At 41.9% G+C, this 408,339-nt stretch overlaps 3 protein-coding genes across 8 annotated transcripts; 1 reads left to right on the top strand and 2 right to left on the bottom strand.

Annotated features, from left to right (window-relative positions):
• Positions 1–250: 250 nt before the first annotated feature.
• LOC101944597 (hyalin-like) lies at positions 251–297,024 on the bottom strand. Of its 3 annotated transcripts, XM_065561987.1 has the most exons (9): positions 105,211–105,402; positions 104,919–105,107; positions 24,733–24,831; positions 15,868–16,104; positions 9,457–9,702; positions 7,233–7,451; positions 3,560–3,826; positions 2,212–2,448; positions 251–619 (listed from the first exon to the last, which is right to left on the bottom strand). In XM_065561987.1, exons 3-9 carry the CDS (start codon positions 24,767–24,769, stop codon positions 408–410), a joined length of 1,455 nt encoding a protein of 484 aa, XP_065418059.1. In that variant the 5' UTR covers positions 24,770–24,831; positions 104,919–105,107; positions 105,211–105,402; the 3' UTR covers positions 251–407. The 3 variants fall into 3 exon arrangements, with proteins under 3 accessions (XP_065418059.1, XP_042716577.2, XP_065418060.1); XM_042860643.2 differs by lacking the exons at positions 104,919–105,107; positions 105,211–105,402 and adding an exon at positions 296,710–296,866; XM_065561988.1 differs by lacking the exons at positions 7,233–7,451; positions 104,919–105,107; positions 105,211–105,402 and adding an exon at positions 296,710–297,024.
• A 14,591-nt stretch (positions 297,025–311,615) lies between these two features.
• ZSWIM2 (zinc finger SWIM-type containing 2) lies at positions 311,616–337,422 on the top strand. 3 transcript variants are annotated; one of them, XM_008172777.4, is made up of 9 exons: positions 311,616–311,884; positions 312,110–312,186; positions 314,641–314,681; positions 315,463–315,682; positions 316,642–316,893; positions 317,946–318,030; positions 319,210–319,331; positions 320,436–320,589; positions 324,934–337,422. In XM_008172777.4, exons 1-9 carry the CDS (start codon positions 311,675–311,677, stop codon positions 325,744–325,746), a joined length of 1,974 nt encoding a protein of 657 aa, XP_008170999.3. In that variant the 5' UTR covers positions 311,616–311,674; the 3' UTR covers positions 325,747–337,422. The 3 variants fall into 3 exon arrangements, with proteins under 3 accessions (XP_008170999.3, XP_065418057.1, XP_023965176.2); XM_065561985.1 differs by having other exon boundaries at positions 311,675–311,884; positions 315,474–315,682; XM_024109408.3 differs by lacking the exon at positions 311,616–311,884 and having other exon boundaries at positions 311,894–312,186; positions 315,474–315,682.
• On the bottom strand, positions 331,167–401,001 carry FAM171B (family with sequence similarity 171 member B). 2 transcript variants are annotated; one of them, XM_065561984.1, is made up of 9 exons: positions 400,631–401,001; positions 355,855–356,088; positions 354,890–354,982; positions 353,727–353,885; positions 351,207–351,377; positions 348,231–348,347; positions 344,368–344,491; positions 342,779–344,013; positions 331,167–331,565 (listed from the first exon to the last, which is right to left on the bottom strand). In XM_065561984.1, exons 1-9 carry the CDS (start codon positions 400,776–400,778, stop codon positions 331,528–331,530), a joined length of 2,319 nt encoding a protein of 772 aa, XP_065418056.1. In that variant the 5' UTR covers positions 400,779–401,001; the 3' UTR covers positions 331,167–331,527. The 2 variants fall into 2 exon arrangements, with proteins under 2 accessions (XP_065418056.1, XP_005306622.2); XM_005306565.4 differs by having other exon boundaries at positions 331,167–344,013; positions 400,631–400,999.
• Positions 401,002–408,339: the final 7,338 nt, after the last annotated feature.

Here is a 408,339-nt window from a genome sequence, read left to right as displayed (position 1 = left end):
AAACAACTTAGTGTGACTTTGTGTTAACAAATATCCCCATAATGACACTCCTACATATGGTTTCAAAATTGCCTTCACCAGTTTTACATTATAATTAAAAAACAAAAAAGTGGAAACCACCCAAAAACCCCAAATGTAACACACTAGTATCCTGTCGCCTATCAGTCCATGTATGTAACTTACAATGCCAAATTTCCCAAGTAGTAGCAACAATAGGGAAGCTCAAGAAGAAAGAAAACGATAGTGATTATATTTTTACCCTAATTTTATTTTATAAGAGGAAATAAGGTTACAGCACAAACTGCTTTCAAGGAACAGTTTGAATACTTGGATAATATGTAGTTCTCACACACGCATGCAAATACATTCTAAAAAAAACCCATAACAAACAATACAGTCATTCCATCTCACGTGCTTCCACAGAACACCGTTACATTGCGGTAACCATTCCACTTTCTGCAGAACTCTCTGTTTAATTCACAGTACTGATATGCTGAAGTTTTCCTCTGAAAATATTCCAAGTGTCCTATCAGCATGACTTGCACTGCTCTGTCATGGCAGTCACCATCAAAGTAAAAATTCTGATCAACAACTTTTGGCTTTTTATGGATATCTGGTTCTAAAGATACAGGCAAAGAAAACACAGGATTAATTTTGACCTAGCCAGTCACCTCAGTGATGCAGAGCATCCTACTTTTCAACTTACATGTATCAAATGCTATGAGGATAGTTTTGATTTTAATGTTTACATATCTGGAACTTTTAATACAACAAATATCATAAAAGAATTAATTGGTAAGGTTAAAGGTAAGAACTAAGGCTCACATTGCTTTTAGTGGGTTTTTAATGAACCCCTAGGAAAAGGACCCTGCAAAGATTTACAAATGTGTTTTTAATCTGAAGTATATGAATTGACCCACTGGGATTACTCTCATGCTCATCATTAAGCACATGTATAAGTTATTGCAGGATCAGGGCCAAAATAAATAAAATGAATAGGAAAGAATGCAATCAAAATTATGCCAACAATTTTCTGCATTTTGAGCATGGCAGGCTGAAGATAGAGACTGAAAAAAAAATGTATATCACAGAGTGGTGATAATTGTAGCTGTAGCTGGATAATTGTTCCAGACTTGGCTGGAACAATGCTTCATGTTCACTCACTCTTGGCCTAATATGAGTCAGGAGAGAACTGGGGAGTGGGCATGGTCATGACCAATGCATCCACAGTCTTCACGCAGCCACCTCCTAGAAGCCACTATGAAGATAGTGCATGGACTATAGTTACTACAGTAACCCTGGGACTGTAGAAGCAACTAAAGATGAGCCACATGGATGGCTAGTGGGTTCTTATAATTATTTATACTGTGATAGCATTCAGAATGAGTGAGGCATTCTCCAAACACAAAGATAGACACAACTCTGCCCCCAAAAGACCCTAAAAATGTATATCGATTCATATATTCCAAGGATACAAGGGACCGCTACTACTACTCTACTCCTACTCGAGATTCCTGTGTTCGTGCATCCAAGCATTACGCGTTCACCCTTTTGGCCACACCATTGCACTGAGAGCTCACGTTCAGGTGATTATCCACCACGACTCCCAAATCTTTTTAAGAGTCATGTTTCCATGAACAGTCCCCCATCCCGTATGTATGGCCTACATTCTTTGTTTATAAATTTATACATTTACATTTAGCCACATTAAAAGGCTTATTGTTTGCTTGTGCCCAATATGCAAGCCCTAGAAAGATCCCTGTGCAAAGCCCATAAATTTAGGTTTTGTTCTTGTGAAAAGTCATCAGTTAATAAAGCAATGGTGCTTTATTCCTGTAATCCCTCACTGGTTAGAGAGTGGTATGGTATCTCATTGATATGTCTCCATTTTCTGTATAAAGACTCAGGGTTGGTAATCAGAACACAGATCTTCATCAACATAATTAATGTGAAATATCTATACTCCCTCAGCAGATTTTAAATCTGTAATAAAGTAAATCAAGCAGCTGAACTCAACCCACCTCAGTTTAATTCAGTGCTGATTTGAGAAATCTGACAAGTGTTGTTTATAGAAAAAAGGAAAATTACTTTTAATGAATCCTTGAAATATAATTTACATGCCATCAGGCTCATCAAAGTGGTGAAAATATAACATGCAAATAAGAATTTTTAATTAGGTACAAAGTTTTTCATTCATTTAAACTTTCTTACCTTGGCACTTATGGTTTAAACTTGGCAAATTTGGGCCAATAGGCGTGAATGTGCTTGTGAAGGTCCACCAAAGTCCCTCCTCTGAGCATGCATATATTGGATATGGATCCCTGCTAAACTGGTATTTGCTTTGACATAGTACAATACAGTCAATGGTCATGAGGTCCATGCCGTCCATCGAAGGATAGCCACAGACTATAGCTCCATGCTCCGGCAATTCCATTGTGCATGCAATTGCTTTGTGTATACATAAAAAAGACAACAATAAAAACTGAGTTAATAATGAGTGATACTGCTTACATTTAGTAAAAAGCAAATTACGCAAAATCTTAGACAGAAATTCTTAAAATATTACTATAAATTCATATACATGATAATAATGTCACTGTTGAGTAAATCTTCAGGATGATGTGAATAGCCTCCTACTGCATGTAAAGGGAAACTGATTCTTATGTGCCTATTTGTGTAACATAGGAAAAGTTTGGGATTGAACCCTTGGATGGGCGTAAGACTCAGATAGTCTTCAGCAATTTATTATAGCATTATAGCTGGAGATAGTATTTGGGACATAAGAACATAAGAACGGCCCTACTGGGTCAGACCAAAGGTCCATTTAGCCCAGTATCCTGTCTTCCAACAGTGGCCAATGCCAGGTGCCCCAGAGGGAATGAACAGAACAGGGAATCATCAGGAGGAACACAGCTACAATTTTCAGAAGCGTTCAGTGAATTGGTGTGACTCACTCCTGGGGTGCCCTGTGGAAAGTGGGTTCTTAGTAGCCCTGAAAATCAGGCACCAGGTGTCTCAAGTGGGATACCCCACACAACTGTGGCACAAAAAGTGAGTGAGTGACCACTTCTGAAAACATGCTGGTTACAGGAGATGATTTCTTTTAACAGAGAGGAGCCTGAATCAGAATATCAGATCTTTCCCCTCAAGCCTTGTCTCTGCCCCAACTTCCAATCTGGAGTCAAACTTTGCATCTCAGGCTCATATTTCATTGTAACAGGTTTGTTTGAATCCTATAACTTGTGTTAGGATCTGTACCTGGAGCCATTGAAGGAAGCAATTCTTTACACAGAGCTGACACATAGGCTTCAGTGAAAAGATACTGTGCTATATGAGGACAGAGAGCAAAGCTGTAAGAGCTGGGGGGGGAAGAGGGGACATTTGGGGATACATGTTTTCACCCTTGCATATAAATGGCCTGTAGATGTAGACAAAATGTGAGAGTTTATATCCTACCCCCACATGGTATTAATCATCAAACAACAAATGCCACAGGACAATTAGCATTAATACTTCATTATATTCCAACAGTGACCTTGAGTATAAGCCAAACACATACATTTCACAGAGATCTCAAAGGAACATTTGGCTTGGTTTCCTGAAAGATCTGTTGCTATATATTCCACTGAATATTGGCCATATGCCAGTTTGTCTCCATTATTAACATTGGACCCTCCTTTTGTGATTGTCAGTGGACCCCTGGAGTTGTCTTCAAACACAGGCTCCTTCCAAGAGAATTCAGGCAAGTCATTCCAGTAGAGGTTTCCTTTTTTGGTTTCTATCTCAATGTTCTGAGGACAGGAGATCACTACAGGTGGTTCAGTATCTGAGGAAAGAACAATATACATAATAATAGAAAGAACAATATACATAATAATAGATATCAGACTTTGGCTATTCCAAATGCTAAGAAGCATAAGAAAGTAATATTGATAGTCTATGTTTCACAATCAGATGCAATGAGACAACCCTGCTGCTCAGATCTAAGGTTATTTAACTGCATGTTTCTTAAGTGAACAGAACTGCAATACGCTTTATGCAAATGCATATGTGCCATTGTATAGTATTTAAGACATTTGGACCAGATCTGGATCCCAGGGAAGTCAATGGGAGATTTGCCAAGGCTTAGCAGTAGTGCCAGGACTGGGCCCATAATTAGTTCTCAACAAACAGTGTTGATTTTACTTACAATGGGCTAAATTCGTCTCTCAGTTACACCAGTTAAACTTTACTTAAGTCATTGGGCTTCACACTGGGTGTAACTGAGAGGAGAATTTCACCAGGACTTAGGGCTTGATGTTCAAAGGTATTTAGGGGCCTGCAGATCAGCACTTTAATATCTTTGAAAGTATGGCTCTTAAAGCTTAACAAATAAAAGAAGTTAGACTTATATCAGGATACTTTTAGGACACAAATGCCTCACCCACCTTTGAAAAGTGACATCTATGCCCCATTGTGTAGCACAGACTCAGGAAAGGGCCTGGTTCTGCACTGCCTTTGGCACCTTATGTAACATGTACCTGTGCAAAGGGAGTGCAACGTGGTGTAAATTGCTGCCCAATCAGAATGTGAATGTGAAAATTGTCTCAGCCAATTGCAACTACAGGAGAATTTGGGTTGAATAGAATACACTTACTCAACTGGAATTTAGCCAAGTCACCACACTGCTCTTGGCCTTCCCACAGAATCTGTATCCCCATGTTCTGGGGCACAGTTCTTTTATAATGGGGATCCTTTAAACTGGAATTTCAGAAAATTCCCGTACGATTGTGTGATGTGTGCAAAATATTTCCATTCTGATTTAAAAATGGCTCTTTTTCACTTTTCTCCAAGGCTAAATAGCTCCACAGGGGCTTGTTCACTAGACTAAGAATCTCTAGTAAACAGCTTGCTGCAGCTGTAATTAAAAAGCTAATTAAAATGGGTTCTATTTGAAATATGTGAAATCTTTAATGAAGTACAAAGTTGAATCAGGAATCTTACAGGGAAATAAAAAAAAATCATTTAAAGCAAAAATGGAAACATAGCAACAAAAGAATACAAATACAAAAAAAAACCAGATTTTTGGCACAGACATTAAGCATAGCAAAAAGACAGGATACTGTATGGCAGTATAAAGAAGCAAATTCAGTAATCTTGAAAGAATTGAACATTTAAAAGCAGAGAGAGCCAAAAACAGTAGCCCCAAAACTTTTCCCCAGATTTGAAGGTGAACTAAATGTGATCTTTTTTAAAGGTCCAATATATATATATATATATTGTTAAATAAATTTGCTAGGCCTATGTGACACAGGGTAACACAGAAACAATTACACAACTAGCAGGCTAATTGACCCAGATTCAACCTTCAGAGACATATTAGTAGATAATAGTTGTGGTTTTTTGTGTGTTTACATATATATTGTTAGAGGTTGACAATGTAACCAAACGGTTCCTGTATGTCGCTGTATTCTGTCAATTCAGAGATCAAAAGGAGATGCTAACATTTAGATGAACTGTGAGTGTAGTAATAACATTGTCTTCATTTCTCTTTGAAGTATGTAGTATACTACCTGTAAATGGTGGGAGATGGGCAGTTGCCTTATGCTAATCCCTATAGCTAATTACCGGTGATGCTTAGGAAATAGGAGGTTACTTCAAAGCCACTATTCTTCACCCAAGGATCACCTGCTGTCAAGAGGCTGACAATAGCCTGCCAGGGATTTATAAAAAGAACTCTTGGGCCTTGATCCTGCATGTCAGATCTGTTTAAGCTTCATCAGGGGAAGTTTGAGTCACAAGACTGAGATCCCCAGATCCAGCCTGGGTCACCCTGATATTGGACATTGGACTGTGATCTACGGAACTGATTCTGAAAGAACCTTTTGCAACTCTGAAGCTCACCATCTCTACAATGAAACTGACCTAAGGACTTTATTCATATCTGTATGTATAATGACCTTTTAACAAATACTGTCTTTTCTTTTTTAATACATTTTAGTTTAGTTAATAAGAATTGGCTGTAAGCGTGTATTTGGGTAACATCTGAAATAATCAGTGACCTCATGGGTAATGTGTCTGATCCTTTGGGATAGGTAGAACTTTTTATATGATGAACAAGATTTTCAGTAATCCTCCTCATATTTGACTTGGCTGTCTGGGTAGGAGCCCAAGGCTGTGTTGTTTTAAGGGAACTGTGCTTTTGGCTTCTGGGTAACCAGTAAGGTATTGTAGAAGCTGTTTTGTTGCTGGCTTGCTGAATCTAATTCTTAGAAATAACCTCCAGTTTGGGGGATCGTCTGCCCCATTCTTTGCAGTTTGTCCTGATTGAACAATCTCAGTGTGGCCCCTACCCCCAGGACCCTGGTCAGAGCCTAGTTTTTGGCTTCAGCTGCAAGTAGCAAATAATAAAACGTCATGAGAGGGTCTATCCTATCAGCGTTTCACTCTGAACTGCAACTAAAATGAACAGCACCAAAAATTAACAGCAAAAGTCCAGAGCAAAGAGGTTGAATTACAATGAAACAAAGAACTTTTTGATGTTTGTCCACCTTGCTTCTACCCAACCCACGAAACGAGAGAAAAGGCTCCTTGCCATCATGTTCCCAAATGAACGTCACCTACAGAAGTACTTGTATGGCAGATCCCTTTGACTACCTTTATTCTGTACTCATTTTCATTCATCCCACTCCTGAGGACCTCTGTAGAATCATATATTTCAGCTAATACATTTTGGATTCAAGTAAAAGTTGACAAGCTGATCTTACAGCTGTCTATCCTTCATAATTTCCACATAGCTTCTGTGAGATGCATTGGACTTTGTTTGACACATTACATACTTCTGTAAACTCATGCTTACCTGAAGTACTTTCTGAAAGCCCATGTTGAGTACATTACAATACATCTGTTATAGCTGTACTGTGTGTTGTACATTACAATACATCTGTTATATTTTAAAATATATGATTTTGATGACTTAAGGAGATGTAGTTCAAAGCAACTAGAAAAGCATGTCCAGCTCCCATCAAGAATGATGGGAGCTAATGGTGCACATTACTGATAAATTAGAGCATGAAATATGTATGCCTTTAAGATTATGTTATGCTGCGGCTGATTGCAAATGACTTCATAATATGAATTATCACAGAGGGAGAGAAGACACTATGGAGCATATTAAAAAACATGTAGGAGAAAAAATACTGTCCACCCCATCACAGTGACATTAACAATGTTCTGAAAAGACAATTTGTTACCTCTTTGGTTGTTTCCAGGCCCACAGTGAACAGAAAGATCTGAAATTCTGAAATTGCCACAGGTGTTTGGGTGCCTGGTGCACTGAGAAACAACAGAGGGATCTTTGGCTACAATGTGTTCCACAGTTGCTAGGATGTGTTTTTTCACGGCCTGTTCATTGCAGTCACCCTCATAGTACTGTAGTGAATCTCCTTTTCTGGACCCTGTTCGACGCCTGACTGTTAATAGTTCATATAACATGAGGTTAGTTAATAAGGATATGCCCAAAATGGTGCCAAGATGCACAAAAGTGCTAAACAGTTTTCATATAATAGAGAGTTAGAGTCCTGGCAAGCACAAATGTATCACATTACCAATTTTTCTCTTGAACACAAGGCCACAACACAAAGCAGCATGAGGGATATATCAAAAGCATAAATATACAGCTCAATACTTGAATGAGGGGTAAAAATGTCATTTTGGTTTCATGTGTAAGACTCTAGCTCAAATAAAAAATTAGCTATTTGTCATGTTTTCAGTTTATCACATACAACCTGACAGTAACAAATTTACAACCTGAGTGACACACTGCCACTTCTGTAACACATCACAAACTTTCAGTGTTTGCTCTATGCAAAAAAAGATCTTGCTACACACTTTGGTTAGAGCTTTCAGAAAGGAACTGGCCATGCTTTCTGTGTCATCTGCAATTGCTTACCATAGACAGATGACTGGGGATACCTCTGTTAGATCCTGTCTCCATCTATACGCCCCATTCAATTGATAAAACTATGTTTTGATATTCAAAATTAATCCATCTGCAGATTAGATTAACTGCCTGTGATGTCGCCAATCCCCAACGAGATACTTCAGTTTGATCCCCAAAGCCACGAAAGCCTCTCCTGGGAGCTGCACCAGTCAAGCAAGAGTTCCAGAATGCATTGTGCCTCAGGCAGGTCCGCTGGAGAACCCAGGTTAAGTAGTTATGACACCACCCTTGGAAAGTTTATTTCCTGAAATTTTTCCAGTTAGAGCAGAGACGGTATGGGACTGAGCTGCATCCTTTGCAGAAGCTAATGCAGTCAGCACTCTATGGTGCTATTCCATCTGGCCCTGTTTCCTTAAATATGTGGTTCTCGTGCCTCCTTGGAGTCCTTCTTGGATCTGGTTAAGAAATTATGTTTCTCTTTCAATTTCTATTTGAAAAGTATCCAATAAAAATGGATAGTAGAGTACTTATCAGTAAGGGCTTGTCGACACTGGGAAATTTACCAAAATAGCTATTTCAGTACAACTCCACAAGTGAACACTCTTATTCTGGAATAAAACTGCCCTTTCCTGATTTAACTTAATCCATTTAGGAATTATAAATTAAAATTTTAAATAATTATTCCAGAATGGCTATTTTGGTAAATTTCCAAGCATAGACAAGCACTGGGGTACTTCTTCCTTCTGTAGTGATTGGGAGGTGAGAGAATAGCATTAGGCTTGCAAGTCTCAGGAAGTATTTTGGAAGACCTCTAAGTCAAGAGTTAAAGGATCTTTATTCAATAATTTAGTATTAGCCAGACAGTTGTCCTACCTTAAAAATATTAATATGCTGAGAAATTGCCTTCAAATTCTAGAATACCTGTTCTCCATAACCAACAAAAATAACTATATTTTGTAGGACCTACACACACTATTTTTGACTGTTCAACTCCTGAAACTATACATGATGCTAGTGAATAATCATGGTAATAAGCAATACTAAACCATAATGGCTTGTGTTATTAGAAACATGGGGAGGGAAGGAGAAGTAAAGATTTGCTAAAAGGAAACAGGCAAAATGTGTAGTGAGAGAGTTTATTTTCAAGCCTCTTAGGAAGGCTGTCAAAAAAGAAAGAAAATCCAATATGCAGACACACACACTTAATAATGATCAGACTTTGCAGGAGAAGCAAAGTGGATAAATTCTCAGGTCAACTTCTGCTCTTAGTTAGTCTAGACTTATACCACTGTTACTCCACTGCACTCCTCTGTAACATCAGAATGTTGCCCTGAGAACCAACACACTCTAGTTGAAGATGGAGAAACAAAACATTCTTTTCTCAATTCATATCATAATTGGAATCCATATCTTCCTGTTGTCTTATACAAACATGACTTAAACTCTAATAGCAGCTGAACGTGTAAATCAATAAACTTTCAGTCAGCAAGAGTCTTTAAGAAAGCTAATCCACTGAAATTTTCAAGCCTGCTCACCTGTGCAAGTCTCTGGCATGTGAGCCTTTGTCATTTGCCAGGCTTCATCCAAATGAAACCAACTTGTCCCAGACTGAGAAGACTGGCAGAAAAACACTGACCATGCTCTCCGATGGAAACCAGTGCTCTTCATGCAGAATGGTACACAAAACTGCCATTTGTTCATTCCACTGCCAGGATAAGATAACATTCCACAAGCCAAAGACCCATCAGTGGGAGGTTGGGCAGTGCACGAAAGATCTGGCTCTAAGAGTAATATAAAAAATATTAAAGTATCAAGTCCATTCATATCACTGTAGTAGAAACACAGTAAGTAAACTGCCCACAAAGATGCCACACATGCTTGCAATTTTTTTTTTAACCGTTAAGTTCTTTACTGAATGATACCATTTCAAAGTCATTAGGACACCTGAGATGCTCAGAGTTGGTTATTTCTAGAACTCTCTGAAATTGTATGTTCAAACCTTTTTTTTTTTTAATCAAACTTTTCCATTTTTCAAAACCAAGCACCTTCAAGGAGTCGTCTCCTTTTTTTTTTTTCAAGTTATACTGGAAATGAAACTGAAAATATTAAAATTAAGAAATTTAAAATGTCAGATATTCAGTTTTCTTGTTTGTTCCACTGTGTGCAGCAGAATGAATTATGTCTGGGATATGTTTGCTTTTACTTTACTTTTTCATTTTTCTTTTGTCATTTTGTAATTTTTCCAAAGTTGGAAAAGGGTTCAATGTAGCAAAAGAAAAAAGAAAAAAAATGTAACAGTGGAAGAATCCTGGGGCATCATTTTTTATAGCATTCAATAGCCAAAAAATGGGGCGGCGGAGAAGGGAAAAAATATGCAAATTCAAAATTATTAAAATCAAAATTCAAAGAAAGAAAGAAAGAAAACTCTGATTTGAATCCTACAAAATGGAAACAAATTGCATTTTTTTTGCAGAATTAGTTCCCCATTATTTGATTAGCTGCGAATCTAGTTTTCCTGTGTGGGAGAGCAATGACTTGACCCAGACAGGATATTATGTAGGCTCATTTAGTTGTGCATACTCATGAACAGTGATACTAGATGACAAAAGCAAAATACAGCTGATGGGCAAAATCCTCAGCCGGAGTAAACTGGCATAAATAATGAAGCTAAACTGATTTGAGGGGCTAGCTCTCTAATTCACATGTGTAACATGGCCCTTTCTATCTCCAGCAAACTCCTCTAAGTTCAATGTCACTCTCTGACCAGTCACTTTCTCCATTACTGCTCTTCAGCCATCTCCCAAATGTCTATGGGAAGATGTTTTTAACTCTATTCAGACACACTATAGCCTTTGCGATGACCATGTGACTGTAATGCAGAATCACTACATGCAGTCACAATACAGGTGTCAATCAAAACTGTTAGGTCTGCCATCTGGGGCTTAAGCAAAAGGGAGCTAATGAAACTTCAAAGCAATCTCTCACTCTAAATTCTTGCATTTCAAAGGAGTTACTGTCTTTGAGACAATGGATACTGTCAACTCCCTATCAGGAGAGACAATGTATATTGTCCCCACTTAACAAGCAACAGAGGGTCCTGTGGCACCTTTAAGACTAACAGAAGTATTGGGAGCATAAGCTTTGGTGGGTAAGAACCTCACTTCTTCAGATGCAAGAAGTGAGGTTCTTACCCACCCAAGCTTATGCTCCCAATATTTCTGTTAGTCTTAAAGGTGCCACAGGACCCTCTGTTGCTTTTTACAAATTCAGACTAACACGGCTACCCCTCTGATACTTGTCCCCACTTAAGTGTATGTCCACTAAAGTATTTAATTAACACCACTTGATATTGAAATAGGCAGATCTGGGTCTGTTTACCCCTTCTCCAGGGAGTCCCTCCCCCATATAAAAAAAAATAATCTTAAAGCGATAAATGCATGCTATATAGCTTGAACACTTTTGCTCCATGAATTTTAGTTAATATATGGTGCACAACCTTTTAGTCAACTATGGTATTTCAATCCCTCTTGTTTACAGTGACACAAGAAGAGGATGCTGCCTTCCAGAGCACAATGTTTGCTCTGGCTTACACATTCCTGAGGAACCATTCCCCTAAGAATGTTTCATGGTTGGAGTATGTGCTGAAAGAAAGGAATCATGGTTATATATGCCAGCTAGGGCAGAGAGGAAAAATAGTAATATTTACTCTGTGATATATAAAATCGGACAAATTTCGATCTGCACTAACACTAACCTACCAGTTGCATTCTTCTTCTAAATAAAATAAAACATGTTTTCAGCATCTTTCACATCCCACAGTACTTTATAAATAGCTCTGCACTATGCACACATACATATCTGAAACATCACTAAACAACAAACCGTTACACTGAGACAGAGAGTACTGACCTTGATTGCAAAGTTAGACCTAAAAATATAGTCTGGTGGTTAAAGACCAGGCAGGCACGCAGCTGTTCCTGACTCTGTCATAGGTTTCCTTACTTTAAACTTCTGTAAAATGGGCATAATGACACCTACCCATCTTTGTAAAGCACTTTGATATCTTTGAATATAAATTATTCTACAAATGTGACATGTTCTTATTATTCAAAAAATTCTAGAGTATCTATTACAACTTGACCACAGGACCCAGAACAGTGTAGAGGAAGCCTCCTCCCTATCTCCTTCTCTGGGGTCACTAGGATCCACGTGGTGTCTCCCTCTGCCCAGACCTGTGGCCTTGGGGAAAACCACAGAGAGAAGCCAGCCAGAGACTCCAGTCAGTAGCAGCCAAAGCAGGGATTGCTGCACTGGTGGGGTGGGAGTATATGCCAGCCAGGGCACCATTCCACCCAGCCAAAAGTATGCAGAAGGGATCCCATACACTCTGGGGGCACCAGGAGCCAGCCAGAGATTCCAGCCAGTTGGACCAGAAGCAGCCAAAGCAGGGATCTTTTCCACAATTGGCCATTTCAATCAAATGTGTACAAAGTTCTGTCTTTCTTGGCCCTGTGCTCCAATCCCTCCCTCGCCTCTTCCCTCTCCCAAGTCTTTTCACTTCAATTTCACTCCACACCTGCCCATCCTTACCCTCTTCTCCCCTGACCTGTCTCCCTCACCTTCCTTCTCTTCCATTTTCTTTCCATATAGCTGATCCCCTCCAAAGTAACCTGAGGACTCCCTGATAGTTTGTCTCCATCTGACCCATGCTTCCCAGGAGCAGAAGGGGCAAAGGGCCCAAGACTATATGGAGGCACAGCTCTTCCCAGCTGATAGCCCTGGGAGCAGAACCACGGCTTGTCCCACACAATGGACTGATCACTTTATAGATGTTCATGGAATTTTCCATTTCCCTCTACAATCCCTACAAAGCCGCCTCCCTGTTTACAAGAGAGGATGATCAGGCCCCATGTCACCATAATGACCTATACAAGATGAGTAATTGTAAATAAATATTTTTTCTTACATTCAGCTCATGTGTATTTAGTTGATCGAGAGGAGTGTTTGATAATTGAATTACTGTGCTTCCTCATTGAAGTCACTTCCTGATAAACAGCCAAAGGTTTTTTTTAAATAAATAAATATGACATCTTGAATAATCTAGGCTGGTTGGCTGGATAGAGCTGGTGTGGTGTTATCATGGTACAACAATATGTGTAATTAGCTCTCTTCTAAATAGCAGAACAGAGTCCAACTAAAAAGTCATAAATGTATTCTTCTGTTTTGAAATAACAATTTGTGGGAAAATAAAAACACGTAAACACAATTGTTAGTTATCTCATCAACAATATCTTGAACCTTTGCTTTTCATTTTATTCCTCCCCCTCCCCCCCAAAAAGAACTGGGATCCTGCCCAACTTCAGCACAGTTACAGCTTTAGTTCTTGCAGTTGCTATTTGCAACAGGTAGCTAAACAAACACCTTTATAAATGCACTAATGCCACACTTTCCACTAGACAGCTGTCATGTATGTGCACAGAACGATGCCAGATTTTGCAGGGGAATAATGCTGGTAGAAATTGTGAACTGGTTCAAATAAAATTTAAACAAAACACAACCTTCATCTGAAATTTACCCAAACCAAACTTGAGCCTTTTTCTGAGTTTTTCACCAACAGAAGTTGGCCCAATAAAAAATATTACCTCATCCACCTTGTCTCTCTGAGGTTTGAAGAAAATTCAGTTTTCTTCTTTTTAACATTGCTTTGCACTTTAGCTGAAAGCATTAAGTACTTAAAATACCAAGGGTGGGGAGGAGGACTAGGCCTGCGGTATTTAAAACCTGATTGTAAAGAGGACATGTATAAATAGCATGAAACTAGCCTCTCCCATGAATTTTCAGCACTTCTGCATTTGCCTGAAGCCAAATGAGCAGGGACATGAAAACTTTTTAAAACTTAAAAATGGTCATTCTTATTTAATGGAATTTGTTCCACCTTCCCTAATTTAGGCCTTGTCTACACAACAAAGTTGCTCTAGTTCAACTTAGATTGGTTTATAAATCCATTTAGTTAAAACAGTGCAAACCCCTGTGTAGAGACTCTTATTTCAGTTTAAAAGTGGCTTATTTCAATTTAGCTTAAACCAAATTCCTAATCAATTTAAGATAATCCAAAATAAACATAGTGTAACGTGAAATAAGAATGTCCACACAGTCTTTTGCACCAGTTTTAAGTAAATCACTATTGAGTATAGTATTAGACCATAATTTAAACTGCTTCAGTTTTCTTGTGAAAACTAAATCCTACAAAAGTTAGTGTATTTTTTGCATCCATCACCTACTGCGATTTGTGGGGTAAGTATAGCATTCTGTAATGACATGGGTATTTAACTGTCTCATCAAATTCTACACATACTGTACAAGCTGTAGCTATATGGAAGATGGGGAAGATCCCATAGTGAAAAGGAAAAAAGGGAAAGAAAAGATCAGGTATGGATTATTTAGGAAAAGGGAGTGCTCTTATATGAATGTTATTTTTATATTAAAAATATGGCAAAGGAATAATAGCACTATACAATACACACCAGTAATATGTGTCCACACTAGGAGATTTAACAATAGAACCCTCATTGGTGCCAGCACCAGCCATGAGGTTCCAGCAATTGCTAGTATTTGATGCCCTTAATTAAGCCTGTCAAAACCTGTTCTGCATTTGGTCTCTAGTGAGGAAGTTTTTACAAGAATTCCTTAATGTAGACACAGCAGAAATGACACACATGATTGTGGGGTTTTGTACAGTAAAACTGTTCACATAATTACAAAACACAGATATTCAGTAAATGTCTTTAATGCTTTCTCCCACCACGTTGATGAAGCTTGCTGTTATATTATGGCTTCTAGGAGATCCCAAATAAGAAAAGTAATTTTCTATTTCTTCTTTCTTCCACCTCTAGTAATCAAGTTGTCAGCACTGTGGCTTAACTCAAGTATCACTTGCATTTTCCTTTTCATTTAAAAATGTTAATCAATGCTAGCAAAAAATCTTTCTGCTTAAAATAGAGCAGTTTAATTAAAATGAGACCTAAAGAAACAACCTGGCTAATTTCAGAGAAGTCCTAATTATTTTTTTTTTTAAATCCAAACCCTACTGACTAAAGAATTGGTATATCCATTTGCCATTGATCTTCATCCGGATCTTTCAAATGCCAGGACTTTTCTACACATAAAAATTGTGCTAATTTAACTAAATCATTAGAAACTGATATAGTAAAGGGGGTGCAACCCCCTTGTGGGGACAATCTTAAATCAGTTGAGAAAGCCTTATATTAATTTAGCTTAAATCAATGTAAAGCACTCAAACTAATTTAAGATTGTGCACACAATGGTGACTGCACTGACTTAAGTACATCAGTTTCTAAAACAGTTCAGCTAAAATTAGTACAGTTGGTGTGTGTAGACAAGGGATTATTAATGAGTATAGAGAAATAGCAGGAAGAGTGTTACCAATTTTAACTTCATTTTGGAAAGCACCGTTTTCGGAAATCAGTACTGCAGGGAATCAGTGTCAGACAACAAGGGCTTTCTGAATATTTCAGTGCTTGGCTGACTACTTCTTAACTCTAGCTCACATCTCAGGCAAATAGTGGTTGTCATTAAAAAGATTTTCCAACAGTTACTCCACAGTTGCCACGACTGTTTCCTGGTGTTAATGAAGTCCTACCAATTGAGGCCAGTGGAGGATCTGGCCCACTGGCCACAAAACGTACTTGAAAGATACAATTTTTATTACACCTAATATAATCATAGCACTTGGTATATAGGACTTGATATGAACAGCAAAATATTCATGGTTTGGTGAACATCCAACTGTTTACAGGAAATATTACTGCCAAAGAGGTAGCATTAAAGCAAACAGCTCTACTTCAAATTCGTAAATCTGGTTCATAACAGTTTTCAGGATCCTGATTGTTTTTCTTTCTTAAACTTCAGTCAATAATAGCACTTACTTTGGATGGTAACTTTAAACTGGCAGGAGGCTTCATTTCCTGCTTCATCATGGGCGGTGTATTGCACTTGATGAGTTCCATACCGGAAACAGGAGCCACTGGATATTGAAGCTACTGAGGTAAACACCCCACTGTTGTCGCTAATTTCAGGTTGTTCCCAGCTGACCTGTACTGGATCAGTCTTGGTGGTTATGGTAATGTCCCATGGGCAATTTGTTATGGTTGGAGGAATCGTATCTGTGGAGTTCAAGGGAGACAATTAAAAACATGACACGCTGTCACTTGCTGTGGCACAGCGAAAGGCTTGAATAATGCATTCTTGCTAGTAGTAAGTTGCAACCTGCTAAGCAATAAAGGCTATTTAAGAAGAGAGAAAGCACAAGATAATAAATGATATTACTGAGACAACATTTGTTGCACAACTAATTTTTGGAGACATTTCAGATCTAATTAGATTTATAAGCTGTTTTTTATATGAGTGGGGTGACAATAGTGCAAACTGTGATTCTTCTCATATAAATGGGACAGTTTCCTTTATACGAAATAGTCCAATGTTTATTCTGTATTGTGCACTAAATAACAGGATGCAGAAAACAAACATGTATAGGACCTGCACTAAGAGTCTTCTAGGTTTACTGTAGATTTTTTGAACCACTTAAAAATCAAAAAACTGTTGCAAGCATGCTCAAACCTTCATGGAAGTGCAGCAACCCTTTGTCCAATGTTGGGGGGATTTTCCTAACCTCCAAAGAGAGGAACAGTCACCTTTTCTTAGTTCATCAGCCAAATGGACATGCCATGACATGGAGCTGAGGGCTGGGGCAATGGGGCAAAGAGAAGAAGGGGTGGGATTTGTGTATGAAAGTTTTAGAAACCCACAAACAACAACAATAACAATAATTTGGTAAATTACCAAACTAAAATAAAAAGATATAAGTTTGGTGCAAATTTTAGAGGACCCACTGAGGGGTTCATATCAATGTAACTAATTTGAATTAGAAAACAAACTATCCAGTGCATAAAACATAACTGTGTGTGTAGCCAAGTTCTAAGAATTTAAACTTTGGGCTAACACAGTAAATAGTGATACAATGAGGAAACAGTCCTATATACTCAATGAAGGAAGGAAGAAATATTTTTCATACCCAGAAAAATATTTAAAATAATGTAATGTACATACATTCTTACCTATGCCTCTATTATCAATGTTATTAGGGTTAGAATTCTATAGTCACCTGGATCACCAGAGGTGGCCCTCATGATGGTCTTTGGTTGGAGCCTGGAACTCAAGAGTCAAAAGACTCCCACTGGCGTTAGAGGGGGTTATTGTATATAGCTAAATCCTGTGCAACTCTTCAGAAAGTTAAAGCAACATTTTAATGCCTCATTACACCCTTACAACTCCACAAACCCTAGGCTGCATCATTGAGGACAGTGCTTGGCCCAATGGCTCTTAACTCTTACAGCTATACTTGGAACACACTAAGACCAGACACTCTAAGAATATCACAGTTCCCAGATTAACAAAGTTAAATCACAAAGTTATACTGGAGTAAAAATAATCGGCAGCGCGTGCTTTGCCTACCCAACGGGTAATCTGCATTTCTTTTAAATAAATTTCCAATTGTAATTGAAACTAGAGGCTAAACCTGCAGGGAGGAAAGTTTTGTTCACATTTTTTAATGCAATCTGTGACATAATCCAGATTCTAGGCCACCATCATACCATTTAGATGCTTGTAACTACAAAAATATATTTTAAAATTTGTTCACACAATCTTCTAGCACACAAAAAGCAAAAGTGTTCAAATCACCCTCCCAAGACACCTGTTTGCCTGTAGCTGAATAATTTTAAGGCTATTTGGCAATATTTCAATTTATTTTTAAAAACTCATTGTAAATGTGTGACTGAATAAGAAAAATTTAATTTAGAACAAATGTTCACCTCACTAATGAGGATTTCTTCTCTCTCTTTTTCCCCTCTCTCTTTCTAACTTTCTAGGGCAAAAGTTCACAAAGAGCAGGGCTCTCCCATCTGTTTGCAAGCTGCCTGTCAGTTCTTAGACTCTGAGCAACTTCCCTGCCAGTTTACAAAGTTTTGGCTGCAAAAATTCTCTTGTTCTGAGAAAAGAGATGATGTGCCTTTATGAATAATTGACTTTTTGTAACCTTGATCTAATCCTAACAGAAAATCATCATCCCCAACATAGTGATCACAGGACTTATTTGAGAAGATTATTATGTCAATATCACTATTTGTTTTTATTTTGGTAACACTTAACAGCCCCATGTAGGTTTAGGACAACATGGTGGTAGATGCTGTATAAACACAGAAGAATACATTGTCTCTGCTCCAGGGAGCTTACAATCTAATCAGAAACAAGCTGCAACATAGAGTATAATAGATGATAAACAAATAAGTACAATCAGCTATCCTTGATTGTTGTTCATCCTAGTTCATCTGTAGTTGGTTGATATCTTGTAGCTCCCAAGACAGAAGAGGGTCAGAAGCAAGGATTTGCAAGATGAGAGGAAGCAAGATGATTCCCTGAGGGAGATGTTCCGTGTGTAGAAGGCAAAATGGAGACATTTGTGAGAATAGCAAACTAATGGCCATGCAGGGCTAGGATCTTCACTGAACAGAGGGGGAAAACATGGTTAGAGCCAAGGATATAAAAGTAAAGTAGGGACACGTTGTAAATGGCTTTGAAGACAAGATATTTAAACTTGTGATGGAAAACAGGGAGTCAGATGGAAGATTCATAAGGTGGGGCAGGAAAGATGTGGTCAGAGTGATGGGCAAGGTAAAAGATCTTAGCTGCTATGTTTTGTATGAACAGGAGTGTGATTGTTAGGGAGGCCAGAAAGGGAGACATTACAGTAATCAAAATGTGAAATCATGAGGGCCAGATTCTAGCAATTCATTCTGTGAAACCAGCAGCTATAATATAATACAATGCCAGCACCGTAGTGGTAAGTAGCTCTACTACATTAGGCAGTGAACAACTTCAACAATAAGGCCTTAAACGACTGTGTAAAACTAACCATTGAGTGTTCTCTATCAGAGTGTAATCATGTTTGATTGCTCAATCATGTAACCATGACTATATTTTAGGACAGGTACACTATGCTGTGGATTTTTTCTTCTAGACCCAGTGGAAATGTTTCACATTTGAATGCAGAAATGATCACATTATTTATGAACATCAGGATATGAATCACCTCAAAAATAGCTTTCTCCAGTGTATAGCGTCTGTGCAAAAATAGTTTGTTGTTGAAATGTTCAGGAAAAATGTTCTGAAAGGCCTTGGGCCAAATGTTGCACTGATTTACATCCTCTGTTGCCCCATTGATTGACATGGGGTTTGAATCAGCACAGAATTCATCCCTGTGTTTAGATTTGTTTTATATTTGTGCCCTTCATCCTACCACCCAAAACGCCCATCTAATCCTAAATATACCTGTGTCAAATCCATCATAGTACATGTGAAAAGAGGATGTATTCATTTAGAAAAAAGATCCCGCAAAAGCTGTACATTGTCTAGGGCTACTGACAGAGCCTTCCCAATACCATGTAGTGTCTTAAGCTCCAAGCCTTGTGATTCTGAGGGCAGAATCCCATTGATTTCACTGGTGCTTTTCCATGCAGGCTCATAATGCAGGACTGGGGACTTACTCTGCAAGTAATCCCATTGCTTTCAGTGGGACTAGTGCACTAAGGTACCACTTAATGTCATGGTGGTAGATTCTGGCCTGTAGAAATTTCAGCCACAGGTTTTTAGATTTCGTACATATTTTCAAGTATTTTAGGTGTACTTTTCTTAACATACAGGTTTAGTTTAAGCAGTGTTTCTCAAACTGGGGTTGCCACTTGTGTAGGGAAAGCCCCGGGCGGGGCGGGCCACTTTGTTTACATGCCCCATCCGCAAGTCCGGTCGATCGCGGCTCCCACTGGCCGCGGTTCAGTGCTCCGGGTCAATGGGGGCTGCGAACCGTGTGTGGCCAGTTGGAGCCGCCCGCGATCAGCTGGACCTGCAGACGGGACAGGTAAACAAACCGGCCCGGCCCCCCAGGGGCTTTCCCTACACAAATTCCCCAATTTGAGAAACACTGAGGTAAAGAGAAGTTAATATAAATTTTAACTTGATACTCCACTGACCAGGAAAAGTTGCTATATTGCAATTCAGAATTTTTTCTCTGAATTTCAACATGAATTGGCTACATCCTAAAGAGCAACCATACATATTGTAATAATATTGTGAATGTAGTCTATTTGCAAAGGTTGTTTTCTGAAATCACATTTAAATATTATGGCTTTGAAGGACAGTTCTGGTAGAATTTAGTGAATGAAAGTTTTCACCACCAGCAATTGGGGCAGAGAAATCAAATCTTCATGGACCCATAAAGAAGCAAAACATCCTTAATTTTAGCTTAAAATTTTTAACAAACTTAAAGACCGTTTTTAAAGGCAAACATGAATAGTTGTAAAGCACAAAGCACTGATTTCATGCTGCTGTGTTAGCAGACCAGTACTTGTATTTGTCAGAAGGCACTGGATCTAAGTTGTTTTTCCCATTCCTTCATTTTGACCTGGATTTGTCTCATCATCAGATAACTGAATATTTTACCTCTGAATTTTTCATCTTAATTTAGGACTGTATTTGATATCAGATATAAATCTAGTGGGAGCCAGTTGACAGAGAGATTAGAAGACCAAACTAAGCTGTAAAAACACAGTTTCAAGGGTACCTTGTGAATTATGATTTTCATAACAGACCTGTTATGTGAAAAATAGACACTTCTCAAATCTCATAGTTTATCTCTGAGACTCATTATCTTTCTTTGTTACATACACTTGATTTCTGCTGTCATTTCGGCAAAAAATAATCCCATCCAAACTACACCTATTCATTTCAAAAGAGACTCAGGCCACCTCAGCATTTTGTTAATAGGGTCCAGAAGAGTTCTTTGAGGCTGAGCAACATAAAATGTGCATTGAGGTTCAACACTCTCCTCTCCTCACACTGTTACTCTAAGGAAGGAGAACCCTTTTTCATTAACTCTGATCAGTGCCTTTCAGGGCCTTTTCAAACAAGAGAATAGACGTCACATAAAAATAATAATTGACATTGCCATATTTTGGATTCATCCACCTGTCATTGAGTAAAATTTTCAAAAGACACCTAAGTGACTCAGGAGCCAAAGTCCCATTTTCAAAAGTACTTTAGGAGGCACTTTGGAGCCTCTGTCTCGAAAGTGGAGACTCCTAAGTGCCAAAGTCACTTCTGAAAATGGCTCTCGGGGCTGTTAGGCTCCTAGCTTGAGATGGGGCTCTCAGGATTTCCAAGGTCCTTGCCACAGAGTTGGGAATCTGGAAATCCTAGGACCAGCTCTCAGCATCCATGGCTCTGGGGCAGCCTCTCCATGAAGAATGCCCCTGGCTGGGGACTTCAAGGCATCCAGATTCCAGGGCTGGTGGAGCAGGGAACCTACCAGTGCCAAGAGATCTAGCTCCAGCTGGGGTTTTGGGGGCTGTCAGTCTGTCTTCTGGGGATCCTACCTACCAACAGAGGCCAGGCTCTAGCTGGAGTACTGTGTGGCTGGCAGGCTCCCTACCCCAGAGAGCCAGCTCCAGCTCCTCAAGTTTTGTTGGAAAATATTCAAGTAGCTCTAGTAAGATGAAGAGAAGGGGAGAGCGATCAACAATACTAAGGGCAGTGCAAGTTTAAATATGGTAAGGCTGGCCTTTAAATCTAGCCAGGGAAATGATCCTTACATGATTATAGCAGTTTCACTGGTATGGACAGAACAGGTGCCTTTGTTCCACGATCCAAGATTTTCTATTTAATTTGCCTTTAGTTTCCTCTTCTATAATATGAGGACAATGATACTTACCCACACTGTAAAAATCTTTGAGAACTATGGAAGGAAATGTTATATAAGAATTACTCTTTATTTTCCTCCATCCAGATTCAGACACACACGCACACACACACTCAATACGTGCCAACAAAGAAAATCCCTAACAGGCACACAATTGCACAACATTTCCACTGTTTTCTTGATCCAATTTATCTAACTTTACTTCAGGGAAGAAGTTTGGTGATGAATATCTAGCTGAATGACTGGTGACAAATGATATCCTCAACAACATGAGAATGAATCACCTCTGATCTTGGACATCTGTTGGTTTTGAATGATACTTGTGGTAATTTCCTCTGCTATGTTCATCAAAGAACTTGGGAGTTCATTTAGGAAAGAAAAATTACAGCTAATCATTTGGTATCATTTCTTGCCTGGTAGTGCATAGGCCAATTACACTCATCTTTATTTCTTCATACTACAAGATCATTTTCAAAGCTAAGCTTAGTTTGGCACTTTCACAAACATTTTTGTTTTCTTAACATTTCCCTGTTTACTTCTTACATAAATTGCTTTGGGTTAGTACTTTTCCGCTAACTGGCAAATCAACAAAAAAACAACAATATTCTGTAGCCAAAAGATGAGAGAGCCATGCAGCCACTCGCTGGAAAAAGCCAGAGGGCACAATTTTGGAACTCATTGGTGAGTACTTCCTAAAATTATTAATCCCATTGGCTCCAGTGACAATGCAGCTATTTTCTTGAATAATTGTTCCTCAGCACAGTAAGGATTACACAGTTGGGTCCAAAATGTACAGGTTCAGAACATCTGAATTAAACACAAGCATCACTGTGAAATATTGAATTCCAAAATAGCAAAGCTCATCCAGCACCATATTTAGAGGATTACTATTTTGGATTACGCTTTATCAAGTATCGTCAACCCCAGCATTCAAATATCATGAGGTTTATTAAAAATAAACAATTTGGGGGGGTTCTTTTTATTTGCCTTCCTGAACCTCTAGGCTACAATTGGCTTCGTTTTTAAAGCTCTTCTCCTCAAGCATGATGGAGAGAAACTTACTATTTTTTAAAAGATTTTCATACGGCTTCTTGATTGCAGCAGCTGGGGCTTCAAGAACACCACCAAAATATTGCAGGACTTATAATAAAATGGCCAGGGTAGGCAACAGTGCCTTATGTTCAGCTCCTGCTGAGACGTGATTGTGACTTCTGAGGCAACTGAACCAATTCACATGACCCTAGTTGTTAATGAGGTCCTGGGTTAATTTGAATGATAAAATCATATGAAATAAACTTGGATATTATGTATTTTACATTTGCAGTGACCGTATTGTAAATATCCCATATGAATACAAAGGCTATTCGCGTATTTTATCACTTAAAAAAAACATGCTTCATAGCTATGTCACTATGTCTATTAAATAAAGACATGGTTGCCTTTGAAGTGATTTTGATTAATATCACAGCTCCAAGTTATCAGCAGTGTTAAGTAAGATTTTTGTCATTTTTCTAGACTGCAGACAAAGAGCCAACACGTTGTGAGCTACGGGGAACACTTTGCCTCTCATATGAGCAGAAACAACATGGTGATCCACCAGTTACCAGCGATCACCAGTGTGGCACTGGTTAAAACACACAATTAAGACTCAAACATTTCTTTTCTACAGACATCCTATGCAACATCCTCATGATTAAGATTTATAGACTTGGGAGACTGGACATGTTACTCACCTGCACACCATTCTGCTTTTGGGTATGTTGTGTATAGAATGATGTTAGTCGAGTACATCTAGCTAGCACATATCGTGCACGTGGAAGGATCCTGCGCATGATGAAGGGTCTCTGTGTGCTATTCACTTTTCACCCACAAGCCCCAGAACAATACAAGATTGATCCCAAGTATATATGCATGTATGTGTTGCAGTTCAGAAGAGGAACATGAGAAGGGTCAGGAGAGTTATCTCCCAGCTGAAATAATACAGTAACCTTCCCATTGTATAACACAGCAATAAACATGGACAGATCAATTTCAGAGGTGACTAGATTTTAATATTTAAATCTACAAGAACTAATATCAATTATTCTAGATACCAAAATAAACAATCCCACTGTACAGAAAACTGAGGCATCCTCTTACCCTGTGTAAATAAATTTAAAAAACTTTCACAAAGCTTATCACATTTACCCTAAATTTGAGCTTCACTATATGTCTTGACTTCAATTGCAGTTGGATTGTTGTTGTTGCCACCTGGGGAAGATTTTCAAAAGTGCCTAAGGTATTTAAAAGCACATATCTCAATGACATTGAGGAAGTTGAAAGTCAGTGGAACTTGTGTTCCTAAATCATTTAGGCCCTTTTAAAAACCCCTCTCTTATTATCTTATATTTATTTGCATGACAATGACAATTATTTTATTATTTAAAATTATTTCATAATATTTTATGTAAATCAACAGAACTTCATTTTCACATCATGCATTCCAACTCAAGGTATTTAGGATGCAAACTGAAAAGCATTTTTTTTAAATGAATCAAACTGTCCAAGCACAAGTATAGGCTTAAGCCTGGATTTTACAATCTCCATGTTAGTCCTGATGTTCAACCACAACTAACCCAAAATATGTACTCCAAACTCCCAGGAAGAAAAAAAAAAAGTTTGAAACAAAAATGCTTTTAAGTTGATTCATTTACTGGATGAGGGGGGATGAGGCTGGGTTTTACATCAGAGTGCCAAACCTCATTGATTGGAATTTGATTTTGCAAAACTACAATCAGAAGTGTTTAGGATCCAGGATCTAATTTATCTGAATCATCACCAGCTTCACAGCTGGTTTAGATCTGTGTAGCTCCTTTGAAGTCAACCAATTTACACCAGATGATGATCTGGACCATAAAGTTTGTGGATTAAAAAAAAATAGTCTGCTTTTGTCCAATGTCTATCACTTTTTAAGTAAAGTTGTTCAGTCAAAAGGAAATATTACCTGGTTGTTTTGATTTCTTTGGCCATTTAATTTTCATAGCTGTAGCTCCACGTCCCTCTACATGAGCTGTGTAGATCTCAGGAGACTTTTTCTGATTATCTGTAAGGGCAAAAGAGTTTAAAATTTCATGAAGACCCCTCCAGGATAGCACATCACATAAAAAAACTTTTCAAGGAAATGTCAAAGATGAACTTTATTTTCATGTTACACAATAATATGTACTCTAGAGTATATTATCTGGAGCATAATTAGGAGCCTTTGAACTCTAAGGAAATAGTTGCAGAAAGTTAAAAGTAGCAGACATAGTGAAAACTAAATTTGAAATTTGATATTATTGGCGTCCTGTACACAGAACTCTTAGTTATCACCACTGTCCTTGGCCTCTCTCTACTGATACAACCAAGATAAAACAATTTTTGAGAGCCTTTTAGGCATTGTGTTGCACTGAGCTTGTACCTTGTTTCTATCCTGTTAAGCCTAGTTCTAACACAACCTTTTTCCTCAATACAATTAGTGGTGCTAAACATTAACAAACTTTGGCCCCGATCCTGCAATTTCCAACACATCAGAGCCACACTCACTTCAAAAATAGCTCACCTAATGTACATTTTAGGATTGGGGACTTGGTTTATTTTTCAACCCTAAACAATTTGTTCATAAAAGGCTGAAAGCTCAAAGATTTAGGTAATTATTTAGTGGCTTAAGTTTGGTTAAGATAATGTAATAAATAGAAAGTAAACATTATACTTCCATCCTCAAGTTAGACAAAAATACACCCAAATACCTATGTTAAATCAACTTTATTAAGGTTGCAAAGGCAAGCACACAAAAGTAAGGAAATGCCAGAATTAAGGTTGTCTATTGCTAAAAACAAACAACAATTTTAAATTAGTCACATATGTAATGGGAAGCCCTGAATGCCCACTCTTACGAAAGGGTTCAAAGGAGTTCAAAGAAATCAGTTAGGTTGGAGTCATGGGCTGATAGAGCGGGGGAGTGAGATAAAATGGTAACAAAGATGTAAGCATGAGCAGAGGTGTGGACAAAGCAAGAGTAGCTACTAAAGGGACTCAAGGAAGACAGTGCAATGACTGGAGCAGCAGATGAGGATGACGACCTCACAGCAGCATTCTGGTTGGCTGAATATTTTCATTTTCATGTGTAAGCCTTTACTCATGTTTTACCATTTTAAGATAAGTGTTTTGTTTCGGGGAATTACATCAAACTAATAAAAATGGCTGCTAGTCAACAGAAAAAAAGCTGAAAAATAGCTAGCAGCCACATGGAGCTTGCAGGCTGATCCGATCCATCTAATGTAATTGTCACAGAAAATTAGTTGCTGAAGATACTCATTTCAGAATGGGTAAATCTCAAACGCAGACTGCTATAGGATGGAGAGACATGATTATTAAATATGTACTTAGGCAATATTGGAGGAGGGGTGCATGAAGAGTGAATAAAAGAGATGTACTTGTATTGTTATTTAATCCAAACAATGCAGCAGAAGTTACCTGCTAGGTATTTATTAGAGTTACTGGAGGAGTGTTTACCTAACTGCTGGGTGGGAAGTGATAACTTCTTGGCTGCTAAAGTTTAAGTTTATGTATGAAAGAGTAAAGGGTTTTTTCCTTATAATTTTTATTAATTTTTCCAAATACAAGACATATACCAAAATACCAGATTCACCATAATCCACAAAGTAAATAAAGAGGGTTAGTATAAAGGGAGGGTAGGGCAAGCGGCATATCTATCCTCAGGGTCCATGTTAATCACAGACCACTAAAAGGTCAGCTCCAATTGCTTTGAATTTTTCAGGCATTCCTTTTCTGCAGGATGCCAGCTGGTACTTAGCTGTGAGGTCAGCCATATCAACAAGCTGGGCATCAATATTTGTGAGGATTGACTTTTCCATTTTTGCAGGATTAATATTTTAGCGGACCAAAGATGGATGATAGAACTACGCAAAATAGTGAGTTTTTGAACTATTCATAGTTATTTATTTATTTGTATTGCAACAGCACTCAAAGATCCACTTAGGCCTGGGGCTCCCTTGCACTAGGCATTGTACAGACACAAAGGAAGATGCAATCCCTGCTCTCAAGAGCTTAAAATCTCATTTTAAACAAAACGCAATAGAGCGTGACAAACAATAGGAAGTAAGTATCAGGGGGTAGCCGTGTTAGTCTGTATCTACAAAAACAACAAGGAGTCTGGTGGCACCTTAAAGACTAACAGATTTATTTGGGCATAAGCTTTCGTGAGTTAAAACCTCACTTCTTCGGATGCATAGAGTGAAAGTTACAGATGCAGGCATTATATACTGACACATGGAGAGCAGGGAGTTACTTCACAAGTGGAGAACCAGTGTTGACAGGGCCAATTCAATCAGGGTGGATGTAGTCCACTCCCAATAATAGATGAGGAGGTGTCAATTCCAGGAGAGGAAAAGCTGCTTCTGTAGTGAGCCAGCCACTCCCTGGTCATTTTATTACAGATTTAAAAGTCACTATCATTGAACAAAAAAACTTCAGAAACAGACTTCAAAGAGAAACAGCAGAACTAAAATTCATTTGCAAATTCAACACCATTAATCTGGGCTTGAATAGGGACTGGGAGTGGCATCCGAAGAAGTGAGGTTTTAACTCACAAAAGCTTATGCCCAAATAAATCTGTTAGTCTTTAAGGTGCCACCAGACTCCTTGTTGTTTTAATAGGAAGTAAATCATTGCTGATAAAGTTTGCAGATGAGAAAAGGTTGAGCAGGTGAAAAATACTCACAAAGAGAGGCCCCTGGTAGGAAGTGATCTGCATTGCTTGGTTAGCTGGGCACAATCTAACATTATGTGTTTCAATATGGCCAAATGCAAGACCAAACTTACAAGATAGGGGACTATATCCCGGAAAGCAGTGACTCAGACAAGTGCTTAGGATTCATTTTGGATAACCAACTGAACAGAAGCTCCCAGTGTGATGTTGTGGCGATAGGGCAAGGAAATATCAAATAGGAACAAGGAGGTTATTATACTTTATCTATACTGTACTGGTGAGTCCACTTCTGGAATACTGTATCTAGTTCTGGTATTCACATTGAAGACAGGATGTTGAAAATTTAGGAAGAGTACAAAGATGTGTCACAGGAATGAATTGGACTGGCTAACATGCCTTACATTGAAAAACGTAGGGAACTCAATCTTTTTAGTTTATCAAAAAGAGACTTTAAAAGGAAACCTGATCACAATGTATAAGTACCTAGACAGCCCAGTCCTCGCCCACAGACAACCCGCCAACCTTAAGCATATTCTCACCAGTAACCACGCATCGCACCATAACAACTCTAACTCAGGAACCAACCCATGCAACAAACCTCGATGCCAACTCTGCCCACATATCTACACCAGCAACACCATCACAGGACCTAACCAGATCAGCTACAACATCACCGGCTCATTCACCTGCACGTCCACCAATGTTATATATGCCATCATGTGCCAGCAATGCCCCTCTGCTATGTACATTGGCCAAACTGGACAGTCACTACTCAAAAGGATAAATGGACACAAGTCCGATATCAGGAATGGCAATATACAAAAACCTGTAGAACACTTCAACCTCCCTGGCCACACAATAGCAGATGTAAAGGTAGCCATCTTACAGCAAAAAAACTTCAGGACCAGACTCCAAAGAGAAACTACTGAGCTCCAGTTCATTTGCAAATTTGACACTATCAGATCAGGATTAAACAAAGACTGTGAATGGCTATCCAACTACAGAAGCAGTTTCTCCTCCCTTGGTGTTCACACCTCAACTGCTAGCAGAGCACCTCACCCTCCCTGATTGAACTGACCTCGTTATCTCCATACTGATTTATACCTGCCTCTGGAAATTTCCATTACTTGCATCTGAAGAAGTGAGGTTCTTACCCACGAAAGCTTATACTCCCAATACTTCTGTTAGTCTTAAAGGTGCCACAGGACCCTCTGTTGCTTTAGACAGGGAGTAAAATGTAAGGCTCTTTAATCTACCAAACAAAGCTGTAACAAGCTAGAATGTCTGGAAACTAAAGCTAGACAAATTCAGAGTAGAAATAAGGTGCAAATGTTTAACAGAAACGTAATTAACATCCTCTATCACTTGGAGTCTTTAGCTTAAAATTGAATGCTTTTTAAAAAATATGTTCAAACTCAACCACAAGATACTGAACTGATGCAACAATTAGTAGGTGAAATTCAATGCCTTACACTGTTGCAGGAGTCAGACTATCTAATATGATCACAATGGTCTTTTATGGTCTTAAAATTTATGAATCTATAAAGAGAAAGCAAACGTTATTAGACCATTACATAGGCTAAAAATCATAGAACCATAGCAATGTAGGGCTGAAAGGGACACACAAACCCCCCTGCTGAGGCAGAATCAAGCATACCTAGAACATCCCTGACAGGTGTTGATCTAACCTGTTCTTAAAAACCTCCAGTGATGGAGATTCCACAATGTCCCTTTGGGGCCTATTCTAATGCTTAATTCCCTTAGTTAGAAAGATTTTCCTAATATCTCACCTAAATCTCCCTTGCTGCAGATTAAGCAGATTCCTTCTTGTCCTATCTTCAGTGGACATAGAGAACAATTGATCGCCATCCTCTTTGTAACAGCTCTGAACGTATTTGAAGACTATCATGAGGTCCACCTTCCATCCTCTTTCCTCAGGATTAAATATACCCAGTTTTCTTAACCGTTCCTCATAAGTGATTTTTTTCTAAACCTTTTATCATTTTTGTTGCTCTCCTCTGGACTCTCTCCAATTTGTCCACATCTTTTCTAATGTGCAGTGCCTAAAACTAGTCACAGTGCTCCAGCTAAGACCTCACTAGTGCTGAGTATAGTGGAACAATTACCTCCCATGTCTTACATATGGCACTTCCATTAATACATCCCAGAATAGTATTTACCTTTTTCACAACTGTATCACATTGTTGACTCATATTCAATTTGTGATCCACTGTAATGCTATGTACACTCAGCAGCACTGTTGCCTTGTCAGTTATACCCCATTTTGCATTTGATTTTTCCTTCCCAAATGTAGTACTTTGCACTTCACTTTAAACATTGGAATAGTCCCATTAACTTGGCTGGGACTGCTCATGGGCCTAAAAGTTGTACATGTGTTGCAATGGGACCAATGAGTGCACTTGAAGGTTCCCAGTCCTTTAAATTTTTTTGTTTGTTTCTTACTTATAAATAGAAATCAGCTAATGCCATGCATCTCTGCTCACATCTCCCAAACAACTTAGTAAGTATATGTAATCATGACAGAGGAACTAAAAAAGAACTGGAGAAAAAAATCTTCCTTAAGCCATAACACATAAAGATATTCAGATAATTAGCTGTTGCTCTTTCAAGTATATGCTAATTAACAAGGAAGCTTGAAGCATAACTAGAAGGAAAAATCAGTTATGCTTGGGACATTAACTTAAATTGTCATGTTAGAAGGACAGTTAGCCTCTCACTGTAGGGAAAGGGGTATTTTCATTTTTTTCTACAGAAATACTTGTGAACTTAGTAATGAGATATTTTGAAGGAATTCACTCTTCAGGGGATTATTTTAATCATCCATTTAGCAGTTAGCACCACCTCCTCACTGGGCATTCACCTGATATGGCATCCTAGAGAGTGGGAGGTGGAATTATTCAGACATATTCAGTTTCTAGTTTACTACATATTTAAAACAATCATTTAGAATGAAGCTTTAAGTGCAGTGTCACTAAAACACAGAGAATGGCAGAGATTGCCAACAGGAGCCAGTGCATTAGAGACCATTCTTGGCAGATCACAGCAATGAGAACATCAGAGCCATACATTCTAGTACTCTGTCCTTTGCTTTTCCTGGATCAACTGGACTGTTTGGTGGAGACCCTCCACTGGTGGGTAGAGCCCCCAAACCTCCTGTTAAGCAGGTTCTCTAAAAGGGTAATTCTGCAATTCTTCATAGCTAATCCCCTCTTTCAAGGAGGAATGAGCTTGCAAAATGCCCATACAAAGAGCTAGGGTCCAAAGTCATAAATCACCAGAAATAACTGCAGGTAATGGATACTAGATATATTTTAAAAAGCTTATACTCTTGTCTTGAATTTACCAATTTATGATCCAATGCCAGTATGTTATGCAGAATATACATGCAAAATGCTTCTAATTTAATTCCCACTATTGTTAACAAGAGTGACACACATTACTTAGGGACAATTAAAAAACCCTTGTTCCCCTACAGAGGAATAACACGAATAGGTGGGTAGATATACTGAGTTTCTTCCTAATTATTTTGGGGGGGGCAGATTATGTTGCCTCAGAAATTATAGAGGGTTTTCCCCCCACCAAATCCATAAATCCCCTCCCATGCCCCCATAGCCATCCTCCCATAGACTGCCAGCCAGCAAATGCCCCCAATTCTTTTTGGGAACTCCAGTCTGTAATAAGAGGGCCTTCTGCAGGATCACTGGGAAGTGGTGGTTTTCTCCACTTTTGCACCTCTCGAGCTGAGATCTACTGGATTTAACTTCCCTCTAAAACAGAGAAAACCATGCTTAGACCATAATGCACAATTTAGAGACTTTAGTCTTCAGAGCTCATAACATGGTAAAGCTTCCTGATTATATATTGGCAGATAAATGACTGTGTAAAGCTCTGTACCATATAGTACACACTAGTTATAGTAAGTATTTGAAAGAAAACAGATCTTAGCATCTGTACTCCATTCCACAGAACTTATAGTAGAGGCAAAACATGAATTGTGACTTAAGAACATAAGAACGGACATACTGGGTTAGACCAAAGATCCATCTAGCCCAGTATCCTGTCTTCTGACAGTGGCCAATGCCAGGTGTCCCAGAGGGAATGAATAGAACAGGTAATCATCAAGTGATCCTTCTCCTGTCACCCATTCCCAGCTTCTGGTAAACAGAGGCTAGGGACACCATCCCTGCCCATCCTGGCTAATAGCGATTGATGGACCTATCCTCTATAAATTTATCTAGTTCTTTTTTGAACCCTGTTATAGTTTTGGCCTTCACAACATGCTCTGGCAAAGAGTTCTACAGGTTGACTGTGCATTGTGTGAAGAAATACTTCCTTTTGTTTGTTTTAAACCTGCTGCCTATTAATTTAATTTGGTGGCCCCTAGTTTGTGTGTTATGAGAAGGAGTAAATAACACTTTCTTATTTACTTTCTCCACACCAGTCATGATTTTATAGACTTCTATCATATCCCCCTTAGTCATCTCTTTTCCAAGCTGAAAAGTCCCAGTCTTACTAATCTCTCCTCATATGGCAGCCGTTCCATACCCCTAATCATTTTTGTTGCCCTTTTCTGAATATTTTCCAATTCCAATATATCGTTTTTGAGATGGGGCGACCACATCTGCATGCAGTATTCAAGATGTGGGTGCACCAAGGATTTATATAGAGGCAATATGATATTTTCTGTCTTATTATCTATCCGTTTCTTAATGATGCCAAACATTCTGTTCGCTTTTTTGATTGCCGCTGCACATTGAGTGGATGTTTTCAGAGAACTATCCACAATGACTCCAAGATCTCCTTCTTGAGTGGTAACAGCTAATTTAGACCCCACCATTTTCTATGTATAGTTGGGATTATGCTTTCCAATGTGCATTACTTTGCATTTATCAACATTGAATTTCATCTGCCATTTTGTTGCCCACTCATCCAGTTTAGAAAGATCCTTTTGTAGCTCTTTGCAGTCTGCCCGGGATTTAACTATCTTGAGTAGTTTGTATCATCTTCAAATGTTTCCCACTTTTTACGGACCATTTATGAATATGTTGAATAGGACTTGCCCCAGTACAGACACCTCGGGGACACCATTATTTACATCTCTCCACTGTGAAAACTGACCATTTATTCCTACCCTTTGTTTCCTATCTTTTCATCAGTTACCAATCCATGAGAGGACCTTCCCTGTTATCCAGGGATTGGCAACCTTTTGCTCTTATCCCATGACAGTTTACTATGCTTAAGAGCCTTTGGTGAGGGACCTTGTCAAAGGCCTTCTGAAAATCTAAGTACACTATATCCACTGGATTCTCCCTTGTTGACTCCCGCAAAGAATTCCAGTAGATTGGTGAGGCATGATTTCCCCTTACAAAAACCATGTTGACTCTTCCCCAACAAGTTATGTTCATCTCTGTGTCTGAGAATTTTGTTCTTCATTATAGTTTCAACCAGTTTGCCCAGTACTGAAGTCAGGCTTACTGGCCTGTAATTGCCGGGATCACCTCTGGAGCCCTTTTTAAAAATTGGTGTCACATTAGCTATCCTATAAGACAGCCTTATTAATGCTCCTTCAGCCTTATACCATGTGTTTTCAATGGCAAAGGTTAACATATAAATGAACAACCTGTGCCAGCATTTTAACACACCTTTTCTGGAAGAAAAAAACAAACAAACAACGTTTGTTGGCATGATATACTCAATTTGATTAAGGAATGTACTAAAACAACTGTGACCCATCCAACTTATAAACAATATACTGTTCCTGTTTTTGAATGCTCATTTCAAAATGAGAATTTTAGTAGATTTTGAAATAAAGACACCAAAGCACAATTAAATCAGGATAACCACATTTACATTTAATCACATGCTCTCCATACTCATCGCATTTTGAAATAAATGTGTGCAGCAGAAAGAAGAAGGATGCTCTTACAGTTAAAATCCTGCACTGAGAGGCAAATCATCTGGGTTCTACTCCTGGCCTTGGCATAGACCTTTGGCAGGTCACTAAGGTCCAGATTTGTAAAGGTATTTTGGCATTGCTGTGCTCAGTCTTGCAACATCTTAGGTTTAGGATCCCAAGTCCCATTTTCAAAAGGTATGTTAACCCTTCAGAGTTTAAATCCCATTGATTGTTTCTGTTATATATCAATAGTGCCAAGCACAACGGGGCTCTGATCTTGACTGGGATCTGTGGTGGGGTGTACTCCCCACACTGGTTCTGAGAGGGCTGAATTAGGCCAGGCAGGCCCAATCAGCCAATTAAGCAGCAAAAGAGGGAGATATAGGCTGCATGGACAGCATTGATTAGAGGGAAGCTCACCTGAGCAGAGGTTGGGCTGGGCTAGTTTAAACCCAGAAAGCTGGCAGCAGCAAAATCTGTCGGGAGGAAGTTTGTGGTCACCCTCTGTTTAGTAGAGAAGGAAAGTGGGAACTCAGGGATAGAGTAGGGGGGCCTGGCCCGCAGGGAAGGGCATACCCTAAGGAGAGCAGGATGGAAAAGAGAGCTTGTGAGATGCAGGGTAGGAAGCAGCCCACAGAGTAAGTAGCAAAGTTGGGGACTGAACATACTTTGTCTGCATGTTGTAGGGTCCCTGGGATGAAACCAAGAGTAGGGGGTGGGTCTGGGTCCCATACCTGCCACTGGGGAAGTGGCACCAGTGGGACAGTGAACTGGAAGGCTGCCTGTGTCACTGCAAGAGTGATGGGCTCAGGGCACCAGGTGTGAGGACTGCTGGATGCCCCCTGAACAGAAGAGATTTTGAAGGACTCTACCCAAGAAGGGGGAGATGCTGAGAGACCTGGCCAGAGGGCTAAGTCACAAAAAGGCAGCAGCAACTTTGTGGAGTGAGAGAGGGGCTGCAGACTGGGGAGACAGAGAGAGAGAGAGAGAGAGAGATGGTGTGCAACTGCGGGAAGGGGCATCAACCTCGTGAAGCTAATCCCCAGAATGCCCAGGAGGAGATGAGTAGAGGACCCTGTCTCAGGGTCTCTGGGTGGTACAAATAATAATTGTTATTAATAATAAATAAGATTGATTTAAAATATTAAATATGGCCAACATTTTGAAACTCAGAGTCTATTGTTAGAAACCTAAATCCAGGTTTAGGCACCTAAGTAACTGACCTGATTTTTGGAGATACTGAGCACCTGCAGATCCCATTCACTCCAATGAGAGCTGTGACAATTCAGCCCCTCTGAACATTGTCCTTGTATTACTGACGAAATACTTCAAATGGTGTAAATGAGAAAGCACTCTTTTAATCTTGTTAGCCCTAATTTAATCCTGCTTTATGTCACAAGTATAACAGTGAAATTATAGAAAATTAGTTGCTATTCTCCAAACCTCCATTTGTTTACATCCAAAATCATCACATGACTGAGGCCCGTTGTCTGTCTGTGCCGTAGGGTGCCCCTAATTGAGCCGGCTGCTGCAGAGAAGCAGTGGAAAATTGTAGGTGAGGAATGAGGTGTTGGCAGGCCAGGATGCAGATCCAGCCACTGGATCTACATTACCATCATTAAGCTTTACTCCAGCCAGTGATGTTATTCAACTGATCTCATGAATACTAAACCATCCACAATATTTTAATACCAAATCTTGGATTTTCAATAAATCTACTAAATATTTTATTAATTAGAGTAGCTTAGAGAGGCCATTCTTCAATTTTCACTTGGAAAACTCTGCATGTTGTTGTTTACTTCAGAACCTCTATCACTCCTGGAAGATCAGAATTGGAATTAGAGGCGAATAACTGAGGCAGAAGTTTTAAGTTAGGTGAGGCGAAGTTTTACCTCTTAGTATGTACATAATTAGCAGATGAGTTCATTATTTAAATACACTATCCAGCTTTTAGAAGAAAACAAACACAGGAGCTGATGTGTAAGGTCATAGAGGGATAATCGTATTCTTGCCTCTGTGACAGGGCATAAGGAAAGGCACAGAGTAACTTCAGCATTTTTCTTTTTTACAGTTAACAGAGTATTCAAGAAAAGAGCCAGTCTGACAACTCTCAAGATTGATGTCTTCTGCTTATACAACTAGGGTTACCATATTTAAAAAATAAAAAAAGAGGACACTCCACGGGGCCCTGGCCCCGCCCCTTTCCCACCCCTGGCCCTGCCCCAACTCCGTCCCTTCCCCGCTCCAACTCCGCCCCTTCCCCAAAGTCCCCGCCCTAACTCCGCGCCCTCCCCTGAGCGCCCCGCATTCCCCCTCCTCCCCCCCAGCCACGCGAAAAGGGCTGCCCGAGCGCTACCGGTTTCATGGTTTGCCGGGCAGCCCCCAGACCCTGCGCCCCCAGCCGGCGCTTCCCCAGTGCAGCTGGAGCCCGGAAGGGGAAGCGCTCAGCCAGGGGTGCAGGGTCTGGAGGCTGCCCAGCAAACCATGAAGCCGGTAGCGCTCGGGCTTCGGGCAGCTCCCGTGCCTCCAGACCCTGCACCCCCGGCCAGGCACTTCCTCTCCCGGGCTCCGGCGGCTGCTGTGCTCCCTGAACTCCTGGGATCTGTAAGTGCCAAGCTGCCTGAGCGCTACCGGCTTTGGGCAGCCCCCATGCCTCTGGACCCTGCGCCCCTGGAGTCCGGGAGGGGAAGTGCCCGGCCAGGAGTGCAGGGTCCAGACGCATGGGGGCTGCCCAAAGCCGGTAGCGCTCGGGCAGCTCAGCTCTTACAGAGCCCAGGAGTCAGGGAGCACAGCAGCCCCCGGCGCTTGCTCTAAGGTAATCCAGGGAGTATTTTTCCCGGACATGTTCGGCTTTTTGGAAATTCCCCCTGGATGGGGGTTTGATTACCAAAAAGCCAGACATGTCCGGGAAAAACTGGACGTATGGTAACCCTAATACAACAACAAAAATATCTAGCACAGGTTGGGAAAAAATTGTATTGCCACTAAGTGCACCTCAGTGTACCTCCACCTTTACCCAGAAAGGACCACCTCAAGGGAGTGAGAGGATAGTTCTCCCTTCTTCATGTTCTGTCTCCATATCCATTCAGTCTTGCTCAGGCAGTGGGAGAGGCCCCAAGTACATACCTAACGTTCCAGAGGGAACTATACTTGGGGCAGCTGGCCCACCCATGCAGCAATGGCTACACTTCTGTTTTTAGTATACTAGCTCTATCAGAGCTAGAGCGGGCATATCCCTGTGAGCTGAGGATTACGTCTCCAGCGCCACTGTAGACTTACCCAGGGAGATTGGAAAATCCCACCTTCTGTCAACAGGAGTGCTAGTGCCAATTGCAGGTCTGGCTTTTAGAATTCAACATTAAGAATTGGACTGCCACCACAAACACAGTCACACAACCCACCAAAATCCCTTCATATAGTCAAAATTTGCAATCACTGTTGACCTAGGCTGGGTGCAAAATACTGACATAATGCAAAAGGCACAGGTAACAGGATACTTAGACTGCCTGCTTTGGTATATTCTGATGGTTTTGTAACTTTATTTCAAATACACGCACATTTTGTATCCAACACAGCTTTAAGATTAAAAAAAGCAATTGTGAAGAACCAGTACCACAAGCCTAAAATACAGCTGCCCAATAGCAGCAAATAAACTTTACAGAATGCCTTATGCAAGAAGAAGTAGGGTTTCCCTGCAGGACAAGAAGACACAGCAAAACAGTGAAAAAACTATCCAAAAACATTGAATTTGCTTTTAGATGACATATGTAATGTGTTGGTTTGAGTTGCAAGGGAGAGACAGGTGGGAGAGTCTATCTGTGTGTGCGGAGGTGGGGGGATTATTTCTGGATCAGCTTATGAAAACTTTAGGATGATGAGCAAGCAGAGAGATTCAATGTAAATAATCTTGCCTCTTTGTCTCCTCCATGAAAACTTTTCCATTTTTCATGTCCACAGCTTTGTTACTTATTTGCCATCTCTTATTCTGAAGTGGATTTTGCTCAGATGTGCCCTTCTGTCCTCTCAGCTTATTTATACACAACATAAACACAGACAAATTCATTCAGCAATGTCTTCTCAGAATTGTCTATTATCTGCTTGCCCTCATGCTTGTTTACTTTTACTTCCAGTTGAACTACAGTACAAGACCTTCCTGCCTATGATGAAAGCCTGAAAGGGTAAAGACTCCTCACATAGAAAACTTGCTTTCTAGCAGATGAACAGGAACTCTGTGGGGAGATAACATCTTTCTCTTTATGAGTCCTGCCATTCCCCTTATGAAACATGAGAAAGTACATGTGAAAGTGGCATCCTTGTGAACAGATACCAGGCTTCCTGAGATCACTAAAAAACAAAACAAACCAAAACGTAAGGGGGCTGATCCAGCCAGCACGCCACTCGAAGAACTTTCATTGAAATAAATGGGAGTTCTGAGCAGGGAATGCTTACAGGATTGGGACCTAAAAAAGTCAACAAGGGATCTACTCTTCAAACACAATACAAAACGTAGAGGAATTTTCCCTATAAAGCCAAACTATATTTACTAGCTTCTCTGAGTAGGGCACAGACCAGCACTGGGACATTATCCCTGAGGGAGCTCTGGAAAGACAGTGTCTCAGAGAGGACACAGTGCCTCTTGGTGAGCTCCAGCATGTAGATTGTGCACACACTGCTTACTTAAATTGTAAGCTCTTTGGGGCAGGGGCCATTTCTTTGTTCTGTGTCTGTACAGTACCTAGCACAGTGGGTCCTAGGCCATCAATAGTGCAGAAAGCATATGGGCTGCAGTTGTGCCTGACTTTAGCTCATTGATTGGAAGAAGGGAAAAGCTCCTTGTGTTACCATGGACACCTGTACAGGAGCCAGCCATAATCTAGTGCTCTATATTTTGCTGCTCAAGGGAGCTAAATGCATCCAAGGATATTTTTGTCTTGGAGTTGGGGATAGAGCTTGGAATCAATTTCAGAAAAAGTAAATATCACAAGCCAGATGCTAGCAAGGGATAAACATTATACATTGATTCTAGGGATGAGTAAACTGGCACTGTTAGCATAAAATAAAAACAAACTTAACCCTTCCCCCAAAACTCAAGCTGAACCCCAAGAAAACTCTATTGTGCGAGCTACAAAAGCTTTTGAACTTTTGTTTTCTTCCATTTTTGTACCAATTAGCACATCCTAGTTCTCATAATAACCAGAAATGTCATAATGTCATGGGAAAGGTTATTCTCATGCTGTTTTCCTGACTGGAAATACATGCCATAGTTTTCCAGAGACAAGGTGGGTGAAGTAGTATCTTTTATTGGACCAACTTCTGTCAGTGACAGAGACAAGCTTCCAAGATTACACAGAGCTCTTCTTCAGGACTGGGAAAAGTACTCAGAGGATGTGTTTACACTGCAATAAGACACCCATGGCTGGCCTGCATCAGCTGACTCAGGCTTGTGGCACTCAGCTGGGAGGCTATAAAACTACAATGTAGATGTTTGCGCCCAGGCTGGAGCCCAGGCTCTGGGAACCTCCTTCCTCATAGGGTCCCAAGAGCCTTGGCTCCAGCCCAAGCCTGGATGTCTACACTGCAATTGTATTGCCCTGCAGCCTGAGTCCTGTGAGCCTGAATCAGCTGTCATGGGACACCCATGTGTGTTTTATTGCAGTGTAGACATACCTAGAGTGTCACAACTAAATAGAAGGTGATACAGATTGTTTAGCATAAGCAGTTAACGTTGTAAGAGACTCTCAGGATGAAGTGGGCAGTTAACAAACACCTCTACAGTCTAGGACAAAGAAGGGTCAGTAGGTTATGGTTGTAATGAGCCATATACATCAGGTGGCTTTATTGAGTCCATGATTTTTAGTGTCTAACAAAGTTATGAATTTGAGCTCCCAGGTTTGTCTTTTAACTGCCCAGTTCACCTTGCACGGTCTCTTACAACATGTGCAGGATGAATATTTGAGGCACTATTCCAACCCACAGTTGAATGAAGTTTTTAACTGTGTTACAAAAATCTTGTCATTACTGCTTTGCACAATTTCTAATTCATTTTTTTCCCCGGGGGAAAATGTGTTCCCTAATTATTTGAATGTCCTCTTTCTACAGTATTAGATGCATCTATCTACTATATATTAAATAAGTATATATAATAGTAATGTAGTAGATTCTAGAAATGGGTACAACATTGAAACCACTAACTAAACACCTTGAACTTCAGGGAAGTTCTAATGCAAATAGAACCCTAACTTTGCTACAGATAGGCCTAAACTGGCTACATATTTATAAATTTACACGATTGTTACAGAACAGAAATCAATTTAAAGGCTATCACTGTGTTTTTTTTTCTTCTGTGGAACAAATCCTGGCCCTATTAAAGTCAATGGGAATTTTGTCCCTGACTCCAATAAGACCAGAATTGACCCTATTTGAAAAATGTACATCAACTATGTGAGAGCAAAATTATTTTGCTATGTTTCTATTGTAAACTTAATAGTAGTTTTACAGTGAGTGTAAAAGCTTCTTAGGGCAAGGTCAATCTCTTAATATTTATACAGTACCTACCACAATGGGGCCCTGGGCTGGGTCTATTGAAATACACATAATAAAATACATTAGACCCAAAGGTGTCACTGTCCATTGGACCTTTGAGCTGCTTACTTTTCTCTCTAGACTACCGGCACGTTTTCACTGACTCCCTTATGCTGCAGATAGGACATTTTTCTTTCTGCTACACTGTTTTTATACAATTCTATATTTTTTCGTATTGTCAGACAAATCTTTTGCTAATATTTAACTCCTTTGAATTCCCCTGGATCTCGTTTTAAAGCTACCAACTAGCTGTGCAGCACAAGTTCTGACTGTCATTCTTATATCACTAATAGGCAGTTGTGAGATGTCATTGTTCCACCAAGCATTCACTCTGGTTACTTGAGTGACATATTACAGACCCTGCTTCAGTTATTTCTTTGAAAATAAGACTGTCAAGACATGATTGCAAAAGAACTGTAAAAGTATTAAAAACCTCCAAATCTTTCTGTATTTTTCATAGATTCATAGATTTTAAGGTCAGAAGGGACCATTATGATCATCTAGTCCGAACTCCTGCATAACGCAGGCCATTGAATTTCTTCAAGAGCTTCATCCATTGTGCTGTACAATTTACAATCAAACATACATGGCTGAAGATATAGAAGCTGAAAGAGATTACTAATGAGATACTGAGGTTTTCATCTTCGGGTCTGTCTCATATCAGTAGTGATTGAAAAACCGTTTTCAGACAGTGATTTGACATGTGTAAAATTAAATGATTATTTCAGTCCAGTTCCTGATAGACAAGCATCCATCACAAAATCATAATATCACAACATCTGCCAGCACAATTTGCCTCCCTTTTTGACAGCCTCAACAGAGAGGCAAATGGAATGAGCATGGAGATCAACATACCCTCAGGGCTACAGCGACTTCTTCTAGAACAGGTTCTCATTCTATCCTCATACAGGACAATAATCACAACATCCTTGGAAACAGCATGGTTACATCAGTGTGTATATTAAAGCTGGCCCATTCAGCCATAACACCACCTTACTGGAAAGCTAGGTTCCCAGCTATTTTATCCAAGTAGGAATCTGAAAGAAAATCATATCTTACTTCATCTCTGATATGAATAATGTCATCCTCCAGGATCCAGCTACAGTGCAGCATATAGCACAAATATGTACTAACAGAAGATTGACATGCTCTGATCTGACTTTGCTCTTCTGCCTCCCCCTCTGTCCCACTGCCTACTGTTCCTAGCAATTGTTCCTCCTCCCTATTTGTTGACAATAAGGTTCCTCACCTTTTCTCACCCTCTAATCTTTCCATCTGCCCAGTTACCCCATCTCACTCTTGACCTTCCTTGCCCCAGCTCTTACCCGCTTCTTCGCCCTGCCCCTTACCCTCTGACTCGCTTCTGGTTCTTTCTGCTCACAATGAAAACATGTTCTGGTCTTCCCCATCCTAATAAAACCACCCTTGACCCCATGTATTTATCCAACTCCATCTCCCTTTCCCCCTTCACCTCTAAACATACTGAGGGCCTTCTACAAACACTGCATAAGGTTCCTCTCCTCTAACTCCATTTTGAATCTCTCCACTCATGTTTCAGTGTCTCCACTCCACTAAACTGCCCTCACCAAGGCTTTTAATAACCTCTTCCTGGCCAAGTCTAAGGGCTTGTAGTTCCTCCTCATCCTCTCTGCTGCTTTAACACTTTCCTTGAAATGTTCTCCTCTCTTGGATTTCAGACACTGGCCTCTACTGGTTCTGTTCCTACCTCTCTAACCATTCCTTTCGCATAGAAGTTATGTCTTCACTGCCAAAAAAAGGCATGTTTTTACAGCAAGATATCTAATGTGTGCTAGCTATCTCAGTGTGAAATCATAGCAGAGACAAGGCACAGGTATTTTTTTACCATGATGTAACTTGGCATGATCAACCACAGGTGGGAGAGACAGTCTTAGTATTTACCCTCCTCTTCTCATTCTACACCCTTTCTTTTGCAGATTGTATCTAGTATTTCAGCCAGTCTCTCTAACATCTACTGGATGTCTCACAAGCAACTTAACATGCTCAAACCCTATCTCCTTAACATTCTTCATAAGGTCTCCTCTATCCTCCTCTGTTACAGTAGACACCACATCAGAGTCAAGCTTCTTGTCTTTACCTTTGAAATCTTTCACAATTTTGCCTCACCCCTCTAATCCACTCTTGATTTTTAAAAGAAACATATATCTTTTTAATTTTCCTTTCAAGTGGGGTAATATGGATTGCATTCTGATATGCCTGAGAGTTATAGGAAGACTGAGATCATTCTTTCTCTGTCAGTGCACAAACTTGAAATCATAGATGAGGTAAACCTGTTGACTCAGAGGAGTAGGAGAAAGTTTGCCTCAGCCAAATATCTTCAAGACATGTGATTGCATGGTTAATATTCCTAGGGACTCTGTAATGTCACTGATACTATTACTTGCATGAAGGGTTGATTTTTTAATATAATGGAGCAGATTGTGGCTGGACCTACAGTGATCTAACTTCCCATCTTGCAAAGGGACCAACCCATAGGGGTGGGGAGTACAGGCAGTGGCCTGAACTCACACCACTGTCAGTGACAGACTCCCCATTGCATAGTCCTGATTCTCTCCACACCAATCAATCAGTGTAGCTTGCCAACAAAAGACTGATCTGTTTGTATGCTGAACCCTGTGAAAAGGTGGTACAGCTCCCAGTCCAGATTCCAGAGATCCCAGAGAAATGCTAGTTGAAATGGAAATACTTGACTCAGGCATTTCCAGTATGAGCCAACTGTTAATCACCTGCAGCAATTAATTTGAATAGCACATCTGTACCATCTGAATTAAATTATATTTTGATTTCAAAAAAATGTCCCATATGGCACAGCACACTGTAACATCTTTAACTGCCCTTATGACATTCTGTATTACTTCATTATCTTGGCCATGAGTATTGCTTTCATATAAATCTTGACATACAGAGCCAGAAGCCAGACACAATTATTTTAAATACCCCTCTCTCCTCAGATATGTGGCCTAACTTTTAGAGGTGCTAAGCACCACTGAAATCAATGGAGGTTGCATGTACTCAGTGTCCCTGAGAATCATGCCATTGGTGAATATAGATATAAATATGTTATATAGGTAGCTGATGGATGGATGGATGACTAATAAATAGATTTTTGGAATGATATGACAGATATTCATAGATTTTAAGGCCACCAAGGGACATCTTGTTATGCCTTTTTCTGATAGATTAAACTGCTTAGAAATTTCTTCCCCGTGTCTTTGAAAACTGTTATCAAGGTATCTCAACTTTATCTTGTATAGTGTAAGTAGATTGAGCTTCCTTAGTCTCTCTTTATAAAGTATGTTTTCCATCCATCCATCCTTCTACCCACTCACCCACCTCAGAGACAGATATCTAGATTGGGATTTTCAAGGGTATTCAGCACTCTGCTCTCATTTTTTTCCAGGTTCACTCTTGGGGCTAGATTCACAAAAGGACTTAAGTGCCTAACTACCACTTTAGGCACCTAAATCCCAGAATCAGGTCCCACTGGTGTAGGGATATTAAAGAAGGTACTAACAGTGATTCCCCCAAGTGACAGTGACCCCCTCATAATTTGGCCCCCACACTTTAAAATCCAACAGTTTTACCAAGTACAAAAATCTCTTGGGTCTTCTGTTAAAACTTGTAAGCTACTGTCTGTAAAAACCATTGATTATATCTATCCTGTGAAAGATATTTTACTACTATGTAAAACTTACAAACAAGTTAACTGACTTTGTTCTTAAAGTAATTGATACAATGTAAACAAACACTATAAGCTGTTAAGTGACTTTCACTTCATTCAATGGCTCCTAGGACAGACCCCCACCCTCTGTGATTAAAGGGCCGGGAGTCTCAAATGAATTAGCACACACTCTGAAAGTGGTGAAGACAGTAAATTAAAATATGGTTAAGGGATGGAATGTATGCTGATGAATGCTTAATATACATGGATGGTTAGGAAGGTGCCAGCCTAAAAAAGGAGTATCCATCGGCCGAAGAATGTGTCAAGTGGATGACCAGAAACCCCCGGAGGGTAAACTGGGACCCACCCCATCACTTGGAAGGATGAGAAATACAAACTTTGGACGGTGTGGAGCCACCAGGAATGTGCCACTTTGGACAGGAATGTGCCATCTGCTGATTGAGTCAGCAACAGCAGGATGAAACAGCTCCCATAGACTAACATAGGAACTAATTCCTATAAGAATGGACTCTAAAGACTGATGACTTTGAGTCTCTGGTTCTGCTGCCAGCCCCCAGGAGCATCAGGTGCACCTGACACAGACTCGGCTCCATCCTCATGACCAAGATACCTGGCCAGTAACTTGGCATGAGCAACTTCTAGGCTGGTAACTATAACACCTGTACAGAACTTGAATGAATGATTGTGTGAATGAATCTCTCTCTCTCTCTCTCTCTCTCTCTCTATATATATATATGTATGTGTGTATGTATAAGAAATAAGTAGTCAAACAATGTTGTTTACTTTTATCTTTTGCTTTATCAGTATATTTACAATAAATGTGGCATCTTTGCCTTATCCCTCTTAATAAAATCCTGCTGGTTTTTATTCTATTGGTATAACACTGGGATTAAAAAAAAAACAACCTCAGCTGCTGCTGCACCCTGTAGGTACCTAAACTCATTCAGCTTCTAAGTTTTTGCACTGAGCTTTCCCAAGGTGCTTGGCTTCCTGACTCTACCCATGCGCACTATAGCCTCATTCTATGCATCTGGATGCTTAAGACCTAGTAAGATGCAAAAACTGGTGGAAGATAAGCATTCCCTTACCTAACTCACCTGCAGTAAGTTCACCAACCTGAACATGACCTGTATCCAAACTCACATAAAACAGTGAGGGTGAGAGGAACCCCTCATAAATTTTAGTCTAATGGTTAGCATATTCACCTGGGATGTGGGAAACCACAGTTCAAGTCCCCCCTCCACTTAATACATAAGAAAAAACATCAAAACATGTCTGTCACTTAAAACTAATCAATTTATTAAACAAAGGAAGTCTTATCTGTAGTTAGTTAATTTAACTTATTGTTTCTGGTCACCCTGTCCTTTGGGATTTTAGAACCAGTAAATCTCATCCTCTCACACCTAATTTTTATTCATAGAATGGAAGAGGAAAACAAGCTTTCCTGCTTTTTCAACTCTCAACTGGTTTCTTAACTTCAAATGAATAGCTAGCCATTAAACTGAACTGACTGAATAAACTGAAATCCAGAAAATATTCTCTCTTCACCTGAAGAAAAAACTACTGATGTCAAAAGCTGGTTTAGCACTTCAACAAACTGGTGCTTAATCAGTGATTTCCACCAGTCCAGTGATTTGACTTTCTTTAAAACTTGGCAGCAAACATGCACTGCTTAATATTTTTAATGAATATAAATGATTTTAATAGTAAGCATTAACAGAGGTTGTCATAATTTCAAATTTAATTTTAATTTTAGTTTTATTTTAAAAAAATAAACCTATTTAATTTAAACTAAAAACTTTTGTTTTTTTAAATCATCATTTTATCCACCCTGACCAAACTAAGAAAGGAAAGAATTACAATGTTATTTTTATTTTGGCAAGAAAAGAGCAAGACAGACCATGTAGAAAGTGAGTTTTCCACAAAAGGAGTAAAGCAGTAAAAACCCACTTATTTTCAAATATTTGTTTTGTACAGATAGGCAGATGATACAAAACCCAAATTGCACTGAAAAGACCTGTGGAGAAAATTTAAAAAAGAAGCAATTTGTGCTAATCCCCCTGATGATGAGTTATTGAATTAATCTTTAATTGTAATGCTCACAAAGTACCTCAAGTGTCTACCTAGTGTCAAATAAAGGCATGCTGCTAAATGCAAACCAGGCACGTGTGGCATGAGAGGCCTTCTGTTCAGAAATGCATACAAATACCCTCTGTGAGCCCAAGATGAACTATGGGCTGGTCTACACTTAGTCCGGACTTCGGACTAAGGTACGCAAATTCAGCTACGTTAATAACGTAGCTGAATTCGAAGTACCTTAGTCCGGACTTACCGCGGTCCAGACGCGGCCGGAAGTCTCCCCCCGTCGACGCCGCGTACTCCTCTCGGAGAGCTGGAGTACCGGCGTCGATTGTGAGCACTTCCGGGATCGATCCGGGATCGATTTATCGCGTCTTAACCAGACGCGATAAATCAATCCCAGAACATCGATGGCGTGCCTCCGGACCAGCCGGTAAGTGTAGAAAACAGAAAGGCAATGCCATTAAACATTGAAATGTAAACATTGTAGAACCTTAAACGTGCATTTTTCATGGTGCCCACTGCACTCAGGTCCCTAGAAGTTGTCCTTCAATAGCAGCTTAAGGACACTGAACTCTTTTTAAAAAATGTATAATGCTGATTTACACAAGTGGGAATTACACATGAATATTGAGACAAGAATAATTGATATGCCATCTATCTTCCAAAAATGCTGGATTCAGTTCATTCACCACTGATTTGCAGATACTTCTGGGATGAAATCCAGGAATATTATGCAACAATTTGGGACAGGGAGTAAATACTATATCTAACTGATACTGTAAAGAAAATTTAGGCACCTGAAATTACCTGAGCAGGAACTTGATCAGAACACCTGGATAAACACCTGTATTCTTACAATTTCTTGGGACTTTTTTATTATTAATTATTATTATTATTATAAGTAGTCAGGAACTCAGTTTTATTTCAGCTGGAAGATGGCATGTACAACAGTGGCAAGTACAACAGTTCCCCTTACACTAATGGGAACACTGGTTCAATTCCGACTCAGGAAGGACGAGTGTGACTTATTGAAATACCAATACCGCCTATTGCAAACCTTGCTGTTCGTTAAATGTATGTTATCTAAGGGCCAGGCTGTCCATTTATGCACCACTGCCCCAGATAAGATGTGGAGAACAGCAACACCCCAGAAATAGCACCTGGAGGCACTGTGCTTCAGAGAGTGGCATAAAGTGAATTAGTAGTTTGCTGTTGGCCTATACACGCTGCACATTAGGACACCCCAATGCCAGTTCTGCTCTGGCAAGGCTATGCCCATTCCCAATAAGACTAAGACGTGAGCTGAGAATGGATAGATTCAGTGCATGACACAGGCATGCAATATTATGTGAGAGTGAGAAGCTAAGAACAGGCTCGGTATGTTCAATTGTACACTCTGCTTAACCATTGGGATAGCATCATTGCAAAAATGGCATTCACTAATGAGGCTATGTCACAGGGACCAATATCAACAAAAAAGAATGAATGTGTTTAATGTTTAAAATTAATATGAAGCCCTCTCTCTGTCAAATCAGATTCCCAGGACAATTTTTACCATGATTTGAATAATCCAATTCTTAGATCAGAACACATGTTTAATGGTTCACTAAAGCACATCTTAACCTTCCTGCAAATAATTGGCTGAGTACAAGGGCTTTTATACTGCCCCTGCTGAAAATAATGTCTTCATTTTCTATGAAATTGCATTTAATTTCCATGTCATGCTGCTTTCTCCTCCCATTCCTCATTCTTTTCAAGCCATTGTTCTTTTTTCTTTCTCTCATTATGAAAGGTATAAAGGTCTGAAAAAGCTAATTTTACCTTTCTTTACACATTTTACTGCTTACAATTTAACACGTGTAACATAATGTACAGAAAATAGCATTGTAAAATGTAATGAAAATAATAGGACACACCTAGAGGTGAAAATAATTCTGTGGTTTTGCTCAGCAGATCAAATTAGAATATTCCATGGGAGCAGAAGAAAAATACATTATTGATTTCACTGATGATATAATATACTTTATTAGAAAGATTTCTAGTAATTTGTAAAAGGATTCTGATTTTCAAGTTTTTCTCTGAGTTCAACGTTTATCCATAATCTAAGTTTGCAACCATTTGTATTTCTTTTTTATACATAAAGGCCACAATTTTCAAACCTAAAATTACGTTTCTAAGACCATCCATGTGGGAAATATTGACCTACATTCTAAATTTGGACCTGGATCCTACAGTCTAATTCATGCAAGCAGATTCTTGCTTGTGTGGAGACCCACTGACTTCAGTGAGGCTTTATATGGGCAGAAGGTCCAGTCAACTGATCAGAATGCAGGATCGGGCCATAGGAATCAAATTATCAAAGTTACCTCAACTTCACCTCTAATTCTGTGCACATCAGTTTTGCATGTTCAATCAAGTGCAGGTGCAAATGATAACTTAGATGTCAAACTGTTGTTTGCCCCAAAATATCAGGGAGACGGATATCTAATGCAAAATCCTAGCCAATGAAAAATTTGCCATTTGACTTCAAATGGGAACAGGATTTCACCCATAAATTCTACTAACTGCATCTGCAGTTGATTGCACCCACTAAATTATTCAATAGTAGAGGCTTTAAAATGTTTTTGACTAATTCTATAAACTGTATTCCAGCAGTTTCCATGTATAATGTGATTTAGTTGGTTCTTAGTTGTATCTACTAAAGTAAAATGAATACTAAAAAAATTCAGGACACTTGCAGCTAGTCCAAAGAACAACATAGGAAGTAATAACAATTCACACTACCAGACTGAGAATGCATAGGCCTTGTACTAGAATCATTAAGACATTATCTATTTTATACTTGAGGATATAGATAGCCTAGTTCTAGTTGATGGGGGATAGTAAGTTGTCATATTTAGCAAAACAATAAAAAACAATTAAGTACTAGCAATCATTGTTCTATAGTACTATTTGCTCCATGCATGGGAACTCTGGTTCCCAAATACTGCAGTCTTATAGGGAAAGATTCCATTCTTGACTCTGCACTGCAGCTGTACGTTTATTTCATATACAACGCTAGTTCCATGCATAGTAATTACACTGACATCAATAAAAACTCCACATACAGAATATGCAATACAGACCCAGAGTGCAAGCCAGAGAGAATCATGCCACATAGTGTTGTCAGTTGGTTTTGAGCAAGTGCACTAGGACTTATAATTGTTAGATATTGACTTAACGGACCATTTTTTGCTCACAAAGTTGTATTCACAACAGGATATTTTCTTTACCCTTCAGCCTCATACGTTCCCATGATAAGGCCATTGTATGGTACTGCATTCTTACTGTAAAAACACAATGATGACAAAGAAGAAAACTATATCAGACTCTCCGCATCTGCTGCGTAAATGCACCGCATTCTTTTTCTCTGTAGCAATACCACCTTTAGCTCCTCTTTTTAAAAAAAATTACAAAGACATATAAATAGAAATATATAAGAAAAATGAGTTATTTTGTTATATAATAAGTGATAAGGTTATGAAGAAACACTGAAAGACAATGACAAATATGCCCGCTCCTTAGAACAGTGGTTCTCAACCAGGGGTACGTGTACCCCCAGGGGTACGCAGAGGTCTTCCAGGGTGTAGATCAACTCATCTAGATATTTGCCTAGTTTTACAACTGGCTACACAAAAAGCACTGGCAAAGCCAATACAAACTAAAATTTCATACAGACAAGGAGTTATTTATATTGCTCAATATACTATACACCAGTGGTCACCGACCAAACGATCGCGCTCTTTGGTGGTGTAGCATGGCTGCCGCTAAGGCAGGCTCCCTGCCTGCCCCGGCCCCCACCCTACGCCACTCTCGGAAGCAGCCAGCTTGGCCCTGCAGCCCTGGGTGCAGGGTTCTCCCTCCATGCACTGCCCCTCTCTGTAAGCACCGCCCCCGCAGCTCCCATTGGCCAGAAAGGGGGAGCTGTGGCCAATGGGAGCTGCAGGGGCAGTGCTTGCAGAGAGGGGCAGTGCGCAGAGCCATGTGCCTGCCAACCTCCCCAGGGGCCGCAGGGGCATGTTGGCCTCTTCTGGGAGCGGTGTGGGACCAGGGTAGGCAGGGAACCATGCTGTGTCACTGCCTGGGAGCCGCTGGAGGTAAGTACCACCCGGCAGGAGGCCGCACCCCAACCCCAAGCCCGGAGCTCCCTCCCGGAGCCAGCACCCCATATCTCCTCCTGCACCCTGACCCCCCCTCCTGCACCCCAAGCCCCAGCCTCGACCCCCCTCCCAGAACCAGCACCCCATACCCTTCTTGCACCCCACACTCTGCCCCAGCCCAGAGCCCCCTCCTACACCCAAACTCCCTCCCAGAGCTTGCACCCCTCACCCCCTCCTGCAGCCCAACACCATGCCCCAAGCTCAGTCCAGAGTCCCCCCTTACACTGCAAACCCCTCGGCCCTAGCCCAGATCCCGCAGCCTCTCCCAAACCTCAACCCCCTGCCCCAGCCTAGTGAAAGTGAGTGAGGGTGGGGGAGAGCGAGCAATGGAGAGAGGGGGAATGGAGTGAGTGTGGGTGGGGCTTTGGGGAAGGGGCGAGACCTCGGGAAGGGGCGGGGTAGAGCCTGGGTTGCCCTTAATTTCAAGAAGTGATCTTGGGCATAAAGTTGGACACCACAACTATACACTGAAATAAGTACAGTATTTATATTCCAGTCAATTTATTTTATAATTATATGGTAAAAATGAGAAAGCACTAGCAATTTTCCAGTTATAGTGTGCTGTGACACTTGTATTTTTATGTCTGATTGTGTAATCAAGTAGTTTTTAAGTGAGGTGAAACTTGGGGGTACACAAGACAAATCAGACTCCTGCAAGGGATACAGCAGTCTGGAAAGGTTGAGAACCACTGCCTTAGAAAACATTACTTTGCTCTTCAAATAAAATAACACCTGAAACAAAACAATTTCCAGTGGGTGAATGCACTTAAGACCAACGCACTATATTTGTGAGACAGCTGGTGCACATCATTCTGAGTGTGGCGGAACTCTAGTTGAGGGCACAAATTTCAAGTAATTCTGTCATGGTGGGTCTGATCTGGTTGTTATTACCAAAATTGATTCAATGGGAGATTTGAGTACTTAAGAAATGTAGGACTGTACCCTTATTTATACTCTAGATTGTATGAACAGAGAAAATTAGAGTATCTCTCTTGTTCTCTGTATCAGCCTCCCTCTACCCAAGAATTAGAGGTAGTCAAAAAAGGGGAAATATTTCACAAATATTTTCACCAAAAATATACCTTTTTGTCGGCCTACAGAGGAGACTGAAAAATTGAAATTCGTAATATTTTGACCGGGATGTTCTGAATAATATTCAAAGACTGACCCAGAGCCCAAACTAATGGTCATCAAGCAATAATCCTAGGGAAGTCAATATGAGTTTTGCCCAAGTAAGGACTAAGTTTGGACTTAATGTGAAAGTCTAAAAATAACTCAGTAGTGGACGACTTTTTTTTCTTGTTATATTGTTGCTTTTGAGGTTTGATGCATTTTCTCACTTTTTTTTCTGCCTGCATTTTCAGGATTCCATCTTGATTTTATAATAGGCGAAATGGTGAGAAGTTTCAAACACTGAGAGATGGATCAATGTAAAATTGCAATACTTACCTTGGTATCAGCTATATTTCATTGTTTTACATATTATGCCTTCTGAAAATAATCACTAGTTAGTTCATTATATGAATGCAGTATTTTAAGGTGCAGTATGGGTGACATTCGGCAGAGAAATGTCCCTTTGTTTTATCCATCTATTTGTAAAAATCCCAGCCTAAGCACTTCCTATTTATTGTAGACAGGTACCATTAATCAATAGTGTGTGGTCTGGCTAAAAGCTAAAATATCTGGCAACACCTGCCCATTCAATTTTGAATGTCAGAGATTTCTATTTTGCTCTGGTTTTGTATTTGCTACACCTTTCTTTAATAAATGTGTTTCTGTTGGCTATGCTTTTTCACAGTCTAGTAAATCCTGATTTGCACGCAAAGCTTTTAACATTAAAATAACATCAACATGGGAATTAAGTCCAATTAACTCTAATACCTTTTATAACATTGATCATATAATTAGTACTCTTATTGATTCCCAGATATGTTGGATTCAAGGTTACCAGAGACCATTATGCTTTGTAATTAGATGTACATACCTGTCATACAAATTAGGAAAAAGTAGGAGGCTTCATTAGCCTCTCATTAGATTCTGAATTCTCTTTTACACAGCCTGAATTTTGATAGTTACAGCTTATCCTAGAGAGATTAGAATTTAAATGGTGATATTCTGAGTTGAAGAGGGAGATTGGTTATATTTAAAGTATAGCAAAATATTCCTGAGGGTCCATATTTAAAAAAAAATAAAAGTTGTTTCAAAGAATTCAGTCATACTTTCTTATACCTTTTATATAAGAGTGTGCAGACATTCACTTCAGCCATGTATTGAAAAAACCTGAGCCAAGGCAAAATGTACTACTATTTCAATTCACTCTAAGGTGTTTTATTAGCAGTAGTAGTCATAAACACCCTCATCAGGAGTGAAGTCCTACTGTGTTGGGTGCTATAGATATATATAACAAAAGACAATCCCTGGCCCAAAGATTTTAGTCTAGATTAAGACAAAACAAAGCAGATAAGATTAAGGAGGGGATGAAGGTAACAGCAATAGGAACTCAGGGTTACATAGATCATCTGATGCATAATTTTCAGGTTTCAAGTCAGAATTAAAAATTAATGAATCATTGCTGGCTATCCATACAGTCATTAACAGTTGACAGCATCTGCATCTCAGAGTTATATCTTTTGGGATGAAAGACTGTATACAAATTTAAACTATCACATAACTAATAGTTTAAAATCTCCATAACCTTTAAATCACCGGGAAGATTATGTGAATTTTGTACAAGTTTAATGTGATACTTTAGTATCTGGGTAATGGAATGCTCTGTGGGCAACACCTATGTGAAATCAGAACTTCATGGTGCTGTTGATTTCTGCCACCTTTCTGCATGGAAGTGTAATACATGTAGCACTTCCTTGACCATGCATTTTTTAAAATTGTCTTTCTTGAGCAACATTTTTGTTGATAATACGGCTATTAATATGCATGATGGGAGTTCCTCCCCTCTTTTACTGCATCAGAGTCTACACCTATATTCCACAGTCCTATCATCACTGTAACATATTCAGAATGAGAACTCTTCTGACACAGATCGAATACTAACTTTTAATGCCCTACAGATGGAGTAATTCTATGGGTTTGTGGATGGAAATTCATTTTTTCCTCCTGACACATATACTGACAAGTGCCCTTTAATCCCTTGCCAGAGACTGTGCACATGACAATGACTACAGCTGGTGAAATTTTTCAATCAAAACTTTTTTCAACAAACTATTCAGATTAGTTGATACTGAAACATTTGTAAATTTGTGTCAATTTTGCCAAATTGTTTTTGGTTGAATAAAACCTAAAAAAATCCAGAAAAATCTAAAATTTTGTTTCAATATCTTCAAAATTAAATATTTCAATTTTTTATTTGAAATGACTTTTCATTTTCAATTTTATTTGTAAAACTTTTAAAAGTTATAAAAAACTGCTCCAAATCTAATTTTTTAAAAAATATTTTATTTACTTATTTCTTTTCACTTTTCAATTTGCAGAAAATTTTGAAAAATAAAAATGCCGTAACCCCTAACTGATTACCACCCTCCCATCCCCCTATTGCTTGGAATTGCCAGTGAACTGAAAGATTTGTTATTCACCCAACTCTATCAACAACAGAAAAAAGTTACTCTATTAGGGATATTGCAATGATAAGACTGTATCAAAGCACTTTTCTAGGCCTATACTTAAAATAGGAATAACTTACATCAGTGGTGGGCAACCTGCAGCCCGGTTAAGCTGCTAGTGGGCCGCCAGACAGTTTCTTTACATTTGCATGGCTGCCCGCAGCTCCCAGTGGCTGTGGTTCGTCGTTCCCAGCCAATGGGAGCTGTGGAAAGCGATGTGCTGGGCTCCTCTTCCCGCAGCTCCCATTGGCCAGGAATTGGGAACCGCGGACCCTGGGAGCTGCGGGCGGCCATGCAAACATAAACAAACTGTCTGGTGGCCCGCCAGCGGATTACCCTAATGGGTCACGTGCGACCCGCAGGCCGCAGGTTGACCACCACTGACTTACATGGTTTGAATTTATAAGGATGTGAACTGCAGCTTTTATGATCAAAAGGCAATTTTCGACATTTGTATAGTTTGAAAGAAATGCTTAAATATAAAGTAAAGTAGCCATAATTCTGCCAGAATGCTTAGGTATGAACTAAAACTACCTGATATGGTAGAGTACTACATATTTCTCTTGGGGCTAAATTCATCCCTGGTATAACTCTATACAGGTCAATAGAGTTACTAAAACGAATATATTTGTTCACTTGTTTTTATTGATGCATCCTACACAAATAGTGAACTTAAACCTGGCACCCTTAAAGGGTATTTCTGTTTGTTTTGTTTTAGTGTGTTAGTTTTTGTTTGTTTGTTTCAGTTAGGTAAGTTATTGCTGGCTTGAGCAATTATTTCCCCTTCAAATTATAGGGACCTTAACCCAATGGCAAAAAGTTAAATAGAAACTTAATATGTGGCCTGGGTGGACTGATTTCTTGCTAGATAAATCATTTGAAAATGGAGTTGTGAGTGGGTAAATGAATACTGAACTAATCCAGTATATTCAAGTCATCCGTGCAGAATCAAGCACAGCTAAACTTATTAAGAATTTAATTCCAAAGTAAATAACGTACAGTTTAAATAGTAGGAAGAATAGAAAATCTCACCATTTTAAACTATGATTATCTCAGATAAAAGTGTACTCAAGAATAAATACATGAAATTATTGCCACTGCTATCAAAACATTGCATCACTGAAATTGCAGGAATTCGACTGGCACAAAAGAGGAGATAAATCACAGACAAAACAAAAGCTTTACGTGAAAGAAAAAGAGGAGTGAACTTAACCAGTGTAATGCATTGAACTACACAAAGAACAAATGTGGGAAATAGTAAGAAAATTAATGAGAAAGCAATAGGAAAAGTGCCAGAAAAATGGCATAAGTAATGCAGTAACATAACAAAACTTGGCCATTGGGATAAAGTATAAAGCACTCAGAGAAGATTAGTGAAAATTATGAACTATTTGTGTATAACTGGGAATGTAAAGTCTTTGAACATAGCAGGCAACATCCAAAAAGGCAGCACTTTACAATGAAGGGCAAACAATTTAAATTGCTTTGCAGTAGAACAAAGTTTTAATGTGCATTTCATACATTTTTTAAAAAGGCCTGAAAAATAACATCCATACATTTTATTATATTCATAACATCTTCATGGAAATCTCAGAATTTTCATTACACAAATAAAGATTAACCCAAGAAAGACAGAAGCAAAGGAATACTAGGCAGCAGTTGATTTGGGATAAATTGGTGGTGTTCAGCTTGGAAAAGAGATGACTAAGATGGGATATGATACAAGTCTATAAAATCAAGAATGGTGCAGAGAAAGCGAATAAAGAAGTGTTATTTACCTCTTCACATGACACAAGAACCAATCATCAGCCAATGAAATTAATAGGCAGTAGGTTTAAAAAAAACAAAAGGATGTACTTCTTCACACAACACGCAGTGACCTGTGGAACTCATGGCTAGGGGATGTTGTGAAGGCCAAAAGTATAACTGGTTTCAAAACTGAATTAGATAAGTTCCTGGAAGATAGGTCCATCAATAGCTATTAGCCAAGATGGCCAAGGATGCAACCCCATGCTCTGGGTGTCCCTAAGCCTCTGACTGCCAGATGCTGGGATTTGGTGACAGGGGATGGATCACTCAATAATTGCCCTGTTCTGTTAATTCCCTTTGAATCATCTGGCATTGGCATTGTTGGAAGACAGGATACTGGGCTCGATGGACCACTGGTCTGACCCACTATGGCCATTCTGATGTTCTTAACTCAGGTGTAAAAGATTTTGTGCAGGAATAGGAGATTAAAGCTAAATAAAACAATGATTAATAATGCTCTATTTCATTTGCCACTTTTAATATGACATACATGATAACACTTGAAAATTTGCTTCCTGAGAACATTTTATCTATAGACTGAAAAAAGAACAAATCACCATGTGTGTCTGTCTCTCTCCTTCCTTTTTGTGAAAGACATCTTAAATTTTTTAAGGCCCCCTGGATGGTAATCTGAGAAAAACACCAACAGATCATCGACTGGTGCACTGGAAATCCTCACTGAGGTTTTCAAAGGAATGCAAGGGATTTAGGCACACACCTTCCATTGAGATTAAAATTAATGGAAGATATGTATTTAAATCCTTTGTATTCGTTTGAAAATATCAACCTCTACTTTTATGCATTGACAGATTTTTTAGGATGCATATTTTATATTAGAACTAGCTTTTAGTGCACATATTTATCAGGACACATGAAACTATTAAGCAGGCAGCATCCTCAATATACATAACATACAATATAACATTTGCTGCATCTATTAACACACAATTCAGCATCTGACTGGCTTTGAAAATAAAAGTTTTGTCAAACCCTTCCATTGCCTTTAAGGCAAGGACTTCCTATCTTCAATCCAAGGAACTGTTAAAAATAGGAGTTCTTAGAAGGAGAATATAAAGCATACTGAGTTGAAAGAAAATACGAGCGAGCACAATGCCAGGGAAACAGTATTAACTTCACAGAATAAATGCACAGCTACAAACAGTTTCATATCCCAGAATGTACTCTTTCAACATTTGTTGTACATTATATTAGGGGGAAGAGACAGAAAGAGATGGTAGCATGAATTGTATTTAATCAAGGCATTACAATATTTTCTAGTTAGAACAGAACAATAATCTCTTTTCTTGTGCTCCTTAAATAGGCTACAGGTCACCTGTTCAAAAACTTTTCTTCGGCCCTGATTCTACCCTAACAAGTGTCTTGACAGGAAACGTCAGGTTCCGTATTCATTGTGCATCAATGATTTCCAAATCCAAAGTGTTGGGGTTTTTTTAGTGAAAACAATGTGATCTTGTTTCCTATCCTGCTAACACATTCAGGGTCTGAAACCCAAGCTGTGGTGCTTTCTGGCTCATTCATAATTGCCAGTAATAAAGATGCGGCAGGCTAAATTCTGCCTAAATTCAGTTACATGTGTGGAACCCGACTGTGCTGATTGTTCCCTTGGGCCTTGTAGATACTGTGGAGTTCCCTCGGGCCTTGTAGATACTGTGGAGCCACCAGCGCTCCACTGCTCCTACACCAGCTGGGGAGCTGGCCCATGGGTCTCTCAAGTCTGATCAGAGAAGAGGTTTAATAAAAAAAAATAGTCTTCTTACTCACCAGATCTGCTCCTTTTGTGCATTCAGGGTCTTAGCTGATGATTTCAGAGGCAAAATATGCATTTTACTAATTTTACTGTCATTAATATTCCCTAGTGAATACAGCTATGGGAGAGTGTGATGCACTCTTTATTGGCTTATGCTTCACAAACAGAATCATGACATTCCAACTGCAGAATCTTTATTATTAAGGATGGTATGAGAGGAAGGCCACCGCTTGGCTTTCAGATCTCAGGCTAACTTTGCAGGACTAGGACTTAAAAATAAAACATTTTACACATAAACCTTCAAATTTGATATGAGAGCCACTGGGAGACAGTAAATATGAAACTCTAGAGTGCCAGTCTCATAGTCACTTTCCAATATTATAAGACCTTTTATAACTGGAGTGACATGAAAGCATTCCAACTGCAAATTTTGCAGATGCACACTGTACCATAAAGAATGTCCCAAATAAAATCAATGTTTTTTTTTTCATCTTGTAGCCAGCTACAGTGAGCGATAAGTCTAGTAAAATGCCAAGGAAAGCAGAAATCTGCTATCTATTGAAATCCAAGAAACTCTGTTAGCAATTTTGGAAGTCACACCATCAGTAGAAAAGAAAAACGGAAAATAAATATTTCTATAACAGTAGCACCCTGAGGCCTCAATCAGGATTAGGGCCCCATTGTGCTAAGTAATGTACAAAACACACAGTTACATATACTCCTTGCACCATGGAGTCCACAACCTATAGAAGTGATACTCAGACCTCAGTGGTTCAGGAGCTGATCAACAGTACCCAAAAGAGCCACAGTTTTGTGAATTCACTCTTTCGTTCACTATTTATATATATATAAGGTCTGTCAATTAATCACAGTTAACTCATGCGATTAACTTAAAAAATTAACTGTGATTAATCGCACTGTTAAACAATAAAATACCAATTGAAATTTATTAAATATTTTTGGATGAATTTCTACATTTTCAAATATATTGATTTCAATTACAACACAGAATACAAAGTGTACAGTGCTCATTTTATATTAGTATTTTTATTACAAATATTTGCACTATAAAATGATAAACAAAAGAAATAGTATTTTTCAATTCACCTCATACAAGTACTGTAGTGCAATCTCTTTATCATGAAAGTGTAACTTACAAGTGTAGGGTTTTTTTGTTACATAATTGCACTCAAAAACAAAACAATGTAAAACTTTAGAGCCTACAAGTTCACTCAGTCCTACTTCTTGTTCAGCCAATTGCTAAGACAAACAACTTTGTTTACAGTTACAGGAGGTACTGCTGCCTGCTTCTTATTTACAATGTCACCAGAAAGTGAGAACAGGCGTTCGTATGGCATTGCAGGGTATTTACATGCCGGATATGCTAAACACTTATATGCCCCTTCATGCTCTGGCCACCATTCCAGAGGACATGCTTCAGAGCTGATGACTCTCATTAAAAATAATGCATTAATTAAATTTGTGACTGAACTCCTTGGGGAAGGATTGTATGTCTCCTGTTCTGTTTTACCTGCATTCTGCCAAATATTTCATGTTATAGCAGTCTTGGATGATGACCCAGCACACATTCATTTTAAGAACACTTTCATAGCAGATTTGACAAAATGCAAAGATGGTACCAATGTAAGATTTCTAAGGACAAATACAGAACTCGACCAAAGGTTTAAGAATCTGAAGTGCCTTCCAAAATCTGAGATGGGCAAGGTGTGGAGAATGCTTTCAGATGTCTTAAGAGCAACACTCCAATGCAGAAACTACAGAATCCGAACCACCAAAAAAGAAAATCAACCTTCTACTGGTGGCATCTGACTCAGATGATGAAAATGAACATGCATCAGTTCACAGTGCTTTGGATCATTATCAAGCAGAACCCGTCATCAGCATGGATGCATGTCTTCTGGAATAGTGGTTGAAGTATGAAGGGACATATGAATCTTTCGCGCATCTGGCATGTAAATATCTTGCGATGCCGGCTACAACAGTGCCATGTGAACGCCTGTTCTCGCTTTTAGGTGACATTGTAAACAAGATGTGGGCAGCATTATCTCCTACAAATTCTAACCAAACTTGTTTGTCTGCACAATTAGCTGAAGCAGGACTGAGTGGACTTGTACGTTCTAAAGATTTACATTGTTTTATTTTTTAATGCAGTTATTTTTTTGTACTTAATTCTACATTTGTAAGTTCAACTTTCATTATAAAGAGATTACACTACAGTACTTGTATTAGGTGAATTGAAATATACTATTTCTTTTGCTTTTTACAGTGCAAATATTTGTAATCAAAAATAAATATAAAGTGAGCACTGTACACTTTGTATTCTGTGTTGTAATTGAAATCAATATATTTGAAAATGTAGAAAATATCCAAAAATATTTAAATAAATGGCATTCTATTATTGTTTAACAGTGAGATTAATCGTGATTAATTTTATTAATTGTGATTAATTTTTTTAATCTCTTGATAGTCCTAATATATATATATTATTCTCACAGCAAAACGATTGACCAAGTATTCTACAACTGGTCAATAACATAGTAAAAGCATACTGATTGGTTAATAATTAAATCATGCAGTGTTTTCATATCATGTGCTGCAAAGTGCTGCAGGAGACACATTAAAGAGTCACTTGTGGCTCCCAAGCCTCAGTCTGAATATCACTGATCTATAGAGATCAAAACTGCATCCTATGTACTATGAAGTCACAGTCAAATTCAATGTTGTGCACAGCAAAGGTCGCATATGGCAGATTATGGCAAAAATCTAAACTTCTGAACCTTCAGATGTATGGATGACAAAACCATAAAGATGTAGAATCATCTAGTCCAGTCACCTGTATTGAAGCAGGACTCTAGATCATCCTTGATGGGTGTTTGTCACTTATCAACAGGTTTCCTTAAAACAATTTACCACACCTTCTCTCTTTTTTATGTTCCTATAGTCCTGTCTTATAATATGCTCTAATTATCACAAGGATAATACATTACGGGTAGAGAAAACTATTCTAATATTCCAAGAGGATATTGTCCTGCTCTTTTTCTCTTTTATTTCCCTGTTGTGCTGGCCCCAGACACACAGACAGGGATTTGTTCTTCCACTAAGGAGTTAAATTATTGCATACAAAATTATTTACACTGCTGAGAATCTGGCCCTGTATGAAGTCAATAAAGCTATGCCACTTGACACCAGCTGCGGATCTTGCTCATTATATGTTATACAACCACACACTTGCTATCTTATACTTTGTAGAAGACACGTGACAAATAGAAACAAAATTGTGAAGTACTCAAATTTTCAGTTTGACTAAACCAAGTGAGATTGCTAACAAAGGACAATTCAGTTAATATACCACATCTAACAGATTTAAAAGGCATATTTTATTTTTGATATAAAGATCATAATAGTATCAATAATATATAGATCATCATAATTTACTTACCATTAAAACAAGCAATGAAATATTTTTGATCTCTTACTAAGGTTTCAGTGATCTCTTCCCTTGACTTCTAGAAAAGATAACTTGGCACTTGATAAAAGATAAGGACTCCCATTCTCAAGTCATTTGTCAATTATCACAAATAATGTTTGGACTACCTGGGGTTCTTGTCTTTTCCATAATTCAAGGATTGTACATCTGGCTGTCACAAGTTAATGTGTTGTGAGGTCAGCATTTTGTAGTGTAATATATATTAATCCCATTATAACAACCAAGGGATCAGAAGGTTAATTTATTCTGTGATTTTCAGAATTAGGGATAGGATTTGGGTCCAGTATTCCTGAATTATAGCATGCTGGACATTACCATTTTAATATGAGTTGCATTAAAAATGATTTTCCTCCAAGTTACTCTGCTGGCCTAACTCAAAGAATGGCAATTTAATCTTCTTCATTTGAAAAATAAGTTAGGTAGAGTATTTAACCACCTCAGGTATATTCTATAGCAACACAGTTGCATCCATTTGTTATTCTGATGTTCAAGCTGAAACAAATAGAAATGCTGTTCAATCCATTATCTTCCCATTTTTGCTAGTCTAAACACAAAGGGCCTGATGCTGCTGGCATACAGGATGGGCAGCTAAAAAAGAAAGGGTGGAAGGCATTGTGTATAGTTTATATAATATCAACCCTTCCATCTTATAAATACTTGATATCATGTTCCATTATGAAAGTGGGTGTATTATTATAATAATCCAACAAAAGTTTATACTTGTTTATCAGACCTTTTTCCCCAGCTTACACTACATTGTTTCTTATCAATGTCTTTCCTTTCTCATGGGAATTTGTTTGAAAGGCAACAACCCAATTTTAAACAATGACCCAATAGTCTTTAGTATTTACGTATATATTACAATAATGGCTTTTTCGCTCAAGCACCATAAAGTTAACTGAGAGGCAGTGTTCTGGAAAAATTGACATGAATTATTATTACAAGGAAAAGCCCTGGTGCCAGTGGCATCAAGGGATTATCTCTGGTACCAGCTGAACTCTTCAGAAGAACATAGGTCATTCTATACTAAAAGCACAGCATGGGAATGCACTTGTTTTTTAAACATAAGCAAGTGAAGTATTCTGTTATGTACTTTCAATGGTTCCCCCTTTCCTTCCTGACCCACTTGTTTATTCTCCTGTACCATTATCTGAAATAGCTTTCTGTGTTTACACATACGTTCTGTAAGAGTCTGATCCTGAGAATGACACAGCCCAAGCAGCAAGGTTACATGCTGGTGTTTCTGTCAGGATGTGGAGAGAGAATACTCCACACCTGGATTTACAATGGCAGGGGAGCTGCTCCCTGGTTGCCATTGACCAGAGGCTTCTGAATCCCCACTCCGTTTGGAGCAATGGCTGTGGATCGAAACATCAGATGCTCTCCCACTGAACCGCTCCCCCACCCCCGCATAATAGTGGGAAGAGCCTTGGCATGCAGGGGGTGGGCTCATCAAATTCTCCCCAAGCTCTGGTTCTAGTTCATCAGAGGGGGTAGGACACCATGAAACCAGGGGGGACAGGGTCAGTTAATGACTTGGGATATTTAGCTGATTATTTGTGGTTTTTAAATAAAAACAAAAATTCTTCATGTATTTATTGATTTGGTGGGCAGGGGGGGCCAGAGGAGCTCAATACACCTTCTTCTTTTTAAAACAGAACTGGGGGGTTCATAGAGTTTAAAATCCGAAGGAACATTCCATCATCTAGTCTGACCCCCTGTATAACACAGAACATTAAATTTCACCCTGTTATTCCTTTATTCAGCACAATAACTTGCAGCAGATAGAAGCATAATTTGCATTTGTCTAAAGCATATCCACCAGAAAGGCATCCAGCTTTGATTTGAAGACATCATGGAGAACTTCCCTTGATAGTTTGTTACTCACCCTCACTTGTTTAAAAAAAAGAAAAGAAAAAAAAGTCTAAGTTTTCATTTGAATTTGTTTGTTTCAACTTCCAGCCATTAGTTCTTGTTATGCCACTCTCCACTAAATTAAAAAGCCCTTTAGTGCCTGGTATTTTCTCCCCATGAAGTTATTTATGCACTATAATCAAGTCACCGCTCAATCTTCTTTTCTGATAAACTAAACAGACTGAACTCTACGTCTCTCACTGTGAGGTAATTTTCCCAGCTCTCACATAACTTTTGTGGATTGTTCTGCATCCTCTCAAATTTTTCACCATTCTTTTTAAAATGTGGACATCAGAACTGGATCCAGCATTGGTTCCAGCATTGGTCTCACCAATGCTGAACACAGAGGAAAAATCATCTCCCTACTTCTATTTATTACTCCCCTGTTTATACAAGGATTGCAAAACCCTTTCTGCAACAGCATCACATTGGCAGCTCATGATCAGTTGCTTGTCCACTATGGATCCTAAATCATTGACAGAGTCACTGCTTTTCAGGATACAGTTTCCCAGGCTTTGGATACGGCTTGCATTCCTTGTTCCTAGATGTAAAACTTTGCATCTCGCTGAATTAAAACACAGTTTGTTTGAACAGGCCCATCTTAATAAGCAATCCAGATCACTCTGTATGACTGCCCTGACCTCTTCATTAGTTAGTACTCTGCCTATCTTTTTACATCATCCTGGCTCTTTCCAAATACAGAACAGAAATATTTATTGAATAATTCTGCCTTTTCTGCATCGTAATTAACAATTTTACCATTTCCATCTAGTAATGGGTCTATACCATTGCTAGGATGTCTTTTATTCCTTATTTTCTTAGAAAACTTCTTATTGCCCATTGCCCTAACAGCCAGGGATTTTTCCCTGTTATCTGTAGCTTTCCTTATCAATTTTCTATACTTCATAACTTCTAATTTATATCAATTAACGTCTATTCCCCCATTTTTCATTTGTTATATACTTGCATTTTTATTTCTAATTGCTGCCTTCACTTTGCCACTAAACCATTATTGGCTTTCAACCAAAGTTGTCCTTTTCTTGATTGTAGAATGGTGGCCTTTTTGGCCATCTAATACACTCCTCTTAAAGAACTCCCAATTCTCGTTCACATTTTTCTGTCTAAATTTTTCCTTCCAATTTTGCTCAGAATTTTCCTCAGCTTTGGAAATTAGCCCTTTTGAAACAAAGTGTGTAAATATATAAAATATTACTGGCTGGGACTGTCCTGTTTACCTATATTAAATGTCATATGATTATGATCATTGGTCCCTAGGCAACTACTAATTTCCAGCCAAGTGATTAATTCATCTTTATCCATCATAATGAGGTCCAAAATAATGTAACCATAGAGATACATTTTGTGTTAGAAAATTATCTATAATTTTTAGAAACTCTAATTATGTTTTATTCTAGCTGCACAAGATTGCCAGTATATGTCTGCCAAATTAAAATACACTGAGCATCACAATTTTCCCAAACATTACAGACAGGTACTTAAGGAGAAATTCATCCGGTTCTCTGGTTTAATTCAGTGGTTTGTAACAGAAGATTAGCAGTACTATCTTCCCCTCCTGCTTCCTCCCTCCAGGCTTTGTTAGTTAGCACAATGCTCTATATGTATTCAAGCCTCTGTAGCTCTGGGTTTTCAATTACTCTGAAACAGGTAATGGTATTTTTAATGTAGAGTGCCACCACCACACACACACTTCTTTTACTCTATCCTTCCTGGACTGGTTATAACCAGTGATTTTAACATTCCAATCATGTAAATCATCCCATCAGCTTTCAGTAATACCAATTATATCTATTTTCTTCCGGTCAATGAGAATTTCCCATTTCTCTTGCTTCTTATCCCGACTCCTAGATCTGTTATTCAGGCAGGTGAAAAAGAAAATCTACTCTTCACATTCTTTGCCACATTGGTTCAATTTGTTTGTGACATGCTGAGTTGGAGTTGTATCACAGTTGCCTTCTTAGCATCCTTCCCTTATACTGTTAGTTTAATGGCCTTGTGGCTGCCCCAGCTAGTCTCCAACAAAGATTAGCCCCCCCAACCTATGAGATGCAGGCTGTCGTTCATACAGCCCCCTCTCTGTGATGGAATACACCTCTGTATTCACACCCTACATACTACTGTAATAATCTTTGTACAAGGTATGCCTTGTATTTGAAAACTCATAGTTTGCTGGTCAGTATTGTCCTGATAAAATATGTGTGGCATCATTGTATGTGACATTATAAGATTCCCCTGTATGATGTTAACAACACATGTTCCAAACCCTACAGCCCTGATGGGGGGTTCAAACAGGTGAAAAAACCAGCAGAGCCCATCTTTTCACACAGATCCTTCATCTCCTGGTTCTCAGTTGTAAATGTTTTTCAAACAAGGACTAAAAGACTACAAAAAAGAGGGGAAAACACCCCTCCCTCTCTCTCTCTCTGTCCATCACATGCTCTGAACCTGAGAAGACAAGAGGAAACAGCCATTGGACTCTGGCAGAGGAATCCTGACCTGAAGAGTTTGGTCAGTAATCTTGCTAGAAGCATGTGGTGAGAAAATTTTCTTTGACTCTAATACAGTTTGCTAAGTTAGGTACCAGAAAGTGTTTTATCTTTATTTTTCTGGTAACAATTTCTGATTCTTATGCCTCATTACTTGTACTCACTTAAAATCTCTCTTTGTAGTTAATATACTTGTTTTATTGTTTCATCTAATCCAGTGTGTTTAAATTAAAGTGTCTGGGTAACTCCATTTATCATGATAAGCTCATGTGCTCTTGGTTCTACTCTCTCCAGGTCTCTTCCTCTAGTGGGGTCTAGGTAATGATTTCACAATTTGGTTGTCCAAGAAGTCTTTGTTTCCTCACCTGCTGCACAATGTTGAAACTTGTTGTGACAGATATGGCACCTTCCTGCAATATCCTTGGAAGACCTTACTGTATTAAGTTTATGTATGATTATGGGCTGGGAGTATATGTAACCTCTCTAGGTGGGAGATGTGACATATGTGAGATCTGGGAGTTCAAAAAACTGTACTGAAAATCTGTCAAACAATTATGCACTTTTGGGACAATAAGTGTTAAGTGGATTTTGGGGGGGAATTTGTAGGGAGAAATTAATGCAAATTCCCCAACTCTGGTTATGCCAAAACCCAGCCTTTTGAAGCTACAATGACCCTCTCCTCAGGGCGTGTGCTGATTACCTGTTACAGATGGCCAAGATCAAAGGCCTTAGGTATAACAAAATGGCTGATCTTCCCATTCTCTTCTGGTTCTGGATTGAAGAGAGATGAACTTGTAATCACAGAGGAAACCCAGTTGTGGGTTGTGAAGGACTACAACCTACCATAGCCCTAGATTGGAGGTGGGGCATGTAGGTTCTTTTATTGTTTTAATATTTTTCACTGTAATGCTTTTACATTCAGAACAAATGTGGTTGCTTAGAAGGAGCTTTGTGGTATCTTACAACTGCGGGCAAAACACTGGTCAGAGAGAAAGCAAAGTGCAGATGCTGCCTTTTAGGCAGTCTGGCTTGCCGCGGATATCTCAGTGCAAGGCAGGGAGTTGTGCAATCTTAAAATCCTGTCAGGAGACACTGAGATGCAGGTATCTGCTGAGAGGTGATGGCTAGGAGCTAGAAGTTTAAAGTGGGTGCCCTCGAGGGACCAGAGAGAGGGGGTAAGGCAGGTGCAGTTACCTTGAAACTGTGACACTTGCACTTGCAGACAATGTATCTTCTCCTTCAGTATGGCCTTCTGTGACGTTCTGTACCTCGTGGGAACACCCTGCACCCCCATGTTCATCCTTAGAACATGTTTGTCATGTCGGGTGTCTTCAGAAGGCTCATGATGCACTGAGCATTGTTGTTATGGTAATGTTAGAGGTTGTAATTTCATGTATATAGTTATGAGGCTGAAACTGTGTCCTCATGGCTTAAAACAAGTCCCGGCAAAAATTCTCCAAGAGCAGAGGGGCAGTTCACATCTCATCAGGGCACGTATGGGACAAACCCAGCCCAGTCTCACAGGAGCAAAGGACACTGGCCGAGGCAGCAACAAAGGATCTGTTGGACTCTCGAGTGAGTCACCCCCCTTCCTTTGGTCAGTTTGGGACTACAATGAGGTAATGCTCACCTGATTCTGAAGTGGGGAGCAATGCCAAGAGGGAAGAAAGAACATGATAAAAGGGAGAGACGTTTGCCATGCTCTTCCTCTCTCTTCCACCTCCATCTACAGACACCATGCCAAGCGATTGAAGTGCTGATCAAAGAGGAGAGCCTGGCTGAAGGGCAACCAGCCAGCCTGTGATGAGAAGCATCTGAGTTTGTAAGGGTACTGAAATTGTTAAGATTAGCTTAGAATGCGTTTTGCTTGTATTTCATTTGACCAAATCCGACTTGTTGTGCTTTGACTTATAACCACTTAAAGTCTATCTTTGTAGTTAATAAATTTGTTTGTTTTTTCTTTCCTGAAGCAGTGTGTTTGGTTTGAAGCATGTCAGACACTCCCCTTGGGATAACAAGCCTGGTACATATAAATTTATTTCTTAAATTGACAAACTCATATAAGCTTGCAGTGTCCAGTGGGCATAACTGGACACTGCAAGACAGAGGTTCCTAGGGTTGTGTCTGGGACCGGAGATATTGGCTACTGTCATTCGGTTGCACAATCCAAGCAGCTTACCTGCCAGAGGTTGTGCATGAACAGCCCAGGAGTGGGGGTTCTCACAGCAGAGCAGGGTAAGGCTGGCTCCCAGAGTCAAGTTTTGGAGGGACCTAGCAGATCACCGATCCAGATAACAGCAAGGGAATATCACACCTTCAGCTTGCTCTTCATGCACCAAAACTCTCTTCTGTCTTTTGGCAGAAAGGAAAACATAGCATATCCAAGGTAGGACACAGCAAATGTTCTCTAATTGTCCATATCTGCTACCTATTTGAGCCATACCTAAACCATGAGGAACCACACTTGCTCTCAAACCTCCTCCAAAACTCCCATTCCCCATTCCAGTTCACCTGTTTGAAGTCCTTTATCTAGCCACAGTGCATTTACCCACACTATCTCTAATAAGTGTCTTGGCATTGAATTGGAGAGACTATTCTTAATGGCGGTCCTTTAAGACCGCTATTGGGGTGGTGACTTTTGTTAACTGGACTGAAACCAACATTTTATGTAGCACCCTGAGCATCTTTCGGTGGATAACTACTTTCAGTCACTACAAACCTTGAACCAGAGACGTAAAGGCTTCTCCACTGCATTATCAATCTTTTTTTATTTTTTCACACACCACACAACTAACCTGTGCAACTCATTGCCATGGGATGTTGCAATGGTCAAAAGTATAACTGGGTTCAAAAAAATTCATGAGGCTAGGTCCATCAATGGCTATTAGCCAAGATGATCATGGATGCAGCCCCAAACTCAGGGCAACCCTGAACCTCTGGCTACCAGAAGCAAGGAGTGGAAGACAGGGTGGATCACCTGTAATTGTTCTGTACACTCCCTCTGAAGCTCTGGCATGGGCCACCATCAGAGACAGGATACAGGGTATGATGGACCATGGTCTGGCAGTTCTTATGTTCTGAATCGCCTGAGTGATATAGTGCCTAAGAGTAGAGCTGAGCAGAGAGGGACAATTCTGTTTTGTGGAGGATTTTGATATTTCAAAATTTTGTTTGATTCGAATTCAAAACAGAAACCAACATTTTCTAAATTAACTGCAAAACAGAATCACAGGCTGCCCTCAACTCGTGAACCCTGGAAGCTCCCAGGCTCTCAGTTCACTGTCAGCTGAGCTGAAGAGGAGACAGGCAGGTGTGCTGACAGGAAACAGGCATTTAGGCCTGGTCTACACTATGGGGGGGGAGGGGGGAGAGGGATCGACCTAAGATACGCAATTTCAGCTACGAGAATAGTGTAGCTGAAGTCGATGTATCTTAGTTCGACTTACCTCGGGTCCTCATGGTGTGGGGTCGATTGCCGTGGCTCCCCCATCGACTTTGCTTCCGCCTCTCACTGAGCTGCAGTTCAGCAGTCGATGGGAGAGCGATCGGGGATTGATTTATCGCGTCTACACTACATGCTATAAATCGATCCCCGATAGATCGATCACTACTCGTCGATACGGCGGGTAGTGTAGACGTACCCTTAGGTTTTAAAAATCAAACAAACAGTCTCTGTAGAAAGTTTCAGTTATGGCAAATTGGCAAATTCTAACAAAAAAAAGTTGTATCTGAATTTTCTGACCATCTCTACCAGAGTGCACTGGTTACTGATTAGACAGCAAGGTGCCGGTGCTGCAAAGTGCCAAATGCCCCCATCTCTTATTGGCTTCAATAGGAGTTGAAGGTGTTCAGTACTTTGCATCATTCAGGCCCTAAAAGATACTCGAGAATGATCGTTTGTGACTATCACCTTTTGAAAATGTATCTTATGAGACAAACCAAACCAAAGCGACTGTAATACAGTCAGATCTGAGTAAGACTCTTTACCTGGTAATTGAATGTGTGGCATTTAAGATCCATTTGTACATGTTGTTGTGAAGTTTAGTCATCGCAAAGGAAAAGGAATTTGATGATTCAATATTAATGAAGTCATCCTACATATTCCTTTGTACTCCCTTTAGGGTCATGGGAGAGTTCTAGTTTATCTCGCAGGAAGAAATCCTTTTCCAATTTTTTTGACCTGTAATATTCTTGGTTGCCCAGTCATTAGAGGCAGCTGCACCTTAAACTGATGGAAACAAAATATTTGGTGGAGATGTGCTGGAAAGAGCTCTTTCTGAAAATCAGCACATAAAACCTTAAAAGCAATCTGGTCACAGAGTAAGAACCCAGGTTTACACATCTGGGAGACACATTTATTTGTACTCAGGTACAATGTTACTCTCACCAAGAAAAAGGTTGGTCAAATAAATGCATCTCAGTTCTCTCTAAATGTCTTTCAGAGTAGTAGCCGTGTTAGTCTGTATCCGCAAAAAGAACAGGAGTACTTGTGGCACCTTAGAGACTAACAAATTTATTAAAGCATAAGCATAAGCTTTCGTGGACTACAGCCCACTTCTTCGGATGCATCCGAAGAAGTGGGCTGTAGTCCACGAAAGCTTATGCTCTAATAAATTTGTTAGTCTCTAAGGTGCCACAAGTACTCCTGTTCTAAATGTCTTATGGGCCTTAAATGCAACGTAAAAATCAGTCAAAACACCTTCTCTCACTTTTGCTTGAAACTAGGCTCGGGTACACATGAAATTGCTGGAGAGCTAACCTTATAAACAAAACCTTTTAACAAAATTGGGATAACTTTTAAGTATGTAATGAAAAACAAAACCAAGAAAGTTCTTTGTGGTTTTGTTGTCAACAATAGTGTAGCGCTGTAAAGAAAGGCTAATATATCTTTTATCAGATGGACTCAGCCATAATCATAGCAGGAAGTTCATTCAATCTTTCTAATTTCAAGGCTCCTTTTTTCCAGAGAAAGATTTTAAGAATATAGGCTATACCAGGGGTCGGCAACCTTTCAGAAGTGGTGGGCCGAGTCTTCATTTATTCACTCTAATGTAAGGTTTCGCGTGCTAGTAATACATTTAACATTTTTAGAAGGTCTCTTTCTATAAGTCTATAATATATAACTAAACTATTGTTGTATGTAAAGTAAATAAGGTTTTGAAAATGTTTAATGTTTAAGAAGCTTCATTTAAAATTAAATTAAAATGCAGAGCCCCCCGACCGGTGGCCAGGACCCAGGCAGTGTGAGTGCCACTGAAAATCAGCTGGCACGCGTGCCATAGGTTGCCTACCCCTGGGCTATACCTTGAGCTATCAAGTGTGGGAAACTGCTTTCGGCTAATATTAATTCTGAAAAACACTACTGAGCGCTATTAAAGAGCCCCATTAAGAGTTGTCAAGAGTTTAGATTGATCAGTCATTACCTGCTAGCAGGCTTACATCATAACTATTTATACTATTTCAGTAGCTCTCTGTGACATCGATCTTAGCCATTCTGCTTGAATTAGAGCAACCATACAGGCACTCTGAGTGATGTGACAGTGTAAAAGCAGATGTTACCGTCATGCCTTTTTGTGTTCCTCTTGTGTTTCTTCAAATAACCCTTCTCTATCATAGCTCAGTTAGTCAATGCTGAATGACATTGCCAGTGTTATTCCTGAAGTATAAGAAAATGCTCTCCATGTAGAATCAATTGATATTCACAGGATAGAACGCAGCACAGTGGAAAGCAGTATGAGATAAACTGATCACTGTACTGTTGCAGTGTCAGCGATGCTGTCTGTCTCCATCTTATCAAAATGCTGGTTTGTCGCTTTAAATATTTTAATGGATTCAGGCCTGAATTCACAAAAGGAGTTAGACACGCAAGGCCTATTTTAGACTCCTAAATCCCATTTTTGGCTCCACTTCTATGCACAAAAAAATCCCTAATCCTTGTGATGTCTAAACTCACTCAGCACCTAAATTTGGAGAGTAAAAATTCCCTAGGCTCCTGTGTTTCTGCCTCTGGGAACACGCACTGCTACCTCCCTGTGGGCATCCAATCACCCATCTCCCAGCTAAGCCTCAGAGCGATTCACAAATTGAGTAAACCGAGTGGATTAAAAAAACAGGAGTGGATCTCTTTACCTCAAGTGGGTAAGAACAAGAGAGTCTTAAGAACAGAATTTATTGAAGGACCATTAACACTGCGTTTCACATAGTATTGCCTGACTGCTGGAAATGGGGGAGACACTGCTTAGAATCTAAATAAGATGGATCCAGCACAAAGTGAGTGGATCCAAAAGTGATGCAGTTTTAAATGTAACCACTTGGAGATGTCTGAGCAACGTCAGCTGTATTGGCTGGATTTCTCAAATGTAAGAGGCAATACATGAAGCCAGTGAGTATAGGTGCCTTAATTTTGAGTTCATAAAATGCTGAGTACCTCTACCTCTGAAAATCGGTCCCCTTAAGTGACTCACATTGGGCACCTTAAAACTGAGGCATGCAAAAGCATTAGCTACATTTTGAAAAGCTTGGTCTCAGAGACATAGATGAGCTCTCAAATCTTAATAAGCAACTAAGCTTTCCACTGTATCACTAAAAGCTTTTAACTACTTTCCCATAAGACTTTTTCTATATAACATACTCCTGTTTTGAACATCTTCATACTTGTCTTCATGAGTCTGACCTGGCTGCATGCAATCTGGAATTTTGGGCCACTGTTTATCATTCATTTGACTGCACTGTTTAAGGAAATTCACACTTGGCCCAGCTTTTAAAAGCATGTTGTTACCAGTGGGTCCATTGCAGGCAAAGGTATTAGTCTTCATTTGCTGGGATCAAGAGGACAGAAAGCGTTTGAATCAGAGCTTCAGACTTAAAAGTGTCTCATTGTTTTAAGCTGAAGGCCAACCACTGCTGTGGTTTCAATCTAAGTTTTTGTATGTATGCTTTTACTCTGTGTCATGCAAGTGCGCCCAGAATGGAGGTGGAGGCACCTGGGAGAAAGCTTTTGTTACTGTTGCGTTAAGAAACTCAAATATATTATTAGTGCATTGACACAAGAAAAATAAATCCTGCTAATACTAACTATTTAGAATCCCCTGCCTACTCATAGTAATTATAAAGAACTAAACTTCCTCTCATCAGTCACGGCAAAGGACTTCCTGACACCTCTCTCCAAAAGAGAAGTCACTTCATTCCATAGAGTTTTAATCTAAAATTATGTTTGATTCTCATATGATGGGGGCACAAGAAAAAAATCCCTATCAAAACCTAAAAATTCTATCTTTGAGTGAGTGGCAGTACTGAATAATAAATGTGCATGTGCCCCCCCGTCCAGTCTCCTTGTGGAATTAATAAGTGCTCTTGGGATCTGTTTGAATAACAAAACGAACCATTAATCTGCAAGTTGGGTGCTTGATAGCACTCATGCAGCTCATGAGATCACTTTATAGTTCCATCAAGCAGCAGGCAGGGGAGTCATTATGAGTAAATACAATGTAATACATATACAGTGTGTGTGTATATAGTGTCTTGCATTCCATAGAATCCCAATCTGTTTTACAGTCTGATATTTTAAGAATCATTTACATGGGATGAAACAACTGCCATTCTGCTAAACCTCGCTCCTATTTTCTTAAAGCGGTTAGTGTCCCAGATGCAGCTAGTCCATTGCACAGGTAACAGGAGGAAGCCTGCACCAAGGTCATGTACTACCTGGTTGCTGTAGAGCCCAGGTCTGAGTGGCATCCCCAAGAGTTCCTTTGCAGTGGGACCTAGGATAATAGAGCATGGGAGCAATGGGGAGGGCCCACTAGAACTACCACCACTGGTCACAGTCCCCCAAAGAGTGGAAGCATATTAGAAGTCGGAGTCAGAGTTGCTGTTTCAGGGGATTAGCTGCCATAGAATCCCCCACACCAAGCCTGGCTACTCAGGCTGGTGTATGGAAAAGAATGTGTGGTTTGCATTAGACTATGGAGATGAGCAATAACGAGCTCACTCAGAAGTTAAATGGAATATGCAGAATATCAATAACTCATTATAAAATTGTCACTCTCTGCACTGCGAATGAAGAAATTTTATTACAGAGGGAGCAGGTGGAGAACCTGGGGGAGAACTGGGGGCTAGAATTAACAATCCCCACCAAAGAAAAAGAAAGCAGCATATTTATTATATAATGTGTGTAAAATTTACTTAAGTGGAATTTGCAGGACAGCACTCAGTAAAGAGTTCAACGTATTTATGCTTTGACCAAAAGCAGATATCACTTTCCATAATAAAGGCAATAACAGCCAAGCATATGAAAAACAAACAATGAATGAAATGAGTCCAGTGCCAGAAAAAACACCATCTGCTGTTCATCAGATGAATGCAAAGAAGCTATATGAAGCAGTCACCATCAAGGCCACTTAAAATTAGTATAGTGAATCTGATGGAAAAAATTATTTTTAAAAGTCATGAAGATATAGAAGTCCAGTCAGTGTGAGTAAACAGAAAATATGCTTACTAGAGCTAGGACATGTTTGGGGTTATTTATTAGCAACAGTAAATTTTTCACATGAATTTTTCATGATTGTTATGAACGGGACCATACTAGCAACAGAAAAGACGCAAATGCACACATAAATGTACACAATAGGAGTTGTAAGAAGTGATTTGATAGTAATCTAAAAGCAGCTAGAACAAATTTCTGATAGGAGACAGCTACTTAATCTAGCGAAAGCTGAAGTTACACAAACTCAGATTCGAAAGAAGGCACACATTTTTAACCATTGGAACAATTTACCCAGGAATGCGGTGGATTGATTCTTCAGTACGTGGAGTCTGTAAGCCATGACTGGATATATTGCTAAAAGAGATGTTATACTGCAACCAGAAGATACAGACTAGAGGCAGAAATTACTGGGTGAGGTACTTTTGGCCTGTGTTATGCAGGAGATCCAACTGGAGGATCATAATCGTCCCTCTGCTATTAAAATCAAGCTATGAAGAGTAGCAACTACAACAAAACTCAAATATTTTACTGTCACAGACCTGTTTAAGCTCCCCCTGCTAGACCCACACGCTGGGGTCAATGTGCTTTTAAGCTCCCCTAAGCCTCAGTAGGCTCCAACCACTGTCTCTGGCTCCAGCATCTCTGCCATACTTCGTTGGCACAGACTCTGTCTGACATCCCTTTTGGAAGTGGGACCCCACAGCCCAACTGCCTTAGGCCTCAAGACGTGCATTCATTTGCGACAACATGTGGCTGTGGGGTTTGTCCACTGGATGGAAAAATCAACTTAAACATATTGGAAACTTGATAAAATATTATTGTAAGTGCCAATATTTTTTTTTTAAAGGTGGGAAATAGGCTTAAGAGTCAGTCCTGTCCCTCTCTTTCTCCTATTCTCCACAGTCAATTCCTTTAAATACAATTAAATTCCTGTATTAAACACACTTCCTGCAGGACAGAAAGAATTCTAAAGGGCCAGGCCTGTAGTTGAGGTTTCTAATGAGTATAGTGCAGATACTAGCGAGTGTAATGGAGTTGGAATAGAGACCCCAAGAACTGCTAGTAGGATTAGTCCATGAGGCATGAGCTTGTTGGAGAATGTGAAGCATGCTGCCAGAGCTCTGCCAGCAGTGTTGGACCTGTTCCTGTGTGTCCCTGAACTATACTATACCAAAAAAAAAAAAAAATAGACAGTGGCTATGTTGTAATTTGCCCATTTCAATCCATTTCTGATTGATGCCACGTATTCAAAACATTCAGAACAGGCGATTTTCTTGAGACCACAGTTTAACAGTGTATTTATCACTGTCAATATAAAAATAGACTTTCACGTTTTCTTAATTTCAACAGAAACCTCCTGCAACATAGAAAGATTTCTCTGGCATAACAAAACCATCCACAAAAAACAAATAGGATTTCTTTACACATTCTTAGATATTTTTAATTCATCACATTTATTTTTGTAGCAAAATGGCCATATTAATTAAAACACACTAATGAAAAATAAATGTTGGTTGACCTGACCTGATTTGAAGATCTGGCCACTTATTTTAGTGCCTATTTTAATGCATTCTTTTGATAATTTGGCCCTATTTGCTGGTGCTGAGCCTTTCAGAAGCTTGGGTCTAATTCATCATAGTTTTTCAAAGACAGCCAAACAGTTGTGATTACATAATTCAACTGCAGTGGCAAAATTCATACCACAACCTGGTATAAGCCTACCGTTACTGTTGCTTTCAGAAGTCACTGTACAGTAGTGTAAAATCAAGAGTCACCAATGTCAAACAAGTGTATATGAGAACAGAAGCCAGCCTTGTAATGAATGGAAACTTTTAATGTTCCTGGTGTTTTCTTGCTGTCCTTGACCAACACTGATAAATTGATCCAAATAATTAAGTAAATGTTATTGATTTGTATTATAAATTATTAATTGTTGTGGAAAAGTATATGTAACTTGTCGTGAATTGTTCAGCCTATGCAAGGAACAGAATAGCTTGGGCCACGTACTTTGCCAGGAAGTGCCTATGCTGTCTATAACAACTGCATTTAATAATGCATGTGTAATAATAATCTCATATTGCTCAAGCTATTTGATTGTGCTGGCTAATGAGAATCCATTATTTACAAAGCTGTTTTTTCTACTTTACTGTCATGTTTTCAGGACCAGACTCTTCTCTCAATTACACAGATGGTACTTAAAGAGTGACTTCTGAAATCAACAGAATTCATTTTGGCTTTTACTGGGATGAGATATGGATCTCGCCACTGGAGCTTGTGCAAAAACTATGGGATCAGAACAGTTTGCCTTCACTTCAAAAACTATAATACAGTAGAACCAAGCTTCCAGAAGTGCTCAGCACTCACAAGTGGGGCCAGAATTTCAAAATAAGACAACTCCCATTGAGGCAGTAAAGTAAGTGGCCGGATTTTCCAAAGAGTACTGCACATTTGATGCACACCTCACAAAATCTGGCCCTTATTTAAGTACCTAAACTGCAGCTGAGTTTTTCTGGAAATCTGAGCCCAGTTATGGATGTTGGAAATCTGCCCTTTTCAATATATGTTTGACTAAGTATTTTAAAAGCTTTAGGCCTAGACATGTACTACCTTTCTGCACAGGGGAGTAAGGGAGAGTAAAACTCCCTCTTTGTAGCTACCTGGACCTTAGGACAGGGTGTACAGGAATAAGTGAAAGCTGCACACTTGTTTACTCTTATCTCCCTCTACCCCCCTACATCCAGCCCAGAGTAGGCTGGCGGAGAAGGTTCTGCCCACCTTAGCACAACTCAGCTGGCACAGAGGAGTTGTAATTTGATGCTGGTAGAGGCTGGCAGCCAATTACTGCCTGGTCCACCCCTTCACCCCAGGAAGCCAGGGAGAATCAGGGAGGAAAGTGTCCATCTGAGAATTATCACAATGCCTCTTTAGTCCACTCCTGGGATGGTGCGGTATACGGACCACCTCTTGCTCAAGGCTGTGCAAGATCATAGGTTCTCAATGGATCTGACCACTCTCCAATTTCTTACGGATAGATTGAAGGGGAAGAGTTCTATGGGGTTTTTTACTGAAACATTGTATGGAAAAGTTTGAGAACCACTGCCTTAGTGTGTAGTCTTCAGAGCATGGACGGTCTATATTTCCATTGTTACAGCCTATTGTCTGCACTTAACTAATAATAAGCAAAATCTTGCTAGTAGAATACACTGCATCCTAAAATAATGCTATTCAAGAGACCTGTCAAGTGAACCGTTGAGAGATAACTTATGTAAGCTTTTCTATATTGAATAAATACATGCCTTTCAATTGTTAATAGACACCTGTTGCAAAACTATTCCCAAATATGAACGTTGGATGGAATTTTTTAAAACATCTAAGTGAGTTAAAAACACAACTGACCTTCACTGGGAGCTGTGGCCCAATTCACTTAGGCACTTTTGTAAATCCCACTGTGACAGTGGCAGACCAGGTCATGCTAGAGTGTATTCAGGTCACTTCACTTGTGTATTGATATGGATCAAGTGGGGTGTATGGGGTTATCAGGGAGGGGTAGTACCTCTGATGGGGGAGCAGTTGTACTCCTAGGAGTAGCTCATCCACTTTGGTCCCCACTTGACACCCAGCTCTCACCTGTGGCTCCAAGTAGCTGTCAGCATGTGACAGCGGCCACACCTCAGAAACTGTCTCAACTGGCGGGCTAAACCAGATGAGGGTAGCCAATGAGTATGAGACTCTCGGTGAGTTAGGGTCTGTCTACCCATTGCATGCGAAGGCTGGATCCAGCTGACTGAGGCAACCTGGTTCAACCTGGTTCAATGGTCAGGTAGGTGGTGACAGCAAGCATTGTGGAATGCTTAAGAGCACGACAAGACACGTAGGCGTCCTGGTCATCCACTGCGCCCTGCCCTATCTCCAGCCATCTTGACTTCTGTCCTGCCACTAGATACAGATAGGAACTGAGAAGAGAGAGTGAGGCTGATGTCACACAACTCTCCCTCACTTTAATCCAATTCACACGCAAGTCTCGACATCATGTCATATCATATTACATCGTATCAAGTCCTGTGGCAATGGGCGAGTGACGAAGCAGCAGGTGTGGATACACTAGGAGCTGTAGCCACGGACCTGCACATAGGCGGTTCAGGCATAATGATCGTTCCTCACTGACCGAAGCAGCAGTGGAGCTCGGCATCTTCTTGAGCAACTGAGCAGCCCTATTCAGGATTGCACTGCTCACCTCCGTAGAATAAGGAGGGGGCTAGAAAAGGTGCCCTAAACATTGCCTGCTTCACCTTACCCTGGCCAGCATACCGCGGCTGGCAGGGATCCCACAAAAGCGGTCGAACAAAAACAAAAACAAAACTTAGAGTGACACCGATCACTATTGGCACATGGAATGTGCGCACGTTACTGGACAACATCAAGGCAGACAGACCAGAGAGAAGAACAGCACTTGTCGCTAGAGAGCTCGCACGCTACAACATTGACATTGCAGCCCTTAGCGAAACTCGCCTTGCTAATGAAGGACAGCTGTCCGAGTCAGGCGGTGGCTATACATTCCTCTGGAGTGGCCGCAGCAGTGATGAGCGTCGCGAATCTGGAGTTGGCTTCGCCATCAAGAATCATCTTGTTCAGAAACTTGACAGTTCCCCCAAGGGTATGAATGACCGGCTCATGATAATGCAGCTTCCGCTTCAAAATGGAAAACAAGCTACTTTGATCAGCGCATATGCTCCTACAATGACCAACCTAGAGGATGTGAAGGATAAATTCTACGAAGAACTAGATACTCTGCTATCGTCAGTGCACTGCACAGACAAGTTGATTCTGCTTGGCAATTTTAACGCAAGAGTGGGATGCGATGCCGCAGCCTGGGAAGGAGTCATCGGGAAAAATGGAGTGGGAAAGTGTAAAAGCAATGGCCTGTTACTGCTGAAAACTTGTGCAGCACATGACCTTCTGATTAGCAATACGGTCTTCCACCTTCCTACCCTAACAGGACTTCGTGGATGCATCCCCGTTCCAAGCACTGGCATTTGATCGATTATGTCATCATCAGGAGAAGGGACAGACAAGATGTCAGGGTTACAAAAGCTATGTGTGGCGCTGACTGTTGGACGGATCATAGGCTCATAGTATCCAAAATGAAGCTCCGTATCATGCCGAAGAGACGACCAGAAGGCTGTAAGGCTCTCAAAAGGATCAACGTGTAGAAGCTGAACAGCCGCATCACTGAAAATCTAACGGAAGACCTAGAGAATGAGCTTGCTGATCTTCGTATTGAGGATGACGCTGAGAAAGACTGGGAGGGATTCCGCAACACTGTCCATACAGCTGCATCGAAGGTATTGGGGCCCTCCACATGCAGGCGGCAAGACTGGTTTGACGAAAATGATGCAGAAATCCAGGCCTTACTTGCTGAGAAGCATCGCCTGCATCGTGCATATCAAAACGATCCATCCTCAGCGGCAAAGAAGACTGCCTTTATCAACGCTCGCAGAACAGTACAGAACCAACTGCGCAAAATGCGGGACTTGTGGCTGAGCGCCAAAGCAGATGAAATACAGGCATATGTGGACAGGAACGACTATAAGCAGTTTTATGAAGCCCTTAACACACTCTATGGTCCACAGTCTTCTGGGAGCTTTCCCCTCCTGAACTCTGATGGTACTGTGCTCCTTACAGAGAAGATGCAGATTCTCCAGAGATGGGCTGAACATTTTGAAGCAATTCTCAATCGCCCCTCGGTCATCAATGATGAGGCCATTGACAAGATGCCCCAGGTTGCAGTCAATGATTCCATGGATGCTTCACCAGAAGAGGACGAAGTGAAGAAAGCTATCAACCAGCTGTCAAGTGGCAAAGCCCCAGGGTCAGATGCCATACCAGCAGAGGTGTACAAAGTCGGTGGACCCGTGCTGCTACGGAAACTCACTGAGCTGTTTCAGTCCTTTTGGAAGCAGGGAACCATTCCATAAGAATTTAGAGATGCGTCCAACTTGCACCTCTATAAGAGGAAGGGCAATCGCCAGGTATGCGACAATCACCATGGAATCTCGCTGCTTTCTACAGCAGGGAAAGTTCTTGCATGGGTTCTGTTGAACTGATTGATCACTCACTTGGAGAAGGGCTTACTGCCAGAATCACAGTATGGCTTCCGCAAGGGACGTGGGACTATTGACATGATCTTCGCTGTGCATCAGCTACAGGAGAAATGTCAAGAGCAGAATTGTGAACTCTACACAACTTTTGTGGACCTCACGAAAGCATTTGACTCTGTCAGTCGCCAGGGCCTGTGGAGGATCAGAGCCTGGTCATCGAAAGAATGAGTTGTTGAGGTCTTCATCGATAACGATGGACGAACATCAATATGGATCAAAATGAGTGTAAATGGAAGAGTGCATATTCAGGTGTTTAAACTTCATAATATCTAGTGGAATGTTACTTGTATTGTTTTCATTTATCTGTTCCTGTTATAATGTAATAGCAAATATTTACATTGTGTGTACCCTTGTAACTCAATTACCCATCAAAGAAATCTTGTGAGATGGTAATGAAGGACTTAAAGATTTTAACAGAAATGCTAATTTCAAACAAATGGCCATTATGTATACTAGAGGTCAAAAGTCTAAGTTCATTCCTCACTCAAAGGAAAAGCACATATGGGTAGAGACACTGACAGCTTGTTTTCTGTGAGAAGAAGATATAAGAATGGATTCAAAGGAAGATCCTTCATCTTAAGGAAACCTTGAGAATGAAGTTCTGTTTTCATATTGGTTACTGTACAGTGACTCAGCTTTTCCACCCAAGAAGTTCCATTGATCTCAACAGGACTACTGGAGTAAGTAAGGTGAGAAGAATTTTCTCTGGTCTTTTAATTGCTAGAAAACAGAAAAATACTATGCACACAATACCTTGGCCAAGTATTTCCTGATAGTTAATAAATGGCAGTTAAGGGATTTAAGATTCACCTTCAATCTCCAATTCAACTGGTCAATAACCATCAGGAAATAAATACCCTTCCTATCATAGTTGCCAAATTAGTATTGAAGGGCCCTATCCTGCAAGCACATGTAACTTTTATTCATATAAGCTTTCCTATTCACTTCAGTGGAACTGGTCATTAGTATAAAATTTGCACCACAAAAGAGTTTGCAAGCCTGTACACCAGTGAGAGGTTTTTTCAAAGCTATGTATTACTAGAAATCCATGCAATTATTTTGCAAAAGAAAATTGACATAAAAATGGGAGATGAGCCAGGCTAAACCTTTATAGATGAGAAGGGTTTGGGTCCTGCTTTTACCTGTAAGCTTTTGCTTTTGTACATCCAGACAGCAAATTTCTCCTCTGGCTCACACTGGTTTTACAATACTTAACCTCTGTTGACTTCAGTGGAGTTACTCTGGTTCACACTGCCGCAAGAGGGAATCCAATCCATTATTGTGATGCTCCCTGAGTGCATACTGAGTGCATCTAGTCCTCTATATGCTCAAATCTAATCCACTTTTAATTCTTAAAAAGATAGAAGAGTGCTTGATCATTCTTGGGCAAGTAAGAAAACATATTAAGGCCCATATTTTTGACATTTGCTCTCTCTTTCAAAACACTGAGATTCATGGAAATACTGACTATGAAAAGAATAACTTCCTTACATTATTTTACAGCATCAAGAAATGCCAAAACAAACAGAGTGGAGGCAATATTTCCAGGAATGATGAGAAATGGCATTGTTTGAAATACCTGTGGGCAGGGCTGGCCTTACCATGAGGTGAACTGAGGCAGCCGCCTCAGGTGCCAGACTGTGGTGGTGGGGGGGGAGGTACGCCACTAGGACCCAGAGTGTAGAAAATTGTGTCTGCTGCTGGTGTATATGTATTCTCTCTGCTCTAGATGCACAGAGATGATGGAGTGCTATGCTGGAGGAAGGAGGGCACAAGAGACATAACAGGCAGGCAGGAGAAAAGGTGAGAGGGAACAACAGAAAACAGCAGGGACTGCAGGGTGAGAGAGGAGGAGGAGCCTCTTATGTATCTCTCTAGCATCCCCAGGAGCCTGAACTGATAAACACCAGCTTCTCAAGGAGCTTCCTGTTTCCTGCTGTGTCCCTGAACTCACTTGAGGAGAACAGGCAGTCAACTGAAGTAGTAGGAGTCAGTTAGGCCCTTAAGACAATATCTTTCCTCACTCAGGCCCTGCTATCAGCCTGCTTATTTGTCCCCTTCAATTGAGTGTTGAGAGCCACTATAGTTGGTACAGAACAGCAGTCATGAGTGAAAGAAGAAAACACCCCTCTGGGGCAGCATTCAGAAAAAGGAAGAAAGCAAAGGAAGCTTTTCTACCTAAGCAGGAAGGAGCTCTCCTGAGATACATAGACACAAATGTTCGCAGTGAACCTTCCGGCCCCAGTGAGGATGTGAGTGGTGAGGAGATGCCAGATCTTCCAGTTAGTCAGAGTGCAGGTGACCTGGCAGCTACTGCAGCATCCACATCTCCATCTCAAATGGATGTAACCATGCACATTCCTGAAGAAAAGTGTAGCTCAGAGAAGAGTGTGGTGGAGGCGCAAGAAAAACAGCTGCTGCTGAGTTTAGTTTTTTAAGTCTCGATGAGCCAGGACTGTGGACCCACTTGAGCAGTAGCCTGAGGGACTTTCTTGTACTGCATGCGCCACAGCAAGTGAAAAACTTCATGTTCCCCAAAGACAATGAAAATAGAAGTTTCCATCCAACACTTTACTGGCATGAAATCCCCAATGGTGACAAAGTGGAGAGGCCATGGCTTATGTACTCAAAAACCCAGAATGCTGCATACTGTTTTTGTTGCAAACTCTTCCAGTCTCATGTTCCAGCCACATTGGGTTCTACTGGAAAAATCTGGCTAGAAATCTGGCACGCCATGAGAAGGCAGCAAATCACCAGAGAGCATTCCATAGATGGAAAGAGCTTGAGATGAGACTAATGTTAAAGGCCACCATATATGATCAGCATCAAGAGAAGATTGCATCAGAGTCTCTTTACTGGCAAAATGTTCTGAAAATGCTATTGCCATCGTGAGAATGCTTGCTACCCAAAACCTAGCACTGCGTGGCACTTCAGATCAGATGTATGTGCCAAACAATGGAAACTTCCTTAAAATTGTGGAGCTGATGGCTGAGTTTGATGCTGTACATCTAAGAAGAGTCACCACCCTAGAAATGTACACACACCACTACCTTGGGAAAAAAATTCAAAATGAGATCATACAGTTACTGGCAACAAAAGTCAAACACAAGATTGTGGCAGATCTGAAGTCAGCAAGATATTACTCTGTTATTCTGGACTGCACACCTGACATCAGCCATACGAACAAATGACTTTAATGGTGCATTTTGTAACAACAACAGAACCTAGTGAAAATGTCCCTGCAATGGTGACTGTCAGAGAGCATTTTCTAGAATTTGACATTGATGATACTACAGGAGCTGGTATGACAAATGTGCTTCTTAAAAAGCTGGAAGATATGGGAATTGTGATAGCTGACATGAGAGGTCAGGGCTACGATAATGGTGCCAACATGAGAGGAAAGAACAGAGGAGTGCAGACACAGAGCCGAGAGTTAAACCCTTGAGCTTTTTTTGTCCCATGCAGTTCTCATTCATTCAACTTGGTGGTCAGTGATGCAGCATCAGCTTCTAGTGAGGCTGCTGAATTTTTTAATGTCATTCAAAGCATCTATGTATTTTTCTCTGCATCAACTCATCGATGGCAAATTTTGAAGGAACATCTGGGAACATCCTTTCTGACACTGAAATCACTGAGTGCTACACGATGGGAAAGTCGAGTGGAGGCAATAAAGCCTATCAAACACAAAATTGGGAAAATAGATGATGCCATAGTTGCTATTATGGAGGATAATGCTATGACAGGAACTGTTCATGGGAGAACAGTGGCAGAGGGAAATGGAATCACCAGAAACATAGAGAACTTCAAATTTCTGTGTGGCTTAGTGTTGTGGCATGACATACTGTTTGAAAGAAATGTTGTAAGCAAGAGACTCCAAGGTGTTGACCTTGGTATATCTGGAGCAATGAAACAACTGGACAAAGCAAAGTCATACCTACAGTCTTACCGGTCAGATGAGGGATTTCAAAATGTTCTGAAGAGTGCACAGAAGTTGGCAGAGGAACTTCACACTGAAGCTATTTTCCCACCCATTCAAGAGTCACCGAAGAAGAAGACATTTTGATTACGAGGCATGGGATAATCCCATAAGAGACCCCCAACAACAATTCAAAGTTGAATTCTTTAACCAGGTGCTAGATTGTGCAATGCAGTCACTTGAAGAACGTTTCATGCAGCTCAAGGAACACAGCAGTATATTTGGGATGTTGTATGATATTCCAAAACTCCTCACTATACCTGAAGAAGACTTACACCAGCAATGCAGGGAACTAGAGACAGTGTTGATACATGATGACATGCGCGATATTGATGCGAGTGATTTAGGTGATGAACTGAAAGCCCTTTCAAGATACATTTGAGCAGGATCAACTCTAAAGGCTGTCTGGAATATATGTGCACAATTAAGATGACCACTCTCTTTCCAAATGCTTTTGTTGCTCTGTGCATACTTCTAACACTTCCCATAACAGTTGCCAGTGGAGAACGCAGCTTCTCCAAGCTGAAGTTAATAAAAACACATCTACATTCCACAATGACACAGGGGAGGCTGGTCGGCCTTGCAACCACCTCAATAGAGCATGAGCTGGCCCAGACTGTGGCCCTTCAAGAAGCAGTTCAAATCTTTGCAACCAAGAAGGCACGGAAAGCACCACTTTGATTATTCAAACAGATAAAAATGCCAGTGTTTACTACGCAGAGAAAAGTTACATTTTGCTGTTCAGGCATTTGAAAGTTAAGTGTTACTTAAAATGTTTGAACAAGGCATTTTAAGTTGTTGGTTCTCCTTTATTGGGGTAGGCAGCAAAGCAGTACCATGAGAGGAGCAGAACAGGAAGAAGGCAGAATTGAGACCTTTCAAAGTTTTGGCCCAAGCGAGGGGACATGGGGGCATCATTTGAGCTCCCTGCCTCAGGTGCCAAAATGTTGTGGGCTGGCCCTGCCCATGTGCACAGTGGCTACCATCGATGGGCCTCCCAGGTAATGGGTATTTAATAGTCTCTTGTACGAAATTATTACAAGCAAGTGACTGTCTTTCACCATTTTAAAACAGATATTAGCTTTCATTTTATTATATATGTGGCTTGCATAAGCCAGGCACATTTTTCAACAGAAGATAAAAGAGAACAGTGTTTCATATCCTTTTTGCAATGGCAAAACCAATTAGGTTTCTCAAGCATGTATTCCTTCCATTATTTAACTAATGTTTGCAACGTGCTTTGAGATCAACAGATGAAACACGCTAGAGAAGTACAAAGAATTATATATTATCATCATTTACTAATGAAGGTGGGTAGTTTCAAAGGCATAAATGGCAAGTTATGGCAGAAGCAAGGTATATGATTTATTTTGTAAGGGCCTGCACCAATGCCCCTGAAAGTCAATGAGAATCTGCTCCTATGGAATAACCCTATTGAAGTCAATGGAGCTGGGCCCTCTGATGCCAGTGGTGAATTTGGCCTATATACTACAATAAGAGCTCTCTTTGTACCTGTTGTTTTAAGAAATTATTTTAATATATTAATATTTAACAATCCAAGAATAGAAGGGATGAAAGACAATCATTAATTTTTAGCATGATTGTTTTTGTTGCAGGGGAGAATGCATTGTCTGATATCATATTAATTCCAAAACAGATTACATTAACAGTATCACAACACTCATCACCAGTTACTTAAAAATCATAGACTAGATTTGGACAGGTTTCTTCTTAAAAAAATATGGAAATATGTTCTCTAAGGGTACGTCTATACTTACCCGCTGGTTCAGCGGCAAGCAATCGATCCCGGAAGTGCTCGCCGTCGATGCCGGTAATCCTGCTCTGCGAGAGGAGTAGGCGGAGTCGACGGGGGAGCCTGCCTGCCGCGTGTGGACCTGTAGTAAGTACCTTTAAGTTCGAACTAAGATACTTCGACTTCAGCTACGTTATTCACGTAGCTGAAGTTGCGTATCTTAGTTCGAACTGGGGGCTTAGTGTGGACCAGGCCTAAGAGAAGAAACATTTTCATTGAAGCCTTCACATGGCATTAAATGCACAATTATGGTAAAACAGAACAATATTCCGGAGATCCATGGACTAGTAGATGGAAATTTTGCCTTTCAAGTATATTTCAGACCAATGGGGAGTGGGGGGAAGGATTTATATAAACTATTCATTTTTAACTGAATAGCAAGCATGGGGAGGATTTACTCTCAGGAATTTTCCAGTTAGGTACTATACTATACTTCCCATTTTCTCATGCCTTTGGAATACATTGTTTCCATACACTATCAATAGGTAAGAGGCGCTAGCAGCATGTGCAAAATTGATGTAAAGAAAATATTTGCACTCCCCACGTCCTTTGACTACGGTGTGAAGGGTTGTTCCCCCTACACAAACACTGAGGCTATGTCTACACTACCGCAGTAAGTCGACCTAAGTTACGCAACTCCAGCTATGTGTATAACATAGCTGGAGTCGACATAGCTTAGGTCGATTTACTGCGGTGCCTACACCATGCTGGGTTGACAGGAGACTCTGCCGTCAATTTAGTGCAGACACTAAATCAACCCCTGGTGCATCAATCGCCGCAGCATCGATCCTGCAGTAGTGTGGACATGGCCTGAGGCTTTATACCAGCTGCCAAAGCTCCAAGGAGCTGAAACTGCAGCAAGGGTCTAGTGAAGTGTCAGAGCATCCTGTCTACACTCCATGTGCTGGCAGCAAGTTGGGGTTCAGTGAGAGGAGTGGCAGAAAATGTTGTAGTATGGCGGCATCAGAGAAGGAGCCTCTAAACTGGCTCTGCACAACTGGAGGTACCCAGTGGAGTGATTCTCCACTCCTGATTCTCCACACCTCACCTATGACCATAACCCACCAATGTAGCACAAAGTGGGCATATCACACATTTTGCTCAAGGTTTTTAGTAAAAATGTTATGCTGAGGCCAAAATTTACAAAGTTGAGTGACTAACGTTAGGCACCTAAATCCACATGTATGCACCTATATTTGGATACCTGATTTTCAGAGGTGTCAAGTCTCTTTGCCTTCAGTGGGAGCTGTGAGCACTCAACATCTCTGAAAATCAGGCCACTTATTTACATGCCTCACTTTAAGGCACCAAAATCTGAAAACCTTGGCCTCAAATATTACATGTAAATTAAAATTAATCTTTTCATGAAGGTTTTATAAATTACATTGTATACAAAACAGACCATAAACATGACAGAGTTTGAACTCTGTTTCAAAGAGGACTATATCTTCTCAAATACAGTACACAACTTCCACCCCTTCCTCTTTTTAGCTGTACAGATTTTATAGGAGGCAATTTAATCTGTGATAATCGCTGTAATGATCTCTTTCCTCATCAGTAAAGAGCAGCATAAGAACATAAGAAAGGTCATACTGGGTCAGACCAATGGTCCATCTAGTCCAGCATCCTGTCATCCGAAAGTGGCCAATGCTAGGTGCTTCAGAGGGAATGAACAGAACAGGCGATCATTAAGTGATCCATCCCCCACTCCCAGCCCCTGGCCGTCAGAGGCCAGGAATACCCAAATCATAGGGCTGCATCCCTGCCATCTTGGCCAATAGCCATTGATGAACCTATCCTCCATGAACTTATCTAATTCTTTTTTAGCTCTGGTATAATTTTGGCCTTCACAACATCCCCTGGCAATGAGTTCCACATGTTGACTGTGTTTTGTATGAAGAAGTACTTCCTTTTGTTTGTTTTAAACTGGATGCCTATTAATTTCATTGGGAGACTCTCTAGTTTTTGTGTTATGTGAAGGGGTAAATAACACTTCCTTATTTACTTTCTCCACACCATTCATGATTTTATAGATCATTATCATATCCTCCTTTAGTTGTCTCTCTTTTCCAAGCTGAAAAGTCCCAGTCTTTTTAGTCTCTCCTCATACGAAAGCTGTTCCATACCCATAATCATTTTTGTTGCCGTTCTCTGTACCTCTTCCAATTCTAATACATATTTTTGGAAATGAGGTGACCAGAACCGCACATAGTATTTAAGGTATGGGCATATCATAGATATATATCCTGGCAATATGATATTTAGTCTTATTATCTATTCCTTTCCTAATGGTTCCTAACATTCTGTTTGCCTTTTTGACTGCTGCTGCACATTGAATGGATCTTTTCAGAGAACTATCCACAATTACTCCAAGATCTCTTTCTTGAGTGGTAACATTAATTTAGACTCCATCATTATGTATGTAGAGTGGGATTATATTTTCCAATGTGCATTACTTTGAATTTATCAACATTGAACTTCATCTGCCATCTTCTTGACCAGTCACCCAGTTTTGTGAGATCCCTTTGCAACCCTTCGCAGTCAGCTTTGGACTTAACGATCTTGAGTAATTTTGTATCTACAAATTTTGCCACCTCCCTGTTTACCAGATCATTTATGAATATGTTGAACAGCACTGGTCCCAGGGAACAGAACCCTGGGGAACACCACTATTTACCTCTCTGAATTCTGAAAACTGACCATTTATACCTATTCTTTATTTCCTGTCTTTCAACCAGTTATTGATCCATGAGACAACCTTCCCTCTTATCCCATGACAGCTTACTTTGCTTAAGAGCCTTTAATGAGGGACCTTGTCAAAGGCTTTCTGAAAGTCCAAGTACACCATATTCACTTACTCACCCTTGACCACCTGTTTGTTGACCCCCTCAAAGAATTCTAATAGATTGGTGAGGCATGATTTTCCTTTTCAAAAGCCATGTTGACTCTTCCCCAACAAATCGTGGTTCATCTATGTGTCTGATAATTCTGTTCTTTATTATAGTTTCAACCAATTTGCATGGTACTGAAGATAGACTTACTGGCCTGTAATTGCCAGGATCACCTTTTTAAAAAAATGGCATCACATTAGGTATCCTCCAATTATCTGGCACAGAAGCTGATTTAAGAGAGAGGTTACACATCACACTTAGTATTTCTGCAATTCATGTTTGAGTTCCTTCAGAACTCTTGGATGAATACCATCTGGTCCTGTTGATTTATTATTGTTTTATTTATCAATCTTTTCCAAAACCTCCTCTATTGACACCTCAATCTGGGACAATTCCTCAGATTTGTCACCTAAAAAGAAGGGTCAGGTTTGGGAATTTCCCTCACACCCTCAGCTCCGAAGACGGATGCAAAGAATTCAATTAGCTTCTCCACAATGGGGTTATTTTCCCTGAGTGCTCCCTTAGCACCTCGATGTCCAGAGGCTCCACTGATTGTTTGGCAGGCTTCCTGCTTCTGATGTACTTTAAAAAATTATACTGTTTGTTTTTGAGTCTTTGACTAGTTGTTCTTCAAATTCTTTTTTGACTTGCCTAATCATACTTTTGCATTTGCCACAGTCTATGCTCCTTTCTATTTTCCTCACTAGGATTTAACTTCCAATTTTTAAAGGATGCCTTTTTGCCTCTAACTGCTTGTTTTACATTTGTGTTTAGCCATGATGGCACTTTTTTGGTCCTCTTATTATTATTGTTTTTTAATTTGGGGCATACTTTTAATTTGAGACTTGTGATACAGCAGAGCCAGGAAGCAGTGGGAGAGTAGTACAGGGGAAATATATAAGCCCTAGGCTAATTAAGGTGTTGTTCCCTGCAGACTTGGCAGGGTTGTTACAGGTTAATTGGAGCACCTATAGTCAATTAAGGCCATGCCAGGAGCCTAATAAAAAAAACCCTGCTTGAAGCAGACAGGGTGTGTGAGGAAAGAGAAAGGACTAGAGTTTGTAGGTGTGTTGCTGACAATTGAAAGACCAGAGAACTGGAGGAAGGGAGACCCTGCCCCAGCATTAAGGACTGAGGGTAACCCTACCCCAGGAAGAAGAGGGTAAGAAACCTCCAGGGGCTGAGGCTCAGACTGAGGCACAAACTCAGACCCCTTCCTTGCTTCCCTCCTTTACTGCCTTCCTGGGCCACTAGTGGGGAAAGGGGTGGCATCCTATCCCCCCTGCCAAAAAAAGGCTGGGACCCACCATACCAACACTGGCCATTTTGCCAGACTCTATTATGGTTTTATTTTAAGTTTCTATGTGGCTTGCAGGCATTTCACTTTTGTGACTCTACCTTTTAATTTCTGTTTAACTAACTTCCTCATTTTTGTGTAGCTCCCCTTTCAAGGTTCCCTCCCCATTCTGAACTCTGGGGTACAGGTGTGGGGACCTGCATGAAAGACCCCCTAAGCTTCTATTCCACCAGCTTAGGTTAAAAACTTCCCCAAGGTACAAATTCCTTGCCCTGGAATGGTATCACTCTCACCACCAAGTGAGTTAGACAAAGATTCAGGAAAAGGACCACTTGGAGTTCCTGTTTCCCCAAAATATCCCCCCAATCCCCTTCACCCCCTTTCCTGGGGAGGCTTGAGAATAATATACCAACCAAATAGGTAACCAAGGTGAGCACAGACCAGACACTAAAAACCCAATCAGATTCTTAAAAACAGAACTTTATTGTAAAGAAAAAAGTAAAAGAAGCATCTCTGTAAAATCAGGATGGAAGGTAACTTTACAGGGTAATAAGATTTAAAACACAGCGGATTCCCCTCTAGGCAAAACTTTAAAGTTACAAAAAAAAAAGGGGAATAAACCTCCCTCTTAGCATAGGGAAAATTCACAAGTTAAAACAAAAGATAATCTAACATTTCCTTGCTATTACTTACTATTTCTGTAATATTAGCTGTATCATTTCAGTAGGAGCTGGATTACTTGCTTGGTCTCTCTCTTTGTCTCCAAGAGAACTACCCACAGAGCACAAAGCAAAAACCTTTCCCCACAGATTTGAAAGTATCTTCTCCCCTTATTGGTCCTTTTGGTCAGGTGCCAACCAGGTTATTCAAGCTTCTTAAGCCTTTACAGGTAAAGGAGGGATTTTATGCTACCCTTAGCTGTATGTTCATGACATCCCCTTTCTGAAGCTAAATGCTATGGTGGTGGTCTTCTTTGCTGTTTCCTCCCTTCCCTCTCCCTCCCCTACATGTTTAAACTTAATTATATTGTGGTTGCTGTTACTGATCAGTTCAGCTATATTCACCTCTTGGACTAGATCCCATGTTCCACTTAGGACTAAATTAAGAATTGCCTCTGCCCTTGTGGGTTCCAGGACTAGCTGTTCCAAGAAGAAGTCATTTTATGGTGTCCAGAAACTTCATGTCTGCATCCTGTCCTGAGGTGACATGTACCCAGTCAAATCTGGGAATAGTTGAAAATCCCCATTATTAATGAGTTGTCAATTATTATAGCTTCTTTAATCTCACTGAGCATTTTACAATCATCATGGTCAGGTGATCAGTAGTAGTATATCTCTACTGCTATATTCTTATTATTCAAACACGGAATTTCTATCCATAGAGATTCTGGGGTATAGTTTGATTCAGTTAAGATTTTTACTATATTTGACTCTTTTCTTTCACTATAGTGCCACTCCCCAACCAGCGTGACCTACTCTGTCATTCCTATATATTTTGTACCCTGGTATTAGCATGTCTTATTGATTACACTGGTCTACAATTTTTGAGAAGTTGTCTGCTTCAGAGATAAAATGTGCTATTTATTATGTATTTTGATGTGCTGAATTCAAATATGACAATTAAAACAACTGGCTACTGTTTCTAAGATATTTAAGATTTTATGTCTATGTATATTGTGTAGATAGTAGTTTAATCATAAATTGTAAACCTAAGTCTTCATGTGTTTATGGTTGCTTTACATGATAATATTTCACCTATCCTGTTTATGTAACACTTTAAAAAATCAGCAAAAGGGTTATATAAATAAAATTTATTATGAAACAAAAGGCAAAAAACTATTATGTACATAGTTTAGTCCTATTCAGTGTCTACTTGGTGCTTCTTGGCTTGTCTCTTGTATTCATTAAATGGAGCATCTCTTGTCACTGTCCAGCAATAGTCTGCAAGCATTGATGGGCTCCATTTGCCCTGATAGCGTTTCTCCATTGTTGCAATGTCCTGGTGAAATTGCTTGCCGTGCTCGTTGCTCACTGCTCCACAGTTCGGTGGAAAAAAATCTAGATGAGAGTGCAAAAAATATATCTTTAGTGACATGTTGCAACCAAGGCTTTTGAATGCCTCGAGGAGGTTTTCCAACAACAACCTGTAGTTGTCTGCCTTGTTGTTTCCGAGAAAATTTATTGCCACTAACTGGAAGGTTTTCCATGCCGTCTTTTCCTTGCCACGCAGTGCATGGTCAAATGCATCATCTCGAAGAAGTTCACGAATCTGAGGACAAAAGACACCTTCTTTTATCTTAGCTTCACTTAACCTTGGAAATTTTCCACGGAGGTACTTGAAAGCTGCTTGTGTTTTGTCAATGGTCTTGACAAAGTTCTTCAACAGACCCAGATTGATGTGTAAGGGTGGTAACAAAATCTTCCTTGATTCAACAAGTGGTGGATGCTGAACACTTTTCCTCCCAGGCTCCAATGACTGTCAGAGTGGCCAATCTTTCTTGATGTAGTGGGAATCTCTTGCACGACTATCCCCTTCGCAGAGAAAACAGCAGTACTTTGTGTATCGAGTCTGCAGACCAAGCAAGAGAGCAACAACCTTCAAATCGCCACAAAGCTGCCACCGATGTTGGTCATAGTTTATGCACCTCAAAAGTTGTTTCATGTTGTCATAGGTTTCCTTCATATGGACTGCATGACCAACTGGAATTGATGGCAAAACATTGCCATTATGCAGTAAAACAGCTTTAAGGCTCGTCTTCGATGAATCAATGAACAGTCTCCACTCATCTGGATCGTGAACGATGTTGAGGGCTGCCATCACACCATCGATGTTGTTGAAGGCTAAAAGATCACCTTCCATGAAGAAGAATGGGACAAGATCCTTTTGACGGTCACAGAACATGGAAATCCTAACATCACCTGCCAGGAGATTCCACTGCTGTAGTCTGGAGCCCAACAGCTCTGCCTTACTCTTGGGTAGTTCCAAATCCCTGACAAGGTCATTCAACTCACTTTGTGTTATGAGGTGTGGTTCAGAGGAGGAGGATGGTAGAAAATGTGGGTCCTGTGCCATTGATGGTTCAGGACCAGAAGTTTCATCCTCTTCCTCGTCTGACTCAAGTGAGAATGATTCTGGTGCATCAGGAACCAGCCGTCCTTCTCCATGGGGTACTGGGCGTATAGCTGATGGAATGTTTGGATAATGCACAGTCCACTTTTTTTTCTTTGATACACCTTTCCCAAATGGAGGCACCATGCAGAAGTAACAATTGCTGGTATGATCTGTTGGCTCTCTCCAAATCATTGGCACTGCAAAAGGCATAGATTTCCTTTTCCTGTTCAACCACTGGCGAAGATTTGTTGCACAAGTGTTGCAGCATATGTGTGGGGCCCACCTTTTGTCCTGATCTCCAATTTTGCAGCCAAAATAAAGGTGATAGGCTTTCTTAACCATAGTGGTTATACTGCGCTTTTGTGGTGCAAAAGTCACTTCACCACAAACATAGCAGAAGTTATCTGCATTGTTCACACAAGTACGAGGCATCTCTGCTCACTTTGGCTAAACAGAAATGTGTCCCTTTGCAAAATCAAACACTGACAAATAAGAGAGCACGACACTGTATGATTTCTAAAGCTGATATAGGGCAATTTGTTCAGCAGAGTGATGTAAGCTTCATTATGATTGCATCATCCATGACTTCTAGGAATAACATGATGCAATGCATATCATGTATGACGCAATTCCAGCTTCAGATTGCATCATTCATTGTTTTGCCTAAAAAGCAAGTACTGTCCAAACCCAGTCATAGATTTATTCATAGATCCAGTCAAAGATGTATTTTAGTCATTTCTGGTTTAAATTAAGATCCCTCCCTTTATAACTCACTTATCCTCCGTCATTCCCAAGTCAAGGGTTGTATATACTGACCCAATAGCATATCTTGAAAACTAGAGCCAATCAACAATTTTAAGCATCATTTTCATTCTCAGTGACCCAGAATTAGTAAAGTTTGACTACATTTATTTCAGAAGCATTTTGGCTGTAGAGCAGTGTTATCATTCCACCAAGGTGGTGTCATAGCAGTAGTATCCCTTACAGTACCTAAGCAATAAATGCAAACTTGAGATTAATATTTATCAATGTAAATTGACATCTGCAACTCATGTTAATGGATAACATGTTAGGGACTTATGAATAAATGCATTTTAAAAAGCCCAACTAACTGTGGAATGCAGAAATAGTCAAAAACAAGGTGTCAACTGATATTTAATTGTGGATAAATTATAATCACCTGTCTCCTAATGTGCTACCAGAAAACTGATTCATTTACCTGGTGTCTGATGCAAAAAAAATGTATTTAATTCTTAAAGATTTAAGTTACAATATGTTTTCACATCAATGTATATAGATTGAACCCCCAAATGTTCAAATTCAAGGTAATATGTTTAATCCAATTTTGGGCAAATCAGTTTCCTAATATATTTACTAATCTTTCTTCAATGTCATAGATAGGCTTATGAACAGTTTACAACCTAAATTTAGCACATCAATTAAAATTCTTAATCTTCCTTGAAAGTGGAAGGATCACCCACTACATTTACCAGCAACATCCAGGAGGCTAGTAGATGAGATCAGGACATCCTAGACCTTACCCTTTCACTTTTCAGAGTAGTGTACATTGATTTAATCATGCAACATCCAACTAAGCCCATAGGGTTTCCATGCCTAAAAATGCATGAAAAGCATTTGAACATTTTTATGCCCTGTTATTTTCTTCCAGTAATGAACTAGATGTTGCAGTAAGTGAGGATTGCAGGGTATGAACAAATGTCTCATTGCTGAACACTAATTAAAATGCATCTTAAATCACAAATAAATCAAATGTGGTGGTAACTGTGCATTAGTTCTGTGCAAAGACCCAAAAGTGGAACAGCTGATTTCATCCAGATTAGAATGGAGTGTATTGGTAGAACTGTATGGGAAAACCCATTCAACTCCTAAAGGCTATGATATAAATTTAACCCATCTTATAATGAAGAGGGTTAGTGACTGCTGTGCAATGGAGTGAAGTCAAAACCACTGCGAGTGTGCAGCTGCAGCGAGGCAGATACAAATAAATTCAGCACACAAGAGTATGGAAAATGAGTTAGGAAAGAAAGACAGCAGTATGGAATGCAGACCTGTGTAATCCAAAGAAAAATATTTAAACAGAATATGTCTGTGCTGCAAGTTTTGTTACAAATAGCAAAACCTAACCCTAATTATTAAAAAAACAATATGAGCAGAGTTACTCAATCTGCGAAGACACTCAACTGCTAATAGATTTCAAATATTTATGAAGAACATATTCATACACAAATCACCTCATAAAAGTTTCATGTGCACTCCAAGGGGCACATAAATTTTAGAACCTAGTTTAATAATGCACTACAGTACATTAAACCAAACCTATCTGGGGAAAAAAGCATTGTACTCCCAGTCTGGACTATACAGAAGAGGCTGTATAAGTTCCCAAGACTACGTTTGCTGAACATTTTCATGAAGTTTCCAACACTTTCTGGAGGTGGCTTTAAAAAAAAACACACGTCTTTTAGACTGGCATGCAGGACTCTTAAGGTTACAGAAACAAACTGCAATTAAAAAGGGTGTAAAAAGGAAAGGTCATGTAAAATGAATAGGAACATGACCTACCCTACACAGCACTGATGTATTAAAAACATACAGGATAGGAAGGCGCCAGCCAGCATGCTTCCCTATCTAATCAGCTGTGCCTGTGATAAAGAAGGAAATAAGTTAAAGGGAGGGACTCTTCAACACTTAAACAATCCCCAAGACTCCGGTCTTGCAGTAGTTATATTGTGGCTTTAGGATTCAGGCCAACTGAATAGCTAAAACTGTACAAGAAAATTTAGCAGTCGTCCATTGTCAGCTTCATGTTTGTTCATGGATAAAGACCTGCTCGTACAGGGAAGATAAATACCATTCTTTACAAGTTATACAGTGGGGCAAATTCTGCATCACGTAGCCCAGCTACATGAACAATGCTGTACAGATCCATACAGTGCAGTCCAGATGCCTACTGCTATAATGACTTTCCTATTCCCGTCTGTCAAAACACTCACTAATGTGTCTCCTGTTCCAATTCTTCATCTTTCGTAGTAATACACTGGGGCTGTAGGATGTAGCTGAAAGAGGTATGCCAACTTAAAACTGGATTTGGTAGCAGTAATAATTAATTCCCTCAAATTTCTAAAGCAACAGAGTGTCAATGGATTTAAGATCTCTGTACCTTAGATTCATAGATTAAGGCTGGAAAGGACCATTCAATTGTCTAGTTTGATCTCCTGCATATCACATGCTATTAAATTACACCTGGTTACTCCTGTATTGAGCCCAATACCTTATGTTTGACCAAAGCATAACGTCCAGAAAGGCATCTAGTCTTGATCTGAAGGCATCAAGAGATGGAAAATCCACCACTTCCTTTGGTAGTTTGTTCCAGTTAAACACCCTCACTGTTAAAAACATGTGCCTAATTTATCATTTGAATTTGTCTGGCTTCAATTTCCAGACATTGATTCTTATGCCTTTCTCCACTAGATAAAAGAGCCTTTCAATACTCAGTATTTTCTCTCCATAAAGATACTTATACACCATAATCAAGTCACCTTTCATCTACAGCCCGATGTCCTCTCCTATTTCCATCTGAAGCCTGACTCTGGGGGTTGCTTCCTCTAACCCCCCCCCCCCCCCCCCCCCGGACAATTTTTGTAAAATGGCTGTTTATTGTTTGGGACAAATTCTGCCTTCATTGACACCCATGCAACACCACTGTTTTCCAAAGGGTGGCACAGCTGTATAGGAGAACATTAAAACAGGTTTTTTTTATCATCCACACCTTTGAAATGTACCTTGGTAACTTCCTATTCCAATTATAGGGAATGCTGTAAATTCTGCACTGCAGATAAATAAATTCAAGCAGCTAAGAAGTAGTGGTCATTTGGCTAACTTGATCTAGAAGAAAGAGTTCTATTAATTCACAGAATAGGGTCAAGTATTCTGAAAGCTGAATCCAGCCCAGGGGCTGCCTGACTTTGGTGGATGAAGTCATTTGTTACAATAAATGCGCTTCTTTTTATTCATTGTTATGATACTAAGAAGTCAATATTTCTCTATTTTGGAGTTGCATAAGGGAAAGAAATTTTGTGGGTAAGGGGCAATTTTTGTTGCTTCCATAGGGGGCCCCTTTCTAATATTGTAGAAATACAAAGAAACCGGCACATGAAATGTGTGTGACTGGGCAAATAGGAGAGTGGGGCAAAGAAGGGAGATTGGCGTCTCTATGACATCCACTTCACCCTCCTTTAACCCTAGGCAGGGTTGGGGCAGTACTGCTCTCCCACCAAACGTGTGTGAATTCCATATTTACGTTAATACTGCTCAGGTCACTGTAACCCACGCTATTTGAGGAAAGAGTGAATCCAGGTCCAGTGGCAGGCAGGGGAATCCCTGGTAGCATGGTTGGTCAAGAGCTCTGCCACAAGAAGTTAAAGGAGACCAAGAGATGAGCAAGGAACCACAGATCTCGGCCCATATGGTCCTGTACCTCCAAAAATTCCGGTTTTGTGTGTCATTCATAAAAATACGTTTCTCTGATTTGCTCCCTTGACTCTGAATAGCACACGGCCCCAGAACTGTGATATATTTGAAATGACCAGACTGGCTTTGATTTTAAGTTATTTTTCTCATTAAAGTGAGCTGTTTATATAAAGATATCTGTCTTAAACAAGACAAGCTGCTCCACTACAGAAGGAATTCATTAGTCATCATTATAGCTGATGTACAACAAATTTCAGGTCCCTGTTTAACAGATTTTGTGTAATTTTTAAAAGCTCCAAAAGAAGGTGCACTTTTTAATTCAGGAATGTTCAATTTTATTTTCTTCTTTGCAATCTGAGAGCAAAAGAGAAAGATCAGTATCTGAATATTTCAATGTGACTACTGCAATTGAGACAAATTATATCTATATCTAAATAAATGCCTCTACCTTGTAAAAGCTATAGCCGCTATAAAGACAGATATATTTTGTAGCATGCCCTGTTTACTATGATGAGTCACTACTATTTTGTTAAGAGTAAAGTGCATATTTTAGAAGTCCTTTAACTTTTCATTCTTTCCTGCACTTCCAGATATAAAATCCCACCACTTATTTATTTTAAAATGTTCTATAAAACAATACAGTAAATAAAAAGAACTAGCACCTACAGTTATACAGATCATTTTAATAATGGATTTTGAAACTCACCAAGGTTCATCAAACCTCTGAATGAATTTTAAGAAGATAGGCCTGAAACAACCAAGTTAATTTTCACTTGTGTTCAGGTTTCATTTGAGGGTGACCAGCTTAGGATCACCTTCCTTCCGCCCATAAGCTAAACTATCTCTCCCTTCAGACTGAATTATCTTGAGGGAGGTTCACTCACTTGATTCCCCCTCCTGCATATTTTTTTGAAACTGGCATGTAAGATGTATTTCATTAAACACTCTCTTTAGCATCTTCTGGGGGAAGGCTATAGACAGGCTGCAGCATCAGGACTGAAAACAGAGTGGAGTATGAATATTTCACCCTATAAGGAAAAGAGAATCCACTAGGCAAAAAAGACAATCTCATTCTCATGAGACACTAGAATGAGAGACCAGATGGTAACGACATATAGGAGACGGATATGAACTGTTGACCTGGAGGGTAAAGATCCTTTATCTCATTTTACATAGGCAAATATACAAATGTATTAAAGTCATCTTATCCCAACTATTCAAACTTCTTTAGTCTTCAAAATCAAGTTAGAAACCTCAAAAGAACAGGTTCTCTCATAATGTTTGAGTTAACTTATGAGCTAAAAATAGTTTAAGAGGCACAAAAATAAAAAACAATCAATGAAGGGTAACCATACTTCTGAGATGACATGGACTTGTATGGAGTCCCCACTGCCCAGATGAGTAGGAAAGTTGTGGAGGCTGGCCCTGCCCACTGATTGGCTGGGGGTAAGCAAGCAGAAGGAGTTGGTCTCTCCAGAGCTCTGCCTGGCTAAAGAGCTGGCAGGAAATCCAGCCCCTGTTTCTTGCTGCAGATTGGAAGGTGGGGTTGCTTTTTTGAGAGAGAAAAATATGGGCTGCAGCCATGGCACAGTGCTGCTGCTGCAGGGAGACAGTAGGCCGTGAGTCTGAACTTCAGGCTGGAGGAGAAGCCGAGGGAGTAGTCGGTCTGCGTGGCCACTGTGAGGGAAAAGCTGTATGAGGGAGTTTGGAACTAACGTACAGTAAAAGGAGCCACAGTATAACTTAAACTTTGGGTAAAGGGCATGGATTAGTTCTCACTGTAACTGAGTTGTCCATCCCTACTATAGCTAAACTATGCAGTCCCCTCATCAAATCCGTATTTGAGAATGTTGGCCATATTCTCAGCTGATAGGAACTGGTGTAGCTCCATTGACTTCAATAAGGCTATGCCAATTTACATTAGCTGAGGATCTGTTCCTCTATTTTTCCTCCATTTTAAAATAAATTGTCATTGTTTGAAACAGATGTATTTATTTCCAACTGGCAGAATCAAATATGTCAGTGGAATTATATAAACTGGGTATAAACTGGGCCTTTAACTTAAATGGAGTTATAATGGTTTTAAGTCAATAAGTACAGTAATTAGAACAATGTTTCAAATGCATGCAATTTGGAGGAAAATAAATTAAAAATCATTGTTGCTTGAATCACTGCTTCATTTGCTAAGCATTTGGTTTTAAAATTAATCATTTACACTTCAGTTCCATAATGAAAGTTACCATAGGAACTCCAAATATCATGGCACTTCTAATACTTCCATAGTATAGGTCACTTTCCTAACAAACACTAAAATGATAAAAATTAGCATGATACTATGTATCTTGGACTTGATGAAAATCAAAATAAGTGGCTACATTTGAAAATACAAACATCATTTATGGCTGTAATCTAGCTCTCAATTGGCATTTAAAGTGTCTGATTTGCCTACTTGCTTCCAGATCCCACCAACCCCTGGATTAAGCAAGCAAAGATACGGCTAGCCTGTCCACACCTGTCCACATCTTATCATAAGGAATTTTGAGACAATTGTGCAAATATATTTTCTGTGCTACTTTCCCTATTATTTTGATACTTGAAATACTTGTAAAGAAACAAGATTTTTCTTTCTTTCTTTCCAGGAGTCCATGTGCTCCTGCTGTGATGTGCTCCCCATCTGAAGCAGTCCTGTTTGCAATATCTGAATTGGTTGCTGTATAAATTACTGTGTTTTGACAAACATGAGTTCATGGGGAGAATAAGCAGCAGAGTCTAATGAATTCGTTAGAAACAAAGATGCTATTTTTGCTCAAATGAATACAGAGTGCCTGCTTCTGATCTCATGTACACTGGTGTCAACCCTGTGTACATCACTGGCGTCAATTGAGTAACATCTGATTTATACCAGGGCAACATCAAAATTAGGCCCAGAAAACCTATACTAACTTAAAAGAGAATTTTCTAAATGGATTTTCTAAGTTTCTCCAGGGGTCTCAGCAGGTTTTTATACATTTAAATCACTAAAGAATGAGGATGGGTATTAGGTGATATGACTAAAGTGCTGAGAAATGATACACTTCCCAAGTTAAAGGGGTGCTACAAAAGGGAGCAGATGGATTGGAGTGCAGCATTAGAGGTTATGACTTTACACTCCAACTTCCAAAATATTTGGCTGGCAATTTTAAATTTGGTAATAACTATGAAGACTAGCTCTGTTTACTTCCCTTCTTATCAGTGTACACCCCCCAAAGGAAATCAGAGTTGAGTTTTCAACAGTGATGGTCAAATTCAGAAAGTTCTGTTCGGAGAAGTACCCAAACGTTAGGATATTTATCCAAAGCTTATCCAAACTATGCCAAAACCCTGGCCAGGCAGAATTGGCATTGGAACTCTCAGAACACCCTTTCTCATGAAGTTTCCAGGAGTTCCTGGTTTTGATCAAGCTAGAAATAGCAAAAACAGCCTGACGCACCCATTTCTGCCCAGAAGTCGGCGTACAGAAACGTAGTTAGGGATCAGACTCTCATGTGCTGGTGATGCACCTGGAACAGCTGGCAAGGGGTAGTAAAAAGGTGTTTTTATGGCCTCCCTGTGCTGGGGTGAGCTGAGACCCACTCCCCCAGCTAGGGTTACCAGATAGCAACTGTGGGGGAAAAGACGGGACAGGGGGTAATAGGCACCTATATAAGAAAAAGTTCCCAAAAACGGGACATCAGGTCATCCTACCCCTAGCCAACCCCCAACATGTCCCCTATATTTAGGGACATGGTGAGGGTGGTGTAAAACTTGTTATGGTGGCTCTATGCCACTCAGCTATGTCTCTTACATGAGGGTAATCTCAAATTAGCTGGTTATGTCAAACTTCTGGCTGCGGCTTCTCTGCACTGCAGGACTGGCCCAAACAACTGGAAGGGAAGCTAAGATCTGGCCCTACATGTCTATCTACGTGTTTACCCACAAAATGCAGTAATTATTTTTGACCATATAAAGTTGGGGCGTCTGTGTGAACTGCAACTCTTTTGCCCATAGCCATAGGCCCAATCAGAGAGCAGGGAAAGAGTTAAGCAGGTGAAAATTAATCACTACAACTTTAAATGGTTAGTATGATGCCCAAGGTATCGTCTCATTATTTCCTAGTGCTCCCCCTGTCAGTTTCTGTATCCCTTCAAACAATATTTGTATGTATTTATAAATGCCTGACTGCCCACTAATGCACTCTGAAATAAGTGCATTAATTTCATTAAACAGTTACTGATACAAATGCAATTCATTTCTTTTTAGCACAGTCTTCATCTCCTTTTACATTTATGTAAGGCTTTTGGAATCATTGAGCTGCTCTGAAAGTTAAACATTTTCAAGACAAACACTTTTCAGAGCAGCCTACAAGATAAATATTTAAAGCCGGCTCCTCCACACACCAGGCCTCCCCTGTGTCTGGCAAATAACCCTAATTAAGACTTGCATATTGTAACAATACTGATATTGAGTCAAATTCAGCACTGGTGTAAATGACACACAACTCCACTGACTTAGGTGGAACCGCATCCCCTTAGCACAATGGTGAACTAATCCCACGCTGTTTTGGTTTCATCCTTTATACACACATCTTCAGATGCACATGCCACACAAGCCAAACTAGGACATGTCATTATCATATGTCAGAATTTATGTATGAGGTAATGGTAGGGTGTGTCAAAAAACAAAGACCAGTAGTTACTCATGTTGCATAACACCTTAACCACTAGAGGTCTAATTCATGTGAGTGGGACCACTTAAATAAAGGCACTGTTTCACATGAGTAGGGCCCTACCAAATTCATGGCCATGAAAAACGTGTCATGGACCATGAAATCTAGTCTTTTGTGTAGTTTTACCCTATACTATATAGATTTAATGGGGGAGACCAGCATTTCTTAAATTGGGGGTCCTGAACCAAAAAGGCAGTTGCAGAGGGGTCACAAGGTTATTTTAGGGGGGTTGCCGTATTGCCATCCTTACTTCTGTGCTGCCTTCAGAGCTGGGCGGCTGCAGAACAGCTGCTGTTGGCCAGGCGCCCAGGTCTGAAGGCAGTGCCCTGCCAGCAGCAGTGCAGAAGGATGGCCAGAGCCATCCCGTCCATAGGACGGACCTGCGCAACTGCCCCGGGCACCACACTTTGGGGGGCCCCACGCTTCAAGGTGACGTGGGGTCCAAGGTAGCCTGGGGGTTAGCAGCGGCCTGGAGCCAGCAGCGAACCAGCCCCAGCCTGCCCCACTCTGCCCCACCAGCTCCTGGAATCGCTCAGGGGAGGGGGCAGAAGCCAGAAAGAGGCAGGGTGGGGGCTTGGGGCAGAATGGGGATGGGGTGGGGCCGGAGCAGGGATAGGAGGAGGTGGGGCAGGGGCTTGGGGGAAGGGGTAGGGTGGGGGCAGGGCCTGGGGCAGAGGGGTGGGGTGTCATGTGCCCAGCATCTTCCTAGGGACAGCCCTGAGAATGGCAATACCGTACCATGCCACCGTTACTTCTTCACTGCTACCATCAGAGCTGGAGAGTGGTGGCTGCTGACTGAGGGCCCAGCTCTGCAGGCAGCAGCACAGAAGTAAGGGTAGCAATACTGCAACCTCCCCCCACACACACACACACACACTATAACCTTGCAGACATCCCCCCACACACACACACCCCACAACTCCTTTTTGGGTCAGGATCCGTACAATTACAACACTGTGGAATTTCAGATGTAAATATCTCAAATCATGAAATTTATGATTTTTTTAAAATCCTATGACCATGAAATTGACCAAAATGGACAGAGCGTTTTGGTAGGGCCCTACACATGAGCAAGGGAATCTGACCCATAAAGTTTAGTGATGAGCAAAATTCAAAATACCTAGAAGCTTAACTGAACCCAGTCTGAAAAAAATATATCCTTAATGATTGAATGGTAGCATCAGCAGCAAAAGCACAAGAATAATATGTTTTGCATTAACTTAGGGATTTAGATGTTCAGAATGCTGTACAAACAAACTAATCCTTGGGTAGGTTTTGTAGGGTCTTCAAAAAGTGATCCCAATAGAACGGCTAAATAACAGAGTAATTAGCTAAAGCATACACTAGGGGTTTGTCCTGCTTTCCCTGCAGCAATGGAAGACTCCCATTGGCTGCAACAGGAGCTGGTACACACCTTAAGGGTATGTCTACCCTGCAATTAAAAACCCACAGGCTCTAGGACCCTGTGAGGTGGGAGGGTCCCAGAGCTCAGGCTGCAGCCCAAGCCCAAACCACAATTAAACAGCCCCTTAGCCCAAGCTCTGCAAGCCTGGCATGGACCAGCCACAGGTGTCTAACTGTAGTGTAGACATAATAAGCTATTACCAGCGCTTAACCTCTCTTATCAATGGCTCCCTTGAAGATAACCGTAAGATTTAAATTATGATATCACCATACTTCTGCCAAATGTGGATATAGACACCAAAGGATATTCAGAACAAAAGGTGTTCAGACTACATTCTCTTCTTCATTATCTCCAGCTCAACTGAAAAACTAGAGTAACCAAGTTTGCCCTCACATCCATGGGGATAGGTGAACCATATAATGCATTGACACTTTGCACAGAAGTTTAACATTCTTGCTCTTTACTTAATCACATGGGAAATACACAGATCTATACCTACAATCATTTCCCTGACTCAGTTTCCTCACCACTCCAGAGCATTCTTTGGACTGGATCAGGGTCCTCTGTGGGATCCTGGATCCCCATGCAGCTGAATGACTTCTTTTCCAAACCATGGAGCCTGTCTTCCTAAGTAAGCTGGCTTCCAATGATCTTGGTAATCCGCCCCGTTCTCCTCTCCTGCCCAATGTTCTGAGTATGTTTCTGTAAGTATTTCCCCCGTGAGTCTTTTGGCTTCGTCCTTCAGTAACTCTCCATTGCTTTCCACTTCCCTCTTCTCTTCAGACAGGAGGAGGAAGTATCTACTCCCAGATCAAGCAAACCCATTGTACCAAGGTACTTTACCTACCATTACTGAGTTGTAATGACTCCCCATTGTCTCTAGCCTGGCAGAGATGTGGAAATAGGACCCAAAGGCTGATGTTCAAGAAGCCCCCTAAAGCTTTAAGAAATGTGTATTACACAAATACACAGGCCCAAAGCTTCAAAGCACAATGCTATGAGCTGCTGTGCATCTTCAGCTCCTACTGAAGTCACCCTTCCTAGAGGCACTCACCACCTCACAAGATCAGGCTCCTCAGTGTCTTTTTCCTGGGGGTCTAAGAGGAAGTCATACCTCACAAGGTAACAAGGGGAAAGTACAATAGGAAAGAGCAAGCCAACTACAAAGGTTAGGATGAGAAACAGGGCTATTGGAACCATTCACTCTCAGAAGTAGTTGATGTTCCTCCACTCCTTACTAAATGTTCCTAATTTGGTTCCTGGCATCTACCAAAAAGCTGACAGTTGAATCCAGACCAAGTTAAAGATAATATACACATTTCAACAAACTCCAGCATGACCAATGGCTGAAGCATGCATAACTTTACTTTATAAATCACCAGAGCATTAACTATCTGTTGGGAAAGGGTGCAATAGTTGGTGTTTAGCGACCTTTCAATGTGCAGTTAGGCCAAGGAACACTTTCTTCTGGAGGCACTGCAGTCCACACTCCTGTTGGATGGCACAAATAGCCATTTGCCGGTTCACTGTCAAACTGGAAACCATCTTTGCAACGAATAATGCAGTAATCAGCTCGACAATACAAAAATCCATTTGTGGGAGATGGAAATTTCTTGCATGCTGAGAAAAACAAGCAAGATCCTTTTAGATTTAAAAAAAAAATTGAAAATATTAAAAGTTGATGTTTGTGTTACAAAGCCATTTATTAAGTCAATAACTGTACCTGTAGTTTATCTGTGCATTTCAGTTACTTTGCTGTCAAACTCCAGCATTTGTTAACCTGTCATTTAACTTCAAATGAGGAAAAAGCATGTTCTCTGTCTGCAATCCAGAAGGAGATTGGTATGTTTCAACTGGATTCCCCATTGCATGTGCTGTTAAAATCTTCGCAATTATAATTACCTGAAGTTGGCATCTGTTCTGGGGATAGCAAGGAAGGCACTGTCAGGGTACATCTACACTACAGCGGGGAGTCGATTTAAGATACGCAAATTCAGCTACGTGAATAGCGTAGCTGAATTCGACGTATTACAGCCGACTTACCCCGTTGTGAGGACGGTGGCAAAATCGACTTCTGCCGCTTTTTGTCGGAGGCGCTTACTACCACCTCCGCTGGTGGAGTTAGAGCGCCGATTCGGGGATCGATTGTCGCGTCCCGACGGGACGCGATAAATCGATCCCCGAGAGGTCGATTTCTACCCGCCGATTCAGGTGGGTAGTATAGACCAGGCCTCAGAAGCCAAACGGATGCCAAGGTTGTGAGAAAAAGCAGCATGATTTAGATATATTTTTTTTAATTGAAGCATCAACTCCTGTACAGCACAGAGATGCTGGTACTCTTCATCTAATCTAGAAACCCTGTTTACTTAACAGTTAAACATTTAACTGGGGACAAATAAACCCTACAAACATTGCCAAGGCTAAAGGAGAAGAGCTGTAGATAGACATGTTAATGATCATAGAGAAGACAAAGGGCAGTTGAATGTATTCGCTGAGGTGCATAACATTTATACAAATTGATTAGCTATTTTAAAGTGATGGCCCAGGTTGATGTTGATACCATTCCTAAACTCCCGGAGCAGCCTTTGGAGATGATTGGCTCACCTTTCATTAATTTGCTCCTACTTCATTCCAGGGTCTAAATGGTTCTCTTGTCACTGTCGTCAGTATTCTGGGATGGATCCTCTGCCAAACTAGTTTTAATAAAATGTCAATAGTCTTATCCATCTGTTCCGCAATGATCACTGCTTCTAAATCGATTTTTTTTCTTTTTAGGTATTTGAATACACTTATTATCATATAAGTAAAATCAATATTAAAGATTACTGATGCAAGAAACTAGGAATGGCACACACCATGATTATTGTCTACCACCGTCTGTGCTGTGCAATGCAAAGAGGAGAACCTGCCTTCAAGGAGTTTACAACTTCAAGCCCATTATGCTCCCTTATTATTTAAAAAGTAGAAGGAAACTTACTAATGTGAGAACTGAATGGCCCTAATATAACCCGAGTGTCTGAGCATTCTTCTCCCCACCACGCGGGTCTGCAGAACCAGAGCAGTTGCCGGGGCTGTGGACAGCTTGAGTATATTCTGGCTGACTGTACTGAAGAAATCTCGGACCAGTGCTTCCTATCCCATAACTGTGCTGCTATTTGCTGCTGGCCCCCAGCTGCAATCTAGGATTGGCACAAGGCAGTGAGAGCAGAAGTTAATGCTATCTCTGGAAGGGTAACTTCTCTGCAAACTGGTGGATTGGCTGCAGTTTAAGGTGGGCACATGCTCCTTCCCCAGCGCGTGGCCCCACCCTTTATTTCCATGTGGACTATCGTCTGTTGAGTTTTGCTTAATGAGAAAGTTAGTGATGTGGAGACTGGGCAGCATCTTTCTTAGCTACTTGCATACTCCACGAGCTCTCTATATATTTAATCCCATCGGCACTGTGCAGTGAGTGGAGGAGTAGCATCTGGTGCTCTGTGGTTAATGTAATCACTAAAATGCACTTAAAGCATGTATCTAAGATCAAAGAGCATATCAGAATAAAGAATCCGTATTCACTCATTCACTCACTGAGCACAGATAAACACAATGCTGTGTGATACATAAACAGCAAGACCCCTGTCTCAGTAGGGCAGGGGAGGGAAGGAATTAAAATCTTAGTTAGAGAATACAGTTCAAACACAGACAATATTTCAGTGTGAAAACAATTCAGTATTTTTTAAATTTCTAACTGGAAGATTAACAACAGATTATGGTAGATATTAGAATGTACTGTTTACTATTTAGGTTGTAAATTCTTTAGGGCAAGGACTGTCTTTGTGGTCTGTGTTTGTACAGCATCTGGCACAATGTGGTGCTGGTCCAAGACTGCAGCTTCTAGCCACTACTATAACGCAAATAATAATATTGTTGAGAAGTTTAATGGAAGAAATGAGTTTAAGCAGGATTAGGGTTACCATATTTCAGCAAGCAAAAAAGAGGACGGGAGGAGCCCCGCCCTAGCCCCGCCCTAGCCCCGCCCCTGCCCCTCCCACTTCCCACCCCCCCAGAACCCCCAACCCTCCCCCGGTTCCTTGTCCCCTGACTGCCCCCTCCTGGGACCCCTGCCCCTAACTGCCCCCCAGGACTCCACCCCCTATCTAAGCCTCCCTGCCTCTTGTCCCCTGACTGCCCCAACCCTTAGCCACACCCCCACCCCCAGACAGACCCCTGGGACTCCCACGCCCCATCCAACCACTCCCCACCCCCTGACAGCCCCCCCCAGAACTCCCAACCCATCTAAACCCCTCTTCTCCCTGTCCCCTGACTGCTCCGATCCCTCTCCCCACTCCTGCCCCCTGACAGCTCCCCCCCAGAACTCCCAGCCCCCCACCCCCCCGCTCCTTGTCCCCTGACTGCCCCCTCCTGGGACCCCTGCTCCTAACTGCCCTCCAGAACCCCACCCCCTATCTAAGACTCCCTGTTCCTTGTCCCCTAACTGCCCCCTCCTAAGACCCCCCCCCAACTGCCCCCCAGGACCCTACCCCCTACCTGTACCCTGACTGCCCAAAACTTTCTCCACTCCCCCCAAAAAGCCCCCCCCTGAACTCCCGACCCCCCCCCCCGTTTCTTGACTGCCCCCTCCAGAACCTCCCTGCCCCTTCTCCTGCCCCCTGGCCTCCTTACCCTGCTGCTCAGAACAGGGTGTTGGGCTCTGTGCGAGCCGGACACGTGGCTGCGCTCCCCAGCACAACACACAACCCGGTCCCTGCCCCCGCACAGTGCTGCTGGAGCGGGGCTGCCGGGGAGGAGCTGCCGGCTCAGAATGCAGGGAGGGAGGGGGGAGGAGGAGGAGCTCCTCTACAGCTGCTCCGGAGTCCAGCCCGTGACTTTCCTGCAGCCCTCCCAGCCGCTCGCTCTGCTCTGCCGGGGAGGGGGGAAATCCCGGACATTTTGAGTGATTTACAAATTCCCCCCGGACGCTATTTTTAGCACAAAAAGGAGGACATGTCCGGGTAAATCCGGACGAATGGTAACCCTAAGCAGGATTGACTGCAGGGGCTGAGCAAGTAGTTCAATATGAGCCCAGGCTCTGGGTCAGGGCGGGGCAGCAAACAAACAGTCAGGAGCTCAGGCCCACAGGCAGGGGTTGAGCCAATAGTTCAATAGAAGCCCAGGCCCAGGATCAGGGCAGGGCAGCAAACAGTCAGTATCTTCTGGTTCTGAGCGTCTGGTGCGAGGGGGAGACTGCCACCCGTGAGTGGGGTGGCAGGGGGGACGCAGGCCCACTCACTCCACTGCGTCCCAGCCCGGGGCCCTAGCAGCAGCAGAAGACTCACTGCTGTGTCAGTGGGGATCCTGACCGCAACACACTGACATTGGTTCTGGCAGTGCTGCGGCCAGACCAGGGTCGGCTGCCCCCAGGCTACTTCTGCACTACCCCTCTTAAGGTACCTGGGTTAGGGCGGTGTCCTCGGAGGTTTCCAGCACCATCGGTTCCTCCGGGTTACTGGCGAGGGGTAGGCTTAGCTGGTCCGGCCAGTCCTCGGATCGGCCGCAGCCTGCCGGCATCTCCCAACCCGGAGCTAGGCCACAGGCATCTGGCCTCTCCGGCGGCTGTCTTTCAAGTGAGCTCTGCAGTTGGGCTTTTATACTTCCTGTCCTGCGCCGTGACCTCTGGGGACGGGCACAGGATCCACTGGCTCCACCCACATTGGTGCTAGGGGAGGCTCATCCCTCCGCGGGGCTGTGGGGTATCCCACCGCCTCACTACAGTAAGATAGGTGTGTATAGTGTGTTTATTATTTTAAAATCCTTCTTTATTCTATATTTGTTCCAGCAGTTAAAACGAAACAATGGCTTGGTTTAAAACAATCTGTCTAGTCACTGTATTCAACACTGGTCACAGACTCTCAAAGGGAAGAAACACAGCCCCCATCAGAGCTGCCGGGTAAGTGCGGTTGATGCACATGGTCGCAGCTTGGGCTAAGCTCAGGCTCTGAAGCCCACCCCACACCTGAGGCTTCAGCGCCAGAGATACAGCACAAGCTGGAACTTCTATGCAACTATTTTTGAGCACTAGCATGAGCCCTGCCAACCTGAGTTTATGAACACGGGCTGGGCCACTCGCTCCTGCAAACTCCAAAATGCTTTGTAGACATACCCTAAGGGCTCAGCAAAAGGAAAACTATCTGTGCCCATTTGGTTTGCAAGGGACAATTCTGCCCTGTGCTGAGTCCTAAAGATGAAGCGAGAACATTTATTCCTTTTTCATTTCCCTTTGGCTCATGTGAACTTCCCTTGAAGGGGACTGAAACTTCCCCAGAGACACTAGCCTTTACCTTTTGAGGAACATGCTATGGAAATGGTTTTTCACATATACTGTATGACCTTAAAATGAGCCTGACTTGCTTCATGGTATGTTTGAAATGGGGGGAAAAAATGCTGGATGTTGGAAAAAAAAACCTGGGGAAATCTGTTTCCTCTTACACTTCTACTTTTAGCACTGAGCTTGACATGACCTTCAATTTCCCATGATATAATCAGATATAAATGTGTTTATTTAATTGTGATGAAATAATACTGATTAAAGGAATTTTGTGTAAAATACAAGTTTATAGCTAGACTATAGTTACACATTTCTACAGTTTTTACGAGTCTCTAAAATGGATGTCTTCTACTCTTCGAATTATTGCATGTACACACATCCAATCTAGATTATATTTAGGAAACTCAGTTTCTTTTTTGTAAAAACTCATTTCAAAGAAAATATCTGATTCTGTACTATATACACAGTGCAGTATTCTAATAAATGGATGGACTAATTTTATCAGCTAAAAATTTAATCATTTCACAGCATATGTAACTTCTTACTACTTCCTCTTCTGAAAAACCTGAAGCAAATAATAAAACCACCACTGTTCACTGTTACAGTCTTCCAAACATAAGGCGCAATCATATAATTAGAACCTAAGATCATTTATTTTTTAATTAAGGAAAACAAGAAAAAAAGAACAAAAGTAAAGTTTTTATGCAATACAGTGAGGGTGTATATTTTCTCTAACAAGACTGCAGCTACTCTGAGAGCACAACGTTCATGCACTCAGACGTGTGCTCTTCAAAATCTAAAGATGCATTAGAAAGAAAGGCATTATAATTTCATCAGCACAGGGCCTGACCCCTTTAATTCTGAATATCCAATACATGCAATGAACTGTTTGCAATTGGGTTGCAGACCAAGAATAATTCATAGAAATTACTGACAAATAATTTTGATTAAAGAATTGTATCTGAGAAAACCATGATCTGTTTGTGGACACTTCACACATCAGAAAAAGAGGTGTAATTCATCAAATAAGTTACTCATTACAAGTTATGGCCCTGATTCAGCAAAACAGTGACATGTGCCTAAATGCTTTGCTGAATTCGTGCCTATTGTCTGTCTCTAATTATCAGCCAGAAACATGTATCTCAAGTGCTGCACATTTTGGTTAAAAAAAAAATTAAAAATCATGTGTTTATATGCCTTGAAGACAGGAAACTGCATGTAATGTAAGCCATGACCCTGTTGCACAACTGAATGCTTTCAACTCCTATCCAAATTTTCTAGACAAAATTGTATCTTTTGGTTTATTTGTTTTCCCTTTATTGTTTGTTCTTTTCCACCCCAAATTGTGATCCTGTAAAACAGAAAATGAATCCTTCCCTAAATAGATAGAGCAGCATTCAGCACCCAAACAGCAGCAAAGGCCTGGATGGTACAAGCCCTTATTCACACTAACATTTTCACTCAAGTTAGCGGAGCTACTCTTGTCAGCGAAAAGTCCTCACATGAGTAAAGACCTTGCAGAATTGGGTCCATAATAACCTTTTTAAAAATCTATTTTGAATCCCCTAGTGATATGCTGGTTGGTTCCAATGCGCAGTGAAACATCCTGATGGTTCCACAGATATCCAGGAAAGCCTGGCTTTTCTCCATCATTTCATGTAGCTATCAACATTTACTATTATTATTTTATATCCTTGAGGATCTGAAAATAAATATTTTAAAGCTTACTTTTTAACTTGCTGAATGCCCATTTTAGCATTAGTGGAACCTTGAGCACATACTGAGGAAACAGATGAATTTCCTTACTGTTTCAATTGCAGCAATTACTTTTCACTTGCTTTCTTACTCTGTTGTATAATGTCCCTGTGCACTACTAAACACCTGCTTTATTTCACACAAAATGTGGCATGCAGCACTCTTAAAGGGACACTACCAACTTAAAAAGCACATTCTGCCTGAAACTCTTACCTTCTATTGCAACAGGTAACACCTGGCATTTATAACTAAAATACACAAAAGTATTTCTCTCTGTTTTTTGTAGATTTGACTGTACATTGGCCAAGATTTTTAAAAAATAAGATCCTAAAGTTAGGTTCTGACATCGATGTTTAAGCACCTAAACAAATGGACAGATTTTCAAAAGTATTGGGCAGTTTAAAGTTAAGTATATAAGTACGTGTTTACCTGAGGATGGATCTAGACTGTTCTCAGTGGTACCAGATGACGGAACAAGGAGTAATTGTCTCAAGTTGCAGTGGGGGAGGCCTGGGTTGGATATTAGGAAAAACTTTTTCACTAGGAGGGTGGTGAAGCACTGGAATGGGTTACCTAGAGAGGTGGTGGAATCTCCATCCTTAGAGGTTTTTAAGGTCAGGCTTGACAAAGCCCTGGCAGGGATGATTTAGTTGGGGATTGGTCCTGCTTTGAGCAGGGGATTGGACTAGATGACCTCCTGAGGTCCCTTCCAACCTGATATTCTATGATCAGGGCCTAAGATTTTTAAAATATGAACCAAAAGTTGTTCCTTTTCTACAGAAAATAGCATCTTCGACTGACTGAGCTTTTAGAGACAATATTACTGTTCATTTTTGTTCAGATCTAAAAATTGGCCCAAATCATTTAAAACAAATACAAACATCAAGCTTTTTGTCCATCCCTATTTCCTTAGAGACAAAGGCCATTATACTAAGGAAAATAGAAATATACTGACCTTCGGGAAACCAAAAACACTTGCAGGTACACTAGTTACAATATCTGGAATAGTTTATGGAGTCTTCCAAAAATAGAAATATATAAAATTGAATCTTTGATCTTCCAATTTAAACTTTGCCTAATAACAAATCTTTCAGTGGAGTAGAAATTCTCAATAATACAGTTGTAATTTTTCACACACACATGCAAAACAAAATGTTCACTAATTTTGTGCCTCAGTTTTTGGGTGGCCATCTTGATATACTACAGGTGTCAAGTTTGGCACTCAAAAAGTGAGATATCCAAATAGACACTACTGAAAATTTACAGCACAGTGTCTAGATAATTGTTGTTTTAAACACTTTGGTCAAATGTTTTGCGAATGCCCACTTCATCGTGCACACCTGACTATATGGATACCAAGCAAAAGATTATCAATATATATGGCAAAGATCATAACAGAATGGTAGAGCAGACTTTCTTTCTTAGACCTTATAATCATCAAGCAGGTCATTTTCAGCTCAAGAATTCAACCTCCATGTTACCATTGGGAGGGAAGAATTAATAACCTTTGCAGCCTGCTACAGGGAATAGTGTAAGAAATACAAGCACTCCATTCCTTTGTAGTTAATACATTCAGGCAATCTGCAAGAAGCTGGCTCAAAGACCCCAGTGCTCTACGCAGAGGCACAATAAAGCTATCTGTGATACCTAGATGGCTCATTACTGTTGTATCTTAGCAGCTCACAACACTCCTGTGAGGTAAGGAAGTACTCTTATGCCCATTTTACTGATTAGGAACTGAACTATGGCAGAGGGAGACTAAGTGATCAACAGGAAGTCTATGACAGACTGGGGATTTGAACCTACATATCTAGGTTAACACCCTAACTACTGGGCCATCTTTGCAACATTACCTACAGCTGCTGCTCCTGAAGATCTAGTATGGCTGGTCAGGACCAGAAGCTGCTGTGATACTAGCACTGACAGGCTAGTGATATCAGCATTTGCACTTGTATGCATTGAGTAAAGTGAGTCACCCAGCCACTGTGATATCAGCATTCACACTAGTAGCATAGGTGCACAGTTACAACAGTTATAGATGAAGCCTTTTTTTAACCCTTTTATTAAACAAAAACTAGAGTTTAGGCCTAAACCACTTGATTAATTTAGTGAATAGAATTATGTTAATACAATTACATTACATTACGACCACTTAGTCAAAAAGTCACAGATCAATCCGGTTAAAAAAAGGGAGGGAAAGTGTGTTTTCTTTGGAGTCTGGAAGAGCATTTACTGGCAACTTGCAGCACCTGAGGTTCAGTCAGTTTGCTTTGGTTTACAATCAGTGAACGGAAGGAGCCCAACCTTGTTATAATTATTATTTTACAACTTTTGGCATTGAATTCAACAGCCAACCTAGCCCATCTGGTTACATTTCCTTCAGTGGTATCTTCATTTCCCCTGAAGGATTTTCTGTTTCTTCAATATTGACTCATTTTGTGTAACCATAAAATCAAGATGATATACTCATAGTTCCAGCCTCCCAAGGAAGTACTGAGACTCGCCCCCATAAAAAGTTATTATTGCTAGAGGTATTGCTGGAGCTGCTAATCTTTCCTCAGTCTCTGAGTTCTGTCCTCTGCTGTCTTGTAAAAGTTGGCAAACACTAACAATGCACATTCTCTGAGCAAAGCAGAACACCTGGTTTTATGGCATGCTGGGGCACCAGACTGGAAATTCTGCAACAGCTTCATTTATATTAATAAAGAAACATTTTTATTAAATAAAATTAAATAAGAAAAACATTAATACAGCTAACACTGTAGGCCCTAGATTATTTATTTTGATGTTATGTGCAATTTATTATGTACTCTGCCCACCTTTTCACTTTGGAAAGTGTCAGAGATATTTGCACTGACAGTGCTCAGCTATGTCCTAGAAGCCATCCAGAGAATTTGGAGGTGTTGCCAACTGGGAGGGAGGCAGTTGTGATTCTTGGCACTCCAGAAAACGTGGCAGATAGTTTGGAACTGTGGGGTAAATATATCAGCCAGATGCCTCAGATAAAGGAGCAGCAGTAGAAATAACAACTTGTTATTATGTTATATTATGTTAACAACATTTTACATTAATCACTCATCTTTAGGTTTCATAGTTAAACCATTGGGATGAATGTGATAGTTCACACTTCAGTGCTCTTATTTAAGGCTGTATGCAAACTCAGGGACACAACACTGCAGTTTAGGTTTTAAATGTGTTCTTTGAAACCAAAACAGTTAGAAACATAACTTGGACTCTGTGGAATGATATTGTGGCCAGGGGCTCCAATCGCAAAATCAAAAAATCACAAAATACACCAACCCCATTTCTGAACTCCCTCTTTCTCCCACTAATTCTCACTCTTCTACAACCAAGAAGTGAGAAAACACATATCTACTTGCTGTAGGTTTCCTGGTCCTTTTTAACTTAATGAAAAAATATACAATTTACCCATCATGAAGTTTTTTCAATTCAGATCACACAATGTTTTATTTAATTTATTATAACTGTAATATATTTTGCAAAAAAAAAAGGGTAAAAATTAAGGGTTGGCCCTTCAGAAGAACAGAGATCTAACTAGAACTTCAGTCCACATACCAGACTGTACTCAGTTGAATCTAAACCTTTACCTAAGTTAATTTTCCCCCAGTCTTCCACTCCTAGCCCTGACATGATTCAGAGAATGTTTATGCCTTCCACAGGCCATCTCCCCTTTTCTGATATCCTAAATCCAGTTTGAGCTCTCTGCTAGTTAGGAATCTCCAGTAGGTCAGAGGCTAAATTCAAACGATAATGGATGCAGTCTTCATATTGATTGAGTTACCAAACTTTAGGCACCCAAGTCTGAAAACTAGACTCACTGCTTTTTAGCACCTATATACATCTTTTGATAGATAAAGCATTCTACAAACAGCTCAATAATTTTCATAATAGCTCTTTGACATATTATTACCCACATTTTAAGTGATGAAATAAGGCCGCAAAGTGAATCAGGATTACAGCAGGGATTAAAATTGACCAAGTGATTCATAAACCAAAAATTACCATCACCCCCAATGTTTTACTTCTTTTGTAATCTGAACTCCTGACTATATCATTTAAAATCCAAATCTAGAAAAACAAACAAAATGGAGAAGGAAAAAGTAATCCATAAACAATTATTTTCATTATGGGATAATATTCAAACCAGCTGAGTATAAAAAACAATAAACATCTTTTATAGATGAGTAGTTCAAGAAACGGAGCTGAAGAATCTGAAAACAGAATAAAGCTGATTACTCCAAATACATTCTAATGTCACCATTCTTGTAACCCAAAAAAGTAAATTATCTTTGAATACCTATTGGAAGTGTGTTTTCAAATCATGAACATTCATCACATAAAACAACACATTAAAATAAAATATATTTAACTATAAGACATGATATATAGTTTTCTTTCCTTGTGAAGATTTGGTAGTGTTATGCTGCTCCTATATTGCACTTTCAGTTTCATCATATTGGGGAATTGGCCAGGATAAATAAAGTGTTGCAGGACACGTCTTTAAAATGAATAATCATTTAAGAGCTCGGTCAATGGGAAAACGGAAAGGTGTAACTGGATGCTATAAAGGGCAGATCTGCTATTAATGAAGTTTATGGAAGTTTGGCCATTGGCTACAATGGGATCAGGATCGGTTGACAGAGTTAGCTGAAATTTTTCACACAACAGTTTTCTTTTCCATGAAAAAATGTCCTTTATTTCCAAAGCAAAACTTTTTGGGGAAAAAACTGTCATTATCAAAATTTTGTATTTTCACATAATTTCCTGCAATATTCTTTTACTGAAATTGATATTGAGAGCATTTCTCATTTTGATAAAAATTTCAATCAAAATTTTGGTAAAACTCATCAGAGAAAATTTAATGAAAAACTGAAAACTAAGTCCCTTTCAACTCTGCAAAATAGAAACAAATTTCAAATTTCAAAATTTTTGGTAAAATCATTTTCCTGGTTTTCAACTCCATGAGATACGAGACTGGTTTTAAATGACCAAGGGACAAGGACAACTCATTAAGCAGAACTTTAACTAAAAACATCCTTCAGAATGCTACTGGAAATCTTGGGCTACTGTAAAATATTGCTGCAGCAAGGGTTACCTGGTGGGGGTCATTGTTAGAACAGTTTTCATTGTACTGTCAGTAAGACTGCCACTATAATTCATGCTTTATGGTGAGAGATCAGCTGAAACCTCTTTCTTGTCTTGCAATTATATTTATGCTGGCAATGCAATTTCTACTAAAATATATCTGATTTGCAAGGTAACTGTCAAAGATACTTTTAGAGCACTCTATAAGAAAAATAGTTAACAGATTAGTGTCAAGGCTTCCCACTACATCATTACATACTATATTAGGACAACTTAAGCACTTCTTTCTTGTTGGTTAAATTATGTGAATTAGCTCCTCTGGTAAAATTTTTTCTTCTTTTAGTTTTAAATATTCAGCCAGGAAAAGTAAAAATAAAATAATCTCCCTTAAATTTTCTACCTCTGACCTGACATTATAGTGTGTTACTGCACAGCAAAGTACTGGCTATTGGTTTCTTAGAAATGCATTATTGTGGTTTCTATGAATGATAAAGTTTCCAGCAGGCTTTCACACAGCAGCACTATACAGCAAGAGTCAGTGACAAATGACAATGGAGCTTTTTTCTTCACACTTGTAAATCATTAATCCTGCCATGACATTAGCATAATACTTGAAGGCTTTAAATTAGGACTGATTATCCTTCAAAAGATACACTGTAGCTCAAACAGAAATTATGGGCTTGATGCGGAAATTATTGGGTGAGGTTCTATAGCCTGTGTTATGCAGACAGTTAAATTAGATTATCACAATGGTCCCTTCCAGCCCTAAAATCTTTGACTATGAACAACAGTAGGGATAAAGAAATCAAATTTGTAACACACACTGGCCAATCTTTTATCCACCTTCTCTTATTAATTTATACCTGGCAAAATCTGATTGATTGCATAAATATATAAACTTCTTCCTGCCTTCTGTAGTCATGGCAATAGGGCTACCCCTGCATCACACCAGTAACAGTTTTCAGATGTGTCTTCTGAGGATGTTTGGGAAACAAACAAATGAGGCAAACAACAACAAAGGCTAGATGTGGCAATTTCCTCTAATATCCTAGACAAACGTTACTGAATTAAAATAAACCTTACTAAATTAAACTTAATTCAATAAAGTTTAATTTAAGTATTTTAGTAATTCATTTTACTAAAAATGCATATGTATTATTGTGGGATTATATGTAACTTTTGTAAAGGGGAGACTGAACTAATGTAAATGCAGGGAAGTGTTAAGAGATTTTAAAACAGTGGGCCAGACAAGATTGAACTTTTAGCTGAGTGGGTTTCCTATGAAATACTTGGGAGGAGAGGAATGCTAATTACCCTCCTCTGGACCCATCCTTTTGAAGCTGTGCCCTGAGGAGAAACCCACTGTCTCCTGATCACCTGTTAAATTAAGACAACATCAGAAGCCCAGACTGCATAGAAGAGTGACTTTCAGAATCATGTAAAAAGGTGCCACAGGACCCTCTGTTGCTTTTTACAGATTCAGACTAACACGGCTACCCCTCTGATACTTTCAGAATCATGGGGTACTTGCTTTGAGCTAACAACTGTTCTGAACATGGGCATGTCTATGCTGAAATAAAAGTCCCAGCAGGTCCGGCTTCTAGGCAGGGGGGCCACGGGGCTCCACGCGCTGCCCCTGTCCCAAGCACCGGCTCTGCATTCCGGCCAATGGGAACTGGGGGGAAGGCGGTGTCTGCGGGCTAGAGTTGCGTGCCTCCGCCTAGGAGCCAGACCTGCTGCTGGCAGCTTCCAGGATGCAGCGCGGTCCATGGTGCCAGGACAGGCAGGAAGCCTGCCTCTGCATCCGGGCTGCGCCGCTGACTGAAAGCTGCCGGAGGTAAGTCCATGACCCAACCCCGCGCCCCGATCCCCTGCTTCAGCCCTGAGCCCCCCCCAAACCTGGAACCTCTCCTACACCCCAAGCCCCTCATCCCTGGCCCCACCCCAGAGCCTGCACCCCCAGCCCAGAGCCCTGACCCCCGCCTGCACCCTAACCCCCTGCCCCAGCCCAGAGCCCCCTCCCACACCCTGAACCCCTCATTCCCAGCCCCACTCCAGAGCCCTCACCCACACACCCCAACCCTCTGCCCCAGCTCTGAGCCCCTTCCATGCCCCAAACCCCTCTTCCCCAGCTCCGTTGGGTCGCGGGCATCAACAATTTTCTTCAACTGGGTCCCCAGAAAAAAAGTTTGTCCTAAGTAACAGTACACATAGTGTATCTGATAACATTATAAGTAGAGTGCACAGTGGAATTCACAGATATCTCCAAATTTTTGTTTTCTCTTAATTGTGTTAGTCTCACTGTTTTTAAAACAGGGGTTGTCACAAGTGTGTCATAGCCAGATATCCAATATTTTCAGAAAACACAGTTTTGTCCTTTGAAGGGGACCACAAGATCAATTTGGGAATGAAAGGTTTGACATAAACCCCCAACCTATAAATATTTAAGCAAATGCTAAACGTTATGCAGTAGTGCTGGTGAGAAAATTGTATTGAAACAGTTTTCCATAAAAAATGTTCTTTTAATTAAATGAAAGACACGGTAGGTGAGGTAATATATTTGATTGGACCAACTTCTATTGGTAGAAGGGGATTTTTTTTTAACAAAATCACATTGATTTTGATAAAATTTTGCTTTAAAAAAATGGAAAAAAACACACATTTTGAAAATAAACCAAAATTCTAAATGGGATGTTTGGACAAAATTACTTTTGTTTCACAATGTACCTTATTTTATGTTTTTAAAAGTGTCAAAATAGAAGTGAAATGTTTCAAATTTATCAAAACATTTTGACTGACCCAAAACAAAATTGTTTTTGGAATTTCGTTTCATGAAAAAATTTCAAATGGACTGTCACTCATATTGTGATGAACATTCCTGTGTGGCTCCCAGATCGTGGAGGAAAATATTTACATTCCAGGCCATTGTTTTCATTCAAGTTGCCTCTCCTTCTGGAGTCTCATCCCTTACCTCTTCAATTTATCCCAAATTCTTCCACAAAAATCACTTACCATGACCACACCCAGTCACCCTTCAAATTCTTTTACTGACTTCTTCTCATCTTCCCCATCCAATTTAAAATCTTTGTCCTCATCTTCAAGGCATTAAATCCTTGAAGCTGCTGCCTACCTCTCTGCTGCCCTCCTCACCTCAATTGCTCAGCCCTTTTGTTTCCTTCTCCCATTCACCCACCGCCAGGTCTTTCTCCATGTACTTCTGTAGCGGGGTGAACACCCACTCCAGCCCTGGAGGGGTTGGAAAAGCCCTGCAGAGGGCCGAGACTGGGCAAAGCAAAACCCCGGCTGATTGGGGAAGTGGCTGCAGCTGGGGCCACGTCCCAACCAGAGCAACTCAGCCTTATAAGAAGGCCAGGGAGCCAGAAGCTGAGGAATCTCACTTTGAGTGGAGAGAGAGAGACAGGTCTGGCTGCTGGGGAACTCGCTGGGGAACTCACCGGGGACCTAGAGTGAGGCAGGGCTGGGGAAAGGCCATGGGGGCTGGGAAGCCCTAAGTCCAGCAACTCCCCAGGCTGCAGGACCTATTTCTAGGCCCACATAGGTATTGGGGTTGCAGAGGGGCAGCCTGAGGGTGTGTAAAGGCAGCCAGTCCAAACCCCTTGTTGCCTGTGATGATTGGCTGATAGACTGCAGTCTGGCCCAGGGCACGGGGGTTAGATGGTGACTGGCAGTAGCCACGACTGAGGCGATGTGGGGATAGGGGGTGGGGGTTCCCCTGAGCGGGGAAACTCAGAGAGAGAGTGGGGTACTGCCAGGGGGGCAGCACCCAAGCCAAGGGCACCAGGGTCCGGGAGGGACACCTAGCCTGCAGAGGGCGCTCTGATGAGTGGTGAGCTAATTCCTGAGATGATCAGCAGGAGGTGCTGCAGGGGTGAGTCTGTGCCTGATTACAACTACCCTTTTGCTTAGAACTCCTTCCCTGACCTACTCCGCAATGCCTTCTAGTAAATTACAATCTCTCCACAACAAAAAATCCAACCAAAAATCATAGAACTGACAAGATGCATGCCTGTTGTTCCCCATCCCAACTTAATTCCTGCATTTATATGCTCTCTACCTAGGGCCTGATTCAAAAATGGGCATTGAATCAGGAACTTAGATTGTAGGTTCTTCAATGCAGGGTCCAGATGCTCTGCTTTTATATTCTCACTTTAAATTATATATATGTTTTTGGAACAAACAACCGTGTAGGATGTTTTCCAACTTTCCAAAGTTATCCACAGGACTGGTTCATTATCAGTTGTAAAGAAACCATTGAAGAGGGAAGCGGGCCAAGCTTACACTCACTTTTAATTGGTAGATGGGCTAAGCTAATCGTATTTACCATGCAAACAGTGATGACTGAAAGCAAGAGGAAGGAAATGATAAAAATATGGGAGGAATACATGGCAGAGACTAATGGCCTCTAAAACTCATCATGGTTGCTCATAAAATTACATAGGGGGAATTTTACATTAGTTAATCTGTGCATTATTTCACAGATTTAAGTATATTGTGAGACTTTTATAACATAGGTCTCAAATAACATCTGTTTGATTGACCCAAATGCATTGTTTCCACACTGAGCCAGGACATGTAATGTTGATCTTCAGCTATTTCGTTATCATAAGCAATTTTTTTTGCCATAGTTGCATCAATTGTGGAGCAGCTCCAGCTCTCAGTGCACTTCCTACCATTGTCATAAATCAAACCTAGACACTTCCCCTTGGATGTGTTCATTTGTAAATCAATAGCGTGGCTATAATGCATTTGTTTATGAAAGTGAAATGAGTGGTGTGCAGTGAATATTTTAATTTGTTTACCTGTGTTAATGTTAGTCATACAAAACATTTTTTTTTAAATCATCATGTACTTTTCCAATGTGTTTCCTAATTAAATCTCTTTTTGAAAAGGGAAAAGCCTTAAACTCATAGTTATAAACTATTGTGACAGCTAGTTTAGCACAGTTTCATGTTACCTTTATTTTGCAATCAAAGCTGGCTCATATTAAACATTTTCTCCTAGCTTTTGCCATTTATTGATCTCCAGTTACAGAATAGTCTTTTGCTATTAAATAACTGATAAATAATTCGGTCATATAAACTGCAAATTATATAGTCCTTTGTTGATGTGATTTGCCGTTCTGTATTGCCTGTTGTATTTAAATCCCTTTTGAGTTTTTTGAGCTCTCTCCCTTTGGCAACGATTGTCTTTGTATTATTTGTGCATACAATGCCTTACACAACTGGGCCCTTGATTGGGATTCTTAGGTGCTAATGCAATAGAAACAGGATATATTATTATTATCATAACCAAGCACACTTCTCTGGAAAAGGACCCCGTATCATATTTCCTTAACATTTTCTTTATGATTCCTTAGCTATCACTTGACTATCGAGCCCTAAGTGCCGAGAGGCTATATGGCTTGCAGTCAACTCCTCTCACATGAGGATCCGTCCACTTTCATTTCCACTTTAATGTCAATGGGACAGTGCATATAGTTAAAGATATGCTTTTGCAGGATCAGAGCTGAAGTGAATTTACAAATTACTTAGGGTATGTCTATGCTACAATTAAAAACCCATGACGGGCTGGTGCCAGCTGCCTCAAGCTCTCGGGGCTCAGGCTACGGGGCTGTTTAACTGCCGTGTAGATGTTCAGGCTTCCCTCCCACCTCTCAGGGTCCTAGAGCCCAGGGTCCAACCCAAGCCCAAATGTCTACATGACAATTAAACAGCACCTTAGCCTGAGCCCCGTGACCCCAAATCAACCGGCACAGACCAGCCCCGGGTTTTTAATTTGGGTGTAGCCATACCCTTAGATACCAGTGTAATTAAAAACAAGGTAGTAGTCTTCAGTCCTTGTCCTTGTCCCCTGTCTGGGATCAGTGCCAGTTCCAAAAGCAGTTCCAGAGAGAAACTTGAAGGCACAATACAATCAGGCAATCATCATGTGACCTTTTACATAAGTCTATGTGATTTAATTCTGAAAATGTCTCCACGTGCACTTATGCTCCAAACAAGGACTTTGTAGTTGACAACAGATGTAGATTCTTTGATTATTAAAAACAAACATTTCATAGAAGATTAGGGTTGGAAGAGACCTCAGGAGGTCATCTAGTCCAACCCCCTGCTCAAAGCAGGACCAATCCCCAACTAAATCATCCCAGCCAGGGCTTTGTCAAGCCAGGCCTTAAAAACCTCTAAGGATGGAGATTCCACCACCTCACTAGATAACCCACCCTCTTAGTGAAATAGTGTTTCCTAATATCCAACCTAGACCTCCCCTACTGCAACTTGAGAACATTGCTCCTTGTTCTGTCATCTGCCGCCACTGAGAACAGCCTAGCTCCATCCTCTTTGGAACCCCCCTTCACGTAGTTGAAGGCTGTTATCAAATTCCCCTCTCACTCTTCTCTTCTGCAGACTAAGCCAAGTTCCCTCAGCCTCTCCTCGTAAGCCATGTGCCTCAGCCCCCTAATCATTTTTGTTTCCCTCTGCTGGACTCTCTAATTTGTCCACATCCCTTCTATAGTGGGGGGACCAAAACTGGACACAATACTCCAGGTGTGGCCTCACCAGTGCCGAATAGAGGGGAATAATCACTTCCCTGGATCTGCTGGCAATGCTACTACTAATACAGCCCAATATGTCATTAGCCTTCTTGGCAATAAGGGCACACTGCTAACTCTCCAGCTTCTCATCCACTGTAATCCCCAGGTCCTTTTCTGCAGAAAACATTGGAAAACATTTCTAACATCTAACCTAAATCTCCCTCGCTGCTGACTAGGTTACTTATTTCTACCTTCAGTGGACATGGAGAGCAGTTGATCACTGTCCTTGTTATAGCAGCCTTTAATATATATGAAATCTGTTATCAGGTCCCTTGGATTCATATCATCTGCAGATATTATAAGCACACTCCATTATCCAAGTCATTAATGAAAATATTGACTAGTACTGGACCTAGGAGGGACCCTACTAGATGCATACTCCCAGTTTGAAAGCAAACTATTGATAACTACACATTCACCCACCTTATAGTAATTTCACATAGATCTCATTTCCCTGGCTTGCTTATAAAGAATGTCATGTGAGACTGTGTCAAAAGCTTTACTAAAAATCAAGATACCACATCTGCTGCTTCCCCCTATTCACTAGCCCAGTAACCCCATCAATGAAGTACATTAGGTTGGTTAGGCATAATTTGTTCTTGACAAATCTATGTTGGCTATAACTTACAAGCCTATTATCCTCTAGGTGCTTACAAACTGATCATTTAACAATTTGTTCCAGTATCTTTCCAGGTATCAAAGTTACACTGACTGGACTGTAATTCCCTGGGTTCTCTTTGTTCCCCTTTTTAAAGACAGGTACTATATCTCCAGGCCTCTGGAACCTCATCCATCCTCCATAAGTTTTCAAAGATAGTCATTTCTGAGATAGCTTCAACTAGTTCAGTACGTACCCTAGGACGAATTTCATCAGGCCATGCCGACTTGAATACATCTAATTTAGATAAATATTCTTTAACCTGTTCTTTCCCTATATTCTGGCTTATGTTCCTTCCCCCTTGTTGTTAATATTAATTGTGTTAAGCATCTAGTCACAATTAACCTTTTTAGTGAAGACTGAAAGAAAATAGGCATTGAACATCTCGGCCTTCTTGATGTCATCCATTATTAGCTCTCCTTCCTTGCTAAGTAGGGACCTACATTCCTTCATCTTTTCCTTGCTCCTAAAGTATTTATAGAGACTGATTCTAAGACTTGGGTACCTGAGCTTCAGGGCAATAATGTTTTACATGCGCCACAAGGTGCATGAGAACAGTTTATTACACAAAAAGTGTTTAGATACTTAAAATATAATTCAAATAACTGTAGTCGCCAAGTCCACAGGCACTTAGAAGGTGACATTTCTTTAATGAAACAAGGAACAATAATTACATTTAGCTAATTTAATATAATGTAAAAGTTTTTTATATATGCAATAAGGCATATTAAATCTAATCTACATGCCAAGATATGAACAGACCTGTTTCTTGACAGAGAAAAGGGGCTTTTTTTAATTAGCGTTACAGAAATGTGATACCATTCTTCCTAACCAATTAGCCTGACTAGAATTGAGTTCTTTCAATTGTAAAGGGCAAAATACCTACAAATCTCCCACCATCTAAAAAACAAAACAAAAAATCTCTCTCAAGACAAAAATCATTGTATTAAAAAACCTTCTGGCACACAGAATGTTCTGAAATCAAAGTGATGTTTCAAAACAAGTCACAATAACCTATTCTTTAGTTTTCCATGTCTCCTCCATGTAATTTCAAAATGACTTGCCAATAGTAATTTACTATCATTATAATTCCTTTTTTTAAAGCTGCTGTCAGTTGGTTTGAGGGGAACATATGATTCACATCACATACAGTTAACGCATGAATTGTTTAGTAAAAAGAAAACTGTAAAATAATCAAAGCTCATATCTTCCGATACATATTTCTGCCAAAAAACAGCTGCATCAAAATATTTGCTTTTAAATTGTTTTAAGGAGCTATAGTAGTCACACTCAGCACTGAAACACCATAGTCTTGTAATTACTTCAACGATATTAACATAAACGCAATATTAAAACATGCAAAGTACCTCCCAAAGAATAGATTAACAATTCTGAGGTGTTGATTAGGACCAGTTCCTCAGCTGGTGCAAATCACCATAGCTCTTGTGAAGTCAATGAAGGTATTAAACTGATGTTCGCCAGCTGAAGATACAAGTCAGAGGGTTGATATTATAAATGCTGATTCAAATAAAATAATAGTACTCTTCACTATAATAGCGGCCTGATCTCATAGCACTAATGTTAACAGCCATTAATGAATTATGCCTCCAACACCCTGCTCCAGTTGGTGTCGTCTTCATTTTCCAGGGAAACCAAAGCGATGACTTGTGCAAAGTTACACAGCAAGTCTGTGGCAGAACATGACTAGAACATCTGATCCAAGGACTTCTTGATGCAAACTGGCAGAGAGCACAGGGGTGCATAATGGTTACAGGGATCCCCTGTGTCCGGTATTTACATACTAGTATACCAAAGAGTGTCACATGTAAGGGGTCTATTGAAAGCCAGAGGCACACTGGTCATCATAATCTTTAGGAAATGTATGTGCAGATAGTATATAAGGAAAGATATAGCTATATGTACATTGGAAATTATGTTTTTAAAGCCTTGAAATTGAAGGGAGGTCACCCAGACGTGACATGCCTTGACCAGACAACAGGTGGGAGACACTTATTTCCCTGACTAACCACTGAGTATTGTTTCTTACAATGGAAGTCTATTTGCATACTGAGTCCAATTCTAACAGAGTAGGGGGACTAAAGGAGAAGAAATTAACAGGAAGAAGTGAACAGAGAGGGGACTATATTTACAGATGAAGGACAAAGGACTAAGTCTAATAAATCTAGAGATGACAAATTGCCAGTGAGTATGGTCATATGAAAGGAAGATCTCAGCCATCCTGGTTGAAAAATGCTGAGAGAAGGACTTTGGGTAAAATAATAAGCATAAGTTACTACTAAGAATCAGCAGCAAGTAGACATTTCACAAATCAATTGCTAGCTACCAGGATTAAGAAGAGAAATTCAGAACACCATCCTGAACCAGTTTCACAAGCATTCCTACACAATTTCCATCTACATTTTAAAAGGAACATTTTGTTCATTTTATTACTTGTTTTAATTAGCTTCTGTCTATAATTGCCACATTTCCCTCTATGGAGCTGCACTTATCCTATTAGACACAAGGAGTTATAGCACTCTTATCTTTTCCCCATTTATAAGTAGATTTTTGGTGTTGTACAGTGGAGGCTGGTACTGGTGTTTCACTGTGGATCCCTCTGCTACATCTGTACTCAACTGATCATTTGCTGGGTTTGCTCCTGAGTGATAATTTTTGATGTTGATCCAAAAGGCATAAAGTTATATAACTTAAGTGAAGGGGAGGATGATTTGTGTAGGATGTTGAATGCTTTTAAAGATTAAAGATGGATAAACACAGAGAAACACGGCTGTGGTTGCATAATTGCCATTTGCTTTAGGTCTGGTCTTCACAAGAAAATTAGGTCAGCATAACTACATCGCTCATGGGTGTGAAAAATCCACACCTCTGAGCAGCATAGCTAAGCCAACCTAAGCCCCAGGTAAACAGAGCTAGGTTGATGGAAGAACCTAGGGGAGGTGAATTACCTACACCAAAGAGAGAATTCCTTCCTTTGGTATAGGTAGTATCTCCACTGAAGCATTACCGCAGCACAGCTGCAGCAATATAGCTGTGCCACTGTAATATTTTAAGTAGAGACATCCATAGAAAATTGTCTGCTTGTGTGCAGCTGTGAAACTTCTCATGTGTTGTGGAACCTGTTAGGCTACAGTTTATAACTCCAGGGAACGGTGGCAGGACCATTAGAAGCTTACGTTCACACTGACTCTGTATAAGGTTTCTCTTTATCCCTCTCTATAACGTATATCTGCTTGTTTTTGTGTATCCTTTTTTTTGTTTGGTTTTTTTTTACTTTAAAGTACAAAGAAGAACAGGAGTACTTGTGGCACCTTAGAGACTAACAAATTTATTAGAGCATAAGCTTTCGTGGGCTACAGCCCACTTCTTCGGATGCATATAGCATATAGCTATATGCATCCGAAGAAGTGGGCTGTAGCCCACGAAAGCTTATGCTCTAATAAATTTGTTAGTCTCTAAGGTGCCACAAGTACTCCTGTTCTTCTTTTTGCGGATACAGACTAGCACGGCTGTTACTCTGAAACCTGTCTTTAAAGTACAGTTAGTCATCTATATTTTTGGAAGAAGCACATATTTTTAAAACTTGAGATTAACATCATACCAGATGGTGGTGGTGTGGGAGTTGATGGGGTAGGAAATTTCAATATTTCTGAGATCATGGTTGTTTTAAAATGTTTCTTATATAAGACAGGAAATGGACAAAATACACCTTTTTGATTTAGACTGGCCAAAGCACTAGCAAATATATTGTAAACAAGAACTTTCCACAGCCTGGATGAAGGACAAGAAGACCAAATGGCTTTTCCACTTCATTTTCTCTGATTCTGATTGTTCTTTTCTACCTAAAGTTACAGGGCCAAACTCTAAGCTCTCTGGGGCAGGAACTGTCATTTACCACAATCTTACTCCTTTTGACCTGAGCAGTTAGCCAATATTTGGGATCTTGTAGATTGTTTCAGGTAGGAAGAGAAATTGATTAGAGTCAGGTATTTGCAAAGAACGTTCAAAGTTCTGTCTTCCTGAACACCCTATGCACCAGTCAGCATGAGATTGTTTCCTTGCTCGGTATTCCTACCTTCTTTTTCCAGCTATCATTCTACCCAAAAAGCTCGCGCTCTCTCAGCTTTCTTGCAAGGCCACACTATAAATACTTTACCTTGCCTTTCTGCAGTCTTCTCTGTCTGCCTCTGTGCTTTCTCTCTCACACACTCACACACACTATCTCCAGACCCATGCGTTTGCATTCATCCCCACTGAAAGGCCTCCACCTATGTAGTTCAGCTTCTGACCAGCCTTGAACGTGGCCTGTGTTTTGGACGGTGCCTTCTATTTAGGGCCGGCTCCAGGAGAGGGACGGCACGTCCAGCTATTCGGCGGCAATTCAGCGGACGGTCCCTCACTCCCGCTGGGAGCGAAGGACCTCCCGCTGAATTGCCGCCGCAGATCGCGATCGCGGCTTTTTTTTTTGGCTGCTTGGGGTGGCCAAAACCCTGGAGCCAGCCCTGCTCCTATTGTTTCAGTTACCTTACTCCAAAAAGGAGCTTACCCACTTTTTACACTTACCTTGAATGAAGGACAGCTATTATGCCCACCAGCTTCAACAAGGTTTCACGCAACCTTCAGCTTAACAACACAATGTAACACAATAGGGCCTGCTTGAGGTGCTATGACAACATAACCATTAAATAATAATTGTACTCAGTTACATCTGTTGAGAGGGATCGTCCACTCTGCTGTGGTCTTTTTACTCTGTTAGAGCCCTCAGTCTGGCCAGGGAGAATTTCCCCTAGTACAGGCTTAGCTCAAGGGCACCTTCTATTGCCCAAAAAGGTCCCCACCACAAACCAAGTAGGGTAAGGGGCAGCAGGGATGTGTTGAGAGTGGAGTCACAATGCATGGTGCTGCGGGGATTCCTCTCAGCACTGCTAGCCAAGGGCAGAGAAGGCCATGCTGCTGTAACTTAAGCAGTCCTTAATGGCTTCCTAAACTATTCAAAGGGCTGCACTGGCCCCTAGATCAGCCCAGAACTGGGAGAACCAAAAGGTGGGTTGCCCCTTCCCAGGCTCATACTTTGACCTCACTATGATTTCATGGGTGTTACTGAAGGCAGAATTTTGCCCGCTGGGTTTAAAAAAATCACATAGCTTCTCTCTCATTTATGGCAGATAGAATGAAATATTTGCATTAAATCAGGGAGATTTAAATACTCTTACTAAACATCTGATCTCTCTGTTGGATGTGATTCTGGTGAAGTACCTGGAATTTTACTTTATTGTTCAGTAAAGTTATTTTCGAAACTGTTTCATTTACCAACAACATAAAGCTCTTGAATGCCACTCTTGGCAGCAGGCGCAAAGCAACCAGAAAGCCAGTTGAACAGCTTCCTGAAAATTCCCTGGTAGGAGAATACACAGGTGGCATAAGGCCGACATGGACATGTGCCCAAGGAACCATTGTACCCAGTTGACACCTAACCACGTGGATAGTGGCGCACGGGCAGTCAGTAGGAAAATGAGTTGATCCAGGCCTGAGGAACCACAAAGGTGGCTAAAAGCCACTTCTCCCTGCCCCCAGCCAAGTTTGGCAGAGAGTGCAGGAGATCTGGGCCAAAGACTTTTCATCAGATTTTTTTCTTTCTAAAGCAGTTTTATTTCCCCAATTGTTTTATGCTCCTGTCAGCTAATCCAAACAGTTCGAGTCTACGCTTATAATATAAAACAGATGAAATAATGTTCCTTTCTTGTTATCTAGACACAAATAAGAAGTTGAATATCGACTAAACACATTTTCTGGTATTTAGCGGTCAGAAAAATGTTTGTGAGGTCTGTGTCCTAACTTCTGATTAAACTGAAAGTCACCCATGTGAAAAATGCACTCGGTTGATATTTAGGAGGTAGACTCTCTACATCATCCAAGTGAATATTCTGTAATCAAGGCTAAGACTGGAGCAGAAAAGTGTATATATTGTGAAATGTTCTATTCCATTTAAATGCCAAAGATGGAAAACCTTTGCTTAGTAGTACGTTTAGATTTCATGCTTTAAAATCTTGTTAACACTGCTGAATGTTAAATAACTGCCATGAAATTTACAGTGGCCAGGAAAGTGGCCCTGTTTCTAGTGGGGAAAAAAATCCAACTGTTTAAATACAGGGAAATAGTTTAATGTAGCTCTTCAGTCACAGTGCAGCACTTAGTTGGCGGCGGTGATAGTGTTTCTGACAGCCATTGCTGTGTTTTCAGAACATGGCAGCTATGGAAGGTTTCCTCTTTTCTCATCAGCATAGATTGATAGTTATTTTCCTCTCATTGAAGTTCTTCTCTGCACAAAGAATAACACTTATTATGTTGTCTCCTGCTGGAGTCCCTGGGTATGGATGAAAAGATGTCCAGAATAACTCCACTATTTTGTTTTGTTTTTTAACTCATCTGATCTTATATCAAAAATATACACAATTTAACTAACCTTGTAGCTAAATAGAGTTACAACTTGCTGAGTGCCTGGGAACTGGCATCATAGAAGAGAGATAAAAGAGGGTTGTGCCCCACACGCAATTTTCAAAAGGTTACACTCAGAACTGCCCTCATCACTCAGGTTGAAAACATTTTCCCACTGTTTAAACCTGAATCCTCACTGGTTTCGTCCCTAGTATGAAAGAGTAAGCATGTAATAAGTGTTTGCAACACTGAGCCCTTACATAGGAAGTTAGTGAATATCAGAGGCCTAATTTTCACCCATGGCTTTTGATTTTGCACATGCATAAATGCACAAGCACACCCACATTACACAGGCTAACAGACTGGATTGTCCCAATGAACCATTTGCAAGCACAAACATAGATGCAAGTTCCTTTTTGACGTTCAAAAAAGGTTAATTTGTGGCCAAATGAAAAAACAACCTTTATTTATAATCCCACAGAGCATATATGCATCCTTAGATTTGATTATCAATAGTAAAGTTAATGGTTGTAAATGCTCTGCATATGAATACTGCTACCGATGGGGAAAATATTATTAAAGAAAGGAAATTGCTGATGTTTTTGAAAGCACCAGCTCTGTTGACAAAACTAAATCATTTTGTTTTTAATGTATTAAATCTGTTTATTTTCCTTCAAAATAGATCATGTTATTTTTTAGAAGAAACTAATATCCCACTGTGTGTCAAATGTTAAGATGTCAAAGCTCAGAGAAAAGTCGTTTCAGTGTAGACCTTTTAGATCTCATAAGTATTTGCTATCCACTGTTTCTGTATGTCTGTTTCTTTCTTTTAGGCTTTGAAGGACTTCAGAATGCAATATTTGTGCTGAATTTTCAATCTTTATTTTTAACGGGACAAACCTGTTTGCTTGATTCATAATAATTTAATAATTCACAATTTAAGTAGAAATTAGTTCCTGAAGTTTGTGACCGCCATCTTGCAGAGCATTTTCCCAAGCTCTCACCACTTTACTTGTCGTTTCTGTTACTATATACCTCAGCCAATACAATGGAAATACTTGGAGACCACAAAAATCAATGAACTTCAAGTGAATTTGCTAAGGAAGCCTCTATTGAAACCCTGCTTGGTAATGCTGAGAAAACTGAGAGATTTCTAACTCTGCTGAATGAAAACAGAAATGGGGCTTGATCCTTCAGTCCCGATGCGCACACAACTCCCATTCCCTTCAGGTTATGTGACATATAAACATTTTATTAATGTTTTCCCTACATCAGCGCTGCATGAGAGCTCTCATAATTTTATTATAAACATGGGGATTTATTTCTGGGGGAAAAAAGGCATTACAAAGTGAAAATCTGCTGGTAATCAGGGAGTCACACCATAGGTACACCAGAACTATTTCACAAAGATGGGTCGCAATTTTCATCAGCTGGTTTTAAAACACCAGGAGGTTCCATGAATCAGTCATATGACAAATATTTTAAGAGGACTCCCCTTCCTGGCAGAGAGTGTCTCCAAAGCAACAATAGTCCTAGTTTTGGCTTTAGATGCCAAGTGTTAGATAGGTCCAATAAAAGAATGGCTGTAAGCTATAAAAGTAGTGTGTCATGTCTGTCTGGGGATAAATGTGTCTGTTATGGAAAACATTAGTTGACTTAACTAAATGGCCCCTGCAAACTTATACAAAAGTAGGTCACAGTTTGCTTAGCAGCAATACAGTATCTTTAAAACTATATATAATCAAACAGCGGTAGTGCAGACATTGCTGACATTGATTATTAACTTTTCTAGTACATCTCTACCCCGATATAACGTGACCCGATATAACATGAATTCTGATATAACGCAGTAAAGTAGTGCTCCCCGGGGCAGGGCTGCACACTCCGACGGATCAAAGCAAGTTCGATATAATGTGGTTTCACCTATAACACGGTAAGATTTTTTGGCTCCCGAGGACAGCGTTATATCGAGGTAGAGGTGTATTACTAACTTTCCTCTAACTGAAAATCAGTTTCTGCTGTTTGCTCCCATTGACTAAAAATTACTAATGAAGATGGGGGAGGGAGGGGAAATGGAACCATGTAGCTGACCCCTTCTTCCCTCAACACGGGGCTTAGATCCGAATCAACCCCAGTTGTAGTTCAGCAAAAGAAACTCACAACTCGTATTGTGCCAGATCCTCAACTGGTGTTATACCTACGTGAGATATACTGGGAAAGATCTGACCATCATAATGAGACAAATCATGAAGTGCCATTGAGAAGATAAACTAAATCGCATATAATGGAACCTCCAGATACTTCTAAGTAGGCCATACACCCTTTCTTCAATATATTGTATTCCCCAAGGATATATAACTGAGCTTTTTGTGCAGAAATGACTAGCTTGATATGTTTTCAGTGTTGCTTGCACTGTTGGTCGCAGGATAGGAGAGACACAAGGTGGGTGAGGTAATATATTGGACCAACTTCTGTTGGTGGAATGGAACAAGCTTTTGAGCTTCACAAAGCTCTTCTTCAGGTCTGGTGGATTGATTAAAATGATTATTTTAATCACCAAGTGGAAAACCTTAATTTGAATTATCTATTTCAATCAAATTTTCCATTTGTATTTTAGTTATTTTCTCATTGGTTGATATCACCATTACAACATGTTTATTTACCACTCAATAGAATCTTTACACTAGATTTGGTACATCTTTTTGTTACCTAGGACATACTACACAATGTTTTATTTAAGCAATTATAGAGCTTCATATTTTCAGATTCTTATTAATTGAACATTTTTAATACGTTAGAAAATGATGAATGATATATTGCTTATTTACTGGATAATTAGCTTTTTCCTCGTGGTTTGTGTCAAGCTGCCTTAGGATGGTAACTGGAATTGAATTCAACACAAAACAGCATATAAATTTTATTTTTATTAACCAAAACAACCTTAAATGTTTTAGATACAAACTTCTCTTATCAAAACATGTTTCACATTTACAATTAAATGATTAACTAATCAGTGAACTAAACTGATTATTTCAGTTCAGCCTGGAAAAATGTTCTAATATGCCTGAGGCCACCTCTACACTAGCACTTACGTCGGCAAAACTTTTGTCACTAGAGGGTATGGAAAAAACATACCCCTGAGCAACATAAGTTTTGCCGGCATAAGTGCTCTTGTGCACAACACTATGTCAGCAGGAGATGCTCTCTCCCGTCGGCATAAAACAGCTACATGAGCAATCTTACAGCAGCACTGTGCTGCTGTAAGCTTGTAAGTGTAGACATGGACTTAGTAAAACTGGAGCTTCAGTTCCTACTCATCTAAGTCTCTTGAAAATGAGACAGTCTCCTAAATTACTTTTAAAACTAGTATATCTCAATCCCTTCCTCCTCATTTTTATTCATAGACTGGAAGAGAAAAACAAGTTTTCCTGCTTTTTTAACTCCCAATCCATTTCTCAACTTAGAATATTTTCTTCGTTTGGCCTAAATTCATTCATTCTGTGCCTGCAGAAGAGGCTTCTTCTGTCAAAAGCTGGGTTAGCACTTCAACAAACTCTGTTTCCAGGTGCTTAGCTAGTAACTTCCATCAGTTCCATGGTGTGACTTCCTTTGAAGTGTCATCAGCAAACATGTACTACTTGAATGGTTCACTTTCAGCCCTCAAATGTATTATGATTGGCATGATTGATGGATGATTATTAGATGCCCAGGTCATAGCATCATCTTCTTCAGCAATTAGGCATCTACCCTCATACTTTGGGTTGAGAATATTGTCAACAAAATTAGGAAGAATAAGTGCTTGATCCATCTGCTTTCTTTACTGTCTGTAATTTAACTTTGTTGTTGGGTATTTCTTTCTTCAGTGTGTCTTGAAGTTCATTCCAAATTTCAACAGCATCAGCAATACAGCAGAAATCTCTGTTGTTTGTCCAAGGCTATGGCAATAGGCTTCGGTATATTCAGCATTTCTTCTGCATTTCTCTTTAGTCCGATGTTGACTTTGGCTGTGATAGTGCCATCTATTTTATCATGATTTTTGTCACAAATTGCATTATTGCCAGCCCCAGATGTTCCAAAATCATGAGTCAGGCTCACCAAAAATCATTACATTGGCTTTAAAATTATGAGATTATTTAAAATTATAAATGTGGTGTCCTTTTTATTTGCCTTCTGCTACTTGAGCCTTTAGGTGCACTGGAGGTCACATTTTGAAGCTTTCTCCACAGCCACGAGGGCTAGAAACTTACTTTTGCTTTACGAATGAAGGCTGAAATCATCAGATATCCTCTTGACTTCAGGAGCTGGGGCTTTAAGGAAAACAATAATTATCATGGACTCATGACAAAATCATGAAAGTTGACAACACTGCAAATTGTTATCAGAATAGGCCAGTTCTTAATAAATAGCTTAAAACAGTCAACCACTGAATTTCTTCGTATATCTTGGGGGCAAATTAGTTTGGACCTCCTGCTCTCTTCAATGAAGCTGAAATGGTTTTTGTGGAAGTATTTTGCAATTTCAACATTTTCCTTTATTTTTGGACTTGTACTTGTGTCTTTGGCTAAAAGATGCATCAAATGAGCAGCAAACCCATATGTTATAAATTTCAGGTTCACTTCATTATCTTCTAGATTTGTTCTCATCTTTGCTACATTTGCAGCATTGTCTGTAACAAAGCTACAGACTTGACCCTTGCATTTTTGTTCCTAGTTTGTTATAGCTTTAAGTATTCTGCTACATGGGCATTTCCTAATGTATAAATTGTTTTTGTAAGATAAACAAACCTATCTCTTCTGTTTTCATACAAGTGAATATTACTGGATTGTTGTGTACGTTACTTCACCATCAAGATTCAGACTACAAATTCCATCAAATTTTTGCACTGTTCAATTTCCTTCTCATATACTGTATCCAGCAATCTTCCAGCAATGTCTGCTCTGCTGAGTAGAGTGTAACCTAGCTGTAATGACTGAACCATGTCAATGTAATGTGTGTTCTGAACAAGAAAAAATGGAGAATTTGTTGCATAAATTAACTGAGCAATCTTTTCATTTCTGAGTCTTGCTGGAATTGGCTGGTCCTGATTATGAACTCATTCTTGGTTTTACTGGATGATGAAAAAGGTTGTTGGGTTTTTTTTTTTTTTTTTTTGATGCAAGTAATTAACTGCTTATTTGCAGCACTGTTGGTCGTACCAGCAGGTGACTCTAAAGTTGTAGACATTGCAGATAGTGAACATTCATAACTCCTTATGTCTAAACTAGACCGTAAAAAGAAAAAAGGGGGGGAAAAAGGGTAAAGTCACTCTGGCTCATGGAGTATTACTCAGTGCACGGCCTCCAAAAAAAAAAAAAAAAATCTTAAATGAAAGATTCCGCCTATTGCGGCTATTTGTACCACTGTTTGCATTATATAATTTATTTTAAAGCCAATTATAGGGAAAATAATTAATAAATCATAAGGATTACTTAAATCTATTTAAACCCTTATCTCTAGCAATATACCAAACAGCTTGAAAAAAAATATTTTAAATGTTAAAGTTCATAAATGCCTAAAAGAAACTTTACTTTTAAACAGGAAATCTTCACCTAGGTTTGACTGAGCAATAAAAATTATTTCAGACTGTCCAGCAGTAACAGTAAAAATGTAATTAATAAATACTCCCAAAAGAAAGTAACATATCAATTTATGTTTTGAACACAAACATTTTGAAATTCATAAGCAATCCAGCCAAAAAAAACCAAATTTATGACAATAATCTAAGTTGCTTGCAGTGTTGTTGCAGCCCTGTTGGTCCCAGGATATCAGAGAGACAAATGGGGTGAGGTAATATTTTTTTATTGGACCAACTTCTGTTGGTGAAAAAGACAAGCTTTTCTTGGAAAAGTACTCAGTGTCACAGCTAAATACAAGGGGGAACAGATCGTTTAGCATAAATAGTTAACACATATTGTAAGAGACCATCTAAAGTGAAATGGCCCGTTAACACATTCTTGCAGTAATAAGCAAAAGAGGGGCTAGTGGGTTACAGATTGTTGTACTAGGCCATAAATCCAGTGTGTTTATTAAGACCATGATTTATAGTCTAGCAGAGTTATGAATTTAAGCTCCTAAACTCAACTTTTGAAGGTGTTGTGCAGGTTCCCTTTGAGGATGAGGAGATATAAGTGAGATATAGAGTGATCGCTTTGTGAAAAGTGTTCGCACACCATAGGTGATGGGATGTTTTTGTCTTTTACCATATCTCTGCGTGAATTCATTCGAGACTGTAGTGATTGTCTGGTTTAACCCACATAGCTGTTAGTAAAACATTTAGTGCACTAGATGAGGTACAGCACATGCTGTGATAAGCATATCACATTCCGGGGTGCAATCCAGACCAGTGAGGGGTTGCATCACTACCTGCCCCACAACTTTGGGTGCCTCACAATACTTTGCTGTTGTAGCTCTCAACCTGGGCCACTCACACACAGCCTGACAGCATGCAGCTCACACCCTGAATGTCTATGTACAGCTGTAGCCTTGTCCCAGCAGCCTGTCAGCAGCACTCCACTCGCAATCTGGCTTCCACCAGTCGTGGTTACTACTTATAGGGTGACCCCAACACACTCCCAGTCCTGGTTTTTCCCAAAATGTGTGTTTAGCACTGTCGTGCCCTCTGCTGTGCAGTTCAGATATTAAAGTAACAAATTGTTGAATATTGACCATTTACAGGGGAAACTGATCTTTAACTGGAGTTGCCAAACAGTTCAGTTTAAAACACAACACTGGATTAGTTTAGATTAAAAATAAAACAATTATAACTACTGTACAAAGAGATGGGTTTTAAGTGAGTACAGTAACTCCTCACTTAACATTGTAGTTATGTTCCTGAAAAATGCAACTTTAAGTGAAACAATGTTAAACAAATCCAATTGTCCCATAAGACTTAATGTACATGAGGGAGGTTAGGTTCCAAGGAATCTTTTTGGGACAGACAAAAGGCATTATATACTGTACATTACTGTACTGTGGTTGGGAAGTGCCCCTGGCTTAACCCACAAAGGCACAGCCTGCTACAGGCAAGGAAGCTAGGAAGCACCTTCACAGCAGCAGCTTCCCAGGAGAAGAACAGGTGCTGATTTTGCTGGGGTATGTTCCAGGCCAGTCTCTTCCCATCCCTGCTCCACTCCAGGCCCACCTCTTCCCACCCCAACTCCACCTCCTCTCTGGAGCATGCCGCATCCCCGCTCCTTCCTCCCCCCGCTCTCCAGAAAGTCCTAAGCGCCGCCAAACAGCTGTTTGGCAGTGGGGGAAGTGCTGGGAGGGAGGGGGAGGAGGCGGAGAAGAGGAACTTGTGCAATGCTCTCTTGTAAAATCGCTGCTCTTCCACAGAATCTTACAAGCAGGGGACAGAGCAGGCAGCCAAACGACATAATAAGGGAGCATTGCAAACTTTAAACTAGCATGTTCCCTAATTGAGCAGCGACGTAACTTTGAAACAACGTTAAGCGGAAGGATATTAAGTGAGAAGTTACTGTACAAGTATAAGGTCTTAAAGTCTGAAATGGTTACAAGAGAAATAAAGGTAAAATCTTTCTGGTAGCTAAAACTTAACAAACTAGACTTAGTTCAAGGTGAAATCCTTACTACAGGTTCCCAACAATATTGCTGACCAAATTCTCAGGTCAGGAACAACCCTCAAAATCAAAGGGCTTGTTCTTTTGTCTTCTTAGGGGGGGGGGGGTGTGTGAGAGAGAGAGAGAGAGAGAGCGTGCACGCACTCACACGTGTGGACTTGGGGTTTTCTACCCCTATCTTTTATAGCCAATCAACCTTTGAAGTGGATTCTTCTAAGGGTTACATTTCAAAACAAAGTTTATTCAAACAGTAAAGAAGGCGACGTGGACTCTGGTGGCGAAGGAGGCTCCGTGTTCTTTCTTCTGACCCATGTTTGCTGAAATGCAAATTTGCTTTGTCTCCTGCCATCTCCTCTCCCTGGTGTCTCAATGACTCAGTTTACTACCTATATGTCAATTAAGGTACACATCTTTCTTTGTTCAGGATAGTTCTGCCTGGACAGGGCTCTGTGGTTTTGAGCATATGCTAAGAACAGTATAGAGAGGAATTTCATAACTTTACATATAATGTTGCTACATACATTTCACCGTGGTATCATTCACCAGCGACTTACTAGTTTTCAAATAATACCTCACAAGTCATATTTTCTACAAAGATTATTACAACAGTGTGTAGGGTGTGAATACAGGACTGCTTTCAGTCACAGCATGTGTAAGACCCTTGGATCTTGAAAGGGGGTGAGGAGGTATTGACCACTGTAGCAGTGAAGATATGTCTACAGGTTTTGCATCTATTGTTCTGGCAGGGTCTGGTGCCACTTTGAGTTGGAGTGACCTCATTTGTGGAAGCTTGCTTCTACTTCTGAGCTTAGCGAGGTTGGGAGTTGCTTGAAGACCAGAAAAGGGGCAGGGGGGGTCAGGAAAGATTTCTTTTAAGATGCAGTCCCTATCGAGTAGAGGTTGTAAGTGTTTAATGATAACCAGTATTGGTTCCAGTTTGGGGTGGTAGGTAACAACTAAGGGTGTGCAGTCAAAGGGTTTTTTCCCCATATTGAAGCAGGTTCTCAGGGTATTTGGGTGACCCTTTCCCTGATGCCCATCTACTTCTCTGGTGGAGTCTTTGTTTAGTGAAGGTGGTTTTAAGTATGTTAAAGTATGTATCCTGGACTTTCTCTTTGGAGCAAGTTCAGCCTTGCTGTAGATAACAGATTTTTTTGGTGTGTCTGGAGTCATTGCTGGATCTGTGGAGGTAAGTGTGGGGATCCATGGATTGATTTTTTTTTTTTTGTATATACTTATTTGTAGGGTTCCATTGTTGAAGCTAATTGTGATGTCCAGGAAGCTGATGCTGGTATGGGAGTATTCCAGAGAGAAACTCATGTATAGGAGGTATTTGTTGAAGTTGTGATGGAAATCTGAGGGAGTTTAGGTCTTCTGAGCAGAGGATGTAAATATCATCGATGTATCTTAGTACATCATTGGGGAGCCATCCACCATCTCACGCAAGGGCAAACACTTTTCACGGGCCACTTGATCACTCCATATCTGACCTCTTTAGTATTCTTTTCCAAAGGAAACATGGACATCATCTTCTGCCCCTTAGGATGACAAGCTTTAGCCCTATGGGGTGGGGAGGCTTGGGGCTTCTGCCCCGCGTGGCACCAGGCTCCTGTCCAACTGGGTGCCGGGGCCCAAACTTTCTGCCCTTGGCACCAGCTAGTCTAATGCCAGCCCTGCTTTACAGATCCCCCTAAAACTTGCTGGCGACCTCCCCAGTTGAGAACCACTGTCCTACAGCATGCATTAACCACTTTGCTTAACAATCTGTCCCAACTTGTATTTAGCTCAGATACTCTGATTTCCTTCTCCAGACCAGAAGAAAAACCTTGTGAAGCTTGAAAGCTTGTATATTCCATCAACAGAAGTTGGTCCATTAAAAGATATTATTTCACCTACTTTGTCTAGCTCAATATGGATAGATTAGGGAGTCATCCAAGTTTATGCCAGTTGTGAAGTTGCACCAATATTAGTTTGAAAACACAATCATTAAAATTTGATCTCATAAATATTTACTGTTTGTTCATGTTTCTATAACTGCAAAGTTTTTTAAATTGTTATCTTTTGAAGCTATAACCTTTCCTAGAGGATCTTGCATGGTAGAAATCATTCTTCTTTTATCCTACAAGAGCAAATGTAATTAGAAAGATATTCTTGTAAGTTCATAGCAGCAGTGAAGAGGAAAACAAGCTCTGAGAAAGAGGAAAATGTTTGAGTATAGAGACAGAAATAGGAGTACATGAAACATGATCAAAATTCTTTGAATCATTTTGTCCTTTCCATTCATTGTGCTGTTGCCAGTGGAAAATTCCTACCATTTGTGAGGTTATAGACCTATAAATCAAACTAAATACAAAGTGTATCTTCAAGCTGCCAATAAATATGGTACAGCTTCAGTAGTAATACTTTGGGCATGAATGGTTTAGTGTTTTCACTTTATAAACACCTTAAATCACCAACATTCAAAATTCCAATTGTGCTTTATGGTGAACCAATCAAGTGCTGCTCTAGTTGGCTACTTTGAAGAATTAGTAGGGTATTATGCACAAAATTTTAGCATTATTTGGAATTTAATTTTAGACTAGCTTCAGATAAGTCGTGTGACTCTAGTACCAGGTTAGCTAGCATGGTAAAAGATCTATTATCTGATTTAAATTGACAGTACCATCTGAGCTAAAATAAGGAAACTGAGGAGGAAAGAGGAAATGAGTTTAAACACACATCTCCAACAGGACTGACTCAATAAATCAGCTGCACATGCACAACCAGAAATGTGTTAACATTTCCACATAAGGTGAAAACAGGATGTTTGTTTCTGATTTTATTCACTGATATTCAGTTACTTTTTGCATGTGCAGTTTTGTTCAGTGTTCCAATAAATGCAACTCTCTTTTTTTGCCAGCTTTTTACTTAGAAAAAACAAAACATGTATGTCCCTCTCACAAGAGCTGGAAATTGAAGATCAAAGGGTAAGCTCCAACTCTGTGACACCTTTTTGTCATTTGAACCTTATCCAAGGGATCAGCAGTGCTCAGCTTCCAAACAGGGAGAACAAAGGACCCAATCCAAAGACCATTCAAGCCAATGTGAGACTTTCTATTGACTTCACAGCATGATGCTTTATAGAGGCAGAGATTTTGCTTGGAAGTAGAGTGAAACTAATAAAACACACAGTTTAAAAAAAAGCCAGTGGCAAAATCATTTTCCTGGCCAATTTTTCAATTAGTCATTGTTTAGTTTATTCAGGAAAAAAGGTTTTGTTTGTGTAACTTTCATATGTAAGATATTTCAATTTTCTATCGGACATGTAATTTTAATTTGTGATGGAAAACTATGGTGAACTGAAGAGGATGGATTTCTGCTTCAAATAACTTAGGCACACAAACCACTTCATTTCAAATAGTGGGAAAGAAAATTATTAATTATCTCCCACACCACAGTTTATAAACAAAATGGAGACTGTTTGACTCCCAACAGGGTGGAGACACTGTCTTAGAATCCCGTTAAGATCCACCTCGCATGCAAGGGAAAGAACCCACTATGCTAATCTATTGGTGGACGTTTGAAATCCAGTCCTATGGGGTTTGCAGGGAGAAGGCTGGATTATCTAAAAGGCTTGGGACTAAAATTGTCAGTTTAAGCCATAACCCTCAGTAAGGGGACAAGAGGCACGGCTCCTCACTAACGATCCTGCTGCTCCCATACAATTCAATGGCAAAACTCAACTTGACTTTACAGTGGTGCAAAGGAGTGCCTGATCGAAACCCACTCGAGTGGAAGTCTCCACTGACTTGAATAGGCTTGTACTGACTTCACTGGGCTTTAGAACAGGCCCATTCGCACAGTGTTTCTAGCATCACAGAGAAGCACAACCCAGAGTAGAGCTTAGGTTTTGTTCTGTCTCTATGGATCTGATTCAGGAAAGCATCCCTACTGAGTATACCACTTAAGTCTATGCTTAACTCTAAACATATGCTTCAGTCACATTGATATCATGTGCTTAAGTGCTGTCCTGAATAGGCATACACTTAAGCACATGCATAAATGATTTTCTGAATTAAGACCTATAATGGAAAAAACATAGGGATACTGGTTTTGCAGTATTTTGTGCAGTGTGGTTTTATTAAAACCAAAATCAGTAGTTAACATCCTATTTGTTTGCAAAAAAAGTCTTATGCCAGAAACTAGTGCCCTGATCGTGCCCTATTGGTCCCCTGCACCTATGCAGTTCCCTTTTGCAGAAATAGGGCCTAATACTGCATGAAACAGCAAAAGATGTGCATAATATTACTATTACAGTTTGAGACACAACACCCAATTTGCAGCCAAAGCTTAAAACCTACTGGACAGACTAAGACGACATCTACATTAGAAACACTGCAGCTGCACTGCTGTAGCACTTCTGGTGAAGATGCTCTAAGCCGATGGAAGAGAGTTCCCCTGTCACCTTAATTACTCCACCTCCCACGAGAGGTGGTAGCTATGTCAGCAGAATAAGCTCGTCCACCAACATAGCACTGTCTGCACTGGTTCTTAGGTTGGTATAATTTATGTCGCTCAGGGGTGTGGATTTTTCACACCCTGAGCAACATAAATTATACCAAAGTAAGTTCTAGTGTAGACGTGGGGAAACTGGGAACCGAGTCAGTTTTAAAAGGTGTGCTTCTCTATCCCAGGATGGCCAGAAACAAGATGACCAGGTTTCCTGTCCAGAGGACTTGGACCAAACTCACCCAGGATCCAAGTACAAAATGGGGAATAACTGTCTAGGTGGTAGTACTGCTGAAAAGGATCTAGGGTTATAGTTGACCACAAACTGAATAGGAGTCTTCAATGAGATACAGCTGCAAAAAAGGCTAATATGATTCTGGGGTGTATTAATAGAAGTGTTGTATGTAAGACAAAGGACATAATTGTCTCGCTTTACTTGACACTGGTGAGGCCCCAGCTGGAGAACTGTGTCCAATTCTGGACACCACAATTTAGGAAAAATGGGGACAAATTGGTAAGAATCCAGAAGAGAGCAACAAAAATTATAAAAGGTTTAGAAAATCTGACCTATCAGGAAAGGTTAAAAAAAAGGGCATGTTTATTCTTGAGAAAAGAAGACTGAGTGGGGACCTGATAACAGTCTTCAAATATGTTAACGGCTGTTGTAAAGAGGACCATGACCAATTGTTCTTCATGTCCACTGAAGATAGGAAAAGAAGTAATGAGTTTACTCTGAAGCAAGGGAGATTTAGGTTAGATATTACAGAAAACTTTCTAACTATAAGAGTAGTTAAGCTCTGGAATACATTTCCAAGGGAGGTTGTGGAGTCCCCCTTATTGGAAGCTTTTAAAAATAAGTTGGACAAATACCTGTCAGGGATTGTGTGACATCCTGTACTCCATGTGACACCCAATATCCCCATATTAACCACTTTTACATGGTGGTTATATATATTTTCACAAAGTATTCCTTGTGGAGGATATCATTTGAAAACTCAATCTACTGAACATCATTGTCCTGTTAAAATGTGTGTATCGACACAACAGAGAGTCCTGTGGCACCTTTAAGACTAACAGATGTATTGGAGCATAAGCTTTTGTGGGTGAATACCCACTTAGCATGCGTCTGACGAAGTGGGTATTCACCCACGAAAGCTTATGCTCCAATACATCTGTTAGTCTTAAAGGTGCCACAGGACTCTCTGTTGCTTTTTACAGATTCAGACTAACATGGCTACTCCTCTGATACTTGTATCAGCACAGTGTGTAAAACTGAGATTTTACTATCATTGTTAATGAAATATGTTGGCATTCTGGGGAATGCCAAGACTAGCTCCTCAGAGACAACAAAAGACTGTCCATAGGTGTTAAAACTATTAACTGCTGAAGCAACCACTCACCAGCAGGAGAGATTGTAAACAAAGAATTTACATGTCATCTCTGAGACAGCTCAAACTTCATGTACACAGAAGGTGTAAACAAGAAATTTTCAATTCACCTAAAGGAGGTTTCAAATCAAGTTCCCAGGGGACTATTTTGTGTCTACATGGCGGGGGTAACCTTCAAAGAGGAGAAAAAAGGTATAAGAATGGAGAACTCACACCACACAAATCACATCTCCTCTCCCAACTCTCCTCATGGCAGCAAGAACTCTTGAAAGACAAAAGGAAGCATCATTGAACTGGGGGGAATGGTCCTGGCCTGGAGGTTTTTCCAGCCAGTACATACTGCTGAAAGCTTTTTGGTGAGAGAAACCTTTTTGCTTTTAAACCCATTAGCTTTAGTAAAGTTTAGGAATTAGCTTGTGTGTTTGTTCTTTTATTTCTTTTGTAACCGATTCTGACTTTTATGTTTTATCACTTGTAAATTACAAGTTCTATCTTTGTCTAGTTAATAAACTTATCTTATTCTTTTATCTAATCCAGTGTATATTGGGACTGAAGTGCTTGGGGAACTCCTCTCGCGGCAGCAAGGCTGGTGCATACAGTCATTCCCAATGTTGGCATGACGGACTATCTATGAGTTTACACTGTTCAGAAGTGCACTGGATAGTACGTTTCTTGGGTGCAAGGCATGGGGCAGGGGATATGCAGGTGTTGCCCTGTATCTATTCATGGATTGCTGGGAGAGCATTTGTGTAACCATCTGGGAGTGATTTTACATGCTAGTGGCTGTGCATGAGCAGCCCAGGAGTGGCTGTTCTGACAGTAAAGCTGTGTAAAAGGCACCCCGCAGGAGCGTTAGGGAACACAGCAGTTCAGCAGTCCAGGTTGCACCCTGGGGAATGTCACAGATGGTCTAGTTTCACTTCATCCTGCCTCAGTGCAGGGGCTGGACTGGATGACATCTTCTAGCCCTACATTTCTATGACTCTATGAGGTTGTGGGATCAGACCAGGGAGACTGTGTTCAGGAGCTTGAGGTTTTCCATAGATCTGTAACTCTCTTGTGCGCTGTTAAGAGTAAAGTATGTGTGCTCACAATTCCTTTGCCAAGCCTATCTCTCTTTACTGCTATGTTGTCCCTGAAAAGTGAACCTAGGAAACTGGAGTTTCCACAGCCAGGTGGACTCTGGGGCAGAACATGTCTCTGGGGCCTTCAGAGAGCGGATACATTGGTTCTAGGTGGGCAAACTGTGGGGTCCGACTGGCCACGAAGGGTGTCAGATATAGTGTTTGCATATGGGAGTGCATCTACGAAACCCAGAGCTAGGAACAGTGACCAGTCACTACCTACACCCAGGGGGATTAGAAGCATGATGAATTAAACTGTTGGATTCAATCATGGCAGACTAGTGTCCAGCCAGACAGTGGGATGGAACCAGGCTGTGACAAGTACATTATAATTGATTCCGTTATGGTGGGGGGGGAAAGGCTCAAGCCACACAATTCAGATCTGAATTCGGATTTCAAAAGACACATTTGGATAAGGGAGTTTGGTTTGGGCCCATCTCTGTTTTCAATTTAAAATATCACCACTCCATTTTCACAAGACCACCTGAAATATGCTGCAGGAATAAACTATGCAACTTTTAGCAGGATATACAATTCACGATTGAACAGATTAGTCAACTATCTCCTTGAATGACCTACACTAAAAACATCACAAAGCAGAGTAATATATATTGTTCCATGAAGCATTTAAAAAAAAATAACCCCTAGTGTATTGCTTTTGTCTTAGTTGTTATAACATCAGTAGAATTGCTGGTGTGTATTTGCATGCTGATGGCACCATTAATATGAGACAATCAATGGGAGAAACAGCCAACTGGTAATGGATGTATGTCTTAGAAATCATAAATGTAATTTAAAGATGAAAAAAATGAGATGTTGGCATGCAAGTAAATTTTCAGTCATAAATCTATTGCCAGATGTTCACTATTTCAAAGCATGACTTATGCATTTTACTATTGCTGTCTGTAGAGTATCCAAAATGGGTTCTGCTGTACATCAATCATTTGAGTTACTGCCTGTAAAGTAGTTGTCCGATGGATGGCACATCCATCAATACCAGGGATGGCCAAACTGCAGCTCGCAAGCCTTATACCGCTCTTTAACAGCTAACGTGCGGCTCGCAAAGCCCCTCATATTCCCCACTCCATTCTCCGCCTACCAGACTGGGTGTGGGGGGTGGACTCGGGGCTTCTGCCCAGCAGAGAGGGAGTCTTGGGTCTTCACCACCACTGGGTGCATCAGCCAGGACTCGGGGCTTCAGCAGAAGCAGGGTTGGAGCCCCAAGCCCCAGCAGGAACCTCCCATGGGGCTGGAGCCCCAAGATCCCCTTCCTGCAGAGCTGAAGCCCCAAGGCCCAGCAGGCGCGTCCCAGCTCTCAAACATCGGAAGATTGTTGTATGCGGCACAGAGGGTCAATAAGTTTGGCCACCCCTGATCTATGCTAATTGGGGCATTAGTCTTGCAGTGTTCCTATTTTACATGCCAATAACTTTTACACTTAGAGTTTAATCAACTAAACACTGGTCCTTTGCACAAGATCTCAACTAGATAAATCTAATAATCTACAGTTTATCTTGTTTTAGCTCTCCCTCCCGTTTTCTTGATAGGTAACGGGGGAAAGTGTGGTGTGGTGTTTTTTTTTTAATTCTGATAAATGCTTACACTTTTAATGCATCATAATTAATATCCTCTTGCAGGACTGCCAACCTCAAGCATTAAATCAGATTCCCAAAAATCATGGGTTTGGCTTAAATATCATGAGTTTTTAAAAAATAATAATTTGGGGATTCTTTTTCTTTGCCTTCTGGTTTTCGAACTGTTAGATTACACTCAACTTGTATTTTCAAGCTTTTCTCCATTCATGCAAGGGCCTGAAACATACCTTTATAAGAAAAGCTGAGATTCTCACCTAATCACTGGACTCCAGTAGCTGGAGCTTTAAGAAAAACACCTAATATCACGAGACCCTCTATAAATCACAAGAGTTGGCAAAACTGCATCTTGTTTTTATTTTAAATCTGATTTGAAAAGTTTACCTCACCCTCAGACCTTCCTGACCATATTTGAATTTTATATACCATGCTGGCCTTTCATGTTTTCCACATATTAATCAGGGTTATGTGGAGAAGTTCACCTGTTTCCACATTTCTGTTTTCTACTAGAAGTTGTAAAAGGACAAGAGCTGTATTGCTAAAAGGCAGAAGCCTGACTATTTAAGCCTAAAACAACTTGGAATAGATCATTTCTACATGCTAAATGAGGATTTGTTCATTTAAGACTTTTGCTTAGCACAGAAATGTTAATTAGTACTCTGTATATAGTATCTCTTTGAATCACACTGTTAACACCTTTTCCCTCTTTAATCATTAGAAAGCAAGCACAGCTCAGCCTTTGTGGAACTAATGGCTGAATTGTAATTCAAACAAAAAATTAACGAGCTCCAAAAGAACAAACTCTCACAAATGGATTTTGAAACAAGCAGTTTAGTGTGAAATGCACTCATCAAACTGTTCATAACCCAAACTGAGCTGCAAATCTTTGACTATGCACTCCTAAACTTTTTACATTAGCAGCTATCTGTTGCATTTGCCAAAGCAAAATCAGTGTAATTGCTAGTAAAGCTGAGGCATTTAAGTGACTAATTTCAGAATTGGAACCACAAATCCCAAATTCCATCTCCTTTCTCTTAACATCCATTAAAATCATATTTATTTAAACCATTTAGTGCTTCAAATGAGCTGAAATAAGCGAACATCAAATCAGAGCCAAACTTTGATGGAAACATTCCAGATGAATCTGCTTGGATGCAAATGTATGAGCCTCTATTGTGCCATATACTTCAGGATTCAGTTATTCTACTTCAGTATATTTATGCATCATAGGCCTGATCAAAGCCCATAAAAGTCAATGGAAAATTTTACTGACTTTGGATTAGGCACTATAGTTGCATCTGCTTCTTATTTTGTCAAACAGTCTCCCCGCCTCCAAATAAATAAGTAAGTAAGCAAGCACGCAACTAATAATTTTACAAAGAAGTTAAAACAAAATATAACTAATGTTCTGTTTGCAATGTTTTTCAGATCACCTTGGCCCTAAACAATTAGCAAATTTGTGCTGACTCCCTGTGGTGTTGTATGCGGCAGCGCTCTTATCCTATTTTGAAATGTCTGTTGAATTTGCATTTTTATAAACAACTTCAAAGTTCAAGTAACCTGAAGAAATAATTATCTAAGGCAAGTTTCAATTTACTAACAGAAATATTTTGATTAATGCTTGAATGGTTGATTTCCATATTTCTCCCTTGATCCTATCATTCTGAGTACTTGGCTTCTACTGACATATCCGTAAGAATTTCATTACTGGAGGCTGAGATGCTGCCTCAAATTTCCTTAAACTGAAAATTTAACCAATGACTGCATCTGCCAGGTCAATAGTGCCAAGACACATTTCATTGGTTTAATCAGGTTTCTCAGAAATAATCACTGAGCAAATTAATGCCATTTTCAGGTTAGCCTGTATCTTGTTAGAACGTGAAAATAGCAGGTACAGACATCAAGAACTAGAATAAAGGTGGAAGTGAGGCAGGAGCATTTGGTTGCTTCTGCAATGATGAACATACATATCAATTTACATATCAAAAGTTTCACCTGCTATTGTTATAAGTAGCATTTAAGATCACTACAAATTAAAGATTAGAGAATTATCCATACTTTGTATTTTTCAGTGTTCCTTTCCACATTTGTCAGTTTCAGAGAAACACAATAAAGATAGCATAAGGTTAAGCTCTTTAAACTGATTAGTCAAAATCATCACAGGATTTGTAAAATACTATCCAAATATTTGCTTTCAACTACAAAATACACTGTAACAATTTCAATGTGCATGTTCTGTGTATTGAATGTACATGACAGATGTGATGTGGTTAGGGTTACCATATTTCAGCAAGCAAAAAAGAGGATGGGAGGAGCCCCGCCCTAGCCCCGCCCCTGTCCTGCCCTAGCCCCGCCCCTGCCCCACCCACTTCCCACCCCCCCTCAGAACCCCCAACCCTCCCCCCCGCTCTTTATCCCCTGACTGCCCCCTCCTGGGACCCCTGCCCCTAACTGCCCCCCAGGACTTTACCCCCTACCTAAGCCTCCCTGTTACTTATCCCTTAACTGCCCCCTCCTAAGACCCCCCCCCCAAATGCCCCCCAGGACCCTACCCCCTACCTGTACCCTTACTGCCCAAAACCTTATCCACACCCCCAGAAAGCCCCCCCCGAACTCCCGACCCCCCCCCGTCTCTTGACTGCCACCTCCACAACCTCCCTGCCCCTTCTCCGACCCCCTGGCCCCCTTGTTGTTGGCCTTTCTTCTCCTAATGTCTCGGTGAACTTGCTCAGGAACTGCCTGAGCCGCTGGGCAGCAGCGGGGGAGGAGCTCCAGACTGCCGGAGCCGATCTGCGATGCAGGGAGGGAGGGAGGGAGGGAGTGAGTGAGCTCTGCTGCAGGGGGAGGAGGGATTCCCTCTCGCTGTCGGAGCCCCATGTAAGTGGCACCATCCGGCTGCCCTGTTAGCCGCGCGTGTTCTGCATGGGGGGAGGGGGGAAGTCCAGACATTAACAAATTCCCCCCGGACGCTATTTTTAGTTCAAAAATCCGGACATGTCCGGGGGAATCCGGACGAATGGTAACCCTAGATGTGGTCAAGGAACCAGATTCACTCTAGGGTCTCTGCTTGAGACCCTCATGGAAAAGTCCTACGGAATTTAACCTGATGGAGTTGCATGGAAATTATCCTAAAAACATATCTGAACTTTAGAGCTTTCTACAGATGTTTGAAAGTATCCTACAGCAGGGATATAAGGATAATTAAGTTCTAGAGAATGATCTAGTCACAGAAAAGTGATCTAGTCACTATCGGCAGTGTATGATTGTCTATGACATTATGTAGGGCTTTTTGCAAGGTGCTTACTACTTCCCATTTTCCAAGGGGCCCACAGTGTGTCCTGCCAACAGTGGTGTAAAATAGCTGGCTGCTCTGACTGAGTAAGGTGCAGTATGCCTGGGGCAGCCGATTCAGCACAAGCTCTCAGCGGTCTCCATCAGCCAGGCCTGCATGGAACCCAGGAGGAGGATATAACTGCTTCCAACAGGCAGAACCCTTGAGGGACACAGCAGAAGAAAAAACATCTGCCCTACCCCACCAGCTGTGTTCCCTCTAAGCTGCGCAGTTGGGCGGCCGTGCAGGAGAGATTCAAGTGCCGCGCACTTGATTAGCAGAGCCGCCCACATCCGGCAGCATGTGTTCAGGTGCCCGTCCCCCCGCTGCTTTGCAGCCACGTTGCTCCTGCAGCTGCTCCCGGGACCCTCCTGCTGGCTGTGCAGAGCAGGGGGGAGGAGGGTGCTGATGTCGGGGTGTCCCCCTTCCCCCGCCCCTGTACCCCATCTCCACAGAGCAGGGGAGAGGGGACAGGGCTCAGGACTCACTGCAGCTCTGAGGTCTGAAGGAGCCTTCCAGGCAGTGAGTGAGTGCAGGGCATCTCAGAAACTGCCTCAGCAGCCAGCCCACACAATCTCAGTCTCTGTGTCTCTCACACAGATAGATACTCTCTCTGTCTCTCTCCCTCCCACCTGCCCACTTATCCCATCTGCACAGGGTGGGGGAGAGGGGACATGGCTCAGGAGCAGGAGAGCTTTCAGTAAATGCCTTAGAGACAGCGCACAGAATCTCAGAAACTTCTCCAGCAGCCAGCACACACACAGTCTCTGTGTCACACACACACACACACACACTCACCTCCCAACACATATTTGTATTATCGTTGTTGTTACTTCTTGGTACTTCCTGCAATGCACATATATTCTCTGTAAGTTTATTCTTTCAAAGTGTGTTATTTTAGTGTTTTGACTGGTCTATGCATTTCATAATTTTTATTTCTCTCTTACATTTACATTTAATTCTTTGAGTAGTGAGTTCTAAAATGCCTAACCTGTCTTGGCTGGAGTAATGTTTTTAAAATATATATTATATCTAGGTTTTTTGTTTCTACTGGTGGCACACATCCGCATACTACCTCAGTTCACATAACATTTATTCTGCACATTAGAGGGAACACTGGCCACCAGTGAATCTTTCCTAGGGTGTAATGGTCAAGCTAACATGTAGAGATGCGTTTGCAGATGCATCAGCAAGGATAATTTAATCCAAAAGCTGAACTGCCACATCTTTTCTGGGTTTAGTATGGAATATTCTTTTTTGTGGCTACATTGGATCAAATTCTATCTGTCAAGCAGTAACCACTGTGTGACTCTTCATTTTTAACAGCTTCAATTACAGTTTTGCTCTGTCTCACCGCAGTGTGACAAATCCTTGCTCCATGCAGATTAAATGTTTAAACATTACATTTTCCATAAAATCTCTCTCTGTCTCTCGCCTACTCCTTAGCTGATTCTTTTTTCTCAGATTTCTTCCCACACCTCACTTCAAAAGCCAAATGCTCCCTTTTTTCAGTCCCACCCAGGACATTTCAAACCACAGCTGGGAGCAGTACAATAGGACTCGCTCTGGAGCCCATCAGCAATACAGTTTAAGAATATCTGCTGCTAAACAAGGTGATATTTCTACCTCTGCATCCCATTCCAGGGGGGCAGCATACTGTATCCCTGCCCACTTAATAGTGATAATGATAGTTGTTTCATTATCATAGTAAAGAGAAGCACCCAGCACCGAAGCAGACGAATGCTTACATCAGAAATATTATTGGAGAGAAGCAGCTCCTACTATCGGAAATAACCGGGAGCAAATTTATGTATTTGGTCACATCGGGCATAGAGATGGAAATAACCTTGAGAATTTAGCATGGAAGGAATAGTAGTGAGTCATTGTAGTAGGGGACTACTAGTGAGGAGATGGATAGATGGTGTGCAGCAGATCACTGGGAGGGCAGCTGACGAGTGCTCAAAGTTACATTTTACCATAGCATCAGACATGCCACATCTTCAGTCTCACAACCAAAACCTCCCCATATAGGAACAGACGTGGGGGCTGGCACTATTCTGAGCATGGTACACTTTGCACCACATTCAGCAAGTGTGCAGCTCCCAGCCAAACCTCCTCCTTTGCCAAGAATTGCAGGAGCATGTAGGGTGACCAGACGTCCCGATTTTATTGGGACTGTCCCGATATTGGCTTGTTTGTCCTGCATCCCGACTGATGTGCGGTCGGGACACTGGACAAACAAGCAGTTTTGCCCTCCCTGGAGGGCTCTCACCCCCCCCACCCCCAACTCCACCCCCTCCTTCCCCCATTGGCTCCCTCCCCAAATCCTCGCCCTGGCCCCGCCTCTTACCCAAGCACGTGGCATTCCTCCTCCCTCCCAGGCTTGTTGCTGTAATGGCGGCAAGCCTGGAGGGAGGGGGTGGTGGCTGGCTTCCAGTTCCTGGAGCTGGTGAGTAGGGGCACCGGGCGGGCAGGGGGGCTGGCAAGGGGGCTGCTCCCCTAGGAGGGTGACGGCGGGGCTCTGGACCCTGGCAGAGGAGAGCAGCTCGGGGCCGCACGAGTGGCCATGTAAAGTTTATCGGCTCGGGGTAGACCCCGGCCGGCTCTTAGCCTCTGTAGGGGGGTAGCGTCCACCCCTCCCCCCTCGTCCTGGCTCCTCAGCTGAGCCCCCCCTCCATCGCCCTCCTGGGGGAGCAGCCCCCTTGCCAGCCACCCTTGCCCACCTGGTGCCCGTACTCACCAGCTCCAGGAACTGGAAGCCGGCCACCACCCCCTCCCTCCAGGCTTGTGCTGGCATTCCAGCTGCAACCCTGGAGGGAGGAGGAATGCCGCTCAGCTGAGGAGCCAGGGCGAGGGGGGAGGGAGGAACTCGGCTCCTTACCTGGCCTGCGGCAGCCGGCGATACATGCTGGCGCGGGTCGGGGATGCTACCCCCTACAGGGCAGGGTGAGGAGCCAGCCGGGGTCGCCCCCCAGCCGATAAACTTTACGTGGCCACTCGCGCAGCCCTGAGCCGCTCTCCCCAGCCGCTGCTGGGTCCGGAGCCCCGCACCTCTAGCTCCAGCGGCTCCTTCCCCACTAGTCTCTAAGGTGCCACAAGGACTCCTTGTTGTTTTTGCTGATACGGTCTAACACGGCTACCCCTCTGAAATTTGAAAAGAATTAATTTAATTTTAAAAGGCTTAATTAGTATCCAAAACAAAGGGTGAAATCAATGAGAGTTTTGCCACTGACTTCGGTGGGGCCAGCATTTTGCCTGTAGTTTTCATTCTACATATTAATTCTTATCATATTTATTTTACAGACAAAAATGAGATGGAAGCAACTTTTTGAGTCTCATAATCAAGAAGCATTCTTCTGTCCTTTAAAGTGTAATTTTTGGCAGGAAGTTGAAGTTAATGTTTATAGTTTGATAGCTTGTGATGTGCATAAGCATGGACACTATGGAATGAGATAAAAGCACTGATTCATTTTGTGTTGATTATTATCTGGTTTGGTTTACTTTTGATTTGATTTTTTCAATCTCTGGCAAAGGCAGGAGAGCCCAAGATCAAGTGCTTTTTGGAACATGCTTTTTTAGAACAAAACAAATTACAAAACAAAACAAATAAACTAATTTTCACTTGGGACCAAACAAAATTTGAAAAAAAAAAAAAGGTAAATTAATCCTTTGCACCATTTATCCCCTCCAAAACACCTCCTTGAAGAATCAAATCAATACCAAGGAAGTTCTAATATGATAATGGTGGAAGTGACATTTCATTATAAAATAACCGAGACCAGATATTTACAATGTAGATAAATTAAATATAGAGATATACGTTTGTAGGGAGACCTGGCCGATGAGGCAATGGCTTTCCCTGCTGTTCGGCTTAGCTAATTAGATTCAAAGCAGATGTTCGCTCATATCTTAAGTCAGAACTTAGACTCATAGAATCTTAAGTCAGAACTTAGACTCATATAACCATAGGGTTAGAAGGGGCTGCACGGGTCATCTAGTCTAACCTCCTGCCAAGATGCAGGATCTTCATGTTTCTGCAGAAACTTCTTGTTTCTTTGGTTAGTCAGAATTAATTTCCCTCCCAAAAACAAATGCCAGAGCAGTCAAAATCTAGCAATTTGCTGCCTCAGCAACAGGAGTAAGAGCTCATCTAACTAACAAAAGGATTTCATTGCACACTCTTAACTGTGAATACATTTCTTGGGGCAAGTGAACCAGCCTTTGATTATGCAACAACAAATATTTACTGGAGCAATTTATAGCATTTAAGGTGACCAACTGCCCAGTTTGTGGTGGCAGTCAGAAGGTCTGTGACAATTAAACAACAATTAAAAGGACCATAATTTTGCACCCATCACTAGCTGCAGCTGCAAAGTTTGAGACAATGTTTAAAATGTGGCCCGTAATGCGAGTAACTTTTTAAAAACAACATATTTTATTTTTAATGAGAGGAATAAACAAGCAATATCATACACATTTTGTTGCAGTTTAAAATTGCTGACAATCATTGTATTCAGTAAATCTATGTATTTTAAATCTGAATTTTAAAAGATGTTCATAACAAAGTGTAAAAATCTTTCACTTCCCACCCATGTGTGTGGATAAGCTTGTCACCCATTCCTCTATTGCCATATTAAGGGTTGATGTTCCACCGTAGCCAAATACACTATTGTAAGAGTCCAAGAGATTTCTTTGGTTTATGGAATATATGTGAGCTTCATTTCTCTAGCAGGATGTCATGGAAATAGTTTCTTTAACAAAGTTTCAATAAAATTGCAGAAAATAGTGTGAATCCCGAAGGATTCTCTGAGAAAATGGCCATGGTCTTTTGCCTGTAGAGAGCCACTTGGGGAGTGTGGCAGTTGAAGTCATCTATCAAAACAATGACTATATATCTGTCTGCAAACAGGAATGTTTTCACTTTTTCCTCCCATTGTGAAAAGCTATTGATAGTTTTCTCCCAGCAGCTCCTCTGAGTTTTCTTGTGTTGAGTACATGGTATGGCTGCTGCTGGGACCCAAGCTGATAACTTGATTAGAAGATAAGTCTAGACTAAAGACTCATGGGCCAAATTCAGGGCTGAGGTAAGCAGGAACAGCTAGCAGAGACTTCAACAGGAACTGTGCCCATTTATGCCATGGATAAATTTGGGTCCTTGTCTCCAGAGAATCAAAAATGACTTTCAGGAAGTAATTTATACAGTATGTTGGAATGATTCAAGAATTCTGCTGCTAGTGATGAGTATTTAAATGTTACATGTGATGATAAAAACTACTTTTTACTGAATATACTTAGAGAAAAAGTCAGCAGAATAAAATTGTTTGTGCAATGGAGCAATTCCATTGATTTCAGTGGAGACTTACCAAATTTACATCACTAAAGAAATTGGCCCATAATTTTTTATGAAAAAATACCACTAAAGACAGTATTGCTGTAGCAGTGTTGGTCCCAGAATATGAAGACACAAGATGGATGAAGTAACGTCTTTTACTGGAACAACTTTGGTTGGTGAAAGAGAGAAGTTTTCGAGCTATAATGAGTTCTTCTTCAGGTCTAGAAAAAGTCGGAACAGCCATGGGTTAAACTAGGCAGGTTCCCCAATATGCCAATTTATAGATCTGGAGGAAGAATTTCTGGAAAAAAACACCACAAAACCAATAATATACCTAAGATACCTCAATTATGTTTTTATCCTCTGAACAGACAATCTAAAAACTCTCGAAGATTTCTACCGCACACCCACCAAAATCTCTCTAGAACTCTCCCATACTAGTATCAACTTCCTGAACACCACGGTCAGCTTCAGCAATGGAACCTTACAGACAACTATATACAAGAAACCCATAGATCACCAAACTTACCCCCACAGATCCAGTAGCCACTCCAGACACACTAAGAAATCTGTTATCTACAGGCAGACACTCAGATACTGCAGTATATGCTCCATTCATAAAGACCAAGATACACACCTTAACACACTTAAAACCACCTTTACCAGACAAGGACACTCTACCAGAAAAGTAGAACACATCATGGAATGGGCCACCCAAAACCCCCGAGAGAACCTGCTCCAATACGGGGGGCAGGGGGGGGGGGAGGAAACCCAGAGAGTGCACAACTGTAGTTTCCACCTACCACCCACCTTCCCATGCTGGAACCCATATGGGAAATCACTAAACAATTACAATCCATACTTGATGGGGACCACATCCTGAAAGAAATCTTTCCCAACCCCCCTCTTCTGGCCTTTAAGAGGTGGTGGGGTGGTTTGAAGCTCATCATTAGAAGCAAGCTCCCAGTAGACCTGGACAAAGTGGCACCAGACTCTGCCAGAACAACAGTGCAAAGCCTGTAAGACCCCACTGCTACAATGATCAATACCCCCCAACACACCTGTCAAGATCCATGAGGTCCCAGGGCTTAGCATGGGCTCTGGGATCCTGGGCTAGAGCCCAAGCCTAAACATCTACACTGCAATTAAACAGTCACATAGCCCGAGCGCCGCAAACCTGAGTCAGCTGACATGGGCCAGCTGCAGGTGTTTAACTGCGGTGTGGACATACCCTCTGATAACCTTTTCAAGAGATGAAGAAGAGCTCTGTGTAGCTCAAAGGCCTCTTTCACCAACAGAAGTTGGTCCAATAAAATATATTACCTCACCCACCTTGTGTCTCAAATAAAGAGATTAAATTTTTCATTCCTCTTTCTCACAGCATTTGTGCAGTCACCATATTCAGTCTGACAAAGAAATGTGGATGGGACAGGGCATCAAGGGGTGTCTATTGCAGCTGGAGGGGATGTTTTGCTTTCCAAAAACAATGAAAGTGACTCCAATCTTGCACAACGTGTGTTGGCTACATTTTAGAAGACGGTTGAAATACTCCCAAGCTGCATGTAAATTAGCATCCTCTAAAAGTAAAGAAAAAATGTCTAAGATAACAAGGACTTAAAACACAAAGGGCGCCAGCCACTGATGCCAATTAAACAAATTAAAACTAAATTAGCAACCACTCCATGAGAAATCATCTTGAAGATTTGTAGGTTTTCTTTCCCTGAATGCAGCTAGTATCCAAGAAATCGGAAGCCAAAGGATGGAAAACAGCTAACATGAAAATTGTCTTTGGCCGTGTAATATAACTGTGCTTCACCACTGAGGGTGTTTAGAATGATTAGGCCAAATTGAACCAGTGGAATTTTGTTAAACTGTGGGCACTGCTCCATCCATGTAGCTATGTTGCTTCCAGCCCAACTCCTCGCATTCCCTGTTTTCCTGGTATCCTGTCCGTAAAAATCCCTCCAGCAAACATGGGCCCTCTGACTCCAGTTTCACTGATCACAGTTCATCTTCCCTGTTCTACAAACATTTTAACATAAACATTACAAAATAATAATTGATGCCTAGACCCCCGCCCCATGTCCCTTCAGCCAGAGGTAGTCAAGATAGCATCTCATCATTATCACAGACTCAGCAGATGACATTGTCTTGGAGATAGTTTGGTGTCAACAGGCGACCACACTTGAAGTGTACCCAGTTGCACCCAGGTCACTTCAAGTGCCACTCAGCATCCTTTCTTGAGAGCTGACATATGGGTTCCATCACAGGTGTGGCTAGAACTTGGACAGAAAATAATTATTCCTATGAAGTGCTGTACCTCTTTCACATCCATTGAAACTGGCTTGTCTCTGACTGCCTTGATCTTGGGGATCTACTTTGGTCCCTCTGCTGTGAGCAGATATCCAATGTGTGTCACCTCATGTTGTTCAAGTTGTATTTTGTCTAGGTTGAGTTTTATGTTCTTGTCCCTGCCTCACTGTAGAAAAGCCTGTAGTTCTTGTCATGGTCTTGTTCAGCTTCTGTATTATAACAAGGGTTACAATAGTACCCCTTTGTCTTGCGTACCCCCAAGTTTCACCTCACTTAAAAACTGCTTGCTTACAAAATCAGACATCAAAATACAAAACTGTTAGAGCACACTATTAGTGGAGATATTTAAGAGTAGGTTAGATAAATGTCTATCAGGGATGGTCTAGACAGTATTTGGTCCTGCCATGAGGGCAGGGACTGGACTCGATGACCTCTCGTGGTGCCTTCCAGTCCTAGAATCTATGAATCTATGAATATCTGGAAAGGTTGAGAGCTACTGCTCTAACATTTCCCTCCCCTGCAGAGATTTCTCAACCCATCCCTACCTCTCACCATATGCCATTTTCAGTGTCAGCCTTGCACCCCTTATCACTTTGACAAGCTCCCCAGCTTGTTCTCACTCCCACTGTATCTATTTATTCCCCTGGACACACTCCTCAAAGCTGTTCACAATTCTTTCACTGTACAGATTCCTAATCCCATCCCTGCACAAACTCCATATTCCCAATTGACAACCTACAAGCTCTCTATTATCCCAAATGGCCTCATTTTACTATCAACTGACTCTGGGATCAAGTCTATCCTTATAAATATCTGTGCAACTGCCATTTAACTTAACAGAAGTTTGGCTTGTGCAACACATTTATAAAGTATGTATTATTTCTCCCTCTAGTGGCTAATCCAGATAGAGACTAACAGCCTACTACTGCTGCCAGCTAATGGAGTTATCTTTTAGCTCAAGTGGTAGAAGCCTGTGATTTGGTGCTACAGAAGCTCTCCACCTCTAATGCATTTTACAATATCAGACTGGACAAAAATATTGGTTTATACATTGATATTGCAAGGCACAAACCCTGCAGTTGATCCATGGGCAGGATCACTACACTTACAAATCAGAGGGCACATAGAGCCTTAGTTTTCATTTGAATTGAAAGAAAGCTCAAAATACCATTTTAGAAATTATTAATGTGAAGAATTTTGTTCTATGTTATGTTTTGATATTCAAAGTCTGAATAGTATTAACAAAAGCAGCTCCTTTTATTTATCTATATTTCTAGGAATTACTTGGTTTTGAGACAGGAGAACACCACCAGTATAAAAGTACTTTAACAGCAAAGACAATAAATAAGTAGCACTATTGAGTCCAAAATAAAAACTCTATTTTGCTATTGCAAGGTAAAGGCAACAATCAAAGGACAGGAAGATAATTAAATGCCTGGCTCCAGGCCAGGCCGACAGCAATTTTAGGAGCCTCAAGTTTTTGTTTTTGTTTGTTTTTTCCTTTACAATCTATTAAATAGAAATAACATCCTCATACATAACCAAGAGGCTCTAAAGACAGCTAAATTGTAGTTTTGCAAATTGACTTGGCATTATGGTCTATGGAGACATGGGGCTAGATCAGCCCTCTGCTTCTGTAAGGAGAAAGAATTGAGACCCAAGTGACTCTCTTCAGAGGCATGGAAGTAGGAAGCTATAACTCCATGGAATTTTCCCCACTTCCCTGGGAAACAGCTTAAACCCATCTGCAGGAATTCAATGAGGTCTTGCATCAGTGTTTACTTTGGAAATGGGAGGGGGTTGGTCCACCAGCCAATCACTCTGTATTGTCATCTTTGACTAATCTATGCAAGGGAATATTTTATCAGGAGTTAACATTGCCTGAAGCACCATTAATTCCTGCTGGGCTTCTCCCTGTCTGCTACTGTGCAGCCATAAAAATCTCTCACTCACTGGCAGTATTGATTCTCAAGGAGCCATGCTACAAGTGGAGGAGGGAGCAGAAGAGCAGTGTAGAAGGGCCAGCAGCACTAAAGGACCCCCTTTCCTGCAGATTCCCAGAATTCACCTGTCCCATTACCACCAAATAAACAAACACATAAATAAGGAAAGCAACAAAAAACATCCCACCCAATGGCTAATTACCTGGAAATTCTATGTGGCCAACCTCAGAGTTTCTTGCCCCTCTGCTCCCTCCCATGGCTTCTTAATGGAGAGAAACAATTGAACCTTTGACTGAGAACGTAGCCTTTAAAATTTGCATGAGATAAAGGAACAAAGAAAGTGTGGCACTGATTGGAGAGGCAGAGAAAAAGTGACTGGTGAAGAGAAACAGTACTTGTGGCACCTTAGAGACTAACAAATTTATTAGAGCATAAGCAAAGACTTAATAAAAATGAGAGAGCAAAAACAAAAGGGGGAAATGGAAGTGCAAAGAGAATGAAAGTAAAAACAAGAAGAGGTTAGTGGTTAGGAAGAGAAAAAAACAAAAAAGAGGGAAATATAGAATGAAAGAAGAAAGTGAGAGGAGAAGACAAGAGAAGAAAAAAGGATGAGAGAATTTGAGAAGACGGGGTCGATTTCTTCTATGTTGATTTAATATAGATCACAAATATAAGTTACAAAAAGTTGCTATAAATGAATTTAATTTTCATCAAAAATTGCTAAAAGGAAACTAGAAAATATAAAAAAGCAAATACTCATAGGGTTATAATAATCTTGAAATCTAGTCTACTACAAAAAACGGAATTAATGGTGTTTCAGTCACTACCTTTGTACCTGGGTCCCTTTGCCAATTTTTAAAGGTCTGCACAAACAGAAGGAAATGACTGACCTGACTACAGAAGAGAAACAGTGAAAGAGCCCATACAAAATGCTATGTCAAACACACAAAGTAAACAGATGGGGAGAAAGGAGGATTTGTTTAATAAAAATTTCATTTATATTAATTTTAGTTGTCACTTATAATAATAATATGTTAAAACAAACTAATGAAGAGAGAAGAACAAATTTTAAGTGGATGTCCCTTTAAGGTTAAGCATGGATGACAGATAAAAAAACCAAAATCAAATATTAACACAAACTTTTTATTTAGGTTAGAAAAATCTATTTTGCTTTAAAAAAAAATCTTCATTTCTGCACCTAGGTTCTCCTGGGACTGGATCCACAAACAGGGAATCTTGCCACTGATCCTAAAGAATCCAGAAACTGAGAGCAAGGACCTATTAGGAGATTGGCGGAACTTCCACCTAAATGTCATTTGCGTAGCTGAATTTATAAAGTTACTAAGTGTTCTTGATAGGAAGCCACAGAGCAAATCCATGAATAAAAAGTAATACAATGCCAACTTTTTCTAATTTTTTTTTCTTTTGTTCTGTTTTGAATCCCCATCTGTTCTGCTGATGTGCCAACATGGAATCCGTTTTTCACAATGACAATTTGTTGGTGAGGATGTCTGTTCCCAAGAGTTCGCAAACTGGCTGACAAAGAAAAAGTGATCTACGGCACAAACAGCAAATATCCTGAACATCAAAATTGAAGCCAAGAAAGATACTGCTCCCTGCTGGGTGATTTAGATAAGAGCTTTATCAGCATACCACTATGAACATTTTCTGTTTGTATTTCTCTAACAAAACTAGAAGTTACCTTTCCACCATTAACCTATAATATTGAACTACAACACAATTCTCCTTTTAAATGTTAAACTACCCAAATACCCAAAGAAATTTTAAAGCTGAGCAGGTAAAGCAACCAATGGTTATACCCTGCAACGAAGAAATATCAAAAGAGGAAAATGACAAAGGGTTTCTGTTCTTCACATTTAACCATTATGAAGAGAAAATGAAGACTAACATCAGGATATTCCCTTACTTGGAGAGCCTTATAAATTGTGTTACTAATTAGGGATAAGTGAATTAGCTTAAAATAATAATAATTCTGAAACTTCAGTAAAAGCTTGAAATAAAATGTATTTGAATTTCAATCAGGACTAAAAGTAAATTTTATATATATATATAAAATCACTATGAAAAAGGCTGTTCTCACTGTATTTCAGTGTGACCTGCGAGAACTAGAGAGTATTTGAAATCTTGCAAGCCACAGCCCTACTGAAATTTTGTACTTGATTTTCAGATCAAAGGAGTTTCATATAAATTGTCATGAACTTTGGATGAGTGTCTAAACTTTTGGCTGCTTATCTAAACCATACCTCCAAACCTTGTGACATTTTGGACATCTGGTATGGATATGCATTTCACCTCTGGAGGTCTGGGCTGGCATCTCACTTTTGACAGTTTATTTAAATTTTAGGCAGTGAGGTTGTTTTTATTTGGTTTTAATTTTTGAGATGTTAATCCTGAGAACTTTTACTGACTCTTAGGGAGAAGCCCTAGCAAAATCTTGGATCCCAATATACCCAAACGTTGCGTAAATTTGCATTTGGCCCTTATTTCTATAATGGTCTGTACCAGGGGTAGGCAACCTATGGCACGCATGCCAAAGGTGACATTTGAGCTGATTTTCAGTGGCACTCACACTGCCTGGGTCCTGGCCACCGGTCCGGGGGCTCTGCATTTTAATTTAATTTTAAATGAAGCTTCTTCAACATTTTAAAAACCTTATTTACTTTACATACAACAATAGTTTAGTTATATATTATAGAAAGAAACCTAAAAACATTAAAATGTATTACTGGCACGCAAAACCTTAAATTAGAGTGAATAAATGAAGACTCGGCACACCACTTCTGAAAGGTTGCCGACCCCTGGACTGTACCAAACTCACCCTTCTGAGTAAACCCAAACTTTAAGAAAGTTCAGGTTCGATTCCAAACTCTGATTATTTTATTAACATTATAGTCATATGGACATGTATTCACTGTCCTTTGCTTGCTTAAATGCCTGTGCTGGGATAAAGTGTATGAAATGTACACTTTTCACAAAGCAATCACTCGATATCTGACCTATCAGTCATCGTCCTCAAAGGAAACGTACACAACATTTTCAAAAGACAAGCCTGGGAGCTTAAATTCATAACTCTGCTAAACACTAAAAATCATGGACTGATTACAGACATTGGATTTATGGCTTATTAGAACAATCTGTAACCCAATAAGCCCCTCCATCCTGCCCCCTGGCTGCCTTTCTCCCCTCTTCCTTTCCCCCCTATTACTGGAGGGGCGTTAATGAGCCACTTCACCATGAATGGTCCCTAGAAGTATGCGTTAACTACTTATGCTAAATAATTTGTTCCACCTTGCATTTAGCTGTGACGCTCTGTGTATGTTTCCCAGACCTGAAGAAGAGCTCTATGTAAGTGCAAAAGCTTGTCTCTCTCACCAACAGAAGTTGGTCCAATAAAAGATATCACCTCACCCACCTTGTCTCTCTAATATCCTGGGACTGACACAGCTACAATAACACTTTATGAAAAGTACCTATTTAAATTGGCATTACAAGGGCAGGCCTGAAATGGAGATTCTACTCTCTCTGGCATGGGGAAATGGAGGTTTACCTTTTTGCTATGTAACATGATAGCATGTATTTCTCTTTCAATATGTAATAGACACACAGGCTGCCAGAAGCATAGCAGTGCATCAGTGCTTTCAATCTGCTAAGTAGAACTAGAATGAAAAGCTTTGGGGTTTCAAATATTTGTCTTGACAAGTTTGCTACTGGAATAACCTTAAACCCTGACGTGTTACATTACCAACTAAAAGATACTAACATTTTCTCCAAATCTGTTTTATAACCCTCTATGTTCGACAGTTCCATGAATGGAAAGAAATATTCAAATTGTTGTCATTCAATTGGCTGTCAGGTTTAATATCCTTCAGTAAAATTCCATTATCAATCAATGAAGATATTATGGTTTATTATGTCCCTTCCCTCCCACTCTGGCAACAATTCAGGTGACAAAGGAAATGAAGAGGTCCAGGATCCAGCCTTTTCCCAGTTACAGACAGAGCTTTTTCAGCTTGAGGTAGAACAATAGCAGGAAATGGTAGAATGATGGCAATTTTTTTCCTAGAAGGGGCTTTGAAACCTAGAAGAGGCACGCCTATCAGTGCTCTACTTACACAACCATGAATTGGAGGAAACTGGCCACATCAAATGGGTTTAAACTGACTGACATGATAGAGGACTAGATTGTCACTTCCTGAAAGGGTTGGACAAATACACTCCCCGGATGCACCTTCCTCTGACATTTCCTATGCCTTTCTTTATTATTCATCCACTCCCAGGAGTCAATGGAAGAGGTTGCAACCTGTACTTTTAAAAGGATACATAAAAAAGTCACAGTCTGCATAGCAGTGTATACAGCTCTATCATTGAAATATCATAGGGAGGGAAGATTGGGTTGTGAAAGGAGAAGGATGAAACACTCACTTTGATGGTACAAGTCTGCTGAACTCAGAAACAGAACTTCAGTTTACAAACCGAACTCTAGGGGTTAATGCAGCTCTTCAGCATGATAAACTATACACGGTTGTGAGGTTATTAACATTAAACCCGCCACATTGCTACGGGTTATGTGTTTTGTTATAAACGATTACTTTATATGCAAGGTTAATAATTATCGAGAGCTTAAGAAGATGTAATTGGAATTCTAGTAGCAGGGAAAATTTCAATTAAGTAATAATGATCAAGGCACAGGGCATTTCCTGTGGATTAATGACCGGCTGGTAGAAGTTGATAGCCCTTGGCTCAGCTTCAGGCCATGAATCCCAGCCAGTCATTAATCCTCAGGAAACACCCTGCACCTCAATCATTGATATATATATATTACACACACACACAGACATATATGTGTGTGTGTGTGTCTATGGAGTTCAAATGGGGGCATACTGTTTCAGTTGGTATGTACAGAGCATTGCTGGAGAATTAGTGTCCCATACATAAGCCAACTTGAATCATTTTTCAACATGCCATTCATCTTATAATAGATTACATATGACATTACCACTTGCCATGTTACAGCGAGTACAGCATATGTTTCTAGAATGGAACTTTCAAGGCCAAAAACAGACCTGGTGTAAGCAAATGCATCCCTATTGACCTTTGTAGCACTGAGTCAATAACACCCATTCTGTACTGGCCCTAACTGCTTAGGGGTAAACTCTTCCACTAATTATAAACAAACTACACTGATCAAGGATTAAATATTTGATTCTTAATCTTGGTATTTTGCTCCCCAGGTCCACGGGAGTTGAGATTAGCACAAACACTAGGCCCCTGAAGAGAGTTAGTGCCTGAACAGAGACCACTTGGACTGGCTAAGAACCAGCCATGATGGACTCCAAAGGAAGTCTCATCTAGTGCTGTTTAAATACAAGGGTAGTCAGGGCCAGCCCTGAATGTGTTTGAAATGAGCAGATGGAAGTAAATGAAAGAGGACAACAAAGAGAATTCTTCAATGGTGTTGTAGAGAAGACAGGAATATGAGTCCAAAGGAGGCATTGGGTGCCTGTCTCGTCTGAGCTAATAGCAATTATGAGGTTGGCAGCTAAGACATTTCCCTAATTGTCTGTCTTGACCCAAGATATGAAGGGAATTGTGTTTTACTTGAAGTGATTATCAAAGATTACAGGCGTCATGAGCAAAGAGCAATGAGAAATCCCAGCATTGGTAAACTTTAATGTACATCTGGGACTTGACACTGGGACTTTTCTCCTCTAGGTGACCAGCTGGAATCCTGTCCAGTCAGCATTATCACCCAAAATTACTATTTGACTGAAGTTTTATGACTTGTGAGAGATGAGCTGGTGAATTTAGTTTAGTTCCCAATGAATGCATGTTCAAATCACAAAGCCACTATCACAGTTCGCACCTTTGTTAATACCAACACTTTGCCCTACTGCAGAGTGTCTCGTCAGAGGACTGCAATGCACCTTACAATCCTGAATTCTCATTCCCTGAGGGTGGGGCATTTTTATACCCATTTTACAGGTAGCTGGCTTGAGACATAGAAGTTAGGTTTTACAAAAGGCTACCTCAGAAGACAATGGCAGAGCTGGGAATAGAAAAGTCAAAAAGTTCTGACTTCTACTCACCTACTCTAAACACAAGCCTGACTTATGTACAGGGCATTAGTTCTCAGTAAATGCTCTCTAAATAGCAACTGAAACCACATAGCTCACTAAAGCAACCCTTATGATTTATTTTGTTTATTTTTAATTCATAATAGCAACAATAGCCCCAACACAGGAATCTTCCTGGGGATTAATCACTAGTTAGGATTACTGGCTAAAGGTGCTCCTCTCAGCCAGTCAATAACTTCAAGTACTTCTTCTATTTCCTTTATCATCGCTGAATTGTTACTGTGTTTCCTCCCATCTCCTTTAATTTTATGGAACGATACTGTTAAGTAACAAAATGGCATCTAACTATATACAAAAGCATCCTGAACTGGGACTCCTAACTTCAGGATTCCTGAGTGAGCGTTGTCATTTGCTATATATCTTACATGCAGTGTGTTGCCCTGGGAGTACAAGAATAGTGTTAGTGCACCTGTGAAATGCTGATATGGCCAGAAATAACACCCAAAGATGTAGCCTGGTTTGTTTGTTTATTTTCCCCCAATGAATTGCCTTTTCCTTTAGCCAGAGGTTCATAACTGTAAAAACCGTAGTGCTTAAACCAGGTGTGGCCTTGAATTCTGAAAAACAGCTGCAGGCAATTTTTTGGGGTGGGGTGGGTAGGGGGAGGTCTCTGCTTTCACATTGTAAGCAGTGAAGTGAAATTTTGTCCTTTTCCTCTCATGAGGAGAGCCCTTGAATTAATAGAATTGCAGATTTTTCCTCCCCCCTCAACCCTCCGCCTAGCAAAGTTCCCATTCTGGTCTAATGAATAATGCAAAGACAAGCAAAGGAAAAGGCGTATTCCATCACCAACAAGAAATAAAGAGAAGGTACATGGTGCAGTACTGGGTAGCTTTAAGGATTCTGCACAATAAAAAACAATACCATTCTTTATTTTATATATATTAGTTGCATTTTACACTTAATATTCACAAGGAGAACTTGAATGCAATTTGTTCCCTAGTTGTTATGTATCTAATCTTTCTTGAAATTAAGTAACGGAATGGGAACTGAGAGAGTAATAAACTACATAAACCCAAAATCAGCTAGATAGTTCACAGAAATCTCAGTGGGTAGGAGGAGTGAAAATGGAACAAAACTAAACTTGAAAATAAGAGAAAAGTCAGAAATAAAACTTTGTATATGAACATCCTGGGGAAGTTTGGATCAAAACTAAACTTTGCACATTTCCTTCTTCTCTATAGGAGGCTAAAACAAATGGCCAGGTCTCAACACACAGACTTTTGGGGAAGTTCAACTCCAGAGCTGACCCCATCTGTATGGGAAATTCAAAACAGATCTAAAACTAAAAAGTGAATTATTCCAGGGAACAGAGAATTAGAGAGACAATTTTGTTGTGTAGTCTGATTCACCCAGCATGTTAACCGCACTCCCTCCACCGCCAGGGACATAAGTGGAACTGTTTTGGTGCCAGAAACAGCAGCTGCCAGACTGATGGGAAGAATGAACTGCTGTTGTACTCGGCCGAGAAAGTGACTTCTGCTGTAGGCTGTTCTTTTGCTTGTATATTCAATAATGCAAGACCAGACAAGGGGTTCTTGGTCCAGCCTGAGCACTGTGGTGATGTGAGTTATCTTGGAAGTTAGCTAGATGGCACTATATAGCACAATATTTAGGTGTTGGTACATCAATATGTCTGTTTCCATTACACTCCTTGTTACTGTTTAGAAATTCCTGGAATAGAGACTGTTCGACTATTGCTTTGTACAAACATCAATAGCAGTATATAATCAACTCCAGCAAGGACCAATGAACTCCTAGCAAGAAGCAGAGTGCAGCCAGAGTCCTCCCAGATACTGACAGACATGCACATAGGTGTTAATCAGCAGGATCTGCTCCCCCGCCTCATGCCAGCCACCAGGAAACAAATCCTTGTGGGACAACTGAAGATATCTGCTCACATGCCAGTACCAAAAAAGTATTCTGAGTGCACCAAATCTGGATAAACTGCTTCAATGAGTATTCTAAGATGCTGTTGGTTAGTTAAAAAGACAATAAAGGACCAAGTGTTTGTACAAAATCCTACTTGCGTATTTCTTACATCAAACCAACATCATCCCAGACCACACAAGAGCAACAGAGTAATGCTCTACAGTTTCTTTTCATATAGTGCCTTTCAAGAAAAATGTAACAGAACACCTTTCCCAGTCAGACAAATAAATCTCTGAAGTGAGATTTAAGATTTATTTTGAAGGGTAATGAAACCAATCCATTTTATGTAAAACTATAAATAAAGTAGATTTTATTTATAAGCCTCATAAATACTGTATTTATAAGTATTGAGGCAGCTTTCTTAAGAGCCCTTCTGCCAGATGCAGAAAAAAGAAATGGGAATCGAGGCTACAAGAGACTACCAATGGCCAACACCACAAACTTTGGGCAAGTTTGGATCCAGATATGGAACTGAATGCTTGCACTTCAGGAAAATTTTGATCTGGATCTCAACTTTGCAGCTTGGGCTCATTTCTAGTATGACCAATCCCTGGTAGATTTAAGAATGTTAGAGGATAGCAGGGAACTCAGGGTTTTTCACTCAAGTTTATATAAAGGAAAATGACAATGGTCATATCAAGGGCCACTGTCTCATTTGTTTTTACTAAGGGCTACATTCAGCCCTTCTTTTCCCCATGAACTCCCACTGATTTCTGTGATTGTAAATCAGGGTTTCTCAAACAGGGGTCGCCGCTTGTGTAGGGAAAGCCCCTGGCAGGCTGGGCAGGTTTGTTTACCTGCCCCGTCTGTAGGTCCGGCTGATCGCAGCTCCCACTGGGCACGGATCGCTGCTCCGGGCCAATGGGAGCTGCTGGAAGCAGCGCAGGCCGAGGGACTTACTGGCCGCTGCTTACAGCAGCCCCCATTGGCCTGGAGCAGCAATCCACGGCCAGTGGGAGCCGCGATCAGCCAGACCTGCAGACGGGGCAAGTAAACAAACCTGCCCGGCCTGCCAGGGGCTTTCCCTACACAAGCGGCGACCCGTTTGAGAAACCCTGTTGTAAATGAAGATGGAAAACAGCCCTGAGTCTATTCCACAGCTGACTCCTTACTTGATTGTGCTTATCTTTAATCTTTATTAAAAATAAAGCATCTTCTGCCAGACAAAATCATTCAGCAGAACTGTGAGGGAGACAGTCAGGGATATTACACAACTAAAATGGGAAAATAATATGTGAATATGGATTTATAAATGCTGAGAACTAGGAAAGCCAGTATATTCCTAGAGTGAGTCTGGTATTTAATGAGAATTAACCATGCATCAGATGAAACATACTATTACCAACTGTTTGTGTATCTGTTCTAAAACATGTAAGACAAACTAGCAAGACACAAAAATTAATATAAGGCATATAAAGATAATACTTGTAGGAATGATGAGAATAAAACAGCAGTGAGAAGGTGACATCCTAATGTTACTTTAAAATTAATGTAAGAAAAATTATATTGACTTTTACATTTATGTCATAAAGACACAGGCCAAGTTCTAAACAGAGGCAACAATTCTAAATCTCACCACAAAATGTTAATATCTGGTAAAGAAACATATCCTGTTTAATTCCCTCCCCACACACACACACTCTTCAGAATACTATTACTAACTGAAGTGCTCTGAACATCTGATTTTTTTTAATCCAACAGGCTAACACGTCAGCACAAGATGAACTACAGTAGACCCGGTTATGTCAGTATTCAGTATGGCTTTTATCACTGGGCGTTCACAGTGATGTCTAGGCTTGTGAAACTCAAAATTATATACTCTTTTCAGAGGACTGAGGTAACAAAAACATTTTTAAAAGAACTTGTAGTCTTAATGTACGATTGTGTTTAAGGCAAAAATGCACAAAATTAACCATTATTTGTAACTATTTAGCTTTCTTGCTAAAATCTAATTATCTAATCTATCTATAAAAAAAATCTATAATCTAATCTAATATTATGTCCCATGTTTCATTATGTGTGTGCAAGAAAATCTTACCTAATGGAGAGAGAATTTAATTCTCTAAAACCCTAGAAACATTCTGTAGCTCAAATGACATATCAGGAATTATGCGGTGTTTGGAATATTCAAAATCAGAATTGGGAACCACGGTTTGGAAAATAGGATTCTACAGTGTATCTGCATGTATTTCAGGGTTATCCATGATTTCATTTCACATACAAATAATAGTAAAAGGAAAAGTAAGCACACAATATGATCACTCTGTCCTTGGGTAACCTCATCCATTCTCTCAAGGCTTTAAATCACTGTCTCTTCATCACATCAATGAGTCCCAGATTTCTTTCCACCCCAATCACTCCCCACTTTGATCACACTTTTATTTTGAATTGCCTCTAGATATGTCCTGCTGCCAAACTGAAACTCAACATGTCAGATGCTGAACTCTTCATCTTTCCTCCCAATTTCTTCTCTCCCCTTTCGTCATAACTGTCAACAATTACATCATCCTCTCTGCCCCACAGGCTCTCAGAATTGGTGTCAACTTCAGCGCCTCTTCTCTCTCCCATCCCCTTCCTAAGACATTAGTACAGGGGTAGGCAACCTTTCAGAAGTGGTGTGCTGAGTCTTCATTTATTCACTTTAATTTAAGGTTTCGCGTGCCAGTAATACATGTTAACGTTTTTAGAAAGTCTCTCTTTATAAGTCTGGGGAGGGTGTGGAGGTGCAGGGCAGAAGGCTGGGTGTTGGGGGGACTTGAGGTCAGGGCAGAGGGCTGGGGGGGTGTGGAGGTGCAGGGCAGAAGGCTGGGTGTTGGGGGTGACTCGAGGTCAGGGCAGAGGGCCGGGGGGTGTGGAGGTGCAGGGCAGTAGGCTGGGTGTGGGGGGGGAGGGTTCAGGGCAGAGGGCTGGGGTGTGTGTGGAGGTGCAGGGCAGAAGGTGTGTGGGGGGGGGTCAGGGCAGAGGGGTGGGGTGCTTGGCTCGTGGGGGTGCTTCCAGACCCCTGTCCTGAGCGGCTCATGGCAGGGGGCTGGGAGGGATATGCCCTGTTCCACCCCCTTCCCCAAGGCCCGTCCCTACCTCTCTCTGCCTCCTCTACGGAGCAGCGAGCACGCTGCCGCTCAGCTCTGCTCCACTCCCCCTCCCCCTCGCAAGGGCCATCCCCGGCAGGGAGAGGGAGAGGGAGGAGGAGGGGTCGGAATGCACCACGCTGGGGGGAGAAGCGGGGGGGGGGGGAGCTTGGCTGCCATAGGACCAAGCTTCTGCCTCCTGCCCCCGCAGGGGAGAGCGGTGGGTGGGGGGGCTGAGTGGGGCGGGGGGCCGGGACACCCCCCCGCTCTCCCCTGCAGGGGCAGGAGGCAGAGGCTTCGTCCGGCGGCAGCCAAGCTTCCCTCCTCCCCTGCTTCTTCCCCCAGCTTGGAGCTTTCTGGCCCCTCTGCCCCTCCTCCTCCTTCTCTCACGGGGCAGGCCGCATGCCACTCAAAATCGGCTCCCGTGCCGTGTTTGGCACACGTGCCGTAGGTTGCCGACCCCTGCTCTATTTCTATGGAACTAAGCATAGTTTTGCATCAGAATATGTGATTAAGAAAGCTACCTTTATTGGGCTGTTTAACCACTTAGACATCTTTGTTCACTTCTTTTTGTATAAAGCTTTTTAAATAAAAACTACAGAAGTAGTTCTTTGATAACCATCTTCAATTCCAACACTGTATTTCAACAAAGTTGCTTAGTCCTACTTTCCAACATAGGGGGTAAGATAAACATTTCTCCCTTTCTTTTTGATGAACCAAACAAAAAAAATCCTTAGTTTTTGCATTCTTGATCAGAGTAGGCAGGCTGCAGTTCAAGGATATCTCTCCAAAATCAGCATGCTGATAGGAGAGGGCAACTTGAATATGTAGCAAAAAAAGAGTGAGCTTCTGATTTCAAGATTTAAATATGCACAGCACAGAAGACGAGTGATTTGTTTTCCCCTTAGAATCCAGCACTATTGTGTTAGGAATACTTTATCTCTTTTGATTATTGGTGCAACTAAAGTATGCCAATACTTGCTATGTGGTTCAGGAAACTCCTCAAGTCAACCAAATGTACTGCAACTATACCTTGTCATAATGATAAGATCAAATTTAGGGAGAAACCTGCTCAAGATATTTTCATTTCTTCTACTTGTCATGCATGGGCCTTGTTAATTACAAAGGCCCATGTGGACTTTCTGGAGATACCATACTCATGTTTAAATCCCCTCACAGTGTTATTAACATTGTCATCATGGGCACACATAGCAGATGAACTGGGATCATTTAAGTAAGATGAAAAAAAGAAAGAAGATGTAAGCACCCCCGTAATATACACGTATTTTAAGTACTCTAAATACTACAGGACTAGGGGCCAAATCTTGTTCATTTTACTCAAATTAGTAACCCCACAGAAGTAAGGTGAATAAGATTTGCTACTTGACTGGAACTTGCCCTCTCAAACCCTTCTAACCAAGCTACTGTGCTTATTCATGCAGCTGGAATATTTTAAAATTTTCCCTCAAAATCTGAATTGAGAGCACTGAAGCTCCCAATTCCATTTATTAAATATAAGTTAAACATTAAGAAACCCAGCACCCTTTGAAGTGCTGACCAGTAAAGTGACTAAGCTAAAGCAAAAACCATTCTTTAGCTTTGACGTTTGGGGTTTACTTTAAGCATTCCTCAAAGACAGAGGCCAATAAGCTCATTTAGTTTCTGATAGGAACCAAAATGTTTATGTTGTGCTTGCCAGAAATACTGAGGTTTCTTTACCGTTAATTCTTAATGTTGCTATTCATTGACAAGAGGGGGCATGTTATAGATGTATAGTTACTGGCCCCAGTTGAATATGCTTGCTGAATATGTTTCTAAATACCTATTCAAACTTATTTTAATACATCTGAAGATTCTATCATATACACAGCTTCCCTTTTGGAAGAAAGAGGTGCTTAGATTGCTGGCAGATCCTTTGTTTCATGGATTTATAAACAACACCTAAATAACTTTGATTGGCAATTCAGACTTTTCTTATGAGTCTTTTTCTGAGTGCCTGGTATTTTTCAAGCAAAGAACATGCTGCTATCTGACTAAATAGTTATTATATCTTTAAAAGCACCCAGACATTTGTTACAGCCACACACAGTATATTCTCATCGACCATTATGTTTGATTTGTGAGAATTGACCAAAGATACAACTTTTAAAAGTGATTTGGAACCCAAGTCAGACGGGATACATGTATTTTTTGAAAAATTTGCCCAAATTACTGCAAGAGTTAATAGTTTGTGTATAATTTAAAAATTGTTTTCTGGGTTGACTTTTATTTTATTTATTTATTTTGTGTATGCAACTCACATCCTTAGAAGGTTCCTTTTGAGTTTTTCATTTTGCATATTGTTTTCTCTTCTGTGACTCAATGATTTCTGTCTGTCAGTTTAGCTCATAAACAGAACAAACATGCACACAGCCAAATGGGAATATAAGTAGAACTAATTTTTGATTTGTTTAATGTTCTGCCAAACTTGGACTCCATCCTAGTACTTTATTCATATGAGCCATTATGTCATGTGGCTCAGGCAAATGAGAGAAAGAAAGAAAACTTGATCTAGTTTAAAAAGACAATAAAAACTCCACTAAGCATCCATTTGGATTTCCTGACATCTAATGAGGTTTGTACAGTTCAATTTTATATGAAATTAGGGGCCCAGCCCTGCTCCCTTTGAAGTCTACAGCAAAATTCCTTGGGGTGAATCCACTCCACCAAAATAAAGCTTGATTAGTCAGACTCCAGGAGGGTGATGTGCAGAGCTGATGGAGAACCAAATCCATCCCCACCTGGCATCCCTACCCAAGGCCAGGGCATGGAGCTGCCCTGCAGCCATTATTCCAGCCTATGATATGGAGTAACAGCCACAGGCCCTCTACACCAGTTATTCAGGGTACCAAGGCTTCTTGGTCTGGATAAGCATAGATTACAGCCACTGACCCTCCCTCAATAGGGACCAGCATGGAGACTTTTTCCATAGCATGAAAAGGCTGCAGTTTTTCAGCCAACAAATCCCCTCCTAGACTGTAGGCAAGGCTAAAGTGCTATAGAAGGCCGTGCACTGACATGCCACACCCTGGTGACATTTACCCTAATGCAGTAACTCTTAATCCAGCTGGAGAGTAGCAGCACTGTAAAAACTAGGTTTAAACGTGCATTTTCCACATTTGAAACATGCTTTTCTACAGGAGATGATAATTCTAGCACACTGATGAAGAGCTTCCCAAAACCAAAAATCCAGAGCTAGGTTTCTATCCACTTTATTTTTATGACAGTGCTGATTCTGTATGGTGAGTTTAGAGGAGACAGTTTACAAAAGGGAAAGGGTCCTGGCCACAAAGTTATTCGAGAGCCTGTACATGATACCATTCAAAGCAGAGGGTGCAAATTGAGGGTAATATGAAAGAAAAAAAAACATACTGGGCAACCTAAGTAAGGGCGACAAGAGCAAGAGTATTAACAGAAAAAAAAATCCTAAAGATTTATCACGGTGAGAAGATAGGGATTTTAGACTAATAATCTCAGATTAAAGAAGAGAAACAGAAAGCCAAATGGGCTGAGTACTGACGTCATAAACAAGAGTGAGCAAGAGGAAGTTTCTCAATCGAGTTCACACAGTTTACTTGGGTTCTTGGGTTTGTAGTTTGTTTTTAAAGACACACACAACCTGGTAAGTGTCTGCAGACTCAGATCCCTACGTTCTTCAATTCTTTTTAACAGGATATTTTTAAAGTACGTGGACTGTGTCCATTTTCAGACCTTATTTATCTGATTTTCACATTTACAAGTTTTATTTTATATTATTTAGTATCATAATAATTCTAGCATGTAGACAGCAGCTGCCATCCAGGGATCCTATTGCATTTTACAAATATTAAGCCTCCAGGAAATTGTCACAACATTTGGGTAAACTGAGACACAGAGAGGTTAAGTAATGAGATTAAGGTCATATGATGAATCTGTAGCATAAATTAGGATAAGAACTCAGGAGCCTTCCTGTTTCCCAGTGGCTTGCTCCTTTATTCAGAATCTTTACAGTATGTTTTGAAACACCCTGGCACAAAGAAATAGCCATTTTCCTCTTCAAGGCTCATCTGGACCCACTTATGATTTCATTCACTGCAATAGCACTGAACTAATCAAAGAAACGTAAATCCCTTCAAACCAAGTACATTACAAAATAGAGCTAAGGATGATAATAGCAATTGTGTGGAAACAAACATTTGTACACAATACTTGGCCTTTGTTTCCTTGTTAGATTTATTGAAAACTTGGGATCCACAATTCACTTTTTTTATTTTAATGCCAATATCTAGAAAAACATCTGGTTAATCTACACGGTATTATTACTGGAGTCGCCAAATGGAGAACAGAACATCTTTCACAGAGAGTACTGAATGTACCTCAGCCTGCTCAGGTTTTATTTGTCACAAATGATAAAGGCTAGCTATTGCTCTTTTAAAATATCCTTCAGGAGAAAGGTAGTTTATGCAAGCAATTCAAACTTCAGAGGGGGAAATCAGGATTTCATATTCCCACATTTACCAGTGACTCATTGAGAACTCTGGGCAAGTCACTGAAACAGTGTCTGATTTTCCCCCTCTGAGAATCTAGGGTGTTAGTTTTAGTAATTGGATAAGTAATTGTCATTTAATTAACTAATTTGTAAAGCACACTGAGATTTAAAAGGTGCTTTTTAAGTGCAAATTATTATTAGTTATGATTTTTTTAAAATGAATTAGCCATTGCCCAGACTATGTTATGGTGCTGCTCACAGTATTATGTAGGTTTACTGTAAAACATGGCTAGTGACTGCAAGTAAGTGATCAAAGAAAACGAACAGACAATGCAGCGATATCATTGCAAAGTCAATAAAAATTAAACAAGTAGCTTCATATATATGAAAATATTAGTTTAAATTTTGTTACCACACTTTCTCTTCCCTCTGATGAGAAGAGGGGGCAGTTATGGCATACAGCTGAAGTTATAAATAGCCTATGTACCTAGGGTCAGTCGGGGCTAGAACTGGAAAAGAAAAAAAAACATGCGAGACCTAGGATGCTTGTTTATTTTGGCTGGTTGTAAACATGTTTACTGTATTTAAGAGTTTTAGCTAGAGCTGGTCAAGTGTGTATCTGTGTCCATGTGTATGAAAAAGTCCAAAGAGAATGAACAGTTTAGTATCATTTAGTAATTTTTATGGTATTAATGAAAAAATCTGAAACCTAATTTTTCATCTCATTTTGAATTTTGGGTTTCTTTTCCCAGTCTCACACTTTTTAAAAATCTTTCTCTCCCCAATAACAATTAATTATTATTATTATTTGCCAAAAATGTATTTTGGAGGCACCAAGACACTATGGCAACACGTTCATACCATCTTTTTGTTCTGTGTTTATGCAGCATCTAGAACAATGGGATCCTCGCCCATGACTGGAGGTCTTAAGTGCTGCCACAGTACAAATTAATAATCATAATAATGAAAATCTTGATTGATCTAAAGTCTGGGTGTTCTAAAGTGTTAGCCATGTGGGGTAGTATAGGCCCCTTCTGCAAGTGACAGCAGTTCGAGGGATTTTGGGAAGCAGCAGAATCAGGGTATGTATTGACTGAGAGTACAGTCTGACTGAAGGCAGGGATAAAGTTGTTTGTTGGAGTTCTGAAGGGTGCTTGCAGTATCTCTGGCCTTGGCTACACTGGCACTGTTCAGCGCTGCAACTTGCTGCGCTCAGGGGTGTGAAAACGCCCCCCCCCCCCCCCCGAGTGCAGCGAGAACAGTGCTGTAAAGCGCCAGTGTAATCAGAGCCTGCAGCACTGTATGCTCGCTCGCAGCGCTGCAAGCTATTCCCCTCGGAGAGGTGGAGTACTTACAGCGCTGCAAGAGAGCTCTCGCAGCGCGACTACACTCGTGCTTCACAGCGCTGCCACAGCAGCACTGGGAATTCCTGAGTGTAGCCAAGGCCTCTGAGTTATAAAACATCTTTTTGCTTTTGCTATCTGATATTAAGGGTGTACATATTTATAAATACAGGAGACCAGGATACAATATCTTCGCTTTGTTAAATTATTCCTCCCCTAACAATGAAATTAATTAATTCCTGCAGTCTGAAGCTTCTTGACCTTTTTTTAGAACATGCCCTCAGACATCCAGGGCCTGAGAGAGCCTAGAGAAGTCAGACTCTAGGAAACCTTAGGAAAAAGAGAGTTCCCCACTGGTAGCAAGTGCACAGTACCTACTTCATAACTACACAGCCATTAATGCCTGCCCTTTCCTATGACTGAAGTCCATTCTGTTCAGCCTAATTGCTATATATGGCAATTGAGGTCAACTGGAAAGATGTAGAGGGATTCACTGAGCATGCTCAGTGCAAGGTTAAGTGGTGGAGCAACATCTCTTCCAGACATAAAATGTCAAAACTTCAAAACTTGAAATCCCATGGCAATACAGGGTTAGAGACACAGTTATAAGGTTTTGCTCCATAGCTTTGTACTGTTGGACAAAGGGAGATTCCCATCAGGATCCAGCATTTACTTCTAGCTCTAGAATAGCCTGGAATAACAGACATTTCCTAAATATGTCTCACCCTTACAGATAAACTTTTGTAGGGCATTTTGAGATGTCTGAGCACCCAGGGCCGGCTCCAGGGTTTTGGCCTCCCCAAGCAGCCAAAACAAAAAACAAACAAACAAAAAAAGCCGCGATCGCAATCTGTGGCGGCAATTCGGCGGGAGGTCCTTCGCTCCCAGGCGGAGTGAGGGACCCTCCTCCAAATTGCCGCCGAATACCTGGACGTGCCGCCCCTCTCCGGAGCAGCCGCCCCAAGCACCTGCTTGAGAAGCTGGTGCCTGGAGCCGGCCCTGTGAGCACCGCGCAGTTAGACCCAGGGGGCCAGATCTCAGCTGTTGTGACTCTGTGGTGCAACACCAATGTAGGTCTTGATTCAGCAAAGCACTTAAGCACATGCTTGACTATAAGTAGGGAGTTCTCCTATTTCTGCTCAGCAAAGTACTTAAGACCAAATTTAAATGCTTCACTGAATCAGGGCCTTGCATAAGCTGGGGATCAGGTCTGTAGTAACTAAGCCATTTGGATTTGTAGGTGGTATTAAAAAAAAAGTCAAAAATGTTTTAAAACTAAAACTCTTGTAAAATGGTTTCTGTAACATATATACTGAAAACATGATTCTGTGGTGTGATATAAGGATTTTAACACTGATTTGGAATGATCTGCATAACTCACACTTGGCTTCACCTCTCCCATGTTCATGTTGATAAAACTTCATGCCATATTGTTGTATATTCATCATATACATATTCATTAATATAACTAATATATAATACTTGTACATACACTTTAGTGCTAATAGACTAAAATGCAGGCTTTGGCAGCTTTGACCTAAACCCAGAAACTATAGAGGTCCTGGACTTCAAAAAGAAATGCTCTCAGCTCTAATTGCACAGGGACTCTGACAGAGCCTTTGAGCTGGGAAAACTATCATGCGTGAGAAATTCATTAGAACAACAAGGAACAACAGAACATGGTATTTCAGACAGCTCTTCCAGAGAAACTCAACAAATGTTCATGTTACACTTATTTGCAAGTTTCCAAGAAGTGTTTTGCGCATACGTAAATATCAACGTACCAGGAGAAAAGAGAAGTGCCAATTTGGCTTATCAAGTGAAACCACAAAGCATTATAGTAACTGCTACAATAGAAGATGTTTTATTTCCTTGTAAAATACTGCTATAATGTGGTATACTTTGAAAATATGTGAATAGTCAAATAAAAATGAAATGGCAAACAGCATGCCAATTACAAAATCAAAATACTGTATTACAGAATGCGAATAGTCATTGGGCACACCAACCATCTGGGTCTTAATACTTGTACTCACAAGATAACATTTTGGAATCAAACAAAAAATTAGTATCTTTTGATCAAGTTACATAAATAATTAGAATATTTATGCTTCTTGTTTACTTTCAAACTGTACGAAAATCCAAATCCAACTTACTTGCACTAATCCTTTCTCCCATTTTATAGCCTTAATCTTACAAATACCTTAAACACAAACACAAGTGTTTGCAAGATTGGGGCCTATGCTAATAGCAGGCTTTTAACACCTTGATAATCTCTTCTTAATTATTTTTATAACAACAGAAGCATCTGCTATTTAAATAATGGTCATTGTGGTTAAAAAGTAGCTGGATAAGAAGTCTCCTTTCCTAGGATCTCCAAAATTTTACTTCTGATTCCAGAGTGATAAGTCCCAGTTATTTTTTTTATTCTGTTTTAAATTTTATGTGCATAGGAAAATACTGAAAGATAGGAAACCATGGCATTTGAAAGTGGGGCAGCAAAGAGATCAGGAGCACTATTAGAGGCTTACTACAGTAAGTAAAACAGGGGTCTGCTGCACAGTGTACACAATCTTATTTCATCCAAAATGGGGCTGACTAAAGGTACAGGAGAAAGAAGTCCCTTCTCTTGCCTTCAGAATGTTTTCTGTGGATTGGTTGAATGGATGTACCTTGCTATCCATTAAAAAAAGAAACAGAAGAGTGGAATGGAGTGGTCCAGCCAGTCATCCACCACCCTCAGAAGATCCAGTTGGCTGCCCCAAAGACAGGAAATGGTGGGTAGGAGGGAATGAGGAGGGGTTCTCCAGGTTCCTCCCTGAAGACAGAAAAACATATGAGTAGCCCAGACCTGTTAGGGAAGGGGGGGCTTGCTAGGGAAGAGGGACTGCAGCTTATGGTTACAGGTTGAAAGCCATGATGCAATCTTAGATGGTTTCACATGAATGTTGCTTTGAGTTTTTCAGATTCTGAAACACCATGCACTCATCCTCTCGGGGGGGGGGGGGGGGGGGGGGGGGGGGGAAGGGAAATTCACCGAACCTTTGCAGACTGAAGCTAACCAGTCTTACACAGCTCAACTAAATTTAGCCACAAGCATGCATGCATAGCTACAACACTAGGGTTACCATATTTCAGCAAGCAAAAAAGAGGACGGGAGGAGCCCCGCCCTAGCCCCGCCCCTGCCCCTCCCACTTCCCGCCCCCCCAGAACCCCCAACCCCTCCCCCCGTTCCTTGTCCCCTGACTGCCCCCTCTGGGACCCCTGCCCCTAACTGCCCCCCAGGACTCCACTCCCTATCTAAGCCTCCCTGCCTCTTGTCCCCTGACTGCCCCAACCCTTATCCACACCCCCACCCCCAGACAGACCCCTGGGACTCCCACGCCCCATCCAACCACTCCCCCACCCCCCTGACAGCCCCCCCCGAACTCCCAACCCATCTAAACCCCTCTGCTCCCTGTCCCCTGACTGCTCCGATCCCTCTCCCCACTCCTGCCCCCTGACAGCCCCCCCCAGAACTCCCAACCCATCTAAACCTCTCTGCTCCCTGTCCCCTGACTGCTCCGATCCCTCTCCCCACTCCTGCCCCCTTGACAGCCCCCCCCAGAACTCCCAACCCATCTAAACCCTCTCTGCTCCCTGTCCCCTGACTGCTCCGATCCCTCTCCCCACTCCTGCCCCCTGACAGCCCCCCCCAGAACTCCCAACCCATCTAAACCTCTCTGCTCCCTGTCCCCTGACTGCTCCGATCCCTCTCCCCACTCCTGCCCCCTGACAGCCCCCCCCAGAACTCCCAGCTCCCCACCCCCCTGCTCCTTGTCCCCTGACTGCCCCCTTCCTGGGACCCCTGCTCCTAACTGCCCTCCAGAACCCCACCCCTAAGCCTCCCTGTTCCTTGTCCCCCTAACTGCCCCCCTCCTAAGACCCCCCCCCCCCAACTGCCCCCCAGGACCCTACCCCCTACCTGTACCCTGACTGCCCAAAACTTTCTCCACCCCCCTCCAAAAGCCCCCCCCCCCGTTTCTTGACTGCCACCTCCAGAACCTTCCTGCCCCCGGTCCCCCCTTACCCTGCTGCTCAGAACAGGGTGTTGGGCTCTGTGCGAGCCGAGCCGGACACGTGGCTGCGCTCCCCAGCACAACAAAACCCGGTCCCTGGCCCTGCACAACAAAACCCGGTCCCTGGCCCTGCACAGTGCTGCCGGACCGGGTTGCAGGAGAGGCCAACTCAGAATGCAGGGCGGCTCCGGATCCTCTACAGCTGCTCAGGAGTCCAGCCCGGGATTTTTTCTGCAGCCCTCCCAGCCGCTCGCTCTGCCGGGGGAGGAGGAAATCCCGGACATTGTGAGTGCTTTACAAATTCCCCCCGGACGCTATTTTTAGCGCGAAAAGGAGGACATGTCCGGGTAAATCCGGACGAATGGTAACCCTATACAACACCTCTCCTCAAAAGGGGAGATTAAAGAACCATCACTACAGTATATTGATCAGTGAAATGTACCAAACACACTCTTGCTTAGTATGTTTAACTCTGTGTTTCCTGCAATGTCAAATATAAAACTGTCATTTCAGCACAAAAATGCTGCATTTTCTTGGGAAAAGGGTGCTATTTCTCTGTAAAAGTGGTGAAACTTTAATCTGTGACTGATCAGGATTTTAGCAAGAATATTATACCTCAATTAAACCACTGTGGAAAATGGCATTCATTAGTGCAAATGACCACTTTTTTCCCATGCAAGTCCTCTCAAAAAATCATGACAACCTAAGCTTTTTGCACGGGCTTGTACAGTGAAGTGAAAACGGCTAGCTTCCTACAGCTCTCCTTGTTACACACAGAATTACTTTACAAAGATGCACGATTGTAGAAATTTGGACAACTCTGCTAAGAATATTAACATGATTAATCAACTCTGTCATGGATCTGCACCCAGAACGCCCACTGAAGTTATTAGGAGTTTGCTATGTGCTTGGCCTACAGATTGATGGCATTGCATGGCACGATCCCAAGAAAGTTTACTTTGCAGTCCAATAAACATCTGGTATTTCTGAAACCCTATCTTGGAAAGGATTGTTCCCAGTGTAGGTGATCAATACAGGCCTGTTCCTCTCTCCTGAAAGCTGTTATCACCACCACCTTTGCCTTTGATTATCATTACCCTTATGTATCCAATAGCCTCCTCCATCTTACTTTTTGTCAAGCCAACACTGCTCTCAAATCTCACTTCACTCCACACTGACAAGTCACAAACCAGAAATCTATTAAATGAAACAGCTAATGATGTACTTTCCTTGAAACGGGTTTCAGAGTGGTAGCCATGTTAGTCTGTATCAGCAAAAACAACGAGGAGTCCTTGTGGCACCTTAGAGACTAACAAATTTATTTGGGCATAAGCTTTCATGGGCTAGATCTAATAGACACTGTGCTGAAGAAAGCTGCTGGAGCTAGAGACCTGTCTATGCTAGGTCTCCCAACACAGCTGCGCTGGTGCTGGCAACAGTGAATTTTTTTGGTAACAGTTATAGTAGATAAAGCTCAGAAGTACAAGCATTTTGGCTGTCTCCTGCATCAACACACTGGCCTGAGACTGGATCCCTGCAGGTTCTCCTCATGTGTGCAGAGGTAGATAAAATCTTAGGCATATGATGAAGGGGAAGGGTGCATGAGGAGTTGTAGCTCCTGAGTAGTAGTGGCCACAATACTGCCTGTGTAGGGTAAATACAAGCAAAATGCCTCTAGACACACTGGGCAGGCCATGATTAGAGGTGACTATATGCTTCTCCAAAAACAGGCCTCTAGTCACTAGCAAGCATACCGCAGGTGATGGAGGGCGAGTCCAGTCACTCCTGGCTATATACCATGCAGTGCCAGTCACTCAAAAGCACAAGCATTGGCATTCTCCCATTCCAGTACACTGGGGCAAAGAACATCCTACATCCTTATATTGCCTTATATAAGGCAGATGTAGTTGCCTTATATATTAAAAATGTACACACTTGGACTGAGGTAGAGATGGACATAGGAGACGGAAGTGTTGAGAGTCTCTGGGTTAGGCTTAAAGGGGCAAAAAACAAGGGAGATGTCATGCTAGGAGTCTATTACAGGCCACCTAACCAGGGGGAAGAGGTGGATGAGGCTTTTTTCAAGCAACTAACAAAATCATCCAAAGCCCAAGATTTGGTGGTGATGGGGGACTTCAACTATCCGGATATATGTTGGGAAAATAACACAGCGGGGCACAGACTATCCAACAAATTCTTGGACTGCATTGGAGACAACTTTTTATTTCAGAAGGTTGAAAAAGCTACTAGGGGGGAAGCTGTTCTAGACTTGATTTTAACAAATAGGGAGGAACTCGTTGAGAATGTGAAAGTAGAAGGCAGCCTGGGTGAAAGTGATCATGAAATCATAGAGTTTGCAATTCTAACGAAGGGTAGAAGGGAGAACAGCAAAATAGAGACAATGGATTTCAGGAAGGCAGATTTTGGGAAGCTCAGAGAGCTGATAGGTAAGGTCCCATGGGAATCAAGACTGAGGGGAAAAACAACTGAGGAGAGTTGGCAGTTTTTCAAAGGGACACTATTAAGGGCCCAAAAGCAAGCTATTCCGCTGGTTAGGAAAGATAGAAAATGTGGCAAAAGACCACCTTGGCTTAACCATGAGATCTTGCACGATCTAAAAAATAAAAAGGAGTCATATAAAAAATGGAAACTAGGATAGATTACAAAGGAGGAATATAGGCAAACAACACAGGAATGCAGGGGCAAGATTAGAAAGGCAAAGGCCCAAAATGAGCTCAAACTAGCTACAGGAATAAAAGGAAACAAGAAGACTTTTTATCAATACATTAGAAGCAAGAGGAAGACCAAAGACAGGGTAGGCCCACTGCTTAGTGAAGAGGGAGAAACAGTAACAGGAAACTTGGAAATGGCAGAGATGCTTAATGACTTCTTTGTTTCGGTCTTCACCGAGAAGTCTGAAGCAATGCCTAACATAGTGAATGCTAATGGGAAGGGGGTAGGTTTAGCGGATAAAATAAAAAAAGAACAAGTTAAAAATCACTTAGAAAAGTTAGATGCCTGCAAGTCACCCGGGCCTGATGAAATGCATCCTAGAATACTCAAGGAGCTAATAGAGGAGGTATCTGAGCCTCTAGCTATTATCTTTGGAAAGTCATGGGAGACGGGAGAGATTCCAGAAGACTGGAAAAGGGCAAATATAGTGCCCATCTATAAAAAGGGAAATAAAAACAACCCAGGTAACTACAGACCAGTTAGTTTAACTTCTGTGCCAGGGAAGATAATGGAGCAAGTAATTAAGGAAATCATCTGCAAACACTTGGAAGGTGGTAAGGTGATAGGGAACAGCCAGCATGGATTTGTGAAGAACAAATCATGTCAAACCAATCTGATAGCTTTCTTTGATAGAATAACGAGCCTTGTGGATAAGGGTGAAGCGGTGGATGTGGTATACCTAGACTTTAGTAAGGCATTTGATACGGTCTCGCATGATATTCTTATCGATAAACTAGGCAAATACAAATTAGATGGGGCTACTATAAGGTGGGTGCATAACTGGCTGGATAACCATACTCAGAGAGTTGTTATTAATGGTTCCCAATCCTGCTGGAAAGGCGTAACGAGTGGGGTTCCGCAGGGGTCTGTTTTGGGACCGGCTCTGTTCAATATCTTCATCAACGACTTAGATATTGGCATAGAAAGTACGCTTATTAAGTTTGCGGATGATACCAAACTGGGAGGGATTGCAACTACTTTGGAGGACAGGGTCATAATACAAAATGATCTGGACAAATTGGAGAAATGGTCTGAGTTAAACAGGATGAAGTTTAACAAAGACAAATGCAAAGTGCTCCACTTAGGAAGGAAAAATCAATTTCACACATACAGAATGGGAAAAGACTGTCTAGGAAGGAGTACGGCAGAAAGGGATCTAGGGGTTATAGTGGACCACAAGCTAAATATGAGTCAACAGTGTGATGCTGTTGCAAAAAAAGCAAACATGATTCTGGGATGCATTAACAGGTGTGTTGTGAGCAAGACACGAGAAGTCATTCTTCCGCTCTACTCTGCTCTGGTTAGGCCTCAGCTGGAGTATTGTGTCCAGTTCTGGGCGCCGCATTTTAAAAAAGATGTGGAGAAATTGGAAAGGGTCCAAAGAAGAGCAACAAGAATGATTAAAGGTCTTGAGAACATGACCTATGAAGGAAGGCTGAAAGAACTGGGTTTGTTTAGTTTGGAGAAGAGAAGACTGAGAGGGGACATGATAGCAGTATACAGGTATCTAAAAGGGTGTCATGAGGAGGAGGGAGAGAACTTGTTCACCTTAGCCTCTAAGGATAGAACCAGAAACAATGGGTTTAAACTGCAGCAAGGGAGGTCTAGGTTGAACATTAGGAAAAAGTTCCTAACTGTCAGGGTGGTTAAACACTGGAATAAATTGCCTAGGGAGGTTGTGGAATCTCCGTCTCTGGAGATATTTAAGAGTAGGTTAGATAAATGTCTATCAGGGATGGTCTAGACAGTATTTGGTCCTGCCATGCGGGCAGGGGACTGGACTCGATGACCTCTCGAGGTCCCTTCCAGTCCTATAATCTATGATTCTATGATTCTATGATCCTCTCCCACCTGCCATACCATGCAGACACAACCAGAATCTACCCTACAGATTGTAAGCTCCTCAGGTCAGAGATCTTGGGTCAACTCCCATTGACTTCAACAGGGCCTGTATTTTATCCCTTGCCTTCTTTTATCTGCATCATGCATGCCAATAGGGCTATATGATGCAATAGTTTTACATGGATATTAATAAATTTATTCAACAATAGTGATTGAAGGAGCAATATAATAGAAAGTATCTGTACATCTATCAAATACTCTCCCCCTTGGTGGATTACTGTATTTGGTTACAAAGTGTTCACTTTAATACAGTATGTTCCAAACATATTTTTAAAAAACTAGCTTCCCAATACTACACTGTTATGCCTGTTCTACAAATTAATTCTCATGGGAGGGGAGGGGGGAAATCTTCAAAAAGACACCCTTCAGCAGCCAACTGGCTATTTTCCACTTTAATTCAAAATTGTATGTCTTTGGCAATGTGTTCATCATACTGCAGTCTAACTTTAATTGTTATGATTTAAGTTTTATTTGCTTCTTAATCCATAGGTGAATATTGCATCTGCTTTTTGAAAAATATTGGGAGCAATTGGAAAACATTACATTTCCTTTCTATTGACAAATATAAGATACTTGTGAAATTAGTAGAGGATACAGTAAGGAGGCATTGCCTAAATGTGTAATTATAAACATGGACTCGTGAAAGATTGTAGGTTATCATCAACTCCTGCCTTTTTAAAGGGTTTTTTGGTGCTTATGTAATTGATATGTCTAAATGCTTTGGGGCTGACTAGAAGTTACAGGGGAGGAGTTAGAAAAGATAAGAGTCACAAGGGCTGGGGCTGTTAGGATGTCCTTGAGAAAAGGAAAATGGATTACTGACTGAAAAAGTGATAAAAGCAGCATAATGGTAGCAAGCAAGATACTCTGTGAAAGCCAGAGAGAAATCCTATAGACCAGGAGAAGTGTTGGTTACAGCCTGCTACAGCCCTGTTAGTGACACAGAGATAGAACCCTGACCTTCATTCAATTTTCTCTATCACTTTACAGTTCACTTTTAAGCATGTCATATTACATTTAACAAAGATGTAGAGGAGGAAATTCATCTTGTAGTCATTAATTTGTTAAAATGTAAAAATACCCAAAGTCATGACCATCCGAGTGAAAGCTAGGAGGAAGACAAAGACACCAAAAGAATGTCAAAATATTACATATTTTAAAAATGTCCAAGCTTCGGTAGGCATGGTATCAACTTGATAGTTTTAAAAACATATACAGGTTTACTCATACACTGTAAATGTTATTTTTGAAATGAAATGATTAAAATGATTTGTCTATAGTTTCCCTCAACCCTCTCCTTTTAAAATTCTTGACAATGTATTCACTTTCGCCTAAATGTAAATGCTAGTGCTAATCATTTGCAATCAGACATGTTGAGCTTCATTCAGCATGCAAGCTCTATTTTTATTAAGTTTAAAATAAAAATAGATTAGCAAAATAGTCATCTATACATAACATCAGCCAGAATCAGTTACACCTTTTAGCTACCAAGTAGTTTACCAATTCCAAATTAACCCAACTCATTCTCCACCTCGAACTTTTAACAAACCTGTTTTTGTTTGAAAGTCTGTAAAACTGTCCATTTTAAATAATATTTTCACCATCTAAGAGAAATGCAGGAGCTAGAATACAGTGTTTTCTGCAACTTATCATTCAAATATGCCAAGGACATATGAATGATGGCACCATTCTGAGCTATATTACTGAATGTCTTTGGCTATTGCTCTAAGACCACTTGAGTGGTCTATGTTTAATCACTTGAATAAAATATTTTTAAAGTGTGCATTTATACAGATGCACAGCAGTAAAAAATTAATTCATGCTTTATCCTAGAAAAGATGCACATAGGACCTAGGAATTTTATAATCTTGGAATCTACATACTACCAAACACTAACTGGACTTGAATGCTTCAGCTGTTGTCCCAGATCAGTAGAAGGCTTTAATTAATAGACTATGGTTTAGTATCAATCTAAATATACCTCTACCCCAATATAATGCGACCCGATATAACACGAATTCGGACAGCGTTATATCGGGGTAGAGGTGTAATTACAGTAGCAGAACTCTTGAAAACTTCCAAGGAAGCTGGATATATGCCTACAACTCAACCTCTTTAAGAATACTGCCCCAGCATTCACTGTATCTCATGGGATGGGGGCAGTGTCTTGTTCCAAACTCCTGGACAGGAAGACAGAAATCTTCCCAAGACATTCAATCTGCTTACTAAGAAGAAAAAAATTACCATTATTTCCCCTTATTATTGAGGAAGGCAGAGCCAGGGCCACCGAGAGCGGGTTCGGGCCCTGGTGAAAAAAAATTTTCGGGCTCCCCAGCAAGGGTGGACTGGCTAAACAGGGCCGACAAGAGGGGGGGGGACCGGGGCCCCCTTCCGGACTTCCGGGCCCCGGTAAGGCGACGGGGGGGAGGGAGCGGGGCCCCGGGCCCCCTTCCGGACCGCCAGGCCCCAGTAATTTGTACCGTCTTCTCTCCTCCCCCCCCTCGTCAGCCCTGGGCAGAGCAACAAGGTGGAGGGAGAAAAGAAAGCTTGTCAGGAATATTAGCAAACAAGCCCTTTTCAACCAGAGTTTCTCAAGTCTGGTCTTCCCTACTTAGGAACATCCCAGGTAAGAGTCCAAAAACTGAGTCTCCACTTGCAAGGGTGTTCATGAATTTTTTCCTGAGGTTTGTGTTTGCTCCCCTACAGAAGAGGTTGGGGATTCCACCTCCAAACTATCCACCACCTCTAAGATCAGTTGGCACTAGAAGTGATTTACAAAGGGAAAAAAAATTGGTCTTGTGCTGCTATAATGTATAAAAGGTGGCCCAAAAGGACTTTTTTGTCAGAAAAACCTTGCTTTCTTCCTTAAAAATTCAGTTCTTGTCTATCCTGGTGACTCTACAGCATCTTAGGGTATGTTCTAATCAGTAAGTACTATCAGCAGCCATTCAAACTATACTGTGCAACTTGACGTAAATACATTTCTGAAAGAACATCAAATCAAAAGGAAATGTTCTGAAGTATATTTCCCCCTTGCTTTAACTTCTGTGATGAGTGACATAATATAGACAGATTATTTGACTCTCAGGAATGTGCAGCGAATTACAGTTCCCAAACATAATATATTAGGTTTCTGTCTGTAGCAGATTATTTTTCTCTCCTCACATTATCTCCCTACTCATAATAAAATGAAAAACAGGTTTCTGGAAAAATAAGTTTTTCAATGTATTCTCTATTTAAAGTTTCACGCCCAATTTGTTCATACCATTCACTCTTTAAACTTGGAACAGTACCACAAAAAAACCAAACTTCATCATGTCTCTCAAAGTACACTATCTATAACACAATAGTAAAGAACATATTTAATATTCTAAAATACATAGTAGCATATCCTCTGCTTCGATATACTGTAACATTATAGTTACATTACAGTTCAATATACTGCACCACAATAGTTAAACTTATGGTAGTATAGATTCTTATGAGTTCTGAGAGGACAGAGAAATCTTGGCATCAGCACTGGGTTATTTCTTTCCTGAGAAAGAAATGGGTTAAAGGCAGGATACTGTATCCTAATCTACTTCATTCCTGGATATGTAAATTATTGAACAGAGAAGACAAACTACACTTTTCCTTTATAACTCACTGTTATAGCAGACCATGTGAGAACTCCAGCAAACACCTTTTTGTTCATGCCATGTTTCCCTCTGTAGTAGGACTCTGCCTACTCCTCCCAAAACACATTCAATCTTTTATTAGAAGTATATACAGGGTTTGCTATCACTCAAAATCAAACATTTTGATCAGATGTCAGTCAAAATGAGAGCTGATCAAATAATTATCAGCAAACAGTACAATTTATCGTATTTTTAATTTGTTTGCAAATTATCCATGAGAAAAACTATTGTTTTTAAAAAATTTAAAATTAAAATTCATCAAAATTGTTCATCTATAGTCTGTGCACAGGCAGTTTGTTGCAAGCATTCGTTTCCCAAAATCCAACTCAGGTTGGCCAACTTTAATGAGGCACAGGTCACATGGTATCATGTTGGAATATTAAGATGATGAAAATATTAACATTTCTTTTGGTGGAAAGGATAAAACTGATGATGCATGAGTGTAAGTGACAGCAGAATCTGACCCAATGTCTGCATACTAGGCAATGATTACAAATTAATCTTCAATAGTCCCATCTTTACTGTTTTTTCTTTATGTATTGGATTACAAACAATGAACAAAACTTTATGATTTTAATACCCCTTCAAGAAAATCTCTAGATTGAATTAGAAACCTAATGGACAGCATTAAACTTAAACATATTTGGCCTAATATAATAGACATGCTTCTGACAAGATTTACAATGATTTACAGTAAAGCAGTTTGCTATTCATAAATGAATGAAGAAATAAAGGGGATGAGAACACTAAACAAGGTTGAGTGTAACCACTGAGAGAACAGAAAGTATAAGGACATGTTCCGTTTTTGTACATATATCACAAAGAGGGTTATTCTTAAATTAAGTGAACTTATGCAAAATTATGTCAGGTAATTCATTAATGTAGATGTAGTGAAGAAGCCAGCACAGATCCTTGAGGTAGCTCATCATTGAAAGTGCATGTTTTGCTGATCTGCGCATTCAAAAGAACGCAGTACCTACAGCTGCTCAATATTGTGGCCAGCAATAGTGCTGCAACATTTGATGACCTTGATGCCTTGAGCAAAAGCCTATATCTCCATACTGTTTTGAAAGCAGTTGACAAAGCCATCTTCAACTATTGCTATATGTGCAATCCAGTTCACCTTGCGGAAATTCCAGCATGGTTTTGGAGTTGATTCAATCAGTGGAACTCCAAAGCCAACATGCAGATTTGTGTGGTGGTGTTGGCTGCAAAGAAGATTCCCAAGCAATGTTTGTGAAATTTGCAGAGGAACATTACTATTGTCTTTCATCACAAAGCAGAGGTCTGGGTTTTGCTCAGTATTCCATCTGACTAAGCGAAAAGTCCCTGTTTGTTCTGGGCCAAAAAGAAGATGAACATCTGTGAATAAGGCCCAATCTATGAATTACTTAACTGCATCATTTCTGCTATAGCCCCCTTGTGAGTGATGGCTATTAATATTTCATTCAGAAATTCTTACTTGTAATGCTTTGAATCTCTGACAGACATTTACTCAAAGATCTGAGATACTATGCAACAATGGGACGTAAGGGAAGGCATTTATGCCACCGTGCTCTCTCATTAACAGTGTGTTGGATTCACAGCTTGAGGGGGAGATTTAACCCATGCAAATAATAAATAATTTGAAGACCAATGGAATCATTGTAATGAAATGGCTCTCATAGATAACAGCACACATGCCCACTCACAAACACACCCATCCCCTCAGGGTAAATTCATGAGTCTTACGTTTTTGCTGTTAAATATACCTTTTTCAAAATAAATTTGGTAGCTTCTCAGTAAATTATGTGCTTTGATCACTTCTGCTATTATATTGTTTAAAAACCAAGTTAATATTTTAAAAATGAGTTGCAACAAATGAGATAAAATCCTAACAATTTTTTGCATTTACTCAGGGACAAATTCTGTCCCTCCTTCCAGGATGGCAGAGGTCCCTTGTGACATTTCACTCCATATGCTTTATGAAAATATGCCTATATAAATATGACAGCGGCTCCCATTGGCCTGGAGCAGCGAACCGTGGCCACTGGGAGCCGTGATCGGCCGGACCTGCGGACACAGCAGGTAAACAAACCGGCCCGGCCCGCCAGGGGCTTTCCCTAAACAAGCGGCAGCCCTAGTTTGAGAACCACTGCTTTAAAGAAATGTGCACGAGCTGGCAAATCACATTTGGCATCCACATTCAGTTTACAGATCACAATGTATCTTGTGGCCCCACTATGATATTGCCTGCTACTGAGCCACAGATATGACACGTGATAGGACAGACTGTGAAGATCAATAGGCCAGTTGTTAGAGGGACAAGTTGGTGAGGTAATACCGGTTACCCACCCCTCATTGGGGATATTGCAGTGTGTATATACTATGTGTGCTGCCCAGCCCCAAAACACCAACATACCCCTATACTCTGTATGTTACCCCAATGACCAATAACTAACGCTTCAAATTTTCTGTATCGTTTATTTTTTCTAAATATTCTCTAATAAAATTTATATTTTACTGGAGCAACTTCTGTTGGTGAGGGACACAAGATTTTGAACTTACACAGAGCTCTTCTTCAGATCTGGGAAATGTACACAGAGTGTCACAGCGAAATACAAGGTGGAACAGAATGTTTAGCATAAGTAGTTAACGGACATTTCAAGGGACCATTCAAGGTGAAGTGGCTCATTAATACCTCTCCAGTTATGGGGAGGAGTAAATGAGTTAATAGATTGTTGTAATAAGCCATAAATCCAGTGTCTCTATTCAGCCCATGATTTTCAGTGTCTAGCAAAGTTATGAATTTAAGCTCCCGGTTAAAAACTCCACTGTTAATAGCTCAGTGATTCCCCAAAGACAGAGACTCATTTTTTCTAGAAAGGAAGATAACCCATGGGAAACTAATGCAATTTTTAGCCTATGAGCACTGACCTAATCTATATCTTGTTGAAATCAATTTATAATACAATATGCAAGTTCCACAATAAATCTCACCAGAGACCAAGTACTCTGCTTGCATAAGCAGCTGAGTTTCTTGCAACCCTCTGCAGTATTGCCAAATCTCACAATTTTATTGGCGGTCTCATGATATTTGGTGTTTTCTTAAAGCCCTAGACCCTGGAGGCTTGCGAATATTCCAGAATCCCAGCTTTCTTTTGAAATAAAATAGGTTTCTAGCCCTCCTGGTTTCAGAGATGAACTTGAAAATGTGAACCCTAAAGTTTCAAAAGCCAGAAGATAAAGAAGAACTCCTAATGTTGCATTTTTAAAATCTCAGGATTTTTATTTATTTATTTGGATCCTGTTTGATGATTTTTGAATGCCTGGGGGCTGGCAATAGTATCTTCTGTTAACATTACTAGTGTTCAGTTAGGATCTCTCATATAATTTCCTGTACTTCCACAAACACAGTTGTTTATATGTTTACTTTAAAAAAGTCAGTGAGAATGAATGGAATGAAAACTGATTTATTTTGGGTCCCAGGGTGTTCTTGAAAATTAGATGCTATCCTGATCAAACAACATTTAACGCTACTTAGCCTGGATAATCTGTTCCAAGAGGATGAGTAAACATGCTTCAGGACAGCATTGGCCTGCTGTGCAGGAAAGATTTGACAGTTTCATTTCCATTAGCTACATACAGAATGGGGAACTGTACATCAGCTCTCTGCATTGGCGCTTCATAGCTCAGGCCTATCATTAGTATTAATCGCAGGGGGCAAGATGACAAGCTTCACATAGTGTGCCTGTTATATGTTATTGATTAATACAATGAATGTCATCCAAAGACTACTGGACATTGATATGGTGATCTCCCAGTATGATTAGCAACATGAAATTTGTCCTTGTCTGGAACAGCACCAAAGAACTGTTGGATCAGCTCCACATGTGTTCCAAAGTGGAAGGTCTCCCATGTGCTAAGTGTCACTATCATGAGAGTTCTCACAGTGAACAATACTGATGTTGTTGCTCTACAAGAAACTTATGCTGTAGACTATGAGCAAGCTGCAAGATATGAAATGCATGCTTATGAATTCATTGCCACCATGAAAGATGCGAAGCATGGCATTGCCACGTAAACCTGGCAGGGTTTTGCAGATGTCTTGGTTCTGGAGTAATCCAAGACCATAGGAATCTCTATTGCTGCGATAAGAATTGGACAAATTACCATAACACACATCTATGAACCTCCAAATCTTGACCAGCTGAAGTCCGCAATACTGTCTTTTTTCCACCCAGCTATGCACCTTGGTGACTTTAATAGCCATCACTCACAAGGGGGCTATAGCAGAAATGATGCAGTTAAGTAATTCATAGATTGGGCTTTATTCACAGATGTTCATCTTATAGTTTCATAGTTTCATAGATTCTAGGACTGGAAGGGACCTCGAGAGGTCATCAAGTCCAGTCCCCTGCCCGCATGGCAGGACCAAATACCATCTAGACCATCCCTGATAGACATTTATCTAACCTACTCTTAAATATCTCCAGAGATGGAGATTCCACAACCTCCCTAGGCAATTTATTCCAGTGTTTAACCACCCTGACAGTTAGGAACTTTTTCCTAATGTCCAACCTAGACCTCCCTTGCTGCAGTTTAAACCCATTGCTTCTGGTTCTATCCTTAGAGGCTAAGGTGAACAAGTTTTCTCCCTCCTCCTTATGACACCCTTTTAAATACCTGAAAACTGCTATCATGTCCCCTCTCAGTCTTCTCTTTTCCAAACTAAACAAACCCAATTCTTTCAGCCTTCCTTCATAGGTCATGTTCTCAAGACCTTTAATCATTCTTGTTGCTCTTCTCTGGACCCTTTCCAATTTCTCCACATCTTTTTTAAAATGCGGTGCCCAGAACTGGACACAATACTCCAGCTGAGGCCTAACCAGAGCAGAGTAGAGCGGAAGAATGACTTCTCGTGTCTTGCTCACAACACACCTGTTAATACATCCCAGAATCACGTTTGCTTTTTTTGCAACAGCATCACACTGTTGACTCATATTTAGCTTGTGGTCCACTATAACCCCTAGATCCCTTTCTGCCGTACTCCTTCTTAGACAGTCTCTTCCCATTCTGTATGTGTGAAACTGATTTTTCCTTCCTAAGTGGAGCACTTTGCATTTGTCTTTGTTAAACTTCATCCTGTTTATCTCAGCCCATTTCTCCAATTTGTCCAGATCATTTTGTATTATGACCCTGTCCTCCAAAGCAGTTGCAATCCCTCCCAGTTTGGTATCATCCGCAAACTTAATAAGCGTACTTTCTATGCCAATATCTAAGTCGTTGATGAAGATATTGAACAGCGCCGGTCCCAAAACAGACCCCTGCGGTACCCCATTCGTGATGCCTTTCCAGCAGGATTGGGAACCATTAATAACAACTCTCGGAGTACGGTTATCCAGCCAGTTATGCACCCACCTTATAGTAGCCCCATCTAAATTGTATTTGCCTAGTTTATCGATAAGAATATCATGCGAGACCGTATCAAATGCCTTACTAAAGTATGATACAGCAGTGGAAGTGCTTTAATCTTATTAAGAACAGGAGTACTTGTGGCACCTTAGAGACTAACAAATTTATTAGAGCATAAGCTTTCGTGGGCTACAGCCCACTTCTTCGGATATGCATCCCATTGGTTGCAGTTCCCTGCCAATGGGAGCTGCGGAGCCGACCTTGGAGCCTCCCTGGCCACCCATGCATCTAGGGGCTGCAAGGACCTGGCTGCCATTTCTGGGATCCATGTGGAGCTAGTGCCTTTCCTCGGACCCCCACTGCGCCGCCGACCGTACTTTTAATGGCTCAGTCGGCAGTGCTGACCAGAGCCGCCAGGGTACCTTTTTGATAGGGAGTTTCGGTTGAAAACTGGACACTAGGTAACCCTAGTCTAGCTCCCTACAGAAGCAGCAGGATTTTATAGATTTTAATCTTTTGTATCCTTTTGGCATTATTGCTATAAATTTGACAGCATGGGCAATAAAGAATAGTTTTAAATATGTCTTTTGGCTTACTGCCTGCGTACAGTTTAGCTCTTTTCTCTTCTAAGTGCCAGACAAGCATAGAGAAGGGGGAAAGATTATGATCTGGCAACAATGCAAAGCTTGCTTGGTCTGATGGGATGAGAAGCACAAACAAACAAAAAATCTAATTACTCAGCATATTATACACCTTTCGTAACAGGTATGCTTATTCCCCCTCCCCCACACACCCGAAATATAGGCTCTGGAGGTTCAAAAGTCCTGTCGAAAACCACATGAACATACACACAGCCCTAGACAGCTAGCTCAGGACCAGTAAATGACTAACAAGATGTACTGTACATTGACTTTTTCCACTTATTTCCATCACAGGCAGAGGAATGGGTTCAGCAGTCTTGATGCCTGGCTCCATGCATTCAGTCAAGAGATTTAGAACCAAATTCTTCGCTGGTGTAACACCACTCGTGTCAATTGAGTGACACCAGCAGAGAGTCTGGCCCTTCATATTTTGACTTTTAGGAGTGTATTTTCAAGTTTAATGAGCCCAGTCCTGTGAGCGGCATGGTTGTGATCCCATAGTGAGCTCTTCACACGATGAGAGCGAATCTCTCTGGGATGGATTCTTATCTCACTGGTTTAAAGAAGTATCTGTGAGCCCAGAATCAGGCCCTAAGTCTTTGACCAGTGGTAAGGCTGCTGTCAGTCAGCTTCAGAGTGTTTATTCCTCTGATTAAACCATGAAGATGGTGCTCATTATGGGGGGTAACTGACAATAAGGAGGATGCAGTCTTGATGAATGGGTAGCACTGAAACATAGAGACCATGGACCGATTCCCAGGAGGGGCCAAGCTATGCTTGGGGCAGGACTGGAGTGGGAACAGTGGTAGCTTTATGCCACCTTTACGGATACTTGACTTTCTAGTCAGTCAGTGGAACAATTTGGTGACACCTACCATAAGTTAAAGTAGCCTCCAGTCTTAGGGTTGCCAACTTTCTACTCGCACAAAACCGAACACCCTTTTCCCACCCCCTGCCCTGCCCCTTCTCTGAGGCCCTGCCCCCCTCACTCCATCAACCACCCGTCGCTCGCTCTCCTCACCCTCACTCACTCGTTCATTTTCACCGGGCTGGCTCAGGGAGCTTGGGTGCAGGAGGGGGTGAGGGCTCTGGCTTGGGGTGTGGGCTCTGCGGTGGGGCCAGAAATGAGGAGTTCAGAGTGCGGGAGAGAGCTCCAGGCTATGGCAGTGGGTTGATATGAGAGGGAGTGAGGGCTCTGGCTCAGAGTGCGGGCTCTGGGGTGGGGCCAGGGATGAGGGGTTTGGGGTACAGGAGCGGGCTCCGGGCTGGGGCTGAGGGGTTCAGAGTGCAAGAGGGGGCTCTGGTCTGAGGCAGAGGCACAGGGGGGCAAAGTGAGGGCTCCAGGTGGAGGGTGTGGGCTCGGGGTTGGGCTGGGGATGAGGGGTTTGTGGTGCAGGAGGGTGCTCCGAGCTGAGATCGAAGGGTTCAGAGGGCAGGAGGGGGGTATCAGGGCTGGGGCAGAGGATTGGGGCCCAGGAAGGGGTCAAGGGTGCAGACTCCAGGCGGCGTTTACCTCAGGCAGCTCCCAGAAGCAGCCGGCATGTCCCTACTCCTGCTCCTCCGTGGAGGTGTGGCCAGGCAACTCTGTGCACTGCCCCGTCCCCAGGCACCGCCCCCGCAGCTCCCATTGACCGGGAACTGCAGCCAATTGGAGCTGTGAGGGCAACGCTTGGGCCGGCGGCAGAGTGCGGAGCCCCCTGGCTGTCCTTACACGTAGGAGCCAGAGAGGGGACATGCCAGCTGCTTCCTAGGAGCTGAGCAGTGCGGGGCTAGCAGGGAGCCTGCCAGCCCCGCTGCGTGGTGCCACCAACCGGACAGTCAATGGCCCGGTGAGCAGAGCCGCCAGGATCCCTTTTCGACTGGGTATTCCAGTTGAAAATTGGACACCTGATCACCCTATCTAGGCTGTTCTAACATATACCTGGCTAGCTGCAATCAATGGAGTTGTTAAGACAACTAGGAATAGCCAGAACATAAATCTACTCTGGCACTACAGGGGCATTCCCAGGGACAAGAGCCCTTTTGCCCCACCAGAGCAGCCCAAAGGGCCATAGTGGAATGGAGAATTGAGCTCCTTTATTCTGCAGGAAAGATAAAAGAGAGATCTTTTTCTACTGACGCAGCATTATGCCGTGTTAGTGCTCTGTTAATCACAAAAAAAGGTGTATGGTTGCTTCAGCTGGCTACCATGGAAATCCTATTTCTGAGTGCACACAGCCTTAGAGAACTGATTAGAAAAACTGCATCTAAAATGCAATGCCAGAACATGAGAAATTACCAAGATAAAAATCTGCAAGTGTTCCCTCTTTCCAACCTCCCTATCTCCTTGTTTCTTGCCTTGCTTGGCTGCAAGTGCTGTTGTAAGAATTGACAATACAATTGTTATTTTCCACAAAATTAGCAACATCACTAAGTTTGAATGGAGTCCCACCTTTTCGTTTGGTGTATGTTTATTTGTCAAACTCCAACAAAATGGCGTAATATGCAGCGCATGATTAAGTTGGCTGATGTTTCTTATTCAGTTAATAGAGAACACACAACAGCTGACATGCAATTCTTGATTCTGCCTTTTCTGTTAAGCTGCTCTGCAATCCTTTTTCTGATGGCTTTTTGTATTTTAATAGTCAAATTCATTGACTGTTCCAGCTCAAAGCTGTACAAAGAACTTCCCTCTAAATTACATTGTGGGGACATTTACAGCTCACTTAAAAAAAAATTAAACCCCCCCAACCCTTTTAACACGTTCTTGAAAAAGACCTTCACGCTACTAAGTCTGATACTCTGATACACAGCATGATACTCTGTGTACATGCTTTCCAAATCCAAGATCGTATTCCCACAGCAGGGAGTAAAACTTGATTCATATCATAAAAGCAAAATATGACAGGCTGAAATGAGAAACTATACTTGTAGGAATAAGAAACTGGGGGAAAATACCCAGAAACACAGCTGTAATAGCAAATGCAAAGCAGTGCTGGGATATTTTTTCTTTCTAAGAATAACACATTTGTTTGTTTGTTTTTAAATAAACTATTCAAAATTTAATCCAAGTGCAACTAAAACCATTTTTAAAGGGATTAAATCTGCCCTCTAAGAAAAACACACAAAATATACAAATTATTCCCCCCCAAGTCACCTTAACTCTACCCCCAGTTTTAAATTATTAAATATTAATTAAAAATAACAATGTAACTAACAAACATGTAAAAATCATCAGAATGACCAATTATTTTTACATTACACCCTTTTCTCTATCCTTCATCTGTTTACAATCTACTTGGGTTGTAAACCCTGTAGGACAGTACTGTCCTTTTGTTTTGTGTTTGCATGGCACCTAGCACAAGAAGCCCTGATCCATGACCAGGGCCCTGAGGCACTACTGCTATATATATATCATTATTCATTTTTTTCTTTTAGATTGAAAACTGTAGAGGGCTGGGATTTAATCTTATCAATTTTTGTACAGAATCCAATACAATGGGGTCCCAACACACTGTCCTGTCCCACCATTAACCTATTAAACCTTCCCCAGAGAGTGACAGGCAGGGTTCATCATTTATTACAATAATTAAGGTTGTGATAAGGCTAAAAATTGTCAAATCAGGAACTAGAGTATGCTTAACAAATGAATACCGGAGGTTGATATTTTTAAAATCAAGTCAATGAGAATTTTGCCATTTACTTCATTGAAGCCAAGATTTCACCCCAGGAGTATGAATCATGAACAACAACAAAACGCTTCAAGAGCACTGTTTTCTTCCATGGCAGAATAGGGCCACTGGTGGCTGCTACAGTAGATAAATTAAAGTTGTGGGCAAGATTGACTCTTTGTAGCCATAAGCGAAAAGCAATCATATTCCATGCACAAATTTGACTGTCAAGTATAATTATTAATCAAATTGAAATCAGGCTTATATAATACAAATTCACATTTCATGTCAAAATAATAAAATTGTCAAATAAAACATAAGCATAAGGAAGAGTTTGGTCATTTTGCAATGATTTATGCCTACCACTCACAAGCAGGGCTCCCTGAGTCAAATAAATTACAGTTTGTACAAGGTGTATTGACCATTTTTAGACATTTATAGCCAAACCCTTTAATGAGAGGTTTTTTTCCCCTAAAAATGTGGATCCTATTTGAAGATTAAAGGGCAAACCCTGAAAGTATTTATATGACTTCCCTTCATGTAAAAAAATAAAATCATCTGTTTTTACTAGATGTTTGAAGTCTGTTGTGTGGTGCCAAGAGAATATTCTCAACGTTGATGAAAGGGAATCAGTTAAAGGTCATATCCTACGTAAACTATAAAATTCTATGATGAAATATATCTTAATTATGTGTGACTAATGTTCTTATGATTTGCAACTATTCGTTTCCTTGTTCAAACAAACGGGGGGGGGGGGCTGGAGAGAAAGAATCTAACCTACATTCTATAGATGCAACTCATAGTTCCCAAGGTCATTGTACCTCTGACTTCTTCATGGCCTCCTAGACAGCACACCACTTAGGTTTCAGGCCTCTAGCCATCACCTTTTTCGTGACATAGTCCCACCACTCTCTCCCTCTAGACGAGGGATTTAGGCTGTAATTCCTCCTGCAATTCACTGTCAACACCTTAGCAAGTCTGACTTCACTCAGCACCTGCAGTTCTGTTCTCTTCGGGGCAGGGACAGGGTTAACAAGTGACCAGACAGCCTTCATAAAGCAAAGAATTATCTATTCAGAACAAAGGCACTACTGAGAAAACTTATTTTAAAAATAATAAACAGCTTACATGTGGGTCTTAGCTTACTGGGCAGTCATCCATGTGGAGACCTGGAGAGAAATAAAGTACCTCAGGGTCTGTCTCTCTTAGTCACAGTTTCATGTCAGTTCTTAGAGCCAGTGACAGTGACCTCTCCCCCATGTTGGGGTGGTAGCTTTTTATAATTATACATTTTGTTCCCAACTCTCTTTAACCAAGGGCCTGTCTACATTGGCACTTTACAGCACTGCAACTTCCTCGCTCAGGGGTGTGAAAAAACAACCCCTGGGCACAGCAAATTTCAGCACTGTAAAGCACCTGTGTAAACAGTGCCCCAGCACTGCCAGCCGCGCTCCCAGCACTGGTAGCTATGTCCCTCGTGGAGGTGGGTTTTTTAGAGCGCTGGGAGAGCTCTCTCCCAGCACTCTGCCATGACTACACAAGCCACGTTAAAGCGCTGCCACAGCTATCTCTCTGTAATTCACCATATCTCCGTTTTAGTTTGTACCCTCTTGCAATTTTTCCTTCTTCAACATTCAATAACGGTTTATGACACAACTCTAATTTGTAGTTAATTTGAACTGTAATCTGCACTGATAATACAGGCGTTCAGAATTTCTTCCATTGTGTTAAAAATAATCAGATACTGGATAATTATATGACTCTATGTCTGCTCTGCTGAGTCCCAGTCTGTTCAAAAACAGCCAAATATGGAAGATTTCCGTATGAGGGCTTGCACTTTGTCTTACCTTTCGGAACATGGTTGATAAGCCTAACTTAATATGTGGGGCTTGTCTCCCTTCCCAGTGTGTGGCACTAATCCAGCAAGACTTCGCTGCAAACTGTGCAGAGCCAAAAATATCTCTTGGCAATGCAATATAACGCTATCCCACCTTTGCCATGAGAACTATGTGTAAGTCAGGCACTCTGAGGCTTCTAGTACTAGGATGCCCAGCAAAGGATTAACAGTAACTCCTCACTTAACATTGTAGTTATGCTCCTGAAAAATGCTATTTTAAGTGAAACGATGTTAAGTGAATCCAATTTCCCCATAAGAATTAATGTAAATTAGGGGGGGTTAGGTTCCAGGGAAAAAATTTTTTTGCCAGACAAAAGGCATTATACACAATTAAAACAATTTTAAACAAGCAATTGAATACAGGTATAAGTTTTAAACAAACAATTTAATACTACCATCATCACTGCTGAGTATGAAGCTTGGGTGAGGTGGTGGAGTCAGAGGGTGGAAACAGGATGGATTGTCTGGCTGCTCCTCTTGCTGTTCTTGCAAGCACAGGCACTGACTTTGCCAGGGGCAGGGGGCTCAACCCTCGGCCCATCCACTCTACCCCTTCTACCAAACCCCCACCCTCGATTCGCCTCTTCTACCCCCCACCTCCTCCCCCTTTACTTCGCACGCTGCATCTTCGCTCCTCCCCCCTCCCTTCTGAACGCTGCAAGCCAGCTGATTGCCGCGGGCAGGAGAGGGAACGGGGAGGCACGCCGAGTCCTCGCTCCTCCCCCCGCCTCCTGCCCGGGGCAATCAGCTGGCTTGTGGCGTTTAGGAGGCGGAGGGAGGGGGGAGGAGTGAGGACTTGGTGCGCAGGATCCCCCTCTCTTCCCCCCCGCCTCCTGCCCGCAGCAATCAGCTGGTTTGCGGTGTTCAGGAGGCAGGGGAGGGACGAGGAGCCTGCGCGCCGAGTCCTCGCTCCTCCCCCCTCCCTCCTAAACGCTGCAAGCCAACTGATTGCCGCGGGCAGGAGGCGGGGAGAGGAGGGAGAAGGCGCTGATCCGCGGGGTCTGCCAGTGGGCGGGAGGCGCTGGGGGGGGGGGGGGGAGGTGTACGTAGGCTGCCAGCTGTGGAGAAAGCAGGAAGCCAAACAACGTAAGAGTGGAGCATTGCACAACTTTAAATGAGCATGTTCCCTAATTGATCAGCATCATAACAATGAAACAACGTTAACCAGGACGACTTTAAGTGAGGAGTTACTGTACAAGCCTTTTTGAACAGCAATCTGGTCTCACAAGAATGGCCATACTGGGTCAGACCAATGGTCCATCTAGCCCAGTATCCTGTCTTCTGACAGTGGCCAATGCCAGATGCTTCAGAGGGAATAAACAGAACAAGGCAATTATTGAGTGATCCATCCCCTGTCATCTTCGGGCAATCAGAGGCTAGGGACACTCAGAGCATGGGGTTGCATCCCTGACCATCTTGGCTAATAGCCATTGATGGATATATCCTACATGAACTTAGCTAATTCTTTTTGAACCCTGTTAGAGTTTTGGCCTTCACAAAATCTCCTGGCAACAAGTTCTACGATGTGTGTTCTGTGAAGAAGTACTTCCTTTTGTTTGTTTTCAACCTGCTGCCTATTAATTTCATTGGGTGACCCTTGGTTCTTGTGTCATATGAAGGAGTAAATAACATTTCCTTATTCATTTTCTCCACTCCAGTCACAACTTTATAGACCTCTATCATATCCCCTCACCTCCTTTCAAAGTCTCCTCCCAGTCTTTTTAATCTCTCCTCATTCAGAAGCTGTTTCATATCCTTAATCATTTTTGTTGCCCATCTCTATTGCCCATCTTTTCCTATTCTAATAGATCTTTTTTTGAGATGAGGCAACCATAACTGCACCCAGTTCTCAAGCAAGCAAGTATGCCACAAATTATTCTGCATGAGCCTTCAGCCCAGAAGAAGTTGCAGAAAAATTGTGTAGGAAAGAATAAAAAAAAAATTACAATGTTCAGATCAGATAACAATTGCTGATAACCACTCCACTTCTATGGTAAAGAATTTGTGCCTTCATTGACTGAGCAAACCAATGGAGATTCATTACTAACCACACACATACACACACACACACACACACACACAGACTTTGCCCGCATATCTGCCCCTCAACTTTATAGAAAAAAATTTCAAGTCAGGAATAAACAAATGAAATTATTTTCATTTACACTGTACACTCTTTCCTTGAGGAGCTGACAATCCATTGGGTGAAGATCACTAGACACAGTCATATTGTGTACTTCAAAGCTTTCAACAGTAAACACATGACCACTGCCATTTCAGGTGATGCTCAATAAATGGCAGTCTGCCAAAGATAGAATCCACATGGTGCTAACTGGAACTGAGCAAATGCATTTTGGTTACTTCCAACCCCACAAAAGCATTGTGGATTTTTATTTACATGCCATTTAAGCATCTTTTTAGGCTCCTTAAAACACTAACTACTTCTTGGTGAACACCTATTTTATCTTCAAGTTCAAATTACCAAGTGTCTTCCTCCCCTTCCTCAAATCTCTCCTTAAAACCCACTCTTTGTCTAGCATTTTATCACTCATATGGCTCTGTCACTCAAGTCTCACCTTTTAAAATATAACATGCTCTTTCCCAAATCAGATTGTCAGTTCCTCAATGTAGAGTTCATGCCTCGTTTATACAGCATGCAGAGTGCAATATAATAATGTTACCACGAACTTGAGGTAGAGAACAACTCGTGGTAAGATACCATACAGACCATCTGCCTATCTATTCAGTGGGCACTTTATAAAATAGCAACATAAATAGGGTGACCTGACAACCCATTTTTAAAGAGACAGTCCTGTATTTAAGACCTCCTGCAGGTCTCCCTACTTTTTCTCAAAAACAGACAAATTGTTTTGTATTTTCTGTCTTCCCCCCACACACACACATCAGTACTGTCAGGTCCTGCTGCTGGCAGAATCCCTGCTCGCCAGCCGCCCGCCCACCAGCGGTGAGTGGGGGGTTCAGGGGTTGACAATGAGGGTGGGTTGCAAGGCTGGTGGTGGGGCAAAGCTGCAGCGCACAGGGCCGGCCACTCCCCCTGCTGGTCTGTCAGCGCAGCCCCCGCTGTGTGCCAGCTCTCGGCCAGCAGGACCCCCTCCCCCCATCCCGTTTCCAACCGGCACTGGCTGTGCACTGCAAGCTGTGGTGGCTGGTGTGTGCGGGCAGGCACCAGGCGGCGGCAAGTTACGTGTCGCCTCTGCTGCCCACCCATCAGCACTTTACATGCTCCCCCTCTCGCTGTCCTCTCCCTGCTTTGCCCCTTCACCCCCCTCAGCCCCGCTGCTCCTTCATATCCCTCCCACTGGGGCGTGTCCAACTCCCAGCGCTGTGTGGAGAACCAGCCCCCCGGTTGGTGCACTCAGCTCACTAACAGCCTGGCCAGCAGGCTCCTTCCTTACCCCACTGCCTCTGGCTGGGCCGGCGCCCCGGGAAAGCCCAAGACCCTCCAGCCCAAGGCACTGGCCAGGAGGCGCCAAGCCCTTCATGTGCCAAAGCCCCACACAGTGATGGCACGGGGAAGCCTCTCTACCCCTCAGTGAAGCTCTGGAGTGGCAGGGGGCGGAAGCAATTTCCAGCCTGTTCCCATCCCTAACCTGCAGGCTTAGTACCCTCTTCACCCGCACCCGCCTGCCTCCCTGCCCTGGGTCCTGCCCCCAGGGAGCACAGGGCTGCTCCGTCCCCTAGGCACCCTCCCTTGCTGAGCCACCTCTCTGGCCTGGTTCGCTGAAGCCCCTGCAGTCAGGTTCCTGGGCCCTGGTGCACAATGAATCCTTAGGGCTTAACCCCTTCCTGCCCATGCTGTAACTGGGGGGACAGGAGGTGGCTAGGTTATGTCTGTGGCCAGCAGCAGCCTGGAGGTGTTAGCTGCCTTTCAACACTGTGCAGGTAGGCAGGGACAAGCTGCTTCCAGCCACAGAGAAGAGGGGGAGGAGAGAGCCAGATCATTCCTCTCCCTCACCCCCTGTAGCTGGAAGCAGCTCCCTTCCCTCTCGCACAGTGCCAAAAGGCTGCTTGCCAGCCACATTCTGGTGTGAACCCTGGAAGAAATCTGGGGGGGGGGCATGTGACCCTGCATTCCCCCCGCCTCCCCCCCCACACACACACACGTGTTGCCTCAGGAAGATGCAGCACCAGGTACCAGGAGAGGTGGGTCCATTCCAGAGGCCCAGCCAGGCATGGAGGGCGGAGAGCACGGAGCAGGAAGCATCAGGTCGGTCGGACACACACACCACCATGGGAGAGAGGTGTTACGGGAGCATGTGTGTCACCTCTCCCCATGTGAGCCTAAAGCTTTAAAGCTAAGAACATAAATAAAAATGATCTAACTAAGCAGTATTTCTTTTTAACAGGGACTCAGTCAACTTGATGTTAATTTGGATGTTTGTATTGCACAGCTCTGATTGATTGCCATTTAACTTGCTTGAATACGAGTAATTTTATCAGGTGTCCCATATTCAGCATAGGGAAATATGGTCACCCTAGACATAAACAATTATGAGAAAACTGTTAATATTTGCCGTCAATATGCCCCTACCGATGTTAGACACAATTATGAACCAGATGGTCAAATACTATGTTTGAATATGAAGTGATTGGATACAGAACAGTTGGTCCAATAATTCTGTATCTAACAGCACAGATATTCCTTCTTCTTCCAGAAGTGCTAACTGAATAGCCATCAACTGTTGTACACTATTCTTGGCTGACACACAGACACACCCATGTCCATTTTTGCCTTCTTTGACTCCGCTCTGCTCTCCATCCCTTCCCCCACAGAATTCCAGTTCCTCTCTCTGTACCATCGATCTCTCCAGAATCCCATGAGCAGCACAGGAGCCCAGTGTGTCTGGCTGTTTTAGGATTAGTGCAACCTCAAAAGGTCTTTCATACATTCATAGATTCCAAGGCCAAAAGGGACCATTGTGATTAACTAATCATGTAACTCAAGCCAAAGATCTTCTCCAAAATAATTCCTAGAACATCCAATCTCGATTTAAAAATTGTTCATGATGGAGAATCTACCACAACTCTTGGTAAATTGTTCCAATGGTTAATTATCCTCACTTCCAAAAATTTACGCATTATTTCCAGTCTGAATTTGTTTAGCTTCCACTTCCAGCAATTGGATTATGTTATACCTTTTTTTTCTAGATTGAAGAGCCCAGTATTAAATATTTGTTCTCCATGCTGAGACTTATAGACTGTAATCAAGCCATCCCTTGGCTCTCTTTTATAGTCAATCACTATAAGGCATGTTTTCCCAATCCTTTAATCATTCTCATGGCTCTTCTCTGAACTCCCTCCAATTTAGCATCATCCTTCTTGAATTGTGGGCACCAGAACTGGACATGCTATTCCAGCAGTGGTTGTACCAGTGCCAAATACAGAAATTAAATAATCACTCTACTCAATATTCCCCTGTTGATGCTTCCCAGGATCACATTAGCTCTTTTGGCCACAGCCTCACATTTGGAGCTCATGTTCATCTGATTATCCACCATGACCTTTAAATCTCTTTCAGAGTCTTGGCTTCCCAGGATAGAGTCCCCCATCCTGTAAGTATGGCCTACAATCTTTGTTCCAAGATGTATACATTTACATTTAGCTGTATTACACCTCTACCTCGATATAACACGGTCCTCGTGAGACAAAAAATCTCACCGCATTATAGGTGAGACCATGTTATATCGAACTTGCTTTGGCCCCCCCATTCCTTGTTCCCTGACCGCCCTCTCCAGAGACCCCCCGTCCCTAATCACCCCCAGTACCCCACCTCCTACCCAACCCCCCTACTTCCTGTTCCCTGACTGCTCCCCTGCCCCCTGACAGGCACTCACTGGCAGCGGCAGGAAGCGGAGCAACGTGGCCCCAGCCCACTCTACTCCGCCACCTCCCAGGCGCAGCGCTCCACTTCCCGCCGCCGGTGAGTGCGGGGAGGTTGGGGAAAGGACGCCCCCCATACTCACCTGAGGTGGGAAGCGGAGCGCCATGGCTGGGAGCTGGCGGAGTAGAGCAGGCTGGGGCTGGGCTGCTCTGCTTCCTGCCGCCAGTGAGTGCGGGGAGGTTGGGGAAAGGATGCCCTCCGCACTCATCGGCGGCGGGAAGTGGAGCGACGCAGCCTCAGCCCGCTCCGCTTTCCTTGCCCCGGCCTCAGCCATGTTGCTGGCGGGGGGAGGTCCCACACTCACCTGCGGCAGGAAGCGGAGCACCGCGAGGCTGGGGCTGGGCTGCTCTGATTCTGCCGCTGCCAGTGACTGCGGGGGGGGGGGGATCCCTTCCCCCAAACCCCTCCCCCGAGCGACACGGCTGGGGACCAGGCGAGGGAAGCAGAACGGGCTGCTCCTGGCCCCCCGCTAATCCCCTGGGCCACTCTGGGACTGCGGGGCCCCCAAAAGTGCCCCCCCACAGCTCCTGCCTCCCAGACCCTTGCAGGGGGGAGCTCCTGACTGTGCCCGAGACCCTCTGCCCCTTATCCAACCCCTCGGCCTTGGCCCCGGCCTGGCCTGGCACCCTTAACATGCTGCTCAGAGCAGCGTGTCAGAGCTTTACCACGTTGTATGCGAACCAGCACTATACTGGGTCGCATTATATTGGGGTAGAAGTGTATTTGCTTGCTTGCACCCAGTTTACGAAATGATCCAGACCTCTGACCTTCATTACAGATAACTTCCCCATTTTTTGTGTTATCTGTAAACTTTATCAATTATGATTTTATGTTTTCTTCCAGATCTTTCATAAAAATGTTAAATAGTGTAGGGCCAAGAATCAATCCGTACGGGACCTCACTGGAGACACACATGCTTGATGACAATTTTTCATTTATGATTACATTTTGAGACTTATCAGTTAGCCAGCTTTTAATCCATTTAATGTGTGCCATGTTAATTTTACATCATTCTAGTTTTTTTTAATCAAAGAACATGGGAAATGTCAATGTAGTAATGTCAGAGGCCGGGAAAAAGCCTGCTGGGCTCTACTGGTCCTTGAAAATGGGCAGTCTTCAATCAGTGAAGCCAAATGACTGGAAAGGAAGCAGTCCTCAAGAGAAAGACAGTAGGGCATGATGTCTATTTAAAATAGGCCCAGTTTAAAATGAAGCACTCAACTTTTGCTCAATTAGGGCTTCTCTGCATGTAGTTACACTGATTCAAGTAAAGGTGTGATAATTGACATAGCTAATCCAGTGCAAAAACACGTGTGGGTGCTCTTATTTCACTCATTTTGGGTTAGTTTGGGTTGGCTTAGTTAGTCTAAGTCAATTCAGAATTGAGTTAACTAAACCAAAATAAATCATTCTAAATTGAAATAAGTGTCCTGACAAGGGGTTGTACCAGTTTAACTAAAGCACTGAAAAACTGTATATAGACAATCCCAGAGCTTCTTAACTCCCTTGCACTGCAATAACAAGAAAAAACAGTTGCAATTTGGTACTGCGTGTAACACCTCACTCAGGGGGATATCAAGAGGATAAGAGGAAAAAAGTTACTGCTATTATTTACATGAAGACAGTTTCCTCAAAGCTCACATGAACAAGCCAAATGGTTAACGTTGTCAGGATTATCTTCACAACAGAAAGGGCTAGCACCTCGTTCATGTAAAGTCTGGTTTCTGCAGAAAACAGCAACACATTGTGGATGGAAAGATCCCCAACATTGTGGACTCCATGATTTATTTGGGGGCTAGGGCCTATCTAGCTGCTTTTCCTTATAGTCACAATCACTTCTAATTTTCCGCAAATAAATCAATGCAGTCTACAAATTCCAACACCTCAGTCCTTTCTCTGCTCATAATCTATTCCTCTGATTTTACAGTGGTTGTAGCTCATAGAATTCCTCCTGGTAGTTCCATAACTACACTAACACTGGCACACACAACTGAGATCAGCAATATGAACAGCCAGATTTTCCCCCCTCTTTACTGGTTCCTATCAAATCCCCTAGGTACTAGTCATAAGCTTAGCCCACTTTTGCATTCCCCTGACAAAAGCAAACCACTCCTCAAATTTCAAACAGCCTATGCTCCATTACAACAGCAAACCACCCAGTACTTCACACCAATTACAAGGGAGGCCAAACTCCAAACAAACAACAAGTAACCAAACAGATGGAAGACACTGCACTGCAGCATTGCTTACAATTATTTCAAAGGGTAGTTCTTGGCCACATCACCTCTTTAAAGCTATAAAAACTTTAGATCTACCCTACACCCAGTTGGGGGATTTCAACAACTACAATGATGGAAATCACTTGCTGTATTTAGTTTGAGACACAAGTTTACAATTTTCTAGCTCTGGCCTTCACTTCCTGTTTGAACGCTGGGGCTGTAGGTGCTCCTTGGACAGGAATCATCAGAGCAGTTTTAGGGGATGGACAGCAGAATGACAGTTCTGGGACTCTGCCTGTAGGAAGGGACAAAATGATCCCTCCAAGGTATTGTAAGAGAGCAGAATCTGACTTGCTGGGAACAGCAACCGCTGCTACCCTCCACAAAGAAGTTACTGGAAGGGATCTGACTGCTGCTGGGAGCTAGACCTGATTGGGAGCCCAGCCTGTAGAGTGAAGAGAAGGAGCACATGTGCAGGTAGTAAGGAGATGCTTCAAAAAAGACATGTAGGAATCAAGGAAAGTGCCTTTGCAGTTCCTAATCAGGGGCAACTTCTTTCACCCACTGGAGTGAGACTGCAGCAGGCGCCTCTCCTCAGCATCTTCAGCAAAGGCAGCTTGGCCTGGCTTCCTATCACACACCAGAGGACAGCCACATAGTAGTGCTGCCACCACTGGGCCAGGAGCCAGAGAGAGCATAGGGAGAAACAGTTGCATCTGCACAGCCTTTAGGAAGAAAACGGTTCTGACAGCAGACCTGGATCCACTAAGGGAAAGGAACATCTCCTCTTCAGCACCATTCTTCTGAACCAGTGCCCAGCTGTCCACAGTGCTGCTTTAGACCGGAAGTCTGTGCACCCAAAAGTTGTGCACATACCCCCTGCCCTTTCCCTCACAATCACCCCATACCTGAACAGGTCCCATCACCCCCTTAAATTTAGATGTCTTCAAAGGGGGGAACGGGGAGGAGGGGGAATCAGGGAAGGGTATAGGCCTCCCTATTCCCTTCCCAGCAATGTGTATGGATAACAGCTGACCCATCCCCTCACTCAATTTCTATTTCATATTCCAGAACAAGCAGTGAAAAATTGTGTGATACAGCTAGCCTTTTACACAGGCAACACTTGGAGGGGGTTAAGAAATTCTCCAGATGTAATTTTATTACCAATGCTAAGAGCAGCTGTCCTATGTCCCACTGTTGAGTTATCTACATTGCTATTCATTAATTCAACCTATCGAGGTTTGCATGTGAAACTTAATAAGAATCAAATAGTTATTACAGAGTGTCTAAATCAAGAGGTTGGACATTGCAATTGACAGCGCTGCACTTCCATCAGTCACTATGGCCGCATATGGAAAAATTGTCTCATTTTTATAGATCTTGGCTAGCCTTTTCAATGAGGCTTAATATGAAGCTAATTAACGTCATATGTCTGCCTCATAAAATACAAGCCAGTAAAAATTAGTAATAATGTTCTAGACAGAGAAAAATCAGTTTAGATCTCAGCTTTTCTGCATAGATTAAAGTCGTGGTATAGTTTATGGGCATTGGTACACGTACACACACAAAAACACACCAGATAATATATAAAATATACACACAGTCAAATCTAGACCAATCTAGAGAATACATGATGGTGTAATATAAAGATTTTATCAGTATGAGTTTGGGATGCATGTATTTCTCATTATCTATTGTAATACTTTGCATTTTCACAACTATTTTCAATCAAGGATTTCAAACCATTATGCAAATGTTAATTTAGCTTCATAGCAACACTGTGAAAGCCTTGGTTGAAAATATTATGAAGAGAGATTTATAATGTTAGAGTCCAATGGCCCCAATTATGTTGGTCATTGTACAAACAGATAGAGAGACATCCCTGCTCCATTGGGTTTACAATCACACACACACACAATTCAAGCAAACAATCAGATGAACAAAAATAGGGGAATTTTTTGGCAAAAAATCGATATTGTGGGAAATTTGTCCTTTTTTGGTCAGAAAATTTCCAAATTTGAAAGTTTTCAACCACATCTAGAAATGAATGTGATGATGAACTGGTAGCTATATAAATGAAAAGTACTATTCCTATTTGTGTTAAAACCTTTAGAAACTGCAATGATCTACTTACTTTCAACATATTTCTGCACGTTAAATTGTACGGACTCTTCATGTACTGTATTTTTTAAATCAATCTAAAGCTGTTGTGAGTCACTTTTAGCCTACCAGACTGCTGCCTACAAGACTGGCAATTCCATATGTAGTGCCTTTTGTCTGTCATTAATTCAAAGTCCTAGAAAGGAGTAGAAAGCCGACAGGCCTGAATCTATAGCTGTAATAAGACAACATTGTCTTTAAAAGATATTAGGAGCTGTTTAACAGATGAGTAAAAAGAGGCAGAAAGAAGTTGAGGGGCCTGATCATTTCCTATCAAAGTTAATGGGAGTCTTTTCACTGACTTCAGTAGAAGCTGGATCAGGCTCTACAGGGTGACTTGCCCGAGGTAATAAATCAGTGGCAAAGTTGGGAAATAAGACCCAGGACTCCTGGAGAGATGAGGGAGGAGGAGACACATTAGCTGTCTCAAGATCTAAAGACTAAGCATGAGCCTGACTCCATCACTGAATCATCACAGTTGTCCCTGTTAAGAATGGTTTTATTTTTTACTAGGGTATGGGTTATATTCCTGGGGCTTTAATTAGTACTATTGGTAAGAAGCTACTGAAAATTTTTCTAGCCAGGGCTGACACAAGGCCAGTCTCAGCCACTACATTGTTTGCCAGAAATCAGGAGACATTCTACAACTTTGATTACAAGCAGCAGCTGTTGTTCGGAAGTTACGCTACTTTTCAATTTGCCCAAATGTTTAAGCATGTTTGTTTATTTAGGAAACCCTAGAGACATATCCATGCCTCTTCAAACATTACTAAAAAAATTCCTATGGGGTTATTTCCATTTCAAAATGAATTGTTGTATTTATGTTAAGCTTGCAAGCTGGTGAGCAATAACATTTCCTATATGTGTTTACTTAACTCAGATTCACAGTGAGCCTTTGCCTGTACATCAGTGACAGTGAAACCTAGCACTGCACCTTGTCACAATACAGAGAATGGGATTCTTTCTTCAAAGATGACTTCCTGTCGTCGGGAAATTAAATGTTTCTTATGGTAGCATGCAAAGCATATGCAGGATTGAAAATTAATCTGTGGGCTCACACTTATGTACCTCCTAAAAGTTAATTAAAAGCATCAGGTCACTCAAGGTTCAGTGGACAGTGAGATCCCACCACAGGAAATTATTTTAATGCATAGGAGATGGAAAGTGGATAGATTAAAGATGCAACAAAAATAAACTCTACCAAAAGGTAAAGCGAACCAATAATAATCAGGGAACTCATGAAAGGCCTATGAAAAGGTGTAGTTAGAGTAGCAGACCATCACTACAGAGACACCTAGTGTTCAAGTCAAAAATAAAAGCCATGAAGGATTAGATGACAAATACAAAAACAGAAGAGCTCTGATTATTGAAACATGTGAGCTGGCAAGGTATTAGCAACCTATCTACTGGCTCAGCTTGTCTAGTATCTGAATCGAATAGGTGCAAAAAGCTCTTAAGTCTCTGCGTGAAATGGAGAAGAGAAACTAACTCAGTAGTTTTAACAAGCTCTTAGTATGTAAGAAACAGAGAAAACAAACCTTGCCTTACTCATAGTGAAAAAAAAACAGGAGTACTTGTGGCACCTTAGAGACTAACAAATTTATTAGAACATAAGCTTTCGTGGGCTACAACTCACTTCTTCGGATGCATATCCTATATGCATATATGCTATATGCATCCAAAGAAGTGGGTTGTAGCCCACGAAAACTTATGCTCTAATAAATTTGTTAGTCTCTAAGGTGCCACAAGTACTCCAGTTCTTTTTGAGGATACAGACTAACACGGCTGCTACTCTGAAACCTGTCATAGTGAAAAGTTTCTTAGAGGTCACTTTTCTCTTGCAATTTTAACTCTTTCATCTGAACCATAGTGTGACGTTGCACTCCATATGCTTTATGAAAATATGCTTGGAATGTGAATATAATGTAATAGGAATATGCTTTATGCAAAAGGTCTCTTGTAAGGTATCATTACAAAGCTTATAACCAATGATTGTGTTCATCCTATTTGTATAAATGTATCATTCTTGTATCTGAAGCTAGAAATATAAAGTATTATTCTGAAGTCCTATTGTAACTATGCAAAGTGTGGGCCATTAATGGTGGCTTGGAATCTTGACAGCTCCCATTAACTAGGATAATTGGCTGTAAATGGTTCTGTTTACTTGTAAGCCTTCCTGTATACTAGTGTGTGTGCCAGCCAGCAGGTAATGAAATCTCACAGGACATGTGAACAGCTTTTTTACGTGTGGATCACCTTTAGGAAAACGTTGCTGATGCTTAACTTTTCTATAATTTTATCCCATTACTCTCAGTTAAACTCCCTAGGACTACCTTCCAGAATTCCTCTCCATCGTTTGGGTAAGACTGTGCCAGATAGGCCTAGCCCTGTGTAAGGGACGATACAGACCAAAACCTCCTTAAGGGATGCCCCCAGGAGTACGGACTACACCATTCTCGATACATTTCCAGCCTAATACACTGCAGTGTCATGGAGCCAGATCTAGTTTATTTCATGCCTTTAATCACTGCTCATAAATTAATCTCTCCATTGTTTTTGTTGCATTTTGAATGCACTTCAATTTGTCAAAATGTTTCTAGTACTAACTGGGGCATTCAGCTCACATCACAGTGTACTGCCACCAGTACCACAGAGAGAAGAATACTACAATCCAGGAAGTGATGCTGCTGAATACATAATTGAAAATAGTGGCTTTCCCCTCCCCACAGATTCATCACATTACACCTCAATATCTTTCTGATCATCCTTTAGATTAACTCCTAACTCTTTTCTTTTCTGATCATTTAAGTATAGCTGCCTTCTTGATGGAATAACTTTAATACATAAATATGGTGAAAATACCTGCGTGAACACTGACATAAATGTACTCTGGATACACAGACCGTGTAGCACAGACCTCACAATCCTCTTGTAATTAAATCCTAATGATGTGTGACAGGACACTTGGACTTGGATTTTCAAAGAAGCCTGAGAACGTATTACTCAGCAGAACAAAACAGTGGGAAAGCAAAAGGATTTTAATTACCTATGCCATTTCATTGTAATTTAACTTAGCTCTAAGACACCAATGACTAGACAGGATTAAAAATGTATATATATATTGATGATACTTACCTAAAACCTGTCTTTCTGTAAGTTCACTGAGAGCGCAGGAAGGAAAGGTTGTGCTTAAAATATGTGTGGCAACACTGTATGTGAAGTTATACAATTTCCCTGTATAATGTTATTAACACATGTTCCAAACCCCAAAGCCTTGCTCAAGCAGAAGTTGGCGAGCAGGTCTGTCCTAAACAAAGGAATGTGTGCTTGCCTTAATTTGCATTTAAGCAGCAAACAGAATCATCAAGCAGGAAGGGGAAAAAAAGGAAGTTCAAACAGGTGAAAAAAGCCAGCAGGGAGCATCCTTCCACGTAGACTCTTTGGCTCCTGGTTCTCAACTGGAAAATTTTTTTCAAGAGGGGGACTGAAACTATAAAAAGGAGGGATAAATACCCCAAGGGACACCCTTTTCTCTCTTCCTGCCCATTACATTCTCTGCACTTGAGATGAAAAAAGGAAACAGCTGAGCAACTGGACTCTGACCTGAAAGTTTGATCAGTAATCTCCTGGAGCATGTGGTGAGAAAGTTTGTTTTGCAACTAAGATAGTTTTGTAAATAGATAACTAATAAGCATTTTATCTTTATTTTTCCTGTAACCATTTCTGACTTTTATGTTTCATCATGTGTACTCACTCAAAATCTCTCTTTGTAGTTAGTAAAGTTGGTTTATTGTTTTATCTAATGCAGTGTGTTTAAATTAAGTGGCTGAGTAACTTCATTTAAGATAAGAAGATGGCATATTATTCCCTAAAAGGAGTAACAGACTTAATATATTTGTACTGTCCATGAGAGGACTGGGCAGTACAGGACTGTGACAGGGTCCCTGGGATGCAACCTGGACTGTGGGACCACTGAGCCCTTCAAACCCACCAACCTGGGCAGTGTCTCACACTGTGATGCTGATGCCAAGCTACAACCTCTGATAGGCACTGCTTCATATCTTTACATATGCTTAGGAAATGCTCCTGAGGAACAAGTTCACACATTTCTTCAAAGCTTGCGACCCTTTTGCCCCTCACCCTTTTCCCATCAGATCTTTCATCTTGTTTACATATTCCCCATTACTTACACCAGCACCCCTCTTAAGATTCCTAAATTCCACTCGATACGTTTCAGTGGTAATCTGAAAACATTTCAAAACTCTTTCTTTGAATTTACAATAATCTAAAGCATCCTGAATTGGCATTTCATTGAATATATTCAGAGCTTTACCAGTTAACTTTGCAACCAAAGTGGGGATTCTTTTGTCATCAGGAATCTTATGAATCATGTACAGCCTTTCAAAGGCAGTCAAATATTCTGCAACATCATCTGTTTCTTTGAATGTAGATCGCAATTGTTCCCATTTGTGGATTTTTGGAGAGGGGGAAAATTCAGTATTGTAGGAGGGTTCTGGTTCTGCTTTTCTAGCAAATCCAATTGGTGCCTTCATTCTTTTTCCTTTTCCTCAGTTTTTCTGGCTTGCAGTTCTAGGGCTCTCTGCTGTGCTAACTTCTGGGCTTCAGCTTCTTTCTCTTTTATCTCTAGATCCTTTAGCTCCAAGATTCGCTCGTGTTCTTTCTCTCTCTCTGCCACCTGCAGCCTGTACAGCTCCAACTTGGCAATGGCATCACTTTCACTCATCTTTCAGTTTTTTCTGTCCCTATTTTCCTTTCCCAAAATAAGCAAACAGAAAATAACAAACTTGTAACCTTCTTTTTGACTGTTCTAAGCCACCACACTTAAAATCTCTAGACCAGTGTATGAAGTGCAAATCTCACTCAGAATAACAAGCTATGTGTTTCACCCTGTTTGCTGTGCCTCTGTGACGGGGTCCACAGGTTGTAACACGGACTGTGAGACTGCTGAGCCCTTATTTCCCACCAGCCTGGGTTGCCTCTCACACTGTGATGCTGAACGCAAACTACCACCCTCCCCCAGTTCAAATCCTTGTACTCCACACAGGTTTCCAGGTGTTGAGGTGGGGGGGGGGGGGAAGGCCAAGTGATGATGTCATTTCCCCTCTTTTATAGTGTCTTCCAGCTTGCTGGAAAGACCTTTGCTTGAGTAGGGATCAGGCAGTCCTCATTAGTCAAGTAGTCTCCATTGTCTATGTTCTCTCTCCAAGAAGTCTCTCAGCTGGCTGTTGTGAGAGTGGGTTCCCATTAATGGGCCATCAGTGCTGTCTGGCTACTCCAGTGTTGTACCTGAAAGGCTAGTTTCGGGTGTTCCCAACCTCACAACATATTTTAGTGACACACATAGCAATGCTTCATATCTTCATATACGATAGCACGTACAATCCAACATGATATTAATGTTCACCAGATCAAGACTTTTAAAATGATACCTCACAAGGCATATTTTGTACAAAACATATCAGTCATATCACCATGGTGAATATGGGGGTACCAAGGTATTACTCTAAGGTACAGAGTGTCACAAGGATATACAGTTCTCGGGGAAGATCCAGGACTGGGGGTCACCCTCCAATATAACCAAGGCCAGTGAGAGCCAAGGGGTAGCCAGCAGGCTGAAGTTACACACAGACGCTCAAGGTGTGGCTTTCATGCTGGAAGGCAGTTTGTGAGCAGCCGAGGTGGCAACTATTACAGCAAGGCATTGTAAGGCACCCAAGGTTGCAGGGCACAGGTGACACAGCTCCCCTTCCCCAGTATGGAACGTGACCTGGTACGTCACAAGGAATTTCTCCTCAAGCACCGTTAGGCAGAGAAGTATTATTTCCTCTATTTTACATATGGGAAACTGAAGCCTGGTCTACACTAGGAGGTTATGTCGAATTTAACACCGTTAATTTGAATTAACCCTGCACCCATCCACACAATGAAGCTATTTATTTCGACATGGAGGTCTCTTTACATCGATTTCTGTATTCCTCCCCGACGAGGGGAGTAGCGCTAAATTCGACATGGCCATGTCGAATTAGGGTTAGTGTGGACGGAATTCGACGCTAATAGCTCCGGGAGCTATCCCACAGTGCACCACTCTGTTGACGCTCTGGACAGCAGTCCGAGCTCAGATGCTCTGACCAGCCACACAGGAAAAGCCCCAGGAAAATTTGAATTCCTTTTCCTGTCTGGCCAGTTTGAATCTCATTTCCTGTTTGGACATCGTGGCGAACTCAGCAGCACTGACAATGATGCAGAGCTCTCCAGCAGAGGTGACCATGCAATCGCTGAATAGAAAGAGGGCCCCAGCATGGACTGATCGGGAAGTCTTGGATCTGATCACTGTGTGGGGCGATGAGTCCGTGCTTTCAGAGCTGCGATCGAAAAGACGGAAAGCGAAGATCTACGAGAAGATCTCAAAAGCCATGACAGAGAGAGGATACAGCTGGGATGCAACGCAGTGCCGCATGAAAATCAAGGAGCTGATTTTCAAGCATACCAGAAGACCAAAGAGTCAAATGGATGCTCCGGATCCCAGCCCCAGACATGCCGTTTCTACGAGGCACTGCATTCCATTCTAGGTGCGGCCGCCACCACTACCCCACCACTGTCCGTGGACTCTGACGATGGGGTATTGTCGACGGCCGCTTCCTCGGAGCTGTTCGCGGACGGGGAAGATGAGGAAGGAGATGAGGAGGACGAGGCAGTCGACAGCGCTTTCAACGCTGATTTCCCCAACAGCCAGGATTTCTTCATCACCCTCACGGAGATCCCCTACCAACCCTCCCAAGGCGGTAACCCGGACGGTGAATCAGGGGAAACATCAGTAAGTAAGTGTTTTAAACATTTATTTTGAATAGAATAGGCATGGTGTTAGCAATGGGTTTTTAATGTTTAGTTTGCCCTAGGTGCTTAACTTTTTAGTCCTTGCCAGTGCAGCTACTGGAAAAGTCTGTTAACATGGCTGGGGATAGAGTAGAAATCCTCCTGGGACATCTCCACGAAGCTGTCCTGGGTGTAATGTGAAAGCCTTTGCATCAGGTTAACCGGAGTCGCCAGTAACTGTCACCAAAATATCGGGTCCACCTAGCTGAGAGCCAATAACAGCCAGACAGGGATAAGGAAGAGTTGCTTTATTCAGCAGAAGAAAGGAGAGCCTTGCACCTTGGTACAAAGACTCTGTCTTACACACATTATTATCCTGGGGATTTGAAATCCCCATGCTTATAATTACTTACTCCTTTCCTTCCACTATGCCCTCAAAGTTTCCAACCTGTTCTCCAATCTCTCTATCTATTGCCTGCCCGCTTGGGCCCGATCCTGCTTTTCTCGCTGAACCGTCCCTTCCATGGGCACCAGCTTTTTCACTACCAATTTAGATAGGAGGGTGGGCTTCTCAACTAGCCCCCACCCTTCCTGGTCTCTTCTCTTAAACATTCTTACTCACAAGGCTACCCGAGTCCTCCCTCATGAGGCTTGCCACTTGGGCAAAACGCATGACCCATTGGCATTTAACTATTCAATTTTCTCTTGTGGCAAACACACTGCTCTTACAGCATATGCAAACACAAATGGTTAAATTCTGACAAGTCCCTGAAGGACCGGTACTTGCTTAGCCAGTGCTTCCTTTTCTGCCTGGAAGTCCTGTCTCAAGGCTTGCAACTTGCCCTGGGCGTAGGTTTGAGTTGCTGCCTGGTTCATGATCTATGCTCTTAATTGCTCAATTCTAGTTATCAAGTACACAACTCTTCCCTTTTCTCCAACTTCTCTATTGCCCAGTCCTGCTACGACTGGGGTAGATCCACCTGACACCCTTCCCGGTCAGCCGGGGTGGAAAGAGGAATGCTAAATCCCTCTCCGGTTCTCAGACTTACTGCGGCTGAGAGTAGGCACACTTTCATACTCACACACGTACGTCCAGACTGGCCACGTCTGTGTATAACGTTCAGAGAAGGTGCTGTGCAATCTCCAACTTGCTTCCTCTCTTGGGAGGGCAGTTCTTTTACACCCTGAGGTCTCCTGGGGCGTCTTTTCAGTGATTCCAGTCCAGGCCAGCTGCCTGTGGCTTCTTCAGCGTCCCCAAACCACGCCGGCTCCAGGGTCGCAAAGGCAGACTGTTGGATCTCACTGGACAGTTAAGCTTTGCAAATGTAATCTCAGCACTGTAACTTGTATTGCCTTTGGTTTGACTATGTCTATATTTTTTCACAGTCAGCTGGGGCCGAAAGCAGTTTTTCTTTATACTTAGCCTGGTCTGCATTGATTCTTGACCTTGAACGCAGATTAACTTTCTCTTTATCTCTGGACCAAGCTGAATTTCAAATTAACCCGTTCCTTTCCTCAATAGACAAATTGCTCCCATTGTGTGTCAGAGGCTTTTTTGGTGATTAAAAGCTCCTCTGAGATGTATGATCTTATCTAGATTGAAGGTACCTTCTAGTGGGCATTGTTTAGATGAATTTTCACGCGTGTAATGATTTCAATTCTCTAAATACCTGCAGGTTTTAGTACCATAATGTACGTACATGAAATAAGCTGGGGTACCCTTAGTGGGTGAGAGGGAATCCTTAGACTGTCCCCCACCCATTTTCCAATCACACACACAGGGAGGAGGATGCCCTGTCCGCGCTAGCGGCACATAAACTAAGGATCTCTCCCTACAGGGTATTCACACAGGAGAGACTAACGAGGATGGCCACGACCCTCCTACACCTCCCTTCAGCAAAGAGCGTCGGCTAGTCTCAGAGAGATGGCGCCGCTTACTCTGTTGCATCCAGTGAGATGATCAGACTGTCAGTGGCTCACACGGAGAGGAAAAGGGGAGGGAAGATGGGTTCACACACTCCTAGACCCAGGTAGCCTCCTCGCCGGACGATGCCAGGCCGAGTTAGCCCACCGTGGGTCGGATCTCCTAAAAGATCCTCTAGTTACTGGGCTTGCATTAGAGTAGTTCTGGTCACGAGCCAAAAGACTTCGCAGAGTACTCTGGGCGTCTTCCGGTAACACTCAATTCACACTGGTGTACACACACACACAAACACACACACACCAAGGCCTTATTCCAGGTACTATTCCCAAGTACCTCCAGGTACTATTCCCAAGTACCTCGATGCATCACTCGAGGCGGTAAAAACCCCTCCTGAGGCGGTAACAACCCCTCAACACCGGTGCATACCTATGCACCTCACATATGCATACAGGGGGTGGCAACAATTCCCCTAAGCCACTCAGCATCTGACCTTGCTGCACAGTCAATAAGTTCGGATGGCGTGAGCCCAACAGGGACAGATGGCCCCACGGACAGTCCTCCTCCGACACCCCAATAGAGATTTCAAAAGGTCTCCTACCTCTATTGTGGCGCCATGGGGTTCAAAGGGGAACGATCCGTAGCAGCTGCCGGTGCCTCTGCGGGCGTTGCCATCCCGGACGAGCCCCCAAATTGTCGGAGAAAAACAGAGTTCTCACTATTTGTTTAGGTATAGCAAGTCAGATGCTTTATTAACTCTCACAATTGCGCAGAGGGAGAGAGCTAAGCAGGTCTCTCAACAGGTAAACAATTACAGCAAGCATTTATACCTTTTGTTACAGACAATAATGAGCAACAGTTGCATTTTGTTTATACATAAGCCATCTTGATATCTCATTTCCTCACTTGTTTTGACTCTTGCCAACATACAATATTTTCTATACCTTATCTACACAAGGTCTTCTACACCTTATCTATACCAGGTCATAATGACTTCTTACACAGTTCTTTCTCACCCGCCTCACACAATCCTCGCTTCTACAAATCTCGCGTTATCAGGGTTACAGTTAGCCTGACTCTTGCTAACGAACTGTCATGTATTGCATCCCCTTCCTGTCAGTTCTTTCTCTGCTTCCACACTGGGGAGAGCGGCCTTATTGCCGCCTCCATGGTAGGAAACTTTTCTGCGCCAGGCTACCAGCAGGTACTCCGGTATCATTGCCTGGCAAAGCATGGTGGCATACAGCCCTGGTGTTTGCTGGCATTCACGCAGCATACGGTCTTTCTCTACCTCCGTAATCCTCATCAGAGTGATATCACTCATGGTGACCTGCTTTGAATTAGGGGAATTTTAGTATGGGGACTGATTGCCTGTTCCTTTAAATAACTGTAACTGGCGGTTTACAGCCACGCGGTGGGGGCGGGGAGGCGAACCGTTCCTGCTGAGCGGTTCGCCGGCAGCATGCGGGGATCTTTCCTGGGAACAGCCGCGACAGGGGTGGGATGGGGCAGAGTTCGTGCCAGCCGGATGGCCGGCAGCAGGAACTGCCCAACGCTAGGAGCATTGCTTGGAATGTGAAAGGAGGGCACTGCTGTAAATTAAGCTTTAAGCAGCCAAAAGTCTATGGCTTACCATGGCCGCCTGCTAGCAGAATTCCGTTGTCCAGCCCCGCTTGTGTGATCTGTACAGCAAGACCCCAGGCACTCAAGGTGAAGACAGAAAATTCGACCTTGTACTGAGTGCACATGTGATAGGTACTGTGCATGGTCTTGTTCACAGAGAAAGATTATATTCATTGTTTGCAAAAATGTATCTTTTTGAGGAATTCACTCCCTTTTTCCCATCGCACAGCTGCGAGCGTCTCCCGGCATCCCATCCCACAGCTGCGAGCTACCCCGGCATCCCCCTCCCAGAGGCTGGCGCAGATCAGGCGGCGAAAGAAAAGGACACGGGACGAGATGTTCTCAGAACTTATGATCTGTTCCTGAGCCGAGGCGGCACAGCAGACCCAGTGGAGGGAGAACATGTCGCAATACCAGCGATCACACAGCGAACGGGAGGACAGGTGGCGGCAGGAAGACCAGCAGGCGACTCAAACGCTGCTTGAACTAATGAGGGAGCAAACGGACACGCTCCGGTGCCTTGTAGATGTTCTGCAGGACCGGAGGCAGGAGGACAGAGCCCCCCTGCATTCTATCTCTAACCACCCTCCCCCGCCACAAAGTCCCATCCCCCCCTCACCCAAAGTCTCAAGAAGGAGGGGCGGCAGGGGCCGTGAAAACAGTCACTCCACCCCTGAAGACTGCTCAAATTGCAGAAGGCTCTCATTCCCAAAGCTTTGATACGTCCTTTCCTTCCCTCCAAATGCACCTCGCCCAAACCCCCGTCCCAGTTTCATCCCCTAACTGTGCAGTTCTTAATAAAAAATACGTTTCTGTTAATTACTGTTTCCGTCATGTTCTTTTAGAGGACAGTGTGTTTGAAGGGGGCAAAGGGGGTTGGTAATTGGAGGAGCACAGTCACCTTTACCAGGGTACAGACACAGGGGTAGGTTCAGCAGAAGGTCACATACACATTGCAGTCACTAGGCACACTGGTCAGTCTGGGAGGTGGTTTTCATGTTCTGTGTGGGGGGGCTATGTGAGTTTGTGATGGGGGAGGGTGGTTACAGATCTTATGTAGCAGTCCTTAGCCTGGATGACAGAGCCATGCAGCAAGGGATCTGTAACCGTCCTCCCCCGCCACAAAGTCACATAGCCCCCACACACAGAGTCCCGAAAAGGAGGGGTGGCAGGCTCCGTTGAAACAACCAGTCCACCACTGTGGGCCTCTCTAGGAGCAGGAGCCTGTCATTCCTCGAGTTTAGAAGCGTCCTTTCCATCACTACGCCCGCTCCCCACCACAGTCTGCGTCCCAGTTTCAACCCTTTACCGCGAAATCCTTAATAAAGAAAATGGTGTTAATGAACAAAGTTTCATTTATTTTATTTTTAAAGGTGTGTTGGAAGGGGAGGAAGGGGGTTGGTAACTGGAGAGGATAGTCAACATTAACTGGGTAAAGAAATGGGGGCAGGTTCAGCTTCTGTTTAAACAAACGTAATAGTCACAGGTTACCCTGGTCACGCTGGAACCTAGCTTTCAAAGCTTCCCGGATGCACAGCGCATCCTGCTGGGCTCTTCTAATCGCACGGCTGTCTGGTTGGGTGTAATCAGCAGCCAGGCGATTTGCCTCAACCTCCCACCCTGCCATAAAGGTCTCCCCCTTGCTCTCACAGAGATTGTGGAGCACACAGCAAGCTGCAATAACAATGGGGATATTGGTTTTGCTGAGATCAGAGCGAGTCAGTAAGCTTCTCCATCTCCCCTTCAGACGTCCAAAAGCACACTCCATCACCATTCTGCACTTGCTCAGCCGGTAGTTTAAGAGTTCTTTTTCACTGTCCAGGGCGCCTCTATAGGGCTTCATGAGCCAGGGCATTAGCGGGTAGGCTGGGTCCCCAAGGATCACTATAGGCATCTCAGAAGAACAGGAGGACTTGTGGCACCTTAGAGACTAACAAATTTATTAGAGCATAAGCTTTCGTGGACTACAGCCCACTTCTTCGGATGCATCTCCACATCCTCAACAGTTATTTTGTGGTCCGGGAAGTAAATACCTTCCTACAGCTGTCTAAACAGACCAGAGTTCCTGAAAACACGAGCATCATGAACCTTGCCCGGCCATCCGACGTTGATGTTGGTAAAACGTCCCCTATGGTCCACCAGTGCTTGCAGCACCATTGAAAAGTAGCCATTTCGGTTAATGTACTGGCTGGCCTGGTGGTCTGGTCCCAGGATAGGGATGTGAGTTCCATCTATAGCCCCACTGCAGTTTGGGAATACCATCGCGGCGAAGCCATCTATGATCACCTGCACGTTTCCCAGGGTCACTACCTTTGAGAGCAGTAGCTCAACAATTGCATTGGCTACTTGCATCACAGCAACCCCCACAGTAGATTTGCCCACTCCAAATTGATTGGCGACTGACCGGTAGCTGTCTGGCGTTGCAATCCAGAGGGTTATGGCCACTCGCTTCTGGACAGTCAGGGCTGCTCGCATCCAGGTGTCCTTGCACTTCAGGGCAGGGGACAGCAACTCACAAAGTTCCAGGAAAGTTCCCTTACTCATCCGAAAGTTTCGCTGCCACTGTGATTCATCCCAGACCTGCAGCACTATGCGGTCCCACTAGTCCATGCTTGTTTCCCGGGCCCAGAATCGCCATTCCACAGCATCAACATGACCCACTGCCACCATGATATCCACGGCGCGGAGTCCCATGCTTTGTGAGAGGTTTGGGTCCCTCTCAGACTTAATGTCCTCACCGTGCTGCCGTAGCCTTCTCACCCGATTTCTCAGCATCTGCCTCTGAAAAAGGTGCATGATAAGGCACGAGGTGTTAACAACGGCCATAACTGCAGCGATGATCGCAGCGGGCTCCATATTCACGGTGCTGTGGCATCCGTGCTGTCAATCACCAGAAAAGTGTGTGAACTGATTTCCCGCCGGCGCTTTCACGGAGGGAGGGCGGGAGTGAGGATTGAATGACGACAGTTACCCAAAACCACCCTCGACACATTTTTTGCCCCAGCAGGCATTGGGGGCTCGACCCAGAATTCCAATGGGCAGCGGGGCCTGCGGGAACTGTGGGATAGCTACCCACAGTGCACCGCTTCCAATGTCGACGCTTGCCCCGTTAGTGTGGACTCACAAAGTCGAATTACTGTCCTTAGTGTGGATACACACGTTCGACTTTGTAATATCGGTTCCACAAATTCGCTTTAAGTAAAATCGAACTACTCTCGTAGTGTAGACATACCCTGAGAAACAAAGAACGTAAGTCTACAATTTTCAAACCCGGGTGCCTAAATTTAGGTTTCTAAGTAAGAAGCCTAAATATTAAATCGATATTAAATTGGAGTTAAGTGCCTAACTCACTTATACACCTGTGATAGTCACAGACTTGGAGCCTTTTACCTTTTCAGGAGGTGCTGTAAGTGTTTGTACAATAGGTTTGTAGTTTGAAGTAGGAAATTAGTTGAAAGCCTTTTGAAGAACTTTACTTATGTGGTCTGTGTAACACACTTGCTTCTTTCTTTTCATTGGTTAATACAGTATATTCTTCAGTTATATTTAATACATTTTAGAGGGGGAATTACAGAATGAGGTTTACACTTTTTATATCAATAAAGAAATAACGCATAGGGATAAAACTACATTAATGGGCTATAAATTGAAAATGTATTACTAAACTATTTCTATTCAAAGTAAATATCAACAATTGTAAGAAATTGTTATAACAAATGGGGGAGGAGACAATTTTAACTGCTCTGTTACATTAAGGACAAGTTTTTGTTTAATACCTTGAACAAAAACTGTAGGAAGCTAGGGGGAAAATAATTATAAGAGTTAAACGGTTTAAAGGGTGTTTTACACCCTCCTACTAGTAGATTTTACTACTACCCATAACTCTTCTGCCATCTTGGGCTAGATTTGCAAAGGGGTGAGCACCCAGAAACTCCCACTGTTCTTATTTAAATGACTAAACGGAAGCTGGTGAATTAATCATGCTTGATTTCATATCCACAGAATGCCAAATTGGTGCACACCATGGCACTTGCACTACTTTACCATTTACACACACACTTTCTGAACCACAAACATCACCACAGGATTTGGCCCATAGAACCTTCCAAATTTGACCATGCTCCTTTTCAGAAAATGCTTCAAATAGGCAGTGATGATGCCAATTTACATTTTTGGTTGTTTAATTTATCTAATTTCTTTAGTTTACTTTCACCAATTGGGAAGATTCACCAGAGTAAATCCACAAAACCTGTGTCCAGGATTTTTAGAAAGTATCTAGCAGATCTTCTCCTGGTATTTTGGAAAACTTCAAAGAACTTAACATTTTTAAAAAATCTAAGTTTCCATATTTCCCACAGAATTGAATACAAAATCATCTACCAAGCTCCGAACTGCTTTATCAATCCATTTACTATAGCAGATAAAACCCCTGGCATGGTTATTAAAACACCATTTACTCAGTAAGGGTACGTCCAGACTACCCGCCGAATCAGCAGGTAGTAATCGATCTATCGGGGATCGATATATTGCGTCTCGTCTAGACGCGATATATTGATCCCCGAACGCGCTCCCGTCGACTCCAGAACTCACCAGGGCGAGCGGCGGTAGCGGAGTTGACAGGGGAGCCGCGGCCGTCGATCCCGCGCCGTGAGGACCTGAGGTAAGTCTAAATAAGATACGTCGACTTCAGCTACGCTATTCCCGTAGCTGAAGTTGCGTATCTTACATCGACCCCCCTCCGCAGTGTAGACCAGCCCTAAAACACATAGTTTTCAGCAAGGTATTCAAATGATACATAAAACTATGCCATTTGTGACCAATAATGTATGCATTACAAACAGTTCTGATACTTGCAAACTACCCAGCCTGATTAGCAAATATATATAAAGCTAAACTTAGTGAGTCCAATACAGTCAGACAATTTATTAAGCAAGTAAAGATGCAGGTGATATAACTTAAGCTTTAATGCGTACCATCTATCTTCAGCGCAGCCTGAGAAAAAGAAGAACAGGAGGACTTGTGGCACCTTAGAGACTAACAAATTTATTAGAGCATAAGCTTTCGTGGACTACAGCCCACTTCTTCGGATGCATATAGTTACTCTGTGCCACAGAAAATCCCTTTCCCATACTGAGCTAGCAAACTGTTTCAAAGAGGAAAAAAGGAAGAGAATTTTTTTTAAATAATCAACAATCCCCATCTTCCCAAATAAACTCAGACTCAGCAACTGGAGTTGAGACTGCCTGAACAGCTGTTGAAACAGCCTCAGCTTCTCACTATTATTCTGTTGCTCAGTGAATGTCTTCCTGCTATTATAAATGCTGGAACTAGTACATAGTGTCCTACAGATGCATGGAACAGAGCTGTAGTTGTACTGTGGCACTCTGCCCTGTGAGGCGTAACCAGAAGTATATTTTACCATCATATTCAGGAACAAGTTTTGACCTCAATGGGAACTGCATGAACCCACTCGAGTGTGTTATTGACTCCAAGGGTCATGTACTTAAGGGCCCATTTTTCAAAAAGCAAAAGTTCATTCACATTTTATTATCTTTTCTCCCCCTTCTCACTACTCCCCATTCTCTAACCATTTTAAGAGTACTACTGAAGAGAGCAAGACCCATAATAGCATTAGTTGCTCCCTTTATGGAAATGTATCACTTATTTGCAAACCTTTAGACCAATTTTCAACCTTCCTGAAAAGCAAGGGGTGGCTGCACCTTGACCTACTCTGGCAGGTTGGATTTAAAAGAAAGAGAGGATTACCACTGCACCTTTACAGGAAACAAGAGCATTTTACTAGACCTGTAGGAAATGAAGGAAAAAGTGACATTTTCCATCATTACATTTGCCCATTTTTGCATCCACAAAATTGGGGTGGGGGAATGGGTAATTTGGCTGGTAGCAGTTACCAATTCACAACATTTCACAAATTTTCATAGGGAAAATGGGCTACGAAAGATTTTGTGAAATTAGGACAGATTTCATGCCTATAGTTCTGTTTATACCAAAAGTACATCTATAGCAACACGGTGTAATGGGCAATCGCATCCCATCAGGAACTTAGGCTATGTGCCCACTACAGCTTAGGTCAGTATAAATTACATCGCTCAGGGGTGGGAAGAAGCCACCTCCCTGAGCAACGTAAGTTACACCGACCTAGGCACCAGTATGGACAGCGCTAGGTTGGTGAGAGAGCTTCTCCCGCCAACATAGCATGTCCACACCGGTGCTTAAGTCAGTGTAACTTATGTCATTTAGGGGGTGTCTTATTCACACCCTGAGCAACATAAGTTATACCAGAATAAGTGGCAGTGTAGACATAGCCTCTGTGTTTCAATTAGTAAGTGAATCTTTGCATGTGTAAGCCTTTCACTGTAGCAATACATGCAACACCCTTGTTGCTACTTACCTCCACAGCAAGAATAAACATTCTGTGCCAGAATACATGTGCAGCCTGCCACTCGTTCCCCACCAGAAGGAATCCTTTAGCCACCATTGTCTCCCACATTAACCTGCCCAGAAAATGTAACACTTTCAGTGAAAGAGTATTCACTACTTCCCTTCCTGGGACCTTCTGAAGAGCCCAGAGAAAAGTTCTAAGCGGGTGGTATTGGAGTTCAGCGTTCAAGTCACTCCTCATCTAACCACAGAAGATAAAAAAAGAGAGAGTCTAGTGGAGGACCCAGGATGAGGGGTGGGGAGGTGGATGGAGAAACTCTTCGGGGTTATGGAGTTTCTTGGAGGATTGGACCCAAAACCCCCTGCAAGACTGGTTAACTGGTTCACATAACTTGTATGAACCAGCTAGCATCAATCACACTTATCCTGTAATTTTTCCATTTAAATGGATTAAATATTTCCCATCAATTAATGCCAGTTATTATTCATAGAGTCACAGAAGAGGGAGATAAAATAGCTGTGAAAATCATCAAGCCTCTCTCTCTCTAGGATACAATCTCCTGATAGAAGATGGATGAGATAATAAAGTGGAGAAGTTTAATCAAGATAAAGCATGGGGAAGCAATTAAAAAAATCCACAAAGATTCTTTATACAGACAGACTGTGCAAATGAAAGGATCTACTGAGAAAGAGATGTGAAGAAACCAGATCACAAGTTTCAGCACAGCACAGTTTTACTTCTCACTTAAAGCACAATTTCTGTGACAATGAAAAAGGATTGTTTTTTCTTCAACATTTTCAGAACACCATGATTTGCTGCTTTGACTTTCTAACTCTCACCTATTTCCTTTCCCTCCCCCTCTCTCTCTACAAATTGAGTCCAAAATATGTAACCCTGGGGGAGGGGGAGCTAGACGGACACAGAACAGTTCACCCATTGCAATGTGAGATCTATGAAAAATAGAAATGGTCAAAAAAATCACAATCACCTAAAGTTTGATGATATAATATAAGTCATGGAGATATGTGTTAGGTGCATCTCTAGAAAAAGAGAAAAGAGTTAGCTATTTAAATGTTCTGGTAAAACAATACACTTAGGGCTAATATACCGCATATTCTAGGACTCGAAAACCTAAACATGGGAGTTCAGAACTGACAGATAGAACCTACTCAGCCTTCTCTGTTTTCTTGTTTAACTTGATAATTTCAATAGCTAACCTTTTTACATTAGGCTGTTTGATAGATATTATAGTTCCAACACTCAGCTGCACTGCCTCAGTATCAGGGAGATCTGCTGTGCCCTTTATGCTCCTGGAGAAGCATAAATGGGCCTCGAGGAAATAGTGAATTGGAACCTTACAATTTAATAAAAATAGACATGCTAACTTGCTTGTTTCAAGATACATACAGTCAGCTTTCTAATCGCTCATATTCCTCATGCTAAATCTTGCCATTGTTATTTACTTTGCTCGGATTTATTAAGAATCATTAGAATAGTATGCAACTTTGTCCTACGTATTAAGTAGTCACTTTACTTTATCCTTTTTTCTTTTTTTATGAAGCTGTAAAACATCATATGTCAGCGGTAGCCTTAATAATGCTATCACAGACACACTAAAAGTGGCCATGCTGCTACTAAGTACAATGCCGTTTATTATGTGATTACAAAATGGGACTTATGGTAGGTGGGAGTTTAATTACTTAAGCATCATAGGTTACCTGTCAAGTATTTCAAAGCAATTGTTTAATAGCATAAAAGTATCCCACATCAAAATGATTTTACATACATAGAAAAAATTAGTCACAGTTTAACTCCTCGCATGCGGCATACTGTATTGTCTACTGTTTGGTGTGGCACAGTATAAAGATTTTATTGGCTATATTACTCACAAGTGGCAAAAACCACAAGTCACCCCAAAAGAGTATCAATTAAACCTATATACAGCACCACAGTACATCACTCTTTTCTGAATGCCACGTACATTACAGATATCCTAGAGTTTTAAAAATACTCTTTGGTCAATTTTCCACATCCATCTGTCTATAAGGTGCCTTAATTACCATCAGTTTAACTTTCCACAGCTCAGAAGGAGCCCTATAAACCTCTGAAAATTAGCTAAAATAGCTTGCCTCAACATAAAAACAGCAGGTTTCTAGCCCTACAGAGATGCCACATTAAACATAACTCAGTAATATATACATTACTGTATTTTGAAGTTAATCTCACTCATGGTAACAAACAGCTACACATGGGCTTGTGGCCAAGTTACAACTGCTATGCTAGTCCCACATAGGGGAGTGCATAGTGTCAGTCACTGGATCACTGACTATACAGTTGCATTGGCACAGAAAACTGGAGGGCAACAACCATTATTCCAGCCTAAGGGCTGGAATAGGAGCTGTGCCACAGCTCTGCAAACCACAGATTGGGGAAAGAATTTCATTTACCCTAAGTCTTCATGGATATCCCTGCCCAAAAACCAGTTACTCTGGGGATAAGTGTGATGGGTTCGGTCACAGAGACCCCCTTGGGACTGTCACCTGATGTGCTGAATTTACCTCTGAGCCCATTTTCCCTGACAGCTTGGGACTCCAGAACCCTGCCTTGTTGAGCCAGACACGCTAGCCTGCTGCAACACAGACCCAGGTCTGGTCCACGCCCCCAAAGCTGCACACTTTAACCAAAAACTGCTCAAACCCCCTTTTATAGCTTTAGGACAAGGTGGGAATCTTTTGTTTCTCTGGATCCCCACCCCTCCTTCTAAATGGTAAAGCACTAGGTTTAAGATGGATTCCACCATTCTTCCTGGGATGGCTTACACGAACACAGCAAGACTTGCAAGTAAACAGAGCCATTTAAAACCAATTGTCCTAGTCAATGGGAGCCATCAAGATTCTAGACCATCATCAATGGCCCACACTTTGCATAATTACAATAGTACCTCAGAGTTATACTGGATATTTCTAGCTTCAGACACAAGAATGATACATTCATACAAATAGGATGAGCACACCTAGTAGATTATAAGCTTTGTAATGATACCTTACAAGAGGCCTTCTGCATAAAGCATATTCCAGTTACATCATATTTTAACTCATAAGCATATTTCAATAAAAAATTATGGAGTGCAAGGTCATAATAGGTTGTCAGTTTCATCCTATAGGCACAGTAGTCACTCCTTGTCAGCACTGCTCAGTTAACTGGAAAATGATTTTTTTATGATCATCTTCTCTCTATAGAGACTGTTGGGAACAAACTTCAGTATCTAATCTTGACAGATCTTTTTTTATTTTACACAAAAATAAATATTAATCTAAAACTTTTTAAAAATGTATAAGAATGCTATTCTGTTCTTCTTTGAGGCACACACATAACTGCTATTACTACAACAAGGACTTATGCACACTGACTACAAAAACTAACTGCTGTTGTAATTGAGGAAAAGTACCAAAAAACAAAGGAATATAGAGTTCAATGCAAAGAATAAATGTTCTTTGGAAGTCTAGTGATTCACATAAGTAAGGCAATTATTGTAAGATAAATATTAAATTGTAGCAGTATTCCAGATCATAAAGCAGTGCTACAGCTAAACAGCTAAAATTGCAGAGCTCTTGTAAATTGCAGTATTTCTTGCTGTAAAGTTGTTGTAGGTTTTGTTGTTGTTAGGTTTTTTTCTTTTAAAAAGGTACCGTATATGCTCGTTCATAAGCCGAATTTTTTTAGTAAAAAAGGGAAGCACCAGAGAAGGGGGTCAGCTTATGAACGGGTATAGAGAAGGAGAGGTGGGACACAGCCCCTCCCCACAACAGAAGGAGCAAGGAGAGGCAGCACAGCCAGAAGGGAAGAGGTGGGCCAGAGTCTCTCCGCTTCTGACCATGCTGCTCTCCCCCCCAGCCTCTGAAGCAGCTGCAGCTCCGGGGCTGGCAGGCTGCAGCCGTGCTGCTCGGTCTCACTCCCCAGAGCAGGCTGCGGCCATGCCAGAGACATCCTCCCCTGGCCCTCCCCAGATAAGGTGGGAAGGGATGGGATGGGGAGAGTGTGGGGGTCCCGGGCTAGGGGTGAGGTCATGTGGGGTGTGGTCACAAGGGTTACTCCCCTGACCCCCAGCTTCTCCCCTGCAAAAAATTTCCCCACTAGTTACTGTCCCGGCCCGTCAGGGTAAGCAGCTGGTGCGCCGGGACACTTTGTTTACTTAGGTTTACCTCCGTGCCTGCGGACGCTCGAGGTAAACAAACCAACTCAGCCCACCAGCGGCTTATCCTGATGGCCCGGGAGCCAAAGTTTGCTGACCCCTGAATTATAGGGTCAGCTTATGAACGGGTTATAAAAATTTCCATTTTTACTTATCCATCTTGGGGGGGATCGGCTTATAAATGAACCGGCTTATGATCAAGTATATACGGTATATGTTGACTATGTAGCATCACCAGACAAAACAGAAACTAATAAAAACTGTTTATCTCTGTAAATTATCTCTGCAGCACTAATAACAGAAAATGGAAACAATACGATTCCTACAGAAATGGTTACTTGGGCTGCACTGAATATATGGACTATTTTCTATTTTTGTTTTTCCTGGTAAAATCCATAGCTGAAGACATTCTTTGGCACATTTCATGACATTCCCCTTACAACATCCATCCCTCCATTATAACCGTGCTACTTTAATTTTGTTTTTAATTTTGTTTTTATTTAATTCCCTTGTTTTAAAAAAAATATTTAATAAAGTTAGTATTTACTGTGAGTGGGTCTTCCTATTGTAGCTGCTGTTTTCCCCACTCATTCGCAACCTGCTGTTTTCTTGACTCATCACGTCATGTGTGAAATTAGGTCACAGTTCTAAAATTGCATCCATACAGGCAGACCCCTGCACCTTTGATTTTAATGGAGAGATTGTGGCCTTAGATGTAAACTCTTCAAGGCAGGGACCTCGTGCAAGTGGTCTCAATTAGGTTTTGAAGTGTACACCTCATTGAGATGAATGAGGGATAGGTAAGGCTTTGCAATTCATTGAAGTATATAGGGAAGGAGAATGGTTTGGAAGAGTCATCTGAGAGAAGGGAATCAGAGGGAGACCCCATCAACCGGAAGGCATGGGATGCATTGTCCTAGGGATGGGAGTTCCACAACCACCACTCCCAAGAGGAGGAGACGGGTAGTGGTGGTCGGGGACTCCCTCCTAAGTGGGACAGAATCATCCATCTGCTGTCCAGACAGGGAGACTCAAGAAGTGTGCTGCTTGCCTGGAGCTAGAATTCAGGATGCAACAGAGTGTCTGCTGAGACTGATCAAGCCCTACCCCTTCCTACTTCTCCATGTGGGCACCAATGATGCCAAGAATGACCTTGAGCAGGTCACTGCAGACTTCGTGGCTCTGAGAAGAAGGATAAAGGAGTTTGAGGCACAAGTCGTGTTCTCATCCTCTTCCCTGTTGAAGGAAAAGGCCCAGGTAGGGACCATCAAATTGTGGAGGTAAATGCGTGCACAGGTGGTGTCAGAGAGAGGGCTTTGGATTCTTCGACCATGAGATGTTGTTCCAGGAAGAAGGATTGCTAGGAAGAGATGGAATCCATCTAACAAAGAGAGGGAAGAGCATCTTCGCAGGCAGGCTTGCTAACCTAGTGAGGAGGGCTTTAAACTAGGTTATCTTGGGGATGAAAACCTAAGCCCTGAGGTAAGTGGAGAAGTGGGATACCAGGAGGAAATACAAGGAGGAGGGTGCATTAGGGGAGCCCTCCTGATTCATACTGAGAAAGTAGGGCAATCAGCTTGTTATCTTATGTGCTTGTACATGAATGCAAGAAGACTGGGAAACAAGCAGGAAGAATTGGAAGTCCTGGCACAGTCAAGGAACTATGATGTGACTGGAATAACAGAGACTTGGTGGGGTAACTCACATGACTGGAGCACTGTCGTGGATGGGTATAAACTGTTTAGGAAGGACAGGTGGGGGAGAAAAGGTGGAGGAGTTGCACTTATGTAAGAGAGCAGAATGGTTGGGTTAAGTTTAGAGGCAAGAGCAACAAGAGTGATGTTGTGGTGGGCGTCTGCTATAGACCAGACTAGAAGAATGAGGTAGACGAGGCTTTCTTCGGACAACTAACAGAAGTTTCAAGGTAACAGGCTCTGGTTCTCACAGGGAACTTCAATCACCCTGACATCTGCTGGGAGAGCAATACAGCAGTGCATAGACAATCCAGGAAGTTTTTGGAGATGTTGGGGACAATTTCCTGGTGCAAGTGCTGGAGGAAGCAACTAGGGGCCATGATCCCCTTGACCTGCTGCTTACAAACAGGGAAGAATTGGTAGGGGAAGTAGAAGTGGGTGGCAACCTGGGCAGCAATGACCATGAGATGGTGGAGTTCAGGATCCTGACAAAAGCAAGAAAGGAGAGCAGCAGAATATGGACCCTAGACTTCAGAAAAGCAGACTTTGACTCCCTCAGGGAACTGATGGGCAGGATCCCCTGGGAGGCTAATATGAGGGAGAAAGGAGTCCAGGAGAGCCGGCTGTATTTTAAAGAAGCCTTATTGAGGGCACTTAGGACAGAAGAATCACATGCACAGCTACAGGCTGGGGACCAACTGGCTAAGCGGCAGTTCTGCAGAAAAGGACCTGGGGATTACAGTGGACGAGAAGCTGGATAGGAGTCAGCAGTGTGCCCTTGTTGCCAAGGCGGCTAACGGTATATTGGGCTGCATTAGTAGGAGCATTGCCAGCAGATCGAGGGAAGTGATTATTCCCCTCTATTCGGCACTGATGAGGCCACATCTGGAGTACTGTGTCCAGTTTTGGGGCCCCCACTACAGAAAGGAAGTGGAAAAATTGGAGAGAGTCCAGCGGAGGGCAGCGAAAATGATTAGGGGGCTGGAGCACATGACTTATGAGGATAGTCTGAGGGAACTGGGCTTATTTAGTCTGCAGAAGAGAAAAGTGAGGGGGGATTTGAAAGCAGCCTTCAACTACCTGAAGGGAGGTTCCAAAGAGGATGGAGCTCGGCTGTTCTCAATGGTGCAGATAACAGAACAAGGAGCAAGTTGCAGTGGGGGAGGGCTAGGTTGGATATTAGGAAAAATTATTTCACTAGGAGGGTGGTGAAGCACTGGAATGGGTTACCTAGGGAGGGGGTGGAATCTCCATCCTTAGAGGTTTAAGGCCTGGCTTGACAAAGCCCTGGCTGGGATGATGTAGTTGGGGTTGGTCCTGCTTTGAGCAGTGGGATGGACTAGATGACCTCCTGAGGTGTCTTCCAATCCTAATCTTCCATGAAGGAGAAAACGTGTGTATCAGCCTTTGCCATTGCTATTGTTTGCCCCAACCTGGTTTTATATAAAGCTAGGTTCACATAACAACAGTACCTTTAAAATCCATTCCAAAATGTTTGCCATTGAGTATCTTATACTCTGGAGATCAGAGATATCAGAGTCAGGAAACTAACATGGTCACTTTGTTATATAGCCTAAGTCCCAACAAGTAATAAAGCATATCCCTTAAAGAGACACAATATTCAACATGTAAAAACACTAAAATAGTTCAGAAGAATTTTACAATGACTTAGATCTAATGACTGCATGTGGGAGACATTTCTTTGATCTGCTCCCAGGTGCTTCCAGAATCAGTATTTCATTCTTAAGCTCACATGCTTCCATAGAAATCTATATGGAGATGACTGCTTGAAACATGAGACAGCTCTCCTCCTGAGACCCATATTGAGCTTAATAAGGCACAACAGGTGTCACAGGTATCAGACTTGAAGGGCTTTCTTGCTCTTTTCCAGTTAAGATACGCGTATCAGAAAAGACTGGGAAAGCCTGTGACTGAGTGTGTCTATACATATTCAGGGTGATTCCCATGTACACCGACAATGACCAGAAAACACTGATTTTCTTCCGTTTACCAGAGCAGCCTTCCATTTACCCCACAGTAAATGGTCATTTTCCCTCAGATCTTCCTTTCCAGTGACATCACCTCACAGTACCTGTAGCACCAGAATAGCAGATAGACCAGGAATTAATTATAATCAAATATTGTAAAGAATAATAAATGTTTAACCTGCCTAAGGAACTGTATTTTACTGATAACCTGAAAGACCAAGTATCAGAGGGGTAGCCGTGTTAGTCTGGATCTGTAAAAAAGCGACAAAGAGCGGTCGGTGGATTTTCAGTATAGGGTGATGTTAATGTGACCGTCACTTATTTGTACCATGGTGTCTAGGAAGTGGACCTCCCATGTAGATTGGTCCAGGCTGAGGTTGATGGTGGGGTGGAAGCTGTTGAAATCGTGGTGGAATTCTTCCAGAGTCATGATGGTCACGTTAACACCACCCTATATTGAAAACCCACCAACCGCTATGCCTACCTTCATGCCTCCAGCTTCCATCCCGGACACACCACATGATCCATCATCTACACCCAAGCGCTGAGGTATAACCGCATTTGCTCCAACCCCTCAGAGACCAATACCTACAAGATCTTCACCAAGCATTCTCAAAACTACGATGCCCACACGAGGAAATAAAGAAACAAATCAGCAGAGCCAGACATGAACCCAGAAACCTCCTGCTGCAAGACCAAGAAATAAACCAACAGAACTCCACTGGCCATCACCTACAGTTCTCAGCTAAAACCTCTCCAAGGCATCGTCAGTGATCTACAACCCATCCTGGACAAGAATCCCTGGCTTTCACAGGCCTTGGGAGGCAGGCCAGTCCTCGCCTACAGACAACCTGCCAACCTTAAGCATAGTCTCACCAGCAACCACACACCGCACCACAGTAACTTAGGAACCAATCCATGCAACAAACCTCGATGCCAACTCTGCCCACATATTTACACCAGCAACACCATCACAGGACCTAACCAGATCAGATACAACATCACCGGTTCATTCACCTGCACGTACACCGATGTAATATACGCCATCATGTGCCAGCAATGCCCCTCTGCTATGTACATCGGCCAAACTGGACAATCCCTATGTAAAAGGATAAATGGACACAAGTCAGATATTAGGAATGGCAATATACAAATATCTGTAGGAGAACACTTCAACCCCCTGGACACACAATAGCAGATTTAAAGGTAGCCATCCTGCAGCAAAAAAAAACTTCAGGATCACACTCCAAAGAGAAACTGCTGAACTTCAGTTCATCTGCAAATTTGACACCATCAGCTCAGGATTAAACAAAGACTGTGAATGGCTAGCCAACTACAAAAGCAGGTTCTCCTCCCTTGGTGTTCACACCTCAACTGCTAGAAGAGGGCCTCACAAAAAACAATTCAGACCTGGTGTGGTGGCAACCAGCCCATGCTGTTTCAAGATTAGCTCTGTTTGGGGGGTTTTTTGGGTGGAGTGGGGAGGTAAAAAAGTACCACTGAATAATTTGTCAGACTTCACTTTCTGCTATCAACAGACTCCACATTGAAGGAAATACAATATTGTGTGAAAAGAACATATTTGTTGGCAACATTTTTTCATAAATAGAGGAAGTGGACAAACATAACTCTAATGGGACTATTTGTGCTCAGAGTTAAAATAGGTGCCTAAAGGCTTTGCTGGAATAAAGCTTAAATGGGCTGGATCCATAACTTCAATTCATGCTGCTATTTTTCCTGCTGCAGCTCATTCTTCACTACCAATCTGAGAAGAATTACTAGAATGGCCATTCGTTGTACAGAGAACAGTGAAAAAAAAACTAAAATGGAAGCACACTTATAAAAGGTAAAGCACCAGTAAACTCTCTGAAGACAATATACACTGGCAATCAGTTTTAGGAATCACTGCTTGTAGTGATAATATGGTTAGATGGATCCAAAACTAACATTTCCAAAGACCATTTTCTACTGCTGCTCATGCATTTGCTGGTACCTTAACCAGTTGCAAGGATCAGTTTGGAAAAACGTAATTTATTTCATTTTTTTATGTTTGCAAAGTGAATAAAGAATTGCACACCTTTTTGAGTGCCACTTGGCCTCAGGCAAGAATGTCACAGCTTGTTAAAAATCTATATAAAATCTGACCAAATATTGGTATTATAATGCCTAGAAGAACCTGTTTTGACTTTGCAATGGGGAATTTTTCTTGTGCGTGTGTAATTGGTTGGGGAGTTCACTGTTTTATGGATCTAGATGCAATAATTAATCAGAAATAAAAGTCCGAAAGATAACCACCAGAGTAGTCACATTTATTGGCATCGAGAACTATGCTGAGCAGGACTACTGAGGTTTCATACTCAAAGTCTTGCTTACCGAACTCTGTGATGCCCAATAAAAACATGAGTAGAGTCCTTAGTTGGTAAATCATTTGGAGAAGGGACCTTTTCTGACTCTGCAGCACCTAATGTCATGATTCTGACCAGAATCTCTCTGAGCTACCATAACATTGATATTTAATAATAATCACCCCCCACCATGGTGTGGTAGATCTTCCATTGTTGTAAGTACGATAATTCAGTGTTTGGTAGTCCCCGGTTCAAGACGATGGTCGGCACATTTGTGCTAAAAGCTGCACTTCCAGAGAAACACTTTAAAGAATGTTAATTCTTGGTACGTGACAGGATCCAGAGATGAAGATACTGGTGTAGGGATATCATTATGCTCTTCAATTACTGTGATGGATTAGGACAAAGGTTCAGATCCTCAGATGGCAAAAAATGTCATAGGTTTGTTGAAGTCAATAGTACTATGACAATTTACACCAGCTGAGGACCTGCCCCTAACCATTGCACTCTGCGACTAACTTCACACAAGCTCCTTGTTTTCACATGCCAGTATCTGTAGATTATAATAAAGTGTATAGTTAGGTTTTAAAATCTTAATTTAAAATCTGTTGGGTTTTTTTTAAACTGACATCAGATACACTCTTGCAACCACATTGGCCCTCTTCACCTACACCTTCACTATAGTCTCTAACGCAGAAAAATAGACAAGAAAACAGTAAAAATAATCACAAAAAATGGAGTTATGGTTAAAAACCAACCAGTGTTCAGAGCAGAGGCAGCATCAAAAATGAATGGTGCTTAATCTTTGTGGAATGCAATTCCCTCTGGCCCAATTTGCAACATGTACGTTGTGGAATTTCATATTTGTAGATCTGTTAACACATTGTCATTAGACAAAGTTAGGAAGCTGTGTAAAACTAATGGCACATTTGGCTTAAAGTACAGGAGCTGAGTCTGCTATAAATCACATATCACTGCACTATAGCCAGCTAACAGCTAACCATTGATATAGTAATCTCAGTTTAATTTGTTGCACTGACAGCATGTGTAAGTAAGTGATTATCACATGAAGAGTTAAGTCCATTAAATAAATAAATCCCAACATAATCAATTACATTGGCAAAAAAGGGTTGGGTGGGGAGGGAGACCACAGGGCCTCCCCTTTCTAGTTAACTTTTCTGGCACTGACTGCTGCTAAGCTCCCCCACTAGCCATCCATCCTCATGGAGGGTGAAATTAACTCCTGTGCAAAGGGCAAGCATACAGCCTGTGCACCACTTAAGTCTTAAAGTGGTGCATAACCTGTATACTGGTCTCTGCACAGTGGGTGAATTTCACCCAGAATGAATATCAGGCCTCAGGAATGACATCTTTTTGTTCCAGGCCATGGTGTAAAATTCTCTGCTGCTGTCACAAAGATTGTCAAGCAAACAGCTTTCACCTTGGAAATCTATTTAAAGTCTCATACCGCAGTTGAAATCTGAATCAGTGTAGTCAGGGTATTGCTTCATTACATAGAGTAGCAAAAGGTAGAATGGATCCTTAAGAACTGCAGGGGGCATTACATTTCCTGGTGTCCGGGGGGGGGAAGTGTTCCATTCAACTCCCTTGTGCACACACTGGAGTTCTTGAAAATCCTGCTATTGTGCACATTTTGGATCAGATTATTACTAGTAAACCAGCAATCCACAAAAGCCTACCTGGCCATGAAGCACCCAGACATGGGGCATAGCTCAGTGCCATTGTATGGAGGGCAAAGCAAAGAGGGACTAGGTAGGAAGGATGATCTAGCAAATAAGTTGCTGTACTAGGCGACAGGAGACCAGGTTTCAGTTCTCCGCTCAGCCACAGATTGCCTGCGTAACCTCAGGAAAGTGACAAACTCTCGGTGCCCCAGTTCCCCATTGGTAAAATGTGGATAATACTTCTCTAACTTGCAGAAGTGTTGCAAGAATAAAAATCAGTTAGTGATTTGAGGTGCTCAAATGCTAAACTAAGCCATGATGAGGTCCATATTACTACCTAGATAGTCTAGACTGGGTTACGTTGACAGCTCCATCAAATTTGGGATGAAGGCATTTCAGAGTGGCTCTATTATCACAGATAATAGTGACCACCACACATTGCACAACATGTGTTTTTCCATACACACATCTACCCCATACCACCATGAACTAACTAACACCTGACATGTGAGTAAGGCAGTGGTAGTTCGTATTAGCAGCTAATCGACACAAAACAATGGAAATTTCCTCATCCACAAAGATTTATGCTTGGGGGGTAGACTGGCACCTTAATGTCAAGGCACTCAATGCTGAAAGTGAAAATGGGCCTAGTAATTCAAATGTCAGTCAATCACTCATTATCACTTGACTTTACAGCATTACAACAACTTGCCAGCAAGTAGAGCTGTATTTGGTCTTATATCTTCCTGGAAGACTTCAGCAAGGAAGAGATACAAATTTCTACATCGGTCGTCATTTTCTTTTCTGATTCTACTTCAGATTACTAGGAGCTTTTCTGATCATCTTCTTGCTGTTAAGCATGAAACAAGCGAAGCCAGGGTCTGTATCCTTCTGCATTGCCAAACCTCTCTGAAAATGTTCCCAATGTCTTCTGATGGATTCTGAAGACAGTGCAAAAAAATCCCAGAATGCTAATGCACTCAGTGTGTGGTAGGGTGAAATCTTAAAAACACCCATAATCCTCTGCCTCTGAGGCAGGATATAATAGATGCCCCAAATGCAGTGATGTAAAGTTCAAGGGCAGTAGCTGTAAACAGGTCAACACAATTCTGCTGGGAAGAATTATGCTATGTGGATGCATTGAACCATGTTACAGCCAAGTCACACATAACACAGTTCTATCTATAGTGCAAATGGACCCTAATAAGCAAAGCAGCCTGTTGTCAACTGACAAGCTCCAGCTATTTTAAACCACACAACGCTCTTGGGGGAGGGGAGGCTAGTAAATACATCTTTTTATTGCACACATATTTCTAACCAGAAAAGAAACAGTATAATTAGAACATTAGGTAGTTTGAGACTGAAGATAATTAAGTCAGAATAAAATGGTAGGAGCTTCAGAACATGCTGTATCAATTACGTTAAGCATCAGTAATTTTAATAATGTTTTATAACGCCATTAAATTTGCCTACAGAGCATGTCTTGGGCCTCCAGAAAGGAAGTTTTCTTCACCAAATATCATTAGCCCTCAGCAAAAATTCTTGGTAAGTTACCATGGATCTGCAGACAATATCTGAGTGGTAGAAAAACATTTCCTTTATGGACTGGGGTGTAGACACTGAGGGTCACAAAAGTTGCTTCCCACAAGTCTGGTTATTTTCCTTTGGAGGGGATTGCTGCTTTGAAGGATTTTACATTTCTGTGAAAGCTGTCTGATGTTGGGAGGTTTTTGCCAGTAAGCATTACAGCTCTCCATCCTTCCCCCCTCTGTTGCCAGCAGTTCATTCCTGTCTCTGAATTCTGTTCCCAATGAGGGTCTCTCCAGAATGTTATGACAAGGTATTTGTATTTAAAAGGCTGTTTTGATTTATACTATTAGAATTCTGGAGAGAGGATCCCTTAATCCCTTGGTTGAAATCATCATGTTGAAATTAGTTTCATTAGTAGGGAAGTGTCATTAAGCATACATTAGGCTTACCTTTTCACAGGGTTATGTGTCAAAAGTGCTAATTTCAACATTTTGAAATGTGCTTGCTTTTCTTCTCCCTTCCCCCATTTCCTCCCCCTCTCCCAAAAAAAATTCAGTCTGGATTTTGGACACACATTTATACACTGTGTCCAAATCCTGCTTCTCCCACACATTCTGTCCATCAGGGCTGGCTCCAGGGTTTTGGCCGTCCCAAGCAGCCAAAAAAAAAAAAAAGCCGCGATCGCGATCTGCGGTGACAATTCGGCAGGAGGTCCTTCGCTCCAAGCAGGAGTGAGGGACTGTCCGCCAAATTGCCGCCGAACAGCTGGACGTGCCGCCCCTCTCCGGAGTGGCCGCCCCAAGCACCTGCTTGGTCAGCTGGTGCCTGGAGCCGGCCCTGCTGTCCATACATCTAAAACTATCATAGCAGAGCTCAACAGCCCTCTTCTTGATTACTGCAATCTTACCTGCTTCCCCAACACCCCCAGTACCGTCTTCACACTCCAATCATACTAATCACAATCTCGAAGATTTTCTTACTTGTCTGTTTGTTTGACTGTGTCAACTCCCGTTCCCTAGGTCTCTCTTCTTATCACACCGAGTTTAAACATCTTGTCCTCATCTTCACAGCCTTGTAAAATTCTGTCGCCATCTATTCACTGAATTTAGTCTCTTATGTCTAGACTTATAAATATAATTTTGGCAGATAATATAGATGATTGTTTTAAGCTATTTTTATTTGTATTTATTTAAATTTTCACAGCTGCACAAAATTATAGGTTTAAAACATTTTTTCAATTTCTAATCACTTTACATTTGCACAGTTGAAGGACACTTTGGGGCCCAAACAATAATTATTTAGGGACAGTAGAAGCTGAGATTCAAAAAGTTAAAGCTTTATAACTTAACACACAAATTGTATTTTTTGACTTGTGATGTTGATACATAAAGTAGCCTTAAATCAAACTCGAATAAGTTCTCAAGCAGAATTTTTCTTACTTTGCCTGTCTGTGAATTTCAATTACTATTGATGGAAATGTTTTTTCATCCATTTGTGCATGGATGGTGAAATCAGTTTACTGACATTTACCAATAAAAACCTAATACTTCCAAGCCTACTTATACCCTTTCCAATTCCACACCACACTCCTGCAGCAATGCCAACCTTGATGTTCTGTTTGTCTGCTTCTCCTACAATAGTCTCCATATTTTTCTCCATGCTGCCCCTAGACCTTACTTGAGTGAAAAAAATGTGGAAGTTTTTACAACCCAAGAAACACCTCCCACATATAATTAGAAACATACAGCATGTTTTGAAAAGTAGAGCTGGGGAGCAAAGGCCTATATCTCCTGATCTTTTGATGACTGGAGGGGAGAATGCAACCTCTTATACACTGTACATTTTTTAATACAAGTCTTACTTACAACACAAGAAATGTGGTCAGTGTGTTTACCGCTGAAATCGTCCAGCAATTAATTAGGATGAACAAAACAGAAAATGGCTAATGGGCATTCAGTATACTGGTGAAATTACTTTTTTAATGAGAGATCATATCATGTCTCTTGTCAGTTATACTAGCCCAGCCTAGGTTAACCATGTCACTGTGACTATCAAACTTTATGCAAATTTATACAAGAATGTTACAGGTGTGGCTTTTTTTAAAAGAGCTAATCTTGAAACAGCATGGGCCGATTGCCTCAATGATGCCAGGTCTGAATTGGTGGTGGGAAGCTCAACCACAAACTATTTACATCTTATTGCTCATTTACAAAAGAAAATATTGCTTCTGATGTTTTTCAAATTTTCACACTTGTGAATTTATTTCTCATGCACTCCAGAGGAACATAGGACCTGAAGGAATCTCATGGGTCATTGAATCCAGTCTCCTCCTGTCACGGGCAATCCATTCACACTTATGTTTCTCCCTTGTGCATCTTGTCTATTTCTCAAGTCTCTTTCTTGTATGTTTCTCCAGACTTGCTAGCAGGGCTGGCTCCAGGCACCAGCTTGTCAAGCAGGTGCTTGGGGCGGCCACTCCAGAGAGGGGCGGCACGTCCAGCTATTCGGCGGCAAGTCCCTCACTCCTGCTCGGAGCGAAGGACCTCCCGCCGAATTGCTGCCGCAGATCGCGATCGCGACTTTTTTTTTTTTTTTTGCTCCGCTTGGGGCGGCAAAAACCCTGGAGCCGGCCCTGCTTGCTAGGGTGCGTCTCCCAAGAGATGCAGTTAAAAGCACATTTGGTTGATAATGCACTACTGCAGTAGGGAAATGCTTGACAGACCCTTAACTACTGTATATTAGTTTCATCTGTGTATTCTACTTACGGCCTGCTTTGTGATTTAAACAAGCATTTCTCTTTTAATTAAATTTTTTATCCTCGCGTTGTTGTTTTTTTTTATGGTAACACCTAGTTTTCCTGATTTGAGGCACCAATAAAATATTCTGGGAATATTTAGTTAAAAGGAATAATTCAGTAGTTCAGATTTGCTAAATTTCTTTGTGACATATAGAAGGGGTAAAGAGGAGAAAATCTTACCAGCTATTGAGGTGGGTAATAAATGCACTAACTGTGAAACCTGTCTTAGTTAATATTGATGGTACGAAGCTTGCCTCTGATCATCAGTAAGTCTTCTAAATGAACTTCACTACATTCACAAGGAGCTCCTCTGTCATGTTGACCCTTCTTAAGTCTGTTCAAATTGTATCTCTACTAGTACAATGACTTAAGGGAAAATAAAGGGCTTTCTCCAGAGTGCAACTGGCCTCCATAATTCATAATGCTCTATAACTAGCTTGAGTGGAAAAGTGGAGTCTATAAAAAGGCAGTAAGTATTGTTGACCAATGTACCTGACTCTTTCATTCCCTTAATGTGCTGTGCTTCAGTGAGCATCTTAAACCAACATAAACTATGTACGCATTGCATTTCTTTCTGGTTTGTATGAGTTAGGGTCTATAACTTAATGATGAAGGATAAAAATATCTCACACTTTCACAAACTCAATTTTCAGGTTGTCTGAAACCTGGCCCCAAGAATTATGCCAGCATAAAAATGGGTATTTGCTAATGTAAAACAGATAATTATGTACTTTGTCTAACTGGCAGGTGTCACATATATAAAACAGGCAGGTGGAATCACACAATCCTAGAATATCAGGATTGGAAGGGACCTCAGGAGGTCATCTAGTCCAACCTCCTGCTCAAAGCAGGATCAATTCCCAACTAAATCATCCCAGCCAGGGCTTTGTCAAGCCTGACCTTAAAAGCCTCTAAGGAAGGAGATTCCACCACCTCTCTAGGTAACCCATTCCAGTGCTTCACCACTCTCCTAGTGAAAACATTTTTCCTAATATCCAACCTAAACCTCCCGCACTGCAACTTGAGACCATTACTCCTTGTTCTGTCATCTGCTACCACTGAGAACAGTCTAGATCCATCCTCTTTGGAACCCCCTTTCAGGTAGTTGAAAGCAGCTATCAAATCCCCCCTCATTCTTCTCTTCTGCAGACTAAACAATCCCTGTTCCCTCAGTCTCTCCTCATAAGTCGTGTGCTCCAGCCCCCTAATCATTTTTGTTGCCCTCTACTGGACTCTTTCTAATTTTTCCACATCCTTCTTCTAGTGTGGGGCCCAAAACTGGACACAGTACTCCAGATGAGGCCTCACCAATGTCGAATAGAGGGGAATGATCATGTCCCTCGATCTGCTGGCAATGCCCCTACTTATACAGCCCAAAATGCCGTTAGCCTTGTTGGCAGCAAGGGCACACTGTTGACTCATATCCAGCTTCTCGTCCACTGTAACCCCTAGGTCCTTTTCTGCAGAATGCTAGAGCCGCCTTTGAAAAAAATCTAGCCCTTTTATGTACTTAACAATGCTAAGATTCAAAGCCTCAGTCCTAATTTACAATGTCCTTAACGGAGTAAGACCTAGTTAAACCAGAGGCCAACTCATCATATACATCCTACTGAGTCTGTTGCCCTCCAGAGGAATGATGCACCAGGCAAGATCCAGAATAAGACATTCAGGTTCTTGGGACACAGTATTTTCAGTAAGATGATGCCAGCTGAGGAACTGCTTGCTGGAAAAGGCCAGACTGAGCCCAAGCCTGATGGTGATCGGTTCTAAATAAAAGCCCCACAATCTTTTCAATAAAGCCCTTACCTTAATGACTTCTCTTAGGTCATGATGAAATGAACAAAGGAGAACATTTTCGGGGACGGGTGGTATTTTTCCTGTGCTTTGTCTGCATTTGGTATTTATATACAAGATAATAGGTGCCATATAAGTATTTAAAATGCATAGATTTAAACAACTTGGTCATCTGCATCCTCTTCAGCATTTATCTCCCCTTTTGTTCTTAGACTCCTCTCTTGCTTTAACCTGACTGCAGCACTTTATGAAACACCTTGTGGGAGTGGACATCTTTGTCCATGCCCTTTCAACTGCTACCTCTCAGAAGGGTAATATTCCAGACACCCTTTACACTACCTCCCCACAAAGATAAAATGGGTTTATGCTCTTTGGACAGCCTGTGATTAATTGCATACATAACAATGGAAGATCCACAGTCTTTATTAAAAACCAAAATTAATGGGAATTTCATGTACTGATCTCCAAGGTGGCTTTGCAAATCTCAACCCAGATTTATTGAAGAAAAAAAGGTACTAAAATAAAAGTAAAGTTTATAGAACAAATCTAGATTTAATTTTTTCAAACTAAGCTAATTAAGGCACCCTTGTCCTAGTTATAGAATAATAAAAGGATAACACATTACATTTATGGAAAATATATCTATTTTCTGACTCTCTTATTACAGGCAAGCTGTCAACCATCCCATCCTCTTCCCTGCCCTCTAGAATCTGCCTTCTCAGATTCTCATGACCTGCTTTTCAAGCTCCAGGTCCATATCCAGACTTTGGATGATCTCAGAGGTTTCAGAGTTCATTATTCTATCCATCCTATTTAACAAAAGAGATTTAATCCAGAGGTTCTGGCTTATTATCGTACCAGATAGCCCTCATCTCTGCGCCCCACTTTACTTCCAAATGGTCCTTTGAAGGAAGGCACACAAAATAAGTGTATGGAAACATATCTTTAACCTCATCCTCAGGGAGGCTGACTAGTGAGGAGAAGAAGGTCTTCTTGGGATGCTAAATCTCCTCCCTTTCAGACATTCAACTTCCTAACCAGATGGACAAATCCAGGTTTGCTAGATGAGATCCATTTTAAACTTCTTTGGCTACATTAAAAAATGTGGCTGGTAGACCTTCATAAATCATTCTTAACACCATTCTACTCCATATTAGATACTTATTCACACTGTCACAAACACCAGAGATGCTACAAAGAAGTGGGAACATTCACCACTACAAGAAAAATCAAAACCATAGAATCAAAACATGTAGGGCTGGAAGGGACCTCAAGAAGTCATCTAGTCCAGGGGTTCTCAATCTTTTTCTTTCTGAGGCCCCCACAACATGCTATAAAAACTCCAGGGCCCAGCAGGGGGGAGGAGGACTCCAGGCTCTGGGCTGGGGGCACTCTGGCATAGGCGTAGTTGGACTTCTATTTTGGGTGGGCAGGGACCAGTGAGACTCGAGCCAGCTCCACACAGCAGGGTCTGGGGAGAGAGCAGCATTTCCACCCTCAGACTCACCTCAGCAGGCCACCCGCCTGTCTGGGTGGGGGGAGATGCAACCAAAAATTATAACTCAAAAGGTTGGGGCTCACCTCAAAAAGTTTGAAAACAGCTCAAGGTGCAGGGAGGGGGTAGCTCGGTGAAGGGAGGGGGATAGCTAGGGGTTGTGTGGGGGCAGGGGAATAGTTCAGGGTGCAGGGAGGGAATAGCTCAGGGTGCAGGGAGGGGTAGCTTGGTGCAGGGAGGGCTAACTAGGGGCTGTGTGGGGGCAGGGGAATAGCTCAGGGTGCAGGGGGGTATAGCTTGGGGCTGTGTGTGGCAGCGGGTAGCTAAGGGTGCAGGGAGGGGGTAACTAGGGTCTGTGTGCCAGGAGGGCTCCCCTGCAGTCCCTGTTCCCCAAGGGCTCTGCCAGCAATGGAGCCAGATCCCCCCGCCCAGGCAGCTCTTACTGGATGCATGAGCAAAGGGGGCTAGGAAACGAGGAGCCGCTTCAAACCCCTGCACCAGCATCAGCAGGAGACGAGGGACGCCACAGCTGCCTGCTCCATGACGCCAGCCAGAGCAGCAGCCGTCCCACACTGCCCGGCTCTGGATTCCCACCTCCAACCTGGCCAAGGGGTGGAGAGAGAAGGAGGTGTAGGGGGGAGTATGGAGCTACCCCGGGACTGCCCTGCTCTTGCACTGTAGTTTCGGAGGTGGGAAGCAACACCCCCTGTGCCCCCCAACTCTGCCCATGGGCTCATGGCTTCTGCCCCGTGGGAAGCCCCAGGGCTCAGGGCTCTGAGATTCAGCCCTGCTGCTCTCAGCTTCTGCCCCACAGGGGGTGCCAGGGATCAGGGCTTCAGCCCTTCATGGGGTGTCAGGGATCGGGGCTTCAACCCCACGGCTCCTGGCTTCAGCCCTGCAGGAGGTGCTGGGGCTCGGGCTCTCGATTTTAGCTGCGGGGTCCCGAGGCCCCCATGAAAGGGTTCACGGACCCCCTGTTGAGAAGTGCTGATCTAGTCCAACCACCTGCACTGAGACAGGACCAAATAAACCAAGACCATCCATGACAGGTGTTTATCTAACCTCTTCTTAAAAATCTTCAGTGACAAGGATTCCACAGCCTTCCTCAGAAGTCTATTCCAGTACTTAACTATCCTTATAGTTAGAAAATTTTTCCTAATATCAAAACTAAATCTCCCTTGCTGCGGATTAAGTCCATTACTATTTGTCCTCCTTCAGTGGACTTGCAGAACAACTGATCACTGTCCTCTTTATAACAGTCTTTAATATATTTGAAGATTTATCGGGTCCCAAACCTCAGTCTTCTTCTCTCAAGTCTAAACATTCCCAATTTTTTAACCTTTCCATATATGTCAAGTTTTCTAAAACTTTTATCATTTTTGTAGCTCTCTTCTGGAGTCTCTCTCCAATTCGTCCCCATCTTTCCTAAAGTTTGGTGCCCAGATCTATGGTACTCCAGCAGAGGTCTCACCAGTGTTGAGTAGAGCAGAACAATCACATCCACAATCACAAAATATACGATAGTCCTGTTAAAATATCCCAGAATGATATTAGCCTTTTTCACAATTGAATCACACTGTAGGTTAATATTCAATTTGTGATCCTTTTCAGTAGTGCTACCATCTAGTCAGTTATACCCCGTGTTGTAGTTGTGCATTTGAAGTGTAGTACTTTGCACTTGTGTTTATTGAATTTCATCTTGTTGATTTTAGACCAATTTATCATGGTCATTTGAATTCTAATCCTGTCCTCTAAAGTGCTTGCAATCCTTTTATAGCTTGGCCTCATCAGCAAATTTTGTAAGCATACCCTCCACTCCATTATCCAAGTCATTAACAAAAATATTGGCTAGTACCAGATCCAGGACTGACCCCTGCAGGACCCCACTAGATACGTCGTCCTTGTTTTACAGAGAATCTTCATAATGACTCGGATTCTAATCTTCCAACCAGATATATGCCCAGCCTATAGAAATTTCATCTAGACCACATTTTTCTAGTTTGCTTACAAGAAGGTCAGGGCCGGCTCTAACTTTTTTGCCACCCCAGGCAAAAAAGAAGAGCGCCACCCCACCGTAACACCCCTGCCCCAGTGCTGCGCCGCCGACCCCCCCCCCAGCACTGTGCCGGGCCATCAAAACCCCGCCCTCCCCCCCCAGCACCGCTCCGGGCCGGGCCACCTAACCCCCCCCAGCACCGCACCGGCGAAACCCCCGCCCCTCCAGCGCCGCGCTACCCAACCTCCCCCCTCCCCCCCCGGCGCCAGGCCGAGCCGCCCAAACCCCCAGAGTGCCAGGCCAGGCCGCCCACCCCCCCCCTCCCAGCGCCTCACCGCACCAGGCCAACCAAACCCCCGGAGCGCCGGGCCAGCCCGGCCAAACCCCCATCCCCCTGGAGTGCTGGGCAGGGCTGGCCAAACCCCCGGAGCACCGCGCCAGCCAAACCCCCGCCCTCCCCAGCGCTGCGCCACTGAAGCCCCCGCCCCCCGCAGCGCCGCGCCGCCGAAACACTCCCGCGCTGCCCGGCCGAAACAAAAAAAAAAAAACAACCCTCGTGCGCCCCCCCGCCACCCCAACACTGGCCGCCCCTTCTGAGGTGCTGCCCCAAGCACGTGCTTGGTCGGCTGGTGCCTAGAGCCGGCCCTGAAGAAGGTCATGGGGGATTGTGTCAAAAGCTTTACTAAAATCAAGATATCACATCTACTGCTTCCCCCTACCCACTAGGCTAGTAACCCTGTCAAAGAAGGAAATTTGATTAGTTTGATACGATTTGTTCTTGACAAATCTATATTGGTTATTCCTTATACCACTATAATCTTCTAGGTGCTTACAAATGAATTGTTTAATAATTTGTTCCAGTGTCTTTCCAGGTATCAAAGTTAGGCTGAATGGTCTATAATTCTCTGACTATTTCAGCTAGTTCCTTAAATACCCTATGATGAATTTCATCAGGCCCTGCTGACTTGAATACATCTAATTTAAATAGGCTTTAACCTGTTTTTTTCCCTTATTCTGTCTTGCATTCCTTCCCCCTTGCTACTAATATTAATTGTGCTAAGTGTCTGGTCACAATTAACCTTTTTAGTGAAGACTAAAGCAAATAGGCATTGAACACCTCAACAATTTTGATGTCATCTATTATTAGTTCTCCTTTCCCATTAAGTAGTGGTCCTACACTTTACTTCATCTTATTCTTGCTCCTAGTGTATTTATAGACCCTTTTATAGCGTTTTATGTCCCTTATTAGGTGTAACTATTTTATTGCCTTAGCGTTTCTGATTTTGTCCCTACATGCTTGTGCTATTCTTCTGTACTCATCTTTAGCAATTTATTCATGGGATAAAAGCACTTTTTTGTGGGATTCCTTTTGATTTTCAGGCCATTAAAGAGCTCCAGATGGAGCCATATTGGCTTTTTACTATTCTTCCTATTTTTCCTTAGCATTAGGTAATATGCTGTTGTGTCTTCAATGTTATTTCTTGAGAAACTGCCAACACTCCTGAACTCCTTTATCCCTCAGATTTTCTTCCCATGAGAATGTACCTAGTAATTCTTTGAGTTTGTTACAGTTTGTCCTTATTCTGCTGCTCACACTCCTTCCTTTCCTTAAAATTGTGAACTCTATCATTTCATGGACACTTTCACCCAAAATTGCCTTCCATCTTCAGATTCACAATCAATTCCTCCCTATAAGTCAGAATCAAATCGAAAATGGTTGCCGCCCCCAGATTACTTCCTCCACTTTTTTTTTTTTTTTGAACGAAAAGTCATCCCCAATACATTTCAAGAACTTATTGGACATTTTGTGTTTTGTTATATTATTGCCAAACAGATGTCTGAGCACTAAAAATCCCCCATTACTACCAAGTCTTGTGTTCTGGATATTTCTATTATTTGTTCTAGAAATTCCTCATCTACTTCCTCTCCTGATTTGGTGGTATGTAGTTTACCGCTATCATGACATTGCCCCTGTTTTTTCCCCTTTTATCTTTACACGGAGACCATTAACTGATCTGCCACTCACCTCCTTCTGGACCTCAAAATGAGCGTATATATTTGTGATGTGTAATGCAACACCCCTTTCCTTTTTTCCCTATCTTTTCTTCCTGAACACGCTATGCCCCTCTATACCTATGATCTAGTCATTAAATTTATGACACCAATTAAGTCATAATTTAGCTTGTGTAGAAATAGTTCCACTTCTTGCCATTTATTCCCCATACTCCTTGCATTTGTCTATAGACATATAAGATGTTGAGCATATCACCCCACTGTCTTGTTGTTCCTATGACCCTATTGTAGTTTTCCATCCACACCCTCATAACATCTGAACCTCTGCTAAGGATACCTTTTTGCTTTTGTCATCTGCCCCCTTTTTACCTACTTTAAAGCCCTTCTCAGTAGGTTGGCAAATCAGTGTCCAAAGATGCTTTCCCCCTTCTCAGTCAGGTGGACCCCATCTCTTCCCAACAGTTCTCCTTTCCAGAACAGCATCCCCTGATCGAGAATGTGAAAGCTCTCCCATCAACACCATCTATGCAGTCCTGCATTAATCTCTAGGTCACATGTCCCCCTGCCTGGGTCCCTACTTTCAACCAGGAGGATGGATGAGAACATCACTTGCACCCCCTCACTTCCAGAGTCCTGTGGTCACTGCTGATCTGCTCAGGGTCATACCTAGCAGTAGAATTAGTGTCATATGGATAAGAAGCATGGAGTAGCAGCCAGAGAGATGGATAAGCCTTGGTACTCTTCGCCTCCCATATGCCTCCAGTGTCTTACCAGCCACTGGAAGTCTATGGTAGCCTGTGTGCTTTTTAAAGTCTGGGCCCCACACATAGCTGAAATGGGTGACTCTGCCCCTCTCACTCAGCCACCTCTAACATCTGGCCTATTCCAAAAAAATAAAATTAAAAAAAAAAAAGCTGTACTGACCTCACTTCAAAGATCCCTGCTAGAGATCAGGTACTAACCCACCTCACTGCAGGTCAACCTAGCCCAGACAGTGAGCAATGAAGCCTAGATTTCAAATGCACCAAATCAGTAAAGCAGCTCCAAGTCCTACCAAACTTGATGGAAAGTTCCCAGCACAGATTTTTGCCTCCCAAAGTTAATCAGTAGTAATATGACAGAAGTGCCCCAGAGATACTCACCAGCTGCATAACTCTCTGTCTTCCAGCTGAAGTACTGGATTGCTTCTTTTTCTTTTTTTCAGAAGTAAACCAGTTCTGAGAGTTTATAACGTTTCAATAGCTTTGTCTATCATACGAAGCCAAAAATTCATAAGTGAAATCCTCGCTCTACTGAAGTAAATAAAAAACTGCCCATTGACTTCAATGGATCAAAGATGTTGCCTCCTAACTCTAAAATGACTGCTTACTAATCCTTTGGATGTGCCTCACCTACAAACACTGTAGAAAAGGCTAGTGCTCTAAGAGTTAAGCATAAGAATTTTACAATATAAAATTCTGGCTCTCTAATTCCATTATATAAGCCAAATTCTACTGGGAAAGTAATATACCCCCTCTGCCACCCCCAGGACAAATACATAAACTGTAAAAGAAGCATTATTATTGTGGTGCTCTATAAAAAGAAAGGTAACTAGTTACACTACTACAGTCACCACTCTTACAAAACTGCAGTAAATCTCGTACAAAGTATGTTGTGGAATTAATGGTTTTAATGGAAAAATTATAATCTGCTAAGTATTATTATCCTGTTTGAATCCACGTATCATCTTTGTATAGGGAGTTATGAACATTTGCTACGTGTTTGTATCTCAAATGTGTTGTTTTCTTGGTTGACGCCCCAAAAGTGATTTGCATCAAGGCTAGCCAGCCTGCTTGATGGCCCAATAAGGACAATCAACTCATCCTGTAAGACCCTCCTGGAGACATTTCAGACAGCACTGACACAATAGCAGCCCCATGACTCAATGAGGCATGTAAGGACATGTGATCTAAGACTCCATCTTTGTGCCAGTAACTTTCCAGACACATGAGCTGAAAGTGTAAAAGAGGAGACTATGACATAACTGCTTTGTCTTCACTTCTCTGGACTGTGATTTCTAACAAGAGGAAGCTCTGAACAAAAAACTGATGATCCCCAATCTTTTGCGTGATCCAGAGAGACTTACTGCAAGCTAGCACACTTAACATCACTTCTATTATCTTCATCTATAGACTCTGAAATAAATTGTAATGTATATGATTCCTTTAACCATTTAATAACTATTTCCTTTTCTTTTTATTAACAAACCTTTAATTTTTAGTTTTTTGGTGAAAGCATAGATCGACCTGGGGAAGTGACTGGTCCTTTGGGATTGGAAAAACTTTATATGTGATTTCTGGTTTTAATAATCATTTAATAATCACTGAAATCCAGTTGTTGGGTGGTAAGCCGGGACTGGAATGGGGGACTGTGTCTTGGCTTCTTGTTAACTAGTGGGGTGATACAAGAGCTCACTTTTGTTACTGGCTTGGTGAAATCTAATTATAAAATAAGCCACCAGTTTTTGGAGTGTGTTTGCCCTCTTTCTTACAGTCTGTCCTGAATTTGGCACTCTCAGTGGTACCCATACCAGGCAGTGTGGCAATTATGCCTAACATCATTCCTATAGGTCTCAGAGTAGCAGCCGTGTTAGTCTGTATCCGCAAAAAGAACAAGAATACTTGTGGCACCTTAGAGACTAACGAATTTATTAGAGCATAAGCTTTCGTGGACTACAGCCCACTTCTTCGGATGCATCCGAAGAAGTGGGCTGTAGTCCACGAAAGCTTATGCTCTAATAAATTCGTTAGTCTCTAAGGTGCCACAAGTACTCCTGTTCTTTTTATCATTCCTATAAATAGTCTTCTTATGGTAGTCTACTCCTTTTAAGAAGTACCCCAATCCTTTTATAATAAGCCCTATTGCAGGTATTTGATGCGATATGAAAGCATTCACTGGTCTAAGTAACTGCCTACTTATTCACATAGCCTATGCCCACTTCCACATGGCCACTCCCAATTATACATTCAATAGTAAGTGATAGGGAAAATGGCTTTTACATAACTTTTAAGACTCTGACAGCCAGATGCTGGGACTGGGTGACAGGGAATGGATCACTCAATAGCTGCCCTGCTCTGTTCATTCCCTCTAAAGCACCTGGCATTGGCCACTGTGAGGAGACAGGATACTGGGCTAAATGGACCATTGGTCTGACCATGTATGGTCATTATTATGTTCTAATGGCTTTCTGCAGGACTTAGCATTGGGGTAGCCCTGGGCTCCTGCAGGTTTTTGTTAGGCACATTGTTAACTAGGATTTTGCCTGCATATTGAAAAACAGTTTGGTTGCAGAGGTGTCATCTTTTCATTATGTTCTTCCCCTTTACTCACTTGACTTTGGATTAATATTTTTAAAGTACTGAAATATTCTGATTTTAGTAAGAATTCCACAGCAATTTTATGATTGTCTATGATCTTTTCTTATAGCAGTTGTGCATATGTTTATGAATTATTTTCCGCTACTTTAGTTAGTAACATCACACACTGTAGATTTCTCATAGGATTTTCTTATTCCTCTTCAGCATTACACACACATATAACATCTTAGCAGCAGATTCATATCACCAAATTATTCATTAGCTCCTAAACCTAATTATTAGCATTTGCCAGAATAACAGAAAGGAAAACATTTGTCAAATTGTAAAAGATCCCTAGGGTCAGCAAATGCTGACATCCAATATTACTGTGATACTCACTTTATTTTCTAAATTGTCTATGAATTAGTGTCAGTTGAATAGCATGAAAAAAAATTGTTAGAAACCGTACATTGACATTTTCAGATTGGCTTACTCATAACTTGCTAGCTGGAAAGCATTTTTAATCTTTGGTTTCCATGACAATTTTAAGTTACATTATTGTTATGCTATTTCCAACCTGACATCTACAACAATAGAAATAAACATTCAGAATATGAAATGCACAGTTCTAAGAGCTGGTTATGCAGCTCAACTCTTACAGAAATTGATTATTTTTACTGAGTCCACCATCTACTGGGAAGAGGATGATGCCATTACTACAGTTCTGTTGCTAAATACTGACCCAAACTGTTTATTTCAGCCCCAAAGAGCTGTCAAGTTTCCACACATACACTTTTTTTTTTAAGCCAGACATCCATAATTCAAGCACCAGGCTCACACCTGATAACACATTAATATTCTAAGATGAGCAGTAATATTTTGAATGAGCACAATGAATAACTCAGTAAGCAATTAAATTTTCAGTTCAAGGGCCTCATTCAAGAATTGCATTATTGTACATTTTTGGCTAGGTTGTCACCTAATGGTGTCATTGGATTTTAAAAGGAAGGTGAATAAAAACTGTCAGCTAGACACTACCCTATAGGCCCCAAGGAAGCCTGTTGTGTCATGGACTGACTTATTTAGAGAAAGGTCTGGCCAGCGTGGAAGGGCCAAACAACAACAAAACACAGATGCTCTGTGGCCCAGAACAGGGAGCTCACATAAATAGTTTTCCTTGAACTTAGCAATGTTATTCCTAGTTCTAGATGCCCTCTCACCCTGGCACCACACAAAAAGAAAAAGTTGCTACTACACACAACTCTCAATTTACAATAATACTTCCCATAGGATATGTTCTGGGGATTATCCAGAGCAGTCGTTTCTGTCACCTTTTGCCTTGTAACTTTGGGTGCCTTCCTGCCATGTTGCTATGACTCAGAGCTCTGACACTAGTAGCCAGTGTACAAGCATAAAAGCTGTCACCCTGGGTTCCAACCACCTAGTTATTCCTTTCAGGGTGACCCCAATAGCTCTTCTGGCTCAGAGTCTCCCCAAATACTTCCCCCAAGTTCTTAACTACCAGATACTTGGTCTTTTCCCCTTTGGTTTGTCACCCCCACAGCAGGAGTGAAACCTGCCGCCTGTTATCAGTCCGCTTAGGGCTGCACACCCCACCCAGATTGTACAACAGATGAAACATAAATGGCAAGACAAAGACAAACACATACAGGTTACACAGAAACTCACTAAACAAAGATGCAACCTCAGACTTCACACTTCCATATTAGCTATGTTCCCTTCTTTAATACAAGTTACCTATTGCCTCTGAACAGCTTCCCAGCATGCCCTCTGTCCTAGAGAGGATTCCACGTTTTACAGACAGCACCCTGCTTAGATGCTGGCAGTTTGTTTCTGAATAGCCTTCACTTCAGATTCCATTTCCTTCCCTTTTAAGTTTTAACAGGGTTTGCAGTTCTCTCTCTCTCTCAGTATTTTTCACTTCATTCATCTGATGAAGTGGGTTCTAGCCCAGGAAAGCTTATGCCCAGATAAGTTTGTTAGTCTCTAAGGTGCCACAAGGACTCCTCATTGTTTTTTCTCAGACTATGGTAATTCATGGTTATAAAGAGCAGAGGAAATGCCCTCCTTAGTTTTCCAAGACTGGGGTTTTCTTTTCAGTTTCAATGTCTTTCCATTAACTTTAATGGCCTACCATTGTCTTCCCCAGGCTTGTACAATGCTAGGTGCTTGGAGTTAGTTTTCTGTAAACAATTAGCCTGGGATGTGCCCCACCTACCCTGCCCTGATTGCTTCCCCACACTTCTCTGATGTGATGCTGTAATTGCTCCCTAATTACAATTACACTTTTCTACATATATGTAGTGCATACATTCATAATCATAACCTGTATACATATCTCCTAATGAAGTTCAGAACATTTCACACGTTCACAAAAGACCTTACTTGACAAGTTCAGAACATTTCACACGTTCACAAAAGACCTTGACATACTTTAAGGGCTGGTCCACACTAACTCCCCACTTCGAACTAAGATACGCAACTTCAGCTACTTCACATAGCTGAAGTCGAAGTATCTTAGTTCGAACTTACCGCGGGTCCAGATGTGGTAGGCAGGCTCCCCCGTCGACTCCGCGTGCTCCACGTGGAGCAGGAGTACCGGCATTGACGGCGAGCACTTCCGGGATCGATCCGGGATCGATTTATCGCATCTAGACAAGACGCGATAAATCGATCCCAGAAGATCGATTGCTTACCGCCGGACCCGGAGGTAAGTATAGACGTACCCTTGATGCAATAACATTGTATACAACCAGTTGATTCAACTGCTTATTCTTTGGGGTTCAGACCCCCTGTTCTCTCCTTGGGGTATCTGGACCCCGATTATCACACCATAGTTCTAGTGGGATGGAGAGAAGGGAACTAGGCCCCTGTCTTTGAAAGATGCAATTCCCAATATTGCCAACCCCAAATATTCAAAAATCATGAGATTATGTAAAAATAACAGTTTTGTGTTCTTTTTATTGGCCTTCTGCTTTTTGAGCCTTTAGGGTGCACCGGGATCACATTTTGAAGCTTTCTCCTTAGCTATGAGGGCAAGAAACTAGCTTTTTCTTTAAGAATGAAGACTGAAATCCTCACATATCCAAGGTTTGCGGCAACCAGACTGCAAAAGAAAGGGCTTAACCCAGAGATCTGAGTCTGAGAAAGAGCCCTAGAGAGGCCCAGAGCTAGAAACAGTGACTAGAGTCAGCCCAGACTTGGGGGTATGACGGATTCAGCAGTTGGGTCTACTCACTACAGACTGGCATCTATCCAGAGGGGGCTGATTTTGCAGCTTTGAATTTGGTTGCAAACATTTCCTATAAGTGCAGGGAGAGGATTTGTTTGGATTCTTTTACTTGTGCAGTAAATATTACATCCCTTCCTGCCCCAGAAATAAAATCACTTCTGCACAGCTACCTTTTAGCCTACAGTTTACAAATGATAAGTTTAATACTGATCTGATAATATTAGATCAGCTTAATTTCCTATCTTTAATAAAAAGTTGTATATATTATGTTATAAGTAATCGTGTTTAACAATAAGAAGCTACCTTTGTACTGTACTTCAGTTCAATAAAAACTGCCTCCAGAGAGAAAAATATTTTCTGCCTTCACTGTAAATGCTTTTCTACTGTGCAATGAATCTCCACTAGACCAAATTAGTCGTTATGAAATAAAGGGACTGCTATATTAGGAACACAAGATGCACTTACAGAAATGATAGACATTAGGAAGGTAAAATGAGAAATATAAGTGGAAAAGATTCACATTTCATTAACTGTTAGGATGACCTTCATGCAATAAAAACCAGAGACAGTGGACAAATTATTGGCAGCATGAGAAGCTGCAGATGGCTGTCACATAGGCCAAAGATAATTTTCCATTTATTGGCCTCCGCAGACAGTATAAATCTATAAAATCAAATAACATGACAAAGTTCAGTACAATTGACATTTAAATTATGGCTCTGTGGCATTTCAGATATATAATCTTGGTCTCCTTGGTGATGGATTTACATATCTAGTCCCAATTTTTAAACAAATATATGCCTCAAATGCAGAGGAAACTGATAGGGGATAGGGGAAACAAATCACATCAATGACTGGGAGCACGTAGACACAATTAATTACACTGAAAACTAAGTATGGGGCAGTTATTGATGACAATTTGTGACCTCTTCTATTTGCAATTACTTCACACACAGCAGCAAAAGTCTGTTGTTGGGCCACCAGATCTGGGTTTACTGATGCGTCAGCCTCTCAATCATTTCAGAAGACCTTTCTCTCCTACTCCCCTTATTCCCAAACTTCAATAAAGGGCTGGTCTACACTAAGGGCGGGAATCGATGTAAGATACGCAACTTCAGTGTAGCTGAAGTCAATGTATCTTAGATCGACTTACCTTCCATCCTCACGGCACAGGATCGATGGCCGCGGCTCCCCCATCAACTTCGTTTCCGCCTCTCGCCCTGATGGAGTTCCAGAGTTGACGGGGAGCGCGTTCGGGGATCGATTTATCACGTCTAGATGATAGATCAGTTGCTACCCGCTGATCCGGCGTACCCAAAGAGGAAAGTGTGGGCTAGCACAGAGGAGTCCATATTCTTGACTTGTCTGCACTGTTCAGCTCCAGGTAGGTCTTCTTGACACATGGCTAAAAATGCGCTGGACACAAGCACTACAAATCAATGCTGCACCATTGATGACAAGTAAAAAATGTTCTTTAGCAAACCAGTGTTGTGGGTCCACCTCCAAATTCAGGTAAAAGAAGAGGCAGCATCCAAAAGGCCCAATCCTTCACCGTCAGGTTAAGCATCCTAAATTCCCAGAGACTACAATGGGAATTGAAGGCACTTAGCAGCTTGCATAAACAACACCAAAAAGCCTAAGATCTGTAATTTAAATGTGGTTCCCATACCTAAAACCAGTCCTGGACTAGCCGGCTCCTATTCTGTTCTGACATCCATTGCAATTTAAGAGTCCAGAAGCAGGTTGCATCATACTCAGTTGTGAAACATGGAGTGAAACAGAGGAGTATTGGTACCATTTACAAGCTCTATTCTAGAGAAAACCTACTGTTGTAGTAGAAAGAGAGCCTGAAACATGGGTCTGGTACGAGGCCTAAAGCCTGAACTAAAGTCAGGTCCTGCTGCTATAAAGCAAAGTCAGCAAGTCAGGTTATGAGCAAACATCAGGCTTCCTTACAAATTCACTGTTTGGTTCATGAACTTGGCAAAAAACACAGTAGTAGTAGGCCCAGGGCATTCATGTATGCACATATCAAAAGATGCAGATACCCCCTAAGATAAAAGTATGTCATAAACACAATTCTGAGAGATGGAACAGGAACACACCAACCGCAAGTGAAACAAGGATGGGAGGACAGGATAGGATGATAGATGAAATGTTTTGTTCGAACCAGCAGATACAAGGTATAGGGTTGGTAACTAACCACATCAGAAGGGTAGTACATAACTTGTCTGTATCAGTGTATAAAAGAGAGGTCACAGAGGGGGTGTCTTTCTCTGGACTAGGCGGGGGAGCAGAAGATCCTGCCACTCACTGAACCGACTCCATTATAACAGCCATACATGTGTTAGTGTCGCCGTAGAGTCTACCGGGCATTAGGACCGTGCTTCGTTAACAATAAACCTGGCCAAACGCCTTTGCTACCGAACTGAAACTGTGGTCTTCCTGGGCAGTTCAATAGGGGTATGCTGTGCCGGCTATCTGGCCAGAACCAGAACAGCACACAGAGAAAACACACACACACTGCCAACACCTGACAACAACTGTCTTTGTCTTTAGACAACAGAACCCAAAGGCTAAGTGACATGAGCTTGTTTTGCATCAAAACAATGAATTTGCTATATTTTGTTCTGCATTTGTTACATACATAATAATGTTACTTATGCTATATACCATCACCACCAAACAGATTTCCACTTGCAGCATTAGACATACATACAATCTCCAAACATATCAATGTAACTTTTTTCGCAACACTCTAGATACTGCATATTAGACCACATATTAAAAATGAAATATTCATTATGTATTGCTTTTCATTGGCTTTGAGGCACCCATCACTCAGGAAAGTACTTATTTGTAAACGTTACATGATTTACATCATTTAATGAAATTGAACACAAATTGTTCACTATATTAGCCTTTAAAAGCATGTCACAAAGTCACCTTTTCTCTCTAGTTTATGAGAATAGTGAGGCTCAGTAATAGTGATATATTGAAGGGTGGGAGCTATAATGTTTACAGCTTTTGTTGTTTACCTGTCACTAAGTGATTGTCATTTGGGGAATGACAGAAAGAGACACAATCATTTTGTTTTTTTTAATGTCGAAGGAACCTAGAGTCATGAATTGATGCTCTTTGTATTTGGGGAGATAAATCAAAATAAATTAATAAAATTATATGAACATTACCCATAGCTGGTTGCATTATTCATAACCATTGCTCATTAATTAAAGCTACCTGAAACATTAGCAGCTATGTTGTCAAGAAGCAAAACAGCTCACCAAAAGCTGAACCCAATGAGAGCATCTTGCATCAGTCCCTGAAGCTCACCAAACTCAGGCTCTTGTGAGCCAGAGGGAGGTGCAAGTTCTTCACCAAGAAAGCCCTGCCACTGGTCCAAGAAAGTGTAACCTCAGAAACTAAGAGCACATGTAACAGCTGTGACATGCTACAGAGCAAAAGAAAAAAAAATTCAGATGACCTGGCCTCAGACTATTAAATTATTCCCACCAACATCCTTAAGTGCAACCAGAGGCAAAGAGTGAACAAGTACAGAGTTAAAATAATGTACACTGATAACGGCTTCTAGTAGCTCATCCCACAGGACACAGACAGAACTAGCTGAAAATTCTGGATGGTCTTGAAGGTTAACCCTAAGTACCATGTGTTACCGAAATCTAGCCCAGAAATAACAAACATATGGAGACCAGCTGCAGAGTTTATGTTAGAGAGGAATGATCACAAGTTCTTGGCCAGCCATAGATGACTAACAGCATATGGACCACACTGCTGTCTGAGACCTCAGGATCAACGACAGAATCAATTAAAAAACCAACACTGTTAACCATTTTAGAAAGCGGAGAGGGGAGATATTCACCATTTACGGAAACTGCATCTCTTAAATTTTATCTTTGCTAAGTAAACAGACGGTTTACTTTCATCCAGCTCCCTCTCTTGGTCAGACACTGGGAGAGATACTTAACTCCACAAGTGATGTCTGGAATAATTACATTAATACAACTTTCCGATCAAGCAACCCAGTTCTTGTTTTCTGAAAAAACAGTAAAAGCTTTCCAAAATGTGGAGAATATTAAAAGAACATAAAAAGAACTTTAAAAAAAATGGTTAAGAGGTTTAAGTAGTCAAAACTATACAGTGATATTATACATTAAATTAGGGCTTCTGACACTGGGAGATTTACTGGCTTTACTATGCCAGTATAATTATACTGTTAATATAGTTGCTCATGTGAATACTCTTATTATGAAATAAGAGTGTTCACATTGGAAGTTATACTGGTATAAATACACAAGTACATTTCCCCATGTAGCTAGGCCTTAGTGTAGTATAGTCAAGAGCTCTCAGCACTGGCCACATTTTGGTCCCATTGAAACCAAAAATAAAACACCCATTGACTTCAATGGGAGCAGAATTAGTGCTGAGTGTTTTTTTTATATCCCCATCCTATGTATTCTGCCACTTTGAAAGACCGCACTGTTTTCAGTTTCCATGTAGCACTGGGGAAGTTATAGCTGCTCCTCTCCAGTGACACCCTACAGAGGGATACGGCGCTATTAGAATGAATACCTCTTGGGTTACTGGTAAGCTGTGGTGCTGCAGGGATAGGACACATTTTCTTGTACATAATACATAAAGAGCAATGTGCTATCAACTCAACGTATTAATACCGTAATTCCGTCACACATTTCTCTTGCCCATTATAACCACAAGAGGCAACTTTGAGTAATTTATCATAGCTACCAGAACCCTGTCATGAAATTACAGTCTTAATTTATGTGAATACATCATTCACACGAGCTCCAAATCTTATACCACTACCTGCCTATTTAGCTAGGCTAAACTCTGAGGAAATTCACACAAACCGGTGGGAAAAAATCCTCTCCACAGGCCATGAAGCAAGCAGTAGAGCTGCTCCACTGCTGATACTGCAGCCCCAGTGGTGTCTGCAGTATTGTTCCTGGGAAGGAATAACAGGTGGATCTTTATAGTTGCATTTTTTTTTTCTTCTTGTGTGCAGAAGGTGACTTTATTATGTACCTTTGGTAACATTTCTTTCCCATTAGCTACTGTTTTCATTATGTATTGTTCTAATTAAAAGGACATAATTAGACTGCAAATAGCTATTAATGATCAGTGTGTTACAGGCTTCTTTATCTAATATCATAATTAAAACCAGATAATACAAAGAAAGAGCTTATATAAAATCTATTTTAGAATCTGAACCTCCTGGAGATCAGTTTAGAGATGAGTAATTGAGGAACATTTATACAAGAATTAATGAGAAATAGCTTTTCTGGAAATAGCTATATGTTTGCATGTTGACCAGTGATGGCTAGTAGCTCAAAATAGATTTAAAAGTATAAATAGTAAAATGATAGTATGACTCCTTTAGAAGGTATAAATTGGTATCGCAGTTACAAAAACCTGTGAAAGAAAGTATTTACATTATTATAGGGACAGTATAGAAAATATCTGAACAAAACAGCATGCTATATTGTGAAGTTGCTCGTTCAAGTGTTCAGTCTGAGAAGAAATTTTCAGTGTTCCCTTAAGGGATATATCTATTACCTACATAACGTGGATATGTATTATAGATTTCAATCTTATGTTTGTAGTGTTGAGTGTCACAGATTACTTATGGGGGAAAGTACAATGCATAACCTGTACGGTTTTTGAATTTGCTATGCAGAAATCAGCAAGAGAGAGCATCCCAAGAGGCAAGAGGAAGAAATGGGCTCCACATTGGAATGAGGTTGGCATAGCAAATCTGATCATGGAAAGGAATCAAGTTCAACTTGAGACTGAATGGAACCCTGGAGATGAAGACACCAGACGAAAATGGAACAAAGTCTCAAAAGAGGTCACCATGAAACTGCTGAATGTAGATGCAGGCATCAGAAAGACTTGTGAAAGGCTGGATCTTCACAAAAGAAAAGAATTATAGGTGATACTGAAGTGAACTGAGAACAAACAGACTAAGTCTTTAAATCTAAAGAACACCAATATCCTGAAAATGGAGATATAGAGGCATTAGATGATAAAGTCTGTCAATATGCTGGTTGAAGATTACACCACATATGAAAGATAATAATGGAGCTGTTGCAAAACACACAAGATGAATTATTCAAGAGTAAAGACAAAGAGAATCCAAAAACATGCACACAGACCCAACTGAGTACCCTCACTTCAGAAAGATCTCTCTCATACATGATCTAGAAGATGCAACAGAGAAGCTCAAACCCAGCAAATCCCCTGTATTCAATGTCATTTTTGGCCATATGATAAAGCACTTTGGGAAGCAGGCTAAAGCCAGGCTGTTGAATATCATAAACAAATCATGGACAAAAGGGAAGGTACTTGAAACAGCAGAAGTCAGCAGTTATTGTTCCTCATTTTAAGACTGGCAAGGATCCCCCTTCCCCAGGTAGCTATCTTTAATGAGACACATTTGTAAGAAAATTGAAAGAATGGTACAATCAAGTCTTCTATGTGGCTGTTAAAAAAAAAGAAAAAGAAAGACAGAACCTACCCAAATCGCATACAGGTCCTTGTACTCCAATATGGACCTACTGGTGGCCTTCTGCTAGCAGATGGGTTGATTTCAATGAAAACCTCCACAGTCATCAATAGGCATCCATTTGGATCTTATTGCAGCATTTGATAGTGTGTCATGAGATGCTCTTAGTGAAATTCAATGAAATGGGAAACTGTTGCAAAACATAGTTCTGGACAAGAGACTTCCTGCAGTATAGGAAAATTACAATAAGACTAAATGGTACTTTTTCCAAAGACAAGGCCACTTGAAGTGGGAGATCCTCGGGACTAAGTTGTAAGTCCTTTTCTTTTCCTGCTATAGACCTCTGGACTGTCAGGCTGCTTGAAATCATCTGTATACACATATGTAGAAGATATTGTGCTTGGTATCATGGGTCATGAAACAAATGAATTGGAGAATGCATTTAATGAGGACTTGGAAATTGTAAATAGAGGATCAAAGGAGCATACATTCCAGCTGAATCCAGCAAAAACCAAGTCCACCTACTTTAATACACACCTTAAGAGGTTCCAGTATCATCCAGAATTGACACTAAATGAAGAAGGTACTGGTGTTGAGAGGAACCCAGTATACCTTTTAGTGACCTTGGACACAGAATTAAGGTTCAGACCACAAGCCATAAAGATGGTAGCCAAACCAAAGAAGAGACTGAATCTTCCACAACATACTGCTAGCAGCAGTGAAAGCTCATACTGTAGGACACTGATCTCAACATAATAGTTTAGATAGTTTGCCCAATTCTCAGCAGTGCAAGTAGGGCCATGTGGTCTGGTTCGCCATACCAGCAAGATACTTATAACTGGTATGGCGTACCGGAAAGAGGAGCAGCAAAACATGGGGCTGCCCAGCGGCCCTACGCCAGCAGCTCCTCCAGTGCAGCTGTACCATCCTCAGCACTTCTATGCAGGGTCTTCTCCATCTGTACAGCAGCCCCGCCGGAGGACAGAGCTGGGGACAGGTCTGGGGGCAGTACAGGCGCACCAGAGGAGCTGCAGGCGTGGGGCTGCCTGGTGGCCCCATGTTCTGTTCCTTTCCCCACCGTGGCTCCTGGGAGAGTTCTGTGGTTCAGGGCTCTCCCAGGAACTGCAGTGGGGAAAGGAGCAGAACTCCAGCCCCGCCTCCTGCCCTTCCCCAGAGCTGCATCTCTCCGGCTCCCAGCAGCAGCACTACCGGAGGACAGGGCTTGGGGGGTACAGCTGCCAGAGAAGCTACCGGCGTTCTGTTCCTTTCCCCACTGCAGTTCCCGGGAGAGCCTGAACCACAGGGCACTCCCAGGAACTACAGTGGGGAAAGGAGCAGAACGTGGAGCCACCAGGCGGCCCCACCCTGGCAGCTCCTCCGGCATGGCTGCTGTACCGCGCCCAGCCTCGTCCCCAGCCCTGGCCTCTGGCGGGGCTGCTGCTATATAGACAGAGGAGACCCTGCGTGGAAGGGCTGAGGCATCCCCACATTCTGCTCCTTTCGCTGCTGCAGCTCCAAAGGCACAGCAGGAGGAGGACAGAGCCTCTCCCCTGCCCCCCCCATTCCCAGGTAAGGGGGGTGGATCATGGGGAGGGGATAGGTAAAGCAGGCTAGGGGTGGGGCGGAGTCACGTGGAGGGTCACATGAGGAGATCACATATCCCCCGTGGGGGGCCCCCCCTCGTATCGGTAAAAAATGGATTCCACTTGCACCACTGCCAATACATGAATATGCCTCATCTGTCTGGTCACACACTGCTGTCAGTAACCTTACCAAAACTGATGTTGAGCCGTTGTCCCCAGTTCAAATGATAACTGGAGTTGTAAGATCCACTCCAAGTGCAATTTATTTGTGAAAAAGAATGATGTTCAACCTCTTGAGAACCATAGAAAAGAACAGCTAACTCAGTATGGAAAGCGTCTTTGAATGTCATCACTGTTCAGGTCTATTCCGGCTGAAACAATTGTCTTGTTTCAAAAGGTGTATATGTAGGGATATTAAAGAAGGTACTAACAGTGATTCCCCCAAGTGACAGTGACCCCCCCCCATAATTGGTCCCCCACACTTTAAAATCCAACAGTTTCACCAAGTAAACTTGTAAGCTACTGTCTGTAGAAACCATTGATTGTATCTGTCCTGTGAAAGATACTTTATTACTATGTAAAACTTACAATCAAGTTAATTGACTTTGTTCTTGAAGTGAACACTATGTTACCACCCCTGATACAAGGTAAACAAATGCTATAAGCCATTAAGTGACTTTCACTTCATTGTAACAGCAACAGCTCCTAGGAACAGACCCCCCACCCTCTGTGATTAAAAGGCTGGGAGTCTCAAATGAATTAGCACACACCCCAAAAGTGGTGGAGACAGTAAATTAAAATATGGTTAAGATATGGAACGTATGTTGATGAATGCTTGATGTACATGAATGGTTAGGGAGGTGTCAGCCTAGAAAGGGAGTATCCATTGGCCGAAGAATGTGTCAAGTAGATCACCAGACAACCCGGGAGGGTAAACTGGGATCCACCCCATCACCTGGAAGGATGAGAAACACAAACTTTGGACAGTGTGGAGCCACCAGGAATGTGCCACTTTGGACAGTGTGGAGCCACCAGGAATGTGCCATCTGCTGATTGAGTTAGCAACAGCAGGATGAAACAGCTCCCATAGACTAACATAGGAATTAATTCCTATAAGAATGGACTCTGAAGACTGAGGACTTTGAGTCTCTGGTTCTGCTGCCAACCTCCAGGAGCATCACGTGCACCTGACACGGACTCGGCTCCATCCTCCTGACTAAGATACCTGGCCAGTAACTTGGCATGAGCAATTTCTAGGCTGGTAACTATAACACCAATTCAGAACTTGAATGAATGATTGTGTGAATGAATCTATATATATGTGTGTGTGTGTATATATAAGGAATAAGTAGTGATAGGAATAAGTGGTCAAACAACGTTGTTTACTTTTATCTTTTGCTTTATTATATTTACAATAAATGTGGCATCTTTGCCTTATCCCTCTTAATCAGATCCTGCTGTTTTTTATTCTATTGGTATAACATATAAAGGCTACAGAAGACATGGAAGTAGTTTATGATGTTAGGAAGGTGGAGAGTGTGAAGAAGCTTGTATGCCCACTAATTCCTCCACATGAACCTTACATTAGTAAACCTCTCCCACTTTGGAACTTTCCTCTGAGGACCACACGGACATGCCTACACTAAGGAAAATTATAGAAAAGACCTTCCAACAGTATCAGTCACAAGGCAAACAGATTCATGTGTATACTGATGGTTCATCAGACAAATCCTTCAAGAATGGTGATTGTGGTGTCTTCGTCCAGTGGTCTAATGGACACAAGACAAGAAAGAACACTAATTCAGGACACATCAGCTCAAATTATATGGCTGAAATGAAAGCTATTCTCACTGCTTTGAAAGAAATAAACAGCAGAATCAGAGGCGGATGTTGTGATGTTAGAAACTCTGCCTGTGGGTCAACTCAGTTCCTTTTAAAGAAATCAGAACACTATTATCAATCATAAGGAGGCTTAGAGTGTGAGGCAACACTCTGATTTTTCAGTGAATTCCATCGTACATTGGTATATAGGGGAAGTAGCTTATGATCTGGCTAAAGTAGGAAGATTGGAAACTCAGGTAGGAATGACAACAGTTGAGGATACTGATGCCCTATGAATGAAAATATTAGCTGTAATAAATGGCTGAAAAATAAAAGATAATCAGACCGATATCAGAGCATCTCAGAAAATAATATCCACTATTATGAGACTGCAGACAGGGCACACAGCAGGAATGAAAATTAGTAGAGATCGCACCAAGATATATCCACTCTACAAGTTGTGTCAGGAGCAGGCTTTAGCACCTGGCAATGCTTTTGAATGTAATTTTGTAAGGGAAATGATACTCTTTGGATTTGACATCTTGGATCAAGCCCTAACAAAGGACCCTGTAAGCAGGGCCGGCTCTAGGTTTTTTGCTGCCCCAAGCAAAAAAATTTTGGGCTGCCCCCCACCCCAGCTCTGGGCTTTCCCCCTTACCCCCCCCCCCAACTGCACCCTCCTGCCGCCCCAGCCCTGGGTCACTGGTAACTCGCTCCCAGGGCGGTTCATTCAGCAGGAATTTTGGATGTGCACAGAACACAGACAGGATTGGTTCCCATATGGTTACAGAACTGCAGTAAAGTGGAACAATTTTCAGCTTGTGTGACTAGAGGATATCTGGATGCATATTATAAGACTGTCCTCCATAAATGAGGAAAAGTTGAGGTGTCTTTATTATTCTTTTGTTCCTCTCTTTCTTTCTATGGGGAATTTGCCAATGCAATATCACTGTCTTCCTTTTAAACAAACAAAAAAAAGGCAATGGCTGTTGAAAATAGCAATTCCAGTCCTAATAACCACTGGGAAGCATTGCTTGCTCAATTTATTCTACTTTTTCTACAGCAAGTTACAGTGGATCAGTATATTTGATTTGGGGGAAATGAAGTAACAGCTGCCCAAATTGAGCTTGAGCACTCCTGAATTTTGAGGGTGTTCAAATCTGGAAGGCATGTGCTAGATTCCCTTTCTGAATATTAGCTAAATCTGGAAAGGAAAAGTCAATTTCTGCTTCCATGGCTCAGAAGTGGAAATCCTCCTAAGTGCCTGGTACTGTATCTAAAGCTGCCCAGGTCCAGAGCCTCCCCTCCCTTACTTTTCATTTTAAATTCTAGTGAGAGCCACATACCTCCCTTGCTAGGCTTCAGATAGAGAGGTGCACCGTCCATTTAGTCCCCCCAATTCCTTCTTTGGGGGAGAGCCCAGGGCTGGGGCGGCAGGAGGTGCAGGGGGGGGGGGGAAGAGCCCAGGGCTGGGGCAGCAGGGGTTGCGGGTGGGGGGAGAGCCCAGGGCTGGGGGAGCAGGGGAATGCAGGTGGGGGCCAGAGCTGGGGCTGCAGGAGGTGTGGGTGGGGGAGAGCCCAGAGCTGGGGCGGCAGGAGATGCGGGTGGGGTGAGAGCCCAGAGCTGGGACGGCAGGGGGTGTGGGTCGGGGGGGGGAGAGCCCAAGGCTGGGGTAGCAGGGGGGTGTGGGTGGTGGGGGAGAGCCCAGGGCTGGGGTGGCAGGGGGTGCAGGGGGGGAAGCGCCCAGGATTGGGTAAGCAGGGGAGTGCAGGTGGGGGCCAGAGCCGAGGTGGCAGGGGGTATGGGCGGGGGAGAGCCCAGGGCTGGGGCAATACAGGGGTGCGGGGGGGGGGTGGCAAAAAACCTAGAGCTGGCTCTGTTCCTACCATTCACAGCAAGCTGCAGATTTCAGTACCATATTCCTTCCCCCACCCTTTCCTGTTGCTAGTGGCCAAAGAAATGCTGGGAAATGTAGTTCTTTCCCTGCTCCAGGGCTGGCTCTATAGGCAGGGAGCTAACCAAGGAACTACAGCTCCCAGGGCCCCCTGTTGGTTCTCAGCTGCCATACTAGATTCTTGCGCCCCTTGCAAATCTGCCGCCCCAAGCAACTGCTTGCTTTGCTGGTGCCTAGAGCCGGCCCTGCCTGTAAGAGTCGCCAAATTCATTCTTGAACTTAATGGCCTGATATGATTATTGTGGGACATGACAATAACAGCAGCAAAACAAAGCATTCTTATGATAGAGAGGGGACAAATCTACCCAAACTATATCAAAGCTCCTCAATTCTTTTCTTTCAGTCGACAGACTAAATTGAATACAATCATAATTTATCCATATGACTCTAAAGTGTCATGTCATCTTATTAAGCTTTGATTTACAAAGATTTCTGTACTAAATTGAAATACTTATTGACTGTTTTAATTTGCATTATATTAGAAGATGACTTGCTGAGACAACAATGTACATTGGCTTGGATTCAGCATGCTACTTAAGCACATGCCTAGCTTTCAATGAGTAGTCCCATTGAAATCAATAGGATTACGTACATGCTTAAAGTTAGGTACCTAAGCTTGCTGAAGAAGGGCCAATACCGCCTGTATCAGATTTTCAATTTTAAATATTTTTACCAGCTTTAGTATTGGCCAAAAAAATCTCTCAAGTGAAGTAACGTGGTTAAAAAGTAGTTAACTAGATTTAGGACCACACTACAACATATTAAATGCATTTTGTAACTGTGTTAAACAATAGCCTTTAAAGCCTGCTTTGCAAGATAGCTGAATATGACTTTGCTTAAATAATTTTAGCAATAGTAAGGTCTGGGCCTGGGCGTTTCAGGATTTGCTGTAGATCCATGTTAGTTATTCATTCCAATCCAGGGGCGCCGGAACGGGGGGGGGGGGGGGGGGTAGGAAGAGAGTAGGCAGGTATGGCCCCATCACTTTTAAAAGTGGGAGGGCTATGCTCTTCCACTTTTTACCTGCCTTAAGGGTGAGTGATGGAGGGAGGGGCGGAGAGAGCAGGGGTGGGGCCTCAGATAGGGTGACCAGATTACAAGCCTAAAATATCGGGACGGGGGCGGAGCCAAAAAAGGGGGCGGGGCCAAAAAAATTTAAGGGGCCTGGGGCATTAGCAGGCCCCGCGCGCTGCCCTCCCCGCGGAGCCTCCCACCCCCTGGCCCGCCACGGACATATGCGGGGCAGCGCGGAGCGGGCAGGAGCCGGGTGGGTGGCAGGGGCCGAATCCCCGCTGCTGCCAGGGAGCCCCGCGCCTCTCCCTCCCGCTCGCGGCTGTGGCTCCCTCCCGACGCGAAGCGCCCCCCCCGCTGCCCCGGGCACATGCGGCGCGCGTCCCCCGCGCCTAGTCTCCCTCCCGCCGGGAAGGAGCAGCTGGATGTGCACCGCATGTGCGCGGGGCAAGCGGGGGGGGGGGGCGCGTCCGGCCAGGAAGGAGCCGCGGCCGTGAGCGGGACGGAGAGGCGCGGGGCTCCCCAGCAGCAGCGGGGATTCAGCCCGCGCCACCCACCCACCCCCCGCCCGCTCCGCGCTGCCCCGGCCCGGACCCACCGCGCTGCCCCGGCCCGGACCCACCGCGCTGCCCCCGCCCGGACCCACCGCGCTGCCCCGCGGGCTGCAGGGCTGGAGCAGCCTCCAGGCTGCACTCCCGGCCCCGGGTGAGGCAGCCCGCGGGAAAAGAAGCCCTCTGGCGCGGCGGGGGGGCTCACAGCTGAGCCCGCCGTCTCCCTCCCTTGCCAGGCCCCCTTTGCCTGCCCGGTGCCCGGGTGCTGGAGCTGACTTACCAGCTCCAGGATCCAGGCACCGCCGCCGCCAGTCCCTCCCTCCAGGCTTGCACCGCCATGCTGCAAGCCTGGGAGGGAGGAGGAATGCTGGGGAAGAGGCGGGGCCAGGGCGGGGATTTGAGGAGGGAGCCAATGGGGGGAGAAGGGGGCGGAGCCGGAGCAGAAGGGAAAATTTCTTCTTTGTCCCGCGTCCCGACCAAACATCGGTCGGGACGCGGGACAAAGAAGCAAATATCGGGACAGTCCCGATAAAATCGGGACATCTGGTCACCCTAGCCTCAGAAGAAGCGATGGAGTCAGGGCAGGGCCTTAGAAGAAAGGTGGAGCGACGGTGTGGCCATGGTTCAGGCACCTGTGTCCCCCCCCCCCCCCCCCGACTCCCCCGACCCTTCTAGGGAGCTTCTGGAGCGCCTGCACCAATCAATCCTACCACACACATTGATGGCACAAAAAACACATGGGCCAAATTTTCACATGCACCCATTGCCTGCACAAAATGTAGCGTTGCCCATGCAAATGGGTGTTTGTGCACAGAAATGGTATATTTCCCAGTACAAATATTCATTTGAGAGTATTTCGCACCTAAAATTTAAATGGCCAGCTTTGAAAAATCTAGCTCCACAACAACAAAACCCTAGATCCAGATTATCAAAAGCATCCTGTAAGTCTGAATCCACAATTTTACATGAGGGGGAAATTGAATCCCAGTGTCTCACATCCCAGGTGAGTATCCTAACCACTTAGCAAAAGCTTACAAGGGAGATACCACCAAGCACCACCACTTCCTCCACCTCCAGCTGTTTTATGCATTCTTTTCTTTGTTTCCATAAAAATGCCTAGAAATCTAAACACAATTTTTCAGGTCAAAACGAATTGTTTAATTTTGACTCATTGTTACCCAACATTTTTTCAACTTTTCAAGTCACTGAAAAACAGATTTTGGTTCAACCCAAATAAAAAATAATTCCAATTTTTTTAAATTGCCAGTGAGCTGAAAAATCCATTATTCACCCAGCTCTATTTAGGTGTTCAAAAATAAAATAAATAAATAAATAAAATCAAAACATGTCCACTCAAATTGCATGAGCAACCTGTGTAAATGTCTACCCACTTTCTGCAAATGAAACATACAGTAACTCTTCACTTAAAGTCATCCCAGTTAATGTTGTTTCGTTGTTACATCGCTGATCAATTAGAGAACATGCTCGTTTAAAGTCATGCAATGCTCCCTTATAACATTGTTTGGCAGCCACCTGCTTTGTCCACTGCTTGCAGAAAGAGCAGCCCGTTGGAGCTAGCTGGTGGAGGCTTGGAGCCAGGGTGGACAGACAGCCCCCCTATCAGCTCCTCTAAGTTCCCTGTGTGGCAGCTGCTCAGCAGGTTACAATTGCCGGCAGTTCAGCTGTCCCTCCCACCACTGCCTTGTGCTGCTCCTGCCCTCTGCCTTGGCGCTGCTCCCAGGAGCCTCCCAGGAGCTTGTTGTGTGGGGGGAAGGGGGGGAAGAGGGGTGCTAATGTCAGGGTGTCCCCCTCCCCTGCTCCTGTACCTTATCCACAGAGCGGGCGGGGGACACAACAGGGCTCAGGACAGAGGGAGCTTGCTGGCAGCAGCAGCTGTCTCAAGTTGCTGATCTACTTGAAAAGGGCAATGTACTTAGAGTGGGGTTAGCGTACTTAAAAGGTCAATGCGAGTCACTCTCACACACACTCGGTATGTGTCTCTGTCTCTCTCTGCTGTTCTGTCTCCCTCCCTACATTTGTGCTGCCTTGTACAGGGTGAGGCTACATTAACAACAATGTGTTAACTCTTGAGGGCCCAGCCAAGTGCTAGTTCATCATTTATCAGTAAGGCATTCCCTGGGAAATATCCCACCCTCTTCCGCCCTCTGACTTCACAACCTAAACCAAGCTTCACAATCATCATTGCTGTGTACAGTATTAAATTGTTTGTTTAAAACTTATACTGTGTCTATTTATGTGTATATATAAAAAATATAATCTTTTGTCTGGCAAAAAAAATTTCCCTGGAACCTAACTCCCCTATTTACATTAATTCTTATGGGTAAATTGGATTCGCTTAACATTGTTTTGCTTAAAGTAGCATTTTTCAGGAACATAACTACAACGTTAAGCGAGGAGTTACTGTACATGCACCAGCGTGAGTTGTAGGATCCAAAATTCGCACATAAAAAACATGCATGCAAAATGGAAACACAATTTTAGATGCTTTGTTAACATCACTTACAATTTTTGGACCAAATGGTCAAAAAGAACAAGAAAGACAGATCCTTCATACCACATATGGATATACAGAAGTATAGCAAAGATTACCAATTGCTTCTATAGTCAGGGGTCTATAAAAGTGTCACATTGTTCTTTACCAGCAGAGACTCTCAAAATAAATCAAGGATCATTTAATAACCTACTAGGATGCCTCTGAATTTAAATAAAGTCAGTTTTCAGACTCTGACTATTCTCTTTTATCAGTCTAATTAAATTAGTTTACTGTGCCTCAGTGATTTGGCAGAGATACCAGTTAATCATCAAGATGAAGAAAGCCCACTAGCAAACTGCTATTTATAGTAGAATTCAGTGCATGGTAATGATGAGAACCTGAAGCATGACAGGAAGGTGAAAATTAAGATTACCCATTTGTAGAAAACATATTCCCATAAACTGTTAGTGCAGCAGTAACTGGAAAAATAAAATGACAATGGTGTGATTTTTGCAGGGAGCTGAATGGCAATTCCTCACTCTGTAAACTGTAGTTTTGATCCACACGTACATCTCCTCTCTGACTGTTTAATACTATTTCTTCTGCCCTTCTTATTGCCCCACTCATTTGTTGTACTTTATAAATACAAAGCCCAGCTGTTCACTAAAGCCCCTCCTAGAAGTGTTATAGTTTCCTCTCCCAAGTTTAATTTATATTTTTCCACCTTCCATAAAGTAACTGTCAGCAGAAAACAAATTGGCCTATAGATTAAAGATAATTACTGTACTTGAGCCTCTATTCAAAGTATGTGTTTCCCACACTCTAAGGGTGTGTGCCCCTTACAAGGATAATACATGAGTAAGCAAGTGCCAGAAATGGCACCACAAATCCCTTTCTCACACAATTTCTATGGTAGGAAGGAAAATATGGCTTATGCCAGTGTATCTAACATCTGAACTTTAAACTGACACAAGCGTTATGCACCTCTAACCTGATTATGGATGCTGGTTTCCGATAATAAAAGCAGGTGATGAGATTTGCTACAAAATAATCATTAACTCAGCAAAGTGTTGACTATGTATTTTCACAGCGAAGCATCCAATTACGCTGATTAATAAAATTTCCTGTGGGAATGGTTCACTGTAAACAATATCCTTACAATAGATCCATTAGAAAATGTAAGTTGCTCCAAAAAGAGTGCAACTTAAGGTGTATTAAATTATAGCTATTAAATAGCATATGATGTTTATATAATTAGAGTTAAATTTGCAAAAAGATGAGGGTTTCCATCTGCTGGTTTCCAACTGGTGGTGTGTAAAAGTAAAGAAACTACCGTATGAGAGCCCTAATCCTATTGAGAAATCCTAAATGGGGAGAACTGAAACAAACAGGCAGACTTGGAGGGATAGCCCTTTATTTAAGGACGAAACTGAACATCTAAACCTAATTAATAATGTGCAGTGTTTACATATGTAAATAAATATTGTGGCAAAGTAGCATGAACAATATCTAACAACTTGTTACTTATTTGGGCTTGTCTACACTCAATCACTATTCCAGATGCATCTGAAGAAGTGAGGTTTTTACCCAGGACAGCTTATGCCCAAATGAATCTGTTAGTCTTTAAGGTGCCACCAGACTCATTGTTGTCACTATTCCAGAGTAACTCCATTTCTAGGCAAGCCCTTAGACGTACTGTTATCTTTAGAGAAATAAAAAATACAAAGGGAATTTTTATGATACGATTGCTTAGTTTAACAACATAACCAAAGAAAACTGAAAAAGCAAGCTAACAGAAATTGTTGCATACAGACATGCATTTCTCCCTGCTGGAGTCTACTAAACTTCATGCATGTTCATTGACTATCCTGCTTTAATTTAGGTCATTCACACAGAATCAGAGTTTGTGCAATGTACATTATGCCCCTTGGACTATACAGTTTGTTTTACTGGAATCATGCTCCCATAGGGCATTTAAGATCATGGGATAAACTGTTAAATGTCATCAATGCAAATTATTAGCATTGTGATATTGTAAACAGTGTCTCAAAGCTAACCAACCCAGACCTCATTAAAAATTGCTCAAGTATCCAATTCACAAGGGTCAGCACTGCTCATATTGGAATTTACCCAGATTTTTCCTATTGATGGTAGATGGATTACATGAGATCAAGATGGCACGTTGTCTAAATACTACCCATCTACATGTGTTTTACTGGAGATTCAACATCAAGAAACTAACAGAATGGTAGGGGGAATACCTCATGGGATAGCTCTATCACTTTTACTCATGCTAAATTGCACTTTGTCAAACTGACATCAATGGGACTATTCACAGGGTAAAACTACTACAGTGGACAAAAAAGGCCCTCAACTCACTACATTAAAAAGATTAAATTGGTCAAAATGAGTGACATGAGCACACACATTTCCAGAGACAGAGAAGAAGAAAGGAATTGCCCTTTCTTCTTTTAAGTTTGGAATTAGTTTAATCTTTTAGATAATCAGAAAAAAAAACCTTAACATCACTGTGAGGAAGATTTTGCAAAATAAGTATTTTTTGCCTGAAATTTAGCACCTGCTTCCTTGGGCTCATGAACTGACTTCTCAGCAGGGGAGCAAAAAGCAAAAGTACATTATTTGAACAGCTGATGTATGGTGCAAAGAGTTTATGATGGGAAGACGGTGACCTACAGGCACTTTATATGTTGGCAGCTGTTTTAAAAGCTTGCACAAATTTAAAGGGCATAGAAGTCCTTTATTACGTCACAATAGAGATACTGAACTTGCCAATACATTAAAAAAAGATACAAAGGTTCTATTTGGTGCATTAAATAACTGCATCATCTATTTCAGAGACTTACTTTGAAATATTCCCATTTATCTGTGTGTCCATTCTTACTAACAATATCTCCCTACCCAGATGAATTAAGTTTTATTAGTTGCTCAGATAAATATATTTGTTTCAGTCCAGGTGACATGAAGATCAAGCACAACAAATAGCTAGCCAGCAAAAGGCATATGGTTTTGTACAAAACCGCTCTTGTATTGTAGATTACACATACTATACAGTTTTGCACTGAAGGTCACAGGAAGCCAAAAATCTGTGCTGTAAAATGTCATTCCAACTTTAGCTATTTCCTAAAGAAATGTCATTGCTGAAAAGGAATCTATAACAAAATCTTCACTGGACTCTACTTCAATCAAAATTTTAAGTGAAGATGTTGCTGGATTTAGAAAGAGAGAAAGATTGTGTCCCTATTTTAACGCAGAGTTCACAGTGGCAAGAGGAAGAAGATTTAGCATTCCAGTATTTCTAGTAATGTGATAGTTTTTTTAGGGTAGAAGCAATAATACCATTCCACAGATACTCACTGTGTCATTCATATTTTAAACAAACCACAGTGGCTACATATTTTAACAAGCAAAAATTATATGGAGTTATGCAAGTGTGGGAAAAAGACAAGTGTGGGAAAATACAAAGGGGACGGGCAATGAAACTTGTGTTGACCTTTGTTCAACATTCCCAGAATCTAATACAGATTGAGCTGTAACTCATGAACTGTGGCAATGCTTTTATGATCCCCTACATTGGATTTGTGAGCATTGCTGTACCTTTAAGAACAACAGTATGAGAGAATAAGGACATAATCTTTCTCTAGTTCTCAACTGATTCTAAAACAAAATCAGTTAGAGAAGTGTGGGCTCTTTTTACTAATGCTACATTCATGGATTTTTCAGTTTCTCCTTTTTTTTTAAATTTGAGGTTTTCAACAGAAAAATCAAGATAAATTTAACAGAGCTTAAGGAAAATAAACGTTCCTTTTTAAGAGTTAAAAATGGATCTATGTAAAAACTGTTCTTCATGAAGGATACATCCTGTTCATTAGGGCTTCATATACACAGCGAGTTACCATTATGCTGAAGTGATTCTTGCCTGACTTCATTCATCATAGAGGGTGATGTTTTTCTGAAGTAGATTTGCTGTTGCCTTGAGAACCACTTCTGTCTTCTAAAAGACTGTGCTTAATTATTATCCTAGCAAAGCTTAGGTGCATGTAGTCTCTGAGAGCATTTAAGCCATAAAATGAGAATCCAGAAAGATCACTCTCCAAAGCCTTTCATAGATGGTAGATGGGAAAGAGCTTCAAGGGGCCCCTCTCAAGATTTACAAGGCTTGAATTGCTGCCAGACATATGCAACTTGGATTTTTTTTTTTTTTTTGCGTTTTCTGAGCTTTACCGGACAAGTCCAACCTTGGTGATATTCCTGAGCAGTCATTGCACAATGTAAAACATTACAAAAAATATAAACAAAATGGCTCAAATCAACTCTGTGGACAGTTTTCTGAAAAAAGAGTTAAGGGTTGAAGAAGCAGCACTTCAAAAAGCCATGAGTAAGTGCTTCCCAGAACCAGAAAGATCAGGAAGATTTAAATTTCCCCACACACAGGACTTCAGCTGCTTAGCCTTTCTTATCCCACAACATTCACGACGGAGTTTAACTTGATCTTTGTAATCATGTAACCTCCACTAAATGGGGGAACTCTACTCCTCAGACCCCCATGCAAAGGAAACCATCCTCACACAAATCCCCCCATGCCCCTATGAAAGGGGGCCTCAGCCAATTTTGCGCTACTATTCCATCTTTACTTAAGTCCCATGAGGATGCTCCACAGGGGCTGGACCCACATGGTAGGAAGGGGTGGTGAGTGGATGAGCCCAGGACACACACGGCCTCCCAGCCCTCTGAAGCCTGCAGTGTTTACCCAGAAAAGATCACTGGATTATATACCGTATGAGATTATATTAGTTCTATTGAGCCCTCTCTAATAGCACAGTTACTTTGGAGTCATTTTATCAGAAAACATGGACAGGAGCTGCCACAGAGATGGCCCTGGCCTCCTGCAAACCTCAAGGAGTAAGGAGCAAAATCCTCAGCTAGTGTAAAATGTCATAGCTCCATTGACTTCAGTTGAGCTACTGATGATTTACACAAATTAAGCATCTGTCCCTTGAGCTGGATCCTGTGGTCTGTTCCCCCATGGAATGATTTGGGGGGGAGCGGGGGAAATCTGCAAGGGGATGCTCACAGAGATTTCCTCCTCTGACTCCCTTGCCATAGGTTTCACCAGGCAAGATGGAAGGTGATCACGCTCAGTAAACCTTGATGCAGACACACAAGTTATTATTTTCTAATTATATAATAGAGTGCAAAATATAAAATAAAAAGTAGGATAACATGGAATAAAATGATACATTATTTTATATATACATGATATATATAAAATCATAAATACTTGTTTTTCAAACTAATGATTCTTTAGAGTTTTGCCAGTTGTTTGGACCAGAACATGTCAATAGACAACTTTATCCTCTCTTTATTTAAAAATACAATCCTTTAATATCCAGTCTAGAGGTGTTTTTGTAATTTTTTTTTTAAATATTACCCTATATTGAAATAGAACATCAGCTTTTATAAATTACAAAGAACTCTGACTCCCTCTTGTGACTGAGGAACAGAAAGCGAACAAACCTTCAAGTTGAAGTTTGTTTCATAGAGTGTGCAGTATGTTATTCTTGCAAATGAGATTGCATTCAGAATGAGTTCCAAAAACCTTTCGCCCATTGGAACTAGAGAGAATTAATTCAGATTAACTACATTCCAAATGGTTTCTTCCAAACTTAATAGCAGAGATTCCAAGGGGAAATGGATCATACCGCAGTGACAATAATATTGTGTGTGTGTTGTATGTCTGAGTGCCTTTGCTTTAGGACCCATTGTGAATTTCACCTCGTCTTTATTCCTGAAGCACTGTGTCTTAAGATAAATACAATATTGACCATCAAGTACCGTTCCACCAGCCAAGGATTAGAGATGTTCATCACACTACCTGTTCCCCCTGCAGCACACCCCCCACCCTGTCCTCCAGAAAGCCATTATGTGACCCCTATGTGAAGGTACAATGGAATGGGTGGTATAAAACTATCCTGGCTTTATGTCAGCCACACCGGGGAAATCCTCAGTTGAACCTTTAGGGCAGCTTTAATGTCATTTTGTGCTGTTCTAGTGGTGCAAAGTGACCTTACAGGGGCTGAAGTTCTTCTGCCCCATTATCAGGATGTCTCCCCAGGAACCAACTAATGGTAAAAACTGCAGCCTAATTTATGCAATTCCTTAGCTCCTCTTAGAATTTTCCAGCCTGTGGCAAGTGATTGTTTAATGTTTTTATTTAAAAAAAACAACAACATACCTCTAGCTTTTATACCTATGTTTATATATTAAACATGCAGAAATAGCTTTCTGAATACAAACAATGACCATTAGCACTGCCTGGAATCTCCACAGTGCTGTGTGGGCCTGCCCTCAACACATCCCTCCTACCCGCAGCCTTGCCCCTGCACAGTCCTTACACCTGGGTTTGCAAAAGGGTCACTGTAAGGTAGTCTTATGGCTGTTTTCCACAGTGCGTCTCCTGGGGGAATTCCACCACAACTGAAACCAGGGCTTTTAGGGCCCCTTTATGTGGCATTAAGTGGCTGGCGTGTATGTGTGGGTGAGTGGGGGAAGGATCTGTGGTGTCTGAGACTGACAAACCTATAATTACAGCAGAAAGGAGAAACTACTCCCCATTTTTTCAGATCATCAAGAACCATCATTTCCATGGTATTGGTGAAGTAATGAAATCTCTTTTCTTATCCATACCTGGAGTGACCTAGTTTGAGATGACGGTTTCTTCCCTTATGTCTGGAGTGAGCTCGGCAAAGTCTTCAGTCAGAGATCTTTCCCAAATATTCCAAGAAATCCCCATATAGGGAAGAGCCTCTACAAAGAATTTTTCAGATGGCTGCCAAAATAAATAGGGACATTGGATTCAGTGTGGCCCACTTAGTGCTAACGAGAATCTGTGCAGAAAGGGAAAATAATGATGTGCAACTATGCTGGAAAGAGCCACGTCCACAGTGAACCCAATCCCTTCTTGGCACCTGGAGGAAGTGATGACCTTGTGAGAGATGTTCAAGCAGAGGGCAACCCCCAATCTGAAAGGGGAGTTTTACAGTCATTAAGGAATATATTCTGTTACTAATGAAGTTCATTTATTATGAGACCACTGTCAAGGTGCAGCTGTCAAAGTGAGTGACTTTCCTGGTTTGGCCATATCTGCCTTTCCCATGACTTTTCTGAAAGTTATGCATCTGAAGTAAGTAATATCCCCCTAAGGAGAGGATGGTCCTCAAATGAACAACATAATGGGGAGCGGGGGGAAGGGGAACACCTTCTCAAAAATTGTGTACATATAACAGGGCAAAACCTTCTGTCTTCTTAAATGGTTATGTCATTTCCTGCTATTCTCCCCATGGAAATATTTATTTTGTGATCTCAAACCAGGAGGCCTGATTCTTTGTAGAAATTTTTAATGTGCAGTTGAATAGAATATTATTTAGAATGAATTCTTGGGCAGTGCCCTTCCTGTCTAATGAGGAGTTGTTCTGCTGGGAAACTGCAAAAGCAAAAGATATATACAGGCTTTTATTAAAACAGGTTTTTTTCCTTTGTTTTTCTCAGAGGCTACAAAGGACTAAAATAGCAAACTATAGGGAAAATGGCCATTATAGTGAAAGATGACATTCAGGCCCACTCAGACACTGAGATGTAGAAAATGCTGCGCCTTTTGGGACAAGTCAACAAAATAACAATACATTTTTACAACTATGCTACTTTCCATTTGGTTGATAAGCAACACAGAAGTAATATTTTTGCTGATTTTCTGAAGCACTAGGAGAGCATTAAGGAGTGCATAGTATTATAGTGGAAGCATTCGTGCATACCTCTTGTAAACTTCTAACACACAAAAGGATAGATAGACTAAGGGACTTAAAATAATTAAATATCAATGGGACCAGAAAGTGAGAGAGTGACTTTATAGCCTGGTTGTGAGGACATTCGCCTAGATTTTGGGAGCCTTGGGTTCAATTCCATCATCCAACCAATATTTAGTTACACAAAGTGGAACAGCTTCAACAGGACAGATTGAGAGGGACCCACCCAGCCTGAGGTTTAAGGGACTCACCTGGGATATGGAAGACCCAAGTTCAAGTCCCTACTCCAAATCTGGCAGAGTAGAGATTTGAAAACAGGTCTTCTACATCCCAGGAGAGTGCCCGAACCACTGACCTATTGGCTATAATGTGGTGTGGTGTCTCTCTTTCCCTCTTGAGCACTTAACTCCAGGAGAGGGTTCACAGCTGTGACTCTGAAGCAGAGGTAGGTACCTCCCTAGGCGCTTAACTACCTTTTGAGGTACCTCAACCCCTGTTGGTGGCTGTCATCACATCATCTTGTGGACACATGATTCAGTAAAGCAAAACATAGGAACAGAAGAAATGTATCCTTAAGGAGTTGCTGTTCCCAAGCAGATCCATAGGCAGCCAAGAAAAATGTGTGTTTGTGTGGAGCTATATAGTGGCACATCTTGGATGCTCATCACCACCGTAGTTTCTACCAAGATGGAGAATCCAAATCGATTTAAAAAATGACAGGGGGGCACTTCAGGTGTCCCCATAAATTTTGAAATGTTGATGCAGGTTAATTATCCTGCATTGTAGAAGATTGAAAGTCATTTAAGAAGAGATGTTATACAAAATCCGATCTCTTCGGTAGTATTCATGTATGTTTACCTCCAGAAGTACTCTCTAACACTGCCATAATTTAGAAAATCCAATCATTCCATTGACTCACAACACCCCTGGCAAGCAAGATATATACCTCATCATTCAGCAGGGACAGCTGAGTCAGCTGGGGTATTCATGCCAGTGCTCCTCTGTTCCAAGGCTTATGTAGGGTGAGAACAGTTTTAAAATTCATTTGTGACTCCACAGGCCCCCAGCTGATGGAGCTGCACCTCCTTTCCAGGTGGACTTAATACCAGCATGGGCCGACAAGCCATGTTGCACCAATGGAAGTGTACGTATCATCAGGAACAAATGAAGTCAGGGTGCATAATGATGCCGTTGTAGGTACACACCTGAAGCACATAGGCAAATCTTCCCTTATCACTAGATCTTTGTAACGTACAGTCTCTTGTGAAACACAAAATAAGGCCTTGTCTACGTAATTATCAACTGAAGATTTTGGATTAACTCCTAGCATTTTTAACCATCCTATTACCATGCTGACAGCTTCAGATGTAAAGAAAGACAGTCTCACTACAGATGTGTGGATCACTGGTCTGGCTCTTATCAACACCCACCTTGACTGCATAGCAGGGAGATTTAATCTAATCATGGTAGCCGGCAAGCAGAGTACACAGAATCATAATAAAAATATACGATTTTAGGGCCAGAGCACAGCTAAGGAACAAAATGAGACGCCTGTTACAAGAAGACTCAAAATCCTTATCTGGGCTAACAGAATTAGCCGTGGCCTGAGGAACTAATCTACCTTTTAGTTTGCTGAAACACCTGCTACATAATACAAGAGGAACTCAGCAAAAGTGAATTAGTTTCATTACATGGTATGTCACTAAAGAGATTTTAATCACTTCAGTCTAATCAGAATTTCAAATTTGATTTCCTTCAAGAGGCATAAAAGAGCAATTCACAAACAAACAAACAACTTACTCACCACTCCATTCGAAGGAAAATCATAAATAGGAAGATCCAGAATCAGAAAGGCAGCAGCATGCTCAAACGGAAGACCAACAGTTCCAGAATATAAACACGACTCCTAAACCTCATGACTAAAAACATCTTCACTTTTTAATTCTTTGTAGAGAATATAGGAAGACCAAAATATTAATAGAAAATATGATCGGAAACAAAAACTCACTACAACCTGATGTTTTTCTATATTACTACTCAAAATCATAAGTAATCTGCTATGATATTACTGTATGATTTACCTAATGCAGATAAAAAATAGGTTGTACCTACTATCTCTAGATTAGAAGATTATATCTAGACTAGTTAACTTGTATTAACTTTGATAGTGGTTGATAATGCCTATTTTAATGGTCATTTATTCCTTTTACAGTAAAATTTAAGAGATTAACTAAGAAGTTCCCTGGAAGTCTGACAGCCTGTGATGTTTTTTATTTTCCTTCTTATTCACTTCCAAAAAATGGTTTAACTGGGAAAGGGCAGAGTCACCAGACATCTTTGAAAACCTCATTTTTCCTCACAGCCTCTCTCTCCAGCTTTCATCTATATATCCTTCACTTTTCTAATAGACCTTGTAGAGTAACAACTGGGTTAAGCTATTTAAAGGGGGGGGGGGAATGCTATTGAGGAAGGGATATAGAATTAGGCCCTTAAAATTTAGGAAATGGAAAGGCTGCATATCACTTTCTGTGAACTAGTGATAGAGAAAGATCAAGAGGTTCAGAGGTTTACCTTGTTCCGATAAGAAAAACATCCCAGCTGTGTGGTGCTTACATGGACATTTTCAGCTTCATCTAGCAGTTAGTCCATAGAATTTCTTACATCGGGGTGGCAAAAGCAAAACTACACACCAGTCATATTTCCTGCATACCCAGTCAAGATTCCCTCCAACTTCCTTTTTCTGAGTATGGAACAAATAACCTGCAGAGTTCAAGTTCAAACCGCATGACCAGAGTCTCTTCCCAGTCCCATTCCATGTCCCTCTGACTATACCACATCTCAAATTCTATCTCCTCAGTCACTCAAGCCTCCCCTGCTTCCCCTCTATTGACTCAATGCATTATCAGCACTGCCCTTGAGCCACGACGGCAGTTATACCACTGTAGCTGCTCTAGTACAGATCTCTTGTGTAAATCATGACTTGCAGTGGTGATGCTTCACTGGGACCGAAAAGGCAAAACTAATACCTGAGAATTTTCCATGACCCCAACCAAAGAACCACTGTGAGAATCACCTTCAATAGCATGCAACCATGCTTTCCACAGTGCAGCATGTCTACACTAGGGGCTTGCACCAGGTGACCTATGTCAGACTTCTGTTAGTCTCAAAGGTGCCACAGGACCCTCTGTTGCTTATGTCAGTGTAGTTATACTGGTGGCTAAAAACCTTCATTTAGACAATGTCTCATTCTTCCAAGCCCGTGCCACTTCCCGCAGCTCCTATTGGCCGAGAACAGTGAACCACAGCCACTGGGACCTGCGGGCGGCCATGCAAATGTAAACAGATGGTCCAGCGGCCCGCCAGCGGCTTGCCCTGATAGGCTGCAGGTTGCCCACCACTGCTCTAGTGCCCCTGCTGTTAAAGTCACTATTTCTAAAGTTTCTCCTTTTTTTAGAAAATGAGCAGCTAGCTAGAGACCTGGCGAGTTATGGTAAGATCACTAGCCCTAATAGGAAGGGATTTTTTTTTTTTTAAATACCTGTCCCAGAAAAAGCTGCACATTTCATTTTTGCATGAGATGCACATCTATGCAGGCAACCAAAGCCACTGACTTACTGGGTTTTTTTGGAGTCATGGTTCCACTCCAAGTGCAGGGGGTGCCATTCTCTTTACAGACAGAGTGAAGCCAGATTTGGTGGTTGTGCAGGAAGTTTTCCAGGACATTTATTGACAGTTCAAGCTACCTTTGAGTAACATCATCTTTTCTTTATTAATGTCTATGGTCCTGCTTTAGGGAAAGACAGGGTTTGAGTTTTTCAGATTTTGGAAGGTCATTTGGCAAATTGTTTGGTAAGTGATATTTTAATTTTTGGGGGGGGGGGGGTGACTAATTGTACTCTGAATGAGGGACTGGATAGGAATCATTTAGGACCACACCCACTGTCTGCTCAGTGACTTGCACCTCTTTTACAGGCTTCTTACCTGACTGATGTGTTGAAACATTTTCACTCTTACGCACAGCAATATATCTGGTTGAGTACTAGTAGCAGTTCTTTCTCTATGGCCTTTTTGAACCATTATTATGTTTTTACTGATCATTTGTCTCATTTTCTTTCTAGCTGTATTGTCCCTACCAGCATTTCAGATCATGTGTTGGTCTTATTTGTGTTGTCTCTTCCTTCTATTCAAGACCATTGTCTGTACTGGCATTTTAAAGCTCACTTTTTACATGATTTCACTTTTTGGGGGAGCCTGGAGTGCCTCAAAGGATGTGTTTCCCTCCTTGAAGCCATAGCTGGAGGTGGGTGGGCACTGGTAAACCAAGTGCCAGGTCTGGCCAAGGCCATAGGCATTATTTAAGAACTGACAGACTCATAGCTGGAAACCAAAGCAGCTGTATGTTAGTTTTGTTCAAAATAGGTATTAGTCTTATAAGAATTTATTTAGTGTTTAAATTCCATGAAATGCTTGTAACTTGCTGCATGCATTAATCTCACTTGTGTCTCAATTCCATGCTACAAGGTAAAATATATGTTTGTTTTATTATTGTAAAAGTGCCTGCTCTGAACTTGAACTCAGACAGGAAGAGTGGCTCCCCCCCACCCATCCCGGAGGACTATCAAAATGAAGTGGGCCATTACAGGACAAAAGCTTTGTTAATTGCCCCATCCACCCATGGAGAAGCAAGTACAAAAGGCCTCATCCCATCGATTTTAATGCTGGAAAAGGGAAATAAAAATAGCTGAATGAAGATTTTTCATCTCTGTGCTATTTGGGCTCTTAAAAGGGCTGGAAAAAGAAGAGATTACTAGTGTTGACCTTAGTTAAGCTCCAAAAAGACATTCAATGCTGACAGATTACTATATCTCTCTGGCACCTGTTGAATCACAGAATGAAATTCATTTGTATATACATTCTGGAATTGAAGTCAGGTTTACTGGTCTGTTGCCAGGATCAGGATCTTTCCCCTGGAACAGCAGCACCAGACAGCCAGCAAAAGGGAAAGTCCTTGCACCCCTCAATCCAAGAGCTATGACAGTGGCCAGGAGAACCTCGGAGTCCAGTGGAGGAAACTCTCATGTGCAGTATTGTCCACATGACCAAAAGCCCTACCTCCTCTGATCTCAGCAGGAATAGTAATAGCTACGATGCTTTGCTCTTAAATAGGGCTTTTTCCCCAGAGATCTCCAAGTGCTTTACAGAGGAAGACAAGTATTATCTCCACTTTACAGATGCAGGAAGTGAGCCACAGAGAGATGAAGTGATCTGGCCAAGGTCGCTCAGTAGGCAGAGTGCAGGGAATATAACCAAGGTCTCCTGAATCCCAGTCCAGTGCAAGCCCATTGGACTGTTCCAGGTATGTCAGAAGCTTGGTAAGATATCTGCGGACCAGTCCATTAAAGATAGAGTCATTTAGGGCCAAATCCTGCACAAATTGAAGTCACTCGTAATTTGGCCATTGATTTTTATGAGTTCAGGTTCGTGGTCTTAGATTGCAAGTGCAATAAGGAAGGGACTATTTTCCTTGTGATTTGTAAACCATCAAGCACACTGTCCACACTCAATAAGTCAAAATGAGCAAATTGAGCTACTGTTACTGACTTTAGAAACACTGGAGGTGACACTGAAGACAGAGACCTCACCCACAATGGGACAGACTCCCAAGATGGGGCACAGCTCCTTTGTGCCAGTGAGGTGGTGTAAAGGGGCCACAATCTTCTGAGCATGTGTTGCAGGAGAGTAGGGGGAACTCTCCATTGGTGCATTTGTGATGCTGCTGGCCCTGAGCCTCTGCCTTCAACTCTCTTCCCAGGATAGGGGGCATGTTGGGCGGGGTAAGGGGAGCATGGTGGAGCGGTGTTCAGTTCCACTAATCCTCCACTGATGTAGGATTCATTGAGGATCATACATTGGTGGCACAGCTACCGGAACAATTTTTATAGTGGGGGTGCTGAGAGCCATTGAACAAAACTGTAAACCCTGTATATGATGGAAACCACTTCAAGCCAGGGGATGCGGCAGCACCCCCCGCACCCTTATTTCCAGCACCTTTGATTGATGGCGCAACCTAGAGCTTCCTGGCAACAGCTGTATGTTGCGCCAGAGCTTCAGCTGGCCCCTAGAATCAAGAGCTGGACCTGGCTCTAAGTACCCCTGAACTGAACGTCTCCTGAACTGAGCAAAGCCCTGAGTAGAGAATCTAGACCATTATGTGCAATTGTAAAAAAGTTGGAAAGACATTCCTCAAGTAGTCAATAATGTACTGGAAACGGAAGACAAACTGCAATTGGATCCAAAATTAGTACTAATGAGCATAATTCCAGAAAATCGGCCATCACTGCAGAAACCACAAAACTCCTATTAATAGTATTCTGATGTGCCAAAACTATCATTACAAAAAAGTGGAAATCCCCTACCAGCCAACAGTAAAACAGAAGTGATGACTCAAGGTATTGCATGCTGTGAAATAAATGAAAACATTGTATATGTAGATTTACAAAAAATGCCCTGTCAAATTTGTTACACATAGAAATCCTAGACTCATTACTCAACATAGTATTAACTTACAACATGAGATCTAAGTCTTTCACAGTGAAGTAGGTGCTACAACTATTATCTCTATTCGAGAACTAGGTTTTTTTTAAAATGTACAAACTGTAACAAACACTTTTTAAGAGATGACACCTCCTGTAAAAAATTTTAAATGGTTGCATGATATTATGCTATAGGAATATAGCACCAACCAAAAATGTGGGGAAACACATGACTGTGAATCAAATCATAAACAGTATATAGTATTAGTTTAATATTCTCTTAGCAAAGCTTCATCGCCTTTTGCCCAACCTGATACTCTTCCTGTGTTTGTGCTCTGTTGAACACAAGCAAGCTCACGGCTTCCTGTGTGATAGTGATAACATCTGATTTTGTTGTTGGCTGCTGGAGTGGAGGGGAAGACAATGCCCTTTCACCTGTCTAAAGCAGCACAGAGCTTATCAGATCCTCTCCAGATATCGTTGAAGGAAATGGGCCGGGAGGGCTGGTCTCACATAGGAAACATATATATATAAAAAATGTCAGTGGTAATCTTTTTTTAATGCCATTAGAAAAGCACTTCTGCAAAATTTAGTCCTAGACAGTGGCATTTGTACAAGGTAATCTGAAGTAAAAGAACAGGAGAAAGCATTATATACAGCACATTAAACTTAGGTTCTTATCTTCTTAAGTGATTTTATAGTCACACATAGCAAGCGTGCTTAACTTTATGGTGCCAGAATAAATTGTTCTTCACTATTCTTCCTCTTCTCTGTTTCTATAGTGGACCGAGCCTTTAAAGGTCAGACATTGTGTGAAACATTATAAGCCTCCTTTTCCCCCAAATAGTACATTTTAGGATTTTATTAATATACTAGGATTTCTTACCAAGCTATGGTCAAGCACATTTCCTTTAAATGACGTAAAAGAAAACACATGTCCAGATGACTATTTGGACCATCTCTGACTGTCCCAGTACAGCAATCTAGATAATATTCAGACTCTAAACTGGTAAATAAAAAAGGACTGTACTGTTTAGAACAGATCAAATATTTTATTACATAGTTATACTAAGTCAATTAACAGTAAAAATGATAAAAGGAAATTAACAAACCAAACTTGAGTCTGAATTTTTTTTTTTCATATCCTCGTTACCAAGGCACATTTGAACTGATAACTAATTGAGATTAAAGAAACAAACTCTCTTTTTCATTTTGTTTACTTTGTGCATTTGACAACACTTCATTTATAATCAGTTTCACTGCTTCCTGTATACAGGGCCTGATCAAGCTTCCCATTGAAATTACTAGAAACACTCCCATTGACTACAATGGAACTGGATTAGGAGAGAAACACACTTTAAAAAAAAAAAAAAAAAAAACAGGATGTAATTGACAAAACAAAAAATTGCAGTGGGATTCAGGGTCAAACATAGCACCAGAAATGACAGAACTTTCATTTTTTAATTAACAAGATTTCAAGCTGGTGTTGTCCTTTTACCTTTACGTATTTATTAATGTTGTTACATTTCACTCTCAGAATCCTAAATTCTTTCTAGAAACAAACCTGTCAATACAATAACAGAATTGAACTGTGAAATAATTTAGAAGTCAGGAAATGGTGTTGGAATGCATATGAAACACAAGAGTGATGGTAAAACTGAACTTTATTCCCTGACCTAGTTACCTGACATGGGCCAGGGTTACAAAAGGTTAGTGCCCATTTCATGACAAGGTTCAGTATCCACTTATTCCAGAGAATCTCTGAGGATTGAGAAACTGGTTTTGCGGGAAACCTTCACCACCACCAGGCTTGGAGAGAAGGATTAGATTGAGGTTTATGTTCCTTCCATTATTGTAATTTGAGTTAACTATAAAGCCAAATCCCAGGAAGAGAGAGGTGTGCGAACTATAGGCAGTGTGTGCAGAGTCTGATCAGAGCAGATGGGAACCTCACTTAATCACATTAAAGATTCATGCACAACCTTAACTCAGCTTCATCTATATCAGGGGTGGGCAAACTTATTGGCCCAAGGGCCACATCTGGGTATGAAAGTTGTATGGCAGGCCATGGATGCTCACAAAATTGGGGGTTGGGGTGCAGGAGAAGGTGAGGGCTCCGAATGGGGGAGCGAGCTGCGGGGTAGGGCTGGGGATGAGGGTTGGGGGTGCAGGAGAGTACTCCAGGCTGGGACCAAGGGGTTTGGAGGGCAGGAGAGGGGATCAGGGCTGGGGTAGGGGATGGGAGTGCGGGAGGGGGTCAGGAGTGCAGGATCTGGTGGGGTGCTTACTTCAAGCTGCCCATGGAAGTGGCAGCATGTCCCCCCTCTGGCTACTAAGCAGAGCCACCGCCAGGTGGCTCTGCGCACTGCCCTGTCCGCAGGCGCCATCCCTGCAGCGCCCATTGGCTGGAAACCCATTGGCAGGGGTGGCACTTGGGGCAGGGGCCGCATGTGGAGCCCCCTGGCTGCCCCTACACATAGGAGCGGGGCGGGGGGATGACATGCCGCTGCTTCCGAGAACCACGGAACTGGGCAAGCCCATGACCCTGCTCCCTGGGCTTGAGGGCCAGAATAAAGTGTCTGAAGGGCCGGATGTGGCCCCTGGGCTGTAGTTTGCCCACCCCTGATCTATGTACACCAGTGGTAAGGTTTTACATCCACTTTGCAAAGCTGTAAGGGACTACACAAGAGTTGTAAAAGCAATAGAGATCCCATACTTTTTTCCTCCAACAGTACACTCTAAAGCATTATGCAGCCTTTTATTACATCATTAAATACCTGCAGTTATAGTAACTCCTCACTTAACGTCATCGGTTATCGTTGTTTCATTGTTACGTTGCTGATCAATTAGGGAACATGCTCATTTCAAGTTGTGTAATGCTCCCTTTAACGTCATTTGGCAGCCGCCTGCTTTGTCTACTGCTTGCAGGAAGAGCAGCCCGGTGCAGCTAGCTGGTGGGGGCTTGGAACCAGGGTGGACCAGCAGCCCCCCTATAAATCAGCTCCCCACTCCCTTAAGTTCCCTGTGCAGCAGCTGCCCAGCAGGCTAACAATTGCAGCTGTCCCTCCCCCCACTGCCATGTGCTGCTCCTGCCCTCTGCCTTGGAGCTGCTCCCAGAGACTCCTGCTTGCTGTGCGGGGGAGGAAAGGAAGAGGGGGACTAATTTCAGGGTGTCCCCCTCCCCCCTGCTCCTGCACCCCGCTTACCCCATCTTCCATAGAGCAGGGGGGACACACCAGGGCTCAGGACGGAGCTTGCAGCAGCTGCGGTCTCAGCAAGCTGATCTCATTAACAAGGCAGTGTACTTAAAGGGAAATGTGCATATCTCCCGCCATTCCTGCTGCCTTGTAGAGTGAGAGTTAACCCTTGAGGACTCAGCCAATTGTGAGTTCATCATTTAGCAGTAAGGGAAATATCCTACCCTCTGACTCCTCCACCTCAACCAAGCTTCACAATCATCATCATACCAGTATTAAATTGTTTGTTTAAAACTTATACTCTGTGTGTGTGTATATATATATATATATATATATATATATATATATATATATATATATATATATATATATATATATATATATATATATATAATAAAGACAGAGAGAATATATAGTCTTTTAGTCTTTTGACTGGTGAAAAAAATTTCCCTGGAACCTAACCCCGTCATTTACATTAATTCTTATGGGGAAACTGGATTCGCTTAACATCATTTCACTTAAAGTCGCATTTCTCAGGAACATAACTACAACGTTAAGTGAGGAGTTACTGTATGCACAGAGGTCACAAAAATAATGAGACTGGCCTAAAAGTGATGAGATTTCTTTCTTGCTTGCCTTTTTTTTTTTTTTTTTTTTTTAATTGTGGTTTGGTCCATATCCTGGGTTTGGAACTTCCCATCATCACACCCAGGGTATGCGGAGTCAGTTACAGGGTAAAAATTCAACCTTAATGTATGCCAAGTATGCACATAAAAAATGCAAGCCTTGGCTCCACCCAGCACCTGCTCTCCAAATTCCCCCCTCCCCTCACCCAGATCCCTGCTGGCTCCTCTCAGGCTGGCTCTGCCAGCCTCCCCCACCCCCATCCCCATCCCAGCAGGGTCTCATGACCCTTCAGTACCCCAAGCAGTCACCCCTTGTCTCCAGCCTGCAGAGGAGATGGCTCCTCCTGGACTCTTACTTACATGAACCCCCCCTTCCTGCACTGTGATGGTGAGGGCGAAAGCACTGCTGCCCAGCTGGCAGGGAAGAGGCAGCTCTGCTCTGCTGCACCTGCTCCAGAACTCCACCCCGCTCAGAGCACAGGAACGCACCTGGACTGCAGGCAACAGCTATGGCTGCCTGGCTGGAGCACAAGTAGCACAGAGGCCTCTAGCAGCTGAAGGAACATAACTACAAAATTTGGGCAAAATTCCTGAGCTGCCTGAGTTCTCTTGCAATATCACAAATAGGGAGATTGCAAAATAGGCCCAAAATTACTGCACTTGTGATAATATCCTGCATGTTAACAACACCGCATCTGTAGTATTTCATAGTTCAGTACAGTACAGTACAGTGCAGAGAGTGTGTGTGTGTGTGTGTGTGTGTGTGTGTGTGTGTGTGTGTGTGAGAGAGAGAGAGAGAGAGAGAGACACTGTTTCAAAGTCTAAGCTATGTACTTTTTTGGTTTATTTATTTTGGCTTGTAAAACTGCATGGAAAGAATGTAGCTAGAGAGGTCTGCTGAACTGGTATCCGCTTATTAATTTAGAACCTACTGCCCAGTTCTCAAGAGTCCACAGAAATCATTGGCTGTTTTTGTGGATTTGTTTGACAAAAACCTATACTGTAATACAAATATGATAAATTTTGAGTAACACCTAGCAGACCTAACCAAGATCAGGGCCCATTGCTCTAGACACAGTAGATACATAGTGAGAGATAACCCCTGCCCCTAAGAAGTTACAACCTGAACAGACAAGGTGAACAAAGAGTGGGGTAAAAGGAAACATTGCCCCTATTTTACATTGGGGAACAAAGGCCCGGAGAAGCTAAGTCAGGGGTGCTGAAACAATTTGTATAGTGGGGGTGCTGTGAGCCATTGAACCAAACTGTAAATCTTGTATATAATGGAAACCACTTCAGGCTGTAGCCCCCCCACCCTCCACCCCCCAGCATCCCTAGTTTCAGCACCTATGAGCTAAGTGACTTGTTTTAGGTCACACAGGAAGTCTGTGGCCAAATGGGAAAATTAAACCAGATCTCCTGAGTCCCAGTGTGGTGGCTAAACCACAAGACCATCCAACCTGTCAAGTCTTAATATATTGACCTGATAGTTTTCAAATATGTTAAGGGCTGTTATAAAGAGGACATTGGCCAATTGTTCCCCATGTCCACTGAAGGTGAGACAATAGTAGCTGGCTTAATCTGCAGAATGCAATATTTAGATTAGATATTAGGAAAAACTTTCTAATTACAAGGTAATTAAGCTCTGAAAGAGGATTCCAAGGGAGGCTGTGGAATCCCCCTCATTGGAGGTTTTTAAGAATAGGCTAGACAACACCTGTCAGGGGTAATCTAAGGTTTACTTGGTCCTACCTCAGTGCAAGTGGCTAGACTTGATCTCTCAAGGTCCATTCCAGTCCTACATTTCTGTAATTCTGTGTAGATACTTATAGACAATACTCAAGTCTCTTAACCTTCTCTTTGTTAAACTAAATAGATAGAGCTCTTTGAATTTGTCACTATAAGACATGTTTTCTAATCATTCTTGTGGCTCTTCTCTGAATGCTCTTCAACGTATCAGCATGGACATTGCTCCTCTTTCAGTGAATAACTGATTTTAATGGAAGTTAGGTGTCTAAATACCTTTGAGGATCTAGGCCAAATGCTTATGCAAAGATCTGCTTAACTTCTTTAGAAACTATACTGAACTATTAGGATAACTGGTATTTCTTGGTTTCAAATCAGGATGGAAATACAGCATGAAGAGGGAGAGGGGAGTTTCCCTGCCTCCATAAAGGGGGATTTCTCTCTCTCTCTTTTTTTTCCAGGACAGATTGGTTATAACAAGCAGCTTAAAACTCCTTAAATTCCATAATCCTGGCACCAATTTGTTTATTAGATTTACAGTTAGTGGCTAGGACAAGTCCAAGCTTTTTGTTCCTATTATAATTATTAGTTTATAACTTTTAGAACATTATGAACAATGAGATGGGAAGCTTCTATTTACCATAAATACTCCCCTTGCTCTCTGGACTTGCTTCTAAGTGAGGCACTGCTAGAAGTGGAGGCTTCTTAAACTGGAAATGATAGTGTGAACTTAATGCTGGGTCTTTGGGGAATTGTAGTTTAATAACTGGGTAGCTGTTTTATTCTAGACATTGTGCTTTGTGATTCACTGGCTCTGTTAAGAATGTAATTTTATTACAGGTGTATAGATCTGAACAGCAAATTCAGCCTACACGTGGCTTTCTGAGAATCTACTGCAAGAGAAAGGAACCCTCTCTCCCCCCCACCCCCCAATATCTTTCACATAGGGCAAAGCCTCATCAACTGGCAGAATTACCAGGAAACTCCATAAACTGTACTCTGTGGAGTTTCCACTCCTCTAAGTCAGAGTAACCGCACACATAGGGAAGACTGTTGTTCTTGTTTATATACTTCTAAAGTAATTGGAGGAGCACTTAGTATGTATAAATACAGCTTAGACCACGACCCTGTGCAAGAGAAACCCTGTAAAATGGAGTCTCAGAGGAAACCCCAGCTAGAGGAAGCACTTGTATCATGGTTCCATCAAACCATGCAGTAACAATGGAACAACTTGGGTGGGATCTTTGGAGGAAAATCTTTGGTTTTTCCTGCCATATAGCCTCCTCATGTAGCTTTTACCACCTGGGAAGCAGTGATCTGGCCTAGCGATCTCATACAGGGCCTGCTTTAGGCCAATTCAACCAATTCCCCTGAATCGGGCCCCGTGCCCTAAAGAGGAGAATTGGTTGAATCGGCTTAAAGCCAGCCCTGCCCGGGCCCTTTAAATAGCCCCCAGAGCCCTGGGGTAGCGGGGGCTCCGGGGGCTATTTAAAGGGCCAGGGCTCCAGCTGCCTCTGCTGCCCCGTCCTTTAAATAGACGCAGGAGCCCCGCCGCTTTCCCAGGGCTCCCGTGGCTATTTAAAGGGCCAGGGAGGTAGAAGCAGGGGAGCTCCAGGCCCTTTAAATAGCCCCTGAGCCCCAGGCTGCTGCTGCTACCCCCTGTCCTGCCCGCACCAGCCCCACCCTGCCCGCAGCCAGCCCCTGTCTCCAGCCAGCCCCACACCCCCTGCCTGCAGGCAGCCCCTGCTGCACCCCCTGCCCTACCTCCAGCCCCACACCCCCTGCCCTGCCCGCACCAGCCCCTGTCTCCAGGAGGGAGGAGGAGGGGGCACTTACCATACAGGGTGGGCTGGGGGCTGGCTCTGACCCCCTCAGCCAGTGGTGAGCTGGAGCCAGTTCGCATGAACCGGTTGTTAACCGGCTTCCCTGAGGGAGGAGTGGGGGGGGGCACGCTGCGGCTTTGATGGGCTCTGGCCGGGAAGCATGTAATTCCTCCTCTGGCCGCCAGGGGTGCTGTGCTGCGGGAGCCATGTGGGCCACCTCCTGGCCCTGTTGCTGCTCCTCGGACCCCTGGGGCTCCTGCTGCTGCCTGGTGGGTCCCCGGCTGCTCTGCTAGGCCTGGGCTGCTCGGGCTGCTCTGAGACGCTCTCCCCGTGAGTACCCGCCACCCTGCCCGCAGCCAGCCCCTACCTCCAGCCAGCTCCTGCCCTGCCTCCAGCCAGCCCCATGTCCACTGGTGCCCTGCAGTTCCCAGGGCAGTAACCCTGCACACCTCTTTCAATGAGAGGGGCAGGGAGCAGCTAGGACCCACACATGTGCACATGCCACACCCCCAGGGAGTGGCGGGGACCCACACATGTGAAATGGAGCTTATTTCTAGTTCAGGCCCATCTTTTTAAAAAAGAACTTTAGGTAGGGTTAACATACATCCACATACATTGCGCAATGTATGTAATATATAATGTTGTTGTTATTTATATAGCTATGGAAAGTAAATAATACATGGAAGAAATGAAAGGGGGAGGGATAGCTCAGTGGTTTGAGCATTGGCCTGCTAAACCTAGGGTTAGGATTTCAATCCTTGAGGGGGCCATCTAGGGCAAAATCAGTACTTGGTCCTGCTAGTGAAGGCAGGGGGCTGGACTTGATGACCTTTCAGGGTCCATTCCAGCCCTATGAGATAGGATATCTCCATATATTATTAATTTAATTTTTTACATGTTTTTTTTTTTCCAGTCATCCCTGCCGGGGCCCCACCGAAAATGTTCGAATTGGGCCCCGCACTTCCTAAAGCCGGCCCTGATCTCATATGTCCTACTGCATCAAACAACATTACATTAAAAAGATGCCATCAGAAAAGCAGCATGATCATTTCACTTTGTATTTGCATCTTACATGAGAAATTAAGAAAACTGTAAGTCATTTGAGTCTTAAAACTTCTCAGCACCATCACCCCAATATTTTGTTAATTATTTACTAACAGTGTTCTGACTAGAACCTGAAAAATATAAAATACAATGTAAAATATGTAATAAAAATATGATCAGGACAAATTTATAGTCTTTGCTTCCCTAATAACATATCACTTTATGATCCACCTAAAACTGCACTACTTAAGTCAATGGCAATTTTGAGATTGATTTCGACAATGCAAGTTCAGTGTCCTTTTATAGCCAAAATTATCACTTACCTTCACAGTTCATGGCAGTAGAAGTCTCAACCTCCTTTGTGCTTGAGAGCACCACAATTGGCACCAGTGGGAAAACTGTTTTCCTAGCATTACTACATACACCCTTTACAAACTAGTAGGTGGGAAATGGATGGAGAGGGGCATGGAATGACCAGAGCCTTGGCTCTGCCTTCCAACAAATCAGGCAGTAAAACTAAGCTGGTGAGAGGGAGTAAACTGCACTATCTTACTTCCATTCTGGGCTAACGGTGAACCATAAAAGGAATTGAAACTCAGAAAGCCATTTCCCAGAGCTGCTTCTGGCATGGCATATCTAAATCCCACAAATTACACAGGGCTATATTTAGGTCTCAGGGCTGGTCTACACTGAGGGGGGGAGGGGGGCGGGAATCGATCTAAGATACGCTTTGTGTAGCTGAAGTCGAAGTATCTTAGATCAAGTTACCTGGGGTCCACATGGCGTGGGATCGACGGCTGCAGCCCCCCCGTCAACTGCGCTACCGCCGCTCGCTCTGGTGGTGTTCCGGAGTCGAGGGTGAGCGCGTTCGGGGATCGATATATCGCATCTTAACGAGACGCGATATATCGATCCCAGATAAATCGATTGCTACCTGCCGATACAGCGGGTAGTGAAGACATACCCTCAGTCTATTCCAGGGGTAGGCAACCTATGGCACACGTGCCAAAGGCGGCACGAGCTGATTTTCAGTGGCACTCACATGGCCTCGGTCCTGGCCACCATTCCAGGGGGCTCTGCATTTTAATTTAATTTTAAATGAAGCTTCTTAAACATTTTAAAAACCTTATTTACTTTACATACAACAATAGTTTAGTTATATATTATAGACTTATAGAAAGAGACCTTCTAAAAATGTTAAAACGTAATACTGGCACACGAAACCTTAAATCAGAGTGAATAAATGAAGACTCGGCACACCACTTCTGAAAGGTTGCCAACCCCTGATCTAGTCTTAAGTAAAACTACTAACACCAAATTTAGGCTATGATCCTGCAAACTCTTACTCATGTGTGCCAAATGTTAAGAATGTGTGAAGTCCTACTGACTTCACCAAGATTAAAGTTAAGCACATGCATAAATGTTTGCAGGACTGGGTCTTTATACACACCAAAAAGTTACCACAAGTGCCTTATGCTTTTTTTTAAACTAGAATTTCTGAATGTATCGGTTTAAATTAAGGTGTGTGTAACGGGTTGTGCTCACCACCGTGGCACGTCCTGCTGGTCGCTCCAGGAATTAGCTCTGTCCTAGCCATGGAGCACCCTCTGCAGTTGTTGTTCCACCTGTTGCCTGCACTGCTGTGCTGTCTGGGACCCATGTTGCTTCGGCTGTACCCTTGCTCTATTCTCCCCCCTTCCGGGGGTATTAGCAGTCCTCAGTCTGCACCTGCCTTGGTGGCCACCTGCCACTCCAAAGTCTAGTCCCTTGCCTCAGGAACAAGGCACACTCCATCAGCCATGCTCCTCCATGGGAAGGTGCAGTGTAAGGGGGAGGGGGGGGGAAAGGAGGACCCAGGCCCACCCACTACTCTGGGTCCCAACACAGGTGGACCCTCTAGCAGCAGCCTCCCACTGCCCTCCGTCTGTCCCCTCTTCTCCCTGTGTACTCTTTGCCACTTCCCCTTGGCCCGTGCACCTTCTTGGCCCCTTTAATCAGGGGCTGCCACCTGGCAGGTGATAGGCTGGAGATCTCTCTCTCTCTGCTCCCCTGAGCCCTGCTCTAGCCTAGGTGCTCTGTCTACAGGGAACCAGTCCTTCTCCGTTGCTTGTCAGAAAGAGACTCCTATCTCCTCTGCTTTGCAGCCTTTATATAGGGCCCAGCCTGGCCCTGATTGGCTGCCTTTCTGCCCTTCTCTGATTGTCCGGGTTCTGCACAGGCTCATCAAGCCTCCTTTAACCCCTCCTCCGCCAAAGTGGAGCAACTGTCCCACTACAATGTGGAATAAACAAAGGGGGAAAGATAGTCCATAAAAGAGCTTTATTTAAGGGTTCGTGCTCATGGCAGTAGAATATACAATTTTTAAGAATAAATATATCCAGAAACAAAGCTGAATAATGTCATACAGGGATAAATCTGTCAGATTGCTAGTATATCCTATAGTTATGATGATTATTTCTCTTATTCAACAAAAGAAAAAAAATACATTTAACCATAACATCAACAAGGGAAAATATATTGTTTTAATTCCTTGGGAATAATTGGTAGCACTGTAGAGCCCCCTCCCCCCCCCTTTTTTTCATTTTCCAGTTGCATCTTGGTGGTGTGACATGGTGAACAACTGTTTAACATCAGGTCCTAAAACTGAGTAATTGTTAAAAACAGTGTATGGAAATTAGGCAATGGACAATGGACACATTTACACAACTACTCAAAGGTATTTAGGCTCCAGGGCCGGCTCTGGCTTTTTTGCCGCCCCAGGCAAAAATGCCGCCGGCCGCCCCCGGGGGGAGGGGGACCGGAGCCCTGGGAGGAGGGCGGTGAGCCCCGGTGGGGGCTCCGCTCTCCCCCCGGGGGGTGGGGGGCCGGAGCCCTGGGAGGAGGGCGGTGAGCCCCGGCGGGGGCTCCGCTCTCCCCCCGGCGGCTGGGGGGGAGGGCGCCGGGCGGGAGGGCGGCCGGAGCCCTGGGAGGAGGGCGGCGAGCCCCGGCGGGGGCTCCGCTCTCCCCCCGGCGGCCAGAGCGCAGGGGGCAGGGCGGCGAGAGGGCGGCGAGCCCCAGCCAGGGCTCGCCGCTCTTCCCCCGGCAGCCGGGAGGAGGGCGCCGGGGGGGAGGGTGGCCAGAGCTCCGGGGGGAGGGCAGTGGCCCCGCTCTCCCCGGGGGCCGGAGCGCCACGCCGCCCCCCTCCAGGTGCCGCCCCAAGCACAAGCTTGGTGGGCTGGTGCCTGGAGCCGGCCCTGTTAGGCTCCTAGCTTCCAGTTGCTCACTCTGGTCAATAGCTTTCAATGGAAGTAAGGCGCCTAAATACTTTTGAGGATCAGGTCATAGAGTCAGTCTTTATTGTCATTTGTGAAGGGAGAGTGTGAGGCTTTTGCAGGCTGTAATTGGCTGAAACTCTTATCAGTGACCATGTGATTAAAGCAGTGTCATAATGCATATGCAGAAGGGAGCATCAAATTAAGGTTGTATGGGGCATATTTCTGGCATTTCCTCACTTGTCAGTAGTTGATATTGCAACCATGATGTTCTTTTAACATATCTGTGGACAGGGTTGTTTGTTTCGTGTGCATGTGTGTGTAATGTCCTAGGTTTAAATAAAAAAAGCCAGATATTCCATCATGTGATATCTTATTAACAACTGCATGATTCGTAAGCAGGGTTGGAACCTTTAGATCTACCTCACAGACCTCTGCCACTTGAGCTAACGATATAACTGAAAGCAGTAGTAGGTTGTCATCCTCTACGTGGACCAGCACTAGAGGTGGGTGAGACATACTTTGCCAGTGAGTTTCACGTATATTTTAGGGTTACCATATCTCATAAATAAAAAAAGAGGACCCTCCACGGGCCCTGGCCCCACCCATTTTCCCACCCCTAGCCCCACCCCAACTCCACCCCTTCCCTGCCCTAACTCCGCCCCCTCCTCCCTCCCACTCCCAGCCAGGGGGAAAGGGCTGCCCCAGCGCTACCGGCTTCAGGGTTTGCCAGGCAGCCCCCAGACCCTGCGCTCTCAGCCGGCACTTCCCCAGCGCAGCTGGAGCCCGGGAGGGGAAGCGCCCAGCCGGGGGCACAGGGTCTGGAGGCTGCCCGGCAAACCGTGAAGCCGGTAGCGCTCGGGCTTTGGGCAGCCCCTATGCCTCTGGACCCTGCGCCCCCAGCCGGGCACTTCCCCTCCCGGGCTCCGGCGGCGCAGGGTCCGGAGGCACGGGGGCTGCCCGAAGCCGGTAGCTCTCGGGCAGCCCGGCTCTTAAACAGAGCCGAAGAGTTGGGGAGGAGCAGAGCCGCCATTTTCCCAGACATGTTCGGCTTTTTGGCAATTCCCCCCGGACGGGGGTTTGACTGCCGAAAAGCCGGACATGTCGGGGAAAAAGAGGACGTATGGTAACCCTAGTATATTTGCTGACAGCAGAAGAATGGTAGGACTCAAGAATCTTGGGTTCCATTCCAGATTTGGAAGAGAGTATTCTACGATAGTCACAGATCAGAGCCATTCTGTTTTCTCCACTCCAACCCTGTCCATGTCCTATCACTTTCCCACCTCTGGCTCCTTGTCCCAGTGCCATTCTCTTTGCCTTCCCAATCCCAGTCTCCCTTCCTCAGGTTTCTTATCCCAGTCCTAGTCTCCTCACCCAGTCAGTCCCAGTCTCCCCCTCTGGATGCCCCATTCAAATCCCAATTTCTGACATTCTCAGCCCGTCTCCTTGCCCAAACAATCACAGTTCCCTCCTCACAGTCCCTCATCCAGTCTGCCTCTTCCTCCCAGTGCTGGGAGGAGGGGCGGGGGTTTGGCCAGCATGGCGCAGCACTCTGGGGGTTTGGCCGGCCCGGCGCTGGGGGGGGGCGGCCTGGCCCAGTGCTGGGGGGGGTGTTCGGCAGCCCAGCGTGGTGCTGTGGGGGGGGGGTCGGCGGCGCAGTGCTGGGAGGGGGCGCGGGGGTTTCGGTGGGCCAGCGCAGCCCTGGGGGGAGAAGGGGTCAGTGGCACGGCGCTGGGGGGGAGGCGTTACGGCGGGGCGGCGCTCTTCTTTTTTGCCTGGGGCGGCAAAAAAGTTAGAGCCAGCCCTGCTCCTAGTCTCCTTGCCCAACAAATCCCAGCCTCCATGAGCCACAGGCCCAGTCTCCTTGCCCAACTAGTTCCAGGCCTCCCCCAGATCAAGCACAGTTTTTCTCTCCCCCCAACTCACCCCAGTGTCACAGGCTCCTTTTCCAAATCTGCTCCCTCCCCTCAACCCCTCAGTCTGGATCTTGTGACCTGTGCATTTGAGTCAGGCTGCCTTGGTGTTAAGAGGGGGTGGGAGAGTGTTACTGAGAGCACAGGAGAGACATTCTTCCTGCTCTCCATTCTGGTGCCCAGCCCAAAGCAGCCATTAGAGCAGGGGTCTCAAACACGCGGCACGTGGCCCGCATGCGGCCCGCGGGGTGATTTTCTGCAGGTCCGCAAGCCCTTCGCAGCCCCCCCCCCGCCCTTCCCCAGTGTTTACCAGAGCAGCGGCTGGACATGCACCGGGAGCAGGGCAGGCTCCCTGCGCTGCTACAGGAAGAGGCTGGAACGTGGGGAAGGGGGGGCGGAGGGGCTGTGTGTTTCTGTTGCTTGAGGCAGCGCCCCCAGCAGCTCCAATTGGCCGGGAACGGGGATCCGCGGCCAATGGTAGCTGCTGAAGGCGATGCCTCAAGCAACAGAAACACACAGCCCCTCCCTCACCTTCCCCACGTTCCAGCCTCTTGCGGGGGCAGGGCAGCCAAACCCCCTGCCCTGAGCCCCCTGCCGCACCCTGCACCCTGACCCCCTGCCTCACCCTTCCTGCATCCCAACCCACTGCCCTGAGCCCATGCCACACCCCTCCTGCGCCCCGACCCCCTGCCGTACCCTGCACCCCTCCTGCACTCTGACCCTGAGCCCCCTGCTGCACCCTGCACCATGACCTCCTGCCCTGAACCCCCTGCCTGGGTGGGGGCAGGGCCGAGGGCGGCGGGGAGGTGTCAGTAATGTGGCCCTCGGGCCAATGTACTAGTCCTTATGTGGCCCTCATGGTCATTTGAGTTTGAGACCCCTGCATTAGAGGGAAAGACTCGTTTAGCTCCTAGCCCTGGCTGAAGCATGCCCGGTCACTTTCTGGAGATAATTCATGCATAGTCTGGTCAGCAGTAGGAGTTGAGAGAGGCCTGAGCATGCCCAATGTACATGGAATCTTTGGAGACTTTAGATACTAAACTCTAAGGCCCAGATCCACAAAGATATTTAGGTTCCTAACTTGAATTGATTTCAATGGAAGTCAGGAGCCTGAATATCTTTGTGGATCTGAGCCTAAGTCTGTACTGAGCATTTGTGAACCAAGACGTTTTGAAAAAGGGTTATAAATTGGCCAAATTTGGTTACATTTTCACAAGTAGAGCAAAAGGCATACCTCTGACACAAAGACCACTTCACTGCCTGATTTTAAGTGTCTGCTCCAAAGCATATGGGCGCTAGAGCTTCTCAAAGAAAAGGTTGTCAGACTATTTTTAAATACCAAAACAACATATTTCCCTAACCTCATTCTCAAAAATGGCTGAACCTTTTTATAAAAATTCAGTCTAAGGCAGACAACCATCATGGAAAATTTCAGCCCAAAGAGTTAAAGTATGGCAAACTTGCTAAAAATAGGGGGTTATAATGGGAAGTGTTGGATAACTTTAATAATAGGGGAACTACCATCCCCACTATAATATCATCTAATTCTCTGTTCACCTGCTCTTTTTAGTTAATACCTTGTGAAATCAGATTGGTGATGTCAGCAGCCAAGCATCTTATCTTTTCTAGTGATAGGTATATATAATATGGTTATTTTAGATTAGGTAAGCAGGTACAAGTCCATTAATGGTGGTGAAGTCCATTAATGGCTATTAGCCAGGCTATTAGCCAGGACGGGTAAGGAATGGTGTCCCTAGCCTCTGTCTGTCAGAGGATGGAGATGGATGGCAGGAGAGAGATCACTTGATCATTGCCTGTTAGGTTCACTCCCTCTGGGGCATCTGGCATTGGCCACTGTCGGTAGACAGGATACTGGGCTAGATGGACCTTTGGTCTGACCCGGGTACGGCCTTTCTTATGTTCTTATGTTCAAGCTATTCCTATAATGCACAGCTGGCACATATTTGGGAAACAACTGAATGAGTCAAAACAAACAGCCTGCTAGGAAATAAATTAAACTAATCAAATAGATTTAAGATGCAGTTGATTTTTGGTCACTTTTAACTTGGCTGAAATTTGATGAAAGGTCAATATGCTATTTCTAATCTAAATCATCCAAACCAATCTAAATTATCTGTACAATCTTTTAAATCAACATACAACTTTACAAAAATTTAGAAGACGTCTGCAAGACTTCTTGTCCTTCCCTCTCCCCCACACCCATGTTACACAAGTGAAGCTTCATATTTGTAATTAGGATCTGCTCATAGCAACACTTCCAGTAAATACAGGAAGTTGTGTCATCTTAAGTGTTTGGAAGTTACAATTTAAATGAGTGGAAAGTCTGCAAAGGAAATCTTTTGAACCTGAATAGTTAGTGATTTGGGTGGAGCACTGGGATAAGGCATTGCTTTACTATATTGACCTTTCACCACTGGAATTTAAGCTTGGAGTCCAGAGACATGTAATGGAAAATTCACTTTAACAATTTAACATTTAATATCACATATAGTGTGAAATTAACTACAAAAATATAAAGGCCTTCACAGTTTAATATTTTAACTCCTAGGGTGACCATATTTCCCAAAAGGAAAATGGGACACTGCGTTGGGAGCCCAAGCCCTCCCCTCCCCTCCGCGGGGCTGGCCTGAGCCTCTCGCCCAAGCCCCACTCCCTGCACCAGGCTGGAGCTGGTGTCGCTGCTCGCCCAAGCCCTGCCTGCCCCGTGCGCAAGGCTGGAGCTGGCACTACTGCTCACATGAACCCTGTCTGCCACCCGCCCAAGCTCTGCCCCCCCCCCAGGGGGTTGGCATCGCCGGTCACTTTTTTGACAAAAGTGGGCATTTGTCCCATTTGCTCTTGTCAACTGATCAAGTGGGCAAGAGAAAATGGGACAAATGCCCACTTTTGTCAAAAAAGTTGGGAGGGCCGGGACAGGGCTTAAAAAATGGACTGTCTCAGCCAAAACAGGACATATGGTCAGCCTAAATCCAACGATCAATGGGTTGCTGTGATGTGAAAATAAAAAAAAACAGCATGATCTGGCATGTTTCATCACAAAAAAAGAATATTTAAAGTATATAATTTTACCCACTCCATTTGGTATATTCTAATTATATAATTAAAAATGAGATTGGCTTTGAGATTTGAAGAGTACAGGACCAATGACATATAGCTGAGCAGGTCTGATTCTGTCCTGCATAGGGCAGTGGTGGGTATATATATTTATATACACACACACGCGCGCGCGCCATTTCATGTATTATGAAGTAACACATGCACCACTACGCTAACCCCAGTATATTTTAGAGGGAGAAACACAACTGTTACCATACTTGGAAAACAATACATTTAAATTAGGCAATGAACCCAGCCACACATCAATGCATATATAGAGTCTCCCACAGCAGAGTGTCAACAGCAGTGGTTCTCAACCTTTCCAGATTACTGTACCTCTTTCAGGAGTCTGACTTGTCTTAGTAACCCCAAGTTTCACCTCACTTAAAAACTACTTGCTTACAAAATCAGACATAAAAATACAAAAAAGTGTCTCAGCACAGTAGTACTGAAAAATTGCTTACTTTCTCATTTTTATTATGTAATTTTAAAATAAATTGATTGGAATATAAATGTACTTACATTTAAGTGTAATTATATAAAGCAATATAAACAAGTCATTGTATGAAATTTTAGTTCATACTGATTTTGCTAGTGCTTTTTATGTAGCTTTTGTAAAACTGGGCAAATATCTAGTTGATGTACACCCTGGAAAACCTCTGAGTATCCCCAGGGGTACTTGTCTACAGGTTATTTTTAATCTGCTAATAAAAGGGTTGGTACAAACCTTTCAATACATACCTGCTATGCTGAACTTCACTAACAGGTATAAAATATAGTGGGGAAAATCACTGGGCTAAAATCTATGTTACACATTATTTCCTACTGCATCTGCCAGTGGCTTAAAGATGCCTATGATCTGACAAAGATTAATTGATAACATGAATATTACTTCAAGAAAACCACATCACTTTAGCTTCACATGTTGTTTATGAAGCTGAGCCCTCATCCTCATCAGTAATGCAATTCAGCTGCTCTTTACAATCCTCCACCCCACACAGGTTGTTTTGTCATTAAAGTAGTTGATTAACAGGGATGAGTCTGATGAATAACAGATAACCAGATTGTGGAATGAATAGCTGAAGAAAACACATCATTGTTTAATACAACATAGTATGTATCAGAGTGAGGTTATGATTCCCCTGCATGCAGACAGTGACTGCAAGCACCCCTTAAAATAGAGTGATACAAGTAGCAAGGATCTGAAAGGAGCAGGTGTGCAAATTTCAATGAATCAGTTCAAAGAAAAATGTTAAGTAGCAGTATTTGCTTGTTCATCTGTTCCAGATATCCCCTATCACAGTAGTTCTCAACCAGGTGTCTGGGGTCCGCAAGCAGGTTTCAGGGGGTCCACCAAGCAGGGTTGGCATTAGACTTGCTGGGGCCCAGGGCTGAAAGCCCAAGCCCCACCACATGGGGGTGAAGCCCGGTGCTCCAAGCCCCACCACCCGAGTCTGAAGCCGAAGCCTAAGCAACTTAGCTTTGCGGGGCCTCCTGTGGCATGGGGACCCAGACTATTGCCCTGCTTGCTACCCCCTCCCCCTAATGCCAGCCCTGCCTTTTATATGTAGAAAAACAGTTGTTGTGGCACAGGTGGGCCATGGAGTTTTTATAGCATGTTGGGGGGGGGGGGGGGGGGGGGGGGCTCAGAAAGAAAAAGGTTGAGAACCCCTGCTCTATCACACAATCAGACCAGCTGCCTACAAGCTCTTACTGGTGCCCATGCCCCATAAGCACTACAAGCAACTATGCAATGGCTAATTCACAGGTGTCTATGGCCAGACATGTTACACCAAGATGGAGTGAGAGATTACAGTTGCCCATCTACCTTTGGAGAACACCATGGTATGCAGCTGTTCTGGATGCTCAAAGACAGAGTAAGTCTATTGCACCTATTAAATACTGCTCAACCCCCAGGACTAGATCAAATGATCAAACTTCCATATGAATTTAATAGATGGAACAATATGAGAAATAGATTGTGATTACATAACTAAAGATAAACAAAAAATCAGAATTAAGTGGAACACTGAGTTTTAATTGATATTTCTTGACCTTGGAGTGCTCCATTTTACAATCTTAACACAGTACCAGTATTTTAAATTTAATTTTCTAAATTTGGTGGTGTTCTGGTTTGTGGAGGTACTACAGGGTAAAAAGCAAAGGGCACTTCAGTCTCCAAGGTTTCCAAGCTCCTTTGGGCCTGAAAAAAATTGCAAATGGAAGTTGTAACATCTCTTTCGCTAGATATAATTTTGAATTACTTGGCTTCAGTGCCATTGTCCTTTAACAAAGACTATTAGAACCCCATTGCCTTTGACAAAGGGTTGTGGATTATCAGAGAAAACATACACCTCAGTCTTGTTTTGGTAAAACCTAATAAAATTACTTAGCCTCACTGTGCCTCAGGTAGCCCACTTGTAAAGTAAGAATTAATATTATTAATCAAATTTATTATGGTAGTTCCTAGAAACCAACCAAGAATGGGCCCTGTTGTGCTAGGCACCATACAGAATAGTAATCAATCTCTAACCCAAAGAGCTTATCCCAAAGGAATAGTTACTAACATCACCAGTATGGTAGGAGATCTAACTAAATAATGCTTGTAAAGTTTAAAACCTTCCTAAGGTCACTGGTTGGAAGAAGACAAATTCTATTCTAGTCTATCTTGTATACATTCTTATACCACACTCATCACCACAATATCTGAATACCCTCCAGAAGTGCATTACGAATATGTCTGCACTACTATCAGGAAGTGTGACTACAGCATATGTAGTCGTACCAACCTAGCTTTGATCTAGGTTGCTTGAGCACCAATATCAGGGAAGCCACGGCACCACAGGTGGCAGCTGCTTGAGGGTCCCGGGTTGGCAAAGCTAGCCAGTACTGCAGCAACTTCACTACTAGTGTTACTCAAGCTAGTTTTGACCTAGGGTTCAGTTCATCTACACTTCAAACTGGAGGTGTAACTTCCAGCCCAGGGAGACATATTGATTAGCTAGCTTTGATTAGACTAGCATGCTAAAAATAGAAGTGTAGCTGCAGCAGTGCAGGTGGCAGGATGGGGTATAGCTGCCCAACTAAGTACTTCGGGTCTCAGGTAGGATTGTACTTGGGATATCTAGCGTGTCCCACTGCTTGCACCTCCAGGGCTACACTTCTAATTTTAGCATGCTCACCATAGAGCATTTGGTAGCCACAGATTTATGAAATGCCGGCTTTTCTAAAACATTTGCTTTGATTGTTTGCCTGGTTTGGACCAAAGCATGATAGCCAACATTCCACTATGCTGTTATATCACATCTGCATAGGCACTGCATCTGAAGTTAACACCAGACTTTTCATATTGAACCTCCATCAGGATACATTTTCAAATGTTCTCAATTTTTTTTAATATGTCCAGATTTTTCAAAGTATAGCAAAGGTTTAGCTACTTTTAGTTTTCTTTTAAATGTGAGAATATTTTTTGTACCAGAGTATTTTTCCCTATTCTTCCATAACTCAAAAATGGCTGAATACATTTTGCCTGTAAGTTAATACACAAGCACCTTTGCACAGAGACCAAATATACAAAATTCCAGCCAAATAGGTGAATGTTTTGGAAATCTGAGCATATGAAAACAGAAGGAAACTGTTTATCAGTCTTATTGTTGAAGTGAATTGTGTGCTTAGCACAATGAGGTCTTGGTCCCTGACTGGGGCCTTTAGTAGCTACCATGAACAAATAATAAAAGAATAGCATGCACAATCAAGCAAACATTATAATATCTTAAGAACAAGTTATTCAAACTTTTAAGTTGATATTTTGGTGTGCCCAAAGTTTGTTTCCTATACAGTCAATACAAACAAGGATCCGGTTTTCAAACACATCCAAAAGGTTTCAGAGTAACAGCCGTGTTAGTCTGTATCCGCAAAAAGAAGAACAGGAGTACTTGTGGCACCTTAGAGACTAACAAATGTATTAGAGCATAAGCTTTCGTGAACTACAGCCCACTTCTTCGGATGCATATAGCTATATATATATATAAAGCTTATGCTCTAATAAATTTGTTAGTCTCTAAGGTGCCACAAGTACTCCTGTTCTTCTTTTATCCAAAAGGTTGATTCTCAGCTGTTGGAATCTTGTGTGATCAAAATTATAAATACAGACAACAGAAAATTATTGTGATGCTTGAAGAAATCAGAGCTATTTGACAACTAAACAGTAATTATTAGAGTTAGTTACACACATTTTTGTTGGTTTGTATAACTTTTACATCCAAGCAAATTGAACCTACTGCTGGACAGAAATATTGATACAAACATAAAATTCTCCTTTATGATAGATTCAGAGCAAATGTGTTTCTGTAAGCAACTTGCAAAGCTAAAATTTACAAAAATGAGAATCTTCCTATCTGAATTAGCAATTATAGTTCATCCCCTTAAGTTCACAGTTATGTCACAAGAGCATAGAAAAAGAGCTACTTTGTATTATTCTAACAGTTATTATGTAGTAACAAGGAGCAGGGGTAGCAGAGGACACTGGCAGTCTGTGGTATCCTGCTGATCCCCTGGAATCTGTGCAGGCAAGACACAGGGGGTTGGACTAGATGACCTCCTGAGGTCCCTTCCAACCCTGATATTTGACTTCAGCTTGTCCTACCACTGAAAGGAGAGCAATATCTGTCTGCCTCCCAATGGAACAATTCTAAACCGATACTGTCAGATACGCTTACAACATACTTGAGCTAATATTGACACAAGATGGTAGGAATTGTAATAGCCTCTGAATATACACAATTCCATCATAAATACTTTCCTGTACCCTTGGAGAGGTGATGAGCAGATGGTAGGAGAGATTAAATCACTATATGGCTATAAAGAGATCTATTATTTTTGTTGCTGTGTATTTTTCATTGAAATGGGACAAGCTGTCCATTTTTAATATTATTGGGTAAATTAATTACGTAAGGATGCCTAAAGTATGAAATTGGTAATTAATCTAAAAGACAGAGATACATAAAATAAGAACACTAAACAAATAATGATCATCAATATTTAAGGACTAAGGAAGAAACAAAGTGCAACAGTTCCCCCTGTTGGCTCCACAAAAACCAGGTTACTAACAAATACTGTTCCCAGATCGACACTCACATTATATTACTGGTACATAAGCATGAAAAAATTAAATACAAAATACCAGATTAATTTCAGCTACATAAGAAAATAATCAAGTTTTGCGAAATGGTAGAGGACAAAGTGTTATTTTCAAACTTTTGAGGAAATGCTACAGACAGTGCAGAGTAAAAATAATATTGAAAAAACCACTGAGAGTGTTCTTAGGTTTATTTTTAGTTACTCATAATAAAGAGGGAAATACAAAAATGACGTTAAAGAAAGGTAAAGAGTTCACACAGGATTTCAATTAAGTTCTAAATTAGGGCTGCTATTTTTGGGCCAGTTACCTATGATGATGTGAATGATTTTGGCACAAGGCAAGTATCCACTCCCTCCCAGCTGATGTACACACTGCCCCTGACCATTCCTTAGGTTCTGCTGCAAACAAGCATCCCTTCCTTATCCAGGTTGAACTGCAGCCAGGTCACTTCCACCAAGATTTTACTTTGGTGAAGTAGACTCTGGCAGTAAGACTATAAAAAGGCAGAGATAATGAAGAGAGAACTAAAAACCAAACATTAATAACGCTGCAGCGGAAGACATCGCACAATGGCCACAAAATATTAAACAGAAAGGGTAAAGCCCACAGGTGAAAGGCCCTGCAATAAAAGAGCAGTTACACACTGGGAAGCAGGGTTTGGATGCTGCTCCATAAATCCCCATTATCTACTTGCTTGTTTGCTCCAAACCCCTCCCAGATGCCCCCTGAAGCTAAATCTATTGTGTGGGAAGCTGTGGTGGTGGGTCATAGTTCTACTTATATGTGATTTTTTACAACTGCGAAATAACACAAAATAAGATGGAAAAAACCTGGCGGGGGAGTATTACTCTGGCCTGCGGACAGGCCAACGCCAGACTTAAGTGGTGCTGCAGCTCCTTCCCCACTCTGAACTTTAGGGTACAGATGTGGGGGCCTGCATGAAAACGTCTAAGCTTAACTACCAGCTTAGATCTGGTCCGCTGCCACCATCCCAAGGCTAATTTCCTTCCCTGGGTAGCCTTGAGAGACTCTTCACCAATTTCCTGGTGAATTCAGATCCAAACCCCTTGGATCTTAAAACAGGGAGAAATTAACCATCCCCCCTCCTCTCTCCCACCAACTCCTGGTGGATCAAGATCCAACCCCCTTGGAGCTAAAAAACAGGGAAAATCAATCAGGTTCTTAAAAAGAAGGCTTTTAATTAAAGAAAAAGGTAAAAATCATCTCTATAAAATCAGGATGGAAAATAACTACAGGGTAATCAAACTTAAAGAGCTCAGAGGACCCCCATCTAGCCTTAGGTTCCAAGTTACACCAGGTCACAACACCCAGCGTGGGAACCAAGCCCAGGCTCTGCCTGGGGAGAGTGTGGGGTGGATTTATTCTCCACCACACACACACACACACACACCGTACCTGGAATTTTGTTTTAATCCCCCTGGGCGCAGGACACGCCCCAGCCTCTTACCCCGGGGCAGGATCTGCCCCGACCTCTCCCCACCCCCGGGGCAGGCCCAGGCCCAGGCCCGACATGGGCCGGTGATAACAGGAAATAACACGAATTTCCCGAACAGTCCGAGCCCCACGGAGTTGCGCGGCTCTCCACGGGAGCCCCGGGGCCCAGCGCCGGGCAGAGGCCGATCCGCGGACGCCCGCGCAGCACGAACGCCCCATGGCCTGGAAGGGCTCGTGGCTAGGACCCGGCCGCCGCGCGACACACCAGCAATTAACGGCTCCTGTGGAGCCAAGGGGCCGCGCGCGTCACAACCAGTCAGTCAGCGTCTCCGCGTCGCTTTGCCCCCGCCACCCACGGGGGGGCGCGCGCGCGCTGAGAAGCGCTGAATGCCCCCAGGGACGCGCCGTTTCTATGGGGACCGGCATCAACGGCAGAGCGGCTGTGGCGGTTTTGGCCCCTCCACCTGCTCCCAGCCGGGACCCCGCCATGTCCCGGCGGCGGTTCGCAAGCGCCGGGCTGAGCTGGCAGCAGGACCAGGCTCTGGGCAGCACCATGCGCATCGTGCGGGAGCTGGGCCCCACCGGCTTCGTGCTGCAGGAGGAGGGAGGGCCCGCGCACCGGGTACGGAGCGATAGGGGGGGGCAGGGGCGCGCTCGCTATGAAGCCCGGGGTGCCGCGCCAGCCCTGCCCGCCGCTGGGTGCTGAGTGACCCCCCGCCCCGCAGAGGGCAGCGAGCCCGGCCGGCTGGGTCTGCCGGAGAGTCAGCCAAGGGAGCCGCAAGGTCCTTCCCCGGGCCCCAGCTCCCGCTGCGCCGCGACCGACGCCGCCGTCTGTCTGTTTCCCCAGGTGTTCCTGGGGGAGCCGCACTCCTGCACCTGCGCCGTGTTCCTGAGGGAGAAGGACCTGTGCAGCCACATCTGCTGGTAAAGGCGTTGTTCGTGGCGCGGGGCATTTCCCCCGCTCCACCCCGGCTGCGGGGGCAAGGCCAACCCTTACGCCTTCCTTTCCTCCAGGGAAGATGAAGCACTGGTACAGATCAGGTGTCAAAACAGGATTTGCTGAAACCACCACACTTACCTCTTAACTTCATAGTATAGGTGAAAGAGCCTAAGAATGAGGTGGCCGAAGTGCTCACAAAAACGTGCGATTTTGCACTAAAATGACCCATTTTAAACGTAGAATGGAGGGTAGCAAACTTTGTAACTATCTGGAAGAGAGTAGTAGGAGTGAACCTGGAAGTTACAGACCAGTGAGTCTTACTTCAGATTCAGGTAAATTACAAACCCCCGTAGGTTAACATGAAATGATGGGGACAAACAAGCCATGGCTGCTGCAAAGGAAAATTGGTTGCTTTCTAATTTATCAGTTTGCTCCAGCGCCTCTTTCTTGATACCCCAATCTCTGAGAGTACTTCATCTTTATTACTAGGAGAATGCAGGCCCAGGATAGTTATCTCCACCCACATCCTCCATAGTGAAGACTGATGCAAGGAAACGATTTAGAGTCTCAGCAATGTCCTTATGTTGCTTAATTTCTCCCTTTAGGCCTTGGTGAGTCAGCAGACCTATCAATTTAATGAGAGGCTTCATAAAGAATTTCTTGATGGCTTTGACACCTTTGCATATTTGCTCTTCAAAATCAATTTGGCCCTCTGGTTTCCCTCTTACTTTTTACCTGCTCTAACTTATGCACTTTTTATTGGCCATTGGTCAGATTTCCAAAGTTTAAAGGATTTTTATCTAGCTCAAATGGCCTCTCAAACCTTGCCATTGAGCTAATTGGTTCACGCCTGGCCTGCTTGGTTCCTTATTTGTTCTGCAGTGCACAGGCCTTCTGAGATTTTTAAGCAGCATTCATGTCACCTCTAAGGACTTTACTTGCAATTTTAAGGCCTTTTTGACTAACCCTCTCATTTTATTTAACTGACGCTAGAAACTTTAGAAAGGGAATTATGTTTAGGTATCTTATTTCCTCCTTCCCCTCAGGGTGTTGTTACTATTTAATGGCTATTTCTACTTTTAAATTAACGCTTGTGTCACATAAGACTCAATCAACAATAGTTTCTCCTCATGTTTGCTCTAGAATTAAGCATGAAATTGTTTCTCTAAATGTTGCACCAGTGTGCAATTTAACCAGTTAGATGTAGTCAATTATGTATTTCCAATCTAAGAGAATTCTTTGACTGTGCAAACAAAATAGGGGATGAAAGAGAACAAGTGGATATAATTTTAATTTGGATTTCAAAAATGTCCCTCACAAGAGGCTCTTAAGGAAACCAGATAGATCTGGCGTAGTAGCTAAAGTACTGTCATGGATTAGAAAATGGCAAAGAAATGGGGGGAAATAGTAGAAATAATTGGTAAGTACGAGGCTTTTAAACAACTGGCAGAGGCACAGAGGACCCCAGTTTGGATAAGAACGCATTTGTAACTTAGCACTGTAAACTTTTGTTCTTACAGTTTTAGTCCCAATATTTTCTCTCTGAAGTATTTAAGATGGCTGTTGTCCTTGAAATGTAAATATGACGGGTTCACTCACAGAGCCCCCTTGGGACTGTCACCTGATGTGCTGGAATTACCTCTGAGCCCATTTTCCCTGCCAGCTTCGGACTCCAGAACCCTGCCTTGTTGAGCCAGACATGCTAGCCTGCTGCAAGACAGACCCAGGTCTGGTCCATGCCCCCAAAGCTGATTAGACTCACAGATTAGACTCCTTCCTAGTCTGGGCCCAATCCTTTCCCCTGATACAGTCCTTGACATTTTAGGTGGAAACTAGAGGTGTTTTCATGACTGGCCGCCCCCTTTGTTCTGTTCCACCCCCTTTTATAGCTTTGGTACGAGGCAGGAATATTTTGTCTCTAGGTCTCCTCCCCTCCTTCTAAATGGAAAAGTACCAAATTTAAGATGGATTCCAGTATCAGGTGACATGTTCACATGTCCTGTGAGATCCCAGCCTCCATTTTTCCAGGGCTGGCCCGCAGGTATTCAGAAAGGTTTGCAAGTAAACAGAGTCATTTACAACCAATTGTACTAGTCAATGGGAGCCATCAAGATTCTAAACCACCATTAATGGTCCATACTGCATAATTACAATAGGACCTCAGTTATACTTCATATTTCTAGCTTCAGATACAAGAATGATACATGCATACAAATAGGATGAACACACTCAGTAGATTATAACCTTTGTAATGATACCTTACAAGAGACCTTTTGCCTAGAGCATATTTCAGTTACATCGTATTCACATTCATAAGCATATTTCCATAAAACATTATGGAGTGCAATGTCACAGTAAAGTTGAAAGTAATAGCCAGTAGTTAGCTTTAGTTGACTTCCACAAGCACCACCTGATGGTTATCTTATTATCATTGTTAGGATATTGTTGAAAAAATTCAAAATTCCAAGAAACCATGAATGTAAGTATAATTCTTTTTGCTTGCTTGCTTTATCTTGCATATAGAGTTTAAATGCACAAAGGCAAAGTTCTCTGGAGGTTGGATAAGATCAGCTTTTAGATCAGTGACTGTTTCCCCCTAACTAGCATATCAACATTTTAATGCTTTGGAGAATTGTCAGGATTCTGAAATATGACACCTTTTTCATATCTGTAACACTGCTGCTAAAGGTACAACTATAAAGTACTTAAAGAAAAATATAGTCATTTGCAACACTTTCAGGGCCTTAGAGTAGAAGTTCATGTGATTTAATAAAGCACCTATCCTACTCAGGGTATCATAAAACATTTTCAGATCCAAGTACTTCATTGATTTGGCAAACGTATAATCCATTTTGCACTTGGACAGATTCTGCACTGCACCTCATACTACTCATTACAGAAAGTGCAACTCCCTTCTAGCCATGTTTGTGCCACACATTCTAGGGGTGATGGGTCTCCTGGAATAAATTAATAGCTGCTGTTTGGGGTTGCTTCTGATCATAGTTTAAACATATACACCTGACTTGCGTTCTATAGAAAAACCTTTGAACCAATTTTGCCATAAAGATCAGTTTTAGATGTGAAGGTGTACAAACTATCGTTTCAAATTGCAATGAGAAATGAAGATATACAACATTTCTGGCACTAGAAGCACTGACATCGTTGGTTTGCTGCAGATGATTTACCCTGAAAGTTATGATAGCTGAGTATTAGTAAATGTTAAATTTTTGCCAAAGAGCTTTAATTCGAGTTTTCTATAGATGCTTTTCAGCTGGGTCTTCTGGAAGGAGAGATCAATGATATACTTCAGCAATTACAGCAAGAACAGACACTCCCCCCAAGAGCAAACACTCTCTCCACCAAAACATTACAGAAAGAGGATGATGGATACATTAATCAGAAAGAAATTGATGCAGAGGATGTCTGTCCTATTTGCCAGGAAGAGCTACTAAAGAAAATGTTTCCCATCACTTATTGCAGGTTAGATGTATAGTTTTTCTAGTTTGTTTTCATGTTGGAAACTCAGAAAAAGTTTTTTTTGTGTTAGCTAATGATAGAAAGTTTCTACACAGTTAACGGTGCACGGATCCCATTGGAGGGCTGGTAAAAATCGTAATTTTAAATAGTTAATTTTTAGGGATGGGTTTTTTATAAATGCTCTTTGAAACAAAGCAGGGCTGTTGTGTTGCATTGTAGCTGAAAAACTATTGTATTAATGATACTGGGTTTTCTAAATGTTTATGGACAGGGTACAGTAATTGATGCCTGTTTCAGACCTTGTCTACACTCTACAGTTTTTTTTGACAAAAGTCAGCTTTCATTGACAGAACAGTGGAAGTGTACACCCTGAAATGCTCCTCCTGCTGATGTAACTCCCCTGCTATGGAGACATAATAGAAGAACCTCAACAAGAGGTGTAGGACTTATGTCAGTGTAGTTAAGATGATGCAGTGTCTGTGTAGACACTGTGTTCCTTACATTAGCTGTCATTCTTGTCAATAAAGCCGACTCCTGGCCCCCCAGCCAGGCTGCTGCACTGTCTCCGCTCCAAGCTGGGTTGCTACTCAGGCTCCCTGTTCCCCGCTGGGAGCCCTGCTGCCCCTTGGGGTCCTGGCTCCCTGACAGGAGCACAGCAGCTGACTGGACTCTAGGCACGAATCTCCCCACTAGAGGCGAGAAGCCCCGCTCCCAGCTGAGAGCATGGAGGCGAGAAGCCCCAGGCAACAGCTAGGCTCCCTGTGGGGAGCTGACAGCCCTGACTCTCAGTTCTCCACACTGCCCCTCTTCAATTGGTGGAAGCACTCCTGCTGAGGACATGCACCACCGACAGAAGGAAGGTAGTGTGGACAACAGCTATTGCAGTAATTAATGTGGCTGTAAGTTGACCTAAAATAGGTTGACTTAAGATTGTATCATAGACATAACCTTACTTTCTGTAGGTACGGCTGTGGAAACAACGTTCACATCACATGTATGAAGATTTGGGCTGATCACCAGGGTGAATTAGAGAGTGACTCTGTGGTGAAGTGTCCCCTCTGTAGAGAAGAATTTGCACCATTAAAGCTCATTTTAGACGAATTCAGGAACTCCACTCAGCTTGTGACTGCAGCAGAGAAAGTCAGACTTGACAAACACCTTGGACTCCCCTGTAATAACTGCAGAGCATTTCCAATTGAGGGAAAATGCTACAAGTACGTACTTTTAAAATACTTTTAATTTAACAGTACAATTCCTTGTAACAACCTATAATTTACTACTTATTCCCTTTTGTCTTTACTATAACTGAACAAACAGCGTTTCTCTGTCGGATAGATGACATTGGTTCTTATAGCCCAAGTTTAATTATATGCTCAACCCCTTGGTGCTGAGTTCTGGTCAATTTACATTACAGCGATTGGTGTAACAGACTCCTAATGGGATCTTTAGCTCAATGATATATAAGGTTGAGTCAGCACCTCCCAATTCCTTAGTGTAATGCATTTCATCTGCAGACTTATGGCTATATCCACTAAAAGCAAAGTCACTTTACTCACACAAGAAATCGCATTGCCAGTGATGTGAATAAAATTATTCATGTTTGTGGTGGCTGTAGGTCGACCTAACTTAAGTCTACTTAATTTTATAGCATAGACATGCCCTTAAAAGCAAGTAAAATTGAAAACACATCTAAAACTTAATCTAACTAGGTACAGGCTTTGTTCAAGATGGTTGTCTCTCACCAGTATTCTTCTCAGTTATGACTGAGTTTTCCTCGGTCAGGATCTTCCACAGAAGTATAAGATGCTGGCTACCCTTGTCTTCCTAGGTAAAGGATCTTTGCCTAAACGTATTTCTCACCTATTTTCAGTTTCCAGAGATTTCAACCCCTCCTTCTGTTGGTGAAACAAATGCCCTCCAGGGGTCTGCAGATCACAGGTTGAAAACCACAGTTCTGTGGTAATGACAACTTTTCGCTGACCTCTTTGTCATAGTCCGTGGACCCCCAAGGGTCCGCAGACCACAACACGGGCATATACAATTCGCTTTTGTATAAAATTCAGCCAGAAACAAAGCAAAGCAAAGCGTTTTATTTTATAAAAACTTTCACGGATGAAATGGGCTTGAGTCAAGATAATTTTATACTGTAATATGGGACTTCCTGATACTAAATAGTAGAATTTTCAACAAAGGCTTTTCATACATTAATAAGTTATACTAAACTGTTAACATTCCACTCTAACTACCTTATATTGTTATTTTTTAGGTGCACTGAGTGTAGTGAATATCACCTATGCCATCAATGCTTCACTAGCTTTTGCCATCCTCCACATGTTTTCACCTTTCGACAGGTAGAGAACTATATTTTATTGCATCATATCCAAAGCTATCTAATGGTCAGACATAGAAAAACATTTTACGTAGGAATGTAAAGCTGATCTTGTTTTTTAAAAATAAAAACACCATTACAGTGATGAGGATTACCTGTGATTGAATATAAACCACTATGAAATACTTAAATAGCGAGGAAGGAGTAGAACCGTAAACTGAAATGGTACTTCAAAATAGGCTCAATTGTGGGGGTGAGGAAGGAGACATGACAGGAATGTCAGCTGCCTCTGTACTATTTATCTTCTGTCTTGCTCTGGACCTTTCAAATTATTCTCTGCAGAAACGGAACAGACAGAGAATGGGTCATTTCAGGGCAGGGGGACTGAATGTTGTCATCCCCTCTCCTGGCCCTCATGTCCGGTGGTATTTTCTATGAAAAAATAATACAGAACATACTGTATTAACTTCTCGGTGCCCCACTCCTTGGTAGGATCACCCTTTAAAAAAATGCTCAGGACAGCCACTAGCTGGAGGATTCCTGTCAACATGGCTGTGTTGGAACCACAGTGCTAGGGGAGTGCTGGGAGCACAGACCTAAATCGAAGGCATGGGGTTATCACTGTGAACTACCTTGGCCTTCCACTGTGCCCTACCCCAGGATCTAAAAGGCTTGGGCAGTGATCTAGCCTATTATCAATTTGTGCATTTCCATAGTTAACTAATTTTTATATCACTAATTCACCGCGTAGAGTCAAGGCACATAAACCACATGAATGAGGATTGCCATAGCCTCCATAGGTTCAATGGCAGGTTCTGCAGTTTTGCTTCTCAAAACCCAGAAATATTAACTCTTCAAGTTTACCATCCATAAGGATAAGTTTGTTTGGGTTTTTTGTTTCTTAGACAGGGGGGCCAAGATTGTCCTGCACTGTTGTGAGAGACAGCACAGCACTTCAGAGCTTTTGCAAAACCACATACAAGAGAGCCTCTTAAAATACAGGGACTTTAGTCAGAATGGTGATTAATCTGTGTTTGTTGCTACAGAAATTTCTAGAGAACAAATTTGTTAAATTGTTCATAGTTTCTTTTCATGATTTACAAAACCCATATTTTGGCTATTGAAAATTGGAGGTTTTTTTCTCAATTACTTCTTGCACCATATTCTGCGGTCTTTCATTAGCTCTTTCTGTATTCAACAGAAGAGAAATCAGAAGTGGAGGTCACTTGACCAAGTTTCACAGTTGTCAACTTCAGGAGGAAGTTTAAAAAGCGTTAATCCAGGCGATAATTCTAAAGAAGAGATGTTACATCTTCAGGAGAAGTAAGATACAATTTTTTTCATACTATTTAATGTAATCAAATTCAGCATTCTTTAAAAACAATTCTTTTTTTCAATTCATGAAGATTTACTTTTGTTTATAGAAATGATCCTGGAAAGGGTAACAGGAAATGCTTTAGAGAAACCAGATGTGTATTAACGTCATATCTTCTCAATCTAGATAAAATAAAATTTTAAACGCACTTTGCAGGTGAGTGTGATTCTGCTCACCTGTGTTTAGAGACTAATGGCATGAGCCTTGGAAAAACATTTTAAACCATCACATTATGAACTACCCTTTGAATAGCAGTAAAAAAAGACAGCAAAAAGCAAAAACTATGCATTTAAAAAATTAAATATGTTTGTGGAATTTCTGAATGGAAAGAGAAACTACCAGCAATATCATAAGAAAACCTTATGAAAATAGGCTTACCATCCAGGTTTTCAGATGAAAAAGATTTGAATAAATATGAATTAATGTGCTTATTGAAATCAAACTCTTTGCAGTTCATTGATAACTAGGAGCTAGCATCATGCCACTTTGCACTAGAACAGAATACTGTTTTAGTGCACTCTAACTGCAACAGGATCCACACATGCAAACAAAATCTGTGTATACCTCACAGAAAGTCTTAGTGAGGAAGGATAGCCTTGTGGTTAAGACACAAGGCTGGGCCTCAGCACATAAGGATTAATTTCCTGGCTCAGCACAAACTCCCTGCGTGACCTTGAGCAAGTCACGTGACCCCTTTTTGTGCCTTGGTTCTCTCCGAAATAAAAAGGAGATTATAATCTTTCAACCAAAAGTTATAGGCTTGATGCAAGAATTACTTGAGTGAAATTCTCCGGCCTGTTTAATACAGAAGGTCAGACTAGATTATCATAATGGCCTCTCTTCTGCAGAGAGTAAGGGTCCACTGATGATGGTTTTGTAGCAAGATCAGGGCCTCAGTAATAGTGGCCAAATACCTTAATCTGCTGAACCATCAGCTTGTAAAGTGATAGGACTATCACCAAAACTAGCCTGCCATTTTGAAGGTTTCAGTTTCTATTGCTATTTTCCTACTATGTACTGAAAAAACATGTTGTGTATTTTCTATTGTTTAGGTCCAGTTGCATCCCAAAGCACATTGTAAAATCTTTACCTCTGATGTTGATTAGAAAATGTAGCAACTTTTTTGCTCCAGGTCTGCAATGTAGGCTCTGCTTGAAGATCTTTTGTCTTGGTCAGTATGCAAGATTCTTGCCATGTAATCACAAGGTAAAGAAAACTAAAGGCTCTAAATTTTACTGAACCCAAAACCCAGTGTTCATGCCAAAATCCCACTGTTAGTCTGTGTGTTCATGCTTGTGGTTCAGCTCTTTAACATAGTCTAGACACTTATAATTCTCTTCTACAAAGTTGAAAATGTAAGCATTGGAGGGAATATGTGAAGTATGCTGAATGCAGTGTTGTTGTAGTTGTGTCAGTCCCCCGATATTAGAGACAAGGTGGGTGAGGTAATATCTTTTATTGGACCAACTGCTGTTGGTGAGAGAGACAAGCTTTCATGCTTACACAGAGCTCTTCTTCAGCTCTGGGAAAGCTTACTCAAGCTAGGTCTACACTACAGCTTATGTCGGCATAAAAATGTCACTCAGGGGTATGAATAAGCTCTCTCCCATCGGCTTAGAGCAGTGATCCCCAACCTTGGCGGCGGATGCTCATCTGCCGGCCAGTATGCAGGCGCACTTAGACGCCCCGGCGCCCACGGGCACCGTGTTGGGGACCCCTGGCTTAGAGCATCTGCACTAGCAGCATTACAGCTGCATTGGTGCAGCTGCGCTGCTGTAAGCTCTGTAGTGTAGCTGTAGCCTCAGTGTCACAACTATATACAAGATGGAACAGATTGTTTAATATAAGTAGTTAATATATTTCAAGGAACCATTCAGGGTGAAGTGGGCCATTAACACCCTTCCAGTCAGTGATGGCTCTAGATTTTTTGCCACCCCAAGCAAAAAAAAAAAAAAAGCCACCCCTGAAATTGTGCCACCTGAAGCACGAGCTTGGTTTGCTGGTGCCTAAAGCTGGTCCTGCTTCCAGTCATAGGGAGGAAAGGAAAGCGGGGGGGGGGGGGGGGGAAGAGCTGGGGGGAGTTGTCAGTGGGCTATAGATTGTTGTAATAAGCCATAAATCCAGTGTCTCTATTCAATGCTGATTTTTAGTGTTTAGCAAAGTTATGAATTTTAAGCTAATCTTTTGAAGATGTTGTGCAGGTTTCCTTTGAGGATGAGGGCTTAGAAGTCAGATATAGAGTGATTGCTTTGTGAAAAGTGTTCACCCATAGGTGTTGAGGTGGTTTTGTGTTTTATCACTTTCCTGTTCAAGTTCATACAAGAGCGTAGTGATTGTCTAGCCAGTTGCTGTAGGGGCATTGAATGCACTGAATGAGGTATATCGCATGTTGTGATAGCTATGGATCGGACCCATGAATCTTGAAAGGTGTGTTGATGGGGCAGCTTCCTCCAGTACACAACAGACTTCCTCCACAAACTCCAACATTAACAGCTGCCCTCAGAACACCATCCTTGTCACCATGAACGTCACCGCCTTATACACCAGCATCCCTCACAATGATGGCATAGCTGCCTGCCTCAAGTATTTACAAGACAATGACCAACCCTCAGCTGTCCTCCTCAAATACGACTATTTCATCCTCACCCATAACAATTTAACATTCAACAATAAACACTTTGTCCAAACCATGGGAACAACTGAGTACTAGGATGACTCCCCAATATGCCAGCCTCCTCATGAGTAACTTTGAAGAATAATTTTTAGACAAATGCACCACAAAAACAATGATACACCTGAGATACATCAATGATATTTTCATCCTCCGGACAGACAAAAAACTCCCTCAGATTTCCACCACAACTTCAACAACCCACCAGTTGTCCACTAAACTCTTTTTGGAACACCCCCACACCAGCATCAAATTCCTGGACATCATGATCAGCTTTAGCAATGGAACCCTATGTACAAGAAACCCACGGATCACCACACCTACCTTCATCGATCCAGTAACCACCTCAAACACACCAAAACAGCTGTTATCTACAACCAGGCACTCATACGACAGAATATGCTCTGAGGAGAAAGTCCAGGATATACACCTTAACACACTCAAAACTGCCTTCACCAAACAAGGATACTCTATCAGAGAAGTAGATCACATCATGGAATGGGTCACCCAAACACCCCAAGAGAACTTGCTTCAATACAGAAATAAAACTCCCTCTGACCACACGCCCCTAGTTATCAGCTGCCCTCCCACACTGGAACGCATAGAGGGTATCACTAAACAATTACAATGCATATTTGATGGGGACTCCATCCTGAAATAAATCTCTCAACCCCACTTCTTCTGGCCTTCAAAAAAACCCCAGCCTCTCCAAGCTCATCGTCAGAAACAATCTCCCCACAGACCAGGACATACCAACTCAAAGAGGCACCACGCTCTTCCAGAACAGCAGATGCAAAACCTGCAGACATATCTCCACTGCTACAATGATTAACACCCCCCACAACACACCTTTCAAGATCCATGGGTCCTACACAAGTCTATCACAACATATAGTGTACCTCATCCAGTGCACTAAATGCCTCTATAGCAACTATGTGGGTGAAACCAGACAATCATTACACTTTCAAATGAATTTGCACAGGAAAATGATGATAAAAGACAAAACTACCATGTCCCCTAAGGGTGAACACTTTTCACAAAGCGATCACTCTAAATCTGACCTCTTTGTCTCATCCTTAAAGGAAACCTGCACAACACTTTCAAAAGATGAGCCTGGGAGCTTAAATTCATACAACTTTGCTAGACACTAAAAATCATGGACTGAATAGAAATACTGGATTTATGACTTATTACAACAATATATAACCCACTAACAACTTCCTTCCAGTTGTTTCCCCCTTCCTTTCCATGCTATGACTGGAGGGGTGCTAACCGCCCACTTCACCTTGAATGGTCCCTTGAAATACGTGTTAACTACTTATGCTAAACATTATGTTCCATCTTGTATTTAGCTGTGACACTGAGGCCAGGTCTACGCTATGCCCTTACTTTGGAATAACCATGTCGCTCAGGGCTGTGAAAGATCCACCCCTCTGAGTGACGTAGTTATACCAACATTAACCCTCCCTCCCCCGCGTAGACAGTGCTGTGTTACTGGGAGAGCTTCTTTCGCCGACATAGCTACCACCTCTCATGGAGGTGGAGTTATTAAGCTGACGGGAGAGCACTGTCCCATCGGCTTAAAGCATCTTCTCCAGAAGTGCTACAGCAGTGAAGCTGCACTGATGATGCAAGTTTGTAGTGTAGACCTAACCTGAGTACGTTTCCCAGACCTGAAGAAGAGTCCTGTGTAAGCTCAAAAGCTTGTTTCTCTCACCAACAGCAGATGATTCAATAAAAGATATTACCTCACCCACCTTGTCTTTCTAATACCTTGGGACTGCCACAGTTACAACATTGCAACCCAAGTTAAAAAGCAGAATTGCCAGGTCTTCACTGCTATTTCAACGCTGGTTATCTAACCTGAGTTAGGATTTTTTTTTTCCTGCAGTGCAGACATACCCTGTGTCTCTAACAAATGAGCAAACTCCTTTTCTCCTTTGCAGAGAGGAACATCTCTGACCTGTGCTCTGAGAGGTTTCCTGAAATGGAACCTATAATATTATTTGACTTTCGAGTGCTTAGACTTGCAACCTTAGAGTTCTTTCAATATACATTTGTAGAAAGGAGCTTCACTCATCTGAAACTCAGATATCTTGCAACAAATCGGCAAACATTTTTGTAAATGCCCTGGCTTGGGACTACCTATCTGATTATACCACTCTGGTACCTTACCACGTGCATTATAGGCAGGCTACAGGAGAAGTCTCTCTTCTCCAGCACACCTTAGGAAGCTCATAGAAGATATCCTTTTTCAGATTTGTATTACTGCTGAGGATCTTCTAGTTGACAAACATGATGAACTATTTTTATAGCAATTCACTCCATCCTGTAAAAAGAAAAGCCAGTGTTACCTGAAAGTACACAAACAAATATTAATCTAACATCTATAGTTAGTATCTTTTTATAGATTTCTAGCAAGAGTGGCAAGCAAAGTGCCAGGAGAATTAGGCTGAAAGAAAAATACTGAAGTCAACATTGAGTCTGTAGATCAGTGAGCATAGGTGCAACTATTTTCTTCATGGGAGGTGATTAAAAATTTATTTGAAATCTGAAGCCCATCAATAAATGTGCTTCAAACGTATTGATTTACAGCAGCCAATCTAAGTTGAGATAAGGCACTTTCCATAGTAAATTAGAGTTGGGACTTGATACATGAAAGGAGTATGCCAATTATACACAAATGTAGCTCCACTGAGACCCACTGAAGGTACTTCTGGTTTATAATGGTAAGAGAGAAGAATCTGGCTCCTTTGAATGTTGCTTTTGCATGCAAGAATAATTACTTCTATAGTATTCTTCCAAGTTGGATTAAGTATTATTATATTGATAATTATCAGGACACAGCTCCATATATCTTAACGGACTCTCTTTTTTAGTTCCACAGAGAATGTATTGACAACTGGTTATTGCACCAAAAAAATGCATGTCCTATTGATGGATATATTGTATATAATCCATTAACCTGGAAGGATATATCCGCCAATTGTGATGTCAATCAGCCAGGATCTCAAACAAATACTACCAAACTTGCAAAGCAGATGGAACCAGAGCTTTTCATACCTGGAATTGGATTGTTCTTCAAGCAAACATTATTAGGCCATCCACTTGAAAAATCTCAAGATAGCCTCCAAAGACTTCATAACAATAAAGCCCCACCACATTCTCAACAGGGTTTAATTTTAAATGGTATAAGCTACTTTCATTTAGGAGATTCTGATTCTAGTCAGCACAGCATTGATAGAAATTTAAATCTGCAATTTTCCAGGCATGGTAAGGATTTAGCCCATAAGCCTTTCCAGAAAACACTCTCTCAAAAATCCTATTCTGTTACATCTAGAAAAGATGCGATTTCTAATGGTACGAGAGGCTTAAATGGAACTTGTACGAATAAAGAAAAAGGAGCAGAAGTGTGCTATGACCAAGCTAACCCAAACAAAGTAGTTTCTTTTGAAGACAGGAATAACCATGAAATTTCAGCATGTGTAAGATTTCCTGGGAAATTGAACTTTGAGGATAATTTGGGGGGTACAATTGACTGTACGTTCCCAAAAAGGGACAGTAAGTGTGTGGGAAAAGCCAGTCAGCAGACAAGACTTCTAGCAAGACCACCTAAGCATAAGCCTCTGGGCCTTAAAACTACAGAAGTAGCTTTATTCATGGAAGGAATTCCACTGCACAGCAAGTCATAATATAAAGAATGTATGAAGTGTTTAGAAAACACCTATATTTTTATAGTTTTAAACTAACGCTTTTTTCTGAGATTTTATTTTCCATTAGTGTATTCCCTAGAGGCTGTTTCTACCAAGTTTAAAGGTCCTTTACACCATGGACTGGAGTCCAAGAATCAGATCCAATAACTAACCTGGCGTGAATAAAGTGAAGCTAAAAGCTGAAGTATTTATTGCAAAAATACTAATAATTTTAAAACGTACAGCTCTTAGGTGGCTAGTCAAGGATATAATACAAGTCTTTCCTGTTCTCTCAGCAATTCTAAGTTACTATGTTGAAATAAAATATTCAGATTTTAAGTGAAAGACTACAAAGTGGGCTTCAGAGTACTGTAAAGCAGATTTGATATACACATCTCACTTAACATAGAAATCCACAATGCTATTTTTAGTTGCTTTTCAGAGTAGAATCACACCATTGAAGATCAAAGTTTGATGCTCCATTTTTAAACCTCCAATTAACTTCAGCCAAAAAAAGAGGAACTTAATATGTTGCAGGGGGCCAAATATCAGGGTCTTTAATTTATTTGAAATTAATTGGAGCGAGTATTTTATCTAGTTATATCAAATTATGTCTGACTAGTATTTACATATTGCTGAAATACTAATACTGAACCCGCCATTTTCAATAAAATAAAGATTTGACAGAACCTATTTATAATATTGAATTATATTAAAGCCATTCTTTCTCTGCTGACATTCTAACTCTTTTCCTATACATTTCCATTGACATAAAAACAATATACAAGACATATTATGATTAAATCACTACTCATGATCTAAAAGTTGGTTGGCTGCTATCTGACATCGGACAAGGAGCTCTTGCGTAATTTAACAAAAATGATATTCATTTTCAGAGTACAGACCAAAGGAAAACAGTATCATCTGAGGAGTAAACTTTTACTATAATGCATAGGAATTTAGCCACACAACTCCCATTAACCTTAGTGTATGTCTGCATCCCTGTGCATTGTACTGTCGCAGGGTAGGTACATCCCATCACAGGTACTGGGTCACATAGGGAAAGAAGAAAGGGAAAGGCTGTACAGCAGTAAGGTCCCACATTAGTGACCCTGACTATAAACTGGGGTAGTATGGCCTAATGGCCAGAGTCAATAAAGCAGCCCTCCCAGTCAGGGCAACATGGTCTAATAGCCCGAGTCAAGAGCACAGCCCTTCTACTCAGGTCAGCGTGGCGAAATAGCCCAAGTCAATAGTACGTGCCTCCTGCTCAGGGTAGTGTAGCCTAATAACTAGAGTCAATAGCACAGTCCTTCTACCCAGGACAGAGTAGCCTAAGGGCTAGAGTCAATAAATGTGCCCACTTCTGGGATACAGTGTGGCCTATTGGCTTGTTGGGGAAGGGGGGTGCCCAGGGTAGGGGGACTCAGGCCCTCCCTGCTCCTCCACGTCCCATCCCAGGGCCCTGGCAGTGATGGGAGTGCTCACCACCGAGTCAGCAGGGAGCTTCCCAAAACACGCTGGCCGGTTCCCCGGTTCACTCACCAGAGCAAAGTCTAAGTCCCCTGGGCTGCTTCCTACCCTTTCTCCCTCAGCAATGCTCCATGGTTCCTCCCCACCCCCAGGTCTCTGGGGTCCTCAAGCAGTGTAGCTCCTGCTGGTGCGGTCTCTTCTCTGGGTTCGTCAGGCAGCCTGGAGTCCATCTGGAGCTCTGTGTGTCGTGAGTCTGTAATCGAGGCCTGTAGCAACTCCCTGAAGAGAGCCAGCAGCCTGTGTCATCCCACTTCAGCAGCCTGCCCAAACTGAGGTGGGCTGCTTCCTTTTATACTCTGCCTCCAGGTTGCGCATGTGTAGCAGGGTCTGAAGGGTGGGGCTTCCTCAGCCTGCAAAGCACAGTTAACCCTTTGGGGGCTGGTGGGGGGTAGGTACACCCCATCACATGTACCAGTAAGTTAATCAGTTACTAATACACTAAACAGAAAAACTATTTTAAAAAAAGTATTAAAATGTAGATATTTGTGATAGCAAACCACATTTTTTTTTTTACGATTTGGTTCTGATAAAATGAGAAATGGGAGGTGATTTTATGAAACTTATTCAAATAATTTATTCCCAGGCATCTAATATTGCTTTGGTCTTTAAATCAGATGCTGTAGATTTTGGTAGTGCTTACAAACTCTCTAGTTGCAATATTTTTATTGCTATCTTCCATCCAGTTGCTTCAAATTATATTTAATGAGATCCATCAAGTATGCTATGATGTAGTGTATCTGTTTTAATATTTTTTTGTTGTATTTTATTATTATATTTTTTTAAAGTACAACCATCTACCACCAGACCTCAACACAGCCTTTAATTTTGCAAGTATTTATTTGCAGATAGAAATCAGGTGGGGACCCATCAGAGGTAACTTTGAAAAAATGTGGCCCTCTTTACTCATAGAAGTGGAAATAATCTATTAAAAGTCTATAATTGCCAGTAAAAAGAAAAGTAGTGCTTCTAATTTATAACATATGTCTAATGAGATTATAGTGGTAATAGGATGCATTTTGTTGAATTATTGAAAACATACTGGACATGAAACTATCAGTCAAGAAAGCAGCACATAAAGCCATTATGTACAACCAGGGAACTTCCCAATATTTAATAGGTCAGAATTTAAGAATACTTAAGCAACTAATGGGTGAGCTCATAGAGGAGGTGGGAGAGAAGAAGCGGGTCAAGGGTGGGGGTTTGGGAGAAGGGGTGGAGTGGGCAGGCTGAGGGTTGAGCCCCCCCACCCCTGATGCTTGCAGAGTAGGGGAAGCTGCCCTGGAACCTAACCCCTCCATTTACATTAATTCTTATGGGGAAATTGGATTCGCTTAACATCGTTTCACTTAAAGTTGCATTTTTCAGGAACAAAACTACAACATTAAGTGAGGAGTTACTGTACTTAAGTAATAATTTCAGTTTTGCCTTTGGCTGCCCAGGGACTGACACCAGTAAAACTGATATAATCACAGATACAAAAGCTTTGCACCTTTGAAGAAAACAGAAAAGATGAATATGAGGTATCATCCTATCCAAGAAAGAGCACCAGTAAGTCACATGAGAACAACACTGTATAAAGAGATATTGTCCCTTCCTAAAACCGATCTTTGCAGCCATATGGAATTTAGAAACAAATTCAAATACCTCTATCCAAAGTTACACAAATGTCATCAAGTCCTAAACAGCATTTAAGATCAGAATTTCATGGCAGTAATCTGAATTTATGTAAAATGATGGTAATCAATACAGTACCTTTAGGAAGCTGTTGCTTGACTAAAGTGTACCACAAAAAACTCAATTCTCACGAAATTGCTAATTTTGCTCCCCTTCTCTGGTCCTCTTTATTCTTTTCCTAGTTTTATGCAACTTAAACTTAATTTAGATGACACATGCCAAAATATCTCTAGGATTAAGACCTGAAGCCATCCCAGTGGTATCAGCCAGTATCTTGACATTAAATTAGTTACTGCTGAGTACAACAAACTAGCACAGCTAATTTGATTTGATTTTCTACAAATCTGGTTAGGTAAATCAATCCTGCACAAAGACAGCACCCCTTCATTTGAATCCCAAAGCAGCTGTATAACTAAAAACCAATTTATCACCTGTTAATTTTATATGTGTGTGTGAGAGAGAGAATACACTGGTACAGATAAATTGAGTGTTTTCCTTTCCTCTGGCCATTGGATAGGTGCTATCCCATCAGACTACAGTGTTTTTTTTACTTTACTGTACATAGGTAAACTCCTCAGTTGATGACTTCTAAGCTGGAAATTATGGATTGTTGATCCTATCATCCTAACTCAAATTACTCATACCAGGCCTCGTATCTAATGGGACATTGGAGTAGGGTGACCAGATGTCCCAATTTTATAGGGACAGTCCCAATATTTGCGGCTTTTTCTTATATAGGTGCCTATTACCCCCCACACTCTGTCCTGATTTTTCACACTTGCTATCTGGGCACCCCACATTTGGGTGAGTGTCTGTTACTGGTCAGACCACAAAAAACAAGAAATTTGTTTTCCTTGTGGTATAATTGCCAAAGGTTTAGGTGGATAGGCCTGACACACTAGTTATTGGTCCAAGGAACCAAGAACCAACAGCAGGGTCATTGAGGTCATATGGGCTACTCAAGCTGTTGAAATAGAAGTGTATTTGCTCCACAGATTACATCACCTGGGGGCATTAGATGATTTTCTAAGGGGTTAAGCAAACGAACAATCTAAGGCCATGTGAACATGTTCAGCAGTGCAGCTGTACCAATGCAACTGCATCGCTGCAGTGAATATAGTGAAAATGCTCTATGTCAACAGTAGAGAGCTCTCCCATCCGCATAATAAAACCACCTCTGTGAACGGCAGCAGCTTTGTCAGCGGGAGAAGCTCTCCCACCAACTGTGTGCTGTCCACAGACTGCTTTGGCAGCCAGCTAGTAAACATTTGTTTAAAGTTAACAAAGTATGTACCAAAGAGAGCGTGAGAATGAACAGGGTATAGTCTCTAATTTCCATTATAATAAACAAGGTTACATTTGTGTATCAGGAGCACTCTGTGCACTTGCTGAAGAGATAAAATATAATTGTACCTCTCTTTAGGTATTGTCTTTGTGATGTTACAAAACAATTACAATGTTGTTCTTAGACTTCCAGGTTTGCCAATAAAGCCAGACTATTTAGATAACATTCTGTGGAGTTCATTTCAGATCTTATTTAATCCTTTCATGGCTTGTCTGTGACAGTCAACATTCCTCTGACATTAACAGAAATTAGGGCTTATTGTTACAGTCATCAGCAATCTAGTGACTAAGGACATTTAAAAAATGACCCCAAAGATGTAACTGGGGACCGAAACAAAAGGCAATTAGTGTAATAACACGACATAGACTTCAAAGGTCTTGCTCTGTTCTGGAGGTAAAATCCTGAGATTCTCTGAAGCAAAGCACATTATGCAACAGGACGGCAATGAGCCAAAAAATTTGGGCTTGGGTCTGAGAATGTTTCTGCAATTCCCAGTGACGTCAGTACAAATTGTGGATCAGCACCTTTCAGAATCATGCCTATTGTAAGGACTCAGTCCTGCTCTAAATATAGTCAGTAGGGGGTTTATTAGGACATAAGGTCTCAATCCTTTAGTGAGCTCTTTGAGGACACAGTTGTCTGCCTACACAGAGCTTATTACTGGATTTGGAACCTAAGTAAACAAATTAATAGCAAGTGCAGTTTTGGGGACCGATGACAAGTTCTTAATATAGGAGTGATTTGGTGGGAAAATTTAATTTCTTGTTATAAAGCTAGCAAAGAAAGTTCACATGAGATTAGTGTGTTCCTGAATAACATGCGCTTCTTAAAGGAATTCTAAATGCAAATTAAAAATAAGGCAGCAATAACTTTTAAAAACTATTTTATTATATTGCATGAGCTCTAATGTTTTACAAATCTTAATTACATTTTCAGCAATAAATACAGTAGTACCGTAGTAAATACTCTGAGACATGAAGACACCTGACAAAAGGATACAAAAGATAGAAACACGTAAAAAGAGGGATGCAAAATGTCAAGTATGTTTGAAATGGAAAATAAATGTTTACCAGAGTGTGTGTTTGAAAATGATTGCCAAGGCAATGAAGTGCTTGTTCAACATTTAAGGTGCAGTCCTGCAAGATGCTCAGCACTTCCTGTGTCATCAGCTCCATGGGTTTCATCATCTCACAGAATTGGACTCTGTGAGCTTCATGCACTAGCGAGCATTAAAAAGGGCCTTTTCCCCAACACAGCTGCAAAGATGCTGTAAAAATATTGTTACAAAAGACTTGAGATCATAATATGCATTAAAGTCTGACATCATATTGTGCTTTAACTGAATCGATCAGTTTAATTGAGGAATAATGTACCCAAGTACTTGGAAAACATATATAGAGATTTATTAAATCTTAATTTGTGACTAAAATTACTGAAATTTCAATTGGTAAAACTTAAAATTTTAAATTTTAAAGTGTTGAGAATATGAATTACTGCACAAGCTTTTTTTTTTCTTTTTTTTTTTTGGAAAGGTTTACTACAAAGGGGTGAATGGCTTCAGATTTTTAGCAGGAAATATTTAATACTTCTCTTAAAAGTAAACAAAAAAAGCTTGGATAAAAGTGTTTATCATTAAAAAACTGCTATAGTATCCCAAATCCTTAGCAGAATGCAGAGTGCATTTGGCCAAAAGAATAACACACATTTACATTTTAATACAAACAATTTCAAGAATAGCATCCTCACTTTTTAAACATGATTGGCCTTGTCCTGTATCTCTTGCACGCCCAAAGGCCCACTAAAGTCAACGACTGGGAAGTCAGCAGGGAAACTTTGAGTATGTAAGCAATGCAGAGTCAGGCTCAAAAGTGTGATTAAAGTTAGCTCCCTCATTGTAAGTCATAAAATACCTGTCTCCATGCTGCTTCCACCTCCTGCTAGCCAGGTAGTGCAGCACTTAAACTAGGATGTATAATTTTTTAGCTATGTCTACATTCCATTTGAGATAATAAATATATTAGATCTGATATTGATCTCATTTAAATCAGTTTTATACTTTGACATCAATGGATTTCAACACATTTACTCCCTGATTTAAGGAGGTGTGATCAGAATCAGGCCCCCTGTGTTTAAAAAACCCCTTGACTGTTGAAATCCTCTGAGAGAGGTGATTTCGTTGATAATTTTTAACTTCTTTCCAACAAACATTTTCTTAACAATTCCCGAATAGAAAATGTAAAAACATGAGTTACAGCAAACAAGTGTTGTTATCTACATGCAGGAGTCAATGTTCCAACATGAAACACTAGATTTGGCTTTCAAAAACTACAGAAACTACATAGTTTTAGCAATGATCTTTTTTGGCTAACAGAAAAAATTTACATGTGCTTTTTATATAGTGGAGTGTCCTACTGATAAAATAATTCTCTGGGGAAAAAGAAAGGCACTTTAGCAGAATAGTTTAACTTTCTTCAGCTTTTCCATGCTTGGGTTGTTTATTCTATCAGTGTAAAGTGTTCCAAATACAGTAATAGTCATTGAAAGTTGTCTTATTACAGAGGTAACTGCATTTTAACTTATAGACTGCTACATTAAAATCTACCATTAACCCACTTTTTCATTAGTTGTAATAAAAACAAAGACTGACAATGTGAGGATGAATTCAATTATTGTGGAATATCCACAGGCAATTTCCTTCTCTTTGGTACAAATCACTGCATGTGAGCAAGACAGTGGAACTCAAACAAAATATTTTCCTTCCTGCATCATGGATTTTGTTGTGAGTATCTGGTTGTGAGAAGATTCTCCAGATCTACATTGCTCGAACATGCTCACTGTTTGACTAGTAAATCTGGCAGTACACTTAAGTATTTTTTTCAGGATATCAGACATAGAATAGGATGCCAAACATAGTTGTGTTCTAATCAGAACCCTCTATGTACATTCTTGATAACAGTCCCCTCACATCAGGAATAAACAATTCCTCTCCTGTGTGTTTGTCTATATATGATGGTGTTTGACAAGTTAACAGAAAACTACCTCCATTTGGCTCCTAAGAAAACATCAATAAGTTTAATATTCTCAGTTTACTCCAACAAACAGAGTCACTTATCTTCATTACAAAGAAGTGCTTGGTCTGAGAAATGTGCTATATTGCACAAAAACACATGATGACTAAATTACCTTTTTTGGGGGGGGGACTCCATTAACCTACCTTATACAAGACAGAAGAGATTTGAAACTGGTGTGCTACTCTGAGGTGGGAAAATTCTGGAACTCCTTAAGTCACACATTGCAGCCACAAGGGGAAAAAAGCTATAAAGTTACTTATTTGAAGTCTGACAAAATTTGACCCTCAGGGGGGAGGGATAGCTCAGTGGTTTGAGCATTGAACTGCTAAACCCAGGGTTGAGTGTTCAATCCTTGAGAGGGCCATTTAGGGATCTGGGGCAAAAATCTGTCTGGGGATACGTCCTGCAATTCTTTCAGGGCATGAGAAAAGCAGTCAACATTTGACAAATGTTCAAACATGGAAGGGACTTGAAATACAAGAGAACAATTGATGAACATTTGCACTTTATTAAGCAAGAAGAAAAGTATTGGCAGCAAATACTAAAGCGTCTGATTGCTTTGGTCACAGTTCTTGGTATGCAAAACCTGGCCTTTTGGGGAACACAAGAAAAACTGCACACTTCTGGTAACGGGAACTTCCTCAAATTTGTCGAATATGTAGCTTCGTTTGACCCGCTTATGGATGAGTATCTTTGCAGGATTAAGGACAAGGAGATGCATGTACATTACCTAGGGAAAGATATGCAGAATGACCTTATTCAGCTTCTATCCAATGCCATCAAACAAAAAATCCTAGCACCTGCTCATGCTGCAAAATACTTTTCGATCGTTCTAGATTGTACACCAGATGCAGGCCATGTTGAACAAATGACCATGATCATTCGGTTTGTGGATAGGCCTACTTCAGAGACAGAGAATGAGACTGAATCAGTATGCATAAAGGAACACTGCTTGGGATTTGTGTCGCTTATGGAGACAACTGGAGCTGGTATGACAGAAACTATTCTTCATCAGTTAGAAGAGATGTCACTGCTTATAGAAAACTTGCGTGGTCAAGGCTATGACAATGGAAAGGACGCCCCCCACACTCATTGGCGGTCGGAAGTGGAGAGACGCGGCCCCAGCCCGCTCCACTTCCCTTGCCACGGCCCCAGCTATGTCACTCGGGTTGGGGAAAGGACCGTCCCCAGCTCTCACTAGCAGTGGGAAGCAGAGTGCCACGGCTGGGAACTGGCGGAGTAGAGCGGGCTGGGGCCAGGCTGCTCTGCTTCCCACCGCCACTGGTAGTGGGGGTGGGGGAATCCTTTCCCCCAAGCCCCCTTCCCTGAGCAACACGGCTGGGGCCTGGGCGAGGGAAGCTGAGCGGGCTGCTCCCGGCCCCTCACTAATCCCCCACTGGGGGCCTGTGGGGCCCCCAAAAGTGGTCCCCCCCACAGCTCCTGCCTCCCAGACCCTGGGGGGGGGAAGGCCTGGGGCTGCGTAGGGCACCCAAATGGCTAGGGACAGCCCTGATTCTGGTCTATAAGCACAAAAATGTAGCAAAGCCACTTGAAATGTCTCACGGTTGTGAGAGTGCTGGAGACGAACAAGCGAGCCAGCCCTCTGATTGCTTAGGTACCAGTTAGTTCCCCTGGCAACGACTCATTGGCAGATATGTAGCTAATTGGTTCATCAGCCCAAGACTGATCAGCTAAGGGCTGGAAAAGTTGACACAGGAAAGTGAGAGATTGGGTTAGCGAACCTAGCATGCTCTGAGATCTCAAGGTAGGGATGTTTCTGTTTCTCTCTGGCCCTGGGGGGACAGGGCAAGAAACCACTGTAAATACTTGCCTGTACAAGACTATTGGTGGCAGTGGTGGGAATATAAATAAATAACATGAAGGTGCCATTTACTGGAGACTCTGAGGTTTCTGGACATACAAGGGCTAGGACAGAGCACACCACGTTACAATTGCTTGTAATACTTAATCAGTTCATGCCAGCAAATCAGAGAAAGAGCAACAAAAACAGCAAGTGGGAGGCTGCAAAATAAAGATGGCTGCAGTAACGCTACTATGACAGATGTACTACTGCAATTATCACCAAACCAATGGCTGGTGAGAATAGTCCAGAAAATCCCAATACTGACACTGGACAAGAACATGGGCAGGTAAAAGTGAGAAAATCCCAACAGAGATACCAACCACCATTTAGATACTGCAGTGAGGATATTGCCTGAGATGGTGGTTCAGCTGTCTTAGAACCTTTGTTGTATAGACATGTGCTTTGTGTATGTTTGCAGTGTTGTTGCAGCTGCAGAACACCTTCAAAAGCAGAGCCTGGGAGCTTAAATTCATAACATTGCTAGACACTAAATATCATGGACTGAATACAGACACTGGATTTATGGTTTATTACAACGATCTGTAATCCACTAACCCCTCCCCTGCCTTTTTTTTTTTTTGTCCTATGACCGCAGGGGTGTTCTCTGGCCACTTCACCTTTAATGGTCCCTTAGAATATGTTAACTACTTATGCTATACAATCTGTTCCACCTTCATTTAGATGTGACACATTGATTGTTTCCCAGATCCGAAGAGCTCTGTGTAAACTCAAAAGCTTGTCTGCTTCACAACAGAAGTTGATCCAATAAAAGACATTACCGCACCCACCTTCCCCTAACGTGCTTCATCTACACAGATAATGTGTCATTTAACATGTATTGCCTTATCCACCCATCTTATGTCTCTAATATCCTGAGATCAACTTGGTACAGCACCAATCCACACAATATTGCCTTGAAATGTGTATAAAAGGGACTATTTTAACAAATCACTCATTCACCTATGAGCCAAAACATAATCTCATGAAGTCCAAACACTACCTATATGATTTTGCATAAAAAAGGTTATATATTTTTGATCCATGTTGCTGCTGGAAGCCTAAAAGCAAGCCAAATTTTCTAGGGTCTGTTAGCCTAACAAACCAAATCTGAGGGTATCAGCTGAAATGCACTACTGGCATATGTCCTCAGAAGGGGTCACTTTGTATTGCCACATCTATAGGGTCAGATTCTGCCTGATGCGCCCAAACAGCACGTTTGTTTGGGGGATTTTTTTTTTGGGGAGTGGAGGGGTGCAGGAGTGCAATCCCCTACTCTGCTGTAGGTGGGAACCTGGAACTAGCCAGCACAGCCCATCAAGTAGATGCACCAATCAGTTCAGTGCATATCACAGGCAGTCTCCACTGGGCTTTTATGGAGTCCCAGACTTAAAACTGAGCCTCCCAACAGACGTACACACTCCTGGGGGGAATGAATCCCAGCTTTGGTGCATAATAACTCCTTGTGGGAACAGCAGAATGCCAAATTGAATCTCTCTGAGCTTGCAAGAATTAATCAAGCCATTATTTTATTGTGTCCTGTCACTCCCATTAGTGAGCCACATACAGTAGGTTTGAGGAATCAATTATTTTCTTCTCCGCAGAATTGATTTATTCACAAAAATTCCGAAGTGGAATCTGCAAACTAACATTCATCAGTGTCAAACTGCTGTAGGTGCACAAAGTGACAGAGGCATATTCTCAGTATTGACTGGTATCTGACAAACCCTTAACTCATGAGAGAGATTTTTAGTTGCTCTATTACGGAGTACAGCATTAAGAACACTGCCCTCCCACCATTAGCTGAAGGGGAAAATAGAAATAAATATTAATAAAAATTGGAGTGGAAGCCGTAGAGCCTAATAAGATGATAAAAATATATTAAGGAAATAAAATAATTGTTTGTAAGGTTCACGAGCGTGTATGCTTGAGATACAGTTGGATGTCTATGTATGTATGTTTGTTATTATGTACAAAGTATAGTATTTGCTGTCAGCATCCTACATCTGATTGATCAGCATATGTAGAACGAAATCACTTAAGCCACCACCAACTGTATGACACTATAGTATTGGGTACTTTAATGTACATACTTGTGCTCATAGAATTTGTGTTTCTTAATGTATGCTTTTAAGATCTAGTGTATTAAGAAATATTGGTACATTAAATAGAGAATATTTTGTTTTCAATGATTACTGCTTAAGTGTCAATCCTTTCAGCGGAAGGCTGTATCCGTCCTACCAAGGGTAAACAAAGTTAGTTAGTTCTGGAGAGTTCCCTGAAGTTCATAGGGGAACCCATGGTAAAACCCTGGCAATTCCTTTAGGGTGGGCCATCTCCTTTTACCTACCAAAACAGACCATCGAGTTACTGGAATAGGCAAACCATTGTGGGGGTGCCCCAAGTCTGATTTTGGGGGTAACACAGCTTGTCAAGGACATTATATTAGTATCAATGGAAACTCTGGATCTGTATTTGAAGGACTGAACAGAACTGGTGCAACAATGAAAGCATCGACAGTGACAATAATTTATAAGCTTGACATTCAAATAGTCTTTTAAATGTATATCTGGTTTGAAGTGTGGTTGATTATTTAACCATTATGAATCCATCAGAGAAAAAAAATTCCATCCAGAGGATGGAACTTGATGAAGGACATATGTTATAAACATTTTTACACAAATAATTAGTTACACGAATCAAAACACATTACTGAAGGCAGGCGAACATGGCAAATACCCACACTCACCTGTAAGGCAGATGACTTGTGTAATCTTTCAGATTTATTTTTCTGTTGGCCAAACAATAATCTACTTACCATATTTAATATTTATCTCTGAACATTTTGTTTTTCATTGCTATATTCATGGGCTCGATAAGGATTTCATATGTTCAGGAAGCAATGGCATACTAGGAAGAGTCAGAAACATGGTATGGTTTGCAATTTGTTTTGCAAATTCTTCTAGTAAAAGAAGGAATGGTACCAATGCCCAACAGTTCACCGAGTTTGATGGTATTGTTTCCTGAGTGAAGATGACTGCAACCCAGGTCCATAGAGTGTATACATATTTTGGTTCTGTTACTTTAACCATATGTACTATACAGACATTGTGTCAAGTATCAGGGGGTAGCCGTGTATCTACAAAAACAACCAGGAGTCTGGTGGCACCTTAAAGACTAACAGACTTATTTGGGCATAAGCTTTCGCGGGTAAAAACCTCACTTCTTCGGATGCATAGAGTGAAAGTTACAGATGCAGGCATTATATACTGACACATGGAGAGCAGGGAGTTACTTCGCAAGTGGAGAACCAGTGATGACAGGGCCAATTCAATCAGGGTGGATGTAGTCCACTCCCAATAATGGATGAGGAGGTGTCAATTCCAGGAGAGGAAAAGCTGCTTCTGTAATGAGCCAGTCACTCCCAGTCCCTATTCAAGCCCAGAATCCATTGCAATCAACATACTACACTGACTATGGTGAGAGACTGTGCCACACACTCTCAAAGAAACTGAGGAACCACCTGATCAGCATTCTGTACAGCAGACAGAAGATCAAGAATGAGCTCTCAAAACTGGAGACTCTCATACAATACCAGCCTTCCACACAAACTTCCACGTGGCTGGACTGTACAAAAATGAGACAAGCCATTTACAACGCACAATTCACTTCTCTACAGAGGAAAAAGGACAGTAAGCTATCTAAACTCCTACCTGCCACAAGGGGCTACAACAGTGGTACCCTCAACTCATCTAACAACATTGTCAATCTTTCCAACCACACACTTAGCCCAACAGAAGAGTCTGTTCTATCTCGGGGACTCTCTTTCTGTCCCACCATCCCCACGAACACGATACAGTTCTGCGGTGATCTGGAAGCCTACTTTCGTTGTCTCCGACTCAAGGAATATTTTCAACGCACCACTGAACAGTGCACTGACCTACAGGAACCCTCCTACCAACACTACAAGAAGAAGAACTCTGCGTGGACTCCTCCTGACGGTCGAAATGACAGACTGGACCTCTACATAGAGTGCTTCCGCAGACGTGCACAGGCTGAAATGGTGGACAAACAACATCACTTGTCCCATAACCTCAGCCGTACAGAACACAATGCCATCCACAGCCTCAGAAACAACTCTGACATTATCATGAAAAGGGCTGACAAAGGAGGTGCTGTAGTCATAATGAACAGGTCGGATTATGAACAGGAGGCTGCCAGGCAACTCTCCAAGACCACATTCTACAGGCCACTATCCTCTGATCCCACTGAGTAATACCAAAAGAAACTGCTCAAGTAATTCCCAGCTACAGTACAGGAACAAATCTACATGGACACACACCCAGAACCCTGACCAGGGGTATTCTATCTGCTACCCAAGATCCATAAACCCGGAAACCCTGGACGCCCCATCATCTCAGGCATTAGCACTCTTACAGCAGGATTATCTGGCTATTTGGACTCTCTCCTCAGACCCTACGCTACCAGCACTCCCAGCTATCTTCGAGACACCACCGACTTCCTGAGGAAACTACAATGCATTGGTGTTCTTCCTGAAAACACCATCGTGGCCATCATGGATGTAGAAGCATTTTACACCAATATTCCACGTGAGGATGGACTACAAACTGTCAGGAACAGTATCCCTGATGAGGCCACAGCAGGTCTGGTGGCTGAGCTTTGTGACTTTGTCCTCACCCACAACCACTTCAGATTTGGGGACAACTTATACCTTCAAGTCAGTGGCACTGCTATGGGTACCCGCATGGCCCCACAGTATGCCAATATTTTTATGGCTCACTTAGAACAACGCTTCCTCAGCTCTCGTCCCCTAGTGCCCCTCCTCTACTTGCGCTACATTGATGACATCATCATATGGACCCACGGAAAGGAAGCCCTTGAAGAATTCCACCTGGACTTCAACAATTTCCACCCCACCATCAACCTCAGCCTGGACCAGTCCACACAAGAGATCCACTTCCTGGTCACTACAGTGCAAATAAGTGATGGTCACATAAACACCACCCTATACCGGAAACCTACTGACCGCTATACGTACCTACATGCCTCCAGCTTCCATCCAAGACACATCACACGATCCATTGTCTACAGCCAACCCCTAAGATACAACCGAATTTGCTCCAACCCCTCAGACAGAGACAAACACCTACAAGATCTTTATCAAGCATTCGTAAAACTACAATACCCACCTGGGGAAGTGAGGAAACAGATTGACAGAGCAAGATGGGTACCCAGAAATCACCTACTACAGGACAGGTTCAACAAGGACAATAACAGAACACCACTGGCCATCACATACAGCCCCCAGCTAAAACCTCTCCAGCGCATTATCCACGATCTACAACCTACCCTGGAAAATGATCCTTCACTCTCACAGACCTTGGGAGGCAGGCCAGTCCTCGCTTACAGACAACCCCCCAACCTGAAGCAAATACTCACCAGCAACTACACACCACACCACAGAAACACCAACCCAGGAACCAATCCCTGTAGCAAACCTTGTTGCCAACTCTGTCCCCATATCTACTCTGGCGACACCATCAGAGGACCCAACCACATCAGCCACACCATCAAGGGCTCATTCACCTACACATCCACTAATGTTATATATGCCATCATGTGCCAGCAATGCCCCTCTGCCATGTACATTGGACAAACCGGACAGTCCCTCCGCAAAAGAATAAATGGACACAAATCGGACATCAGGAATGGTAACATACATAAGCCAGTAAGTGAACACTTCAATCTCCTTGGTCATTCTATTACGGATTTAAAAGTCACTATCATTGAACAAAAAAACTTCAGAAACAGACTTCAAAGAGAAACAGCAGAACTAAAATTCATTTGCAAATTTAACACCATTAATCTGGGCTTGAATAGGGACTGGGAGCGGCTGGCTCATTACAAAAGCAGCTTTTCCTCTCCTGGAATTGACACCTCCTCATCCATTATTGGGAGTGGACTACATCCACCCTGATTGAATTGGCCCTGTCATCACTGGTTCTCCACTTGCGAAGTAACTCCCTGCTCTCCATGTGTCAGTATTTAATGCCTGTCACTTTCACTCTATGATTCCGAAGAAGTGAGGTTTTTACCCACGAAAGCTTAGGCCCAAATAAATCTGTTAGTCTTTAAGGTGCCACCAGACTCCTTGTTGTTTTTATACAGACATTAAAAAGCTTTTTTTTTTAAAAGGAATTTTCTACTATAACAATTTTTAAAGCCATCCTTTATAATCAAATTGCTAAAGCCAAAATGCTGTGACTTATTTCTTCAGAGAAACATCTTAAAGGTCACAGGAAATATTCTATTTCATGTGAAGCACATTAAAAAGTGTGTGAGTCTACTTTTCTGTTAGCCAAAGCTAAATCTATCACTTTGACAAAATGACCATTTAAAACAAAAAATATATTTTGATGGACATTTCCTTCCTCTATACATATGTTTGTTACATTTCATGCATTCACAACTTTTGGTAGCTGTTTAACTTAGTAATAACTCATAATCAAGTGTCTCTGTTGGACTGTGGACCAAGTTTGGAGCTCAGCTTCCATACACTCAAAAGTCTAAACAATAAGCAATCAGGTTTTTTTTTTTAGCCTGTTTAACACCTCTGTGCTGCATGCCCTACCACCTAAAGTAGCAAAAAAAGTGGCACATTAGCCAATGTGATCAAATTTACTATTTGTTTTTAAAAACTTTTAAAAGTGTACAAATGTAACAGTACAGGTCATTCCTTCTAAAAGTACCTTTTCTGCAAAAGGCACCATTTGCCCATGTTGACAAAGGTATTTTCATTAGACATCAAGTTTTATCCTAAATACACCCATGTGAATCAGGAATAACTTAATAGCCTATGACAGAGAGCCAAATTTGACTCAATATGCATTGAGTAACACATGAAAAGGAAGATATTTGCAGACTTTTAACAAGTGTCTGGAGTAGATACCAAGTCCCTGATTATTTCCAAGAACATCCTGAGACTAATGTAGTGAAACTTTCTATGAAGTAGGAATTACTATGGTCAGGGCACCAGTAAAAGTTATGTGTAAATGCTACACAACATCCTGCTGGTCACTCTAGTGAGGGACATCATTTTGGAAACATTTTAACATTGCTACCCAGAACTATCCCTACAAAAAATAAAATACTTTCTTTTTCTAAGTGCCTACATTTCTAGCTGTGCACCCCCAGAGGTGTACCCCAAGAATGAAAAATTTAAACAAACCATAATAGCATTTCTCAGTGATAAATTCACATTTTATATCCAATGCTCCGTTGAAATCATAATCCTTGGTCTGCACATTAAGAAATGTAACTTTACCTGATACTAGAAAACCATTTTGACTGCTCCTTATAAATCCAACATTGCAAATTTACAACAAGAAGCAAAGAGGAAAGAGTGCACAAACTGCTAGAAAAAGAACACTGAACACACTGTGTTTCAATTTATAGGAATCAGGGGTCTCTCCTCTCTCTTTTTCCAGATATTGGTTTGACTATCTTTCTTAGCCATAGGCGGTCTACCTCTTTTTTTAGCTGGAAGAGTACTGGACTCATGACCTTTTGTGGTGGTTTTTTTTCGTGGTGGTTCTTCAGTGTGCTGTTCTACGGCTGGCACACTTCCTCCGTCCAATAGGTGTCTCACAGACTGATCATCAGGGCTACAAACAGTGGTCCCACTTTCGCTGCTACTCAGATCCAAATCTTCCAAATAAAGGATCTTAGAATGATGCATGCTTTTAATGAAAGTTTTCTCTCTCTCCAGTTTTCGACTGGGATGATGCTCATTCATGTCCACGCCAGAGTCCAGGCTGGTGTCATTACTTTCTGTTTTCCTGCCCTTTTTCAGATCTATAAAAGAGTGCCTCACTTGAGCGACTGGCTTTCCATCTAGTGACACGAACCATGCTCTGGGGTGTGGGGATGGTTTTCCTTTAGAAAGCTCCAATAACGTTTGCTCTGAAATACCTTGAAGTTCAGAGGAAAATGGTGTCATAACTGCTTCGTTCAGTGTCCCAGGAACAGAGACAGACTCCAGCAAATTATTAGTATACCGACCCCAGTTTGAAGTTTGTGAGGATAAACCCTGTTGACCATCTAATGTGACTTTCTCATCTCTGCAGGTGGGGGGCTGGAGAGAAGAGTGCATTGGCATTTTGGGCAGCGTCTGTGTGTAGCTGTCTCGATTCATGGGCTCCATCATTGGGCTATAGACTAACTGCCCTTTTCTTGGCAAAGTAGCTGACTTAGCAGCATGTAATTGCTCCGGAGAGTGGAACAGGTCAGAGGTTTGAAGGATGGCAATAGGCTGACTATAAATATGCATAAGTTGTTCTGGGATATGGGAAAGCCCATACATCTCTTCGTTCACTGCAAGATATCTGTTTTGGTCTTGAATGTCCCTGGGAGATTGGGAAACACTGCTGTTAATGTGCTGTAATTGTCTAACTCCAGCATTAGGCTCCAAGGACTGGGCTGAATTCGAGTGACCACTCTGATTGGATTGATATGAAACATTTTCTGTGTAGATTTTAAAAGTGTCCCAGGCTTTTTTGTCCTCTGTTTCCATAGAAGTCTTTCTGTGAGGGCTAAAGGAGGAAAGCTTGGGCATGTATAATTGTGATTTATCCTCTAGCTTTACTGACCCCTTCACAGCACTGATATGATTTATGTGAGTTGTTGATGTTGTCTGGTCCTTTTTTAAGACCTCCAGTTTAGTTGTATTTTTTCCCCTCTTATGTGATTGGCCACATTTATCCCTATGGGAAAAAAGGCGGGGGTGGGGGGGAGAGATAATTGTAGGACATATGATTAAAATACTAGTGATGAGCACAGATTGCACTTAAGACTTCACAGACTAAAAGGTATGATGTACAATTTGAAAGCCAGTAGGTACAAACTTGAACCTGTTCAAAAACCACTGAAATCACTTGTGATTACACTGCATATTAATATAGTGTACATATTTAAATTAGTAAGCTTGAAAAAGACTTTAAACACATGCACTTCCTAGATATTACTAAGAAAACAATTATTTTGTCTCAAAAGAGCCCCATTTGTTAACCTTAAATTCCATTCATATTGAGCATATTAAAGCTTTTCTTTTTCCTTACCTGCAGTAACAGAGAAGAACAGTGAAGAATCCAATGATAATGACTACAGTACCTCCAAGTATGGCTGTAAGGAACACTGTGTGATAGGCTGTTATGTCCTTGGAAACTGCAGTAATAATAGAGTCTAGATTTTTCAAACACAAAACGAAACAAATTAGATGTCAAGAACTAAGAATTTTGTTTCTGGTGCAAAACTGCATTTGATAAATTGCACTGTAGTTTTCTAGCCGCTGTTGTGCTCCCTGGCACTATCCTGCTATTGGTCACTTTAGCCACTATGGAAATGTGGGAACCATCACCAATATCAAATCTCACTTCAGGGACTGATGTCACAAACACTGACATATTGCCTTTGCATTTGCTCAGTTCCAGCCAAATGGTGTTCATGCTATATGTCCAAATTTATTTCAAAATCCTAGTCCCTGAACAGAGCTGCTGTCACATCATGTCACTTTAATTCTAAAATTCTGAAATCACATTTTCTCATTCAAAAGTTGTCCATCTGAATCCCCACTCAGGGATAAGTACAACTTTAAATGTGCAAGCTCAGATTCTTCTATATAAGCAGTAACCACTGGGGCCAATCAATCCAATCCCATTCTCCTCCTCACATGGTTCTAGGAGCTAAAACAGACAGAGGACTCCAACTGCTTTTCAGTTTATTATGTTGATACTTCTCTTCTAGAGTACGCCCAGAAGATGGCAGTAATATATATACCTAACAGGGCTTGGCTATCTCTCGCATCAAAAATGTTTCTGACAAGCGATCTGAAAATGGGGAAGATGAAGGAGACCATGTCTGTTCTGAGGCACCAGCTGATCCAGAATAATAGTTTTTCCAACTTATTGGAAAGGATTCCATAAATCTTATTTCCTCTTTCGAAATGATGCTGGGTTGCAGGGCCGTCCTTAGGCATATGCAGCATATGCGGTTGCGTAGGGCACCTGAAAATTTGGGGCACCACTGGGGGTTTTAGTGTCCACCCTCCTGTCTCTTCCTATCACTGTCTGACCCTTCCTGCAGGCTCCCGCCACAGCTGGCTGCTGGTGAATGAATCTTCCTCCAGAGGGGATCTAGTAACTTAAAAGTGAAAAAGCCTCCAGCCTGCCAGACCGATTAGCACAACATTGAAACTGTTACAGAGCCATTCAAGTGGTAATGATACCATTTAACAGGCATTTCCCAACCCCCAGGTATATACTGTCTACAGGACCTTAGTTTAAAATTTGCTTCAAAAATATTTCATTAGTGAGTTGGTGAAGATTATAAAATCACATCTTTAAAAAAATCCTTGCACAGATTTTTAGATGCACAATCATCTTTAGCCTTAAATGCTTGGATCTTCAGACTTAAAGTTTTTTAAATAAATCCTTCAAAAGACCATCTTTATCTAAAATACACATTTTAATTACTATAGAAAAAAAACTTGCTTCCAAAGTCTTCCTGTCCTTTCTGTCCATCCCTTTCTCCCTTCACCTCTTCCACCCCCTCCCCCAACCCCCGGCTCCTTGAAGAGAGCACTTAAAGGGACAACACCCCTTTCTTTACTTTACTTCTGACTATCTGATGAACTAATTTTAAGAGAGCCCTCCAGCAAAATCAGTACCTAGTAAGATATATTTCAGAGTAGCAGCCCTGTTAGTCTGTATCCGCAAAAAGAACAGGATAGCCCATTTAAGACAGTTTGACAAGAAGCTTTGAGGATACTTAACATGGGGAAAATAGATTCAATGTGTGTAATGGCTAAGCCATTCCCAATCTCTATTTAAGCCTAAATTGATAGTATCTAGTTTGCATATCAATTCAAGTTCAGCAGTTTCTCATTGGAGTCTGTTTTTGAAGCTTTTCTCTTGCAAAATTGCCACCTTTAAATCTGTTACTGAATGGCCAGAAAGGTTGAAGTGTTCTCCTACTGGTTTTTGAATGTTATGATTCCTAATGTCAGATTTGTGTCCATTTATTCTCTTGCGTAGAGACTGTCTGGTCTGGCCAATGTACATGGCAGAGGGGCATTGCTGGCACATGATGGCATATATCACATTGGTAGATGTGCAGGTGAACAAGCCCCTGATGGTGTGGCTGATGTGATTAGGTCCTATGATGATGTCACTTGAATAGATATGTGGACAGAGTAGGCATCGGGCTTTGTTGCAAGGATAGGTTCCTGGGTTAGTGTTTTTGTTCTGTGGTGTGTGATTGCTGGTGAGTATTTGCTTCAAATTGGGGGGCTGTCTGTAAGCGAGGACAGACTCCAATGAGAAAATGCTGAACTTGAATTGATATGCCAACTAGATACTATCAATTTAGGCTTAAATAGAGACTGGGAATGGCTGAGCCATTACACACATTGAATCTATTTCCCCCATGTTAAGTATCATCACTGCTTCTTGTCAAACTGTCTTAAATGGGCTATCTTGATTATCACTACAAAAGTTTTTTTTCTCCTGCTGACAACAGTTCATCTTAATTAATTAGCCTCTTAGAGTTGGTTGGGCAACTCCCACCTTTTCATGTTCTCTGTATACATATATCTCCTCACTATATGTTCCATTCTATGCATCCGATGAAGTGGGTTGTAGCCCACAAAAGCTTATGCTCAAATACATTTGTTAGTCTCTAAGGTGCCCAAGTACTCCTGTTTTTTTAGTAAGATATAAAATCCTTTGGAAACATATTTTTAAAAGTTGGTGAAATTTCATAAACATGTCTGTTGTTATGGACATCACAAAGTAAAAAGTGTTCCCTTTTTCTAAAAGCAATGAACATTGTTATGAACACACTAAACCTCTGTGACTAATTTAAAATAATGTCTTTGTTTCCGTGAGTTAAATATGTAGTAATCTGGAATGATTAAGAGTACATTTAAAATATAAAATCAGCTTAGAAATACTAATTAAGAAAATGTAAAACAGAGAAGAACTGCATCATGTGTTCCATAATATTTAATGTTGTATTCAGCAAGACAGCTGACTCGCCCTCACTACAAAGTTTTTGCAAATAAATCTCTGACAAACTTCAGGGCATATCAAAAACCTGTGACTGACATTTTTTATTCTCAAATTTAGTGCTTTTAATTCTTCACCATCTGGCATGCAGTGGAAAAAATGCCCCATTTTCTTTAGAAAGAAATTGCAGAAGAGTTGTTTTTCAAATGTCATTTGCTTCATTTGGGCTCAGGGATTTGGCTGGAAGGGGGTGAGCAGGGAGTGGGAGGGAAGAGAGGAGGGAGACAGTGGTGAGAGGACAGGGCCTGGGCAGAGGGGGGTGGGGCCACAGGCAGAAGAGGTGGGCTGGCAGCTTCACCCACTGCCCATGATAGCAGGTAAGAGCGGGTTGGCTCCCACACACCCAGAGCGCACTGCAGTGTCCTTAGACAGGAGCCATATTCACAGAGTCGAATACGCCAGTGCTGCATATTCTGCGTGAGGGAGAGGGTACAGTGGTCTCTGCAGGGAACTGTGACTCTCCGCCGCCGTGAAGCAGGCTGGGCGCCTCGGTATCCTTTGCTGCCGCTGCCATGAGGCAAGCCTGGGCTGCCGTCGGGCATAGTGGCACCAGTTTAATAATACTGTGTAGGGCCCCATAAATCCTAAGGACCGCTCTGCTGGGTTCTGTTCCCTGCAATCCCCAAGGCAGCTGTATCACTAGCGGTTAAAGGACACAAGTATGCACGTGTATGTTGTATACAGAAGCAGAGGCACCCTAAGAATTCCATCTTATTAACCATGATTATCATCAGATTGAAGCCACCTGCATCCCAATTTTTCCTCTATTTTTCAACATGAAAATTATACTGACAAACAGCTATTAAGATATTATTTGGATAATGCAATGATTTTTGTGTTCCAATAATATGCAATACCTCTGGTTTCAGGCACTGGAGCTGCTATCCAGTATCCCAAGTGTGGAGCAACATATGTCCATACTAAATGGTCATTTGCATTCTTGACCATTCCCAGCCCACGACTTACCCAAGCACCTGAAAAAGAAGGCAGCCATTAAACATATCACGGGACATGGTTTTTATATGTGGTTCTACCACTGAAAAAGGCATAACATAAAGCAAGTCATCTGAAAAGTATGGAAAATCAAAAAGGAACCATTTAAAATCAAGCTCTTCTGGGACTTTCATCTTATACACTAAACCCTGGTCGACACACAAACATGTACAACTTAACTAAATCTTTTCCTACACCTGATTAGATATTTTAGTGCAATTTCTATGAGTGGACAGGTATTTTAGAATAAGAGTGACTAAAGTCAATTTAGTGGTTTGTTAAATGACTTTAGCAAATTTATTCCAAAATAATTATTATTAATAATAATAAAAAAAGAGTTCACACACAGACTTGCACCTAAATAATTTTAATTCCTATCTTCTGCTAATTTAGTGCAAGGCTTAAGTTTATTAAAGATGGGTAATTTAAGCACAATGAATAGAATGTCCAGCATTAGTTATTAGCATACAACGGACAAGCCATGGTAATCCATTAAGACTGTAACAGGATCAATAATACCTGTATAGAACATTTTTTTTTCTGTTTAAATTGTCTAAGGCTGAAACAGCTAAATTAGCTCAAGGAAGACTTATTGTTTGGCCACAGATCCCACACCATCTGACTTGCAGTGCAAACGACAGGTTTTGGGGCTTGTCAAGCTTCTGCAAGGTAGGGTACTGCACTTGCATACTGTGAAGAGATAGCAAAGAAGTGCACTTAGTAACGGTGGATATGTTTGTCGTGTAAACATCTGTGAAATTCTCAAGTGGAAAAAACTGTACAAGAATGTAGTGAGGCAGAGTGGACTCCTCTGAGCCAGACAGGGAGGAACTGCCCCCTGGTGGGAGGAGCCAGCCCAGCCCTGCCCCCCATGACAGAAGCAGAGGGATGGGACAGGAAGTATAAGAGGGCAGCCCTCCAGCTCAGTTGGGCTGGAACCAGGGAAGGAGGCAGATGTGTCTGCCTCGCAGCAGAACTCCGGACCAGGGACCGAGCTGTGCAGCACCCTGCCCCTGGAGAACACTGACTGTGGAGAGGAGCTATGGGGACTGCCAGCCGCTGTTTACCCAGAGGAGACTGAGGACTCTCTGGCAACGGAGCCCTGCCAACAGACTGTAGTAGGAAGTAGCCCAGGGAAACCAGACATTAGTCCAGTTGTGTTGCTGGGAGATGAGTCAGCGTGTTTCAGTGATTTCCCTGCTGACCCAATGGTGGGACCACCTGCCATTGTTAGGGCCCTGGACTGGGACCTGGTAGAGTAGGGGAGCCTGGGTCCCTCTGCCACTAACCTCACCCCTGAGGTGGTGGCCTACTCACTCTAGGTGGAGTGCCTGTGTCGCATTTGGGGCTTGCACCAGCCAGGAGGCTGTGAACTGCTAGGAGGCGCAGACTAAAGACTGCTTGTTACTGTGCCTCGGCCCAAAAGGGTCTGGGCTGTAGACTGTGAATTGCTGCCTGGTCTAAACGTGTGTGTGTGTGTGTGTGTGTGTGTGTGTGTGTGTGTGTGTGTGTGTGTGTGTGTGTGTGTGTGTGTGTGTGTGTGTGTGTGTGTGCGCGCGCGCATTGGTAAATTCTGGCTCCGTCTCAGGCTCAGGTTGGCCACCCCAGTTTGAGAGGTGCTTTTATGAGAAGTACAACCTAGATTCTCATGAGAATTAATCTTTGTAAAAGTCCTACCTGGAGTTAGAATTAAAATTATCTATGCAAAGTAATATAAAGATTTGTAATCACCTCTAAAATTAGAGAGTTAGCATTCTTTAATTTTTTACTTTCTACTCCATAGGAAACAGCATGCACTAAGAAAAATGTAGGGGTATTTATTTATAATTTAATTGCCTTTTAGTACCTTTTAAACACAGTGATGTAATTTTCAGTTATCTTATAACAAGTCTGAATAATCAGTTTAACTACATATTGAACACAAGAGTACTTTAAATATTATTCATGCAAATACTTCAGTAAGAGTCAAAAAAAGGATTAGCTCTATATGAATTAGAATAATATCTATAGTAGCTGGGATACAATTACATAGGCTTATATTTCAGGCATAAGCTAATTGCCAGTGAAAGTCAGGACCCCCTGTCAGTATAGTATTGCAAGATGAGCTGCATTATGGAGGTTTCTGCCTGCCTTTGGTGCATCTGAGCGGGTCAACACGATCACTGGTCTATTTCAATTTAGTTGTTACTGTAAATATTTGACATGGAGATATTTGTATGTCAGATTACAGCAAAATAAAAGTTCTAATTTAATTCTAGTATTTCTCCTATATAACTATTTTACTTTCTCAACTGCTTGCAATAATCATAAAAGTAAAACAGACTAAAGCTATGTCAGTCCCAGTGTTAACATTTCATTTCAAGTGAACGTTAAGGGTATGACTCTGGAGCACAATATATTCAAATAATTCTTAATTTTGAATGTCTGTGAAACCATCAGCCAAGACACTATCATCATGCTTAAATTTACATCAGTTTTAAAAATGTATCTTGTCCCAAATACTTAGGGAATTGTGAAAATAAAGATCAATATGTGATCGATCCTTAAAACTACTCTTTGATATAACTCATTTACATACATATGGTTCATGGCTGACTTCATCAAAGCAGGGATGCCCTTTTGAAAAAACAAAAACGCAAGTTAAAACATTTACAACCAGGAAAATCCTGCTTAAGTATCTATGTCCCTACTTTAAAAAGGCAAAATAAAACCGACAGGTTTTAGTGCTATATATTATTCGATACATGCACTCAAACTACTCTACATCACACTAATACTACGTATTGTAGTGTATGATATTCAGCATTAAAGTGGGATTCCAAAGTATATAGCAGACATACCAGTTTTCATATCAAATGTCCACGCAGGTATAGCATCTCCTGATTTTACCCTACTTGTCGGTAGAAGAGGCAGCGTAATATGAATTGGACCAGTCACTTTCAATTCTTTCCCAGCTGAAAGGAGGTTTACACATATTGCAGCAAGAGGGGTCAATTCAATGCTTTTAAAACCTAATCAACATAAGGAATAATTTGTCCGTAAACAATACACACACTGGAACATATTTACTATTTTTTTAAAAATGGGTTTTCATTTGTAACTGAAGGCAAGCCATCATGAGAATGTATGGTCTGTACCACTAGGTGTCAATATAACTTGAGAAAACTCAAGTCTCAAGCATTTCACCTCTTCAATTAATACTTTTTAATAATTGGTAAACAGCAATTCCTATTTAAAGCTGTAAAAGAGAAATATATCTTTTAAACAGAGCTGATTCGACAGTACTCACAGAATACAATATTAAGCAAATTTGGCTTTTGGGGAGCTATACCTGGTACCAGGTACTTTAAATCTCAGCTATCAGACTAGCTATTCTACGCTGAATATTGCAGACCAACCAAGTCAAATGATTTGTGAATCCACACATATTAAGGGGGGTTCTGATACAGATTAACCAGACTGAAGTTCCAGTATTCATGATATATTTACATGTCTTTTCCAGTATTCAAGCAGCTCTGTTAATAAAATTTACTGAAAGATTTATTTGCTAATTTAGAAGTTTCTGTAGAGTTAATCATGAGATATAGTACTTATGGCTTGTCAAAATATTCAAAGGAACCACTGTGGTTGTACTGCTTTATTGTATGGGCTGTAAGTTTGTCTCCCTTTGTTCTTCTTGCACTAATTTTCAATAACACAGATACTATGTGATACAAATACTTCAGAATCCACAGTGTGACAGACAAACAGAATTTTTAAGTAGCAGAATGATATTAGAGCTTTGCACACTGTTAGAAACTAGTTGCGAGACATCTGTCAGTGTATCAGATATCAGCCTCTACCTGCTATAAAATACAGTCCTGAAGGAATAGGCTCTATGAATAATTTAAAAAGACATCAGACAGAATTTAAGGGAAGAACACTACTTATCTCTGATGCTTCAAGTTCAAAAGTTGTATTATAAACAATTTTTTAAAAATCTTCAAATGTCCACACACAAACATGATACTGGTATTTGTGAGAATTTTGATTAAGTATAGATTAAACAAACTGGAATATGAAATTCAGATAATTTGGCTAGAAGCCACGTCAAGGACATCATCCAATTCACATTAATGAAACCATAAAACTGCCGTGAATTTTTAAGAGCCTTGCTGTATAGTGGGCATTGGGAAGAAAAGGAAAAAACATTTAAGTAGGATGGAATAAAGGGTCCAGCATTGTGATCTCCTGGATACCAACATAACTATGTGGATTATAAAGTAAGCATGAATAAATATTAGTAATGCAGTCGGTGGCTTATTTCAGAGTGCGTTAAAATGATGTAGCACTACAGATGTACTAAGTATTTATAGTACAGTAGAACCCTGTTAACACTGGTTTTCCTCTTGTTAGGTAACTCCCTTCTCTTCATGTGTCAGTATATAATGCCTGCATCTGTAATTTTCACTCCATGCATCTGAAGAAGTGGGGTTTTTACCCACGAAAGCTTCTGCTCAAATAAATCTGTTAGTCTTTAAGGTGCCACCGGACTCCTGGTTGTTTTTAAGTATTAATACTACTACTACCAACCCATGAAACAACTTAGAACTGTCTCAAAATGTATTTTTACTCATTGAAACAGATGTGTGTGGAGAACATACTTGAATTCTGCAATTGCTCTCCATATATTTAAAGTGCCTGTTTGGTATCACCAGGTTTACATGGATTAACTGCAAGTATATCAATAATGCTGCATGGATTAACTGTCTGCAGGCCAAATTTATGTGTTTTCCTTACGTTGGGTGGGGCAAAACGCCAACGCCAAGTAGGTAATAGCATTAAAGTGAAAAATATAGGTAGATCCTCCGCTGGTATAAATTAGTGAAGCTCCATTGACTTCAATAGACCTAACCCAATTTACACTACTTGAGGCTCTCACCATAGAATTCTGAATACATTCTGGAAAGTTGTTAACACCTTCAACTCCCAATAAAATCAATGGGAGCTGAAAGTGTTCTGCACATTGCAGGATCAGACCCTTCTTCGGTTGCACTTAGGGCTTAGATAGCATGTGTGGAACTCCTAGAGAGGGAAATCAGCACATGGTCCTCTGTATGACTATTTATGCCTGTGGAAAAGAGGTGTTTATTATGTTCTTGCTAGTAGATGTGAATGAGATCTAAAGTGATGTGAATTACTCATCTACAATATAACATGTATGGGTTCAATCCAGCTCTTGTGAAAGTCAAAAGGAGTTTTTCTATTGAGTGAAATGGGAGCAGCGTAGGGCCCTCATGACTACAGAATGTATATTTACATAAGCACATACTTACTTGTATTATGTTTTAAAAGTGCAGATTCTAACAAATTTAATATACCTGATTTATTTAGAAGAATTCCTGTTGTATAAAGAAAATTGTCCACTTTCAAAAACTGCTGTGGCACTGTCAAATAGGCGGTCACGTTTGTAATATGGTGGCTTATAGGAAGTTTTATTAAAGTTTTGGGAAACTGAACACTTGGTTGAGATTTGGCATCTGAAAAAAAAGAGTAACATTTTAAATTAGCAATGTTTCAATCTGAATTAACACTTTCTATAGCCAAACTGTCCAGAAATCCTTTGTACAAAACACTGTTTCAAACCCCTACTCTCCAGTGTTTGCAATTGTCTAGATTTAGGCCAGTACTTGCCGCTAGCATATATACAACAACATCTGAAAACAGAATAATTTCTTCTTACTCCCATCCCTAATCCTTGGCTTCTCTAAACACTCTCCCCTACAGCAAATGTTCTCCAGCTTCAATCTTTCCTGAGGCAGATACATTTCAAATAACTATCTTGGGAAACCATATCGAAGACTACCAGAGCCTTTCAATGCAGTGGAATAATGCACATGCACGCCAGTGCAATGAGCTCCTCTGAGATTTCTGGTGTTTTTAATAGCGCTGATTCTCCAAAGGATGTGTCTTCAATCCATTAATCTCTTCCCCTCCACCTCCTACCCCTACATGTACAGAGTGCAAAATCAGCAGCTTTCTATTCAGACTCTCTTATGATTTGAGATGAGGTCAGAAATACATAATAAATATAGGGATAGTAACCTAATGCCTGCATGGCTGTAAACAACACTCACATCCATGGAAGGCTGGAAGATTTGGAAGGAGCTTTGCTTGCTACAATAAATACAGAATCTGAGGGCCAGCTCTTCAGCTGATGTAAATAACATAACCCCAATTCAGTGGAGCTGTGTCAATTTACACCAGCTTGGAATTTGGCCATAAGTAATATATCTATTTATTTTTAGTGGAAACTGGTGCCAGAAGCCATTGCTTTGCTAACTAAGAGTTGGCTATTTATGCACAAGGTGGAAAAACATTCATGAATAAGCCCTTACGTGCACAGAAAACAACAACATTTGGGAGGTCACTGACTCCTCCCCACAGAATTTGTTGGCAAAAAACAGTTGTATTCATTAGTTAAGGCACATAGTTTTACATACAAAAAGCGTTTACATCCTATCACGTGTAGTGCTGTACTTACCAGACAGTTTTCCAGTAATTAAAACTGTATCTTCAAACAACCATATATTAGCTTGGCTTTGTGGGAACAGTGAAAGTGTTACAGATGAGTATACTGTGGAAAGACAGACATTAAGAATATCTGATTACATGTATAGAAGTTTCAAAGAAAGTTGTGATCAAACATACGGTTCTGAAGGCAGGTAAACAAATGGGGAAAAGAAAAAAGGAATGGGAAGACCGAAGGACTAAGCGGTCCCACTAGTCCAGGGATGAATCATACTGGCTAGGCAGTGTGGACTACCAGTGTTCATGGTGCACATGTTCTGTGGATTAACGGATAGCTTGAGTTCCTGGACAGCCCATCCTCTTAAACAAAAAAAACCCAACCCCCTCTCCCCCCCCCCCAAAAAAAACTAGACACTTTAAAACACACCCTAATAGAATTATTAAAAACAAAATGTGATAGTTAAAAGCAGGCCATTCATGATGAAACACTGCTGAAAACATAACTAAATTGACAGATGGAAGAGTTCAGAGAAGTAGCTCTGAGCCACCATCACATTTCAGCCTCTTGGTACCCCATAATCCTAACACTTTCGATATTCCTAGCTGGCCTTTCACTCACTCTGCTGTGAACATGAGAAATACACACCTGTGTGTATATATATTATATGACATACATACATATATGCATATGCACATGCATTCACTTTCTTCAAATCATGCCCCCACTGCAGTATAATCTCTCAGAGTGGACAGATATTTTCAACAACAGTTAAAAATATTATTTCAGTTTTAAAAATCCATGTTATAATTTTGTCAAGTCTAAAGGGTTATTTACCTTTAATAACTGGCATTCAATCATGACCTACTTTGACTTCATTCAGTCATGTACAGTTCATTACAATTAGATGGATTACCCAAGGAAGAAATAAGCTTCAATTGCACACAGTGTAATAATAGGATTTTAAAGGGTTTACTTACTTGGCATTCTCCCAGTCTTCCAAGGCAATGGTGTTAACATGTAGCCCTCTTTGTAAGATGCAATAGTTAAACTTAGACCTAACTTGTAGGGAACTTTTATTAATACTACTCCATTGTTTCCAGTGAGTGTGGAATTCGTCTTTGTGTAGTTAACAAACACTTCTACAATTGCTTGGGGTAGGTACTGATGACTGATGATGTCATTTACTTGAACTTTCAGCATAAACACAGATCCTATGAAAAAAAGAAAAAAATGAGAGGTTATAACCAATAATGACTAAGCATAATGTTTAACTAAGCACCAATATTTTGTCATAGTTTAAATTACCATGCTGATGACAGGCAAAAGTAACCATATTCTGTGGTTTATTGGTTGCCAAGTTTGCGTATTTTTCTTTTTCCCACATTCAAAATTTTAGCATTCAAAATGCATTTGTCCAACAAGAATACTGTGATTGTTCAACACTAGCATCAGTGCAAAATTATGTAGATGGAATGCTTAGGGGATATTTTCTTTAAAGTACTTTTTAGTCCTTTTCTCTAGGTTTTCTTCTACCATCTTTCAAAGCCAGCTTTGTAGGAGAAGTGATGTCATAGATCAAAACTGTAACCTACCAAGAGGAAAAAAAGATAATGCTATTGGGACACAACATACTGAGATAGGAAACTCTGAAGCAACAGATGCTGCAGTTCCAAACCCAAAATAAAATATAGCTCCATTGGGAGCCAGATTCTCCTGTACCTTGTATGAAAGAAGTCTCATATTCCAGTGTGCTGTGCCTTTCCAATAGAATCTCAGCAACTCAGAACATTATTTACCCTATGTGATGGATTTAGAGTTGTCTCTGATAATTTAGGAATATTATGTGTTGACTTGGTTATCAGGATGTTTACTGTATGAAAATGCTGGTTTGGTTTAATAGCAGGGTGTGGGGAAAACAAGCAAGTTAAATGCTTCAAGGTGTCTAAGAGACAATGCCTGGGCTATTAAATAGGATGATCTCGCCTCCTTGGCTACAGTCAACTTACACAGCTTGTTTTGCCAATATGGAACGAAAGAACTACAAACTGTCAAGAAGGGGAGCAGCTGTTTGAGGTCAGACACAAACAGACCCTGATGGAAGATCTGAAGCAGTTAGGTCTCCTTAGGCTTCCAACACAATAGATAGATAAGCCTTAGATAAGATAAGCATTTTGGGGCAGGGACTGACTTTTTGTTTTGTGTTTGTATAGCATCTAGCACAACAGGGCCCTGATCCATGACTGGAGCTCCTAGGTGCTATGCGAAGAGAAATAATAAGTAGTAAGAATAGACTTGTGTAGATCATTTGTTGTTTTAAAACCCCTTCTCTCTTATCTTACACTTTGTTCCTATGGTTAAAATAAACAATACTTTTTTTCTTTTAGAAGGCCATTTTGGGTCACTAGATCCATTGGTCACAGACTCTCGAACGGATGAACTGCAGCTACCCAAACCCAGTCGGACCTGTTGGATTAAACATGTTTCATCTACAGAGTACTGTAGGACAGGACCTTGTCTAAGAATGGAAGAAATGCTTAATTTCACTGAGGATGAGAGTACATAGGAAGGTGTTTGCCGTTGCCTCTGCTTCTGCTAAATGATCCAGATTCAGAGAGGTTTTCTACATCATCACCAGAGTTCATGATGGGGCCCCAAAACCTATTGAAAAGGTCCTTCCTAAATACAAGGACTCACATCACCACCAGTCCCCATATAGAAATGAGGAATTTCCACCAATTTACAAGCTCATAGTGCAACTATGTTTTCTGGCTTGAAGAACAGAGTGATAATCCTAGAACAGCCAACAGAGAATGCTACCAGAGCAAAGGCTTATGAGATTTCTGTACCATAACCAGATGGTTAGGATTCATCACCAGCCAATCAGATTACAAAATGACATTTAGTAATTTGAGCAATGTAATATATTGCATAAAATAAATACAGTTCCAAATTTACAAACTAAGGAAAGGCAGATTGTAAGGTAACCATCCTTCCAGGATATGTTATTCAAGAGAAGGTCCACTTCTACATATTGATCTCAATAAGAGAAATGAGAATTTTGCAAACAAAACAACAAGACTTCATTGATTTTTTTTTAATGTTTTTGTTTTGGTGAATCTAAAGTTTTAAATCCAATGAAAAATATTGTAGTTAATTTGTTTGAAATTTTATTTCAACAAATACTCAAAGCAGTGTATTTTCATTCTATTGCAGGCACGCCTTATTACAGAAGGAGCACAATTTGACTAATGGTCATATTTTGCATGCCTGCATCTGAGCAGGCCTTATATGTGAAATTAGGTCCATTGAACGCCACGAGTCTATTTGGTGGAATAAGGATAAAAGGGGTGTAACAATGAAGAAACAGTCTAGGCCAAATTCATCCTAGATATAACTATGCAGATCTTACAAGTACTTTTAGAGTAGAATTTAGAGACATCTATTCCAATAAAGGTCTGTACAATAAAAGGGAAGCTAACAAGAAGCTGAGTAGTGACATGACAATAGAAGCAATTACCTAAAATAAATAAATAAATAAATTGTGCAGATTTTATGCATGTGCTTAAGTACTCCATGCACATATGCCTGTGCTTTAAGTTAAGTACAAACTTAAACACTTTGCTGAATTGGGGCCTAATTGATGATACAAAATGAATGTCAGTGGAGGACTCAGGCAGGTCGATTCCAAACTGGACAGCTGAATATCTTCAAGAACAGATCCAAAGCCATATTTATTTTTACACACTTGCTGCTTTCAGACAAATCATTTGAGAATCGATCCAAAGCTCTAGGATTTGTGCCGAATCCCAAGGATTTTGGATTAGCAAGTAGATGATCAACTGCATCAAAAGCTTTAGCTAAATCCATAAATAAAACAGTAAACATTCATTTACCATCCAAGGCTAAGAAAATAGCCTTTCAAAATGTACTTGTCAAAGTAACAGTTACAGATCTCTTCCTAACCCCCAGCAACAATCTCTGAAAGATGTCATTAATCAGAGGCTTTCCATTATAGCTAGACTCTATGATTATTCACCATCTACACCATCACCAACTACATATAAACGATTATTTACACTTCTCCAATGCTTAATAAACTCTTTCAAAACAATGAAAAGATCTACAAGATTAGAAACCAGAGTTCAAGTATAACAAATCTAATAATTATATTATCAGCTAATTTAAAATATAGTAATTGGGACAGTTGAGATTTTAGCCTGTCAGTTTCAGAATACAAAGAACTTCATTGAGATGCTAATTTAAAATAAGAATGATTTAAAACTACTGTTTCAGGAATTAAAAAAATAAGTGCAACTTCAGTATAACTCATCACTACACTTTTTTCAAAAGGCCAGAGTGGCCTTTATAAAAAGTGTTTATTAGAATGTATAAAACCATGTTTTGAATCCGCTATTCATAAGCCACCTTCATTATAATCATGATATGCATGTTTTGGGATATTTTTTGTCTGCCTTGCCACTTAAGAGAGGCAAAAATGATGGCTGGTTGAAAGACACAGATTTCTACAAAGTCCCATGCAAATAATAAAGCATAACCATAACATTTTAAAATGTCAGCTATCCACTGAGGTAGTTCTAACCTTTTAAAATCTAATGCTAAATGTCTAAGTATTTCTTTTCTGAATCCAACGAGTCTAGAAAAAGTCTTAATGTAGTTGTTAGTGAATAATGGGTCTCACTCAATTCCATAAAGCAAACAAATTAATAAAAATACGTAAAAAGGAATTCCATAAAATTAATACCCTAATTTCCCTCTTCCTTCATGTACATATGTCCTCCATTAATCCCAATGGGTATTACATGTGCATCAAGAAAAAAAAAGAATACAGGAACAAAAAGCAGCCAGTTAGTTCAGCTTTCATGCGATTAAATATATTGTCTCTGCGTGTATGGATTAGTAATGTTGCCCTCTACCAGTGAGTGGCCTACAGGAAAGAAATGGAACATGCTGTTACTTGTTAGCTAAATGACTTCTCCTTTAAATCAAGTGGGAGAGGTTTGTCGTTTTGGAAATGAAGGTTCAGAGTGCTGTAGCCCTGATTCCTGCTGTTCGTGCTGTTTATAATAATAATAATAATAATAAAAAGAACAGGAGTACTTGTGGCACCTTAGAGACTAACAAATTTATTAGAGCATAAGCTTTCGTGGACTACAGCCCACTTCTTCGGATGCATAAGTGGGCTGTAGTCCACGAAAGCTTATGCTCTAATAAATTTGTTAGTCTCTAAGGTGCCACAAGTACTCCTGTTCTTTTTGCTGATACAGACTAACATGGCTGCTACTCTGAAACCAATAATAATAATAATAATAATTTATATAATAATAATAAATGGAGATATCCCATCTCCTAGAACTGGAAGGGACCTTGAAAGGTCATTGAGTCCAGCCCCCTGCCTTCACTAGCAGGACCAAGTACTGATTTTGCCCCAGAGCCCCAAGTGGCCCCCTCAAGGATTGAACTCACAACCCTGGGTTTAGCAGGCCAATGCTCAAACCACTGAGCTATCCCTCACTCCCATACATTATTTATGTCTGTTTATAGAACGTGTGTTTATTGCAGTGAGCCCCTCAAAGGTGATTTTACAATGCAAAGGAAAATGCCAGAATACTGAACTGTCCCTTTGCAGCATAGCACTAGTACTATAACGATAAATATAATGCTTATGATCTGCTACCAGTCTTTTCATTTCAGATGTCCTCTCTGTAGAATTCATCTGGGCTGGTAACAGAAAAACAAAAAAACCCACCATAGATTCAATTACATCAATTTTAGCGGGTAACACAATCGTAGGGTGCTGTGCTGGGGACTTCTACAGCAGAGATGGACAAACTACGGCCCGCAGGACCGTCCTGCCTGGCCCTTGAGCTCCCGATTGGGGAGGCTAGCCCCTGGCCCCTCCCCCACTGCCTCAGCTCGCCATGCCGCTGGAGCTCTGGGCAGCGGGGCTGTGAACTCCTGCTGGGCAGCGCGGCGGTGTGACTGGCTCCAGCTGGGCAGTGCGGCTGCCAGTCCTGCTGCTCTGAGCAGCATGGTAAGGGAGCGGGAGGGTGGGGATGGAGTCCCGGGGGGGGACGGTCAGGGGACAAGGAGCAGGGGGAGGTTGGGGATTCTGAGGGGGGCAATCAGGGGGAGGGGGAGGAGGCCAGGCTGTTTGGGGAAGCACAGCTTTCCCTACCCGGCCCTCCATACTGTTTTGGAACCCCAATGTGGCCCTCAGGCCAAAAAGTTTGCCCACCCCCGTTCTACAGGGATCTTCCTTTGGGCTTAGAGGACTCCTAGGTGGAACTGTTTGGACCTCCATGCCCCCCATTATCTGAATTTTGTTTTACTAGCTGTGGCCTTGTGAAATTTGTCACTGGTCCTTGTCCTTTTGCCTAGGGAGACAAGGAGTGCTTCCCAAGAGTATTTGGTGAAAAAGACTGGAATCAGGCCATAATTCCTGGCTGAAGCCATAAGACTGAAGGCACAAAAACTGGAAACCAGGAGGGAATAAATCACATCCACTGCTCTCCAGATGGCTCCCAAGCATGTGGTGAAACACATGGTAGTCTCAGAAACAAGTGTTCAATAAAAAGGCATTTAGCCTGGGATCAAGGGCCTGGGAGAGAAAGTCTGACTTTCTTCCAAGGTCTTCTATGGACGGAGTGGTCATCATTACAAGGGCCTAGCTGCACCTCTGTCCCTTTGAGGTCTCTGAGCTCACCTCCTCAGGTATTAGGCATCATGGGGTAGAATTTCACAAGTATCCCACTCTTAGACTGAGCCTGTGACCAGAGGTATAGGCTGACCAAACAGCCTTCTTAAAACAAAGTGTTGTTTATTTAGCAGTAGGTGCAAAGAATTAAAGGGGGGAAAAAAAGGAATTTTTAAAAAGTCTACACACGTCTCTCTTACCATCTCCTGATGGTAACCAGTGTAGGCCTAACTTCCTCATCCATACCCAGAGAAGTCCTGTGTCAGTCTGGTTTTCCAGAACAACCACTGCACTGCCTCTCTTTAGAGAGCGTCCCTTTTAATACTGCAGGGAAGTGCATTTGTTCCCAGGCTTTGACCCTTCTGGTCAAAACACATTTTGTAGGTTGACTGGAGATGGAGGTAAAATCATGAAAGCTACCGGTTCTGGCATTGTCCCTTAACAACTCTTAACTGTTTGCTGAGGTAGCTATGTTGAGCCATTCTTTTCCTTCCTTCCTTCCTATTTTTCCAGACAGTCTCCTGTTGAGTTAAACCAACAGCCATACAGAAAACATGCCAATAACCAGGCCAACATACAGTATTCATAAATTATCACAGAGTATGTCCATATCCATCACAGCAGCCAGACAACCCTGCTTGTCTGGACTAATCCCGAAAGAGGGAGGGAGAGGGGGGAATCTACATCTGGAAACCCCAATAAATTTCACTCTCTCTCCAAAAGCTGCAGGGTCAACTGAAGAGACATTGCTAGAATCTGTAGACCTGCCTGAGAAAGAACGCATTATTGGGTAAACACATGTGTGTTTATCCCAGTGAATAAAAATATATCAGCAACGCATCACATCTGTTGCTCCCCATAAGATTTTCATTCTCTCAGTCTAGTTCTCAATTCTCTGTATCTGATCTGCTGTATTGTATTTGTCTGCTTTTTAAACACTGCTAAGTAGAGGATTTGACATCCCCTTCTGATACCCAGCCTCTTGCAGAGATAATAATTACAGTGACTTTGAGTGTGCTTCAAACTGGGGTTTTACTGATAACATCTGCATGCTACACTTATTCTCAAGATGTTCTGCATAACCTTAATTAATCTTGCATCGTGGATTCCAAATAAGCTATTAGGGAATCCCTGGCAGCAGGAACACAGGAATAGAGGGAGTACCATGCGGTACCATCAATATGACCATATGCTTTTTGGAAAATGAGTTCTCCCATCACCACAAACTCAAATACATATGGACCCTCATCAAGATGGACGCTGAATCACTACTTTCGAAGCATTATGCATCTTCATTACAGAATCGACTGTTAAACAAGATGACATCTGTTTTATATACAGGCGTTTAAGTGTTTTACCATAAATAGGACAGCATTTTAATTATGTCAAATGTCATGTAATTTTTATTTAAACAGCACTAAAGTGGCCAAGATTTTTCAGGATAAAATATAGTTATCTACTGATAAAAAGCAGATACTAGTTCACCACAACTATGCTATCTTGCCTATGGTCTATATTGTACCATGATAATTATTACTGCCATTGACCCATAATTTGCTTCTCAATGCCTTTTTTCTTTAAAAAAATAAAAGCAAGACAGAGATAAGTACATGAATAAATGCTATGTAATGCAGGGATCTGAACGAGAACCTCTGTAGGGATTTAATTATTTCGATTTATTATATCTAAAGTATACACAGTACATTAATCTGCAGTGAAGAGGTACAATAAAAACTGCGCTGGATTAAATCTAGTAAGAATTATGTTATTTAGGGTGATATTGTGCCAGCCTCTCCTATGCAATTCAATAGAAATGTATACTTTTGAATGTTTTCTAATACCTTCAAAATTACAGTACCAAGAGCGACCACTCATGGAAGTTAACAAAAGTGGTGCTTGTAAGAAGTGGTCTCTCTTCAAAGGTTTGCACACCAGACAGCAGAGGTGTTCTGTGGCCTCTGCAAGTAGTCGCTTGTGACAGGTGGTCTCTCTTCAGAGGTGGTCACTAAAGAGGTTTTACTGTGTATGTATGTATGTACATAACTGAGGGATACCTCCCTAAATAACCAGATGGTATTTCTTGAATGTGTTTATTAGAATTAAACATATAAGCTGTTTCCTTTACACAGTTAGTGTGCAAGTTTTGCTTTAAAGAAGCTACCAAAGAACAAATTTAATACATACATATGTTCTGTCTTTTACTCTTTACACAATACAAGTAATAGGAAGGAACCACAACACAAGAAAGGTGGGGTTCAGATAACTCTTTACTTAACATTCAAGGCTTAGCCACATATAGGAACCACTGCTCTGGCAGAGTTCTGGCAGCTTCTGAAACACAAAAGATGGTGAGAGCCATCAGAGGGCTCACAACGGTTTAAAGGCATACCACCTAATTCCTACACACTACAAAGCACATAATCACACATTAATTAAATACTTTTTTCCAGAATATATATATTATATATATTTTTTTAAAACTACAGCATTTTGGCTATAACTCACTTCTATTATGAGCCACCCTAACTGACGTATAACACATAACACTAATGTTGTAATCTCCAAAATGGCTCCTAACTCAATACCAGATCCACCTGAAGGTCCTGATTAGAGATGGTCAAAAAAAATCTAAAGTTGCAAAATGGTTCCAAAAAAAAAAATTATAATTGTTTTTGCAAAAACAACTAAAAAATATCTCACAACAAATTGTTGTTTTTTTTAAAACCAACTTTATTCTATTTTAGGATTTTATGCCTTAGAGGGGCAGTGTGACCTAATGCATAGAGTGCTGGACTGGGACTCAGGAGACATGAGTTCTATCCCCTACTCTGCCACTGGTATGTTGGGTGACCTTGGACAAGTCACTACAGTCCCTGTGCCTCAGTTTCCCATCAGTAAATGGGAATAATGATACTGATTTCCTTTGTGAAGAGATCTATGGATGAAAAGTGCTATACAAGAGCCAGCCATTATTATACAGCTATCCACCATTAACTGAGTGCCTTACATGTAAAATGGACCTCAGTGGACCTAATTTGCAATTCCTTAAGAGGACAGACCTAGCTACCTCAGATGCCACCTCTCCATCCCCATCCCACTGAGGACATATCTACCAGTGGGGACAGTCAAAACTGAAGAAACTAAGGCCTGGTCCCCACTAAGCCCCCACTTCGGATTAAGGTTATTAACGTAGCTGAATTCGAAGTACCTTAGTCCGAACTTACTGCGGGTCCAGACGCGGCAGGGAGGCTCCCCCGTCGATGCCGCGTACTCCTCTCGCCGAGCTGGAGTACCGGCGTCGACGGCGAGCACTTCCGGGATCGATCCCAGAACATCGATTGCCTGCCGCCGGACCCTCCGGTAAGTGAAGACGTACCCATAGAGCCTACTCTCAGACAGGACTCTGGCTCCTTTAAGAGAGAGTAAAAGGGCCAGGACAGTACACACAGGAGATCTAAAAGCTCCCTATCTAGTCAAAGAGGATTCCCCCAGTACAGGAACTGACAAATACAGGCAAAGGCTGCCTGCCAGGGACTCCCTTCCAAGCCCCAACATAGAAGACATGCCAGGGGTTCCCCGCAAGGCTTATGGCTGTTTAAGATACGCACTAATGATCAGGAGGATGCAAAGGTGGCTAAAAGCCACCTTAGCCCTGCCTCCCTCTGGGCTGCAAGTTCTTTGCTGAGCTTTTTACAGAAGCAGAAGAGGATCTCCCCCAGATTGTTTTCAATAAAGAGCTTTCCCCTGTGAAACGCCTCTGGCAATCAGGATGAGCACAGCATGGTTTTCAGAGCTCAACAAATGTCTCTGTAAAGACCCCCCTCCTCAAAAAATAAATAAATAAATAAATAAAGAGGAGAAAGCTGTCCCAGCATTTTCAACTCCTAGACTTCCTGACTGAACCTTAACTCTCAGAAGGCACCTCTGCTGAAGGAAAAATAGAAAAAAATTGTCCTTACTTGAACTTCTTAAGATGCATCTATTTACTCAAGTTTTACAGTGACCGGCACCTAGGAAATACATAAAATATCCTGTTTAGTAGTTGAAGTAACCATCAATCCTTAGACTCCTCTTCAAAAATTTGTTGCACTGCACTCAGTTATCTTGTCTAAACCAACAATTTTCTTTACATTTCTCACTGTTACTACCAAGTAAGAAAATTCATATTGGCACTCACCAGTTGGCCAAAACACCAAGTTGTATTAAATGCTAATGAGGCTATGAGGTAAAAAGCGAGGAAAAAAGCAAGCAGAACAACAGAAAAGCCAAATGAAAAGAAAAAACAGAATAATTGCTGAAGTAGCTCAAGAGCTGGTACTTAAGCTTTCCAGTTATTTTTAGTTCTCTTGTCCATGTGTAAAAACAGTTTTGTTTCTGTGTTAAACATTTCTTTACAAAGAACATTCTAAATATGGTATGAAAGAAGTTATCATTTAAATCCTCGGAATCCTCACATTCTCCATATATAAAAACACATCAAAATCTAAATGTCAACCTATTGCCTTTTTTCCCCTTGTATACAGGGCCGGCTCCAGGCACCAGACCACCAAGCTTGTGCTTGGGGCGGCACCTGGAGGGGGGCGGCTCGGTGTGGTGCTCCGGCTCCGGCCGCCGGGGAGAGCGGGGCCATGGCCGGGCTCGCCGCCGTCACCCCGGCACTCTGGCCGCTGGGGAGAGCGGAGCCCCGGCCGGGCACTCCGCCCTCCCCCCGGCGCTCTGGCCGCCGGGGAGAGCGGAGCCCCAGCCGGGCACTCCGTCCTCCTCCCAGGGCTCCGGCCGCCCTCCCCCACCGGCCCCCTCCCCCCGGCTGCCCGGGAGAGCGGAGCCCCGGCCGGGGCTCGCCGCCCTCCCCCCGGCGCTCTGGCCGCCGGGGAGAGCAGAGCCCAGGCCGGGGTTCGCCGCCCTCCCCCCGGGGCTCCGGCCGCCCTCTTGGCCCTGCTTGTATAACTGCTGCAAGATGCAATTCTGGAGACAAAGATTTCTACCTTCATGGACTATTTGGTGACCAATCCAGATGTTTTCTCAGCTCCAGGCATCACTCGGCTTATTGGAGTCAGACTCACAGGAAAAATCCAGCCAGACTTCCTAGTTTACATAATGTGGAGGCCGTATTTTAAAACATTTTTTAAGCAGCCAAGCAAAGTTTTAGCTAAATTATTTTTTTCTGTGGCTGAGATTATTCCACAGAAAAGAGCCATTTATCTCCTTACGTTTCTTGTCCTCTCTCCCCAATGTCCCTTCTAAGAGAAAAACAAAACTTAAAGGGGAATATTGTCAACCTGATAGCTAGTCAATTTAGAAAAACAAGCTAAAAGCAATTTCAGATTCTACATCTGTGTGTTCTCCTGCCAGTTTTTGTGGTTTATTCCAATCACACACTTTTAAAAAATATTTCTATCTTCCCTGGTAATGTGTGGAAGATCTATTCAAAAGAGAGGAAAACTGACTGTATGGAAGGAAGAGTGTAGCAACATGCTGTCAAATGCACAAAGTAAACAATATGAAAGGATATTTCTCTTTCAGTTACAAACACCCAAGATGACTGTAACAACAGTAGATTAAAAAAAGATTTCAAACAGCAAGTATGATATTTGATGTGACAATCTCCCTTAAGTTTATAAAAAGATTGCATACTCAAACATTCTGGGAGTACTGTAGTGGGGACAGCAGGTAAGAAAGAAGAGGGATGAATGTTACACTACAGGTTCATGTAAACTGACAGAAGTCACATTATTCCCCAGCGCATTAACCCTCCTCACCTTTTAATACTATTTACTACCTTGGCAAGTGGAATTTTCACTGCATTTATCACAGTTGATATTCTGGCTAAACGGCTTTGAGGCAGAAGACTAAATGTAAGAGAAACATGCTTTGAAAGCACTTGTACACTGGAGAAATTACTGAAACATAGTGCTCCAGCGTGAAAGTGTTACGTCCATCATAATGCTATTAGAGGCAAGGTCTGAAAGAGTAATCACCTGTGCAATTATTCTACTATATAAATAACATTCACCTAATTTTTTTTTAAAAATGCTCATCTCACCACCCATAAAGGCTAAATCAAGATTATATAGATCCGTTGCCAGAGAAAGCATAACTAAAGATTGATATAACAGAGTTTGTGTGTTTTTAAAAAGTAGGTCAACAGGAAGGAAAAAATACCTTGTCCACATACCTGCAGTACAAATATAAATGCTTTAGCTCACACATATTGAGCGTTAGGCAGAATTATACTGTGCCAACAAGCTCTTTTGATTTTATGTGGAATGTCTTTGGAAAGTTTATTTTAAAAGTCATCCTTTTCTTCCCTAGACAGTACTGACACTAGGACCAAAAAAATGACTATGCAATATGATGTATCAACATAAGTAAATACAGTGACACAGAAAAAACGTGTAGCGTCAATATGGGAAATAGCTTCCCTCATTTTTTTTCAGATGCAATTTTAGTCTTGGTTTGTGTAAAACTGACTGCCATGAGAAAAAAAGTTCAGATCGCATCCTGCTGCAGCACAACCATATTTATTAGGGATCTAGTTAAAACAAATAATTGCTAGGATATACCACCGCAGGTTTCAAGCCCACTGATGCTGTGATATATAGAGCTGGTGGAAAAAAAAAATCTCAAAATTTTGAAAAAAAACCCTTGGATTTACAAAATAGTTTTCTTGCAAACCACTTCCCACTTTTTTGGGCAGCTCTAGTGATATTGCTGAGAATACTTTGTTCACCTTCTGGTTGTAAGCAAGTTGTAATGACTCTACACCACTAAACACCACATTATTTAGCTACTCCCCTCCCCCACTTTTTCACAGTGGTATTAAGGCATGTATTTATCTGTCATGGTGGGGACATGCAGATTAAAAATGAAACTATTTCTCCACATAAAATGGAAAACAAAAGTGCTTGCAAGATGGTATGAATTTCAATTTGCCTTGAATACTATTGCTGGGTATCATTTACTAAGAAAACTCTGTATTTTCTTACTTCTCAGAGATCTTAACTACAGTTTCCTCTTCAAGCCTCAAATATGCAGGTGTAGTATGAACTTGTTTATCACAATAAAATGGGCTGCACAACATTTCACAACAAATTAACTGCTGGTTAATTACTCTACAATACTTAAGTTTCAGATATAACAAAAATCACCCAACTTGCAAACTCATCATGTTCATTTTTGGTGGTGCACATATGTATAGGCTGTAACTCGACACTGAAGAGATTCAACAGAACTCCCAGAATTAGAAAGATAACTCAATCTTAGCTACTAGTTCACTACTCCAGAGGAAGTGGGATTTGCTTACTGGAAATGCTAACCTGTAAAACATTTAACCAGTTGCTGCTAAATGGTCTCACAAATACAATTGACATTGATATAGAAGTGAACACAACCACTAAAGCTCTAATTTATTCAGCACAGCTATAATTCTAAAATGTACAAAATCTTATAGGTAATAAAAGACGGAGTTTGATTTCTTGCATTTCTGTGAGCAACAACATTCCAAGCTACCCTGTAATTCAGGCTTCAGAGTGTTGCTCTCCTATGGACATGTCAAATGCCTTGCTTAACTATGGAATTGCGTTTATGGAGTCCCCATGAAGAAAAAAAATCACTCTTCTACAATCCAAACCTCATAATTCTAAATCAACAGGGCATTAGACTGATTTTTTTACATTATGTCGACAGCTATTTTCTTTTCTCAGTGGATGTTCCTTGAGGCAAGTTGGTTACATCAGCTATACTGTTTCCTATGCTGAATACATCAAAATGCAGCTTTTGGGGAAGGATTTGATCAAGGGCATACGGATGCAGATTTCAAATACAGACAATCCCCACACTCTCATAGTCCCACATATAGTTTTTATTGAATTTTATCGAATATTAAGAAACTGTGCAACTCAAAGAACACAATATCCACTTTATATACTGTCCTGTGCCACTTCATAGCAATAGCTATTGCCATTGGATTAAACCAAAGAACTGCTTGGGATTTTTAGAAAATTGGTGTCTGTGCTAACTCTGTAGTTTGTTTATACTCCTAATGACACTGCACTGCAACTCCTGAACAGCTGGTGCGTTCACATCCTCCGCCGCGGCTGACTCTTGGGAGATGGCACAAGGGCATACCCTGGCTCAACATATTCCAGGATGAAGATAATCAGTCTCAGTTGTCACTGGGGACAAACAAAAATGAATCTACTGCTGGAGAAAACGAATAAATTCAGCCAATTACTGTTTCATACAGGAGTCTTGAAAGAGAATCTTCCAGAAAAGCCAGTATAACTAGATCCCATGCTAAATTGCCCACTGATCTGAATGGAGATGGGACTTCCCCCTCTCCTGCTACTAACAATAGCGAATATTGGTCAAAAGAAAATACAGGAGGAAACAAACTCTTCTTAATGTCAGATTTGGAAAAAAACATAAGAAAGGCCATACTGGATCAGACCAAAGGTCCATCTAGCCCAGTATCCTTTCTTCTTCTTCTCTCCTTTCTAGTCTGCCAGGTGTCCCGGAGGGAATTAACAGAACAGGTAATCATCAAGTGATCCATCCTGTTGCCCATTCCCAGCTTCTGGCAAACAGAGGCTAGGGACACCATCCCTGCCCATCCTGGCTAATCCCTTTTTTGAACCCTGTTATAGTCTTGGCCTTTAAAACATCCTCTGGCAAGGAGTTCCACAGGTTGACTGTGCATTGTGTGAAAAAATACTTCCTTCTGTTTGTTTTAAAACTGTGGTGACCCCAGTTCTAAGAGTAAATAACACTTCCTTATTTATTTTCTCCACGCCAGTCATGATTTTATAGACCTTTATCATATCTCCCCCTTAGTCGTCTCTTTTCCAGGCTGAAAAGCCCCAGTCTTATTAATCTCTCCTCACAGGAAGCCATTCCATATGCCTAATCATTTTTATTGCCCTTTTCTGAACCTTTTCCAATTCCAATTTTTTTTTTCCAGATGGGGCAACCACATCTGTACCCAGTATTCAAGATGTGGGCATACCATGGATGTATATAGAGGCAATATGATATTTTCTGTCTTATCTATCCCTTTCTTAATGATTCCCAACATTCTGTTCCCATTTTTGATTGCCGCTGCACATTGAGTGGATGTTTTCAGAGAACTATCCACAATGACCCCAAGATCTCTTTTTTTGAGTGGTCATAGCCAATTTAGACCTATCATTTTATATGTATAGTTGAGATGATGTTTTCCAATGTGCATTATTTTGCATTTATCAACATTGAATTTCATCTGCCATTTTATTGCCCAGTTACCTAGTTTTGAGAGATCCCTTTATAGCTCTTCGCAGTCTGCCTGGGACTTAACTATCTTGAGCAATTTTGTATCATCTGCAAATTTTGCCACTTCACTGTTTAGCCCTTTTCCCAAATATTTTATGAACATGTTGAATAGGATTGGTCCCAGTACAGACCCCTAGGGGGGCCAGCACTATTTACCTCTCTCCATTCTGAAAACTGACCATTTATTCCTACACTTTGTTTCCTATCTTTTAACCAGTTATCAGTCCATGAGAGGACCTTCCTTCTTATCCCAGGACAGCTTACTTTGCTTAAGAGCCTTTGGTGAGGTACCTTGTTAAAGGCTTTCTGAAAATCTAAGTACACTATATCCACTGGATCCCCCGTGTCCACATGCTTGTTGACCCCCTCAAAGAATTCTAGTAGATTGGTGAGGCATGATTTCCCTTAACAAAAATCATGTTGACTTTTCCTCAACAAATTATGTTCATCTATGTGTCTGACAATTTTGTTCTTTACTATAGTTTTGACCAGTTTGCCTGGTACTGAAGCAAGGTTTACCAGCCTGTAATTGTCGGGATCATCCCTGGAGCCCTTTTTAAAAATTAGCATCACATTAGCTATCTTCCAGTCATTTGGTACAGAAGCTGGTTTAAATGCTAAATTACAAACTACAGTTAGTAGTTCTGCAATTTCAAATCTGTGCACTTTCTTCTATTTTCTCTGTCTCGATAGAAAGGCGAATGGGTTAACTACTAACTTCTGTAGATCAGTACAGGTTCTGGTTTTTAAACAGGCAAATAACTCCATTCTCCTAGGAAAATAGAGGTTTCTTCATACAGTAATTGTTTTAGGACTTGAGGGAAAAGAATAAAATTAAGACATTCATTCATTATTTCTTTTCTTAATAGAAGGCTTTTCCCCTCATCTTTGCCTATAGCATATTTAAATCGATGTAGGAGAAACTATTCTGGCTAGAAAATGCAAGATATTCACGTAAGCATGTTTTACAGAAACTGTCTACAACATATTAACATCCCATCGGTAAGCAGATGAGAGCACCGAGCTGTGAGATTTATTTGGTCTAAGCTGAATGAACAATCATCATTTTTCCACACTTCACTACTGCCTTTATAGAACATGGTATTTTCAGCTCAATCTAATTAGGGATATGAAAGGTGCACTGACCTGTAAAGAGGAAATCAGATGTTCTGAGAATAAGAGGGCTTACCATGTATTAGCACAGCATGTGTAGAATCACGCAGAGCTACCAATGTGGTAGTTAGTTAATTTATATAGTCAACACACACAGCCATGTTCAGCGATGGTGCTTATTTAAAAAAAAAAAAGCCCAAAAGAATAAAAAATTCCTTTCCTGATGTTTCCATAAAAGCAGAATAATCAGAATCAAGCAAGAGTGACAAAATAAAGGAGCATATTCCAACAAAAGTAAAACCTATTATACCTTCAAAGCAGCTTTTTTTTTTTAACCCAGCATACTTGAAAGTGAATTGTGACAGTAACTAATTTATAGGGGACTGATTTAATGCTGCAGTAAGCCTTCCACACTGCACTGCCAGTCAGCTGTTATCCTTCATTCTTTATTTCAGTACAATGCACTGATACACCTCAGATTTTACTGAACAGTACATTAAAATGACAAAAAGCGACCCTGAAAATATAGTGAAACTATTTTATTATTATATTCTGACAATTATTATTAGCACCCTTTGATCATTTTTCAATTATCATTCTTTCCAAAGAGATTTGATTACCTGTGAGTCCAAAAGAAAAGACTACAAACTAAATAGTAGTTAATCAGAACTAATTCACAATCACATCTTGCTATTCTGTAGGTATTGCACTATTAGCTGAATCCAGATTTTCTGTACAGTACTTTTAAAATGGATTGAAAGTAATTTCAGACTAATTTAATCACAATTGTTATGTTTCAAGAAAATAATATGCTATTTGTGAATCTGTGTTCATTTTAATGGGTTGCACTAATATTGGATTATGCTATAAATGGTTGCACACAAAGCAAGACATCTCTTTTGATACTAAAACATTATTTATATATATTTTCAAATGGCAGAAAATCAGATTCAGAATCTAATGGCAGGGTTCATTTGAGAAAGAGAGATTTTACTATGTTAATCTTCAATGAAACAAGTAACTCACTAACCATGTGGAAAGTAAATTACTTTTTCCTAAAGGATGGTATATGGAAGCCATTAAAACATGGAAACCACCAACAGTATAAAATGTTTAATATTAGTCAATTTCAAATGTATATTGCACACCATTTACTACTATAATATAAAAACTCATAAAGTACACATAAAGCCTTCAGTACACATAAAATTAACGGGGAAGGGAATTAGATATCTAATTTGTGGGTACAAGGAAATTACAGAAAACTTCACTGCCTTTTTTGTTGTTGTTGCTAGAAAATCATCTTCTTCAGAGTACAAACAGAATTTCAAAGCCTGAACAGATGCTATTGCATGCATAGTTTCATACACGATTAAAAATGCAAATGCTGAAAGTAGAACAGTTCTTCTGGACTTAAAACAAGCTTAAAAGTTGACATATCCCTCTCCAGGGGTAGGCAACCTATGGCACAAGTGCCAAAGGCGGCACGTGAGCTGATTTTCAGTGGCACACTCACTGCCCGGGTCCTGGCCACCTGTCCAGGGGGCTCTGCATTTTAATTTTAAATGAAGCTTCTTAAACATTTTAAAAAACCTTATTTACTTTACATACAACAATAGTTTAGTTATATATGATAGACTTATAGAAAGAGTCCTTCTAAAAACATTAAAATGTATTACTGGCACACGAAACCTTAAATTAGAGTGAATAAATGAAGACTCGGCACACCGCTTCCGAAAGGTTGCCGACCCCTGCTCTATAATATTCCCCTAACTAGATTAAAACCCTGGACACAATCACCACTCACATACAGGACAACTTTTAACCATGGTAACTGGGTAGGGACATGATGGTTTAACTAGGCCTCTGACAGTTATAGTTTTTGCAGGGCCTTACTCTTAAACATAGGCATAAATATAGCATCATTCCACCAATTAACTTAGGGCGAGGGTTGACTGCTGCTTGAAATGTTCTTAAATTTTTGAGTTAAGGACATCTTGATAGACTCTTTGATTTTCACATTTGTGCTATTGCTCTACAAAGTTCAAATATGCAGAACAGTGGTTCAACCTTTTTGGCCTCAGGACCCATTGACTTGTTGCGACCCAATATACTAAATATTTCTTACCCACGATATACAATACACACATTAACGTAACAAGTACTAAACAAGTACACTATGTGTACCATATGGGGGGCTACAGCACTGCCCAGGTTTCGTATGGTGCCTCAATGGGGGTCTGGCCAGGCCGAATTTGTGGCACTGCAACTTGGCCAGAGTGGGGAGCCAAGCCCAGCCAGCCCCAGGAGATCAGAGCTGCCACTGCAGGGCAAGCTCTACACCCCCCCCGCCCCCCAGGGCCTCCCTCCTATCCCGGGAGCAAGACCCAGCCGCAACCCTCAGGCCTCCCACACAACCCTTTGACACATTCCAGTGAAGCAATTTTGGGTTGCAACCCATGGGCTGAGAAATCCTGAAGGCAGGGATGTAGAGAAAAACAGATCTTGTAAACTCCAGGATAACTGAAGAGAGAGCAGATCTTGTGTGAATTTTTATAGAAATAAACAGCTCCCAGAACTAATCAACGGACTTTGAATCTTTATTGTACAGTCCTGTAGTCTAGTATTCCCTGGAGATGATTTTTTTAAATGCAGGACTGAACATTGAGATGCATTCCATGCTACTGCAGAATATTTTATCAAATATACTGTTCTTGAAATACATTATTCACTTCAATAGTAATCAAGTGCAGCACAACAAAAGGCTCAGGGCAGGAGGAAATGGGTCAGTAGGACAGCCTAGGTTTCAGACTGCCCTGTTCCCAGCGATCCAGTTCCCATTGAGGTCAATGACAAAATTCCCATTTACTTGTAAGGGGCTAGGATTTTGCTTGAAGAGAGCAACATTACCTTTTATACTGGGTAAGTACTTGTACATTCTATACAATAGCACAGTGGTTCCCAAACGTTAACAACCTGTGAACCCTTTTCACAAAAATGTCAAGTCTCGCGAACCCCCTCCTAAAAATGAATATTTCCAGGGGTTTGCTCCTTCACCAGAGTATAAATAATAAAAAGTAATGATCTTGGAAATATAAAATTTGTTTTTATGACATTCTTATTACACACTATTTATTATTATTTATCATTACAGTATTTGTATTACATTATGAAAATGGCAACACTCTTCCAAGATCTCACTTTTGTAGCTTGTATCACTTTGAATAAGCCTGTTATAAGACAAGGATCCTATGTTTCATCAAGAAGTATCAGATGTGAAACAGCATGAAGGGATTTAAGAAGCCAACTCAGAGTTCTTCCTACACAAGCATTCAGGTCTTGAGCAGTCCAGGCAACCACCGCATGTTACAACAAAGCTTAAACTTGTTCTTGATAATAATTTTAAAAACAATACTAGCTGCCTATTTAATTTTAAAAACAGCAAAAAATATCCACCTCCCTTTCCATTTCTTATAAGGAGTATTGAAGTTTAAATCTCCTTAGTATGACAGATATGCTTGCTTTGATCTGGTTAGCTCTTGGAAGTCCAGGGGCTCCAGGCTGCTGGCCCAGTGCTGCCTGGGCTTCCTAGGGACAGCTCTGTCCGCCATTAGGGAATTTTTTCCCCGAGAACCCCCTGTAACATTTCACGAATCCCAGTTTGGGAACCACTGCAATAGCAGAAAGTCACTGTGTTCCCGCTTGTCCTAGATGGCTCCAGCAAGCTCTTCTTGATATTCAGATGACACACTGTGGGACAGTAAGATTACAAACTAAACTAAAAATAAACTGCAACTAGTGCTTTGACAGCTCACTGCTTAAGTAAAAGATCTTCTCAATAAAAAAAAAAATTCACAGTAGTTTGTGTAAATTTACTGCTGACAAGTCAACATTGATAACCAGGAGAAAGGTTTGAAATGTTATTTTTACTTGCTCCAGTGACAGCATTGGTTCAGGTATAATAAAGCATTAATTTACTTACTTACACACCTCATGCAATACCTGTCACGTTGAGATGTACATGGAGCACACTATGTCAGCAGTCCTCTAAGCAGAAAAGAGCATTCAAAACCTGTCCAACTAAATTTGATAGGAGACCGATGTTATTTACTGGGAACTTTTCCCCATGATTGCACACATTTTATGTCAACATGTACTGGAAGCTTCAGTTGGTCTTTTTTGCCCACTTACAAGATAGGACTGGTCAAAAAGAGCACAACGTAGCAGTAGGGTTGCCACCTTGCTACTTGCACAAAATTGAACACCCCTGCCCTGCCCCCCTCCATCCCCCTCCCCCTGTCGCTCGCTCATTTTCACTGGGCTGGCTCAGGGGTTTGGGGTGCAGGAAGGGACTCCAGGCTGGGGGGTGGAGCCAAGGGGTTCGGAGTATGGGAGGGGGCTCCGGGTTGAGGCAGGGGATTGGGGTGTGGGAGGGGGTATGAGCTCTGGGCTGGGAGTACAGGTTCTGAGGTGGGGCCAGAAAGGAGGGGTTCAGTGTGCAGGAAGGGGCTCTGGGGCTTGGGGGGGTGAGGGCTCTGGCTGGGGGGGGGGTTCTGGTGTGGCGCTGGGGATGAGGGATTTGGAGTGTAGGTGGGGTCTCCAGGCTGGGGGGTTCGGAGGGCAGGAGGGGGGGGGGATCAGGGCTGGGGCAGGGTGCGAGGTGTAAGGGGGGGGTGAGGGCTCTGGGGTGCAGGAGTGTGCTCCAGGCCAGGACTAAGAGGTTCAGTGGGAGGGGGATCAGGGCTGGGGAAGGGGGTTGGGACACGGTGCTTACCTGAAACAGCTCCCGGAAGCAGTGGCATGGCCCCGCTCCGGCTCCTATGTGGAGGTGCGGCCAGACAGCTCTGCACACTGCCCCGTCCACAGGCACTACCCCCACAGCTCCCATTGGCCGCAATTCCCAGTCATTGGGATCTGTGAAGCAGGTGCTTGGGCAGCGCACAGAGCCCACTGGCTGCCCCTCCACGTAGGAGCCGGAGGGGTGATATTCCGCTGCTTCCAAGAGCCACACGGAGCCTGCCTTAGCCCTACTGTGCTGCCGACCAGACTTTTAACAGTCCAGTCAGTGGTGCTGACCGGAGCCACCAGGGTCCCTTTTCAACTGGGCATTCCAGTCGAAAACTGGACACCTAGCAACCCTACATAGCAGTGCTCCACATTGGTTTCCCATCCAATTCCAGATCCACTTTAAAGGTCTTAACGCTGAGCTCTAAAGCCATTAAATCTAAAACGGACTTGGAACTAGATATTTCAGTGCTCTCACTTTCCAGGACCTAGCAGCACTATGTTAAAGTGCACTAGGGAACCTTCAGTGTGCCCCTGCAGGAACTACACAAACCAATCAATGTGCAACACATTAGTGCATTTTAGAAATCACACCCCCGTAGTGTGCATTGCTGTATGGGCAGGCAAGCCCTAAAGTGACAGAAGCGGTAGAAATCAGACAGGAAGACAGGACAGAACAATTACTCCAGTCATCAAGAAATAACATGTTGCAGTGGAGGCTCAAAAATAAGAAAATAAAATTATATTAAAACAAAAAGATACCTTCTTCCCGATTCTGTGCACCACTCACTGCAGTTAATTTACTGGAATAAAGTTCTTCCAGTGGAAGACTCCAGAAGGAGAAGCAGCTCCGACTGCCTGAGTGTATACCACATAGGGTTTCACTGAACAGCTAAGCAAACACTCTGAAGTTTTAAGGGACACATATGTTAATTAATTTTTAAACCTATATGCTCCAAAGCATCAGCTGTGGGAGGACTTCACTGAACACTCCATCAGCCACTATGTAGCACAGATGGGCACTTTCAAAATAGCCTTAATTAATTAGCACACGTAGAACCAAGGCTAGTCACAGTGCCACAGCTAACATGGACTTCAAGCTGTCATTGCTCTTGAGGTTCAAACACTCAGAACTTTTTGTTGTACTCTTTCTGCACATGACAGTCCCCCCGCCTCCTGTTTTTTAGTTTTGAAACCATCCAAGGTTTGCGTTACACATTACTTTGGTAACATCTGTTAACACAAGGCTGAATTTACTTCAAAGGATTCTTTTGGGGGATACAGACACACTCACAGGGTTAACACCATCAAAAGAACCACTCAAGTGAATAATTCATTTTGCAGGGTTTATATTCCTATTAGCTGAATGATCTGATGGAGGCATCTTCAGAACCAGGATACTTACTTGCAACCCAGGCCTGCTTTTTAGTAGCCAGAGTATACTCCGGAGTATGAAAGCCAGAAATTCCTCTGTGCTAATTGGGCTGTGCTACCGACTCACTCTAGGAACATTTAACCCTGGGAAAGTTACTTAGGCCTGGTCTACACTACAGTTAGTTCAACACAAGGCAGCTTACTTCAACCTGATTGTGTAAGTGCCTGCACTAAAATTTCACTGCTGCCGACATAACTGCCCTGCTACGCCGACTTAACTCCAGCTCCATGAGAGGCATAGAGTCAATGTCCATGTAGTTCAGGGGGTCATGAGGTTATTACCTGGGGGTTCACGAGCTGTCAGCCTCCACCCCAAACCCCGCTTTGCCGCCAGCATTTATAATGGTGTTAAATATATAAAAAAGTGTTTTTAATTTACTGAGGAGCTCGCACTCAGAGGCTTGCTATATGAAAAAGGTCACCAGTACAAATGTTTGAGAGCCACTGATGTAGTTAGTCTGACCCAGTGTCCGGGCAGACATTGTGTTGCTTACATCGACTGTTGCTGGCTTTCAGAAGCTGTCCCACAATGCCCCACACTGACAGTACAGCTTCTGGTGAGGACGCACACTGCCAACACAAGGAGCGTAGTATGAACACAGAAAAGCGATTTAATTATTGTGGCAGCTGTATGCTGACATAACTTAGGTTGACATAATTCTATAGTGTAGATATGCCCAAAGGTCTGTATTTATAAAGGTGCAAGCACTGATATGCCAAACGTGAGCATGAAAGTTATGGGGGGCATGTGCATACCTTTGTGAATACAATAACTAACCCGTGTGCATACACCAGGTATTTTACAGACAGACACACCAGAGCATGTAAAGTTTTCATCCTTAGCCTCTATGGTGGTAATGGGGATAAGAATACTTATCTAGTTCATTAGGGTGTTGTGAGGCTTAACATTTATAGTACACTTTGAAGACATAAAGTGCTATGTATTATTAATCATTCATACCAAATAAAATCCACACACAATTAAAAAAGCAGTGTTTGCATATTGACCTTAAATGAGCAATTAACAGAAGATGCTACCCAGATTAGTAATAAAACATTTAACTTATTAAATATAGTAAATTAAAGCACTCGATCATTAGAGTTTATTTAAATATTTACTGTGTGATGTCTTAAAAGTAAGTCTGTTTCAACAGAAGCAAAAGAATTAGTGCAGAAGGGAAGCCAACATTTTTTGACAATTCATTGCATCTCAGAAATAATATATTGGACCTCATCCTTGCCCTCTTTTCCTCCTATTCACCCTCCTTGATCACCTCATTTTTCTCACAGAGAAACGTCTCTTCTCTCACTCTGCTTTTCATGTTGTTCCTTCACTTGGAACAATTTCCCACCTCTGTCTACCAACTATCCTCCTCCTTCAAATCCTTATTAACATCCATTCCATCCTGGGATGGTCTCCTTTGTGCTCTCTCTACAAACCCATACACCTGAACTATGGCGGCCCTACATATTTGCATCTGTGACCGGTTGTAAACTATGGGGAAAGAACCTTGCCCGCTTGTTTCTCTAGAGCACCATGCACACAAATGGAACTACATAAATTATTAATTACAAATGCATCAAATTAAAGTGAACACGTTAAAACAAATCCTTCAAAAATGAGCACTGTTAAACAGAATCTATGGACCCATCAGATTTCACAAACTAAACAGGATCGAGCCCAGCAGATAATTCCAAGATCCAGAAGAAAACCTAGGGTCCTTAAGAAACCGATGATGGTGAATCAATAGGAGACACTCTTCCATCTGGTTGGGTAATGAATTGAAGTCCCTGTATTGTCCAAAAAGTGCTGCCTTTCATACAAAACGAAAAACTGAGCAACTGACAGTTTATGGCCATTAAAGATCCCAGAGCGCTTTTTATAGCCAGATAAAAAGCTTGAATTTTGTCCTTATTCAAAACATATTGTACTGACAATATAAGGACTAGCAATAAAAACAACTTCACTTATTTTGAGGACATGTCAGTCATTTTATCCACATCTCAGCCATGATTTGATAAATACTTTTACTGCAAAAATGTTAAATTGACTTAGTTGTATAGCTTGGCATATAATTGAAATGAGGATAATACTGTGTTCTTATCTACTGATTTTGCAAAATTAGAAATAAAATTATACTAGAGAGGCAAAATTATTGGGGCTGTATATTCCAGTTCTGTTAGAAACAAAACAATGAGAGTTATGTTCACTATTAACATAAAGAATAAAGAAGATAGTAAGGTTACTTGTTCCTCCATTCTTCCAAAAATATATTAGAAAGTTGATAGTCATTTCAGTGCCTCTCCCTGCAGTAAATATTTACTGACACCTCTACAATCTAAATAAATAAATATTACAAAAAAATTCAGGGTAACAATATCATCAGGTCACCTGTGCTCAAACAATTTTTTTCAAAATGTATTTCTATAGAAAAATATTTCTATAAGAGATCTTGGTCATATTTTTCAAAAATAGGAGCCTAAAATTAGGCCCCTAAATCCGTATTTAGGCATCTAAATAAGTAGCCTAATTTTCAAAGTGCTGAGCACCCAGAAGTTCCCACTGAAGTCCATGAGAGCAGCTGGCTGATCAGCACTTTTGAAAAAACATGCTACTTCTTTAGCTGCCTAAAAATATGAATTTAGGAACCGAACTTTAGGCTTTGGTTTTTGAAAATCTGATGCAAATTTCAGTCCTTCAAACTCAGATGATTCCAGTGAAGGCTTTGACTAATCAAGCCTTAATTTGGCCCATGGACACTGATGAAGTATTTTAATCTCCACCATTTTGGCAGCTGATGTGTATAATATGAACTAATTCTTTGGATAAGTGAAATTGTTTGGAAATTTTCCATTCTTTAAGAATTACTCTAGAATACATATTCCACAAATACATCAGCTAACCAATGATATTATATGTCTATATAGATTTATCTCCAAGTAACAGCACTCAGACACACATAAAAACCCTGTTATTACTTGCACTCATTTTAGTGGTCTAGAAAAGATTGATGATTTTATATCTAATCTCTAAGAAAACCACCTCATTAAGGTTAGACAGCCAGGTACAGAGAACAAAATCTGAAGTATAAAATTAACAGTTCCTCACAAATAAGACAGAAGAAAAATAAGTTAATATCTGAAAAATAATTAGAATGCTACAAAGTAGCTAAACTCCCTGAACATCAAAATTAAAGTGACCTAATTTCAATAAAATACAGAAAAACATCTATTGCTTAGGCACATTAACCTTTCACTTCCCATACAAAGTCATAAATATGAGAAACAGATAGAATGCATGCATTATTTACTGCAAAACCTTGCCAGTACCAGCAGCTTGATAATCCAGCCAATAGTAGTAAGGCTTTGGAGCAAGATCTCAATCTGAACGCTCAGTAAAAACAGCCAGGAGGGCCCTTCTAGAAATATGACAAAGGCCAAATGTTGTCAAATTAAGGCCCTGATCCTGCAAATTTCCATTAATTTTACACTCATTAGTAGTTCCCTTGACTTCAAAGAGAGTGCAAATTAAGCACATGAATAAACATTTGCAGGCTTGGGACCTAACGTATCACACTGCATCCTCCATTACCTGCTCTAAATTCAAGGAGGAATATAGTGCATAAGTGGATGAATTTGAATTTCTACAGAAGAAAAAAAAAATGAGGCTCCTGCTTAATAATAATAATTTTAAATGCATAAAGTGCCTACTGCCAAGTTGATCGAAGCTCTGCAAAAGCCATTAAAAAGCAGCAACATTCATCACAGAATACATAATATATAAATCTAATGAAATATTTAGAAGCCAATGTGGTTATTTACATGAAACATTTACTGATTTATAGGCCCTAATCACATGTTCTTTTAACATTCTTTACCAAATTTTTCATATAAAAATAGACAGGAGGAAAAAAAGCAACTGAAAAATACACTACTACAAAATTGCTAAGAACAGTTCCAACTATATAAACTTATTCAATACAAGCTTTACATGGCCTGTCTAAAAGCAGTAGTTCTAGAGATATTATGAAAGATAATTTCCAAAATTTCATTAATTCCTGGAAGCTTCATCATATGTTTAGCACCAAGTTTACATATTAGCCTAATTAGGTTTTAATTACAACCCCTCGTCCTCCCCCAGGAGAATTCTTCAGGAAACCTATAAATGTGAAAAGTACTGAAGTACTCTCTCTAACTTGAGGGTCTACAATCGTTTAAAGGCCTGAAGAAGAGCTCTTTGTAAGCTCGAAAGTTTGTACCTTCCATCAACTTGGTGCACTAAAAGATATTACCTTACTTACTTTGTTTCTCTCATATCATGAGAGCAATACCACTACAACAACACTGCAAACTATCATTTAAAGGGGGAAGTGACAACTGGAACTTCTTTAAATTGACTAATATTTTGAAAAATAAAAAATAGAATTTCATCTTTTTAAAAAGCCTGCATAGTGAGACAGTTTGGGGAATACGTGCCTAATGATAGATTCTACTTGGTATTATGAACACTATTTGTATTTGTAACTGTCAGGGCTGGATCCCCACTTTGAACTTTAGGGTACAAATGTAGGGGCCTGCATGAAAAACTTCTAAGCTTAACTACCAGCTTAGCTCTGGTTCGGCTGCCACCATTTCAATAGATTCCCTCCCTGGGAAGCCTTGAAAAACCTTCACCCATTCCCTGGTGAAAACAAATCCAAACCCCTTGGATTTAAAACAAGGGGAAATTAACCATTCCCCTCCTTCCTCCCACCAACTCCTGGTGAATCAGGATCCACCCCTTGGATCTTGAACAAGGAAAAATCAATCAGGTTCTTAAAAAGAAGGCTTTTAATTAAAGAAAAAGGTAAAAATCATCTCTGTAAAATCAGTATGGAAATTAACCTTACAGGGTAATCAAACTTAAAGAGCTCAGAGGACTCCCCTCTAGTCTCAGGTTCAAAGTACAGCAAACAAAGATAAACACTCTGGTAAAAGGTACATTTACAAGTTGAGAAAAACAAAGGAAAACTAACACGCCTTGCCTGGCTATTTACTTACAAGTTTGAAATAGGAGAGACTTGCTTAGAAAGATGTGGAGAACCTGGATTGATGTCTGGTCCCTCTCAGTCCCGAGAGCGAACACCCACACAAACAAAGAACACAAACAACAGCCTTCCCCCCCAAAGATTTGAAAGTATCTTGTCCCCTTATTGGTCCTTTAGGTCAGATGCCAGCCAGGTTACCTGAGCTTCTTAACCCTTTACAGGGAAAAGGATTTTGGAGTCTCTGGCCAGGAGGGATTTATAGTACTGTACACAGGACAGCTATTACCCTTCCCTTTATAGTTATGACAGTAACAATCACTGCGAATTGAATCATCCATTTGTAGGAAGAACTTGGCAGGTAGTTCGGAGCTATGTCTGGAAAGCATGGCAAAGCAATCAAGGGGCCATCTCCAAAATGATTTGCCTCTGACTGATAGTAATCTGACATTGCACTTGGTGATCGCACTGTGGAAACTTGCAATGCCAGATTACTATCAGTCAGAGGCAAATCATTTTGGAGACGGCCCCTTGATTGCTTTGCCATGCTTTCCAGACATGGCTCCGAACTACTGTCAGTACAGCTCTCATTTTGGTGTCCCTGTGCTGGAGGGCTGGGGCAAGCTCAGCATGCAGATGCAGAAAAGTGGCCTTTTGCATCCAAAAAGTGCTTTGTGGGATTTTAAAAAAAAAAAGGCACGAAATTATGGAATATAGATGGCATTATGGGATGGAGAAAATTGTATGCTGGAAATTTGACCCCTTGCTCCCAGAGATCCTGGGTGACTCATTTCTATCTCACGACAAATTGTGAAAAGTTCCCAAAAGGCATTTGCACCTGACTGCCATGCATGACCCACTGGGACACCTACTTGGGGTGCACGGCACTTTGCATCGAGAGAAGTACACCCGTTGAGTATACACAGCGCTGACGCAAGCAACCACATTTGCATGAGCAAGATACCAACTTGGACAGCTGTACACCAACTTAACTCTCATTGATCAAAGTTTGAAGTATAGACAAGGCCTTAAGAGTAAAGACATCATGCTTAAATTCCGTTGCTAAGCCTGAATTCCTTTCTTTCTTGCCACATTGTCTCCAAAGGGATTAAACTAGAAGTCCAGGGAGTCCACAACCAAGGTGGAGCTCTGGAGAAGCACATGTAAGCAATTGCGGGGGAAGAGGAGTGCTGGGAGGTGAGAGACACCATTTTGGGTCTCTGGCTCCTGAGTTGTGGCCCCCCACATCGCAAGGAAGGGCATCAGACAAGATGTTTGAGCCCAGGGCATATCTTAAGAACCCTGAGCTAGAAACCTTGAAAAAGTTTTGACAAATGGCTGTTTCAAAAATGGCATTCCTGTTATGAACGGTATGTATTTCCTTCTGACAATCTTCACAGAACCATAGAAGTTAAGACGTGGAATGGAGCTAAATCATCTAGTCCCATCTTCCTGCCAATGCAGAGTTGCTTCTATAGTGTATTTCCTAATATTGTCCACTCTGGCATTCTTTTGTCCACTGAAGCATTTTCTTTGGGGGACAATTCCACACCTTAATAATCTTATAACATGTCTTTTTCTTACTATCATATTATGGGAGTATTTTTCAGCATGGTACAGGTCTAGATTGATTTTCATTAGCACTACTGGGTGTCAAGGTGGACAAAAGTGGATCATTTAAAAACAATGGACTTCTTTATTTTAAAAGAAACACCCATCTTTTTTAAATAATCCTATTTAAAATTAAAATTGAAATTGACAACCTATGTTAAGGCCTATATTTATAATCTATTAAAATCATTTAAATTATATATATAAAAAACTAATATTAAGCAGTGCGTGTCTGCTACCAAGATTTAAAGAAAGGCAAATCACTGAACCTGTGGCTATCACTGGCTAACCACCTGGAGCCAGAGTTTGTTGAAGTACTAAACCAGCTTTCGACAGCAGTAGCCTCTTCTGCAGGCGCAGAGAGATTATTTTCTTCCTTTCCATTTATTCAACTAGTTCAGTTCAACGACTAGTTCATTTAAAGTGAAGTGACCAACAGGGAGTTGAATAAGCAGGAAAGCTTGTTTTCCCTCTTTGAATCTATAAATAAACATTACACAGGTGACAACTTTTCAAAGTGCCAGTGGGTGCTCAATCTCCGGCTCCGCCCCAGTCCCGTGCCCACTCCAACCACCCCCCACCCCCGCTCCACTTCTTCCTGCCCAGTTGTGTCCTCGCTCCTCCCCCCAGCCTCTGCACGCTGTGAAACAGGAGGCAGGAGGCGCTGGGAGGGATGGGGAGGTGCTGAGATGCGGGGCCTGCCGGCAGGCTGGACACACTGGGAGGGGGAGCTGATAGAGGGCTGCCGGAGGGTGCTCAGCACCCACCGTTTTTCCCCATGGGTGTTCCAGCCCCGGAGCACCCAAGGAGGCAGCGCCTATGAAACATTAGATGTGAGAGGATGAGATCTACATGTTCTAAAATCTTGAAGGACAGAAATAATTAGTTCAATTCACTAGCTACAGATACTTCCTACATTTAATAATTTGTTTTGTTTTAAATGCAAAACATGTTTTGATAAACTTTTTCTCTCATGTATATAGCCCATTTACAGTAGTTTAATTTAATACAATAATTAATATGCTGTTTTTGTGCATTTAATTGAATTTGAAGTTCCATCCAAATACAGCTTGAGACAAACTGCATATAGGAAAAAAGTTAAGCTATCTAATTACTGTATACATGTGTATAGATCTAGTGTATCCTCTAGCAAAAAGAAGCACCAAATTTAGTGTTCAGGCTATATTTAGTTTTAAATCAACATGTTTTAATGGTTACCAACCAACGAGAATCAACCTTTCTTTAGGAAAATAACTAGAAAGTACAAATGCAAAACACAACATTGATTATTTAAATCAAGGTTTCCTGCTCGCTGACTTAAATCTGTAAGATGTCAAAAGTATAACAATTTCCACACAATGAAAAAAAAAATCACAGGAAAACAAATAGAACCTCCTTCAACCATGACATTTAACTCCCTAAAGATTTTGAGCTCAAGACAGATGTACTCATCTAAACTCAAAGTGGAGTAATATAACCTAAAGACCAGTATCAGTGCATGGTTCTCATTAGTTATAAAGAAAAACTATAAATGCATTCATTAAGGACAACTACAGAATGCTTACTATTTTTTGCTAAGAATCTTTTCAAAAACAAAAAAGCTATAAACTCTCAGATTGGTGCTTGAAGTGAGTTCTTTGTACAAGTATGGTAGTAGTCATTTCTCTCTCACCTTTCATACCAAAAGATCTGCAAAAGGGAGTAGATACGGAAAGTGACACTGAGGCCTGGGCTACACTTGCAGCTGTACAGCGCTGTGAGGTAAACCTGTCTTCGTACAGCTGAGTAGGGAAAAGCGCTGCAGTCTGTCCACACTGACAGCTGACAGCGCAGCGGCGTGGCCACACTTGCAATATTTGCAGCTGTGTTGGGAGCAGTGCATTATGGGCAGCTATCCCAGCATTCATGTGGCTGCAACGTGCTTTTCAAAACTGGAGAGTGGGGTGGAGTGTGACAGGGAGTGTGGGGGGAGAGAGTGTGCTTTTTGGAGCGTGTCAGCACTCTATTTTGCAAGTTCCGAACTCCCAGCCCCCTGCTCATTCATTCACTCACTCAAAGCAAACAGCAAACTGTTTTTTCTCTGTGGTAGGAGCTTTGAAACCAGCACTTCCGCATTCCTGCAGCTGGTCACAACAATGGAGAGGATTGGCCACTTGACAAGGTGATCAGTACAGCGCTGCAGGTTGATTCCTGGTACACACTCACAGGGGAGAGTCGTAGCCACTCCTCTGTATCTCTTATGCTTCTCGGGGAGGTGGAGTAACTGCAGTGGTGTACCCAGGGAGATACAGCGCTGTACGTGCCCTGCCAGTGCGGACAGGGAGTGAGTTACAGGCTGGGGGAGGCCTTACAGCGCTGTAACTCGCAAGTGTAGCCAAGGCCTGAGGCATTAGGAGGCCAAAATTTCCCATCTTTAATTTGAGAACACAAATCAGTGGTAAAGCACCTCAGCTCTATGCTATACACTGCTATCTAGCTGAAAAGAGGTTGCAGTTCCCTCATCTTTAATGTGCAGGCAGAAAAATATGGAAGTCTGCCCCAAATGGAGAGAGAGAGAGAGAGAGAGAGAGAGAGAGAGGTTTTGAGGGAAACAGTAGCTGTTGGTCTGTGCTGTGCTGACACAGATATATCTGTTTCTCAGCCCACATCTATACTATGGGGACTACTGCAACAAAGCTACAGCGCTGTAGCCATGCCAGCATAACCCCAGAGTGTAGACAGAGCCTACAGCGACAGAAGGGTATTTTTTCATTGCTCTACCTCCCCAGCAAAGCATTCTTCCATTGACCAATCTGCATCTACATCAGGGATTAGGCCGACATAGCTACAGAGCTCAGGGATAGGGATTTTTCATACCCCTGAGCAAAGCAGCTATCTGTATCTAAATTTTAAGTATATACCTCTCCTACACTTTCTCGAGAACAACTGAAACACTAAGGGGTAGGAGGGACACACAGTAAAACAGAAACGAAATCAGAGAGTAACAGTGCTTCACTTCATTGCATTATCGAGTATGCCAATTTAAATGAAAGTGACCCAGTGCTGTAGGGACAGTGCACTAACATATGGTGCCTTGTGAAAAATCAGAACTCAGAGCTAGGGGCAAGTTCCATGCTTCCTTAGGGAAAAGGGATAGGGAGAAGGAAAGCTGCAAGAGTGACACTAATGAATTCTGGAGGGAGTAGCTTTCAGAATCTTTCTAGACCAGAGAATGCTGCTGTGATGCAGCACTTTTCGGGAGGGATCACAGGGAAATGAGGGAGATCATAGAGGAATCCCAACAGTAAATGCAAGTTAAGGATTCCTGAGCAATCTAGTGGGGAAAAAAGGGTAATGCCACCCACACCAAAACTCTAGAGAAGACCGGTGGCTAGGGTGCTAATTTGGGATGTAGAAGATCCCAGTTCAATTCCTTGCTGCCCCTCAGGCTTCCTACTGACCTTGAGTCAGTCACTTAGTCTCTGTACCTAAGATCCCCATCTATAAAATGTGAATTATAGTTAGGGCCCTACCAAATTCAAGGTCCATTTTGATCAATTTCACAGTCAGAAGGTTTTTAAATTGGTCAATTTCACGTTTTCAGATGTTTACATCTGAAATTTCATGGTGTTGCAACTGTAGGGGTCCCAATCCAAAAGGTACCCGGAGGTGGGTCTGTTCTCCCCACCTTTGCTCCCCCCTGTCCCCCAGCCTGGCAGGGGGACTTGTAACTTGGAGTCCCCTGGCTGGGGCGTTCCCAGCAGCACAGGGGAGATCAGATTTCACGGGGAAGGTCTTATTTCACAGCCCGTGAAACGTTTTTCATGGCCGTGAAATTGGTAGGGTCCTAACTGTAGTGTTTTCCTACCTCACAGAGTTAGACACATCTCTAGATTCCAGATTCTACTATTTTGAACAAAGTTGCCTCCCTCAAATCTCAGCCTTAGTCTTCAGAAGCTCTGACATATTGATTGGCCACTGATGATTTAGTGCCTGCCAACATCTTATTAAAAATTAACAGAAACCAATAAAATGAATGGCAGAAACTACCACCATTTGGCTTCATTCACTTATTGCCATCTGACAAACTAAACTGCAAGCTCTTCAGGGCTGAATCAGAGGTTCCATTTCCCTATTCTGCACTCAACACTTCTTCCCCCAATTACCTCCTTGCTCTTTACTGAGGAAATGAATGCCAATCTGGGCTTCTTGAATCACACTGGAACACTGGTGCTACTACTGTTCAGTATGATAGTCCTCAAACTTTCAATACAACTGAATTGTTTATAATAATAATTCTTTCTTTCACCCCTCACTACTTCACTGTCACAGATTGCTTACATCTCCTACCAACTTTCCCTGCTGAAATGTCAATTTTTGGTTTCAGTTTTTGGGTTTACCTTTCCCATGACTGCTCCTGGCAGCCGAGCAATCACCCTTCATGAAACACACAGAAAATAAACCTCCCTCCACATATATTTCCCCTTCTCCATTATATGTTCCTGTCTGATATTCCACCTGTCATATCACCTCTCAATTTCTTCCCTAACTTGATTTCATAACATCTTATCTCGTTTCTTTATTGCACTATTCTCCTGTCTCCAGTCTACTAGGTTTTATAGCTTCATCCAATCTCTTCCTGTGCTGTGCTACTGTAGTCACCGACAATGATCTTCTCTTGCTATTTCTAATAACTGAGTGTTCTAAACACAGGTCCTGAATAAACGGAAAACCACGATACAAAAAATTGTGTTTCCCACCTCTACTTAGTTAAGAAACAAGAACTAAAAATGCCAGCAAGAATCAAATTTTAGAGCACAGCAATGAACTTCCACACAACAATGTGCATTCAGAACTTGTTTCTGGAGGCAGCAGGGGTTAGTACCTTGCATTGTGTTCAATGACCTCTTCTGTCTGGGGTGAGAACTGTACCAAACTTATGTAATTCTACTTGAACCAGGTGCAGATTTGCCAAAAGGTTCAAGTTATTTGTTTATTTGGAAATGCATATTGGTGCCTATCTTCAAGTGCCTTGGCACCTTACATTCCTAAACACTACACACAAGCAAAACACTAGGCTTTTAACTGAGGGCTGCAAGGCATCCTTCCCCATCCCATAATAAATTTAAAAAACCTACAATTCCTGATTTAATCAGTAATCTTTCAAAGACTTGAATATATAAGTCTTATCACACTGCGCCCTGACACTGACTAAACTCTGGCTCCAATGACCCTCCACTGAAAAAGCCAAGCTGCCAGTGGAAAGTTTAACCCCAGAAATGACGGCGAGAGACAATGGATCTTAATTTCTGTGATGGGAATTATGCCGCCTGGCTGCATCAATAGTTCCTAATTTGACAGCCCAGACCTCATGAGCAAGGCCCCATGTCCTATACAATTATGCAGCCAGGAAAACTGCTGCACAATTTCCTTCTTTCTACAGATGCTGGATAATTCCCCCATACAGCTCTACTGCCTCACTCCTCAGCCCCACACTTCTCTGCTGTGGGCTGTGTAGACATACCCTAGAGGACCAGGCAGGGTCACAACACGAGATTGAAAACACAAGGCCCCATTACAGAGAACAACCTGCCAGCAGCTCCCTCATTTATACTGAAGGACTTTGGCTTGAGTGCCTCTGCTGATTTGAACTGCAGCAGTATGTAATGGGGAGAGAAGTGATTTCTACACTGCCTCTAGAAGCTTCGTGGAGAGCATATGAATGTAGCACTTCTCTACATAAACATTTGGAAAGGGAGAGGAGAGCTTAGAATTAATGCAAGCACCCAGACAGATGTTTTTTTTATATATATATATATGTCAAGTTTTACATCTTCAAATCTTCAAAGCATTATCCATGCACTGATTATACCTCACATAAACCCTGTGCATTATTTTCATTTGGAATTATTTTCCTCACTTTACGACTGGAGAAACTGAGACACAGCAAAGTTAAATGACTGGCATAGCAACACAGTATGGTCTTGGGCTGACAGCTGGCCCTTGGGTCCAGAGGGCGCTGAAGAAGGGATACATTTTTCATGTGTTCCCCAGATGCAATTAAAAAGTTATTTGTAAAGTTGCGAGACTGACTGCTGACAGAACATGCCTGCTACTTATCTGAATAGTTATAATCGAAGGTGTCCAAAAATTATTTAGATGAAAAACAGTCTTTTATTAAATTATACCTCTTGAAATTTTCCAATTTTTCAATGAAAATCCATTTTAATGATTTTGTCAAAGTTATTATTTATTTAATTTTTTTTTTTTTTTGTAAAAATAGCTACCATTTTCTGACTAGCTCGAACTGTAATATTATCTCACTACAGCAGCTTCTTCTGCCACCACTATGACCTGAGGATGACACATTGCTCAAGGAAATGGTTAAGAGAGAGACCCAGGTCATTTACACTAAGACCCTTAAGAAATCAATCCGAAGAGAGATCTGCCCTTTTGAGAATGTGCTACCAGTTTTTTTCAAAATATTTAATTTGGGAGTATAAGGATGGCCTGACAGGGTAGGGCTGAGGAGGGAAATCTGGATCAGGAGCCCAGAACAAAACTATGGAGACAAATGGAATGGCTATAGGAAGCAGCAACCTGTGGGTAGCTACACAGTCAATTCAATAAGACTTTGTTGGTATGACAAGCAGGCTGGTTTGATTTAAATTAGCCAGCAAGAAACTTGATTTAAACCATTGATTTTAATCATGTTTTGCATTGAGCTTTTCAGTTATTTTCCAACAGAAAGGTTGATTCTCATTGGTTGATAATAATTAAAACATTCTGATTTGCAATATGGTACTTCTTTTTGCTAGCCAGAAGGATACACTAGATTGATACACATTTGTTTCAGCAATTACATAGCTTAACATATATTTATTCAGATTCTTAATTTACACTTTATTATTTTAGAAAATGGTAAATGATGTGTTAATATTTACTAGATTTGTGTCAAACTATTTGGATAAAAACAGGAATTAAATTAAAAATGCACAAATGCATTCTAAATTTTGTTTTTTTTTTAAACAGTTCAGTAAAACTACCTTAGTGTGCTGGCACATAAGGGGAAAAAGTTAATCAAAACGTTTTACATTTAAAACTAACTAATTTATTAAACAAAGGAGGTATTCTCTGTAGTTAGCTAATTGAAATTATTGTTTCTGGTCACCCTTTAGAACTAGTACAGCACATCCTCTCACACCTAACTTTTATTCATAGATTGGAAAGGAAAAACAAGCTTTCCTACCTCTTCAACTTCCAATGAGTGTCTCAGTTCTGAATGGATTAGTCATGAACTGAAATGAAGAAAATATTCTCTCTGCATCTGCAAAAAACTGCCAAAAGCTAGTTTAGAACTTCAGAAAACACTGGTTCTAGTTGCTTAGCCAGTAACTTCCTTCAGTTTAGTAATTTGACTTGCTTTAAAACTTTGGCAACAAATATGTTATTTTTGGGTAATTTAAATTATTTAAATAGATTCTAATACATTTAGGCCTTAATATTAGTTATCATAAACACATTTAAAGTTTAATTTGAAATTATTTAAAAAAACAAAAAAGGTATTTACATTTTAAAAAATCTCATATACATCAAAAAGCCTTTGTGACACATGGCTAGAAAGGGTTAAACATCCTGCAAAATAAATGGCTCAAATTCAACCCTTAAAGACACCTGGAAGGATAATGTGTGCTTTTGCATATTTACATGTATATGGGTTGGTCAACAATCTAATCAACAGTCCCTGTCTATGCTGTATTCTGATAATCCAGCGATCAAAAGAACATCCTAGCATTTAAATGAATTGTAAATATGGGATCTCTCTGTATTCAACTCTCTTTGAAATGTATAGCAAATCATCTGTGAATGGTGGAGGAACAAACCAATTGCCTTATGTTAATTCTATAGCAAAGTACAGGTGATGGACCTCCTTCAAAGTCATCTTTAATTATCTTTTGTTCACCAAGGTATTCTGTCATCTCAGATCTCCTTGAGGCTTCATACAGGGGAAGCTTAGGCATAAGGACTGAGATCCCAGTCCTAAATTGGAACACCCTGCAAGGACATTGGACTATAACCTATGAACTATTTCTGAAAAACCTCTTTGCAACTACAAAGCTCACCATCTCTGCTATGAATCTGAACCTCAATGAACTGAACTCATGTCTGTATGAATATTGATCTTTTAACCATACTCTCTCTCTCTCTCTAGTTTTTTTAAATACATTTTAGTTTAGTTAATAAGAATTGGCTGTAGCGTGTATTTGGGTAAGATCTGAAACATTCATTAACCTGGGAGGTAATGTTTCCGATCCTTTGGGATTGACAGAACCTTTTCTTTTTTTATGATGAAATAAGATTTTCAGAAATCATCATATTTGACGTAGGTACCTGGATGGAGGCCCGAGGCTGGATCACTTTAAGGAAACTGTGCTGTTTGACTCCTGAATAACCAGGGAGGTAATTAAGAAGCTGTTTTATGCTGGCTTGGTAAATCTAAGTATTGGAATATCCACCAGCTTTTGGGGGATTGTCTACCCCATTCTTTACAGTTCACCCTTATTGAGTGACCTCAGCCACAGACTTATTTAAAAAAAATTAGCTTTATTCACCTGCTGACAACAAGTGTTCCTAAGTGTAAGAAAAGGATGGACCCCACTTCAGATATTTCTCAGAGTCAGACCGGACCCATCCTAGATAGGCTTACACACTATGTTAGGAGTTTGATCCCCTCAGTCCATTTGTTGTTACTGTCCATTCCTGAACCAGAAGTAGATTGCTATGCCACAGAATGCCATCTCTCTTTTTTCTTCCAGGCTCAGCCACAGTTTTTTATTCATCAATTGTTGATGAGATGTCTTATGAATCGTGACCATTGGAGGGAATGTCTTTCTTGTGCTTCTTTGTATCTAGGACACTGGAGTATAAAGTGTTGTTTTGTCTCAATATTTCCTCTGCCACACTGGCTCCTCTCTGGATTTAAAGGATTTTGTGCCTCCCAAATTCCTCCTCTAATTAGTGATCACTGACTTGATTTTTAGTGAGAGTCTGCCGTGGTGATGTAATGTGATGCTTCTGTGCAGGTGTCTAACAGTCAAGCTTGTGGCTACTTTTTGATTTACTCTCCCTGGTGACTCATAAATTACTGTGATAGATGCTGTTCTAACAATGGGCATTTTTGGTTTTGATAGCTTGCTCTGGCGATCAGGGGGGTTGGAGTTGTCGTCATTCCTAATGCTCAACAAGTAGGAATGCACTGTGTTTTCATTTAGATTTATTTTTTTATTTTGATTTTGTGGTGGATATCTCACTTTGGTTGAGATATCACTAGAAGCTGAATATTGTTTTCTACATGTTAATTAGTTGAGGGAATTGGCTCAGTTCTGCTCTGGCCTGCCTCTCTCCCTGGGCTTCTGAGCCCGAGTGCAACTTCAAAGCACTGTTAACACAGCTATTTTTAGAGTGCCAGCCCTACTAGCCCAAGTCTGTAGACCGGCTGCGATGCTCATTTCTGCAGCTTGTGTAGAGGTACCATTAGAGCCTAAATGTCTTGGCTTGCAGTGTGACTCGAGGGTTCTTTCTTTTTCACTCTCTGCTCTAAGGCTGAGGGGAGGTGGGGATGGCCTGTAGTGGACAGACATATGGCCAGTCCTTTGTTTCTGTGATTTCTCATGAACGGGCTAGGCACACATAACTAGATGGGTACCTGTAGTTGTATTTTTGAAAGCTGAACAAACTAATAACAGTTAAAGTTATGTTAAAAGAACATTTTTTAGATTGCAAAGTCAAGAAATCAAAAGTTAGACAAAGCCAGAATTAAGGTTACCTGTGCAACCTCAATTTAGCCCCCCCACACACACACACACACCTTGTGCAATATGATACAGTCTTTAAATACAGTATCACATATTATTTTCCCCCCCACAGGAGCCCTTATTCATTGCACAGAATAGACCATGCTGTGGGGATGAGACAAATATTTATTTTTATCCTTATAATTCAATTAGTGGCCCGACTCATTTACTGCACACCATCCAAAATCTGTATTTTACAGAATTATTCATTTTCTCAACATCTTCAGAGTAACAGAGTGCCTCACAAGTATTAATTAATTTACCTCCATATTTCCCTTGCAAGATAAGAAATTATCTCCATTTTACAAACGGGGAAACTGAGACAAATATTTGCCTGACTGAGATCAAAACCAAGAGCAGAACATAGGAATGCCTAATTCCCAGTCTTGTGCTCATTCCCCCATGCTCCACTTCCTTACTGACAGAGATATTGAGCATTCACAGCTCCCATTGACTTCAGTTGCAGTGTTCAGCATTTCTGCAGATCAGACCCTACATGTCTCAAGTTGGGCACACAGAAAATAGGGAATATACAAAGTCTTTGGGGCAGACGCAATCTTTCTGGTCTGCATTTGTACAGCACCGACCATCATGGAGTCCTGGTCTATTACTGGGGCTTCTAGGTGCTACTTCAATTCAAATAAATAATATGAGTGGCCATTTGCCAAAATAATGCTTCAAGTGGCTCTCTCAGCATCACATAGGAAGTCTGTGACAGAGGGAGAGAGAGAATTGAGTTCTCCTGTGTGACCGTCATCTGCTTTAACCATAAGCCCCATCCCTCTCTCTTCCTGTTAGGCCTGTGACTTGTTCTCTACACATCTAACTTACAGAGAAAATAAGGGAGGAACCCTACAAACAGCTTCATTCACTACATAACCCTGATGGAGTCCCTGAATACTACCCATCCTGTGCACACTGCAGCTCTATGAACATATATGTTTACCATAGTTCTTTAATGCAATTCTCTAGGTTTTTAAAACAGAAAACAAGTAAAATACAAATTCTATTATATGCAACTGTACATTTGTACAGTGAACTTAAACACAAAAAGGAACCTTACAAGAAGTGGAAACTTGGATAGACGACTAGAGAGGAGTATAAAAATATTGCTTGAGCATGCAGGGGTGCGATCAGGAAGGCCAAAGCACAATTTTAGTTGCAGCTAGCAGGGACGTGAAAGGTAACAAGAAAGGTTTCTACAGGTATGTTAGCAACAAGAAGGTGGTCAAGGAAAGTGTGAGACCCTTACTGAATGGGGGAGACAACCTAGTGACAGATGATGTGGAAAAAGCTGAAGTACTCAATGCTTTTTTTTTTGCTTCCGTCTTCACAGACAAGGTCAGCTCCCAGACTGCTTCACTGGGCAGCACAGTAAGGGGAGGAGGTGAGTGGTGAAAGAACAACCCTCACTGGTGAAAGAGCAGGTTAAGGACTATTTAGAAAAGCTGGACGTGTACAAGTCCATGGGGCCGGATGCAATGTATCTGAGAGTGCTGAAGGAGTTGGCTGATGTGATTGCAGAGCCATTGGCCATTATCTTTGAAAACTCGTGGCGATCAGGGGAGGTCCCGGACAATTGGAAAAAGGCAAATATAGTGCCCATCTTTAAAAAAGGGAAGAAGGAGAATCCGGGGAACTCAGTCCCTGGAAAAAATCATGGACCTCAAGGAATCCATTTTGAAGCACTTGGAAGGTGATCAGGAACAGTCAACATGGATTCACCAAGGACAAGTCATGCCTGACCAACCTGATTGCCTTCTATGATGAGATAACTGGCTCTATGGATATGGGGAAAGCTTTTGATATGGTCTTCCATACTATTCTTGCCAGCAAGATAAGGAAGTATGGATTGGATGAATGGACTATAAGGTGGATAGAAACCTGGCTAGATCATCGGCCTCAACGGGTAGTGATCAACGGCTCTATGTCTAGTTGGCAGCCGATATCAAGCGGAGTGCCCCAGGGTGGCTCCTGTGGCCAGTTTTGTTCAACATCTTCATTAATAATCTGGATGATGAGATGGATTGCACCCTCAGCAAGTTCATGGATGACACCAAGCTGGGGGGACAGGTAGATACGCTGGAGGGTAGGGATAGGGTTCAGAGTGACCTAGACAAATTGGAGGATTGGGCCAAAAGTAATCTGATGAGGTTCAACAAGGACAAGTGCAGAGTCCTGCACTTAGGACGGAAGAATTCCATGCACCGCTACAAGCTGGGGACCGACTGCCAAAGCGGAAGTCCTGCAGAAAAGGACCTGGGGATTACAGTGGACGAGAAGCTGGATATGAGTCAACAGTGTGTCCTTGTTGCCAAGAAGGCTAATGGCATATTGGGCTGCATTAGTAGGAGCATTGCCAGCAGATTGAGGGAAGTGATTATTCCCCTCTATTCAGCACTGGTGAGGCCACATCTGGAGAAGATGGAGCAAGGCTATTCTCTGCGGTGACAGATGACAGAACAAGGAGCAATGGTCTCAAGTGCTGTGGGGAAGGTCTAGGTTGGATATTAGGAAAAAACTATTTCACTAGGAGGGTGGTGAAGCACTGGAATGGGTTACCTAGGGGAGGTGGTGGAATCTCCATCCTTAAAAACCTGTAAAGCCAGGCTTGACAAAGCCCTGGCTGGGATGATTTAGTTGGGCATTGGTCCTGCTTTGAACAGGGGGTTGGACTAGATGACCTCCTGAGGTCTCTTCCAAACCTAATCTTCTATGATTCCCACTGTCTCCTTTATGTCGCATCAATAGGATCTGAACCCTGAAATTGGAGTACAACAACTCAGGCTTTGACCACTTGAGCTACCAGATTAAATATTTCAATAAAAGGCTGTTGTCCTAGAAGACAATGGGCCTCTGAAGCCACATGCATAACATGGAGTGGGGGTTTGGGGGGGAGGGAGAAGAGTAGAACGCAACCCAACTCTCTCCCTCTCTCATTCAGGAGTCTGGGGAAGCTCCTTCCTCCTTCAGTGGAAGTGGGATGGGTTACCAGGGCAACATGATGGGTTGGAGAACTGAGCCAAGTCCAGCACAGTTCTCTTTACCTCCTGGAAAGACTGTCTGCTCCTGGGGTTCCCAGTGCAGTGTGTGCTCCTGCTGCAGCAGCGAGGGGCCAGTACTTTAGAATGTTCATGTTCAGTTATTATGCTGCCTGGACATTGCTGGTAATGGAAGTGACAGAAGGAAAATTACCATTTTCAGCAGTTGATAATTCAGCTAAATCTGAACAGAATTTCACGGGACAAAGAAAAGATTTATTTCTGGCCCCCAGGCTTTCTTCTTGTTGAATTTCAATGTGAACAATTAAGGTGTTAGAGAATCTCGAAAAAATGTCACTAATTTAATGATGAAACCTAAATCTTACAATAGACAACCTAAATATAAAGCTGGCTACCAAATGCCCCATAATAAAAAACAAACTGCTTAATTCTCATGTAAAGAATGATTATGTTTAGTCACAGCTATTTAAAAGCAATATATGGTAACATAAGTTGGACCAAGATCATTTCTAAACCAGACAACTGGAACACTAGCTGAGGACTGAGATGCACACTAACAGAGCTGTGAATATATTTAAACAGTACCTAGTCAGTGCATTCAATCATTTTGATGAATGTTAGTTGGCTTGGATTGTCAACGGGAAATGTGTACCAAACTGCCTTAGGCCTTTTTTTAAAGCCCAGCCATCAAGAATTTTTATTTAAAATAAAACCAAATAGAATCAGCTAAGAATGTGGTGCCATTAAACTGTTGTTTGAATGACTTCACCGAAAAATAAATGTCTTATAAATAAAAAGTTTATCGCACAAACCAGTAATGTTGACACAATATTTTAACTTGGGCTAGGGTAAATGGTAAATATTTTCCATAAAAATTGGGGAGTGGGAAATACAGGAATTTTTGTTTTTCTTCCAATGCTGAATGACAACAATGCAGTTTTCAGTTCCTACAACTAAGCCTTTTTCCCCCTTTGCCTACATTAAAAGGTTTCTGAAAAACAACGTTTTGGTTTTCCGTAGAAAAACCAATGTGTGGCATCAAAAAAAAAAAATTTAAATCCTTTTTCTCTAAAGCTTTCCTGGTATTTGTTTAATTATTTTATTTGCGACTATAGAGGGAAAAGGAACAAATCCCCTGATCTACAACAATAACCATGAATTGTATTCATGTTCAACAAAAACTTTTTAATTTCTGTATGCATGTTCTAGTGGTTATAAAATAAGTCTGTTTCCAGCTACAACTGACTTATCTGTACAATAGGTCTAACACTGACATACTTCACGTGGGCTTCACTTCAGCAAAGCACTTAAGCACACACTTAAATTTAAACATATACTTCGGTCTCAGAGGCAGTATTCAGTGCCTGACTGGACTGAACTGAAATGAAGCTAAATCTGTGCTTAAGTGATTTGCAAAATGAGGCCATGATAATATAAAGGCTTAAATAATGTTTGGAAACATTTTGAAATCCTTAGATGAACGCCAGTATTACAAGTACAATTTTTTTTTAGGCTGACTTCAGAAGATGTGTGTAGAAAAATGTCTTTTAATCAGAAATATTTTCTAAAAACCCTATTGACTGGTTTCCCCGATTCAATTGCAGGATTGACGCCTTCATTTGTGAAATAACTACCTTGTTCTACATACAGTTGTTGGGAAAATTAACAGATATTCTTGTTCCACAGAGTGCATGTGAAAACAAATGAGCTCACAGATTTTGCCACTCATTTGAGAGATTTAAGAAACCTACACATGCATCATCCATTACATTAATCTAGTGATTACTGCCTGCATATAGGAATTCACCAAGGCACACTTCCCTAAACAGCATTATCCAGTCACTTAAGGGACCATCTCCTGCTATCAATAGGTCAAAGCAACCATATAGCTAAAGGGATACATTCCTCCCTCCCACCCCGCAACAACGTTATAGTATCTGCACAGTAAAGAGATCCAGTGATAGCAAAAATGGATTCTGCTTAGGTGTTAGGAACTAATATGGATCTACTATCTGCTTCCCTAAAAACACTTTTTTCGGGTTTCTGAAAAATAAAATGTTCCATTCTTTGCATAAGCAACTTGAAGCTGTATTTTCACAAATTCAGTCATCACTGACGTGTCGTAGATTGCAGCCAGCAGCGTGTGTTCGTCAAGAGTGCTAACACAAGCAGTTTAAAACGATGCTGAATCTGCCTGAATCCCAATCCCGTTTTTAGCAACGCGCAGAATGAAAACACCAGGCGGGGGTGGAGGAGGGGACTACAGACCACTGGGACACGTAATTTCGCCCAAGCCACGCAGAAACCTAGGTGGATTTGATGGAGAATAATCATGACGCCTTCTTTTCCACTCCCACAGAAATACTATGTCACCCTTCCCTTGGGAACAATTTTGTTTTTCAGACAAGAAAAATCTAGGTAATGGCCTTTTCAGCTCCGGATGCTGGGACAGCTGTGGAGAAAGGTCCATTCAAAGGATCCCAAGGGTTCTACCTCCAGGCGAGCCCCAAGTCTGGCAGCTGCTGCTCTGAATTCCCAGGCCAGGCCAGGCCAGCGAGGGGGTTGGGGGGGGGAAAGGAAGAGCAGCTACTCCAAGACTAATTCACGTGCCCGGGAGCAATGAAGGAGGCTTCGCTGAACACAGCGGCCACGACCCTGCGCTCCGCGCAGCACATGCACAGGCGTGTCCGGGCAGCCCCCGGGGGCAGGGGGAGGGCTCTGCAGGGGAGCGGTGCAATCTTCAGGGCTAGGGGCGAGCGCCCGGCCCCGCACCCAGGGGGTCCCGCGGAGGAAGGGCTGGGGCGAGCTCCCGGGGGAAGGCGGCAGGTGCGCTCCCGGGGATGGGGGAGCGCCGGTGCCATCTCCCCGGGGCAGGCAGCGGGGGCACGTGCCCGGGGCGCTAAGCCGCGGCGGGGTAGCGGGGACGGTACCTGCAGTAGCCGCGGAAGGTGCCCCGGGGCGGCTGCGGCTCAGCTCGGCGGGGCTGGTGGCGGCGGCGGGGACCAGCCGCCCCCGGAGCAGCAGCGCGGCCGCCAGCCCCAGCAGCAGCGAGGGGAAGCGCCCGCACAGCCCCGGCATGGCCAGCGGGCAGCGGAGGCATATTGCGGGCGAAGCGACAGAGACTGGGGCCGGCAGCTCCCTGCTGCCCGCCCGGCTGCGGCGGCTGCCGGAGGAGGATGGCGGGGCGGGAGGCGGCCCGCGCCCCCTGCACAGACACACGTGACGAGGGGGAGGGAGCCCAGCGGGGGAGCTCGGCGCGCCCCAGCCCCCACAGGTGCTCGCCGGGCTGCCCCGGCCGGCCGGCCACAGCGCGGGAAGGGGAAGCTGGGCAAAGTCTGCCTGGAACCGGGGATTAGTTGCCCTGGCGCGTCAAAGCAAGCGGGGAGAGGTGCTAAAACAGCCGCTGTAGGAGATGGGGGGCAAGGGGATGAGCGCGATGGCCCCTTGCAATCCAGTGAAGCTCTGAATTCCCTGACCCTGCTAAACTACAAGTGTTAGTTAATAGCTGCCCCGCCTCTGTTAAACCCCAAACGTGTGGGGGAAACCTTGGGCCTGGCCTCTGCCGCCGAGCTCCTCTCTACTCAGCGTAACACTTACTGAGAGCCTCAGTCCCCCAGCCCCATCTTTACTCCCACTCAATGGGACCTGGCCCCCCAAACAGGCCCAGTGATCACTGCTCAGCTCTAAACCAGGCAGACTCAGGCCCCAGGTTGCTAAGTCTTTTGCTTTTACAGCAAGTCTCGTGGAGCTGTGTTGTTTTTCTTAAAGTCTCAGGTTCTGGAATCAAGACATTAATTGAGACTCTCCACTTTAGTTTCAATACAATGTGTGTGTGTGTGTGTGTGTGTGTGTCGGGGAGGGGGGGAAGGAAGAGGGAAGTAAGTGTATCCTAAACATACAGAAAATAGAAGGCAAATAAAAACCCCAAAAAACACATCTCATGATTTTCAGACCAGACTCATGCTTTTTGAAAACTTGAGGTTAGGAATAGGGAAAGTCTTTACTAATAAAGTTACATCAAGCCCAATTATTTCCTCCCCCAGTGAATCCTATCCTGCTTTCTAGATCATATGCGCTATACAGCATCTTGTACAATTAAGAGTTTTTTGGCACTTAATGCTAAGCACTTACATTTTAGTCTTAGTAATCATAGAATTGTAGGGCTGGAAGAGACCTCCAGGGGCCGTGTAGTACAGTACCCTGCACTGAAGGTAGGACTAAGTATTATCTATCTAATAAAAGTATTATCTAAAAAAACAGTATCAAACAACCCATTTCTAGTGCACATATTTGATGGAATGCAGAAATTTACAGTTGTACAGGCAGGGCCGGCTCTAACTTTTTTGCTGCCCCAAGCAGCAAAAAAAAAAGCGCCGCCCCGCCGAGCCCCCACCCCCCCATACTATAATTTTACAATTAAAATTTCCCCTTCAATAAATAGATTAGCCAAATAAAGCAGGTTGGAGGGAGATATGGACGCGTCCTTATCTCAGAAACTTCCATAGTGGGGGAGTAAGAGGAAGGAAGAAATATTTGCACAATTGTGCAACAATGAAAGATTTCCCAAACCTAAAAGTGAACTATCAGGTTAAAAATCTTTACGAGTTATCAAAACTAAAAGAATTTTCAAAATCTAATTTACTTTTCCTTATCATTTAATTACTTTAATGTCATTCTCTACAGAACAGTGTAATTAATTCATTGTCATCAATAATGACTTCATAGAGATGAAGGGTTGAAGGAACAAAAATCTAATTTAATTTTAACCAGGGGCGCTGATGGTTTAATGCCACTCCTTTTGGACATGGAAAATAGACAATCAGTTTGATTCTCCAGATCTCATGCTCTAGTCTAATATAATGAAGCCCCCACTAATAACTACTTGCTGAATCCAGTCGAGCAGGCATGGGGAAAAATGTGCATCTCTCTGCACCGTAGTCTTATCCCTTAGGATCTCATGATTTTTCACCTTTCCTCGGGAATGGTTGGATTAAATGTGGCATCCCTGCATATAGTTATGTAAAGATGAGGAACATGGGTCTATAAAAGACTTTCTAGTTTGGCTGCTACCTGCTTCCCCCTTTGAGCTGATGAATGATGAAAGATTATATGGCCCTGGGAAAATGGTTGGATCCCTTAAGTATTCATTTCCAAATGTTCTAATATTTGGATTTTTAAGTAGTTCTAATATTTGGCCTTTAAAAAGTATTGATTTTTTTAAAAAAAAAAGTTATTTTGGATGTTGGTTGGACCCACTCTCCACCTTAAACTTTTTAAACTAAGGTTTTAGTTATGTACAAAAATATGAAATGAATGCTGAAAGACAAAAATTGTTGTTGAAGATGATGACTTCCAAAGGGGAATAATATTGTATTTAGATGAATCTTTGAGGTGGGACTACCTCTAAATATCTACAATTGTTCATTTACAAAAAAAATTGTATCAGACATTTTTTTTAACCAATCTTGCAAGGATATGAAAGCCAATAATAAAAAATTTGTTTCACTTACCTGAATACTTATTTTCTCTGAGGTATTCTATCTGGCAGTCCCGTTTAGAGAGTAGCTCCTGCAGTCTTCAGAGCTCTCCATCAACTACTGCTTAAATTTCAGACATGATAGTAATTCATCAGTCTACAAGAGGTTGCAGTAGATGAAACACAAGTTTAGGGCCTGGGTAAAAATGTAGCTGTGTCTATACTAGGGGGAAGGTGAAGATGTTACAGATATTCTGAAGGAAGATGTGGCAAGATTTAGCCCTGGTCTACACTATGAGTTTAGGTCGAATTTAGCAGCGTTAGATCAATTTAACCCTGCACCCATCCACACGACAAAGCCTATTTGTCGACTTAAAGGGCTCTTAAAATCAATTTCTGTACTCCTCCCTGACGAGGGGATTAGTGCTAAAATCTACCCCGCTGGGTCGAATTTGGAGTAGTGTGGATGCAATTAAATGGTATTGGCCTCCGGGAGCTATCCCAGAGTGCTCCATTGTGACAGCTCTGGACAGCATTCTCAACTCAGATGCACTGGCCAGGTAGACAGGAAAAGCCACGCGAACTTTTGAATTTCATTTCCTGTTTGGCCAGCATGGTGAGCTCAGAGGTGACCGTGCAGACCTCATCAGCAGAGGTGACCATGGAGTCCCAGAATCGCAAAAAAGCTCCAGCATGGACTGAACAGGATCTGATCGCTGAAATGGATCTGATTACTGTATGAGGAGAGGAATCCATGCTATCAGAACTCCGTTCCAAAAGACAAATGCCCAAATATTTGGAAAAAAAATCTCCAAGGGCATGAAGGACAGAGGCTATAACAGAGACCCGCAACAGTGCCGCGTGAAACTTAAGGAGCTCAGGCAAGCCTAACAAAGAACCAGAGAGGCAAACGGCTGCTCTGGGTCAGAGCCCCAGACATGCCGCTTCTATGATGAGCTGCACGCCATTCTAGGGGGTGCCCCTACAACTACCCCGCCCATGTGCGTGGACTCCGTCAATGGATTCTCACACAACAGGGATGCAGATTTTGGGGATAAGGAAGATGAGGAGGTTGAAGATAGTGCACAGCAAGCAAGCAGAGAAACTGTTTTCCCCGACAGCCAGGATCTGTTTATCACCCTGGAGCCAGTACCCTCCCAACCCACCCAAGGCAGGCTCCCAGACCTTGAAGGCAGAGAAGGGACCTCTGGTAAGTGTACCTTTGTAAATATAGTACATGGTTTAAAAGCAAGCATGTTTAATGATTAATTTACCCTGAAGACTTGGGATGCATTCGCAGCCAGTACAGCTACTGGAAAAGTCTGTTAATGTGTATGGGGATGGAACGGAAATCCTACAGAGACATCTCAATGAAGCTCTCCTGGATGTACTCCCAAAGCCTTTGCAAAAGGTTTCTGGGGAGGGCAGCCTTATTCCGTCCTCCGTGGTAGGACGCTTTACCACGCCAGGCCAGTAGTCTGGAATCATTGCATAATAAAACATGGCAGCGTATGGTCCCGGTGTTTGCTTGCATTCAAGCAACATCCGTTCTTTATCTCTCTGTGTTATCCTCAGAAGAGTGATAGCATTCATGGTCACCTGCTTGAAATAGGGGAATTTTATTAAGGGGACATTCAGAGGTGGACGTTCCTGCTGGGCTGTTTGCCTGTGGCTGACCAGAAATCATCCCTGCTGTTAGCCACGTGAAGCAATCATCCCAGAGACTTGGGTGTGGGGAGGGGGTTTAGTTGGGTTTGTGCTGCACGTTAACCTGAAAACTGCAGACCCTCCTTTTAAATGGCCAACCCAACAGGTGCTTGGTATAAGAAATGAGGGCACTGCTATTTGAAACCATTCCCACATGTTATGAAGGTTAAAGAAGCCAAAAGATTGTGGCTTACCATGTCTGCCTGCAAGCCGAATTCTGTTGCCCGCCGGCCCTGCCTGTGTGATCTCTCACACCAAACCGGCAGGCCCTCAATATAAGAGGCTATGTAACGTTAACAGCTTGGCTCACCGTGAAAGAGTCTACCAATTGTTCTCTAAAATGTGTCTTTTTAAATACTGCTCTCCCTTTTTTTACTCCCACAGCTGCAAATGTTTCAACGCTCCCCCTATCATCTCCATCCCAGACGCTAGCGAAGATTAGAAGGCGAAAAAAAACGCACTTGCGATGAAATGTTCTCTGAGCTTATGCATCCTCCCACACTGAAAGAGCCCAGCAGAACGCGTGGAGGCAGACTATGTCAGAGTGCAGGAAAGCACAAAATGAACGCGAGGACAGGAGGGACGCGTGAGAGGACAGCTGGTGGGAGCAAGAGGAGAGGTGGCGGGATCAAGATGATAGGTGGCGTCAGCGTGATGAGAGGAGGAAGCAATGCTGAGGCTACTGGAGGATCAAACTGATATGCTCCGGCGTATGGTTGAGGTGCAGGAGAGGCAGCAGGAGCACAGACCACCACTGCAGCCCCTGTATAACCAACCGCCCTCCTCCCCAAGTTCCATAACCTCCTCACCCAGACACCCAAGAACGCGGTAGGGGGGCCTCCGGGCACCCAACCACTCCACCCCAGAGGATTGCCCAAGCAACAGAAAGCTGGCATTCAATAAGTTTTGAAGTGCAGTGTGGCCTTGTCCTCCCCTCCTCCACCACCCCACCGCGTGCTTCCCTCCTCCTCCACCCCTCCCAGGCTACCTTGGCAGTTATCCCCACATTTGTGTGACGAATTAATAAAGAATGCATGAATTTGAAACAACAATGACTTTATTGCCTTTGCAAGCGGTGATCAAAGGGGGAAGGGGAGAGCAGTTTGTTTACAGGGAAGTAGAGTGAACCAAGAGGGTGGGGTTTTCATCAAGGAGAAACAAACAGAACTTTCACACAGTAGTCTAGCCAGTCATGAAATTGGTTTTCAAAGCTTCTCTGATGCGCAGCGCGCACTGCTGTGCTCTTCTAACCGCCCTGGTGTCTGGCTGCGCGTAATCAGCAGCCAGGTGATTTGCCTCAACCTCCCACCCCGCCATAAACGTCTCCCCCTTACTCTCACAGATATTGTGGAGCACAAAGCAAGCAATAATAACAATGGGAATATTGGTTTTGTTGAGGTCTAACCGATTCGGTAAACTGCACCAACACGCTTTTAAACGTCCAAATGCACATTCTACCACCATTCTGCACTTGCTCAGCCTATAGTTGAACAGGTCCTGACTACTGTCCAGGCTGCCTGTGTATGGCTTCATGAGCCATGGCATTAAGGGGTAGGCTGGGTCCCCAAGAATAACTATAGGCATTTCAACATCCCCAACGGTTATTTTCTGGTCTGGAAAGTAAGTCCCTTGCTGCAGCTTTTGAAACAGACCAGTATGAAGATGCGAGCGTCATATACCTTTCCCGGCCATCCCATGTTGATGTTGGTGAAATGTCTCATGTGCTCCACCAGTGCTTGCAGCACCATTGAAAAGTACCCCTTGTGGTTTACGTACTGGCTGCCTTGGTGCTCCAGTCCCAAGATAGGGATATGCGTTCCGTCTATCGCCCCACCACAGTTAGGGAATCCCATTGCAGCAAAGCCATCAACTATGACCTGCACATTTCCCAGAGTCACTACCCTTGATAGCAGCAGCTCAGTGATCGCGTTGGCTACTTGGATCACAGCAGCCCCCACAGTAGATTTGCCCACTCGAAATTGATTCCTGACTGACCGGTAGCAGTCAGGCATTGCAAACTTCCAGAGGTCTATCGCCACTCTCTTGTGAACTGTGAGGGCTACTCTCATCTTGATAGTCTTGTGCTTCAGGACAGGAGAAAGCAAGTCACAAAGTTCTATGAAAGTGCCCTTACACATGCGAAAGTTCCGCATGCACTGGGAATCATCCCAGACCTGCAACACTATGCAGTCCCACGAGTCTGTGCTTGTTTCCCGGGCCTAGAATCAGCATTCCACGGCATGAACCTGCCCCATTACCACCATGATGTCCAAATTGCCAGGGCCCGTGCTTTGAGAAGAGTCTCTGTACAGGTCCTCATCACTCTTGTCACCGCGCCATTGCCGTCGCCTCCTCACCTGCTTTTGAAGTTTCTGTTGCTGCATATACTGCAGAATAATGCGGTGGTGTTTACAGTGCTCATAACTGCCGCGGTGATCTAAGTAGGCTCCATGCTTGCCGTGGTATGGTGTCTGCAGGAGAGCAGAGTGGCAGCGGAAGCAGTCATTCGAGGACGATGGTTTGCAGCCTTACTGCACCGTTTGCTGCCAGCAGCACCCAGGACACAACAGCGGCAGCTAAGCTGAGTGGGCTGCACGCTTGCTGTGGTATGGCGTCCGCACGGAAAAAAGGTGCGAAATGATTGTCTGCTGTTGCTTTCATGGAGGGAGGAAGCGGGGCCTGATGACATACCTAAAACCACCCGCAACAATGTTTTTGCCCCATCAGGCATTGGGAGCTCAACCCAGAATTCCAATGAGTGGCGAAGACTGCAGGAACTGTGGCATAGCTACCCACAGTGCAATGCTCCGAAAGTCAACGCTAGCCTCGGTACTGCACTCCGCTGGCTTAATGTGCTTAGTGGGGACACACACAATTGACTGTATAAAATAGATTTCTAAAAAATCGACTTCTATAAAATCTACCTAATTTCGTAGTGTAAACATACCCTCAAACACTGCCTGGATGTGAAGATGTAGAGAGAGGTTTTCTATGCTGTTTTAATGGTGGCCCCTCATTTTGGTCTTTGTCTCACAGGATAAAAATGGTGGCTACAGATCAGCTGCCATTTATTGGGTCAGACCATGGTCCATGTTGTCCAGTATCCTGTCTCCACTAACTAAAAGCTTTTTTTCTTTAGCTCAAAATATACGCAATAGCTATACTTGTGGAGCAAAAGACCTCATTTATGTTCCTGCTGTTGCCAGGAGGTGTCATATGGAGCATATTGACAACCATGATACCTTAGATAGCTATAGATTGACTTCAATATTGCACATCTTTCTTAGTATCCAACCCATTTGTTTTGGTAATTTGATATTATAGTCAGGCAGCACTCACTCTTATTTCTATTGCAGTCAACATGTATTATGTCAGGGGTAGGCAACCTATGGCACGCGTGCCAAAGGCGGCACGCAAGCTGATTTTCAGTGGCACTTACACTGCCTGGGTCCTGGC

Source organism: Chrysemys picta, chromosome 11 (genome assembly GCF_011386835.1).
Source record: "Chrysemys picta bellii isolate R12L10 chromosome 11, ASM1138683v2, whole genome shotgun sequence".
In the NCBI taxonomy this organism is placed as follows: domain Eukaryota; kingdom Metazoa; phylum Chordata; order Testudines; family Emydidae; genus Chrysemys; species Chrysemys picta.
This window is presented reverse-complemented; position numbering and strand designations above follow the sequence as displayed.

Bases quoted from the DNA above. Each gene is read 5' to 3' on its own strand.
- LOC101944597 (XM_042860643.2), bottom strand. The intron at 16,105-24,732 runs GTAATATTTCCT...TGAACTCCACAG, and splicing joins AAAGAAATCAAAACAACCAG to ATACGATTCCTCCAACCATA. The intron at 620-2,211 runs GTAAGAAAGTTT...CTGTATCTTTAG, and splicing joins TTTAAACCATAAGTGCCAAG to AACCAGATATCCATAAAAAG.
- ZSWIM2 (XM_008172777.4), top strand. From the start codon at position 311,675: ATGGGGACCGGCATCAACGGCAGAGCGGCTGTGGCGGTTTTGGCCCCT. The intron at 316,894-317,945 runs GTACGTACTTTT...GTTATTTTTTAG, and splicing joins ATTGAGGGAAAATGCTACAA to GTGCACTGAGTGTAGTGAAT. The intron at 319,332-320,435 runs GTAAGATACAAT...TCTATTGTTTAG, and splicing joins ATGTTACATCTTCAGGAGAA to GTCCAGTTGCATCCCAAAGC.
- FAM171B (XM_005306565.4), bottom strand. From the start codon at position 400,778: ATGCCGGGGCTGTGCGGGCGCTTCCCCTCGCTGCTGCTGGGGCTGGCG. The intron at 351,378-353,726 runs GTATATTAAATT...TATGTTGATTAG, and splicing joins AATTCTTCTAAATAAATCAG to GTTTTAAAAGCATTGAATTG. The intron at 344,492-348,230 runs GTATTGCATATT...TGAAAAATCTAG, and splicing joins TCCAGTGCCTGAAACCAGAG to ACTCTATTATTACTGCAGTT.